This window comes from Schistocerca serialis, chromosome 3 (assembly GCF_023864345.2).
Source record: "Schistocerca serialis cubense isolate TAMUIC-IGC-003099 chromosome 3, iqSchSeri2.2, whole genome shotgun sequence".
Classification (NCBI taxonomy): domain Eukaryota; kingdom Metazoa; phylum Arthropoda; class Insecta; order Orthoptera; family Acrididae; genus Schistocerca; species Schistocerca serialis.
Window position 1 is genome coordinate 464,250,439 of NC_064640.1, and position 505,356 is coordinate 464,755,794.

Here is a 505,356-nt window from a genome sequence, read left to right on the forward strand (position 1 = left end):
CATAACTTCGTGAACAAACTAATTTTTCGTTTTTGGTTCGCATGTGAAGTTTCATGCTTGTTGCTTGTTAATTCCGTGCAAGTATTTCCGTGCGTAGTCGCTAAGTATATTCGCAAAAGGATGGCATTTAGATCACAAAAGTAGATGCTGAATGTAGTCAGTTCCAGGAGTAATGGACCGAGGATTATTTCTATAATCCGTAAAAATATAAACCTGTTTGCTTATTGTGTAGTGAATCACTAACCGTTGTCAAGGAATGATATGAAACGGCACTTTTCTATGAAACATTGCTCAACGACAGCTTACTAAAAATCCAAAAAATTGGGAGAAACCTAAACACAAAACTGAAATATTAATTTCCAGTTTGGACAAGTAACAGAAAATGTTACCCAGACAGAGGACAGAGCGGGACAATTCAGTTAAGGGGGGTAGGATGTCAAACGGGCCGACTTCGAGAAGGAGAGGCACCACAGGACATTTTAATTTGCACTGTCTATACTTTTACAAATAAATTCATAAAACTTTGTCAGCATGACCAGGAAGGATTCAGGATTCACACTCATAGCAGTGGAAGTTCAAAAACACGAAAAAATAATATTTTTTAAATGTGAAATTTCATGATTTTTTTCACTTACTGTTGGCTGCATTTGTTGCTATAGGTACACTTTGCTTCATAAGTAAGAGAGATTCTTCGATGAATTTTGCACAGCTTACAAACCATACTTACAGGTGTATGAAACTCTAGAATTTATTTAATCTATGGAAAAATGAATGGCCTGTTACGTTTTAAACTTTGTGTATAGAGAAAACTCGAATTTTATAGTTAATTATCTCAATTTTTACCGCAGTTTTTAACAGATTTGGGAAATTCTAGAGTTTCATACACCTGTAAGTATGGTTTGTATGCTGTGCAAAATTCATCGAAGAATCTCTCTTACTTATGAAGAAAAGTGTACCCACAGCAAAAAATGCAGCCAACACCAAGTGAAAAAATGATGAAATTTCACATGTATCTTTGTTTGGAAATCGCTAAACCACTGAACTTTGCTATGACTTCATAAATTAATCATGACGTCATTATTTCCAACGAAACGCTCATCTTAACACAAAAAATATGACATCCTACAGTCTAGTAACGTAGTAGTTACTTAGCTATATTTTATCTGTTGTGGTGTGGTATTTCCTATACATAGAGTATCTTTGGTTGGAAACTGGTGAACTGCTGTGCTTATAAAATTTGCTATGATGTCATTTATTTTGTGGAATATGTCGTGATATCATTATTCGTGCCAATAGGGGAAGGGTTTCTTTTTTAACCCATACGCAATAACATCACACATACACACACACACACACACACACACACACACACACACACACACACACACACACACACACACACACACACGCATCAGTGATGTAGTAGTGGCATAGCAATCATAAATAATTCGAATGCTTTTGAGCACATGATGCTGCATTGTAAGCGGCTGAGACCATTATGACTTTGATGTGACATCATGTGGTGACGTTCACATGACGTCTAGAGCAGTTGTACCAAACTTACATAATAGGATAAAATATGTAAAATTCTGGTAAAATACTAAAAATCCAAAAAATTGGGAGAAACCTAAATTTGTGAACAATATGGAAAAATGGAAAATACGAAAAAATTGTAAAAATGTGGAAAAATACATAACACTGTGGAAAATATGGATAAATGAAAGTTCTTGGCCGGCCGGCGTGGCCGTGCGGTTCTAGGCGCTACAGTCTGGAACCGCGTGACCGCCACGGTCGCAGGTTCGAATCCTGCCTCGGGCATGGATGTTTGTGATGTCCTTGGGTTAGTTGAGATTAAGTAGTTCTAAGTTCTAGGGGACTGATGACCACAGATGTTAAGTCCCATAGTGCCCAGAGCCATTTGAACCATTTTTTTGAAAGTACATCTACATCTACATCTATACTCCGCGAGCCACCTTACGGTGTGTGGCGGAGGGTACTTATTGTACCACTATCTGATCCCCCCTTCCCTGTTCCATTCACGAATTGTGCGTGGGAAGAACGACTGCTTGTAAGTCTCCGTATTTGCTCTAATTTCTCGGATCTTTTCGTTGTGATCATTACGCGAGATATATGTGGGCGGTAGTAATATGTTGCCCATCTCTTCCCGGAATGTGCTCTCTCGTAATTTCGATAATAAACCTCTCCGTATTGCGTAACGCCTTTCTTGAAGTGTCCGCCACTGGAGCTTGTTCAGCATCTCCGTAACGCTCTCGCGCTGACTAAATGTCCCCATGACGAATCGCGCTGCTTTTCGCTGGATCATGTCTATCTCTTCTATTAATCCAACCTGGTAAGGGTCCCATACTGATGAGCAATACTCAAGAATCGGACGAACAAGCGTTTTGTAAGCTACTTCTTTCGTCGATGAGTCACATTTTCTTAGAATTCTTCCTATGAATCTCAACCTGGCGCCTGCTTTTCCCACTATTTGTTTTATGTGATCATTCCACTTCAGATCGCTCCGGATAGTAACTCCTAAGTATTTTACGGTCGTTACCGCTTCCAATGATTTACCACCTATGGCATAATCGTACTGGAATGGATTTCTGCCCCTATGTATACGCATTATATTACATTTATCTACGTTTAGGGAAAGCTGCCAGCTGTCGCACCATGCATTAATCCTCTGCAGGTCCTCCTGGAGTACGTACGAGTCTTCTGATGTTGCTACTTTCTTGTAGACAACCGTGTCATCTGCAAATAGCCTCACGGAGCTACCGATGTTGTCAACTAAGTCATTTATGTATATTGTAAACAATAAAGGTCCTATCACGCTTCCCTGCGGTACTCCCGAAATTACCTCTACATCTGCAGATTTTGAACCGTTAAGAATGACATGTTGTGTTCTTTCTTCTAGGAAATCCTGAATCCAATCACAAACCTGGTCCGATATTCCGTAAGCTCGTATTTTTTTTCACTAAACGTAAGTGCGGAACCGTATCAAATGCCTTCCTGAAGTCCAGGAATACGGCATCAATCTGCTCGCCAGTGTCTACGGCACTGTGAATTTCTTGGGCAAATAGGGCGAGCTGAGTTTCACATGATCTCTGTTTGCGGAATCCATGTTGGTTATGATGAAGGAGATTTGTATTATCTAAGAACGTCATAATACGAGAACACAAAACATGTTCCATTATTCTACAACAGATTGACGTAAGCGAAATAGGCCTATAATTATTCGCATCTGATTTATGACCCTTCTTGAAAATGGGAACGACCTGCGCTTTCTTCCAGTCGCTAGGTACTTACATATCTGCCAGGGTGTGGTCTCTGCTGGTGTTTCGAATGAAGAAAATAGCATAATATTAATTTTTAATGTATTATTAACAACGACTCACACACTAGACCTTGAGTGACGTAAGTTAACATAATTACAATAATATTAACTTGTTATTAACAAATATCCATTCCATGATCCTCTCCTTATGGTGCACAGCTCCAGCGGAACCCATTCACTCAAGTGCACCGTGTATAAAAGATGTCAATTGTGAGGGGGTACTTGAATCTTATTAATGTTGGTTGGTGCGGAGGGGAGTGGAAGGAGGGGGAAGGGGAGTTGACCTTACTCAATTCCTCAGGGGCAATGAGTGGGGGTGACCTTGAGTATAAGTCGCCCAAGTGTGTAACCTGACATCGGAAGTGTAACCTGACACCAGAAGTGAACACGAGATGTATCCTTGTTCAGAATTGATTGCTTATCACACTCCTTTAGATAGGATCCCTTTAAATCCTGCTATCGTGAGGTACGGGTCCCTTTAAATCTAAATTTTAAATTTAAATCTGCCATCCTACTGATGCCACAACAAGTTGTTGGGTTTCTGTGTTTAGCATAGATGAAGACGGCGAGTGGTTGGACAGCGAAAGTGACGAAACTGAAATGAAATGACCTGTATTAGCTTTGGTGAGTTAAATAGAGAGTTAAAGACAAAGCTTCTGATGTATTTGAAATAGACACTATGCGATAACTGTATATTACGAGTTCTGAATTAAGGCAGGCAGACAGAGGTTTATACTTCAAACTCTTGCAAAAACCGAGGGAGCAAAGGAGAGGTCCGCCGGCCGCTGTTGGCCGAGCGGTTCTAGGCGCTTCAGTCTGGAACCGCGTAACCGCTACGGTCTCAGGTTCGAATCCTGCCTCGGGCATGGATGTATGTGATGTCCTTAGGTTAGTTAGGTTTAAGTAGTTCTAAGTTCTAGGGGACTGATGACTTGAGATGTTAAGTCCCATAGTACTCAGAGCCATTTGAACCAAAGGAGAGGTCCATATTAGATAGTCAGGAAAGCAACGATCAGGTTTCTGAATGGAGTGGAAGTCGTAATTTTATTTTCAATGAAAACAAAATAAAGATGAGCAAGACACGTAACCAGTCGAAGAGGTAGTAGGTGGATTGAAAAAATTCTTTCTCGAATTCCAAGAGAAAAGATAAAAAAAGTCGCAACTCCAAAAAATAATTAACGTATAGCAATGAAATTTTGAGAATACATTTGTGTAGGTAATGTACTTAACTGATTAACGTTGCAAGATCACAGGTTAATGTAAGAGCGAGATAAGCCACTGCAAATGTAAAACAGTGGTTCGTCAATAACCGGTGTAACCGCCAGAATATAGAATGCAAGCATTCAAACCTGCATTAAATGTGTCGTACAGGTGCCACAAGTCGGTTTGTGGGATGGAGTTCATGCCTGCTCCACTTTTTGTTTTTTTTTCTTTTTTTTGTTTGGTTAGATAAAGTGTAGGTTAGGGCTGATGTATAACCTACGACTAGATGAATGTGGGAAACCTTACTAAACCAGCCTCATACTGGCCGCTGGAATCAACTTTTAACAACTTACGGTTGCAGCAATGTAATCCCCGCCTTTTTAGTTTATCACTTGGTGATGCAGCATGCCAACTGGAGTGCAGCATTCTTAATCCTGTGAGTAAGTGTGATGCTGTGTTGCACCCATAGACTTTGAGTAGGTCCCAATCCTGGAGAGCACATTTTTTCCACCTCGAAAATCACCTTTTTTCTTTCCCATCTTGTGCAGGAAATGAAAAAGGGGAGGCGCCGTCCTTACGGAAATTTGGGGCGAATCACTGACCCGTATACTGCTGCCATGGTACATGTTGGGATTCGGCGACAGACTCCGAGCGCCAGGGTGATATAAGTGCTCCTTTCTAGAGCTCAGAAAAGGATAGACGTGAAATCTACAGAAAAGGTGGAACACAATATTTCCCCACGGTTGTGTATAGGTTCATATTCATCTTGACGGCAGGTCAGCGCCGAAACCGCAATCAAACTAAGGAATCTGCATGATTTCCAGTGAACAGAGCGACTACTAAGAAAACCCAAGATATACACTGAGGTGACAGAAGTCATGGGATACCTCCTAACATCGTGTTGAAGCTCCTTTTGCGCGGCTTAGTGCAGAAGCTCAACGTGGTATGGACTCAACAAGTTTCTGGTCCGAAGCATAAATACTGAGCCACGCTGTCTCCATAGCCGTCCATAATCGTGAAAGTGTTGTCGGTGAAGAAGTTCGTGGACGAACTGACCTCTCGATTATGTCCCATAAATGTTCGATTGGATTCATTTCGGGCGATTTGGATGGTCAAATAATTCGCTCGAATTCTCCAGAATGTACTCCAAACCAATCGCGAACAGTTGCTGCCCAGTGACGTGGCGCATTGACATCCGTAGAAATTCCATCACTGTTTGGGAAAATGAAGTCCATGAATAGTTGCAAATGGTCTCCAAGCAGCCGAACATAACAATTTCCAGTCAATGATCGGTTCACTTGGACTAGGGGACCTCGTCCATTCAGTGTCAACAAATCCCACACCATCACGGAGCCACCACCATCTTGTACAGTGCCTTGTTGACAACTTGGGTCCATGGCTTCGTGGGGTCTGCGTCACACACTAATCCTACCATTAGCTCTTACCAAATGATATCGGGACTCATCTGACCAGGAAGCACTTTTCCAGTCGTCTAGTGGCCAAACGATATCGCCACGAGCCGAGGCGAAGCGCTGCAGGCGATGTCGTGCTGTTAGCAAAGGCTCGCGTCGGTCGTCTCCTGCCATAGTCCATTAATGCCAAGTCTCCCCGCACTGTCTTGACAGATACGTTCGTCGTACGTCCCACATTTATTTCTGCGGCAGTTTCAAGCGGTGATGCTTGTCCGTTAGCACTGACAACAGCATATTGAAGTACCAACCGCAACGAGAAATACTGCAGATTTGCAGTCATACACTAAGGTGACGAAAGAATGCGACAGCGATATGCACATATAGAGATGGCGTTAGTAGCGCGTACACAAGGTATAAAGGGGCAGTGCAGTGGCGGAGCTCTCATTTGTACTCACGTGATTCATGTGAAAAGGGGCCCGACATGATAACAGGCGCACGAAGAGAATTAACAGACTTTTAGCGAGGAATGGTAGATGAAGTTAGGCAAGAACCACCATCGTTTGTGTATCGGACTATAGGGAAGAACAAAGTATGTGCACAAAATCTTAAGTTATACATGAATCTATCGGTGTACAAACGCGAATATTATTGAAAAGGTATAATTGATCTTTAACTGAACATGAAAGTGTTGATACTTTCATACCTAATAACACTCACTCACACAAAGCACACGGCCATATCACAAATCGGAGCCTGTAGGAAGAGTGTGTCTAAGAACCAGTTCGGCTAGTCGGGCGACTGAAACAGGCTAAATCGGAAAATCCCAGGGTTCACTGCATGCTGTTTTACTGGACATCTATGGGAGGTTGGTATTGCTACGTTCTGAGGAAAAGAAACTTCTCTGATCTGCTCCGGGACATTAGAAAATACACACCCACAGTTTCGTACCATGCAGACAGATAACCTGGACCTGATAATGGAAAAGGAAATGGCGACCGATCTCAAGAGAAATAAAACAAAAGTGTTCCACAGTATTTTTCTCCCAAGCATTGCCATGTGTTCAAAATATGCTACTGACACACTTTGCGTGAGGGATTGTAAGTTCAACCTTTAGTAAGGCTCATTTGAAAGTGTTGTGTTAACAGTTATGACAGGAAAAATATTAGCTACTAACGACTCACCATATGCATCACGAGGGTAGTAGAAAATGAGTCTCCGGGAAGTTCAGGGACCAACCTTCTATGGGATGTATGTATTACACACTGTAAAAGGGAGATCGTCGACATTCAGAAAGGTATAAAACAAACCATTAACTTGCCCTACAACACCGAATGAAAAATGGTTCGCCGCAGTGATCACAAAGGTTCGCACCACCAAGATCAAATGCGAACTCCTTAGGAGTTAGAAACCGTGCAGTACTATCAGTTAGGTATCCACTCTTAAACAGTGCATAAAATGGTTAACATGGCTCTGAGCACTATGGGACTTAACTTCTGAGGTGATCAGTCCCCTAGAACTTAGAACTACTTAAACCTAACCAACCTAAGGACATCACATACATCCATGCCCGAGGCAGGATTCGAACCTGCGATCGTAGCGGTCGCGCGGTTCCACACTGTAGCGCCTAGAACCGCTCGGCCACTCCGGTCGGCAAACAGCGCATACAGAATCATATTTTTGTAACGGGATGATGAGAACTGGTGGAATGTCATGGCGCGCAACCGAACGCGAAAGAGTCTGTCGTGGAGGTTATCGTGAAACTGGTTATCCTTTAAGGCTTATCTGCAGTTTGTGTGATAATACGTTTTATAGAAACGGGTAAAACAAACATCCACTGGCTCAATTTGTCTAGTGGTTCCAGGTGGTATGAGTTGTAATGTCCCACATTTTTCGGGAAGGATTCTTTGCTCTACAGGAGTATGATTTTTATAAGAGCCCAAGAATAATGCGATAGCAATTTAGTTTGACCAGTTATTGGCCAAAAGCAGTGATCATACCATAGTTGTAGTTTTCTTACGCCCATTTTTCCACTCTTGCCAGCTGTAACGTAAATATTCCTTACAGCCCTTGCAAGATCAGGCACACGAGAAAGAGTCTTAGCCTACAGAACACCTCCAATTTCTCGCACCACAAAAAATAATTTTCCAGCCAGTTTACCATCCAGATTAACAGTCGGCATAATTGCATACGAATGCGCTAGGGCATTGATGTTAATTAATACTGATACACCTCTTTTAGTAACCAAATTTCCTGGGTCCCTTTCATATGCATTTCTTGTTCAAATCCCGATTGGTCGTAGCTGAAAACAAATTCCTTACTGAACGATGGGATACGTTTGTTTATCTCATCTACAAATTTTCGGGTCGATTCCGTAGTCTGCTGTGCATTGTCAAGTATCAGCTTTGCTTGAAATTCCGTTATCTTAAGTCTTTCAATTCTATAGCACTGTTTAAAGTTTTGAAACAATCTGCAGCTTCCCTTGAAGTCAACTGTAATCTGTGTCGCCAGAAAACTGAAGTGTATAACGGAATAGGTCTCTATCATGCATATGCCGTAAATTGTTTGGAACTTCCTTGAAACGCGCAAACACCAGCTTTCGTACCAAGCGCCCTTTGTCTTCCCTTGAACAACATCCGTAGTTTTTCTTACGCACTACTACATTTCACTGGAGACGGGATTTGTGGCTCCCTGTTCGACAAGGATGATGAACTACATTGCTCCACACACATTTCAATATCACTTTCAGTTGTTAAGCAGGTATAATCATCAGAGTACTCCCCATGTACACTGTCCGCACAATCGAGCGTATTCGACGCCACACGTTCCACTGACTCATCTTGCAGTGTGTTCATTTCTGACGAAATGTCAACAGTTATATTAGATATAATGCTACGTTTCCTTTGTTTCTCGCTAACATTGTTATGCTTCTTATCTACACCACTAGCACTGTAGCAATGTTGTGAGTTACTCGTCGATTAACCAGTCCAACTACGCTCCGCAGCCTCTTGCTGTACTCGCTATTGGATACCTCCAGTCACGTCACCTTTTACCATTTGCAGCCAATATTGTGGCTGCATGGTAGACAACATGTAGGGCATCGATTGCCGTGAACTTCATAGGCCTCTTGTGACCTCTCACTCAAGGGGTTCCTTGTGAGCTTTTCACAGGCTTTGAGCGACTATTAGTGATGTTCCGACACCCACAAAATTACGGAATTATTTCACTTGATTTGCTGACAGAAGAGCTGTCTCTTCAACACAGGGCTGTCTATAATTTGACTCTTCAAGAACGCATATAAGCTAATTAATAACAACAGTAGACATTCCCCAAATAACTACGCACGTTAGTGCGCTGCTTTCAGGATTATGGGAGGCGCGCCGGCCCTGTGCGAATCACCCAGACGGATTAACGACGAGGGTCTTTGTGCGGCTTACCTGGATGTGGCTTTTACGCAGTTTCCCACAGCCGACTAGGTGAATACTGGGCTGGTCCTCAGTCGCGCCTCAGTTGATTTGCAAACATTTCGAACACGCTCTCGCACTATCACGTAGGATAATACCAGTTGCAGATAGGTGGGGTACGAAAATGCTGATCCAGGGGGGAACGGCTGGCGACAGTAAGGGCATCTGGTCACCCTCTACGACTAGCATTGCCAAATTCATATTAACATGCCGACGCCGTGAAGGCATTGGATAAAGCAGGAAAAAGAAGAAGAAGGTTTTCATTTAAAAATATGACATTCAGGGAACAGAGATTACCGAACTCTTTGGGACGGGACAGTACCAACATAATTTATACATATACCATTTGATATAAAGTGGGACGTGAGTGTTTGAATTGTGTTGGCTCACAACTTCTCATTGAGTTAAGAATAATGCGTTGTTGATTATATTCCAGCGTGTGGCCACTGTAACTCGTCATTGAAGTTTATGACAGCCTAATTACTCTCGTGTTGTGTGTTAAAGCACATACAGCTTGAGAAAGCCACTCCAGACTCTCACAACTTTCTTAACGATCCTCCGGCCACGAAAAGAGCTGCCGTCGGTAATATGGGACAGTCGGTGAGTGGCGTGAAACTGTAGCTGTCGAGACTTAAGGCTGACGATGGTGCCTCAGAATCTTCTGACAAACAGTAACTCCACATTCATGTAAATGCGTTATTGTCCCTTCTGAAACGTGAATCCGTATTAAATTATTTCGCAGATCATTTTCTCTCTAATTAATCATCTTTTATTTGTGTGTATGTACCCACTACGGAAACGTGCTTCCTTTAAACTTGATGATTTCTTGTACTGGAATTTATTTGCATTGTGCCATTTTAAAATCACAAATGCACACAGCTGAAACTAAAGGTAATTCGCCTCACGTAAAGTAAGTAGCAACCAGTTTATTCATTTAGAGAAAATTACGTATATAATCTTGGTGGAAATGTATTTATATAGGACTTAAGGTATTTAGAAACAGTGTTTACCTGGTAGTCTTCTTTCCATTGTTGTTTCCGGAGACCCTCTTCAAATAATATATCTGACACATTCTATATATCCTCTTCTGAACCTACTTTATTTACAACGTTGCTAATGAAATTTGACCTCTTTGGTACGCCTATCCGTTGATTAACGACAGTTGAACCTAGACGAAAAAGCTATAAGCATTCCTTGCATTACCCTATTTAGTGAAGCAAGAAACATTTATTTTAGTTTTTAAAGATTCAGAACAACAAGCACGTATCGGCAATATAAATGTTACTATATACTCGAGCAACAGTCACTATGGTCGATGGAATGCAACGTAACTCCGCTTTACTTATGTACAGAAAATCTTCATTTCTTTCCTAATAGTTTTAGAAAAACTCGAGAGTACCAGAGCTTGAATGATCGAGGAATTACTGATAGACTGATATAACTGACAAAATATAAAGAAGGGTTCCACGTTTCGTGGAGAAGATATTTAGAAAGCGTGACATGAACACTCCTCGAGCCGAAATGGTTGATAATGTAAAGAGAGCATTGTGAATTATGTGGAACTCCTGTCTTAAAATAAATTAAAATTCTATAAACGTCCAGTCATAACAATTCTTACTTTTGCTTTTGTGGTTATCTAAATGAGAATGTACTCGGAAAAGTCTCTTCATCCATGTCCAACCCCTAAGTGAAATACGAAAGTAGGCAGGTGAATATTAAAAAATCTAGTCACATTTATCTGACCTCCTGTCAAAAGCCTAAACAGCCAACTTTTTCAGTGAGAATCTCTGCGAGGCTTGTAGGAAGAGAGTCAGAGAGGTTCAGGCAGGTACCGACAAGGATGTGGAGCCATGCCGACTCCGATGCCCAGGCTACATATGCTACGTTTCTCAGTTCAAAATCCATTGGCGCGTACGGCCCTATGGAGGTGGTCTTACAGATTCTCGATTGGGTTTAAATCCGAGGGTTTTGTTGGGAGTGTACGGTAAACTCATTCTGGTGTACTTAGAAACACACACGTAAACTCCGAGCTGACACATTACATTGTCCATCTGGTAGATACTCTCGTGCTGAGAAAGAACAAACTCTATCTAGGGACGGACATGGTTCTAAAAGTTAGCTGCATACTTGTGTTCATCCATGGTGCCTTTCAGAATAACGATATCACCCAGGGAATGCCTTGACAAGATTCCCCAGAACATAACGCTCCCTCCTCCTGCGTGGACCCTTCTGACAATTGTAATAGGGTTTTACTTTATGACGTTTCACGCCGTACACGGCAACAACCATCTGTCTGATGGATAAAACGTGATTCATCTGTAAAAGCCACTCAGTAGACGTCCAGTTGGGGTACTGGTCGTGAAAATTTCAGCCTTCGTCGCCGATGAGCATCAGTCGGCATGGGTGCATCAACCAAGCGTCTGTTGTGGAGGCCAATATGGAACAAAGTTCACTTAACGGTCGTTGAGGAGACACTGTTGGTATCCCCTTGGTTCATCTGGACATTCAGTTGCTCAACAGTTGCACGTCTGTTCGCCCCTACACATTTCGGCAGCCGTCGTTCACCCCAGCCATCTATGGCCCGTGGTGCACCACAGTTGCTTCAGCGCCGGTTTTGGCAAGCGCCATTTTGACTTGCACATTATAAATTAATAGCGACGGCATACGAACACTTTACAAACTTAGCCATTTCAGAAATGCTTCCACCCTTGTCTCGGAAGCCTATAATCATTCCCTTTTGGACGCCAAATAAAACACATCGCTCGGTAACGCATTACGACAATGACTGCGCTGTTTTCCGCGTCCCCCCGACACGCTTTGTATACCCTCTACTGCTAGTTCTTTTACCTGTCATTTGTGAGTGCTTATTGCACTCTGAGGTCGAACATAGGCGGTAGTCACAGCAATGTGACAGGAATGTGGAATATCACCTAGGCCCCACCACCTAACGCGGAATGGACTGCGGACTATAAAAGTCGCTTTCAGCATAAGAAGAAAATGTTATGCTTTTGCCCCTCAGACAACGCTCTGAATTATGGAAATAGTGGTAGAAGATTTTTAAGAAAGAGCATCAGGCCACTTGACATCATTATTAAGAGTTTCAAGACGTAATAAATGACAGCAACTTATGTGTGTAGCTTACGGAGACTAAAACGTGTCGTTATTTGCAGCGCAGAACAGAATCATGTAAACTTCTACGTGCCAAAATCAAGATGTAATGGAGGGCATGTTATCAGAAAAACGTTTCCACGTAGCTGTCAGGCAGTGCTGTAAATCGAGACGCTATTAGGCCCAAAAATCCCTTTTATCGGTACTGTAGACATTTTTCGTTGGAAGTACAGTAATCTCCCATGTATCATTCTGTGAATAAGTAATAACTGTTATCAAGATTCCCAATCGGAGCGGTGAAGAGGGAAGGGCCAGGAAGAGGGGGTACTTCACCCCTCATGGAAGCACAGACTTTTCATTCCTTATACGACTCTTACACATTTCCTGAAATAATTCCGGAAATTACGGACTTATCATTACCGTGCGACTTTAAAAATCACTACGTAACGTGGGTCCGTTCGGCTGTTAGGCCGATGAAGTAAATTATGCCTTGACAGTTTTGGCACTATTTTGCAGTCATGACGGATGTGAAAATTGCCAAACTAGGGTCATCAGTCATTTCTCTATCGCTACATCGTACAGCCATTATCCAGCTGCAGGACCAACAGCCGGCAAAAAGTAAACATTGCTGCAGTATACACTACCTATCCTACATTTGTTCCTACTACCGACAAAGACAGCCCTTCAGGAGAAGGAGGAGGCTGGTGTTTAACATCCCATCGACAAGGAGGTCATTAGAGACGAAGCACAAGCTCGGTTTAGGGAAGGATTGGGAGGGAAATGGGCCGTGCCCTGTCACAAGAACCATCCCGGCATTTTCCTGAAGTGATTTAGGGAAATCACGGAAAACCTAAATCAGGATGGCCGGACGCGGGTTTGAACCGTCGTTCTCCCAAATGCGAGTCCAGTGTGCTAACCACTGCGCCACCTCGCTCGGTCACAGCCTTTCACCTGCTGCACAACACATGTCACAACAGCAGTTTTCCATTTACCTGAGACCAAAGTAGAGCAGCCAAGGCCGGCTCACACTGTAGTGCAGTAGACTCTAAAGAAAATGCAAATGCTGTACTATAGATTTTGTAAGTAGGCTGTTTATGTTTTCTCTATGTAAGTAGGCTGTTTAGGTTTTTTATTAGTAACGCCACCTCTAGGCTGTGCTGTGGGCAGTCTGTGGCTGCTTTGCATTGTTGTAATACTCGCCATTGTAGTGTTAGGCAGCTGCCTGTGAACAGCGTGTAGCGTTGCGCAGTTGGAGGTGAGCCGCCAGCAGTGGTGGATGTGGGGAGAGAGATGGCGGAACTTTGCAATTTGTCATGAACTGATATATATATTATGACTTGTGATGATATTAAGGTAAATACATTGTTTGTTCTCTATTAATATCTTTCATTTGCTAACTATCCCTATCAGTAGTTAGTGCCTTTAGTAGTTTGAATCTTTTATTTAGCTGGCAGTAGTGGCGCTTGCTGTATTGCAGTAGCTTGAGCAGCGAAGATTTTTGTGAGGTAAGTGATTTGTGAAAGGTATAGTTTAATGTTAGTCAGGGCCATTCTTTTGTAGGGAATTTTGAAAGTCAGATTGCGTTGCGCTAACAAAGTATTGTGTGTCAGGTTAAGCACAGTCTCGTGTATAATTGTTCAAAGGGGACGTTTCATATGGCGACCCTTAGCCTAGGATACCTCACTGGAATCTTCTGATTTTTTCTTGTAGTTTGTGTATTTAGTGTAGCTTTTGTTTATTGCTAGCGCGTAATTGTAGAGAGAATTTCCTTTGTAGTTGCAGTCTTTCATTGTTGTATAGTAAAACAGTTGTGGCATGCATGTAGATTTGCACCAAGTATTTCGCAGCTGCGCTTGCAATTAACTAGATATTATTTTCAGTGCTATGTTAATGTGTTCTCTTATTTTTGATCTTCAAATTGTGTTTTTCTGTGTTGTCGTGTGAAATACTGTGACAATAATGGCGTGTGAAAAACGTAACACTAGGCTCCAAACTAAACTGAGAAATAATAGTGATGACGAGCGTAGCTTATCAGCGCCGCCGAGTAATGAATTTACTAATGTTCAAAGTAGTAATTTGGTAACTGTGCACAGGGAAATGGAGCGGGCGTCAAACAATGGCGTGGACAGTGAAACAATTAGTGAAGAGGGAAGCATTATCGATCGACCGGTCGGCAATAGCTCGCCTCAGGAAGCCGAAATGACACGACACGATCTCGCAAATACTGTAGATTCAGGTTTTGGATCCTCACCGTTTTCTCGAATAAGTCAAGACACATTTTCTGCTTGTCAAAATGTGAATGTTTCCGGTGTAAATTCACTGCCGAAAAGCACTGAGGAACATGTTTCAGACACCAATGCATTGTTATTACAATTAATACAAAAAATGGGACAGACACAGCAAAAGCTTCAAAAGTTAGACACAATGGAACAATACCAGAGACAAACACAGCAACAGTTAGACACAGTGGAACAAAATCTTAAAAAGTTAGACTCATTGGAGCAAACTCTTGAACGAACACGTGAGGATTTAACTGCTGAGTTACATCACATTGAATCGAAATGTCAAAAAGTCTGTAATGACGTAAAAACACAAATTTGTGAGCATTTCCAACCTATTTTTTCGCGGCATGAAAATGCACTGCAGAATCACGAAGCAGCCATAAAAGAACTGCAAACTATTGTTCATGAAAATCACAACACCTTGCAAGCTAAAATTGACGCAGTTGCATCTACCGATTCGGTTACGCAACTTGCAAAAAGTCAAGAAAACTTAAAGGACACAGTAGATTCGATTTCAACACAAATGGACACTCTGAAACTTGGTTCAGAAAAACACACTGAGGAAATGTGTTCATTATCAGAGAAAGTAGTTGAACTTTCGGATCAGCTAAATAATTTATCTACGAAGGTAGATGATAATCTGAATGACGCAAAACCGGTAGTCTTTAATGACACAGAACAGAGCGAACAAATTAGGAAACTGAAACAAAATCTGAATCAAATTGATACGCAACACCAAAGAGAAATCCGGGAAGTACAAGATCAGCTGACACAGGTAATACAAGAATTACGTATTTCAGAAGACACTCGCGCTCCAACACGGGAAGAGGAACTTAGAAATACGCAAAAGCCACAAAATAATAACACAGGGCATTTCGGTAATTATGAAAGAAATTGGCAAGGTACACCGAATTTTGAGATGGAACGGCCGACACGACCTAACAATGACCGATATGCGACTCGCCGACATGATGATTTTGACTATAAGCTATTCATTACTACACGTAAATTCAAAACATTTAAGAATTCTGGCAACGACATTCATCCACAAGCATGGCTCCATCAATTCTCTCATTGTTTTCCTCCCAACTGGTCATTGGAGCACAGATTAGAATTTATGTGTGGCTACTTAGAGAATGAACCAGCTGTAAGAATGCGATCGGTCATTCACGATTGCCACAGTGAAGGAGAATTTTACCATGCCTTCCTCTCAGCATATTGGTCTCAAGCCACACAAGACCGCGTAAAACATGGCATCATAATGATGAAACATTTCGAACAATCTGAATTCTCCAGTCTTGTGAAATATTTTGAAGACATGTTGCACAAGAATCAGTACCTGTCAAACCCATACAGCCCCTCAGAACTCATCCGCATTTGCTTAATCAAATTACCTGAACATTTACGACATATTATTTTGGCAGGACGTTGCAAAGACGACATTGAAGCTTTTCAGGGACTGTTACAAGAACTGGAAAGTGACACTGACAATCGCGGAACACAGGAGCACAACAATTACAGATCACATCAGTCGCAATTCCGCGATGAAAGAAATAATAACTGGACACGACAAGGCTATTCCCACAACACATATCGTGACCAAAACAGACACCACCCGTATGACAACCGTTGGCAGAGTAGTAATAATTACAGGGAAAGATCACCTCTCCGTGGTAATGACTATCACAGAGACAATCAGAGAAACAGACAATATGGGAACCAAAACAATTATTATCAAGGGAGACAGAATAACTTTAGACGCAACGGTCCAGCGCGCAGTTACGATTCAGGGAGAAATTCTCCACCACTTAACCGACAAGAAAGAAACTACAGGAGCTATCGACATGGCGACAGACGATGTGATCGTAACGACAGACCTGAATTGCATCAGAACTGGCGGGATTTAAACAGGGCAGGGCCCTCTCGAGGAGGTGAATTTGTAGAAGTTAGGTCTCCAAATCCCAATAACGACGCGCGCCAACAAAGAGACAATAGGCAATGACTCACACCGCTGGCAGCCACAAAACATACTTATGAAACTGACGACGCAGCTGCCGTAGCTAGTAATTACGTAAAAATGGAAGACATTAGGGACATCTTACTCCAGGAACACGACATAAAACATAACAACATTGCATATCCTGTGATTCACATTACTGTAAATGACATAAAATTTACGGCAGTACTTGACTCTGGCAGTCCCATTTCAGTAATCAGTGAAACAGCCTTTAGCAAATGCAACAAATCGAACGATTGCCCCACACTTCCGTTACGTAAGATTAAATTACAAGGTGCAATCTTTGGAAAAGGTGTAGATGTACGCCAACAAACCAATTTAGAATTCTTTTGTCAAAGCCACAGCTTCTCTATGAACTTTCTCATTGTTCCATTATTGTCGACGGAAATTATACTGGGAGTAGACTTTTTAAATGAATACAAAGCAATCTTAAGCTTTCACGATGCTGAAATAAGTTTAGAAAAAGAAGGTAAGTCAGTAGCTTTGAAATTTGAAGATTGGCTCTCAAACCATGACGAGGAAATTAATCGGCTTTACCTTCTGTTAGACAACAGTTCGGACTTTTCTACGGAACTAGACACTAACAATCACTCTGCAAGTACTGACAGGGATGATATCGACGGCGCATTTGACACTAATAAGTTAATTCAGAATAAAATTCAAACAATTGAGAATTGTAATGACACTGATAGGCAGGACCTTTTTGAGATTTTACAAGAACATTCCACAGTTTTTACTCACAAAACAGGAACAATCAAGGGATTTCAATACCAATTTCGTGTTCGTGAGCATACTAAATTTTGTGTTAGACCATATGTAATTCCGGCGCATTATAGGGACCGTGTTAGAACAGAAATACAATCTATGCTTGACGAGGGTATTATTGAGCCTGCAGTAAGCTCATACAACAATCCGTTACATGTTGTTGAGAAGAAAAATGGATCGATCAGGCTTGTCTTAGATTCGAGACAAATCAATACTATCATTATTCCTGAAACAGACAGGCCGCAGACGATGGAAGAACTTCTTCAAAATTTTAATGGTGTAAAAGTGTTGTCTTCCATTGATCTCAGATCCAGCTTTTATCAGATCGAACTTCATCCAGAATGTAGAAAATACACAGCTTTCCTTTGTTTCGGCGTTTGTTATCAGTTTCGGAAACTTCCCTTTGGTTTGAACATTTCTTCAGCAGCATTTATTCGCGGGCTAAATTCGATATTACCTGAGTTCTTAAAACGTCACATCACCTTATATGTGGACGATATTCTAATAGCAGAAGCTTCATGGGAACTACATAATCGCATCCTCAACAGTTTGTTACGTATTTTTGCAGAATCTGGAATTACAGTTAACTTGGAAAAGTCTGAATTCGGTAGGACAAAGGTGAAGTTTTTGGGACATATTATTTCTTCTGAAGGCATTCAGCCGGATCCTGAAAAGTTAGAAGCAATCAGAGCCATTCCAGTTCCATCTACAAAAAGACAAGTCCGCAGTTTTCTAGGTCTCGTAAATTTTTACCGTCGTTTTCTGAATATGCAAATTCTTGTTACACCAAAACTTTGTTCTCTCACTGGAAAAAATACTATTTGGAACTGGGACGAACAAGCACAGTTGGAATTCAATTCTTTGAAAGAAGCGTTACTTCACGCGCCAATCTTAGCTCATCCAGATCTGTCACAAGATTTCTGCCTTAGCACGGATTCTTCTAAAGTCGGTCTTGGTGCCCATTTATTTCAAGAAGCCACAGAAAATGACACTACTGTTCAGAAAACCATTGCTTTTGCTAGCCGAGTGCTAACAAAATCTGAAAAAAATTATTCCGTTACTGAATTAGAAGCTTTAGCTATCGTTTGGGCATTTAACAAATTCCGTTTCTTTCTTTCTGGTAAGCACGTAAAAGTATACAGTGATCATCGTGCATTACAATTTCTTATGTCTTCAAAATTAAATCATGACAGGTTAAAACGTTGGGCATTGTTTCTGCAAGAATTCCGCTTCACAATAGTCTACATTCCCGGCAAGGAGAACATTGTTGCGGACGCACTGTCACGCGCACCGGCTGGGCTTGAGAAAAGTACCACAGAAGGCAACCTCGAGAAAAATTTCAGTATTCTTTACATTCAGAAAGTCGCCTTTGAAAACTTCATCACCACATCTTTAAAGGACATTGCTCATGAACAAGATAAAGATCCGATTTGGAAAGACATCAAGAGCAAATGGCATGAAAAGACACACACACAGATTCGACATTATTACCTGGTTAGAAACAACATACTCTTCAAACGCTGCACTGTTGATGACAAGCTATGGGTACTTTGCATTCCAGACGATTTTGTTAATAAGCTCATTTGGTACATTCATTTCAGCTACGCACATTTTGGTCTACGAAAATGTTATCATATTCTTCGAACGACTTGTTATTTTAACAATATGGAAAAAAGAATTCGAAGAGTCTTATCTATTTGTAAACTTTGTCAAAAGGCGAAACCATCTACTGTCTCACATCGTGCTCCGTTGTTTCCTATTATTCCTTCTAAATTAAAAGAATTTGCTGCTGTTGATCTCTTGGGACCGCTTGTCAGAACATCCAATGGATTTTCGTACGTTCTAGTCGCTGTTGAACTTACTTCAAAATTTGTTTCTTTCACACCGTTACGTAAAGCCACCGGACGGTCTGTATCCAACGCATTTGTTAAAAATTTCTTACGTGAAGTTGGCCACGTTGCTAAAGTCATTTCAGATAACGGACCGCAATTTAGATCTGCTGTTTGGTCACGCATGCTTCGCAACCATAAAATCAAACCTGTTTTTATTTCATTGTACTCACCACATTGTAACCCGTCTGAACGGATTATGAAAGAAATCAATAAGCTTTGCAGACTTTATTGTCACAGAAAGCATCAGCATTGGGACAGATATTTACGCTTATTTCAAAATGTGCTGAATGAAATGCCTCATGATTCCACTGCTTTACCACCTACTCTTGTACTGAAGAATGTGGAACCTCCGAACAGAATCAGAGAGCTTGTACCTTTCCCAAATACACGTAAACTTCGACACAAAGACATAATTGATTTGGCTCTTAAAAATATAAAATCTGCAGCAGACAAAAGGAGAAAACTACACGGTAAAGCAAATGCAAAGAAATTGTATATTGGTCAGAAGGTTCTCATTAAAGCTCATTCATTGTCACATAAGAAGAAACACTTGAGTCACAAATTCTTTCTAGTTTACAATGGACCATACAGAATCCGACGTATACCACATGATAATTGCGTTGAAGTTGAAACTCTGCGTATTAGGAAGAGTAAAGGTTTACACCACATTTCACATGTAAAACCATTTATTGAAAGATAATCTGCTCTTTAACTTAGTCTTTGTCATAAAATTTTTCGCTTCACATTTCTAGTATGCTTTGTCAGATTTGGAATCTGTTAACATGTAACAATGTTTGAAGTGAAATATCCAGTCAAGAACCAAGAGAACTTATTTAAACAGAAATTACGAATGCATTGTTATAATGAACAGACGACACAGTGTTGTTAGTTGTACATTCTTGCTTGTTAGTTGCACGATTACGTAACGAATATCAGGCTTACATACTTAGGACACATACTGGTACTGCTAATGAGATTTTAATGCAACATTTTGGTTTATTTGAAAATACATTCTGAATTTAAAGTGCTTTCTGAGAGATACCAGATGACACAGAGGTTAGTTTATGTGACAGCTACACGATTTTTATCACGACGCTACTAATGAGTGACAATTTACAATGTTGCTTTTGCAGTGTTTCTGTTTTATATCTGCACAGTTTTTCTGAATTCTTCTGGAAAGTAAAACAGGTTTTAGTAGTAACTTGTGTAGTATAGCTACAATGAGACAGGGTTTTCCGTAGCATAACAATACGTTACTGTACAGTACTTTCTTCATTACAACAATAAGCGTAATAACTACGATATCTATACGCAAAGCATTTCACTTTTGTGTATTATGAGGTAAGTACATTGGCTTCTGCAGAACTTAGCTTTCGGAGGACGATAACTACGACACTTCCACACAGATTATGTTGCAACAAGACGCACATTTAGCGCTACAGTACACGTATTTGAGTGATTAATTTTGTACTTAAAACATTTATTTTCAAAGATTTTTGAATTACAAAGAAAGTTTTCAGTGATACATTTCATTTCATTGCTGTAATCTGTAACACCTGAGGGTATAATTACATTAATCCTCAGGGAGGTACACGCTTACTTTGTGTACCATGTGTGTGGCAACCACAAGGAACCCTAGCTAATATGGTATTTGCTTATACAACTTTACACATCGGTACCATATTTCTCGAACACGCAAATTACACAGCTATCTGATCATTTAACTGAGAGATAAACATTTTTTTACTACATCAGTGACACATGTTTACGCAATACACAGTTCGGTAACTTCTCACTTATGAAACTGTATTTTGTCTGTACTTTGTAAACTGTTCATATTTTTCGGAATCATTGTGATACTATGAGAGCTTTGAATGATGTATTTGGTATGGATTCATGATTTTTAAAGTACGTTTGAGGCAGATGACACTTTTGACATGAGCAGAGAATTTTTTTTAATTATTGGAGGAAGCTACGACGATTTTGAGATTTGACTGAGGTGTTATGATGTTATTTTTACGACGACGATGTGTATTATGCTGCTGAGGTATGTTTATGATTAATAGGCTGAGGCTATATGAGTTATTTGATTATGCTTCATATTTATAATGACGAAATATTGACGAGTGTCGATGGATATGTATATGTGTAATAAGGTAAGGAATAAGGAGTAGGGGTTAGGGACTCTGATTTATGAAAAGGTTGTTGGAAACCAAGAATCGTACTTTAAGAGTTATGAAATGTGTGTGTATATTCGTGAATGTATTACAATGCAGACGAAAATTTTTTGGACACTGTTATATCAATAGCATTTTGTTTCTACAGATTTGCAACGCTAATTCTTGACCTGTGAAATATTTTTAAATGAGACTGCAACGGAAGCAGAAACTGCTGTCGTAAATATTTCCGTACGAAAGTTAAGTGACCACCTGCACGTAATGCGTCGCGGGCACCCAGCTGTGTCAGACGCCTGGAGAAAAAGCCATTATTGCGAGCCCTTTTCAGCGGCACAGGTAGAAAAAAAAAAGGGGACGTGGGACGTGTCAAACACCTGGAGAACAAGCCATTAGGGTGTGCCTTTCATCGCTAATGCGACACCCTCGTTACTTGAAAACATATGATTACTCGCACTTTGTGCTAATTACTGAAATGCTTATGAATTGATGGGAAATATTCGTACATCTGCACACCTGATTACGACAAGCGTCTTTCTACGAGAGTTGAGAGAATTTCTACTAACTTATGAAATGTCACATGACTACTGAATGATATTTTTATGCTTTGCTTTTCATAGTTGCTTATTTCATTTGACATCTGTTTTCCAGCTGTGTTGCAGCATTGCTTTTATAAAATAAAATGCATTTGCTAATGTGAACACTTTCTGTCAACAGATCTATTAAATAATTATTTTATGATCCACATTCTTTAAAAAAGGAGCACTTGGAAAGGAAAGAACAATAAGAAGGAACTAGTAACAGTAACACATAATTTTCTTTTCAAGTACATGGTAATATTTCTTTTTACAATCAGTTGTTGTGGTGCACCACTTTAATTACTTAGACATTAAGATGTGATTATACATTTCCCTTATCTGCATTGTTATCTTTAGTGTACTATTTTTTCTGCTTGAGCTATGTCATGTTTAGGTATAAGTTACTGCTGTTTGCCAGGCATCGTGTTACTGAATTTTAATTTGTGTTACTCTGCTAAGCCAGATTTAATTTTTTGTTTACTGCGCATTGGCTCATATTAGTTGTAATGTTGCATTGCTTGTTAATTTAGATTTACTGTAGCTTGCTTTGCAAATTTCCATTTTTTTTCTCATTGCTGTTTGTGTTAATTGTTATGTGATGCTGCATTGCCTCGTTCCTTAGTTTAGCATCTGAGCTCAGTAGATTTAAGTTAGCTTAAGAGGGGGTAGCCTCTAAGAGAATGAGTTGCGATGAATTGGAAGAAATGCATTGAGAAAACAGGTTTAGGTAGGATTTTCTTGGAAATAAATGTTGAGGTAAGAAATGTGTGAACATATAAATACAGAAAGCATGCTTAGATAGAATTTTTTGGTGGAAACAAAGGATGAAATAAGAGGAAAGATATATGAAGTTTTGGGTTGGACTGCAGTACCAAATGTTACACTGAAAACGAACCCTGTCCTTTCCTATTGGTGTTATCCCACTATGTGTTTGTGTACCCTTGAGTATTTGTTTTCTTCCTGTCTCTGTGTACTGTTTCATAGAATTTTTTTCTTTTAATATTAAGCTACATTCACTATGAGGAGGAATACTGTTATCCTCAAATATAAGTTGCATTAATAATATGTTATTTTCTTTGTAAAGTTGTTTACAATTCTGTTCTGTTTCAATGTTCATGTGTGAAATTAATGTTTCGAAAACTATTCTCATTATTTTATGTATGTACTTATGTCACTATTTTTGTAACACTGATGTATATGTTTATTTCTATTCTTTTGTAAAGCCTGTACTACAAATGTTATCTGTATTATTATGTTTTTAATGATGTATTTTGTACCTTTGTAATTGTATTCTTATGTTATAAAATTGTAATTGTCACCAGTTCATGACATTATTAACTTGTTAGTTACATTTCACTGCACACGTTTCTGTTGGTCATAGTATGTGGACAATATGTGAGAAGTAGGGACTGTTAGTGTTTGCATGTGTGTTAATAACTCAGCAAGGGACTGGATAACAGCATTGCTGGTTCTAAGGACAATTTCAAAAACTTTGTGAGTGCACAAGTGGTGGTTTATGGACTTGCTATATTATCCGCAAGACTCTTCAATGGTGATTGTGCACCTGCACAGTCACAACAGATGGCTGCTGGCCATCTCTACAAGGACTACAGTGGGTCTACATCTTTGATGACCCACCAATACCATTATCTCTGCAAGGACTACAGTGGGTCTACATCTTTGATGGCCCACCAATACCATTATTTCTACAAGGACTGCAGTGGGTCTGCACCTCTGGTGGCCCACCAATACCATACTCTCTACCAGGACTACAGTGGGTCTGCTCTGTGACCTACCTACCAATTTTCATCAAAACTTCGACTGACTCTGCAGTGGGTTTGCTCTGTTGTGGCCCATTACCTGTCAGCATGTCGAGAGTCAGCACTGTCTTTCCGTTGGAAGGACAACACTACTTCTTCAAGACTGCATGGAAATCCACTACTTCCGTGTGCATTTTCTTTTACTGCTCAGACTTTGAGAAAAACACTGCTATTCTCCTGTTATGTACGATTAGGACTGTCTTTATAGACTGTAATTTTAGCTTTTGACCAACATTGTATCAATAAGTGTGTGCATTTTATATCTTTGTTACTGTAATTGTGAAAAATTTTTGTCAAATCTGTATTGGCCAGTGCCCAACACCATTTGTAAAAATTTTTTGTGGGGAGCATGGGGGCTATGTAAGTAGGCTGTTTATGTTTTCTCTATGTAAGTAGGCTGTTTAGGTTTTTTATTAGTAACGCCACCTCTAGGCTGTGCTGTGGGCAGTCTGTGGCTGCTTTGCATTGTTGTAATACTCGCCATTGTAGTGTTAGGCAGCTGCCTGTGAACAGCGTGTAGCGTTGCGCAGTTGGAGGTGAGCCGCCAGCAGTGGTGGATGTGGGGAGAGAGATGGCGGAACTTTGCAATTTGTCATGAACTGATATATATATTATGACTTGTGATGATATTAAGGTAAATACATTGTTTGTTCTCTATTAATATCTTTCATTTGCTAACTATCCCTATCAGTAGTTAGTGCCTTTAGTAGTTTGAATCTTTTATTTAGCTGGCAGTAGTGGCGCTTGCTGTATTGCAGTAGCTTGAGCAGCGAAGATTTTTGTGAGGTAAGTGATTTGTGAAAGGTATAGTTTAATGTTAGTCAGGGCCATTCTTTTGTAGGGAATTTTGAAAGTCAGATTGCGTTGCGCTAACAAAGTATTGTGTGTCAGGTTAAGCACAGTCTCGTGTATAATTGTTCAAAGGGGACGTTTCATAATTTGTTCATATATCCTTCATCTATGAAAAAAATGCGTCACTTAAAAGACAAAATACCATTTTGTGCGCTAGACTAGAGGAAAATAGTGTGAATTTCAGGATCGAGAAGATATCCTCTCTACAAATTGCGACCTTCTTACACTGTAAGTGACGCAGCTCAGCTCAACAGCCGGCCGCGGTGGTCTCGCGGTTCTAGGCGCGCAGTCCGGAACCGTGCGACTGCTACGGTCGCAGGTTCGAATCCTGCCTCGGGCTTGGATGTGTGTGATGTCCTTAGGTTAGTTAGGTTTAAGTAGTTCTAAGTTCTAGGGGACTGATGACCACAGCTGTTAAGTCCCATAGTGCTCAGAGCCATTTGAACCATTTTTCAGCTCAACATGTTGACACAGGATTAAGAATTCTATAGTGTAGTCGCCTAGGATGCACAACAACGTATCAAGCGGAGGAGAGGTGACAATCTTTTCTCAGTCCTCGGCTTTTAAAGAGTCAGTTATACCGGTCAGTTTTTGATGGTTGTTTTGGAAAGCATCTCCCATACATTTCTTCGACTGCTTTAAAAAGTAAATTTTACCCGACTTTTTCTATTCCCATCAGCATTAAAACTTAACCGTATGAAAGTAATTTACTAAGTCGATCAGCATCATCAGATAAAAGGTTTCATAAACAGTAAAAGAGTTATATTTGGCATCAACGTTGAATAAGCGTCTTTTTTTTTAATTTATTTCTTGCATCTCCACTTTTAGGAGTATTACTCACTGGCATTTATTGCTAATTATTTTTGTTGATATCTAACAGCATTCCCTAAATTGATTTGAATTTTTGGTCTATTTCAGAGCTTTCATTTTCAGTGTTAACCCAACCTTATTGATACACGAACAAAAAAATAGGTCATCTGCGGTAATGAATACAGGTCGATGCAATGACTTGAAGTTTGTATTCCTTATCATAGATAAAGTTGAGACTTAATAAGTCTCTGGAACATATTATTTATCTGATTCATTAAAAATAAAGTTAATGAATAATTTCTGTCTTTATTTCTTAACTGATTGGAAGAAAGGAAAAATAGGGTTTAACGTTCCGTTAAAAATGAAGTAATCAGAGACAGACTTCAAGCACGTGTTGGGGAAAGATTGGGCAGGGGTGACGAGTGGTCGACTTCTGTTTATTGGAAGAATTTCATGAAAGTGTGGTTCCTCCTTAAAGGAGACCGCATATAGGACGCTAGTGCGATCTATTCTTCAACACTACTCGAGTGTTTGGGATCCGCACCATTAAAGGAATACATGGAAGCAATTCTGAGGCGGGCTGCTGGATTTGTTACTGGTGGGTTCGACCAGCAATTAAGTGTGACAGAGGTGTTCGGTGACTTAAATGGGAGTGCCTAAAGGGAAGGCTACGATCTTTTTGAGGAAAACTACTGAGAAAAGTTAGAAAAGGTGCATTTGAAGCTAACTGCAGAACGATCCTAATGCTGCCAATATATATTTCGCATAAGGACCACGATGAGAGGACACGAGAAGTCAGGGCTCATAAGGAGGCATGTAGATAGTCGTTTTTCTCTCGCTCTGCCTGCGAGAAAAGGAAACGAGCAGTAGTGCTACAGGGTACCCACCGCCACCCACGGTACGGTGGCTTGTGGAAGATGTATGTAGCTGTAGATGCGGAGGAAAATCTGGCTTACCCTTTCAAAGGAAGTATCCGTACATTAGCCTTGAATCACGGAAAACGTAAATCTGCATCGCCGGACGGGAATTTGAACCGCCGCCAGTGTCTTGCCACTTGTCACGTCGGTCTGCAAACTCGATGAATAAGCTGTATGCAATTACATGACGATGTAATTCCATACTGTTAAATCAAGGGACGTATATTCATCTTAATAATATAATAATATATACTTTGCATGTACCAGTGAAATCCGCTTCATTAACTATGGAAGTGATGTTCTTTGAAAGAATATTTGAGTGGATAGTTTTCAAACGCGACTGATACTTAAGTTTTGCATCCATCCTTTCAAATTCAGATCTTGTAGCACTACTCATACTCAAACTCATCAAATCAGTTATACAAAAAATGGCCATTTTAGAATCTTGCCTCCTGTTGGACATATAGAAACGTGTCCAACAGACTGTTATACCGTCAGGTAACTTTTCAAACACCTTACGTGACCAACATTCATAGACGCTAGCTCAAAATAAATCAAAGAAATACAACTAACAGCGTGTAGGGCCGTATTTTGTTGCCTTCGTAATAATCTTTTCACTAATTTCATGTATTATGAAGAAAAATTTTATTTTTGCTTTTCCTGAATTGACGTGAAAAGTTTTTATTAGATTTTAGCTGAATAAATCTGGCACACAGTCGTCTCTCTAAATTATTTCACATGTGATCCACAAGCTCCGGGTTGGGGCTACAAAGCTCGCCAGTACAGCAAGTCTACTTTTTTCTTAGTCTGCGGTGCAACAACCCTGTTTTATTGACAGGCACGATATCATATGGATGCTAAAATGCTAAAATGTTCTAATTTCAAATTTTTACCACGTTGTGAGAACTATGGTATGGTCTACAATACAACGATAATTTCCAAAGTCCAATTTGCCACTGACCAAAATTAACGGTACGAACGCAAAATAAAAAAAAATTAAAAACACTTAGCTTATCCGTTGTGAACGTCGAGCCTATGACTGTGGTTGAAGTGTCGGATACTTTTTACTGATACTGCGACCAGTCCCATCCTAAAGCGTTTTAAAAACAGTTTTATAATTCCAAGCTTTAGAGCCACAGCAGGTTCATTCTCGAATGCCACGTATTTACAGGTACTTTAAGTTTATTCCACGTGCAACTAGTAGCTCGAATCTTGATGCTGGTGAAAATAGTTGCAATTTATATATATTTTTCCCGTTTTATGCACAAAATAAATGAGTGTGCTCTTATTGTGGAACTGAAAGTTACGTAATTCCTGAAGTTTAAGACATTATCATAACAGCAAAATAGCCGCAGGATACTTTACTTTGTGCATAAAACTGCATAATCTACATACATCGCTCATTTAGCGTTTCCTTAAGCGCAGAATGGGGACCACAACCTAACAACGTGAAACACCCCCCAAACCCTAACACTACTTGTTACGTCGTCCGCTATTGGCACTTCACATGATGGAAGGTAACGTTCTCCAGGCATTCGCCACACCAAAACCCTGCCATCGGATTCCATAGCGTGATTCACCATCCCAAATTTTAACTGTTTTCATTCATTCGCTGTCCGTCACACTGAGATAGTTGGACTGTCTGTAGCACTTTGGCACTCATGAGTGAGTCTTCCTGCTAATTTTATGCGATTTATTACAGCCACTCTCTGGATCCGCGAGACTGCTACGGTCGCAGGTTCGAATCCTGCTTCGGGCATGGATGTGTGTGCTGTCATTAGGTTAGTTAGGATTAAGTAGTTCTGAGTTCTAGGGGACTGATGACCTTAGAAGTTAAGTCCCATAGTGCTCAGAGCCATTTGAACCATTTTTGAACAGCCACTCTCCGCTATGCTCCACGATACCTGGCCGTCAGTATATGACGTCGGCTTTGGTCTTAGCTTAGCTGCGGTCATCCTTTGTGCTTTCGCTTCACTATCACATCACCAACGGGTTTCATGGGTAGCTTTAAGACGGTTGAAATGTTCCTAACAGCTCTGTTACTCGGGTGCCCTCCTGTGACTAGTCCACATTCAAAGCCACTGAGCTGCCGTGACTGAACCATCTGCAATTACTGCTTCTCTTCTGATAACGCCACGCGGGGTAGCCGCGCGGTCTAGGGCGCCTTGCAACAGTTCACGCGGCTGCCTCAGTCGGAGGTTCGAGTCCTCCCTCGGGCATGGATGTGTGTGTTGCCCTTAGCGTAAGTTAGTTTAAGTTAGATTAAGTGGTATGTAAGCCTAGTATGTATGACCTCAGCAGTTTGGTCCCATAGTAACTTACCACAAATTTCTTCTTACAAACACAATACTCCCAGCTTCCTTTTATACAGCCGGTTCGCCTCTCGTGACATCTAGTGGTCAAATCTGTATTAGATAGGGGTGACCAGATGCTTTTGCTTAGACAGTGTGGTTCTGCTTTTGGCTGCAGGTCGTGGCAAGCACGTCACGTGGTAGGGATGGCCCTCTGCTCTTCACAGGAAATATGGGGGTCGTTCAATAAGTAACGCAACATTTTTTTCTAACATCATAATTTTTTATTCATTATTTAAATAAACAATGTTGTTCTCCAATTCCTTGGCTACAGTACCCTAGTTTTCAACATATTCTCCGTTCAGTTACAAGACCGATAGAGACCTTAGTGCGAGAACTTGCATGCCGTCATGGTACCACTCTACTGGTCTGAAACTCAGCCAAGTTCTTGTAGCATCAATTACTTACCCCTTCATTGCTGACGTGATTCGGGCGAAGTCCACCTTTCAGTCTAAGAAAAAGACGGAAGCCAGAAGGCGCCAGATCCGAGCTCTAGCGTGGATGAGGAAGAACGGTCCGCCGACGTTTTCTGTTCTCTTCTCCAGTGCGAAGATTTTTGTATAGTCTCGTGTTATAGAGGAGACAGAGAACCTGGCCACGAACAAGCTTCAACCGTTTTTTTTTCAAATTCCTAAGTCACAGAACAGACTTCTTAGTTGTTCGTATGATCACGAGGACTTCGAACAGAATAACCCATTGAGAGGGTTCTTCGAAGGAAACTTTTGTAGTGGCATTCCATGGGTTGCCATTATGTTTCAGGCTCAGCTTGGTTGAAATGGTATCGATCCTGTACCTGATAGATCGACTCTACCCTTATTCACCCTTGGTCCGATGGAGTAGCATCGCTGACGCGAGGATGCCCCATATCACAAGCAGAGCGCGGTTTGGCGCCAACCGGTAGTTTTAGCGCATAAGTCAGCCGAACGTGAACAAGCCTACAAGGCAGAGCATGCTGCGCCCGCTGTGTGCCATCGCCCGTAAAAGTGAGATAGTCTTGTGATGTATTAATATTAGTGACATAATATCGTTTATGTTGGCAAATGTGGATAACAGAATATACTTAGAGATTCCAGCCTTAGCCAACATAACGAACAGGTCGCAGGAGTACGTGCTGTACGCGATCGGGTATAAAAGTGAATAATTTGAAGAGCTGGTTTAATTTCGTAACTGATGAAAGCATATTTAAATTATAAAGTGACGACACAGTACAGACAGCAATGGCGAACTGGAATAAAACTGTGTGAAGAAAGTGACTGTAACTGTGGAGCGACTAAGAATAAATAGATCAAATAGGAACATGGTGCTTGTGCCTAAACAACAATAAATGCAGTGTTCATGTAAACGTTTTTAACGCCGTTCCAACCAGTTCATCATATTTTGTTATTCTGGTGTTCACTTACGAACAGAAGTAGTGGAAATATGTATAGGGTACGTGTCAGGAGACGAACAGTTAGGAAATTTAATAAACTGGCACACGTACCATGGACATAAGTCTGTTCTCCTGTGCTCTCATTAAACAGTTAGTCCGAAACCTATAAATTCAGACTGCCAGATAATTCAAACATTTCCTTAATCAAAATGAGGCGCAGCTTACATGATGAACCCATGTTTCGTCGTGTGTGACAATGACAACGTCTCATAGTGAGCAAGCAATTTGGCACACATTTGCTTTATTTCCTATTCATGTTCCTTAGTTAGGCTTCATGGAATCCAACTGGCTCAATCATCTGAATACGCTAACTATTAATAGACATGTCAAGTTGAGTACTGAGTTGCTTGATTATTATTCGTCTGTAAACTCGAATACGAATATCTGTACGTTGTAACATTGCTGGCGTCGCAGTTGTTTGCTCGCGGCCTTAACGTGGGAGATGAGACAGATTTCCTTCTCCTTCTTCCGTAGACGGCAGAGGCTTCACTCAGTGACTTACCGTGCTATCATACCACGGCTGGTGAACGTAGACGTTCAGCAAGCGGCTACAGATATTTGTAATGGTCGAGTTCTCCGCCAAAAGAAAGTTTGTAACCTCAATTACAGATGACATGTTGGTTATAGCTCTATCATCTACCGCGAGTTGCTGTAAATAAATGAGGTGACACGGGAATGTTTAACGATGTCGCAAACAAAACTACAATTTTTTTGAACCATAAATGGCGGAGAAAAAAATTGTTGCATTACTTACTGAACACCCCTCGTTGATATCCATCCCGGTAAGTGGGTCGGTAGTTCGTTTCTCCCCATTAAAGCCTTCGTTACGCCAATATCCAAGTACAATTATTACCTCGCTTTTCTCGAATTAAATTCACATTTGGAAGTCTTGTGTTGTGCGACAGCTGGTAATAATCCAGGATGACGTTACTTCGATTGTTCAAAATGTGTGTGAATGCCTAAGGGACCAAACTGCTCATGTCGTCGGTCCCTAGAATTACACACTACTTAAACTAGCTTATGTTGAGAACAACACACACACACCCATGCCCGAGGGAGGACTAGAACCTCCGGCGGGCACTTAAATTGTCTGTGCTTGTCTTACACCTATCTTCGCCTTTACAAGAGACTGAAAATTATTTTAACTGTCAGCCAGAAAGCGATGGAGAGCATACTGACTATAATTTACAGTCTGCAAGTCCACAATACTCTATGAGCTCACTGAAATAAAATGTTCCTACTTGTTATGTACTCAGCGGGATCAGGAATTGTGACTACAAATAAAAGTTTTGAGTTTTAACTGATTGATACATTCAGTAAAAGTTCACACGCACAAAATATAAGTCTTAGTATTCTATCTAAAATACCTCTAGGGAACAGCACTATTAACAGTTCAGAGGCGATCGCTACAGGAATTTCCAAGTAAAATGTTCTATCGCCCCGACTTCTAAGCACTAAAAATTAATTGCTTGCCTTAAAAGTGGAAAACAATCTCGTCACTCGCCACGTGGTTTTGTCACCATTACGGACGGCACACAGACGGTTATTTCCTTGAGACCTAAGCGATCCAGGAGGGTTTAAAGTCCTCGCTAGTTCACTTCCTACTTTTACAGAAAATGCCTTCAAGTCTTTTCAGCTCTGACGTCATCCGAGGAACCACGCAAATAGACGTTTGGCCGACGCGAACAGATTGCTCTATCCGTGAGAAGTGTCTCTGAACTGCCTCTTGCCGTATTTAAACTGAAGCGCCAAAGAAAGTAGTATACCTGCTTAATATTGTGTAGGGTCCCCGCAAGCACGCAGAAGTGCCGCAACACGACGTGCCGTGGACTCCACTAATGTCAGAAGTAGTGCTGGAGGCAATTGACACCATGAATCCTGCAGGGCTGTCCATAAATCCGTAAGAGGCCGAGAGGGTGGAGATCTCTTCTGAACAGCACGTTGGAAGGTATCCAAGATATGCTCAGTAATACTCGTATCTGGGGAATTTGGTGGCCAGCGGGAATGTTTAAACTCAGAAGAGTGTTCCTGGAGTCACTCTGTAGCAATTCTGGATGTGTGGGGTGTCACATTGTCCTACTGGAATTGCCCGAGTCCGTCGGAATGCACGATGGACTTGAATGGATGCAGGTGATCAGACAGGATGCAGACTTGTCACCTGTCGGAGTCGTATCTAGACGTACAGGAGTCCAATGGCACTCCAACTGCACACTCCCCACACCATTACAGAGCCTCCACCAGTTTGAACAGTCCCCTGCTGACATGCAGGGTCCATGGTTTCATGGGGTTCTCTCCATAAATGGACACGTCCATCCGCTCGATACAATTTGAAGCGAGACTCGTGCGACCAGGCAACATGTTTCCAGTACTCAACAGTCCATTATCGGTGTTGACGGGCCCAGGCGATGCATAAAGCTTTGTATAGTGCAGTCATCAAGGGCACATGAGTGGGCCTTCGGCTCCGAAAGTCCATATCGATGATGTTTCGTTGAATGGTTCGCACGCTGACACTTGTTGATGGCCCAGCATTGAAATCTGCAGCAGTCTGCGCAAGGATTGAACTTCTGTCACATTGAACGATTCTCTTCCGTCGTCGTCGGTCCCGCAGATTTGGTGTTTTACCGGATTCCTGATAGTCACGGCACACTCGTGAAATGGTCGTATGGGAAAATCCCCACTTCAAAAAAAATGGTTCAAATGGCTCTGAGCACTATGGGACTCAACTGCTGCTGTCATTAGTCCCCTAGAACTTAGAACTAGTTAAACTTAACTAACCTAAGGACATCACACACATCCATGCCCGAGGCAGAATTCGAACCCGCGACCGTAGCGGTCTCGCGGTTCCAGACTGCAGCGCCAGAACCGCGCGGCCACTTCGGCCGGCTCCCCACTTCATCGCTACCTCGGAGATGCTGTGTCCCATCGCTGGTACAGCAACTATAACACCATGTTCAAACTCACTTAAATCTTGATAACCTGCCATTGTAGTAGCAGTAACCGACCGAACAACTACGTCAGACACGTGTTGTCGCATATAGGGTTTGCCGACCACAGCGCCGTATTCTGCCTGTTTACATATTTTTGTATTTGGATACACATGCGTATACCAGTTTCTTTGGCGCTTCAGTGTACAAAGGGGCGCAGCGGACCGACAATTGGAACATCTGCCATCAACCGCCTTAGGCACAGGTAGCAGTATGTAAATGGCCTCTTTCTCGGACACATATTAATTAACAGCTCTGTCAGTCAATAATTTACAATCTTCTTAAATTTTATGTTAATAGAGTGAAGTTTGCTTTAATTACTCAGAAAGTTGTAGCTCGACTATATTTAAACATTACCAGATAAAATTTTTAGAACAGAGCCGACAGTAGAACATGGCGTCTGAACTGTCCCTTTAAGATCTCTTGTAACTATTATTATTCACAGCAGTCTTAAAACTTCGTACAGCTTTACTATAACATGAAAGCAATCGAGTGCTGTAATCAGAACTTTCTGTTGCAAATACAAGCCGGCCGAAGTGGCCGTGCGGTTAAAGGCGCTGCAGTCTGGAACCGCAAGACCGCTACGGTCGCAGGTTCGAATCCTGCCTCGGGCATGGATGTTTGTGATGTCCTTAGGTTAGTTAGGTTTAACTAGTTCTAAGTTCTAGGGGACTAATAACCTCAGCAGCTGAGTCCCATAGCGCCCAGAGCCATTTGAACCATTTTTGCAAATACAAATGATAATTAATCTATTATGAATAAGGACGTTTTCGTTCTAAATTTGGTTTTTAGTAAATAGCTTGAAAACTAATAGCGGTTGCTTATTTTATCATACAAATAATGTTTTTATATGAAGCTGAGGCCAGATATGAATTTCCATCTTTCTGTGTCTAACATTTAGCGCCTTCAACTTATCGTAAAGACGCCGATTTTGATCAAAATATTGCTCTGTCCAAGTTGAGACTTAAAATTTTTTATTGTGACATACTTTTGCATATTCAAACCAATTTTTAGCTTTATAGTTTTATTATTTAGCGCCACTTATTTTTTTCATAAGATCTTATATTTTGTGTAACATATTCATTTGATCATTCTTAGACCTTACAATGTTAACATTAACATCCTGAAACATGCTCTGGCGAAGTTTGGAAAAGTTACAATAATCCTGAATTTCACTCTTAGATGACGGTGCAATTCTTTGTATGTTAAGCACAGGCGCGTTCTTACGGCGTGGCGCTGGTAGTACTGAATTGCGGCAAGCCCCGGTACACTCGCTCGCCTCTGTAACCTTTACAATGAATGTTTCCCCTCAGTGGGGCAATGTGTTATTGCTGAAGACGATTCTGGCTTTGATCACAATTGAGTGAACTTCGTGCCTGTTGATTTAAGTTCAACAGCCATCTGAGATAAAGGACCTTTGCACACTATTCTGGCCGCTTCACCTTCTTAACGTAACGAGTTTCTGTAGTTAAAGAAAATTCTGTGGCCGCCTTATACGAGTCACTCACGACCTAGGTAATTTTGTCCACATGAACTTGTAATTATCAGCAATAGGAAGCAGACGTTATAATGTCTATCACATCAACATAGCTCAGAATTATTAAACATTCTTTAAATGCAAATTCATGGTACTGCCGCGCATGCGTTGCAGTTGCGGAGACAGAAGGGCCACACCGCCCAGCGACAGCGCCCTCGCTGGTGGAAATGCAATACTCAGCTGCCATCGGTATTGTTGCTGGCCGAAGCTATCGAAGTCATCTGGCGTCTTCGTCTCGAGCAAATTTCGGGGATGACGGAATTCCATGCGTTATTCAATTGGTAACCACTGTCACGGTTCATTAGATTTCCTGCAATGCGTATTTCAACGGATTCTTTGATAATGGTGTCCCAAAAAGTTGTTGCTGTGGCCAAAATCGAAGTACGCCATTGAATGTCCGTTAGAAATACAATGTTCCGCAACTGTAGACTTACTGGGTTTCAGTAGGCGAGTGCAACATTGATGTTCTGTACAACGCTCTTCCACTGTACGCGTTGTCTGTCCTACATAGGCCATACCATATTGACACGGTATTTTGTAAATTCCCGCATTCCGCAGTAACAAATCATCCTTCACCGATCCCAGCAAATCCGAAATCTTAGAAGGCGGACGAAAAACCACTTTCACATGAAAATTATTAAGAATCCTCCCTATCTTGAAGGAGATATTTCCAACGAAGGGAAGAAAAGCTAGGGACTTGGCTGGCGCGTTCTCCTCTTTATTCACTTCCCGATTCCTGGCTCTAGTTGAGAATGCCCTGTTAATTTGCTGGGTCGAGTATCCATTGTCTCTGAACAGCGTTCTTAAACGTGCAAATTTATTAGGCAAATTCTCTGCATCCGACACCGTATGTGCCCTGTGCACAAGGGTTTTAAGTACACTCATGGTCTGGGATGGGTGATGGCAACTTGAAGAATGCAAGTACAAATCAGTGTGAGTGGGCTTACGATAGACAGAATGTCCCACCGAGCCGTCACCCTTCCGTTTAACCAAAATATCCAGGAATAGAAGGCAGCCATCTTTCTTTAGTTCCATAGTAAATCGAATATTCTCATGGATGGAGTTAAGATGATGAAAAAACTCCATTAACTTTTCTTCTCCGTATGGCCACACTATGAAAGTATCATCGACGTATCTCCAAAAAATGGTTGGTATACAAACCGCTGATTCAAGTGCTCTCCCCTCAAAATCCTCCATAAAAAGGTTAGCCACCAGAAGAGACAGAGGGCTGCCCATGGGCAGCGATATATCAGTGGCAGCGATATATCAGTGGCAGAAATGGTTGTTTTATTGCTTCCGCATCGTCTTTCAAGGCATTAATAGCTGAATATAAGTAAGATAATGTCTGGCTAGTGTGAGTTCAACAACACGCAAAATATTAGCATCGAAGGGACATTTGAATGCATTGGTTAAAAATGAAAGAAAGAAAAGCAGCATCAGAGGCCTACATTGTTATTGTTGTTGTTGTGGTCTTCAGTCCTGAGACTGGTTTGATGCAGCTCTCCATGCTACTCTATCCTGTGCAAGCTTCTTCATCTCCCAGTACCTACTGCAACCTACATCCTTCTGAATCTGCTTAGTGTATTCATCTCTTGGTCTCCCCCTATGATTTTTACCCTCCACGCTGCCCTCGAATACTAAATTGGTGATCCCTTGATGCCTCAGAACATGTCCTACCAACCGATCCCTTCTGAGGCCTACATATTCGTATTTAAAAAATAAAAAAGGAAAACATGAACCCAACAGTGGGAACTTTAGACAACAATTAAACTAGGGTAACAACATCTCTAACATATGCAAATAAAAAAGAGCACAAAAACCAGTGCCAAAGATGAAAATACTTCTGAAATGGGCATGAAAACAACGCATCCTTATGCAGTTAGTGACAATGTTTTAACTCAATACAACGACACACGTACGCAGTTGTGGGGCAGATGGTGTCAAAATAACAAATTATTTGTGCAGCAACCACATATATCGTGGCTACACAAATGAAAAATTTACCTGCATTGGGCATCATTGTTAGGAAAAGTTGTAATGGTTGTCCTATCCTCCGATTTATAGTAGCAGTGACCTACTTAGCTCGACACTTGAGTACATATATTATCTTATTTATTTATTGTAACTTTCTAAAGAGCAGTCATATTCGTCGACTGTGAATCGCGAGAAGTAGCTTTTTGTACGTCTCAGTACGCTCACACATTGTAAACTAGTGCATAATAAAACTTTTTGAAGAAAAGAAAAGCGATAAAAATGTTCCGATTATATGAAGCTTACTGATGCCTTGAAACTGTTGCTTCCTATTCAGAGAACAGCAACAGTCGCACCTAATTCAAGCTGGGAGAATACAATGGAAATTTTAAAATGTGAATTCCTACTCAAGGAATAAATTTTTTTATTCCATTTTAGCTTTCCCTTATCTCGAGGCACGTTAAGTGCAAAATGCAGTGATCTCAACTGACAGGAAGTCTTGTTACAAATTGTATTGAGTTAGAGATCAGGAAAAATGATTTTTCGTTCTATACAGTACATTGCTCTTTTGGCAAAGTTCCATTGTAGGGTCTCAGCGGTTGCTTTCCTCCGACAGAACTGAACAATGTGTTTGACATATCATGCCACGTAGTGAGATAAGTATGTGGATGTTAATATGAAGCGCTCTGATTAATGCACTGTACTCGCTTTCGAGGATTTTGGATTTCAAATTCCTGTCCGGCATACAGAATTATGTTTTCCGTCCTTTTAGGAAAGTCGATATGGCGAATGTCGATATGATTCCCATGAAGAGCATACGGTTGATTATCTACCTCAGCCTTGTCCAAGAGAGCTGTTGCTAATGACTTAGCTGTTTGCTGAACGTTACACCTTAAATTTGTTTCCATATTAGTCTACGAAAGCATGTTAAGTGTGGAGTCGTTCATTCATTGTCGACAATGATTTAAATCCGTTTTCCCCGCCTCTATGATCGAGGTTGTTAACGTGTGCCAGTGCAACTGTGTCTAAATCGTAGGTAGCCTTTTCATCAACGAGATATGGTCATTCGAAGAGAAGTGCTGACGTACAGCTCGCGGTCACCAGATTTTGAGTGAGTATAATGGAGGACATTTCAGATTGTTCATGGATTGAGGGCATATAGAACTTTTAATGGGACACGCCAAGCTCTGTCGCCTCCCTGGTCCTATTCGAGCGGAGTATAGTTCGTGTGATGTGAACAAGCAAATAGTGTTCCTTCTTTAGCTTCTGAATTCTTACTTAACCTTATTCCCTTATTCTTCTAAATTTTTTCCAGAAAGGAAATAATATAAAATATACAGAACTATATTTAGTGTTCACTTTTCTGTTTCTTTGGCGTACACGGTTAACAAAAATTATTCTAACCTTATACGTACAAATGGCACACTGTAGCCTTCATCTCCAGATATAAATTTCGCTTCATCTGTCTATATGTGTTCATTCCGAATGATTTCTCTGGATCTCTGAGCCAACAGTTCGATGGAGCTGCTTTACTTTTGACACATGTAATAGTTTGGTGCTCGGAACTAGTATTACGCAATCGTTTCAGAGTCATGACATAATTAAAAGTTCGCCGATGACGTAATTTTGTAAGAGACGACAAACGACTGATTCATCAGCTGAATGTAACGGAATGAATAGTGTTTTCAAAAGAAGTTATAAGATGAACATCAACAAAAGTAAAACAAAGGTAACTGTTTCTATTCGAATTAAATTAGAAAAAGCAAAGACAATTAGATTAGGAAATGACACATTAAAAGTAGAACGAAGGGCAATCAGTAACACATCACGCTTTTTTTTCTCGGTCAATTTCGGTTGAATAAATGCGGAACTTGTGGGACATCGATGGATATTCCCGCTGCAGTCCCTCTGGTTTTATGAAATTCTGGTTGTCGGCGGTGCTATACGTAGCTTTCAAAACGATGTCTTGAGGTGCGTTCCAAGCAGAGAGCTGTCACTGAGTTTCTGTTGGCGCAAAGCCAGAGCATCGCAGGTATTCATAGGCGCTTGAAGAATGTCTACAGAGACCTGGCAGTGAGCAAAAACTCGGTGAGTAGTTGGGCGAGGCATCGCAACAAGGTCGCACAAAACTGTCCGATCTCCCGCGTGTCGGTTGGCCACACACAGCTGTGATTCCTGCAGTGTTGGAATGTGTGGAGACTCTCACTCCAGTGATCGACGTATCACAAACACCTCGCTGCTCAACTGGACGTCACATTAGTCTGTGCATCCGAGAGGAGCTCTAAAAACTTCATTGGACTGTTCTTCTTCATCCACACTGCAACCCGTATCTCGCACCTTTTGACTCCCATCTGTTTGGCCCAATGAAGAATGCAGACTACGGGAAGAAGTAATTGGAGTATGGGGAAGTTATTGATACAGCAAGACGTTGACTCTGACGTTGACCAGTACAGTGGTAGCATGCTGGCATACAAGCCCTCCCGGTAAGGTGTCGTAGGGCCGTCGCATGGAACACAGATTATGCTGAAAAATAGGGTTTTGCAGCCAAAAGAGTAGGTAATAATATGATGTATTGTAATCCTGAATTAAACCTACCTGTTTTCAGAAAAAAATTGTGTTGCTTTACTTATTGAACGCTCCTCGTAGATGGATTTTGGTGCCTGGGCAGAAAATAGCAGACAATGGAAAACCACAAGGTTATACATTGCAGACTGGCGATAACAGAAAAATCTTTTCTGTGAGAGAGAAATATTTAAACATGTAATACAAATTTAGGAATAAGTATGTCTTTTTTGAAAGTATTTGCCTCGAGTGTAACCTTTAGTGGTAGCGGAACGTGGACTATAAACAGTACAGTGCACAATAAGTAGGGGCTTCTGAAATGTGGTGCTACTGAAGAAGAATTCTAAATAATAGATGGATAGATCGGATAACTAATGAAGAGGTACTGTATCGGATGAAGAAGAAACCGAATTTATGACACAACCACTTGATTAAATGAAAGGATATGTTGATAGGATACACCCTGAGGGATCAAGAAACGGTTAATTTAATGCTGGCTGTAAACTGTAGAAGAAGACCAGTGCTTGATTACGGTGAGCACGTTCAAGTGGATATAGGCTGCAGTAATTACGCTGAGAGGAGATTGTCGCATTGGAAACGACAAAAAAAGTTATCAGGTCCTACAGTAGGAACATTTTTTTATTGTTTAAAAATGATACTACCGTCTTAGTGGGTTCTGAAAAGGACATGAACTACATGTCAAAAAAAATTGTGACGCCTCTGACAACCAGGAACCGGAACTCAACACAAACAAGACTAAAATAATGGATAGATGTCGAACAGACAAGTAAGGGCAAACAATGAGATAGGGAGTAAATTACTAATGCAAGTCAACGGATTTAGGTACTTTTAGAAGTACCATAACAGAAATATAATGGATATCAGAAGAAGATTTGCAATTACTGAACAAGCCTTCGAACTTGCCTCCGAAAACGAAGTTGCTATCACACGCCTGTGCAGTGGCTTTCGATTCGGGGGAATCCCCTTTAGAATCTTATAGGTGAAACATTTTTACTTCTAATATTTGGCCGGCAAGGGAAGAAGAGGTGCCGACGTAGTGTTCCTGATCACCAGTCTTTACGCCAGTGCCCTGGATTAAATTCCAAACCTCTCCAAAGTGTTTCAAGAAGTAAGGACATGTGACACTGTTGACAGTGATTCGTTAGTCGAATGGATACGCTAAGATCGGCAGCCCCTTGGTGCCATTCGAGAGGAGTGCTGGCACCAGATTTCACCATTTCCTTCCCCTTCATCCGTAACAACACAAAACCAACACTACACTGTACAAGCGCTTACCACAGTCTTCCACACGGCACAGATGCACACCGACACTTCACCACAGGTAGGAGGAATACAACAGCAAACAACCTCCACTAGAATTCTTGCTAGAACGGTGGCCCAGGTACTTTGCACCTGCTCCTATACGCTCACTCCCTGAGCATTGGACTATTTTGGCTTGAAGTAAGAGTAACTTGTCGACAAACAACCACCTTAACATAGAAACAAGAAAGAAATTTTTCTAGACGTTTATTTGGAGTATTTCATGCTTTGGTTATAGAGGGGGACTTCGTGGGAACAGGAAAGGAAAAATACTAATTCGATGTAACAACTTCACAAGAAACTTCGTACAAGGTGACCATGCCTACTCGTCATCACTGATTTCGTCCAATTTGTAATATATACAGGGCTTGGCCACAACTGAAAGTCACGTAAGTGGGAGCTCCAGACGGCCAAGCGTTTCGGAAAAATATCATTTTTGGAACCGGTCGAGCTCGGCATGAGCCATTTATGTTACCTCAATATCCAGACAATAGGTACTGCTGGGGGAAGATCACAGATCGATAATCCAAAGATCGTGTGGTCGAGATCGTCGGTGGAATTTTTTTAATTTTTTAATTTTCGGTTTTTATTTTATTTACTCCGCACTTATATTTAAATAATGCTCAAAATATTGAATTTAATAATATTTTCATAGAAGGCATGGAAAAAACAAGGCGAAATTTGGGATTGAAAGTAAATTTCCTGGAAAAGATTGTACTTACAGCGCTCACGAAGATTCTGCAAATAGCTTCCCAATAAGATACTCTAATTAAAACACACAGGACTTTGTATTCCGTTTGTTTAATTTAGACCTTTGAACTATCTTCGGCAGCTGCACGCGAACAATAGGTTGACGGTGAAGATACCGACAAAATTACTGCTTGCCCCGTTTTTACGGTGAATATCACCCCAGCATGTGCTAACTATCAACTGCAAGATAATAAAAGTATGTTTTGTGTACGAAGTTCTCGTGTGCGCCTTACAATTCCTTCCTGAAGCCGTATTTGCAATCCCAAATACTCCTTTGCCATTTCTTTTATGAAAATATTAATAACCACAATATACTGAGGATTATTTTTCCTTATTTGTGGCGTAAGTTCGTAAAAACCGAAAAAAAAAGAAATCCGACAAGGATCACGCGACCCTCGTATTACCATTCTGTACTACGTTCCCCGTTGCGCCAGCCTCTGCCTGGAAACTACGCTAACACACCTGGCTCACCCATCGTCAGACCCGTGCCAAAAATGATTTTTTTTTTCCTAAACGCTTGCCCATCTGGAGATCCCGATTCTGCTACTTTCATTTCTGATAAAGCGCAGCATATACGACCAAACTGGACGAAATCGGTTATGATGGCTAGTCGCGGTCCCCTTGTTGGAAGGAAAAATTCTGGGAAAAAGTTAAGAGGCAGTCACAGAACATACGTATTACAAAGTGTTGTCAGTGGCATGAACTACAACTACAGTTTTCATATGATTCATATGAACCTGAATTACTTTAATAACCCACAACATTTGAACTAATAGTGGGACACATTTGCAATTTTGGAAAATTATAGTACACCATAGGAAGATTTCATACATACATATAAAAACGTCACAGTAAATGTTGAAAGTGCCCTCCACCAGCTTCGTTGCACAACTGTACTCGTTTCACCATATTCCGTGACGTTCTGTGAAGTGTATCTTCGCCAGTGTTGCTTATTTCGTATGTAATTGCCTCACGGAGTTCTGCAGTTGTCCGTGGTCTATTCTTGTACACACGGCTTTTAAGATAACTCCACAAGTAAAAAATGCGGGGGGAGGGGCGGGGGGAGGGGGGAGGGCTACGTCAGGTGATCAGAGAACGCATAAATTATTTGAAATTATACGGTCACGAAAGAAACTGGCTACAAATGGTTCAAATGGCTCTGAGCACTATGGGACTTAACATCTATGGTCATCAGTCCCCTAGAACTTAGAACTACTTAAACCTAACTAACCTACTGACGTCACACAACACCCATTCATCACGAAACTGGCTACAAGTTGCATGGAAGCGTTAGACGTGTGACACGTTGCTCCATCTTGTTGCAAATAACCCTCTCTCAGTTCGACGCCATCCAGCTGCTCCACAAATGTACTGAAGATAACAGTCTTGAAAGCTGACACCCTGCACCGCACTCCAACCTTTTCATCATGCAGCTGCATTTCGTAGATAATATGAGGGTTTACACCAGCCCATTGTTTACTGTTTTGCGTGTTGATCTAACCTGACAGATAGAATCATGCCTCATCTGTGAACCAAGCTATGTGCAGAATGTCTGGATGTTGAACTAGAAACCCCTTAAACTATCGACAGTAACGCATTCGTTTCTCATGATCCGTTTCTTGCAGTCACATGCACTCTGTATGACCGCAATGTCGATTTCTTCTCACCTCTCTGACATGTGCCATATGAAAAGCCTGTCATCTGGCTCAATCGACGCAACAATTTCCTTGGAGAATTTTCCAAGCGCCTTCGAACATAGTCAGTAACCTCTGCACTCAGTAACGGTCTATGTTTACCACTGTGACTTTCTTACAATTAAAAAACTGTTGCCCGTGTTGGAACATCGCGCACAGTGAGTTCTCTCCGGAATACCCGTGTGTTATAACCAATGAGTCTCTCTTCAAACATGTTTCCACAATAAAAACCCGCTCTCGTAGTGTGTGCTGCATGTTTCTGCCAGCTAAAGACCACGGACGTATCATTGATTTGCTCGTTATTGACACGCTGCCCGAACTACACAGGCTTCACAAACCGCGATCGACGAAGCTACGAACGAACTAACACGAGCCGAGCAAGCGCGGTATTACACCGGACAAAGGACTTCATGCCCAGAAATAACAATCAACTTGCCAACAACAGGCAGAGCTACTAAGATCATCAGAACAACTTTCCCGTCTCTACCAGCTTTCGAAGGGACATTATGACCCGTTGAATTAGTTCAGGTTTATATGGATCGACCTCTACAACCAGCTGGTTAAGATGGCAAGCGTCAGAAAAGGATGGCTACATCAACAAGGCGTTGCTAAAGCACACGCGGACAAGAAGAAATTTCTGGATTTTTCCCTGATTTCGCGATTAAAGATACCTTATACCCGGCTGAAAATACATTTTTTCAGTGTTAAGTGACGACATACTTTCCCACGGACACCGCGCTTCAGTCCGGAATCGCGTGACCGCTACGGTCGTTGTTTCGAATCCTGCCTCGGGCATGGATGTGTGTGATGTCCTTAGGTTAGTTAGGTTTAAGTACTTCTAAGTTCTAGGGGACTGATGTTAAGTCCCATAGTGATGAGAGCCATTTGAACCATTTTTGCAATCACAGCTCATGTCACATAATTTCCAACATCACTATTAAGCAGCGCGAATCCACAGATAGGAAAAGTTAATGTTTTAAATTAATATGCATACTGTATAGCTACAAGAAAAGCTAAGCTTTCCAAATAATACTGATCATAAAAAATTTCTTGTTATTTATTTACCCAGTGTGTGGTTAGGCAGGATCCTAAGACCACAGTTTAAACTGCACCAGCTGAATTTTTCCGACAAACAAGATTACAAATTTCACTGCTGTGGACCGAACATTTTGTGGGTTATCTGACTGAATGCATGTTCCGTCGAGCATTTCGACTTTTCCATAGAAAACTCAATCACGTTTGAAATTTCTAAGGAACTTAACCCACACTTTGAAGGATAAGTACATCTTTGCCATCGTTACTACATAATTTGTAATCTATGAAAGAACTAAAATAAATATGAAAGTCTAACGTTGAAGGTTGGTACTTTTTAGCTTCCTTTACCCTTCGAGATACATTTATCTCAAAATTTTAAATTGTGCCATAAATCGCTGATCTTCTGGGTCTGAAATTTTTCTAACAAGGGAACCTCCCCATCGCACCCCCCTCAGATTTAGTTATAAGTTGGCACTGTGGATAGGCCTTAAACAACTGAACACAGATCAATTGAGAAAACAGGAAGAAGTTGTGTGGAACTGTGAAAAAATAAGCAAAGTATACAAACTGAGTAGTTCATGGGAAGATAGGCCATTTCAAGGAAACTAGAAACACAGGAGCGCCGTGGTCTCGTGGTAACGTGAGCAGCTGCGGAACGAAAGGTCCTTGGTTCAAATCTTCCATCGAGTGAAAAGTTTAATTTTTTATTTTCAGTTTATGTGACAAACTCTTGTTTTCATCACTTTTTTGGGAGTGATTATCACATGCACAAGAAAACCTAAATCGGGCAAGGTAGAAGAATCTTTTTACCCATTCGCCAAGTGTACAAGTTAGGTGGGTTGACAACATATTCCTGTCATGTGACGCACATGCCGTCACCAGTGTCGTATATAATATATCAGATGTATTTTCCTGTGGAGGAATCGGTTGACCTATGACCTTGCGATCAAATGTTTTCGGTTCCCATTGGAGAGGCACGTCCTTTCGTCCACTGATCGCACGTTTTTGCGATGCGGTCGCAAAACACAGACACTAAACTTATTACAGTGAACAGAGACGTCAATGAACGAACGGACAGATAATAACTATGCAAAAATAAAGAAAGTAAAATTTTCACTCGAGGGAAGACTTGAACCAAGGACCTCTCGTTCTGCTCACGCTACCACAGGACCACGGCGCTTCTGAGCTCACGGCCTCCATGATGTTGCCTATGTGGCCCATGGACTACTCAGTTTGTATATTTTGCTTATTTTTTCACAGTTCCACACAACTTCTTCCTGTTTTCTCAATTGATCTGTGTCCAGTTTATCAAGGCCTAGCCACTGTGCCAACTATAACTAAATCTGAGGGGGGTGCGATGGGGAGGTTCCCTTGTAAGCAGCTGGTCCTCAAAGTGTTAAGTTTCGAATGAGAGTCAAAAGCTCAGTGATTTAATAAATTTATCTCACGTTGTGACACATATTATGATTCATCTTCCGTAAAAGGAAATTTACTTTGAAAGTAAGGCTTGTCAAACCACCATTCGCAAGATTTTCCCGCGACATGTTAGAAATGTCAGCAGCTGTGACGTCGCGCTCCTCGAACGCAGACTGTTGTTACGAAGTATTTCATAGTCTTCGTTCCAAGGCCTTTGACACATTTTGCTGGCGGCAGATTCTTATGTGTGCACTGTGTTTTGTTGTTGTAAATGGCGCATTTTCTTTGCAACAAAAGTTTCATTTTGGTGTTATTCACTCGTTTATGTTTTATTGCCGCGGTATTGTTTTCTAGTAGCGGACTAAATTAAAAAACTGTGTTAGAGTACCAGTTCTTAGTAGTCAAAATTGCAAAAATTTAATTGAAAACTAAAACAATGAAATATTCCTGGAATTCTGAGACATTTACTGGTTTTCCCAGATTTTTCCCAGATGAAAAAAAATGGTTCAAATGGCTTTACGTACTATGGGACTTAACATCTGAGGTCATCAGTCCCTTGGAACTACTTAAACCTAACTAACCTAAGGACATCACAGACGTCTATGCCCGAGGCAGGATTCGAACCTGCGACCGTAGCAGCAGCGCGATTCCGGACTGAAGCGCCTAGAGCCGCTCGGGCACAGGGGCTGGCAGATGACAAAATTCCCAGGTTTTCCCCGGATTTTCCCGGACGTATACACATTGCTTTAGCATCTGGAGATGATAAGTTTCCTCTCTTCATCTGTGGGTCACAGCTGTCTGATGAAGGTTTAACGCGAGATGTCGGCTCCAGCGACCTCAAAATCGAGCTGTAACTGGACACGAAAAGCAGCACCGATGAGAGCCATAATGGGGACCGTGGCTCGACGATACTTTGTCCGTCTCCAACACGTGTGGGCTTGATTCTCGTGTGGCCTGCAGCACCGAAGCAGTGTAGGAAGCGAGCGGCGAACGAATAAAGAGTGTGTTCTGGTGCTTAGGCGGGGAAAGCGGTACCTGGAGTGGGGGAGAGAGCGGCTGAAGCGTCGCCCGTGAAGCGACCGCCAGCTGCAGCCGCAGTCCAGGAGGGACGCCGGCCCAGACACCACATGGCAACCGCCGCTAGTCTCAAACAAACTCTGTGCCAACAGTGAGCACACAGTCTGCCGAGTGATAACTGCTCACCGCACTTCTTCTCTGCTTCCAAACGGGTCTCTCGGCGACCGTTTCACATTTCACGTGACAGAAAAGCAACAAATCGATTGCAGTGTCTCGGTGGAAATCACGTTCTGGCTAGGACCGGTACTGTAAGTGTGGTGTTGGGTTGGTGCCAGCATTGCGGGTATCGTTAGGGAATATATAAACATAACTGCGAGGGTGAAGAAAAAACAAGAACGTTTGGAGTTGGTATTGTTCGCCGGATATTTGCGTGGTAAATTATTGTGAGCCTTCCGGTCTGTGAAAGGAAAGAGTGTACAGAAGGAGCGGCTGGTGACGCGATGTCGCGGTAGGATCGAAAGTCTGCCCGCTTCTAATGAGGACTGGGAGCCGCGGCCGGTGAAAGTCAAGTTCCCGCAGCAACAGCTGGCCCGGCCCTGCCGACAGAACAGCTCCGAGATGGTCCGTGGCCTTCGCCAGGGAACTGGGTCGCCCGGCATGTGGTGAGTACAGCTCTGCCACGCGGCGCGCATCACTCCTGCGCTGCGCTGCTACTTCAGCCGAGGTCCTTTTCCAAATAGTAGATGCTACTTCATGAATGCATTGTCTTACCAACTGTCTGCTGAACCTCATTTCTCTTGCGGAATACGCAATGAAAAAACCTATCCTTTGTATCTGTATTTAAAAGTAACTGGCAGAAATTTCAAGAAGTAACGAACAGTCTTGACAGGCAATTTACTTAACAAACATTGTGAAACTAAAATGAGGTAAAAGTTACATAGTGGACACTCCTTTAGTAGTTTATTTACGACATTTGTACATAATATGCTTCAAAATACTTGTCAAAGAACCGAGCGAGGTGGCGCAGTGATCAGCACACTGGACTCGCATTCGGGAGGACGATGGTTCAATCCCGCGTCCGGCCATCCTGATTTAGGTTTTCCGTGATTTCCCTAAAATCGCTCCAGCCAAATGCCGGGATGGTTCCATTGAAAAGCCACGGCCGACTTCCTTCCCCGTCCTTCTCTAATCCGATAAGACCGATGACCTCACTGTCTCGTCTCCTCCCCACACAACAACCCAATCCCCAACTTGTCGAAGACATGTCCGTTATACAGGGTGCTCGGAAATTCGCGTTACAAACTTCTAAGACTTGTTAACAGGAGTGAGTATATAATATTTAAATAGGAATTCATGTCCGGAAATGTCATCAAACGACGCTACAGAGCGTCAAAGTTATAGGCGCCGGCGCCTCTGATGTATGGTTTATATAGGGTGATTCCGTGACGATGCTATGAACTTTCTAGGATGACAGAGAAAGATAAATGTTTCATTTTGACGTAAGGGTACCTGTACGGGGAATGAACGAGTTGAAAGTTATAAGTGAGAATCGTTCTCATACCACTGACAGTGTGTTTGTAGGGTAGGCAACGTTCAGAGGTGGTAGTATGGACCAAAACAAGAAAAAATATCTAGTAGACTTGGGCTCTAAGAGCTATGAGCACTTGTTCAATAGAGGAGCTGTGTTTCTCAGTAGTGAAGCTGAACAAGAGCTCGTAGCTCGTAACGTATGCATTTTAGAGCCCAACTTTACTAGACATTTTTTCTTATTTTGGTCCATACCGTCACCTCTGAAAGTCGCCTACCCTACAGTTTTAGCGACTCTTTTCGCATGTAACTTCCGATTCGTTCGTTTCCGGTACTAGTACTCTTACCTCAAATTGATAAATTTATCCCTCTCCATCATCCTAGAAAATTCGTAACATCGTCACGGAATCACCCTGTATAGACATACATTTACAGTGGCCGGCGCCTGTAAGTCTGACGCTCTGTAGTGTCGCTGGATGACATTTCCGGACATGGGTTTCCATTCAAAATATTATGTACTCACTCCCCTTTACAACTCCCAGAAGTGCGTAAGGGGAATTTCCGAACACCCTGTATACGTTCTGTGAATTTACGTTGCAGTTCTACTTTTCTTGACGAAAAATGCGTTTGAATATGGTGAAAGTAAACATTAGGCTGCGCTACAGTTCATTCTGTTTCCACAACGTTTATTTTCCTTTCTCAACTCAACCAGATTATCACCTTTCAACCTAATCTAGACCTCGAGTTTAGCTACAAACTGGTCTGCAGCCACAACCAAAATTTCACGGTGCTTAATTATCTAGCCTAAAATGGTTATATACGGTGACGATCTGGATACTTCATAAGTTTCTTGGTTCCCTTGTCATAACTACTGTGACAGACCGTCGCCGAATAGAAAATTTACAGAAATGTAAAAGCAAAATAAGCAAAAGTTTCAGAAACAGCACACTAACAACCACAGAAGCCACAGTTGGAAAAATGTTTACACAAGAATATTTATTTCAGTCTGTTAGTCTTGTCATCTGTACAAACTATATGGAGGTCACAGTAAAGGAAGAGTCTAAAGCGAAATAACCTGCAGCTCACATTTTAAAATAATGAAAATACATGGTAATACATTGGTAACAGCAGGAAAAGGAAGATAATGAACTTAAAAAAATTAAGAAACTAAGTACGTGGCAACATCTTGTTGAGACAGAAGAGCGGTAGTTACCTGTAAAGCAGAAAGGAAATGTAAACATCTTTAATTACCTTAAGGTAGTTTTCTTTCATTCTCTATCACAGTGTGAATTCATAGAAGGCCAAAACTTGCTATCAGACTTACTACGGTAGAAGCATAGACAAAAATGACCACCGTCTTCTGAAAACAGGTCTGATCTAAAATGGAACAGCATTCCTTATGCTGCATTGTTTAGGTGACGCTTTCCGTCAATAGCATGAGAAACTCAATGCTGCTTCAAGCAACGTTTCTTTTGAATCGTATTTTCCTGAAGACATTGTTTATAAGTAGCGTAACAAACAAAACTTGATGCAATCCCTGCATGAATGTCGAAAACAGTAAAATATGCTGTTGGACGGATTTTTTTCAGGAAACAATAAAAACATCCTTCTCTGGGCCAATCGAGGGGGAATCACCCCAAACTTTCGAGAATTATCTAAGTAGCTAAAAGTTTTATTACTTGGCATTCAAAAGGAAAAGTGTTGATTATGAAAATATTACCTGCATTCGTACTGGGACGCTATTGTCTGTCCGTAATGTAGATTAACGGGGACATAGATAGCTTATTCTACATTAGTTCCAGAATCCGAATACCTGTCTTCTACCATTTAAATTCTGTTGTCTGTGATATATAAAACATTAAATTACTAACAAGTTTCCTCAGACTCAAAATAGCATCTTGTTTCCGATTGGGAAGCTGGCCGCGGTGGCCAAGCGGTTCTAGGCACTTCAGTCCGGAACCACGCGGCTGCTACTGTCGCAGGTTCGAGTCCTGCTTCGGGCACGGATGTGTGTGATGCCCTTAGGTTAGTTAGGTTTAAATAGTTCTAAGTTTAGGGGACTGATGACCTCAGCTGTTAAGTCCCATAGTGCTTAGAGCCCTTTGAATCATTTTTGAACCGAGTAGAAACTAAAAAGCATTTTCGTTACTCAAGGCCTTTTAATTTAATATCAGCGAGTTCAGTGCCGTAATTATGACAGACAGAATACATTAAAGTACAAAATTCTGACTAAGTCGCTAAATAGAACTCAAATGAGACGGTATTAATGTAAAAATTTCACAGTATCGTAAACTCCTAAAGCGTTTCCTTCTTTGAGTCATATCACTTCCCGTAAAACAACAATTCCTTCTCGCTTACCCGTCTGTACTTTAGAACGTTAACAGATTAAACGTATAATAGCATTTTCAGCTTATGTTTCCTGCTTTTATCGCGAGAGGACTTGGAAAGGTGCTTAACTCTAAGCTGTCCCCGCATCATAGCGGCCGTGAAATCTGCCTGCACTCTCTAGCGGCCTTCATGTAAATTTCACAACTAGTTTCGTCTCAGTCACTGCCCTGGGCATACTCTCTCCCGGTTTCTTCTTAAGCCCTCAGCGAAATGTTACCTTCTCTTGCTGCTTGGTTCAATATCACGTTACGAAGATAGAAGTGGTAACTCTAAAAATAAACTCTGGAAGACACAATACATAGTTCTTAATATCGTAGACGTCTGAAGGTAATGGAAAACGTAGTGGTTTTAGCTTCAGTTGAAAATGCTTCCCCTGCTAGATTAACATATATACACAAATAAAATATGTTATGTTTCCGTTTTCATGAGTTTCTTGCAATACTCTGGCATCCAGCAGCTTATTTTGCAGCTGATCTTGAAAATTGAATCGTCATATCAAATTGCAAATTTGGTAATGGTAACTCTAACAAAAGTCGAGACCCTGCGCAACAAAGACAGCTGTAATGTGTGGGTGCGTACTGCAGCGTCAAAATTTCGCTCCAGTATTTTATTAGGTAATTTTCCACCTTATTATGAATGCCTTTGACACAAGTCAGAAGCCGTCAGTCCGCTTTGTACTTTTCGCAAACTACTGCACCATATAGCGTTTCGACAGACGAAAGGAAATGTAGGGCATATCGCATAAATAAAAACATCGTGTTTCGTTATTTCTAGCAAGTGACAGACGCACCCCCATCCAAACATTGATACAAAAATAACTGCGGCGTCTGGGAAGGACGCTTTACAAGCTTTCAGTGTAAATATTCCATTTTTTAAAATGCTCGATACTGACTTCATCTATTATTATCAGAACTGAAATGCTTACAGCCTTGCTAGTCAAATATTTATGATGTGCTTTGACTTATTTTTATCTAGTAGCTCATTGTGCAGAAACAACACCGACCGGTATCGAGCTGTTTAAAGGCACAGAAAGCCTTCAGAATCGCTGAATCCTGCAATGACACTTCTGCTCGATGGTGCTCAACGTTTAAAGTCATTACTACTAATGAAAAAGTCGTCATTACTGAGAATGTGGTAATTTTATAAAAATTGCGTTGTATTTCAACAGTTACGTTTCCTTTTACCCACCTAAATAGCCGAGGTCGCTAGTACAAACTATCTCGGTGGCGCTCGACATGGAGATATCTACATTTACATCTACATCCATACTCCGCAAGCCACCTGACGGTGTGTGGCGTAGGGCAACTTGAGTACCTCTATCGGTTCTCTCTTCTATTCCAGTCTCGTATAGCTCGTGGAAAGAAGGATTGTCCGTATGACTCTGCGTGGGCTCTAATCTCTCTGATTTTATCCTCATGGTCTCTTCGCGAGATACACGTAGGAGGGACCAATATACTGCTTGACTCCTCGGTGAAGGTATGTTCTCGAAACTTCAACAAAAGCCCGTACCGAGCAACTGAGCCTCTCTCCTGCGGAGTCTTCCACTGGAATTTATCTATCATCTCCGTAACGCTTTCGCGATTACTAAATGATCCTGTAACGAAGCGCGCTGCTCTCCGTTGGATCTTCTCTATGTCTTCTATAACCCTATCTGGTACGGATCCCACAGTGGTGAGCAGTATTCAAGCAGTGGGCGAACAAGTGAACTGTAACCTACTTCCTTTGTTTTCGGATTGCATTTCCTTAGGATTCTTCCAATGAATCTCAGCCTGGCATCTGCTTTACCGACGGTCAACTTTATATGATCATTCCATTTTAAATCACTCCTAATGCGTACTCCCAGTTAATTTATGGAATTAACTGCTTGCAGTTGCTGGCATGCTATATTGTAGCTAAATGATAAGAGATCTTTCTTTCTATGTATTCGCAGCACATTACACTTGTCTACATTGAGATTCAATTGCCATTCCCTGCACCATGCGTCAATTTGCTGCAGATCCTCCTGCATTTCAGTAAAATTTTCCAATGTTACAACCTCTCGATATACCACAGCATCATCCGCAAAAATCCTCAGTGAACGTCCGATGTTATCCACAAGGTCATTTATGTATACTGTGTATATTGTGATAACTGGTTCGAGTACTAGGAGTGGATGAAATTTTGACGGACGTTTTTACAGCAAGGGGAGGCGAGTATGTGAAGTCGACAGCCTATTCACCAGACTGCAAACCAATATTCTGCATTAAATTCCAACCCTCTGTGTAGTACCTCATGAAGCGATGACTCGTGGCACTGCTGATGATGATCCGACTACTGTTCGGTGACGTTAATCTCGGCAGGCCCTGGGGATGTTCCACTATGTACCAGCACCGCGTTTCATACTCTCCTTCCATACGTAAAATCACAAACACAATACTGCATTGTACAAGCACTCAGCACAGTCAGCGACACAACAAAGAAGACACTTGACAATTCATAAATGCTCGGAGAAAAGCAACAGCCAACCGGATCTACCAGGTCTTTGTCCAGGAGCCTAATATGTGATTCTCAGTGCGCACCTTGCTCTCCCCTCCTCAAACCCCGCCCCACCTCAACGCTCATTGCGTAGATGATTGGTTGACACGAACATTGATTTCTGATGTCATCATGAAATATACTGAGCGATGTAAATGGAATTTGCAATATTTTGAGACAAATTTATTGAACGTCCTTTGTAATGAGTCGAAAACGACAGAACATTTAGGCCTTATAGTAGCGCCGCTGTAAGAATACTAATAAAGAACTTGCAAGTGCTTGTTACTCCGGATATTTTTCAACTAATTAGCGATTCAGTTATTAAAAGAACACAACGGGTATCGTTACTTGCTAGGTGTAGAATTTGTATCAGTCTGTTGTCGGAAATATTTTCATTTGATTATTTCCTTTGTTACTGTGTTTCCTCGGCAAAGTACGAACAGCAATAATAAAACACAACCCACTTCCTCGTGCCGTACATCAAGAGTCACAGAACGTGATCCGTGTTCACGACTGACGTTAGTAACAGGGAAGTATGACCCTCATTGCTATGTTGCTCAAATTGGTTTGTGGGAGTCTTCCTAAAACTGTATTTCCAGACGAATCATAGGTAGAATAATGTCTTAAGATACGTAAAGCTACTTGTGTAAAAGTACACTGCTGTTTCAGAATGGTTATCAGTTCTTGAGTTCCTGAAAAAACTAAGATGAGAAGTCGTAGCTGTCTCTGTCCCTATTCTTACATTAGTAACCTAAGCGGGGAAATGTATTACTTTTGAAAATCTCTTAATGAAAAATCTAGCAAATTTAAGTACGGATTCATCGCAGAACTAAGTAAGGTTAGAATTTAACGTTCCATCTACTCCGAGGCTGTAAAAACCTGTACCTCTCTAGTCTAAGCGACCCTTCTGGAACAACGTTGCTGAGCTAAACGCCGGAGTTACCTACAATGGAAAACCCATAGTGTTGCGCAGAAATCAATGTAATCCCTGCTGAAGTAAAGAATCGAGAGATTTGTGTAGCAAATAGTATGTTCCCTTTTGCAGCTACATTAATAATGAACTGAAGAATATCTAATGAAAATTTTGGCTGCGTCGGGGCTCTAAACTGATTCTTCTGCTCCGTTCACCAGGGCTCTTTCACGAAGTTTTCAGAACATGCATCATGATGCCTTTAATGTCTTCCGCATATCATACGACTGAGTTGCGTATCACACAGGTCGCTACTAAGCTATAAGGTGGCTTGCAAGACCGAATATTAAGTACTTTGACTGGATGCAAATTTATGCCGTATTTTATTGGAGTGAGGGTCTTAATGTAGTTGAAACAGTACATTGTCGGCCGCGGTGGTCTAGCGGTTCTAGGCGCGCAGTCCGGAACCGCGCGACTGCTACGGTCGCAGGTTCGAATCCTGCCTCGGGCATGGATGTGTGTGATGTCCTTAGGTTAGTTAGGTTTAAGTAGTTCTAAGTTCTAGGGGACTGATGACCACAGATGTTGAGTCCCATAGTGCTCAGAGCCATTTGAACCATTTGAACAGTACATTCTTCAGAAATCTTAAGTTTTCGGTTGTCAAAAGGGTAGATAGGAAAAAAGTTGGGGAATACTATAGTTGAACTTCCCCTTATGCCTGGATGGAAAGCCAAATATCTCAAGCACGGGGGTCAGAACGGTGGCGGACAGTGCATTTCACGGTTTCACTATATTCAATACGTTTCGTCAGCCTTCTGTGTAACATGAGCATCAACAGGATTCCAGAAAACCGTGTGCGTACAATCACACTGATAAATTCCTAAATTCCTTACTCCTGCAAGTAATTGTAACAGCTGCTGTTTCGCGTTTATATATAGGGGTTGGACAAAAATGTGGATACGCCGTGATAAAATCTGCTTGAACGTAAATGCTACCCAAGCTTGCGGTTAGCGCTGTTGGATTTGACCACGAACGGCGCCTATGCAATGTCCTTAACACGGTACAAGTGTCAGTTGTGTGTGTGTGTGTGTGTGTGTGTGTGTGTGTGTGTGTGTGTGTGTGTGTGTGTGTCGTTGCGAGTGCATTACACTAGAGCTAAGTGAATGGGTAAACTGTTGGTTGATGCTCGTATGGTGGGTGCTTCCGTATCCAAGATAGCCGAAGTTTGTGGTGTTTTGGTGTTTCAAAAGATACCGCAGTACCGCATCGAAGATTTATACTGCATACACACAAAGCAGAAAAACATCATCCGCTAAGTTACAACGTGGACTAAAGTGTGTGACGGTCACTGAAGAGGATTTTGACGAGAAATAGGGGAGGACAGGCTACAGAAGCCACTGCAGAACTGAATGTCGCACTCGCGAATCCTGTCAAAAATAAAATTTAAAAAAAATTAAAAAAAAACGAAGCGAGCTCCATAAGAAGGGAATTGCAGGGTGAGGTGGAATTCCGAAACCACTCATCAGTAATTCATATCCCTGCAACAGGAAAACGTGGTGCTGAAACCATAAAACCAGGACTATGGGGCAATGAAGAAAAAATCATTTGGTAGCAGTACTCTTGTTTCACACTTTTTCCAACTCCTGCCTGTACCAGGACTATGGGGCAATGGAAAAAAATCATTTGGCAGCAGTAGTCTTGCTTCATACTTTTTTCAACTCCTGCCCGAATTTACGTGGCAGGAGTAAATCGTTGCGGGGTGCAGTGATGGTTTTGGTAGCCATATCTTGATGTTCCATGGGTCCCATGATCACTCTGCAAGGTCGCATTATTGTCAAGTATTATGTAATCATTTTGGCTGATCAAGTCCACCCGTGATACAATATATGGTCCCCAATGGTGAGGCTGTGTTCCAAAAAGATAGAGCCCCTGTTCATACAGCTCGCGTCCTCCAGAAATAGTTCCGTGAACACGAGGATGAATTTCCACATCTACGCTGGTCGCCAAAGTCACCAGATCTCAATAGTGTCTACTTTGGAGCGAAGGGTGAGTGATTGCTACTCATTTCCATCATCGCTGTCTGAACTTGCCACTATTTGGCAGGAAGGAAGATATAATACTCCCTTGGAAACCATACAGGAACTGTATGTATCCAGTATCCTGCCAGCCGTTTCAAATGCCAACGTGTTTCCTACACGGTATTTGGCGTGGTAATGTGTTGCGTTTTTGGTGTTTCCATACTCTTGTTCACCCCTTGTACTTCCCGTCTTCCTCACGCTTAACTTGCTGATGTTCTGGTCTTAGAAGTCAGGCGATACTCTCTGTCTTTGTATTGTATATATTTATTTCTAAAAATTTCTGCAGATGGAGAGTACACTAGTGGTTGTACACTCTCACAGTTCCTAAAAATATTGTGAAATCAATTCGTCTCATACAGAGAATTTATGAATAACCTACTTCACAATGTATCTCCCTGAATTTGTAAACAGGCTTTCCAAACACAGGTTTGCTGTTTCGACACTGCCCAACTCTATCTGTGTGGCTGTTGTGTCTATTGTAAATAATGACGCTTAGATTATGACATTTTCAAAAGGTTCATGTTCCAAAAATTCACACGCATCGCATTAGCGCGAGTTTTCTCTTTTTCTGTTTGATGGAATGTACTATTTCCTGCAGAATTCTAAGACTTTCCACCTGGAAGTGAACGAAAGCTGAAAGAAGTCTTTCTAAAAATAACACCAGGCTTGCTTCTTACTTTAAGTTTATACTTTTATGTTTTCCGATCTTGCTTTTTCACCTTCGGCCGCATTTATTACTCTTTGCATTCAGGTAGCATTCGTACTTCTACGAGAATTTCCCACTGTTTGCTTCTTGAAATAAACAGTAATTACCGAAAAAATTCACACCATTATTGCAGCCACTTCTGTGTTGAAATATAGATTCCACGCTTCTGCCTGTGTTTCTCTGTAACTGATTCTCATTTGACTCCCCAGTTCAGCGTATTCTTAGACTGTAGAAATTTTATGACTAAATGTGTGACCCGCAGGAAATGAGGTAATTATGAAATTAGGTGTATCAAGTTAGTGGTACTACGTTTAGACCTACATTTGTTTTCCGCGATCCACCTTGCAGTGTGTGGCGCAAGTTACATGGGATACTAATATCATCTTTACCTTCCTTTTCACTTCGGAAATAGTCCGCAGAAAGAACGACTGTCGGGTAAGACACTGTGCAAGCTGCAATTCCTCTGACTTTCCTATTACGCTCATACGTAGTAACTTATCCATCGTTCTCTCTGCATCTACTAACAAAAACATTTACGTATGTCTTAATTGAGAATGATTTAAAGGTGACTACAGGAATCGTAGCAATAATCTTTAATAAAACTTAAGTAATTCAAAAGCCGACATCAGAATAATTCTGTCCACAAAGACAGCACATTGTTTTAACTTCAGAAAACTGAAACACTGGCATAAGGTTTCCATAACAAGTTTATTTCCGCTTTATTTTATCCGCTGTTCGAAATCTATAGATAAACGTTAGACATAGTGTTCACAAAAAAGTAACTTTAGCAGTACATCTTGTTTAGCATCCCAATCACAGATTTGTTCTTCGTAACTTCCTTTGTTTGGCTGCAACATACTCTCCGTTCTATACTGAACTGACTAACTAACCATTAAGCAACAGCAACAGTCACAAGTGACACTGGTAAAACTAGTCTGATTATGCTCAGTGTATAGTAATGATCGTGTCTCTAATGTAAGAACAATAACAATAGATAAATTACTTTTTATTATGACTCCGGAATTGAATTGCTGGCCCGGAGGACGATGAGGCGAGGGTGAAACATTTTCTTAGTGGACACCCGCTTGTAAATAGAATATTCTGAGTATATTGCATTCAAAAAATTGTACAAATTTGTGTTTACCCTTTCATCGAAAAGCCATCTCTGATCGGCAGAGCATCGCTCCCTCCACAGAACGAGAATAGAATGCTGGTTTCCACTCGGGAATACAGCATATAGTACCCAGACTGTTACATATTTAATTATTATATATTAGTTTACGCTGCTGTTCGTTTCCTGCTCAAAGTTTTGTCTAGTCTAACAAGGAATCTTCCGTGATTAAGCACTGTCGGTGGATTGTCTACTTTGTATCACCTATCCGGAACGATTAACTTTCATTTCTGGTAAATAATTTCACAGATGAAGTGTTTGCCCCTCAAATTTTTAGTTATTTTCGGCATTGCTTCTCACTATTTTCATAACGACAACATCAAAATGGTATAGTTATGAGCCGGCCAGTGTGACCGAGCAGTTCTAGGCGCTTCAGTCTGGAACCGCGCGACCACCACTGTCGCAGGTTCTAATCCTGCCTCAGGCGTGGATGTGTCTGATTTCCTTAGGTTGGTTAGGTTTAAGTAGTTCTAAGTTCTAGTGGACTGATGACCTCAGATGTTAAGTCCCATCGTGCTCAGAGCCATTTTATTTATTTATGTTCTACTTTACGGGATTTCGGAGGAACCTCCAGGGTTACTGAAGCGATAGGATAGCGTACGTAACGCGTAGTTAATGTCTCTCTAAAGTCTATTGGGATTCCGAAATTGTTCGATAATACTGATTCTCACAAAAGGAATTATTCTAAAAGTCTTATTTGTCTATTCTTCCCACATTCTGACACACTAAAGCAGCGCACAGTTGAAAACTGTACGAGTACAACGATACATTCGTCGCAGAGGTGAGAAATGTTTATAGCGGTGAAATGCTGGTGTATAACATGACACCTACTTTTAATTTACCATCTTCCAAAGAGCAACAATAAGCGAACCTCAGCTCACCAATTATTATCCTCTTATTAGGAACACTTTTCACAGCTCAGTAATAGATGTAATTGTCAGAGTTGTTCCACCCTTCACGAAAAATATTGCAGCTCAAGAGCCCACAGAAATTTCAACATTAATTATTCAAAAACGTCTATGTAGATAAGCTAAATTCTGGAAGTAAGAATGATGCCGGATTTGATATTGCATTTCCTTGAAAGATTAGTTTTGATTAATTTTTTTATTTCTGGATAGTTTACTTTAATTTATTTATCCGTTTCATTAATAACGAGATCACATGGAATTTTGGCATAGAAACTTTGCGTTGCATTGTAACGTTCAATTTTCTTAAGTAACTCATGAAGAGGGCAATTGAATTTTCTTGCTGAGAGGCTCAGTAAAAAACAGTAATCACTTTCTAACTCTGGAAAGTACTAGGAATGATTTCGCAAATTAATACGAAGGGATCATGAATGTTAGCTGACGTTATTTACAAATTACAGTCCCCGATTCATTGAAAGACTACTAGTTAGCGACAGTTATAGCCAAATCCTGCAGATGACGTTTTTATGCTGTATTTTCTACGTACCATAATAATCCGGCGTGAAAACAGCTGAGTGGAAACGAAATTGTATGTTTTTCTAGATGTCTGAAGCCTTCATTAAGATGCGATTCTAAAACGCTAAATATGTTAACTTCTTTCGTCCTTATGCCGTCTGATACTTCCCCAGCTATAGCTTTCTTTCCATAGTATTCTAAAAATTTGATAAACATTAGAAATGGGATTATATAATACCGTAGGCTGCTGTCTAAATCGTTCTTGAATGTGCCACCGGTTTTGGCCAAGGGCCATTATCCACCACCTGCTGTGCAAACATCATGATGCAGAAAATTTCAAGTGAGAAATGCGTTTCTAGATTCCAGTAACATAAAAGCGATATGTATGCCACAGAATGAAATTCCATTTGGAACGAATAAATATAACTGAAAAACAAAAAAAAATATATTGAAAATTTTCGAGATATCTTGTTACAGCCGTAATACTAGCCATGTGGGTCAACTGCCTGGAACTAGGTCTACGGCCTTTATAGGTTAGTTATATTTTACGCTAATGGTTGTTCACGATTCTTGGCCGTTTTATTTTCTGTGCTCCTTGGATGATTGTCTGCAATTGGTACTGCATTCATCCACCCATGCATGACTAACCACCATTTATAAAAATTATGTTGTTGATACTGTTTTTTTACTTTTACACTCTCTGATCAAAAGTATATGGACATCTTTTAATAGACATACAATTGGGGTGTATACACCTTTCACCTGTATGACTGTTTCAACTCAGCTGGAAAGACATCCAGTGAGGTGTCTAAATATCTATGGAGTAATGACAACCTATTCTTCATCAAAAGACGAAACGAGAGAAAGGTCCATGCTGAGGTCAGAGCAAAGTCGACGTTCCAACTCATATCATAAATGTTCCGCTGGTTTCAGGTCACGATAGTGTGCAGTCCAGTCCATTTCAGGAATGTTATTTTGCACACACCATTGGCTCACATATGATGCTTTATGACATGATGCACTGTGATGCTGATGCAATAACCGTCTCCTAACTGTTCCTTTACTGTACATATTACACAATGCTGTAAAATTAACTCATATCCATCCGCATTTAGCGTTTCCCGAAGCACATCAACTGAACAACAAGAAAAACCCCCATACTGTAACACCACCTCCTCCGCCCTTCACTGTTGGTACTACACATGATGGGAGGTAATGTTCTCCAGTCATTCGCCAAACCCAAAGCGTTCCATCGGATTACCGTAAGGTACAGCGTAATTCCTTACTCCAAATCACTCGTTTCCAGCCAACCACTGTCCTGTGGCGTCGCTTTGTACACCACCTCAAGCGTCGTTAGCACTGACTACAGAAATGTGTGACTTATCAGGATCTGCACGACAGTTGCACCTAATTGTTTTCAACTCCCAAAGATTGTGCTGGATGAACTACTTATAGCACTTTGGAACACAGAAGTGAGTCCTTCCACTGATTTCATGCGATTCCTTACAAACACCCTCTATAATGCTAAACGATCCCTGTCCATCAGTACATGAGATCTGTTGGTCTAGCTGTGGGTGTTCTTTCGCATTTACACTTCACATTCGCATAACCAACTTTCGACGTGGCAGCTTTAGAAGGGTTGAAATGTCCCTGATGGGCCGGCCGTGGTGGCCGAGCGGTTCTAGGTGCTACAGTCCGGAACCTCGCGACCGCTACGCTCGCAGGTTCGAATCCTGCCTCGGGCATGGATGTATGTGATGTCCGTAGGTTAGTTAGGTTTAAGTAGTTCTAAGTTCTATGGGACTGATGACCTCAGAAGTTAAGTCCCATAGTGCCCAGAGCCATTTTTTTTCCCTGATGGATTTGTTACATCGGTGGCTTCCGAAGACTAGTGCACGATCAAAGTCACTGAGCTTTCCTGACCCACTCATTCCGATGTTACTGCTTTTCTACTGGTAGCGTAATAGTCCCCGCATCCTTTTATACTGGTGAGTTCCCCAGTGATACTTAGTGGTCAGTTCCGCATTACATAGGCGTGCCCATATACTTTTGTTCAGATAGACTCTTGCTGTTTACTCAAGCTCTAAGTATTGCTTGTATCGTTATTACCATTTTGAAACATCATTTTCACCTGAAGTTTTTTGTATTCATAACGTTTATATAACAGCTGCTGTACAATTATCTTTGTCTGAAATGAAATGTGGGTATGGCTTTACTGGCCGAGAATCCCATCTAGGAAGTTCGGTCGCCTGGTGCAATTCGTTTTATTTGTCGCCACTTCGGCGACTTGCGCGTCGATGATGATGAAATGATGATGAGGGTAACACACAAACATAGCCCCGAGCATAGGAAATCCCCGACACAGTTGAGAATCAAACCGGGATCGAGAGACAGCAATGATAACCACAAGACCACGAGTTGCTGACTTTTAACGGAAACCAGTCACATTAAAAAAAAAAGACTGTTTAAATAACAGCTTACGACTTTATATAATATCGTATGTAATGTTTCTGAGATGTGTTTTTGTGGAGTTGTATGGTGATCGTGCGTTTCTCCACAGTTAGATGGTACACGTATAGTAGCTGATGCATCGTATTGAGCAATAACACTCGCTAGCTGACGTCAGAGCCATTTCAACGTTTCACCCGGCGTATCCGAGGCTTTTTTTTTTTTTTTTTTTGTTAAGCACTATCATGTCTGTTTTTTTTTTTGTCACTCTATCATGCCTGCAGAGGAGCATTTGAGCACCTGTCTGTCATTCACCGAAACCATCACAGTGGCAGATTACAGTTGGTAATCGCTACAGAAACAGAAGAAATGAAGGACTGAAGCCATCGCAGACGCACTGGTATTTGCTACAGAAGCAGAAGAAATGAAGGGTTGCACATTGCGAAACAGATCATTTTCAAGCAGCGGTAATAACCATTCGCGTAACATCCGTGCCGTTTAAGTTACCTAATTGCTGGAGCATGCGAGCTGCGCGTGTTTGTTGTGGATAACTTCCGCTAAACGTTGAGAGCCGTGTGCTAAGGACACGCACAGGCACGCGCGCAGGCGCACTGCGGGGATTTCTGAGTGGCGCAGCGAAAAGTAGGATGCTGGAAGGAGGCGGGCTTTTCCCCGCTGGTCGGCATCGCAGTAGAAAGTGCTGACAAGGAAGTCCCATCCGAGTCACATCACGTGCCGCCGTTCATTTGCTCAGCTGGGGGGCTTGGTTTGAGTCACGCCGTTCCTTGCACTCTCCTTTTATGACACAGGAAGTCATTCCAGCTACTGTTAAATCCTTCGTTTCACCCTTCAGCAAAAGGATTTTATTTTCGCCTTCTCGAGTACGAAAACAAGTAAGATCTGTAATAGCTTTCGTCACAAGGCCTAGCACTGAAATCGTTATATTTATTTTCAGCTCAAAATACCTCGTAAAATCACACTATCGGAACGAGCATATCCTGAGGGTTTGTGCAACCCGTGATTGATATACGTGTACGTGAAGATGAACAGACGATGGTAACTCTTCTCGTATTTCTACAAAGTGCAGCTACCCTTGGTTAGTATCCTGAGTTGTATTACACTACTTTCCCTTCAGATTCACACCTTGGTGTTCCAGTCTAAAACGATTATTGCACCTAAACTTTTAAATATTTTCAGTGGGTGATGAAGTGACACTGATGCAGGAACTTGCAGTGTTCCCTGAATGTAATTTTATGTGACGTATTGTGCATTAAAGAGCGAAGAGATCTACTGCTGCTAGAATACGCTACTGACGAAAAGTAACTGGGAACAGTAATTATCGTAATACACCCTAGGAGTAGCCATTCGATGCGACCTAAGGTAGAATGAATTCATGAAAGAAAAATGGTTCAAATGGCTCTGAGCACTATGGGACTCAACTGCTGAGGTCATTAGTCCCCTAGAACTTAGAACTAGTTAAACCTAGCTAACCTAAGGACATCGCAAACATCCATGCCCGAGGCAGGATTCGAACCTGCGACCGTAGCGGTCTTGCGGTTCCAGACTGCAGCGCCTTTAACCGCACGGCCACTTCGGCCGGCTCATGAAAGAAATTGTGAGACAAGCAGATGTCAGATTTCAAGGAAATTCAATTCATCCATGAAATAAATGGCTTACAAAACATTTGTTCGAACAGTTGGTGAGAACTTTTCATTAGTCTACGACCCCTACCAGGTTAATCCAACGAGGAGCTGCGCCTTAAGCTTTGTCGACGAGAGCGCGTTATGGAGATGCTCAACAAACTACACAGTCAGAGGATAAAAGACAGCTGTTGTGTATAATGTAGAGGTTTACTGTCGATTTTCCGAGTTGTGTTCCAAGAAGTGTCCGGCTGTTCCCAGAAGAGTCCGGCAACATATGCCTTCCTCCCACATAGGTGTGGCGCCAAGACCACGGCGAGAAAACCAGAGAGATAAGTGCTCATGCGGAGGTTTATCGACAATCGTTCTTCCCACGTACCATTCATGAATGGAACATGGAAGAGTGGGAAAGCTAGTAGTATCGAAAGTACACTCCGTCTTATACCGGCAGATGGTACCGAGCGACGTGACGCAGTGGTTAGTACACTGGGTTCGCATTCGGGAGGTCGAAGGTTCAAATAAGCGTCCGGCCGTTCTTATTTAGGTTTTGCGTGATTTTCCTAAATCGCTCGTGGCAACTGCCGGGATAGTTCTTTGAAAAGGTCACTGCCCACTTTCTTCCTTATCTCCGTAATCGGAGTTCGTGCTCCATCTGTAATGACCTCGCTGTGGACGGGACGTTAAACACTAACTTTCGTTCATTGCTTCGTAAGGTGGCTTGCGTGGGGTAGGTATAGATGTAGACGAAGACAAGTCAGCACAAATCAAGACTTCTTAGCTCGTTTGATATATAATTTTTAACAATGATTTTTGTTGGTGCACCATATCTCTATGTGACTATAACAAAATTAATGGCTGAGACATTTTCAAGATTTCGTTCAGCATTAATGAAGAAAAATACATATGTTGTTTAAAGCTATTGTTTTCGTTAAAAAATTTGATTTATAAAAACATTGTAGAAAGTGTCATCTGTTAACAATCTTTTTAAATAACATGCACAACAGCTCTTACAGTTGTTTAGATTCTCTACGCAAGCATAGTCTGTCTCGCGATTCCGGTCATATCCCTCGATGTAAGGAATTTAGAAGGAGCCATCTATCGATAATGTAATTTTATTATCATGCATAACAGCGGTTGGAGTTGTTTACATTCAAAGGCACGCTAAGCGTTGTCGATGACTTCTACGGGACATCATGAATAATAATCTCCTCTATGGAGGCAAAATAAGACTGTTCGTTGGAGATTCCCGTCAAATGTTACCGGTCGTTAGACATACCAATAGAACCATGTACAGCATCGTAGTAAAAAGCTGTCAAAACTGGACTGTCAAAATACCTGACAAAAATGTATATTTTTACTTTTCGTAACCTCAAAAAGTATTATACTTACCAAGAGACAGAAAAAAATTATGTACATGCAGTATGCTAGTCACTTCCAAATAGACCTAACCTGTAATGGCAATAAGCCGAAACATGCCCGTCGTGAAAAATATTGAAATATATTACCTTACTGGAGCTAGTTTTGGCACATTCGTTTTCATTATGTCTTATACTAACGTATACTATGCTACGGACCCAATGGAACGTAATGAAGAGCCATTGTCGAAACTACAGTCAAACAAATGGTTCAAATGGCTCTGAGCACTATGGGACTTAACTTCTGAGGTCATCAGTCCCCTAGAACTTAGAACTACTTAAACCTAAGTAACCTAAGGACATCACACACACCCATGGCCCAGGCAGGATTCGAACCTGCGACCGTAGCGGTCGCGTGGTTCCAGACTGTAGCGCCTAGAACCGCTCGGCCACCCCGGCCGGCTACAGTTAAACGATCACCTTTATGGTCTCATGTTAAAATTCGTAAGTTGACTAAAAAAATGAGATCAAATGGTGATTCCGTTTTCACTGAATGGTTACTTAAATTGTGTGACGGTGATTTATAAAATCAAACAGATTGCTCCAATTAAGCGCTCAAAATTCCTAAACATTGTGATTGTAATTATACTAACAAATTGTGAAGCTGAAGTCTAATTGTATTCGTAACTACGAATACATTTCTTCTAGCGCACTTTCAGTTCTTCAGTACGTTATTTTAACAACCAAGTCCAAAGAGGGCCGGCCGGAGTGGCCGAGCGGTTAAAGGCGCTACAGTCTGGAACCGCACGACCGCTACGGTCGCAGGTTCGAATCCTGCCTCGGGCATGGATGTGTGTGTGTCCTTAGGTTAGTTAGGTTTAAGTAGTTCTAGGTTCTAGGGGACTGATGACCTCAGAAGTTAAGTCCCATAGTGCTCAGAGCCATTTGAAGTCCAAAGAGGAAGTGGTTATAACAAAGAAAAATTATACGCGGTGTCTACTAAATGACATACCCTAATTTAAAGTGATTTTTGCAGCGTGCATCATAATGCGGAATCTGAAATATTGCAGTGTATATCTTGACGGAACCCTATGCACCAGTGACCGCTATATCTAGTGCAAATTAAAGAATGAAATTACCTTACCTTAGAGGCGATCGTGCTCTCGGAGTATCAGAGCCATAAGAGCGAAAACATTTAAATGTAGACATGGGATAGTAAGTCTATGTGATTTACAGAACGCGGTTTTCATTTGTCATTATATCAGTAACTAGATGGATCCAATAGACGACAAATCAGGCGAACCTGGAATCGTTCCAGAATTCTCTTATGTTCTTCTCCCTAGCAGCGGTGTGTTGTGCTGCTGGCAACCTCTTCGTCTCTTGTCCTAAAGATAAGGGACAACGACAATCTCCAACACTTTACCAATGCGGCAGTTGCTCTCAAACGTACCGGAAACACGTGCTATGACCTATTGAGGGCGGCTCTCCATATCATAACGGCATCGTCGTCGCCAGTCTGTCAGCTCTGCACGTCGCCCACGCATATCATCATGGTGTTGCAGAAAGGAATGAGATTCTTCCCAAAAGAAGACATGCCATTCGCTTCTCAAAACACTCTCTCAGAAGCCGCTGCTACAGATTCCTAACTCCGTGACGTGAAATCCAAAGTTGCCTAAGCAAGGAAAATAAGACCAATTTTCTCAGGTACTGCAAATGTTGGTGATTCGTAAGTGCGAACACTGTCTGCTGGAGGCCGAGGTGGCACGTGATTAAGGCACGTGTATCGCATGTACGAAGGGCAGAGTTCAAGTCCAAGTCCAGTCATTCTGTTTAGATGTTCTCTCGTATTTCGAAGTCATTATAGGCGAGTGCCTCCATGGTTCCATAAATACAAAATAGTCGCTTCATTTATACGTCATTCTCTTACTGAGCTTGTGTTGCATCTCTAAAGGCCTTGGCGTCGACGAAATGTTTTTACATTTTTCCCCATGCCAGCAAATTCTCCTCTCCAATATTTAGTAAACGTAATAAGTAATAAATTTGTCTTATGCCATGTCACACGATATATAGTTTCTAAAATAAATTACCCGGAGCATCGATATGTGATAGGTCTTACTATAGCCTAGGTATAAAATGTTCTGGTATTGGCTGTTAGTTCCAACATACGCTGGATGGACTGTATCCTGCAGTTCTGTTACTGCAGTTTTGGTAATCAACAACTAATGTTAACATTACTGTAATTATTTCAACCAGTATATATCTCTCCCAACGTTTTACCCCTACTGTGAGACTGATTATTTCAGATATTATTTACACGATGCTGTATTCAGCTTACTTTTGTAGAGAGCATATTAAATCAGTTACTGTTGATATCAAAAAAATTTGAAAAGCAATAATCATATCAGGAATTAGTTTCCTTTCCAGTACACTGTTTTTCGTGAGGTTTTCTTTTTCAGGTTAGTTTGTGAGAATTCCTAAGGGACCAAACTGCTGATGTCATCGGTCCCTAGACGTACACGCTACTAGACCTAACTTATGCTAAGGACAACACACATACCCATGTCCGAGGGAGGACTCGAACCTCCAGCGGGAGAGACCGCGCGATTCGTGACATGACGCTTCTAACCACGCGGCCACTCCGCATAACTTTTCATGTTAGCCACGTATCACACATTTTACTTCTTTCCAGTCAGTACCTGTACAGATACTAGGATCGGTATCTCATTTCCTTTGAACGCCATGTTTACGTTGCAACTGACACCGAACTACACTCCTGGAAATGGAAAAAAGAACACATTGACACCGGTGTGTCAGACCCACCATACTTGCTCCGGACACTGCGAGACGGCTGTACAAGCAATGATCACACGCACGGCACAGCGGACACACCAGGAACCGCGGTGTTGGCCGTCGAATGGCGCTAGCTGCGCAGCATTTGTGCACCGCCGCCGTCAGTGTCAGCCAGTTTGCCGTGGCATACGGAGCTCCATCGCAGTCTTTAACACTGGTAGCATGCCGCGACAGCGTGGACGTGAACCGTATGTGCAGTTGACGGACTTTGAGCGAGGGCGTATAGTGGGCATGCGGGAGGCCGGGTGGACGTACCGCCGTATTGCTCAACACGTGGGGCGTGAGGTCTCCACAGTACATCGATGTTGTCGCCAGTGGTCGGCGGAAGGTGCACGTGCCCGTCGACCTGGGACCGGACCGCAGCGACGCACGGATGCACCCCAAGACCGTAGGATCCTACGCAGTGCCGTAGGGGACCGCACCGCCACTTCCCAGCAAATTAGGGACCCTGTTGCTCCTGGGGTATCGGCGAGGACCATTCGCAACCGTCTCCATGAAGCTGGGCTACGGTCCCGCACACCGTTAGGCCGTCTTCCGCTCACGCCCCAACATCGTGCAGCCCGCCTCCAGTGGTGTCGCGACAGGCGTGAATGGAGGGACGAATGGAGACGTGTCGTCTTCAGCGATGAGAGTCGCTTCTGCCTTGGTGCCAATGATGGTCGTATGCGTGTTTGGTGCCGTGCAAGTGAGCGCCACAATCAGGACTGCATACGACCGAGGCACACAGGGCCAACACCCGGCATCATGGTGTGGGGAGCGATCTCCTACACTGGCCGTACACCACTGGTGATCGTCGAGGGGACACTGAATAGTGCACGGTACATCCAAACCGTCATCGAACCCATCGTTCTACCATTCCGAGACCGGCACGGGAACTTGCTGTTCCAACAGGACAATGCACGTCCGCATGTATCCCGTGACACCCAACGTGCTCTAGAAGGTGTAAGTCAACTACCCTGGCCAGCCAGATCTCCGGATCTGTCCCCCATTGAGCATGTTTGGGACTGGATGAAGCGTCGTCTCACGCGGTCTGCACGTCCAGCACGAACGCTGGTCCAACTGAGGCGCCAGGTGGAAATGGCATGGCAAGCCGTTCCACAGGACTACATCCAGCATCTCTACGATCGTCTCCATGTGAGAATAGCAGCCTGCATTGCTGCGAAAGGTGGATATACACTGTACTAGTGCCGACATTGTGCATGCTCTGTTGCCTGTGTCTATGTGCCTGTGGTTCTGTCAGTGTGATCATGTGATGTATCTGACCCCAGGAATGTGTCAATAAAGTTTCCCCTTCCTGGGACAATGAATTCACGGTGTTCTTATTTCAGTTTCCAGGAGTGTATATGTTTAGCTTTTGCAATTCAAATAAATCCGTGACGATATTTTTACAAGTCTCCAACTCTTTAAAAACATATTTAACCAAAATTATCAGTAATTCTCAATTCCTATTACGATTGTTATGCTTAAACTACATTAAATCCTATTTACTATTTCTGTTCTGAGAACGTGAGAAACGGTTGTTAACCACTAAGACTGCCCCAATATTGTAGGGGGAGGAACAGGGATTGGAGATTTACCACTCGTCGACGTCGATCTAATTAGTGATGAACTCTAGCTGGATTGGATAATGGTGGAGATAGGAAATCAATTGAGGTCTGTTTCAAGCCATCATCCCAATATTCACCTGGAGTTATTCAGGGACAGCGGAAAACTATATCAATATTTCGTCAAGATTGTTGAACTACACTCTTCCCTAAAAAGAGAAAACGATTTACTTTTCATTCATTAAGCAGATGATAAAGCTTCAGAAGTTAAGTCGTATAACACAGGAAAATTTCTTTCGAGATCTTTGGAAAACTGGATAACCGTCTGATCTTATGATTTTACGTACATCCTACCTGATTTAAATTCGAGTATTCTTTTCGATGTCTAGTACGCGACTTGTTTTCTAAGGAGGAAATATAGTGCTCACTGCATCATATCGAACCTTAGAAATAAAAAAAAATATTGATCACCAGATATTTCACAGTGTGTGTTTCGGATCGATTCCTTTAAATACCTTGTCACTGGCAACTGCCTACGTCTGGAGTTTGCGACTACAACTTTAACACTCGTGTAAACAATATTTATATCAGCAGTTTTTATCGGTTACCAAACAATACAACTGCGACAGTTCTGTGCGTATTCCTGCTGAAAATTAGATGAATATACAGTCATCTCTGGCCTGGCCGCTCTAATTGAATTTGGCGTAGGCCACCGCTTTATATTCACGTAGGTCTGATTTGACATTGAAGAGAATAAAGTCTAACAGCGAGAATCTGTATAAGCCACTGTCCAGCTGCTATTTTTGCATATTTTCAAGGCCTCAAGCGACATGTGAAGTACCTGACCTTTTTAATTACGCGTATAATTAGGCGTTTAAAAGTTGATTACGTAATGTGTATCATGATCAACACACAAAATTTTGCCTGCAATTGTATTAAATTTTTTTCAGATTTTAAAATCTGATTTCAGACTTCTATCCATTCACCTGATTTCGACAGTTAAGGCTTGAATCCAAAGTATACGCCCTTAGGCGTCACCAGATGCGGATACGGAGGGGCATGTGGTCAGCACCCCACTCTACCGGCCATTGTCATTTTTCATGACCAGTGCCGCTGCTTCTCAGTCAGGTAGCTCCTCAATTGGCCTCACAAGGGCTGAGAGCATCCCGTTTGTCAACAGCACTCGGCAGACCTGGACTGTGATCCATCCATGTTCTAGCCAAGCCCGACACCGCTTAACTTCGATTGTCTGACGGGGACCAGCGTTATCACTGTGGCAAGGTCGTTGGCAGGTATTCTACATACTGGGTTATAATTCATGTAAACGATACTGTGAACTGAAACACGTTCAATACAAATATGTTCGCTGTTGTACCCACACTCCTATCGGGTGCCGAGCTCGAACTCTTATATCGAAAGCGAAATTAGGACGCATGCGTTTTGTATATTTGGGAAAGTCATAGTGTAGCTATGTGCGTATTGATTCATTTTCCCGCACGAGGGGCCATTTCGAAGCGTGTTCAACTGGCTTCAAAGTTAATTGTACACGGAACACCTGTACGCGCGGCAGTGGCTATAGAAGTAAAATTGGTATGCACGGTCCTACAAAATGAGAATTTAACTGAAAATCCAATACCGGTACCTTAAAAAAAATAGACGTCTCACAGTTGTGTAAACATTTTTACACAGTGGAAAGTTGTGTTGGTGAATGCTGGAGTGTACTTTTGTCTGTCTGTCAGGCTGTGCGACAGCCGCTTTAGTGATTATGAATTACTTGAACGCAGCACACGACTGCGAAAGTGTAGACTCCTTGCCAGGTCGGTAAAGCGAAAGTGAAATCGTGTCACAGAGACGGCGACGGTGTTGCGATGAGCGGTAACGTGACATGCAATCGTCGCATATCGATTGCCTTGCGATCCAGGCGCTGTTGCTGCAATACGACCACAACGTGTGTGTCACGTGTGGCAAAACTTTTCCTTCTACCTTTCACTGTTTTTTTTTCTTTCTCTCAATTTCATCTGAGTCTTGAGCTTCAATAAACCCAAAAAGATGGGCCTTCTGTCCATAGTAAGTTAAGATAGTCTTGTTACTCGCTGTTTTTTTATTTCTTTGGATAAAAACTTCTTATTAACCACGACACAGTAATACCAATTTATTGAGCTCACTACAACCGTCATTAATGCGCAGACGATTCTAACAGTTTTAAAAATTTATTGTTTCAGAAACAGTCAGTAATACTTCAGGCATTCGCTGTAATGTCTTGCAACTTTTAGAGTACCAGAGATAAACGTTTGAGGTACCTCATTTGGACATCGTTTCAGTCCGCGCGCATGTATTTACTTCCTCATATTGGTATGAGCTTCCTTTCTAACCGTTTTCCTAGTATTATAACAAAATCCTTTGTAAGCAAAAATTTCTTCTTAATTCTGCTAGAAAAGCTACACGTAACTGTATGTGCAATAGCAATAGAATCTGTTTATTTGGACTAAGTCCTGTCAGTATTTCAACGTAGATTTTAAAAGTAAAATATATAATTATAAATGTGATTCTGTAACGCTGTCACTTCCAACAACATTCCATTCGATTCTGAGACGAGTGCTAGGAGAGATACTAAACAAATAAACTGGCAAATTTCTTTGGTTATCGAGATATCTAACATTTCAAGTTAACCTCATGCCACATGGACCATTTATCAGACTGAAGCGATACTTTCTAACTTTACAACAGTTTATTGTCTTACGTAAAAATGAAATTAAGACTTCATAGAAACCATAGGACAGTGTTTTTCTTCCTTCGTTTCTCATGAATTGAGTTGCTTGTGTAAACAATTTGACGAAAGATAATATATATTTGCTCACGTATTTATACATAGGAGTCGCGTACTCAGCAACGAGAAAGGAAGCTTTCTCCTATTACAAGATGGTAATGATGCACAATATGATCTAGTTAATTCCTTAAAATTATTATTTTCTGTATCTGCATTGCACCTTCATTTCCTTAATAAGTCCTAAATAATATACTTTGTCGTTTCAACCTCCAAACTGAGATCTTTGTACGCTAGAGATACAAAAAAATATCTCGATTTAAACACTGTTCAGCTGATATTGTCTGTGTTCGAACTATTACACTCAGTCATTTCAAAATTCCTAATCCACAGAGTGAACGAAACCTCTTTGAAGCCATTACTGTATGTTGTATAACACCGGAGTATCTCCTACATAACTGCTAAATTGACAAAAGCGTTTTGAAACTTTTACTGTGTGTAACTGAATCGTATGTTGTATATCATCTACTTGTGTCCCATCTGGTGGCTGAAGTAATATTTAGCTTACAGTTATTAATGGTCAGTATAAATGTGTGAAAATACATAAACTCCATGAAGTACAATAATGAAAAGAAGAAATGCATCTTTTCGAATGGTGAACTCATTTTTAAACGCAACATTAGAAAAGGTTTCTGGATATCATCGACTCTTCATGAGTAACCTGCACTGAAGGAAGGACGAGGTCATTAGAGGCGGTAACTACACCGAGGCAAGTGTGCGAAGTGCTTTGGGATCTTTTTGTAACGCATTTCCCACAAAATCCTACGAAACTCCAGAATCAATTTCTTCCTTGACTAGTAAGAATGTTTAATATCTCCCTGATTCTACAATTTCTCATTTTCGTTTTTAACAGAGACAAGTGATTTTTGTTGGCTTCCCCATTACTTCCGTGATGGTTTTAAGAACACCGAAGAGGACCTTCGCTTTCAGTGCCTGGGTGTTAACACTAACTACAAAACTAAGTCTCTACTCGAATGGTTAACAGTTTGTTCTCTTTGATTTATTGAGTATTTTGAAAGACGAAGGAATTATTATAGACAGTGTTTCTCCAAACTGAACTAATGCGATATACATCTAAGTTGCTATCAAATGTAATGTAATTACATTCCCAGTTTGTGACTAGTACTTCAATCGAACGGCCAACCATATTACAATGCACACACCATCTCCGCATTATGTTCCCGAAAATCATGATTATTGTATACTTAAGCATGTAGTTGCTTCCTTTGTCTGTAGAAGACATTTAAGTAAACATGCTAGAATCCTCATCCAATTCAGAGAAATTTGGTATGTAAGCTAATATTAATTTTAAATTTCCTCGCATTACTTTCCGCTGATATCGATAATTATCAGGCTTGCTGAGTGCAGATTAAGTCATCATCTACTCCATAATGCAACAGTAATACCAATTTAAAACATCAAGTGATCAGATAAAAGACGTATAAACTGAATCAGATATTATATTTCTACACAAGAGACACAGCGGATAGGGCGGCGAAGATGTCATTATTTTCCGGAGCAACTTGTACATCCTTGTGAGCAGGCACACAGTATTTCGGCTAGAGCCTCATTTGTCGTTAAAAAAAGAAAATCCTTGGAGACACGGGAGCTGCAGACCGCGCACAGGCGCCTGCTCCTCTCCACGTGAATGAAATTTCCGCCCGCTGGGATCCTCTCAAGCTGCAAGTAATGAAGCCAGGTTTCATCACCTGTTACTATTCGGCTCAGGAAGTCCTATGTTACAGTTTCATAACGCTTCACAATCTGGCGGCAAGCCTCAGCCCTCCGTTGCTTCATTTCGTGGGCTTGAGCGCACACCTAGCATATATTTTTCAGTTATACTCCGTTTGAGAGTCGAAGTGATACATTTATTCACCTGGTGTCTAGTATACTAGTTGCTGTCCCGTCTGTCAAAAATCTGTCAGAAACCACAACTTTTCTTTCTTCCTTATTTGTCAGCTTTCTAATCCACTGTCTTAAATATCGTATAGCAATGTATTCATTTTACGTGCATTTTCACGTTCCACTCTTTTTTCTTGAAAAGCCACTTATGATATGGAACTACATTTTATCTATAAAAGTAATCTGCAGTCCCATAGATTACGTAGTACTTCTGTACTGAATAGACAAAAGAAGTTATTCGGATTACATATATAACATACACTGGGACTAGGACATATTTTATTATGAATTTTTTGGTTTTCCCCAATCATCATCAACGTGAAACATTGTAGTAGTAGCCAATTAACGTCCTCCAATAGTTAGAAAGAGCTATGGACTATGGGTTATGAACGATTCACTGCATCACTGATTTCATGCAATCAAATGTGGCTCCCAGACAGTTCGCAATATACTGCCATTGACCTGATCGGTGTACCTGTCCGAAAGTTTTAATGGTTTATTTGTTTCACTGAAAGTCATTACGATACACACTTCTTCTTTACTCTGACGTTCCCTTTATTAATCCGTGTTTTAACTGCCTTTGTTGTTTACTCAAGAAGGGCCCAAATGAATTAAAAATATAAACATCGCGAAGAGTTTCACAAATGACTGTCAATCAGCCACAACGATGATTCTGTGGCATCTTGTTTCTGATTTTATACTACCTTCACACCATGCATTCTTAGCTTACATTCCACATCAAAGATGGTTCCTATTAATCTCAAACGTAAGGCACAAACAAAAATCAAGGTGTAATTGCTCTCCTTTAACATGTGGCGCAAAACGTTGGTATCTCACAGCCATAAATAATATGTAGGGCCCCAAGAACAAAAAATTACGTAATAAAAAATCAGAGTCCTTCTTATTCTTTATTACAGATAATACGTGATAATCTGTAAGGCACAACTTGCAGTTAGCAGTTATTCATCTAACACTTGAAATCTGAACAATGAATCAGGTTAGGCAGAATGTAAGACTAGGGGCACTATTTTCTGTTTCGAGTACCTCCTGGAAGAAACTTATTTTCTGAAATGCCATTGTAGGGCGGGATTTGAAACGAATAGGACCTCGATGGTGTCCACAGCACAGCAACTTCAAGCTGTCGAAACTGCGAACGATCACCCAATACTACTGTTGAACAGGAAGCCGTAACTTAAATCATTCAGCTTTGGTTCTGTATGTATACTCGTATAAATAAACACTTGAATTTGAGAACAGTTGTTGTAACTATTTGACTATATATTTACCACACATTGTTCCATAATGTCAAGAAAAGACACTAAGAGCACGGCAATAAATGAAAGTCCTTATTTTTTCGATTACTTTTTGCGTTTGTCGTATTTTCATGCCAATAAGTAAGTCTTGCGACCAAAAATTTTGTAGTCCTTTTAGTTTTGACAAATATGCGAATCTATAGTTGCAAGATAATCATTGATGAGATTCTGAAAATTATTTGGCTGGCTCTGAGCACTATGGGACTTAACTTCTGAGGTCATCAGTCCCCTAGAACTTTGAACTACTTAAACCTAACTAACCTAAGGACATCACAGACATCCATGCCCGAGGCAGGATTCGAACCTGCGACCGTAGCGGTCGCGCGGGTCCAGACTGTAGCGCCCAGAACCGCTCGGCCACACCGGCCGGCTGAAAATTATTTATTTATTTATTTATTCATTTTTCGTACAGTACCGTAATAGGCTATTTCTTTGTTTGGTAAATTAACTGCTAACTTGACCGCAAATCTCCTGGTGAGTTCCTTTTTACATCAATCACAAAAATTGTGATCTTATTCTTTGTTGGAACGATAGCCAGTATTTCACTGATTACAGAAAGAATCGAGCTGCATTTACGATATGGATATTCAAATAGTTATCGGTAAACGGCTTAAAAACAAAAGATGAGCAGGATAGTTGACTGTTCTTCCATAGCCTCAAAGTATAATGTTAGCGCTGCCTGAGTTAGTCATGCAGTAACAACGCACATACCTTTAATATTCTGATTATCGCTCAAACAACACCTTAAAACCGAGGGGTCAGGTTTTAACTGCTTTCCACTGAGAAGGTTATTCATAAAAGCTTCTCTCTTTCTATCCATCCATCGATCTATCACTATCTAGTTGTTACTATTATACTATTTTAATCACGTGTTGACTTGAACCACTCTGTGAAAGTTTAAAGTCACTGTACTGCAACATTATATGACAAATATTTTATTGTTATATGCTCTTCAGTAACCTATGCATTGTCTTAATGCAGACCACATACTTCGTAAGCAGCCTTACGATATTTTCTGTTGTGAGTAGAAGTTTCACATATCAAAAGGCATCAACATCATCTGGCTTGAAGAGGACACATTGCGACATAGTACGCAACTCTTGAGCGCAAACATGAAAACCGAATATGCTATAAAAGAAAAAAACTATTTCACGGAACTCCTGACGACGCCATATTTGATGCACAACTGAGCGTTGTGAAAGAATTTTTAATGTGTATGTAATTACCTCTGCCGTTGAAATCGGTTCAGTTATAATGATGTAGCAGATTTTTGGTATGTCACTGTTCCTTCTGACACTACGCCTTCGGATGCGCTGCAGAGAGGGCCCCCACGGCATGCGTAAGAGCCAAGCCGTGTCTCCGCACTATCCTGACCCTAACACGAACCATACATTTCCTAATTAGCTTTACACAGCATCTGAGTAAAGGTTTTCCCACCCTGTTGCTGCACTTACGGTGTCTCGAGTTCAGTGCACACACCTCCTTCAAGGAAAGTCAAGGGAATTACTGTAGCTGTTTCTGCTCTTATCAGAAGATGTCTGAGAGTGATATACATAATGACAATTTTAATTTACTGATAAGACATCTTATTAACCTTTAACGGAGAATAAGCAGAGTTTCAGTATCTGTTATATTTTAAAACGGTACAGTCATATTCCAAACTACATTGTGTGGGCTGTCACCTCTGGGAGCAAGGATAAGATGACGATTTTCACTGGGATCATTATTAATATGAAATGCTTTTATCCTTTAACGGAATATAGCCTATGGTGAATATTTATCAGAAGTTAAAACAGTGAGCTGGAGAGTAATTGTAATCAGGATGTTGCTCTATCACGTGTAGCGTCACAACTATTTTATTCAGGCTACTTTATGGGAACCTTACGGATCAGACAACGAGTTTATATTCAGCTGCGTGGGTTATTAACCAATAACAGGGAGGCCTATTGTGCTACCTATATGATGCATTCCAAGATATGACCATGGTTTATATTGTACACTGGAGCAAAGATCTTAACTCCGATTGATTTAAATAGTTAGACAAATGACACGACAGACTTTCGCCTCTAAGGGCCTTGTAAAAATAATCACTGGATTTTTTTCAAAGTTAAAGTACGAAGGAACATTAATAGCAAACGATGAAGGATCAGCTCTTAATGGGGAAAAATGGTATGGGAAATCAGTCAAAGAACTTTAGAAGAAACCATTCGGAAAATTACCCGACGTCGTTTAGGCAAACGCAGAACTCAAAATTACAATTTCTGAACAGGTTTTGAACCCCTCTCTTGCCGAATACGTATTGTTTTACGAGGTCGTACTGAAAAGTAATGTCTCTGGTTTTTCTTATGTGAAAACTCTTAAATCTGTTCAAACAAAAGAAACGTCATTGACATTCTACACCTTTGATATTCATGTCTACATATTTTTAGCCCTCTGCCCCTAGAGGGCTCGGGATTTTGGCGTGTAACATGGCGCTGTGTAACGAAACTATGTCGTTGCGTGAGAAACAGTGTGCTGTAATCATATTTCGTATTTGAGGAGTTCGTCCACACAAGAAAGCCCCCTCTTCTTCAGCACGGCAATGCCAGATACACACTAACGCTGCGAAATTTGCAACAATCCGACGCCTTGGGTTCACTGTTATGGATCATCCTCCATCCGATCAAGAGTTGGCCCCATCCGATTTTCATCCGTTTCCAAAACTTCGAGAGCACCTTCGAAGACATTACTTTGATAGTGATGAAGCAGTGCAAGTACAGGTGTGGCTCCGTCAACAATGTCGAACGTTCTACAGTGACGGTATCAACGAACTGGTGTCTCGTTGGGAGAAATCTATCCGTCGCCATGGTGACTACGTTGATAAATAAATACGTTGACATGAGGAATAGAGATGTAGAATGTTAGTAATGTCTGTTTTATTTAAAAAGCCTTAAGAGTTTCCAAATAAAAAAATTCAGAGACATTGGTTTTCAACACACCCTCTTAACCAGTTTATCACATCAATCGAGGATGGTTTATAAATTGTTGCTGTAATGTATATAAATGGAATAAGAGAAGACAGAAGAACATGAAAAAACGTCAATTTGTTTTTTTCGTAATAACGAACATTAATTTCCTGAATTAATTTTCGCTCTGCAGCGCAGTGTGTGCTTATTTTAAAATTCTAAACTGCGTGCCGGACCGGTAATCGGACCTGAGACTCGGTCAAATGATCAGCCAACAGAACTATCCAAGCAAGTCTTAGGATCTACCCTTACAGCTTCGCTGCCGTCAGTATATTTTCTCCTACCTTTCAAATTTCACATAAGTTCTCCTGCGCACTTTGCGGGTACCTAGGCTGTGGCTAAGCTATTTCTCCAATGTAATCTTTCTTACAAGAATGTTGTTCCCTCAAATTGTGCAGGAGAACGCCTGTGAAGTAGGAAAGTGGGAGAATAAGTACTGGCGGAAGTGAAACTGTGGGTGCTGCTCGTGAGTTGTGCTTGCATGTCACAGTGAAAGTGCGTTTCGGCGGTACATGTACTAAAACTGAAACTATACAAAGATGATTAGTATTGTCACTGAACAAGGATGACACGCAAAATTTTTAAGCGTTCTAAATTTTTGCCAGCACGGTAGTTTACCTTCTGCTATAAAAATGTGTAAAGTTCTCATCGTTAGAATCTGAGAGATGTTATGCGAAACCCCCACAGAATTACTAAGGAAAACCGATGAAGAATTGGATTGTAGAAAAGAAGTAAACTATAAATCACAGACTAGGGAAATGAGAAATCGTTAATGATTAGCAATACTTAACTGTTCGTGACGTATTACATAGGTGAATTTAGTGCGCCGTGAATCCTACAGTTGTAGCAATCAAAGCAGTGCAAGCAGAGGTGAGGTTGTTGATCCGTCAACAAAGTCAAATATTCTACAATGACAGTATCAACAAACTAGTCTCTCGTCGGGAGAAATATGTTCGTCGCCAGGGTGACTATTGTTTAAAGGACGGACTGGCTAAGTACATATGAATCTTCGCTGTTAGTTTGCGATTCCACAAATGATCAAAAGTGGTTGCTAGAGAACAGCAATGAAAAAGTTACCTACCAACCATATCCCAGATACGAACGCATGTCATGCGAGCGTGCAGGCAGGGAAACAGCAGTAGCCGTCGCCGTTTGAGGGCGTCTACCACGTACCCCGCTACATGCACCAAGGCATTGCGCTGCTAAAAAGGGGCATGCAGAATAGCATGAAGGAGATAAAGCACCTAGCTGAGGTGGTGCTTGCAATTAGATTTCCATCAGTATACTGGAATCGAGGTCGGCTCAGTAATGGGACGTGCCAGACAGTGGTAAAGTCCAACCCGCATGCTTACATCACTGTTGGATAGGCTGACAAAAAGCATCTATTTTTCCCATGAGCACCAGCGACGACGGCGACGTATTCATTTACGGTATGAGACTTTTGTGAGTTCTGGACAGTGGATGACGACACAATGGTAAGTGTGACCCAGTTCTACTCATAGTAGACGGAGTCCAACTTCCTAAGAAAACAATGCCGTAGAAGACCACGTTTGTTACAGTACTGCAGCATCGAACATACACTGAAGACAAAGCTGTACAAGGCGATTACGATCATGAGGTAAAGATAGCTGTTATTACACGCTGCGTGGCCCGGTACCTGTTTGTCGCTGTGTAATACGCTCTTAGCGTCTGTAAATATTAAATATTACAAGTATTCGCATGACACTTTTACTCACTATATGTTCTTCTTCCATTCAAATGACAGTAGTCTTTCTGAGTAAATGACTTTATGTTGCGTTCCGTGCCTTGTCGTGTTTACATCTCGTGATTCTGGCACTCAGCACGACAAATGACATTCATTTCCTCTTTTGACAGTAAAATAAGTACGTCCCAGCCATGGCAGGAACTTGAAACGTCTTAATCACAAGACAGAAAGCTAAAGGAAAGGCACTTGCAACTAAATAGCTTTCAAAATGTGAGCATTCCGAAGAGAAATGAGACCTACGGTGTCCATAATGTAAAACCTGTTACTCATAATGCAAGGAAGCGATATTGCAGTCAGTGATCCCGGTACTATGACATTCCAGTAATTTCCCATTCTTTGGTGAAGTAAGTGCTACGTGAAAGCTATTTCATTCAGGTCAGCCCGGACCCAGTGTGAGTCATTCTCATCTTACACTTTCTCCCGGAGATGCACGGTCTGCGGAGATCGGCGAAAGCCTTGAGGAGGCAGCCACCACGCGTGGGATGTTCCAGCCCAGCAGCAGGCGGGATCTCTCGTGTCGGTAGTCGAAGTTCAGAACAGCCTAGAAGTATCTGTGGCACTGACTGAAATACACTGTACAAATGAGCGAATAAAACATCATTTTTTGGTGAAAACCTTCCCATAGTTTTTTGTACAAAGAGAGAGATAAATTGCTTAGTATTGTAAGAAAAGTAACTCACTTCAACAAGACAAAAATAATGTACGTGTGGCGAAAAATATATTTTATTAGTGTGTTGTTACTGTCGTATTTTTTGTTGGTGGTTCATTATATTCACTTACGTTCACCATCGATCTGTACCTGCTTACTAGTGACGTATTCAACGCATTATATAAAAACAGTGTTTACAAATACGGGATAAGGGTTACATGTGCCGTTTTATTCTGAAACAGTCTTACTATGTTCCATATTCAGTTGTGGGAACTCATTATTACCGCTTTACCATAGAGCTAACATATGAAGCACACTGTCATCACATACGGGAGAAATGAGCCTTTATCCATTGAATGTGCGATCCATGGACCGAAAATAGTCAACCAGAGGCAGATTACAGATCTATTACGCGAATATTCCTCTCTGATCCGCTCGTACAGCGTAGCGCCTTAGCTGGCGAGGCATGAAGGCGAGCCAGACGTGGATTGCATCCTCGCAGCGAATTAACGACTGTGGCTGGGGCACCGGCCAGCCTGAGTGTGGTTTACAGGCGGTTGGTTTCCCACCGTCGTTTAGGCAAATGCTGGGCTGGTCCCCAAATCCTGACTCAGAAAACACGATACACAAATTGTTAAAATACAGTAACACACAAAACAAAATTAGTGAAATTTACAGGCAGGTAACTGACGAATATGGCGACAGAAAGGGCATCAGTCCGCCGAGTTAAACTAAATAAATTGCCAAATCTTGAGCACAGTGGAGCCTGTACTAGACGGGATTAACGCTATCGAAAAGAAGGAATAAGATACGAAAACTCCCCTCTCATTCGGGATGAAGTTTGAGGTGTACAAATGAAGGTGAATATGCGAGATGAACTGATTGCTCGCATCATAGACGCCGCTGCCCTCATTAGCGGACGTCCAGAGAAACTCAGACAAGCAACACAGCATGTTCCCGCAAGAGTGGATGAATATAATGAAACTCAAGGTCGAATATTCGAAAATTTACTGTGAACTGTACACCAGCTGTAATGTGACGTGTACGATAATGATTAGAGGTGAATATGTTAAAAATACGTATTTTTCGATTGATAATTTGTAAAACGCGAGTTCTAAATTTTACTAGCTGCTGTACATGTATAAACCTGACAGTGTACTGAATAATACAGAAAACAGATAACAGTGTACATTAAATGCGTTCTAGCTCTGAAATCGTTCGGAATGGGGCATATGTCCAGATGAAGTTTTTTGCTTCAGATGATCGTTCCTGTTATATTCCTGAACATTGAACACTCCTCACCCTGTGCGGTGAATAGAGGCGTCATTATTAGCTGCGTAAAAATTTTGTTTCAAGGGTGTGACGGAAAGTATGTTAAAAATTTTATTCCTGAAGAATAAAAGACGAAATATGGCCGCAAGCTACACGTTAGCTTTCCAGAAATAGTGCAACTGAAAATCCCGAAATCCAGTATTCTATGTTACAGTCAGAAAATGTGTGTAAGGGAGTGAGGAATGAACGTTATAATTTCGATATTCCGTCGACAATTATTTTATCAAAGACGGATAAATAGATACAATGGGCACAAATGGTCAGGAAATGCCCGCGACATTTTTCAAGTAGCTATATTGATTTCCACCTGAATGGATTTATAAAAGCCATGGGAAACTTCAAACTGGGTGGTCGGTGGGTATTTGTACTCCTTCCTCCCGTATACGCTTCCATTTTCATAAAACGTTGGATCATCCTTTACACTGCCTAAGTTCAAAAATGGTGAAGATCAGAAGTCGCTTATGGCCTGATGGAAAAGATCATAGTAAAGAAGATGCTTGTGGTGACAATGAATGACTGAGAATCCTATTTTGGAATGTAATGAAGTGTTTCCAGTTGATTACATGGAATGAAATATAATTCTCAATGCAGATGTGTCTTATAATGTGTTGATGGGTATCAAGTGAGCCATTTAACGTTGTTGACCTGATCTTCCTTGCTGAAGAAAACGTTGCACTGAACATATAAAGTAATATCGCTAAGCCAAGATTTGAATCGCACTTTCCTCGAACGCGAGAAGCTGTAAATTTATTATTCGTTACACAGATTACCAACAATTAGATGTCGAACTATGTAAGTGTAAAACCAATATCAGAAAGTAAATTATTGTTTCTGTACTCTCTTGGAGTGGCTTACATCAGTGACTAAAACTATAAATCAACATAGCTATATCAAGATCTGAACTGGTCCCTACGGATCATTCAAAAAGTATGTTGTTATAATTTATAAGCTTTGAACACGTGAAGTAACAACATGTCGGAGTGTAAATGATTTTGTTAAACTGGGAAAGGAACTCTTTTCAGGGAGCGAGGAAAGATGTAGTTTTCTTCAACCCCATACGAAAAGTGAGCAATACTAAGTGCATTCCGGTAACAGGCAATAGTAACAAGTGTGTTCTGCACCCGTCGCCTGTGAAAGTTACGTATACTAATCTTCAGTCCATGTATTTCAATATTTCCAAACTACACCGTCGGCCACAGAAACAGCATTTTAGGCATGACAGTTCGAAACTGTTTGCCCTTCTTGTGCCGGATTTTTTTTTCTTTACAGGGGAGCGGGAGTCCACTGAAATACCTCTGTCATGCCGCACTGACTTTCTGGAGCACGAAAGTGCTGTGAACCATGAATGGAAACTGGGCCATGGAGCGCCGTCGGTCTCATCGCAAATTATAAGCAGAATTTCTCTCTAGTAGCAAATAGGAGATCATTTCAAGACTTTTGATGGAATTCCTCGCCTTTCAAACAAAATCTAAAATGAGAAACGCTGATGCCAAAATGTACATTAAAAACTAAAACTTGATCTTACTGACTCCCACTGTATTCAGGATATTCTTGGCCACTATCTGAATATTTTTAAGTTGAATAGATTCCTATTTTAGGAAAAGAGTATACCAAATCCAGAAACAAATTGCGGAATATTACACTACAAGAATTTTTTGGCGATTTTTAGTTTAAACTTAGTCTCAGTTAAAGAAATTTGTTGCCATAAGATTCAGAGAGGCGTATTTAACGATAATGGTAACGTTTTGCAACATTCTGTTTAGGTTAACCGCAATATATAGATGCAGTGCATCAATCAATATTAGATTGTGCTGAAAGGAGACCAGAAAACCCATCCGTTTAAACGAGCGCAAACTTTCTGAAACTAAAGCCGCTTGGCGAACAGCGTATCTACAAGTAAATGGATACGTATGCAAGCTCCTATAGGAAATACATTCATTGCCAAAAATGGTGTACCTTAATATTTATTCCTTCTGCGTGTTCTGCTAAAATATACATATGTCTTGAAAAGGGCCGCAGGATGGTTTCTCGACTATTTGTTTACTGGCATCGTAGCGTTTCGGCTATTATTTATAGGAGAAAACAATTCTCTGGGTGCTTACTCAGCTTCCCTCATAAAGCAGCAAACTCTGAATGAAAAATGTTACCAGCGGGAAAAGAAAAGGAACTGAAAGTGGAAGCGTTGAGAGAGAATTTCGCCGCTTCCCTGTGAAGCATGTACATTTTTAATGACGACGCTTATATTGAAGCGAAAACTGAAATGAACATAGCTCGCCTACATTTATTTAAGAAGGCCGTTCACAGCGACATAGCCCGGCGTTTCTTTCCTCTGGCCAAAGAACCTGAACGAAACATGTTTCAACCTAACGAAGCCGTAGAGTTCTTAACACTCTCAATACTGTTAACAGGTAGATGAACGTATACATGTAACCACAAAGTTGAATTTACTAATTATAATCAACCAATAACTAAAAAACAGAGCTGTATCAAATGTTCACTTTACAACGCATTCATTGATGTAAAATTTAGGTGACCTCTTGTTATCCAGAAGTTAATAAAGACATTTATGCTCTAATTATTTGTATACAAAACTTTACTTGTAATCTAGTGTCTGCCCAGTAGCTCGAAACACACATTATTTACCCCCCAGGGGATCCACAACTCTTTTGTGGATACGTGCGTAGCGAGCACGGGGCCCCGAGCTAATGTGGCCTTCCTTCCTTTCCGGGCTGCATACCTTCCCTTTCCGCATCCTTCCCCATCCCCTGTCTTCACCCCCCCCCCCCTCACCTCTTGCTCTTTCCTTCACTTTCTCCCCCTCTGGGAGTATGGTTTGCGCCTACGTCCGGAGACGGACGCTTGTAAATGTACCGCATTCTTCTTCTTCCTTGCTTGTATGTCTTCTTCCTTCCTTTGTCCATCTCCTTTCCTTACCTCTTCTCTTTACCCTTTTCTCCGCTGCGGCGTTTGAGACCCCCTCTTCTTTCCTTTCCCTTTCTCCTTCTTCCTCCCTGTGCGTGTCTGAAGGCCGACCCACGCACTTCCATGCGTAGCCGGTGACGGGGTAACGCGTAATTCCCCGCCCCGGGTAGACAGGTAGGACACGTACGTACCCCCTGGTAAAGGCCAGGCCCAGGGAGGGGTGATTACCCGAGCTGATACCTTCCGAAAGTGCCGATTGGTCCCTCCGTCCGAATGTCGGGAGGTGTGACCTGAGGTGTGAACAATCACCTAAGGCGGGTGTGCCCTCGGTGAGGGCCCCCACAAGGGAGGAGCGCGCCATCGGAGACGCCGGTAATCATGGGGGATTCTTCCGCAATGGTTTCCTCACCTTCCACTATGTCTGCTCACAAACGTAAGTTCACTGAGTCTCAGCCACAGACGGTTCTTCCATCGTTGCCACAGTTCCTTGTTGTTTCTCGGTCTGACGAAGGTCACGACTTTTCCACGGTCAACCCTTTCATTATTCAGAAAGGTGTCGACGCAATTGCGGGTCCTGTAAAGTCTTGTTCCAGATTACGGAATGGTACCCTGTTGTTAGAAACACACAGTGCCCTTCAGGCTCAAAAATTGCTGCGTACTTCTCTGCTCCACACCTTCCCTGTCCGGGTGGAACCGCACCGTACCTTAAATTCCTCGCGTGGAGTCGTTTATACACGCTCCCTCGATGGATTGTCTGACGAAGAAATTCAGCACTACCTGTCTGACCAGGGCGTCACCGCTGTTCATCGGGTTATGAAAAGGGTTGACTCGAACATCATTCCAACCCGCACTGTCTTCTTGACATTTGACAAAGTTCAACTCCCATCAAAAATCAAAGCAGGCTATGAGATAATTTCCGTTCGCCCTTATGTCCCGAACCCTACGCGTTGCTATCGATGTCAGCGGTTTAATCACACCAGCCAGTCCTGTTCCAATCCGGCCAAATGTGTTACGTGTGGCAGGGATGCCCATGAGGGTGCTTGTCCACCTCCATCCCCTCGCTGCATCAACTGTATGGGTGACCACGCTGCTTCCTCTCGAGATTGCCCTGTTTTTAAGGACGAAAAGCTGATCCAGGAAATAAGAGTGAAGGAAAAGGTGTCGACCTTTGCTGCTCGAAAGTTACTCGCCAGTCGACAGCCCACCGTGCCTCAGAGAGGAAAATACAGCGCTGTCCTTGCTTCTTCTCGGCCAACAAAGGAGGCGGCCACGCAGACTTGCGACCTCACATTTAGTACCACGGTCGTCAGATCGGCCAGCGCAAAGATCGCCCGTTCAACCTCACCTCTTTCGCCTGCCCACTCTATGGCTCACCCTTCGTCGGGTTCTGCTAAATCTCGAGCCCAAAAGTCAGACGCCAAGTCTACAAAAAAAGAGCATTCTCGTGAAGAGTTTTTACGTACTGCAACTTCACAACCATCGGTTCCTCCTTCATCTAAACATACCTCCAAGAAGGCTACGAAGAAACACAGTTCCTCTCCTTCTCCGCCAAGGCGTGTCCCATCTACAGCACCACCTGGCGGAAATCGCCCTCGGCCATCTTCTGTGTCGCCGAGGCGCACTGTTGGTGGCCGGTCAACTGGCCGATCGTTGGTGGCAGGAGCTGCTCCAGACCAACCTATGGATCAGGATCTTCTGCCTTCGACTGAATGCCATTCCATGCTGTCGGTCGCAAGCTCTGAGCAGTCGTTGAGTTGACAGCACCCTTGGTGCCGTTCCTCCATTTTCTGTTCACCCTATGTCCATTATCCACTGGAATATCCGCGGCATTCGCGCCAATCGGGAGGAATTGTCGATCCTCTTACGATCCTACTCGCCGGTCATCTTCTGTCTTCAGGAAACAAAGCTGCGTCCCCATGACCGCTTTGTTCTCCCTCATTTTCAGTCCGTCCGATATGACCTCCCCTCAGTTGAAGGCACTCCAGCCCATGGAGGACTCATGATTCTGCTCCATGATACTCTCCATTATCACCCAATCCCCTTAAACACTTCCTTCCAAGCTGTCGCCGTCCGTCTTTCCCTTTCTGGATACACGTTCTCTCTTTGTACGGTATACATTCCATCGTCTACACCAATGGCACGAGCTGATCTCCTTCATCTTCTTGATCAGCTTCCACCCCCCTATTTGCTGGTTGGGGACTTCAATGCCCACCACCCGCTTTGGGGATCTCCACATCCTTGTCCACGTGGCTCACTATTGCTAGACGTCTTCCACCAAGCGGATCTAGTCTGCCTCAACACTGGGGTCCCTACATTTTTGTCTGCCTCCACGGCAAATTTATCCCATTTGGACCTTGCGGTCGGTACTGTTCCGCTAGCTCGGCGCTTCGAATGGTTCGCCCTTGATGATACACACTCGAGTGACCACTTTCCATGTGTTCTTCGACTGCAGCCTCAACTGCCATATATGCGCTCGCGACGCTGGAAGTTTGCCCAAGCCGATTGGACACTTTTTTCGTCTCTAGCGACATTCGATGACCGTCGCTTTCCCAGCGTCGACGATGAGGTCACACATTTTACCGACGTTATTCTCACAGCTGCGGAACGTTCAATACCACGCACCTCCGAATTGCCCCGGCGCCCTCCAGTTCCTTGGTGGAACGAGGCCTGCCGTGACGCAATACGTGAGCGGCGACGTGCTCTTCGCATTTTCCGTCACCATCCAACTTTGGCCAACTGTATCCGATATAAGCAGCTCCGTGCGCGATGCCGTCGCGTCATCCGCGATAGCAAGAAGGCAAGCTGGAAATTCTTTACTAGCTCATTTAACAACTTCACTCCCTCCTCGGAAGTTTGGAGTCGGCTTCGACGGTTCTCAGGCGCGCCTAGTTTCTCCCCGGTCTCTGGGCTCACTGTCGCGCATGATACCTTAGTGGACCCCGTCGCAATTTCTAACTCATTGGGTCAGCACTTTGCTGAGATTACGAGCTCTTCAAATTACCCGCCAGCGTTTCTCCCGAAGAAACGTGCAGCGGAAGTGCGACATCTTGCTTTCTCCTCTCAAAATCGCGAAAGCTACAATACTGTTTTCTCCATGCGCGAACTCCAACATGCACTCTCTTCTTCTCGCTCCTCCGCCCCAGGACCGGATGGTATCCATGTCCAAATGTTGCTGCATTTATCAACCCATAGCCTGCGTTACCTCCTTCGCCTTTATAATCGAATTTGGACCGACAGTACCTTTCCCAGGCGATGGCGGGAAGCTATTGTCGTTCCCGTTCCGAAACCTGGAAAGGACAAACATCTCCCCTCTAGCTATCGCCCCATTTCTCTCACGAGTAGTGTCTGTAAGGTTTTGGAGCGTATGGTGAATTACCGTTTAGCTTGGTGGCTGGAGTCCCGCAGTCTTTTAACACCAGCCCAATGCGGATTCCGAAAGCATCGTTCTGCTGTTGACCATCTTGTTGCTCTCTCCACTTATATCATGAACAATTTTCTCCGGAAACGCCAAACGGTAGCAATATTTTTTGATCTGGAGAGAGCGTACGATACCTGTTGGAGGACAGGCATCCTCCGCACACTGTTCTCTTGGGGCTTTCGAGGCCGGCTGCCCCTTTTTCTTCGCGAATTTATGGCAGAGCGCACATTTAGGGTGCGGGTGAACACTACTCTCTCCCGTACTTTCTCCCAAGAAAACGGGGTACCCCAGGGCTCCGTGCTGAGTGTTGTACTGTTTGCCATCGCCATTAATCCAATTATGGATTGTCTCCTTCCTGATGTCTCGGGCTCCCTCTTTGTGGACGATTTTGCGATCTACTACAGTTCTCAAAGGACCAGCCTTCTTGAAAGACGTCTTCAAGGATGTCTCGATCGCCTCTACTCGTGGAGCATCGAAACCGGCTTCCGTTTCTCACCCAGTAAGACCGTTTGTGTTAATTTTTGGCGACGTAAGGAGTTTCTTCCGCCCTCCTTACATCTAGGTCCTGTCAACCTTCCGTTTTCCGACGTCGCTAAATTCTTGGGTCTTATGTTTGACAGAAAACTGTGCTGGTCCTCCCACGTTTCCTATCTTTCGGCTCGCTGTCTGCGTTCCCTTAACACCCTCCGTGTCCTGAATGGTACCTCTTGGGGAGCGGACCGGGTGGTCCTTCTCCGCCTCTATCGCGCCTTAGTGCGCTCGAAATTGGATTATGGAAGCATAGTCTACTCCTCTGCTCGGCCGTCTATTCTTCGGCGTCTCGACTCTATCCACCACCGTGGATTACGTTTAGTGTCTGGAGCTTTTTACACCAGCCCTGTGGAAAGCCTTTATGCTGAGACTGCTGAACCTCCGCTGTCCAATCGGCGGGCAGTCCTTCTGAGTCGTTATGCTAGCCATCTGTCTTCCATGCCTGCTAATCCAGCCCCTAACCTTTTTTTCGACGCCTCCTTTGATGTCGGGTATGCAGGCCGCTCCTCCTCCCTACTACCCCCGGGAGTCCGCTTCCGTCAACTGCTCCATTCTCTTTCCTTCCGCTTTCCTAAAACCTTCTTGACAACTTGGGGTACAGCACCGCCTTGGCACCGTCCCCGGATCGACTTGCTCAGAGACCTATGTCAATTTCCCAAAGATGGTACCCCTACACTTGTTTACCGTCGGGCATTTGCTGCTCTATGTGCACAAATGACGGAAGCCACATTTATTTACACCGATGGCTCGAAAACATCGTTAGGTGTAGGGAGTGCCTACATTGTTGGCGACACCTCAAATCACTTTCGGCTTCCCGACCAGTGTTCGGTTTATACTGCAGAGCTTTACGCTGTTCTCCAGGCTGTCCACTACATCCGCCGCCATCAGCGGATACAGTACGTAATCTGCTCAGATTCTCTCAGCTCTGTCCTAAGTCTCCAAGCTCTTTACCCTGTGCACCCTCTGGTCCACCGGATTCAGGACTGTCTGCGCTTGCTCCACCTGGGGGGCGTCTCAGTGGCGTTCCTCTGGCTCCCGGGACACGCTGGTATCTGTGGAAATGAGGCGGCCGATATAGCGGCCAAGGCTGCAGTCTCTCTTCCTCGGCCAGCTCTTCAGTCTCTTCCGTTTACCGATCTACGGAGCGGTTTATGTCGCCAAGTTACTCATTTATGGCATGCGCATTGGTCAACACTTCCCCACAATAAATTGCGGGAAGTGAAAGCCGTTCCTTGCGCTTGGACCTCTTCCTCCCGAACGCGTCGTCGGGAGGAGGTAATTTTAGCTCGACTCCGGATAGGGCACTGTCTTTTTAGTCATCGACATCTTTTAAGCGGTGATCCTCCCCCACTCTGTCCCCACTGCTCTCAGCTGTGGACGGTCAGACACCTTTTAATTGAATGCCCCTATTTTAATCCGTTACGCTCCCGTCTACAGCTATCGCCGGATCTATCGTCGATTTTAGCAGATGACACGCGCTCAGCTGACCGCGTTCTACAGTTTCTTAGTGACAGTGAAATGACGTCAGTCATTTGAAGCTTTTTTTTTGTGGACAACCAACCCCTTTCTATAGTGGACCTTTAAGCATTCCTTCTGCCTTTAGTTTCTCCAATTTTCTGACTATGTTTCCATTGCTGCTGATTTTAAATTTCGTTTTTTTCCTGTTTTCTACGTCACGGGCTGGGCGCTAATGACCATAGAAGTTTTGCGCCCTAAAACCACAAACAAAAAAAAAAAAAAAAAAAAACACATTATTTAAAGAAAATAAATGCTTTCTCCCAGAGAACTGAGTTAAGCAAAATAGAGATATTTTTCATTTCTTAGCAGCATACGCAACTCCCTGTTGTTTCTCGTGTAAGTCAGAAGTAATCACACGTAGGCGCGTCATTGTAAAATTTTCGGCGTTATCACTGCTGTTGCCTCGACTAAATAAACTACTCAAAAAACACCAGCACATCTCTGAACGAGTGTGGACTTTGGTTCAGGTGGAGCCGGAGATGAAAGAATAAGCATTATAAAACTGGAAAGAAGAATTTTGCTGTGAAATGAGAACAAAACATTAATCAAAATAAAGTCAGTCTGCCGAAAATGCACCGCTTTGCATTTCTGTGAAATCAAAAATGGGCTGTAGGGTAACTCTCAATGCAGTGATTCTCCTCCCCGTGCGGTGTAACATGTATGGAACCTCCTTGTAATGGTGTCTGGAAGGTATTCGAGACGTTGCTGTTCCACTCAATGACGGCGGCCTTCTTGAGATCATCCATTGTGGAAGAAGGGCTCTTTCGGCGGCACACTTCAAGTTTCAACCGATCAGTCGGGTTGATGTCAGCAGATACTACAGGCCATTCCATTCGGTTGATTTCTGCCTCCTACTGGACGCTGTTCACGATGTGGGCGCGGAGTGCTCCTAAATTATTACGTTGAAAGACCTTAGAAATGTTGACAGTATGGCTGGACAACATGGATTACTCTGTCCTCACATTGCACAGCCATCCAGTTATCTTCTACAGCTACGAGAGAAGTCCGACACTGGTAAGTGACACGGACCTAAAACATGATTGACTCCCTTCCTGCTGAGCCCCCGGGACTCCATTCCTGAGTCATGCATCACTACATGACCGCCTCAGTATTCTTCTACGAATATCATCATGTGTCGTATAAATTCTGTACTCGCCGGTGGGAATAGCCCGACGCCACTGATCCAGTGGCATTCCAGATGCTACCTAGCCGATCTTCTGCGCGTACCACGGCGCTAGATGAGTCCGATTTATTGTTCGTAATAGGCGTCTGGGAGCAATACTGATTGTGCTGTGACGGCTGCGTACTATGTGGGTCCATGCAGCCCTCCCAGTTGGCACCAAATAGACAACTCACAGCTCTGGTGCATTTTCCTCGGGTTACTACGAGATATTAGTATTGTATGTAGTGGTTCAACCTAACATTGCTGACAACGAGCGCCCATTACCAGGCAGATATTAAGTGATTTGTGTCTCACGATAGGAGATGAGTCTTCCAGTGACATCACTAAGATGTACGCAAGTTCAGCAGGCTGCTTCCCGCGCTGATAATGTTGCTTGCGATAAAGTGGTTAGACATACACGATTGAAACTTGAAATGATACTTCGACCAAAAAGAAGTGTAAATGTTGTATGGCATTGTTGGCAGAGATATCTCACGGGGTGGGTTCATCCGCTGGTCGGAAACCACATCCTTCATTAGGGAACGTTGGCCCCTTTCTCCTCGTATATGTGAGAGTTGTGACAAATGTGTACTTGCTGAGTGTAGGTGAGTGTAATGGTTCCGTGTAGACTATCTGATCAATATTATCCGAACACCTGTGAGTGGACATTGATCTGGGATGTGTCTATCCGTTGCCTTTATGAAGGTTTCAACTATGCAGGGACACTTTCAGTAAGGTGTTTGAGCATCTGTGGAGGAATGGCAATCCATTCTTCTTAAGAGTTGAAACCAGAGGAGATAGTGGTACTGGAAGCTGGAGTCTGGATCGAAGACGACTTCCAACTCACCCCAAGGTGTTCCATTGGCTTCAGTCGGGCACTGGGAAAGCCAGTTCGTCTAAGGAATTCAATTATTTACAAATCATTGCCTCAGAGATGCTGCTTTATGACAGGGTGCATTGTCATGATGATACAAACAATTGTACTCAGTACTCAAAGCTGTATAATATGTTGAGATCCTCCCGCATTCATCGTTTTCTTAAGTGCAATAAGGGGACCACACCCTAACACGAAAACTTCCTCATACCATAACACCACCTCCTCTGGCTTTACACACGATACCATGTAACGTTCTCCAGGGAGTCGAAAAAGCCAAACCCTTTAGTCAGATTGCCACACGGCATAGCATGATGCATCGTTCCATATTATTCGTTTCCAGTCATCCACTGCCCAGTGGACTAGCTCTTTACAGCGCCTCACGCGTCTCTTAGCACTGACTACTGTGGCCTATGATGCGCTGCTCTACCATTGTACCCCATTGTTTTTAACTCCCTATGCACTGTATTGATGTGGCTGAACTGCTGGTAGCATTTTGGAGCTCACAAAAGATTCCTTCCACTGGTTTCATGCCATTCTTTACAACCATCCTCCACAATGGTTTAGCTATGGTTGCCCCTCCACCTTTCCACTTCACAGTCGCATTACCGACAGTCCCTGATGGGTATGTGACATAGGTGACATTCAGTGTCTGGCTCATATTCAATGTCACTGAGTTCTCATGACCGACCAAATCTGCTGTTACTGCTTCTCTACTAACAACACTATACACACCGCCTCCTTTTATACTGGCGGGTCCGACACTCGTGACATCTAACGGTCAAATCCCTATTATATAGAGGTGTCCGGATACTTTTGATCAGGTAGTTCATAGTGTATAGTTATGTTTGTATCGTACTATCATGATGTAAGAAGGGAAAAGGTGAAACACAGTGCCTGCACGTAGTCTAGCCCTCCAGAATACCACATGTGGGACTGCCAAACTTAACGTCCTCAGCTGACAGACGGATAACCAACAACGAAATGATGTGGAACGTGTCACTTCATGAGACTCTGCAGAGAGGTTTGTCATTTAATCCAGGTCAATGACCAAAGATTCATGGTACGGACCCTTACGACAAATCCTCTCCTGTACTTGCGGGCTAAATACTAGCAGTGGCCGGCCGGTGTGGCCGAGCGGTTCTAGGCGCTTCAGTCTGGAACCGCGCAACCGCTACGGTTGCAGGTTCGAATCCTGCCTCGGGCATGGATGTGTGTGATGTCCTTAGGTTAGTTAGGTTCAAGTAGTTCTAGGTTCTAGGGGACTGATGACCTCAGATGTTAAGTCCCATAGTGTTCAGAGCCATTTTTGAACTAGCATTGAAAATTTCATGCACCAACAGCATTCGAACCGGCGTACCTCCGAGTCGAGTGTCACCGCACAGGCGTGCGTAAGCGAATTCAGCTACGCAAGCGGCTACCCTTCGAATTACATTGGAAGACTGAACAGCGTACACAAGCTGTAATGTCCCGTTCACAGCTGGAAACACAGCGCCCTCTACTGAAGGGTACTAACAACACATGTTTAGTTTTACTTCCTTTACACAAATGGCTGTACTTACAGATATTCTGTGACCAAAGGTATTTTCAAAAAGAGGTATCTGATAAAGAAGAAATGCAAGCTATGCGTTCGGGAGGACGACGGTTCAAACCTGCGTCCGGCCATCCTGTTTTAGGCTTTCCGTGATTTCCCTGCATCACTTCAAGCAAATGCCAGAGTGGTTCCCCTGAAAGAGGGCGGCCGATTTCCTTCAACATCCTTCCCTAATCTGATGGGACCGATGACCTCACTGCCTGGTCCCCTCCGCCAATCAACCAACCAACCAAATTATGCAAGTCATGGAAATGAAGCAAAGCTTTTTTCTGCAGTTCATGTAGTTCAGTAAATTGCTTACTCTTCTCCACCTAACATCAGCAACGGCACCTTAGAGCGAGGTGAGGCAATGCTTCCAGTTATTTGATAACACTTTGGAAGAATGGGTTCTAAATCTCCATCTGAACCTCAAGATGTACTTTTATCGTAGTTTCTCTATTCACTTGAGGCAGCTGATGTGCTAGTTCCATTCAGGAGAGAACTGCTGACATCCTGCTCCATCCTTTTCAAATCATGGTATAGTGAGTCTGCAGAGAAAACTAACTATTAACTGTCTCGGTGTAAAGAATAATCAAGATGCCGCATATCAGATGTGGCGAGTCGCTAGCTTAAACTCGTTCAATGGGCTATTTACTCTCCCCCCACCCACGGTCGCTCTCACTCTCTCTCTCTCTCTCTCTCTCTCTCTCTCTCTCTCTCTCTCTGCGTGCGTGTGTGTGTGTGTGTGTGTGTGTGTGTGTGTGTGTGTGTGAGTGAGTGAGTGACATACAGATAAAGAGAGAGAGAGAGATACACAGACTTTATGAACAATCTATACACTTTTATTTTTTGGTATACCGTTTTACTCTGTTCACCGTTTTACTCTGTTCCAAAACAGTGAATATATCGGTTCAGTAAACAGATTCGATCGGTATGGATAAGGTAATTTGTCATATCAAGGTACCTGCAAAATGTTGAAACAGGCACTTAATAGGCCCTCTGCTAATCCTTGTGCATTACGCGTGCTCAGATACAGTCTGAATAGCATGTACGGGTGTTGCAGGGTTGGTTGTGCTGGCAATAAAACCAATCAGGCCGTTGGGCCCTCAAATTCAAGCGGCCCGCCAGATATAGTTAGTGCCGTTTGTTCTCAACACGTAGATGACTGCGGATGAGAGTGTCCTGCCTTTGGCTCGGGTTCGATCTTTGCTACCGTCCCACGTCCAATTCTTGTATCGCTCTCTTGTTCGGCTTTAGTAAACCAAACGAAGAGCACGTCTGGTGACACCGTCTGTGTCGGGACGCTTGAATTTGCGCGCGCGACGACCTGATTTGCTAACTTCAATGCTAATTAACACATAAACGGCACAACGTATAGAATTTTTTTTGTCTTAACTACTATTTCTCAGATCAACGTACCCTGCGACACCCTACCCAGTATTGCAGACTGGTTCTGACCAACCTGTATAAACGATTTAGATTTTGATTTTGATTTTGCAAAGATTTAGTTTTTTTTTTCAAATTGTGCTGTCTTTTCCCGTCTAGTAAAGTTATCAGAATATCGACACCAATTGTAAAATGATTTAAGAAAGATATCAGTATGGTGTGGAAAGTAGTAATTGACTCTAAAAAACATCAAGTGTGAAATTCTCAACATTAGAAAAGAATCCATTAAATTTTGGTTACACGATAAATCACATAAACTTGAAGGCTGTCGATTTAAGTAAATTTCTATGGATTACAGCAGCGAACAATTTAACAGGAAAGATTACACAGAAAATGTGGTAGGTAAGGCGAGCCAAACATTGCGTTTCATTCGCAGATGACTTAGAAGAGTAACAGATCTGTTAAAGAGGCTGCCTATATTATGATTGCCCGTCCTATTCTGGAGTACTGCGAAACGGTATCTGATCCTTACAAGTTCGGACTGACAGAGCAGATCGAAAAAGTTTTTTAAAAAAAGGGCAGTTTTGTACTATCGCGACAACGAGAAGATGGTGTCGATACGATACGTAACTTGGAGAGGCAATCGTTACAACAACGGCTTTTCTCGTTGAGGCGAAATCTTTTCACGAAATTTCATTCACTAACTGACTCCTCAGAATGCGAAAATTTTTCATTGACACCCATCCATGGAGAAACAAACACCGTAATAAAATAAGATAAATCGCAAGGAAGATGTCTGTCAAGCATTAAAAGTGAATTTGCAGTGTTGTCGTGAAGATGTAGATGTTTACATCTTCACCGTCTATTTGCTACCTGTCAGTGAAATTAGAGTCTCCATGCCGAACGTTTCAATGAAAATGCCATACTGTTTAAGAAGAAATGCTCGGCGGAACGTCGTCCACCAGTATCGCGGTAAAGGCAAGTCAGGTTGTGGATACCGTAACTCACATCTTAGCCGCGTAGCGCGCTATATGGCTGCTATTGTCGTTCTTATCCCTCCTGGGCGTTCAGCAGATGAAGAAAGCCGGCGAGGCTCGGCAGCGCTTTTCCCGCGGGGAAATAGAAATTGTCGGCGCTGCGCGGGAGAAACAACAGCCTTGACACTTTCCCCAGTGGAAGTGTGTCACCGCTGCGCCGCATTTCACCTTCGCGCCGCCGTTCGTCAGCAGAGGGGCGATACTGGGCCGCCAGTACGCCACACGCCACGGGCTGGCCACTCCTTTCTGCTTTTCATAGCGGCTTTGTCCTTCACCTTCGATACAGGACCGAGCACAAGAGAGGGGATCGCTTTTACTCCACGGAATGAACGAAACACCTTTGTGCTTCACTGTTCCAGAAAAAATAATTATTTAAAGAAAAAATGAATGTTGAATATACCACATTTTTGAAAAACGGGCTGAAAAGTACAAAATAATTTATCCTAGACCAGTGCAGATACCTCACCCCTTAGAGATAATCCTGAAGATTTGTGACTCCAAACTTGAATAGGTATGAAAATACTTCTAAGATTCAAAACGATACACGCGGAGCCCATACAACCGATAATAGTAAGGACGTAAACTATTCATGCATCACTTCTGAATTGCATGCGTTCCACGTTGTTCGTTTCAAATGTTAGAAGTATTTTCATAGCTATTAAAAATTTACAATCACAAATTTTCGGAACTATCTGTATGGGATTTTATAATGAACAATTCCAGGTTAGCTGATATTGCTCAATAAGTAACGTTTCTTCTTCATTACAAGCTTATTCCGGTTACAGCGCCAGTCTCCAGTAAACTTGTAGATGTTATATTTGGTGAATCCACTTCGGTTTATAGAAATTTTTTCATATAGATCAATTTACATGTATACTTACATCTAGTTGGAATAAGGGCCCATATTGCATCAGTGAGTAAACTATCGACTGTCTGTCTGGTGCTGTGTTGTTAGAATCACGTAATTCTTTATGTATAGGATATTTTCATGAAATACTTTTGATAGCTGAATTGACAGTTTATTCTCGTTGATGCTTTATGTTTACAGTGTCCACTTTGCTAGTCAGTGAATATTATCGATTGTATGGGCTCCGCATTTTTCGTTTTAAATCTTAGAAGTATTTTCATACCTATTAAATTTCGCAGTCACAAATCTTCAGGATTATCTCTAAGGGATTAGGTATCTCCATGGGACTAGGATAAATTATTTTGTACTTTTCGGCCATTTAAAAAAAAATGGTTCAAATGGCTCTGAGCACTATGGGACTTAACTTCTGAGATCATCAGTCCCCTAGAACTTAGAACTACTTCAACCTAACTAACCTAAGGACATCACACACATTTTTAAAAAATGTGGTATACTAAACATTCATTTTTCTTTAAATAATTATTTTTTCTGAAACAGTAAAACACAGAGGTGTTTCGTTCATTCCGTGGAATAAAAGCGATCGCCTCTCTTGTATTCGGTCCTGAATCGAAGGTGAAGGACAAAGCCGGTATGCCGGCCGGAGTCGCCGAGCGGTTCTAGGCGTTACATTCTGGAACCGCGCGACCGCTACGGTCGCAGGATCGAATCCTGCCTCGAGCATGGATGTGTGTGATATCCTTAGGTTAGTTGGGTTTAAGTAGTTCTAAGTTCTGGGGGACTGACGACCTCCAAAGTTAAGTCCCATAGTGCTCAGAGCCATTTGAACCATTTTTTGAAAAGTTAAGTCCCATAGTGCTCAGAGCCATTTGAACCATTTTTTGAAAAGCAGGAAGGAGTGGCCGGCGGGTGGCGCGTGGCGTATGGCGTACTGGCGGCCCAGAATCGCCCCTCTGCTGATGACATATGGGAAAACCGTAAGGATGAATCTTCATGTCACATTACTGTCTTCCAATTAAGCAGAAGGTGTACTGGTGATGATCGGAAATTTATACGTTGCTCATCTCCAGTGTTCGGTTCGTGAAAGTTATATCACAATTTTATTCCAGAAGCCGGTTGTTTTAGTGGGTGGTTGAATTCTGATGTACGTCAACTGTTATTTCTGAGTCATGATCCTGAGGATTGATGTGAAGCCAGTATTACCCTTCGCTCGTAACGTCTTGCTAGGAGTCGTGTATACTTTTATCATCTTCGACATTGTTCCATGCACTATTTCCAAAATCTGTCCTTGTAGACAGTCAGAGTGGTCTCCCAGTTCGCCCTTTTATGCCTGTATGCGTAGAAATGTGCACAGCGTAATGCAGACTAATAATCTTTACTGTAACAACATCGCCGGCCGAAGTGGCCGTGCGGTTAATGGCGCTGCAGTCTGGAACCGCAAGACCGCTACGGTCGCAGGTTCGAATCCTGCCTCGGGCATGGATGTTTGTGATGTCCTTAGGTTAGTTAGGTTTAACTAGTTCTAAGTTCTAGGTGACTAATGACCTCAGCAGTTGAGTCCCATAGTGCTCAGAGCCATTTGAACCATTTTTTTGTAACAACATCGCTTCTAATAGTGAACACCTAACAAAATGCAATTCACAGAAAGTTTCTTATTTCTATTATTTGATAATCATTTTTGTATTATATGATTTCGGAGCAGTCACGCGTAAATCTACATGAGCGTTTGGTGGTAGTGCAGTTCTGTTTCATTGATTTGTATGTCTTTTAGATTTTACGTGTTGAGTAAGGGTCTAGTTACGTTTCTGCTGGCCTTCAGCTATTTTAATTCTTAATATCTACATCTGCACAAAAGGAATAAAGAGTCAAATTATCAACTTTGACAGATCATCATTCACAGCTGCGAAGACAATATCTCATCGCTGTTATTTTCTTTGCAGGTGCTACCTTCGTCGCTTACATACAAGGTAAATATCGGATCTCACATACTTCTACCCTATCTTAATTTATAATATATAGTCTTTTTTTCTCTAAGTTTACGTCCATTGGAATACATCAAATAACATATCTACGTGGACTCATTTTTTACCGTCTCGTTTCAACAACTTTAGGTCTCTAAAATTTTGTGCTCTGTATATGTCTGAAATATATCCAGTTCTCCTTACGCATTTTCAGTAATCCCAAATACGAGTATTCATTCTATGTTTATGTCACTTGCACTCGATATAAAACGAGTGCCGTATTTGCAATAGTTAGGATGGTAAAGTGCACAACCACGGATAATAAATAAAATAAACGTGTTGTTAAAATGTTTCGCAAATGCTGTAGTTTGACATCTGTTCATCGTTGATCAGAACATATGTACAGATCGAAAACTTAAATAAAATTTCTAAACTTTATACTTTATTCTAAGTGATCAAAATTACCGCCGTTAGTAGAGAAGCTGTTAACCACAAATAGACTTGGGAGGCAGTAAACAATGACAACGCGATCGAAGATGGCAGAGTTACCGAAGTTTCCGCAAAGAAAGTATACAACTGCTTCCTAAAATATTCACACACACAAACGCACGACAAAAATTGATGTTTATTCGTTTCAGGTAAGAGAAAATACTGTAGCAGATATATGTGGCTAATTGATCATAAAAACGAAGAAGTCATTCACATACTAACAAATTAATACGTCAAAACCTAATACACTCCCTGACAAAAAAGTGAGGCACCCGAAACACATGGATTGATGCCAGTGTAACTCCTTAGAAGTACACATCATCTGCGAGTTTGCACACGATTATAGTTGCAATTCACTGTGACAGGTACAAATGCCACCAGAGTGCATTTCGAATGGTGCAATAGCCATACTCGTGGGGCATTCGGATGCAGCAGTGACCCTATACTGGACAGCATGGGAACCTGGGTGCACACATACTCGTCGTCGAGGTTCCTGTCGATTACATCTAACCACCACAAGAAAGGGTCGTCGTATTGTGCACTAAGCCAATCTTAACCTGTTCACATTTGTTCCTGCCATTCGAGAACGAAGCATGAACTCTCTGCCACATTTTGTCATCCAGCAACATTGGCTGGAGACGAAGAGCGTCTGGCCTAGGAAATTACGGTCGCACGCGTTGGTTTCGTTAGCATCACAACAGAAGCGGTTGCGTTTGGTTTAGTGCCGCTACCGAGAAGCGTGGACTGCTGATAAATGGCAACGCGTTGTGTTCAGTGATGATTCGTGGTTCTGCACTGCCCCAGAAGACCATCGTCGGCGAGTATGGCGGCGACCAGTGGACAGGTCCCATTTTTCCTAAGTTCTGTGGAGGCACAGCGATGTTACTGATGGCGTCATGGTGCGGGGAGCCATCGGATATGATTTCATGTCACATCTGGCATTGACTAAGGGAACTCTTGACGGCACGCCGGTACGTCACAGACATCCTGCGTCCTCGTGCGTTAACTCTCATGCGACAGCATCATGGAATCATTTATCAGCATGACAACCGTTGTCTACACATGGCGCGTGTCTCTATGAATTGTCTGCTTGACGTTGAGGCATTCTCGTAGCCAACAGTATCCCCAGATTTGTCACCGATAGAACATGTGTTGGACCAGTTCGGACGTCAAAGTTGTTCCAGAGCCCGAATCCACGATGTCAAGGACTAAATACAACACATGTGGGTCAGTTTGCCTCAGGAGAGAATACTGTGGCTTTTTACACCCTTCAGAATCGGATCAGTGCATGCATCCAGGCAAGATGGTGTACAACGTCATACCGCTAAGTGGGCTCATGCTATCACGTTCTTTGTAAATTTCACTCGTCACATACCCCATCAACCCGTGAAGTTTCATTTAGTTTTCTCCACCCCATCAGAGTGCCTCACTTTTTCGTCAGGCAGTGTAGTTTAGCTTTAGTCCAGACAGTTAAAAACCATTTATTAATGACTGCCATGTTAAAAAGAGCAACGCTAAGTGGGTTCATTGCCTTAAACTCATTTTTTACTTCATCAGGAGGAATTTTTCATGTGTCCTTGTATCGATAAATTTTCTTTTTTCAGCATATACAGTGTATTCTCTATTACATACAGAAAATTTAACAGTTGATGCGGTCAGGTGAGGAAGTGTATTCTTATTCATGGGTGATGGCCTAGACTTGCCGCACGAAACATTGCCAATAAAAACGAATCTGATTTGGCTAAATCTCTGACATGTGAAACGTTTATAGGATATACACTGAAGAGCCAAAGAAACTAGTACACCTGCCTAATATCGTGTAGGGCCCTCGCGAGCACCCAGAAGTGCCGCATCACGACGTGGCATGGACTCGACTCGTGTCTGAAATAGTGCTGGAGGGAATTGACACCATTAATCCTTCAGGGCTGTCCGTAAATCCGGAAGAGTACGAGAGGGTAGAGATCTCCTCTGAATGGTACGTTGCGAGGCATTCCAGATATGCTCAATAATATCCATGTCTGGTGGCCAACGGAAGTGTTTAAACTGAGAAGAGTGTTCCTGGAGCCACTCTGTAGCAATTCTGGACGTGTGGGATGTCGCATTGTCCCGCTGCAATTTCCCAAGTCCGTCGAAATGCACAATGGACATGAATGGATGCAGGTGTTCAGACAGGATGCTAACGTACGTGCACCTGTCAGAGTCGTATCTAGACATACCTGGGGCCCCATATTACTCCAACTGCACGCACCCCATACCTTTACAGAGCCTCCACCAGCTTGAACAGTCCCCTGCTGACATGCAGGGTCCATGGATTCATGAGGTTTTCTCCATATCCGTACACGTCCACTCGCTCGATACAATTTCAAACGAGACTTTTCCGACCAGGCAACATGTTTCCAGTCATTAACAGTCCAGTATCGGTGTAGACGGGCCCAGGTGAGGCGTAAAGCTTTGTGTCATGCAGTTATCAAGGTTACACGAGTGGTCCTTCGGCTCCGAAAGCCGATATCGATGATGTTTCGTTGACTGTTTCGCACGCTGACACTTGTTGACGGCCCAAAATTGAAATCTACAGTAATTTCTGGAAGGGTTGCACTTCTGTTAGGTTGAACGATTCTCTTCAGTCGTCGTTGATTCCGTTCTTGCAGGAACTTTTTCTAGCCGCAGCGATGTCGGAGATTTAATGATTTACCGTATTCCTTATACTGACGGTACAAATGGTTCTGAGCACTATGGGGCTTAACATCTCAGGTCATCAGTGCCCTAGAACTTAGAACTACTTAAACCTAACTAACCTAAGGACAGCACACACATCCATGCCCGAGGAAGGATTCGAACCCGCGACCGTAGTGGTCGCGCGGTTCCGGACTGAAGCGCCTAGAACCGTACGGCCACACCGGACCGCTTTAGGTTGAACTTGAGAGGTTTTCAAAATCCCCACATCATCGCTACCTCGGAGATGCTGGTCCCATCGCTCGTGCGCTGACTATAACACCACGTTCACTCACTTATATCTTGATAACCTACCATTGCAGTAGCAGTAACCGATCGAACAACTGCGCCAGACACTTGTTGTCCTATATATGGTTTGCTGACCGCAGCGCCGTATTCTGTCTGTTTACATATCTCTATATTTGAATACGCATGCCTATACCAGTTTCCTTGGCGCTTCATTGTAGTATAAATGGGTGAATCCGTAGCCGTATGTCTGCCGCGCTTATGCTGAGGTGACAAAAGACATGGATTAGCGATATGCAGATATACAGATGGCAGTTGTATCGCGCACACTGGGTATAAACGGGCAGTGTGTTGGCTAAGGTATCATTTGTACTCAGGTGATTAACAAATTTTGAATGCGAAATGGTAGCTGGAGCTAGATGCATGGGACATTCCATTTCGCAAATCGTTTGGGAATTCAGTATTCCGAGATCTACAGTGTTAACAGTGTGCCAAGAATACTCAGTTTCAAGCATTACCTCTGACCGTGGACAACGCAGTAGCCGACGACCTTCACTTAACGACCGACAGCAGCGGCGTTTGCGTAGAGCTGTCATTGTTCACAGACAAGCAACACTGCGTGAAAAGGAACGTACGACGAACGTATCCGTTAGGACAATGCGTCGAAATCTGGCGTTAATGGGCTATGGCAGCAGATGACCGACGACTGACACTCTGCTAACAGCACGACATCGCCTGCAGTGCCTCTATAGCCGTCGTTGGACTGGTAGACGGGGTACGGTGGACTGCCTGCGTAAGTAGCCACTCGTGACGCCACTTGACCTTTTTCTTTGGAAGTATCTCAAGTCTACAGCGTACACTAAAACTCCAACAATATTAATTGACATCCTGGAGAATATCACCAGATCGTGTACAGAAATGCCAACAGCGACGTTTCTGTCAGTGCCCGGCAGTATCCGTCGCCGTGTTCAGATGTGTCATCTGCAGAATGGCAGCCATATTGAACACCTCCTACATTAGAGGTACGTGCGAGCAACTGACTGGGGATGACTAGGAAGAAATGGTTCAAATGGCTCTGAGCACTATGGGACTTAACATCTATGGTCATCAGTCCCATGGAACTTAGAACTACTTAAACCTAACTAACCTAAGGACAGCACACAACACCCAGTCATCACGAGGCAGAGAAAATCCCTGACCCCGCCGGGAATCGAAACCGGTAACCCGGGCGCGGGAAGCGAGAACGCTACCGCACGACCACGAGCTGCGGACACTAGGAAGAACCTCATCCATTCGGGGTACGTTTTATCGGAAGTGTGGAGGCGTGCCATCATGCTTGAGGAAAGATCTGCATCTGCGTCCGACAGCCAGGTCGTCCAAATAGGGTGGTAATGTTCCCTCAAGATTATGTCTGTGGCGTGCAGCAGTGATCGTGCCGTTAAAAAAATGTGGGACGAATGGGAACGTCCTCATGTACGCCAAATTACACATTTAACCAATATTTAATCTGAGTATATGTCTCGGCAGCGAGACGGGGATTGTCGTTTGCCCAATAGATGGCATTATTTCTATTCACCTTCCTGTTCAAATGAAAACTAGCTTAATGGCTGAAGAAAATGTCAATTTCAAGGTTGCGGTGGTGTGTGCGTGTTTCTTCAAACCATTCGCAGAATTGCATTCGCCAATCAGTATCATCCTCGAGAAGTTCTTGCACCAGCTGGACTCAATAGGGATGAAAAAGATTATAGAAGAGTATCATGGACACGGAGGCTTGGCTGGTACCGCATGCATGTGGCACTTTCTTTGTTGGTCGAGCTGGGCTCACATCACCTTAACTACGAGGCGCGTTCAATAAGTACTGCAAATACATTTTTTTTCTGAAAGCAGGTTGGCTTTATTCAAGATACCAATACACCATATTATACCCGACTCTTTCGGCTGCAAAACCCTAATTTTCAACATAATCGCAGTTCAGTGCGACAGCCTTAAGCCACCTTACTGGGAGAGTCTGTATGCCCGCATGGTACTACTCTAGCAGTCGACGTCGGAGTCGAAGTCTTGCTGCATCAATAGTCCACATCACCCAAGTACTGCTTCCCGCGCAGTCCATCGTCCACTGGTCCAAACAGATGGAAGTCGGAAGGTGCGAGATCCGGGCTGTAGGGTGGGTGAGGAAGAAAAGTCCAATGAAGTTTTGGGAGCTCCTCTCGGATGTGCACACTTGTGTGAGTCCTTGCGTTGTCATGAAGAAGAAAAATTTCGTTTGCATTTTTATCGTGACGAACACGCTGATGTTTCTTCAGTTTCCTGAGGGTAGCACAGTACGCTTCAGAGAGTTGATCGTTGCAGCATGAGGGAGGACATCAAACAGAATAACAGCTTCAGACTCCGAAAAGAGCGTCGCCCTGACTTTACTGGCTGATGGCGCAGCTTTGAACTTTTTCTTCGGAGGAGAGGTGGTGTGACGCTAATCCAGGGATTGCCGTTTTGTTTTCCGGTTCGAAGTAATGAACCTATGTTTCAGGGCCTGTAAAGATTTTCGATAAAAAATTGTCACGATCGATCTCGTAACGCGCAAGCAACTCCGCTGCGCTGGTCTTTATGGGCGGCGAAGAAGCCAGCGGGCACATATCTTAGTGTACCCCAACTGGGGGACGACTGCCAGCAGCATCAAGACAGACGTCCAGTTGTCAACGAGGCGTCTGTGATCCGTCGATCACCTTTAATAACTACGTCCGCACGTTCCAACATTGCGGCCGGCCTTGTTGCAATGGTGACAGATGCCTCGCCCCACGGCTCACAGGCTGTTGTTCACTACCAGGTCTCCGTAGACATTCAGCAAGCAGCTATGAATATCTGCGATTCTCTGGTTTTCCTCCAAAAGACAGTCAATGACAGCTCTCTGCTTGGAACGCACCTCCGTTACAGGCGCCATTTTGAAGGTTACATATAGTTCCGCCACCTATTTGAACTTCATGAAACTACTTGAGCTGAAGCAGAAATATTCCACGACGTCCCACAGCAAATTCTTCATTTTTTCCAACTGAAGTTGGCCTAGAAAAGAAAGTGTGTTACATTACTTGCTGAACGACCCTCCTGCTGACTTTGTATTCCCTCTTGCTGTGCATCGTCGTCCCGAACGTCTCTTGTCGTGAACACTGCCTGTAGGCTTGTTCCGTTCCATTAATCGGGCAGTCTTCTGTGATTAGGCCATATCTGCCGCCTGAGTGAGAACCGTTTTTGCCTTCTCCAGATGTGTGTGCATTGCTATACGAGTCACCACAGTGCAGAACGGCACCACACTACACAGCTGTGAAAACTTGCGCCCCTTTAATATCCTTCCGTCGGACTACATTAATCGATTGCCTCACAGACAACTGGCCGTGTGGAACTACGCACTGCACGCGACTAACCATATCGGTGGCGTGCTTGTGGTGGGCCATTCCTCTTGCTGAACCTTTCGCTGTCTCCACTAATACCGTTTCTTACCTGTGGGACATGACTTGTGAATCACCCTGTATGTCGGGTATCAGAACTGTCGCAGTTCTACAGCGATTCTTTTCGCTTATTGCTGCTAATGATATGGTCTCTGCAAGTCGCTAGAACAACATGCTGGGTATTTTCTCAGATGAAACGCGGCAATGAGTGTAGCGTTTAACGTAAATGACAGGTGCAAGTCGAGAAACACCGTTGGCTAAAATATAGCAGAATACAATGTCTGCCATTCCCCGCGTTGAATAATACGACTCCAGTTCCACGGAATCACTAATAATCTGATGATACTAGAAAAACTTCAGAACAACGTGTACGGAGCGTCTGATGTAGGAGACAGTTGTATGTACTGCAACCGCACGGACCAAAGCCAGGGTCAAATGCCGTATCCAGGACTTTGCCGCGGTTAGCCAACCCAGCGTTTCAACATTCGTCGGCGGCGAGTCAGTTTTGCTGGCAGTGACCAACTTCAGAAAGTATAACCGCCTTGAAGTACACAGCAGCAGTCGTCTTCCGCAGTAGCAGGCATGTTTGACGCCACAGAAAACATGAGGCAGTCTTTGTCTTCCGCAATGACAATCCCACTATGGCAGTATAGCTACAATAGCAAGTAATTTTATGACAGGGCCATGCAGGGCGCCCACCGTGTGACTGTCTCTGCCGCGGGATCGACGACAAGCTTCTGAAGCAGCTACCGTCGCCGCAGCCGGGCTGCGATCAAGTCTTCGCCATACGCCGCCTTCACTTTGCCGCCTTCACCACAAGACCACCCACCAGGGAACCTGCCGCCACCTCCAAGTCCGGGGCTCGATCTTAGGCTTACCCAGCTCAGTGCCTCTGGTTTCCAACGCCGCCTGAAGTACCGCCGTAGCCGACGGTCCAGGCACCGTTCCCTGGGCAGCACCACCTACAGTTGTGTCACAGGAACACAGTTCCACAGTGTTAGAAGTCTTCGCTTAGCTACCGTCGGCCACCAGCCACGTCGTGTGCTGTGTCCGTTACCGCCACGTGAACATCAGGAGTGTCGGCATTCGTCGAGTGAGCACTCATCCTCCCAGCGCCGCGGGTGGGTTGCACCGACGCGGAAACATAACAGGCTGCGCTCTGGACGAAGGCACACACTGTTCAATTTCAATAGAATAATAGAGAACTCTGTCTCACCGATGAGCCAAAACATTATGGCCACCTGTTTAATAGCGTGTTGTTCCACTTTTCAAACATAGTATAACAGAGAGTCTGCTTGGCATAGGTACTACAAGTCCTTGACAGGATTCCAGAAATATTTGGCACCAGATGTTCACGCACAGATCAAGCAAGTCCCACAAATTACGGGATTGTGATTTACGAGCACGCAGCTGGCGCCCGATATATATTTCCTTAGGTACAGATCAGGTACATTTTCTGGGCAGCACATCAATGTGAGTTCACTATAATCTCCCTCAAACTACTGTTGCACGATTGTGACCTTGCAACATGGGCAGTTATCCTGCTGGAAGATATCATCGCCGTAGGAGGAGACGTCGAAATGACATGATGCAGGTGGTCCGCAATAATGTTCATGTAGTTCACTGCTGTAATTATGCTTTCGATTACTACCACGGATCCCAAGGAATGTACTCCGTGGCATAAATCTGCTCTCACCGGCCTGCATCTGTGGTGCGGTGCATGTTTCGTGCAGCCATCCGCATGGACGACGGCGTGTATCAACCCAATCATCGATCGTTAGGTCAACACAGGAATACGTAGGGATCGTGTGATGCAGGGCTCCATGTTCAACAGTGGCCTTTGAACGGTGTGCTCCGAAGCACTTGTGCCTGCACCAGCATTCTATTCTGTCGTCGGATCTGCCACAGATCACTGCGTATACTGTATTACCTCTACATTTTGTGACGGCCTACACGATATTTCACCGTCCTTCAACCACTTTCCATAGATTCTCACGACAGTAGTACACCAACAGGTGACCAGCTTCGCCGGTTCAGAGATTCTCGTTTCCAGCCGCAGGGCCATAACAATATGCCCTTTGTCAAAACCACTTAAATCAGTGGATTTCCGTATTTTCAGCCCGTATTTTCTCTATAATGGCTGCCCATTCGTCTCTCAATGTGCGACGGCATGAGAGACGGATAAAAATCTGCAGATAGACGAGGATGGAAAAAAAGCTGTTGACGTACTTTTTACGGCACCCGTCCCAGCTTACCTTAACAAGTTAAGGGAAACAACGGGAAATCGTAATGTAGTTAACTTAGGCTGGTATATGAACCTCCCTCCTCCCAAATGCAAGTCCATTTCATTAGGTGTGCCTTCAACCACTTTCCATTTCATTAGGGCCATCGGGCTCATATAAATAGTTAGACTCTTCCATCCGCTGCGACTGTTGAAACGCGTGCGTTGCGTGGCTATTTTAAAGCGTATGTTACCACCAGTAACTTGTTCCATCAATGGCAATTTAGAGTGAGGCTTTTGCCGGTGTTGGCTTTCCTGCGTCATGATGATTGTTGGACAAGCGGTGATACAAATTATGTGACTGTAGCGACTCTTCCACTGCCTTTGCTGCTGGAGCTGTTCTTGTTATGGCATGTAGACCATCCTCTTGTGGTAGCAGCAGCTCATGCTGTGTTAACTGCTGCTGTTGTTGCTGCTGCTACTGCAGTTGCTGCTAATTTTCTCCGGCATTTTCACAATCGATCTGCCGTTATTTCTGTAGTTCTTGGTTTTAAGTTATTGAGCCTCTTGTAGTTGCCAATGAATCTGATGAAACTCCGATGTCCGTTGGACTGCAGGCTGCAATAAATGCTCGTTATATTGCAAAATATAGGTAACACGGCGAATGGCCGGCGCGGGGGAGTGGTTCTAGGAACTTCAGTCTGGAACCGCGCGACCGCTACGGTCGCAGGTTAGAATCCTGCCTCGGGCATGGACGTGTGTGATGTCCTTAGGTTAGTTAGGTTTAAATAGCTTTAAGTTCAAGGGCACTGATGACCTCAGATGTTGAGTCCCATAGCGCTCAGAGCCATTTGAACGGCGAATGCTTGGGTGATCAACCAGAGGGCTTCTGTCGTGGAATCTAGTGGGGCTGCATAGGCAGGCACCAATTGCAACTGCAGCCATTTTTTGAGACTCAGTTGGAGAGAATCCCTGTTTTCGGGTAACTATCACACTCCCACAGATTAACGACGATAATACCAACAGAAGTATTTTTATTGCTGTCTGGTGGTAATAAATGCAGCCATTTGTGTTAGCAGTTAAATATTCACATTACAACTCTACAAAATTATTGATCGTAAAATATCAATGCATTTCACTTATTTCTAGCAAATATGCTTTCATGTATCATTAATTAATAATATCATTCTCTTTTTAAAAAAAAGCCCTGATAAAGCATTGGAACGTACTCCTGAAAAGTACTGACATACACGCCATACTTTCACTCAGTCATTCTAGCTTCTCAATAGTGCATTATAATGTACCAGCTAAAGTGGTTCAATCTAAGAAATGTACTTTGTACTTGAATATGTTTTTTAAGTGCAATATTTGCCCCGGCACATGTTTATTCCAATACCTTGTACAAACATTGCTTTTATATGAGTGATTGCGTTATTGCCGGCCGAAGTGGCCGTGCGGTTGAAGGCGCTGCAGTCTGGAACCGCAAGACCGCTACGGTCGCAGGTTCGAATCCTGCCTCGGGCATGGATGTTTGTGATGTCCTTAGGTTAGTTAGGTTTAACTAGTTCTAAGTTCTAGGGGACTAATGACCTCAGCAGTTGAGTCCCATAGTGCTCAGAGCCATTTGAACCATTTGATTGCGTTATTTGTTCTGGCCCATCGGGTTTTATTTTTGATGGCAGAGAGGATCCTATTTTTACTAGGTTTTCCAAAAGTTTATGTTGATGTGGATCATTAGCGCTGAGGCCTCAAGATCTTCTCCAGTGATGGCGAAACCTTCTTAACAATATTAAAAAACAGATGGAAAACGCTCTAAAAACACATGGATCATCACAGAAAGATTTACCTTAAAATTTCGAAAACTGACCATTCGAGAAGTGTCAGGCAATATATTATAGCCTCCAGAGCTATACCACGTAATTTTCATGATAGTGAAGTAAAACAAATTCTGGGTCATACACAGACGAGAAGACAGTCATTCTCTGCGTACAACGTCTGCGAGCAGAATGGGAAGTGGGAAAATGATACCGGTTAACTATATACCGTCTGACACACACACACACACACACACACACACACACACACACACACAAGCATACGCACGCACGCACTCGCACACATTGTAGCTAGAGCGTAATACCGATGCAGATGTAGATTTAGACTTTCATATGCCACTGAAATTCTGTTGTCGCTCATCATCAACGCCTCATAACTCGTTAACTATGACTTTCCTGCTAAATATTCATTGAAAATTATTCTTGCGTCCTAGACAGTAGCATACACTGCACAGGTTCCCGCATTTAATTGTGGACCATCTGATTACGGAAGGCAGCATAAAGAGATACACCCAGAAGGGGACACACGGTCACAGAAAAGCTGTAACACCTGTGCATAGTCCGTCCTTAATAATACGATATTAACGGGGCTTTGCACAAAGTGTGGTGGATGCTAAACGTTTGTAATAATTTAGTGTTGAAAACAGTGAATACATACGTATATGTATATGTATGTAGCATCATCATCTCGATTTGTCCGCACAGCATCACCTAGCAAAGTTACTCATTGATTAATACAGTCTATCCGTAGCAAGAGCAGCAGGGTATAGCGATGTTGATTTTTGTTCTTCTTGAAAATCTTGAATTGTTCAGGTGACTGGCAGGTACGTTCTTTCTAGAAAGCCATGCTCTGACTTTTTCGCTATCTTTGTTAGACAATAGGATTTTCCTCAGCAATCCTCTCTTCACTACGTCTTCGAAATATTCACACTAATTATTTTTCAATTCGGCTTGGTGTTATTAATCGATTTCACGATTCATTCTGTTTACAGTATCTTCATTTCCTTTATGTTTATAAACAATTTTTTGAATGAATATTTTTTTGAATTTATAGTGTAATAAAATTGACAAAACTTTTAATAGGTTACTTCCAGCTGTACTCACCAGCTTTGTATGAATTAATTTCTCATTGCAGTGCAACAACTTGGAAGATAGAAAGATATATACGATTAAGTAGCTGACAGGAGTGCTTTTGTGGATGCAGGGAACACTATAAATCTTCTGGTGATGACACCCAACGAAGTGTACACATCCAGAAGATTCATGCTGTGATTTGACTACTCCACATCGATTATATAATAATGTTTATTAAATTCCCGATACCAAAGACAACGTGGCTGAAATTACATTTGTATCATAAGATAGCTACATGACAACACATAAATAATAAGCATTACAAAAATGTGCATGATCTCTGGTTTTAGATCTTAGTGTGGTGTTAATTCCACATTTGTTGCAATCAAAGGCTTTAAACTTTGTAATAGAGAGTCAACAAGACTTGATATGTTGCTTGACAATTTTGTTTCACATGGTTTGTATCCGAATCCACAACAACAGTGGTTGCTGGAAAACTATGGTTATTCCAGGCATGTTCAGTGGATGGCGTGTGAGGTGAACGTGGATGCCAGCGAAGCTGTGATTCAAATCGTTCATCGAAGCAAGTTTGACCATTCTTCGCTAGATCCTGCCAAGCATTGATCTGTATAAATATTGCAGCTCGAGTTCCCTGAAGAGGGCACAGTATCTTGCTTAAGTGGCCTTTGCAACTGAGTTTTCGCTCAATACGTAGGAATCGATATGATATTCCGTGTAAGCCAACCATCACAGAGCGCTTTTTGTCAGCTATGTTGCTCAGAATCGAATCTGCAAGATCACGGTAGATATTCAGTTTAGGACAGTGTGAAGCGGAACTCTTCCGAAAACAATACATAAGACCAGTTCAGCCCGCAGAAGTGGTTATCAAACTATCGGTGCTGACCAATACACAACAGAGAAGCAGAAGAAACAAAAACTTTGAGGTTTTCTGATGACAATGTAATTCTGTCAAAGACAACAACGAACTTGGAAGAGCAATTGAACGGGATGGATACCGACTTGAAAAGAGGTTAGGTTCTAAGATGAACATCAACAAAAACAAAACACAGGTAGTGAAGGGTAGTCGAACTAAAGCAGGTTATGCTGAGGGAACTAGATTAGGAAATGAGACACTGACAGCATTGGAAGACTAGTTATTTGTGCATTAAAATAAATGAGTGTTGCTGAAGAAGAGAGCTTATAAAATGCCCACTTGCACTACAAAAAAAAAAAAAAAAAAAAAAAAAAAAAAAAAATCTGAAAATGAGAACTCAGTTAACACTGAATGTAAAATAAATATAAGGAAGCATTTTCTGAAGGTATTAATTGATCAGTAATGTAGACTTGTACGGAAGCGAAACGTGAACAATAAACAAGTCAGACTAGAAGAGACTAGCAACTTCGGAAATCTAGTGCTACGGAAGAACACTGACGATTAGATGGGTAGATCGAATAACTAATGAAGAGGTACTGAATCGTACTGGAGGACAAAGAAATTCATGGCACAACTTCACTGAAATAAGGAATCGGTTCACAAGACACATCCTGAGGCATCAGGGAATCAGTAGTTTGGAAATAATGGAGAGCGTCGAGGGGCGATGGGGAGGGGGCTTGTTAGAGGAAGAGTACAGGAACCATGTAGACTTGTTGGGAGAGTTGTCTCGAAACAGGCTTCGTGCTGAAAACCACAGCAACAACGAAAAAAACATGACTGTTTTTCAAGGTCATATCGCTCACACAATTCTATCGTAACCCTAACATTATAAGATCTAGCTAAAACCGTAAGAGAAACAGTACGTCCTTATCACGATGGTTTAACTTAAAGCCAAATACATTACAAGTTATATTTCTGTGTTCTGCAGGCCGCATAGTTCCCGTGCACCTGGTTTGTGCGTAATCGATATGTACGTAGAATAATATTGGAGGAGAGCACCCATGGACACCGTTGTGTGATAATGATTGCTACCAGTAGCAAAGGAAATATCTAAAGTAGTTTTTACACAGTTGTACGAAATGAATTTTAGCAACAGCATACTTAATCATGACGATAAATGTCTACCGTAAGCCGGCCGGGGTGGCCGAGCGGTTCTAGGCGCTACAGTCTGGAAACGCGCGACCGCTACGGTCGTAGGTTCGAATCCTGCCTCGGGCATGGATGTGTGTGATATGCTTAGGTTAGTTATGTTTAAGTAGTTCTAAGTTCTAGGGGACTGATGACCTCAGAAGTTAAGTCCCACAGTGCTCAGAGCCATTTGAACATTTTTTTTGTCTACCGTAAGTCAGTAACAGCAAGTGACCGCTGCGCGTGATGGGCTGTTTAGTTTTTACTTATTTGGAATTAGATAACACGTTTTCGATTTCGATGAGTGCGCATGCGGGATCGTTCCTGTGTGTGTGTGTGTGTGTGTGTGTGTGTGTGTGTGTATGTGTGTGTGTGAGAGAGAGAGAGAGAGAGAGAGTGAGTGAGAGAGAGAAAATGGTTCAAATGGTTCTGAGCACTATGGGACTTAACAGCTATGGTCATCAGTCCCCTAGAACTTAGAACTACTTAAACCTAACTAACCTAAGGACAGCACACAACACCCAGTCATCACGAGGCAGAGAAAATCCCTGACCCCGCCGGGAATCGAACCCGGGAACCCGGGCGTCGAAAGCGAGAACGCTACCGCACGACCACGAACTGCGGACAATGAGAGAGAGAGAGAGGAAGAAAGGAAAGAATACTAAAAATATAACCAATTATCCGTTACTTATGCATTAATATTTTTCTTGAAATACCTCTCGTGTTTTATGCTAAATATTTGAAGCACATATGAAATTCTGAATAAAAAATACTTCCCACTGTAGAAATTGAAAACACCTATTTCACTGCCGGCCAGAGTGGCCGTGCGGTTCTAGGCGCTTCAGTCTGGAACCGCGCGACCTCTACGGACGCAGGTTCGAATCCTGCCTCGGGCATGGATGTGTGTGATGTCCTTAGGTTAGTTAGGTTTATTTAGTTCTAAGTTCTAGGCGACTGATGACCTCAGAAGTTAAGTCGCATAGTGCTCGGAGCCACTTGAACCATTTCAACCTATTTCACTGCTTAAGCTGCTCGTTTCAGTTGCCACTAACTGTTAGCCTCTCCTGTGACAACAAGGGATTGCTGGTGTTACGCGAAGTGTGTATGAATGAGTGTAATGACTGAACTGATGGCGCAAGATTTAAGCCGAAAACAACTTTGGACGTAACAAGTTTTCGCGAAATTTAACGCAACCGGTGTCCGCCTGATAAATCGCTTTGTGCCGTCCTCCGTGCCTAAAGAAAAGCCCTCACGTATATATGGGCTCTGTTATTGACTGCGGAGAGTCCGTTTTTTTTCTGTATTTGCCACTACAACTTTCATTCTCCTGTAATTGAAAATCGATAGGTATTATTGTTCCGCTCTCCTGTTATGGGGTGGTCTTGGTGCGCATATTGTGTCCCCCTCTCCTTTCCCCTTCTCCGGCAAAGCCGCAGGGAATCGATACTTGGCTGGGCCGGCTGTAAGTGCTTCCTGCAGCGCTCCTCCTTTGCTCCCTCGAGAGAAGAAAGAAATTAATTCCGCTGCGGATCTTAGTTACCTAACTACAGCGCTATGAATGCTATCAAGAAGCCTTTTGTTCTAAAACAGGCGCACGCTCTTCGTCCGTATATACGTTACCCCAAACACGGCAGTCACCTGTCGTTATGTGAATTTTTTATACGAAGAATCCGTGCTCGTGGATAAAATTTACGACCATCTCAAAGCAATGGAAGTTACCCTTTGACCTGCACGGATCTTCAAAATAAGACAGTGATTCCTTCTTTACTATATGCTTCACAAACTATTAGCTCGTCTTGATACTAAAATCACTAAAATACGAATAAAACTCTTTCTGTGGCCAATGTCGCACAGATTAGCCTTTATTTTTGACAACCGGTTTCGATAGATATAACTGTCATCTTCTGGTCTTCTGAGTATGTTTTGTTACAAAAATTTTTTGAAGACCGAACTATTTTTGAAGACCAGAAGACGATAGTTATATCTGTCGAAACCGATTGTCAAGAATAAAGACTAATTTATGCGATTTTGGTTATTGAAACTTTTTTACCATGTAAAACTGTTCGCCTTCAAATTTCTCAACACTAGAAAATTCAATGAAATACGACTACATACAGGTGATCCATTTTCTTCAGATGGGGTGTACAGCAGTTAGTTTATTAAATGCGTATGTCACTGTCCCCACGTCGGTAATGTACTAGATTATATACAAAGATTTACTTCACGATTGGACAGTTTTGTCATAACAGGGCTATTTTTCAAATGTGATAGATATGCACAAATAATATAAAAAGCTACAGAATCACAGCATATAGACTAGAGCTCGAAACACGAGATATGTGAATGTCGACCTAGTATTATCAGAGCTGTCTAAGCTCTCCCCGTATAAAGACCAAAAATTCTAACCTATTCACTATCGTAGCGTCTAGGATGAAGAAGTTGTCTATCTACAATAAAGGGTGGACTGACGCTGCGTGTGATTGAAATACATATGATATTGTCACTTGGGCTGAAAGTATGTCTCTCTAACTGTCCAAGCAAACATGCAGTCGTGAAGTGAATACCTTCGTCATGCAGCAGGCACGTGACGTGTTTCAACAGATGTACAAAAGTTTATTTGGGATACTCGTAAGAACAGACGGTCGATTAAGTGTGCAAAAAATCGCTAAATTGCTTATATAAGAGAATTTAAAAAATGGTTCAAATGGCTCTGAACACTAACTATTTATACCTAACTAACCTAAGGACATTACACACACCCATGCCCGAGGCAGGATTCGAACCTGCGACCGTAGCGGTCGCGCGGTTCCAGACTGTAGTGCCTAGAATCGCTCGGCCACCCTGGCCGGCGACAATTTAAGGAACGCCTCTTTGTAATGACGTGTAAAATTGGAAAAAAAAACACAAAAATGCGACATATGTCAGCTTAATAAGTCACAGCTGCAAAATACTAACACGAATTCTTTACAGACGAATGGAAAAACTAGTAGAAGCCAACCTCGGGGAAGATCAGTTTGGATTCCGTAGAAACACTGGAACACGTGAGGCAATACTGACCTTACGACTTATCTTAGAAGAAAGATTAAGGAAAGGCAAACCTACGTTTCTAGCATTTGTAGACTTAGAGAAAGCTTTTGACAATGTTGACTGGAATACTCTCTTTCAAATTCTAAAGGTGGCAGGGGTAAAATACAGGGAGCGAAAGGCTATTTACAATTTGTACAGAAACCAGATGGCAGTTATAAGAGTCGAGGGACATGAAAGGGAAGCAGTGGTTGGGAAGGGAGTAAGACAGGGTTGTAGCCTCTCCCCGATGTTGTTCAATCTGTATATTGAGCAAGCAGTAAAGGAAACAAAAGAAAAATTCGGAGTAGGTATTAAAATCCGTGGAGAAGAAATAAAAACTTTGAGGTTCGCCGATGACATTGTAATTCTGTCAGAGACAGCAAAGGACTTGGAAGAGCAGTTGAATGGAATGGACAGTGTCTTGAAAGGAGGATATAAGATGAACATCAACAAAAGCAAAACAAGGATAATGGAATGTAGTCGAATTAAGTCGGGTGATGCTGAGGGAATTAGATTAGAAAATGAGGCACTTAAAGTAGTAAAGGAGTTTTGCTATTTGGGGAGCAAAATAACTGATGATGGTCGAAGTAGAGAGGATATAAAATGTAGGCTGGCAGTGGCAAGGAAAGCGTTTCTGAAGAAGAGAAATTTGTTAACATCCAGTATTGATTTAGGTGTCAGGAAGTCATTTCTGAAAGTATTCGTATGGAGTGTAGCCATGTATGGAAGTGAAACATGGACGATAAATAGTTTGGACAAGAAGAGAATAGAAGCTTTCGAAATGTGGTGCTACAGAAGAATGCTGAAGATTAGATGGGTAGATCACATAACTAATGAGGAAGTATTGAATATGATTGGGGAGAAGAGAAGTTTGTGGCACAACTTGACCAGAAGAAGGGATCGGTTGGTAGGACATGTTCTGAGGCATCAAGGGATCACCAATTTAGTATTGGAGGGCAGCGTGGAGGGTAAAAATCGTAGAGGGAGACCAAGAGATGAATACACTAAGCAGATTCAGAAGGATGTAGGTTGCAGTAGGTACTGGGAGATGAAAAAGCTTGCACAGGATAGAGTAGCATGGAGAGCTGCATCAAACCAGTCTCAGGACTGAAGACCACAACAACAACAATGACATATGTCCACGAGCTGCTGTCATTAGTGTCTATCGAAAGCATGGAAATGACGCTGAACCTGCAGTAGCCTATGTGGTGTCGGGCGTCTACTCACGCACCAGCAGTAACGTCAGTAACAGTAAAAGAACATGGCCAACAATCTGTTGCGCAACTGATTGCAGAATACAGCACTGGGAGAGCGCAAGTGCTTTGGACCAAACATATGCGAAAGAAGATACACAGTGAAAAATCTATACGCGTGCTTTTGTTGACGTAATGACGTTGTGAATTATTGTTGCAAAGACCACAGGTACACGCGAACGGCCGATGGAACAATCGAAGCTATATATCTCAGCGAATAAATCAAATATCTTCTCGGAATAATGCTTCAAATGGCTCTGAGCACTATGGGACTTAACATCTGAGGTCATCAGTCCCCTAGAACTTAGAACTACTTAAAACTAACTAACCTAAGGACATCACACACATCCATGCCCGAGGCAGGATTCGAACCTGCGACCGTATCAGTCGCGTGGTTCCGGACTGAAGCGCCTAGAACAGCTCGGCCACCAAGGCCGGCTTCTCGGAATACGTCAGCATCTTACAAGTCAATACACTCTCCCTAGTGCTGATTCTATCTTGTATTGTGCTCAATCAGCAACAATAAAATTTACTGCACAAAGTTTTCACACAATACGGGCACGTTTAAGGCATGAAAAAAAAGCGTATCATAATTTACATCACCGCAGCAGTCAGCCTGGGAAAGGGGAAGGGGTGTGAGTAAAGGAGCTCTCTAGTGGTTAACGGCGAAACATTTTACCAAAAAAGAAAACAGTGATGAACTAGTCATTCAAATTTAAATACCCTATAATTTAAATTTCATCTAATTTCTTTTGTTTAAAGTAAGTATACGGATAAATTCTGTAAACTAATAACAGAGTAAAGGATGCTCCAGTTTCTGTAATTACGAAGAAATAAAAGTTAAGAGTTCTCGCTCCTTCTATGCCGAAGGCATTAAAAGGAAAATTACTTTTTATTTTCTCGCTTGTTTACCGTAACCAGATTAGAGCAGTCTGATAGTCTCTTATATCAAATCAGACACCTTGCGGTCTATCCTGTAGACGCATTCACTTTCACGCTGTAAAGGCAACGCATAATAATGTATAAATCGTTTTTTAACTTATTAGTAATAAGACAATCAAAACTTAGAATGAGATTTAAGAAAAGGAAACAGGAAAAGGAGGAAGAGATGAAGAAAGCAAGCAGTTGGCTTTTTATGCCTAGCTGCTTTCAAATGTTAGTGCAGTGTCGCGACCATTGTGCTATTTCACTCGCTCATAAGGAAGAGGAGGAAAAGCTATAAGTACAGTTAATAGCTCTATCATGTATATATAGTGTCTCTCCTAGGAGTAGTCAGTCGCATTTTCTCTGGCGTTCCAGATGATATTTGCGATTTAGTTTTTGTGTTGCGCAGCTGGAGTCAGGCCAAACAAATAGCGGTCATCACGTCTTTCATGCGACGCCCAGTGTCGACGAAAAAAGCGTCGATTTGTTTCCAGTTTAAAGCGGAGTTTCACGTGCTCATTCTACAGAACAGTCCCAGCTCAGTCTAATACGACATTTATTCTATCGAAATGTTTTAACAAGGATAGTAATACACAAAGAATAACCAGCTATCCGGCAGCGACTCAGTAGCGCGGAATTCTTGGCGGTAGCAGTCAGCGCCAGCCTGTGCAGTGCTGTCACTGCTGGAATATTGTTCATTTTTCGACTTTTACTGTCTCTGTTAATACATATCGATAAAACGAATACAGTACTAGTCTAATCTGGGACCGCTCTATCGAATGAGCACTTACAATTCCGCTTCAAAAATCATTTCCCGTTGCCGGCCGCGGTGGCCGTGCGGTTCTAGGCACTTCAGTCCGGAACCGCGTGACTGCTACGGTCGCAGGTTCTAATCCTGCCTCGGGCATGGATGTGTGTGATGTCCTTAGGTTAGTTAGGTTTAAGTAGTTCAAAGTTCTAGGGGACTGATGACCTCAGATGTTGAGTCCCATAGTTCTCAGAGCCATTTGAACCATTCATTTCCCGTTGCAAACAACCCGACGCTTTCCGTCGACAATGGGCATCGCATGAAAGACGTTATGAGCGATATTTGTTTGGACTGACTCCAGCTACATAATGCAAACACGAAATTGCAAACATCTGCTAAAACACCAGACAAAACGTACCAGGCGACTCTTAGGGGAGTTTTTGTCGATAAACCATTTCAGTACTAAGAAATGCTGGAAAGGGCACTAAAATACATATCGCGCTTAACTCTGCAGGAACGTGCGGAATAACACAAAAATTGTTCGTATAACTTATGGAAACTCAGCCGGGTAAGGTCGTCGACAACCGCCTATATTTCGGCAGGAGCACAACTTGCCATTTTCAAGGAAAAACTGCAGCAAGCAAGGGAATTTAAAACCCCAGTTTCAACAGAAACTGTAATAAACCAAAGACGACCGACGTCAGAAATTATCGATAGTGAAATTAATAATCAAGGTTGAGGCAGCATAAACTCTGTCCCTCTGTTTACTGGCAAGTCAGAGAGCAGGATTCCATGCAGAATCCAAAACAGAAAAAAATCACATCATCTCTGTTTATGAGATTACTTGCTAATTTAATTTCAACAACTTCCTTAATAACACTGTTCCAATAGCTGGACATGGATACCAGAATCTCCGCGGGATTATATTCCGCTGGAAGACCGGTGTCAAGACAATGTTCTGATATGCTCGGCTGTTGTAACCGTGTGTGCCGTTTATGCTCAATACACCGGTCCTCCACAGTCCCGACAGTCGGACGAATGTATGACATGCCATAATTGCAAGGAATACGGTAGATACCCGCCTTACGCAAACCAAGATCGTTCTTTACGGAGCCTAAAAGAGTCCTGACTTCGATTATGTTGAAAAAATACACTTCACATCATATCTCCGCAAAATACAACCAATCCTATTCGAGATGCTCCCTGCGTAAGGCAAAAATGGCGGAGACTTTGGTGCCACAGCGGTATTGTCATCATTGGCCCCGTGCATAGTTGGTCGATAGCGCAACGCAGGTCTAATCTGTGTTCCACTGTAATCATTCTGACGAAAGGTGACTTCGAGATGGGTTAACTCAGCTGACAAACTCTCAGGGTGCGAGATGACATGGGCCCTGTTGAGCAAGATACGTAGTACCCCTTCACGTTGAGCCGCATGGCGACAACTGTCAGCCTGCAGATGCAAGTCAATATGACTAGGCTTCGTACAAACAGCATGTCCCAACGTACCATCCACATTACTCCTACCACACATGAAAGAAGAGAAGACAGCCATCCTCTTCTACCTCCAACGTGTAGCGAATATTCGGATGGATTGAATTCAGGTGTTCTAAAAATTCGTCCTGCCATGAGGTCGAACAACAAAAATATCGTCTACTTATCAGGAAAGTCCGCAGCTCGTGGTCGTGCGGTAGCGTTCTCGCTTCCCGCGCCCGGGTTCCCGGGTTCGATTCCCGGCGGGGTCAGGGATTTTCTCTCCCTCGTGATGCCTGGGTGTTGTGTGATGTCCTTAGGTTAGTTAGGTTTAAGTAGTTCTAAGTTCTAGGGGACTGATGACCATATATGTTAATTCCCATAGTTCTCAGAGCCATTTTTGAACTTATCTGGAAAAACACGCAGGTTTCAAAGCCGCCGGCTCCAAGGCACGTTCTCCGAAACCTTCCATAATCAAACTGGTAATAATAGGTGACAACGGGCTTCCCATTGTAACTCCATCTGTCTGCTCGTAGTACTGGTCATCGGCAATTGTCGACGATGTCACCCGGCTGGACTCCTGTAAGTTATTTGAACATTACATACGCCGGGAGAAACTAAGATCTCACAACCCAAATCTTGTTGTTACGTAGATTTACAAAATTGTCTACTAGAAACCGACCTTATTACTTCGTTAAGCTACATCCACTCTGCTCACAGATACGTAAATGTGGTTTGCACCCCAAAAAACGCTGGAAAAGGAAGAGAGAGTGAAACGAGTAAAATCTTCTTGGAAACATTTGTTAATGTTTCACCTAAAGAGAATTTGCAGGGACGCAGAAGTAAAGCGCTGGAATGGTTCCAGTCGAGTTTCCGCCAACGCCAATCAGTTCGCTCACGATTTGGAGTTTCACCTGAAGAATGTACACCGCAATACAGGTTGTAAGAACATATTTCTACAATCAAAACACGAAGTCGCCATTTTCATGTGTTCAAATGACATACGCTACACGAAAACGCCGGCCGTTGCTACCGAGCGGTTCTAGGCGCTTCAGTCCGGAACCGCGCTGCTGCTACGGTCGCAGGTTCGAATCCTGCCTCAGGCGTGAATGTGTGCCGTGTCCTTAGGTTACTTAGGTTTAAGTAGTTCTAAGTCTAGGGGACTGACGACCTCAGATGTTAAGTCCCATAGTGCTTAGAGCCATTTGAACCATTTTACACGAAAACGAACAACAAAATAATGTAGACTTACCTGTGAGTTAAGGTGAAAATACTGCTGAATGAAACACGTGAGACATTTTTGACTGCAGAAATTTCACCTTTTAAGCCAAATACTAGATACAGTTACCAGTTTTTTCACAAACAGTAGTTGTAACAGACTGTAGAATAGGAAGGTAAACACTGATATGTCTGAGTCGTATAGCGTTACGAGGGTGGAGTCGAAGTTCTGGCAGCCTGAAAATGTGAAAAATTTGACTCTGATAAACGACTGTGCAAAAATAAAACTTCTCATTGCTATTCGTCCAGACCAAGATATTCCGTCATTTGATGTGTAAAGCTGCATGTACGGATGGTGTTTGCTACTGTTCCACTATAAGCAACGAAATTCATTCTCCTCGAGTGAACAGCGTTAATTGACACTCATCGCGCTCTTGAACGTGAAAAAACATAAATCGTTGTTTAATTACGGCAAATGCATCGAAAAAATTTTTGAAGCGCAGGTGTTCAGGGACCAGCATAATTCTGATGGTTTTATAGTTAAATTAATTCAATGAAATTTATATTTCACAGTGTAATTAATATATTCATTATCATAAATATGGAATAAATTTAAAAGGAGCGCTTTAATTAAAACGGAGCAGTTGTTTTTGAGTATATTTATTATTTGTGAAAAAAATTTCAGATTCTTTCGTTTGAGAGACTGCAGGGGAATGTTGGCTATATTTTACGAAGATGTCCTAATTCAGAAGACAATGTTTTTGCCATTATTACAACGCAACGAAGTGCACGCAAAACTTTTATAATATTTTGTCTTCCAGTTTTACTATTCCGGCAAACAAAAGATTAAAGGTTTAACGAAAATACCAATATAATTACCCATTTTCTGATGGAAAATCAGCTGGGAATTCTAAGAGATGGCTGAATATTCAACCCTTCAGTAGTCTGGCGTAAAACTCTGAATATCTGCTACATAGAAAATGTGTCGCACTCGACAATGAATCAAAATATACGGAAGCACTGTTTGTTGCTATTGTGGTAGGAGATCCACTTGGAGGCCTTGACACGACTGAAGTGATTTTCGACGTCTAGTGATGATAGAGGTTTTAGAGCGATCGACTATGCAAACATAAACATTGCAAGTGACGTTCGAGGGCTTTTACACGACTTTCAAGAACGGTTTAAAATCAGCAGATTGATATTAGTTTAATAGACCGCGTTGCTATGGATATCCAAATTTTAACTTGTTATTATGAGCCTACTACTGCGAGTAACTTCGAAACAGTAACTAGAGAACGCAGATAGAGAAAGCTGCTTGTATTTTATGCGACGTGGGTGATTTCTTTGCTGTCATCTAGCATTTGGATTTCAATTATGTCATATTTAAATACGTATCGGAGTCAGCTCCTCAGCTTCTTGTGTCTTCATATGAGGCATGGGCGAGTTAAACAAATGTACAAGAAAGCAAGAGTGAAAGAGTTAGCTAATGATTAATGAACATTTTATCCTCCTTTTTTCCCTCTGAAGGAAAACGACCAAGTAAAATTTAGGACGTGCGTACTACTTTAGAGTTACTGGGCTAAATATCATTTCTTACCACCTTGTTCATCGAAAATAAAATACAATGAACAACGCTGTTCCGTGTTTAAGGTAGTATACGCTTGCCTGAGATTATGAGCAGTTCATTCCTACAGACAAGCTGAATAAGAAATTCATGTCACCTCAAAAATATGAAAAGCATGATTTAGTATATCACAGAGCTTTGAAACTGCTTATAACAGATAAAATTTCATGAACGAAAATACGTTTGTTACACGATCGTCTGTAGTGAACACTGAGCCACGGCCTACCACAATTACAATTATCTTCACAATTTACCGTTGCACCCATCATCTTGTAGTATATGTCTTCTCAGTGGTATTCGCCTAGATAAATACTGAAACAACAAATGGTTCAAATGGCTCTGAGCACTATGGGACTCAACTTCTGAGGTCATTAGTCCCCTAGAACTTAGAACTAGTTAAACCTAACTAATCTAAGGACATCACAAACATCCAAGCCCGAGGCAGGATTCGAACCTGTGACCGTATCGGTCTTGCGGTTCCAGACTGCAGCGCCTTTAACCGCACGGCCACTTCGGCCGGCACTGAAACAACACAATAATCTAGATTACTGTGAGCGTTCGAAAATTCATATAATAGAACTTATTCACTTGTGAAAAATGAGAAATAAGTGTCCGTGATAATTTATTGCAGAAAAACCTTATTCGCATGGGTTACTGGCAATGACCGCAGAAAGCAATTATTTGTCCGATGTATTGCGCACAGTCCGTGTGAAACCTCGGAACCCATAACAACTGTATTTGGTTGGAGCCCATAACAACTGTATTTGGTTGAAAGAGCATTTGGATCATCATAATGGATTAGTAAACAACGTAGGTACGCCAGGATGGGTTTGACGAGCGCATGTCGTGCAATTTACTGAATTTTTGCGTGTTAGTAACATTTTCCTGCCGTAGGCTGACTAGATCTTCTGAAGAGCTACCAAACACGTTGAATATGAAATGTCAACTGTGTGTTAGTGCCTGTGGTCAACGGAAAGTGCCCATGTTCGGCATCCTGAGTCCTCGTCTCAGCTACTGGACTGCCACATCTGATGAGACTTCAGCGCTGTTATCACGGTGACCTTAGCTCAAATTAGGACTGTAGACTTGTAGAGTGTGGACTAGAAACATGAGGGATCTGCACCATGAACGAGGGTACTGCTTGCCAGGATTCCTCTCACAACCCAACGCCATAAAAATCACCTACAGTTAAGTGGCTCAAATGGCTCTGAGCACTATGGGAGTTAACTTTTGAGGTCATCAGTCCCCTAGAACATAGAACCACTTAAACCTAACTGACGTAAGGACATCACACACATCCATGCCCGAGGCAGTATTCGAACCTGCAACCGTAGCGGTCGCGCGGTTCCAGACTGAAGCGCCTAGAACCGCTCGGCCACTCCGGCCGGCTTCACCTCCAGTGGTGTATCAAAAGACATAACCGGATGTATGAAGGATGGCAGATCGTTCTTAACGGTGAGTGCAGCTTCTGCAGTGGCGTCAGTGAAGGACGTTAGAGAGCGCAGTGGTGGACAAGAGATGATGATATTTGGTTTTTGGGGTGCTCAACAGCGCGGTTATCAGCGCCCGTACAAATTCCCAACCTTTTCTCAGTCCAATCTCGCCACTTCCATGAATGGTGATGAAGTGATGAGGACAACACAAACACCCAGTCATCTCGAGGCAGGTGAAAACCCGAACCAGCCGGGAATCGAACCCGGGACCCAGTGCTCGGGAAGCGAGAACGCGACCGCGAGACAACGAGCTGCGGACGTGGACAAGGGAGCTACAACTACTGAAGTGTTGACTCAACGGGTAGTAGGACAAACTGCTATCATCATGACTCATAATGGCAATAACCTGGTATTTGCTGAGTAAAAGTCGCCAGAGCTATTCTGTTACAGTACCTGCAACATAGGGAGATTTAGGGCCTACTCCCGTGACAGAGCGATGCCTGTGCATGATCTTCTGGCCTTAAAGAGTGCCCTCTCCTTTCTCCTTGGAAACACTGCCGCCAGACTTGAGCCCCACTGAGAGTGTATGGACACGATAAGACGGTATCTGGTTCAGCATGCAATACCGGCAACACGACTTGTTTCATTGAGTTAACGCCTGGAGGTAGAGTGAAACACTATGAGGGCTACATCCAACACGTCACCGAGCGAGGTGGCGCAGTGGTTAGCACACTGGACTCGCATTCGGGAGGACGACGGTTCAATCCCGTCTCCAACCATCCTGATTTAGGTTTTCCGTGATTTCCCTAAATCGTTTCAGGCAAATGCCGGGATGGTTCCTTTGAAAGGGCACGGCCGATTTCCTTCCCAATCCTTCCCTAACCCGAGCTTGCGCTCCGTCTCTAATGACCTCGTTGTCGACGGGACGTTGAACACTAACTACCTACCTACCTCCAACACGTCAATGGCTTTCTTTCCACAACTGCATTTTAGTTACAGTGTATATTTCCATAGATGTCAGACCCCTTGATTTCGATCATGTAATATGCAAAACCTACATAATAATCGAATGAAGTTTCAGTCCTGTGATACCACTGCCGTAGTATCTTTTGTTTATGTATTTCAGTACCGTACTAGGAAAATTGTGCATTACAGTTCCATCTATTACACGTTTTCGATTAAGTTTCACTAAACTGAATGCATAAATTCTTCTTTCAAGCCCACTTAAATAATTACTTTTTTCAAGTCTCCTCAATCACATTGATATGCCTGCTGGAGGTTTGTACATGTTAAAAATCACCATTATTGCAGTTGAGTCTCGTCTTACGGGGAGGTTATAATGTCACTTACGACCGTAGATTGGATTCTCGATCACTACGAAAGTTACTGCAGCCTAACAGTTAGTACAAATTTTGCGCATAAGCCTTATAGGGATAAAAGAACGTACGAGACTTCAAGCACCATCACCTGCGCACCTCTTTCGATTGACTACAATGGGTTATGCAAATAACCTTCAACCCTTTCATTAAGGCGACGGAAACAACAACCAACAGTCTCTGCTTGATACACCGGGATTTTCGTCCTTTCACAGGTGGACCTGGAGCTTCACCTACTTCTTGCTATGCGACTTGTGTAGAAATAGTATTAACAATGCCACTTCATTCGCTTCTAACCGTGCAATTCGCATTTCAAGATATGTCACATTCTCGCGTATTTGTTTGCACCATGGAACACACACACACTCTCTCTCTCACACACACACACACACACACAACACACACACACACGACACACACACACACACACACACATACACACACACACACACACACACACACACACACTGCGCCGTCTACACCTCTATCAGTGATTGTGGTGGATTGTGGTGCAAACAAAGATTTCTCACATTAAACTAGTCTTGTAAAATTTACAACCATTCCTATCGTATATCTGATTTTTGCCCTTTAGTTTCCTTACTGCAGCTGCACACTTGTCGGTCATCAACGATGAGACGTGAGCAAGGGGTCATGTGCGATGCAACAGCTACTTGTGCTACTGTATGAACAAATGTAAATATAGAAGTCATGTATACGGTATTCCACAAACGTCAGTCACCTTTACAAAATGCCAAAAACTGTTCCTCACTCCTCTTTGTACCACTGGAACCTTACTCAGGAAATTATGTGAGCACGGACGATATCAGAGGTACCTTGTACCATCACCCCCGTACTCATTCCTGTGTAAGAGAGACTGTGTTGAGTCAGTGTTCCATTACAAACTTACTTTCGTTTAACTGCGGGGTGTTACAGATACAGAAGTAATGAAAAAATAAGTTGTTGCGACAGATGAAACAAAACGCCCGGGAAGATCTAGGGCGTATTATTTACAAAGTACTTCCGGCTCGTGGTCTAGTGATTTTCTTCGCTGACTAAATGAATAGATTGCAGGGTCCTAGGTTCGATTTGCCGTCGGATCAGAAGTTTTCTTCGCACAGGGATTGGGTGCTTGTGTTGTCCTAACCATTTCATCTCACCTTCGTTGACGCGTAAGTAGCCGGAGTGGTGTCAAATAGAAGGACTTGAAGCAGGCGGCCCAGCAACCCCAGACGAGTCTCCAGGACAGTAATGTCATCCGATCATCTTTTTATTTATTTATTTTTTTTTTTGCTACGTATCTGTTAATGTGATCACCATATTCCTTCGATAAAGCCCTTATCGATTTCATTTCCATCCATATGTAAATGAACTAGTGCTGTGTCTCTAACGATCATGCAACTGACGAGAAGTTAATATCTAACCCTTCTTCTTCGACAAGCGTTTTATAACCCCCCTCCCCCCCCCCCCCCATACATATTTTTTCTCCTTTACTTTAACTTAATGTCGACAAGTCCCTCTTTAAAGATACACGTTACAAGCACAATTGCGAGGAGCATTGTGGGTGGAATAATCCGTCCATGTTCTTCAAACGACGATCACTATGGAATACAAGCCCAATTATTCACTTCTGCGCCACAACTTTGACGTATCCTCTAGAATTCTTCAGTCTTTTTAAAAGTGCTAGTTGTATTTTTCGTGTCTGCGAAATCCTGTCTGATGTTAAACTGAGAAATCACCGTTGAAAACCTCTCAAGTTCAACCTAAAGCGGTCCGGTGTGGCCGTGCGGTTCTAGGCGCTTCAGTCTGGAATCGCGTGACGGCTACGGTCGCAGGTTCGAATCCTGCCTGGGGCATGGATGTGTGTCATGTCCTTAGGTTAGTTAGGTTTAAGTAGTTCTAAGTTCTAGGGGACTGATGAGCTCAGATGTTAAGTCCCATAGTGCTCAGAGCCATTGTGAAACTAAATTTCTGCAGTTTATTAGCTCAATGATTTGCAAATACCGCGATTAATTATCATAATAAAACTAGCTAGCAGCACTGCCCTTTGTACGATATTTTTGTTTAGCTCTACATTAGTTTAGCTATGCTCTCCTTATCCCAAATTAAATTATTTTTCTACTTTGTACAAAACGTTTGACGTTGATATAAAACTTTTCGTGAACACCAGGGGAGAAAATGACACTAGCACATCTTCTTCACACTAGTACCAGTCATGCGACCTACGTGGTAGATCAAGTCTGTTCACAAAACTAAGACTCTTTTCTCAAGAAATGGCAGGCATATCGCTACATTTCTTCTCGATTATCATTATGGATAACGGATTTCTTTTTTTGAATGTAATATATGATGTCTTATGCACGAATGATGCAAGGTGCAACGTACACGCTTGCTAAAGATTTTCCTATACTTTAAACTAGATGCGCCATGCGGTGTTACCCGCAGTTAAACAGCTATTTAGGAAAACAGTTCCCAGGTACATATTTATTCCAATCTTATATTAGTCCATCTCCTCCTTCCCCTCTCCCTCTCTATCTCCTCCTTCCCTGCCTCCCTGTCCATCTACTCAAGCTCCCCCTCTGTCCACCTGCTCCACCTCCTCCCTCTCTGTTGGTCACCTCCCCCCTCTCTCTGTCCTTCTCGTCCTCCCCTCCACCTCCTCTTTCTCCCTCTCCCCGCCCATCCCCGTCTCCACCCTCCCACTGTTCATCTCTTACTCCTTCCTGTCTCTGTCCATGTCCTCGTATTTGCTTTCCCTGCCCATCTCCTCCTCTCCCTCTCTCTGTCCATCCCCCCTCTCCCCACACCTATCTCTGTCCATCTCCTTCACTTCTCTGTCTGTCCATCTCTTCGTACTCTGTTCTCTTTCCACGCTATACCCCAGTAGGAGGCTGGTGGTTCGTACCTCACAGTATTTCTTTCCAGATCGTAACTAATATATGTACCAAATTGGGTTGAAGTCGTTCCAGGGGGTTAGGATGAGCTTTCTACCCGTGGCTTCGCGCGTACGTACATGTCAAAAATATTTCACGTGTATTTAACATATTTCACACGTATTTGTACACATATTTCACCTATATCTGTAGCGAATTTCTCTCTACAGTTTAATTTACACACAGCTCAAAGATTACGACATCGTATCTTCCTAACAATGTGTAGTACAGTGATATAATTTTGCTGGTACTTTCAGTTATATAAAGAATACTGTATGTAAAATGTGTCGCGAATATAGTTAGTAGTAAGGAATTAATAAAATAGAATGTCATGCTTCATGCGATGTAGTAAGCAATAAACTTTTTCCTTTCATCAGTTTGTAGGCCTTGTTAGCGGGAAAAAGTTTAATTAGTTTGGTCTTACGTGTAAAGTTTGTTTCAAGACACAAAGTGCCCTCATTCTCAAAAAGTGATGAATAAGTTATATGTAGGGTATGCTATGTGCCAATTCCGGGTACAAGCTTTCTCCATTCCAAATTTTATCCAAATCCGTCCAGCCGTTTCAGCGTGAAACTAAAACACGCGCACACACAAAATCTTTCGCATTTAAAATATACACAAGATATAAGCCTAGTCAGACTCAGACTAGTCAGCAACAACGAAAGGAAACCTCATCATGATTCCCAGATTCGCTTCTGGATTCCCTCGAGCCCCTTCCACTATCATTTCTTTCCGGACTGTTCTAAAGGACGTAATTGTTTGAGTTATGGGACATGATACACAGAATTCATGAACTCATACACCTGCCCAGAATGATGCAACCTACTGAACTTGTATGTCACGGAGGTTCAGGTCCATGACCACTCAGGTCTCCCGATTTGCACTTCCTGGCCTTTTGTATCATTTGACACCTCGTGCTCGATATATCCGATTACAGGGCGAACATTTTGATCTGAGTGTACCGAAGTCACTGTATCTGTAACGAACAAGACGAAAATGCTTTTACTTACCGAGAATGTTGTTGGAGAACAGCGATGTACCAACCCATATTGGCACGTAACTCTCCTTGCAATACAATACATTAGTTACACTGATCACCTTCAACCTGTTTTAGTCTGGAAGCGTGAAAGAAACTTAAAGGACAATTCTCATTCTCTCGCTTATGACTGCGTTGCTCAGAGAGACGTAAATTCTAGTAAAACGGTAAATTCAATGCTTGATGTGAATCGCGTCGTTTCTCTTTCGATATAATTTCTGTAGTCCAGAAAGGGAACTCTAGGTGTGTCAAAACTATATATTAAGGAAAACTGATGTATAAACAAGAGGAAGGACCGTATTTGTTCTATTCTGAGCAATCTGGTACGATGGGAGATCGTCCAATACCTCTCGGTGTACCGTAAAAGACCGTTGACAGACATTCGTGTACAGTTTAATAATCATACTTGATGTCTTCCGACATCAAAGATAAAAACAACGCACAATGAGAGTTGATAAAGTGCTGTTACCAAGCGAGAGGGCGTAGTCTTAACGCACTGGGCTCGCCTGACTGGCGATGAAGATTTAGCTTTTGCAGGTTTTTTTTCCTAAATCACTGAAGGCAAATGCTGTGATGGTTCCTTTTAAAAGGACGCTTTTGACATCCTTCTTCAATCCGAGCTTAAGCTCGATCCCTAATGACTGCGTTGTCGACGGGACCGGAAACTCCTATGTACATTTTATTTGTAATATTTCTGTCGGGCGATTCTGGCAGAATGTAGTCTTTGCTTATGAAAACTCTGCCCGACACCCTCGTAGCATTCGTCTTTTGGAAAGTTTTTTTTTTTTTTGTAGAAAAACATTTCATTGACTTCATACATGTCGTTTACTTGGCAGTCTCAGATTTCTTACTCTCTCTCTCTCTCTCTCTCTCTCTCTCTCTGTCCCTATGTCTATCGCGATAATCACCATAATGGAGATTCACCTTCCAGTCATGACCTTTGCTCTAATTATTAACTTATCTCATGGAGATGGCTGTTCGCTGCTCTGATATCGTTCTTCGTTACCCATTATCAGCTAGAAATTACTATAAATGTGAAACAAACATATTGTGAGCCTCACAACATTCAAATTGGGTTATATAGTTTTGGAACGTACAAGTGAACGTATTGAGCAAATTTGTTCAGATTACGATAAATCACTTAACTAAAATCGTTGAAATAGTTCTCGTAAAATCATACGTTATACAACTTTTATCTACATAATTTTAGTTTACTTAATTCATAGAGGTGATTTCTCCTATGTATTCAGTCTTGGCTACCAAGAAATATATGGGCCGCGATCACCTCCTGCTTTGCAGACTCCAGGTCAATCAGACAGAAGGATTTTCCTACCACGCTCTCAGATTCTCCCGATAACCCGTCCGGTTCGCCCCCCCCCCTTCCCCACCCCACACTCTCTTCTCCTAATCCAACCACTCTCTTTCCACTGAGAAGTTTAAGTTGCTGATGCAGCACTTTCCCTCTGCTTCTGAACGCTAGTGCTTAGAGCGGCTTTGTAGTTCTCCGTATACAGCCACTATCACTAAGCTCTGATTATTCAGTTCACTTTCACTTCACCTCTCCTTTTGTACTTTTACTTCTACGTTAAACAAAAAGAGGATTCCACGAAGCAAATCTCCTTTGTTATTTTCCCTTCTCTGCCTGATATTAGTCCATCCTTTCTGCTGTCATATCCTGCAATTTCTTTCAAAAAGTGATGTAAATCTTTCCATCTTTGATGTAATCATCATTGATAACACGTTACTATCGTAATAAAACACTTAAGTTTCTGACACGTTCTCTTTACTCTTTTAGAGTAAACTTCCACATTCTCATCTGTGTGTAATCTGCACAGACAGTCAGTTTTTTTACACTTTTCATACTCATTTTTGGCCTCTGGGAGCCAGGCAGCTTTTCTTTTTTTTACATTCGATCCAAATTTTATTGCGCGTAAATGTACGCATAGGCAGGTACCTTTGTGAAGATTGTTTGGATTAAGTCTGGTGTTATCGTATTGATCAATGTGCACAGTTTTAATATGAACACACTTGATTGCTGCAAGAGCTGAGCAGCCGTTCAGATGATATTTCTTTACTCAAAATCAAGCTGACCTTGTGTTACTGTGTCTTAACCTTTATCGATAGTTTTGTACGTTAATTTATTCTTTCTATAGAGAAATTGCGAAACTAGGTAACTGTAAGATGCGCCCAAATGAAAAGGAGACTACAGTTTCCTGCCGGTGTGGCCGAGAGGTTCTAGACGTTTCAGTGTGGAACCGCGGGACTGCTACGGTCGCAGGTTGGAATCCTGCCTTGGGCATGGACGTGTGTGATGTCCTTAGGTTAGTTAAGTTTAAGTAGTTCTAAGTTCTAGGGGACTGATGACCTCAGATGTTAAGTCCCATAGTGCTCAGAGCCATTTGAGACTACAGTTATATGTAAAAAATTTAATAACTGAATTACAATTACAGTTCATGTGGAACAGTACAACTAGACATAATTGCCATTTTCACTGATATATCGATCGCAGCGCGTGGGAAGGGAGTGAATGGCTTCAGCGTAGACACTACTGGGTTACTGACGGATCAATTTTCCCACGGTGCTCTGCACTTCCTTGTAACAGGTGAATCTCTCACGTGCGAGTAGCATGGAGAGATATTGGGATTGCAAGAGGGATGTTCCAGGACCTCCAATTTTTGAAGGAGCTCCAGGGTCTTCTTGGCCCAGACGTATACAAATTCTCCTTCCAGCCTGCCTGTCCCTATCTCTGCCGCAACCATTGAAGCAGCTCAACCTGACGAATCGGAGACACGAGAGTGCACGTGTGCTGAAGCACAGTGATTAAAACAGGTCACCTTGCGTTTCCGTAAGCCTGTCAAGCTTCACGGGGCCCGATCAGCCTGATACACCTGACGACATGTTGCTCTATCAATCCAACATGACTAGCCAAGAATATATTTGCGTAGTTGGTTTCAATGCAGTTCATTTATCATAACGATGGGAGCTGCAAAATGTACAAATAAAACGTACAAGAGATTGAGCCCAGCAGGGGAAAAGTTTTCATGTGTTTATGAGGTAGTTTCAAATAAATCGGTTGGTGTCTCGTAATGCAAATTGCATAAAAAGTTATTAAACACTCATTCGGGAACCTCGAGATGTTACGACATGTTTGTAAATCTGACCAGCAGTTTCCTCGTCCATAAATATTTTGAAAGGAAACAAACGCTTAGTGTGTGACAAGTGTGTGGAAATGTCTGCTAAGAATATGGGGCCATTTGGCCTCTGTAGCCTTTCTAGATTTGGGGAAAACATTGATTGAAATAGGAAAAAACGTGACTCTGTGGATATTAAAAAACATATTCTGGCAGTGTGCAACGTCTTGCGAAGAAAGTTTAGTATGAAACAAAAGTTTCTTCTATCAGACATGTACTTTTTAGATTAACTTCATATGAAAAACGAACTTCATGTTTCCTAAATTGGATTTGGGGAATTTAGAATAAACTATTTTCGCCACTTAGAACGAATTCAGCGAACCCGCAATACATATCTTGAAAAAAGTGATTAAAATTGGTAAAAATCATATTTCGCTAAACTCAGTAAGATTACAGAAACTAGGCTTCAAAACCTTACTTTAGTTGTGTTGCAGTGTAATAGACATCTTTAGGTCCTTTTAAGTGCAAGGGATCTGGATTTTGTGAGGTAGTTCTGCTTACTACAGGAAACGAGTGTTACAGGTGATCTCATGATTGTTCGAACTGAGAGTAGCCAGTAGATCTGCTAGTCAAAAGAGAATGAAGTTGCAGAGAAAACTGTTCATTAGGAAATAAATAAATAAGCCCTAAATACGCCGGAAAGAAAAAAGAAAGGCAAATAAAACAAACCAACTTCTGGTTCACCCAATGACCCAAAATGAATATAGTTATATTGGACGCGTACTTTGATACTCAGGTAAAAAGGGACTTTCCATCAACTTCTGAACCCTGCTCGTAGCACTGCCGTGGAAGTGTGCAGAATAAACTGCTACGTAGCGTAGCATCGCGTGAGGACGGGCAGGCAAGCAAGATTTCTTTAGCCACCTTAGGTTGGATGGGAGTAAAGACTAGTTTGTTTCCCGTACAGGGAACCTTACCTCAAATTGATACATTTATCCTTCTCCATCATCCTTGAAAGTATGTAACGTCATCACGGTATCATCTGTATTTACATATAGACGCCGGCGCCTATATCTTTGATGCTCTGTAGCGTCGTTGGATTACGTTTCCGGATTTGGGTTGAAATAGTTGAAGCGGCTCTGAGCACTGTGGGACTCAACATCTGAGGTCATCAGTCGCCTAGAACTTAGAACTACTTAAACCTAACTAACCTAAGGACATCACACACATCCATGCCCGAGGCAGAATTCGAACCTGCGACCGTAGCGGCCGCGCGGTTCCAGACTGAAGCGCCTAGAACCGCTCGGCCACAGAGGACGGCTCCGGACTTTGGTTCGTACGTAAAATTGGATCAACTAAGTCCCCTGCACAACCTCTAGAAGTGTGTATCATGAATTGTTAAATTCCCTGTATTTGTCTAAATGTTATTACCATAGGTACATGATACATGTACAAACAATGTGCGTAGTGGGTGGAGCATGTGAGGAACATGATGTTCATACATTCGTTTCACAAGCTGTAAACTCCGACACACTGTCACACGTTAATGCCAGCATTTGAAAAAAATGCAGTCAGTATAACAGTCTCACGAACTAGTGTTGCCGGGATGGTTTCTCTGAAAGGGAACGGCCGACTTCCTTCCCCATCCTTCCCTAATCCGATGGGACCGATGACCTCGCTGCCTGGTCTCCTTCCCCAAGTCAACTAACAACGAACTAGTGCTAATAGTAAAGACCTTTCAAAAACAACTTCTCTTTGACCGAAACACAATTCAGCTCTTTTGTTTTTACCCCTAAGAAACTTTTATTTTGGGAACCACTGCACTGGATCATTAGAATAAATTGTAAGTAGTAGCGACCTTATGTTACATTATTAGTGTAAACTGTAATTAGTAGCGACCCTGTATCACTCCCTTGGGGTACTCCCGATACTGCCTTTACATTTGTCAATTTTGTTCCGTTATAATGACGAATTTATTTCTGACTGAAGGCATAATCACTATTCTGGTCGCCGGCCGGTGTGGCCGTGCGGTTCTAGGCGCTTCAGTCTGGAACCACGTGACCGCTACGGTCGCAGGTTCGAATCCTGCCTCGGGCATGGATGTGTGTGCTGTTCTTAGGTTAGTTAGGTTTAAGTAGTTCTAAGTTCTAGGGGACTGATGACCACAGATGTTAAGTCCCATAGGGCTCAGAGCCATTTGAACCATTTTTTGAACTATTCTGGTCAGATATTAGATAAGCTCTTATTTTGTTCTATTAACGACAGTGCCTAATGATATCATCGAATACCTTCCCGGCGGAGGTTTGAGTCCTCCCTCGGGCATGGGTGTGTGTGTTTGTCCTTAGGATAATTTAGGTTAAGTAGTATGTAAGCTTAGGGACTGATGAGCTTAGCAGTTAAATCCCATAAGATTTAATACACGTTTAAACATCTTTTTGAATACCTTCCGGGAATCGGAAACACGGCGTATATATATGTGAGATTTTCGTTCACCAGCGTCACAATTCTTTTTTTCCTTTAGTGCACCTGTCGTATCACAGGTTTCAACCGGAGGTTCTGTATCGTGACCCGTTCTGAGCATCTTCCTTTGTGTGTTCGTCCTCTTCCAATGTCACCCATCATTCCGATTCTCCTCCTACCTCTTCCTCTCATTCCTTCCATTTTCCTCTCTAAAATTCTTATAAGGGAAACTCCTCATCACCCCCCCCCCCTCCGATTTAGTGGTAAGACGGCCCAGTGGATGGCCTGTCAAAAACTGAACACAGATAAAACATGAAAACAGAAATAAGGTGTACTGAACTGTGAAATAAAGCAAAATAAAAACTGTGAACGGTCCAGGCTTAACAAGCATAACATCAAGCGAAATGGAGGAGCCACAGCGCCGTGGTTAAACGGTAGGTTAGCGTGTCACGAGCCGTGTTCAAAGCTTCTTTGTGCTGTTTTTTTTCACAACATTATGAACAGTCCTTCTGGTCACTTAATTGTTCGTTCTTTTTCTGCAGTCTTGGTAGTTGTCATACTATACATTGGTTATAAAATGTGAGTCGCGTGGTATGAATACATTACCGCCGCAAGTAAATGTGGTGAACAGTGAGAGCAGGCGAGACACCACATAGATGTCTCACAGAAGTAAGAACAACAAATAACGTTGTGTTAGCTATGTCACAACATGGGAATTCTAGAGTAAAAATTTCGAAAACGAAACGCAACTTCAAAAACTTTAAAAACATACACTTTAATAGAGCACAAGGAAAACTGTGTGACTGTGAAATTGTTGCTTTCTTTTGTTCCAGGTTATGCGGCAAACTAATATGTTTTCGTCATTTCTTTGGGAGTTGTCACATTCATACGAATACCTAAATCGGGCAAGGAGGCATATCCCAGTCACCCACCAGGCGGACAAGAGATTCCTATCATATGACACACATACTGTCATTAATGCCGTGTTGTGACACACCAGACGTGTTTTCCGGTGGAGGATTCGGTTACCTCGTCGCCTTGTCATATGTATTGGCACGGGTACAACACCGTGACCACTTAGCCACGACGCTGTGGCTCTTCCTCATTGCTTGCTCTTCTTGCACTTCTTGTGCTTGTACCGTTGTTCACTTTTTTATTTTGCTTCTTTTTTCGCATTTCTGTACACCTTCTTCCTGTTTTCATGCTTGATCTGAGTTCAGTTCTTGACGGTCTGTCCACTGGGCGCTCTTACCACTAAATCTGAGCGGAGTGCGATGGGGAGTTATCGTTGTTAGCTGTAAGCTAGTCTTACGCAGGATATGTGTCAGCTAAAAGATATTTCCTCGTTTTGATCACTTGCAATGATTTTCTGTCTACCCTCATTTCTTTCACTATCTTGTTCATTCTTTGGTCTATCAGTTCACTTGACCGTAAGCATTCTTCTCCATAACCACATTTCAAAACTCTCTAAATATCTTCCTTCTTTTTAACTGTCCATGATCCACTGCTGTGTAGCACTACACTCCAGACATAAAATTCAAGAAATATTTTCCTCAGCTCCATTGGAATCTCAGTAACTGCTTCACCTTTTCAAATGCTCTCTTTTCCATAGATTTCCACCTCCTTATTTATTTTCTAAAGCTTCCATTCCATGTTATTAAACTTCCCAAGTACAAAAAAGATTTACTTGTATTTTATCCGTCTGCAGCTTCCTTCATGCTTATTCTCATCGCTTTTATCTTTCCTATAATTATCTTCATTCCACACCAGTTTCCCCTTCTCGCAATACTCCTCAACGTCTACTGTAGCTCCTCTTCTGATTCAGCCAGCACTGCTTGCCCACACGCTTGTTTTAGAGTCTTTATCCTTTCTCCTCCAGTCACAATGCCTCCTGCAACCTTTATGTCCTTACCTGTCAATTCTTCTCTATATATGTTTAATAGCTTCGGTGGCAGTGAGTATTCTTGCCTTAGGCCTCCAGTGCTCATTTCTTCAGTCGCCTTATTCCCTACTCTGACTGATTTCGATCCGCTTACATCACCTTCATTAACATTCTGTCTTTCCAGTCTATACCCACAACTATTGAAATTCTCAGCAGTGTACTCCAGTTGACTCCATCAAAAACCTTCATCTACTCGATAAAATAAATATGCACCTCCTTGTTCATTTCTGACTTTCTTTTTCCTATCATCTTCAGACAACCTATCGCATCTAATGTTCCTCTACCCTTTTTGAACCTGAACTGGTCTTCCCCAGCTTTTATTTCAATTTTCTTTTCAATTCTCCTTAGCATGATTCACGTCACAGCCTTTGTAACATGAGTGATGGTACTATTTGTCATATAGGCTTTGCATTCCTTTGCGTTGCACTTTTTAGGTAAAAGTACTGGAATGGTCTTACGTAGATCTTGAGCCCAGATGCCAGTGTCATAAATATTTCTTACAAGGGGAGGCCGCCAATTGTGAATATCAGATTCGATTCATAATGCGCATAATAAAAGCTCATGGCCAGAGGTGTAATGAGGCAAAGCACCAAGACGCACTTCTCAGCCGTTGTCGAGAAAATCGACAGTTAAAAGAAACTGTTGCGGTGAAATACTCTCTACGATAAATAGTTTACTACAGCGTCGTGGCGCAGCGGTAAGCGCTCGGGTTCGTAATCCGAAGATCGCCGGATCGAATCTCGCGCCGTGCAACATTTTTTTATTATTTGTTTTTTTGTAATTCAAATATATATATATATATATATATATATATATATATATATATATATATACGATATCACAAATAATATTCAAGTGGATACAATTTATTGAGAAGTTCGGTGTACACTCGCACATAATTAACAATTAGTGACCAGAAGTAGCTGGAGTATCGCACGAACCAGAGTGATAGTTATCATAGAAACATGGAAAGCAGAAAACAGCACGACATCGAGCGCATCTGATAAACGATGCGTTTTTACAAGAACAATTGTTTTTTAAAGTATCTGTTGGGAAACACACCTGACTGACATTCTGAAAAATTGTTCTATCGTTCGTCAGGTTTGATGCATACCACGCGTATCGTATCATATCGGCAAAAATCGGAGAAGACAATTGGTGGTGGACGATGGATTGAATTTATTTCAAGGATATATATATATATATATATATATATATATATATATATATATATATATGTGTGTGTGTGTGTGTGTGTGTGTGTGTGTGTGTGTGTATACATTTGAATTACAAAAAAACAAATAGTAAAAAAAAGTTGCATGATGCGAGATTCGATCCGGCGACCATCGGATTACGAATCCGAGCGCTTACCGCTGCGCCACGACGCTGTGGAAAATTATTAAGCGCAGAGAGTATTTCATTGGAACGGTTTCTTTTAACTGTCGATTTTCTCGACAACGGCTGAGAAATGCGTCTTGGTGCTTTGCCACATTACACCTCTGGCCATGAGCTTTTATTATGCACAGTATGAATCGAATCTGAATTTCACAATTGGCGGCCTCCCCTTGTTAGTACCTGAGTCAATCTGGCTGTTAAATTTGCCTCAGATGTTTTTCTGTCAGAGCCCATTGCTTTCTTTTCCCAAAGATCCGAAACTGCTGTCTTCAATTCCAATTTCTATATATTGGGACCTCAGTATTTTTAATTTTGTTCCCATTCATCTTCCAAAAGCAGTCTGATTTTATCGTCCCGTGTACCGTACAACTCTTCCACATAACCCAACCAACTCTCTTCTCCTCTTCTATACATACTGTCTTCTCCCATCCATATTTAACATTCTTAGTTTGCTTATGTTACTTACTTTTATTCGTGTTAAGGATTTTACTGTTTTATACATTTCTTCTAATTGTTTTTCTTTCCCAATTCTTCTTTTTCCTGACATTGTTTCCTCATCCAGTACACTCTAGCATGGTCAGTTATCTTTCTTAGTTCACTGCTCAGTATTCTGTGCTGTCTTCTGCCTTCTTCCGAATCGTCATTTTTCCACTTCCTGCGCACATCCATTTTATCCAACAGACTTCCATTATTTGCTAGCTTAAAATATGTTCAAAAATTCTACAATAGACGATGTCAGCGTTATAGGCCTATAATTATCGCGCCTGTCCGACAGCCTTTCGTGAAAATGGGAACGACCTCGTTGATTTTCCCAAACGCTAGGTACCCATCGGTGCTCTATTGACCTTCGATAAACTGCTGCTAGACGGGTAGCAAGTTATTTCCAGTAATCTCTGTAGAAGTTAACACGTAACTCGTCCGGTCCACTTGCCTTTCCACTGTTGAACAGTATTAGTTGCTTTTCTGTTCCGCCATCATTTATCTCACTATTTGCCATTCCGGTATTTGTATGATGATTAAAACGGGAAACCGTATTTCGGTTTTCTGTGGTAAAACCACTTCGGAAGACCGAATTCAATATTTACTCCATCTCTCTGTCGCCTTTCGTTTCGATGTCATTGTTGTCACTAAGCGATTGAATCGATGATTTCGATCCGTTTACTGACTTTACGTAAATCCAAAACTTTTTAGTTTTTTTAGTCAGATCGTTTGTCAAAATTTTACTGTTAAATTCACAGAATGCTTCTCTTATTGTTCTTGTCACACTCACTTTGGCTTCACTCAGCTTCTTTTCGTCTATCAGGCTTTTACATCGCTTAAATCAGAGAAGAAGCACTTTGCTTTCACAACAGCTATATTACTCACCTATTGAACCACGATGGATTTTTCCATCCCTCACAACCTTCTTCAGTACGTAAGGTATTTTGAACAATGTTTTTGTTCTCAGAGCTGAATACTTGATGATAAATACTTAATACTCCGCAACTTGCTTCCTGTCGCTCTTGCTAATCAAAAATATTTTCCTATATTTATTAACATAACTTGTAATATACGTAGTCACTGATTCCGCCACAACCTTACGATCGCTCATGCTCTCCTCGACGTTAACTGATGCGAAAAGTTCGGATCTGTTAGTTACTAGGAAGATTAAGACATTGTTCCCATACATCGGGTCTTTAACTACATTCTCGAAGTAATTTTCAAACAAGGTATTCGGAACAATCTCTCATGAATCCCGCTCTTTGGTACCAGTTTTATTTGCGTGACTCACCCTTCCTATACCTGTAGATGGCTAGCTAAAGTTTCCCCCTATCCTGATAGAGTGATCAGGATATACTCATATCCAGAATGACGAGATCACCTAGAAAATACCATGAAAACATTCCAAAGACCATAACGCTCCCTCCTTGTTTGATTTCATGCGTTTCAAGCCGTACACGCTAACGGCCATCTGTTCGATGGTGCATAAAACATGATTCATCTTAAAAGGCAACCTGGCGCTACTCAGTGGACGTCCAGTTGCGGTACTGGCGTGAAAATTACGTCTTTCGTCGCCGATGAATAGCAATCAGCATGGGTGCATCAACCAGGCGCCTGTTACGGAGGACCAGATGCAGCAATCTTCGATGCACGGTCACTGAGGAGACAGTACTGGTAACCTCTTGGTTCATCTGGGCAGCCAGTTGTTCAACAGTTGCCTGGATTCGCATTCGGGAGGATGACGGTTCAATCCCGCGTCCGGCCATTCTGATTTAGGTTTTCCGTGATTCCCCTAAATCGCTCCAGGCAAATGCCGGGATGGTTCCTTTGAAAGTGCACGGCCGACTTCCTTCCCCGTCCTTCCCTAACTCGATGAGACCAATGACCCCGCTATTTGGTCTCTTCCCCCAAAACAATCCAAGATCAACAGTTGCTCGTCTGCTCGCCCGTGCACATTTACGCAGCCGTCGTTCACGCCTGTCATCCATGGCCCGTGGTGCGCCACAGTTGCCTCTGATCCGACTTTCGACACTGCCATTTTGTCATGCGCCGTGTGCTTTAAACACGCCGGCATGGCCCGAAAGCCAGCGATTATGCTCTTTTGGACATCAGATAAATAGCTCCGTTTCCGCATTACGACGACTGCGCTGTCCCGCTGTTCCCCCCTCCCCCCTCTCCGACACTCTTTATATACCCGCCATTGCTAGTGCTGCTACCTGCCGTCTGTGATTGGCTATTGCACGTTGACGTCGAAGGTAAGCGGTGCTCACATTAATGTGAATGGGCCGTATACTTCTTGCTCTCTGTCGACAATTGTCCTGTTAGCCCAGCTACAGTTGTTCTCGCTAAGTCTACCTCGATCTATTACTTGACTTGTCCTGTGACACGCTTCTTCTGTGAACCGAAGCTGGGTCTTTGCTCCGGCCATCGGTGGGCATCCATTCGAATGACATTACGCGCCCATAGAAGCTCCACAATGTACACGCTATTGTACATGTCCCCGCAGTACCATTCGCTATTCTCTGGTGTCAATTTCTAATACGGGACTGGTGATTATCTGTAAACCTTTTCGTTCATAGGTACACACAGTCCCACATACTTACAATATCACTGGTTTTATCAACTTCGTGTACATGTGAAGTTTTAACGTTTTCCGATGACTGCGGGACTTACGAAGTTGACTGAGGCTGAAGTAATGACCCACTCCTGCTTCGGATTCTTGCTCTTAACTCTGCCTGGCATGACGAATCCTCTGCAGTGTCATTGTATGAAAACTGTCTTTTCAAATCGATTTGGGTGTTAGGAAGAACGACTGCTTAATTGTTTTATCGTTAATTTTTTCTTCGCTGTGCGTATAAAAGGGAGACAGGCTGATGTAAACTGACTTTCAATTCCTCAGTAATCCCAGACTTTGTGAGCACTCTCTCGTGAACTGGAGATGTCAGTCTTCACTCGTCACCATTTCAAATTGATCCTTATTCATTTCAGATATCAAGGTGGACTGAACCGTTCACTCATCGTTGTCAGAAAGATGGTACGCTAGGGTTTAATATCGTATCGACGGCGAGATCACTAGAGACGTTGCAAAGGCTCGTAAGGAAAAAGGTTGGTACCTTATACAACAGAGGCATTTTCAAAAGACTGAGACTGACATATACCCCACGTTATTTAGGAAAACAGTGAAAATCTTAATCAGGCTAGCTGAACGGAGATCTGAAGGGCCGAATACGTGTCCAATACTTTCATCACTTCTTGACTTAATTGATACTAACATTCGTTCTGCTTTCCCATACACAAGTTCTGTAGTGCCCCTTAATACAACTGAGCAGCTATGCTTAGAGTTGCACTCTACCAAAACTGCGTTTTGGTAGTTTTGGTACGCTACATAAATGACGTAGCAAATGATATAACTACCAGCAGTAGTGGTAGAATTGGTAGGGAAAGGAACATAAATTAATGTGTAAGAGAGAAAATGGGAATCGACAACTTCTCTCTCCTTTTTTTCTGTTTGGTTGTTTGTTTGTTTGTTTTGCTCATAATTAGAACCGCACAACATTCAGTGTTATTCCATTGTGTCATTTATATCCTTACAGAATATAAATTACATTTTATAAGTAATAAAAATTATTTGATCGCATAACTTCTGCGCTTATATGTAACCAGAGCTGTTACTTTTGATGCACGTACAGTTTACATGCACAAACGTTATTTTGTACTCAATAGAATGTCCTTCATCATGTTCAACGGTAGGAGTTTCCTGTTATTTTTGATAAATGTGAAAGTTGCTTATGAATGACAGAAATATGTTTTAAATAAATTCGACGAAATATGGAAGAGCTGTTTGATATATATATTTTTTGCTTTCTCTTAATTTTACCTTTTTGTTGAGGATACTACGTATTCTACGCTTGTATGATAAATCTGTATTGTTTTCTTTATTTTTATTACAGCATCTCACTTTTTGCGTTGCAAATGTGAACAGTATTCGCTAAGTGTTTTGTTTGGAAACACAATAGTTCCATTCACTCACTCTTCGCCGTCAATCTTGCATTCAGAACTGTTCGGCTCTTTATTTGGTTTATGTTTCTAGCAATGTTACGTGTACGTTAACAGTGATACACAGGTCTGCGGATAGGTTTCCTAATGAAGAGTTGGTCGATATGCACGTTCAGTGTTAGTTGAGTGAATGCATTGGAAGAGCGGCACAAATACTTTACACTGAGCCGTTCCCGCAGCAACAACCACCAACTAACAATACTTTTGAGTTAGTGTTCAGTGTTCCAAGTTTTCATCATTACAATTTTTCCCTATTATAAATGTATCTTCACGGAAACAAAGGCAAATAGACAGAAACAAAGGCAACAGTGACAAAAAAACTGCGTAAATAATGTAACTATTAGTTACATTATCACTCAGTAAGAAGTCACTGAAGACCACGGGTTCCTTAAATCTAAATACTCAGAAAACAGCCATAAATAACTTCCGAAATTTAGTCGGTGGAGTTCGAGTTCACCCAACATATAGCATTTCTACACGTAATTATTCCTGTCAAGCCTTATACCAAGAGTTACGTGAGAATAGTTTGCGAACGCTGCTAATGAAAGCAACGGAAGCGCCCAAGTTAATGTAAGACGACGAAGTTTCTAACATCTACCTTTCCATTCCAGATTGCTTCCATTAGCGTTTACACCGCTATCTCGCATACGGCTGCTGTCACTTAAGAGAAACAACCACTGACTGCGTGTTCCTGGTTCCTGATAGGAGACGCCCGTCCTTGGCCGAGCTCGAGTTTCAAAGCACATCAAACAGTCACACGTGCGCGCGCTGGCATGCTCCGAATCGGGGAATCGATTTCCATTGCAGTCAGCGTCATAACGCTCCGCGCCGTGAATCGAAGACAGCTTTGTGCGGAAATCTGCAGATCACCTCAACGGTTCCCTAACTGCCGCGGGGAGGTCGTTCCTTACACGAGACCCTCGCCGTTATTGGACGTTTCGTATTTTGCTGTTTCCTCAATTGCATTATTTTCTCGCTTAGTGAAGAGGAGGCAACACGTGCCGTTTATCGTTTTTTATAACAGACGCCAGCATTTCATTTACCTGACAGAATTAGTACTGCACGTGGAATGTACAGATTTTCCTGTCAAATGCTGAAAGTTGCTTCATATTGGCGGCCTACATACTATCAGCTATAGCAGTGGTCGCTTGTTAAGTGTTCAAGTTTCTACAAGCAGTTCTCCATATTTGCATAACAATGCTAAAATAGTCTTGGAGTTCCACTAACTGCTGATAAACGTGTGTAGTAATTTAGTGAGGAGAGAAAATTGAAATTTGTGGTAAGTTCCTATGGGACCAAACTGCTGTTGTCATCGGTCCCTAGGCTTGCACACTACCTAATCTAACTTAAACTAACATACGCTATGGACAACACACGCATATCCATGTCCGAGGGAGGACTCGAACCTCCGACGCTGGGAACCGCGCGAACCGTGGAAAGACGCCCTTAGACCGCGCGGCTATCACGCGCGGCAATATACTTAGGACCTCGTGAAATAATTACAGTCTTCAGCTATGTTTAGCCTGGTAACTGACACATAGAGGTGCTTTTTGTGATTATAACCGCAGAATTTAGGGATTGCCCCTGCAACAAACTCTTAGTGATACTTCTGAGGCAAACTTGAAGGTACAAAACAATACCGGCAGTCGCTCCACTAAATTTTGTCGAATTGTACCGAACAGATCTACAAATGAGGAAATACGTATAACATAGTGGCTCAGAAAAATGGACCTGCAGAACGTATTAAAAACAATATATCGCTGAGAAAGCTTAGAAGTTGCTAAGGCGAAGAATAGCAGCAAATCTCGGGCATCCTCAACACGAAAAAAAGAGCTTTTCATGATTTTTCTAGTACGGTGAAAAACCTAAAGCTGATACACGAAATGTTATCATAACGAGCCACGTCTCTAACGCTAAATATATCAAGGATACAATACAAGGAGGATAACAAGTGCATGTACAGTGCTGGTAATACTGGACTGGGATATACACTGGCCAATCACGCTAATGTGCCTTCCTGTCAAAAGCCTGAATAACCAACTTTTGCCGCGCGGAGCCCTATGAGCTTCAGGAAGGGAGTTGGTGAGGCTCGGGAAGTTACTGACGGGGATGTCGAGCCATCGTGACTCCAGTGCCATGGCGAAAACAGCCCGATCGAGGTGGTCCCACAGATTCAAGACTGGGTTTAAATCTGAAGAGTTAGGTGGCCAGAGGAGTACAGTAAACTCATCCCAGTGCTCTTCGAACCACGCACGTACACTGTGAGCTATGTGACAGGTTGCATTTTCCTGCCGGTAGATGCCATCGTGCACAGGTAAAAAACTACATGACCCCAGTTGTAGATTCATATTTATGTTGGATCATTGTGCCTTTTAGAATGATGAGATCACCCGGGAAATACCCTCCGGCCTGGACTCTTTCGACAACTGTCACAGGCTTCCAGACATTTCACACCATACACGCCAACGGCCATCTGTCCGTTGGGCCACGTAACGTGATTCATCTGAAAAGGCCACCTGCCGCCTTCCAGTGGACCTCCAGTTGTGGTTTTGGTGTGCAAACTCCAGCCTTCGCCGCCGAAGAACTGTAATCAGAATGGGTGCACGAACCAGGCGCCCGCTACGGAGGACTATACGCAGCGACCTTGCTGAACGGTCATTAAGTAGTCAGTGTTAGTAGCCCCTTGTTGCCTTGGCACCGGTCTTGGATAGTGCCATTTTGCCATGCTCGTCATACTTTAACCATGCGAACAATTTACAAACTTGTCCGTTCCGTAAATGCTTCCACCCTTGGCCCAAAAGCCAATGGTCATGCCCTTTTGGACGTCAGATAAATCGCTCTGTTTCTGCATTACGACAATGGCTGCACTGTTTTCTGCATCCTCCCCGACACGCTTTATGTACCATCCACTGCTAGTGCTGACATCTGCCGTCTATGAGGCGTTATTGCACGTTGACGTCGAACATGGGCGATGTCGTATTAATGTGACTGGACCGTGTATGCGTGTGTGTATTGCGGCATCACTAACAAATTCGTAGGAAAATTTTAGTAGTATCTGCAGTGCTCAGAAGAGCTAGGAGCTATATAAAATGTAACCATTAGCAGTTGATAAATACGCGCTGACAGAATTAAAATGCAATTCTAGTATCGAGGCGAACAGACTACGGGGTGCAACGTGAGTTTATAAACTGGCAGCTGAAAACATAACAGAAAAAGTAGTAGATATCCTTTTCGCCGCTTCTACCTGATCGTTTTGACTTGCCGCAGACGCTTTTTCCATTGACGCTTAAAATAAAACTCAGTGTGATCTAGGCTGATGATCAATTATATAAACCAAGTGAAATAGCTCAGGATAAAAAAGTTTTATACAAAAAAATTTAATAGTAATCCAAATTTAGGTTGTCAACTTACATCTGTAGGGTATTCTAGAATGAATGCCTGCGGCTCTTCAACAAAAAAGGCGAAAGCAGTTTTGGTCACGGAATTCTGTATTATGGATGTTTAAAGAAGGCAATATACGAGCTCGAGAATGTCAAATTAGAATGATACCCTGAGTTACAAAGAAGGGATGGGTCCTTTGTTAGCCGCAGAGAGTATAACCCTAATCGCCTCTTTAGCGACGGAAAATTAAATCCTAATTTTGTTCCCTTCAGAGAGTGTAGTAGTCTTTGTCTTACATCTACATCTACATCGATACTCTGCAATTCACATCTAAGTGCCTGGCAGAGGGTTCATCGGACCACTTCCACAATTCTCTGTTATTCCAATCTCGTATAGCGTCGCCCCCGGTAGCTGAGTGGTCAGTGCGACAGAATGTCAATCCTAAGGGCCCGGGTTCGATTCCCGACTGGGTCGGAGAATTTCTCTGCTCAGGGATTTGGCGTTGTGTTGCCCTAATCATCATCATTTCATTCCCACCGACGCGCAAGTCGCCGAAGTGGCGTCAAAGCGATAGACTTGCACCCGGCGAACGGTCTCTGCGTTCATCTTGCAAACAAGAGTGGCAACCTTTATTACTTCTGTTAGCCGCTCGAAACCAGAGAGAATCTCATCTGATCCAAAGTGACACACATCATAGGTACCGACGTGAGCAACCACCTGCAGTTGGCTGCACCCTGTGCTCTTCATGACATCTTGGAGTACCCATTCCACATGTAGAATGACTCCACTTGGTATGCCGACGGCGTGCACATTGGTTTTCTTTCCCTTCTTGGCAGCCATGTCCCTAAGGGCCCCCATAACGCGCCTAACGTTGGAGCTTCCAACTATCAATAATCCCATCCTCTGTAATTGTCCGGATCTGGCAGGCTGAGAGTTTTCCTCTGAACTGTAAACTGGCTCAGCGACAGTGTCAGCCACAGACAGCACCTGGAACCTGTTTTTCAGACAAGCCGGGGAGGCCTTACGTGCGGCCGCCTGGGAAGTCTTTCGCCGCCTGCTACGTCCCGGGGCGACCTCCCACTCGACCACAGGTGAGGGGTCAACCTTAGTGCGAACAGTAACTGGGCTTGCCACCGGTGACGACCGATGGGGGGACTCGGACGTGCTGGTCGTCTGTTGGATCCCCACGGCCGGCCCACAACAGTGGTGCCCAGCCACTGCAGCCTCAAGCTGTGTAACCGAAGCCATCACAGCCTGAAGCTGAGAGCGAAGTGTCACCAACTCGGCTTGCATCCGCACACAACAATCGCAGTCCCTGCCCATACCAAGGACCGTGGAAAACTAAACTAAACTATAAGAGTGAACACAGAGAGAAGTAGTCAATCCATACTTCAAATATTGACTTGTAAAGGTGAAATATTCAACAGCACTAATAGGAAATTAACAAAGCCTGACATGATCACGGTCCTGACTATTTTGGAGATGAGAGCTGATGGACACCATCAGCAATATAAAGATAAAGCAATAAATAAATTACGCTCCCTCTTTGATTCGACTTTCAATCATTACAGCAGAGCGAACCATTCAAACACGAAGTTCTTCTCCCCAAATTTGGCGAAATAAACTTATACCAAAGGAGTAGGACAACGGTTCCCTTTTTATAGTGAAATGGATATACGACGAAGCGACGACTGTACAAAATCGGAAGTTAACCCATATTTACATCTCCTGTTATCACCAGGGGTGGAAAAGGTTGGTATATTTGGTTGTGATCTTCAAGAAATCACTGCTCATTTCGTTAGCACGTATTTTGTTGAATCGGAACGTATCAGGTTATATATGTCTGTCAGCAGCCTTTCTGATCCATTGCGTAAACTCTTTCCTTTTCTAAAGCAGAAATCACTGCATTCTTACTGCAACAGAATGCAGTTTCTGATATTGTCTGCATGGTAGAGAGCAGTTTATTTTATTAAGAAGTTTGTAACACCTCGGCGTGTGACAGAGGAAAACCGTTGATACAGGAACAGGTCTACGTACTCCTGTTTCCAAACAGTTGAGTGATTCTTAAATACGCTTCCATTCACATTCGTATATTCCCCATGACGGCGCCCATAAGCCATTTTGTCTGTTAGAATAATTTGATAATGTCGGATCTGTCTCCTATTTAGCTGTTATGTATTACCATAATTTGACCATGTCGAATTTGTCTCCTATTTAGGTAAGTGATAGCACCTCTAAGAAGACAGAGATAATAAATACTAATAGTGAGCTTTTAGTATTAAAGAAATATTGAAATGCGTTTGCTCATAATCCCTTTGTGCAGCTTCCATGTATTACGTCGCACAGATTGCATAAGGCTCGTGGCGATCAATGTGATGTCTGTGCGTATACCAGTACTTTAATTAAATGCTGTTCAATTACTGCAGTGCAATGCGATCAAATTAGCTTGCTTTGGAATCGTAAATAAATCACGTTTTATATTTTATAATGTAGGCTCAGAAAATGACATCAGATAATACAAACTATGAAATCCTTTGTTATTGTTCACAGACAGAAGTTAACAAAGACACTAGCAAAACATATGAGTATCTGTCTCTTGAAAAACTCTTTGTTTTTCTTCTTTTTCTACTTTAGTTTGTCTCATGTCTGGAAAGCTTTCCGCTGATACAGCTCATGAAATATTGAATGAAAAAAATAAAGTTTCACAGAGCAATTTGCATTTTTCTTCAGAATCCTAACTTTCCAGAGCGGCACTAAGAAAAACCTGTAGATAATCTCTCTTTTGTCGTTCAAGAGGTAAGAAACAAAAAATGAAATCAGAGAATCATTAGGTTTATTAAACGCCGCGATGACGTGCAATGCGTCAGTTAGAAACAAAATTGCAAGGATTTTCAGGAATAATAAAGTTTTCAGACAAAAACATGATCAAACTCAAACTGCGACATAAATTTAGGAACAGTAAAAGTAAACGTAGGTTTAGAAAAGGACATAAGATAACGTAAACTATTGACATCATTTCCTCATAGCAGCCGAAATAGCTGTTTTTCTAAGTACCATCAGGAACGAAACACTGGTCCAAATTAGTATCTCCAATAGTGGGGACCCGTAATTATCTAAGATTATTGATCGATCTTTCGACATCCACTGCATTTGATGTTTCCAGGATATGTGCCTTATAGAACGTTAGGAAATCGTACTGGTTTAATGCCTTAATTTAGTTCAGCCAAATTAACCTGAAGATGTGATTCCGGTTGTACGTTGCTCTTAAAATAAATGAGGATTAGTAGCTACATGTGGACTCCATAATGTTTCAGATGATTTTACTACAAACATTTTTAAAAGATCGTTTAACTAAAAATAGGCTACTTAGTTTGGGAGTATATAACAAGTAATGCCAAAGTTATGAAATGAAATATATTGGACGATTGGTCCCTAAGGAATTCACACACATTTGAACTTGTTGGAAGAGATAGAAATTAATTGTCATAGCAGAAAAGATCCTGGAACATTGCTTAGTGGACAGAGTGAATTCAGGCATACCTCTTACTCTGATATTTTTCAGGGCTGCCTCGTATATGGATGACAAGCGATGCATATATACGCATGGCAGGTAGACGCTGATGACTGGTTGCGGGCTGTGGGCCGTGGGTCTGCAATGTTGCCTGCAAACTACACGGATTTAGGGGAAATGCGAAAAATGTTTCTCTGATTGGTCATACAGGAAACTGAACTATGCTCGTCCAGCGCAGGTTCTTAAACAGTGCGCTATCTGTTTCGGTAACAAGGCTATGACCTATTCTTTCATTGTTGCATGTCACCTGATTATCAGAGCTCCGTCTTTAACGATAATGCAAGTTAAAAATAAATTAAAAATTTATACAGAAAGGTATACAGGAGAGCAGAAGTTCGCTCAAAAAAACAATACAGTGTAGTTGTGGCAATGTAAAGTAGAAGATATAATGCTAGTGGAAACTAATTAACCGAAACCTTCACTACGTTTACAACGGGCTCGTAAAACCCGATTTCGTAAATCGATTTCTCAATACCACTTGTGGTTGCTCATATAAAAGCTCCAGCATCGACTCTGGGAGGCTGTTCTAGCTGCTGGATTTCCTCTCCCATAATTTATTTTCACTCTCATGTAAATGCATAATAGGTTTTGAACTTGCTTGGACTTCCTGGTTCCATATAGTTTTTTTAAAAAAAGTCAGCTAAAATGGACGGATTGACTTTTTGCACAATGAAGGAGAATTATAAATATGAGACTAAGTATGAAATTGCCTACATTCGACATTTAATTGCAGAGAAACTGCCATTATCCTGACTAAGTCAGAAACCGGAATAACTGATTTCCGGAGACCATTTACGCAAAACAACTGACAAGCAGAAGACATATATTTAACCCTTCCATGAAAACTGCTTCAAGCTTTAAGACGTAAAGACGACACAGAAAACTGGTATCCGAAATTCGGTTTTAGTCTTATGGTTCCTGTGTCTCGTGTAAACGAAGGAGCTACGGGAGTACTGAATAGCATTTCTGAGTAAAAGCTGTTTCCTAGCCAGAGTGGTGTAAAGAATAAAACGACGAGCGAATCATTTCTTCATACATTCATATACCGCTGCCACCGGTGCCTTTTCTTCCCTCTCGCTGCATTCAGAACAGACGATTTCTTAAGTAATACGCCTGCGCGCTTCCTATTCCCTATTCACAGATGCCCACGCTAGAAATCAGAAGATATTATATTCGCATGCCTGCTCTGAGCTCCTAGCCCAGACGTAGTCAGAGGTAATTTTATCATGTGCTCGTATTATCGAGCATCTTGAATGGATTTCAAGGAAGAGGAACGTTTGTACGACTCAGTGCTTTCATTGAACCAGGAGTCAATATCCAATCATGTTAGAAGTATTTTCTTTAGGATTTTCTTGGAATTTTGTAATCTCACATGCTCTGTGTAATTCAATACATTTTTCTCTGTTTCTCTTTGTTCCCAGAATTACACTAATATGGATGGTATCACAAATACAATAACAACATGTAATATTGCATAATTGTTTCTTTCTCATTTATAACTTTTACCATTGCACTGATAAAGAATAGTAACCCGAAAATTAATTTATATGGAACTAGCGATCTGGCCCGGCTTCGCACGGGTAGCACCAAGTATTTGCGATTAGTCGATTTAACTGGTGTAGCGGTAATTAATTATTTACGCAAACCTTCCTCGTGAATCACTCTGTCTACACTGGCTGAAAAAAAAATCGCAACACCAAGAAAGAGTTGTGCAACATAAACGAAAGTTGGCAGGCGTGTTTCTACATCTGAAACATGACGTCCATTAAAATTTCGTGCAAGTCGCCTAAGAGTGGCGCTAGTAGGGCCACTATGAGGACGCAAGTCAGGTTTTCTTCAAATATACGCTGTAACGCTCGTGAGCGTTACTTAGCCTTGAGATTGGACGTGGTGAGCTGATGTTAGTCAAAAATGCCTTTAAGGCTATAAAGACGCCGATTTCAACAGAACACTGAGTTTAAACGAGCTCGTGTGATAGAGCTACGAGAAGCTGAATATTCCTTCTGTGACACCGCTGTCAGGAACGTAGCCACTGTACGTGACTGCTGACGGTAATGATCACATGTATGTACGTTGCAAGAAGACCGGGCTCTGGACGACCACGTGGCACTACCGAGAGGGAAGACTATCGTGTTCGGTGTATGACTGTGGGGCATCGTAATGCATCTGCAGCAGCAATTTGAGCAGCTGCTGATTCTGTGTCGTCCGAACAAGACACAGCCAGGGCAAAAGCGCCACAGGTGCAATCATGTGAACTGGTGCCAGTGCCATAGAGACTCGCCACTTGCGCGAGTTCCACTAGCGTCACGGGTGGCGCTGAGGATGAAGATATCGACTTCGCCTCGGCCAATTTCAGCTAATGATTCGACGACAACGGACAGAAGCTTACTTTGAAGATAGAAGAGCAGCTCTCGCCCACTTGGTTATAGATCATTGCCTGGGCTGACTTAGACAGGAAACATCGCTTAGTGAACTCTTAGAATTGAACAGACAGTTGTAATGGCATTTGCTATGTACTATGAAGTTTACCTAAGATTGTTTGCACTTAACCATTCACGACCTTTTTCGTATTATATTACAAGCAGTGTTGCACACTTAATAGTTGAATAAGTCACAAAGATAAGTAAACCTTTTTAATTCATTTGTGTGACTCTGTTATATGTTTTTTTGGAGTGCTGTAGAACCTTCGTTCTCCTACCCTATTATCTGACTCTGTGGCATAGCTGTGCAATAGTGGCACGGAGAAATTGTCTTGCGGTGTACTGCACCAGAAGCCGTTTCACGAACTCACAACTCGGGCTACCGTAACTACATTGGCAACTCGGCCTCCACAGCAATAGTGACGAGTCCTTTCGAAACTGGCTTTACCAAAGTTGACACCACAGTGACACAAACTAATGTTTCAAATCCGTTACTTCAAGGACAGCTCCGTGGCAGACGCCCTGTACCGTGGATTCCATTGACCCCAAACCACCGCCATTTGCGACTTCAGTGGTGTCATTGGAGGGCAGGGTGCAGGTCTGTTGTGTTTCCTGATGAAAGCTGGTTCTGCCTCGGTGTCCGTGATGGCCATGTGTTGCTTAGAAGCAGGCCAGTTGAGGGCCTGCAATCAACCTGTCTGCGTGCTAGACGCACTGGACCTACATCTGGAGGTGTGGTATGGGATGCGATTTCGTATGACATCAGGAGCACTCTCATGGTTACCCCACGCACCCTGGCTGCAAATTTGAACGTCAGTCTGGTGATTCGACCTGTTGTGCTGCCATTCATGAACAACATTCTAATGGGTGCTTTCCAAAAGGATAACACTCGCCCCTATACTGCTCAACATTCTCTGCAGATTGTCGACATGTTGCCTTGGTCTGCTCGATCTCCAGATTTGTCTCCAATCGAGCACATATGGGACATCACTGGACGACAACTACAGCGTCACACACAATCAGCATTAACTGTCCCTGTATTGACCGACCAAGTACAACAGGCATGGGTCTCCATCCCACAGAGTGACAGCCGGCACCTGCAAAACATAATGCATGCATGTTTGCATGCTTGCATTCGACATTGTGGCGGTTACACCAGTTACTAGTGTACAAAAATTTCACATTTACAATGACTTATCTCACACTTACATTAATCTGTGATTATGCAACGTTAATCACTTAAATATGTTAGCTTGACAGATGTATTCGCGAAATTTCATTGCTCTTCATTAATTATTTTTTGCGTTGCAATTTTTTCCAGCGGTTTATTACCGAAACCTGTATCAAAATCCCTACTGTAGTTTCCAATACTGTCCTTCCCATACTGATAGAAAAAGTCAATGGGAGACTTCAGTTTATAATATATCTAGAAGAAGGAGATATTGATAGATTCTGGAAATAGCAGTTTTGTGTCGTGCGATGGCCTCTTGCAGGTCTACATCTACATCTACATCCATACTCCGCAAGCCACCTGACGGTGTGTGGCGGAGGGTACCTTGAGTACCTCTATCGGTTCTCCCTTCTATTCCAGTCTCGTATTGTTCGTGGAAAGAAGGATTGTCGGTATGCCTCTGTGTAGGCTCTAATCTCTCTGATTTTATCCTCATGGTCTCTTCGCGAGATATACGTAGTAGGGAGCAATATACTGCTTGACTCTTCGGTGAAGGTATGTTCTCGAAACTTTGACAAAAGCCCGTACCGAGCTACTGAGCGTCTCTCCTGCAGAGTCTTCCACTGGAGTTTATCTATCATCTCCGTAACGCTTTCGCGATTACTAAATGATCCTGTAACGAAGCGCGCTGCTCTCCGTTGGATCTTCTCTATATCTTCTATCAACCCTATCTGGTACGGATCCCACACTGCTGAGCAGTATTCAAGCAGTGGGCGAACAAGCGTACTGTAACCTACTTCCTTTGTTTTCGGATTGCATTTCCTTAGGATTCTTCCAATGAATCTCAGTCTGGCATCTGCTTTACCGACGATCAACATTATATGATCATTCCATTTTAAATCACTCCTAATGCGTACTCCCAGATAATTTATGGTATTAACTGCTTCCAGTTGCTGACCTGCTATTTTGTAGCTAAATGATAAAGGATCTATCTTTCTGTGTATTCGCAGCACATTACACTTGTCTACATTGAGATTCAATTGTCATTCCCTGCACCATGCGTCAATTCGCTGCAGATCCTCCTGCATTTCAGTACAATTTTCCATTGTTACAACCTCTCGATACACCACAGCATCATCCGCAAAAAGCCTCAGTGAACTTCCGATGTCATCCACAAGGTCATTTATGTATATTGTGAATAGCAACGGTCCTATGACACTCCCCTGCGGCACACCTGAAATCACTCTTACTTCGGAAGACTTCTCTCCATTGAGAATGACATGCAGCGTCCTGTTATCTAGGAACTCCTCAATCCAATCACACAATTGGTCTGATAGTCCATATGCTCTTACTTTGTTCATTAAACGACTGTGGGGAACTGTATCGAACGCCTTGCGGAAGTCAAGAAACACGGCATCTACCTGTGAACCCGTGTCTATGGCCCTCTGAGTCTCGTGGACGAATAGCGCGATCTGGGTTTCACATGACCGTCTTTTTCGAAACCCATGCTGATTCCTACAGAGTAGATTTCTAGTCTCCAGAAAAGTCATTATACTCGAACACAATACGTGTTCCAAAATTCTACAACTGATCGACGTTAGAGATATAGGTCTATAGTTCTGCACATCTGCTCGACGTCCCTTCTTGAAAACGGGGATGACCTGTGCTCTTTTCCAATCCTTTGGAACGCTACGCTCTTCTAGAGACCTACGGTACACCGCTGCAAGAAGAGGGGCTAGTTCCTTCGCGTACTCTGTGTAAAATTCGTTCAAGTGACGCCACTAATTTGACTTACGTGTCCGTAACGTTCCTCAGTTATCCAACCGGTGAAAGGGGACCTACAGTCAAACGTGTAATCCGAAACGCGTGTCATTTATGGCAGATCGCCACGTCACTCACACGTGAATGCTTCGTTAAAAGAGTGACTGAAAAAGCTGTGATGCAACCGGGATTCGATCCCGCGACGCCGCGCGGGATTAGCCGAGCGGTCTCAGGCGCTGCAGTCATGGACTGTGCGGCTGATCCCGGCGGAGGTTCGAGTCCTCCTTCGGGGTTGGGTGTTTGTCCTTAGGATAATTTAGGTTAAGTATTGTAAAAGCTTAGGGACTGATGGCCTCAGCAGTTAAGTCTCATAAGATTTCACAAACATTTACACTTTTTTTTTTTTTTTATCCCGCGTCTTTTCAGTTCCACCAATGGTAGACGACCGTACCCGAAATGTGGTGTGGTGAAGCTTCTTTTCTTTCTGAACTTGCGGCCGCTGTTAACTTTACTCTTTTTTCTGCCAGATACCGCTTCCTCTGTGGCTAAACAACGCGTAGCTCCCATCATTGCTGTGAGATATCACTCCGAACGCCAGTTAAATGTATAATAGATAGCAATACATTTATTACACTCTCATCATTTTAACGAGCTTCTCGTCAAGGCCCTGAAGGTGCAAGGGCCACCGTGCCATCCTCTGCCACGCGGGTCTGGTATGGCGGGGATTGGGGGGGGGGGGGGGGAGGGGGAGGAGTATGTGGTCAGCACACCGCTCTCCCGGCCAGTTCGACGACTTTCCAGACGTTGGAGCCGCTGCTTCTCATTCAGGTACCGCCTCAATTGGCATCACGAGGCTGAGAGCACTCCATACCAGTCCTCGAAGTCCTGAGGAAAAATGCGTCTCAGTACCAGGCACCGAACATGGGTCCTCCACACGGTATCCATTACCATTACCATTACCATTATGGTTGGCGTAGTGACAGCACCTTTGTCGACAGCACCTTGCACAAAGCGCACAGCTGTGGCTACGGTACGTTTGAACCTTCCGTCAGTGCACTCGCTGTTCCGTCGGTCATCGGTCGCCGTCTCCGATGATGAGAGCGGGAGGGGAATTGTGGAGGGGGGGGGGGGGGGGAGGTGCCACGCATGCACGCCACCTGGGGACGCTAAATCCACAGATCACTTCACAGAATGCGACTCTCGTTGTTCGGCGCATCTTTTTAAGCTGCTCTCGGAACTTCGCCCAGAGATTCAGTGAAGTTACAGACTTATTAACATTAGTACCGATGGCTGCAGTGAGGAAATTATATCGACACACGACGATACTAATAAATATTGCTACGCATCACAGTCTTATTAAAGTGTATCAGGATTGAAGACTAATATTTATTACTATCAAGAACATTACACTAATTGCATATTACTCAGCACCGCAGAAAGACCTACGGCATTTCAACATTATGTATAGTAGATCTCAACTGTTAAGTGTACACATTTTAAATAAACCTATTAATGCGTTATCTTTCTGTATATGCCTGGCTGTGTTTATTAGCCACCTCACCTACCGATACATCGCTGGTATTTCTCTAAAGCGTCTGAATAAAACCACGGAACATCAAAAGCTAGTTAGCAAAACATGTATTTCAACGTTGCTCCCCTAGAACCCGAACCACTTCCCTAATAATGTAGCTAACGTAATAATTGATTTACCTTTGTTGATTTCAGAAATAAGAATGATTACCAAGTGCATTATAATAAAGTAAGTTTAAAAAATTCTATAAAACATTTGTTTTGTTAAGTCGGTATTGGTCTCTATTTTCATCTGTGGTCTGTGAATAACTTTAAAGTGTGCGGACAAGAGAACATGCTTAATGATGAGTGGTTTCTAAAACCATTAGTACTTTTGGTATGTTGCTATTATTTACTTTCTAGAACCCGCAGACGTTACAAATGGTGAACATAGTTAAAAAATTTTACCAGCTTTACCCATAAATTTTAATGGCTGTAATTGCTTTTTATACTTGTTCTTATCACCCTATGTGTCCAATATGACTTTCACCTACTAGTGCTTCATGCAAATTTTACTATTGACAACAGCCTATAATGGACCAACATTTTCGATTTAGAACTGAGCAATGGGGCGTCATAGCTTCCCCATTCTTTGAGGGTTAATCATGCGAGTAATGGTTCTTTTAATTTATTTCAGTTTCTCCATTAATGCATGTTTGACAAATATTTTAAGAATATTTATATTTTTTTCCTTTTTTATAAAATCCTATTCTAAAAAACTGCATTTTAATTAACAGTGCAGTACCTGTAACAGCGTGAAACTGGTAGCGTTCCCAGTAAAGGACTACAATACAGCTAAAGGGACTTGAACAGTCTTTATTCATTGTGAATCCCATCAGTTCACAAGACCTTTCTTAGCAAAAAACGCTTCGAAAATTCTTACATAATAACACTGTACTTTCTTAGCTGTGACTGCTTTGCGCACAAAATAGAATGTGACACATTAAAGTCTTTTACCATCTATGCGTGGAGGGTGGAAAGACCGATTTTGTATAAGCCCTGTGCTAGCTAATGTTGACCTAGGGTTTTTTTCGGCAAAGGAGTGATTTGTAGGGACTGAAGAAATTACGTAGATTCCAGCCTGAAAAGCGGGTCTTGGAATTCTTAATTAGACTTACGTGAGACATTAGTAATGCATCTTCAGTTATCTTCCATTTCAGGTTCTGCTGTGTTTCTGTTATTCTCTTTCACGAGTCACACAAGTTTTTGACAATTCGCGCTACCAATCTTTAGTATGCGTGATTCCCTGCTATAGTCCAGCCTGAAGTGGATCTTACGGTCATGAACATGATCCCAATACAGGTGACACGATTTTTTAAGCAGTGTTTTTAGTAGTTCCTTCACCAAAGAAGAGGAAGTAAATATTCCCGAATTCAAATGAGAACAACTGCCAACATGAATAACTTAGATGTAGATATCCTCGGTGTAGCAAAGTAGTTTAAATCATCAAAAAAAAGGCAAGACCTCCGATCCAAATTTTATACCAGTCAGCTTCCTTTCAGAGCACGCTGATACAATAGGACTGCTCTCTCATCGAAAGACGTATACCTAGGGACAGGAAAGATACACAAGTCACACCAATATCCAACAAAGGAAATAGGAGTAACACGTTGAACAGCAGACCCATATCACTAATGTCGAGTTTCGGTAGAATTTTGAACATATACTGTTTTCAGACACTATGAATTATCTTGAAAAAAAGGATTTATTGTCAAACAGCCAATGCGCATTCAGAAAATATCGTTCTTTTGAAACACAACTAGATTTTTATTCTCACAAAGTAATGAGTGCTATCGAGAGGTGATGTTACATTTTCAGATTTCAGAAGGATTATTACACCGTTCGTCACAAGCGACTTCTAATCATATTGCGTGCCTATGGAGCACTGTCTCAGTTGTGCGACTGGATTCGTGATTTCCTAACAGAAAGGTCATATTTCATAGTAACTGACGCAAAGTCATCGAGTAAAACTGAAGTAACATCTGGCATTCCCCAAGGAGGTGTTATAGGCGCTCTGCTCTTCTTGATCTATATAAACAACTCAGGAGACAATCTGAGCAGCCCTCTTAGATTGATTACAGATGATGCTCCCATTTGCCGTCTTTTAAAGTACTCAGATGATCAGAACCAATTGCAAAATGATTTCAACAAGATATTGTATGGTGAGGAAAGTGGCAGTTGATTCTAAATAATGAAAAGTGTGAAATCATCCACATGAGTACTAAAAGAAATTCGCTAAATTTCGACGACCCGATAACACACACACATCTAAATGCAGTAAATTCAGCTAAATGCTTATGGATTAAAATTACTAATAACTTTAACTGGGACGATCAGATAGATAATCCTGGGGGAAAGCAAACCAAAGACTGCGATTTATTGGCAGAACACTTACAGGATGCAACAGGTCTAATAGGGAAACATGCTTACACTATGCTTGTCCGCCCTATTCTGGAGTATTGTTGTGTGGTGTGGGAACCGCATGAGACGGAGGACAACGGAAAAGTTCAAAGTAGGGCTGCCCGTTTTGTATTATCACGAAGTAGAGGAGAGACTGCCAAGGGTATGATACGCGAATTGGAATGGTTGTCATTCAAACAAAGGCATTTCTCGTTGCGGCAGTATCTTCTCATGAAATTTAAATCACCAGCTTTCTCCGCAGAGTGTGTAATTATTCTGTTGGCGCCTATTTACGTAGGGTGAAATGCTCATCATAATAAAATAAGAGGAATCAGAGCTCACACGGAAAGATTTACGTGTTCGTGTTTTCCGCCCGCTGTTCGAGAGTGGAACGGTAGAGAAATAGCTTGAAGGTGGCTCTATGAACCCTCTATCATGCAAGAAAATGTGAATTGCAGAGTACGTACGTAGATATAAATGCAGTAAATCTGCAGTTTCTCAGTATTCGACCAACAATGCAAAAGTAGCCCATTGCTTTCACTTTATTTGAAGGACAAGGGATGAAAGATACGTTAGTACCATACTGTGAGAGGAAAAGCTATTCTGTTCTTCATCGGACTTTCCTCCCGTTTAAGAGAAAAATTTCGTTTTTTACAGATCGACAAGAGTGTAACAACTAGCTGATGAATGCTTACTTAAATACTCTGTCTCTTACAACATAGAAATAAAGCATTCTTGTGATGTTTGCCAGTTGCGAGGGAAGAGTGACGTGTAAATCCAATTTATATAGGCCGTAACGATCGAGCGCGAGGGTCCTGGCTCACGCCCGAGGGCAGCTGGGCTGTCAATTCGGGGGCCAAGCGATGCGAGCAGTGCACGTGCCGCGCGGCCGCTCGACCTGCCATCTGGCGGCAAGCCTGCCCGCGGCTGCACAGGCTTCGGTCTGACGCCGCAACCAGATTCCAGATTGGAAAGTGACATGAGGAACTCTATACCTACTTCGCGGAAACTTCTCTTCTGGCCGCGATCAGTTTTCCCCTCTCCTCATGAGGTTTCCATCCCGTGTGAAAAGAAATCTTACCTTGCTTTATTCACGGAAGTGAGGCAAAGGGAGAGAAACCTGTTGTGGTAGAATTTGCAAAATTTGCGGCTGGACTACACAAGTTGACTACATCCCTTCCAGTGACAGTTTCCCGTTAACGCTGAGCGAAGTTATACAATGCTTTCTAAAGAAAGTTAAATACGAAGTGTTTCAAAAACAGTCATCCGATTTCATAGGGCTGTATCTTGTACAAAGAGTTGCGTTCTACTAAAACTACGCTTCGCTGGTTTTGGCACACTACATAAGTGACGAAGTAAATGATAGGATTGCCGGTAGTACTGGTACAAGAAACATAAATGAATGTGTAAGAGAGAAAATGGGAGCCGACGACTTCTCTTTTTTTTTTTTTTTTTTTGGTTTGGTTGGTTGTTTTGTTTTGCACATGATTAGAAACACTTACCATTCAGTGCTAGTACATTGTGTATTTTATATCCTTACTGAATATAATTGCATTTTATAAGTAATAAAAACTAGCTGATCGCGTAGTTTCTGCGCTTTTGTGTAACCAAAGCTATTTCTTTTGTGCAAATATGGATTATAAGCACAAACATAATAATATACATAATTATTGTTGTTATTTTGTACAATGATAACAGAAATATGTTTTATATAAGTTCGACGAAGTCTTTAACTGTGTTTGACATCCTATTTGACTCTTTTGCTGAGGAAATTGCGTTTTCTAGCATTGGGGGTAAGTCGCCTAATTTTTTTAAAGTATGTTATAGAAGAAAGTGAGAACCATTTATGTTAGCATAAACACTAAATGTACTTTATTTAAAACGTTTTAATGGTGGTGCATGTTCAATGTCTGCCCTTGTTATACATTTACAGTAAATATGCTGCAAAACACAAAATGTTGCAAAACTGTCTCTCTTGAAAATGGGTTCCTAATTTGTGGAGGTCTTATGACCATTGTACATAAACCAAATAATCAGATATTTGACACCTGTCACACCTTCAGCGGCACCTAGCACAAGCATATCTGTTGCTTGTAGAGTCAGGACATGCTGTATGTGCCCATTTAATGCATTTTGAGTACCGAACTAGTTCTCTCGATTGTGATGTCTGAGAAGCGCCTTAGCAACAGATGCACTCCGCGTCTTCATTGTCGTCGCTACATTCGATTTCATCAGACAGTTTAATTTCATCTGCTTCGTACTGCGATAAAGATTCAATAATCCTCCATTTCTTCCCAGTCGGTTTGCCACGTCGAGATGTCTGGTCTGATGCTACACAATTACCGCTTTCTGCATTCCCAACATGCTTTGATGTTACCACTCTTTGTTTTGAGTCCACAAACTGATACTTATAAGGAGATCCAGCGATCATCTGAGCAGAAGCAGTGAGGGATCTTCTGGAACATATTTGGCTTCTAAGTTTTGGAAGAGGGCTGATCCTAGTTGTCATGACAATTCTGGATCTTGGAGTTTGAAGAAAAGCACATTCTTCAGATTGCAGTGTATCGGGAATGACATTTTTTGAGATCCCCGTGAAGTTCCTTCCCGTGGGTCCTCATCTGCAGATGGACTGTTCTCAGGACGATCAGGCAGTTCTTGTACAGAAGCAAATTCATGGGGTCGTAAATTCTGACAGTCGCACGAGAACAGACGTGCTTTCCGGAAACCGTTTGCTGCTATTTCTGTTGTCGCTGCCTGCACGTAATCTCTTCGAAAAATGTCTCTTACTTCGTGCACAGTTACGACGTGACCAACATGGCACTTCATCTAGCTCTCAATCTCCTGAGCATAAACTGTTTTTAGTGGCCCCGCAAACCAAACGTCCAGTGGCTGCATTTTGTGAGTGCTATTAGGAGACAGAGACACAATTGAGACATGGTTATCACTGGCCAAATTAATCTGACATGGGTGAAGTGTCCATCTAGGATGAGAATCGCAGGACCACCTTTCGTTGGTTTGATGTGAAGCAAGAAGTGGCGAAACCATTGTGTAAAAATGTCTGTCTGAATCCACCCTGAAAGATGGCATGCATAAATTGAACAGAGAAGAGCACCATCCATTAATTCCATGTTCATATTCTTCAGTGGGAAGATAATCAGAGGCGGTATGAAGTGTCCCAAACGATTCATGCATGTCACTACAGTAATGGGTGCACCTCTTCCAACAGCCTGTAGAGAAGCGATTTACTTTTCCCCTTCAATGTAGCTATTTTAGTAGTGTGTGCATGCTGCACAACTGTTATACCAGTTCCTTCACAGTTAAACAATCTGGCTGGGTTGCTCTTGATTGAATCTAAGGGCAGCTCATAAATGTCAAAAAACTTGCCGACAGCTTCGGCGTGAAAACCTTAGCTCTGTCGCATGAAAGTCCTTGGGGGGCCCTAACAGGCAGTTTGGGATTCCTTTTCAGGGTGATGCGTAACCGTTTTTTACCAGCTTGCAGTTTTTCTTTCGAAAATGTGTTTTCAATGTCATTTTTTGTAGCAAACTGATAGGTAAGTCTTCGGACATCTTTTCAAGAGAGACCATACAATCGCTGTTCCAATTTGATGCAGTATTTCTTCAAATCCTATTCGAGGTCTCGAGGAAAAATAGGTTTCCTTCATAATTTAGTGTCCATAGATTCAACTAGGCATTTGTTGTTCTTAACATAGCGTTCCAATGTTGTTTGACGAACATTTAAGATGTGAGATGCTTTATAACTCCCCATTTCTTTATTGCGCTTAGCTAAAATGGCAGCCTTCATTTGTTTGTGGCCTCAACGTTTTATAGTTACCATCTACAAAAGACAGGTAGACTATTGTTAGAGACTCTTTCTCTGTTTCTATTAAAATACTTTCTTTGATGTGCCATTCAGAATACAAAATGAAAATATGTTTACGGATAAACAAAGATGATTTATCTAAAATTAATTTTATAGCTAGCAGATGTGATTAAAAATACATATAGACGAACTTAAAGCTACAGCGAATAATTTGGGATCCCAATTTGGGGAGCCCCATATTAGGAATCCCAGACTGACCCAAACTGAGGCACCTGCACGTGCTAACAAAACGTGTTCCATTAGTGCACTTCACAGCTGGTGAATAACGAAACTATTTATGTCACTGCAATACTAAAGTCGTGTAATTTAGTATAAATAAATTATTTAATCCTGCACTCACCTCCTATAACATATTTCCAGCTTTCAAACAACGAACAAAACCTTCAGCAATGTGAACAATGCTTTCCAGCTTGTACCAACGCAATAAAGTGGAGCTCTATTGAAAACGTAGGCTTTCAGGCTCAGTCACATGCCTGTTCTCTAGTTGCAGTGTTCATCGCATGACGGCACCACCTACTTGTTGGCATCTCCCCAAATTGAGGAACGTCCCCAAAATAGGGGGTTTTCCCTATATGATAATTCTATAGTTTTCTCTTTACTTTTACTACAGTGTCCCTCCGTTTCAAGTTACAAATGAACAATTTTCGAATAAAACCAAAATTAAACATTCACTGTTTCAGTTCTGCTATAAATTCTGTTTATTCTTAAGTAACAGACATGAGGATAATTATACAGTACAAAAAGTTCTGTAGGTTACTCAGCCCTTTAACTATCTTCTCTGAGTTTCTAGACGGGCCACTACTACCAGTTTTTAGCGGAATCTAGTAACACACTGATCGCATATGTAAAGAAAACGATCATTATAAGGTAACGCCCGATAGTTATGCAACACATGTAATATTCAGGTAATGTGGGGACGGCCTTAACTGACCACAGCTACTAGAAAAACTACCATAGCCTACACTTACTTACGGTAGTCTATGGTATCCTACGGAACTTCTACAGCTTTAATGCACATACAACTTTGGAGTACTTTTCATAATTACGTCTAGCATACATGTATTCATTTATCTTTCACAGGTGTTCAGTATGTCCTTGCACAGATGCTTGATAAACATCCAGACCATATTCAAACTCGTCTTTTACTTCTGCGAGCATGTCTGCAGTTACAGCATTGAATGCTGTTGCTATGTGGCGTCGCATTTAACCCAAAGTCGTTAGAAGCGGAGGCACATAGACGGAGTCTTTCACATGCCCCTGTCAAGAACTGTCGTGTATCATGAGATGAGGCGATCTGAGGGCCAGTGGTACAGTGCGACACCACTAGGACGCTTAGACTGATCCATCGTTGAGTCCATACTCTCAACGAAAATCAGACCGCACAGTTGTGACTGATCTGAACGTCAAACGTCTTGGCAGATTAAAACTGCCTGCCGGACTGAGACTCGAACTCGGGACTTACGCCTTTCGCGAGCAAGTGCTGTACCGGCTGAGCCACCCAAACACGACTAACGACCGGTCCTCATTTAATTCTGCCAGTATCTCATATCCTACCTTCCAAACATCACAGAGGCTCGTCTGCGAACCTTGCAAGACTAGCACTCCTGGAAGAAAGGATGTTTCGGAGACATGACTTAACCACAGCTGTGGAATGTTTCCAGAATGAAACTTTCACCCGGCAGCGGAATGTGCGCTGATATGAAACTTCCTGGCAGATTAAAATTTTGTGCCGGAACTAGACTCGAACTCAGAACCTTTTCCTTTCACAGGCAAGGCCCGAAAGTCTTACTGCCCTCTCGGAAAAGGTAAAGCACAGTCCAGAATGAATTCTGGGAACATCCTCCAGGCTGTGGCTAAACGATGTGCCCGCAGTATCATTTCTTCCAAGAGTGCTAGTCTTGCACGTTTCGCAGGAGAGATTCTGTGAACTTTGGAAAGTAGGAGAAGAGGTACTAGTGGAAGTATAGTGTTGAAGAGGGATCGTGAGGCGTGCTTGGGTAGCTCAGTCGGTAGAGCATTTGCCTGCGGAAGGCAAAGTTCCCGGGTTCGAGTCGCAGTCGGACACACGGTTTTAATCTGCCAGGAAGTTTCATATCAACGCACACTCCGCTGCGGAGTGAAAATTTCAGTCTGTTATTTGAACCTGCTGTGTTATCGCCATAACGACTCGACACACATTGGGTAATAAATCAGAGAGCGAGCGACGTAGCTTGCTGCACCAAGGAGATTCCTACCCGCAACCGTATAACTAATCAACTAACAACAGCTGTCACGGTAAACGCTTCGTTTCGATTCACATGTTAAAATTCACCCCAAGATGTAGTGTTGTGAATTTGGATGAATCTGTTTGAAATGTGTTGTATTTCAGGAGGCAGTTGTCAAACTTCCTTTTGACGTCCGCTTTTCAGTAGGTGTGGAAATACAGCTTCTGAAAACTGACGTATTAAATTCCGATGTCCAAGAGATGAATGAGACTCCCTACTGTGTTGCCTGAATCAAACAAGACTGCAGTTTCTCATTAACTGTGTGGGTTACGCATATTACCGGATTCTAGAGTCTCTGCTCGTGTTCATGAGACTGCTTCAGATTCAGAATACACATTTTTCTTGGGGCGTGTAACGGCGCGGGTTTGTCTGGATATTAGTTTTTTACTCACTTACTTCCGTTAGTTTCGTAAAATCCAGTGCCTGCCTCGGGCCGACGCATAATGTGGTTCAAATTGGAAAAACTGTTTAAAAGACAATCTGCGCTATACGTGGCAACAGGGTGCATAAAACGTTCCGTTTCCTGCTTTAAAGAGGTTTCCCTGTCACAGGTTCAACTCAAGTGACTGAATGAGACGAGTTTTGTCATAAAACAACAACAGCAACTACTACTACTACTACTACTACTATATTCCCATTTGAGTGATACACTTGCTGCAACCAAGTCCGACCTACCATACAATTCTTGATGTAAAATCAAACATTTTCTCATAGCCAACGCTATGAAGTTCGCACACATAGCTGTTTTTTTCAGTAGTAACCAGCGCAAGTACTAAACACACGACTTGCTGTTTAATGAGCTTTAACTTATAACAGTCAATAAATGTTTTGAAAGTTTAACAATGGTTGCGAGTTTTGGTGTACCCGCTCAATACTACACAGCTCACCAACATTCGGTAATCTAAAGTTCAGGATTAAGACTGAGTAGCACGCCAAGCAACCAATCCCAATTCTGAATTTACGTTAATCAACACTAGAGTTTTTATATCCCTAAAAGTAAATAAACTGTAAATAATATCCTTATTTGTCTGAAGGACAGAGAAAGAGTTTACTTCTACAATCTTTACACTCGCTACTTTATATTAAGCACATCATACCTTGTATGTAACTCCCTGCTGTGTTAAACAATATGATGCACATGTTCATTCATCATAAGTTGTAACCAGTTTCAGGAATCATACATCACATCCGTGCTGCATTTACCTTCTTCACTCTCTATGACAATATAACAAACTAAAATCATGATATCAAGATACTGAAAAAATAATTACTCTTTGGAAGTTGAGAACATTATGTTATTTACATTGTTAAATGCAGTACTATTTAATTAACTATTTGGTGACTAAGTGTTGAGTTTAAGCCACCTTCTGATGCATCAAGAGAACATGTTGAAGCACTGAATATTGACTGTAATGGAAAGACATGAATTTTTGTCACGTGAAACTACATGGTTCCAGAAACTTTTCCAAGTCTCAAATATCCTCGGTGTATACATACAGGCTGAAGCGAAGAATGAAAATTTGTACGAAAGCTGGGAGTCGAACACGGGTCACCTGCTCATTTGACAGATGTGCTAACCACTACGCCACCCTGACACAGTCGCTTAGAACAACTGCACGAACTACTGTAGCACGCCTCCGTCCCGAATCCTAATTCCTGTTCACTCTTCAAGCCACTTGGTAGTCCCTGTAAACTCCTGGCAGTACCGGTAATCGCGTAACACCCAGACACTTTGACCACTGATCTATAGAGCTCACTCAAGGAAAACAGCTGTGTCTTTATTTCAGGAGGCATTTTAGCATTTGCTTCATATAAGTTACGAAAAGCATGGAAAAGCTAAATTTGGGTGCAGTGTCTCTATACTTGCTCGTAACGAATGTACCTAACCACTGCCCTTTTGTGTCTCCCGCCTACTTTAGACTGTGGGAAGTCTGAATCTGTGTGGTGCCAATTAGTCGACTATCGATTAATTGGGCGTCTCGTCTTAGTGAATAGTTTTATAACACTCAGGTTCTAGACCTTCTGCAGAATGAGTCGCCACTGAAACAAAAACGTATTTCACTAATTTAGTGCTGTCTTTCCAGCATCGCCTTTGTGTGTTCTCTGAGCAGGTTCACAGCAGTTTATTGTGTGTGCTCTTCATAGTGGAGGATACGCTGAACTTCCCAATTTTTTCTAGTAATACATGTATCTCTTGATACGACATCCATAACTCTTATATAGATTATTCGTGATTGATAACATCCGTGTATTTTATTTGCCAGTAAAAGTATAGCACAACCAGGTTTCAGGATAACAATCCTACCTTCAAATGCGTCTGAAAAATTACAGCCAAATGTGACTACTATGCATATTGTCACATTCTAATAACACCAATACAACTTGTAGTAACTGAATATATAGTAAACTAAAAGGGGGTAGTATAGTGATTCCTGAGTACGTGGCATGAAAGCAGAAAATTCATCTTATATATTCCAAGGCAGCGCGGAAAACCACTCGCAGAACTGGGCCTGCATAAAACGCAATAGACCGTTAAATTTAGTAGTAATTTTTCAGATGAAGTTGAAGATGAGACTGTTGTCATGAAATCTGGTAGTGCTCTCCTTTTATTGGAAAATAAAATTTAATATTACTGTATGCGAATATTATCAATTATGAATAACTTTTCCAATGAACTCAGGCTTCCATCTCCATCTTTGCAAATAAGTATAATTCTTCCATCCAAAAATAAGCACTTCACAATTTTAAAACTGGAAAATACTGAGAAGAAGAAGGGATTAGGTGATAAGGCATCAAGGAACAGTTCTATAGTACTAGAGGAGCTGGAAATAGTATAACCAGTAGGGGAAGACAGAAACTGGAAAATATGCAAAAATAATTGAAGATATAGGATGAGAGTACTGTAAGATATACCCAATTGAAAAGGAGACTTTCGCTCAAATGACATTGTATGTAATTCTAGTAGGTAATTGGGTTTGCCCAGAGATGGCATGGTAGTATTCCCAGTTGCACAAGTGGAGGTAACGGCTTCACAGCAATTTCCTCATCTCTGAAGCGTTGTCTCCGCAGTTCTTCGCATGATGGAATCCTCCCATCAGTACAAAGACCGGATATCCAAATTCTTCACGCAGAACTGGGACCATACTTCACAAATTTATCGCAGGATGAAGGATATGTATAGAGAACAGTGTCTCGCATGCTGTATAATGTTCCAGCGGTGTCAGTGTCATGAGATGAGCTGTACAAACATCAAGGGCATGCCACGCCCTGCGCAGGCGCCATTTGTCACCACCACCAGTGCGACGACTTCGGCTGTCGAGGAGCTCATACGGACAAATCATCGGATCACTACACGTGACATTGTTGTTGAACTGCCGTTAAACAGAGGAAATGTGCATCGACTAACCCACGACAAGCTTCATCACGGCTAAGATTGTGCACAGTTTGTGCCCAAGCACTTTCAGGCAAAGAGAAGACGGCGAGAGTGGGTGTTTGCGTGACACATCTGTTGAGATACGCGGAACAAGGAACGAATTTCGTTGCTGGGATTGTGGCATGTGATGAAACGTGGTGTTACCATTTCGACTCTGTCTCCAAACGGATGAGCATTCTACTTGTCCAAAAAAATGCCCAGTGTGTCCAGAAGGCCGGAACAGTGACGTTCGGTTTCTTTTTCGACGAAGAAGGACCTCTAACTCATCGACTGGCTTTCACGGGGTGCAACAGTTAACGCTGACCAGTATTGCAACACGTTGCAGAGACTGAAGTACACCATCAAGAACAGATGCAGGGACGAGCTCTCGAATGGGATAGTGCTTCTCCAGGATAATGCTTGGCCGAGAACACCCTCGAACTCCTTCAATAATTTCGATGGGAGCTACTGAAACATTCTCCTTACAGGCACGATGTCTGCCCTTGTGATTCGCACCTTCTTCAGCTTCTGGAAGATCAAAGGTTCACCTGTGACAAGGAAGTGCAGGACACCTTGGAAAACTGGATGCGTCAGCAATCCAGGAGTTTGTACTCCGAAGCCATCCACTCGCTTCCTATGTGCTGGGATTGGTGTATCAGTGTCAGTGGCAATTATGTAAAGTTCTAGTGTCGGCATGAACTGGAGTTATAATGTAGTTATTAAAAGTTTTTACCTAATAACGTATCTCCTTTTCATTTGGGCACACTTAATACTATGAGATGAAGAGGGTGGCACAAGAGATGCGGGCCGCATCGTCTCAGTCAGAAGATTGAAGACTCCCTACCCGAACCAAATAAAAAAATTTAAACTTTGGAAGTTACTGAGTCCAAAGATTTATCCTATATACATTCACACTTAAGGCAAGTTGACATTTAAAAGTCATTCTGGATTCCCTCACAATAGTTAAGCATTGAAACATGCTTGTAGAAATAGCAACTAGGAAGCTTGTGTGACATATGAGTACATGTGCAGATAAACAAATGATTACAATTTCGTATAAACTGGATGAATCATTCAAGAGAAAGAGCTTCACAAACTGAGCAATTCAATAACGCATTGTTCACCTCTGGCCAATATACAAGCAGTTATGCGGTTGGGCATTGATTGATAGTTGAAAGTCGTCATGAGGGGTATCGTCCCGAATTCTGTCCAACTGGCGCGTTAGACCGTCGAAATCCCATGATGGATGGAAGGTCCTGCCCATAATGTTCGTAATGTACTCAACTGGGAATACATCAGGCGACCTTGCTGGCAAAGGTGAATCTTCCATTCATTCCCTAACTACAAAAGATATTTCATATAATTGTATTGTAGTACAGTCCCGAACGTATTTGGGAAATCTAGAAGAAAAAATCAACTTATTCTCGTAAGTCAAAATTTTGCGAGACATCATGTTACACGAATGGCCGTTGTAAAATTTTTACTAATTTATTGAAGAAAATATTCGGAAAAAGGGTATCTGTTTTGGATTCTACTAATTACAGAGAAAATAACATAACGCCTTCCCGTTAGACAAGCATAACTAACGAGTAGAGTATTGGCATTAGTTTATTGGCAGCATGAACGTTGCTGTTAAGTCAGGATTACACGACTTCACGCTGGCCAGTTGATGAAGCTACGCTATGTCCCTACCAAAACTTGGAGAAAATGCAGAAAGGAGGGACCCCAGAGTTTAACGTCCTGGTTACTTCGATATCACTGGAGAGAGAACACAAGCTCAGACTGCGCAAGAACTGGAAAGGAAATCGACCGTGGTTTTTTATTTTTAAGAAAATGTTCTAGAGTTAACCAGAAATAGTTTAAAAATTATAAATTTCCAAGAAACTAAGTCGGGACAACCGCGCGTAGACTGGATCCCGCTTCTTCCGAATACAAATATGTTGTTTCAAGCACTGCGCTAACTTGTATGGTGTATGACCCAGTTGTGCGCTAACAATAAAAAAATAGTTAAATACTCCCAGACCACTGACTGCACATTGTTGTCGTTTCCGACGATCCTGATCGATCTGTTCTGGGTATGCACAGATGTGTTCCAAATGACAAAGGAAGGGCTTTATTCGGAGAACGAACTCATCTAAACACTGAACAAACAACGCGCTCCGCTTCAGCAAAACAATGAACAGAAGAGAGCAAACTGGCCAGTTTGCCATCCGACATTGATTCAGCTGTTATTTAACGGGCACGTGCGTTTGGTGCGCAACTGTAACGAGTTCGACTGCTCTTCATTTCCGCACCTGAGGGCACTGTTTAATGAAACTAGGTTGACGGTACTTCCACTCTGTGGCCAGAGGCGTACCAAACCAATTGGCCTTCTTCCTAAAAAATGTCAAACTGTGTTCTGAAAATAAAGTTTTGTAAAACATGGTGCTCTGTTTACTTACAGGAATCACTAAACAGAATTTTTGCTTTACGTATACATCTTGCTACTCCCTATTTTAAGCCTACAAAAGGGTGCACCTTGACTCTTCTGTCATGATCAATAGCTTACTCGATACTGAGCAAAGTGTAGGAGGATAAAAAAGAATTTTTTTCGTAAACCGCAGTGATTATCACCTTTTTCTTCGAGTTTCCCTGTCTTTATCAGGGCTGGCGTTTTTGGCAAGTGTCTTCCAGTTAACCAGATCCCACGTGGCAGACTTAGTCTATTGCTTCACTCTCCAGTTCTCTCGAACGAAGTCGATCCACTCCTTCTTTGGTCGTCCTCTTTCCATGCAGCCTTCGTCCTGAGATCCTCACAACGCTTCTTCCAATGTGTGCCTGATCTCTTTACCTAAAGATAGTGCAACTACGGGTTACTACTAACAAAGAAAGCAATTTCAGTCGTGAATATTGTTAACGAGGATACTATCATACCGGGTGTCGTCGTAACAAATGGCTGCCTCAATTAAATTTTGACTTATGAAGTCATAATGTTATTCTGGGCGCTAAATATTAAAAAAACGGAATTAACGTCGAAAGTAATAATAATTTATCCAATTTATTGGTTGTTGAGTTCCGCGCCTGTGGATTATATTATTTTAAAAAATGCGGCAACCTGCCACATTTTTATGTATTTTTATTTATGCCAGTACGTGTTTCGGGCTTTCACCCATCATCAGTTGGTGTAATACACATTCAGTCATCAGATGTACATCGGTAAAACATCAACGGCGATTTGGACGCTGCGACTGGCGTCTGCATGTTAATAGTTTATTTTAGCTACTATACTTCGCATGCTGTTTATTTGCGATATGTTACTGGTTAGATATACTTACTTTCTACTCTACTTGGTGTTGTTTCGATTTTCACTTTTATAATCGAGGTACACACAGTTTTTCACTTGTATTGTGCAGAAAAACAATACAGTATCCGCCGAGTTGCCGACTGACGTCGTTAGTTACATCGTAAAATCTATGGTCAAAGCTATATTTTACATACAGGTTCTGAAAGTACTGTTTCTAGTTCAAGTTTTCGTAGGACTCAAAAACTGCAACTTATCAGTATGAAATGTGCTGCGTGCTTGTATCATACAAAATTAAAAGATGAGCTAAATACTAAAATTTCCACGAAACCAACCACAGAGAGAAACCAACACTAAATAACGCCATATCACAGCCAACGGAAAATATGTGAGCATGTAAGTTTTAGGAAAAATTTTCCGAATAACAAATGTCGGTAATAATTTTTAGACAAATAACAAAATAAAGGACAAAGCCATCCATGGCAATAAAAATCAAAAAGGACAGCAAGGCATTAATCAATCAGGAATATACAAAGTTGACTGCAATTCATGTTCGAACATACATATTGGTTAAACATTAATAAATTTCAGTATACGAGTCCGGCAACAAGTGGATGCTCTTCATTAAAAAAAACTTAAGCAAATCCACATATTACCGTACATGTCGCTGCAAATGACATCAATGACAGACATAGATGAAAACTTACAAATACTCCATTTGGCTAACAAAGGAAAAAGAAATTACTAGAAGAAATTGAAATTTATTCTCACAAATTGTCATTCAAAAACGATATGACGAAACAGAATTACCCAGCTAAATTTTTATAAGAAAATCCCATAATTTAGTAATCCAACCACACACTAAGTACGGTTGTGAAAGAACAAAATGCAGCATGAGCCCATCCAGTGCATACAGTAATTGTACGTCAAGTACGTCAATTGTACTCTCTTTGTTGTTTGTAAATGTCACTCCCAAAGTGAGTAAAATATGCAACATTAATTATTTTATACAAAGTCTACTTTATAGTTACTATAATAGTCAATTTAGCTTATTTAACCAGTAACTATTGCAGTTATTAAACTACCATACAAGCACTCAGCACATTCATGCTAAGTAGTTACAGTTTTTTAGTCGTTCAGAACTTTAAACTAGAAATAATGCTTTCAGAATCTATAAGCGAAACATAACTTTGACCACAGGTATAATTTTACGATGTAAGCAAAGATGTTAGTGGCAAATTGGCAGATACTTCGCTGTTCTGTGTAAAATACACGTGATGAAGTGTGTGTGCCACGATTACAAAGGCGAACATCGAATCACCAAAAAACAGAGTAGAAAGTAAGTACATCTACCTAGTAATGTATCGTAAATATACAACTCGCAAAGTGTAGCAACTAAACAAAACTATTCATCTGCACAGGCTAGCTGCAGCACCCACATTGCTGTCGATGTCTTAACGATGTAAAACTGAAGACTAAGTATATGTTACGCCAACTGCAGAGAGTGAAAGCCCGAAACGTATATTGGCATGAATAAAATTACATAAAAAAATGTGTGGTTGCTGCATGTCTCAAAATGATATCGCTGGTGTTCCAAGAAAGAGTAATAGGCCGTTAACGTATTCAGTGTATACAAACGATCCGTCGAATGGATTATTCGCTGACGATGTTGTCGTCTATTAAGAAAAATTCCTCTCCATGATTGTAAAGAAATGCACACATCAGAATTTCCACTTGGTATAATAAATGGCAACTGTCTTTAGACACATATAAAAGGATGATATCATAAGGTCCGTAAATAAGAGAGAGAGTCCTGTAGTATCTGCATGATACCAGTCTGTCACACCAGTCTGTGTGGCAGTTGAATATAGCAAAATGAAAGCCGAAGTTTTAAATTTAACGTTCAAGAAATCATTCACATAGGAGTATCGTACAAACATACCGCCATTTGACCATCGGAAAGACTTCCGTATGGACGACGTAGTAATATGCATCTCTGGCGTACAGAAACAACTGAAAGGTTTGAAAGCAAATAAATCACCAGTTCCGGATGGAATCCCAGTTCGATTTTGAAAAGAATACTCTACAGCCTTGGCACCTTACCAAGGTTGCATTTATCGCGAATCACTCGCCTAGAAAAAGACCCCAAGCGACTGGAAAAAGGCGTAGGTAAGTCCAGTATATAAGAAGGGTAAAAGAACGGTCCAGCAGAATTACGGACCAGTATCCCTAACTTCCGTTAGCTGCAGAATCCTTGAACATATTCTCATTTCGAATATCATAAAGTTTCTTGAGACTGAGAAGCTTATGGTTTAGACTGAGAAGTTTATGGTTTTAGAAGGCATCGCTCGTACGAAACATAGCTTGTCCTTTTCTCACATGATACAGGGATGAATTATGGATGAAGGGCAACAGGCAGACTCCATATTTCTAGATTTTCGGAAAGCATTTCACATGGTGCCCATTTCAGGCTGTTAACGATGGTACGAGAATATGGAATAAGTTCACAGCTATGTGAGTTGCTCTAAGACTTCTTAATTGATGGAACCCAGTATGTTGTCCTAGACGGCGAGTCTTCATCAGAGACAACGGTATCGTCAGAAGTGCCCCAGGGAAGTGTGATAGGCCGGTGTTGTTCTCTGTGTTTATAAACGGTTTGGCGGACATGATGGGCAGCAATCTGCGATTGTTTGCTGATGATGTCGTGGCGTAAGGTGTCGAAGTTGAGTTACTGTAGGAAGGTACAAGACGACTTAGACAAAATTTCCATTTGGTGACGAATGGCAGTTAGCCCTAAATGTGCAAAAATGTAAGTTAATGCAGATGAGTACGAAGAGAAAAACCTGTAATGTTCGGGTACAGTATCACTAGTGTCCTGCTTGACACAGTCAAGCCGTTTAAATATCAGGGCGTGACGTTGCAAAGCTATATGAGACGGAAAGAGGATGTGAGAACTGTGGCAGGGAAAGAGAATTGTCGACTTTAGTTTATTAGTAGAATTTTAGGAAAGAGTGACTCACCTGTAAAGGAGACCGCATATAGGACAATGGCGCAACCTATTCTTGAGTACTGTTCAAGTGTTTGGGATCCATACCATGTCGGATTGACGGAAGACATCGGAGCAATTCAGAGGCGGACTGCTAGATTTGTTACCGGTAGGTTTGAACAACACGTAAGTATTTCGGAAATGTTTCGGAAGCTCAGATGAGAATCCCTGCAGAGAAGGCGACCTTCTTTTCGAGAAACGCTATTGAGAAAATTTAGAGAACCAGCGTTTGAAGCTGACTGCCGAACGGTTCTACTGCCGCCAACATACATTTGCGCGTAAGGACCACGAAGATAAGATGTGAGAAATTAGGGCTCATAAGGAGGTATATATACAGTCGTTTCTTCCCTCGCTCTATTTTCGAGTGGAACAGGAAAGGAAATGACGCGCAGTGGTACAATGTACCCTCCGCCACGTACCGTACTATGGCTTGATGAGTATCTATGTAGATGTAGATATAGATGTAAAGTGTTAGTGGTAAACTTCTGCAGATAGTGCCACAGTTTAAATATTTAGGGCTGATATAACGAAGCGATATGAAATGGAACGAAGACAGAAAATGATTTTTCTGTGGATTTCGGGAAAGTTCTACACACCTGTAAAAAATCCTAGTGAGAGAGATTGTAGAGCACTGCTACAGTATTTACGATCGTTATCTGGTAGGCCTGACGGAAGTCGACGAACAAATACAGAGGGGTGCTTGAAGGATAGCACATAATAAACCGTAATACAGACACTCTGGGTGCATAACTGTGAATCTTTGGAAAAAAGGTGACGTTGTTCTTGTGTAGCTATGGTACAAAAATTTAAGAACAAGTATTTGAAGTGAACTGTATGATCATAGTAAAGCCTGCATCTTCAACTCGCCTAAAAATCATAGAAAAGAGAAAATGTCGGTTCTCGCAACAGAATATCTTCCTTTTTCTCTAATTTCGCTTTTCTGTGACGTTGGAGAGGTACTCGTATTTTCTGCAGCCGATCCGCATGATAAGGTTCTAGCGTGTTAGCCCGCGCTGCGCGGAGCGGGGTGCGAAGCAGATTTCAGTAAGAATATAGGTTATAGCCACAACATGGGGACGGGCTGTCGCGGTTGGAAATCATGGGACTCAGTCTCCTGGTAATGCGAAACCACGCTAGCGTGATTCAAGCTAGTATTTGTGTTCACTCAAGTTGTCAGTTCCTATTGAAACATCGCTACTGAGATGTACGTTACTAAACATATGATTATTTCTTAACTTTTAGCTAGTTTGTTAACTGCCGATAGTGAAATAATTGCATATTATCGTTAATACAGCGACAGTGATGTAAGCTACCAGAAGCCTCACGAGGGTTGCGTATTTTAACGTACTTTGTACAGATGAAACGTCGGTTCACAGTGAACTTCACGTCACTTAAATACATTCGACATTTACACTAGCCGTCAACAGAAGGGCGCCTTACGCCATATCACGCCAATGATCGTCTGTGAAGAATTTTTTGGATGTTGAAGGAACGGTGATGTTGCATAACTGATGTAGCTCAGTTTAGTCGTCTACTTCGATCCTAAGTTAATATATTCTTTCTGTGCTCTTCTGCTTTGTTACTGTGGATTCGTGCTTTTGTGGTGTAGTAACTTCTGTATTATTGCTTACATTGTTTTCGTGTCACAGTGCAAAGGTTACATAACTTAATACTTTTCCTCCGAGTATCTGAAAGTGAAATATTGTTTAAATTGTCTGTACTACTATGTAACGCAAGTCGTTGTTTAAAGTTGTTACCAAAAATCTTGAAAAGCTATGGACCGTTTTACTTCAAATTTTTACGCGACACTGTAACAAATGTTGGAACGGACATGAAATACAAGTGGAATGTCTCGAAAATTTTTTGACCGATTTACTTCAAATTTTTTACACGATACTCTAATAAACACTCAAACGGATATAGGCTACATATTTTTTAAAAATTTATATGGTATATAAATATATGTGTATACTATATAAAGAGGAAACGTTATTATCAAAAAATCTCGAAAAGCTTGTACACATCTATGTGCTGTTTCGTTCTCTTCCTCGCAGTCGGTTTTAACGGCAAACAGGAAAGTTATCTTTTTGGCTTATCGACTTATGATTAGAATACTACCGCGGAATCTGAGTCGTCCGAAACTTTTCAATCCTACCCGTTTGCAGATTAAAACTATGCGGATTACTATGAATGAAGCTACTATCCTTAGAGATTCAGTAGCAGGAGAGGTCTCTCATAATCCGTATACCAACGGATCCAACCGATTGACTCATTGGTCAAAAGGAGATGTACAGAGAGAGGGATGAGGAGGAGATGGAGAGAGGTAGGGGGAGGAGGGGGTGGACAGAGAGTAGAGGGAAAGAAGAGATTAGGACGTATATCCATTTCCCATATATATTTAGCAATTCAAAGCGTTGCAGGGTTCGCTAGTACAATAAGTAGAGCCGGCCAGAGTGACCGTGCGGTTCTGGGCACTACAGTTTGGAGCCGAGCGACCGCAACGGTCGCAGGTTCGAATCCTGCCTCGGGCATGGATGTGTGTGATGTCCTTAGGTTAGTTAGGTTTAATTAGTTCTAAGCTCTAGGCGACTGATGACCTTCGAAGTTAAGTCGCATAGTGCTCAGAGCCATTTGAACCATTTTACAATAAGTAGATAACGAGTAATCCTACATGCTGCAAGATAAAAACATAGTTAGACGTCCTGGAAAACTTTTATTAGGAATAGTGCATCAACACTCAAATAGTCAGCTATGACGCGCAGTCAAATTAATACGAGACAGATGGAAAACGTAAGTAAATTATTTCAACATGTTGCCAAGGTTGTTTCGATTACACTGCGGAAGTTTTGCTGGAGAGGCCTTACACAACCCCCTTACAGACCCAATCTCTCTCCATGCGGCTTCCATATCTCAGATGCCCTGGGTAGAATCATGCTTCCGTAGGTAATCACAATCATTTTTCCACGAATGCACTGATCGTCTTGTCTCACAGCTGGATAAATGTATTAACAGCTACGGAGATTACTTTCGAAATAATAAATAGTTTACTTACGTTTTTTCCATCTGTCTCGGTTTCATTCGACTGCCCCCTTATACAATTACAATAAAAAACAAGATGTTTTTGGCCTTATTAGGAATTAGAAATAAAGCAATACTCACATTACAAAGCAAGACTGACACGTATACCTTCTAAATGTAGTTCAAATGGCTCTGAGCACTATGGGACTTAACATCTATGGTCATCAGTCCCCTAGAACTTAGAACTACTTAAACCTAACTAACCTAAGGACAGCACACAACACCCAGCCATCACGAGGCTGAGAAAATCCCTGACCCCGCCGGGAATCGAACCCGGGAACCCGGGCGTGGGAAGCGAGAACGCTACCGCACGACCACGAGATGCGGGCTCTAAATGTAGTGGTTGTGTTTGTCTGTACATATTTTTCGGCACAAAAAATGTTAGTACCATATATGACACGTTTCCTATCCTTTCAATTAGCAGCAGCATATAGATTTCACCAAATGCCCTTCGCCAAGAACATCCAGTGTCCAGAACGTTTTTCAAACTAATCGATAACAATTAAAGCTCAGTGGCAGGACATCGTTGTTTGGGAACAAGAAGTCTATCAATGGCTGAAAATGGTCTCCAAGCACCCGAACATAACCATTTGCAGGCAATGGTCGCTTCAATTGGACCAGAGGACCCAGTCCATTATATGTAAACACAGCCTACGCCATTGATGTGCCGCCACCAGCTTGCAGAGTGCCGCCACACTCAACCATTATCATAAATTCTTACCAACTGAAATCGAGACTCATTCTGACCAGGCCACGGTCTTCCAGTTGCCTAGGGTCCAACCGATATTGTCACAAGCCCAGGAGAGGCAATGCAGGCGATGTAGTGCTGTAAGCATAGGCACTCACATCGTTCATCTGCTGCCACAGCCCATTAACGCCAAATTTCGCGGCACTGTCCTAACGGATACGTTCTTAGCGCGTCCCACACTGATTTCTGCGGTTATTTCATGCAGTGCTGCTTGTCTGTTGGACTGACAACTCTACACAAACGCCGCTGCTCTGTAGTTAAGAGACGGGCGTCGGCCTCGTGCATTTTGCCTGGTGAGAGATAATGTCTGAAATTTGGTATTTTCGGAACACTCTTAACACTATGGATCTCGGAATATTGAGTTCCCTAACGATTTCCAAAATGCAGTGTCCCATGCGTCGAACTTCAGCTACCTTAATAACGTCTGGAACCTTTTCACACGAATCACCTGGGTATGAATGAGAGCTCCGCCAGTGCACTGCCCTTTTATATCTTGAGTACGCGATACTACCACAATCTGTATGTATCGTCATCCCGTGACTTCTATACTTCAATGCATACTCAGTGTCAACAAATATCTTTCTTTTTTTCAGGACTGTAACAATATTAGTTGCTACTCATTATCTAGCGGAGATGCTGAGTCGTAGATAGACCTTTGTCGAAAAGAGAAATGTTTTTCTTGCTATCTGCCAGTCTGCATCTTATACCTCCTTCACTTCAGGCATCGTCAGTCGTTGTCCTGCCCAAACAGCAAACCTCATCAACTAATTTTAGTGTCTTATGTCCTTATCCATTTCCGTCAGCACCGCCTGATTTAATGTGACTGCATTCCATGCATTATTCGTTGTGTGTCTTTTAAAGACATGATCTAATCTACTTTTTGACAGTATTTGCCTCTCTTTCTAAAATGCCCTGAAGTTTCAGGAAAAATACTTATCGGTAGCAACGTCGTAGATGGTGGATCTGTCTACTTAATTTTACCTAGTTTGAGTGTACTGTGATAACCCGTGACAAAAGCTGTTGACAGGCATTTAAAGTTTCAATGAGGTATTCCGCGAACAGTTATACAGGTTTACAAAAAATGTTCACTAAATACAAAATTCTTATGTCACTGGTTAACAATGCGCAATTCTAAGCATTTTACTTAAGTACCTGTGATTCATCGCACAATTATTTAGGACTGTGAGATGTGGTACGTTTCTAGAGCTTTCCCTCTGCACGCCTGCCACTATATGTGGCTTGCATGTGTAATCCCATTACCAGGAGTGTCGGAAGTACATGCCCGCCTGCTTCGCGTTGTCCAGTTTTCCTGCAGTTTAACATGCTCATTGTTTCTCTTGTGTGCCAGACAGATCCGTATCAACTGACGACCGTTCCGGAAAGTGCACATAACACACGGTTCCGCTAACTTCGCCCCGGCAGTAATACTCGAATTCATTTGAAAAGTCAGCATTGTTTGAGGAATAATCTCAGCGGAAGCACAGAACTGGGACAGAGGTCCCCGGTGCGGAACAGGCGACGTTCCATCCCACATAGCGGCTGCATTCGAAACAAAGGAAAGTTTTTTTCCGCTTCCTTGCCGAGAAGGCAACCGCGAGCGTTTTCGCGTGAAACTACCAGCCATCTAAGAACTTCTGTTGCTCCGCGCTGAGGCGCCCACATTTCCGCACTTCCAAGATTATTCATCCAGCTTACATTTTTATTTATTTATTTATGCATTTATCCATGCAGCGAGCATTTCACAATGACGTACGATTTTTCATCACAACACAATAAAAATATTTATCCCAATTATACATACTCGCAGAACATAAGTATATTTTACAAGGATGGGGCAGGTGGTCGTACGTGGCCTTACTGAAGGAACAGTCATATGGACGGGTGGTGGGCTGTCAGCGATACAATATTCCGCTCATCAGCCAAGGAAATTAAAGAATATAACAAGAATGTGAAAAAAACATTAGGATGGATTTTCTATTTTAAATTAAAAATCAAAGACAGACAGCTAAAAACCGAAAATGTATACATTTCAAACGCTCATGGCACAACAGTGAAATACTTCTGAGAAAAAACACTGAAGCACTGCACTTTCACTCAAAATTTGATGGTCCTGCACTGGCTGACAAGTATTGTCGGAGGAGAGGATATGTTTCGTAGGGTTGAGGTGTGCAGGTAGATAGGTAGGGGCTGTTAGGTAGGGAAACAATGGGTAGGACAGGTAGGAGCTGAGGTGGGTAGGTGGAATATAGACAGAGGGAAAGACAGAGATTGAGGAGTAGTGTGGTGTGTGGGGAGGTTGGTGGTTATAAGAGGGATGGGATAGGGATGGATGGAGAGAGAAAAGGGGAGGTGGGTCCTGATGTGGAGTGGGAGTATTCGATGTGGGTGAAGAGGGATGGGAATATGATGAGATGTTAGAGGATCCATGTGGGGGAAGGTAAACGGGTGCGGAAAGTGAGATGGAGTGCATGACGTTCAAGCTTTTGGAGGGACTTATAGAACTTTGGCGTCGCGGATATCAATGCAATATTCGCAAAGAAGAGGATGGGTCTGATTAGGATTCTGTAGGTGTGGAGAATAGTGGAGAGGTGTAATCCCCATGTTCGGCGTATTAGTGGTTTTAGTCTATTGTGGGCTTTGAATAGGATATTTAGTAGGTGAGGTTTCCACGTTATTTGCGGGTCAAGAGTTAATCCGACATATTTAATGTGTTAGTTAACTGGATAGAACGTCGTAAATGGCAAGTTTAAAGTGATGGAAACAGAATGTACTGGTAGTTCATTCTGTAATTATTGCCTGAGTTTTGGATGGGTCGATCTTGGAGCCATTGGTTACACCAGGAGGTAAGGTGACTGAGGTGGATTCGGGGGGATCTTTGGGATTTCTGGAGTGTACGGTAAAGGGCGTAGAAAGCGGTGTCATCAGCATACGGAAGGAAGTGGACTGGTCGGGGTGGTCTGCGCTTAACAACAGTGCAAGGGAGATAAAGGAGAGGAGAGACGGTGTCGCGTTGGGGCACTCGTGCAGTGGGATGGAATGTACGGGAATTGGTATTGTTAATAGTGACCAAGGATGGGCGATTAGAGAGGAAGGATGCAATAAGGCGGACATAGTTAATTAGAAGTGAGTGTGTCTGGAGTCTGAAGAGGAGATCGGAATGCCAAGCACGGTCGTATGCTTTCTCTAAATCGACGAAGACAAAAGTAGTTGATTTACGAGAGTTGAGATGGTGGGATAGGAGAGGAGCGAAGTGCAGGAGCTGGTCATCAGAGGAGATGCTTTTATATTTGACATAATTCATAGGGTTCTATAAAAAAAAATTGGGCGATAACCAAATAAAATACCCAATGTTTGTCTTTTACACTACCTTACGGTTTCTAAGCCCTCTTTTCTATATAAATATTTTACTAATTCAGTGCTTTTCTTCCCCGAACTTTTTCGCACTTACTCTGCGCATAAATGTACTGCCCTCTCGCGTCATAAATTTTCCTCAACTCAAGAGATATCGACGCGACGTCAGTTCACTGTTGCATTTGTGAAGCACTTCCTAATGACAGTCAGCACAATATTATGTCGTTTTATTGTTATGGAGTTGCATCTGATTTTCATTTGTGCTTATGATTACGTATTTAACGTACCTCCACAACATAATATAACCAGTAAGTATAAAAGTTCTTTGTAAGTCAGTGAGTTGGTTCTGCTTTTCCCTTATACCCGTATTTTAACATGTAACTATTTTAAGTGTTAATCATTGAACCTTCTGAAGAAGAGGTTTTAAAGACGTCGACCTCTCTGTCAAAGGGTTTTCAATAAACCTTGCACAATTGCAACTGATTCGGCTGTTTATTCGCCTTTTCCTACACGAAGAGTACAGTTGATGCCTCCAGCCACGTTCAAGATTTTAAAGACTCCATAATGTTGTTACATAAGGGTTCTGTAATTGGTGTAAGCGCATTTAAATTTTCTTCCTAAGGACCCTGCCATTTTCGATGTAATTTACGTTACCAACGTCAGTAACAATATTGTCTAGGTTCTCAAATAATAGCCACAAACAATAGTATTCGTTGGTTGGTCTCATCTTCTTCCCTAATTACTGATGGACGTTTAGCACTTTGGAGCGGTACATGCTGACATTTTCCGCTACCACAAAGCACTGTTCAGTCGCATTTATAAAGTTTTATTATACAGTCTAAAGATCCAAGATGTTGACGCTTCAGGTTATACCTCCAGAATTTAGAAGACTGCTGTATGCTGCCCTCTAGTCCCACGCCGTCAAAACGTTATTACATAGTGAAGGTTATGTATGTTACCATATCACTAAGTATTTGTGTATGCCTCTGATTGGTGATTTACCCTGTTCAAGTCTGTTAGATCATATATTACAGCTTATTAACATCACCATAACTTTATCTGATGCGCTAATAGTTACAGGACAAAGTTTGTGACTGTGTGACTGCGGGTAATCATAAATTTCACCCCAGAAATTACTTTAGCCAACCTATGCTATCTCCGTATTGAACAAGGGGAAAACAAAAATGACTGTGTCATAATCATTCTTATCTTATGATCAATATGAGAGATATACAGTAGTGGTAACATTATTCTCGCACAGCCTTTTTGGGCTACAAGTTCTCGAAATTTATTTAACAAGATTTAATAACAACTAAGTTGTACTTCTTCCATGGAATCCCATTTATGTTGCCCCTTCTGTAATTCTCATACGTTTTTGCAGTAAAATCTTACGATTTTATTACAGAATACCATAACTTTTGCAGATTACAACAGCGTCGCTACACGAATATGTTGCATGGATACTACATAGTAATGACAAATGGTTGATTTAAAAAATGTCAGCGTCACCCTCTTTCTTTAAAAATGGAGTCATCACTACTTTTCTAAGCAAAGAAATTAGTGTCAAGATGGCAATGCTCCGTAAATAACGCAATGCAAGTGGCTTACTTCGATTATTGTAATTACTACGGAAAAGACATTCCATCACTGCGCTACATAGTCGAGAAAACGGATCTGTGTGCCGGCCGCGGTGGTCTCGCGGTTCTAGGCGCGCAGTCCGGAACCGTGCAACTGCTACGGTCGCAGGTTCGAATCCTGCCTCGGGCATGGATGTGTGTGATGTCCTTAGGTTAGTTAGGTTTAAGTAGTTCTAAGTTCTAGGGGACTGATGACCACAGCAGTTGAGTCCCATAGTGCTCAGAGCCATTTGAACCATTTGAACGGATCTGTGACCCGAAACTCGAAACAGCACGCGTGTTTTAATGAGTGCACCGTCCATGGGTGATTCGCCCGTCAGTCAACGATTCCTATATGGGAGAGACATTTTTTCTAATACCTTCTAATTTAACATGGCTTGTTAAACGTTATCCATCGTTCTCGAAATATCGGTTACCTGTCAGCGTGTGCGCGTGCACTGATTTTATGAATCTATGATAGGAATCCCGTGTGGCTGTGAATTTTTATCTGGTTTTAGCTGTTTATTTTTTCGTTGTCATAGCAGCCTACATAGTCAGTGACAGGTTGAGGCCGCCTCAGTTTTCTGTCTGATGGAATGGTACTGTTGCATATTGATAGTATTCTAAGAGAATCACCAAGAATGTTACGTTGCACTTCCTCGTAAACGAAACAGCTCAGATCCATAGAATACCATTTATAATACAGAAATGAGAAACTAGCCCTAGATTTTCGTATTCGGATGTCAGAAATCACCCAGAACAACCCACAGGCTCATCTGTGTGCCAGACAAATGGTCACAAATCGCGTTCACATATCTCGGCCTTGTCGGACCCCATCCTTTTGTCTTAAAATATTAGTTGTACCTGAAGCTATACGAGGAGGTAAAAAGGTTCTACAAAATAATCGAGCACACACCATTTGTCACATGTTTTCATGTTTTCACCTTCTTTCCCTACCAGTTGAATTGATCGTAGAAACAATTATTGAACCACGACACTGTAGTTCTGTGAGTGCCTCCTCTCAGCAAGCTATTGTATAACGGTTTAACCAGACCTTGGCTGCATCCTTGAACCTCTAACTAACAATTCGTTGTCCACCAAGACATTATTCTGTCTTCAGAACAAAATTTAGGTAACAGGTTTTTTTTCTTCTTCTTCTCCTCCCTTTCCTTCTACAGCCTCATCAGTCATTTTCTGATCATCTTCTTCAACAGGTTTTCATTCTGAATTGCCCAGTATCTTTTCATTCCTTCTGATCGTTTTTGTCGTCTCTCATCTGTAAAAGCCCTTTTTATGGTTTGACGTATGTCTCTTTTTGGTTTGAATCTAATTTTTATGTTTTGCAGTTTCCTTAAATTTTCTGTCTTGTTTTGCTAATCGACCAGGGTTAATTCTAACTCTTTCATATCCTCCCAGAATTCCTTTATTCACGCTGCTTGTTACTTCATTCCCAAACTTTCTCTACAATTTTTTTTGATAATTTGGTTTCTGGTGTCCTCATGCTATGATAAAAAAATTGATTCTTTTTTTCGCATATTATCTGTTATGGCTTCAGTTTGCTGTACACCACTTCATTAGATACTATCCACCATTGTCCATCTTTCTGATAGTTCTTATTTATGCATGTTCTAGCTATTTTCTCTCTCCTTTTAAGATTTTGTTTTTCTGGGTGATTTTGAAAATAGTTCAGGGGTGGCCGAGCGGTTCTAGGCGCTTCAGTTTGGAACCGCGCGACCGCTACGGTCGCAGGTTCGAATCCTGCCTCGGGCATGTATGTGTGTGATGTCCTTAGGTTAGTTAGGTTTAAGTAGTTCTAAGTTTTAGGGGACTGATGACCTCCGATTTTAAGTCCCATAGTGCTCAGAGCCATTTGAACCTTTTTTTTTTAGTTCTTATTTGTCTTGCAGGTTTCTCGTCCAAGTAATAAGCTAAAATTTCTCCTAGATATTTAAATTGTTTTACCATTTTAGTTTCCTGTTATTTACTGTTATGAGGTTGACTACTAGTGGATCTGCTACCATTATCTCAGTCTTTTCGAATGATATGTTGAGTCCTATTGTTATGCTGCATTTTGTAGGCTTGTTATTTGATTTCTGGCTTCTTGAATGTTATTAGCTAGTGACGCTAAGTCATCTGCGAATCTTAATTGGTTTGTTTCTAAAATATCAGTTTTCTATTGTCAATCATTACTTTTTTTTTAAATAGAGTGTGCGCTTCGACTCGTCGATGGCGATGCAACTGTTCTTCTTCGAATACAGGTTCACGAAATTCGTTTAAAACTGTTTCGTGAGAATTATGGTGTCTTTCATCCTCGTGTATTAGACACCTAAAGCTTTCCGTACACCTTAAGCATCCCTGCAATGTGCGGCCACCTGGTAGGAAGACGATGTTCTGTGAAGTAATACTGAGCTATAAATGTGATACTAAGCAGTGTATAATTATTACTAATTTATGTTACTACAAAATTCACAATTTATGACAGGACGTACTCTTAACGGAACGGGAAAAACCTCTGTTAGGTATCTGATCCAATTTGGTACCTTGCTGCCAGTGTCGGCCCGCGGATGTCATAAAAATTACAAAATTATTACAGCTAAAAAATCGATCTGAATGTGTGAGTAAAAAACAAGGCGGAATTGATGCCATGTGACTGCTAGTTACAACATGTACACATGTGGGGTAACTGCTATAGACGGTACTGTATTTACATGAAGTGTAGGTATAGCGACAATTCTCTTTATGTGCGGACACCAATTCTCTGTATGTGCTAGCGCACTTGACAAGGTAGGCAACTCACGTAACAGTGTAGGTAGTACTGTGCACAGCGCGGCGCACAACTGCCTGCGCTCAGTCCACCATTTCATACCAGGTGGCTATCATTAAAGTGCAGCTACTCGTAGAGGTCCATTTTGGGATGTAATTATCGTATGGAAGTGAAACTTAGTAGATATTCTAATGTGTTAACGCGGAAACGTTACGCTGGAAAAAATTAGTTCCAATTTTGGCCACCAGGTGCAGATATGGTGCTGCGAATGCAAGAAAGACGTAATGATCTAGGAACAGGACACAGGCAGAAAATGTCAAGCAAGTGAGAAAGGCTTAATGTTCGTATCGTTATTAACTATGTGGCGCATAGCACCAACCACATAGGGACCATTTCATTGCCCTTTAAATCCATGCACATTTTAATGTGAAGACCTTTACGCTTAGACCAGCCCAAATGGGAATTTTTTTAATGGAATTTATTTGGTTTTACTGATGGCACACATGCCATGTTACTTGACATGAGCTGCGCGGGATTAGCCGATCGGTCTCAGGCGCTGCAGTCCTGGACTATGAGGCTGGACCCGGCGGAGGTTCGAGTCCTCCCTTGGGCATGGGTGTGTGTGTTTGTCCTTAGGATAATTTAGGTTAAGTAGTGTGTAAGCTTAGGGACTGATGACCTTAGAAGTGAAGTCCCATAAGATGTCACACACATTTGAACATTTTTTTTTAACTTGACATAAGCTTCTTTGCTCCGAAATTTGTCGTCGGCAATATGTGGTTTTGTACGTCCATGTACTACTGATGAAATTAGTTTTACAGTTGTTGAAACCATGGTTAAGGGATTTTACCCGTCCGCATCCGCAGCTGTGCAGTCAGCGCTGCGAATTGCTAACCAAAGGAGCCAGGGTTCGATTCCCAGCCTGGTCGGGAGTTTTCTCTGCTCAGGGACTGGTTGTTGTGTTGTCCTTACGTTTGTAATGTCATAACTGACATTTCACTATTGAAATGGCTGAATGGACACATGCCGAAAGCCAATAATAATAATAATCTATATACCTGCAACTGGTTGCTGATTCTCTCAAATCATTCATTTACACTCACCGTTGCTGAATAGCAGCCATGTTCGGAATTTTAACGTTCATGCAGTTATTTTATGCTCCTCGATTTTCGTAATCAAACAGTGTGCTACGCGAGCCAAATTAAGCCGAGAACTGCCACCGGATAACTCTGAGAGCGCAAATCACTCTAAGCAGCTCCTCCCGTGTGCCGACGGCTGTCTCTCTTGAGAGGTCGGATGTTCCGTACACGTCCACGTCAACGTTAGCTGCCTCGTCCCGTGTGAGGACTGCTTAAAGCATCACAACGTGTTTGTGGGGATCTGTTAACCGTTCGTTGAACGATTTCTGTTAACTACAGTGAGACACCGTGAAAACATTTCCACTCCATCTAGAGCTATCCAGACGCTAAAGGTCGTATTAACAAATTCGTAAAATTGTTCCATGAAGAGAAAATTTTGTTGAGCAGACATTATATGCGTGTGACCATTAAAAAAATGAAGGATTTAGCATTGCGAAACTTCCCCACAACCGCCAAAATGTACACAAAACCCATATTTTTCAGTTTCTGACTAGCCTCTGCGATTTTTCGTTAACTAGCTGATTTTTTTAGAAGAATTCGATCTGCCAGTGACATGCCTAGAACACTTTTTTCTGCTCGACTGATCAGAGACAGAGAACTACTTCAATTAAAGGAGGGCTGGGGAAGCGAACAGCAGACGCCTTTCGCCTGATATTATGTAGAAACATCACAGGAAACCTAAATCAGGATAACTGACGGGGATTCGCAACCAGCTCACTGAGAATACGAATACAGCCTCTTTAACACCTGAACCACCTCGGTTGGTGTTTCTCTCCAACTTCCGTGCCCTGGAAACAACGAGGCGCTGTGTTCTTTAAGGAACTTTGTGATATAGAGAAATGACGACATAGTTTCATCGGAATGTCGTTCAGACATGTGATTCGCAGTGCTACAGATTAAGAGCCTGGCCTTTTTCAGTGTAGCTAATTCTGACCTATGTAAGTGTATACACAGAAATATAAACAAAGACTAAGAAGTAACAGCAGCTGTATTTGTTGTACTCGAATAAAAAAACGAAACCGATAAATTACATTTATAATGTAGATAATAAGAAATTCGTCTTTTGCATCTGAACGTTTATCTTGTTTCTAACCAAAGATGTATCACCAATACATACTATGCATCATCGTTGGTCTATAATATAAAGAGAAATTATCGAATTATTCATATAATACTATAAAGATACAAAGAAGAGCTCGCAGATAATTTAACAATAAATAATAAATAAATAAGAATAGTTAAAAATAAATAAAAATAATAAATAATAGCGCGATTATGTCGAGAGGTAGCGTAAACGTAACATATAGCTATCCTGTCGGCATTAGTTTTAGTAGAGTTTGGAGTAAATTATCAGTCGGCGTGTCATTCAAATGACCGCAAGTACGGCACAACAATTACGGAGTAATAATACGTTGAATATTGGTATTCAACGTATTGTTACTCCGTAATTTCTTTCCATAGCTACAGAAGTGTTGTATCACTGGATATGCCTCATACGAATCTGTTATTCGTATTAGTTAAATTCCAAAGTCTTAGTTGTTACATTTACAGTACCATTTTTTTAAAATGCTGGTGACCGTCGAATGTTTCCGAATATATCGTTCAAGTGACTTTCGGTAACGTCCCTGAACTGTGTGCAGGGCCCTTTGAAATGTGTAGGCGTTTCTCTTGACTGTTTTACTCGTGTGTGTGCCAAAATAACTTAAATAAAATAATTGCACGATTACAATGAACTGCTATAATACATCCCTCGCACAAGAAGGGTAACACGCAAGATGTTGGCATTACAGTAGCATATCCCTTTTACCAAAGGCATACAGAGATATTATCATTAACTGACTATAAGATATTTTTAACGATATTACTTAACAGAGACTGTCAACTGGCTGAATATCAGGGTAGGTTTAGAAAGGGGGAATGTTGCTCAGAACAGATTTTCAATCTGATATCAATAATACGTCACAGATAATTAAATTCCAAAGACTTAGTTGTTACATTTATTAATTTTAAAAAATCTTTTGGCGGTACTGACAGGGAAACCCTAGACAAAGCAATCCATGAACCGACAGACACAATCTCAAAACTAAAATTTATTGGTGAAATACCTCAACCTTTCAAAATAAATACAGCTGGTCAGGCAGCGACGGTCTATCTCCACTTATTTTCACCTGTGTAATGGCGAACATTGTACGAATTTTGAATGAAAAGCTGAAGGTATCCAAAATATCGCCACTTGTTCTACTGAGAAAAAAATTACCTAGAATTTGTAAATGATTCTGCCATACTTCCTGAAAGCCTGACACGAGGAGCGGTGCGAGTGAATCTTTTAAAAGAGACAGTCAACATGACAGACTTAAGAATATCTGCAGAGATAATAAAACTTGTAAGAAATATAAAAAGTGCTCCAAAAATTTTATAACAGATATTGAGCAAATACAAAAGGTAAAAAATTCAAATAATTGGGTCATACTATTCAAGAAACGGATTAAGAAAACCTGCTTTCGAGGAAAGGATACACAAGATGGAAAAAAGCTTATGATATAAGTAAGAATACCTAAAATAATAAATATAAATTGCTTATCTAAAAGACTCAAAAAAAAAAAAAAAACACACACACTACAACGTAGTAGTTCAACCAGAATGCCTGTATTAAAGCGAATGTCCAGCATTAAATTATAAGCTTGATAAAATACAAGTAGCCGCGTGGTTTGAGGCGCCATGTAAAGGATTGCGCGGCCTCTCCCGCCGGAGGTTCGAGTCCTTCCTCGGGCATGGGTGTGTGTGTTGTTCTTAGCATAAGTTAGTTTAAGTAGTGTGTAAGTCTATGGACTGATGACCTCAGCAGTTTGGTCTCTTAGGAATTCACACACAACTAGAAATATTACAAAGAAGAATGATGAAAAATATTAGGTCCTCGAAAAATGCAGCATTTTGGAAATTAAGAACTAACAACGAAATGAACATCGAAAATATATCACAAACAATAATGAAGAGGAGATTACTATTTTAGGACATATTTACAGAATGGATGACAATAAACTCACCAATCGGATCTTCAAATACCTTATGGAACAGAAATTAACAACAACATTGATTCAAGAGGATAGGGAAGACTTGCGAAGGAATAACAGAGAGAATATGTACTGGAAAGAGAGAGATGTTTAGGAAATAAGTTTTAAAAGTGGTAGGCTTTGAAAGTAAGAGGGAGAAGTAAATTGTGAAAAGTGGACTGAAGGCAGGAAAAAGAAACATCTGAGACAACAAAGTAATACTGGAACAAAAGGAAAGAACAACAAAGGATTAAGAACTGAAATTAGAACGTGATCCCTAGAAGGCCTTCACCTAAGAAGAAGAACTGTTATTTTTGCACAGCTAGAAGTATGATATATGAAGTATGTCACGAAGATAGCAGCAGGCTGGAAGGTGACTCATAACAAGTTCTTAGCAACTGAGCTATCCAGACACCTGGATTGTTCAGTTAGTAGCAGCACTGTCACGAGAGAAAAGGCTTGGGGGTCGATTCCCGGTCGGGAATGCAGTTTTAATCTGGCAGAAAGTTTCAAAATAGCACACCAGCTCCGGTTCCTGCCATGACGGATAAGTCCGCGCAGACGTATTCATTCGAATGCGGTATGGAGCGGCTGGGATCAGTAAAATGCTTTCATGGTTGTTGTCAGATTCCCAGACCTTGGAGTCGCGACGTTTCACTCAAGTAGCCCCACGGTTGACATCACTAAGCAAAAATCCTGATTTATTCATAGAAAGACTTAATTGTATCCAGATGGGGAAATGATATTGGTTCTTTTCCGAATGGAGATCCAGTGCCTTAACCTTTTCGCGACTTTTCTCCGCAGGACCACCGTCTTCGCAGATACCGATACCAGTATTAACAGAGTAGTGAAATTTTTTGAACTGTCAGGCCTCATCCCTAGACTGGTGGGGAAGGGCGACAGACTTTAGTACGTTAGAAACCGCTCAGCATGTGGGGACAGCCTTCGTCCCCACCCATGAGCTTTCATGTTGACTTTTCGTCAGGGCGCTGATGACCGTGATGCCGAGCGCCCCCTCAACCCATCATAATCATCATCATTTTCTCAGCAGGAGACAATGACTTTCGCATCGATAACAGCAGTGACTTCTGTCATGGCCTCCTCAATACACAGCAAGTGTTCGGGCACCATGCCCATACTTAAAAAATTACAGATCGATTTCACGGAGCAATGTTTTATTATGTGTGTCTAAGAGTTGCCGGTCGTCTTAGTGGACATGTGAAGCATCCATATGTTATCGATATACCTTCCAGCCATAATTTTCATTGTGGTTTTTCATCCTAATTTTTTTATTAACAGTGCGCTTCACTATAGCTGTTGGTGCTTTGGCCGGCCGCGGTGGACGAGCGGTTATACGCGCTTCAGTCCGGAACCGCACGGCTGCTACGATCGCAGGTTCGAATCCTGCCTCGGGCATGGATGTGTGTGATGTCCTTAGGTTAGTTAGGTTTAAGTAGTTCTAAGTTCTAGGGGACTGATGATCTCAGATGTTAAGTCCCATAGTGCTCAGAGCCATTTGAACCATTTTTGTTGGTGCGCTGATCACATAATGAAACTCTATCAAGTCCAGTAGTATTCAAACACTTGAAACGATATAAATCAAATATTCGACGTTTATATGACCTCTGGTCAAAACAATCAGATGTCAGTACAGCATGACGAATAAGTAAGTAACAAACTTCAGATCGAAATATTCAGGGTTAAATACTGGATCGACCAAAGGATTTTTATTGTTTCATTAACCTGTGGCAATGATACCTAAATAAGGAAAATACCTAGTGGTACCGTAGTGTGAAGTCCACTTGAAACCGTACGTAGCTGTTTAACTAATGTCAAATGTTGCAGGGAGGCAAGTACGTACAACTTATAAAAGCATCAAACCTAGTAAAACACCGTGGTGTTCAAACAAATCCTTTGGTTGAAGTCGGATTTACCTTACCTTATCTTACGGGATGTGGCACATTGTTACGGCAAAATTCTGTCACACCCGGGGTACATGCCATATGCCAGCATCGTTTATCATCTGCGTTATATAAATGTTAAGATGTTAATAAGCAGGTACATCGGAATGGATGTAAGCTGCAATAGTTGTGCAGAATTTGGGAGGCTTGCACAATATATACTAGCGTGGAGAGCTGATTCAAACAGGTCTTTGCACTAAGACTATAACAACAACGTGATGTTAGTAAAGAGTTCCTCTGTTCAGATTGAGATATGCTGATTTAATAGCACCACATCTCCCATTTTAATTGCAGGCACAATAATAGGTTTCAAGTGTGAAGAATACACTGCCATCGGCACTCAAGTGATGCCCCCAGATCATAGCTTGTCTTCCACTAAGTAACATGGGTGAGAAACGCCAATACCACCAGCATAACCAAACAACACGTCCAAGCATAGCATCCACTTACTATTGCAATGTCAAAAATCCATTAACATTCCCGTGGAAAACTATAGGTCTCCGAATGCTGAGTCATATAGTACCATCCCACCATGGCATAGGATATTCTACGAACAAAGCTGCTATTATAACTCGTTCTGCGCTCTCCCTCTATGTAAACTCACACGTTTCCAAGCTTCGATATTATTCGTGAATCGGAAGACAACAAAACAGGTTCTTTTCGATTTTCTTCCTCTTAAGCTCTTCTACCGTCCAATGTCTTCACACTTTGTGGTATCGTCCTGTTAAGGGAACATGTGCTATCTCCTTACATGGGTAGAGCCAACTTTACTGGAACTACGGTCATTTTAAGCTACTATTGTGCATCTTCTTACTGTTTAATAAGTTCTGTGGAAATTAATAGCAATCTGACATCTGTTCCGACAGCCAAGAGGCGACCACAGCTACAGTACTAGTTGACGATACTGTCCTAGTCGTATTTAAACAACTTCCTTCGTTTTGAATGCTAGTGCAACCATGACTTACGCTTTGGAACCGCACTACGACATTTGTTACCTTCACTGTGATTGTTGAAGTTCTGTCCTGTTAGTGGCTCGATGCAGCACAGATTCCGGTAAATCACCAAGTTGAAACGTTGAATCACTTACCTTCGTGTCAAAGTTGGCAGTAGCACGCTCAGATAATGAATACTCATAGGGCTCCAGTGAATGAGGATCGTCCCACGCGCCATCCACTCGTCTCCGTAAGCAGAAGCCACTTCGCCTCTTCGCGTACCACGATGTTGTGTAAGCAGTCCGATGACTCGTTACCCGTGGCAGCGACGGGATTTAGGGCGAAGTCAAGTGGTGAGAACGGCGAGCCAATCTGCATTCCCGCAGAGCTTAGTGCTGCATACCTCAATTACTGTTCGCTATTGGTTACCTGTATGGTGCAGCGTTGAAGGGTGGGTGTATTGCTGAAACAGGAGGACCATCGGCACGTAAAAAACGTAGATTAGTAACGTACACACATTTGATATATTATGTGCTTTTACTTCAGCTGGTACCAACAATATTTTGTAACTTAATGTACCTGAGTTGCCCTTCCTTAATGCCTGGATTGCGACTTCTATACCCCACTCAATGGTCTGAGAATGTTACATCCTGCCCATACTGCAAGTACAGTATTACGAAACTGTGGCCGGCCGGTGTGGCCGTGCGGTTCTAAGCGCGTCAGTTTGGAACCGCGTGACCGCTACGGTCGCAGGTTCGAATCCTGCCTCGGGCATGGATGTGTGTGATGTCCTTAGGTTAGTTAGGTTTAAGTAGTTCTAAGTTCTAGGGGACTGATGACCTCAGTAGTTAAGTCCCATAGTGCTCAGAGCCATTTTTTTTTAATGAAACTGTGTGGCAAATCACTGGGAAAAATTTAGTGGTTCTAGAAAACTATGCTAACAGAAATGACAGTTTTCATTTACCTGCAGATGTATTAAAACGTCGAGAAATTACAAGTTTTTTGAGTTGATAAAGCGTGAAAAAGGTCACAGTGCACAAAGCTAGGTGAGAGGTCAAGTCTTGCGCTAATATATTACCTCTCTTCATGACTTTTAGGATTCTGTACTTCAATCGGTAAAAACGAAAACCTTATAGGATCACTTTGTTGTCCGTCTGTCTGTCCGCGTGTTAAGACTCCTTCTTGTAAGGAAAGAATATCGGTATACAGTTGACATTTATGTCAAATACTAACGTCTACGGCTGGTTGGTGGTATAAAATATTATGCTTCTAAGTCAATGCAATCAAAAGATACGGCCATTTATGTTACATATTTCGATATTTGCAAACCCACTCATCAAAACCTATGGATGAACTATCTACATATATAATTAAGTTTGCACGGACACCTGAGAGCGTGAGTCCTTCTTGCACTTGTCCGACTTTTTTTTTTTTGTAATGTACAGTAAGTATGTCCTCACGTACATTTTTATGTTTTTTGTTGTTACTCTAAATATATTAACGTAAGTGGGAAACTACTTTTCAAGCCGTGTTTTGTTTCATTAATTTTTCTGATGACCTCCCGTAGAAAATTTTCAGCATTAAAATTTTTTCGTATAATCGTAACCCCTATTATTTCTTCAGGAAATTCAAAGTAAACCAGTTGTCTCGTATTAAATTAGATTCACTAATTGAGCCTATCTTCAGGTAGAATGACATAAATTCCTTGGAAATAAATATTTTCACTTTCCATTGAGTCAGATGAAACTACACGGTCCATTCGCATTAACGTGACCACCGCCTATGTTCGACGAGATTTATATGACGCCCAGAAGGCCATAATCATTGGCTTTCGGGCCAAGGGTGGAAGCATTACCGAAACGGCTAAGTTTGTGGACTATGCGCGAGCCACTGTTGTTAAAGTATACAGCGCATGGTAAAATGACTGGCTGAAGAGATGTCTACGGACGAATATACGTGCAACTGTTGAGCAGCTGACCACCCAGATGAAATAGGAGGCTACCATCAGTGACTACTGAATGATCATACAGCGAATGTTGCTGGTTCATGCGCCCATGCTGACAACTGCTCGTCGGCGACGAAGCTTAAATTCGTGGCCTTTTCAGATGGATCACGTTTTATGCTCCATCGACGTGAAATGTTTGAAGGCAAACACCCTGCAAAGATCGTCTGAACGGTCCAGGCCGCAGGAGGGAGAGTCATAGACTGGGGAATGATTTCGTGGCATTCCCTGGGTGATCTCGACATTCTGGAAGACACTATGGATCAACAGTAATATTGTCACGTAGAAGAAGGTGCAATTAGATGAATGACGAACACTAACTTCACTTAACGAAGGTTTATTCAGCACTTGCACATACAAGAGCGCGGAGCGAAGTGCCTCCGGCCAGAACACATACAGTATATATACAGTTACAGGACATTCCAGTACAATGATTCTTGACATATCTGGATACTTCTAGGATGTACTCGAACCGAATATAGAAATTAAGATTTTACAGTTTAGGTGAGTTTTGAACTCACGATCCTCCATGGAACAGTCTAGTATCATAACCGTTGCACTACAGTGACTGTGTTATTCGGCTTCTTCTGCTACAATATTAATTTATTCTTGGGGACTACGTCCACCTTTACATGCAGTTCGTTTTTCCTCGGCACGGTGGCATTTACGAGCAGGACAAAAGAATGCGTCACACAGCTCGCAGTGTACGTGCGTGGTTCGAAGAACACCTGAATGAGTTTACCGTACTCTCTTGGCCACCAAACTTCTGGATTTAAACCCAGTCCAGAATCTGTGGGGGCACCTCAGTCGGGCTGTTCGCGCGATGGAGCCTCAGCCGAGAAACGCAGTGCAGGTGGCCATGGTCCTGGGGTCAGTATGGCTCCATATCCCTGTCAGTACGCTCCAGAACCTCTCTGACACTCTTCCCGCACCCCTCGCAGCGGACCGCGCTGCAGAAGGTGCTTATTTAGACTTTTGACAAGTGGTCATATTAACGTGTCTGGACAGTATATGTTGCACAGTCACGTTGACAGCAAATGAACAAATTCATATACACTGTTTTCATAAATCATTACAAGTGGCAGAACATCTTAGTCAGTTAATCTAGGTATAACAGTCCATCTTACAGGCATTTAAAAAAAATGATAAACAGGAACCTCATCCGTGCGCTAAACGAATATCATCTTTGTCCACATTATCTAATTAATCGCGGAGGAAAGGAAAAACTCATATGGTAAACACTGGTGACACCATATACCGTAAACCAAATAAGCCCAAGTCAGGACGGATCATGGCATACGCTTGGGCGCTTAGAGATGCGCCATTTCTGTGTCTACATACAAAAGCGCCTTCAATGCTCACTGTCGAAGACTTGCTGAACGAGCTATACTCGGGGCTGTTCCAGTAGAACACACTTTCTAGGATGAAAGCACACTGGAAAAAATATTACTCACATCCTTAAAAGAGCACAACTTTCGATTTAGAGCACGGTAGTAGGCGTGGACCTGTTACCAAGTGTTCATATGACCCTCCACCGTTGACTTAAATGATGACAGTGAAGCGGTGTGGTTGTGCCAGTAGACTGTGTGGAAACATTGCAGTAAGATGGTTCGATGTGGAGTTGTGTCTAAGTGAAGGTATAGTGTTTCTTGAAGTTTTCCCATCGGATCGAATATTCAATCATGTTTCGGTAGTGCATCCTACTGGGATTCAGTGATCATGGAACCTGCTCAACCGAGACGAGGTTTCCCTGCTCGTCAAATTATGGAAACCCCACATTTCACCTCTGTGCTCTCGAAGGAAATTTCCTAAGTCTTCATGCCATCCAAAATTACCAACAATACACTTAGTAAGCATTGTAGGTTCACCGATTCTGCGCTTGCTTTGCTTTACTCTTAGACCTATCGAGTTTAATCTATGACTAACGCTCTTGTTATTAACAGTGTAATCTCTGACACATGAGCGTTTATTCCACAGTGTGAATGGCTGAAAGCTTGTCTGCCGAGACATCGGAACATGAATTTAAAATATTCCCGATGCACGCCCGAAAAATGTTGGACTAATGGGGCTTAGTGTTTGGACCTGCCCGTTACCGCATAGTGAATGAAGCTGCCAGTTTTGTTGGTATATCAACAAGGAGTGTCAAACGCATCTGGCCGGCCGAGGTGGCCGAGCGGTTCTAGGCTCTTCAGTCTGGAACCGCGCGACCGCTACGGTCGCAGGTTCGAATCCTGCCTCGTGCATGGATGTGTGTGATGTCCTTCGGTTAGTTAGGTTTAAGTAGTTCTAAGTTTTAGGGGACTCATGACGTCAGCTGTTAAGTCCCATAGTGCTCAGAGCTGTTTTGAGCCAACCGTATTTACAAGAACAGGTGTACAACTCGTAGCCTTGTAGCAAGGTGTATGAACAGTTTTCGTAAAGTGTCCCTTACTAGAGTTGTAAAACTACCGTAGGCTATCGAAGACTATCGTAGAGTTTGGTAGTTTTCCCACCAGACTTGGTCAGTTAAGATCCTACCCGGGTTACTTGTACATTGGGTGTGTTCCATACCTGTCGGGCGTTATCTCATTTCCATCACTTTGTTTGCGTATGTGACCAATATGTTACAAGATTCCCCTAGAAATCGGAAGCAGTGAACCATCTACAAACTGAGTGAGAATATATGATCGGCCGCGTAACCTACGGGACATTTTTCTCTACATAGTTATCCACCTGTCTGTTACTTAAAAATAAACAGTATATATAGCAAAAGTAAATCTGTCAATGTTTAATTCATGTTTTTTCGAAAATTGTTGATCTGTAGTGTGAAAAAGAGGTATGTTGCAGCATGAATATACACTCCTGGAAATTGAAATAAGAACACCGTGAATTCATTGTCCCAGGAAGGGGAAACTTTATTGACACATTCCTGGGGTCAGATACATCACATGATCACACTGACAGAACCACAGGCACATAGACACAGGCAACAGAGCATGCACAATGTCGGCACTAGTACAGTGTATATCCACCTTTCGCAGCAATGCAGGCTGCTATTCTCCCATGGAGACGATCGTAGAGATGCTGGATGTAGTCCTGTGGAACGGCTTGCCATGCCATTTCCACCTGGCGCCTCAGTTGGACCAGCGTTCGTGCTGGACGTGCAGACCGCGTGAGACGACGCTTCATCCAGTCCCAAACATGCTCAATGGGGGACAGATCCGGAGATCTTGCTGGCCAGGGTAGTTGACTTACACATTCTAGAGCACGTTGGGTGGCACGGGATACATGCGGACGTGCATTGTCCTGTTGGAACAGCAAGTTCCCTTGCCGGTCTAGGAATGGTAGAACGATGGGTTCGATGACGGTTTGGATGTACCGTGCACTATTCAGTGTCCCCTCGACGATCACCAGTGGTGTACGGCCAGTGTAGGAGATCGCTCCCCACACCATGATGCCGTGTGTTGGCCCTGTGTGCCTCGGTCGTATGCAGTCCTGATTGTGGCGCTCACCTGCACGGCGCCAAACACGCATACGACCATCATTGGCACCAAGGCAGAAGCGACTCTCATCGCTGAAGACGACACGTCTCCATTCGTCCCTCCATTCACGCCTGTCGCGACACCACTGGAGGCGGGCTGCACGATGTTGGGGCGTGAGCGGAAGACGGCCTAACGGTGTGCGGGACCGTAGCCCAGCTTCATGGAGACGGTTGCGAATGGTCCTCGCCGATACCCCAGGAGCAACAGTGTCCCTAATTTGCTGGGAAGTGGTGGTGCGGTCCCCTACGGCACTGCGTAGGATCCTACGGTCTTGGCGTGCATCCGTGCGTCGCTGCGGTCCGGTCCCAGGTCGACGGGCACGTGCACCTTCCGCCGACCACTGGCGACAACATCGATGTACTGTGGAGACCTCACGCCCCACGTGTTGAGCAATTCGGCGGTACGTCCACCCGGCCTCCCGCATGCCCACTATACGCCCTCGCTCAAAGTCCGTCAACTGCACATACGGTTCACGTCCACGCTGTCGCGGCATGCTACCAGTGTTAAAGACTGCGATGGAGCTCCGTATGCCACGGCAAACTGGCTGACACTGACGGCGGCGGTGCACAAATGCTGCGCAGCTAGCGCCATTCGACGGCCAACACCGCGGTTCCTGGTGTGTCCGCTGTGCCGTGCGTGTGATCATTGCTTGTACAGCCGTCTCGCAGTGTCCGGAGCAAGTATGGTGGGTCTGACACACGGGTGTCAATGTGTTCTTTTTTCCATTTCCAGGAGTGTATATATATATATATAAAGGCAATCCAAAATTATTAATTTTCATGTAACGTTAGAAAATGCAATTTTCTAAAAAAAGATATAAAAATTTAAAAAAAACCTAAATAAAAGCGGATCAAACATCTCTCCAATACTTCGTCGACTTTATATAAACCAACTTTCGCACTGGTCGGTAATAATAGGAAACTATTGCCTTTGATCATGATGAAAAACGTTCCGTTGAGTACAAAATAACAATAATTATAAAGGTTTTTATGTTTGTGCATGTAAAATGTATTTGCACTAAAAGTAATTCCTTTAGTTACATAAAAATGCAACTAACTTTTATTACTTATAAAATGCAATTCATATTTCTAAGGATATAAAATACACAATGGACTAACACTGAACGATGTGCGGTTCTAATTACGTGCAAAACGGATAAAAAAATAGAGATAGAAGTCGTCGTCTCAGAGTTTCTCTTTCACACATTCGTTTATGTTTCTTTCCCTACCAATGCTACTAATACTGAAGTAAACCTACCATTTACTACGTCGTTTATGTAGTGTACGGAAACTACCAAACCGTAGTTTTGGTAGGGCGCAACTTAATTCCTAACCAACACGGACCGGCGACGAGTGTCACGCCTTGTCAATGACAGTCGGTTAAAAATCCGACGGGAATTACCGCAGTCATGCACTGTGCGGCTGGTCACGGCGGAGGTTAGAGTCCTCCCTCGGGTATGGGTGTGTGTGTTTCTCCGTAGGATAATATAGGTTAAGTAGTGTGTAAGCTTAGGGACTGATGACCTTAGCAGTTAAGTCCCATAAGATTTCATACACATTTGAACATTTGGAATCACCGCTATCAGTGAATGTAGGTCCATCTTAATCAGTATCCGATGAACATACCGAAAGGAACTGCATGCGATGGATATTTGGATTGAGGTATCTCGCAGAATGCCACTTCTCATACCGCCACATAAAGCAAGACCAAACAACACATGAAATGTCTAGTAGAGAGAGGCGAGTAGTGTGGGCCGACGAGTCGCCAATTTGCCTCTTTTTAAACTACACAAGCCGCCGAGCTACAAATGTGGCATTTAACCAGTAGTGCGAAGAGCGTGTAGTTCAGGCCGGAGGTGGTTCTGTAATATTTTGGGAGCGCTTTTCGTACCGTGACTTAGGCCCACTCATTCTTGTATTCCTTTCCAATTCAGACCAAGAGAGATGATTAAAAACTTTTGTAATCGCTCAGCGTATCACATTTGTCACATGATCCAGTGTTACTGTTGCAGATAAGATTGAAAGTCCTATACGTCTGGAATGGCTGTGGTTATCGAGTAGCGCATGAAATGAGTCACATACCAAGTATACCACTGGCGTTTGGTTCTCGGGAACTTGCGTCAGTCTGGGTGGAAAAGAACTGCCGGCTGGTCCCGGCCGAGGTTCGATTCCTCCCTCGGGCATGGGTGTGTGTCTTTGTCCTTAGGATAATTTAGGTTAAGTAGTGTGTAAGCTTAGGGACTGATGACCTTATCAGTTGAATCCCACAGGATTTCACAAACGTTTTTTTTTTTTTTTTTAAAGAACGTCAACTCTATGGTGGTAGGCCTCGTTCTGATAATAAAAGCCAATTTCTTCCTTCCCACGACCAAACTGCGTTATGTGCACAACAAAGAGAGAGTGGAAATGGAAAACGTTCTAAATGCCATTTTTCAGTTCTGTTGTGTTCTGCGTACTCTGTTTCATGTTCCTAGACAGGATTCAGGTAGTCTTACAAACATGCGTTAGTAGATGGGGCATGGCCTTTGTGCCAAGCTGTGCTTCCCTCTAGAGTTCCAAAATTTAAAAGATAGGAGAAATGGTTTTTGTTGATTACAGTTTCATTAGTTAAAAACATGTTGCTATACATCTGTGCTTGTATTATCACGAATAAGACGCAACACCTCAGTATTAGTGGCACTTGGATTGGACCAAAAAATTTCTTGCTCTTTTCTGCCGAAAACTAAAATCTTTGAGGTTGTGGATCTGTACAAAATACAAGTTCATTCTTGTAAAGAAGAAAACCACAACCAGCTACAGTATACTTACAGAAATAAGGTCGTTACCGGTTGATCTTCAGATGGCTGTTCACGATTATATTACGCTAGCTGAGTACCCGGCATTCAAAAAAATGGTTCAAATGGCTCTGAGCACTATGGGACTTAACATCTGAGGTCATCAGTCCCCTAGAACTTAGAACTACTTACACCTAACTAACCTAAGGACATCAGACACATCTATGCCCGAGACAGGATTCGAACCTGCGACCGTAGCGGTCGCGCGGCTCCAAACTGAAGCGCCTTGAGCCTCTCGGCCACAACGGCCGGTTACCCGGCATTTCCCGGGTAGTATTTACTTCAGTCTTCTATTAGTCCATCTCCTCCCCCCCCCCCCCCTCTCTCTCTTTGGCTATCTCTTTCTACTCCTATCTCCGTCCGTCTTCTCTTCTTTCCTTTCTCTGTCCGTCTCCTCCTCTCCACTCTTTCTGTGCATTTCCCTCAACCAGTCTTTCTGTCCATCTACTCCTCCCCCTACTATCCCTGCGTCATCACGCTCATCCCAACAGGAGACTGTGTTTCCAGATTGTAACTAATATGTGTATCAAATTTGGTTGAAATCGTTCCAGGGGATGAGGATAAGCTTTTACCCGTGACGCTGTCCGTGTATGCACATATCAAATATGTGTCACACATAGTTAACATATATCACACGTTTTTATACGCATGTTTCACGTGTATGTCTAGCGAATTTCGCCCTGCGGTTTGATCTTCACGCAACTCAATGTTTATGACGTCATCTCTCATTAACAATGTGTCGTACAAAGATGTGCTTCTGTAAGCATATACTGGAGCAGATGTGAATAGTGTCTGTGAAAAGTGTTGTGAATAGACTTTGAATCATCGAAGTAATAAATTTAAACGTCTTGCATGATGTGGCAGTTTTCATGCATTTCACTGTATATGACATCACATCTTCTGAACCATGCGTCGTACAAACATACAATTTTTCTTATCTATCAGTGGTATATATGAATACTGTCTGCAGAATTTGTCGTTAGTATAGTTTGTAGTAAATAAGTAATAAATTGAAACGTCGTGCTTCATTCGGCGCTTTTACTACATAAACAGCTAAAATATATTAAACGATAAACTTTTTTTCTTTCATCATTTTATGGGGGTCGTCAGCACGAAAAAGTTTCATAAAGGTTTAAAACTACGTGTAAAGTTTGTTGCAAATCTCCAGGCCTTATCATTCTCAAATACTGGATGACTTAAGTATGGGTATTCGCGCGTCGTGGGTTACACTGCTTTTTCATCCCCACCCCGACGCCTTTTATAGATAGGTGTTTCATGGCCTACACCAATGATTTCCAGACAGTAAGCGATAATAGCAAGAAGTTTGATTTAATTCGGTACATTGTCTTAGGAGCTGTGGAACATACATGCATACATATGTACCTCCATTTTTATAATATGTTTGGGGTTGTTGGTGTTTACGTTAGTTGCCGAGAAAAAAAAATTCAAGAACTAATTCAATCAACAACAAATGCTGTATGTACATGAACAGCCGTCTGAAGATGATCCTCTCGGTTCGAAACCTATAATGTCGCTATTTGTGAAAATAAATAGCATTATTTACAGTGCATGGTTCCTGTTTTCTTCTCTGCAAGAACCAATTTGTATAACTTTTCTTATTGGTACTTAGAACCAGTCAGCTTCCCGCTATCGTGATTAGAATGTTTTTAATAAAGTATTTATTTTCTGATTTGTATCATTATTTTTTGCGGCGATCCATTAAGAAGCAAGATTCTGTCGTATCAGATTACCTTCTTAGTTTTTTGGATCCAAATTAGTTATACACAAATAGAGACACAGTGTTTTTTCATTCTCCTGACAAATGCCGGATTTGGCACGTGGAAAGATTTCGGTTTCCACTCCTGGAATGAATCTACGAGCGCGGACTTTCTGTAGCTAAACCGCCATGCCCGACTACGGAGACTAATTCGTTGTCGCTTTGCTCATCGCGAACCGGTTAGTGAGTGGAGTGTTTTATGCCGCAGGAGCCGCGGGGCCAGCGCAGCGGCGTGCATCGCGGCGCTGCTGGTGCTGGTGGCGCTGTCTGCGGCGCAGGCGGCGGCCCCGCTGCGAACCCCGGCGTGGCCCGCGCAGCTGTCCGCTCCCAACGTGAGCGCCGAGCGCCGCCTACGCCGCTACGTGCGCTTCCCCGCCGGCCGGTACGGCGCGCGCCCGCAGCCCCAGCCTCCACCCTCCGCCTACCTGCCCGAGCACGCGCCCTGGCTGCCACTCAGGTAAGCAATAACCCTCCCGCTGCTACAGACGTGCTCTCTGCATTCGGTGCTGCGCGCGGCTTTGTTGTTGTACTGCTGGCCAAATGATGTGTTATCTCTGCTCAGAGACGGCGGTCCGCCAGCTATGAATTAGTCTTTATCCGATTTCGAGAAAATTATTCGGTGAAAAAAATTGATTTTTGCACTTTATACAGCCTGATACCAATGAAGGACTGAATTTCTTTCCATTATTCTTACTACGCTGCATCAAATTATGTATACCGTCCCACTAAGAGATTGCAAAGATACACCTACATCCACATCTACAAACATACTACACAAGCCACCGCAGGCTGAATAGCGGAGGGTACGCTGTACCACTACCAGTCATTTCCTTTCCTGTTCCACTCGCAAATAGAGACAGGGAAAAACGACTATGTACTCGTATATGCCTTCGTACCTAATCTCTCTGATCTTATATTTATGGTCCTTATGCGAAATGAACGTTGATTCAAGGAGAGTCGTTCTGCAGTCAGCCTCAAATGCCGTTTCCTAAATTTTCTTAACATTGCTCCTCAAAAAGAACGTCGCCTTCCCTCCAGTGATTCCCAACTGAATTCCCGAAATATCCCCATAATACTTTCGTGTTGTTCGGACCTACCTGTAACAAATTAAGCAGCCCACCTCTGAATTGCTCCGCTGTCTCCCTTTCATACCACCTGGTGCAGACCCCAGACACTCGAACAGTATTCAAAAATGGGTCGCACTAGTGTCCTATATGCGGTCTCCTCTACAGATGATCCACACTTTCCTAAAATTCTCTCAATAAACCGAAGCCGTCTCGTCTTACCTGCTTCAATCCTTACATGCTCATTCCATTTCATATTCCTTTGCAATGTTACGTCTTGATATTTAATCGACTTGACTGTGTCAGGCAGCACACTGCTAATGCTGTGCTCGAACATACAGGTTTGTTCTTCGTACTCATCTGCATTAACTTCTATTTTTCTATTTTTAGAGCTAGCTGCGATTCATCACACCACTAGAAATTTGGTCTAAGTCATCTTGTAGGCGTGCCCATTCCCGTCCCTCCGTGTTGGGCGTCGTGTCGTCATAAAAATCGTCATATTTTATAAATGGGTTGAAAATATCGAACGAGGCTTTTTGCAAATGGTAACATGCAAAGAAGCACGTATGTTGGATACTAAATACCGGAAACATTTTTATTCACCGATTTATTCACCGAGATATGCAACTAACTCACCCGCAGCAGTGAGAGTGTAGAAATGAACGGGTAAACACGTCATGGCGGCCGTTATAGGCAGCGTTTAAAGACGTCTTCAGCACCCGGGGAGCGGCGGAGCGTGACGAGTTAACTCGCCCACAGCACCTAAAGTGCTAAAGCACCAGCCAGTCACCTGTCTACACCGGGCCTGTTGCAAGCCGGGCGACACTCAGTTCACAACACCTGATACAACAAGCTATATCGAAGACCGCTGGACCTGCTATCAATGTACTGACAGACAGAGACCGCCGTGCATTGCTGAGAGTGTACATAAAATATCACATGAAACCACCAAAAGGAATTACTCGTGAGTTACAAAGTGCTACCAGCTGTGCAGCTGGCACAGTCACGGTGCGTGGGAAGTTAAAGAGAATGGGGAACAATGGTCGAGCAGCTCATCCTAAGCCACAGGAAATAACGGATTTGGAGTGATGAGTCACACTATTTTCTCTGCCAATTCGATGAAAGGGATTGGGTTTGGTGGATACTGGAGAACGTTACTTGCCGTCATGTGTAGTGGCAATATCTGCATCTACGTCACACTCCGCAAGTGTGGCGGAGGGTACTTTCGGTACAACTATTGGTCAGCTGATGGAAGAAGTCACACTCCATTACGAAACACTCTCCAAGTACAACTGAAAAACTAGTGTATATACGGAGAAACTGCAGGTACATGAATGACACACAGGTCATCGAGATATTCTGGTCGTCATCTGACGATGAATCTGATTAATATCAGGATAAGAGAATACCAGAAAGGATATTTATATTTTTTCCCGACGTTAAATGGTAATTTCTTTGTCTTGGGCTTTTTCAGTGAAAAATCTTCTTCTTCTTCTTCCTGGCTCTACAGCCCTTGATGGTGCTTGGCTAGCTCTAGGACATCATTCCATTCGTCCCTGTCCATTTTTAAAAATCTTCTTGTATGTCATCCAGGTATCGAAGTCTTGGTCTTCCCGTGCTTCTTCGTCCTACTGGGTTTTGCAACAGTGCTGTTTTTGTAGGGTTCTCATGTTCCGTGAGGAAAATATGGTCGACTCATTTCAGGCGGCTTACTTTCATGAACTTTATAATTTCAAGTTCTTTATATAATCCGTTAAGTCCAAAATTATAACGTAAGCGCCATGCTATATCTTCATTAGTTGCCGCATTGATTTTGCGTAACACATCTCGTTCAAAACATCCTATTACCTCTTCTCATTGTTGTGTCAGTGTCGAGCTTTCTCAGTCATGTGTTAATACTGGACTTATAAAAGTTTTATACAACAGACACTTCGTCCTTCTGGACAAATTTCTGGACTTAAGTTGTGGGGCCAGCCCATAATAGCATTTCTTAGCTAGGTGGTTGCGCCGCTTTATTTCCAAACTAATATCATTCTGTGATGTTACCAGAGTTCCTAGATAGACAAATTCATTAACAAATTCTATTTGCGCCTGGTCAATTTCTAATATTGTATTTAATTCTGGTCGTATTATTCGCATGTATTTGCTTTTGTAGATGTTCACTTCCAGTCCCATTTCTTCTGCTGCTACCATCAGTGTCCTCTACGTCTCTTTAGCGGCTAGTTCTGTTCTTCCTATAATATCCGCATCATCTGCATAGGTCAGAGGCTACACCATTCTAGCGTATATTGTGCCTGTTGTGCTTATTTGAGCTGTCCTTATTACCCTCTCTGGTGCTATTTTAGAAAGATACATGACAGCGCATCCCCTTTCCTCAGTCTACAGCTAATTTCAAAATTTGGTGTTAACTTTCCTTGTATCCGCACTTTACATACTACTTTTCCCATAGTCAAACTTACGAGATGTATTGAATGTTGTGGTAGGCCCAATTCATTCATGGCTTCAATAAACTTATTCTTTTTATGGTGTCATACGTAGCTTTAAAATCAACGAATATCGTATGTGTTTCTATATTGTATTCCCATGTTTTTTTAAACATTTGATTCAAGGTGGATATTTAGTCAACGGTTGACTTCCCAGATCTAAATCCTGCCTGATATCTCCCAACTGCTTTTTCTGCAAAAGATTTTACACATGGAGTAAAAAGGGAGGAGAAAATTATATGTTTCACCAACTGCGACATAATCGCGTGTACAAACAGTGATCCAATACTGTAAAATGCTTTTTTATTCTAGTCTCTGATCACAAATGAATTCTTTGGACGATGACCGGTTTCAGTCTGTAATGACCATCTTCAGATCTAAAATATATAAATATATGAATCTAGTGAGCAGTGTGTCTTTTAACATAAAACAGCAATATGTACCACAATATACTGTCATACTCCATGGAAATGTACAGATAAAAAATGGTATAACGTACCTTTTTTACACCATGTCCTAAAGTGATACGGCCATAATGGCATCGTCAAAACATATAAATATAATCAGCATAGCATCGTCACACAGATTTAAAATATGGTGTAGAATAGGCCACATCATCCACACAGTGATTATTGCCAACTAGCTATTGAGGTACAGTAGCATCCAGCCGGCCGGTGTGGCCGTGCGGCTCTAGGCGCTTCAGTCTGGAACCGCGTGACCGCTACGGTCGCAGGTTCGAATCCTGCCTCGGGCATGGATGTGTGTAATGTCCTTAGGTTAGTTAGGTTTAATTAGTTCTAAGTCCTAGGCGACTGATGACCTCAGAAGTTAAGTCGAATAGTGCTCAGGGCCATTTGAAAAAATAAGTAGCATACAGGAGCCTGTTTGCCTACACTCTCCCTAGATGCGGCTACTGTGGGCTTGCTTATATGTAGTCATCATTTTCGCAAAAACATAATTTGATAAAAGCACATTAGATAAAATGTAAAGCGCTTCACAAATTTTCATGTACAACAATTTTTTGTGAAGAAGGTCACACCGTTTTCCCGCCATGTCTCTTAGAATGATATGATGTTAGACGTTCTGCAGACTACTTCCCACCTCTCTTTTCGCAGCTTCACCTACAGAATCGAATGCGGATTTTTGGTTACATTTCCTACTTCACTTATCATCGCCGAAAACTCACTGCAAACTAAAGAAAATTCTGAGCCATCGTCTTTACGATTCTCGAATGGTGCTTGCCCACACTGTCGTATCTACGGCCAGTGTTCGTGACTCTCTGCTACTTTTTAACGCGTGTTATAAAATTATAATTATGATCATGTCTCTTGGTTAGTGGTTAAAATGAAATATGATCTGAACAATTTTTTTAAAACAGCATGCAGTACACCACAGCGTTTCCTAACAGCATTTGAGACACTCACTTGACAGTTTGTAGATACACTTCTACGAATTTGCAAGATTTACGTGACACAACGAAATACATCCTATTAACCCAGACCTGAAATGTTTGAAAAGAAATCTTCTGGCAGATGGCATTGCATTGGGAAGTGTAGTTTAGTATCTGAGTAGATAAAGATTCTAGGTTAGATTACCGGTCAATACTAGATTTTTGTTACGTGTCAGTCATTGCTACTATCACCTCTGGTATGAGTTATACCGTGGTTCAGATTCCACGGGAAACTGTAGGTTCACTATATCGAGAATGGCAAATTAGTTTATATGTAAGAGGTATGCGTGGCCATACTGCCATTAAGTGAAAAATATCATGAAAGTACTGTGTTGCTCAAATTAACTTCCGTGTTGATAAATTCCTATTCCTTTTTTCCCTTATTCATTAAAGTAATTCATTCTGCATTGCTCTGATTCTGTGACGAGAAGGTAAGTCACAACCTCAAATCCTAACATCTCATCACACTTCTATTGATGTTGCTATAGCTCTGCAACCCGCGAGATATACACTGGTGAGTAAAACTTCAGGACGAAAGTAACTTTCGCATGGTGTGTCACTGCCAAGTACCATAGCTCCATGAAACTTGGACCATACGTGGAAAGACCTGTTACAGTATAATACTGAAGATAATTGAAAGCAATATGCAATAAGACGAACAGAAATGACACTTTCATTCAAAGACAATAATTACACTGAATTCACCTCGATTTATGATGGTCGCCTGAACATTACAAAAGGTGTGACATGGTTCTTAATAAGATGTGTGATTACCGCAAACTGCTGTGCATGCTCTACAATGTACTCCCACGCAGGTCAAAAAGTTGGCAAGAAGTTCGTTCCAAGAGCTTCTGCACCTGCGCAGTTCGATGCGGTTGAGCATTTCCATCCATAAAAACGAAGTCAAGACCGAATTCATCACTGAAAAGGCGCACATGGGGAAGGAGTATAGTGTCACAATAACGTTGATCTGGCTATCAGTACGACCAGAAAATGTTATATCACTCCACACTATAACACCTGGACCACCAATACGACAATTTCCGATAATTTTTCTGAGCGCATAAGTGTTTTCACCTCTCCCCATATAAGGGTACATCCAGACTCACTAATCAGACTAAATACGCTCTCATCCGAGAAGAGCAGACGACTCCACTCCTCGTTCGTCCAGTCCCTAAGTTCCTGACACCTACACAAACAGTGCTGCCGATGTGCGAGTGTCAACGGAAGGCAACATACCCATCGTCGGACAAAGAGGCCTCTCCCACGCAGTGGACGTGCCACTGTGGAGCGTGAGATTGTGTGCCTTGTAGTCGTGTAAAATGTGGTAGCATTGAACCCGCAGTTTATCATGGGTCCCTTCTTTTCTACTTCGAACAAATGTGCGACTTTTCAGACGTCCAGGCTTCATCTTCATCGCATCGAGCTGCTTTCGCGAATGAATTTTTCCACTGCATGGACTGACCGTCATGGTCTCTGGATAATAATCTTGTTGAGCATGTCTGGGAAACATCACGGAGGCGAATTTAGGTTCGTCAGTGTATCTTCCAGACTACTGCATGACTTTTTCTCATGAACAGGATTGACTACCCACACAGCTTTTTAATCATGTCATAGAGAACATGAAACGTTGCTGCCAAGCGCGTATGGCAACTAGAAATAGCCAATTTCACTACTGACCTTTGTCAAAAAATTACCCAGCTCAATATTTTATTTTAAATGTTCATCTTCTTTTTCATATCTATTCTAATTACATGTTTTAGACTCTTCTGTACATCTTGATGTTGAACTTTTCATTGCCCTCCGACCTGTCCGGGGTCCTGCTATGGAAATATGCTGTCATGTTCAGATTGTGTTTAACTATAATCCTATAGCTCAGTTGCTGAAGGACACTCATGTCATTTATGTGTACAGTTTCGACTAGGGTTGACAAAGTACCCAATCTCACACACCACTTTCGCTTTTGTTGTGAAACAGTTTCTGATACAAAGGAAGTCAGGCCTGAGTTTAACGATCCATCGTCGTAAGGGTTATTGGAAATTTCAATCAAGTTCTGATTGAACAAGGATGCGGAAGAATGTTGCCACAAATAATTTAAGGAGACCACGAGATGCCAAAATCCTATTATCTGGAGGGGAATTTGAAACCCTTTACTCGTCAGAATTTACAGTATTTGTCTAAATTTGCCGGCCAGCGTGGCCGAGCGGTTCTAGGCGCTACAGTCTGGAACCAAGCGACAGCTACGGTCGCAGGTTCGAATCCTGCATCGGGCATGGATGTGTGTTATGTCTTTAGGTTAGTTAGGTTTAAGTAGTTCTAAGTTCTAGGGGACTGATGACCTCAGAAGTTAAGTCCCATAGTGCTCAGAGCCATTTGAACCATTTTTTGTCTAAATGTATTAACTGAAAAGTTGTTAGAGTCAAATAGTGAACAGTGAATTATGTGTAGATAGTCGACCTTTAATAGGGCTACTACGAGTGAAAGCTACGTACTGCAGCATTTAACTATTCCATCCTACGCTATTCTGTGGTCAAGAGTAACCAAGTTCACAATTAGGATGACTGACACACAATGTGAGCAGCGAAACAGCTGGGAAGCAGAAGCTGAGATACTCACTCATGGGAACATACCATGGTGTCCATTAATTCAGCACAGCAACGAGCCTACTGTTCTGATCACAAGACGTGCCTTTGCAATGAGAGATTCCAGCCTCCGTTAATTCTCAGGTCTGTTGTTATTACTATCACGAATGTTAAAGATTGAACGCCTCCAATAGTACGGACTAGAGTTGCGCTATACCAGAAGGATGGTTCAGCAGTTTTGGCAAACAACATAAACTGTATGATAACTATAGAATTGGCAGAATTGGGTGGGAAAGAGACATAAATGAATGTGTAAGAGAAAAACTGGGAGCCGACAACTTCTCTTTGTTTTTGTTCATTGTGTTTTTCATATCCTTACAGAATATAAATTGCGTTTTATGAGTAATAAAAATTTGTTGATCGCGTAACTTTTGCTCACTTTCTAGACGATTTACCACTTCCAGATTTTAAGGGAATCTAGTAAGACACTGATTGCATACGTAAAGAAAGCGATCATTATGAGGGAACGCCCAATAGAAATGAAAAACACCCAACTTACAGGTAAAGTGGATACGACCGTAACTGACCAAAGCTTCCAGCAAAACTACCCTAGTCTACGCTTACTTGTGGTAGTCTGCCGTAGCTTTCTGTAGTTTCCGAACTCTAGTAACGACCAATAGTGCTGATGCAGTTGACGAGACATTGACCACACAGTCGTATTAGCTGGGTACGAATGCTCCTCCAGCCATACGATTTGGAAGGGGTGGGGGGGGGGGGGAGGAACTTGACGACGTAACCGTATCATACGTTGAATTTAGGAAACCACGGAAAAGAAGCGCAGGAAGCTATGCCATCTCTGATGTTAGAATATGTTGTCACCTGTAGCCTCCATTGGACATTCTACGTCACTGCTCTTGGACATAGCTAATATGCGCATCTCTTCTTCTAACAGCCATTTAGAGTTGGAAGAAATGATATCGTCTCTTACCGAAATACTTAATCACATTCTCTGGTGCTGCAAGAGAATAAAAGAAAAAAAAATGGTTCAAATGGCTCTGAGCACTGAGGGACTTAACAACTGTGGTCATCAGTCCCCTAGATCTTAGAACTACTTAAACCTAACTAACCTAAGGACATCACACACATCCATGCCCGATGCAGGATTCGAACCTGCGACCGTAGCGGTCACGCGGTTCCAGACTGAAGCGCCTAGAACCACACGGCCACACCGGCCGGCAGAATTAAAGAACCTCCGCCCTAGACACTCTCTATACTCATCACGAAACTTGAAAATGACAACCAGCTGTGCCATCAGCAACAGACTATGCGTGTCGTACGATGACGCACGTCCACTGAGCACCCCAGATAAAAGATTTAGTGGTCTGAGGTAAATATGCTATTTGTAAATTAAGTCCGAAGTATTCAGTCTTCAATGAGCTCATATCGACGATTTTAATTGCGAAAGTCCGTAGAGGCTATACGCCATTGGATACAGAAGTAGCTCAAACATGTGAAAGGAGCAGCAAAATATTAAGATATTGAGATTGTTGAATTGGCACCTTAGTTAGAATCCCAGTGCGAGATTCATCACATTTCTTCGAAGAAAGTTCTCAGATATTGAGTACAGCCCCAGTTTTAACAACGTTAAAAAACAGGAGAAAACTGTAACCTTTTTAAGGAAAGGAAACAGGATAGCAGACGTAGGTATGAAATTGATATCCTGAGTACTAATGTAATGATTCCCAATTTCAGAATCATGTTTACAGATTGCGGTGCTAATAGTAAACTTCGTCCTTCTGATTTTTGATGCTGAATGATTTCACGCTTCTGCTTCATTGGCTTCTCACATGAAGTGATGCCATACACCTGTCTGATTGTTGCATGCGATACAGATGCGCAAAGTAGTGCTACCGCCGCTAGTGACCTCTGTTGAAGACCGCCGAAATCGCCTTGATATTGAGTTAATCTGCTCGCCACCCATGAATGAAGGACAGACTGAACTGTAGGGGCTGTGACACAGATCACAACATCACTCCGCCACAGGGGAAATAGACAAAGCCACTGCTTCTTCCGGGACTGTGGTTGGTGGACGAAGTCCACCTCCATGCTGGTCTCCGCACTTTCCCTGATTAGATTCCTTCTCCGTTAGTATTGGTGGTGACAGAGTATCTGTAATGGTAGGCTGCTGCGGTTCTGCAACTGCCCCATCCAGGGAGACGTGTTGTTTTCACCTGAAACTGTGACTGGTTTGTAGGCCCTGGAATGAGAAAAGCATCAAATCGCGGACGGATATGGTCCATGTGTTTGTTGCAGTATCCACCTCTGCAGTCAATATGGCAGACATAGCGTTGCCTAGTCGGCAGACTATCGTCCCAGGATACCACTTTATCTGTTCGTAACACACTTATGAATAGGATATCTTTTCGTTAACAGATTCTGCCTCAAAACCCACTAGCTGTGGTGCTTCCCTGTTGATGAAGTGTAGTAAGGGACAGAAGGTCCCTCATCTTCAGGCCATGATGCATTTCTGCTGGAGATGCGTCCTTATGTGGAGAATTTCTGTAAGAAGAAAGAAATATCATCAAGACGTCTCCCAAATTGTAGTCAGCCATAATTTTCTTCATCTGAGCTTTGAACATCTGCACAAACCGTTCATCGATCCAATTCGACTCCGTATGAAGCGGCGCGGTGCGAAGGTGCTGAATCCTGTGAGCTATACAGAATGTCTCAAATTCGTGAGCTGTAAACTGGCCGCGATTATCCGTCAATAGAGACGCTGGAAAACCTTCAACTGCATAGAACAGACAGAGAGCAGAAACCATTTGTGGTGTCCACGTGCAACCTGTCCTGACAACGTAAAGGACTGCAACTGCCCCATCCAGGGAGACGTGTTGTTTTCACCTGAAACTGTGACTGGTTTGTAGGCCCTGGAATGTGTTCGTCCACCAGGACAAACCAATGAGCCCTCAGAAATGCCCCAGCTGAGTCTATGTGGAGCCAACTTCAGGATTCTGTTGCCGTCGGCCGATCTGATAAGAGTTTGGTGGGGCAGCTTGGTAATTCTTCGCGCTACCTCAAGAGTCACAAAAAGTTGTTTGTCCGTATTACGTAATTGTGTACATATCTCATTCCTGGCAGAACCCTGAACCGTGAACCCCAATTGCTGACAAAGATCAAAACCCATGATACTATCAGTCGTTGGAGACTGCATTCCCAGGAACGGTGTGCACACAATTTGGTTTTGAGACTAAGCAGTCACCATACACTGATCTTCGATCAGAATTTGCCGGTCACCATAACTCGTCAGTGTGCCTTGAAATTTGTTTAATTGTGGAGAGCCGATGAACTCCATACATAGCACTATTGATGATAGTTTTAGAGGATATGTGTAGCCACTTGAAATTGCACATTCTTTCCATTAAGTCCTACATCAACAAAAACCGCTTTAAACCTAGAGTAAAAAAAAAATTTGGAAATCTTATTTTCGAGGTCACCCACCGTATGGTCGGAGTCATCCACACAAATAGTGTACTTGACATTACAAAGTTGCTTATGCTGGACATCTTCTGCTTGTGCACTTATTTTCAACAGTGTAAAGTCTTCATATTTTCCTAATAATACGACCAGCGATCATGAATAATGAAACGCTGAACAATCGATTTCTCCTTAGATTGTTGATTAGCCGCGTCCTTTACAAAGCCCTTTGACTTGCCACCTATGGGTAAGCAGGAACCTGCCGCCATTGATTGGGCGGGATTTGCCGTTCCGCCTACTCCTGTAACCTGAGGAGTTGTCAGTATTGTAAAATTTCATTTTGGAAACCTCCGTTTCTTGCTCACTGAGAGCCCATTCCGTCTGCTTCATCTGTTCGAAAGCCTGAATAACTGATAAACATTCTTCAAGTGTGGGGTGTTTAATAAGTTCTTTCCGCAACGAGCGGTCTAAAGGTGCTGCAGTCATGGACTGTGCGGCTGGTCCCTGTGGAGGTTCGAGTCCTCCCTCAGGCGTGGGTGTATGTGTTTGTCCTTAGGATAATTTAGGTTCAGTAGTGTGTAAGCTTAGGGACTGATGACCTTAGCAGTTAAGTCCCATAGGATTTCACACACATTTGAACATTTTCTTCCCGCAACCCAGTGTCAGGTGCATGAACGATGAGTGTTGTGTCCAGACAAGACAGCCTAGACACAATGAGAGGAAGCCGAAAGGCATGCGCTAAGCCAAAGCAGGGTGCGTGAGGTCTGAAACAGGATACCTTATGAATGCTATAAAGAAAAGTACGTAGCTTCTGGAATACTTAACTTTAATCCATCATTTTGGTACATCTGGAGATTGTGGCGATACAAGTGAGACTCTTTAGATACATGCAATGTTACTAATGGCGCCTTGCTAGGTCGTAGCCATTGACTTAGCTGAAGGCTATTCTAACTATCTGCTCGGCAAAGGAGCGAGGCTTCGTCAGTGTAGTCGCTAGCTACGTCGTCCGTACAACTGGGGCGAGTGCTAGTCCGTATCTCGAGACCTGCCTTGTGGTGGCGCTCGGTCTGCGATCACACAGTGGCGACACGCGGGTCCGACATGTATTAATGGACCGCGGCCGATTTAAAGCTACCACCTAGCAAGTGTGGTGTCTGGCGGTGACACCACAATGAGCATGTACGAAAGAGTACAGTCTTGATTTTCGCACTTGAATTTACAACCCCAAGTCAGACCCTGAAACATGGCTACCCATTCCTTGAAAGTCTGTCCAGGTTTCTTGTAAGCCCTATAAAACTTACGTAGTGCCGCCGTCATGAGAAACTTACTCTCAAAATATCCAGTTAGTTTGCCCTTAACTTCCATATAACCTAATGCTCACGGGTCTTTATGGGTAAACAACTGATGCACCAAACCGTAAATACGAGCTCCAATACTGGATAACAAGAATGCACGTTTGGTAACATTGCCTGTTGTCCTGTGTGCCGTCAAGTGTTGCTACAGTCTAGACCATATTTCTTCTGCTGCCTTCCTCTTGCCTTTGGATCCGTTCGTCCAGCTGTTGTAACAGCTTTGCCAGTTTAGCACTAATGGACTACAAGAGATGTGAGATTCGTACAGCGAGATCAATTTGTGGCACCTTCACATGTAGACTGCTGAATAATTTCCACTCGGTGGCTGAACGAAGACTCCAGCTGAAGAACTGAAATGCTGAGACGCGAGGCGTGACTTACGAAGCCATGTGGAGAGATACGACGACTCCGAGCTATTAGTTGTTGATGCGGAGTAATATCACGCTTCCCCTTCACTGGCTTTCCGTGCGGCCTGATACCATAATTATGTCTGATTAATTGCGAGCGACAAAGAGGCACAAAGTAGTGCGGATATTGCTAGCGATGTCTGTTGACAGAAGTACGACGGCCGTGCTGGCTGCGTCTTGATTTTTAGGCTGTCTTGTCGCCAGCCATGACTGAAGGGCCGACTAGACGACAGAGGTTGTGGCGCAAAAGCCCATACGTTTACCTTCATACGATGGCTAAGTACTTATATGATTCAGCAGGTCCTGAGACGCGTCAATTGTGCTACCAGTTGATGACATGATGAAAAGAACACCAAGGAAAACTGGAAGTATAGCTCTACAGTGCAGTAAGAGACCAGCAGCAACAGCTTGCAGCCGGCCGGTGTGGCCGAGCGGTTCTAGGCGCTTCAGTCTAGAACCGCGTGATCGTTACGGTCGCAGGTTCGAATCCTGCCTCGGGCAGGGATGTGTGTGATGTCCTTAGGTTAGTTAGGTTTAAGTAGTTCTAAGATCTAGGGGACTGATGACGTCAGATGTTAAGTCCCATAGTGCTCAGAGCCATTTGAACCATTTGAACAGCTTGCAGTTCTTTTTTAAATTCAGCTGAATGAATGATTTCTTCTAGTTTAGTTATAATTAAAGGAATGAGAACATGAAATATCTGGTAATGCTGCTTGTGGCTTGATTGACAAGATAAACACGGCAGAGCAGCTACACAGCGTCCGTCGCCCTGAGATTTCTTTGCAACACGTTGTTCGTATTACAATGGACGTACAGAAAAATCTGTTGCATGTTACCGAGCGAGATGTCGCACCGGTAAGACACTGGGCTTCTGTTGGGGAGAACAGCGGTTCAAATTAGCATATGGCTACCCAGATTTAGTTTTTCCGTGATTTCCTAAATCGCTAAAAGCGAATGCTGGGATGATTCCTTTGAAAGAACACTGCCGCTTTACTTTCCCATCCTTCCTCACTCCGAGACTGTACTCTGTCTTTACTAACATCTTCGTCGATGGGACGTTCAAATATGATCTTTTTTGTTTCCTTCCTCTTTGCATAAGACATTCGACAGTTACAAATAAAACAACCATGCCTCCCTCCTATCAGTCAATCGTTTGGTGTTTGGCTGTCGCCACATCATGTAAAGGGGCAAAGTCACTCCTTACTAACCAAGCAAAAATGCTTGCCTTGTCGAATAAGGACGTACTTTGATTTGTATAATCTGGAGGGTTGGTTGAAAGATGTATTTTATGTTCTACTGAACGGAATAGTTGGTTCTTAGCTTGTTCGAAACCTTCAGCAAAATGTGTAAATAAGCATAAACATCAACCTCCAATTAAGCGACAGGATACTATACACATAACTTTAAAGAATTTGAATCACACTGCTTTGGTTCCACCGTTCATCTTGGCTATATATAAGGGAAGCATTATAGAACGTCAAATTACGAGAGAATCAGTTTACTCCGAGTCACAATTAGGTCTTTAGGTCCTTTACAGGTCAGCGCCAATATCTGGATTGAGAAGATATTGGTTACCGTCTCTATTATGTCGCTGTTGCGGTCTCGGCATTCACCTGTTGCACGCCGAGGAGTTGGAAGAACCGTAAATCAGGACACGGATAGCCCAAGTTCTGCGAAGAACGCCTTTAAGGGTAACTTTTGCTACTACTTAAGGCACGTAAGCCACATAGTTTACTTGGAACGCGTATGGTTTATTTCTCTCTCATTTCAAAGAAAATAGCTCATTTGTAGAGGAGGCTGCAGCGAGACGTAACTAACTGTTCATTAAAATGTCAGTAAATCCTATGATTATGTTCATTGACGTTGTATAAATTTTATAATTGAGAATTATCTTCCTATGTTTGTTACTGAGAGTATTGTATACTAAATGCGTTTAGACGTTTCCTGAATTCGTTTTTAATTTGTGTGATTGTCTATTACATAATTTATAACTCCTGGGAAAAGAAGTTGCTTTACTGCGTGGGCTAAATATAGCACTCCGAATAAGGCTGCAACAGAAATTAAAATGCATGTCCCAGGTTATGCTTCTGGCGACATAACTGGACAATACTTTTGTGGTTTTTCGCTAATTAAATACAAGCCAAAAAAGTTAACTTTTGCGGAGGCCTTGAAATTTTTAGATATACGGTGAAACGCGAGCCAAATCTCCTACAATGGTAAAGTAGGTAGTAGAGATGAACCTGCTTAAAGCTGGACTGGCATAACGGTCAATGGTAACATGACACTACCGTCTGCGCTGTAGAAAAAAAAAGTAAGAGTGCCATATATATCCCAAAAATCCACCAAATAGATTCATTTAGGGGAAATTTAATGTGCAGTAAATTAAAAATACTATATTTAAGTACGAACTGCCTAAAGAGCAAAAAGTAAGTATATTGAGGTGACAAAAAAATTAAATGAGCGTGTGGCACTATTGGCCGGGAGGCCCCATCCGGGGAAGTTCGGCCACCTAGTGCAGGTCTAATTTCAGCCGACGCCACATTGGGATTCTTGCGTGCTGGCGATGAGGATGAAATGATGATGAGGACAACACAACACCCATTCAACGATCGGACAAAATCTCCAACCCTGCCGAGAATCGAACCCAGGCCCGCTGCATGGGAAGCAAGCACTTCGCCACTTTTTTTTTTTTAATCTCATTTTGTTCGTTTTCATTCATTGCATCTGCTCGGGGCGGACGTCGCAAGACACCCAGTTAAGCTCGTCGTTGACCCATTAACTCAGTTTTTTTATTACAGAGGCAGGTAACCCACTGACCGAACACGTAACTCAGCTAAGCAAATGGACGTTGAGGTGACGAAAGACACAGGATAGCGATATGCACATATACAGATGGCGGTATTATCGCGTGCACAAGGTATAAAAGGCAATGCATTGGCGGAGCTGTCATTTGCACTCAGGTGATTCATGTGAAAAGGTTTCCGACGTGTTTATGGGCGCACGACGGGAATCAACAGACTTTAAACGCGGAGTGGTAGCTGGAGCTAGACGCGTGGGACATTCCATTTCTGAAATCGTTAGGGAATTCAGTATTTCTAGATCCACAGTGTCAAGGGTGTGCCGAGAATACCAAATTTCAGGCATTATCTCTCACCGCGGACAACTCAGTGGCCGACGGCCTCCACATAACGACCGAGAGCGTTCGCTGGGAGTTGACAGCGCTAAAAGACAGCAACACTGCATGAAGTGACCGCAGAATTCAAGTGGCACGTACGAAGAACTTATCAGTTAGGACAGTGCGCCGAAATTTGACGTCAATAGGCTACGGCAGCAGACGACCCACACGAGCGCCTTTGCCAACAGCACGACATCGTCTGCAGCCCCTCTCCTGGGCTCGTAACCATATCGGTTGGACGCTAGACGACAGGAAAACTGCGGCTTTGTCGGATGAGTCCCGATTTCCGTTGGTAAGAGCTGCTGGTAGAGTTCGAGTGAGGCGCAGACCCCATCGAAGACATAGCCCTAAGTTGTGAATAGGACACTGTGCAAGCTGGTGGTGGCTCCATAATGGTGTATGCTGTGTCTACATGGAATGGGCTGGGTCCTCTGATCCAGCTGAACAGATCATTGACGGGAAACGGTTATGTTCAGCTATTTGCCGATCGTAGACTTCATACTCCCAAACTGCTATGGAATTTTCATGGATGACAGTACGAAATGTCTCCGGGCCACAATTGTTAGCGATTGGTTTGAAGAACATTCCGGACAATTCTAGTGAATGATATGGCCACCAAGATCACTCGACATGAATCCCATCGAACATTTATGCAACATAATCGAGATGTCAATGCTTGCACAAATCCTGCACCTGCAATACTTTCGTAATTATGGACAGCTATAGAAGCTGCATGGCTCAATATTACTGTGGGTCACTTCCAACGACTTGTTAAGTCCGTGCCAAGTCAAAGTGCTGCAGCATGCCGGAAAAAAGAAGGCTGATGCGGTATTAGGAGGTATCCCATGATTTTTATCACCTCAGTGAATAATATCTTTAAGTATGATTAATTAGATAAAGATTGTAATGTTCTTTGTACAGTTACCTCTATTTTATATTGTTATGTAACGCTGTTTGACTACGAAGATACTGTACGTCCCTGCTTATACGATCTAGGAACTGTGTTTCGTTTTGCTACATAATTGGTTCAAAATGGTTCAAATGGCTCTGAGCACTATGGGACTTAACTTCTAAGGTCATCAGTCCCCTAGAACTTAGAATTAATTTAACCTAACTAACCTAAGGACATCACACACATCCATGCCCGAGGCAGTATTGCAACCTGCGACCGTAGCGGTCACCCGGTTCCAGACTGTAGCGCCTAGAACCGCTCGGCCACACCCGGCCGGCTCTACATAATTGTTTGTCTGTGTGTGTGTGTGTGTGTGTGTGTGTGTGTGTGTGTGTGTGCGCGCGCGCGCCATGACAACTGCATGCGTTGTGCAACGTATTAAATCCCTTGTGACATAATAGGAAACGTTATATCAATATATACTTTGAATAACATGAAACACAATTACTGTTTTGTTCCAAAATTAAATCAGAACCATTCGATGTATTGCATCCTGCAGATATACATTGAAAGCAACAGTTCACGTTTGAAACGTGTTCTGGTCGTTAGTTAAAAATGTGACTAAAAAAGATACCGGTTTTATATATTTTCTTAAAACAAACAGACTCGGGTTTCCAAAATCTTTCCAGTATGAATGTAATTAATTCACTCACTTGTTCATACCGATACGAGTGTTTATTATTTTTGAAATGGTGCAGTAAACTACTCTGGTTCGGATTGATTTTTTGCCATCTACTGTCGGACCCTCTTAATTACGTCCGCTCGACATAGTGACGGTTGCACAAAATTAAGAAGAGAATGCACAGTCGTAACATTTTCGACAGACTGATCCTGATACGCGAAGCAGTGGTTTAATCTCTGGATTCGCATTCCTATGGAGCAGGGCTAAAATCCACATCTTAATTTGTATTTTCCGTGGTTTCCCTATATCACTTTGGTAAAATTCCAGGAAAAAACATTAGAAAGTTCGCAGTCAATGTGCCTCACTATTATTGTCGAATCCCAGCCTAAATCTATTGTCTGACGACTTCCTTTTCTATTGGACGTAAAACTATAATCTTCCTGCATCCCATCAGAACACGCATGACCAACCTAATGTAATTATTCATAAATTAGTTCAGGTTAATGTAGGGTTGGTTCTTTGCATTCCCCTACGAAATGAAGAGGCGCAGTTATTTCGAGTCCGGGCAGACCAGGACTCGATTCTCCATAAGCCTATCCAGATTTAGGTTTCTCAGTGTTTCCCTACGTCGTTTAAGGCAAATTCAGGAATAGTTCCTTCCAAAATAATATAGTCGATTTCCTTCAATAGACTTCTTTAATCTGAGCACTAATGTTTCAGGTAAGAATTCAAAAGGAGGAGGATTATGTTTTAATGTCTCATCATCAGAGACGGCCAGATTTTTCGCGCCACTTTTGTCTGACTGTGCCGTCGCTTCGTCCTAATACCTCTGACGCTACGCCCTAACGAAACATCTGACTAATTTTAAGCATCTCACTTTTTTTTCCATGAGTGTTTAATATAACTCTCTGCTATGTAAGTCAATAAACGTAACTGCTAGGAAAACTATTAATATATATCCCAAAATGTGTTGCTATTGCTCATCACAGAAATTATGACCTCTAGCTATGCTGCCAGATTACTATGGAGAACCTCTTCCGGCTTTCATATGTTGTTGAAAATATTTTCGCACATTACGTTCTCCATTACCGCCTTAAACTATATAGAGGATGCTTTGACGTTGTTAGAATCCAGAAATCTGGTACTAATCGGATTAAAAAAAATATAGGATGATATTTAAAAGAGACTTAATACTATTCAAGTCTTCGTAATGGACAAAGTTATCGGGATGGCAAACATGCTGGCACATGTCTTCCTGGCGCACAAACATTTGCTTGATACACTTTTTATTTTGCGTTAGGACAAAAAGTTATTTAGTGTGGTCAAAATAAAAGGGACACCCAGTATTTGGTTAAAATACATGTCACCCGCTGGTGAAGCTCAACATGCAGTGAGACATGGAGGCGATCCACACCTGAATGGAACCCATGCAGCATATTATCAGGCGTTGGGTTGGTGTGATTTTTAGGAGGTTTTCCACGCTTGTTTAGTCAAATGCCAGCATTTTCCACAGTCTTCGCTCCAGGAACTACGACACACAAACAATTAATATACGACAAATTTATGATAAAATAGGTTTGCTAAGTAATGAAAACGACGGATCGAATTCGACGGAATAAATGCTAGGAAAAAGAGACATACGGTTCTAAGTCAGCCAGTTTGTGCAGTCACTAATTTCTCTCTGTCTCGTGAACTGACTGCCAACGTGAACGTTACAGCACAGAATATTACGTGAAGAGCGAAACAGCAAGCGTTTCCCCGTAATTTATGACGACGTATTTCGTTTACAACGGTGATACACCTGGCGAAATTCTGAAGTTATAGATCGAGAGAAACTCCTACACTGGCGCAATACTCAGCACTAAAAGTTAAAGACATGCTCGAGTGAGGCGATGGCAAATACAGCAAGCGCGAGCATTACCGCCAAACTGTCCGGCGCCACCGTCATCGACCACATGCTCCAGCTATGAATAATGACCGCATAAATAATGCAATCTGCTGCGGTAGATGAAAACCGTGTGCCTGGCTGGGAATCGAGTTAGAATGCCTGGCTTTCGCCACCAGCAGTCTGACAAATGATCTCATCGGATGCACCTCCCAGCGCGAATCATACTTTCAATTGCTTGCATGTTCCATATGTCCTCGTCCAGTATGTAATGTGGTGACACGTTTTAAAATGTCATTAACGGTTGACTACAGAGCACAGATAGCATCTCGTTGGTTCGAATACCGTCGCTCGGCTTAGGCAGTGCGACATAGCCATAGTGATATCACACTCGTATGAAGTGGACGCCCACACACTGCAGTCAGTCAAACAGAATATCTTCCTGCAGTTATACTTCGAATCATTCCGTGCAATATTTGGTCACACTCTTATCTATGAAGACTGAAGCAATAACGCGAATTTCAGCAGCTTATTACCAAAGCGCAATACAATGCAGCCAGTGCAATTCATCTTTTAGATAAAATTAACTACGTCTCGCATTTTTCAGTTTTTTGGAGAAATCGATAACCGTAAGCAAAATAATTGTTAGTAAATCATTATAAAAATTGTTATAGTTTGAAAATCTATATAAATTTGCATGTGTTGAAGTCACTGAAAATGCTTAAAGCAAATGTTTGAAATCTGTTTGGTTAAGAAACAAAAATCATTTGCAAAAGACAATTAATAGTTGCTATTGCCTTCTAAACAAACAGAACTGAACTAGCAACTGAGGAAAAATAGCCGAAAATACTACCAAAACAAAACTGCCAAATTTTTCACCCACCTTTAGTGCACAACTCTTTGTTTGTTTACGAAAAAATTCAATTATAGTGTGAAATAACTTACAATTGAGTGTAAGTCATGGTGATGTTCTTGAAATCATTCCATTCTCAAGTAAGCTCTACAGGCAATACCATTATAGATAAAAAAAAGTCTGTAGCATATGTAACTTGTAAGAGATGACGACTTTAAGTCTTCGAAACTCCCTTAATTTGTCATTAAACTCGCATAGGTTCTTGCGTTTGTAATTATAAATCCTTCTTCAATGAAACATACAGAACTGTAAATGTCGACAAATCATTTGCTCTAAATACATCCCGGAGAGAGAGGGAAAGAGAGAGTGAGAGAGAGAGAGAGAGAGAGAGAGAGAGAGAGATGAGTAACCCACATGAGAGGTTTGTTTTGAATGTCAAAAGAGTCATTTATCTTCTAGGGTAGTTAATATATTCATTAACGCGAAGCGCACCCTGGTGAACTACGGACATTCAGTTTTGACATGTTTAACGTAATAGATATAACCTGTTCTATGATCCAGCAGTTTTACGTGCACTAACGTTTCTGAGAACTGCAACACCAAGAAAACACATGGGCGATAGGAAGGTACGTTGTAACACAGAGGAATCACGTGACAATACAGAAGTGATTAGGTTTGCAGAACTGTACACAATCTATGAATTTGTGGATTCAGTACGATATGAAGCTGAAACGTAATGGAATCAGAATCTGGAAACGCCGTATCGTGGATTTAAAGAGGGCTTGGATATCTTCATGTTGAATCACTATTTGTGTGTGAGTCGACAAAGCATTGATAGTGGTTGCTGGAGGACCATGACGTGCGATACTACCATGCATGTACCAGACATGTTTGACGAACTACATATCAAGCATACCTGCAGGCCATGAAAGCAATGTCCTTCGGAGTTTTGCAGCTTATTCGTCAGATGTGTCTGAGTATTATCTCCCATAAATGTGGTTTATTACTTGACGTGAGGCATGTGAAATACGTCGAACTCTTTGATTTTACAGATGTTGCTACTCAAATTGCCTTGAATACGTCAGAATCGGGATGATATATTGCATTCAGTGATGAAAGGTAGATTAAGGTTTAAAGTCTCGTCGACAAGGAGGAAAGGGAAATCGACTGCGTCCAGCAATGGAACCATCCCGGCTTTTGGCCTTAAGTAATTGAAGGAACATCACGGAAAACCTATATCTGGATGGCTTGAAAGCGAACTGAACTGCCGTCCTCTCATATACAAGTCCAGTGTTTTACCACTGTGCTATCTCACTCTGTTGTATTCAGTGACCCCAAAACGATCACCCTAGGCGTTTACTTGTAATGCCATTTGACAACGCAGGCTGCTAGATTATGATCACCACGCTAGCATCTTATTCCACGTACACATCGCTGTCGCAACAACATACACTATCGAAGGGGAAATTTCACGCTATGCCAAATCATTCCTCGAAGTTCACTAACAGAGGCTGGCATAACACAAACATTGTTTGTCATAATACAGTGAGAATTAATAGTTCTACGTGATTGTAACATGAATGAAGTCTAAATGAGGTAAATCTGCTACTGTGTTCTACAAATTCTCAAAGCTGGATTCATTCAGGCAGTTTTTTACTTAGTATTCCAGTTTTTAAAAACATTAGCGTAGCAAACCAATCATGGAATTTATTTAAATGAAAATTCTGGTTTTTGCAAACCTACAGGCTATACAACATATGAAGAGTGGGATTTGCAATTCTAAGTGCAATTTTTCCACAAACCGCATTTTCAGAGCTATATTTTTTCGGTATTCTGCTGCATGTCCCTAGATACAGCTGCCAAATTATGCTGAAAGTTTTTAAAAAATACGTCAGTACACTCTGATGCAAAAAAAACGACGCACTACGAATGAATTATCCAAAGGGGCTGGAAATCTGCAGATATATATATATATATATATATATATATATATATATATATATATATATATATATATATATATATATTACAATTTCTGAAAAAATTGATGGTTTATTTAAGAGGATAAGATTCACAAATTGAGCAAGTCATTAATGCGTTGGTCCACTTCTCTCCCTTATGCAAGCAGTTATTCGGCTTGGCATTGTTTAACGGAGTTGATGGATGTCCTGAGAGATATCGTGCCAAATTCTGTGCAACTGGTGCCTTATATCGTCAAAATCCCGAGCTGGATGGATGGCCCTGCCCTAAATGCTCCAAACGTTTTCAATTGGGGAGAGGTCCGGCAACGTTACTGGCCAAGGTAGGGTTTGGCTAGCACGAAGACAAGCAGTAGAAACTCTCGCCCTGTGCGGGCGGGCATTATCTTCCTGAAATATAAGCCTAGGATGTTTTGCCACACATGGCAACAAAATGGGGCGTACAATATAGTCGAGATACGAGTGCCGCGGATGATAGCCAAAGGGGTCCAGCTATGAAAAGAAGTGGTCCGTCAAACCGTAAATCCTGTTTGTCAGGCCGTATGGCGGGTGACAGTCAGGCTGGTATATAACTACTGTCCAGGGCGTCTTCAGACACTTCTTCGCTGACCATCGGGGCTCATTTTGAAGAAGGAATCATCAATGAAGACAATTCTACTCCAGTAAATGAGATTTCAGGCCGAATACATGTCTGGAGAAGCCCCAGGCAGGGGTGGGTTACCAACCTGACTGTCGCCCGCTATGCGGACCGATAACCTGGAGTAATGGTCAACGCCCCGTTCTCTTACCCTTCATGGTAAACAATTCTGGGCTTACATTTCAGCAACATAATGACCGCTCGCACACGGCAAAAGTTTCTACTGCTTGTCTTCGTGCTTGCCAAACCCTACCTTGGCTAGCAACGTCACCGGATCTCTCGTCAAGTAAGAACGTTTGGAAGTTTATGGGCAAGGCTCACTAATCATCGTGGGATTTTTGACGGCCTTACGCGCCAATTGGACACAATTTGGCACGATAGCCCTCAGGACCACACTCAACAACCCTGTCAATCAGTAACAAACCCAATAAATATTTGTATAATGGCCAGAGATAAATAAAATGTAAATGTCGTGTGACTAGGGCCTCCCGTCGGGTAGACCGTTCGCCAGGTGCAAGTCTTTAGATTTGACACCACTTCGGCGACTTGCGCGTCGATGGGGATGAAATGATGATGATTAGAACAACACAACACCCAGTCCCTGAGTAGAGAAAATTACCGACCCAGCCGGGAATCGAACCCGGCCCTTAGGATTGATACTCTGTCCCGCTGACCACTCAGTTACTTTTTTTTTTTTTTTTTTTAATAACCTCCCTAATGAACCGCTGCAGGAGCAGGACGACGGGTAGGGCAGGGGTCGACACCCGAAGCCTGGCCATCCCGCCGCCACGCCCAAGCAACGTGTTCGAGTTCGAGGATCGAAGGATCAGGAAGAGGATGGAGTGGGTTTGTCGATGTTGTTCTTTTTATTTATTTTTTTTCTTTAATTTTTATAACATTTTTTTGTATTATAGATTTATTTTTGTTTCATTACAAAGAAAGATCCTACAAACTGCCGTAGCCGAGCGTCCGAGTCGTCTTCTCGTCTGTTGGGAGGGGTTCCCCCCTATTCCGTCCGTAGAGGATCAATATGCTCCAGGATTCTTCTTCATTTTCAACGTCTCATACCCGGAACGCCCCAGTGAGCAGGAGGATCCGCAAATAGTGAACCTAAATAATTTGCGAAACGAGTTCTGTACTTCGGGTGGCGGCTGAAAGCTGCATGTGTCGTCATCAATAGGGACCAAAAGTCGAGTGTGCCTTTGGGAGCATCGCAAAATATGTAGTAAACGGCCATGCCTTTTAGCCAGTTAACGGCGTTCGTTCTGGTTGATGGAAAGTATACGACGTCGGGGCGCAATACGTCATCAGGGGAGATAGACTCCGGCAATCGCCGCAAGAGTAATGCCAGCATGCGCTGCGTCAGTAGCCAGCACTCGCTGGTGGCGGCACACGTCAGACGGTGTGCATCCGAGTCAGCGACTGAGCATGTCGGACACAAGGGGTCGTCCGTCAGATGTATGGAATGTAACCTCTGACGAGTAGCGAACTTCCCATTCACAACTACGTACCACAATGAACACACCGTCGTAGGTAGAAAAGGCGTGTGTACCGCTCGCCACACCGTGTTCCAGGCAACTTCAGGGTGTCTGTGGGTGACCGTATTTACAGGTTGCCGCTGCTGATAGAGGCGATAATAGTCTTTTGTGCTGGGCTTCCGTGTCGTCGGAAGTTCTGAACGTAAGTAGCTGAAGTCAATAAAGAACTCTCTGATGTGGGTGAGTGCCGGTGAAATGTGTCCTACAGAAACCGGGGGATGCAGAGAGTGTGGTGCCACTTCCGCTATCAGGGTGCCCGTCAGAGTGGCGTGGGCAGAGGTCCACGTGCGACGCATAGTGTTGAGATAAAGCGATCGCGCACGGGTATATACGTGAATTAAACCGATACCGCCCGCCCGCTGCGGCAGTGTCAGGGTGGCGTATCGGACTTTAAAAACCAGACCGGTGCTTACGAAATGACCATATGCTGCTTGAAATCTGTCGGCCATCGTAGCTGTCAAGGGAAGGATATGCGCAAAATAGTTCAGTTTTGAGACAAGATAGGTGTTGACATAACGTGTTCTGAGGAGCATATCCAAGCGACGCAGTTTGTTGTCCTGCAGCAGAGCACGTGTCTGGTGTAGGAGCCGGCGGTACGTAGCCGCCGCCGTGCGGCGGACATTGCTATAGAATTGCACTCCTAAACACTTGAGTACGGGCACCTTGTCAAAGGGCACCGCCGTTGTGTGGGAAATCCCCCCTCCGACATCCATGTATTTTGTCTTCTTCACGTTGATGACGCTCCCAGCGACCGCCCCGTACTGGCGTAGCCACTGCAGCGCCATATGCGTTTCATCCTCTGATCTGGCCAGGAACACCACGTCATCGGCGAATGCACCACAACAAAAGGTCACGTCCCGCAAGGAGATACCAGTTAATCGCTGCCGTAGACCATGTAAAGCTGGTTCAAGTGCTGCAGCAAATAATATGCCCGACAGGGGGCACCCTTGTCGCACTGACCGTCCAACAACAATGTGACCAGACTGATAACCGTTGACCATCATGCGGGAGCGCGCTCCGTGGACCAGTCGTAGGACCACCTGTGCAGACTCCGGAGAGAGGCCCATGCGATGCAAAACTGCGCGTAAGAAGCCGTGATCGACGCGGTCGAATGCGTGGTCAAAATCCACGGCGACAAGGGCGCCTCGTATTTTGCAGGCCGCCGTCAAAGCAATTACGTCGCGGTATGCTCCTAACGCCGTATGAATGTTGCTGACACCACCTAAACATGTCTGATCGGTGTGGATGGCTTTCCCGATAGCGGTGTGGAGACGCGCGCGGAGGATACGGGCGAAGATCTTGTAGTCGTTGTTGAGGAGTGTGAGTGGGCGAAAATCCTGCCACCTACAACCACCATTCGGTTTCGGAACTGGGATCAAGATGCCTTCTGTGAATTCTGTGGGGACAGTGAAATCAGGGCGGATCAGGTCTTGAAACATTTGGAGCCACTTGTCACCCATAAGGTGGTAAAAAGTGCGGTAGAATTCCAGGGGTAAACCGTCCGGTCCAGGCGACTTGTTCGGTGCACCGCGTGCCAAGGCCGATGTCAGCTCGTCGGGTGTAATGGGCAACAGCAGACTATCATCGGATGCCACGTCCCGAGGGGCGGGAAAATCGTGCAACAGCCCGTCATAATCACGTACATTTCGCGGATCTTCCATGTACAAGGTCCCATAGTGTCTGGCGAACGTGTGCGCGATGTCCGTTTGTGTCACTGCGCGCCCGCCGTCCTCCGTGTTTACCGCCGTAATGAGCTGACGTTTGTGGTGGCGCCTCTCGCGCACAATGTGATACACTGACGCTGTTTCGTTGGGGATACAGTCTTGCACTCGCGCACGGATGCGGACACCGTCTAGCTGATCTGTCCTGATGCGAAGTAGACGAGTTTTGATGCGTTGTACGGACATCTGACGTTCGGGAGACGGCGGTTGCGTCGCCAGCTCACGTAACGCTGTATAGTAAAATTCCGATGTTGCCCTTTGCCAGTTCGATCTGTCACGCCCGTAGGCCATCAAGGTCTTTCGGAGGGCAGGTTTGACACATCCTAGCCACCACAGCAACGTGGAAGCATACATAGGCAGGCGCCTGATACATCGACGCCACGTGTCAGTGACTGCTCGCCGACACGCTTCCTCGCGAAGGAGGGAGACGTTTAGCGTCCACGGGCCCCTGCTGCGTCTTGTGAGTTGTCGGGGCAAGGTGACAGTGCAGATGTACGCGAGATGGTCCGTGAAGGCCGTCGGCCAGAGTTCTGCATCACGGGTTGCTGTGCGGAGGGCACGCGAGACGTATATCCGGTCCAGACGACTGGCAGAATGGCGGGTAAAGTGCGTATATCCACTCTGGGTCCCATGATGCAAGAGCCATGTGTCGTGGAGCGCGAGGTCACGTATCAATGCTTGTAGAGCGGGGCATGGGACGTAATGCGGTATCTGGTCCTCGGGCCGCAGAACACTGTTAAAATCGCCGCCCACTATGTAATGGTCCATATTTCCTTGCAAAAGTGGGGCCAACTCCTCCGAATAGAAGACATGCCTGTCACCACGGTGCGAATTACCGGAGGGAGCGTAGACGTTAATGAGGCGGACTGCGCCAAGTGTGAGTGCGATGCCTCGCCCGTTCGGCAAGTACGTCGCGTCCGTCGCGTCTATGCCATCTCGGAGAAGGATGGCCGTTCCTCCTGCGCCATCACCTACGGGTAGGCTGTACGTGGTGTAGCCATATAGGTCTAAACACAGCTCGGGACGGACCTCCTGGAGAAGGGCAATGTCCAAGTCTGCCGCTCTGATCATGTCGTGTAACATGCGGGTCTTGACAGTGGAGTGGACATCATTTACGTTGACTGTTCCCACACGGTATGACTGAGACATATCAAGTGGCGGAGGCAGTGTGCCGGTGCAATCCCACAGTGATTTCACACACCACACACCACACAGCCATCCACCTGCATGCTGTGCATTACTGTGCCGTAGAAGTCCCTGACTGGCAGAGCCCTCCGGGCTCATTGTCAGCCATGGGCTCTGGTGGAGATATCGATGTTTGCTGTGCATCATCTGCCTCCATATCGTCTGCCCAATCACCAAGAGACGATTGTGATGTCATTGGGGGCTGGACGCTTTCACAGGAGCCCACATTTTGGGAGTCGACGCAGTGCGCCTCGTTTTCTGGGCCACCAGATTTAGGAGAGTGTTCCTTGTCTTCAGGCACCTTCTGGTGAATGACGCCACTGGAGTCTGTTGCAATTGTGGGCGTGTCAACGAAGTCGATGTCTTCCGCCGGCTTCACATTCCTGTCCTGTTCGTCAGCTGACAATCGCCTCTTCTTGTGTCGCTTGGGTGATTTTTGCTTTCGGGTCCGAGATTCGACATCCACTGGAGGGCGGGGCTCGACACAGTCTCGGTCGCTAGGAACCCCTGTGTCTGATCCCGACAGTGACGGTGGCTGGGTGCCCACGACGCTGCGGTGGGCGGAGGCTGTAGGAACCTCTGCACCGTTGGGCTGCGGCGTCGTCGACGGCGCTGACACGCCAACGGAGCTGGCAGCGGCTTGAGGAGGTAGCAGGTTTTGATCATCCATCACATCATGTCGTGCCGCCTCCACATATGTTAGCGGGAGAGCGGTCATAGTGGATCGTTGGGGAAGTTCATTGCGGGGCACCTGAACGAGGCGGCGCTGCAGACACTCAGTTCTAACATGGCCCTCCTGGCCGCAGCCCGAGCAGGTCCTCGGTTGTCCATCGTATATAACAATTGCGCGGCAGCCACCAACGAAAACATACGATGGAACGTGCTTCTTAAGTTCTATGCGCACTTGTCGTACCCCGTTAAGGACAGGGTACGTTTCGAATGTGTTCCATTTCTCCTCTGTGTGGCTCAGAACTGTGCCGTATGGCCGCAGCGCATCAACGACTAGGTTGGCAGGGACTTCGAACGGTAGTTCAAAGATGCGCACGGTACGCACCCCCAGACCAGCATGGTCAACTCCTACCACGCTCACGTTACCGTCTGCGTGACAGAAGCGAAAGCCGTTTGCAGATCGTTGGAGTAATCTGTCGCAGGCCGCTTCGTCAATCAGTTTGAGGTACACTGTGCTGGTTACAATAGACAGATGAATTCCTATCAGTTCTTGTGGTTCGATGTGCATGATATCTCGTAGAAACCGTTCAATTTCATGGGCCTTCGGTCTCGTGTACGATGCGTTGAACGTTAGTTTGATTGTAGCTTTTCGATATGAGAACGCCATGTCGGGTCGGTACAGGTACTATACGGCAAGACAACGACGCGACCGCGCGCTAGCGGGTAAACAACAACACCTGCGGAGCACTGCCCGGCGCGCCGAGCCCGTCCGCACGGTAACACGGCTGAAAGCCGACTGTTTCTGGGGGCGGACAGGGCCAGCGGTGGTGCAACGCGTTACTGACTTGCTCAATTTGTGAAGCTCCTTCTCTTGAATAAATCACCAAATTCTTCTGAAATTGTAATCGTCTTTTTGTCTGTACATGTACATCACAGCTATCGTTTTCCGTCCTACATTTCCTTAGTGGTGCGTCTTTTCTTTTTTCCTTCGTGGTGCGCCTATTCTTTTTTGACTTAGAGTGTATAATTATCTATTTGCCAAGCAGTGCTTCCCTCTGGAGTTCCAAGTACCATGCCTCAAGCACTCCTCCAGTTAGATTCAAGGACTCCTCCATTTAGCCTGGGATTGTTTGAAGAGATAACATACAAGTTTTTGGTGAGTGGGCACGGCTTTTTGAGCTGCGACAGAGGTTTTGCAAATGGAAATAAATAAAGAAAGTTAACCAAGGCCCTTGTTCCGCAAGATTTGCAGAAGATTAATGACTCAGCCAAAGCTATGAAACCTTTTCACGTAATTCCAATGCATACTTGGTTTTTAAAAATGCTGCTGCAACGTTGTTATCAATGCAAGCGTGTAAAATCTCCAAATGAAGTATTATCAAAGTGCCTCATACTCACTGGTTTGAATAGCTATTCAAATTTCTTACTCAGAGACAGATGAATGGAAACGTGACAATGCATTCAAAAGGGGAAACATCATGGCTGATGGATACCATGCAGTACTTCATCTGAAAGACCGACCGTGTTTATCATTTTCAACAGAGAACGACCTTTTGAAAAAGGTTGTTCGCATTTCTGCCTCAAGAGTACAGGGACTGTTTAAATACAAATTGCTTAGCCCGAGAATGGTGTTGTGCACTAAACATAGGTGAATACTGGGAGACTGTTTGTCTAGAATTTAATTTTGTTATTCTCGTGTGATAAATGTTTTCTGTTGACTACGGTTCTGCTAGTTAAAATATTTCTGCTGTATTTCTGTACGTGTGTCATCACAAATAAAACGTAGTGCCTCCGCATTGATAGCACTTGAAACAAAAACTTTCGCATTGGAACTTAGATCCAGTCAGTACCCTCGTGTGGCACTTAGTACGTTCTTAATAAATTATTTATTTTCTTATTTGTATCATGATTTTTTGCTGTGATGGGGTGGGTAGCATAATTCTGTAGTATCAGAAAACCTAATTTTAAATACGTAGTTCCGTTAAAAATAGATGATCATTACCTTGATAGGTAAAAAATGTACGAACATAATACGTGCAGCAAAATACTTGCCCCTTTGTGTACTAAGACCTGTCTAAAACTTAGTTTAATATCTCCATTGGTCGCAAAATGAGGTTAACTGATTTAGACAATACACGGTATATTATAGACGATTTAATGTAAACCGTATTCCGTGATAAGTAGAGCCTTGTACACATATGCATGAAACAAAAAAATGTAAACCGCTGCAATAATCTTGATCATGTAGTGCATTCACAGCTGACTAACATAAATGTTAAGAAAATCATCACAGTTGACATTATAGGCGCATTTATTAAACCTCTATCGGTCGGTGACAAAGCAACAGAAATGTACAGATGTCACGATTTGAAGTGATTAATCGCCCAAGAAAACATACTGCAATACGTCAAGTACGGTGTTTTGCTTTTGTTGCTTGTGCTTAGTATAAGCACAGCCAGCAGTACGTGATTGTAAAGAACGACGTACTAAACGGTTGTGTTCTTTCAGGATACGGTCGAGTTTCAGATCTCAGGTGCTCATTATAGTTTGTTCCTGAACGTTTTGATGTAAGAAACCCTTGATCACCAGCTTTGCTGCTCAAATAATCTACGTAATTGCTAAGTCATCGGTAGAGTTTGGATTCACTTCGTATGAAGAATTTTCCAAGACGGTATAACGCCTCACCAAAAGTTTGTACGGCCCACTTAATTCTGGTTCCATGCTGTTTGTTCAAACTACTCTTACTTTCACAGACGAGATTCATGTCTACAGTTTGCTATAAGCTAGCATTTACCACACCCATCCTAAAGGAGGTGTGTGTGTGTGTGTGTGTGTGTGTGTGTGTGTGTGTGTGTGTGTGTGTGTGTGTGTGTGTGTGCGCGCGCGTGCGTGCGTTTGTAGATTACGACAGCGTATTTTGGAACTATTCGACAGTCATTGCAGTCAAGTTGTTTGCATTCCGTTCCCTTCTGAATTTTGTTTTCAGCTAGAGGAATAAAGCGGGCTATAAAATGTCGTATTCATGCAGTTTTAATGTTTCCCGAATACATCTATATCAGTTCAGAGCACAATACTTGTGAGTGTTACCCTTTTTGTGAGGCATAAATATACTTTGTCTTACAAGCGCGTAAGCAACATACAGGCGCCAGCCTTATGGTGCAGTTTCTTTTTCCGAAACCGTGGCATAAAAACCAAGCGACATGACCTTGTCAATTACTTCAGGAGGAATTACTTCATCCATTACATACTATTAGAGGGCTTTTCCACGTAAATCACGAAGACACCGCTCGACACATTTCGCAGACAAAATTCGATCGTGCTGCATCAACATATCGCGATGAACGCCTACCGTGCCAGTTAGGTGACCTGAAAAACGAAATCAATATCTGTGTTCGTGGTAAACAGGCAGAGCAGTGAACGAGACTGCTTCATAGCGTTCCATGACGTTTCTTTATGAGCGAATCTTAGTAAAAAAGCATGGTAGCAGGATTGTGCACATGCCATAACGGTAGGTAATGCAATCACATGAGTAATACAGTATAGGAGGTACTATAATGTTTTCGATATCTCTTGCATATCTTACATATGGAACCAGTAAAAATATTAATGTGCCTTCTGCAGTACTGTGATATTTCATTTCTTGCCGGTTTCTGGTTACGTTTAAACAATTAGAGATTTATCCAGTCTGCAACATAATCATTCAACGTTTCACTGATCAGTTTCAGCGTCGTTCTTTTGCGTGGTCACTTAAATAATCTGATAGAATAGCTTAATTGCAGTTTTTAACGCCTGTTCTCTAATTTAAGCAGCTGCAGGTTCTAATTCTTGTTAGAAACTTGCGAGTTCAGCTAAAAACAGTTGAACTGTATAATACAAGATCGTCAAAGAAATAGATTTGTGCATGTTCGAGGTCACACTGCCACTTCACTTACGAAACGTTCACACATATTTCGAAGTTCCGTACCTCAGTCTGTAATAATGGAACCCTTGTGGGATCACTTTGTTGTTTGTCTGTTTATCCGACTGTTAAGGCCCCTTTTTCTCAGGAATGGGCACAAGAATGAAGTTGAAACTTGTGTCACATACTAAGGTCTACGGTCCGTTGGCAGTGTAAACAATTTAAGCTACTAAGTCAATGAAATCAAAAGAGAAGGACATTTATGTTGCATATTTTGATACTGGCAAACTCACTCACTAGAACGTATAGGCGAACTGACTATATACATATCGGGCTTGGGGTCAGGCGATAAGGCGCGGGCCTGCAAACCAAAAGGTGGCGGGATAGAATTTCGGTCGGGGCACCGTTCTTTTTTTTTCAGTTTTCGTTTTAATCTAGCGTGTCCCTTTCAACGATATGAAGAGTCGCTGTAAAAAAACACGTGGTTTTCAATAGAAGGACATGCACCAGGCCATTGAGCCACACGAAATTACTATTATTATTATCTGTAAACATAATTAAACTTGTGCGGAACACACAGAGGACGAAACCTTCTCGCACCTCTCCGGTTTTTTAAGTGAAGTGATATTGAGACCTCTAAACTATGACCAGATGAGAGGAAAAGCACATCACAGCCGGAAAAACGAATAACTGTAAGTAGTAAATTAGTATTGTAAAAATTATGACATGAACTGTTTTCATATATATTTAAGTATAAAAACAAAAGATATATAACTATGAAAACAAAACCATATTATTCCATATTAAATCAACAGACGATGGCTAAATGAAAAAGGCGAAACGCGTCTGCAACATAAATAAATATAGATTGCAGCGAGAAAAGTGTATTTGAATTTGTAAAACGAATTCTGTTTTTCTGTTTATAAGTCGTTACTATGCTCATGTAGATTATTACAAACTGTACACAAGCTACGGTTTACACAACCACAAACACACACACGAAACACAACATGCATTCTAAGCTGGAAGAGTAATTGCAAAAGAGTTGATACGACATTTTGGAAATTTACTATGGTCAAAGAAAGGTAATAATAAACTACAAAGCAAAGAATCCAAAGCGAATCTTTCGAAGATTATTAAATGCAAAATTTGTGGGAAATCAGAAATCTAAATAATTAAATATCTGAAGCAGTAACCGTTCAATGCTACTGATTACATGTGTCATTCCAGACAAACTGATAACTTTACACTTAGTGGGAACTTTCAGTGCTTTTCGTTCACAAAGTAAGGGACTTTCCCTGGCAACACTGTATTTATTTAATGATCCTCAGAGGCTCCACGGGGAAATGTAGTCTATGACTTCATGTTAATCCTCATATTCACGCTACATAATCCTGGCAAGCAGTAATAAGAATAACAACAAGTTTCACAATATACATTACTATATGCCACTCAAGATGGTCGATGGAAAAATTATCGCAGTGTACAACAATTTCACCAATATACACTCTGAAATCAGTTTTACCACGTAACTGAAAAATAAGAACTTTCTTTTCTTCGACATACACATCTCTAAAGACATAATCGCCATAACTTCTTGTGTGTTAGAAAAAAATGTAACTATAGGTTCTATAAAAATGTACAGCCTCATTGCACTGGGTGCATATACGAAATACGTGCATATATGTTTACAGAGTCGCTTGTCATTAGGCGTTTGACCAACAGGAACTATCCATTTGGGCTAGCGACAGTCAGAAAACAGTCAGGTTGGTATCCCATCACTGTCCAGGGCGCTTCCAGACACGTCTTTGCTCGTCATCGGCGCTCAGTTCGCACCGGGCCTTATTACTGAAGACAATTCTACTCCAATCAATGAGATTACAGGCCAAAGATGTGTCTGGAGACTCTCCAGACGGCGGTGGGATACCAACCTGACTGGCACCTGCCATACGGACCAGGAGTGATTGTCTGGGGTGCCATTTCATAGCAGGAGCCCTTTGGTTGTCATCCGCGGCACCCTTACATCACAGTGGAACGCCGATGATAATTTACGCCCCGTTTTGTTGTCCTTTGTGACAAACCATTCTCGTCTTACATTCCAGCAAGACAATGCTCGCCCGCACGCGGTGAGAGTTTCTACTGTTCGTCTTCGTGCTTGTTAAACCCTACCTTGGCCAGCAAGATCGCCAGAGCCTTCCCCGACTGAGAACTTTTGCTGCATTATGAGGAGGGCTCTCCAACCAGCTCGGGATTTTGACGGTCTAACGCGCCAGTTGGACAGAATTTGGGACGATATCGCTCTGTAGGCCATCCAACAACTCTATCAATCAACGTCAAGCCGAGTAATCTGGTTGCATAAGGGCCACAGGAGGACCAACGATTATTGATTTGCTCATCTTTTGAAGCTCTTGCTCTTGTGTAACTCATCCAATGTTTCTTTATTGCTTACCTGAACATGTACATCACGTCTACCGATTTCCTTCTCATTTGGATAATTCCTTAGTGGTGTGCTGCCGTGTTTCTTCTTCGAGTTTTTTTCCAGAAAATAATTCCAAATATTACTGTTTGTATACTTCGGTTATTCTGGGAATCGTCACTAGTGGTTCCACTCTTTCGTACAAAAGATCTTTCACATCAGAGCCATTTATATTGACCAGATCTTCGAAGAACGACGACGGCTTGAACATTACGTTCATGCGCAGGCATCTCAATAACAGCAACTTAAATGAAGTATGTATGATTTATTCCGGAAATTGCGCTTCGGTTTCGTGTGTCATGCACAATAGGAGCATCGAAATCTATAGACAATTTATTCACCACATGAATCCCATACTTGACAGTGAATTTCTTATTTTAGTATAATTGGTTATAAATCCAACTGCTTGACTCACCACATAGATAAGAAATGTGGAATGACCTGAAAAAATATAACTGAACGTACTGAAATATTAACAGTGAAGAAGTGACAGTGAGAGACACTCGTCTCTGAAAAAACATTTACTTTTCGTCTATGGCAGTCTCAGGCCAAACTTTTAGAAGAATCTTAAGTCAGGAATTATTTGGCGGTTTTTTAACAATAATTCTGTCTGCAGTCCTAACAGACAGAAACATGATACCATGCCCGCAGGATGTCTCACTGTAAAAATAGTACTTCATTTTTTGTCTTCTTGCAAGATCCATATTGGAAATTTGTCTTATTTTCGAAACCTTGTACTCAGATTCCGTTTCGAGAGATGTGTTGTCTTTTCCACGAAAGTCAGATACTTTTTCCTAATGTAACACCGTCCCTCATTAATACAGTGAGACTCCTGTTTGACCTCGAACTAGAAAATATATTGACATATCCGAATTAAAATTCCTTATAACATTTTAATACCTCTACTCAAAACACACACGTAGTTACAGATCGTGTGACATTTTTGTTTCAGTTCGAAATTTATAAGGGGTTTACAGCACGATGTCTTCGACAGATACCGATTTTTTTATGCATTTATAAAAAAGGCTGACACTACGCAAGAAAATCACTATTGAATTTCATAATATGGTTTACCGACGTATAGCACGCTTAAGTTTGTAATATTTGCGAGTCGTTCTCAACCTCTCGTGAGGTCAATCCTAGGACACCGTTAGTGATTGATGATAAAGATCGTTGAAGGGCGCATTTTTTGTCAGTGACAGCAACGCTACTCAGAATTGTGTGATAGTACTGATAAAACGCGTAAAATAATATAGCAACTTGATGAATGACAAGCTTCTGCAATTATTAAAGATTAAACCTAAAGTACATTTAGTAGCAATTTTATTCTCGCTTATGGCGAACAATATGGGAGTGGATTATTTAACGGTGTGGCATCTATGAAACTTTCTCGAGCTTTATGGCACGTGATACAGTGGAACATTTACGCGCTTTCAGGAAGCAACTCTCTCTCAATTATCTGCCTGGAACAACTTCCGGAGACGAAGCAATTGTTCTGAGGTATTACGTTGCACGAAACACGAGAAAGTTTTGTAAACGAAGAAAAGGCATGAGCCAACAGTATTTTCTGCTGTGTTGGTTTTTCATTCCAAACTGAGAAGAAATAAACGAAATAACAGTTTACGTGTTCGCTCTTCAAAGAGGCGAGGAGTGAGCGTGGAACAGTTTACTTCTTGTAAGTGAGTAAACCAAGCTTTTTTAATCGCATCAAATCAAAAGTTTTGGGAAAATTCCGTTGCAATGTAACTTGAGTTCGGTGACATTAGTTCCAATAGGGACGAAGTTCTAGCCTAATTATACAAGAATAATTTTGACCGTGTTGAACTAATTGTCCCGATTTATGAAAACCGTGGAGCAATTACTTGTTAACCAGGATGGCCCGACGACGACGAGAGCCTCTGTCCTTCAGTGAGTCCAGTAATGTAACCACTGTGCAAGTTCAATCTGCGATTTTTAGGTTATTTCCAAAATGTTGTGTACGTAGAACCCTCAACAGCCTGTTCACTGACCCTGTCATTCCTAGTCTGCGTTTCGACGCCGTAATGGTGCTTCCGGTAATGCTGAAGCTCTTTGTTACGATAATGATCACGTAAACAACAGGGAACAAAAACTGGACTTAACCGATATCTTCGTTGTACAGAAATGAAAGAGACACTTAAAAAAAGTAGCCAGATATTGCGCATGGAAAGACAGGACAACGTAAGCGATGAGTTCCGGGACATGGGTTAAGAGATTATCGTAATTATAATCTACATGGATGGATATATTTATAATCTACATAGTGGATGGTGCGTTGATGTTCTATTGCAGTGCCTCATCCTGAAGGTTCCTGAGCAGTGTCATTCTAACTTAATAAACCAGATACTTCCCAGAGTGTTGATTTCCTTTCGTAAGGGTCCAAGTAAGAGAAAAAATGCTGAAGACAGTCACCTCTTCTACTGATGAGTCCTTGGTGCGCAGGCATCTCCACTGTTATGCACCTTAATCCAAAAGCACCACTATCAGCTGATTTTTTAATACTCCTAATCTGTAGCGGCCCAAAGATCATTGACATCACCCTAACGCAGCAACGGACATTATCAATCCCCAATCCTCGAACCACCCTCACTCACAAAAGCAAGCAGCACTTGTTCCATAGACTCAACACAGTGCCACTCACCAAAGAAAGCTACCAAAAAGAACGGCACATAATAACGCAGATAGCACAAAATAACGGTTACAATAAAATTGAAAGTAAAATAAAAGCAGAAAGCACCAAACCACAGACAACAACACAACAGAACCAAACACAAACACGCAGTTCCGTAACAACTACACAGGATAATCAGAAAAAAATGAAAGAAACACAAGATGATACACAATGACAAACAAACACAAACTCACTCATAAAATCACTAACATATTCAAAAGACAAGGAATAAACATAGTATACACAACACACAATTATATACAAAAATGCACCTCAAAACTGACAAAAAACAGACTTATACCAGAAGCAGGAACGTATCAACTACAGTGTAATACTTGTGAAGGCAGATACTTAGGACAAACAGGTGTCAGATACAAAGAACACATGAGAACCTGGAAATATGGAACAAACTACTCCGCATTTGCAGAACACCTAAGAGAACATGACCACAAACCAACCACTAGAGAAGATGACATGCAAATAATTAGAATCAACGATAAAAAACACCTCCTAACCCTGCAAGAAAATTGCCACTTACAGAAAACCAAAGCAGAAAGGAAAACCCTGTTGAATGGTCAACTACACATGCCAAGCAATTTACTGTTTACACTAATAGATAAAATAATAGATTAACGCTCCCAAAGAGGATTAATATAATAATACTATCCAATATAATAATAATACCACCCAACATCTTTACACCTATTTATCCATGAACCCCTCCACAGAATATTGAAACGAAGAGTCAAATCAGCTCTCACCAAAGCTTTCAGCCACTCGCTAACAGCTAGTACAACAGCATATAAAAAAACCACTTTTCAGCTCTCTCTCTCTCTCTCTCTCTCTCTCTCTCTCTCTCATACACATACACACGGTATAAACATCATGAACAGAAGTTAGTCTTGAACATACACTTCGTTAGGTTGGCAACAAGTAGGTAAACAAGCCAAAGAGGAGGAAACACGTAATGGAGTTGCAATATTTACGTTATGAAAAGTAGTGTCCGACGAAATAGTTACAAAGAGTGGAAAAAGAACAATAGTACACCACAAAAAAGAAGGATAAAGATGGTGAACAGTGTGAGGAAGGCCAGAACGCAAAGTTGTGCTTGTATGTCAGTAATAAAGTGGAAGTGCGATCTCCAGACCAGATGTGAGAATTCGCAGATCAGCAAATCGTAACTAATTACTTTTTTACATAAAAAATCGCGACGTAAACTGCTTAATAATCTAAAATTAACAAAACTGTATCGTTATAGATCCCGCTGATGATACCTTAGAACATGAAAAAGGAGAAACGCGTCTGGGATGAATAAATTAAGTGGCAGCAGGAAAAGGCAGTTTCATTTACAAAGCAAGTATTTGTATGCTTGCTGCGGAGGATGATCACACAAACAGACTTGTTACATCACCCCAATTCACCTCGAATGCCGTTCGCCCGGTATTAGGGTGCAAAACGCATGCTGAGGCATGGCACTCAACAGAATAGCATCTAATCTTGCGCGATACAAAACTTCATATCTGAAGAGCGGGTGAAAAATAATATTGCTCTGTTTAAGTATGACGCTCCGATGCTAGCGAGCTGAAAGAATACTTGCTCATAGTCCTAAAGATAGAAGAGCTTACGTAGTCATGGATCCACACGGTTCCGTGTGTGTAGCTTTTCTCCTGCACAGATATAAATTTTGTGAAAAAACTGAAGAGTTCATAGTTTTTTTGTGGGTCACACATTAGCCCGACCATAGAGTCATTACGATCTGTGTATCCTAATGTTGAAAGGCTTGCATCGCGTATGTGGCTTAGGTCATTCAGGAACTTGTACGTTCCTGCTACTGTCTTGTTATTCGTTCCTGGTGGTTGTACAATTAAGAACCTTGTCGTCAGGTTAGAGGATAGGCACCAGTCACAATCGGGTTTGATTACCACTGTTAGCGATTGACATGTTATCTAATAAATTTCTCACGTATCACCATAAACTTTCACGGATATTCAAACAGAGAAAATGCGCCATGTGCGATTAATGAAATGAACTTTGTCATTTAATTTTTAACAGCATTGATATATTTGACGAGCGCAACGGCACACGCACATCTTTTCGATGCGGACACGAGCTAGTGTGTTTCTGCTCTGCGGAGTCCAAACAACGCATCATACAGCAGTTACAGCGCGGCACGTTGTTATCTAACAAACCTCCAAACCATGACTCTTTTACAAGAAAGTAATCCATGCAGGATGATGACATGCTTCCACGTGAAATCTTTAGTTTGCTTATACGTATCCTCTGACGCCAACCGTAGATAGGGACCTATGCACGACGGCTTAAAGTTTAGTTCTGATCCCATACTACAGCACTGTGTTGTCACAGGCTACTAACCAGGTTGGCAAACCGTAAGGACACTGGCCTCGTGTTCGGGAAGGGCAGGCTGAAGACCCAGCCCGGTCATCCTCATCCACCTGTAAGTTTTCAGCAGTTTCCGTAAATCACTTCAGGCAAACTCTTGGATGGTTCCTTAAAAGAGACCATAGTTGATTTCCTGCCAAATGCTTGACATATTGACAGAGCTTTCAGTCCTGACCGAGTTCATCCCTGTTTATAGGACTCAAACGATTATTCAGGGGAAACTTTACTGTAAAGGCATGCACATTAACGCTGCATTTACAACCATTTACATTCTCAACCAATACTTGTTTCACCGTTGTTTCATTTTGTTCTTAGACTCTATTCCTTTCAGACGTTTTCAGTATGACGCATATGATATACTCGGAAAACTGTATTATGTGCATTAAGCGGAACAATAAAGATCCAAAAACGCTTAAACTACAATCAGAACATTACAGTCTTCTTTAAGCGGAACATCGATGTCTTTATTCTGCTTTCTTTCCTAAGGCGGAGAGTACATTTCAGAGCAGTGACAGCGAGAGTTTCAGTCGTCAGTAATAAGGGTTTACTACATATTCTCTGTTTTTACACTTAACTACATGAGTACATGGTAGTTCTCTTTGCTATTGGCACTTACAATTTATCTAATGTCAAGAGTAACTATTTTTATTATACTTGTCTATGTGAGAAAAAGCCCTGTTGAGAAAATGTGATGAAACTGATATGTCGGTTTATCAGTTGTACATGTTTATGTAACGCAGTAAAGTGACGTACTCACATATATTTCCATCCTGGCGTGAATCGTCTCCTTCCCGAAATCCAGAGGGAGTGAAGTCTTCTTCGCTCGCCTACTTATAGGGTACTGCCTAATCACTGCATTCCTACTCTGCTGAGACGACGCACAGGAGTTCGGTGCTGGTAGTGAAGTAATTTGAATAAACCATTTTATTGCTGAGCTTATTATATTTTGTGATAAAGGAAAAAAGGCGTACATTGTTTGGTTATTATCTAAAATGACGTTTCTGCATTATGAAGAAAAGTTTTTTTACCTTCCTGGTCTCTTCTCTGAATTGTTATTGTGAGATTTTAATGTGTTTAGTCAGGGGATAAATCGACCATCATTCTTCTTTCCCAGTGTCATTACACACTGAACGGTGCCATCTGATAAGTCGTTGGACGTCATGCATCTGATAGTCGTTTGCGTGTTTCGACGCCCTCCTTTCGGCACAGTGCCATTCTAATACAACATACTAATATCGTAAAGGCCATCTGTCATCGGAAAAAGTAGACTGTGTGTGTTCTTGCTTTGTAAAACCCAATCAAGTCTGCCTGGCATGTTCTAACTATTTCACGGCCCGCATCTCGTGGTCGTGCGGTAGCGTTCTCGCTTCCCACGCCCGGGTTCCCGGGTTCGATTCCCGGCGGGGTCAGGGATTTTCTCTGCCTCGTGATGGCTGGGTGTTGTGTGCTGTCCTTAGGTTAGTTAGGTTTAAGTAGTTCTAAGTTCTAGGGGACTGATGACCATAGATGTTAAGTCCCATAGTGCTCAGAGCCATTTGAACCATTTTTTTTTAACTATTTCACGGACAAAATGTACGGTGTGTCTTGGCCGCTTATTCCTTTGTATTCCATGTTCGGAAGAATAACAAATTTAACTGTAAAGGTAATATTTCGTATTTCATTTTTTGTTTGCTGTAAGTGCAGAAAAATCCTAATCTGTTTCAGTCTGAAAGCGCGACACAGTGTACATGTGCTCACTTCACCGGGCACACACATCGACTGGCGGCGCTGTAACGGAGTGTTGTGTTTCAGAGACAGAGGCGGGAAACCGGTTCCACGTTGGCCTAATCGCTTGTGAGAATCCATCTGAAAACCACACCCAGTTTAGCGGTGTACCGCACTGGCGGTCGATAAACCGACGCACGGATTCAATCTCTGTCTAGTGTATCTCCGTGTGTCGTAAGCTACCGCCCAGGGATTTAACCTATACAACCAACTCTTAAATACAGAGCGGTTTTCTACTGTGAATACCGGAATTAACGTAAGAAAAATGTATGAGACTCCTTGGCAAGCCTAGTCAAAAATTTTAATGCAACGTGGTAAACCTTTAATCCGTTCAACGACATTCGTCTCGTAACTTTACACTTTTCCATGGAGCGCACTAAATGCCATTCTTCATTTTCGATTTTCGTATTATGAAATTCATTCTTGGTATCAGTATGCGCTTCGTACATTTCTACATAAGTTAATAGTAGCAAATAAATATATAAAAGTGCATTCTTCCATTGGTCTATAGCATGAAGCCTAAAGTAGCGTTTTAGCTAGGACGCTGGTTGTATGTACTGAGTTTCATTAGAAGTGTCCCACAACATCTGACGTTACATTTATAGAGAGTCTGATGATTAATCAGTAGTTTCGCTAGTGACCCATCTCTGAGTGTCTATGAGATAGGGAAAATAATTGTAGCTTTAACTAACAGTCTTTTCGACCAGTTGCTGGAAATTTATAATTAATTAAATTTTTGAGATTATAGGGTTTTTAACAAGTTACAGTTTTCTAATTGAATGTTACATATTAATGAAAGAGGAAAACACTAAAAGCGATGGGAAAGTAACGTATAGCAAAACGGTATTTATTACCGGTTTCAGTAATCATTATTGTAACGACAAGGAAAATGTTCCAATCTTATTTTTATACGCAAATTTATTAGTACAGGGAGCTAAAATGGCTACAGTGGAAGATCAACATGGATATTTTTCACAGTGAACAACACCAGTATGCCTGATGTAAAGTTTGAAAATGGAATTATGAAATAAATCGGAATTATTGACTCGGTTTGTAGTTCTGTACTTCATCTGTTCTACTTGATTCAGTCACCTTTCAAGAAAAATCTCACTGTTATCACGGCCAAAAACATTGTAGATATCACGGCCAAAAACATTGTAATCTCAGAGCTACAGCAATATCACTACATTTTACATTACGGATACTTAATATGTTGTGCCTGGAGTCGACAGTCCTCTGTTTACAATGTGTGTATTTAACACGTGTGGTGAGCTATGATTCAGTTCCTTTTTAAACATCTGTTTTAGTTTTTAATATTTCGTAGTTACTCTATTCTAAACTCAAAGTTATCTCATCCTCTTAATTAGTCCATAATTTTCTCTTGCATAAATTGTAGACAAGAAGTAGCTCCAGGTTGAACGTAATTTGATTGACTTTTAAGAAGATGCTTCAAACGACGACAATACATGGATTCTGAATCAGTATAAACGTAAGAAATGCCGCTGTAACCACCTCCTACTGCGTTCATGGAGTCGTTACTTCTAAGATGATACCACATTCAAACAGTTCAACTGTGACGCTCCTATCATGGTGTCCATAAGTTAAGCATACTCATGAAATGAGATGATGGTGTCGTACAGTTGTAACATAAAACTAAATTGCAAGACATTTTACATACAGTAATGTCCAAAGCTTGTGTTAGAAAAGTCCTGAAACTCAAAATACACATTTGAAATATACAACAAAACTTAAAAATGTGCTCTACTACAGTAAATTAATTAATATAGAGTATTTGGAGTCTTTGCTATCACACATGGTCTTTACGAGGTGCTTTTAACGCCTTTAGCTGTGATATTTTCTTACTGAGAAAGACTAATGCGGCGGCCTCGTGCACATTTTAACGGGCTACGGATCTTCTCCCACACCATCCAAGACCGTTGAGTAGGATTCAGATCCGTAGATTTTGTTTCCAGTCCATGTAATGAATATTTTACTTGCGAGGAAGTCTTCCATCAAAGCAGTTCGAAAGGAAGGAAGAAGTGAGATTAGAATTTAACGTCCCGCCGACGACGAGATCAATAGAATCCGAGTCGGAGTAGCTGCTCGGGTGAGACGGACGGGTGGTTCCCTTCCAAAGGCTCTATCTCGCTATTCACCTCAATTAGTTTAGAGGAACGTATATCAGGATGATCAGACGTGGATTTGAACATGGCTCCTCCAGAATTTGAATCCAATGCACTAACCAGTGTACCATTTCCTCCGATCAGAGCAGTCTGATGTGTATGGGAGCTGTCGCTTATGAAGAGGAGACCTCCACCAACTGCACCTCTAGAAACTTGCGCATGTGGTCGTAGGAGAGATGTAAGTCTACAGCGGGCTATTGTACCGTATAATACCGTACGTAAGCGTAGACTACGGTAGTTCTCCTAGTAGCTTTTGTCAATTAAGGCCACACCCGCGTTGCCTATACATTGGGTATGTTACATACCTATCGGTAATTACCTCATAACGATCACTTTCGTTAAGTATGCGATCAGAGTCTTACTAGACTCCCCTAAAAACCAGAGGCGATGAACCATGTAGAAACTGATATATGAAAAGCCAGATAACATACGGAACAGTTTTGTTCTATATAGTTATTACTCAAGAATAAACAGCATTTGTAGCAAAACTGAAACAGTGAACGCTTAATGCTGGTTTTATCCGAAAATTGTTGATCTATAACGTGAAACAAGTGGACGTTGTAATAAAAATAAAGAAAGCCATCCAGAATTATTATACAGCGCTAGAAAACAAATTTCTCAACAGTAGCGTAAAAAGACGCAAAACAAAAATATATCAAACATTGCTTCAATACTTCGTAGAACTTACATAAAACACGTTTCTGTTATCCATAAACAACTTTCGAATTTATCAATAATAACAAGAAACTCTTGCCTGTGATCATGATGAAGAACATTCTACTGAGTACAAAATAACAATATTAATTACATAGATTTTTTAAGTTGTAAACAGTACTTGCATCAAAAGTAATTGTTTTGTTACATAAAAGGGCAGAAATTACTCGATAAACTAATTTTTATTACTTCAAAATGCAATTGCTATTCTGTAAGGATATAAAATATACAGTGGACTAACACTGAATGATGTGCGGCTGTGATTATTTGCAAAACAACCAACCGCATTTTACGTAAACACCAAGTGAAAACCATCTTACGTCCTCCAAGAGCCTTCTTGGTAGTGTCAAGGACAACCTAGGTCTACGTAAATCAGGGGTTTATCAGATACCATGCCAATGCGGTAGCGTATACATAGGTCAGACCATTCGTACCATTGAGGACCGATGCCGAGAAAATCAACGGCACACTAGACTGCAACAGCCCAGTAAGTCGGCAATCGCTGAGCATTGCCTGTCGGAACTCCACAGTATGGATTATGACCAAACCAAAGTTCTGATACAGACTTCCAAATGCTGGGACTGTGTCATCAAAGAAGCCAAAGAGATTAGAGTAATGGAGCCACAACTAAATCGTGACAGCAGTTACATCCTTAGCAAGGCGTGGGAACCCACGATCACCCAGATTAAGAACAAAAAGGATATTTCCCAGAGTGTACCGACTTCGGGGGAAGAGGGAAGAATAACGAGAGCGGTGCCGGCAGACCCTCCTGAACGAGAATACCTAGGACGCAGCGCCCAGACGGCGGGAGAACGGATGCTGTACCTGGACCACGCGCGGGGCGCGGATCGCACCGACTCATAGGAAGCGCCTGAGGGAGGATGGGGATTGTGCTACATATACCTGGCGCCGGCCCACCGCCGGTCAGTACATCAGCGCACCTGATGATGGCAACTTGGTCGATTGCCGAAATATTGTGTCCTTTGCACACTCATACCAGGCTGTCCACCCGAGATTTATTTCGTCATAAAATACGCCTGCAGAAATTGAAGAATCACAACCAACCAAACAAACAGAAACAAAGAGAAGTCGTCGGCTCCCAGTTTGTCTCTTACACATTCATTTACTTTTCTTACCCTACCATTTTTACCAGTACTACAGGTAATCCTACCATTTATTACGTCATTTATGTAGTGTACCAAACCTACCAAACCCTAGTTTGGTAGAGCGCAACTCTATGTTATACAGTCATTTCTGTACCTCTGGGCGTTAGCAGTATTCCACCACAATGTACAGTGACTCTTACACACGGTCCCATCTCCGCAGTTTTACCAAACGGGCACTCTTTACACTCATAAACAAGTCGCTGGATTTCGCTGTGCACTTAAGGCCTCTTAACGGTTCTCCACTTCATACTGGCGTACGAAGAACATTTCTCCTTTCAAGGAATCGTCGTCATGAAACGACCCTTTGGTGCACCTTCAGCTCTTCTCATACAGATAGGTGACTGAACTGTTTCAAGGGCTCCCAGATTTCTGTCCTTCAGGACATCGTATAAATGTCGGCTTTGTCGCATTACATTGGTAAATTCTTCAAGAGGTTACACTCAACTTTCATCGAAAGTGGGCTGTAAGATGGATCGACTTGGAAACGTGACAGAACGGCATAAATGAGCTCTCCTCTTTGGAGCTGTCCATGACCACACCGAGAATGAAGTTTCCCAGTATGTTGGTATATCAGCGTGTCCGGTACATTGGTGTGGAGTACATTTTCAATCATGCAATGCAGCATAAGAACAGTGCTTATACAAAGACACTACCTTGAGTTGTTAAACTACCATAGATTATCAGATGTAAGTGTAGACTACGTAGCTTCCCCAGTGGAATTGCTCATTTAAGATCCTACTGGCATTATCTGTACGTTATGTGTGTTGCATATGTATCCATCGTTACCTGATTTCGATCACTTTCTTTGCGTATGCGATCGGTGCCTTACAAGATTCCCCTAGAAACTGGAAGCGGTGAACCATATAGAAGAAACTGAGTGAGGATATATAAAGGGACGCGTATCCTACGCAACATGTTTGCTCTATATTAAGCTACTGCTTTTTACTGATAAATAAACAGCATTTATAACAAAATTGAAATTGCCAATGCTTAATTCAGGTTTTATTCGAAAATTGCTGATTTATAAAGTGAAGTAGAGGGTTGTTCCAGCAAAAATGAAAAAAAAGCTATACAGATTTATCATGTAGAGCTAGAAAACGCAATTTCCTCAGAAAAAAGATAAAATTTAAAAAATCGCAAAATAAAAATAAATCAAACATCGCTTCATTACTTTGTTGAGCTTATATAGAACAAATTTCGCACTTATCACAAAAAATAACAGAAAGCTCTTGCCTTTGATCACGAAGAAAAACGTTTCATTGAGTACGAAATAACAACAACAATTACACTGATTTTTTCATGTTTGTGCATGTAAACTGTACTTACATGAAAAGTAGTTGCTTCGGTTACATAAAAGCGGAGGCGTTGCGTGATCAATTAATATTCCTTACTTATAAAATGCAACCTATATTTTGTAAGGATATAAAATACACAGTGGATTAATTCTCAAAGGTGTGTGGTTCTGTTTATGTGCAAAACAAACAAAGAAGCAAAACACAAAGGGAAGTCGTTGGCTCCCAGTTTGCCTCACATAGATTCATTTATGTATACTTGTTTCGTAAATAAAACTGCCTTTTCCTGCTACTAGTAGCAGCAGGAAAAGGCAGTTTTATTTGCAAACCAAGTATACATAAATGAATCTATGTGAGACAAACTGGGAGCTACACAAACAAACTTGTCATTTATGTATCTTCGCCTACTGACGCTAACAATACTACAAGTAATCCTACCTTTTACTACGACATTTATGTACTGTACCAAAGCAACCAAACAGTGGTTTTTGCAGAGCGCAACTCTAATGCCATCCAAAAGGCACCGGAGACGAATGTGACGCCTTGTCAGTGACAGTTGCTTTCATACCAGATTGGAGTTTCTGCTGTTAGTGAATGCAGATCCATCTCAACCATTCTCTGAACGTACATTGCTGAAGGCACTACATGCAACTGAAATTTGGAGTTGGGTACCTTGCAAAATGCAATTGCTCAAAGCTGCACATAAAACTGCATGTCATCAGTGGGCCAAGCAATACAGAAACTAGACAGTGACTGACTAGACGTGGATAATGTAGTACGACGAATCGGGATTTCGCCTCTTTTAAAATGATGCAAGGCGTCCATGCTCCGATAGCTGAATGATGCATTTAACCCGCAGTATGCGGAGGATGTACTTCAGGTCGGAGATGGTTCCGTCATGTTTTGGTAGTGTTTTTCACACCATGACTTTGGCTCAATCATTCAGGTAACTGTTAACATTAACCAGAATATTTATTTCGCCTTATCGGAGCTCGACTGACTCTCTAAATCACCCGACGTTAATCCCATAGAAAATGTAGGACTATTTAGAACAGCGGGTCAAACGTAGGAAACAGTATCCCTGCAGTTTATTAGTTCTGTGGGATGTAGTCATCAATGAGTGGATTCAGATGGCTATGGCATATGTGAAGAAACTTATTGAGCCTCTTCCTTGTGGAACTGAGATCATTATCACGGCCAGAGACGGTGTTATACGGTACGGCTTGGGTGTGACTAATTTCTTTTGTCCAATGTGCTAATTATGGGTGTAGCGCAGTGATTCTCGTTAGCTTTGAATTATATACCCATTCGAAGTAGAGTACCCTTTCACAAACATACTAACACAAATCCGAATTTTGGAAAGTCATATAGTGATATAAGGTTATTGTTCACCTATTCTCATTTCATTTTTCTTTTTTCCCAATTTTATCTGTTGGACGCAAATACATGTATTGCAGTTGCATCGAATTCGCAGCAGACGTTCTTGCCACATTTTCTTGCATTGAATATGCGATAATTATTGTGTTTTTCTTAGTACATGCAAACTATCGCAACCTCATCTTCGACAAGACAGTCTCAAAGGCACTTGTTGTTGTTGTTGTTGTGGTCTTCAGTCATGAGACTGGTTTGATGCAACTCTCCATGCTATTCTATCCTGTGCAAGCTGCTTCATCTCCCAGTACGTACTGCAGCCTACATCCTTCTGAATATGCGTAGTGTATTCACTCTTGGTCTCCCTCTACGATTTTTACCCTCCACGCTGCCCTCCAATACTAAATTGGTGATCCCTTGATGCCTCAGAACATGTCCTACCAACCCATCCCTTCTTCTAGTGAAATTGTGCCACAAACTCTTCTTCTCCCCAATTCTGAACCAAGTGTTAGCTATGATTAAGTTATGCTCTGTGCAAAATTCTACCAGGCGGCTTCCTCTTTCATTTCTTAGCCCCAATCCATATTCACCTACTACGTTTCCTTGTCTTCCTTTTCCTACTACCGAATTCCATTCACACATGACTATTAAATTTTCGTCTCCCTTCACTATCTGAATAATTTCTTTTATCTCATCATACATTTCTTCAATTTCTTCGTCATCTGCAGAGCTAGTTGGCATACAAACTTGTACTACTGTAGTAGGTGTGGATTTCGTGTCTATCTTGGCCACAACAATGCGTTCACTATGCTGTTTGTAGTAGCTTACCCGCACTCCTATTTTTATTCATTATTAAACCTGAATGAGATTTTCACTCTGCAGCGGAGTGTGCGCTGATATGAAACTTCCTGGCAGATTAAAACTGTGTGCCCGACCGAGACTCGAACTCGGGACCTTTGCCTTTCGCGGGCAAGAGCTGTACCAACTGAGCTACCGAAGCACGACTCACGGCCGGTACTCACAGCTGTACTTCTGCCAGTACCTCGTCTCCTACCTTCCAAACTTTACAGAAGCTCTCCTGCGAACCTTGCAGAACTAGCACTCCTGAAAGGAAGGATATTGCGGAGACATGGCTTAGCCACAGCCTGGGGGATGTTTCCAGAATGATATTTTCACTCTGCAGCGGAGTGTGCGCTGATATGAAACTTCCTGTCAGATTAAAACTGTGTGCCCGACCAAGACTCGAACTCAGGACCTTTGCCTGCAGAGTGAAAATCTCATTCTGGAAACATCCCCCAGGCTGTGGCTAAGCCATGTCTCCGCAACATCCTTTCTTTCAGGAGTGCTATTTCTGTAAGGTTCGCAGGAGAGCTACTGTAAAGTTTGGAAGGTAGGAGACGAGGTACTGGCAGAAGTAGAGCTGTGAGTACCGGGCGTGAGTCGTGCTTCGGTAGCTCAGTTGGTAGAGCACTTGCCCGCGAAAGGCAAAGGTCCCGAGTTCGAGTCTCGGTCGGGCACACAGTTTTAATCTGCCAGGAAGTTTCATTATTAAACCTACTCCTGCTTTACCCCCATTTTGATTTTGTATTTATGATCCTGTATTCACCTGACCAAAAGTCTTGTTCCTCCTGCCACCGAACTTCACTAATTCCCACTGTATCTAACTTTAACCTATCCATTTCGCTTTTTAAATTTTCTAACCTACCTGCCCGATTAAAGGATCTGACATTCCACGCTCTGATCCGTAGAACGCCAGTTTTCTTTTTCCTGATAACGGCGTCCTCTTGAGTAGTCCCCGCCCGGAGATCCGAATGGGGGACTATTTTACCTCCGGCATATTTTACCCACGAGGACACCATCATCATTTAACCATGCAGTAAAGCTGCATGCCCTCGGGAAAAATTGCGGCTATAGTTTCCCGTTGCTTTCAGCCGTTCGCAGTACCAACACAGCAAGGCCGTTTTGGTTAGTGTTACAAGGCCAGATCAGTCAATCATCCAGACTGTTGCCCCTGCAACTACTGAAAAGGCTGCTGCCCCTCTTCAGAAACGACACGTTTGTCTGGCCTCTCAACAGATACCCCTCCGTTGTGGTTGCACCTACGGTACGGCTATCTGTATCGCTGAGGCACGCAAGCCTCCCCACCAACGGCAAGGTCTATGGTTCAAAGCAAAATATAAATCGAAATCCAGACTCAAGCGAATACATGAATCGACGATTCTTCCTAGCTATGTGGCGACGCCCTTTGCTCATACCATATGGCAGAAGTTTAAATTTTCGTTTTCGTTGTGTGTGTGTGTGTGTGTGTGTGTGTGTATGTGTGTGTGAAACTAAAGGAAGGATATAGTATTATGTGTACCTGTAGAGCGCTGGAATGGCATTGAGAGAATGGTGATCCAGTCCGTGTCCGCGCATTCTGATTTGGATTTCCCTGAAATATTTCAGATTAATGCTGAACAAATTCCTTTAAAACAAGTCACGTCCGATTTTCTGTTTTACCTTTCCACTTGGGATTTATGTTTCTTCTCTAACAACATTGTATACCACTGAATATTAGACCCTATTTTTTTCAGTTTCTTTCTTTTATTAGCTTACTAGCTGAGTATCTGGCGTTGCCCGGGTATGTATTTATTCCTATCTTCTATTAGTCCATCTCCTCCTCCCCCTCCCGCTGACCATCTCCGTCTCTTTCCTTTCTCTGTTAGTCTCCTCTCCTCCCCTCTCTCTATCCATCCCCTCCTCCCCCCACTCCCTGTTCATCTCCTCCTCCACCCTTTCTCTGTCAGTTTCCTTCTCCCGTCTCTCTATTCATCTCCTGCTCCTCCCTCTCCCAACTCCCCCTCCCCCCCCCCCCAGCTCTGCCTATCTCTTCCACCCATTGTCTCTGTCCATCTCCTTCGCTGTCTGTCCGCCTCCTCCTCCCCTGCCTTCTCTCTCCACGTTACCACGATCATCCCAGTGACAGGCTCGTGACTGTTACCCCCACAGTATTCCTTTCCAGCTCGTAACTAATGTCGTTACTATAACCTGGTTGCAATTGTTCCAGGGGTTCAGGATGAACTTTTCAGCCACATATATTTAACATATTTTACATGTATTTGTACACATATTTCACCTGTATCTCCAGTGAATTTCGTTACTGCCTGCAAAATGTGTCCAAAATGCAGTTGGTAGTCAAGAAGGAATAAATCAAAACATCATGCTTCATGCGGCAATTTTTCTGCATAAACAGCGAAAATGTAGTAAGCGATACATGTTTTTCCTTTCATCGCTTTGTATAGTTTGTCAGTGAGAAAAAGTTGGAAATTATGTGTGAAGTGTGCTGCAAGTCACTAAGCGCTCTCATTATCAAATACTGAACGACTAAAGCATTTGCCGGCCAGTGTGGCCGAGCGGTTCTAGGCGCTACAGTCTGGAACCGTGCGACCGCTCCGGTCGCAGGTTCGAATCCTGCCTCGGGCATGGATGTGTGTGATGTCCTTAGGTTAGTTAGGTTTAAGTAGTTCTAAGTTCTAGGGGACTGCTGACCTCAGAAGTTAAGTCCCATAGCGCTCAGAGCCATTTATGACTAAAGCATTTAAATAGAAAGAACGATATTGAAGAAATTCAAAAGAAAGAAGGACTATTAGGAAAAAACTAGGCCCCAAAATTACTGATGGAGAAATTTACAGGCTGAAAAGAAATAAGGAAATGGAAGAATACATAGACGTACACGATGGCCTGAGAAAACGAAAACTTAAATTTTATGGGCACATTAAAAGAATTGCACCCACTAGATTGACAAACAAATAGTAGAATTCTACGAAAACAGAAGTAAGGCCAAAACTGAGCCAATTAAATCAGTCGCTGCGATTAAGGAGGATCTTAAAGTAGCCTGTATAGCTCAGGCAGACGTTTCAGATAGAAAAACATTCAGGCAGAAGATATTTGCTTGAAAAGTTGGTCAGAGGGAAAATAGAAACCGACTGCAACACCGTGGTCTGATGAAAGACAGAGACTTCATTCTGAAAGGACGAAACAAATTTGGACACAAAGGAAGGCCAACCATCAAAAGTGACATTGATGGATAGTACCTCGCGTGGTCCTTTTGGGCCTATATGTGAATGATAATAATAAATTAAGAGAATTTGCGCGTCATGGGTTACACTGCTTTCTCATCCCCACCCATCCTGCCCCGTACTAGTTTGATAGGTATGTGGTTCTTATCCCCACAGCGATCTTTCCAGACAGTAAGTGATATGTGTGCTAAGTTTGGCTGAAATCGGTCCACTGGTATAAGAAGAGGTGTGGAACATATATACATACATTTTTTTAAATATCTATAGATGCTTTTTGTAGGTAATACAATGAGTGTAGAGTAGGCACTGAATACGTCCTGTGAATGTACATAAGGAACAAGTGAGTGGAAGCACACTGCTGGCCATTAAAACTACAACACAGCGAATGGGTCACGCAACAGATATCAAATTTTAATCAGTTGTACTACATGCTTGAATTTACAGATGATTAGTATTTCACTCCCACGGACTGTCAGGACGGCGACCAGCCGACCATTGTTGCGGCTTCCACTAACGCAGAAACAGCAGAGAGGCGTGCCGATATTGGTGCGCCCACGTACATCATTGGACAGAGGAGTAACTCCAGGTCGACGAGATATAGTTCAGTACCTAAGCACGAAAGGGTCTAGAGAGAACGCATTCGTCATCGTCATGCGGATGACACACGTGGCGTGGTGGTGTTTGGTGACATTTGGTACACAACACTGTCACCTCTGGCTGGCATAAGCAATAATAATTTGCACAGCAGCCGCTAAATCTGTGACGTGTTAAGACCGGTGACTGTACTCTATCTTCGAGTCCTCCGTGATGTAATCTTCCAACAAGATAACGCAAGACCGCGCGTTGCCTGTGCTTTTCCGACCTACCTCGCTCGATATGGAGGGTGTTGGACTGTTACCCTGGCTTACACGTTCTCCGGATTTCTCATCCATTCAAAACACCTGGTCCTATGCTCCCGAGAGATGGCATGCTACTACTCGCCAACCACTACGACTGGTGAACTGTGGCAGAATTGAAGCAGCACGGAATGATGTACCCGTACCTATCACCCAATCTCAGTTCGATACGATAATCAGTCGAGTTAAATCCATTGTTGCCACCAGAGCTGGAAATTTTGTGTACTAAATGTCAGGCCCTTTATGCCCCTAAGGATCTTCATAATCATTGTAATAAATCAAGCCCTATAAAAGCTCTGTGTATTAAATCTCTGGCCCTTTATGCCCCTAACGATCTGCATAATTATTTTAATAAATCAAGCCCTATCGAAATCTCTCCACCCCAACAGAAATCTATAACCGCTGGTTGTTCGCTCTGTCGGAACTTCTTATGATTTATGAAGTATTTAATTCATTATTTTGGACGCTTATGTAGTTTTCTAGTACTTGGGCGAAACTTTACCACATACGTACTTTTCCATTTATATATCGATAGTTACTTATGCTACGATATTATAACATGAAAATCAGTTTTCGAATAAACAATAGTAAAAGCATGTAAAACAAAATATTATCACTTATTCTTCTTTTGCAAAGTCCGTTTGATGTTGTTCAGAGAACTTGTTACTACTTATATTTTTATCGATTTAACAATCGATATCAGGTCAAATATGTAGCGAACATAGAGTCAGTAACTTTAGAAATATTCACCTTATTTTAATATCCCTATCAATATGTGTCATTATCACAATTATTTAAAAGAATTTGCACTTGTGAATTATAGCCATTAATGTGAAACTATGTTAATAATAAAAGACGCAAGTCACCTAGATAGTAACCTGACCTACAGAACTTGTTGGACTGGTTTTCTGATTCGGGGGAGGGAACCAAACAGCGATGTCATCGGTCCCATCGGGTTAGGGGAGGATGGGGAAGGAAGTAGGCCATGCCCTTTGAAAGGAACCATCCCGGCTTTTACCCTAAGCGATTTAGGGAAATCACGGAATACCTAAATCAGGATGGTCGGACGCGGGTTTGAACCGTCGTCCTCCCGAATGCGGATCCAGTGTGCTAACCGCTGTGCCACCTGGCTCGGTGTGCAGACCGTTTGGGAGCTCCCAGAATAATTGGTAATTCATATATATTATGTGTCTTAGTGCCAAATGAGACTCACTCTCACTCCGAGAATCTGTGAGAGAGAACGTGTGTGAAGGTCTTTGATTTGTGTTGTTAGAAAAACAATGGATAGCTTTTTATCTTTTATGTGCATTCCGAGTTCATATTTTCCTTGCGATTGTAGACAGTGTTTGTGACTGTGAAACGTATAATGTTAAATGCAAACAAATAGTTATGTTTCAAGCTTGTCATTTACGCATCCAAGGACCCACTGTAATGCATTTATACTACGCAGTTAAAGTAGTGGAAATCAGTATAAAGACGGGGTTCCACGAAAATAATAGTACCAAGTGTGAAGCATACATGTATTGAATTTACTATGAATTATATAGTTTCTTTTATAACACGAGTAAAAATTTTGGCGTTATCATTTCGTGAATGGAAATTGGTACAAGGGCTTTCTGTGTCGTGTTGTGTTATTGCGTTGTTAGTAGTTTGTCCGACCTCCGTTTATCCTTCCTAATTACCTTAAAAATTCTCTTCGGCATTGATTTTGTTAGGGTTTGTGGTTCTTGAGTGAAATAGTCACCCACTCTTCTCGTATCGCTCTTTTCGGCTCACATACGGCCTCAAATTGCCTCCCATTGCTATAAAAACGCCTAGCAAATATTCCCCAGAGGTTTTACACGGGATGTAAATCTGGGCTACGTGCTGACCAGGGCAAGACATCGATATCTTTATCTTCAAACTACTTTTCGGTTGTGCCAGAAGCATACACAGATGCATTATCTTGTTGAAACATTAGACTTTCGTCCCGTAAGTCCTCATTTACTCTAATCAGTTCTGTCTTTAGCATCTCATTGTACATGTTAGAGTTTATTCTAGTGTTCAGAAGATAATGCGGGACTTACTTTCAGCGCAAAAGGCTGCCCTAATCATAACACATCCACCATCAAAATTTCTGCTCATTCTTACCTGCTGCTCTGTTCTCAGCTGATGCCGATAACGTTGAAATCGATCCTGCCCATCTAAATTAAACTACTTATTATTACTGAAAATCACTTTATCCAATTCCGAAGCCCATGACATATGTTTTTGAGCAAACTCCAAATTAGCGTGCTAACGTTTGGTCGTTTAAGGTGGATTTCTTCAGTCGTTCCTTGAATGCAGGATGTTTTTCATGTGACAAAATATATCGTACACGTCTGACAGTTACTGACAACTGTAAAACACCACAAGTTGAGATGAATGACTGTTTGTGGCCATTGCTTTGCGGAAAAGTATCCCTTTGTGTGCCTCAAATAAGTTTCTACTTAGCGTATATTTTCCGATCTGTCCATATCATCACCAATGGTCATCACTTCGGACACCTTCTGTAAATGGACGTTCGTGCCACCTTTTTGAACTTCGGTTACCTTCAAAGACTTTACTGTTGCACATCATTGGATTCATCTCGATAGCCGCTATCAGAAAATAAGTGCCAAACTGTAACATTTCATTTACAAAAACGAAATTGGCATTCATATCTCTAAAGCGACCCCACCTAGCAACAAAAACCTAACGTGATATTATGGCCCCCGTTGTCCCATGCAACTTTTGTCCCACAAAATTTCCGGAGTTATCCTTTGTGGCAATAGATATTGACTCACCCTGTATACTGCACTACTGATGTCAAGTGCGAAACCATTTGACTGCATTTGGCCGCGCGGGATTAGCCGAGCGGTTTTAAGCGCTGCAGTCATGGACTGTGCGGCTGGTCCCGGCGGCGGTTCGAGTCCTCCCTCGGGCATGGGTGTGTGTGTTTGTCCTTAGGATACTTTAGGTTAAGTAATGTGTAAGCTTAGGGACTGATGATCTTAGCAGCTAAGTCCCATAAGATTTCACACACATTTGAACATTTTTTTGACTGAATTTGTCGGTATACTGGATTTCATATTATTGCATATACATTGTGCACAACTAGTCAAACTGACAATGTTAATTTTCCTGCAAACACCCATGCCTTTACACTGATTTCCACAACTGTATGAAGAACTCAATACACTGAAGTCGCCGGCCGCGGTGGCCGAGTGGTTCTAGGCGCTACAGTCCGGAACCGCGGGACTGCTGCGGTCGCAGGTTCGAATCCTGCCTCGGGCATGGATGTGTGTAGTGTCCTTACGTTAGTTGGGTTTAAGCAGTTCTAAGTTCTAGGGGACTGATGACCTAAGATGTTAAGTCCCATAGTGCTCAGAGCCATTTGAACCATTTTTTTTAATACTGAAGCCATCTGCAAGGTAAGTAAGTAACCGACTATATGTGTGAAGATTCCTTTCTTGGGATTTAATAATAAACATTGCTACAAAATTGATTATTACTCATGTGCAGTGATATTAACTTTTAATAATCTGAATATGAATAATAAAGAGAGAACCTTGACAATATTCAGTCATGTACTGTTCCTGCTGTACTTTATAACGATAATAAGTAAAATTTCGTTCTCTACTGTACTTCCTACATCTACATGTACATGGATACTCTACAAGTCACATTGAAGTGCCTGGCAGAGGGTTCATCGAACCACCTTCACAATAACTCTCTATTATTCCAGTCTCGTACAGCGCGCGGAAAAAACGAACACCTATATCTTTCCGTGCGAGCTCTGATTTCCCTTATTTTATTATGATGATCGTTTCTCTCTATGTAGTTCGGCGTCAACAAAATATTTTACGATTCGGAGGAGAAAGTTCGTGATCTAAATTTCGTGAGAAGATTCCGCCGCAACAAAATACTCATTTATTTTAATGATGTCCACCGCAAATCCTGTATCATTTCAGTGACACTCTCTCCCATATTTCGCGATAATGCAAAAGGTGCTGCCCTTCTTTGAACTTTCTCAATATACTCTGTCAGTCCTATCTGGCAAGTATCCTGCACCGCGCAGCAGTATTCTAAAATAGGATGGACAAGCGTAGTGTAGGCAGTCTCTTTAGTATATCTGTTACATTTTCTAAGTGTCCTGCCAATAAAACGCAGTCTTTAGTTAGCCTTCCCCCACAACATTTCTTATGTGTTCCTTCCAATTTAAGTTGTTCGTAATTGTAATTCCTAGGTATTTAGTTGAATTTACGGCCTTCAGATTTGACTGATTTATCGTACAATCGAAGTTTAACCGATTGCTTTTAGCACTCATGTGGATGACCTCATACTTTTCGATATTTAGGGTCAGTCGGCAATTGTCAATTTTTTCCTCATACAGATACCGTTGTAAATCGTTTTGCAATTTGTTTTAATCTTCTGATGACTTTACTAGTCGAAAACGACAACATAATCTGCAGACAGCCTAAGACGGCTGCTCAGATTGTCTCCCAAATCGTTCCTGTACATAAGGAACAGCAAAGGGCCTATAACACTACCTCGGGGAACGCCATAAATCACTTCCGTTTTCTGCCGGCCGAAGTGGCCTTGCGGTTCTAGGCGCTGCAGTCTGGAAACGCGTCACCGCTACGGTCGCAGGTTCGAATCCTGCCTCGGGCTTGGATGTGTGTGATGTCCTTAGGTTAGTTAGGTTTAACTAGTTCTAAGCTCTAGGGGACTAATGACCTCAGAAGTTGAGTCCCATAGTGCTCAGAGCCATTTGAACCATTTTGAACTTCCGTTTTCTGTTTCAGTCTGGGTTCGATGCAGTATATTTTTGTAAGAAGTAGCAGTGGCAGGATGGTGAGGATGAGCTATGCTGGTGTGCTTGCAGGCCGAGCCCACAGCGCGAGCGGAGCCCGCGGCTGGTGTTCCGGGATCCCGACGCGCCGGGGACGCTGCCCGCCTTCTACCCACAGCACAACGGTCTCAGCTCGCCGGCCGACGACCCGCGGGGTACGTTGCGCAATCAGTCAAACCCTAGATCCGTATTACGCTGTCATAGTTCTTTGACAAACTTTTGTAAAGGCTAGTACCACGCTCCGACTTTTATAGGAGATATGATAAAAATACCCCTGTACACCGCGAAATACAAGGGATTTTTGACAAAGATCCTATGCAGTGTAATACGGGTCTAACTGTGACGCGACTTCAGCGACAATATACCAAATCTCTGCTTTCACCTCACTTTCTTCTACTTTTATATATACTTAACAGACAACGGAAGTAAATAGGCATACGTACTTTCGGCAGTGTAGTGCCATCCCTGGGTGTTTACGAATGCCTTTCTTTAGTGATTCACATTTCAGTGGTAGTATACAGGCTGAACATTAATAAAAACCGACAAACTGCGTTAACACGTTAGACGGCGCTGATGAGTGGGGTGTTTACGAATGCCTTTCTTTAGTGATTCACATTTCAGTGGTAGTATACAGGCTGAACATTAATAAAAACCGACAAACTGCGTTAACACGTTAGACGGCGCTGATGAGTGAAAGTTCCTCTGACCAGGTGCCGTGTGTTCCTTGTGTGTTGCAGGCTGTGTGATTGACGCAGCGCACTGTATGCAGCAGAACTGTCCGGTATTCATGTTAGGAATTAGTGTACGGCCAAGCAGATGGAAACGGTCGAGGGGCAGCACGGCTCTATCAAAGCAAGTACCCACTCAGACACCAACCACATCACACAACATTTCAAGCCCTTATTGGGCGTTTGTGTAATCACGGGTCCTTCCAAACAGATGAACGTGCAGGGAGGCGGCGGACTGTGCGTACATCAGATTCTGAGGACCGGATACTACAGGGTATTGAGATGAGCCCCAGTACAAGCTCCAGGCAAGCGGTCTGCCAACATGGTGTAAGCCAAAGTATTATTATGTGTATCCTGCATGACAACTGCGCTTATCCCCCTCACCCGCAACGAGTGCAAGGATTATCAGCAGCGGATTTCGCTCTACGGGAAGGATTTTGTCGATAGTTTTTGCACCAGACCGTCACAATTATGGGATTTCTGTCATCAGTTCTCTTTACCAGAGACCATTCTGCTGCTTACAGTACGCTGCGTCAATCACACAGCCTGCAACACGCAAGGAACACACGACATGTAGTCAGAGGGTCTTCCATTCGTCAGCGCCGTCTACCGCGGGAACGACGCACTTATGAACACATGTTCATATAGCCTTTTTTTCCTCCATTTCCGGTCATAAATATGTTCTCGCAGTTTGTCGGTTTTATTAATGTTCGCCCTGCATAGAGTCCCTTCCGTCTCTGTGGCTCATCACTTGAAGATATAAGATGCCTTCGATTTCCTGCTGCGTCAGATCTGGGTAAAACCAAAAGTTTTCGACGATCACGTATATCGTCTTCGTCAGGAGGAACTGGCCGTCATGGTTGCTTCGGTGATGGCTCCTTTTCCGATCGCCTAAGCAGATAAAGGAGATGCTAAGTCCAGTTGAGTATAGTCTAGACCTCAGGGTCCCTGGGATTTATAAAAGTCGATGTGACTGGGAAATCAACTACATCGTTTAGTCTATCTGTGTTGTTTCCAGTGAACACCAGCGATACATTAAAAGTTGAGAATTTGACAGATCTGCAGTTCCTGAGAACAACCTCAGAAGTAAATACAAAATAGAGTTTGATGAAACTATAATCTCCTCTCATGCTTATGCATACTGTGATTCTGTTACTAAAGAGGCAGTGGAAATTAGAGACTGTGATTATAACTCCGTCCGAGACAGCAGATATAAACTTAGTGGTGCGTGGAAGCGAGCTCTCGACGCTGATACAGAGAAATTCGTTGAATTGTTTACGCTCCTACGGGAGCAATGGCGCTACCAACGCATACATTGACACAATCTGTGGTTTCATGGTGTTATGATAACGTACGCAGTCAGCTATTGACCATAAAAGGCCACCAAAGCAGAAATATCTTGGCTGTCTCCAACCTAATAGACACACCAAAATTTTGCTTATAACACGTTAAAAAGCAAGTATATTGTTGAATGTCTTCGTATACGGTAGCTGAGAAATGCTCTGAACTAAGACACTCACTACGGGACTCCAATTCATTCTCGAAAGAAATACATGACCACTTCAAATTTGTTGTGTAAAAATTCAATACCTCTGTGGTGAGTCCTGAACTTAAAGCAGCTTTAACAAATGCATCGGAGTTTAGTGTCAAAAGGAATGTACCTACCCTAATGGAACGCTAATCTAGCAGTTATCCAGCTGAACCGTTTATGTACGGAACGTTTAGGTGTTACAGAATCTTTTCTCTATAAACAAAAATTTGCAAAACGTAGCTTAACGGGAACGTAATAATAGAAATGGAGCAGTGAAATCGATAAGCGCCTGACAAAATTCTGGAAAGGCCTAATTGTTTCAAGAATATGGGTCAGACAGTTTGAAAATGATGAAGGATCTCTAAAGAAAATGGTACCATTTGTCAGGCTATTATTCAACGCACATATCACAGTTATAATGGAGTTTGAAGTTAATATTCATTCCGATAAAAACTGACTCGTTAATATCTTGTTCACTATTTCTCCAATGGCTGTCGCTACATCACCGCACGCAGTCAATATGCAAAATAGAATAGTATTGTGCTTATTGTTTGCTCATTGTGCTCAAGCGAATAATTGTTACTTAGCTGGGTACATCGTAGAGGGTCTGGAAACTTCAAGACAGAGTTGGGTGCAGAGGATTAGGGGAGGGGGTGTGGAGGAGAGGGAAGTGAGACTGTATAGTTTCCAATTATATCTCTCCCTTTATGTTCCTTTGTCCATTTAATGAGTAGTTGTCGTAATCAAAGCAATATTTATCTTAAAAATATCCTTTTAACGGTCTTTTTCAAGCTGCGCTAGCCACATAGATTCGAACCAATAGATTCTGATTATACAGAAGACCTTCACCACAGATCATAAAACTTTAGCTTCAGTTACGTATCCTGCGAAGTGTTTATCAAATGGGCAACTGTCTGTCCTGTGATAAATGAAACTGGTTAACAGAAGATTAACAGACTTTCATGGAAACTGAATGTTTTCCACAGATTAACTTTTTTTTAAAGATCAGTACATACAGCTGGTCGTTTTTAATATTTGTCATTTCCTGTAGATCGACTGATCCTAATATGTTTTTTGCTGTTCTATGTTCTATCGCACGCACATTCAACAAGCACTCGACAGTGTCAGCAACTAAAGGTGCTAAATAGGTTACAAGTACCCTACGCCAGTCAAAGCTTGTGTCTAACACATTCTCAGCAGATTTACTAAATAACAATGTTATAATTTTCTAAGGAACCACTCCCTGATATTTTATCAACAAATAAAATGTTTGCTTCGTTGAGGCACGCTGCCAGGGATGGTATGTCCGCAGCTGTTACGTACAGAAGAAATCGGACAATTGTTTTTTTATTTCAGTTGCATTGAGATAAAATTTAGCTGTAGTGGTTACCGATTTCGGACAGAAACATCCATTTTCAATCCACACTGTCTGGTTGTATCAGTCAGTAGCAACGGACGTATAGGGTAAGATGAATGAGGATGCTTGTTGTCCGCTGTATACTTTGCTGTACGTTTTGGCGTCATATTGGATGGATAAGTACTGTTAATAGCAAGTTGTGTGATTAGGAGTAACAGTCAGTTTTCATTCTCTACCTGACAAAGACAATCTCAGACTCTTCCACTATTCTTATCGTCAGCTTTAGTCACCAAAGGATTTCCTGGATGTTTCTGATATCGCCTACACATCTCGTACAGGTCTATACTGTCGTAGGCTAAGTTTTTTCTTATCACGAGATTCCAGCAACACATTTCCTTAACGAGTTCAATCGTCTGCTTGTACAACTAATCACATCCATTTCAGTCTCATAACAGTCGATGTGACACTCTTAACACCTCTGTTTGATTTCAACCATTTATTAGTCTTCCTCTCACTTTTCGTGATTAGCAAAATCTTTCTTGCCATGTTCCACTGCGCAAATCTCAAAATTTTGACAATTTCTTACTGTCTACTACAGGAAGTTACAGCTCGCAATACACCCTAGTTAATGTCATTCCTTTCCCGACATTTATTTTTGAATATAACATTTGTTTCCTAAATGAATTATTTCCAATCGCTTGTCGTTTCCAATTACCATAAATACACTAATCTGTTCACTGGTTCAATAATGTCACTGTCAATTTGAGATCTCTTACTTTCAGTATAATCATTATACATACATTTTTCTTACAACTGATAATCGTCACCCCTGCCCTTATACGTATCTTATTGGGTTCTTTACTTTTTTCTAAATTTACCTGCATTCAAAGAAAACAGAACAATGTCATCTGTAAACCTAAATTTGTTTCACTGAGACCCATTAGTCCAGCCGTAGTGGCCGAGTGGTTCTAGGCGCTACAGTCTGGAACTGCGCGACCGCTACGGTCGCAGGTTCGAATCCTGCCTCGGGCATGGATGTGTGTGATGTCCTTAGGTTAGTTATGTTTAAGTAGTTTAAGTTCTAGGGGACTGATGACCTCAGAAGTTATTTCCCATAGTGCTCAGAGCCATTTGAAAAATTTAGAACCGATTAAAGCTTTCCTTCTTCCACTCAGCTTGGCGATTTAAAAACGTGTAACAAGTCTATAAGAAATAGTTTTGTTTAAATGGAGTCAACTTGTCTAGCTCCTTCATCAACTCTCATGTTTGTGTGTTCTCTTCGTATTACACTGAGGTACAAAAAGTTATGAGATATCTCGTAATATCGTGTGGGACCTACTTTCACCCGGCGTAAGGCAGCAACTCAACGTAGTATGGACTCAATAAGTCGTTGGAAGTCCTCTACAGAAATACTGAGCCATGTTGTCACTATATCTGCTCATAGTTGCGAAGGTGTTCATGGTGCAAGATTTTGTGCACGAACTGACATCTCGATTTTGTTTGATGAGATTCATGTTAGGCGATCTGGATGGCCAAATCATTCATTCGAATTGTCCAGGACGTTCTTCAAACCAATCCCGAACAATTGTGGTCCAGTGACACGGCGTATTGTCGTCCATAAAATTTCCATAGTTGTTTGGGAACAGTGAGTCCACGAATGGCTGAAAATGATCTCCAAGTAGCCAAACATAACCAGAACCCAATCCATTCTATGTAAACACAGCTCACACCATTATGGAGCCATCACCAGCTGCAAAACGCCCTATTGAGAAGTTGGTTCTATGGCTTCGTGGGATCTGCGCCACACTCGAACCCTATCATCAGCTCTTACCATCTGAAATCAGGAATCATCTGACCAGGCCACGGTTTCCAGTCGTGTGGAGTCCAATCAATATGGTCATGGGCCCACAAGAGACGCTGCAGGCGATGTCGTGCTGTTAGCAAAGGCATTCGCGTCGGTCTTCTGCCAAAGACCATTAAAGCTAAATTTCACCGCAGTGTCCCAACGGATACGTGCATCGTACGTCCCACATTTATTTCTGCGGTTATTTCACGCTATGTTGCTTGTTTGTTAGCACAGACAACGCATAAGCAAACGCTGCTGCTCTCGGTCGTTATGTGAAAGCCGTTGGTCACTGCATTGTCCGTGATGAGCAGTAATGCTAAATTTGGCATTCTTGGCACACTCTTGGCGCTGTGGATCCGAGAATACTGAATTCCCTAACGATTTCCGAAATGAAATGTCCCATGTGTCTACCTTTAACTATCGTTCCGCGTTCAAAGTCTGGTAATTCGTGTCGTACGGCCATAATCATCTCCCGCAATGCACTGCCCTTTTACGGTATACTTTGTGCACGCGATAATACCGCCATCTGATAGGTGTACATCACCATTCCATGAATTTTGTCACCTCAGTGTGTTTAATTGTAACAAGAGATATTGTATATATTGCTTACTAAGAGTCCTTGTTTATAAAGGGTTTTTTGCACATTTTTTCCCGAAACGAGTTCAAAAACGTTCTTGAAATCAGTTAAGTGCTCCACTGAGATGTATTTTCTAGCAATTTTCCTATGTCCTGATTAAAATTGTGTGTTCCTCAATGTTCAAATGGCTCTGAGCACTATGGGACTTAACTTCTAAGGTCATCAGTCCCCCAGAACTTAGAACTACTTAAACCTAACTAACACAAGGACATCACACACATCCATGTTCGAGGCAGGATTCGAACCTGCGACCGTAGCGGTCACGCGGTTCCAGACTGTAGCGCCTTTAACCGCTTGGCCACCCCGGCCGGCTGTTCCTCAATGTCAAACAATAGATCATGTAAACACATCACGAAAAGTTACATTCGTCCACACCACTTTGATATAACTTTTTTGAAACTGTGTATCATACATGCTATAAAGACAACACTGTATTTATTAACATTAGATACCATTTGGGTAGTATATATCGTCACAGCTGTCAAAATAAACTTGTTCGAGTAGTTTAATGAATTACGACGCACAAATAGCTCATGAAAATAACCTTCGCTATTCTGAAACACCTCAGTTTTATTTTTCGTGCAGCATTCTTTTTTGTCTTACCTGATGAAATTGATCTGTGAAAGTGTGACTGTGACTGATACGAACTGGACAAACTTGACAACCAGTTAAACATTTATTACAGAATCAATATGCTTCATTAAAAAGTATTTAAGTCATCAAAAGAACCCGATAGAATTTCTAAACCTTACTTTTTCATTTAAATAACATTATCATTTCAATAGTGAAGTAAAAATATGCTGCTTAAAAAATTAGGAACTATTTTGGCAGCAGTTTATAGCGAATAAATTACTGTTTCATTCAAAGTTCATTTCAGATACAAATCCTGTTATTAAAGAATGTCCAAATATCCAACAAATAAGTTAAACACAACACAATGCTAGTTCATTAGATTATACCCTAGTTAGAAAGATTTCGTTCTAGGGAAGTACCTTACAAGACGTTTTCGCTTGTTAGTCACATTTCCAGAAGAAAGGCTTGGAGTTAAATGTACAGGACAATAAAGATAATTTGTGACCATACACACCGAAGGGAGGCTCTCGAAGACTTCAGGCGTTAGAGGAAATATCAAACATATATGTGCTCTTCGCAGACATTAATAGCTTTTTCCCAAACAAAGATGTTATTACGTTATCACTTTAATTATAAGTCGCCCTCTCTTAGAAGAAAAGAGATGTAGTGCAGCCTCCCTGCTTAATGCCGGCAGTATCGAGAGGATCACATTTGCTACTGCAGTGATGTGAAGCCCAAAGCGAATCAACTTACAGACTAGAAGTATTGTTGTTTCTTACGACCCTGCGACACTTACCGTCGACTGTATGACGTCTGACAATGGCAGAGAAAACTCGACGAAATGACAGATTAACTACTTTTCTGAGATACGTTTATATTCCTTACCGCGCTGTGCAGAGCCAGATGCTAGCATTGAAAGAATATTTATATTTGCTCCACGACTGGCTCGCAACTTGTCACTTTCTCAAGAAAAACAATTTTTTAAAGGAGTAGAATGTACATCTTTATTTATTGTGTTTATTGCTGCGGTGTTCACTAACAAGGGTAGGCCACGACGTTGTGATCACGTATTTACTTCAAACTTTGTACACCTTTAGTAGACCATTAAAACAACATTATGTGGAAATAGTAATGTGCACTACTCTGGCAATTCCGAGAAGTTTGCAAGAGAAGATTTACATGTCTACTACGTAAAGTATGTAACTGTGCAAAGAGTTGCTAGTCTCAATGCACTGTGGTCATCGGGTAAGTGCTAGCGCATGGGAAAAGGGTCGTAGAGGAGGCGACGGTTCGAATCTACCAAAAAATTTTTTAAATATTTATGTTTTTCATCATTGGTCTCATTATTTAATTTATATGACATTTGAGAGGTAATATGAAAAAGCACGTGAATCTGCATGAAGTTTCAATTCACGTTTTCCATGTCTGTATGGCAAATAACATCCCGCAACGTGTGATGTCGACAGCACATAAGACAAGTAATTCTACATTACTCTTTTGGTCTGGCACACTATGACTTACTATATATTATTGATTGTGAATAACGTTATTCGAATCATTATTTATCGAGGTTTGACTTGGGCTTTCCAAGCCTGTCCCTCGTCCTTGAAAATTTAATTACAAATAGTAAATCATCAACAACAACTTCATGAGAAAGCATGGGGCTTTTTTCATTGCAGTACCTCTCAAATGTCATGTAAATAGATTAATGAGACCAGCGATGAAAAAAATTTATTAAAAAAATTAGCGCTCGCGAGATCCGAACTGTCGCCACCTTCCCGACCCTGGCACCCTGCGCGAACGCTAACCACGCGACCACTTGCTGCCAATCCCTTTGCATAGATACATACTTTACATAACAGACGCGTGCTGTTTTAATGGTCTACTATAGTAGAACAAAGTTTGAAGTAAATCCGTGATCCCAACGTCGTGGCCTCCCCTCGTAAAATAACAATCTCTTAGAATTACCTCTTTGAATTGCGTGTCGATTATAATTGTATTTACGTTTTTTATATAAATGCGCCGAAATTGTGGAATTCAGTTAGTAACGAGTTTCTTTCACGACTTTTGCCGTCAGGTAGAGGAAAGCGTAATTACAAAATCAGAAATGAAAATTATGATGAAGTTTAAGTTACAAACTCTGCTTTCCTTCTTTCATAGTATCTGCCAAAATTTTGTTGTAATGTCGTCGTGTACTTGCCCAGATTTTATTTCCGAGCTAAGCAAATGGAAACTGTGGGCGCCAAAGAACAGCAGAAGAGCCCGAAAATATGTAAAACAGCGCAAAATTCTCTAACGTCGGAAGTTTTCGCGGATCCTCCCTGGCCTGTGGACTGGCAAGTAACAGATGTCGGTGGTGTACTTTGTAGAGTACCGAAAACAGCCGTACCCTTTCGCGGGCGACCAGTCGATGTGCTCGCAAGGGACGTGTGAGTTCTTCCTGACTTGCTGGATGTCTGCGGGGCTGCTGGAGGGCAGCTGTGGCGGCTTCCTGTACGCCTGCTGCCAGCGCCGGCCGCCGTCCACGGCCAAGAAGAGTGAGCACTCGCTGGCGCCGCTGCCGGACTACGGGCCTGTGCTCAACGACCCCCGTAAGTAGGCACGTCCGCGCCATGCCGCGCTCCAATTACACGCCACAATGCCCGCCTAACTGCTTACCAACTACCAAGACCAATCTACCTAGTTTATAGCCCACAACTTGGCTGCACAGTCGCACTCGCCAGTCGATGAAGAGCTCTCCAAGCGACGACAGCTGACTACTTAGCGCTGCCAGCGCCCGTTTCAACAAACACGCATTGAAATTAGTTCGAAGTGTTGGTTCTCGACAAGGGACGATGCAAGGCAAAGTGTGAGATCTTTAGTGACAGGCTATACAGCGTGTTCGGAAATTCCCGTTGCACACTTCTAGGATTTGTAGAGGGGAGTGAGTACATAATATTTTGAAGAGAAACCAGTGTAAGGAAACGTACCGTTTTCGTTCTACGACGGTTTCGATTCAGATGTTTAACTCGTCCACATCTGCCTGAGAAATTAAATTAGGCGTGACGCAGAACAATTATTAGGTAACAATTCGAAAGGGAGCATAAAGAAACATCCATTTATCACTTAAGCACATTTGTTTGTTTTAAACATTACGTGTTTACATCATTTCAAAACAAAACAGAACCCAGTATATTGTACGTACAGAACAGTACTGATGCGTTACAAAAGCGCTTCAGTCCGGAACCGCGCGACCGCTACGCTCGCAGGTTCGAATCCCGCCCTGGTCATGGACGTGTGTGATGTCCTTAGGTTAGTTAAGTTTAAATAGTTCTAAGTTCTAGGGGACTGATGACCTCAGACGTTAAGTTCCATAGTGCTCAGAGGCATTGTCTTCCTGCCTCTTCCTGCGTACCTCCTCCTCTCTCTCTCTGTCCATTTCCTCCTCACCCTCGACTCATTTCCTCCTCCACTCTCTCTGTCTATCTCCTTCTCTTTCTTTTATCTGCCCTTCTCCTCCTCTTTCCTTTCTCTGTCCACCGCCTCCTCTCCCCCCTCTGTCCATTTCCCCCTCCCCATCTCTCTGTGTGTCCTCCCCCTTATCTTTTTACATCTCTTCCTTGCCCTTCGCTGTCTGTCGATCTCCTCCTCCTTCCTTCTCTCTCCGCGCTATCACGCTCACACCGCTAGGACGCTGGTGGTTCTTACCTCCACAGTATTTTTTTTTCAGATCGTAAGTAATATGTATGTATAATTTAATTGAAATCATTCCAGGGGTTTAGGATGAGCATTTAACGCGTGGCTTTGCCTGCGTACGTACATGTCAAATATATTTCACATACATTTAACATATATGGGTACTGTCCGCAAGAAGTTTCCCGAATGGAGTTAGTAGCAAGGAAGTAATACATTTAAACATCTTGCATGATGCGGCAATACTTAACGCATCTCATTGTCTGTAAAGTTATACCTATCTGTCGTACAATGGCATAATTTTACTGGTTCATTCAGTGAAATATGTGAATACTGTCTGCAAAATGTGTCACAAATACAGTCAGTAGCAAGGAAATAATAAATTAAAACGCCGTGATTCATGCGGCAGTTTTACTGCGTGAACAGCGAAAATATAGTAAGCGATAAACTTCTTTCCTTTCATCATATGAGTTACAAAAGCGGCCCGATGTGGCTACTTCTAGCATTGTTATAGACATTTTACCTAAGAAGCATGTACTGGTGCACAATCCCCATCCCATCTGATGTATTTTCAGTATCTAATGCAGTGGCCAGAACTCGTGCTAGCAGATCTTCCTGTCTCTACAGGAGTCTCGTAAATTCACTTTGCATACGACCCCACAAGAAGTAGTCCATAGGACTTAAATCTGGCGGTCGCTGCGCCCACGAGTTTAGACCTTATCGGCCTCTTCGGATGTCTCCCATCCGCACGTGAGAATAGAGCTGGCGCACCATCATTCTGAAACCACATTTACTGACGGATATTCAGTGGCACTACTTCCAAGAACGGGTCCGATATGTTTTGGGAAGATCAAGCGTGCAGGACGGGTTAGCTGGAATGGAAGGAGATATGGCCATATCACATGACTGTCCAGAATACCCGCCCACACGTTAATACCAAAACGGTGCTGAAATCCCTGAACATGCATGGCACGACGGTTTTGTCTGCCCAGACATGGCTGTTTCGCGAATACAGAACACAATCCGTAGTGAACTTACATTAATCTGTGAACAGTACTGGAGGTGGAAACAGGGGTGTAACGATGCAGCCCGCGGTGGTCTCGCGGTTCTAGGCGCTCAGTCCGGAACCGCGCGACTGTTACGGTCGCAGGTTCGAATCCTGCCTCGGGCATGGATGTGTGTGATGTCCTTAGGTTGGTTAGGTTTAAGTAGTTCTAAGTTCTAGGGGACTGATGACCACAGATGTTAAGTCCCATAGCGCTCAGAGCCATTTGAACCATTTGACGATGCAGCGGTGCATGAACCACGTGCAGTAGGCAATGCGTTGTGCAAAATCAGTTGGACCCATAGCGTGTACCGTTTGTAAGCGGTACGGATGTAATTATTTCTCACGCAGAACATCCCAGACGATACTGTGACTAATAGTAATTGCTCGCTCAGTTATCAAAGTACTCGGTGAAGGGGCTCTCTTCAACGTGATGCAGTACATATTCTTCAAATTGGTGCGTGCGGCATTGCGGCACCACAGCCTGCCTCCTCACGGTGAAGGTACCTGTTTCTTGAAGGTGCTGCCTAGCTTGGGCAAAAGGTTTGTGCAAGGATGTGCTACGTTGCGGAGAACACTCGTGATACAGCCGACTAGCAGCTCTTCCGTTACCTCGAGCTTCATCATACACAAGAGGCATGTCTGTGTATTCCGAAAACGTGTACCGAACCATGTTTACAGTATCGGAGACGTTCAGGCATTGGAAAGGTCTCGCAGAAAGGCAGACGTTAAGTGACATCAGGTGACCGTCTGACGTCGTACACGTCATCCTGTCTACCCTATTGCGTACCAGAACATTCTGGTATGCAACTCTCAGACTTACCTCGCTCCCACAGCATACGTGGACGCGTTACGCATCTGAACTGAAACCGTCTGAGAACGGAAAACCAGACATGGGTTCCTGTTCAAAATGCTATGTACCCACTACCTTCTACAAGCCTTGGAAGTTCGTAACAGGAATTTCCGAACACTCTGTATATCCACAAATACAGAAATGGATGTACGTATGTATGTATGTATTTATGTTCCACATCTCCTCCTATACTAGTGAAAAGATTTCGACCAAACTTGGTACACATATCGCTTGTTGTCTGTAAATCATCGCTGTGGGGATAAGAACGACTTACCTATCAAAGGTGGTGAGAAAACTGTGTACCCCACGACGCGTGAATACCCATATTTTAGTCACTCAATATTTGAGAATGAGAACACTTAATGATTTGCAACAAACTTTACACACAATATGAGATCTTTACCAATTTTTTTCTCGCTGACAAGCCCCACAAAATGATGAAAGGAATAAAGTTTATCGCTTACTACATTTTCGCTGTTCACGCAGTAAAACTGCCGCATGAAACATGGCGTTTTAATTTATTATTTCCTTACTACTAACTGCATTTGTGACACATTTTGCAGACAGTATTCACATATTTCACTGAATGAACCAGCAAAATTATGCCATTGTACGACAGATAGGTATAACGTTACAGACAGTGAGATGCGTTAAGTATTGGCGCATCATGCAAGATGTTTAAATATATTACTTCCTTGCTACTAACTCTATTCGGGAAACTTCTTGTAGACAGTAGCCATATATGTTAAATATGTGTGAAATATATTTGACATGTACATACGCAGGCAAAGCCACGGGTTAAAAGCTCATCCTAAACCCTTGGAATGATTTCAACCAAATTATATATACGTATTACTTACGATCTGGAAAAAAATACTGTGGAGGTAAGAACCACCAGCGTCCTATCGGTACTATCGGTATGAGCGTGATAGCGTGGAGAGAGAAGGAAGGAGGAGGAGATCGACAGACAGTGAAGGGCAAGGAAGAGATGTAAAAAGATAGGGGGGAGGACACACAGAGAGATGGGGAGGGGGAAATGGACAGAGGGGGGAGAGGAGGAGATGGACAGAGAAAGGAAAGAGGAGGAGAAGGGCAGGGAAAAGAAAGAAAAGGAGATAGACAGAGAGAGTGGAGGAGGAGATGAGCAGAGAGAGGATGGGGAGGAAATGGACAGAGAAAGAGAGGAGGAGGAGGAGGAGGTACGCAGGAAGAGGAGATGGACAGAGAGAGGAGGGAGGAGGCGATGGATAGAAGGGGAAGGAGCAGATGGACAGAGGGAGAAGAGCAGATTGACAGAGAGAGAGAGAGGAGAAAATGGACAGAGAGGGTCAGGAGGATATGCACAGAGTGAGGGGTAGATCTACAGAGAGAGGGGGTGGACGAGATGGACAGATATGGGATGATGCAGGAGACGGACATAGAGGGGACAAAGGAGGAGGTGGACTAATAAAAGATATAAATAAATACATACCTGGGCAACATTGGGTATTCAGCTAGTTTTTAATATAAATACGCTAATTTTCAATGTAGTCCAGTTTTAGCACTACGCATTTTCTCCAATTTTTATTTGTGAATAAATTTCATCCAACAAAAAATGAGGACGGAGGGTGCAAATGCTGCCATAAGACTAAGAGATTAGATCGTGAGAGGAATTCGTGGCGGGCGGCATCATATCAGTAAGATGATGATGATGACTCAAAAAAGCTTCGTCCTGTGAATGATGTTCAGAAAGCCCTTCAAACTAACCATCTACACTAGCCCTGGTCTCTTAATTGAACTCTGGCCGTTTTCGGGCCCAAATAACGTTAGATGTTGGAACAGGTGGAAACAATAAGATGCTAATCTCGTAATTGTTTTTTGTCCAAATACTATGGAAAGATAAAAATTGTAAGCTAGTTAGTGATGGTTTCTATATTTTAGGTAAAAATTAGCTAATTTTCAATGTAATCCTCTTTTAGACTAATAACTTTCTCCAATTTTTGTTCTGGGAGAAGATTTCATGCCGTATGTGATATAGAAAATCTCCCAATCCATCTGTGGGATGAATCAGCAAACCAGTGTTTAATAGTATTAGTTGAAAACAGTCGTCCGCAGCTCGTGGTCGTGCGGTAGCTTTCTCGCTTCCTGCGCCCGGGTTCCCGGGTTCGATTCCCGGCGGGGTCAGGTACTTCCACTGCCTCGTGATGACTGGGTGTTGTGTGATGTCCTTAGGTTAGTTAGGTTTAAGTAGTTCTAAGTTCTAGGGGACTGATGACCATAGATGTTAAGTCCCATAGTGCTCAGAGCCATTTGAACCATTTGATTTTGAAAACAGTCTGGTTGCAATTTTAGTTGTTTTATTTATCAACTACGCGTTTCACCTTATTTAGGCATCTTCAGGCTGATCTTAATTTGGTATTTCTTAGGAAGCTCCTTTGGACAGTGTAGCTAAAGGGCGTCGTTGAGTACATCAGGCCAACCTTCGCCTTAGATCATTGGTCAATTCTCTTATCCGTTTTTAATATTTTATATTTCTCTTATTTACTGAGCTTAACGAAGTCGATGTTTGGCCAGATGTACTCGAAGACGCCCTTTAGCTACACTGTCAAAAGGATCGTTGTATGAAATATCAAATTAAGATCAGCCTCAAGAGGCCTAAATAAGGTGAAACGCGTAGTTGATAAATAAAAAAACTAAAATTGCAACCAAGACTGATTTCAACTAATACCTGGTGTGTTATTCTGGAAATTCTCCAAAATAACCATCTACGGCCGCCATATCCTCTTAATACTCCAAATGTTTTCTAGACACAAATTACGTTCGATGTAAGAACAGGTGAAAGTGGCAAGGTTGAATATCTGGTAATTAGGGTGAACCTTTCCATGTTTTTTCCACTGCCGTAGCACCTTCGTGCGCCAGTACATTATCCGTATGAAAAACCTTTATTTCCAATCCTAGTCTCTTTTTGCTTTCTTCGTCGAGTGGCTTCAGGAGACTTGCGTAATAAATGCCACTTATTATTGTAATCACGTAGAGTAATTTCCCGAGCATCACAGGAAACAATGGCTAGCTTTTGAAGCAGCTGTAAGGAGGGAAGTTACAACCTGAAAAAAACTAGATATTTGGATGACAGATGCTGAAGTACACTCGAAAACACAACAGTTCAATCATGAAGTATGTCACTAACAAAACTTCTGCGGGACTGAACCTAAAATATTCATCACCAAGTGAGGTTAGCGGAAGAGAGAGAAAGAAAGAGAATCATATAAAATCTGAGTGATGCATCGTGATTTTGTTTAGTCTGCGTAAGATTGGCAAATGTATGCTCCCTATCATTAACTGAATACTTCGTCGATATTTGACAGCATTTGATAAGAATTACAAAACAAAAAGTTGCTATATGTTCTGCTGCATTTGTTTTTTACTTTTTATTTTTGATGTTTCTCTGTTTACTAATAAAATAGTTTTCCGTTTTGATAGAGCATCCTCAAATGAAACTATCGTAGCTGATATATATTTGGCAATATTGACATCATGGTAGTTAGAAATTTGAAGCTCATCTTTACATCCAAACGCGGCACGATGCACGCAGAACGTTACCAAAGGTATCACACGAGAAAGTACACTCCAAAACGCGATATCAAACATGGTTATTCATTATCTCGCCTAGTACCCTGATAAGAAATTTAGGCTTACTCGATCTTAAACGGAAACATAGTGACAGTTGATCTTCACGGACACAGTCCAAAGATACAATAAGAATGTGGAACAATGAATGACACTGATACACGATGTATTCTCCATCACACAACCTGACTGAGGAAATGCAGATGTCGAAGCGTCTGCGTCATCGTCACCTTACATTACAGCTCAGCTAAACAGGGAATTGGGGGTGGTAACTAACGCAAAGTTTGGGGCAGAAATTAACACAACCCGACAGAAAAAGTAATAGTAAGAAAAGTCTTACCTAGTTATCTGACGATATACTCTTGTGCACTGGATACTGGTCATGGATCAACAGTTATGGGTACGGCTGTCGCCTTGCAGGAACAACACATCTCCCTATCGTCGTTGCAACAGTAAGTTCGGTATATTGTTCTGTCTGTATCCTGCACAGTCCAGTGCTTTCTGTACAGATAACAGAGGTACGTGACCATTGTAAACTTGGTTCCCCAGGCTATGATGTGAACAATTGGTTAACCATCTCGATGCCACATACACTTTGATATTTGCAGCTCTCCTGATCGACTAAACACTCGATAACTACCATAACTGACACTAAAGAAGAATCTGTTCTTATCAACAAACACAACGACGAATTATTCATCCCTCCAGTTGCATCTTTCTATATACCATACGAGACTGTGGAAGGTAACTTGGTGAATGACAATCTCAAGCCCAGCTTCCGAAAAACGATTTTGGATGGTTCTAACTAATATCAAACATAGGTCCTAGTTTTTTATTCGGCTTCCATGCTGCGACAGTAATGCCTGTGCGTTGTCCAGGAAAAGAAGTAGGTGTATATTCCTTTAATCATCTGTATCAACATCAACAGCGGCCTAATTAATTCAGACTTGTGCTGTTCTTCCAAAGAACCTTATAGGCTTCGCAGGATTGTAATGAAACATCCCCTTTGAAAAATTACATGACTGTGCTTAAACTGACACACAACGCAATCTGACATTCAATAATCCCTACAAAAGAATGGCCCTGACTAACATTAGCCTATACCTTTCACAAATCACTTACCTCACAAAAATCTTCGTTACTCGAACTACTGCAATACAGCTAGCGCCACTACTGCCAGCTAAATAAAAGATTCAAACTACGGAAGGCACTAACTACTGATAGGCATAGTTAGCAAATGAAAGATTTTAATAGAGAACAAGCAATGTATTTACCTTAATAGTCATAATATATATAGCAGTTCATGACATCCAGTCTTACAAATTTCAAAACTCCGCCATCTCTCTCCCCACATCCACCACTGCTGGCGGCTCACCTCCAACTGCGCAACGCTACGCGCTGTTCACATCCAGCTGCCGCTGCCCAACACTACAATGGCAGACAACAATGCAAACTAGCCACAGACTGCACACAGCACAGCCAGTGATTTTTCATACAGAGCGCTACGTGGCGTTACCAATAAGAAAACCTAAACAGCCTACTTACATAGCCCCCATGCTTCCCACAAAAAATTTTACAAATTGTTATGGGCACTGGCCAATACATATTTGTTAAAATTTTTTATAATTACAATAACAAAGAAATCAAATGCACACACTTATTGATACAATGTTGGTCAAAAGCTAAAATTTTCTCACAGTCTATAAAGACAGTCCTGATCGTTCATCACAGTAAAATAGCAGTGTTTTTCTCAAAGTCTGAGCAGTAAAAGAGAATGCACACGGAAGTAGTGGATTTCCATGCAGTCTTGAAGAAGTAGTGTTGTTCTTCCAACGGAAAGACAGTGCTGACTCTTGACATGCAGACAGGTAATGGGCCACAACAGAGCAAACCCACAGGAGAGTCAGTCGAAGTTTTGAAGAATATTGGTAGGTAGGTCATCACAGAGTAGACCCACTGTAGTCCTGGTAGAGATTACGGTATTGGTGGTTCACCAGAGGTGCAGACCCACTGCAGTCCTTGTAGAAATAATGGTGCTGGTGGGCCATCAAAGATGCAGACCCACTGTAGTCCTTGTAGAAATAATGGTGCTGGTGGGCCATCAAAGATGCAGACCCACTGTAGTCCTTGTAGAGACGGCCAGCAGCCATCTGTTGCGACTGTGCAGGTGCACAATCACCAACAAAGAGTCTTGCAGAGAATATAGCAAGTCCATAAACCACCACTTGTGCACTCACAAAGTTTTTTTTATCTAATTGTCCTTAGAACCAGCAGTGCTGTTAACCAGTCCCTTGCTGAATTATTAAGACACGTGCAAACACTATCAGTCCCTACTTCTCACGTATTGTCCATATACTATGACCAACAGAAACGTGTGCAGTGAAATGGAACTTAAAAGTTAATAATATGATGAATTGGTGTCAATTATAATTTTATAACATCAGAATACAATTACAAATGTACAAAATACATCATTAAAGAACATAACAATACAGATAACATTTGTGGTAATGCAGGCTTTACAAAAGAATAGAAATAAACATGTACACCAGTGTTACAAGAATTATGACATAAGTAAATACATAAAAGATCAGAATAACTTTTCAAACATCAACTTCACACGTGAGCATTAAAACAGAACAGAATTAAAAATGTCTGTAAACATCTTTACAAAGAAAATAACATATTATTAGAAAAATTCTACAACATAACTCGTATCAGCTAAACACATAAAGACAGGAAAAACACAAATATACAAGGGTACATGAACACATAGCGGAATAACACATAAGGAAAGACAGGGTTCGTTTTCAGTGTCATATTTGGTACTGCAGTCCAACCCAAAACTTCATTCCATAGATCTTTCGTCTTATTTCAACATTTGTTTTCACCAAAACATCCTATCCAAGCATGCTTTCTGTATTTATATGTTCACATATTTCTTACCTCATTATTTATTTTCCACTATCTTAAATCATTTATTTCCAAGAAAATCCTACCTAAACTTGTTGTCTCTAAACCCTACTTTTTTTGTTCATATCCTCTTTCAAAATACTTTTTTTGGCCAAACCATATTCTTATAGCTTCTCACTGCATTTCTTCCAATTCATCACAACTCGTTCTCTTATATAGCCTACCCCATCTTAAGCTAACTTAAATCCACTGAGCTCAGATGCATAAACTAAGGGACGAGGCAATGCAGCAGCGCAAAACAATTAACACAAACAGCAATGATAAAAAATACAAATGACAAAGCAAGCAGCATAAATTAGCAAAGCAAATGCAATATTACAACTAATATAAGGCAATGCGCAGCAAACAAGAAAAATAAATTCGTAGTAAAACTGGCTTAACAGAGTAATACCAAGTGAAATTTAGTAGCACTATGCCTGGCAAACAGCAGCAGCAAATGCAATAACTTATATCTAAACATGACAAAGCTCAAGTAGAAAAAATAGTACACTAAAGACAACAACGCAGATAAGGGAAATGTATATTCACATCTTAATATCTATGTCATTAAAGTGGTGCACCACAACTTATTCTACAAAATAAATCACCAAGTACTTGAAAAGAAAATTATGAATGCAGTTCCTGTGAAGGTACATGTATTTTTGTGCTCCCTCATTTTTTTAAAAAAATTATTATTTACTCGATCTGTAGACAGAAAATATTTATATTAGTACATCTATAAAATTTTATTTTAACCAATGCTGAAGTGCAGCTAGAAACTAGATATTAAACAAAATGAGTTAATAAATACATAAAGCAAGCCGTATGGCATTTCTCTCAACTACCAAGACAATAGCTGTGAAATGTTTCTCATCATTTCATTAGGCATTTTAGTAAATATCATAAATTAAGAGCTCCACAGTATAATCATATGTTTTCAAGTTTGAGCGTGTCGTACTTGCGATGCTTTCTACAAAGGAATGTCAATAGTGAGGTTAATGGCCTCCTTTTTTCTCCACCTGTGCTTCTGAAAGGCACACACTAATGGCTTTTTTTTCCAGGCAACTGTCGCGCGGCTGGGTGCTAACAGTGACCTACCTTCCTTACGGAAATATTTACGCCATCAGTTTCTGCTACAGTGACAGTTTGATAGAAATAAGATTTCACAGGTCGAAATATTTGCGTTCCAAATCTGTAGAAACAAAATCCTATAAATATAACAGTGTCCAAAAATTTTTCGCCGGCATTGTGATACATTCATGCATTTACACACATTTCATAACTCTTAAAGTACGGTTCTTGGTTTCCAACATCCTTTTTCACAAGTCAGAGTCCCTAACCACTACTCATTATTCCTTACCTTATTATACATACACATATTCGTCGACACTTCTTCAATATTTCATCATAAGAAATATGTAGCATAATCAAATTCCTCATATATGGTAGCATCATCTTATTAGTCATAAATATATCTCAACAGCATAATACACATCGTCGTCGTAATAATATCATAACATCTCAGTCAATTCTCAAAATCGTCGTAGCTTCCTCCAATAATTTCAAAACCTAAAAAAAATTCTCTGCTCATTTCAATAGTGTCACCTACCTCAAACATACTTTAAAATCATGATCCCATACCAAATACATCATTCAAAGCTCTCATAGTATCACAATGGTTCCAAAAAAATATGAACAGTTCACAAAGTACAGACAGAATACAATTTCATCAGTGTGAAATTATCCAACTGTGTAATTGCGTTAACATGTGTCACTGACATAAAAAAATTTTTTGTTTCTCTGTTAAATAATTAGATAGCTGTGTAATTCTGTGTTGGAGAAATATGGTACCGATGTGTAAAGTTGTATAAGCAAATACCATATTAGCTAGGGATCCTTGAACTTGCCACACATATGGTACACAAAATAAGCGTGTACCCCCCTGAGGATTAAAGTAATTATACCCTCAGGTGTTACAGATTACAGAAATGGAATGAAATGTATCATGGAAAACTTTCATTGTAATTCAAAAATCTTGAAAAATAAATGGTTTAAGAACAAAATTAATCACTCAAATGCGTCTCCTGTAGCACTGAATGTGCGTCTTGCTGTAAGATAATTCTGTGGAACTGTCGTAGTTATCATCCTCTGTAAGCAAAGTTCTGCTGAAGTCAATGTACTTACCTCATGATAAAAAAAAGTGAAATGCTTTGCGTATAGATACCTTACTTATTACATTTATTGCCATGATGATGAAAGTACTTTACTGTAACGTATTGTTGTGCTACGGAAAAGGCTGTCTCATTGTAGCTATACCACAAAAGTTACTGCTGAAACATGTTTTACTTTCCAGAATAATTTAGAAAAACTGTGCAGATATAAAACATATACAGCACAAAAGCAACAATGTAAATTGTGTCACACATTAGTAGTGTCGTGATATAATTGTGTAGCTGCCAAAGAAACCAAATGCTAACTCATCTTTAATCCCACAGAAAGTACTTCAAATAAAGATGTCTTTTCAAGTAAACCAAAATGTTGCATTAAAATCTCATTAGCAGTACAAGTTCTAAGTATGTAAGCCTGGTAGTCGTTACGTAATCATGCAACTTGTTGCAAGAATGTACAACACTGTGTCGTCTGTTTACTATAACAATGCCTTCGTAATTACTGTCTAAATAAGTTGCCCAGGTTCTTGACTGGATATTTAACTTCAAACATTGTTGCATGGTAACAGTTTCTTAAGTCTGACAAAGCATACTAGAAATGTGAAGTGAAAAGTTTTATGGCAAAGACAAAGTTAAAAAGCAGATTATCTTTCAATAAACGGTTTTACATGTGAAATGTGGTGCAATCCTTTGCTCTTCCAAGTACGCAGAGTTTCAATTTTAACGAAATTATCATGTGGTATATGTTGGTAAAGAATACTGGAATTTTTCTCAATGTTAGCGTCTATGTTATTTTTCTCTGAGCTAGCCGGCGCACGTGGCTGCCTGCGGTGCGAGTCATTGCCTGCTATCCCTTTGTTGGCGTGCGTCGTTATTGAGATTAAGAGACCTAACTTCTACAAATTCACCTTGCCGAGAGGGGCCAGCCCTGTTTGAATCCCGCCAGTTCTGATGAAATTCAGGTCTGTCGTTATGATTATATCGTCTGTCGTCATGTCGGTAGATTCCATAGTTTCTTTCTTGTCGGTTAAGTGGTGGAGAATTTCTCCCTGAATTATCACTGCACGGTGGACCGTTGCGTCTGAAGTTATTCTGTCTCCCTTGATAATAATAGTTCTGGTTGCAATATTGTCTGTTTCTATGATTGTTTCTGTCATATTCATTACTTCGGAAATGCGATCTTTCTCTGTAACTACTACTCTGCCAGTGGTTGTCATATGGGTGGTGTCTGTTTTGGTCAAAATTTGCGTTGTAAGAATAGCCTTGTCGTGTCCAGTTATTATTTCTGTTATCGCGGAATTGTGACGGATGTGACCTGTAATTGTTGTGCACCTGTTTTCGCGTTCCGCGATTGTCAGTGTCAATTTCCAGTTCTTGTAACAGTCCCTGAAAAGCTTCAATGTCGTCTTTGCAACGTCCTGCCAAAATAATATGCCGTAAATGTTCAGGTAATTTGATTAAGCAAATGTGGATGAGTTCTGAGGGGCTGTATGGGTTTGACAGGTACTGATTCTTGTGCAACATGTCTTCAAAATATTTCACAAGACTGGAAAATTCAGATTGTTCGAAACGTTTCATCATTATGAAGCCATGTTTTACTCGGTCTTGTGTAGCATGAGACCAGTATGCTGAGAGGAAGGCATGATAAAATTCTCCTTCACTGTGGCAATCGTGAATGCCCGATCGCATTCTTACAGCTGGTTCATTCTCTAAATAGCCACACATAAATTCTAATCTGTGCTCTAATGACCAGTTGGGAGGAAAACAATGAGAGAATTGATGGAGCCATGCTTGTGGATGAATGTCGTTGCCAGAATTCTTAAATGTTTTGAATTTACGTGTAGTAATGAACAGCTTATAGTCAAAATCATCATGTCGGCGAGTCGCATGTCAGTCATTGTTACGTCGTTTCAGCGGTTCCATCTCAAAATTCGGTGTACCTTGCCAATTTCTTTCATAATTTCCGAAGTGCCCTGAGTTATTATTTTGTGGCTGTTCCGTATTTCTATGTCCCTCTTCCCGTATTGGAGCGCGAGTGTCCTCTAAAATATGTAATTCCTACATTACCTGTGTCAACTGATCTTGTACTTCCCGGATTTCTCTTTGGTGTTGCGTATTAATTTGATTCTGATTTTGTTTGAATTTCCTTTGGTGTTGCGTATTAATTTGATTCTGATTTTGTTTGAATTTCCTGATTTGTTCGCACTCGTCTGTGTCATTCAAGACTACCGGTTTTGTGTCATCCAGATTATCATCTACCCTCGTAGATAAATTATTTAGCTGATCCGAAAGTTCGATTACTTTCTCTGATAATGAACTAATTTCCTCCATGTGTCTTTATGAACCAATTTTCAGAGTATCTACTGTGTCCTTTAAGTTTTCCTGAGTTTTTGCAAGTTGCGTAACCGAATCGGTAGATGCAACTGAGTCAATTTTAGCTTGCAAGGTGTCGTGATTTTCATGATCTATAGTTTGCAGTTCCTTTATGGCTGCTTCGTGATTCGGTAATGTATTTTCATGACGCGAAAATGTAGGTTGGAAATGCTCACAAATTTGTGTTTTTACATCATTACAGACTTTTTGACATTTCGATTCGATTTTATTTAACTCAGTAGTTAAATCTTCACGTGTTTGTTCAAGTGTGGTGTCTAACTTTTGAAGATTTTTTTCCATTGTGTCTAACTTTTGAAGATTTTGTCCTATTTGTTTCTGATTTTGTTCAACCGTTGTGTCTAACTTTTGAAGATTTTGTTCCATTGTGTCTAACTTTTGTAGCCTTTGTCCCATTTGTTGCATTAACTGTAATAACAATGCACTGGTGCCTGAAACATGTTCCTCAGTGCTTTTCGGCAGTGAAGTTGCACCGGCAACATTCACATTTTGACAAGCAGAAAATGTGTCTTTACTTATTTGAGAAAACGGTGAGGACCCAAAACCTGAATCTGCAGTAGTTGCAAAATTGTGTCCTGTCATTCCCGATTCCTGAGGTGAGCTGTTGCCGACCGATCGATCCATAATGCTTCCCTGTTCACTAATTGTTTCACTGTCTACACCATTGTTTGCCGCCCGCTCCATTTCTCTATGCACAATTGCCAAATTACTACTTTGAACATTAGTTAATTCTTTACACGGTGGCGCTAACACACTGCTTTCGTCTTCACTGGCATTTCTCTGTTTACTTTATTGCCTAGTATTACGTTTTTCACACGCCATTATTGTCACAATATTTCACACGACAACACAGAAAAACACAATTTGAAGAGAAAAAATAAGAGAACACATTAACATAGCACTGAAAATGATATCTAGTTAATTGCAAGCGTAGCTGCGAAATACTTGGTGCAAATTTACATGCATGCCACACCTGTTTTACTGTACAACAATGAAAGACTGCAACTGCAAAGGAGATTCTCTCTACAATTACGCACTAGCAATAAACAAAATCTACACTAATTACACAAACTACAAGAAAAAAATCAGAAGATTGCTGTGAGGTATCCTTGGCTAAGGGTCGTCATATGAAACGTCCCCTTTGAAAAATTACATGACTGTGCTTAAACTGACACACAATATTTTTTAGCGCAACGCAATCTGACTTTCAATAATCCCTACAAAAGAATGGCCCTGACTAACATTAGCCTATACCTTTCACAAATCACTTACCTCACAAAAATCTTCGTTACTGGAACTACTTCAATACAGCGAGCGCCACTACTGCCAGCTAAATAAAAGATTCAAACTACGGAAGGCACTAACTACTGATAGGCATAGTTAGCAAATGAAAGATTTTAATAGAGTTCAAGCAATGTATTTACCTTAATAGTCATAATATATATAGCAGTTCATGACATCCAGTCTTACAAATTTCAAAACTCCGCCATCTCTCTCTCCACATCCACCACTGCTGACGGCTCACCTCCAACTGCGCAACGCTACGCGCTGTTCACATCCAGCTGCCGCTGCCCAACACTACAATGGCAGACAACAATGCAAACTAGCCACAGACTGCACACAGTACAGCCAGTGATTTTTCATACAGAGCGCTACGTGGCGTTACCAATAAGAAAACCTAAACAGCCTACTTACAGTAATACGACCTTGCTGAAATTCAGTAATCGCATGAATTGTGCTTACCGATGCAGTTGTCTCTTGTCTATAGTATCTTAGCTCACTGGACAAGATATTAGACTCCCTCTTAAAATACATCACTTTTCTTTGAAGTGCTGTAGATGGTGTAGTTGTAGAACAAGTATCCCTTCGTCATGTGAATCTGATGTAAGTCATGACGGTGAAGTAATGTGTACGGTGCTTGTATATACCAGTCGGCTTTAGGAAATCAACGCAGTAAGATGGGTCGACATAGAGAAGTCACAAAATGGCAGATAAGTGGTTGGACGTGCACATGACCGCACTGTCAATGACGTTGTCCAATTTGAAAGTGTATCAACGTGGCCTGTCAAACCTGTCTGCAAGGAATCCCGTACATATCTCAGCCACTTAACACAGCGTAAAGTCATAAAAAGAGTTTAACCGTTAGAACCAGAGAAGAGGGTCACCTCTTGTCAGTGATAACCGATTTGAAACCCGAAAGGAACTGCTAGTGTTTGTGAATGCAGATTCATCTCTACCAGTTCCGAAGCGAAACTTGCGAAGAAAACTGCATTTAATGGACATCTGGAGTCCAGGTTTCTCGCAACACCCCATTTCTCACAGCGGCACGTAAAACTGAATGTCTTCAACGGGGCAAGGAGCACATAAAACTGGACATTTTTTCCAAATGAATGGTATCGACAGCACCGACTGACCAGTTTGCAGTGTGTAGTGGGTGTAGTTCAAAACAGAGCTCATTCTGTGATGCTTTGGGATCGTTTTTCGTACCATGACCTGGGCCCACACAATTAAGGTACCACGGACAACAACCAGGATATTTATTCAACGTTCTCGGTGACCAAGTGTTGCCATTTCTTCTACATATTCTTGAGAAGTGTGCTGTGGACACTCCTGTATTCCAAGACGACAATAGCCCTGTTCGCAGGCTTGCACTCATACGTTCGTGCTGTGAGTGGCTGCAGTTGTATATGATATACCTGCACAAACTTGTCGATTCTCTTACTCAGTAGATTGACACAATTGTCAAGGCTAGAGACAGTTTTACATGGTATTCAAGCGATGTGTCCTGGAAATGACTAATTTTTTTGATCCTATGAGTCATTAACTCTGTACCAAGCTCGGAACAAAAGACCAGTGGTTCAGTAATACAAATACAGTTGTTGCAGTTGTCATTTCTTTCACTTACTCCGTCTACAGCGCTCTGCTTAGTTATATCTTTTACTGTCCTCTATCAGTGTCGAATTTGAAAAGTTGTTTTTCTGCGTCATGACTTTACATACACTGATCAGCTAGAACATTATGACTATCGACCTACTTCCGATTAAACTCACCCAGGCGATAACAGCGTCACCTGGCGAGGAATATGCGCTAGTCAGACATACGCACGATACCTGTAGTATCAGTGAGCGTGCTGTCCCTGTGTATAATGGGGAAGGCACGGATATATCTGAGTTTAACCGAGGAGAGACTGTGATGGTCCGGAGGCTCGGCACGAGCGTTTTGGAAACTGCACAACTTGTTGTGTGTTCGAGGACTGCTGTGGTGTCTTCAATACGTGGCGAAACCAGACGTCGTGGGGTTGGGCGGCCTCACCTCATCACAGATATCGGACGTAGGCTGGGTAGACTGGTAAAACAAGACAGGCGGCGAACTGTAGCGGAGCTAACATCAGACATTAATGCTGGGCAGAGTACAAGTGGGTCTTAACACACAGTGCACTTAACACTCATAACGATGGGCCTCCGTAGTCGACGACCCATGCACGTGCCAATGTTAACACCACAACATCGGCAACTACGACTGAAATGGGCACCTGACCATCGACACTGGACACTACCGCAGTGGAAGAGCATTGTATGTCCTGATGAATCCCGTTACCTCCCTCATCATGCGGATGGGAGGGCACGAATCCGTCATCTTCCAGGGGAACAGCTCTTTGACACCTGTGCAGCGTGACGGAGACAAGCTGGCGGCAGCTCCATTATGCTACTGGCATTTTTGAGCAAGACAATGCGCCATGTTACAGGGCCAGGAGTGTGATGGAATGGTTCGAGGAACACAGTGGCGAGTTCCAATTGATGTGCTGCCCCCCCCCCCCCCCCCCCAACTCGCCAGATCTGATCCCGATCGAACACAATTGGAAAGTGATTGAACGAGGCGTCGGTGTTCATCGCCTCTACAGGGAATTTACGGAGAATAGGTAACTTGTGTGTGCATATGTGGTGCCAACTCCCTCCAGTGACCTACCAAGGCCCTATTGCTTCCATGCCACGACGCGTCGCCGCTCTTATCCGAGCCAAAGGTGGACATAAAGGCTATTAGACAGATGGTCATAATGTTCTTGTTGATCAGTCAGTATATAATCATTTTCAAGAAGGCGACTATTTAATGGATCGTCGACAAGTTCATGAAGGACGGATGGCCGTTTTTCATTGTACACAGGTGTATTTGAATGCATTAATTACTATAAAAATTGCAAAATTAACATAAATACTAAAATTAAATCGTCATTTTAGTATTGAGATTGTCCAGAAAAGATATACGAGGTATGTTCAAAAAGTACCGGGAATTTTGTAATTCCGGGGATTCTGTCAGTCTGATTCGTGAGATTTTTCGTTATTGTGTTGATGAACATGACTGAAACGTACCTGTACACAGGCAGCCATATTTCATCGTCAGTTGTCAGAAAAACTGTTGGCATTGAATCTTACTATAAAAGTGGAATTAAATATAACAAAGTTTTATAAATGTTGTATACTGCCTTTGGTGAGTCATCTATGAGAAAAAAAAAAGAGTTTACCTGTGATATAAGCGTTACTAGGTGTGCCGTGAAGAAGTTGAAGGTGACGAACGTTCTCAACGCCCAAGCTCACCAACAACCAATGAAACCGTGGAAAAGTGAAAGAAATTATTGGGAACGATCGCCGAATCACAGTCAGAGAAGTTTCTGATGATGCTGGCATATCAACTGGCTTATTCCATGAAATCTTTTCGGATGTATTGACTATGAAACGTTTGACAGCAAAATCAGTGCCAAAGGTGTTGAATTTCGAAAAAAAAAAACAGCGCCGAATGGAAGTTTCCCATGAGTCGCTAAATGAAAGCAGCAGCGATGCAGGACTACCGAAACGTTTCACACAGATGACGAAACGTGGCTGTGCAGGTATGACGTCGAAAATAAGATTCAGTCGTCCCAATGAAGGTATTTTGGATCGCCAAGATCGAAAAAAGCTTGGCAAGTACGGTCAAATGTGAAAGTTCAAAATCATTGTTTTTTTCGATTTTAACGACATAGTGCATCACGTCTTCTTGCCAAAATGTCAAACGATTAATAAGGAGTACTAATTATACGTTCAACGCCGTTTGCGGGAAGCAGTCCGGATTTGTGGCGAAACAATTCATGGCTTTTGCACCAAGATAATTCACCAGCTCACACTTCAATGCTTGTTCGTGAATTTTTGGCGAAATACAGGAATGTAATGATGCCCTAGCCTCCATATTCGCCAGATATAGCCCCGTGTGACTTTCTTCTGTTTCCAAAAATGAGCTTAGATGAGATTAAAAGTGCATCTCTGAAAGAGCTAAGTGCTATCCCGAAGATAGTATTCCGGACGTGCTTCGGGGATTTGAAGAAGCGCTGAAACAAGTGCATAATACCTTAAGTCGACTGCTTTGAAAGAGATAACATTACTGTGGAAGAATAAATAAATTATTTCCACAAAATTAAAATTGCTGATGTTTTTTGAAAACACCTCCTTTACTTGACCACGATGATTTCAGTAAGTCAGTGTTGTATCGCATATGGTGCAGAAACTGACACTTATGGTAAATAAGGCCCACATTTAATCTTATTTACACTTAAATTCACGAGTAATCTTAAGGTGAAACCTTACGAGCTATTCGTGTCCATACCGACGAAGCGAGGTGGCGCAGTGGTTAAGATACTGGGCTCGCATTCGATTGGATCAGTGCTGTGTTTCACGTCTGCCATCCAGATTTAGGTTTCCAGCGGTTTTCATCAATAAAAATGGGATATCTTTGGAATATTCATGTGCATACGATAAGGCCGAAGGCCCCATTCTTCTTCAAACCAAGCTTGAGTTCCAGCTCTAACGACGTCCGTTGAGGATGGAACACTAAATGATAGCCTTCATTGTTTCTTCATTGAGTCCACCTTTATGGCTGTTATTCAGTATTTTATATTAACGAATCAATTTCAAAAAATCAGCGCAAAAAATTGTAAAAACAGAATCGATACATCTGTAGCAGTATTGCATTGCATACTCTCAGTCTCTCCTGGCTGAGTGCTCTGGCTTGCGTAGTTGGCATACAAAAGATTACTTCTCTATACCAGCTGTCGTTTTATGTAGGATCGGCATGGCAGCTATGAGTACATTTTAATGCAAATCTATTCTTTGTTGCAATGTTCAGCAGTGGAAGTAGTAACATAGTTCGTTATCCACTGTAATTCTACCTTGATACTCTTTCACACTGCCATACGTAATGTACAGCAGTGGAAGTAGTAACCTAGTTCGTTATCCACTGTAATTCTACCTTGATACTCTGCCATACAAGTTCACCACAATAACAACTCATACAATGAGCTAATGAGTACTAGAGTCCGTGCAATCGCCTTTTACCATCTTCATTATTTTCTCGGAAATGAGAATGTAGCGTGACACAGGCACTTCGCCATCAGCCACATTTAAACACGCAGTACGAAATTTTGCTCACTGGGTACTACTGAGAAACAGTGGTAAAACTACGAAGCTCCTCGTACGCTTTCTGAATTTCCGGTAAGTCTTCCTAGTTCTAGTATACGTTTAAAAAAGTTTTAGTTCATACGCACGTAGTGAAAGAGAACTTTGAGGGTAGTTTGCTGCACTACCTACTCTCTGATTATCTATGTTGCCGTATAAGGCCTGCCACACGAGACACAGAAAAAACACCGAAAAATAAATCACATATGACTCTACTGTGAGCCCGTACCTGACAAAGGTACACATACAGGCTATATCTTCATATTTCTGCTAGAAGCACAACATAAAGTGAACAATATACATGAATACTTGTCGACTTATATGTGTTTCGTTTCTATCAATAAACTAGCATACCGTATCATACTAAAATCATAATTTATTCGGGCGCGCGGTGCAGCCACGCGGTCTCGGGGGCCTTACCACGGTTCATGCGGCTCACCCCGTCGGAGGTTCGAGTCCTCCCTCGGGCATGGGTGTGTGTGTGTTCCCCTTAGCGTAAGTTAGTTTTAGTTAGATTTAGTAGTGTGTAAGCCGAGGAACCCATGACCACAGCAGTTTGGTCCCATAGGAACTTACTTCAAATTTCGAACTTTATTCACTTTTTATGACTAACGAAATTACTTCCAAAATTAGTGAAAGTACGTAACGAATCTGCCGTCTCATTGTCAACAGTTGAGAAGTCGGCTACTGAATTCAAACGCAACAGAACTTCGGAGACCCCAATAATAAATTCCATGTACTGTATTTTAATTATCATATTTACTATGGCAATGTACATTTCGCTGTCATAGAGTCATCATGATAATGACTGCGTAGGGAGTTAAAAGAATGGGGTACAATGGTCAAACAGCCAAAACTTTTTGTGGTCAATGCTAACTGAAGTTTGAGGTTTTGGAAACAGTGACGCCACTGGGTAGGAAAATAGTAATTTGGAGTGATGAATTACGCTATGCACTGTGCAAATCCGATGGAAGGGTTCGGGTTTGACGAAGGCACAAAGAACGTTACCTACCGTAACGTGTGCTGACAAAAGTGAAATACAGAGGAGTTGATGTTATGGTATGGGGATGGTTTTCCTGGTTAGGATGTCGTCTGCTTATTACGCTTAAGGAAACGCTAAATGCGGAAGGATACGAACCCATTTTACAGTACTGCGTACTACGTACACTAGAGAAACATTTCGAACACGATGACGGATTGTAGCAGCTTCACAACGCACCCTGACATCGACCATCATATATGAGGCAATGGATTTTGGGCAGTAACGTTCCTGACAATGACTAGCATGCTGAGGGTCCAGACCTAAACCCAACTGAAAACTTTTGGCGTGCGTTAGAACGTCGGCTTTGCTCCAGACCGTAGCATCCAACATCACTTCTTTCTGTGGTTTATGGCAATTGGGGAATAATGAGCTGCCGTTACTCCATAGACATTTAGATACCTCATTGAGCGCATCCCCAGCAGAGTTCAAGCCGTCAAGAAGGCGAAGGGTGGACACACCCCACATTAGTGTCCGCAAATCTGTCCGGATATTTTTGATCAATAGTGTGTATAGTAATTTCTTCTTTTCTGCCTCGAATGCAACAATGAATAATTTCACAATTTCATCATTTGTGAGCCTATTTCAAACTGACTAAGAAATGTACATTCTCTCTTCGACTGGGCTACAACTGTTGTCGACCGATTTCAATTCGCAATGGTACGACAGGATGCTCAATTCTTAACTTCCTCCTTCCATACCTGTAGACGTGACTACGACGATGACCCTCCGTTTCGTGGTGTTCCAACGTGTAATTCGGTACCTTCGTTAAGAGAATGCGTTATTGTTAATTTCCTTTCAATGAAACAATATTGAAAGGAAGAGATCGCTATTCACAACACTGCTGTGTATAGATAATTAATTCTGCTCTAAACCACGAACAATCGTCAAACATTAATGGCGTAGGAAAAAGTATGATGCATTTCAGGAAAATTTACACTATACGTTGAAAATTCTGCGATATATGGAAACCTATTCGCAACTATAGTAGTACCTTGTTGCCTTTGGTACACTAGGTAGGGTTTTCTTCCCGCAGAATGTGCCGAAGAAAAGTTTGCACCAAAATTCCATCAACTGTTAACGATATGAATAATAGCGGTCTTATAATCAAACGATTATGGATTCGAAAAGAAAACGTTGTTACAATCATACACAACTGGAAAAACATTATACATTCCATTACATAATGCCTGCTGATACGTCGAAAGTCTTCTAATTAGGCCCACCATAGCAATCATGATACTCCGTTGTTTTTTTGTTTTGGTTCAAATGGCTCTGAGCACTATGGGACTTAACATCTGAGGTCATCAGACCCCTAGAACTTGGAACTACTTAAACCTAACTAACATAAGGACAGCACACAACACCCAGTCATCACGAGGCAGAGAAAATCCCTGACCCCGCCGGGAATCGAACCCGGCAACCCGGGCGTGGGAAGCGAGAACGCTACCGCACGACCACGAGCTGCGGATGTCTTGATCTTCAATATGGGAATAAACATACACATTAACACAATGTTACTGGGAACTTTGTGAGTACATTAGTCGTCCTGATCGCAATCATACGGGACAACTAGTCATCAGACACTTATTCATGATTCTAAATGAAACATGGGACGTATTGTTTTTACGGTTTCAATATATTACATGGAACAGTTCGTAATTCTATGAGTGCAAAATAGCATTATAGTAAGACTGTCATAAGATTTCACATGGTAGTTTCATCGTCTTATTACATAGTATTGGAATGTTGCTTTTTGGTGACTGTTGTTTAATTGGTGACTGAGCTGTACTTACCGATTTTTGTGGCGGGTTCGTTTGACGTCTTTATGAGGTGCTTTTTTTTGTGGCAGCTGCATGTCTAAATGGCAAAATTTTCACTGCTACTGGCTGAAATCCGTCTAATCCTTGGACAATTTGCCACTCCGCTACCTCGTCGTCACAAAAATTGTCAGGTTGGGTCTTTACTTCTTTTGGATACTTTGATGTCCCACCTGCCAGCACGGCGCCAACACATTCGTCAACAAGAAAATACTTTCACACTCTGCTGTGGAAGAAAGAATGAAATTCAACTTGGAACCAAGTAATCGACAGTTTCGAGATTATAAATAGGAGTTTTCTGCTCTTATGACTAGATCCTCAATGATATTGCCCATGTAGAAAACGTCTGCGAATTTGTTTTCTGGAAACAGAATTGTCTCAGTGTAGCGAACACGGTAAATGTTTTTCATTCCACGCTCTGTTTAGACACTACACCAGAACTCGAAACCTCACAAACGATGGAAGTTACGACAGAAAATTTCCGATATCCACTAAATATATTTCTCATAGTATGTTGAAAACCGTAAAGTACCCCTTAGAATTTAGTATCCGTATTATGCAGCCTCGTTTTCCAAATTTTATTGTTAAAAGTTAATAGTTTGTACCATTTCAGCGAAAGAACTTCTACATCTTTAACAGGAAGTCCTACCTACGAAAGAACTTTACTTATCTTCTCACGAAAATTTTTAAAAGTAGTTACCGTGTACTTAATTTTTGTACTAGAGGTGCTTACTAGTCACTTTCACCGTAATGAGCTGTAGTAGAATATTTAGCGCGAGTCAAACCGGTAGTATTTTGGTTCATGTCACTGAATACGACATATTAGGGGACTCACCACGTTTGTATAGCATTTCCGTAAAAAGGTTCTGTTCATTTCACAAGCTGTAAGCTTGTCAGTTCATAAACTAGTACTTTTTGGTATATGCACTATTTGCAAGAGGTATTAATAATAGCTCAACGAGACGAGCTGTTAAATCTACAATTGAAAATACAAAACTAATACAGTTTACATTTTACGTATATATTACACGTCTATGAACTAGCAGTTACACAAGTGACATTACTTAGATGCAGCTAGTTCATTTCAGGGAACATTCGTGCCAATCGTATAATGGACACATTTTGAAGGTGTCCTTCTAACAGTACTCGATTTAAGCAGTCAGACTTCCTCGTTTAGACACTCATTGGCTTGCTCAGAGCTGAACCCAACGCTTGGCCAGGTAAGGCTTTGTGTGGCTATCACCGCTCGCTCGGTAGACTCCAAACAGACATTTACCCTCCTAACCGTGAGGGATGCCACTGCCTCCCACTTTCTATTTCGTGATTCTTTTTAACCTGTACTGTCACTTCTACTATCAGTTATTTTAAAAAATTTACAAAGTTTGTACCTACATTGCTTCACAATGTACGCGGTCCAGTCACATTAATGTGACCATAATGTGCCTACCGCCTATGTTCGACGTCTACGTCCAGTAACAACTCAAAGACGTGAGGTGGCAGCATTAGCTGTGGAGCGCATATAAAGCGTATTCGGGGGACGCGGTAAACAGTGCAGTCGAGCAATTTAACTGACGTCCAAAAGGGCATCATAAATCACTTTCGGCCCAAGGGTGGAATCATTTGCGGAATTGCTAAATTTGTGAACTGTTGGCGTGCATGGCAAAACAGCGCTATCCAAAACCGGCACCGAGACAGTTGTGGTGCACCAAGGGACATAGATGCCAGAGGTAAAGGTCGGCTGCGCGGATGTATACGGGGGAATAGATGTGTAACTGTCCAACAACTGACCGCCGAGATGAAACAAGCGGCTACCGACTGTGTCTTCTCAACGACCGTTCGTTGAAAGTTACTGCGTTTGTTCGTCCACAGCAAACGCCTGGTTCGTTTTATGCTTCATCTGACAAACGGCCGTTGGTGTGTACAGCGGACATCTGAAAGCAAATACCCTGCAACAATCGTCTGAAGGGTCCATGCCGGAGGAGGGAGCGTCATAGTCTGGGGAATGTTTTCGTGGCATTACCTGGGTGATCTCGTCATTCTGGAAGACACTATGGATTGACACAAATATTAATCTATTCTTAGGGACCACGTCCACCCTTACATGCAGTTTCTTTTCCTCGGCACGATGGCATCTACAGCAGGACAATGCACTGTGTCACAGCTTTCAGTGTACGTGCGTGTTTCGAAGAGCACCAGGATGAGTTTACCGTACTCGCGTGACCAACAAACTCCCCTGCGTTAAACCCAGTCCAGAATCTGTGGGACCACCTCGACCGCGCTGTTTGCACCGTAGATCCTCAACCGAGAAACGTAGCGCGGCTGACCACGGCAGTGAAGTCGCCACAGCTCCACATCCCTGTCGATAACTTCCAGAACTTCACTGACCTCTTCCTGAACGTCTGGCAGCGGTCCGTGCTGCAGGAAGTGGCTATTCAGGCTTTTTACAGGTGGTCACGTTAATGCGACTAGACAGTGTAATATTCAATATGAAAACCATTCCACAACTCAAAACGATAACAAATTGTATATTATTACTTTTAGAATCGCTGTAACTCGAACTCTTCTCTCGGTTCCGGTCTGCGTAAAACAGTATGGGATTGTGGGTCCGCCTTGTTGCAGACACTTTCGTCTATTTACTTCCCCAAAGTAGTGTGACTGAAATACCGCTCCATCATTAGTGGACTTCTTTATTCTAAAACATCAAAAAGTTTAGCATAGTTACAATACATAACGGGAAAAACGTTGTTACGTGGTTATAGTTTGGCTCCAGATATGTGCAAATAATTTTATAGTTCACTTTTAATTTAAAGTCATTGCATAATTTCTGTGTTTGTTGCTGTTTCCTTGGCATACAGCATGTCATCTGCAAAAGTATGAGCGGCTGTTATTAGCAAATATGAAAACTGGAACTTAAAAAAAACTGTTACTAGAAATGGAATTTTGCGGTTGTATTGTGATACGATTTTGGTAGACATTATGTTGCAACGTTTTATGTCGTGTGCTTACATTAGTCGACCTGCTTCAGTTGCACAGAGAACACAGAAAAAGCATAATTCTTCACCTTGCTAGTAATACAAATATTATGCCGTCGTATACTTAACGTTTGTATCGAAATGTATCGCATATTGCGAGAAATTTTTAAAGCTGTAGCGGGAACTCTGGCGACTTCTGCCCCCTACATAGGTTTCTGCGTGGGTGGGGGCGAGGGGAGGGTGTGGGCAGTAGTCATTCGTTTATGTGTGACCAAACATAAAGGACTACAAACAGATTCAACAATGCACTAATATACAAAGTCACATGCAACTCCTGTCAATCGCGATACGTGGGACAAACATCCAGGAACTTCCAAACAAGGTACATAGAAGACATGAAAGTTCTGAACAGTGACAGCACACATTCCACATTCGTAGAACACTTAATACAAGAAAACCACCACCCCATAATTATCGAAGCTGATCTACATAGTCTGAAATACAGCAACAGCTTACGCCGTAAATGAACGTTGGAAGCCGCCCTGGTGGCCGAGTGGTTCTAGGCGCTACAGTCTGGAACCGCGCAACCGCTACGGTCGCAGGTTCGAATCCTGCCTCGGGCATGGATGTGTGATGTTCTTAAGTTAGTTAGGTTTAAGTAGTTCTAAGTTCTAGAGGACTGATGTCCTCAGAAGTTAAGTCCCATAGTGCTCAGAGCCATTTTTTGAACGTTGGAGGAAAACTATTTCGTACAGGAGGCTATAGCGCAAGACAAAAACGTAATAAATGAACTGACAACAATCTGTAACAACGCAACCATTAGTGCTTTAAGAGAACTGATACAGGACACAGAAAAGAAATCACACACACCCAAATACACACAAACACACACAAACGCACGATTACCCCTCCTCGTCCTCTTCCCCCCCTCCCCCCCCCCCCCCCCCCCACCATGACATATAGAGACTAGTGTAAGGAACAGAAGTCGTCATAAGTCCAGCTACAGCTTTCAAAATTTCTAGCGATACATGAGGTGACGTAATATTTAAATTACTGCCAAGCTGAAAAGTTACGGTTTTTCAGTGTTTTCTCCGCAGTTAAAGGTGACCAACTAACGTGAGTACTGGACAGAATACGTTACACCCTAGTGTCCACCAAAATCGTCTCACAATACAACTGCAAATTGCGTTTGTATAAACACGGATGTTTGTATGTTCATATTTTCATATTTGTTAATGATAATCGCTTATAACTTCGCAGATGGCGTGCTGTACGCCGCAACAACGGCAACAGGTACAGAATTTATGCAATGGTTTTAAATCAAAAATGCACTGAAAAGCTATTCACGTAAGTCTGGAACGAATCAGTACCCACGTAACAATGTTTTCTTTCGTACTGAATTGTTACAACGCTAAATTTTTTCGTGTTTTAGAATAAAGAAACAAACTGATGAAGGCGGCATTTCGCCCAAACTAACTGGATAAGCAAATAAACAAAAGTGTCCGCATCAACGAGGATCCACTAACCCATATTACGAGCGGCGTTCAATAAGTAATGCAACACCTTTTTTCTGAAAGTAGGTTGGTTTTATTCAGGATTCCAGTACACCATATTATTTCTCACCCTTTTGGCTACAAGACCCTATTTTTAAACATAATCTCCGTTCAATGCTACGGCCAGGTTCTAGGCGCTTCAGTCCGGAACCGCGCTGCTGCTACGGTCGCAGGTTCGAATCCTGCCTTGGGCATGGATGTGTGTGATGTCCTTAGATTAGTTGGGTTTCAGTAGTTCTAAGTCTAGGGGACTGATGACCTCAGATTTTAAGTCCCATAGTGCTTGGAGCCATTTCTTGCTACGGCCTTACGCCACCTTACTGGGAGGTCTGTATCCCCGCATGGTACCATTCTACTTGTCGCCATTGGAGCCAACGTTTTGCTGTATCGATAACCTCCCCATCATCGGCGTACTTGCAGCGAAACTGAAATTTTCAGTGTTTAATTCAGATTTTATTCGAAAATTGTTCGTTTGTAACTTGAGACAGAGGATGTCGTACTGAACGTAAAGAAAACACTAGAGATTCATCATCAGCGCTAGAATACACAATTTCCTCAACAAAGAGGTAAAACAAAACACAAAAAAATTCCAAACAAAAATATATCAAATATCGCTTCAATACTTCGTCGAAATACCAAAACTACTAGTGAATTGATTTGTGGAAAGCGAGAATTTCCAGAATATTTGCATGTGTTTGTCAGTAAACTACGTGAAAGTACTGCGCTTTTCACTTTAACCTGAAATCGTGGTGTACCAGCATAGCACTAGTCTAGTCCAAAAAGCCAGGCTTTGCTATTCAGCTATTAGAGCGGCTTCTGCGATGCCCAATTTATGTGTGCCTAAGCCTCGATAATGCAGTTCGTGCCAGCTATGGCTGTCATTTTCGTGAGGCTCTTAATGCCAGCAAAGTGGCTATGTCGATATCCACGCCTCTCACTATCATCCTGAGGCCACTGCAGGGCTCAGGCTTCCTCATTTACGCTGTATTTTGATTTCTAACCTTCTATCCAGGTACACATTTCGTTTAAATTTCTTTCTGTTTCGATTGTTCTTTAAACGTGACACAGCTTTTATAACGATTAATAAGCGCCTTAAGCAAACGTCTATATCAAGACTACAGTTATAATCAACAAGATTTATCTCATCTTGCCGATCACAACATTTGTGGATCTGACAGAAGTGTCTCACGCTACAGCTCTAAGGTCACTTTGAATTGTAGTGTCTCTCAGCAAGGCACTGCTCAGCTCTGCAGGAGGGTGGTATTTCAGCAATCCATATTATTTCATAAAATCTTCTGTAACTCGTGCGGCACAGCCCCTGTAAAATATATTTTCTTGTAAATAACCACCATAAGCTGCTAAAACATTTTATTTTTAATATTCTGCTACTAGTTTTTACCCTGAGGTCATTCCATTTTAAAATTATACACCGTCCGTCCAGAAAGTTCTGAGACTGATTTTATTCCTGGCGTATAAGCGCGTCGGCGCTGTAACTACGGTGGCAGCTTCAATTAACAACTGTAAACAACAGATGTGCATTCTATTAGCCAGTTGTGAGCAGGTAGTATTAAGTAATGGGCGTGCGACTGTCATGTGTCAACGTGTTGTGTCACAATTCGAAATGGAGCAACATCTCTAAATCCGGTGTTTGAGATATTCTCTAGAATGTTTTACAGAACACAAAAGTGTGTGCAAAATTTTTTTCCGCGAAGCTTGATAGCCGAACAAATACGACGACGCGTAGACGCATGTCGCGACTTGATTGAAATGAAAAAGGCGGACAATTCTTTTCTGAAAAGAATCACTTGTGAAGAGGCTTGGTGGTATTAGTACGAACCTACCACGAAACTACACAGTGTAGAAATTAACATGAAAGTTCCATGCTTTGACGACATGACCGACATTCTAGACAGTGTGAAGAGGGAGTTGAGTAACATCCCAAAGAAGGACTTTTCTGACAGTGTCACTTGGCTGTGCGAACGTTCTGTGAGTTCTACTCAAATCTCAAATGGGGGGGGGGGGGGGGGGGGAAATCTGTGAGAACACCTGAAGCATTTAAACTAGCATCTTAACGTTTCTGTATTTTCTATTAATCCTGTCTCAAAACTTTATGGACTAACGGCAAGCATGTGGTGTTCACCATGACAAATTTTTAATTTTCTGCCAGATTATGACTTAAGGATTATTCTTTCCATTCCAACGGCGAGTGGTGATCGACATTGCGAATTTTGTTTTCCACTCCAATGTCGAGCCTGATTCCACACGACATTTCGTAACCTCACATGATCCATTCTCGAATCTGACTGTACTGGGCATCAGTGCTGCTTGGTATTGCCATCTAGGGAAGCCTGCGTTAACTCGATGTCGAAGTGTAGCAGTGCTGAGAGAAAGGTTATAATCATTATGTTCAAGTTCGTAGGCGTGAAATGGCTCGTTCTCCATGTACAGTCCTTTATGAGGAGAAGGTTGTCGATCTAGAGGAATATCTAAGTTACAACGAGAGTGAAGATCATTTTGATGACAATGATTTTGATGATGACAGTGATTCATTTTTCAACAATTCGAGTGAAATGACGACGGAAACAATCCACCCAAAAGAGTTTCAGAAGTATCACACAGTTAAAAGTATTGTATTGTAATCGTTACTTAATTGTATTTGAATGAAAGCGCACTTTTTGCTTCAGTGTATTAGGTTGGTGCGTTAAGTTCGCAGCGTTTTTGTTTTGCATGTTGACATTCCGGTTCGTATGAGTTTATTTATTGATTGTAATTTTTTTTATTTGTAGTTCAGTATTACCATTTGAGTTAATATATTGTCATTTTGTCATCTGGAGATATAAGTGGAGCTGTGGACGCTAGAAAATGAAGAGCCAAGTAGAGAAATCGGAACGTTTCAAACATATTTTTCTGTTTAGTTCAATAGAGGAGTGACAGCAGAGGAGGCAGCGAGAAACATTTGCGCCATGTATGGTGATAATGCCGTTGGACAGAGCACGTTAAGAAATCGGTTTTCTCTTTAAGGAGTATGTTTTTGACATTAGTGACCTCCACGTTCAGGAAGACCTTCGAGGTTTGACAAAAATCGCTTAAAAACATTAATCCATATCATTGACTTCAGTGTACTCGATAACTGGTAGATGTGATTATTCCACCAGGGTGCAACATTTGCATGCAATGGGAAAGGTTCAAAAATCGGGTGTATGGGTACCACATGCGCCAAGCCAAAATCACAAAAATCAGTGGGTGGCCATATGTGCATCTCTGCTTGCTCCTCATCAATTGGCTCGTGAACAACACCAACCATTCCTATCCTGAATTGTTACTAGTGACGGGAAATGGTGTCTTTATGCTAACATAAGGAAAAGAAGGGTATGACTGAGCCCAAACAAAACAGCAACTCCCCATATAAAGACCTGCGCGCATCCACATAAGATAATGTTATGCATCTGGTGGAACAGCGAAGGTGTGGTGTACTGTGAATTGCTTCCCCGAGGTGTAACCATCACAGCTGACGTTTATTGTCAACAAAAGCAACGACCAGAGGACTGCGTGAAGCGATGTTATTCCACGGTAACACCCGCTCACATCCTGCTAGACTGACAAAAAACACTATCAGGAGGTGGATTGGGAAGTCGTTCCGCACATACCTTATTCACCTGACCTTGCTCCTTAAGATTTTCGCCTCTTTCACTCTCTCTCTGAGAACCTACAAGGAACTTCCTTTCCGGATGAAAATGCGCTCCAAACATGGCTCGACGAATTCTTCGCCTCAGTACCTTGTGATTTCTACAGCTTCGGAATCAAACATTTACGCCAGCGTTGGCTGATTGTTGTAAATAGTGAAGAAGTGTATATTATTGATGACTAAAGTATCTAATTTGTATCTGTTGTGTTTATTAAACTCAGGGAAAAGTGCTACGAACTTATGCATCAACCCAGTATACCCTAATTGCTGGTCAGTGGCCCCATTGTTTTCACTAAGAGCTATCATAATTTTTTGTGGCGCTAGCCGCAGCGATTTAAATAAGAGCGCACGGAGACGCCCTGTGTCATCATTACGAACTGCAAAGTGTTAAAACTAGTTGCAGAAAATAAATATAAACTCTTAACAGCTTCTGGGGGATATTTACAACAAATAAGCTATGCTTCATTCTTCTAGCATTTTCCAAAGGAACACGCGTTTCAGAAACAATAAATGATGCTACTACAGGGTCGTTGCGCTACTAACTATGGCAGCCACTGTACACCGTGGCCATACTGGCGAGACTGTATGCAGGCGAGTTTACGTGAAGGGCGCGGCTTATGTTGCAGGGTGCGGGCTATCCTCTGGCAAGCTGGGCCAACTGGTGGGCGCGCAGCGGAGGATCGTCGGCGGTGACGAAGCGGGCTTCGGCAGCTTCCCCTGGCAGGTGAGTGCCCCACAGCAGCCTCCCATAATAACAGTTATTTCCAAGAACGGCGTCTGGTGCAGGCATAATTTCATCAGTGCTCTTCTAACTGCTTCACCTATTTTCCCATCCAGTGACGCTAATCTCATATCATAAAACTGGACTTCTTTTTTACGGAGATATTAATATGTGACAACAACGCGCTCTAGCTTTTTATTCTTAAATACTGTAACTCGGGACATCCTTCAACATATGCCGCGTGGTTATAATTAAATTGCAGCTACTCACAGAGATCCAGTGTGGGCTGTAGTTACTGTATGGCAGCGAAACTTGATAGATATGCTAATGTCTTAATGCGGAACCGATTTACGCTGAAACACAAATAGTTCCAGTTTTGTCCACCAGGTGCAAATATGACGCTGACTGCAAAAAAGGCGTGTACAAATGTTCCCATATGTAATGGATTAGGCACAGGATGTGGGCAGCAAAGGTCGAACAAGTGAGAAAGGCATAATGTTGACTTTATTATTAACCGCTGCTTACAAAATTTGTTCAATGCAAGCACCCGTGATGTCGGCCAGATTCCATACAGCTTCAGATTTGCACGCGATGGCCAAAATTGGAACTAATTTTTCTTCCATCTTAAATCGGTTCCTCATCAATGCATTAGCATATCTGCAGAGTTTCGGTTCCATACGATAATTACAGCCCACACTGGACCTCCGTGAGTAATTGCTCTTTAATTGTAACCACCCGGAGCTGCAGTCATGGACTGCGCGGCTGGTCCCGGCCGAGGTTCGAGTCCTCCCTCGCGCACGGGTATGTGTGTTTGTCCTTAGGATAATTTAGGTTAAGTAGTGTGTAAGCTTAGGGACTGATGACCTTAGCAGTTAAGTCTCATAAGATTTCACACACATTTGAAAATTTTTGTAACCACCCGGTAGGTCCGTTGCAGTGTGATCTTGCACAGTGCTGCCGATGGTGATGGAAGCCACAGGTAACATCATCACACTTGAACTGGTCACAAAACCATTTTGTTTGCAGGTGGAAAGGCGTGTTTGTGGATTTATTCGAAGCTTTCTGCAACTGTCAATAACTCTGAAGAGCTGACTGACTTAAGGCAAATCGATAAATGTAAGTTACACGAGCAGACCATTCTGCATAACAGTTAAATTTTACAAAAAAAATTCTCCAATTGGAGGCCGAAAAATGATGTTTCCGTAGATTATAGGGGTAACAGAAGGAAATATGACAATTGAAATAGTGTAAAACAAGTCCAATTAATAAAATTCGGAACTTTCGAGGGTGGTTTAGTAATAAAGACAGTTTTTTTCGCTTTATAACTTCGTTTCTCAGAATATTAGATGAAATGTGTCATGACTTTTTTTCTCATACCACTGAGCTTGTAAGCTAATATCTGAAAGTCTTAACTAATTAGCTTGCTTAGAGAATATTGTGCCAAACGCAAGTGTTGTGACTTGTTTTATTTCTGATGCGGTTGCACTGAACAGACGTTGAAATAAGTATGCAAGAGTTTGGTTTTATTCCCGTGCTTAATGGAGTTTAGTGTTGTTTTTTCATTCTGATTTTGTTTCAGTGAAGAAAGACCTCTGATTATTTAGATTTTAAGAAAATTTGAAAAATTAATCTTATCAAATTGGCAAACTGTGTGACAAACTTTATTCTGTGTATGGATAAAACAAAACTCATAAAACTGGGCAAGTTTATAACAATTTTATAACTGTGTATCATAAAGGAACACTAGGTCAGCCGGTCTTTTTGATATAAATTTACATGGGTCACTCACAGCCAGACTGGAAACCGCTACTGTTTTGTCTGGATGCAGACCGAGGACCTGTGTGGCGTCGTTAGATGTAATAAGACAGTATTCAAGATTATTCCATTTACTACTCAGAATGCTAGTCGTTGCCGTGCCTCCTGCAACGGCTGGTGGCTACGTAATCCGGAGAGGAATCCAACAGTGGATCTGTGCTGCCGAGGACGCTGCATCAGCTGAGAGTTGAAGTCGATGACACCATGGTGCGGTGGTTTGCCGCCCAATGGCGAGATAGGCACGCCACGTCGGTTGCCCTGCTTGGAGATGACGGTGACTGCGACGTGTGTATTTAATTCGCACAAAGTAGTCAATCCCTCCCATTGCCTGAGTTGTCCCATTAGGAGCACCGCAATGTCGGATGCCATGATGTCATGCTGAATGCTGAACCTGACCTGCCGCTGCGGTAGACCTTCAGGCTCGTGCAACGCTGAAGTTTCAGGGCAACTTATGCCCTGGTTCGGAGCCATGTTGGTAGACCTCTGATTGCCCATTACTGCTGGTTGCTGGGCTGACTTCAGTATTGGATGATGGAGCTTATTATCCCCGGCTGTGGATCGCTGATCTTCTCGTAAGGCAGCAAGTGTAAAGCCAACACCAGAACAATCTCACACACAAGATGTTACTATACCATAAACAGAGAATCGAGTGCGAGCGATATGAACGCCATCGATCCTACTGATTGAATGCTCTAGTCTAGTGGGGAGGAAGTATTTATGTTGTCGAGGAGGGGCTCAGCTCTATGACATCATTCGTAGTGACCGAATCGATTCTGCTATTCTCTAGTCGTCAGCAGTCTTCACTTCGGCTACATTTGCTTAACGTATTTGTTACAGTGTCTGTACCGCTTAGTCAAACCCCTGCTAGGTGATGTTTCGTCTTACCTAGTGACTCTTACATAACGTTGCGAAGGCAGTTCGGTCTGCTCTCTTCTAAAGATTTTCTGTTGAGCTCGCTCGCAGTGTCGCTCAAGAATGTCTTAGGTTGCTGTCTTTCTGACAGAGAAACGGTGTTGAAATATTTACGCTACCCGGATGGCAGCTGTTATACTTGCGTTTGATTGACACCAGCTGTGAAAATTTTACTCTCCCGTTTCCTTACAAATTTGGCACGTAACAAGTTTAACTCAATTTCCCCTGTCGTAGAGTTCATGTCACAATGTTGTCTACAGCTAGAGGGTAGCTTCGTCACAATTACCACGCCATATTCCGAATAACACATTGCACATAAAAATTTTATTGTTATGAAAATTGATGGATAAAGGTTATAAAATTCCATAAATGTGGAAATCGAGTGTCTCAGTACGTATTTTATTAGACTGCGTAATGAAAACTGTTAAAAGTGTCACAAAATTGCCCCGTTATACCGTATACCTAGACAACACTCACCCTGAATCATTCAAAAAGGCTCCGAATTCGTGCTCTGGATTGGAAGCTTCTCACAACTACTATGGCACGGACACGCTCCGAAAAGTCTTTCAGAACCTTGCAAGCGACCTCCATAGTCGGTCATGTACCTGCCCTACGACCCTATTCGTTGATGGAGTGACGCCATCGTAGAGTTTCTCTGGTGTAAACATCGCACAAGGAGCTGCATGTTGGATAAAGTACTTCCATGAGTTATACCTCGAGCTGTTGCCTTTCTGGTGTGGGCGACATACGTATAACTCAGTTTGTTACTCTTTTACCCTTGCGTATATTGCTCTAATTGGCTAATAATAAAGTTCGTTTATATGTGATCGACTGTTTGATTGGTACTTACGATGCACTCGTCTTGAATAGTAAAAATCTATGCCATTAATTGCTATTTATTTAATGCAAAAAAATCTAGTGTTGTCTTGAACTGTACAACTTTTACGATGCTCTCCTTCCTTTACCTGCGACTAACATCACACCAGTTACATACATACAGAAACCATCCATGAATGGCATAACTACAAAGTCCCTCTTCCAGTGGCACAGAAAATCAAAGTTTAATGACAAGTTTATCGTAAGTGACTCACAATGCATCCCAGATAAATCCGAGTGCTGACTGACTTCTTAGTGCGCTACATTTTAGTATTAAAGTTTCGACAACCAGCGTGCCATCTTCAGCTGTTTCCAGCTCGACAACACGCCAGCACTTGTATAAAACTTCCACCTTTAAGGTAATTAAAAAGAGATCCCTTGATCGATATCTGTCGTCATTGACTATTTTGTTTTTATTTACTATTAAAGTATTCTATTCTAGTGTTCAGTTGCAAGCGGATTTCATGTCTCATCAGTAGGTGGTGGTGTAAGTTCCTATGGGACCAAACTGCTGATGTCATCGGTACCTAGGCTTACACACTACCTAATCTAACTTAAACTAACTTACGCTAAGGACAATCTACACACTCATGCCCGAGGGAGGACTCGAACATCCGACGCAGGGAGCCGCGCGAACCGTAGGAAGGCGCCCGAGACCACGGGCTACCCCGCGCGGCTCATCAGTAGGTCCAACAATTTTTCCCACGAAAACGACCGGTACTTAATACCCTATTCTCCACTAAATGACCATCTGTTGTAACAGATAATTTCTATTTATGACTGCCTAAGTGACCTGCCCCGTAATTGCAGCCTTGATTGCAATATGTACCACTCACATTTTATATCCTGCGTCCACATTTAACATTACTTGGGAAAAAGCTAAATTTCCGGTGCATTGAAAGCAATCTCGGAGAGCTTCAAACTGGTATACAGATCTAGTCACTCGAAAAAATCCTCCAACGTCTTCATGAAAAAAGTTGATGTGGGAAAGTGACAACGAGAATCCACAAATATAAGTGGCCTGCTGGCGACCAGTATGACCTAAGCTTAAACTAGTACGAAGATGGTTTTTTGACATAAACGTCATTGCTCTTAAAACGGTGTAAAACGAAGCGCATACCCCTCTGTAGTCCCCCCTTTTCAACTACACGCTTTCGCGCATTGTTTAACGCTTAGCCAGCATCTCAGTCAAAACTGTTAACGAATGTTCTAATTTCCACGACCTCCCTGACGACAGAATCCCTGTAGTCTGAAGTGCGGGCTTGACTCCACGTCTGCTCAAACAAGACCTTATTCGTATGCACAGAAGTGTGTTCTTTGCTTTCACTAGAAGGAATATTGTGTGTTAATCGTCTTCTGTTGATTATTTTTATTCATACAAATCTGTTCTCAGGCACATGAGATCCTGTTAGGACTCACTTGAGGACGTAGACTCAATCGGATAAAAGAACACGAGATGACATGCACACCATATTCCTTCCGTTCCATGTAGTAGCTTGAACCAGGGGTACTTATGCTGGAACTCATGACAAATTCTCACAGAAGAAAGACATTCCATCTTTCACTTTCATGTATGTGCTTACATGCCATCCAAAAAGCGGCCCCAGCATCGTCAGCGCTCACTTGGTTATCCCGATGGAAAAACCCGTCGCTCCTGTAAGGGTGACCTGAAATTTATGTTAGTATTACATTTACAGTCAATCTATAGAAAACGAAAATTATTACTACGATGGCGTGCTAAAAAGTAATGCCTCCGAATTTTTAAGTGAAAACGCTTAAAGCTTTTGAAATAAAGCAAACGTTATTGACGTTCTACAGTCTTCAGGCCTAATTATTTATTTTCCGACATAGTCACCCTGACGACGAACACATCTCCCATCCAGAGAACGGTTTCTTGATATCGTCATTGTAGAACTTTTGATTTTGTTGTCGGAGCCACAACCCCACCTCTACTTGCACCGCTTCGTCACTATCAAAGTGAAGTTCTCGAAGAAGTGCCTTAAATTTTGGAAACAGATGAAAATATGGTGGGGCCGAGTCTAGTCTGTGTGGAGGATGATCGAAGACGGTGGGTCCAAGGCGTCGGATTGTTGCAGATGCCGCAGCGCTCGTGTGTGGTCTGGCATTGTCATGCTGAAGGAGAGGCTGCTCCATGTGTGGACGAACGCTTCGAATAGAAACTCGATTACAGCACACTGTTCCTCATGCACCAACATAGTTACTTCACACACCGCCGTGTTACACGCTCCAATTCGCAGCCCTCTAGCGGCAGAGGGCTCAAATATGTAGGCATGAAGAATAAAAATGTGGAATATTAATAAAGTTTGTTTTATTTAACAAACTCAGGAACTTTCACATAAAAAAATCGTAGGCTTTACTTTTCAGCACTCTCTCGTCAATGGTCAGTTGGCAATATGTAACGCGTTAATAGTATCCTATACGTGTATTCGAAGAATGTACTGCAGCGCTCTGTATCATGTCTTGCTTTTGGAGCTGAAAAATCAAAAACAGAGAGAGAGAGAGAGAGAGAGAGAGAGAGAGAGAGAGAGAGAGAGAGAGACACACACACACACACACACAAAAGGAGAGAGAGAGTTTGCTGAAATGAGGCATGCGATTTGGCATATTTAGCTAAAAAATCTACGTTTAAAGATAGAGACATAGACATCCCTTGTAAATCTCATATGAAAGACCAAATATTGTTCCAGTAATCTCAAAAAAAAGTTTTCATGTTGTCAAGGTTGTTAACACAACAGCACCCTCGAAATCCAAGTTCAGCACCCAGCTCTAATTAAATATGTACTACGTAAACTGCGTAAAACTTAAAAGCATAAGCAGTGACGAATGACTTTGGCAAGTCGCATACAGATTCTCTGTCAACTAATGACTTTAGAAAGAAAAACTTGGTGAAGACGCTCACTGGAAGGCGATGAGGCTACCTAAAGATTTCATAGTTGGTGCTGTACAACGAGTGTCGCGGAACAATGAAAAAGTCTTGTAACAGCAAATGTAGCAGCTATCGTAAGATATTCACCACTTCCTCTCCGTTAAACACAAATTACAAGTCAATCAGCTTAAATATATCCAAATTACACATTTTAAGACAAGTGCTGAGATTTAATAATTGACGAGGCTCTGAGCACTATGGGACTTAACATCTATGGTCATCAGTCCCCTAGAACTTAGAACTACTTAAACCTAACTAACCTAAGGACAGCACACAACACCCAGCCATCACGAAGCAGATAAAATCCCTGACCCCACCGGGAATTGAACCCGGGAACCCGGGCGTGGGAAGCGAGAACGCTACCGCACGACCACGAGATGCGGGCATAATTGACGAGGAACTACGTAGGCCTATTGCGGCACTGTGGCCCTTCCGAAGATTGTCAAGTTTGTCTCTTCCAAGCCGTCCTCTTCGCACCTGCTGGGCTGCTCCTGGTAATTAATTTACTTATCATTGACGTCGGCTGCTATTAAAATGATACGGCATAAAATGATACCACAACGCTACCTGAACAGTAAGTCTCTTCTGTAGACAAACATCAACAAATCTTGCGAATTTGCAGATCGGAAACAAATTATGTCCCGATATAGCTGGAGTGGAAAATCATTCCCACAAATTAAATTTTTTGTGAGTGATCTAATAGGACTTTAATGAAATGTCGTGGCTACAGCGAGGCAGGCGCATTTACACGTTTACTGGCTTGAAATGACTGGTATCATATCTTAAGTTCAATGACACAAAAAATTCTTATACGATATTAATGTCCTACGGAGTACAAAGAAAATCTTCGGTGACAGAAAACTTTCATACGCCTGTAGATCCACTGTTCAGGAACACCACCCTTGTGTAATATGTGTGTAACTTTGCCTAGCTTCAATACCGTGGTGCGGTAACGTTCTCGCTTCCCGCGCCCGGGTTCCCGGGTTCGATTCCCGGCGGGGTCAGGGATTTTCTCTGCCTCGTGATGGCTGGGTGTTGTGTGATGTCCTTAGGTTAGTTAGGTTTAAGTAGTTCTAAGTTCTAGGGGACTTATGACCACAGATGTTGAGTCCCATAGTGCTCAGAGCCATTTGAACCATTTTTTTTCAATGCCGTGTTAAATTATTTTAAAAATATTTGTGCTTCATTTTATTTCCAGTTGTGATGTTAATATTTCAATTGTTGAATCTAAAATATCTTATAAGAGACGCATTGAAATGTAAACAGTTCTGCATTTTCGACCTTAAAAGGGAGTAACGCTTAAATACTTCAATCGCAATAAATGTTGTATTTCTTTGCTTTCGAGACGTCCAAAAAAAAAAAAAAAACACTTTTCCTCTGAGCAGTAGCGCAGTAAATAACGACTGTTGTGTCGAACACGACACAGTTTTCTGAGAACATGGACTACAATCTGTATACATTGAACAGCCAAAGAAACTGGTATACCTGCAGGGCCCCCACGAGGACGCAGAAGTGCCGTAACACGACGTGGCATGGACTCGACTAATACCCGAAATAGTACTGGATGGAACTGACACCATGTACCCTGCATGGCTCTCCATAAAAAAAAATGAAATGTCTTGTGACGAGGGCCTCCCGTCGGGGAGACCGCTCGCCTGGTGCAAGTCTTTCGATTTGACGCCACTTCGGCGACTTGCGCGTCGATGGGGATGAAATGATGATGATGAGGACAACACAACACCCAGTCCCTGAGCGGAGAAAATCTCCGACCCAGCCGGGAATGGAACCCGGGCCCTTAGGATTGACAGTCTGCCGCGCTGACCACTTTTTTTTTTTTTAATCTCATTTTGTTCACTTTTGATTGTTCGTTGATGATCGATTAACTCAGTTTTTTTATTACAGAGCGTACGTAACCCTCTGACCGAACACGCTGAGCTACCGTGCCGGCTTGACCACTCAGCTACGGGGGGCGGACGGCTCTCCATAAATCCATATGAGTACGAGGGATTGAGATCTCTTCTATACAACATGTTGCAAGGCATCCAAGATATGCTTAATAATCCTCATTTCTGGGGAGTTTGGTGGCCAGCGGAAGTGTTTAAACTCATCAGAATGTTCCTGGAGCCACTCCGTAGCAGTTCTTTACGTGTGGGGTGTCGCATTGTCTTGCTGGAATTGTTCAAGTCCGTCGTAATGCACAATGAACAGTAATGGATGCTGGTGATCAGACAGGATGCTTACGTACTTGTCACATGGCAGAGCCACATCTAGACTATTAGGTGTCCCATATCACTCCAACTGCACACGCCCACACCATTACGGAGCCTCCGTCAGCTTGAATAGTGCCCTGCTGACATGCGGGGTCTGTGGATTTATAAGGTTACTTCAGTACCAGTACACGTCCATCCACTCGATACAATCTGAAATGAGACTCATCCGACCAGGCAACATGTTTCCAGTCATCAATAGGCCAATGTCGGTGTTAACGGGCCCAGCCGAGGCGTAAAGCCTTGTATCATGCAGTCATCGAGGACACACAAGTATTCCTTCGACTCCGAAAGCCAATATCGATGATGTTTCGTTGAATGGTTCGCACGCTAACACTTGTTGATGGCCCAGAATTGATATCTGCAGCAATATGCAAAAGGGTTGCACTTCTGTCACGTTGGACGATTCTCGTCAGTCGTCATTGGTCCCGTCCTTGCAGGATCTTTTTTCGGCCGCAGCGATGTCGAAGATTTGATGTTTTACCAGATTCCTGATATTCACGGTACACTCGTGAAATGGTCGTACGTGAAAATCCCCGCTTCGTCGCTACCTCGGAGATGGTGTGTCACATCGCCCGTGCAGCGACTATAACACCATTGTAGCAGTGGTAACCGATCTAACAACTGCGCTAGACACTTGTTGTCCTATATAGGCGTTGCCGACCATGGGGTCATATCTGCCTGTTTACATGTCTCTGTATTTGAATACGCATGCCTATGCCAGTTTCTTTGGCGCTTCATTGTATCGTGCAGCATTAGCACAGGGCGTCGAGGGTGTACTAGTAAATACCGTCCGAGTGGTTTCAAACTTTCATGATTTAATGAAGCACCTTAGCTCTAAGTTGCATGATTAGAGCTATTGGTGATCTTAAAATGAAGAAATGAGGTTATTCCTCAATTCCACAAATTTTAATTTAATAATTAGGAACGGGGTCATTTTTAGAGAAACTTGTCTTACAGGAATAATATTTCAGTATACGAAATTGTGTTATACGAATTTTAGTTGACTTTTACACTAAAACATCCTCCAGTAACCTCCTCAAAAAAATTTTATTTTGACAACGATAGATATTCATTAACGTCGTTCGTTGGCACAGTTATTTATCTTTTCTCGAGAAATACTGCAAATCATGAATTTAATAATAAAATGAAAACAGATCTCAGCAAAAACTATAAGGAAAATTCGTACAGAAAGTAGTCAGGTACACTTCTTTTACACAGCCAGTCGAAGCATAGTAAATGTCTTGCTGTTAATGTCTTGGCTTTAACATGGGGTCCGCACTAATCATCACCATCGGTTTCGCCTCGATTTATGGTATATGTAGGGCTTGGCCAGAGAGGAAACTGTTGAAAGTGGAAGCTCCAGATGATCAAGCGTTTAGAAAATAAACAGCATTTTTGACTCGTGTCAGGCAAGGCATGAGCAGTTTGTGTTAGCGTAGATACCAGGCAGCTGTTGGCGTTGTGGAAAGAGTACAGAACGGTGATTCGACGATCGTTTGGTCGAGTCCCTATGCAGAAACTTTCTTTTATTTTAAATTTTTGCGTTTCTGACACTGCAAAAAACCGAAAAAATTTCATTGTATTGTATTTCTCAACGTTTCCATTAAAGTCATAGATTTCCTTAGATTACGGAACCAGTTTAAACCCAACAGACTTTTCAGTAACAACTAAGAAGGAAGAAAATAAGTGCTAATGCGTTGAAGATGGAGCAGAATCAGACAACGGAGTGGGTTCAGGAATAGCAGTAAGTATCAACGACAAACTTACTCATCAATTCCAGCTGAGATTTGCTAATGAATGCTCAAATATCCCAGCAGACCAGTTCATTATTTCTATATGCGCTTGAGTCAATGACCAACCTAACGAGAATTGACAGAGCTGTAATAATCCACACCGACATCACGATAACAGTGGATTCGCTAAGAAATCCGAAGAGTTATAACTTCTTGAGTGAAGAGATACGATTTAAAATCAGTAGCTTGCTGAAGGACAAATGGCAGATAGATATCAGATTGACTCAAGCTCATACGGGAGTGTGGAGCAATGAACTAGCTGATAATCCAGCTAAGAGAACAGTCTAATCACTGAGAACAATACACTACAGCAAACTACCTATATGTAAAATAAAGAAAAAACTTAGAGAAGAGTTTAGAAACAAATGGGAGATTTAGTGGCAACTAACTTAAAAGGAGGAAACACCAAATCATAGTTTCCTACCACCGGCCAACGACTAACGATTAAGCTACGACTATCACCGAATTATACAGCCATGTTAACAGGCGATGGAAAACTGAAACCTTATTGTATAACAGTTCGAAATAACTGAGGACGCACTGTGCTCGTGCAATGGAGGAGACCAACCAGCCGACCACCTACTTTTGACTGTAGTAATGTAGTGAAGGAGAGGGGCACTCTCGGGAGGCAAATAACTGAAAAAGACGGACAACGCCTCATCAATAACCCAAACGTAGTTAATAAATTCTCAGAAGATTTTTACAGCTTTTCTGTTCAGTGGGATTCTCAGGTGTATGAGAAACCTTTGGTTTCAAATACAGTATAAGTTGAAGGTGTACATAACCCGAAAAACCTGGATATATGGTGGAAGCCAAATAAATTTGGCACAGGTATTTGGTAGTTTCATAAAACAAAGTGCACGTATCTATACTTCAGTGTTCATTTAAACTATAACTATTTTGAAGACATAGATCTTTATATGTAGATATAAATATATTTTTTATGTTAATGGTTAAGTTTTGACATATTCTGATTTCTGTTTGAAAAATAAGGCATGATAGTTTGTCTTTTTTGATCTAAAATTCTACATGTAACATTTCAAGTTAACCTTCAAACTGGTAATGTTACAATCTAAAGGAGTATGTTCAGTAAATAAAAAAGTAAATAAACAAAGCATTTAAGAAGTTATTCTTCCTACGTTTTATTAGTGAAAGGAAAGGTAGCACAGTGCCACCAAATATTTCTTCTGCCTCGTAGTTCACAATGTGTTTTAGAGTATACAGGTATATATCAAATTCAATTAGTTATCCTGGAAAGAGTAAAATCTGTTTCAATATTGATCGCGTTCTTCTTCTGTGAATGAGCATTTGCGTTGTCATGTAATATACATTCGTATATATCGAATTATCGATATTATCTGACCTGTAACTTTGTCATTGAAGGCCTTCTCGGGCAGAATCGGCTATTTGACCTTGTATACATCGTTATACCTTGAGCGTTCGTAGCGCTGATGACGACCTCATTATAGACGGAACTTTACCGCTTCGAGAAGACTGAGAGATAAAATTAGTTCCACGCTTTATTAAGTTATTAACCCGAGTTCTGCGTGGTGTAATTAAGGACAATCACGTAAATGTAAACAGTACGGTAACAGCATCGCCGAAACTGGGTCCCAGAAACAAAGCCATAGCATTATGCGAAGTTACAGTAAAGTTACAAGACAACGACTCTGTGAATTAATAACGATATCGGTAACTGCTGAAGATCTGTCTATATTTATTGCATACTACATTTCTCTAAAAACAATGTACGGCAATAAACGTCAATGATATTATCGGAAAGTATGCGTTTGTCTCTCTTGTGAAGAACAAAACTGGCTTTTTAATCCGATATATTGAAATTCTTGGAATAACACAGAGACCAGTACAGTATAGGAAACTGCTTCCACATTTCGTGTAATACTGTTTCCCAATACATACCGTACCGTCTTCAAAAATATCTTTCATTTTCAAAAACATGACGCACGTCGCCGCCCGGCATGTACAATATTACATTTGTAAAACTGATAAACTTCAAGTCAAACGTATTTACTGGGCATTACGGAGAATATCTAGAGAATTATTTGAAAGTGGTTTCTGGGCCAATATTGTTCTCATCATTCTGAGCCGTAGTAAAGACTTTCGTATAACTGTTCGCAGTAAAAAATACTGGGGAAAATTAACTCCATTTTCGCATACAACTTATCAGAAACCGAGTGTGCTGTGAGCATGACCACTTGCTCATCAGGTGCTCCGCGGTCTTGCAGATTAGATTAATGCTAATTCTATCAGTAAAATGATAGAATACATCCATGAAGTTAACAGGTTACTTGAAAAATCAACCGCTACGCACAATGGAAACGTTATTTGATAAAAGGCTGAACTCGTCCGGGGGGCCGGCCGAAGTGGCCGTGCGGTTCTAGGCGCTGCAGTCTGGAACCGCGAGACAGCTACGGTCACAGGTTCGAATCCTGCCTCGGGCATGGATGTGTGTGATGTCCTTAGGTTAGTTAGGTTTAACTAGTTCTAAGTTCTAGGGGACTAATGACCTCAGAAGTTGAGTCCCATAGTGCTCAGAGCCATTTGAACCATTTGAACCAACTCGTCCGGGGCCTTGCCTACTGCTAAAGCCTTCCTTCATATCTCCAAAGGCACCCGACAAAGTCTCTCTCGTCAGTCCAATTCCAGAACGGGCCTAAGTACTCCTCCAATGAGGGATCTGGAAGTCAGTTACTAACTCCACGTAAAGGATGTATCTACCAATGAGACTCATGTGTAGGGAAACGAGAACCGAGTGTAGTTCCGTTCTCACGGCCAGATTTGATTGTGGGATGTTCTGGAAGTTTTGTAGAGCTCCGCGAAGTGTTCCCAAGGAAAGATCATAGTTTGGACATTTCGCAGACCCACCTGCGACCATTTAAGTACATGGCTTGTGGAACCGGTGTCTGGAGACCAAAACACAACGGGACAACGCCAAGTGGACTCTACCGAAAGCTTCCCAACAAGCGGAGTTCTAACTCATTCCACTACTGTTTTCCCGTTCTACTATAGAGGACGCCAGTCGACCTTTCACCGCTCATTGTTCGACATACCTGCAGGATAATCCCCGAAAGGCTTGCTCGGCTGCCCATACGATCCTCTAACGTGAAACCTGCACTTCGAGTGACGGGCAGCTCCTGAAGAGCTTGCGAAATGTTTTTCCTGTTTCTATCCCCAGCGAAGAAGATACATTAAAAAGAGAGACCACCCTAAGAATGAAATGTTAGATTACGTACAGGGAAGTGAATTATTTACGTCACCACAAGCTACGCCCTGCCACTCATGCAATCAGGGCACAAAACGAGTGAGAAGACGATAAGTAAAAATCGAATCTGAAAGTGAGTGAAGTAAAAGACTGTACCATGCAGATTCAACATACAAACAGGGTAAAATATGAGGAGAAGGCTCAAAAACTTTTCTGATCAAGAGGCTGTAATTGCGCTATTTATCAATTCAGATGATGGTTTTTATTACCAGCTGATGACCTCAGGCCGATATATCTTTTGGGACTGCTGAGAACGAAAGCGTCGTCTTAGAAAAGGAACCATAGTTTGATAATAAGATACTACACTTCGCCGAAAGAGAGCCTCAGATACTATGTAGAGTGTCAAGCGGTGGCTGAAATGAGGCCGAAGCAACAGTAAATCCTAGTAATCTTGTTTCCACACCATTACACAATATATCTTTTCTTAATTTTTTTTCCACAACCAGTCTTCTTCAGCGTAACCTAAAAACAATTCAAATCAGCATTTTGTATACATACTTGTACATAAACTTGTTAAAATCATTTCGTTCCACAATGAACGATCTACTCATCATCTACAAGACAGATACTAGAATAGTCTGAAGGGCTCCACTTAAGATCCGTGATAGTGTGGCTCACAGTCTGGTGGAAGTATATCGATGTAACTGCCTGTTAGTGTCACTTCTTTGTATGCAAAAACAGCTTCTCAAATGCCCCCACGAGGATGATAGAACCGATTTCTAAAACAAATAATTTTCTGATGATACAGGAGAGATAGTAATTTATGATCTGTTGTAGCATGATTATTGCTTTATCACAAAATACTAGGCTGTAGATATGTACAATATATCTCTTGCGTATTTCTACTCTTAATCACCATACGAGGTTGTAACGTTGCTACAACCGATACCCCTGTGTTCGTCAGTGAAAATGGACTCGATAAGCAACCTGAGCTCTCAGTAAACGGAATCTAACCTGCATAACACTATGTGCGTGTTTTATGAGTGTCAGTTTCACTGTTCCTTAAGCCCTCAACAGATCGTTACATGAAAAACTTAAAACTAACATTTGGAGAAGCTATCTGACTGCGTATTTGAGTATGAAAAACTACAGGAACAAATGAACCTGTAACAATGAATAGCTAAGCTATCTGACTGCGTTTTTGAATAATAATTTACAAGTGATACAGAATCTGACTTGTGCAACGGAATTTACTGGATTAAAGTATATAATATGTTGTGGTGTGTCAGTGTCCCTGTTTTTGCCCTAATTTTTGCACTGACCTCTTTAGATGACTGCCTTTTTCCATGTGGTTTACAGCAATACGCAGCAGCGGCTAAAGCTTATTGATACTAGGAATGAATTTAAGGTGCTTCCTTGAGTCCCGTTAACTACTAAATAACTTGTGAGAAGGTATTTCATAAATTAAGTCTGTTTAAAACTTCAGAATCATCATAACCTATAACCAATAATAGACAATGACAATTACAGTGACATAGGTATCAATAATGGCTGAGTCCCAGATTAACAGAGTATTTCAGTTTCAAACTTACATTAACATTTATAACCACAGCATTTATATATTAGTTGCGCTTTAGGAGAAGGCTATGTTCTGGAAACGGATTTTACCCTATCCGTTGTCTCTTTCATGGATGTCAACAACAAAAACATGACACAAAACTCTACACACGAACTCTTCACACACACTCTTCACAGTCGCCTACTCTCAACATCTATACTTAACATACAGTACTAGCTCTTTTCGAAGGTAATGTTGCTTTGGGCATAACAGCACTTAAAAATCCATGGAAGTTTAAAGTGTCATCAAACAATCACGAAGGCTGGTAGTGGAAACATTGCAGCACACTTTGCTATTGATGAGGAAAGCCGAGGGCTGTCTATAACTGTCTGTATCAAATAGACTAGATTAATGTTTGAATATTTGGAATTCTTTGTATGTCTACTAAGCAAGTTTTGACAGTTGGTGTAATACTAACACATCAGAAGATAATATATTGTGTATTGACTCTAATCAACCCTTTAAGATAAGAGGGCGTGCTGAAAATGAATGCCTCTGAATATTTTATGTGAAGACTCGTAAAGCTCTTTAAATAAAAGACGCTATTAACATTCTTCATACTTGTCTTCATGTCTACATATTTACTTCGGAACACAATTACCCTGACAACGCACACATTTATCCCGACGAGAGACTAGTTTGTGGGTACTGTCACTATTGAATGTTTGGCTTTTTGACGGAGTCACAACCTTACCTCTACTTGCACCGCTTCATCACTGTTAAAGTGAAGTACTCAAAGTTTTGGAAACGATGAAAATCGGATGGGGCCTAGTCGGGACTGTATGGAAGATGATGGATGACAGTGAACCCACGGCGTCAGATTGTGGCAAATGTAGTAGCGCTCGTGTGTGATGCATTGTCATCGCGAAGGAGAGGGTGCTCCATGTGTGAACGGACTCTACGAATTCGAAACTCGACTACAGCACGCTGTTTCCCACGCAGCGACACAGTTACATTACACTCCGCCAAGTTACTTGCTGCAATTCGGAGCCCTGTAGTGACAGAGAGCTCAAATATGTAGACATGAAGAATTAAGATGTAGAATGTTAATGAAGTTAGTTTTATTCAGAAAGCTTTAAGAATTTTCACATAGTAAATACCGAGGAACTACTTTTCATCAAGCCCTAGTATTAGGAAGTTGACTTAGTAATGAATTAAATATAGCCAAGAACACAAAGTATCAAAACTATTTATTCTGCGATTATTATTAGAGAGGTCAAAGATGAAAAACGACTACTCTTATAGATGATGTCGACACAGGAAAAAAGATAATTGCTCCCAACACATCCAGAAATTCTGAAATGTTAATTCGTGGACTCTGAAAGTCTCACGGCTTGGTAACACAACGACTGATTAATCTTTCTGGTTGTGCATCCGTCAAAACATCAGCTTACTGTTTATTGGTACTGATCGACTTGGTGCTGGACATTCCCTTGTTAATGAGCTCATGAATATAGTGGTGTCTAAAGCCGATGTATTTTGTTCGAGCGTAATACACGCCAGTGACTCAACGCAACGGCACATATACTGTTGCGGAACACACTTCTTGCGTTTTCACTGTGTTTAACACAAAAGCCATGGAGATATTTTTGAAGGTATGTGTCTTCCTGCGCTGATTTTGATACAGCCACGTGTTCGAATTCTGCAGTTGACTGTTGCCGTTTTGAGTTCAATGAGATTACTGCTCAAGCTAACTTGAAAATACAGCTCGTCGTTGATCACAATTGATCGAGATCTGAAATATAATCGGCACCGCAGAAGTATTTAATATCGGTTATTCCAGTTTTTCAGAAAGTTAGTCGTACATTTAGTGTGCCTGTGATCTATCTCATAATTCGTTTGATTCCTTCCCAAAGGATTTTTCGATAATTATAGTTCAATCTACTTACAATCCCCACAGCATATGCGCTGTCTGGTCTTGTGTCTTCACCAAGTACAGGGCAGAATCGACGGCTATTGATGAGGAATACAAAGTACGTTAACGCAAGTTCTTTCTTAACATTTTTATGGCTTCAAACTAAGTTTGACTGGATGTGAAACGGATTTCAATATCCCATACCAAATTTCTTGAGCATGTTCGCTGCATATTTATTCCGATCGATTCTAATCATCCCTTGTCTTCTCTCTTCTTTTCTGTCTCATTGTTCTGTAACGCCATGACACCAAATGAGTTCACCAAGATCTCTCCTCTCAAACTGATTAATAAATTCTTCCTTCAATTCTTTCTTACACTTATTATTTCTATCTGAGAAGATTATCATGTCGTCTACAACGGCCAGAATGAGTGTATTTTGATGCTCAACTCTGTAATAAATGCGTGGATCATATGACTTTTCTATGTTCATTTTACGCAGTATTATATGTAAGTTATGGTAGCAAACGCGTGACGGAAAACTGTAATCATCTTCCTCTTCATGTAGCTTTTGGGTTGACAAATGTAAACTACCTCGTCAAAATGACCATATAGGAACGTGGTTCGCACATTAATCTTTTCAATATCAAGATCAACTTTAGCTGCTAAAGCTAACAGGGTACGATGTGACGTGTGACAAACAGTAGCCGAAAACGTTTCATCGAGGTCCACTCCTGGTACCTAGAAACAACGTTATCCGACTGAACGAGCCTAATAACGTCTGATTCCACCATCTGATGTTTCTTTGACTTTGCATACCCATTTCGAATTGATAGCCTTTCTGCTTGGTGGTAAATCGGTCGAAGTCCAAATCTCGTTTACAAGTAATGACTTACATTCTTAATTTAAGACTTCCTTCCATTTTTCACAATCATCACGACTCATCGCTTCTTTACGTAAACGTGTCTAAGGAACACTAGCGCCGGCTGGAGTGGCCGTGCGGTTCTAGGCGCTACAGTCTGGAGCCGAGCGACCGCTACGGTCGCAGGTTCGAATCCTGCCTCGGGCGTGGATGTGTGTGATGTCCTTAGGTTAGTTAGGTTTCATTAGTTCTAAATTCTAGGCGACTGATGACCTCAGAAGTTAAGTCGCATAGTGCTCAGAGCCATCTGAACCATTTTTGAACACTAGTAAAACAAGAAAAATCTTCATTAAAGTATGCTGCTATCCAAAATTAAAACAGCTAACTGCTATTTCCCCGTCCTGTGTCTAAATCACGAAATAATCATACAAATAGTCAACAGATGTCCTTACAATCGTGTTCTGCACAGAAGATGGCATTCCAATCAACGGGCAACGACGCCAGCAATGACGTCAGGGCACTTATCACGCGGGGTAGTGTTTGCAGGGTAGTCCCACATCCACAATCGTTGTGTACACAGTCACAAACGGTGCAGTATGGCACAGTTCGCCTACAGACTCTCTGCTGCGGAGGGCCATTGGAAGAGTGAAAGCAGGACAGTCGCAAACTGATGTGGGCCGATATCTTAATGTGAATCTTTCTGTTGTTTCTCGGATGAGGCAACGGATTACAGTGACCGAAACTGTATTCCGGATACCAGGACAGGGCCGACCACGTTCGACATCAGAAAGAGTGGACCATTATTTGGCTGTAAGGGCACGACTGTACCGCATCAGTACTGCACTGCAACTGGCGTCTGGCCTCGCATCTTCCCCTGGACGTGTTGTGAAGGCAAAGGGTGTACAGAAGGCTTCAGCAAAGTGGCCTTTATTGTTGGAGACCTTCTATCTGTTTACCTCTGGCGTGTCTTCACAGGAGGGAACGTCTAGAGTGGAGTCGTCAGCAGTCGAACAGTAGGCCAATGTCCTTTTCACAGATGAGTCCCGATTTGGTCTGGAGAGTGATTCTCGACGGATTCGCATCTGGAGGGCACGTGGAACATAATTTCAGGACCCAAACATTGTGGAAAGAGACCAATATCGAGAAGTATCCCTAATGTGGTGGGCAGGGATTATGTTGATCATTCGAACACCTCTTAATGAAACTATACGGGTGAATCAACAAGATTTAATTGCCGTCAGGTACCGTGAGGAGATCTTGGGATCTCATGCGCGTTTATGAGTGCTTCTCAAGTAAGCTAATGGGGTCGCTCTTCATGTGATCGAGTTTCTTAAATCGGGTGTGGACCCTAGAGCTAACGTCAAAAGAATTCGAAATTTTGGCAAATTTGAGAAATAACCTTGAGCCTTTTACACGTTTCCATGCACATCCACAAGACAGGGATTTTACGGGGCAGGCCAAGCGTTTCTCTTCCGACGGCCACAGAAATGGTATCAGGAACGTGACTCGCAGCGGTACATCAGCACAACAAATGAACCACCATTTCGTATAAATGGCATTCGTTTTTTATCATAGATACTCACAGTCCGGCAGACCAACAGTGACGACGAGCTACGCCAGGCATCGCCTTTAATCGGATAATTATGTTGGAGAGACTGAAAAGGAAAATGGAAAACTTGAAGGCCGATCTATTGGGAATTAGTGAGATGCTGCAGTAACAACAACAGGATTTCTGATTACGTAATACAGGTTATCAACAGAAGGTCAAATAGGACTAACGCAGGAGAGGGAGTAATAATGAATAAGAAAATACGTATATAGGTGAATTGCTATTAACCGCATAGTGTACGCATTATTGTAGCCAGTGCTTGATTTGCAAGAAATGAGGATGCCGTGCCGTGATCTTCCAGTGGGTGTTTCTGAAATTTAGGCTTCTTAAAACGTTATTTTAACGCTTTTATGAGCATTTCAAAAGTGTGAATACAACATTTGTTTTACATCGCTTCATCCGCCGCAGAATTTCATAATCTGCAGTTCCGACTTTTTTCTTTTTTTTTTCGTCAGAGGTATCTGCAGGGCGTACCGGTGCGTATTGTCACAAATCAAGTAATGATTATAGCTAATATAGGCGCAAAACAAACATCCCCCACAGCAGTACCAATATATATGCCTACAAGCTCCGAAGATGACAAACAGATTGAAAAATCTATGATGAGATAAAATAAATTATTCAGTTCGTTCAGGGAAACGAAAGTTTAAGTTTGATGGGGGGCTGGAATCCGAAAATAGGAGAAGGAAAAGACGGAGACATAGTTAGAGATTATGGACTAGGAAAACACAATGAAAGTGGTAGCCGCCTGGTAGAATTTTTCTTGACTACAATTTAATTATTGCAAAATTTGGTTTAAGTATCATGGAAGAAGGTTATAAACGTGGATAAGGCCTGGAGATACAAAAAGATTCCGGACAGATTATACAAAAAGATTTCGAAACTAAATTTTCAACTGCGATATATTTTCCGGAAGTGGATGTAGACACTGACCAAAATTTATTGATTAAAACTGAAGAAATTGCATAATGGTAGGTAATGATGGAGATGGAACATGCGTAAATCGAAAAAACCAGGGGTTGTTGAAAGTTCCAAACACAGCTTTGAGTAACGACTGACTGAAACACGGAAGTTGAATCGATAGCTTTGCAAGAAGAAATAGTGATGTACCAGAAGATCAAATATGCAGAAACACAAGGGCCACTATAAATCCTTGGATAGCGCAAGAGATAGTTCAGTTGACGAAAGGAGAAAATACAAAAATGCAGAATCTAGTAAAAGGGAATACAATGGTCTAAAATTCACATTGACTAGAAGCGCATAATGGCAAAGCACGATTGGCTAGGGTAGACATGCAAAGCTATAGGAGCATACGTGACTACGGGAAAGACTGAAGCTCATTATAGGAAAATTAGAGAATCATTTGGAGAAGGTAAAAGTACACGTGTGAATATGAAGAGCTCAGCTGGCAAGGCAGTACTAAGCAGACAACAGAAAGCTGAAAGGTGGGAACATTGTATAAAAGATTTATACAAAGGAAACAAATTTGTAGACATTATTACGGAAAGGGAAGAGGTCGCAGATGAAGATGAGAAGGGCGAAGTGATACTGCATGAAGAATTTATCAGAACGCTGAAAGGCCTAAATCTAAACAACGTAACTGGAGAAGACGACATTTCTTTAGACGTACTGAGAATGACAAAACTATGTGCAGAATATATGAAACAGACTGCAAGAAGAACGTAATAATCCAAATTCTAAGGAAGGTAGGCGTTGTCAGGTGTGAATATTACCTAGCAATCTGTTTCATAAGTCAGAGTTTCGTATTACTGACACGAATTATTTACATAAGAATGGAAAGACTGGTAGAAGGCAACTTCTAGGAAAATCAGATGGAGTGCCAGAGAAATGTAGGAACACCCGAGGCAATACTGACTCTAGGACTTGTTTTCGAAGATAGACTGAAGAAAAGCCAGACCTACGGTTATCGAATTTGTTGACTTAGTAAAAGCTTTTCGTAATGAGGAGGTTCTGAAAGTAACAGGCGTAAAATACGGGGAGTGAAAGGTTATCAGCAACTTATATAGAAACAAGACTGCAGTTGTATGAGTCCAAGGCTATGAACAGGGGGCAGTAGGAAGTCAGACGGGGTTGTAGCCTATCCCCCATGTTATTGATATACACACTGAACAAGCAATAAAGGTAACTACTGAAAAAGCTTAAAAAGGAATTAAAGGTCACGGAAAATGAATAAAAACTTTGAGGTTTCCCGACGATATTATATTTCCGTCAGTGATGGCGAAGAATATGGAAGATCAGTTTAACGGAATTGACAGTCTGTTGAAAAATTTATGCATGTGAACTAAAGTACAACGAGATAATGCAGTGTAGTCGATTTAAACCAGGCAGTGCAGTGGGAATTAGTTTAGGTACTGAGACAATGAAAGTAGTTGACGAGTTTTTGTAACTGAGGAATAAAAAAAACGACGATGGCAGAAGCTGACAGGAAGAGAGCAAAAATTTTGGAAAAACTGGTTCTACAGAAGATGCCTAGATCGTATATCTAAGAGGCACTGATTCGAATCGGTTAGGAAAGAAATTTCTGACACAACTGACAAAAAGGAAATATAGAGTGATAGAACACGTACACATCCATCAAAACATCTTCAGTCTGGTAATGGGAGAGAGTGTGAGTGGTAAAAATGGGAGAGGCAGTCCATGTCTTGACTATAAGCAGCGTCAAATGGATGTAGGACTCAGTAATTACGCAGAGATGATGAAGCTTGCACAGTAAATAAAACAGCGTGAACAGGTGCATCAAACCAGTATACGGACTGAAGACCCCAACAACAACAACAACAGTAATCCCACGCTACATTCGATAGTCACGTGAAGTTTTCCCTTTAACACCCCTTTCTCTGTTTTCTCTTGCTCCGTTACCTCTGAGCACCACAGCACTCCAGCATACGGCAGTATTTCTTAGCAAGAGGTGGCTGGAGAGAGTTTGCTTCTGCTTTAGATCACCGACTTCCCCACAAACGCTCTGCCGAAATCCACAAAGGAAGATTCGATAAAGCTGAAAACCGCATTAACTTCCTACCACCATGATTGTAATCAGGGAACTTTCGCCATCTCTCGGTCACTGTACGTTGGCACACCCAAGTTAAACCGTGCATGTTAAGGGAACAAAATTTCCTGGTGGTACTGATTAAATGCACGCCTTTAATTATAAGAGACGCATGGAAATTAACTTTGACCTAATCGCGTAGCAGAAAGTACCTCGCCAGAAAGGTTTGCGCTTCGCGCTACACTTCCCGGAGTGGGAGCCAACCTCGTAAGGCCAACTAAGAAGGTACTTGAATGAATAAGCAGAGAAATTGACACGCGAACCGCCGATGAGGTGTTAAATGGAAGGGCACCAGGTTGGCTGCGACAGGTGGCGGTCATCCCCCTCAGAATCGAAACTACACTCCGGTATAACTAACGTTACAAGGGCGCGCTGAACAGTAAAGCCTCCGAATTTTTTGTGCGAAAAAGCTTAAAGCTTTTTAAATAAATGAAACGTTATTAACATTCTACATCTTTATTTTTCAAGCCTGTATATTTATTTCAGAACATAGACAGCCAGGTGAAGAACACGTTTCTCCCAACGAAGACCAGCTTGAGAACCACAAAATCACCTCAGCTTGCACAATTTCATCACTATGAAAGTGAAGCTCGAAGGTGTTCTTTAAGTTTTGAAAGCAGATGAAAATCAGATGGGGCCAGGTCGGGACTGTGTGGACGACTGTGTGGTCTGGCGGTATCATGCTGCAAGAGAGGATGCTGTATGTGTGGACGAACTCTTCGAATTCCAGACTCGATTATAACACGCTGTTCTTCACGACCCGACATAGCTTCATTCAATCCGCCATGTTACACGCTAAAATTCGGAACCATCTAGCCGCAGAGGGTTGCAACGTGCGCCAGCGAACCGGGAAAGTCGATCTAGTAATGCGCATGACATGTAATACCTCAACCGATATTGAGAACAAAATAAAAAAGTCGGAGGCAATACTTTTCAGCACGCCCTCGTAGTTCACAGATGGGCAGTTTTAAGTAGTTTTCTACAACTGTCCCCACCCACGTCCGTGATGATCAAAGACATATCAAATGCGGACCGTTTAATGAAATCGGAAAAACGTCAGAAAGGATATGAAGAGAGATTCATTTTATCGGTAACACAAAAAACAAGTTAATGAAACGAACAGAATGCTTTTCAGAGACATGTCCAGCTAAATAAAATAAAATTATCGAACTTTCTTTTTATTCACGTACTGATAAACCAGGAGCGCTATCAACTTTCCTTCGGATATTGTTTGAACGCAATACCGATAGTGTGGTTGTCTATAGCGAAGTACTGTCACCGGCAAAATTCATCATATTGCAGCGAGATGAGACGATTGTGAAAGGAATGAATCCTGCACGTTAATAGCGCTTTTCGGCACATTCCACCAAAATTTCAGAAATGGATAGATACGTCCGATTCCGATGTATGATGACAAATCGATAGTTCAGCAAAATGTTTCTACTTGTTGTACATTCTCTTTGTGTAAAACGGTATAACTGGATTTAATAGTGGATTTTCATGATTTTTTTTCTTTTTGCTAATATTTTCGTTAATGATGCTGAAATAGCGTTGAACGGCCGTAGATTTATTTTTGCCACGAGTTCCTTTCCTGTGTCAACCTTTTCACCTCAGAGTAGCAGTTGCAACTTAGGTCCTCAGTTATTTACTGGATGCATTCCAATCTCTATCTTCCTCTACAGCTTTTATCCTCTACAGCTCCCTCTAGTGCCATGGAGGTTATACCTTAATATTTTAACACATGTCCTATCATGCTGTCCCTACTTCTTGACAATGTTTTCCATATATTCCTTTCTTCGTTAATTCTGCGGAGAACCTCCTCAGTCCTTATCTTACCTACCTAAATTTCAACATTCTCATTAGTACGACATCTCAAATGCTTCGATTCTCTTCTGTTGAGGTTTTCCCACAGTCCATGTTTCACTACCTTACAGTGCTGTGGTCCAAACATGCGTTCTCAGAAATTTCTTCCTCAAATTAAGATCTATCCTTGATACTAGTAGACTTCACGTGGCCAGATATAGATACACAACGTTATTTCACGTAATGCGATTTCCTTACGGGAAACTGTAGTGCCCATTCCCGGTAGTTGTTATTCCACAACATTAACAAAACAATTGGACACAGGTGTCACCGTTATATAATAGTACATATATACATCACAGCCGACTGAATAAAGGATAGAAGTCACCAGTCACGTTCCATATTTCCACAAAACTGCTTGTTCTCTTCTGGTTATTAAGATTTTAACACCAGGAAAGATGTAAAACAGCGAAATTTCACATATTGTGCGTGATCAGCATAGTAGGAGGCATAACTGATTAGATTTGTAGGTGATCTGAGGGGTGATCTGAGGGTATACAGGGTGCACAGTTTACTACGCAGAGCTGCCATCTTCAACAGCAACAGTGGCTCTAACCCGGCTGGGCATCGAGCGGCACAAAACTTGGATGTCAGATACGGATACGTCGTTCCATACTACTTCATCTACGCCAGACTTCATGAATGGCAGTGGCTGGCGAGTTGCGGTGTGCCAGTCTCTCAGCAACCCATAACCAGTAATTGTCAATGGATGAGAGATATGGAATACGTGCTAGCTAAGGTAACAGCCAAACTTTCCCTGTCTCGAGGAAGGTCAGTATAGTACCCACAACGTGCGGTTTTGCGTTATTTTGTGGAAACATAACGTCTCGGGGACATCGAAAATAGGTTACCGTCAGCGGCCTTGACATGTCTGAAGTGTAACGCTTGATGTTCCAATTACAGGATATGCGAACCACACGTGATCGTATTACGGGCCTTATGGCACCCCGAGCCACCATGCCAACATTTGTTCTTCTCGGAACCTCGGCACACAAATACGTCCTTCGTGATTCTGAACGTAAAATGCAGACTCGTCTGAAAAGATGACGTGATGCCTCTTGTATCCAGTGTAATCGTTGGAAGCACTACCATCGCGCACCTCTCTCTCTGTTGCCGCGATAAGGGAATCCGCAATACTGGTTGCAGTACTGGCAGGCCGTATTGCTTCTGACATCGTCGCACTGTCCGTTAGGAGACGTGTCTTGCTGCGGACAAACCCATTTCTAGACGCAAGGTACAATATCCCTGTCGTCTCAGGCGCAATTCGGGTGGGATCGCTTTGGTCTTGCATGGCGTAGGGTATCGCCTGTTCCGTATTCACATGACGATCGTAGGATACACGAGCAGTATTCGTAGCTGGGAATATGAAGAACCATCTGCCGTACAAGGGAATGACGACAAAAAAAAATTGTGCCGGACAACGACTTTAAACCGGATGTCCCACTTTACGTGAGCGGTCGCCTTAACTGATTTGGTTATCCGTGCACTACTCACTACCAGAACTAAACTCCCATATGTCGTCGTTCCTGTGAAATACATTTCATGTATTTCGTAACGGCCGTAGTCGCCGCATCGCCTCTTCCTTCGGACATGCATGCATTGCATCGTTAGTTTTAACAACAGAAGGACTGCAACATCGTATCTATCCTCCGATACCAGGAAGTGACTTTTAATTAAAATTTCCTCCCCTGTACGGGAATTACATAATGTGAGTACAGGTTGTGAAGCAGGAACAACGCCATATGGAAGTATAGGTCTGGCCGTGAGTCGTAGACGGATAACCAGAGTGGTTAAAGTAACAGCTCGCGTAATGCTGGATATCCGCGTTCGAGTCCCGGTCCGGCACAAATTTTCATTGTGGTCATTCCCTTATACAGCTGATGGTTGTTCGTATTAGTAACTACGAATAGATTTCATGTATTTCATAACGGCTGTGATTGCCACAGTGCCTATCGAAAGGATATTGTTCTTCTCAACAACACAGGCACTGCAGTACTGCAGTCGTGTGACAGCTGTCGATTCCGGCCCATGATGGTTGAACTTTCTCCTTCTTAGCGAGGCATACACAATCTTCTCCCAGACAACCAACATTCAAATGTGATTTTTGAATGGGAAATCTGCTGCCTAATTTTTCTTTATGTACGGAATGTAGATGGCTTTACTGTTAACCCTGTTAACCACTTTGTTGTGAGGTTTCGCTGAAATGCTTATCATTTGTATATACAAGTTTTCAGTACGCTTCATGCTAAACTGATTTTTATTTTATGATGCCTTCCTGATGTCGCAGTTTTTATGGTCAGCGGTGCAGTTTGACTCCAGTAACTAACTCATATCTAATGGAGATTACTCTTCTCTTCCATCATCCATCTTGGTCTGTTTCTTAAGTCTACACAGCTCATTTACTTCTGTGAACTTCGTAATGTACAAAGACTGCTCTTCGTAATTCAAACCAAGGTATTTCCATAATATCTTTTGCAAACTCGATATTGAGAACAGAAATGCAATAAGGTATCCATCAAGTGTAGAAACGGAGGTTAAAACTTTCGTCTTCTCTGGTACGAAGAAATTCCCGCGTCATTATATTATGTGGCATCGTCATCCGTAAAACATTTCTTTGATTGATAACTATTATATTATATAACAGTTCTCCATGAAAATTATGTTCGAGTTCCTCGTCTATACTGGAGATCCCTCGCAAGAGTCGTTAGGCGCATTTTCTCTGTTGTTTCGGCAGATATTTTCAATATCTAGTCAGCCCAAACGGTTAATGCTCGTCACGTGTTCTATGCGACGCCCAGTGACAACAGAAGACGTCGGTTTGTTTCCCACTACAAATAAAATTATTTATAAATCGGAATTTTACATGCCCATTCGATAGAGCGCTCCCAGTTTAGTCTAGTCCGGTATTCGTTTTATAGATATGTATTAAACGGGAGATTAAAACACGACGATAAACAGCAATAGAGCAGCGACTCAGTAACGCCAGATGCTGGGCGGTAGCAGTGAGCGAGGGCCAGAGCAGTGCTGTCACTGTTGGAGGGCTGGTTATTCTTCGTGTTTTACTGACGCTGTTAATGCATATCGATAAAACTAATATCGGACTAGACTATCCTGAAACCGATCTGTCAGATGTGCACTTAAAATTCCGCTTTAAAATCATTTAATTTGTAACGGTAAACAAACCGACGCCTTCCGTCAACAGTCGGAGTCACATGAAAGACGCGATGAACACTTTCTTTGGGTTGACTCTAACTACGCAATGCAGTAACGTAATCGGAAATATATGCTGAAATACCAGAGAAAATGCATCTGATGACTCTTGGGAGAGACCCCCTATATCTTCATCGTTAGAGATAGGCTGTATTCTGTGAAGGCACTCAGTATCAATTGCAGTGCGCAAATTGCCCATACAGGTAGTTGCAATATAATATTTGAATGTAGCATTATTCCACTCACCTTTGCTGGATATTATTTTCCGTTGCCAACTTTCCTTTCCTTGCTTTATGCTTCATACTACCATCTGAGAGTCCCCCTCTTAATGTCTTTACATTGGCTGTTGTCAGATTCCTTTACTGCATGTTATTCACGTGTGTTCTATTAATACGACGACATGCCGCTGCTGTCAACCTTGATTGCGGTATACAGCAGTGTTCCAGAGGGTTCCGTACGAAACAGATCACTGCAGTCGGCTGTAGTGCTGCACCTAAACTGCTTCCATGAAAACTATTACCACTAGCGTAAGAGAAACCCAAAATATGAAAAATGAGTCGCACAGCGTTATTAGCTTGCAAAAAGAATGGCACAGAATTTCAGTCACATGCTGAAATCATGCCGAAATCTGACTGTAATCCGCACCTGTCAAACTTGCCGTCAGATGATAGTTTTGTTTTTGAGGATACAGTGGTTCTAAAACTTGTGATTTAGTACCCAGTCACATGTTCTGAGCTACTTTAAATGTCGACGTCGTTCGTTACATGGTCGCCTGCTAACAGGAATTCACTGGCGACCAGGAGATAAACAACAAAGAAACACTTGAAACAAACATTTGTTAGCGGAACCACTAAGACAGTACTATTGCATTTGTAGCGTGCTTTATTATACATCATGTGTCACTCTGGATAAAAATCTGATTTCGGATTGTCCTCATAAATCTCGGCTGCCTTCTGCATTTTTTATTTCATTACGTGTTGCCTGTTTTACAGAGATTTTACACTTGGGACGTCGTATACAACAGGTCCACAGAGTCGTTTCTGGGATTTGTTCAAACTGCTAATAAGGTTGTGGTGTAAACCGGTGCCATAGTGATGTACGCTCGTACCTGTAGTCACTAACCCTAGACTCTAAAAGATCAATTACTGTAATGTTTGATTAAACCAATGAGATCATGACATATTTTAAAAACAAAATCTGCAAACGCTGTTGAAATGCCTCACAACCATGCGTCTAGGAAATATATCAGTTTTAAACAAAGCATAATGTGTAGTCTTCCACAGTCGTCTACATTCCACAACAGTGTAAATGACCTAACTTTCTGCAATTGTAAATTATTCATGCAAAAGTCCTCCCCCGGTAGCTGAGTGGTCAGCGTGACAGAATGTCAATCCTAAGGGCCTGGGTTCGATTCCCGTGTGGGTCGGAGATTTTCTCCGCTCAGGGACTGGGTGTTGTGTTGTCCTAATCATCATCATTTCATCCCCATCGACGCGCAAGTCGCCGAAGTGGCGTCAAATCGAAAGACTTGCACCAGGCGAACGGTCCTAGTCACACGACATTTTTTTTTATTCATGCAAAAGAACGAGATATATACGAAAGGGGTTCAATACGTAATACAACACATTTTGCTTCTGAAATCAGATTGGTTTTATTCAAGGTTTCAATGCATCATATTTTTCCTGACGTTTTTGGCTACAAAATCCTATTTTTCAATGCGATGGCCTTATGGTACCAGTCTACTCGTCTATGGCGGAGACAACGTCTTGCTGCGTCAATAACCTCCTTATCGTCCACTTCCTGCTTCCCGTGGAGTGCATCCTTCATTGGGATAAACACATGGAAATCGGAAGGTGCATAGGCGCCGAGGAACCCAGCTGACACACTTTTGAGTAACGCAGCTGGTGGAACAAGTGTGTCAGCACCACCAATACAGACCTCTCCAGTTGAGCAGCGAAGTGTCTGATTGTGAACCATTGATTACGCCGAATGAGACAGTCCGGACGTTCCAGCACTGCAGAAGTCACAGCAGTAAGCGAGCGGCTGACAAGCGGGAGATTGGACAGGCTGGCGCGACCTTGGTGCGATGATGACAGATGCCTCGCCCAACGGCTCACCATGTCTCCTTAGACATTCTACAAGTGCCTACGAATATCTGTGATGTCTCGGTCCAGCATATAGTTTTAATCTGCGAGGGAGTTGTGTATCAGAGCTCACTCCTCTGCAGAGTGAAAATCTCATTCTGGAAACATCCCCCAGGCTTCACATTATCCTTTCTTTCAGGAGTGCTAGTTCTGCAAGTTTCGCAGGAGACCTTCTGTGAAGTTTGGAAGGTAGGAGACAATGTACTCGCGGGAATAAAGGTGTGAAGACGGGGTGTAAGTCGTGCTTGGGAAGCTCAGGTGGTAGAGCACTTAGTCCCGAGTTCGAGTCTCGGTCCGGCACACAGTTTTAATCTGCCAGGAAGTTTCACGAAACTATTGTTGTCCCACAACAAATTCTTCATTTTTTAAACCAAAATTGGTCGAGAAGGAAAATGTGTTGCATTACTTACTGAACGCCCCTCGTTTTATTAATGGACTGAAGTAGCAGCATTGAATTATTTGACTGTTTGCAGACCAACTGCAGAAAAGCTGTAGTAAAAGGTGTGTACAAGATGGCGGTATACCAGCATGGCACTATCTTATGTTCAATAATAAGGGAGTAAATTGGGTTGGGCGAGATAATTAACAGGACTATTACAAATAGTCGATGTATTTTTCTCGAAATTGTACAGACAAATCACAAAGACGACATGGATCCTCAGTATATGTAATCTGAACTGAAATTCTGAAAAAAGCTATTTAACTACTTTTTTCCAAGATACAACTTCCAGCAAACCAATAAACTATTTATGATGCAACAAAGGATGATAGGACTGAAGATTTCATGCTACAGATTGAATAGATACTACTCTATCCTATAATTCAGACGAGAGATCTGTGAGCCTACGTTTCGCCACGCGGAAGACACTACTTCACGTTATAATTCACTGCATTTCTACACGTGGACTCACTGTTAAATAGGTGTGCGAATGTTTCGATCACAATCGCAAAAAACTGTGAATAAAAACAATTCGATGAACAGAAAATAAACTTCAGAAAAAGTTCTGTGCTGTCATGGTGGAAGACAAATGGGAATATCATTCCAGATTTGTCTGTCTGGGTTGGGACTGAACCAATCGATCAGGGAATTACGAATTTCAAAGTTTGCGACTCTGACAGTTTATGTTTTATTCATTCTATGACAAACATCGATTGTTGTGCTGTTGTGCTGAATTTGCTTGCCTCAAACTGTATTTGTAAGTATCTACATCACTACTCTGAAATTCACATTTAAGTGCCTGGCAGAGTGTTCATCGAACCACTTTCACACTATTTCTCTACCGTTTCCCTCTCGAACAATTTGCGAAAAACGAACGTTTAAATCTCTTCGTGCGAGCTTTGATTTCTGTTACTTTATCGCGATGGTTATTTCTCATATGTAGGTGGACGTCAGCAAAGTATTTTCACATTCGGAAGTGAAAGTTGGAGATTGAAATTTCGCCGCATCGAAAAACGGCTTTTTTTTTTCTTTACACCAACTCGCGTATCGTATCCTTGACGATCTCTTTCAATTTACGCGATAGTACAAAACTTCTCCGATGTCCTTATGGATCCCAGGAAGGAGAAGATTAATGTTTAACGTCCCGTCAACAAGACAACTGAAGACGGAGCACAAGCTCGGAAAAGGGAAGGATGGGGAAGGAGATCAGCCGTGTCCTTTCAAAGGAACCAACCCAGCATTTGCCTTAAGCGATTTAGGAAAATCACGGAAAACCTAAATCAGGAGCGACGTACGCTGGTTTGAACCGTCGTCCTTCAGAATGCGAGTCTATTGTGCTACCCACTGCGCCAGCTCGCTCGGTGTAGGGATCCCATACCGCACAACAGTACTCTAGCAAGCGTGTTGTAGGTTAGTCCCTTTAGTGGATTTCTTGCATCCTTTAATTGTTCAGCTAATAAAATGCAGTCTTTGGTTCGCCTTCCCCGCTACATTTTCAATGTTATCGTTCCAGTTTAAGTTGTTCGTAATTGTTGTCCCCAAGTATTTAATTGAATTGACAGCCTTTAGATTTGTGTGATTTATCGTGCAACACAAGTTCGTTTTAGAACTCACGTGAATGACATCACGATTTTCATTATTTGGAGTCAATTTCTGCTTTTCGCACCATACAGATACAGTGTCTAAATCTTTTTACAAGTGGTTTTGGTCTTCTGATGACTTTACTAGACGGTAAATGACATCATCTGCAAACAATCTAAGAGGGTTGCTAAGATTGTTTCCTAAATCATTTATGTAGATTAGGAACGGCAGAGGACATATGACACTTACTTAGAGAACGCCAGATATTACTCCTGTTTCACTCGATCACTTTCTGTCAATTACTATGAATTCACAAATCCAGTCTACAACAGAGACGATACTCCAAAGGCAAGCAATTTGTGTAGAAGTCTCTTGTGAGTAAGGGTGTCAAAAGCCTACTGAATATCCCAGAAATATGGAACCAATTTGAGATCCCCTGACGGTAGTACTCATTACTGCATGAGAGTAAAGAGCTTGTTGCATTGCACAAGAACACTATTTTCTGAATCCGTGCTGACTGTGTGTCAAGACTTCGTTTTCTTCGAGGCAGTTCATAATATTCGACCACAGTCCTCTTCCTTTTATTTTGAATTTGTCTGATGAGTGGTTTCAACTGGAGCCTCTCCATCGTGTCAGTATCCTCCTTCATCTCTTTCTATGATCGTCCTCTTCTAACGCCATCCATCATTTCAATACTCTTCACAATATACTTTTCAAAATCCTACTGCCATTCGACGTCAGTAATATCGGTATTTAATTTAGTTTATTGCTCGTATTTCCTTTCTTGAGTACTTGTACAACCTTGTGCAACTTTTCAGTCTTAAGATACGGACCTTTCGTTGAGCGAGCAGTTTTACATTATTGCCGGGTATGGAGCTGTTACATCACCATATTTTGAGAAGAATTGGTGCACAATTTGGACCGTAAGACATACGTTTATTAAGTGTTTTGAGTTGCTTCGCTAAACCGAGGATATCTTCTTCTAATTCAATCGTGTTGGCAGCAGTTTGTGATTCTAATTATGGAAATTTACTTCGTCTTTTTTTGGTGAAGAAATTTCAGGAAACGGTATTTAGTAATTTCGCTTTACAGGCGCTGTCACCGATAACATTACAATCGCTGTTGCGCAATGAAGGTATTGATTGTTTCTTGCTGCTGGTGCAGTTTATATACTAACTTTTTTGAACTTGTTCCAGATTTCGGCTAAAGACTTTCGTAGTGGAAACTATAAAACGCATCTCGCACCGAAATCCGTGCTCAGTTTCGAACTTATGTAAAACTTCACCTATCTTGTGGATGTTGCGTTCTTTTAAAATTGGCATGCTTTATTCGTTGCTTATGCAACAACGTTCTGACCTGTTTTGTGGGAGATCAGTTCTGTCTCCTGTTAACTGATTTGGTAAAAACCAAAATTCTCTTGTTTTAATTTAATTACACGATAAACAAATTTGCGATCCCACTTCACTAACGAAAAGTTCTGTTTTAAAGTATACTTTAATATAACTTGGTTTTCTGCTAACTGATAATGTAGAATTGTGTTTTCGGGATTTGTGGGGTGAATAGAAACCGTAACCGTCAATGTTTCTCCATAAGCAGACCAAAAATTTGACAGAAATGAGGTACCGCCTGGCACTGTTCTCAACCCAGGAGATTATGTTGTGTTTAAAGTATATGGGAAAAATAAGCATTCATTTGGATTGAACGCATGTAAAATGTGTTATTTAGAAGGCAGAATTAAGAAAAAGGAAACAAAGCCAATCAGGCACACTCATTTTAACAGAAAAGGAATCATTTTTCGGTCAACTAAATGTTGTTCTAAAGCTCTTCGTTACTTCTGGGGGTATGACTTATAGAGCCAGACACATCATTTTTAATGTGATGTCCGCGACTTACTGTATTAATAAACAAACTAAGTTCATCAATTTAATGCTACAAATACAGTACACATTTATGTCAAACGTTACGAAGCATTCTCACTGCCTAAGATCTGCCTAGTAAAATACATAACAAATTGTGTACTATGTTATAGGACATATTTCAGATCGTGTCGTATTGTCTGATAATCATGTCATTGCTGTAGACCAAAACCAGTTTTGGTAAGTAAAACTTTTTTAGTGCAGCTGATGGCGTATAGATTGTGTCATTTAGTAAATGGTGTAATCGTTTACTTTATGCAATTAAAATTCACAAAATTGTTGGGTAAAATTTACACAAGCGTCCGTTTTACAGTTTGTAACTGCTCACCAAGCTAGTAGCGTAATAAGGCCAGTCAATGAAGACCAAAAGGGGTCGAATGTGGGAAATAATTCGTGCAGTCTGAAATTTTTGTGCAGTGGTAGGAGGAGGTAGTGTCATCAACAACATACCAGAAATCCTGACTAGTGAGGGATGAGTGTGGGGGGAGGTGCGTTTGGAGGTAATTTTTGTACCTTTTTCTTGAATAACTCGAAAACGTCGGCTCCAGCGGAAACGTATCCCACTACAAAATTTAACTACATTAAAATTTCTACGAAAAGTTTCCGTTCATTTTTTCTGTAGGACTAGCAGTTTCCGCTTGGCGAGCTAGAGAATACGAAAATCTCGCGCATGGTTTTTGAAGGCCAAATATAAAGTTGCGGGTTGTATAAAACGACAGCGGTAGGGTCTGCTGTATCGCCCGTGTCACTGTAATGACTTTCTTTTGCGGTAAAGATCAACTCTCGTCTGCTACTGGTTCTATACCATCCACACCGAGCCAAATCGACAGTCTGTAGTTGTCGATAAGCTTAATAACAACTCATCTAAACTTTCATCCGCACCCGAGACGGGATTCCAATCCAACCCCTTTACGTTGCTGCAACGCTGTTCCGAGTACACGGAGGTTAGCAGTGGGGTAGGTTCTCAGACCACAATCATCTTTGCAACACCACTTCCATCAACCAAAGGTTCGAATCCTGCCCCGGGCATGGATGTGTGTGATGTCCTTAGGTTAGTTAGGTTTAAGTAGTTCTAAGTCCTAGGGCACTGCTGACCTCAGAAGTTAAGTCCCCTAGTGCTCAGAGCCATTTGAACCATTTTTGAACCATCAACCAGTACGTTCGAAGGCGATAATATTTCAGAAGCAATGTCGCCGGTCCTTACTTTTTCAATATGTTCCTTTATAACCAAGAAACAGCTTTTATTTCATGTAGTTCTTTCCTCGAATGTGAAGCAAATAATGTTTAATGCATATAGAGGCCATTACACAACCAAGACCATCGGTAGGCGTAGTGACGCAAAAAAAATTGCCAGAGGAAAAAATGAAACCTGGAAAGAGAACTCTGGAACGCTGAAGTGAGGAGCAGCCAGTCTGGCAGCGCAGGGCCAAACTGGCAATCGGTAATCAGAGAATCGATGGACGAGAGAGAGGAAAACTGCGCTCGCAACGCGGAAGGATGCTTCTTTATTCACGAGAGGCATACATAACGCAGCTCGTCCGCGCTGCCGTACCGGGGCCATGCGTTAGCACCTGAGGGCCGCTCCGGCACCTAGCCGGCCAGCAGAAATAGCAAGCGTAACGAAGCACGTATCAATTAATTCGTGTGTATAAATCATGAAAGAACGGCACTTGTTCAGCTAACAGTCCAGAACTGTTCTCCTAACTTGCTGAAAAACGTAGCACTATAACATAGCTAATTTACCTTCTGACTCTTTTGATTGTGACTCATTTTCAAAGGCAGAATAAAGTTAGGAGAAAACTGTTAATGATTTAAGAAACCAACAAAAGATATACTAAGGGTATCGTGTTAAATACATTTCCTTATCTGCATCACAAAGTATGTTCCAGATATTTATTTATTGAGCCAGATAGATATGTCCTCATTTTTCTCCTATGAAATGCGTACAGTTGTTATGAACAGGTTAAGTCAAAAATATAAGTCTAGCAACAAAATCTCGTAGAGCATAACTAACAGGCATATATTTAGAAGAGAGCATCATCACCTTTGACTGTAAAATTATTAACTTATGAAATACACAAGAGAAATTTCGGAATTGAGCCTTTCTCAAGTGAAACACAGCGAAAATTTCGTGCTTCAACCCATGTCAAAATTTAAAAATGATAGTTGCTACCAAACAGAGAAGATAAACAACACGTTGGTGTCATTTATACACACGCTGCTACTCATTTTTTTAATTCAGTCAGCGGAGATGGACCATGTGATGGTGACTTAGAGGGTGATTTAGCAGCAACTACCGAGAGGCTATATGCAACCCGCTACGCCTTAATATCCCATGCGCGAGTTCCTCTTCTCTCGCTCGCTACGTGGAAACTATTGGTCCTACAGAAAAAATCAGCGGAAAATTTAAGGCAGTTAAATTTTGTACTGACATACGTTTTCGCTGGAGGCCACGATTCTTGCGTTATTCAAGTAACACGCCTTTGAAGGTCACTTTTGTACTTTTTTTTTAATAATTCGAAAACTACTGACTCTTGCGAAAATGTATCCCAGTACAAAATTCAACTACATTAAATTTGCTACAAAAAAGTTCTATTTATTTTTCTGTAGGACTAATAGTTTGCATGTAGCAAGAGAGAGAATATGAAAATCTTGCACACGGTACTTGCAGGTGTTGCGAGTTGCATAAAACCCATAAGTAGGGGCAGCTGAATCACGTTGTACGTAGGGACGTCAGAAAGGGTCTGAGTAGCTTGCAAGGGTGTTGTAGGGTAGGCTGTGTTGAGAAATTATTTTTAAGAAAGCAATTCTATATGTTGCGCCGTTTCCAAGTTAATTAGCGTGAAAGTTAGCCAATCAAGCGGTTGAGCGCGCAAATTCAAGCGGCCCACAAGAGACAGTGTCGCCAAACGTGTTCTTCGTTTGGTTTCCTAAAACTGAACAAGATAGTGATACAAAACCTGGACATGGGACGGTAGCAAGGATCGAACTGGAGCCAAAGACTGAGCAGTCTCTCGCCCTATCATCTCCGCTATGAGACTAACTGACACTAACCATATCTGGCAGGCTACTTGAATTTGCGCCCGCAACGGTCTGATTGGCTACCTTCAACCCTAATTAACTGGGAAACGACGTCACGTATCGAATATTTAATGACTAACTATTTCTCAGTACAACGTACCCTTCAAAACCCATACAAGCTTCCTAGACAGTTCCTGACCACCCTGTATACATTGCAAGCCATCAAAATCGCACCACAATGAAGACAGCATGCAACAAGCATCGAACTGGCATGAAGTACTACATACTTGGACATGCAAATGCTCGTCACTTCAATGCTTCCACAGAAACGAGGTATTACATTCTGCATATAAGAAAACCTTTCGCAACAGGTTTCTCTTTCGCAAACCGCATTTCAATGATGATGCTTTGTGAGAAGAACACCCTATGCTTCGTGTAGAAGCTCGTGTTGGAATTCTACAGCGACAGCATCGGGACCTGTCGACACTGTAATTTATCTGTCCACAATATTACTGCTCATTTGGGTCGGGATATTACGGCTGTCATGCGAATATGGAATCGGCGCATTCAAGAGGCTCATAATCAGCACAGTGGAAGGAAGGAAGGAAGATTACGTTTAACGTCCCGTCGACCTCGACGTCATTAGCGACAGAGCACAAGCTCGGATTGTGTCAAGTATAGTAAAGGAAACAACCCTGGGTTCGGTGTGGGGTGGCGGCGGGGTGGGTGCACTGCTGTGGCCTGTTGTAGGTTTGTAAACCCTACGGCGGGACGAAGCCTCTCTGTCGTTTCTAGGTCCCGAGTTTAATACACAACACAGAATACACAATGGGGAAGGAAATTGGCCGCATCCATCCCGGCATTTGCCTGGAGTGATTTAGGAAAATCATGGAATACCTAAATCTGAATGGCCGGATGCGGGATTGAACCATCGTTCTCTCGAATGCGAGTCGAGTGTGCTAACCAACAACAGGACAGTGCAGGATTTCAACGGCCCCACGCGACGAGTGCCTAAGAGGACAAACATATTGTTCAGTTGGACTTAGAGGATTCTACAGTCCCCTCACGAGCCTTCTGTCGGGAAATGGACCTGGCCAAAGGAAGGCAAGCACGCACATAGATAGTGTGACGACATCTGGAGCACCACAGACTATCAGCTTGGCGACTTTTGTTGTGGCATCCTTCGACGTGGCAGCAGAGACAGGCGCATCGAGAGTAGTGCGCCGCAGCTACAGTACCGGACACAAGAGTGCCAACGCGTCGTTTGAACGATTCACAACTCTGCGTGCATCACGATGGATGTATTCACGTGTAGCGATTTCGAGGAGAACGACCGTTGCCAGATTGCGTTCGCTATCGTCATACATAATCAGCACCTTATTTAATGGCATGAGGTGCCATTGGGTACCCAATACGATCGCTTCTGATTCGCATGGCTGGTAATTTGACACCAGCAGTTACATTTAGGCCGTTTTAAGGCCTGGAGTTGTACACTGCCTCTATGACATATTTCAACAGAGTAACGCAAAACCACATGTTGCCTGGGCTTTCGTGACCTACCTCGATGTAGAGTTTCGGCTGTTGGCGTGGTCAGTGCACTCTTCATAACCCTCAACGACGAAAACAATTTGCCATGGGTTGCATAGGGGCTGGCAAGCCACCACGTGGAAGTCAGGGCGTTTAGTGAACTCTGACAGAGTTGTAGCAGCATAGAACGACGTACCGAATATTTAAACCAAGTTAAGGTCGACTCGATATAAAGCCGAATTGGAGCTGTTTTTGCCGTCAAACGAGAAACATTGTGTACTAAATTTCGCACCTAGAACGCCCCCAAATCACCATCAAATTGAGTCATGCATTCTTCCTACTATGCTGTATATGCACAATATGTAAAATGTCGTTATTTTCCATCATTTCCATTGTATCAGTTTTCATTTCCAAGAGCGAAAATATCTGACGTGCTGAAGCCGCGAATTTTCTCTGTGTTCCACTTGAAAATGAGTAAAGGCCGCAACTGCCATTGTGGATATCATAAATAAAGTATTTTAGTAGTCAAACGTGACGATGATATCTTTTTAGAAGTTTTATATGAGTGTGAGCTTAAATATAAGCAAAATACTCATCATTTCCCAGTGCCTTTGTCTCACTTCATCTACATCATACTCTGCAAGCCACCTAATGGTGTGTGGCGGAAGGTACCTTCGGTACCACTATCTGATCCCTCCAACCCTGTTTCATTCACGAACAGTGCGAGGGAAGAATGATTGTCGGTAAGCCTCCGTATTGGCTCTAATTTCTCGAATTTTCTCCTCGTGGTCAATACGCGAGATGTATGTGAGGGGAAGTAATATGTGGTCTGACTCCTCCTGAAAAGCGCTGTCCCGAAATTTCATTAGTAAATCTCTCCATGATGCACAACGTCTCTCTTGTAACGTCTGCCAGTGGAGTTTGTTTAGCATCTCCGTAACGCTCTCTCGCCAGGTAAACGATCCCGTGACGAAACGCGCCGCTCTTATTTGGGTCTTCTCTATCTCCTCTATCAGTCCTGCCTGATAGGGATCCCATATAGATGAACAAGCGCCTTATAAGCCACATCAACGTGGGGTCGACCTTGTTGCTATTGATTTGGCATTATGAGTGTCAGAGGGTGGCCGGATACCCTTCCTGTCGCCACCCCGTACACCCCGAGACAGAATTAGTGGAGCCCAGCTGTCTGCGACTAGTGTAATCCATGGAATAGCGCGAACGTGTTCAGACGTCTGCAAGTCGTGTAACTGAAGCGGGACGTGGGGACCAGCCCGGTATTCGCCTACCGGTATGTGGAAAACAGCCGAAAAACCCCATCCAGGCTGGCCGCCAGCACACCGGCTCTTGTCGGTAATCTGCCGGGTGGAATCGATCCAGGGCCGGCGCACCTACCCGCGTCCAGGAAGAAGCGCATTAGCGCTCTCGGCTAAGCTGGTGGGTACAAGAAAAATTACTCAATAAATATTTTATTACCTAAACTTTAATAGCTCCCTAAATCAGACACTATTAAAAGGATTTGCACTATAGAACATGATGTTCTTAACTAGGACGTTGCCTTCCTGTCACGTCTCGCCCGCTATGATCCAGATACTTTCGTCGTAAACACTAAATTCCCTCCAAGTGATTACACTGCCTAACACCGCCATGCAAATCACGCCGATTTTTCATCGGGATTCTGAACATATCTATATAGACAGCGTAGAAATTTTCTGCGTTATTCCGGTACCACGTGGGTATCCGCAATGAACACAATGACTGGCAAAATATTGAAATTGCACATGCCTCATTCTGTTGCTTTCAGTGAAAAACGGTTAGGTCACATTTCAGTGTACAACTAACAAACAGATTTATATTTTTTTGAATTCGGCTTTAACTTCTGACGAAGGGTGCAATGATTCCAGGAACAGACCACAACCGCGCCTTCTTCATCCATATCCATTTCAGCTATAACTATCTGTGCTGACAGCGTTATTGGTTCTGCGGGAGTTTGTGGAGGTGTCAAGACACTAGAATCCCACTGAAAGAGGTTTGGATTCAAACGTCCATCATTATTTCTTTAAATGGTTTAAATGGCATTAAGTTTTACATTAGTGTAGAGGTCTAAGTATGCCACAGGAATGGTTGTTCAGCCAATAACTTCGCCACTTGCACCCACCTCTTCCTTCCGACCTACAAGTGTTTCAAAACTAGCGTCAACTCAGTGTAGCACACAAGCACTTCCGTTCAGTTGTCTTTCAGAAATACTGGATCAATTCTGTTCACTCTAAATCTGGATATCCCGAAAATCATACTATAGGGAAAACGGTGACTCACATGTAAAGAGAACTGGCTACAAGTAGTTGCAAATTTAGATGTCTTTCAATGCTAGTCACTGAGAGCTGAAATTACTACAAAGCAGTCAAAGAAGAAATTGCGTATGACCACTCACAGATTTGTGTTAACAGCATGCCGGATTGGAACCTTTGAAAGGGCATGGCTGATTTCCTTCCAAAACTTTCACCAATGGGAGCTTGTGCTCCGTTTCTGATGATTTCGTTATTGACGAAACTTTATACCTTAATCTTCCCTAATTCTTTCCGAATTCTTTCGCATGCTTACCAGGCAAAAGCAAAATGGAAATCTGTGGCTTAACAAAACACAAGTGATAGAGGCAGGTGAATTAACGTTGTTAACACAGCATTTCATTATCTCTAGCTTGTTGTGCAGCTACGAAACGTCGGTGAATACACTTTTGCTATAATGAATTGTTTTTGTAGGAATGTTATGCAGGTAAATCCATTAGCAGATAAGGCAGAACACATTTTCACGTCTTTCCTTGCTTGAAAATCGGTTATTACTGCTCAGTAATGGCCAAGTCCAGAGACTCGCAGGAAATGGATGCTAAAGAGTATCAGTAACTTTGTCACTCCTAGTCTCGTCAATGAGAACTATGACAGCATTGTATCTGATGTTAAAGTCATTCTTATTTGGATTGATAATTGTCATAGGTTGAATAATATCTGTCAAAATTTACACATAAATCATGAATACATGAAAACCATGACCCACATTGTCACCTCCATGTTTAAAAGTAAGCAGACCGACTTTTAAAAGTCATCATGGTTCTTTATTTCGGTCATTTTAGTGCATATTAAATTATGTCAAAGTCACTTTACAATAGTACGAGAGTTATTCGGAAAATAAAGAACGATCGGTCGCGAAATCGAAACCACAGCGAAATTCCGATGAAGTTTTGCACAGGTGTGTTGGGCAGTGTTTCTAGTATACCAGTCGATCGCGTTACGTCTTTCTTTTTAATTCTAAGCACACAGGGAGCACATAAAAATACCTAGAACAGTAGTGTCTCTCGCCAAGTACGAAGGCCTGGTGAGAAATTTCGCCTGAAGCTATGCAGCCACCATTACAGAACTGTCATGCGTTTCCTTCTTCGAGACAATTCTCAGCCGCATTCTGCAGGGGCAATGAAGATGTTCCTGCATCGTTTTCAGTTGGAAATGTTTCATTACCCACAATACAGCCCGTAATTGTCTCCCTCTGAGTTTCGGTCTCTGCTCACATGAGCCGCTGGCTACGAAGACAACATTTTGACACAGACAACTAGCTGCAGGCCAGCGTAGAGAATTGGTGGAAAACACTGGCGGCTGCCTTCTATAACGAGGGTATTGGAAAGTTGGTACAACACTACGACAAACGTCTAAGTCATATGGGCGACTATGGAGATGAGTAGCTAGAAGTTGTAGCTCACTGTTGCAAATAAAACAGTTTTGATTTTCACTGTGGTTTCGTTTTCGCGACCTATCGTTCCTTACTTTCCGAATAGCCCTCATACTATGGAGTTCTTGTTTGCAATTAGAAGTTTGAAGTTTGCTACTTGTCTGTGGATAATGCGCATCTCGTATCGAATTTCATGAAAAGAAAAAGGGTTTTGGAACTGCTGAAATGACTCAGATCGCATTTGCTGTCCAGAAGTGCGTGACAATCTTCGTCACTGTTCGGCGATCCGGATTACATTGTATCAAGTTGTGTCGACGTCAAGACGACGTTTAGTTTTTAAATAAACAAGAAAAAACAAGAGTTCAGTAATACTGCACGGATTAATTACTCTCCACACTACTGATTTGGAAAGATTTAATGTCGCCTTAATCGGAAGACCTCCGGAAATGGTCTCTAATACCCATGAAAACTAGTTTTTTGGTCTCGCATTGTGGCATGTAGCGCCTCCCTTCAAATATCATAAAGATCACCTTACTAAACAATGGAACAAATAAGATTTTTTCTACAGCAAGTGGAAGAGAAAATGACATAACGGAGCAGCAAATACGAGTATACTGTTGCAATCAGCTTTAAAATTCGGTATCGGCACCGATCGGTTTCTCTGGTTCCGTGTTCTCTCATCGATTCTATATGCCAATACGATCTTCATTTCTGTTATCAATGTTCCTGGAATGTAGACCTTTCATTTCACTCCTATGCACGAGTACATGATTAACGCTGGAACGTTCTCTTGTTCTGCAAAGCGCATTTGGGCAGTTCTGCATCGCATGTACGGCAGAAGACGGACTGTAAGGGATACCGTGGCTGCATTGTTTAGCAGATTCCTCGATCGGAATTCGTATATGAATAGCTTAAAGTCAACGTTTATTGTGCCTAGCGGCACTATCAGACGAATTTCGGCTTCGTATTGAATGTGCTATCTACGAATCTGCAGTTAGCCAACCACGTTGGTATAGTTCAAAGATTTATGACAATGCGCTTTCCGAATGTTGTGTGCTGTTAATTGGAATTCTCGGAACTTAACCTAACAGCTTTGTCTTTGTAATCTGACCCGTACATGGCACGTGTCGTGATACGCAATAATGCTTACCTTGCAGATCAAAAGCCTTTTGTTATTGACTCGTATGCCCGCCCCCGGTTGCTGAGTGGCCAGCGCGGCAGAATGTCAATCCTAAGGGCCTGAGTTCGATTCCCGGTTGGGTCATAGATTTTCTCCGCTCAGAAACTGGATGTTGTGTTGTCCTAATCATCATCATCATTTCATCCCGATCGACGCACAAGTCACCGAAGTGGCGTCAAATCGAAAGACTTACACCCGTCGAACGATCTACCCGACGGGAGGCCTAGTCACACGACATTTACATTTTTTTATTTACTCGTTTGAAATTATTGCTTTGAGCTGACGTGCTTCCCCACTGAAATAGTACACATCATATAGACTGTAAAGGAATCAATCGCGAGAGTTACTTCTAATACCGCTTTGCATTAAACTAAAGCCGTACGGTTCGCACAAGAAACACTTTTGCAACGGAGCACAAGGCTGCTAGCGTCAAACGTGATAGCTGCGCGACTCCGTCTGGCGTGCCTGCCTCTCTTGACCCTTCGCTCCCGAGTTATTACATTTCTCGACCACTAAACGAGGATTCAGCCCCGAGAGGAAAAGACGGTCCCCCTGCGCTCGTCATCTGATCAAGTTAACTCAGCTGAAATTGAGATCCTACTGGGACGAAGGTGTTCTCCTCTCTTACGAGTTTGCGGCTCCTTCACATCGTAGCTGACAAAGAAGAGACTATGTGCTTTCTTCTGCTATCATTCTTTTTTACTTACTCTTTTGTGCTGCAGTTTCTATTCTGTAGACTGCGAAATTCTTACAGAAGAATCGGTCTACCCTAACATATATGGATTGCACCACCATCGACTGTACACCTGATTTGCTGTCCATTGACACTTTTCACTCAGGGATTTTCCATTTCACGGGCAGTTATGTTGTTTGGAATGAGATATTAATGTGGTGTCACCGCCAGACACCACACTTGCTAGGTGGTAGCCTTTAAATCGGCCATGGTCCATTAGTATACGTCGGACCCGCGTGTCGCCACTGTCAGTGATAGCAGACCGAGCGCCACCACACGGCAAGTCTAGAGAGACGTACTGGCACTCGCCCCAGTTGTACAGCCGACGTTCATAGCAATGGTTCACTGACAAATACGCTCTCATTTGCCGAGACGATAGTTAGCATAGCCTTCAGCTACATTTACTACGACCTAGCAAGGCGCCGTATTCAACTGATAATTAATATTATGAAGCATGTACCGTAACGAGAGATGTTTTACAATTGTGGATTAAAGTTAAGTATTATATCAACTACTTACTTTATTTGCAATTCTCAAGATATTGTCCTGTTCCAGGCCGCACGCCAGTCAGAGTGTAATTAAACGCGTGCATTTCGGCCTCCTCTATAAAAACAGTGTTGGCTCTTCTGCCAACACTACAATTAAGTACAGCAGCCAAACTTTAAGTAACAATAATTCAACACACGGAGAATTTTACAATCCGAATAGGCATCGTTCTAACCTGAAAAAAATCTTTACATGATAATGGTAAACTAGTGTCCCTTTCCTAGAGAAAAGACTTTGAGGGCTTGGAAAAAAAATCGCCAAAGACCTTTTCTCCAATTTCTTCCTTGTTTAATCATCGTCTCACCAAAAACTGGTCTAAATGCTTAAAGAAAGTCACACATTATAAATTCTGAATGTAGAAGATACAGGAGTGCATAGTGGAGTAAACAGTAATTTTTATGGTGTTTTTTCGCTGCAGACTTCTTCTCGTGGCAGCGAAAATCCTTTTTTATGCATTGGTAAGTTGAAGGACATGTTAAAAATTCTTATTTCTCAACAGCTTGTAAAAACACAATCAGCAGCCTATTACCAGATAGTCATACTAAACTTCTTCAGACCAATAGACTTTTGGCATGATCAGATCAGTTCAATAAATATCACTACAAATCACATGCCTACATTCTGTAAACGAATGAAGGTTTTCTGTTGTACGAAAACGGAAGGTGTATTTCCACTCATCCATGTATTTTTCATCTAAATCTTGAAAACCAACTTAACTGCATTCTCCAGGTATAAAAAAATTACACATAGAGACGAAATAATGCTCAATCATCGCTATTGTTACTGGACGACGGTCATGAAATTAGCAGTACCTAAGAAATGTCTAGTAAAGATTAAAAGAGCCATTGACGAGCAGTTATCAGCAGACAGCCACGTGTTTATGAAAGTTAGTTAAGAGTCTCGTGAATAATTGTAAAGACGAGGTCGTTGTCAGCAGTGTTAAATAGATATTAATTTATAGTGAAATTTAATTAGTTGTGCAGGAATACCACTGGACATTCGTCATTTAGTTATACGTAGGCGCCAAAGGTTTACCTATTTCAGAAACAGAGTGCTTGCATAGTAAATCCTCTAAAAGTACTGTGTCATTACATCTATCTAACAGCTGCACAATGCAAATTCTACAGCAGAGACTCTACCTGAGCCTAATATTTCTAAGTAGTCGTTCATATGCTGTTTACACTCGAATTCTGGTTTATTTTTCAATTGTTCAAAAAGCTTATTTTTGAAATACAATGTAGCTTTGAACAAAGTAATCACTTCGTACAATTTCTGATCCTCCACTCATTTGAAAACAGTCATTCAGAATGGCACACAATCATCACCAATCTGGAGAGAAATCAAAAATAAATTACTATTCACACAATACACAGTAAAAGTAGTACAATTCTTTTACTTTCTGATATAGTCAGTTAAACGCGCAATAGATGGCTGTTTCACTAACAGCCTAGTGGAAATACACACACATTGTATAGACACTGATGAGCCAAAACGTTATGACCACTACCCACCGCGAGATTGGATGCGTTGCACACACGTGACGCAGTAACTATATAAGCGGAACATGGGGCTGCTTGTTCTAATGTTGGACCAACGACATCCTAAGTTAAGATTTCAGCGAGTACTGGGTCATCCAGATTGGACTTTGAATCAGAGGAAACGTGTGGCCTGGTCGGATGAATCGCGTTTCTTGTTACACCATGTCGACGGTCGACTTCATGTACACCGTCATCCAGGTGGACGGCTGTACGAAACATGCATAGTGCGACGGACTCAGGCCGTTGAGAATAGTATTTTACTGTGGGGGATGTTCACCTAAGTTTCCTGTGGATCTGTGGCAGTAATAGAAGTCATCATGACAGCTGCGGATTACGGAATATCATTGCACACCACCTACCTCCCTTCATGCTTGATGTCTTCTCTGACGACGATGACGTTTCCCATGAGGAAAACGGTCCACGTCAGAAGGCTGGAATCGTGCTACAGTGATATGAGGAGCAACAGATCACGTTGATTTATTGGGCCACCAAATTCGCTTGATCTGAAGACGATGGAGCACATCTGTCCGATAATCGAATCAAGCTGTTCATACAGCTGTAGCTGTTTGGAAAACTTCAAACAGTATCATGTCATACAAAAACTTTCAGTGTAATAACTGGATACAAATCCACCTCTTTTTTGCTAAGAGATAAAATAATATTCCGAGAAAGGCGCCTGAAGCTGCGCGAGGGAAATATAGCAGAAGCAGGTGATACATTTGTCCGACTTTACCTGCAGAGAATGCGGATAGGTGCTGAATTAAGCGACTTTGAAGGAGGGAATTATCTTATATGCCGGTATTTTGGGAACATCACGTAGGAAAAGACGATGCTCATCAAATTTTCACGTGCTGTTGGCATTAACATAGCTCGTTGGTGGGTAAATGATGCTAGATCACACAGCAAAACTCAACAGGCAACAATCGAGGACGCAACATGCAGTGGAGCGCCATTCTAAGGCGAGTAAAAGGACTTCGCAGCACACCGTTCATCGTAGGAAGCAGTAAATTCACAGAGAATCACTCGTTACCATTGGTCAACAAGTGGCATCGTTGCTTGAAGTTGTGGTTTCAGGTTTCATGGGGAAATCCCGCCTGGAACATCGAACTATAGAATTTTGAGGAGCGTTGTTGTGATGACTAGGTAATGTTCTGCTCTCTAAATCCACAGGATTTGAACTGTATGCAAGACACAGGAAATAACATCAGTCTCATAGTTAGCAAAGTATGATCTCAAAACTTACAGGAACTACATAATCCGTGGATGTATATCCAGCGCCATAACTTCCAGCCATGTACCAAGGCATGTATGAAACGCAATGCTTCCGAATTGGTATGCGGAAACTCTTAAAGCCTTTTGAATAAAATACTTCAGTAATATTCAAAGTCTTTATTGTTCATGTTTACATATTTGCAGGCCTTTACAGCTGAAGGCTTCGAATTTTGGCATGTAACATGACAGTGTGGAAAGCAGATATGACAGTACGGGAAAATCAGCGTCCTGTAATCGAGTTTCAAATTTGAAAAGTTCGTCCACACATGGAGCACCACTTCCTTCAGCATGACAAGCCCAGACCACACACGACCGCTGCGACGTGTGCAACAATCCGACGCTTTGGGTTCACTGTCATCGATCATCCTCCATACAGTCCCGACCTGGCCCCATCCTATTTTTATCTGTTACCAAACTTAAAGAACACCTTCGAGGAATTCACTTTGAAGGTGATGAAGCGGTACAAGCAGATGTGAGGCTGTGGCTCTGTCAACCAGCGACGGTATCGACAAAATGGACTCTCGTTGGGAGAAATATGTTCGTCGCCAGGCTGACTATGTTGACAAATACATATGTGGACATGAAGAAAAAAGATGTAGAATGTTAGTAACGTTTGTTTTATTTAAAAAACTTTAAGATTATTCACATTACAGGTATGGAGGTAATACTTTTCTATACACCTGTGTACACATAACTAGCAGAATTCATACCAGAAGTCATTAAAGCTGTTTTCATGCCAAGGTGGAATAGTTCGGTGTGAGGCGCGCAGTCTTTATTTTCTGGGTGATCGATGAAAATTGCATCTAAATAAACGACACAATTAAATCAACCAGCAACCTGTTGTCAGTGCTGCAAATCCTTCCTCCTCTGCCGGCCGGGGTGGCCGAGCGGTTCTAGGCGCTACAGTCTGGAACCGCGCGACCGCTACGGTCGCCGGCTCGAATCCTGCCTTGGGCATGGATGTGTGTGATGTCCTTAGGTTAGTTAGGTTTAAGTAGTTCTAAGTTCTAGGGGACTGATGACCTCAGATGTTAAGTCCCATAGAGTGCTCAGAGCCATTTGAACCATTTTGAACCTTCCTCCTCTACATAGCTAGTGTTGCTCTTTCCCTTCCGCAAACATTTGCCAGATGGATCTGTTGCTTTAGAGCTCACAGCAAGCTCGGTTTCCAGCTAAATCTCGTGACGTATATCTGTGGAAAATTTCGTAGCTATAGTAAATTTAGTTCCCGTAATTAACACAAATGGTTCGTAGTCGCAAACAAAAAGTAGGATGATATCCACAAACACAAGAACCTCTGACGCCTTTAAGACGGATCGTCTCAATGATTGCGGCTTCACAAGGAAGACCTGGTTGCGAGCACCAGTAGTTCAGGACATATTATTCACGACGGTTGCCGTTTTGTGCATTTTAATACCAGCAGTCGGTAACATCAATAAACGAATTATCTTCTGTATACGAATCTGCTCGAAAAGGTTTTCCGAGTAAAAAATTAAGAATGTATGGGTGACACATTCAGCATTTAAACTACTCCTGTTTGTCGTGAGTACTAATCGCCGTTTGACGCAGACAAGTGGAAACCCATCGACTATCGAAATTTTAATTAATAGTCACTGTCTTGTTAATTGTCTTGCACTTACGGTTACGTTCAACTGTTTTGTCACGCTGAAAGGTTTGGATTTATAGACGTGGTGTTACTTAAAACCTTTTATTCTGCCTTGTACACCGTTATGTGTTATTTACTTTGACAGGCTAGTGGCTTCGTAATGTTACTCTTTACATGTTTATGTGGATTTTAAGCATGGATTTTAAGCATGGATTTTATTACCACATATTTTATGTCAGTTGATTTTTTTATTGTCAGACGCTCATTTTGCCACGTTAAGCAATTTTAATTAATGGCTACGCATACTACCTTTTAATTAATGAATTTACATTACTTCTTACTCGTGTACCCTAGCATTAGTCCCTTCTACAGGCCTCAATTATTTGTATAAATAATGGACGTATACAGGCTATCACCGGCACTTGCTATGTACCCAGATATATAGATTCTGACGTTGATACCTACATCAGAATGTTTTTATGGTATGTATGGCTAGTATGCATGGCGGCTAATCATTTCAATATTTTTATTTTTCTTCTGTATTACTAGGCCTCTTGTAGATTCTGATTCAGCCAATTGAACTTAGTTGGTTACACCACTGTTTTCTGTTTGCAACAGAGCTGAAGATGATACTGGTGGAGACCTATATTGTGAATTGTACAATTTATGTGATCAAGATAGACCTTTATTTGTAAAATAAATAAAAAACCATTGGAATCGAGTGTGTAAATATCCATGCACAGTTTCCATTCGGCTCTTCTTGGTTTAGATTTCTGCGAACATAGTTTTTTCCTTCAGAAACGTCATAGCCGACTCCAAGGATTGATGGGGTTAATGGCACCAAACTACAAAGTCATCAGTTCCTCCATTCAATATGTGTCGAGCCAGGAAGAGTCCTCAGAGAGGTAGGACACAGAAGACGAATACTGATTAACCCAACTGTAACCGAGACTCAATAAAACCGAGAGACCAAAGCAAGTTGAAGTGAGAGAGGGATAAGAGGGTGAAGATGGATGTGTTACTCCACATCTGGAGGCCCCAAGGACATGTTATACGATGACATGCGCACCCTCTGCATCTGACCTGTGTTTCCTCACCCTCCATTACCACAAGAAAAACTATCAACACAGACAAGTTGATAATATCTCAGGAAAGAGAACGACGACGAGGCAGTAAACGAACGACAGATGTAAAAAAAATAAGAAGAATGAAAAAGGTGGAGAGGGCAGGAGCCGGGTCATACCATCGAGAAAAGTCAGCCATGGACACCCTGGGTCGGAGCAGGCGACGGGGCAATCTTCTAAACTCTCAGTAACCAGTGCGCCCTATCTCACAATGGGGAGTTAAAACGATATTCGCGGGTAAAACGTAAAACAAGACCAGCCGCTTTGACGTTGTCCGCTAGCACCGGAGTTTAAGATTTTGCCGTAAAGTGTGGACGATCAATTCTCGTTAGTTAGGTCTCAGTTCTGACCGCTGTCATCTCGATGCTAAGCGCCCTGTCTCCAGAACATTAAAATCTATCAAGTGTACACTGTACCACTGAAAACAGAAGCACAGGACCTAGTTATGTGAGTCCATTCTTTTTTTCCCTATATTCTCCGTTCCACCATTTCCCTGAGATCGTGGTATGTAGACCTGCGTATTACATACAGGTCTGCAACTGAGGCAACGGAATCTAAAGTACAGTAAAAACCGGCGGCGAAATAGATTCTGCATCTCATCGTGTTTGAGACAACGTATTTAATTCCCAACAAACTCTTAAGGTGACCTAACCTCAAAACATGAAAAAATTGTCGATTTTAATACTTCTCAACAATGAAAAGAAGTGTTATAAAAATAATTTACGGAACTGGAGTAGTTGAGAATTTATGTTAACGTTAGTCAAGGAGGGAAGGATTATCGATAATATCATTACAGACAGAACCCTATCTTTGATTGGAGTGGAATGGGGAAGGCGAACAACCGTGTCTCTTTCAAATAAACCATTCAGAATCTGCCTTAAGCATTTTAAAATATCTACTTAAACCCCATATCATTATTGCGCGTGAAGAACTAGAACTCGATCCTTCCGGACACGAATCCAGTTCCTTAAACACCATGTCACCTCTTCAGGTTAAAACTTATCCAGAAGGAGCCCTCCTAATTTCATTTGATTTTCCATCTTTCTATTGCATTTGCAAAATGCCTTCCAACTCGGGTTCCGCATTTAATGTTGAACTGAAAAGGTAAAAGGCAGAATGCCTCCTTATATTAATGATATTAGCTCTTCAGTGGAGCCTTACAAAGAGCTTCGACGTACACGTCTCACGAACTTTGTCGCACGAAATGAACGCAAATGTTTGCAACGATAGTAATTTTTTAATACCTAAGATGAAAAACAGGAACAATTCATACAGTCGTCCGGTAGTTAGTGACCCTCGTGAACAACACTCTTTTAGAGTATTATCATCATTCGATGAGTTACGAAGCTGTGCTAGCTTTAACAACTTCTGTCAATCTGAAACGAAGAAGTATACTAAGAATAAAGGGTACAGACGCTTAAAAGAAACTTACTGCAAGCAGTTGTCCACCTTCCGTTACGAGAAATAGAGCTTTGTTCTGCTCTTCTTGACCATGTTCTACGAATCACCAAACAAGTGAAGAACACTAGATGCGGAACCAATATTTTCATTTCGTCTAATTTGCCAGTTACTAGGAAAATAGTTTCTAAGCAAACACTACATTCGTAGCCTATACTGTCTTCATCCAATAATTAAAAGTGTCCCGTTACAAAATCTGACAGAAAATGCACAAAAACGCCGTTGTACTTCATAGAAATACATATTTTTTCGTTTGTTTTAATTTACTTCTAAATCATTTCTGTTCTGTAAAGGTTTCAATCATTGAGCCTTAAGAACTTCAGACCATATTGCCTTCCTATTTAATTATATCTTAAATCCTTCTGAATGAAACAAAAACTATATGAGAAGAGGGTGATTAAGGCAATGCCATAAATGGCGCGTAGCTGTTTTAGTTATTGATGATGAAGGTTTGAGACAAATACGACGAAGTAACTTACATGTAACTTCCTGAGTGAGGCATTAGATGAAATACAAGTTTGTAATGAATTTTGTATCTTTTGTATGTCGATTGAAATGTTCAGTTCCCTATAAATTTTGGCCACACTTAGGTTAATTTTCATACTTAAATAATGTAATCCACATCTGACGATATTTTAAAACATATTTGATTTCCAAAAGTCTATTTTTCGGATAATATATTTCTTTATTATTCATGTCGATTCGTTTAGTAATAACGATCCTGAACTATGAAAATTAGTAATCAAAATTGTCAACTTAAATGATATAAAATCCAATGTTCAGAAAAGACAATATTATTATGCTTCAGTTTTCATGTCAACAAAACTTGTCTTCATTTGTAATTTTTCTAATTTTACCATCGATAATTAAATCGATATTATAAAATTACAGGAAAAAGCTATTTTTCGTACTGCCTTTTCTTTAATCAAATTAATAGCCGACTGCACATTAGATGACACTTGCCTTTCTGGTAAATTAGGTTGCAAAGGCAAAACATCTCATCCACACCGCAATGAGTCCTGTTATTTCGTGGTCCGAAGCTGTTGTCACTACAAGACAAACACCATTTATGGCTGGCTTATCTGTGGGACTAGCAAATCATCTCCTAGGAACTTGTAGGCATGGACTGATTTGGCATTCATCCCGATGATGTCCTGAAATATGAACAAATTAGATGTGGACCGAAAGACTGTGCAGAAAGTCATCAACATCTGTTTTAATATCACGCTTTGCGGCAAAGGAGGACGTATCGCAGCTAAAGAAGACATCAAATGGCATATATTTAGGCAGCAACGCAGTTACGTCAATCTGAAATGTTATTAGTTGAATCACCGTTAGTCACAGGTAGCAAGCACATTACTCTTTCTTTATGATTCAACAATATTAGATAAACATCTACAAAGGCAAGAAAAGGCTAATGGAGTGTAGTCGAATTAAGTCAGGTGATGCTGAAGGAGTTAGATTAGGAAACGAGACACTAAAAGTAGTAAATGAGTTTTACTGTTTGAGCAGCAAAATAACTGATGACGGGTAATCACAAGAAAAGCGTTTCCGAAGAAGATAAATTTGTTAACATCGAATATAGATTTAAGTCTTAGGAAGTCATTCCTGGAGACATTTGTCTGGAGTGTAGTCATGTATGGAAGTGAAACATGGGCGATATACAGTTAAAACAAGAAGAGATTAGATGCTTTTCAAGTGTGGTGTTACAGAAGATTAGACAGGGATATCGCGTAACTTTTGAAGAGGTACTGAATAGAACTGGGGAGACAAGAAATCTGTGGCACAACTTAACGAAAAGAAGGAATCGGTTGATAAGACACATTCTGAGACATCAAAGGATCATCAATTTAGTATTGGAGGGAAGTGTGGGGAGAGGGAGGGGAGGGGGGTGAGTAAAAATCGTAGATGGAGACCAAGAGATGAATGCAGTAAGCAAATTCGGAAGGATGTAAGATGCGGTAGTTATTCGTAGGTAAAAAGGCTTGCACAGGATAGAGTAGCGTGGAGAGTTGTGACAAACCAGTATTAGGATTGAAGACCACGACGACAACAACAGCAACAACAACAGCAACAACAACAGCATCAAGATGTTTCATTCGTGAAGTGCCCCAATTTCTTTCTTTTTATCGAACTACTATTCCTTTTTGTTCACAGAATAGAAATTATATATTTTGTTTGATTAAAGAATAATTCTTTAACATTCAACAACCAATTTAAAAATTTAGGTGGTTCTTAAGCAGCCGCAACATCTCTTAGAAAATTTTCAGAAATGCATCTCACTGAAACAACACTGTCAGAGACAGCTTGCCCTGTAGAATCAAGTGACCATGTGGAATCACGTTCAAAAATGGTTCAAATGGCTCTGAGCACTATGCGACTTAACTTCTGAGGTCATCAGTCGCCTAGAACGTAGAACTAATTAAACCTAACTAACCTAAGGACATCACACACATCCACGCCCGAGGCAGGATTCGAACCTGCGACCGTAGCGGTCACTCGGTTCCTGACTGTAGCGCCCAGAACCGCACGGTCACTCCGGCCGGTCTGGAATCAAGTGACCGAGTGAGGTGGTACAGCGGTAAGGCATTTGATTCGCATTCCGTTGGACGGCGGCTCATATCTCCGTCCGCCCATCCAGATCCAGGTTTTTCGTGATTTTCCTAAATCGCTTTAGGTTAATGACGGAATGATTCCTTTGAAAGGTCACGGCCGGTTTCCTTCCGCATCCATTCCCATTCCGTGCTTGTACTCCGTTTCTAATGACCTCGTCGTCGACTGGCTGTTAGATTGTGATCTTTCTTCCTTTATATCTAATGAATTTTTTGCAGTACATCCATTTCCGATTAAAAATATATGTGGCAGAGTTCCATCAACATAAAATTTACTTTTCAGCCGTAAATTTGAATATGGGCTGTTACCTTTACATTCACTGCCAATCAACTGAGCCTCTGAAGAGGACTGCCATGTTACGAAGTGCTTGGTTGAAACTAAATGCAAAATAATACAAAAATACCTAAAATTTCTGCCGCATTGCTCGCGGTCAAATGAAACATACCGCTATTTGCGTGACGAAATATTACTAAAAGCACCATAAAATGTCATACTTTCAGGCAATAGGTGAGCAAACTGTCTCGATCGTAATATTATGTACTGATATCCGGTCATATGACCCTATTAAATATGTTTCATACGGCCCTACGAACAAACCGGTAAACCATGAGACGTGTGGATAAGCGGTGGCGATGTTTCTCATCAATATTCTCTGCTGGTTGTGTGGATCGTAACAGTGCAGCAATAATGCAGTTTATTATCGATAAGGGTAATGAAGTTCTGTCGCTCTCTATTACATAGACGCCATTCACATACACTGCCTTTGTTCCCCGTTGGTGATTACGACCCATTCTGGACGAGGCCGTTACAGACGGAGGACCTGGTCTGTTGCAACATGGCTCCCCAAAGGAACAGCCCATCGGCTCGATTAACACGTGCACTGCAGATCGTACCTGAAGCCCAACTACTTATACTTCACTCACATTATGAAAACGCCTGTGGCTCACTTAACTGTACAAACGTCATAAACATGAAGTCCTAAAGCTGTGAACTTCGACTGGCATTATTGTACGGGATCCAAGTTGGCTATTTCAGGAGCAAATGGTCACACGTTATGAGGAGCGGTCCCTACACACGAGAAAACATCACATAAACAGATACAACGCTTTCCGAATTACAACTACTTGAAACTCACTTCGTCGTGGTGGCGTTGTTGCATGGATACCAACATTACTTGGTAGTTTTACACTAGACTACTGTTTATAGGCTTGCTTAAAGATCAAAGTCGACCAAAAAGAGTAAATCTGGGATAATTTGTTTGGCCGCATCTAGAATGATTTTTGTCTGTGTTAAAGAAAAATGTACATTTCTGTCTGTTTTCTGAAGACAATATTTCTCCACTCGAGCTGTAATTCAGTTAGTTACATCTTAGATCATTTTAACGATTCTTGTATCGAAATGATGTGGAACGATTCACTTTACGGGATACGGATGCATGATAACTGTTAACATTAATGAACAATAATGAGCAAATTATCATTTTATTCCTTTTAGAACCTTGTTTTGCTGGCTACCAGTTTTTAAGTAGATACTCGTCAGCGGATTAGAAGGGAATAGAACGAGTTGTGTAAGAAAAATGATTTTAAAAAAGACTGAAAAGTTGCCTCGCTGCCTGTCACACATACTATGTTATTAGGCAAATAATCAAAAAATTTTATTTCTGCACTTGAACTCCTCTCTGAGCCACTGACAACTTTAACAATGGGTAATAAAGGTCATTTTTCCCTCTTGTAGGTGTGTCCAGCACTGTTCTTTTCAAATTGTAATGGATTATTTATGACGAGAACGAGATTTTCATTCTGCAGCGGAGTGTGCGCTGATATGAAACTTCCTGGCAGATTAAAACTGTGTGCCGGACCGAGACTCGAACTCGGGACCTTTGCCTTTCGCGGGCAAGTGCTCTACCAACTGAGCTACCCAAGTACGTCCCACGCCCCGTCCTCACAGCTTTACTTCCGCCAGTACCTTGTCTCCTACCTTCCAAATTTTACAGAAGCTCTCAGCGAACCATGCACGACTAGCACTCCTGAGAGAAAGGATATTGCGGAGACATGGCTTAGCCACAGCCTAGGGGATGTTTCCAGAACGAGATTTTCACTCTGCAGCGGAGTGTGCGCTGATATGAAACTTCCTGGCAGATTAAAACTGTGTGCCCGACCGAGTCTCGAACTCGGGACCTTTGCCTATCGCGGGCACGTGTTCTACCAACCGGCGTAAAGAACTGACCACACAAACCAAATGGAAATATTGTTTAATTGTTCATCTCTTTTCAATAAGGTAACACCTAAATACGCCAAAATCAAGATACTCAATAATACATACAGTGCACAGCGTATAAAAACTAAGTTTGAAAAGCTCTGAATAAAAACTGAGATTAGAGCTGCGCATAAAGTGAAGCATTTTTCCAGCTGCTCAGCAAATGAATTTCGATATCATCTTCGGCCCCAGTGGAATTTTGTGATGCTTCAAAGTTTGTTTTCAGCTTTGTTTGCTACGAGCGAAAAGTCATACACCAGAGGCATCCGCGAAAATTAGACAGACTTATTGCTGAGAATAAAAGTTTAAGTATAGGAATTGACAATCAATAGGTCATCTGAAGACGGGCAGCGCCAGAAGTGCGTAATGAAAAAAATGAAAAGGTTCCAGTAACATCAAGTGACCATTATTCCGCGACCTTACAGCTGTTTTAAATTCTTTTAATATGGCTTTTTGAAGTCTATGCTGAGTACAAACGCTAGTTGATGCAGTGACTCCAGTTCATTGATGTAATAATGTATAAAAACTAGTTCTGAGCGGAAAAGTCATGGAAACTGCGTATTGTGCCCAATTTAATACGTAGCCTAAGAGCCGTTAATGAACACTATCCAAATACCCTCAAACAGTTCAGTAACGGTGGAATACTCGCAAGAGTCCTAGTCGTGGAAGGGTGTCGTAAACTACACCAACCAGTCTCACTAAAATCTTGGCACTGAAAGCACATAATAGCACTGCTCGCAGCGTCTGAAGAAGACGAATGTGTCACTCGTCGAAATATTGTGCAGAAAAGTACAAACGAACGCCCGTAAGTACACCATTAATCAGTCACGCCGAGAGAACCAGTCAGATCATATACCAATTACTTCACTGAGAGAGGCAAAGAAAGATGGTATCAGGAACCACATACCGTTAACAGCCAGAGAGATACAGAAGTCGTCCCCAGAGGAAGGCAAGCAGCAGTTTAATACAGTGGAGGGGCGGCGCCTAACCCCCCTTCCCTATTATTTACGCGGCTATATTCTGCCACAATGGCAGTGCGAGTGCGACCCGCTGTGGCTGCCTCGTTGTCGGCGCCCCGTACAGATGGCACACATCTGCAGCTCCTGATTTCATCTTCATAGTAACTCTGACCTGCAATAAAAATTGGAAGTTTATTACCGTTTTCTTAAGGACTGGAACGGCCATGATATCGCAAGTTTGCTCCGAAGGACATTCAGAACTGACGAGGAAAAAGGCAGAGACTAGATATAGTTCCCTTCACGATAACAGACACTGGCACACCACTGACCGTACAACGCAAATAACTGAAATGTACCTATGAATTTTTTAACATCCATTTTATAGCCCTGACACCGTTTACAGCGTCGTCTATCTCTCTAAATAATTTTAAAAAAATATCTTCCGTCACAATGTTTACAGTTAATTAGGCAATTAGGAGCTTAATTGCAAAGAGCTGATCTCTCTTTACACGGCGTTTAATGTGGAGGGTCGTGAGGTAGGTTGCTTATTATACTGCAGTTCCGTCCAGTATGATCTCTAATTAGGCAAGGGATGTAAAGATTTATGTATTAAAAGACTTTAGCATATTTCTCGTTTCTATTTCTAATTGTTCTTTAATAAGCAATGAATCTTTACTTTTAACTAGAGCTCGTAACTACATCCGTGATTACTTCCAAAATAATAATCCACAGATCTAACATAGCTATTCTGATTTACTTCTCGTGTTTAAAAATTAATTATGCTCTAAATGAGCAATATATTATTTAAGATTTACCACCTCTAGTGTCACATTTTAACCTTTTGTTCTAACCTTACAGCTTCCTTCACATTTATTCCTGGTATTAATTGTTGAGAATAATGGATAAGAAATGGCTCATTAGCAAGTTCTATATGAAAATTATTGCCTCCCTCGACTATTTATTCCATTAAAACATAGTACGAACCATGATTGTCCTGGAAATGAAATTAGTGTTTTATGTCAGTGTCATTTCTCTTAGTTGCTCCAGGTTGGGGGGGGGGGGGGATGGTTGTATGGGGAAGGAGACCAGACAGCGAGGTCATCAGTCTCATCGGATTAGGGAAGGAAAGGGAAGGATGTCGGCCGTGCCCTTTCAAAGGAACCATCCTGGCATTTGCCTGGAGCGATTTAGGGAAATCACGGAAAACCTAAATCAGGATGGCCGGACGCGGGATTGAACCGTCGTCCTCCCGAATGCGAGTCCAGTGTTTAACCACTGCGCCACCTCGCTCGGTTTTCTCTTACTTCTTATTTCCGTCTCTAATGACAAAGCAGCCGACAACGGAAAATAATAACATACTGCTGTCAAGCTTGTACCAAACTCTTAAAAATAATTACACATAGTTATTATATTCCTTGAATATATCTGCTGTTTTTCACAGTCAAATTTTACAAGTATTTTTCTAAATACACTAACCAAAAAAATAATTAACGTAAAGTAATGAAATTTCGGGAACACATTTATCTAGATAACATATTTATGTGATTAACATTACAAGATTGCAGGTTAAAAAAAGGACGAGATAAGCCACTACAAATGTGAAATGCTGGTATATTAAAAACTGGTGTAACCGTCAGAATGTTGAACGGAAGCGTGCAAACGTCCATCCATTGCACTGTACAGTTGCCGAATGTCAATTTGTGGGATGGAGTTTCATGCCTATTGCAATTGTTCGGTCAATACAGGGATGGTTAATGCTGAGTTGTGGATGACGCTGGAGTTGTCGTCCGATGACGTCCCATATGTGCTCCATTAGAGGCAGATCTGGTGATCGTGCAAGCCAAAGCAACATGACGAAACTCTATGGAGCATGTTCAATTACAACAGCGGTATTTGGGTGAGCGTTATCCTGATGGAAACACCCGCCTTCATGAATGGCAGCAGAACAGGTCGAATACCCAGACTGGTGTACAAATGGTTCAAATGGCTACGAGCACTATGGGACTTAACATCTGAGGTCATCAGTCCCCTAGACCTTAGAACTACTTAAACCTAACTAACCTAAGGACATCACGCACATCCATGCCCGAGGCAGGATTCGAACCTGCGACCGTAGCAGTCGTGCGGTTCAGGACTGAAGCACCTAGAACCGATCGGCCACTGCGGCTGCAGACTGGTGTACAATTTGGCAGTGAGTGTGCGTGGGATAACCACGAAAGTGCTCCTGCTGTCATACGAAATCACACCCCAGATTGCCCGCATCTCGTGGTCGTGCGGTAGCGTTCTCGCTTCCCACGCCCGGGTTCCCGGGTTCGATTCCCGGCGGGGTCAGGGATTTTCTCTGCCTCGTGATGGCTGGGTGTTGTGTGATGTCCTTAGGTTAGTTAGGTTTAAGTAGTTCTAAGTTCTAGGGGACTGATGACCATAGATGTTAAGTCCCATAGTGCTCAGAGCCATTTTTTGAACACCCCAGATTGATGTACAATTTTGCAGAGTGCATGGGATCACGAGAGGTCTCCTGCTGTCGTACAAAATCGCAACCCAGACCATAACTCCACGTGTAGGTTTGGTTTCTAGCACGCAGGCAGATTGGTTGCAGGCCCTCAACTGGCCATTACTGGCGCCGAGGCAGAACCAGTTTTCATCAGACAATACAACAGACCTCCACCCTGCCCTCCAATGAGCTCACACTTGACACCACTGAAGTCGCAAATGGTGCTGATTTGGGGTCAGTGGAATGTACACTACAGGGCGTCTGGCCCGGGACTGTCCTCGAAGTAACCGCTTATAACAGTTCATTGTGCCTCTGTGATGCGAACTGCTGCTCAGGTTGCTGCTGCAGACAATGCGCATGAGCCATACGTCGAGCACGATGGTCTTCCCTCTCGGTAGTGACACATGGCCATCGGGAGCCCGGACTTCTTGCGACTGAACATTCTCGTGACCGCCGCTGCCAGCAACTTTCACAGTGGCTACATTCCTGCCAAGTCTTTCCGCAGTATCGCAGAAGGAACGTCTAGCTTTACGTAGTCCTGTTACGCAACCTCGGTGAAACTCAGTGAGGTGTTGATAATTGCGTCTTTACCGCATTAAAAGCATTCTTGAGTAACATCAACTCACCACGTCCAATCTCAAAGGTAACTAACGCTCAGAACCGTTACAGCGTGTATTTAAAACAAAAGTGATTTGCATCCTCATAGTGGCGCTGCTAGCGCCACTCTTATACAACTGGCGCGAATTCAGATGTAGAAACACGCCTACCAACTTTAGTCTACGTTACACAACTCCTTCATGGTGTTGCGGTGTTGCGATTCTTTTCAGTGAGTGTTCGTATTTATTCAAACAACGGTATTACTCTGAAGCAACTTTCGCTAAGGGTGATATGCTTGAACATAAAGACCTAAAATATGTTCTAAAATTACTGAATAACTGTTTCAGGTCTTCAATCCCCACTACCATCGTTCCAGTTTCGTTCACCTTGTAATGAATTACTTGTTTGCTATTTCTTAACAACTGACTATGAAAAAACTGTGTTCATCTCTCATGCTAAGTGTATTCATAGCCTGTAACGGCTGTGGCTGCCGTTTCTTGAGTCACAAACGGCGTTTAACTCCACAAAGTTCACTTGGCTGTTCTGTGGTAAAATGGAACCGAAACATATTGTAACATCCATTAAAGAGTCTCTATTTTAATCGCTGTAATTGTTTTGTTTTTCAGAAGTTCACATTTATTCGTGGAAGCCTTAAATGTAGGAATATGACCTCCTCATATAGCTTAATGAGCTTCCTGCACCATGATGACGTGCGAGACAATGTGTGGGCATACTCGACTCGAGTCAGCACCCCGGATTAACTAACAGATACGATTGATAGAGCAAATAGAGAAGATCCAAAGAAGAGCGACACGTTTACATAGAGGTTTATTTAAAAGCGGGAAAGCGTCACGCAGATGCTCAGCCAACTCCAGTGGCAGACGTTGTGAGAGATGCGTTCCGCATTACGGTATGGTCTGCTGTCGAAGTACCGAGATTGAGAGTCAACATTTATGTTTCTTTCTCCAGTATATATCTCGCGAAAAGACCATGAAGATGAAATCAGAGGGATTCGAGCCGATATGGAGGCTTACCAGAAATCGTTCTTCCCGCGAACCATACGCTACTGTAAAAGGAACAGTGGGAAGCGACACTGATGCACAAAGTATCCTCCGCCACACACCGTAAGGTGACTTGCAGAGTATAGATTTTGACGTAGGTGTAGAACGTTCATCTCAGGCACCGGTCAGTCTCATTGTGGCTTTTAGACGGTTCTTAGGTTTCCGTGGCTTAATCGGTAAAAACGGAACACGTAGAGGACCACATTGTTGTTGTCTGTCCGACTGTTAAGACCCCTTTTTCTCCCGGATGGGTCGACGTATCAGGTTGAAATTTATATCACTTGCTAAGATCTATAGTTCCTTGGCGATGTAAGAAATTTAAGCTTCCAAGTCATTGCAGTCAAATGATATGGCCATTTATGTCACATGTTTTGATACTCATAATCTCACTCATCAATACCTATAGGGTACTTCCCGTTGATCTAGAATCATAAAATTTGGCAAGAAGCAACGTTTCACAATAGAAGTTAAGGAAAAAATCCTAAAAATGTTAATTTGTAATTATATGACACGAAAACAATATTTTTTGTCGTTTGTCATAGGAGTGTTAGCTTGTCCGTCTGTTACGACCCCTTTGTATTAGGAACGGGTAGTTTTATAAAATTGCAATTATGTCACATACTAAGGTCAATGATCCCTTGGAGGCGTAAAAATTAAGCTTCCAAATCAATGAAATCAAAAGATATGGCCACTTATGTCACGTAGTTTGATACTCGCCAACTCACTCATCAAAACCCTAAAGGTACTTGCCGTTGACCTAGAATCATGAAATTTGGCAGGAAGCAAGATCTAACAGTGCAAGTAAAGGAAAACATTAGAAAACTATTAATCTGTAGCTATATAATTACAGCAGGAAATGCGAAATTACACAAAAATTTATTAATATGTAACTATATAATGACATTAACAAATGCGATATTATTCAAAAAATAAACTTAAAATTAAAACATTCTAGAAAGTCTTGGAATTCCCAAGGCTGATATCTTGCCAGGAGCGATATCGATAACAGGTAAAAGTCGTTGAGATTCTCGATTCCCAGAATGTGTGAATTATCTAAACACATAATTATATTTGTACGGAACCTCGGAATGCGAGGTCCAATCACACTTGGCCAGTTTTTCTCCATGTCCAGGTTCATGCTCATATAGTTATCCATCCTCGCGTCAGAAACATATACAAATAGTACAATCGCGAATACAATCAAACCAAAAGCTACCCAGTTCCAAGACACATGTCAAAAACGACCTTTTTCTCAAGGTAAACTGATATTGTGAGTGACAGGAGAGCCATCCGATTAAATAATTAAAATAATTTTAAAATCTTAGGTTAGCAGACCCTCCAACGGGCGACAGTACATTGAATAAGAAGCATAAACCATGTAATTATCGCCTGGCAGAGTCTTGAGATGATTTGGCGATGCACACAAAAACCAAAAAAAGAATCAAGTACGAAGCAGGGAAGGAACAGAAAGAATTAGCTCCTGACATCAAAACGTTTCTGCAAAAAACTCTTTCTGTAACAGTGAAACTGCAATAGATGCAGCTCCGCAGAACAAGAATTCTATGAACAGTAATATCAAGGGTAGCAACGCAAACAGTAGGATAACCCTCTCGGTTTATTATCAAGGGCTTTGTCAGCCTTTATGAGAAGGACACTTAATACTTTAATACAGTGGCATTTCCCTATTTCTCAGTGGACAGAAATACCTACTTGTTTCACACAATATGAAATCAGCTGTGAGCCATATGTGGAGGTCCATCTAATAATGAAAAGCTGTAGAAGTAGTTCTGTCTCTGTTTCATTAAATGTATTATTTGAAATTATAGAAAATGGGACGTGAAACTTTTTAAGGCATTAATAAACACCAGCGGATAGCCAACTCTATAACGAATGAAACGATTTAAAGATGTGCTAGCAAAATACGGTCAACAATCTGCCGTGGAATATCTTGTTTTGTCTTTTTCGTTACCTTTAAAGTTGTGGTATGATAGTTTTACAGACCAAACTCTGCAATCATGTTCAAGATTTGTCATAGTTATCCAAGAATAAAGTCGATCTCAACTTCACAAACTACAATCTTTGCTTGTTGAACAATTGCATGAGCTCTCTTTTCTGCTTTCAAACACTTATTATTTCAAACATATTTCTATTATTTATGTTACAGGCGTATATCAGGATCGGATCCAGCCGCTGCGGAGGTTCCTTGGTGAACAGATACCATGTCGTCACTGCCGGACACTGCGTAGCCAGGTAAACCTTCATGTTTATTTAAACATTGCGACATTTTCTTATTAACTACTCTCTGCTCTCACAGACATGTATACAACGTACCAACACACTCTAAGACACAAACATTTTCCAGAAATTAATAGAGTTAACTACCAGCCATTAACTGTTAGGCATAATATGTATCTATATGTACCAGCGTCACTGCATTAAGGTCACAAATTCACACGGTGATATGTATAAAATTCAGCTGATCATCTTCCAAGAGGATATTAGTGCTGGATGTCAGTCCATGGCAGACAATTGTTTCTCCTATGACTTCTGGATGGACAGTATTTAGAAGAATTCGTCTGGTTTTGTAGCTTTGGCAAAACTTTCAATTTTATGGTTTTCGTAACGATTGTAGACGAGATGAGAGAGAAATCAGTATCCCAGTTACGTTTTCCTGCTATTCATATAATCTTACCCTGAATTTTGCTTTGGCGCAGTGTTTGTGTGATCCCGTGTCCTCGGGCTGTTAAGAAGATCGTAAGTGAGCAATAAGCGCCGTATCTTGCTTAATTTGTACGTTCAATTATACTACTCCTTCTGAAAATGTGGGAAATGTGCCTCTCGATAAGTATAGTAATCATCACAGATTCGACATCCCTCTGTCGTCGTCCCCCCCCCCCCCCCCCCCCGCCAAACAACATCTTAAGTGGAATTACAGGGTACTTATGACTCTTGATAACGTGGGTTGCGACTTCTCGTATTGATGACTATATCATCTTCTTTTCAGTATTTCCAAGGGCTGCGATTTTCACACCTTCTATCAGCTCTAAGCTGTTAGTTACTTAGCATACGACACAAGTATAAAGAATGTTATTTACAGCTATGCCTTTCGTAAGCTAATATCTCTTCATCTGGCTGTCTCTTTTTAACCCATCATAAATATGCTCCTCAAAATGCATAAGACAGTCATAAAATAAAATAAAATTATTCGGACATAAAGTCTAGGTCTTACTTCAAAATCGGCGACTCTTGTCCCTGTCCATGGAACTATCGCTCGTTCATTAAATCGTTTCTTTTCTATAGCAGTACCGCCGATTGCCTGTCACACCATCTGTCTCCCCGTTAGCTGGCTTGCTCTGTAAACATCGGGCAACTAAACGGTCTCCCTAGTCCAGAGATGACGTTGGGGCATGCTGAAACAGTATTGACGATAGTTAACTGTGAAAGCTGCTTACATATTTCGTATTACCGCTAAATCCAAAAAACATTCATGAACCCGTTGAAGAGTCCGTTACTGCTCTCTTCCGTTGACATTTTGATCACATTATTAAATCCACCTAGAGGAACTAATATTTCTAGTTCTTCAGGCAGGGTAAGTTGTCTTCCTTTCTACGCTACGTGCAATACCTCCAAAGCCTGTTCAATGCCATTTAATGAGTGGCCTGCTTCTGTATGTGTTTGGTTACTAAAGACATTCCATAATTGCATTTTACACAACGTGTCGCTTAATGTTCTTCCCGTTTGTCGCATGTACCTTGCGTGACGTGATACAGACTGTGTATTATATACTCCCGCTAGTTCGAGTTTACTTGTCCTATTCCTCACCTTATGCTTCAAGCTAAATCTGACGAATTGGTGCATGGAATGTCAATTTGACAGTGTATGGTTTAAAGATATTCTCTGAGATTTTCCCAACATATAGCATGGTGATGGTCTTCTCTTTATCCTTAGATATTTTCCTCCTCTCCTTTTTGATAAGGCGATTCACCATACTTACATCAACTATCGTGTGTTTAGATACGTATAAGAATCACTGACCTTGTTTTGTTGCTGAAACGCTTCCACTGACATGCTGAATCTTTAGTTTCTACACAAAGCTTTTAATTTCTCCCAGCGCTAAAATGTAGAGCGCAATTTGAAATAGATAGGAGGATAAATGACTGGAAAAGCTAGCAAATTGCGGCTATAAACACTCTGATAGTCAAACCAGAATTTTCTCACGCAACAGTTGTGAGTACACTGAAAAGTTTTCTATAATAATTACTGATTCCTGTCTCCCGCAGGAGGTGGCCCGTCTTATTAGTTCAAATATTTCGTTCGCTGCGTAGGGAACTATAACGAAATGAAAATATATACACAGTTTGAGCCACAAATATTGGTGCTTTATTTTGTTACATTCCACCATTCTCACCACAGGTCTCATCTGCTGTGCATTCCAAAGTTGTCTGGTAACCACTTAGAGAAGTGGGAACTCATATCCGTCTATGACACGGCAAGCGTCAGTACATGAGTGCGACGTTTGTGCGTACACAACGGCAGCAGCCGGCTTTGGAAATCTGCTTATTGGGTTGTCCAAGAGCGAACTAATTCGATGCGGCTATGCGGAGCGAATGCTTCGTCTACATGTTCTGACACATCTGCTCTCTAGTGGTGTGTTCTGAAACTATACCACGGTGCGCATTACGAATCGAAACTTGGAAAGATGCTCTATCCACTGATACCTGTCATTTTTTCTTTATGTCTGGTAATTTTCACGCAGCCATGTTCTACAAACTTCGATGTAATTATGCTTAAACTTGCAAATGGGAAATTCTTTAAATTTAATCTTTGTAAGTATGAACATTCTTATAGGAACGTGCCATCTCATATAGATTGAAGACGGCACCGTTGTTGAAAACTGATCTTTGTAGATATAATCTTTCTCATAGGTTCGGTAAAGGTAAATAACTGGTAACAGACTTTTGTTTCACTTATCTCCAGTGATATTTCTTAGACCACAGATAGTTATCGAAACAACCTGACTTTCGGCTGAGTAGCTGTGTAATAGAAGGTCCGAGTTCGATTCCCATTTCAACATAATATTTTATTCTGCCAGAAAATTTCTTTACAGCACACGTTCGGATGAAAAATCTGAAATTATAGACAAGTGGGAGAATATTGAAAAGATTTATATATATATTTTTTTATTTCCCATTACCTCTGACTCAGAAAACGCGAAAACGCAATCTAAAATTTGTGACGCTCTGTAACTAGTGTCTGGTTACGCCTCGAACATTCCGAGTACGCTGTCATTTCTTTTCTCTGTACTGACCGCTGCGACCCATACGACTAATTTTCATAGCGATCATCGATAAGTCGATTGTTTATAACTGCTACATCCTGTAAATGTAAATTGGTGTATATCAGCTGAGTGCTGCTTGTGATGCGCAGGCGATGTGGTAGGACGAGTCTGCCAGGCTGCCCACAGAGCCTCCGGTGCCCGTCCAACAACTTTACCTTTGGTTGTCGCCCGTGGGCTGAAAGCGGTTTCATGCAGTTCCCCGTACTTGCGGTTAACGCCCCTGAGCAGCAGTTGGAAGTGATCGCACGTCCTCCCGCAGACGTGGCTCCTACCCACTGTGTAATGCTCCCTAGAGGACAAGCCCATCACGGGATGGCTTAACTCTCTGGATCATTTTCTCGCACTTCTGTAGCGTACTATTTATTTATCCTTTAAAAGTGGATCTAAAATATTAATTCACGTAATACATAGTCTGAAGTGTTAGAACATTCCTTCTGCCAGAACTCTGTGTATAAGGCGACACTCTGAAATCTTCCCAGGGGCTTTCCCGTAGACGTGTACAGTTTTCATCAGTTGTTTTCAATGAGCAAGTAATCGTAAAATCATGAGGCGTGCAAAACGTAGTTGAGACAGCATGTATGTTATGATTCTGTTTTATACAACCTGATAACGTTACGTGAAAAATTGCCACTTATCGTAATTTAAATGAAGGAAAATGGTTCGTTTCAAATGCGTGAGTTTCCTGTGCACTGGCTCAAAAGAAATTGAAAGAGAAAACGAAGACGACATTGAACTCAAGAAACCAATCTGTATAACTGACATATTTTACGCCGGGAGAAATTTGATTGCCTACCAACACGAATCAGTGACAGTAATGTTCCGATGCAAAATTTGTAAACTTGGACTATAACTACAAAATCAACGTTTACAGTGAGAAATTCATCCCAAGCTACACCAATCTCTTGTTTCCTCATTGATAGAATTCTGACACTGGATTAAATTGTGGCAGTACTGCAAGAGCGTTATATCAGTATATAGTTAAGTTCAACATTATTTTGTCAACCGACATTGAGAACAGAATAAAAAATTCAGAGGCAATACTTTTCAGCATAACCTCGTAAAAAATGTCTAAGTGGCATGAGGACTAATTCTTGGAAATATTATTGTTTCTTGAACGTGGGCGTAAGCAACTTTCAACCCAATGGAGCACAAAACAGCTATTGCTGAGTCCAGTAATTTCTTTAGAGTCGCCGCGTAAGCGACTAAAGCTCTAATGTTGCGCAAAGTAGAAATCCTTGTCTTGCAGTTGTACTGCATCGCAGAGAAAACGACGAACTGAACGTATTAGCCGAAAACTTTATGCGACTTACGAATTACATTGAAAGAAGATAAAATCGAAGTTCGAGACCAACACAGTCTCATTAGCAGTATAAACTCAAGGGTTTATAAATAGACTTTGAATATTGTGGCATTTAACAAGCTTATCTCACTGAATCAGCTGGAATTAAGGAAAAACCACTCATCTGAAACACAGTTCACTTTATTCATACCCTACATCTTCCAAGTAGCAGAGCAGTTTAATTTGTAGATTCCGTCTTGCTAGATTTCCGAAAGGAGTATCTTCACAAATATGTTACTGGTTCTAGTAATATTTGATATTTGACTATTAGTAACTAGTACGTTAAAGTGGATGGCGAATACTCTACAGAAACGAAAGTAACATTGGATGTGCCTCAAGGAAGTGTAGTCGGACCTCTGATAGTTTCAACATACACTCTAAAGGGGAAAAAAAACACTCATAACGAAGGAATTATCCGAAAGAGACGGAAATCGGTAGATGTGATGTACATATACAGACAAATAAATGGTTGCAATTTCAGAAAAATTGGATCATTTATTCATGAGAAGGAGATCCACAAATGCAGCAACCCAGTATCGCGTTGGTCCACCTCTGGCCCTTATGCAAGCAGTTATTCGGCTTGGCACTGATTGACAGAGTTGTTGGATGTTCTCTTGAGGGAAATCGTGGCAAATTTTGTCCAACTGGCGCGTCAGATCGTCAAAATCCTTGGCTGATTGGAGGGCCCAGCCCATAATGCTCCAAGCGTTCTCTAGTGCGGCGGATGACAATCGAACAATCAAAGGGGTCCCAGACAATTATTACGAGCTTGTCGGGCCATATGGCGAACGACAGTCAGATGGGTACCCCACCACTATCCGGGACGTCTCGGTCTGGAATCACATTGGATAGAGAAGAACTGTCTTCAGTGATGACTCCCACTTAGAACTGAGCCCCGATAACCAGAGAAGACGTGACTGGAGACACCCTGAACAGCAGTGGGGTACCAACCTGACTGTCGCCCGTCATACGGCCCGAAAACTTGGAACGATGGTTTGGGACCTCTTTTGTTGTTATCCGCGGCACCTTTACAGCTCAGCAGTACGTCGACGATATTCTGAGACCTGTTTTGTTGCCCTTCATGGCATACCATCCAGGGCTTACATTTCTGCAAGATATTGTACACTCTCACACGATGGGAGTTTCTACTGTTTGTCTTCGTGCTTGCAAACCCTATCTTGGCCAAAAAGTTAGCCGGATCTCTCCCCAGTCGGGAACGTTTGCAGCATTATGGGCAGAGCCCTCCAACCAATTTCGGATTTTGACGATCTAGCGCCACAACTGGACAGAATTTGGCACGATATCCCTCAAGAGGACATCCAACAACACTATCAATTAGTGCCAAGCTGAATAACTGCTTGTGTAAGAGCCAAAGATGGACCATCACGTTACTGACTTGCTCGATTTGTGAAGATCTTGTTCATGAATAAACCATCCAATTTTTTAGAAAGCATAACCATTTATTTGTCGGTATACGCACATCAGTCACATCCACCAATTTCCATCCCATTCGGATAATGGCTTCGTAATGCGTCGATAAAATTTCCACCTGGTGTAATGGATGGTAGCTCTCTTTAAACATGTGTAACTGTGACTTAATGTCTGTAACAAAGAGAAAGGATCCGATAGATTTGTGGTGATCATCTTGAACACCTCGCACCGTATAAGTATTTAGAGGTAATACCAAGAAGCGATATGAAACGGGGCAATCGCGTAGAATGGTGGAAGACTTAGATTTGTTGGACAAGTTCTGGTAAAATATAATGCATCTGTAAAGGAAGTAGCATACAAGACGCCGGTGCGACCAATTTTAAAGTACTGTTCAAGTGTTTGGGGGTCTTAGCAATTGGGCATGACAACAGACATCAAACGAATTCGTAGAAGCGCAGCTAGGATTCGTCACAAGTGGATATAGCCCATACAAAAGAGCAGCAGAAATGGTCAAAGAATGAATTCTTGGAAGAAAGACGATATAGTTCAAGAGAAACCTTGATGGGTAAATTTAGAGAATCTGTATTCGAACGAGATTGTTCGGCCATTGAGCTGTCGAACTGGTGTATCTCGCGTGGGGTTCGTGAGAATAAGATAAGAGAGATTGGAGCACGTATAGAATCATGTAGATGGTTATTTTTCCCTCACTCAGTACACGAATGGAACAGAAAATAAATATAGGTATGTAGGTACCCCCCCCCCCCCCCCCCCCCCCCGCCATGCATTATACAGTGGCTTGCGGAGTATATATGTGGATGTGATCGTTGTGCCGAAGGATGTGTTCCCGGATGCTATATGCCGAGCAAACCGCAGTGTGGCGGTACGAAACGCAATTACGACCCCTCCAGCTTTGAATCGTGTTTAATGTTCCTACAGCCTCCTCCCAAGGCTGACTGTGCCCAGACACGTGTTTCCTAGACGTTCAGAGCCGTTTTGACAGCTCAGTAGTTACGGCTTCTCTAGTGGCATGTATGTTCATCAAACACGTCGCAGAGTAAACAGCTACCAGATAGGATCGCCTGCTAGCAGCGGCACGAACGCATCCCATTGTTCATTTACATTGTGAGCCGTGGACACCGATCGAAACCACCAGGTCAGCAAGATTCTATAAGTAGTTGGAACTGCTTTTCTAACCACTGCCTCGAAGTATACTACATTGTCTCTATAGAATACAGATTGAGTGAAAGTGTCCGTTAGTGCTGGCCCGAAAAACCACACGCTTATTTGTAGCATTATTAGTTATATGTGCTATTAACTTCAGATTCGTGGGGTCGTATAGTTAGATATGTCTTCTTTTAAAAAGCCCTTCAGCATGCACAGTCTCCTTTTTATTCACTGATTACTCTTCATTTGACAATCTATTCTCTTCCTTCATTACCAACAGTCTCTCTCTCTCTCTCTCTCTCTCTCTCTCTCTCTCTCTGTGTGTGTGTGTGTGTGTGTGTGTGTGTGTGTGTGTGTGTGTGTGTGTGTGTATATGTGTGGGTTCCAATTGTTTCACCCTATATACTTTCTTCCTCCATTCATCGACTTTAAATTCAACCTTTCATGACGCACTTTAGATTGACATGTGGAACAGGGCATACATTTCAATAATTTTACCAGTACATTTACTAAGAGAAATTATTGTATCTTTTCTTCTTTTTAAACGGGCCCCTCAGGACCACGTACAAACTTCATTTACTTATTTGTCTTTCACTTTCTTTGTTCCAGTACTCTACCATCTATTAACTATGCTTCTTCTTCCACTTCATACCAGCTGCCTTGGAATTCTTCAGTATTCAATACTTTCTCCGCACACACTTATCTGTCAGTTGTTTCTTCGGCATTTATACATTTTTTTTCCTAAATCCTTTTCTGCATCATGGATCCATTATGTTATGAACTTCTTATCCCACAAATATCTGACGATCCATTTGGTTAGTCTACTGCCTTGCATTCGATATAAATGTCTACAAAATACCAGTCTTCTTTTTCTCATTACTTCCCATATGTTTTCTAGGTTTCGATCAATTTCATCATTACTACGTTATTCCCAACCTTCCACGGTTTTTCGTGGGTCTAATAGTTTCCTAATGATTTGCCTATCTCGTATTTCTAATTTATATGAATTATAGCCAAATGCTAGACTTTCGCTTGCGTACAGACATTCTGGCTTCCCTATTGTATTGTAATGCCTTATTTTTGCATTTTTAGAGAGACATTTTTGTTGTGAAAATCTTTGGGCATGCTGTATGCTCTTCCCATTTTATGTATCATTACCTCTATAGCAACTTGTTCCAAACCATTTTCTTGGATTATCTCCCCAATATAACCACAAAACCTTTTCAATTTGACCAATATTGTTTTCAGATATTTCGGTGCATTTTTAATGTCTGTAAAACATTCGGTCTTCTCTGCAGAAATTCTTAAGCCAATTCTACTGGCTGTTTCTTCTAAAATATTAATTTGCGTTACAGCAGATGCCATATTTTCAGAAAGTATAGCAAAATCATCTGCAAATGCGAGAGAGTTTATTCCAATATTCTTGTTTCCTTTTCTCAACCTTACTGATGAAATCTTATATTCATTCACTTTTTCATTTTATATTCTCACTATTTTTTCTAGAACGCAATTAAAAGTAACTGATGATAGGTCATCATCTTGCCGCACGAGTCCGCAGCTCGTGGTCGTGCGGTAGCGTTCTCGCTTCCCACGCCCGGGTTCCCGGGTTCGATTCCCGGCGGGGTCAGGGATTTTCTCTGCCTCGTGATGACTGGGCGTTGTGTGATGTCCTTAGGTTAGTTAGGTTTAAGTAGTTCTAAGTTCTAGGGGACTGGTGACCATAGATGTTAAGTCCCATAGTGCTCAGAGCCATTTGAACCATTTTTTGCCGCACGAGTGTGTTTATTTCGAAGGACTGATGCACTTCTCCCATAAATTTCACTGTAAATACTGCGTCTCCTAGTGTTTTACGAAATAGAGTTCCAAAGCGGGCCACATCAAACCAGTCAGAAGAATGATGACTAAAAAAAAATCAAAAAACAATTCTTGAAGTCAGTTATCTGTGGCGACCTTCCTAAACCACCTTGATATTCACCTAAATGACTGTCCAGTGTCGTTTCTACCCTGTTCATCAAAATCGTGGAAAAAATTTTATTTGCTACTGGTAGGAAGAAAATTCCTCTGTAACTGTTAACGTCTTGTTTATTGCCTTCCGTGTGTAGAGAAATTATCACGGATACCTTTCACTCTCATACGATTTTTCATTTATCCAGATTTATTCAAAGATTAATTCTAGCTCTTATTTATTTTGGTGGAAACCATTTCAATAGTTCCGCTGTAACAGTCTTCTCTACTAACTTTATTGTTTTTAAGATATGAATTACTACTCTGTTTCTGTGGTACACCCAGGTAGTTTTCATGAGTGTTTGAGAATTCCAGCTTATGGATTGGTTCTGGACAATTAAGAAGGTGATGAAATTATTTTCCAAGTATTTAGCAATTTTCATTGTTATTTACATTATTATATTTCCTGCTTTTATTTCGAAACCTACCTCCATCACTTCTCGCACCCTTTCTGAGCACTAACGGCAAATTGTTGAAGTGGATTACTACAACGACTATCTTCTGGACTTCATACCATCATCACATGTGAAAATACCATACTGGTTGTCACTAATCCTTTCATGTTTTGGACAGTAGCAGGAATTTTTCCCATTTCAAGTGACAAAATACGTTTAACTTTGATCCAATCACTTTACGCGTTAAGCTTAATAAGTAACAGTACTGACGAAAAATCGATTTCGTACAAATTGTGATACACTTACTGAAAAAGAGATGATCTTATTTCAATCATCCCTCGTAAGAACCAATTTTACAACACGTAATTCTTGATTTTTTTTATTCCACACAATAGAGTATCCCGTATGAATTACTCACAGCCGAGCAAAATTTCCTGGTGACTTGCGAGATGTCTGAGGAACAAGCATGTCAGTGGGAAGAACGATTCTATAAAAGCTTATCTTGAAAGGTTTCTAATTAATCTAGCGGATTTCCACATTGATTGACTGGATTTATCTAACAAAAACAAAGAAATTACTGTTCGAAACTGCAGAATGGGGTGCTCAGCAGAGATCAGTGGCTTCGAACGTGGCCTAGTCATTTGATGTTACTAAGAAACAAATCCATCAGGAACATTTCAGCTCTTCTAAAGCTGCCCAAGTTGACTGTTGGTGATGTGATTGCGGAATGTAAACGCGAATGAACAAGCACTGCTAACCCAAGACCAGTCAGAAAAAATCAAAATGGTTCAAATGGCTCTGAGCACTGTGGGACTTAACATCTGAGGTCATCAGTTCCCTAGAACTTAGAACTACTTAAACCTAACTAACCTAAGGACATCACACACATCCATGCCCGAGGCAGGATTCGAACCTGCGACGGTAGCGGTCGCGCGGTTTCAGACTGAAGCGCCTAGAACCGCTCGGCCTCACTGGCCGGCAGACCAGTCAGGCCTCTGGTACTGACGGACGGAGACCGTTGAGCATTGAGGAGGCTTGCTGTAAAAAATCGCACGAAATCGGTGGTAGGAATCAGTCGTGAGTTCCAAAGTGCTACCAGTAGAACAGCTAGCACAGTGACTGTGCAAGGGAGCTAAGAATAGTGCGTTACAATGACCGGGCAGCTCCTCATAAGCTACACTTTTCTGTAAGTGTAAAGAGCGACGCCATTGGAAAGTCGAAGGCGGGAAATTAGTGATTTGGAGTCTTGATCACGCTATACCCATTGGCAATCCGATGGAAGTGTTTAGCTTTGACGAATACCTCGAGAACATTGCCTGCTATCTTGTGTTGTGCCAACAGTGAAGTACGTAGGATATGCTGCTTCGGTGCCGGTCTGTTTTTCGTGGTTAGGGTGTGGTCCCTTTATTGTGCTTAAGAAGCAGTTAAAAGCGAAATGATTACACTTTATGGCATTGTGTACTGCGTATTGGAGTTTAACAGTTCGGAGCCGATTGTTTGTATAAGCGTTACAATGCACCCTGTCGTAAAGCAACATGTATGAGGAAATGATTCGTTGACAATAACATTCCTGAAAGGGTTAACATGCCCAGAATCCCGACCTCGACGAAATGGAACGCGTTTGGGATGAGTTAGAATGTCGACTTCTATATCTACATCTAAGTGATTATGTTGCAGTTCACACTTAAGCGCCTGGCAGAGAGACTTCGCTCCAGACCCCAGCATCCAACATCACTATCTTCTTTAACTTCGGCTCTAGAGGAAGAATGGGCTGCCTTTCCTCCACAGACATTCAGACATCTCATTGACAGGACCCCAGGAGAGCAAACGGCTCTGAGCTCTATGGGACTTAACATCTATGGTCATCATTCAACCCCAGGAGATTTCAAGTCGTCATTAATTCGAAGGGTGGAGAAACGCCATAATGTATTTTACTGTATTGTATGGAACTGGGGACCTAGAAACGACGGAGAGGCTCCGTTCCCGCCGTAGCCTTCAGTGGTTCACAACCCCACAACAGCCTACAGCAGTCCACTCACCCCACCGCCGCCACACACCGAACCCAGTGGAGATAGTGTTTGTGTAGCAATAAAAAAAATGGTTCAAATGGCTCTGAGCACTATGGGACTCAACTTCTAAGGTCATTAGTCCCCTAGAACTTAGAACTAGTTAAACCTAACTAACCTAAAGACATCACACACATCCATGCCCGAGGCAGGATTCGAACCTGCGACCGTAGTGGTCTTGCGGTTTCAGACTGCAGCGCCTAGAACCGCACGTGTGCAGCAATCGCCGACATAGTGTAACTGAGGAGGAATAAGAGCAACCAGCCCGCATTCGCCGAGGCAGATGGAAAACTGCCTTAAAAACCATCCACAGACTGGCCGGCACACCGCCCGGAAAGCAGAGCGTTAGATCGCACGGCTAACCGGACGGGCCAACCCCATATTAATACCCATTACTAGGCGTCCGGATAATTCCGATCAAGTAGTGTGGTTCAGTCAACTGATCTCAGCTGCGACTTGTCTGCAGTGAGCGTCTTAATGGAATGGCCCAGATAACTATATTAACAAAATTAGGGGCTATTTGATGACTCTGAGTAATACTGTATATTTGTAGATTCACTTCACCATTTATGAACGCTACCCGATCAAAAGTTTTCCAAATGTGCCACGACTGTCGCAGGTAGTCTTCTACAGGGACAGATGGTTCTTTGCAGCACTGCTCGCTGCATTTGATGCTGTTTTACCTTACAAAGATCTGTCTAGTCAAGAAGAAATTTATTCCAACTGGCCCCGGCCGCGAATGGCTCACAGACGCTCTTTCGAAGAAAGGAAGGAAGGAAATAAGGAAGATCGGTGTTTAACGTCGACAGCTAGATCATTACAGACGGAGCACAAGCTCGGATTAGGTAAGGATGGGGAATAAAATCGGCCGTGCCCTTTTCGAAAGAACCATCCCGGTATTTGCCGTAAGCGATTTAGGGAAATCACGGAAAATGTAAATCTAAATGGCCGGCGGGGATCTGAATCGACGTCATCCCGAATGCGAGTCCAGTGTGCCAACCACTACGCCACCTCGCTCCGTAAAGCTCTTTCATCTGCAATAAAAATTTCGTTGATCAGTCAACACTAAGGTACGTCTGTAATTTTTGGAACGCCCAAGGTTGAGAATGTTACTTTTGGTTGTGTGAGTTGAACCGGCCTTTAGTTGTAAGTTGTATATGAGTCGTGTCAATTTACGTAAAGAAGGACGTAATAGAAACGACTGCTACACGAGAGATGCACGTGCTAACCACCAAATCTCTCAAATTTATAGGGACTAGGCAGTAAGTGAATCAATGGTTCGTGGATGGGTGGGAATTTTAATTGAGGTTCGATAACTTTCACGATGAAAAGCGAAAAGAAAGAGCATAAAACGTACCTGACGAAAAAAGTTCATATGGCAACGACTTCTGAACAGTTGTTTCAAGATGATGACGCTTGAGCTGCAGTTTCCAGAAATTTTATGAATTCTGCATGTAACAATTATCATCAACGGCAAAAATTTCAACGCTACGTGTATCATAGAGGGAGGTAACATAAGAAATATGTAAATACTTTACTTACTTACTTGCTTGTACAATGATCATCATTTTATTTCTGTCGGTATTTATATAACGACATGCAAACTTTATATCCGAATGACCCTCGCAACAATAGTAGTTGTTAAGAAATTTCGTTTAAGCAAGCCGACCATTCGAGACATTTTTAACGTTGTGAACCCACCACATTTGCTTTAGAAGAAATAGTGAATTTCAATAGTATTATAGCGTCTGATTCCTGCTCAAATAAAGTAACTGAAATAGTGATTAGCTGCATCCTTTTGCGTTGTCTGTCAAGCATTCAGTATGCATTGCGTAAGAAAAAATGGAAATGTCGTGTGGCTAGTGCCTCCCGTCGGGTAGACCGTTCGCCTGGTGCAGGTCTTTCCATTTGACGCCACTTCGGCGACCTGCGCGTCGATGGGGATGAAATGATGTTGATTAGGACAACACAACACCCAATCCCTGAGCGGAGAAAATCTCCGACCCAGCCGGGAATCGAAACTGGGCCCTTAGGATTGACAGTCTGTCACGCTGACCACTCAGCTACAGCGGCGGACATGGCGTAAGAATCGGCCACCGGTAGACTGGAGATTTAACGGTCGGACACGAAGAGAAAGGAAGTGAGGCTATCCACTATTTTCGGTGAGAGATTACAAGCGTCTATAATCATTTGCCATAAAGTGACACTTTCGAAAAGACAATCTTGGTGGACACCAGAACTTGCCACCCCAGAACACTCATTCCGCAATTCTTGGTTAGAATACTTTAATAAGTTTAATACATAATTGTTAGTAAAATGTGAACTTATCGGCACTTGTGTTACTTGCAAAAGTCACGAAGTTCGACAGGAGCAATCAGCATCTTGTAACACTGACTGGTTGCCAACTTTCCGAGTCCACGTCAAAAAGATTACACCGTGGAAGCCGTCCTGCATGCAATAATCACTGTGCCTATTGCTGGTTGTATGGTTACCGCCTAGGTGAAAAAAATGATCCATCGAATTCTTTTCGTTCTCGCCCCTTTTTTTTTCTTTGTTTCATTATGTAGCAATGTGCCTTCGTCCCGAAGGTCATCGACGAAATAATTCCATCTGAATTTCCAGTTGCGCCCAGCATCATTTGTATGTAAGAGCAACCAGGTTTGTACGCTTGAATGAACTTTTTTCTGTGCAGCGAAGAGATAACTGCATTGAAAGTTCTTGACATATTCAAACAGTATGACGTACCAGCATACAGTCTAAATCCTCTCAAATTTCGCTACAGTATTGACTCTGTAGCTAAGTGAAAAATTCATTACGAAAACAAATTATGAGTCGTCGTCAAGCCATTCTTCTGATAGCGCAGGAAAGCCTGCAGGAATGTTCTGAAGGGCAGGGGAAGACGCTTCCCGATGGTAGAGCATTCTCGCGATAGGCAACGTGCGGTTTTGAGTCGCGTTACGACAAATATTTTTAATGCATTGATATGCTTATTTTTCGTACTCTCCGTATTGGATTAAGTTTTATATGAAACTGCCCTCGCTGATGAAGAACGGAGAACTGAAATAAGATACTTTTACTACGTCATCCCGTCTCTAACGTGAGGAACATAATTTTAACGTCGCGTGTTGGTGCACCAGAACAAACATCGAACAATCAGCACAGGCTCTCAGTGTTGTACATTGTGGTGTATGGGGAAGTCGTTATTGCTACCAAAAGATGGATACTTATAAAACGGTTTTGTTCTGTGACAAAATAGGTCTGAAACGGTCCCATCAAGGCGACGCTAACAGTGAATCGAAACGACGGCTTTGTGACCTTCCAGAACGTTTCCAGATTGACCCAAGTTTAGGCAATGATACGCAAACTCCCATAAACAACCGAAGAGATGTACTGATGCTTTACTGTTCCAGAAGCAGCGTAGTGGAACAGTGAGAACCTAAGGTGTGCTGCAGCGATCGAAATTTAAAACCGGCGGCTTCTCAGTACGAAGGAAGTTTTCACATCTTAAATACGACACATAAATTCAAAACTTTAAATCAAGAAAATTTAATTAAAAACAATCGTCTCGTGCTAACAAACTTATTCACCAATCATGCATACAAGTGTGGATAAAAACCATGGAGGAATGTTCAGACAGAGGTAGAACACGAAGACAGATATTCTAGTGAGAAAGATAATTTGGACATACTAATGATGAAAGAATAACCACATTTTTCGGAATGAATGAAAAATCGTGTAAAGCACCACGACGAAACTATTGCGTTGTTTGACAATCATTTCCTTGCGTTACTCTTAATGAACCTAATATATTACTTCAACAACATGTTAAACTAAAAAGAGAAAACTGGAGACAATATGTAGGAAGATTTAGAGTGAATTACTTTGAGTAATTCGTATAGTAAATAAGCTTAAGGTAACTCAGAGTGAGGAAGCATCCAGAAATTATGATAGATGTGGATTTATTAATGGAATTATGATATATTTGTGGACAGTCCTGCGGCGTCACTTGTCATTGTACAAAATTACACAAAATAACAGTCTTGTTTCTCTTAAACTGCAGCGCTTACATTAACCTAGCGTCATGTAATTATTGTAATATGTTTCGTCCGGAAGGCATGAGCGTTACCATGCTTTGTAAAAAAACTGGCAGTGTAAAATTATCCTACGCAGAAGCAACCATTTCAAAAGCAGCAAGAGCAGACGGACGAAAAGGAATTGACAGTTCATAAAACAAATGTTATATAACAGCTGAAGCTGGCATACAACATAATAACCGAGAACGAAAGCGTACGCAAAGGTTTTAAAGTTTTCTCGAGCAAAAGCGAAGACTTTATATCTGAATCGATTACCATCTTTCTCCCGGCTAAGGAAGATATATATTTGTAAGAATAGTCACATCGCCTGTCAATATATCCGTAGGTTTGTACCACCTATAAAATCCAGTCTCTGACATATGTGAACACAACCCACGATGACTTTTGCGCCTGATATTTAGAGTCCTTTCTAACCTATACTCTTGCTTACTGAGGCGGCGATGCAGGATGAGCTCCATCTTACAACAAATTCTGACGAAAATTTACAGGTGTATGTCATATTTTTAAAATTTCGATTTGAGGTACAAAGGTCTATAGTTGAGAACGACCTTAACGCAGTGTAGTGTTCTGTTTCTGACCGACAGATTAAAATTGATTCATATTCCCACAGAAACAAAAAAATGCATATTAATTAGGTCAGAAATACACCGGTTCGGTGGTTGCAAAAATTACTTCCAGATAGATCAACATGAGTTTGACAGTTTATAAAGCTGCTGCGAACGTATATGAGCAATTAAGTTGTAGATAACAGATGTTACAGATCCCTATTTTCCTTCATTATCGAGATGAAATGCGGATGGTACTGTTCGGGCAGCGATACTTACAACAACACTGGTAGGACAGAGCCTCTGACCTGTCAGATTTTATATGAATTTTAACTTTGTCTGCGGTTTTAGAACATTACGCCGAGTGATTCAGTTTATACATAAATGGAAAACAGTAACAAGGCGCGCAACCTCAATGCTCCTCACTGCATTAATTCGTGCGCTCGCTACCGTAGCATTGCATTCCGTGCTGTTAGCTGTTGCATTCCTGGTTATTCACATAACCGCCAGGCGAGACTGTGAATCAGTTTTGATAGACTCAGAAAGGAGGCATAATTCATTCGCTAATTTCTTATTTTAGCGCAGATAATCATAACGGACAAAATTTCATAACTGTCACAAACCTTCTCTTCACCTCGTAACTGGCATAACACCACCTTTAGTCACCACTATCATTAAAGTGGCGTAGTCTAAAGCACTGGAGCAACCCTGAAGGATAGTCGAGTGCACACACAACGAGGGTAACGACTACCTTACGCTGACACACTATAATTATCGTGGTTGCCCATCTCGTGTTGCCTTTCGTCTAGTCTGTGTGCACACGAAGCCATTTGCCTTGTATTTTAGCACTTGTGTATCTGTCAACCTTACATCGAAGACTACCGCTGTTGTTTCATTGTTCTCGTGTTACTACTACTTATGGAACGTATAAATAAAAATTACGAAAGGTGTCAGACATTAGCGTTCATAAATAATGGAAGTTCTACGATTTGTGAAACATCCCGGCAACACCAAAGCAATGACGTGACACCAGTTGCACAATTAACACAGACTAGAAGAACAGAACAGATGACATAAGCCAAGTAACATGCAAGTAAGTTTTCCTTAACGCTTTAGTTAAACATAACACTAACACTTTGAGAATTACAAACTAAAGTCAAAGATTAGAAACGACGCAGCTGTCGTTGTAGCAACAGTTGTCGGCAGAGATTCTCGAGTGCCTGTGTGATCCTTATGACTTAAGCCGTCTTAACAAAGCGAGTGCCAGTTCCCATGCGAATTTACGGGAATAAATTCTGTGTCTGTTCAAGGGATTATGGGCTTCCAGCATTTGTGGATGGCCTTTCTCAACGTTTTTCGAATAGTTGGCAGTAACTGTCAAAATTTCTGCTTTTGAATAAATCTTCACATAGCCAGACGAAAAAATGCCCTGTGGCATTACCGAATACTTCATGAACATTCAATACACCGCAGAAGCACAAATTCACGTGTTTCTCATTGTTCGTTGTTATCCCAAGACTGAGTTCTGCCTCGTTGATTAGTTTATTGTTAAGGTTTGTCAGTGGCTCCTTTATCTACTACTTTCGGCCCTACAGTCTTCAAAAGGAAACGATTGATAAAAAAAGTACACCGAAAATCTTTTAAAAACATTCAGTGATTTTTTTTTTTCGTTGATCATCTGTCTCAGTCGATGTCAATGTGCTTTTATGTCAATGAAATACGGTGATTCGAAAGCGTTCAGTCTAACCTTTAATGTCAGATTGGTGGCCTGCAATCTGTTATTTTTTACACCTGCATTTTATTACACAAGACACACATTCTTGAGTCCGCATACTACGCAGCCAATGATTCAATCGTCTTTCTGTTCTCTTGTCTAACAATAAGACGATACAAGAACTACAAGAGCGACGGCATTTGTAACGCTAATTAAGTACTGAATACGTTTAGCCCTTGACAGAGCAGAGACCTCTAACTAGCCACAACTCGTCTTTTTGGGGGCGCTGGTTCTACGCCGTATTGCAAGCTCCCGCCGGCAACGACGTATTTAGGTGCTTTGTTTCCGCTTCCGTATTCTTTGAAGCACTGTTGCGGTAAGCTCTCGTTGCGAGTGATTGCAGGATCGATCGCCTGTGAAGCGGACAGTGCTGAGAAGGGGCCTGCAGCCATCTATCTGCGTGCGTGCTCTCTGCCTCGGAGGCACGATTCAGTTCTTTGTTCGCTATAGGATCCCGAGCTGTCAGCGGCCTGTCCTCCTCTTTGTCCATTGTAAACGCATTCTCGTCCCGGATTCTGTTACAATGTCATAATAACACGTCAGCTTTTTGTTTAACCTCTATATTCTGATAACTGCAGTTCCGTTTAGTAGCGCGATTTTACGAGAGTTATCCGGCTCATAAATATACAGTACACAGACAGTATTTCCATATTAACGTGATGTATGCCAAAAACGAACCTTTATTTCCTTTCCACATAATCACCACCAATTTCCATACCTTTTGTGTATTGCGACGACACAAAAATGTTTCGCCTGCTCTCTCAAACATTTTATTGCCACCTCTTGAACCTCATTACCGTTAACGAAATACTTTCAACGATTAAATATCGGGAAAAAGTGAAAATCACTTGAAATACCTTCTCCGTACATTGTTCGGGGAGAAACGTTGCTTCTGAAAGATTACAACAGTTGCTAAATGCCACACGTAGGATGGTTGCTTTGAAAAAGACACGGCTGATTTCGTTTCCCATCATAATCCGAATGGAAATTGAGCTCCGTCCCTAATAACCTTGTTGTTAAAGAGGCGTTAAACGATTATCATCTTTCCTTTCTTCTCACAGTACACACCTGCTTGGAAAGGCCGTGGAAGAAGCTATTGTGCTATACTTTGCGGAAGCAACATGTAGTGGGGTATTATCCTGCTGGAATAAAAGCTTAAAACGAATTGGGACAGTCACTCGGCAATTAATTAGTTTATTACATGTTCCATGGGTCGATTGAATGATACATTGAATGAACGAATAAATATATTAATTATAAGAATAACTGTTATTTAAATATGACTGCCGTTTCCCATTTACGGATGAGTCCATATAACGTAAAAATATGTCTTGCTTAGGAAAGGAAGTAAGTATGCAATACTTTTGCACTAAATAAGCGACAAGTTTCCTAATAACAATTATTCTGAGGGCTACAAATAATTACCCAGGAGGAAATTTTTAACTTGGTGTAAAATTTAATTTTACTGCGTGTATACATTTACTATCGTTAGGTAAGTAATCAAAGATTTTCCTAACAGCCTTATTCAGCGTTTCTAAGCTTAAGCAAGAATGATGAAAGTATTTTTTTTCTAGTATTGTAATTATGGATGTTATTATTCCTTCTGAGCTCTAATTTCATGAGATATAGTATTTTCTTCGACGGTGATGTTAAATATTTGTCTGCAAGACTATGACGAATGACTACAATAATTACGACACGCTTTTTTGAAACGAAAACTTTCTTTCTTAAAATGAATTTTTCCGGGACATAATTTCACATGGTATTATTGAATTAAAACCATCAAAGTATGGTAACTTATTACTTATTTCTCTCATTTATTTTTAATTAAGTGAACTCACGCGAAGTGTGGTAGAACAGAGTTGTTCAAGAAGATATCTTTTTTCTTTCTTCTGTGTAAATTCTTGCCACGATGTACACCCAATAATTTTTAAAATTCTGCCTTACTGACTAAATTTTTCAGTGCTTTAGACATCTGCTTTGATTTAATTTAAAATCTAGAATTTTTTCAACAAAATTAAGATAGGGGCCGGTGGCAGAATACAAGTCAAAATTCTTTTAAACACATTATTTATGATTTCCTCTGTTGCTATATATTTGTTGAGACTGATTATAAGACCTGTCTTCTGTAAGATTTTCCCTAATGCGTGTTAAATGGGATGTTCGATGTTATTCATAGTTGTAAACCATAGATGTAAACGTGCGAGAAACAACAATGGACTTAACAGTCAATGTTGAGGAACTCATTTACTGATTTTCCCCAGTCAGAAAAATATGTTCTGTCGACAGCTGTTTAGTTAGGTAGATGACATTCAACTTTCTTCTTTTACGGTATGATGTGAGCCATTTGTTAGCTATAGCATTAACTTCATAAAAACTCTATTCTTTAAACAAAAATTGTGATTGCACAGCTAAATGCCTTGGATAGGTTGCAGAAAATATCGAGAGATGTTTCTTTTGTTATTTAATCCTTGTAAAATTTGGTTTTTCAATGGGTAAGTAGTATTGTCAGTTATGTAACCCTTCTAAAAACCAAACGCTGATTTGCAAGATATACTGTTATTACCAAGGTAAGACACTCTTTTCTTGAGTACGTTACTTTGTCTAAGATTTCAAAAAATGTAAGTAGTGAAACAGGCCAGTAATTTTCGAAGTAACTACTATCACATTTTTTATAAAGTTGTTTAACAACAGATCCGTCTAATCTCTGTCGAAAAATGTCCTAACTCAATAATGCATTACAAATTTTAAAGATGTTTATGGGCCTGCACTTCTTATGTGACACAAGCTCGGTAGTTTTTTTACTGGAAATATCGTCAGCTCTATATGAGCTTTTATTTTTGAGTACTCATGTGTAAATTATTTTCTTAGTTTCATGTAGAAAGTGAATGATAATACCAGATCTTTAAATTTTATGAAATCTGATTTCTCAGTACTGTGCAAGGATTTTGTTGCTGAACTATTGTCTATACTACATTTTACGAAATGGTTTTGACTTCAGGAATGTACTGTCAGTTTATGAAAAACGTCACATTAGAAAGCCGTCTGTTGTTCACTTATGCACTGTTTGTACAGAATACATGGCTAGATGCATAAACAGACAACCGAAAAAAATGACTGCTTTTAGTGCTAGCTAAAAATGTTTCAGACAAAAGCTCCGGGAAGCTATTAAGAGTTGAGGCGTAGGAAGAAGATTATAGAAGAGTACGACAGTCAAATTCATCATTTTACATTCTTCTATTAACCTTTGTGCATTTTTACACGAAATTATGTTGTATTTTGGTCCGGCACAGTAGTTCTTCGTATGACAGTTTGTGTGGAAGGACTGAAGAGCTCTTACACATTAAAAACTGCGGTACTTCTGTTCTTTTTGAAGCAGGTTAAATTTTCACCAGCTCGAAAGTTCAGGCTATTTTCAACGGACATATGGGTCTCCCACGTAAGAGATACTATTGCCTTCAGTGCATTTAAACTATGTTCGTGAAATTACTGTAAACGCAGATCAAGTCTGTTGTAAGGTATATCGAAGTGCCGGCCGCGGTGGTCTCGCGGTTGTAGGCGCTCAGTCCGGAACCGCGCGACTGCTACGGTCGCAGGTTCGAATCCTGCCTCGGGCATGGATGTGTGTGATGTCCTTAGGTTAGTTAGGTTTAAGTAGTTCTAAGTTCTAGGGGACTGATGACCACAGATGTTAAGTCCCATAGTGCTCAGAGCCATTTGAACCATTTTTTTATATTGTGCTCTGAGCAACTGAATTAGAAATATTTATAAAGAATACATCTCTTTCGGAAGGGCGGCGGAGGGTAGGTTGGTGATACAGCAGAGCAAACGTATGCACATGATTCGACAGTACGTCCTATACCGTTCCTCGGTGAGAGAAGATAGTACACGTATCAAGGGTTGCATTTCATAGTGCATAAGCATCGCCCACAACACACCAGAACAACTCCACAACATGACTGAACAATGTTCTATTGGCAAGTAGTATTTTCGAAGTACACGTATCTTGCCATTGGCATGTATCTACGTGTACCGTGCGACCTTTCCCATCCTTTGAGCGTCCACTACTGACGCCCCAGCGTCCTTACTAATCTTTGGGTCCTGATATGTGCGGTGAGCAGAGGTACACTTATGGGGCGAAGGTTTTTGTATCCCATAGGGAATAGACGGTTGTGAAAGGAAGGAAGGAATATTAGAGTTTAACGTCCCGTCGATAACTACGTCATTAGAGACGGAGCACAAATTCGGATTACGCAATGTTGGGGAAGGAAATCGGCCATGCCCATTCAAAGGAATCGTCCCGCCATTTGCCTTAAGCGATTTTAGGAAAGCACGGAAAACGCAAATCTGGTTTGCGGGACGGAGACTCGAAACGTCGTCCTCCCGAATGCGAGTCCAGTGCGGTAATCACTGCGCCACCTCGCTTGGTCTAGACGGTTGTAGATGGTGTGGCTGCTCACCTGATGTTGTTTTCCACTACAGAACTGGCGAGCTATCTGCTGCTCGGTTGCTCGTCTATCCGCTATTGAAATCCACAATAGTTCATGGTGAGCTCAGTCACAACCCGTTGTGGCCCACTGCGTTTGAATCTAACGACAGCGATTTATAGCAAATTGAAGTCGTCGTGGCGTTCACTTGTCGCGGTGGCAATTCGTGCGTAACTTTGAGAGTCTCAAAAGTCAGGCATCCCCGATATGGCAGCGATCAGGTGCGCATGCCCATCCGGATCTCGACTGTCGTTCCGTGAGTCAGTCCAAAGTCTGTGTTTATCCCAGTTACATGAAACACCGAATTATTTCATTCCTCATGGTAACAGGACCATTCTCTCTCCAGCCGAGCATCTGTCACTTATTCCACTGCTCATGAGTGTCTTGTCAACATAAAACAACTACTTTGCAGAATAGTAATAGCTATCGTATTGAATCTTTCTGGAATACGCCGCGCTTGACAAGAACAATGAAGTATTCAGAAGACATGGTCGGATGTCGTTGTAACTTCGTACACGTACACACTGTATACATTGCACACTGCTTGGAACTACAGTTTACTGTGACGCGTAGAACAGTCACCAGATTCCATTAGTTCTGTTCGTATTTAGTGTTGTCACAAAGCTTGATAGGGTGTATAGGGTCAGACGTTGAGTGATCGCTGTCAAGGAATGGAAATGCAGCGTACTCGTCTGAGACGGAGATGTAAGCAGCTGATAGAGTTTGAATGGGGTCTTATTTTGGGTCTCTATATGGCGAGAATTGTGCAGTATCCAGAGTTATCGGTCATTTGGCTGTGACATTGGCCTGCTGTTAGACTTCATGGGAACTGAAGGGCAAACATCCTTGTCGTCAGGGTTCCGGTCGACCACAACAAGGAAAGGTCACCGCATTGTGCACGAAACACATCGTAATCCCTTCACATCTGCTCCTGCCATCCGAGAACAAGCTATGGACACCCTGCTACATCCGGTGTCTTCCTGTACTATTGACCCGTCTCCGTGGCCGAGATCACTAACGCACGCTTGTGCCGTGGCGCTCGACCTAGGGGTTAGCCGATTCTGAAGTACCCCGGATGACCATCGTCGGCGGGTATGGGGGCGACCTGGGGAGAGATCTCATTCTTCCATGTTACTCCTGGCATCATCGTGTGGGGAGTTACTGAGTATGACTTCAGGTCACTGCCGACAGTGTTCGAGGCAACTATGACGACACAACGGTACATTACGGACATCCTGAGTTCTCGTGTATTACCTATAACGCGACAGTATCGTGGTACCATTTTTCAACAGGGCAATGCTCGTCCACACGTGGCATGTATCTCTATGAACTGTAAGTACGGTGTTGAGGTTGTCCTGCGGCCAGCAAGATCCCCATATCTGTCCACAATAGAACATATATGGAACCAGCTTGGATGCCAACTCCATCCCAGTGCCAGTATACGAAAAGCTATCAAGGACGAGTACAACAGTTGTATGCCAGCTAGCCTCAGAAGAGGGTACAACGGCTTTTGTGACACCCTTCCCTACCCAATCAGTGCACGCATCCAGTCCAGAAGGGGTGCAGCGTCATACTGACAACTGGACTCATACTGCCAAATTCTTTGTAAATTTTACTCGATTTTGTAGCCAGTAGAGTAACATCACACACCTTCTCAACTTATGAAGTCCCATTTCCTTCCTCCTTCCTTCCTGGGTGCTTCATTTTATTTGTCAGGCAGTGTATAACGATTTTCATAATTAAAGATTGGATAGACAAAATATTAATTTACGGGGAAATGCCGAAAAGTACATCGTCAACAATAAGAAATGTAACAAATGTAGCAACAGGTTCAGCAGCTCTAGTAACCGTTGCAGAAACGCTAACAAGAGAAGTTCGTATCAAACAAGAAAGTAGTCTGTGTATTCACCCTATCAATCTGTCCAGTATCTCCTTACACAGCAAGACATTGTTTTGTGGAGAATACTATTAACGAATTTCAACTCATCTCACGATCATTTTTATTTAACAAAACAGTGGTTCTGTAGCAGTTCACTCGATAGTGTACATAGGAATTACAAAAATAAGCATTAACACTCGCCTTCAGGAACCCAAGAGCAGTTATCGCCTGGGCAAGACGGATAAATCAGCTGTAGCAGATAGTGCACTTTTACCATTGAACCACCCAATTCGTTTCTCTTGTATGTGGTTTTAGCAAGATCTAATCATTACTACGCTAGGACGCACATGGAGGCCATATAAATTCAAAACCACGAGAACAACTTTGACAGAAAAGAAGAAGGATCGAAATTAGACAAGTTGACGATCTAGTTGCTAAATAAAGCAAACAGTAACAACTTTGCCCCACTTAGAGCTACATAACATACGTTAGCGTGAATCCGCGATGTTAGGCAGCGATCTGATGACGTCACGAACCGATTGTTGCGTGAATACGTGTAAAAGTTCTTCTTGCTGAGCTCATGTGAGGCTGTAACTGCTTTATAAATCGTTAAAGCTTCTGATGATGTCTCCAGCATTGGAAAACGAACATTACGCAGACATTATGCCGTGGACCAATGTGAAGCAATGTGCCCTTGTATACCATGATAATAGTCAGTTATAAGATAAATAATCCACACTATTTATATTCTCATTAAAGAGAATACGTTCTGCGTTAGACATCGGTGCGACCCTGAATCGATAACTTTTCATAAGTTTAAAACCATAGAAACCAGTTTCTCTAGACCTTTGGCTTTTAGGTTATACTTCAGTACTATATACATATGTACATCAAAAAGTAAGTTACGCATGTGGTTCCATGCTAAGGCCATTGCACAAGAAGAACAGCGCATTGTCAGAAGAGAGTACATGTTCCGGGTTTTGTGCAGAGACAGTTCTGCTAATGAGCGTCACGGTGTGCGAGTGAACAGACGCGACAACCGGAAACGTACTCCAAAGTTAAAGTACGCAGGACACTACGATTCTTGTGGGTAAAACGTCAAGATGAACACAGATTTACCGTGAAGTTCTGGCAGTACATGAACCAAATGTAAGTGTCACTTTCAGCCTTAGTGAAATGGTGCAAGTTTAAGGCAGAAAATAAAAACTTACACGCAAACAGGAGGGCTCCCCGCAGGACTTTTCATTTTAAAAGAATTCCCATCATGGTTTTCTTTCCGTAATTTTTTTTCAGCTGCGGAATATTCCGTTCGTCAGCGAAAAGACCCTTAAAGTACAATGATGATACAAAGTATTTAAGAAAATAGAATATTACACTTAAGTTAAGACTATTAACAGACAAAATCACAGCTATCTTTTTTAAACCTATGACGCTGAGGCGGTGAAAATGTTAAATTTAACACTACAGTTACGCTCCTCTGCGTAAGGGAGCATCTACTGGGAACGTATAAAATTAATATATTGGTGATCGTAAGACAAATTATCTGGAATAAAAATGATTAGTAAGTGGCCTAAGCCGTGACAGTAAAGAGGGAGGAAATGGCAGAGAGAGGAAGGAAGAGAGTCTAGACATTGGGGCGAGCAGGAGGAGTTGGTAAGAACTGATAGCAGGGAAAAAACTGTAATGATTTCTTTTTCGTTATTGTCATTTCATTCCCCCAGAAGGACAGGCAGTGTTCAACTGCTCACTATTTTTTTAGATTCAAGATACTTCATACAAACAATAATAGAGGAAAAATACACAAGTGATATCACTGAAACACATTATTTTGACATGAATAAGATGATTTGCAAGGTGAAAATTGTGGCGTTGATGTTATGCTACTTGTTTATATTGATATTTCTGTCGGTCGGCTGGAGTTAGACTGAGGTATGGAATACGTTCGTGAGGAGGAAGCTGATGATGGTGATAAAGTGAAATGTGAGTGGTTCTGGGAGTAAGAGGCAGTGGCATTCAGGTGAAATACAGAACGGGCAGCGCGTGTTATTTATTGGACGCTATGGGCTCACCCAAAGAGCTGGATATTTCGGACGACAGTAAGGACAAAATACTGGATGCTGGACCACTGAGTTGTTTTGGTACTGAGGTGTCTTGATGCGATAGTCATTCAAGGTGTTGTAGAGTGGGATTCTACTTGTAGGAACTCGCCTGTTGGGATAGGTTGGGGTGGGGAAGGCACGTTGGGACGCTGTTTTATGAGGTAACTGGATCTGCTATTCTTTCTTTAGATGGCCAATGTATATAAAGCATTTATGGCAACTACTCGCTATCTGCAGTGGTAAACGAGCGCGTCGTCGGTGATCAGGTAATGAATAGCTGATGAAGATTCTCAGAATATATGGACAGGAATGTGAGACCAAAGTTGTTGCAGATGCGGAGAGCTTTATGTATCTAGGATTCAGGACTAGAAGTACGTTCTCGCTCAGTCTCGTCAGCTGTGATTTCGAAGTCTACCCCCTTTATCACAACAGGGAAGGTCAGCGGTCGGCGTGGATTTTGTGGTTTATAGTGAAGTGTGGGACAAAAAGGGAGCCATGATGCATGGAGATCAAAAGTAAGGTGGAGTTTGCACAGGGAGTCAGAATTTGAGGACGTAATTTTTGCATGGTACACATACCACGATGCTGAGGTTGCAGAGACGCTTTTCTTTCTTATTACAATCGATAAGGTCGATTAGTTAAAAAAATTGTTCAGGTCAGGATAGCAAAATTGAATAGGTTCCAGCAGGAGCTACAGGTGTGATAGGGATGGAATCAATTGATTCCGTGGCGCCAGATTCGTGTGGAATTTCTCTGCCTTTCTGGGAATTTTTTGACATGGTTTATAAATATGTTGAGTGGTCCAGGGACTGAGATTTGATACGGTTGATTGTCTTACCCAGAGAGGAGGAAGGCTGACGGCTCGATGCAGGTGACGCAAGTGTAGAGCAAGCTGGCGAGGTTGTAGCAGATGAATCTGGAGTGGTGAAGACAGAACGTGTGCTATCGCAGGGTGATATGCAGCTCAAGTGGTGTTGGCAACCGCAAAGGAATTGCAGCACATTCTGGTAAAATGACTCATGTGATCGGTCAATATGGATAAAGTGATGAGTACATGTACGGTGGGGTAAAAACTGGAAATGTCACCCTAGTTGCGAGGTAGTTTAGAAGAACAGATAGAAATAAAGTTTTGACGTAGCGGTGTATAAGGTAGCAGGAGTAGAATATGCATGGGTTCATATGACTGGATGTTGTGGCGTTAGGAAGATCCATGGCCTAGGTCTTGCACCAAATAGTGGCCGAGAATATTCACTGAAACTTTTAGAGGCCTCGTCACTAAGCCTAACACGTGATAGACAAACCCTATTAAATATTGTACCCCTCGTTGTATATCCAGTTTAGTCCAAACTTTCTCGTAGAGACTCCGTCTTCCACTTCGATTGATTTAAGGTCTTTACCACGTGCGACAAATCCACAATCATAATTTGTCAACTAATCTATATTCTGTCAACACACACATGTTTGTTCCATAGATTTCGTTGTCAGTCATCAGTTGCTGCGAATTTCAGTCCTTAATGCCTACTGTGGGAACCTCGGTTATTTTTTTTTCAGGAATGCTTACAATCATCAATTTTTCAGTGTATGCTTCTGTGACGGAAAACAAACGCCCTGATAATTCGTCTGACATAAACCTATTTCAGGTTGTAACATTAGCAGCGTACGGCGTTTTAGATTCCTGTGCATGCGTCACTGAGAGGTACCCTGTAAGTCTTGACACTCAGATGAAGACCTAGAAAGTTACGACCCACTTTGCCACAAAATCGCTTAAGTGTTTGCCTCAAGTCAGAACCAGAGGTTGTTGGCAGATTGTGACTTTTGTTGGGATGCTGTATGAAGACGAGTTTCCTCAGCATTATCTACCAGTCGCTGGAAGAAATCATGTGCGACTGGGGAGCCCAGGCGACGGACATAATTTGGTTCAAATGGCTCTGAGCACCATGCGACTTAACTTCTGAGGTCATCAGTCGCCTAGAACTTAGAACTAATTAAACCTAACTAACCTAAGGACATCACACACATTCATGCCCGAGGCAGGATTCGAACCTGCGACCGTAGCGGTCGCTCGGCTCCAGACTGTAGCGCCTAGAACCGCACGGCCACTCCGGCCGGCGGACATAATTTATTAGTATGTCTGTATGATCCTTAACCTGCAGTTGGTCGCTCCATGAACCCTCAAAGGCTTTTTGGCCACTACATCGTATTGTATGATTTCGTGAGGCTCACATTTTCTGCCATTTCCCGGATGGATACTAGTAGTTACCGGAAATTGGTTGAATCCTTTCCTTCCGCATTTGCTTTGGAGTTGTACGGGATGTAGACAATTTTGTAACCAAAGAGTCCCCATTTTTGTAGATAGTTTCAGATATAGTGAGATCTGCAAAAGTTCTCCATAGGTGTGACAGAACATGTAATCCGTAATAGCAATTAATTACTGATATGTAACCTTCCTGCAGTGACCCGACTTCCGTCATGTGTTCCTTACGATGCAGTTGTAACCACCCCCTCTTTTCTCGCCCGCTTCATGCTCATCACTTGTACAGGCTGATGTGTATCCCCGATGCTAGAACATAAATGTAAGTACGTCTGCTGACGACATAAAACGTGTGGGGCACTTGTAATCCACAAAGGTACGTTATACGACAACAATGACTTAGTTCTTCCCAGCATGTATCTTCCTTTTCTTATGCATTCTTATTACTAATTTTAGCTTTTTTTGTGTCCGCACCGTCCTTTATTAACGTTTGGTGCTGGCTGTACGGAACACACGATATAACTGTGAAGGCTTGCTATGGTATAAGCCTGCAGCGTGCATTAAAAGATAAACCAAGACCGTGGAACGTTGTGACACAGTTAACGGAAAAAGACGATCTGGCTCAAAACATTTTCTCATCTTGACTGAGTTAAAGTCGTCGGTAAATGGCTTATGAAGGTATTTTGCACTGTAATATGATAAATCTAATTTCTCTCACGTATGAGTGTAAAGATAGATATTAAATGTTTTATTGGCAGGGAAAGTGCGGACAGCACTGCGTAGATCGCTCTCTTAAGGCTGCACGTGTGATGGGTTAATGCACAGTGGTTGTAAGCTGGGTTGTCAACTGTTGCGTTACGGAAACCAAAGGTCCCATTTACCATTGCTATTAGTCGAAGACACCCGTTGCTGAAGGCACGCTTTCCGCGCTCACGCAGCAAGCCAGGCTCTGCCATCTGTTGGCGCTTTGTACATCTCGCGCGCTGCCCGGCGTCCTCTGCCGGCAGCATTTGCAACTGTTTTCCTGTCCTCCTGGCAACTCCCAGTAGCTTCGATCGCGCTCTGGGCTTTGCGAGATATTCACTCCAGAATATGGGACTATGGTAAATGACACTGCAGTCTTCCACACCGTTTATTTGAAAATAGTATGACTGCGCTCTACAGTCTTGTCGTTGTTAAGTCATCGGGAAGTTTGACACTGTAATGGGCTATTAAGTTCCATTCCACCCGGAAAGCGTAAGAGCTCTTCAGGCCTGAATTCTTCACATGCTACTTCGTCCTCAGCGAAAAGGTAATAGGAGCTCGGAGTCTGTCAGATTTCTGGAATAACTTAATACCGTTAGGCTTCGATGTTAACTGTTCGCTAATAATATATGTTAGTCGTTTAGGTACAGGTTTGCTTCTATTTCAGTTCCACTTATATAGGCTTTTCGACAACATCTAGGGTATAAAAAAAGGCAACGCTCCACGTTCTGGCCCTAGACAGACCAATCGGGTCCGGCCGACCGCCGTGTCATCCTCTACCCTGGGCGTCATTCGATGCAGTATGAAGGGACATGTGTTCAGCACACAGTTCTCCCGGTCGTTGTCGGGTTGCTTCACCTTGCAGGCGCTATTATTCGCGCGAGTAGCTCCTTAGTTGGCTTCAGGAGGCTGAGTGGACCCCATACCAGTCCTCCCACCAAAGAAAAATCCCTGGCAGTACCGAGAATCGAACCCAGCTTCCCCGCATGGGGGATGGCAGCACTGACAACTCAGCAAAGGAGGCGGGCCATCTAGGAAAGTATAAAAGCTTCTTAAAACTTAGCATCATCTTTTATTTTGAGCAACTTGTGGAAGATCTCGCTTGCTCCGGCAAACATCAGTATAGACTGCGTCAGAAACTTTGCTGAGATTCAAGGGGCGCAAAATAAAGAAATAATAAGCCTTATGAAACGGCAGTAAAACTTTACATTCAAATAAAAACGAAACAAGAACTAAAACAAAGGCAGTAAATTAAAAAGTGTGCATCTTCGTCAAAATTTCCTGTAGGTAACATTCAGTACTATGTTCCTCCAATCTGTACAGTGTAAGACACTTTGATCAAGGGTGTCACACTCTTCAAGAGTGTTATTGAATGTAAAGGCGCGCTATATGTTTATAACTTGACGTGAACGATGGGGAGTGGCTCTAAGGCAGTTACCTTTCCGCTATGAGATGTTAAATAGAATCTCTGTCACCTGAGGATACGCCTTCTGTTGACGCGAAACCGGTAGTGACTTTGAATGAAAGTATTTTACAGCCACTGAGGGTTGTTTCATTCAGAAAGTAACAGGTTAGCGTTACTGATAATTAAAAACATTATATCGTTTAGTGCACTTCCTTTTCCATGGGTAATATAGCATTTCGTTAAACATTCACGACAAAAAAAGTCTCGGTTAAATGGCACTGAAGTGGATTTTGATGCCGTGTGTAGCATGTGCCTATCAAGCATTTGAAGGATATCATAGGATTTAGCATCAGAGTCCCAAGTTATGTTTGGACAGAACGGAAATACAAAGAAGCATTCCCTGCCAAATGATAAGTCTCAGATGTGTTGCTTTAGCAATGATACAGGGCTCTTCTAGTAAGGCTGGATAACACCTTGACGGTAGAAATGTCGAGTGACCCTGCCTAATATAATGTCTACAATATTCTGCGGTCACTTTTTTATTTGCATATGATTACAACGAGATGAACTAGATTGTTAAGACAATTCTGTATCGTTTTATTATAAACTGATAAAGAACTTAAATGGTTTGGTCTTACTTGTGTCTGGTACCAGACTAATCCTAAACTCCTTTATTTCTCTCTTCTGTAAGTCATTTTATAGTGCTCTTTTTATCCTTAAAGTCTTGAGATGAACGCTACACTTCGCTGTGTTTCCTGTTTTTAGTTATTTTTTTATCTAGTTTTCTTTTTAGTCCCTTCCTTCTTTCAGTGCGTTCATTTCTTTTTCGTTCCACTATTAAGTTTATTTCTGCTTCTGCGTACACAAACTTTTCTATAGATATTTTGTTATGATGGAACTAGAGCTTCCCAGAATTGCTCCTACTTTTCTTCTACCTTCCCTACCGTATTCTTAAGTAGTTAGTGCGAGCATTCATTGATACTCTTGTCCTTTTCTTTGGGCAGTAATGGCTTCTTATGATTGCCCTTACGAACACAGGTTTCCTTATGATCTGTCTAAACATTTAGTACCCATAGTTGTAATTTCCCTAATGGACTGACCATTATTTTGTTCACAGTTATTATACACAGGGTGACTTCAAAGGATAAAAACAAGTGGCCGCATGTCTTACAGGTGATAGTACTGATCAAACCTGCTTCGTGGCAAGCAAGATACAACGTTGGCCATTAAAACTGAAGCACCAGGAAGGGTAGCAAATATAGGAATTTTACTTATTGTGCGTATACAGCATAATAGGGAAGAATACATGATTACATTTGTAGGTGATTTAGGGATATACAAAGTGCGAAATTTAGTACAAATAGGTACCAGCTCTGAAACAACAATGTCTCTAACACAGCTGGGCTTTGAGTCGACCTAATCTTGGATGCAGTGCTTCCATGCTGTTTCAGTTCTGTGCCAGAGGGTGATTTATCAACTGTGCTGGCTGGTGACGGGTGGCATGCCAGTCTCTCACACCCAAACCTTCACATGTCAGACACTCAGATCCTTACCCAACGTTGTATATTGATAGAGTATCAACCAAAACTCCGATTTGGATCGTACTATGTGCTGCCGTCGAGCAGAACGGGCGTAAACGGTAGTTAAAAGTAACACCAGATCTACCAGAGTACAGGAAAAGCTTATATTTGAATTGATGCCGGGTACGGCTTCCGTGGATGAGTCAATAATGTGTTAGATCGTCGTGTTAGGTGGCCCGGGTACAAGTCCCACTGGTGACAATAATGTGAAACTGTTCACGCGTGTAACTGTTATAGGGGATAACATTTTCCTGACATGTAAAGACATTTTTCGGGGTTTTTAGGAACCTTCTTTTGACAGTCTCCTTCCGCTTCGTTAGTTGAAAGTAACAAACCTACAGAGTACATTTATATAGACAGATGTGTTGTACTGTCGGACATGTGCGACAGAATAGACACTACTCCTGATGAAGCAGCTACTGCATTTGTAGTTTGACGAAATAAACATAAACAATGGGACAATAGAATGGTCCGAATGGCTCTGAGCACTATGGGACTTAACTTCAGAGGTCATCAGTCCCCTAGAACTTAGAACTACTTAAACCTAACCAACCTAAGGACATCACACACATCCATGCACGAGGCAGGATTCGAACCTGCGACTGTAGCGGTCGCGCGGTTCCAGACTGTAGCACCTAGAACCGCTCGGCCACTCCGGCCGGCGGGACAATAGAATAAAGGAACAATTGCATCACACGTGCTGAAGCATTAATAATAATAATAATAATAATAATAATAATAATAATATAATTAATATAATATAATATAATATAATATAATATAATATAATATAATATAATATAATATAATATAATATAATATAATATAATATAATATAATATAATATAATATAATATAATATAATATAATATAATAATTAATATAATTAATAATAATAATAATATACAGTGAGACGGAAGGATTCATGATTGCAATACAGGGTCAAACAATAAACACCAGATATTACAGCAAGCATATTATTACAGATCCCAATACTACAACAGATAAATGCAGACTTTGCAAACAACAAATAGAAACAGTAGATTACATCACAAGCGGATGTACAATACTAGCAAATACAGAATACCCCAGAAGACATGACAATGTAGTAAAAATAATACATCAACAACTTGCCATACAACATAAACTAATAAAACAACACGTTCCCATATACAAGTATGCACCACAAAATGTACTGGAGAACGATGAATACAAATTATACTGGAACAGAACCATTATAACAGATAAAACAACACCACATAACAAACCTGATATCATACTCACCAATAAAAAGAAGAAATTAACACAACTAATCGAAATATCCATACCCAATACAACAAATATACAGAAGAAAACAGGATAAAAAATTGAAAAATACATCCAACTGGCTCAGGAAGTCAAGGACATGTGGCATCAGAATAAAGTTGACATTATACCAACTATACTATCAACTACAGGAGTCATACCACACAATATCCACCAGTACATCAACGCAATACAGCTACATCCAAACTTATATATACAACTACAGAAATCTGTAATTATTGATACATGTTCAATTACCCGAAAGTTCCTAAATGCAATGTAACATATACCGTACAGTTAAAAGGAAGTCACGCTTGATCAAAGTCCGCGTCACTTTCCATTTTTGACCAGACATAACGTCCTGGAAAAGAAAGAAAGATAATAATAATAATAATTATTATTATTGTTATTATAATCATAATAACAGTAATAATAATAGTAACTGACTGCAGATGGCAGCACCGCGTACGTTAGATGTGTGTGTTTTGGCTAGATTCATGCGTTTGTGCACACGTAGTGCTGTTTTGCGACATGAACCCATGGAATGTTATTGACATTCTTGTCGAACTATTGCATAGCGACTGTTGTGTACGTACAACAGCGGAAATAACTGAAGATGAGACAAAGTGTGCAGCATTCCTGCTGGACATAATTGATCAATGGAAGACGTCGAAAGTCACAGAAGAGAAAACATTAGACATCAAAGAGCTCACACCAGGCTCCCTTCAGAATATTTCGTTGTACCATCTCCTGATCTATACCTAGAGTTGAACTCTGATAACAGTATGATTCTGTAGTTTTGGTACGTCAGATAAATGACGTAGTAAATGGCAGAGTTGTCGATAGTACTGGTAGAACGGAGAGGGAAAGAAGCGTAAATGAATGACTCTGAGAGAAAATAGGAGCCGACGACTTTCTATTGTCTTTTCGTTTGTTTGGTAATTTGTGGCACATAATGAGGACCGCGGATCATTCAGTGTTAGTACAATGTGTATTTTATATCCTTACAGAATATAAGTTGCATTTTGAAGTATTAAAAATTAACTGATCGCGTAACATCTGCGCTTTTATGTAAGCAAAGCAGTTACTTTTGATGCAAGTACATTTTACATGGACAGACATAAAAATATATATACAATGGTAGTTGTTATTTTGTACACAATACAATGTCGTTCATCATGATCAAAGGCAGTAGTCTGCCGGCCGGGGTGGCCGAGCGGTTGCCGGCACGGTAGCTCAGCGTGTTCGGTCAGAGGGTTAGCTGCCCTCTGAAATAAAAAAAAAAAAAAAAAAAAACTGAGTTAATGGGTCAACGACGAACTGAAACGGGTGTCTTGCGACGCCCGCCCCGAGCAGATGCAACGAACGAAAACGAACAAAAATAAAAATAAATAAATAAAAAATCGGTTCTAGGCGCTACAGTCTGGATGAGTGTGATCTCCTTAGGTTAGTTAGGTTTAAGTAGTTCTAAGTTCTAGAGGACTGATGACCTTAGAAGTTAAGTCCCATAGTGCTCAGAGCCAGTAATCTCCTGTTATTATTGATAGATGTGAAATCTGTTTGAATAACAAAGACATATTTTATGTAGGTTTGGCGAAGTATTGAAGCTATGATGATATATTTTTGTTTTGCTGCATTTTTTATTATTTTGCCTTTTTGTTGAGGAAATTGTGTTTTCTAACCCTGTATGATTAATCTGTATTGTTTTCTTTATTTCTACTACAACATCTCTCTGTTGCATGTTGAAAATCAACAATTTTCGAACAAAAGCTGAATTAAGCGTTGCAGTTCCAGTTATGCTATAAATATTGTTCATTCTTTAAGCGACAGATAGGAGGATAAGTATGTAGAACAAAAATGTCCCGTGATTTACCCGGTCCTTTATACAACATTACTCAGTTTCTAGATGGTTCTTCGCTTCCGGTATGTAAAGGAACGAAGCGATCGTTATGAGGTAACGCCCGACAGGTACGCAACACACCCAGCATACAGGTAATGTGGGTTCGACCTTAATTGACCAAAGTTACTAGGAAAACTACAGTAGTCTACACTTACTTTGATAGTCTACGGAAGCCTACTGTAGTTTTACAACTCTGTCTATACCTTTTTCGTCCTGAGATACGTTGTAGAGAACATACAGTACAGCAGATATGTGAAAATAGGGCGAGCTGTTCGGCTAGCTCGAGTGTGGTATTTTAAACTGTGGACCGGGGTTGTCTGTAACCTTGTGTGGAATTTCAGCTAAGATTGCTAGTTTGGTCAAATCAATAGAGATGACTGGAGCTGGAAACTGCAAGTGTACATTTGGTGTTGGCAGGGCAAGCGCGCGCCAGGTGCAGGTGACGCTGGGCGACTACGTCATCAACTCTGCGGTGGAGCCGCTGCCCGCCTACACGTTCGGCGTGCGCGAGATCCGCGTGCACCCGTACTTCAAGTTCACGCCGCAGGCCGACCGCTTCGACGTGGCGGTTCTGCGGCTGGACCGGCCGGCGCCCTACCTGCCGCACATCGCGCCCATCTGCCTGCCCGAGAAGGGCGAGGACTTCCTGGGCCAGTACGGCTGGGCCGCGGGCTGGGGCGCGCTGCAGGCCGGTAAGTTCAGCACGAAGGCAGCTAACGTGGTGCAGTCTCCACCGATGAGCCAAATTGTTGTAACTACTTGGTTAACAGCGTGTTGGTCCAATCTTAGGAACGCAATACAGCAGCGATTCTGTCTGGCACGGATTCGACAGTTAGTAGGTTTCCAGAGGTATGTGGCACCAGGTGCCTACACACAAGTCACACAATTCCCATACGTTGCGCACAGGTGATTTGTGTGTAGGGAGCTGGCACCCGATAGTGTCCCAACTGTGTACCATCGGATACATATGTCAGGCGAATTTAATGTCCACAACATCAAGGTAAGTTCGTTATCACGCTCCTCAAACCCCTGTATCACGATTTTGGGCATTATGGCACAGAGAGTTACCCTGTTGGAAGATGGAAATGCTATCGGGCAAGATACCCATCACGAAAGGATACAGGTGGTCCACAATAATCTTCGTGTAGTCCACAGCTGTCATGATGCGTTAGATAACTACAACAGGACCCACGGAAGGCCAGGTGAATGTCCCATATGCATGATGCTCACCCCACCAGCATGCATTCGTGGCGCGATGCATGTTTTGAGCAGCCGTCCACATGGATGACAGTGCATCTGAACACGGCTGTCTACCTGGTTAAGAAGAAACGTGATTCATCCGAGCAGGCGACACGTTTCTACTGATCGATGGTCTAATTCCATTAGCCTGTGCCCACTGCAATCTTTATTGACGATGTCCTTAGGTCAACATGGGAATACATAGGGGTCGTTGGCTGCCCTGTGTTCAATAATGTGCGCTGAACGGTGTGCTCTGAAACACTTCTGCCAGCACCAGCATAGTAATCTTTCAGCAGCATTGTAATCTCACATAGCGGGCAAGCTTCTGCCTTCCACGTTCTGTGACGAAGCGTGGATGTCCAACACCTTATAGCCTACACCTGGTTTCCCCGTTCCCCAATCGTTTCCACAGAGTCTCACAACAGTAGCTCGTGAACAACCTACCAGCTTTGCTGTTTCCCAGATGCTCATTCCAGGCACCAGGCCGTAACAATCCGCCCTTTGTGAAAGCTGCTTATGTCGTTGGTTTTCCCCATTTTCGAACGGTATCGTCGCTATCATGGTTCCCCGTTTTTCCCTACTGCGCTTATACAGCGTGAATCAGAACTCCACGGATAAACTTTCAGAGGTGATATTATAGACCAAAACAAGAATTGTCTTGGTAAACACGGTCTCTAAAATGCGTATCTTTAGAGTTATGATCGCTTGTTCTTCTTCGATACTGTGAAACACGTCTCTTCTAATGAAAGCTTTTTGCTTTCCGTATTTTGCGAGCAGATAGTGTAGACCAAAACAAGAACACGATGTCCAGTAAGCCTGGGCTCTAAAATGCTCTCAGTTATCACACGCTACTGCGGATGACGGGAAACGTAGTGCTATATATTTTTATTGTGTTGTTACAAATGTCGTCTCCGTAGCCATGCGGAATACTCTGTTTCTGTCTCCGTACTGCAAGGGGTTGTTCCCTCATGGAATATCGGAACGTGGCGCACTCACAAGGGAAACATCCACCAGCGCGTCACAGATGTTGCTCATCTTTCGCACGACTGTCGTACCGACATACATATGGCAAATGTTGCTCTAACACGACGCGCTTCTCAAGCGTTTTCGAGAGATGGACATTAAAAATTTTTTCAAGCCTGTTGGAGGACCAGTCGGCGAATAATGACGTTAGAGCAGCTGGTTAAGGTGGCAGTCTGTAACTGTCATGGTGCGGTCGAGTCTCATCTTTTTTCTAATATTCCACCAAACACGTGTAACTCTATAATAAAATCATGCTTCTTCGGGAAGGAGAATAATAATGGTGATAATAATTATGGTAATCTCGTGGCGAAATTTAATAGAGATGTAATAAGTAATCGTGATGAAATCAACATTTATTTATAGCAACATTCATGCGCGTACCGCATTGATGTCACACCGGCTCCCGCTATACCTCCATTGAATCATATACACTGAATCTGCATGAATGTATCAGTAAATAAATATTCATTTCATCACGATTCCCAAATTATACCTCGCCGCGAATGTACCGCTATGGTTGTCATTATTAATATTTTTTATTATTGTTCCTTCCCAAAGAAGCATGATTCGTTGTAGTGATACAAGTGTTTGGATAAAGACAAGGGAAAATACGATGAATCTAATGCAGTACGGGCAGACTTCTACCCTGCCGACTAATCCGGTTCCAGTAACTCGACTGCTGGCGTTCTCGCATGAGTTTCAGTAAGTCCGTAAAAAGTGGAACCTCGTTTTTTCGAAAACGCTTGAGAAGCGCATCGTGCTAGACCAATATTTGTTACATATAAGTATGTACTGCAACTATGCGGAAGATGAGCAAATCTGGTGACCCGTTGAATGTATGGTTTCCTTGTCAGCGTCGTACGAAGAACTGAGGAGCTGCTACAGTGTGATGCAGAGTGACAATTATTGAACTATTTCTTTAAAAACTTAAATTAGTTACAAACTACGGCGTGCACACACTTTATTCAACATGTGACCATCACTACAGACTTTCGGATTTGTTGATATGCACGCCATCGTTGGCGATGATGTGGCGCAGACGAATAGCGAAATTCTGCATGACCCGCTGAAGTATCAGAACATCCATGGTGTCGATGACATCCTGAATGGCTGTTTTCAGCTCAGCAGTGGTTTTGGGGTTATTGCTGTACAACTTATCTTTAATATAGCGCCATAAAAATGAGTCGCATGTGTTCAGATCCGGAGAACATGCCGGCCAATCGAGGCCCATGCCAGTAGCCTCTGGGTACTCCAGAACCAGAATGCGGTCCCCAAAGTGCTCTCCCAGGGCATCAAACACTCTCCTGCTTAGATGGGGTCGAGTTATGTCTTGCATGAACCACATCTCGTCGAAATCAGTCACTCTGGATAATGGGGATGAAATCATCTTCCAAAACCTATGAACTGTGATTGCTGTGTTCGGATGAGGGCTAAGTTGGCATCCCTTCGCTCACAGCTGCAAGCGGCGCTGACTTCGGTCGCGCAGCTTGAGGCTGTTGCCAATGGGCACCACTGTGGGGAGCCGGACTTGGGTATCACGGGGATATCAACCTCGTCACGTCTGTCCCCAGATCGGTCTGCCGCTGTGGTTGCCCCGGTTGCTGCTCGCAGTGGGGCTGAGCCCTCGCCTGTGGTTGATTGGGAGGTCGTTCCAAGGCGTGGCAGGCAGCGAAAGACGTCCCCGGAGGCTGATCACAAAGCCTCCCCGGTGCGTCTGACAAACAGGTTTCAGGCACTGTCTCTGGCTGAGCCAGATGCAGCTGCCTGCCCTGTTTCAGAGGATGATTCTCAGTCTTCAAGGTCCGGGCAATCACAGAGGCTGGACTTATTGGTAGTTGGGAGATCCAATGTTAGGTGCGTAATGGGGCCCCTTAGGGATATGGCGGCTAAGGAGGGGAAGAAATCCAGTGTGCACTCCGTGTGCATTCCGGGTGGAGTCATTCCTGATGTGGAAAGGGTCCTTCCGGATGAAGAGCACAGGGTGCAGCCAGCTGCAGGTGGTGGCACATGTCGGCACTAATGACGTGTGTCACTTTGGATTTGAGGAAATTCTCTCTGGATTCCAGCGGCTATCTGATTTGGTGAAGGCTGCCGGTCTTGCTTACGAGATGAAGGCAGAGCTCACCATCTGCAGCATCGTTGACAGAACCGACTGCGGACCTTTGGTGCAGAGCCGGGTGGAGGGTCTGAATCAGAGGCTCAGACGGTTTTGCGACCGTGTTGGCTGCAGATTCCTTGACTTGCGCCATAGGGTGGTGGGGTTTCGGGTTCCGCTGAATAGGTCAGGAGTTCACTACACTCAGCTGGCGGCTACACGGGTAGCGGAGACTGTGTGGCGTGGACTGGGCGGTTTTTTAGGTTAGAAGGCCTCGGGAAAGTACGGGTTGGGCTGCAATCTCAAAGGGTGCATGGCAAATACAGGACGTGCTTGGGTCAGGGAACAGTCGGAATTGTAGTTGTAAATTGTTGTAGTTGTGCTGGGAAAGTCCCTGAGCTTCAAGCGCTAATAGAAAGCACAGAAGCTGAAATCGTTATAGGTACAGAAAGCTGGCTAAAGCCTGAAATAAGTTCTGCAGAAATTTTTACGAAGTCTCAGACGGTGTTCAGGAAAGATAGAGTAGGCAGAATTGGTGGTGGAGTGTTTGTGTCTGTCAGTAGTGGTTTATCTTGTAGTGAAGTCGAAGTAGATACTCTGTGCGAATTGGTATGGGTGGATGTTATACTTAACAGCCGAACTAAGTTAGTAATTGGCTCCTTCTACCGACCCCCAGACTCTGATGATATAGTTGCGGAACAGTACAGAGAAAATTTGAGTCTCGTAACAAATAAATACCCCACTCATACGGTTATAGTTGGTGGGGACTTCAACCTTCCCTCGATATGTTGGCAAAAATACCTGTTCAAAACCGGTGGTAGGCAGAAAACATCTTCCGAGATTGTCCTAAATGCTTTCTCCGAAAATTATTTCGAGCAGTTAGTCCACGAACCCACGCGAATTGTAAATGGTTGCGAAAACACACTTGACCTCTTAGCCACAAACAATCCAGAGCTGATAGAGAGCATCATGACTGATACAGGGATTAGTGATCACAAGGTCGTTATAGCTAGGCTCAATACCGTTTCTTCCAATCCACCAGAAACAAACGCAAAATAATTTTATTTAAAAAAGCGGATAAAATGTCACTAGAAGCCTTCCTAAGAGACAATCTCCATTCCTTCCGAACTGACTACGCAAATGTAGACGGGATGTGGCTCAAATTCAAAGATATAGTAGCAACAGCAATTGAGAGATTCATACCTCATAAATTGGTAAGAGATGGAACTGATCCCCCGTGGTACACAAAACAGGTCCGAACTCTGTTGCAGAGGCAACGGAAAAAAGCATGCGACGTTCAGAAGAACGCGAAATCCCGAAGATTGGCTAAAATTTACAGACGCGCGAAATTTGGCACGGACTTCAATGCGAGATGCCTTTAATAGGTTCCACAACGAAACATTGTCTCGAAATTTGGTAGAAAATCCGAGGAAATTCTGGTCGTATGTAAAGTACACAAGCGGCAAGACGCAGTCAATACCTTCGCTGCGCAGTGCCGATGGTACTGTTACCGACGACTGTGCCGCTAAAGCGGAGTTATTGAACGCAGTTTTCCGAAATTCCTTCACCAGGGAAGATGAATGGAATATTCCAGAATTTGGAACACGAACAGCTGCTAACATGAGTTTCTTAGAAGTAGATACTTTAGGGGTTGCGAAGCAACTCAAATCGCTTGATACGGGCAAGTCTTCAGGTCCAGATTGTATACCGATTAGGTTCCTTTCAGATTACGCTGATATAATAGCTCCCTACTTAGCACTCATATACAATCGCTCGCTCACCGATAGATCTGTACCTACAGATTGGAAAATTGCACAGGTCGCACCAGTGTTTAAGAAGGGTAGTAGGAGTAATCCATCTAACTACAGACCTATATCATTGACGTCGGTTTGCAGTAGGGTTTTGGAGCATATACTGTATTCAAACATTATGAATCACCTCGAAGGGAACGATCTATTGATACGTAATCAGCATGGTTTCAGAAAACATCGTTCTTGTGCACGAAGTAATGGCCGTTATCGACAGGGGATCTCAAGTTGATTCCGTATTTCTAGATTTCCGGAAAGCTTTTGACACCCTTCCTCACAAGCGACTTCTAATCAAGCTGCGAGCCTATGGGTGATCTTTTGTGGACTGGCAAGTCAGCCAATCCAGTAGGACGGGAGGCCGAAGGGCACGCGTTTAAGTTTACGCAGGCTGGCGTGATGTCTGGAACAGGTCAAGGTCTTATAGTAGCAAAAATAGTACGTAGCTTCTAGAATACTTAACTTTAATCCATAATTGGTGAACATCGGTCTGACGGTACATGCATCACAAGATAAATAGCAATTGATAATGGCGCCTTGCTAGGTCGTAGCAAATGACGTAGCTGAAGGCTATGCTAACCATCGTCTCGGCAAATAAGAGCGTAATTTGTCAGTGAACCATCGCTAGCAAAGTCGGCTGTACAACTGGGGCGAGTGCTAGGAAGTCTCTCTAGACCTGCCGTGTGGCGGCGTTCGGTCTGCAATCACTGATAGTGGCGACACGCGGGTACGACGTATACTACCGGACCGCGGCCGATTTAAAGGCTGCCACCTAGCAAGTGTGGTGTCTGGCGGTGACACCACATTATCGTCTCAGTCGTGCGACTGGATTCGTGATTTCCTGTCAGGAAGGTCGCAGTTCGTAGTAATAGACGGCAAATCATCGAGTAAAACTGAAGTGATATCAGGTGTTCCCCAGGGAAGCGTCCTGGGACCTCTGCTGTTCCTGATCTATATAAATGACCTGGGTGACAATCTGAGCAGTTCTCTTAGGTTGTTCGCAGATGATGCTGTAATTTACCGTCTAGTAAGGTATGGGATCCTTACCAGGTGGGATTGACGGGGGACATCGAAAGGGTGCAAAAAAGGGCAGCTCGTTTTGTATTATCACGTAGTAGGGGAGAGAGTGTGGCAGATATGATACGCGAATTGGGATGGAAGTCATTACAGCAAAGACGTTTTTCGTCGCGGCGAGATCTATTTAAGAAATTTCAGTCACCAACTTTCTCTTCCGAATGCGAAAATACACTCCTGGAAATTGAAACAAGAACACCGTGAATTCATTGTCCCAGGAAGGGGAAACTTTATTGACACATTCCTGGGGTCAGATACATCACATGATCACACTGACACACCCACAGGCACATAGACACAGGCAACAGAGCATGCACAATGTCGGCACTAGTACAGTGTATATCCACCTTTCGCAGCAATGCAGGCTGCTATTCTCCAATGGAGACGATCGTAGAGATGCTGGATGTAGTCCTGTGGAACGGCTTGCCATGCCTTTTCCACCTGGCGCCTCAGTTGGACCAGCGTTCGTGCTGGACGTGCTGACCGCGTGAGACGACGCTTCATCCAGTCCCAAACATGCTCAATGGGGGACAGATCCGGAGATCTTGCTGGCCAGGGTAGTTGACTTACACCTTCTAAGGCACGTTGGGTGGCACGGGATACATGCGGACGTGCATTGTCCTGTTGGAACAGCAAGTTCCCTTGCCGGTCTAGGAATGGTAGAACGATGGGTTCGATGACGGTTTGGATGTACCGTGCACTATTCAGTGTCCCCTCGACGATCACCAGTGGTGTACGGCCAGTGTAGGAAATCGCTCCCCACACCATGATGCCGGGTGTTGGCCCTGTGTGCCTCGGTCGTATGCAGTCCTGATTGTGGCGCTCACCTGCACGGCGCCAAACACGCATACGACCATCATTGGCACCAAGGCAGAAGCGACTCTCATCGCTGAAGACGACACGTCTCCATTCGTCCCTCCATTCACGCCTGTCGCGACACCACTGGAGGCGGGCTGCACGATGTTGGGGCGTCAGCGGAAGACGGCCTAACGGTGTGCGGGACCGTAGCCCAGCTTCATGGAGACGGTTGCGAATGGTCCTCGCCGATACCCCAGGAGCAACAGTGTCCCTAATTTGCTGGGAAGTGGCGGTGCGGTCCCCTACGGCACTGCGTAGGATCCTACGGTCTTGGCGTGCATCCGTGCGTCGCTGCGGTCCGGTCCCAGGTCGACGGGCACGTGCACCTTCCGCCGACCACTGGCGACAACATCGATGTACTGTGGAGACCTCACGCCCCACGTGTTGAGCAATTCGGCGGTACGTCCACCCGGCCTCCCGCATGCCCACTATACGCCCTCGCTCAAAGTCCGTCAACTGCACATACGGTTCACGTCCACGCTGTCGCGGCATGCTACCAGTGTTAAAGACTGCGATGGAGCTCCGTATGCCACGGCAAACTGGCTGACACTGACGGTGGCGGTGCACAAATGCTGCGCAGCTAGCGCCATTCGACGGCCAACACCGCGGTTCCTGGTGTGTCCGCTGTGCCGTGCGTGTGATCATTGCTTGTACAGCCCTCTCGCAGTGTCCGGAGCAAGTATGGTGGGTCTGACACACCGGTGTCAATGTGTTCTTTTTTCCATTTCCAGGAGTGTATTTTGTTGAGCCCAACCTACATAGGTAGGAATGATCATCAAAATAAAATACGAGAAATCAGAGCTCGAAAAGAAAGGTTTAGGTGTTCGTTTTTCCCGCGCGCTGTTCGGGAGTGGAATGGTAGAGAGATAGGTTGACTGTGGTTCGACGAACCCTCTGCCAAGCACTTAAATGTGAATTGCAGAGTAGTCATGTAGATGTAGAACCACATCTCGTCGAAATCAGGTCACTTTGGATAATGGGGATGAAATCATCTTCCAGAACCTTCACGTACCGTTCAGTAGTCACCATGCCATCAAGCAATATCGCACTGACTATTCCGTGACTGGACATTGCACACCACACACTCACCCGTTGAGGACGAAGCGAGTTCTCGATCGCCAAATGAGCATTCTCAGTCCCCCAAATGCGCCAATTTTGCTTATTGACGAACCCATCCAAATGAAAGTGGGCTTCGTTGCTAAACCAAACTGTACCACCATACTGATTCTCATCTTGCCCTGCGGCCAGCTATGCAGTATGAACGTCCTAACGCAAACCGTTCAGAAGTTATGACGATTGTATAGGTTGGTTATAATTAAAGTTAAGCTTTCAAACCGCTGTAGATATAAAACTACTGGTAAGAATGACATCAAATTGCAACGGAATATTATCGGAGAAGGGGGAAAACGTATGGCAGAAGAAAAATAAATAGTTACAACATGTAGCAATAGAAGGCACTGTAAGCATCATAATTTAATAGTAGTCGACTACAAATGACAAATGAATCATACAACAATGCCGAACTATTTAGTGTGCATGGGTACACAGGTGTGATATTGTTAGTTACATAAGCCCATCCACCACGCAAGGTCATACCACACTGGATAGGAAAAATCGGTTTTTAATTGTACTGAGGCCAAAAGCGCATGGAAAGCATCTCTCACATCGGTTATTAATTATCCTGAGGGCAAAAACCGCATACAAAGCATCAATCAAAATTAAATCGGATTATTAATTTCTGTGTGACTGGCGCAAAACTGATCGAAGTGTTTCCTGGGTCACGTTCAGAATGTGTTGCGCAGTATGTGCCTTCAATGCAGCTAAGTTTGCAATCGGAACACTGAACACAACATCTTTCAGACAGCCCCACAGTCAAAAATCACACGGATTAAGATCATGTTAGCGGGATGGCTAGGCCCTAGGAAAATGGCGGCTGATAATTCTAGCATTTCCGAAATGGCAGTTCAGCTGCTGCTTAATTGGATTTGCAATGTGCGGAAGTGCGCCATATTGCATAAAAATGATCCCATCCACACATCCACGCTGTTGGAGAGCTGGAATGACGTGGTTGCGCAAAAGACACTCATAGCGCTTACCAGTGACTGTACAGGTAAGAGGACCGGAAGCACCAGTCTCTTCGAAAAAATATGGCACTATTATAAATGATGCCGTAAACCCGCACCACACAATGAGCGTCTCAGGATGAAGTGGTACTGGTTGATTTGTGTGCGGATTTTCCGTTGCTAATATTCGACAATTCTGTGTATTGGCACATCCTGTCAGATGGAACTGGGATTTGTCTGCCAATAAAATCTTTCACGGCCAATCACTGTCCTCTTCCATACGAGCAAGAAATTCGAAGGAACAGGTCCTTCATGCTGGCAGGTCAACAGGAAGCAACTCGTGCACATGGGTAATTTTGAATGGCTAGCAAAGAAGGATGTTTGGTAGGATTTTACACACTGTGCTTACAGGTATGTCCAATGTTCGGGCAATTCTCCGTGCACTACACGTTTGCACACCACCTCTCGTCTCCTCCAGTATTGCTGTGGCCACTGCTTCCACTGACGTCGAATCAATTCGTTTCCTCCCTTTCCAGGTTGGACACCAAAAGAACTCGTCTTTTCGAATTTCCAAATCATTTTCTCCAGATCCACGGCAGTCATCGGACCAACGCCTTTTTTCAAACCCTTCTGTGTCCGGAACTTCTGCAGAGCGGAGTGTGCACAGTCATAATTCTTGTAATACAGCTTTAGAAGCAGAGCGCGATCCTGCATTGAGACAGTCATGACGAACGTCGCAGACGCGAAAGGAGCCAAAGCCGTGTACCCGGCGTGTTTATACCAACTTCAATGGGTCGTACGCATTCTGACACATGCAGTGCCAACAATTGATAAATTTTCAAACTATTTTTTTCTTCTGCCAAACATCTTCCCCCTTCTCCGATAATATTCCGTTCCAATTTGACGTCATTCTGACCATGGGTGTTATTCCTACAGCGTTTTGAACGTTAAACTTTAATTATAATCACCCTGTATTTCATGTAGTTCAATAATTGTCACCTTGTACATTACTTACGATTTTCAATGCCGGCATAGTCGACCCCGGAGCGTTGTGTGCTGGCCAAGTGTCTGTTCAAATTTTGCGTCATTGATTACGGATGAAAATCGAATCTTGCACTCATCAATTTAGATTCTTACGCTGTGTACTAAGGCCGATTTAAGGTCCAAGCAATATAAGCGGGCGATCGGGGCACGAAGTTGAGTGGGGCGCCAGAGGCGCCCCTTGTGAGAAATGTGTGCATAGAGTATATAGCAATTAGTAACGAAAGCAACCTACTCCTCGCTCACTAGATTTAGGCTTATTTTTAAAGGTTTCACTAAGATCCCATAGAAAGGAAATTCTTGTCTACGGTATGTCACTTGTGTGGAAGAATGGGGCCGGGGGGGGGGGGGGGGGGGACGCGAAATGAAATGCCCCTTGTGTGGAAAAATGGAGGAGGTTAGATGCGACAAATGAAATGACGCTTGTGTAGAAAAATGGGGGTCGGGCACAATGTGATGTGTCGCTTGTGTACAAAGACGGGGGAGGGGGAAATATGTTTGTGTCATTTATGAGGGAAAATGTTCTCGGACTGGCATTGATTGCGCTGCTAGTATGGTAGACCCACTGTTTTATTTCCAGTGTATGGAACGCATTCGCTACATGCAAAGACATGTTTTGCATTTCTTACTAAACCTTCTGAGATAATTTCTGCATTCAGGTACAAAAATGAAGGTTACTGCAGGTTTACCATATGTATCCAAATCAGAAATGAATGCATTTCTCCAAACGAATTGCGTTCTATTTGCCGTAGTAGTAGCCTACATTAAGTAAATTTAGATATATTATGAGAATGTCAGTAGCCGGGTTTGATGAAATAGCTGGCAATAGTGTTCATATACGAGTAGTTAAGAGCTGATTGATTGTGTTGCTGTAATTGCATGTACTATATTTCATTTGGACAAACCATGGGAAACTATGATCGAGATAACTGGATCTCGTGAACTCATCTCTATCATATTTTTTCGTAGTTTGTCCAAATGTTTCCATATAACTGCCTGTATGATTCCTACTAAAAAGTGCATGGACGGAACCTTATCCTTACCTTGCGTGTATCAAAATTTTTAAGACCAAGTAAATTATTATATTTATCATTATAGTTGTTGTTTTCTCTGTTATTTTAATTCTGAACGGCCTCAATAGCTCCTTATTACTGGTATATTTTCATTGTAGAAGCTCTGCTGTGTTGTGACGTCTTCTACGACAGTATGTTATTGACAAACATGTTGTGAGGCTCCTCTTCAAATGGCTCTGAGCACTACGGGACTCAACATCTTAGGTCATAAGTCCCCTAGAACTTAGAACTACTTAAACCTAACTAACCTAAGGACATCACACACATCCATGCCCGAGGCAGGATTCGAACCTGCGACCGTAGCAGTCCCGCGGTTCCGGACTGCAGCGCCAGAACCGCACGGCCACTGCGGCCGGCTGGCTCCTCTTCGTTTGCTCAGTTTGTTGATAGCTATTATTCTTCTCGTTGTCGATGATGGATTCGTTTATAATTTTCGTTATTTGTTAATCGCTTTGGAGACGTTCATTATGTACAATGGCTTGAAATGCCCCTGTTATTTTAGTCTATTCTTTGTCATAAGCTATTAATTGAATTATAGTGACAAAATCATGCCACGGGCTTCGATTAAAACTTTAACTTTCATGACTGCTTCAGTTTTGGGTGACATTCCCTACTTGTGAATTACTGTTCAGTAGCGTTCCGACCGCCGCGCGGTCTAGGGCGCCTTGCCAACGTTCCCCGCGGCTCCTCCCGTGGCAGGTCCGAGCCCCTCGGGCATAGGTGTGTGTTTCGTCCTTAGCATGACCTCAGTACTTTGATCCCATAAGACCTTACCACAAATTTCCAAATTTCCGATGACCTCAGCAGTTTGGTCCAATAGGAAATTACCACAAATTTCCAAAATTCCTCCGACCGAGTGTTCGCGATTGACCACATCTGCAGCCTCCACTTTAACGACCGCTGCGATGGCGCGCGCTCAAAACCGTGGAACAGTGAAACTCATTGGTGAGCCCAGAGATGCTTACTCGCTCACTGTACCACCTCCCAGAAGTTGTATCTATTCTCGTATCGGGCGAGATGCAGCAACGGTGACCTCGCAATGTTCAATTAAACAAAACACAAAATAAAATAAAAAATAAAAATCTGTAGCAAACTGTAGCAAATGTGCGGCACCAAATCGAATATTCGAAATTGAGTTAAAAGGATAGCTTATAAAATATCTGTACATTTGGAAATTCATTGCTACACGGTGACATCTGTAGTAAAACATGTACCTATAATTACATAAAAAGTTGCTAAATTCTTTCCATATGTCTTGTACATTAAAATGTAGTACCTTCCAACAATAGGTAAACAGTAGTTTGCAGTAATAGTAATATTTTTGGCGTGATTTGTAGCCAGTCTACCTTAGGTCAATTTTAGTCCTTTAGACATATTTATAATTACTTCATTGCTTGCCTGGGCATGTCAATACCTGTACAGAAGAAAAAATTACAAAGCTGCAGCAATTTCATAATTGCGCTGCGTGATAGCGTGCAGTTGGAGAGCGCGTCGAGTCTCAATACAACGGGTGGCAAACCGTGGAGATACAGGCGAGGGCAGCTGCCCCGCCCATCCCCGTCCCCTCCCTCACAAGGAAAAAACTCTTCGCAAATTGAACTCACATCCTGCCTCGCAAACAGACAGTATCAGTTTTAAGAAAGCCAGATCATGTTATGAACATTCAAATGGTTCAAATGGCTCTGAGCACTATGGGACTCAACTGCTGTGGTCATCAGTCCCCTAGAACTTAGAACTACTTAAACCTAACTAACCTAAGGACATCACACACATCCATGCCCGAGGCAGGATTCGAACCTGCGACCGTAGCAGTCGCACGGTTCCGGACTGCGCGCCTAGAACCGCGAGACCACCGCGGCCGGCTTATGAACATTGATTACTATCAGTTATACCTAGAACTATTTGTGGTGAAATCATTTATGTTATTGTTCAAAGTGCAATTCACCTGAATTTACCCCTCCCCTTCCCCCTCTCAGACCATGGGTACGCTCTAGGCGCTATCTGACTTTGTGCGACTACTCTGTCGCCTGCCCAGCTATGCCATTAGGCCGTCTGATCAGGTCCGCTCACCTGTGATCAGCATCGTCTGATAACCTCCAACAATCATCAGATCCTGCATCAATTGGAGCTTCTTTTATTCTCTGTTTCCTTGACGTATTTGGAATGAATTTCGTTTTCTCCCTGCAGTTGTATTTCTTGTTAAACTGCATTGAAATCTGAAAATGACTTGATATTTTGATGTCGTTATTCTCTGCTGTTCAGCATCCACATTGTATTGTTATCCAATACCTGCAGAGGGTGACAAGAAGTATATGAGTATTCTGTAACAATATATGAATTAGAAAATGGGGAAAGAGAGGAAATGGATACAGTGACTTCTAGCCGGACAGGGCGTTGTGGTAATGCAATGGCGAAACTTAAAAATTTGTGACTTGAACTCGGATTCACCGCCTTCTCATGCATGAGCTGTTGCCTTAAACGCTTCGGTCATCCGGACACGGTTTCTGACCGACTCAAATTTCCAACCTGTCACACGATGCATTGCAGCGTCTCTCGTCCATTAACCCCTTGCTTTCAACTTATTTACGCCAACGGCCTTGCGCAGTGGTAACATCTGTTGCCGTCAGATCACCGAAGTTAAGTGCCAGATCACCGACGTTAAGTGCTGTCGGGCTGGGCCAGCACTTGGATGGGTAACCATCCGGTCTGCCGAACTCTGTTGGCAAGCGGGGTTCACTCATCCTTGTGAGGCAAACTGAGGAGCTACTTGATTGAGAAGTAGCGGCTCCGGTCTCGTAAACTGACATTCAGCCGGAAGAGCGGTGTGCTGACCACATACCCCTCCATATCTGCATCCAGTGACGCCTGTGGGCGAGGATGACACGGCGGCCGGTCGATACCATTGGGCCTTCCAAGGGCTGTTCGGATGGAGTTCAGTTTATTTTTTCGACTTATTGATTTCCGTAGGACGATATTAGTGCATCCACATTGAAGCAAACGTCAAGGAGCCATCGCGTTCTTACAGAAATGTCTATAGTGTTTGAGTACAGTCTGTTCTGTCGGATACGCCCGACAGAGCAAACAACATTCAGTTATATAGACTGCTGGGAAAAAACTCAGAATGCCCTTTCAGAGGTTTCCTATTCACCTAAAATTTATTGATGCAACAATGCATATGGAGTACATGAAATGATTAAATTTACAGGTCAATAGCACAAGCAGTTATGAGGTACCAGGTATCGAGCCATGCTGAATACTCATAATAGTACCTGATGTAGCCTCCATGGCGGCAATTCAGGAGCTGACTCTGGCATCCAGTTGAGGGTAGAGATGGCGAATACTGACCTGGGATACGTTATGCCACACATGCTCCACCTATTCACGTAGTTCTGCAAGAGTTGGTTGACGATTCGCGTGAGTCGCTTCTCATCCTATCATATTGCACACGTGCTCGATTGGAGACAAGTCTGGAGTTCATACTGGCCAAGGAAGTTGCTGATCACATTGAGTTTCACGGGCAGAGTGTGGGCGAACATTATCCTGTTGGAACAACACATCACCTTCCTGTTGCAAGAACGGCAAGAGAACGGTTCTAACAAAATTCTGTGCTGGTGAACGCACCCTCCAGTAACCTCAAAACTGAACGGGAGTTGTATGTAGCTCATGGCACCCCAGAACTTAAGGCCTGGGGTGGTGTCAGCGTGTCTTGTATGAACGCACTCTACGAGACAGAACTCACCAGGTCTATACCGTACGCGCAAACGGCCATCTCTTGTGTACACGCTTCTACCGGTGAAGACCACAGCGCGCCATTCCATGTTTCCAAGTGATCCTCTGACTGCACCAGTCAAGCCCGTGCTCGTAGATGCTGTGGCGTGAGTGGAAGACAGGTTAGAGATATGTGTTCCCATGGTCGCACTGCTAATAACCGGTTCAAAAAAAAAAAAAAAAAAAAAAAAAAAAAAAAAAAAAAAAAAAAAAATGGTTCAGATGGCTCTGAGCACTATGGGACTTAACATCTGAGGTCATCAGTGCCCTAGAATTTAGAGCTACTTAAACCTAACTAACCTAAGGACATCACACACATCCATGCCCGAGGCAGGATTCGAACCTGCGACCGTAGCAGTCACAGGGTTCCAGACTTAAGCGCCTAAAACCGCTCGGCCACACCGGCCGGCAATAACCGGTTCACAGCAGTTCGTGTTGACACGTCTGGCCTCACAAGCCCTCTTACCTGTGCTGTGGTAGCTGTACAATCTGCCACTGATGCCCTTACAGTACGATAATCCTGGCCGGCGCATGTGCTGTGTAGACATACAGAACCTCGCCGACGGGTGTGAGAACGTCTGCGTGACCACTGGTACCATCATCGTTGTACAACTGACACAGCACGTCTAACTGGTGTGGCAGTTCTTCAGACGGAGCATTCCACCACTCGGAAGACCACAATTTGACCCATTTCAGACTCGCTCAGTTAGTTGTAGGTAGCACGAGAGCAGCATCTCCATGGTACGTGGCTGACTCCGCCATGAGGCCTAATTACCATCCTGGCGCTCCATCACTGGTTTTTAGTCTCGTTTAACTTCTTCCCTATACATTTCCTCCCTTTTACAAAGAAATTTTCCTGAAACACAGATACTGGTTTATTTACAATTATTCATACTTCACGTTTCCACCTCCACTCATGGTATCACTTTGTCCTTTCCACTATGTACACCTTCTGTCCCACTTCTCTAGAATTTAGCTCTACAAAGAGGTCTTTGTACGATGTACGTGGTTCACTTTGTCATATTGCTCCTTTATTGGAGAGCAGCTTTTGGCTTCACTACGTGGGAGTGAACAAGTATCAAGATGGCTTCCTAACCCTACGATCTGATTCACTTTTGTTTACTCCTCCCTGTATGATCCTCTACAACTTTACACTAATAACTTATTACTTATCATTAACAACTACCAAGCAAAATGAATGTACTACAAACTAAACCCTTCCTTAATCTATGGGGAACAGAACTGACCTATGCAAACAGAACAGTTCAGCCGCAGCCCTACTGTTTCGGCAATACTGGCCTGCGTGAACTCGGCGGCTTGCGTACGGGCCTTTTGCTCCATATTCTTATATCTTAGCAGTACGGAAAGTTTATTTACAGCAGTAGGGGATCCATGGTAAAGTTGCTTTGGTCGTGTTCAAGACATCGAGGCGGAGGAATCTATCCGAACTTCCGTAGCTTATAACTCCTTTCACTCTTTATTAATAATTCTTCTCGCTCTGAGAGATTTATCCAGTGGCCCCACTCCAACAGCTCTCGGATACAAATGATCCTGCTACAGGTGCTTTACCAGCCGCACCTGTGCTGTTCAATAATCCTATAATTTTCCAAGCTAAAGGCGCCGCAACAGATCCACCTGTGCTGTACAATAATCCTTACACTTTTCCTGCCACAGACGAAATAACAGCTCCATCGGTGCTGCACGATAGTCCTTCCCCAGCTACAGGCACTATATCAGCCCCACCTATTGTAACACGACAGCCTATTGTAAAGGGAAGAGACACTTTACTCAAACACGCGACCGTGGACGCACAGGCGTCGGCTCAGATCGGGTCAGATTCCTGTTGATAGCTGAAATCAGCTTGACAGGAGCACGTGGAGGGCCAGTTTCACACTATGTTCCACAGATGGGTTTTTCTCTGGGCTTCCACCGGCCGCTAAGGTGACCACGTGACCGTGAAAACCCTTCCGCTGGAGATCACAATGGCTGCTCGTTTCTCATGGCGGCTTTTCGCGTCCAGTTCGAAATTAAAGTTTACCCGAAAATTAATAATTATTGAACCATCTGTGTCACTGAAGAGTCTCATTTGAAGCGGAAAAGAGCCTTCGATATCCGCATTAATTTATAAAGTATTGTAAGTTAAATTTATAAATATTCCTGGACTGTAAAGGTGAAGAGGCCCTATCTCGCAACGCATTATTAGATTGCAAAAAACGAGGTGTCTACGGATACATATCGTAGAACTGTATCGGACTGTGACAGTAGATTTACTGAAATTACTCACATATTTAAACGAGAGACCGAAAAGTGGAAAAGAAAGGTTCAAATGGCTCGGAGCACTATGGGACTTAACATCGGAGGTCATCAGTCCCCCAGAACTTAGAACTACTTAAACCTAACTAACCTAAGGACATCACACACATCCATACCTGAGGCAGGATTCGAACCTGCGACCGTAGCAGTCGCAGGGTTCCAGACTTAAGCGCCCAAAACCGCTCGGCCACCGTGGCCGGCTGAAAAATGGATTTCGCACAATTAAAAAACAGCTGTTCTTACTATACAAATAGGGAAACACTAAAAGTTGCAGCATTACTGTAAACTTTAGATATATACGAGGGTAATCCCAAAAGTAAAGTCGCCTATTTTTTTATAAGTACATAGACCTGTTCAAGGGCGTACCCAGGATCTGAACTGGGTGGGGGGGGGGGGGGGGGGGCAGGTCATACTAGTCTCAGGAAACAAGGACTCGAGACAACATACAGCACTTCTTATTAAATAAAACAGTAAACCAGTGAAAAACTGCGAATATCTTATCTTCTGTGGGGGGGGGGGGGGGGGGGTACGTCCATGGACCTGTTTATTTCTACAATGGTTTACATCAGTTTATAGCTTGAACAATTAGCTATTTTTCAATATATTCACCATTTCTGTTGATGCATTTTTGTAGAAGCTGTGGCAGTTTTTGTATGCCCATGTCATACCATCTCGCCGCCATGCTTTTCCGAAAGTTAAGAACCTCTTCTTTCACCTCTGCATTGGGCTTCCAACGACTTAATGAGTCCATGCAACGTTGAGTAGTTGCACTACGCTGGGCAAAAAGAGGTCCAAAACGATATTAGGAGATATCCCGTGACTTTTCCCACCTCAGTGTATACGAATTTCCAAATTTTTCTCCTTACCTCACAGTATCAAATAGCATGAAAATAAGATTCTCTAAACTAGCAAGAAACTTTAGAATTTACAAGCTGTGTTTAAGACGGAATATTTTTCTGTTGCTTGCATGGGGGCTGCCCACAAGACTAAGCTTTCAGCCTGGCTGTCTCAGAGAATGCTACAGCCAGAAAAACCCGTCCATTCACAGTGGGCTGGCCATACCTATTCTTAATAATGAATCCAATGCACTTTGTGAATCCACATGTAGAACCAGTAAACCAAAGGAATCTGAATAGGGCAAGACAGGCAGGGAAGGATCCTCCCCTAAGAAGAATGGTAACACAAAGACCATCTTCCCAAATTTAGGCAGAAATGACTGAAAGAAACAGTACTACCCTAATTTACATGCTTGCATAAACATAGTCTGCACAACTGTGTTCACAGTCATTGTGCTGAGTGAAATACTGATGATGATGAGTGCCCACTACGATTTTATATTGTGTAAATTATAATGTTCCCACTATTTTCAAATGGTTTATTTCTCTGAATCACAAATTCTTCGAAGTTATGCCAGGGGATGTTCCAAGCACTGATGTGAACGAACTGTTATTTTGATCTCAATGAAATGGTAGCTCTCCAACAAAGGAAACTAATACTAGATAGGCCATAGTATGCTTGCAGAAAAATGTTCACAACAAAACATCTGTTGATAAATATCACACTCCCATAGTGCTCAGAGCCATTTTGATAAATATCACACTGAGACAATATAACACAGTAGTCAGGCTTCTATGCAGCAGCGAGCCTATACCTAACCATGAATATCACATTAAGTGTCCCCTTATTACAAGTAAAGAAATTCCTGCAAAAAAGTAGTGGTACGAAGGGTCCTACCAGATGGGAGAAAATGCTACAAATTTAATCATGACCATTAGAAGAAGACAACTAGCTGTCTATAGCTACGTATACAGAATGGACCTCATATGCTGTCTTATAAGATCTCAAAGTAGCCACTGAATCCCGGTGGACCAAACACTTAGCGAAAGACTTTGCAGAACTTCATATTAGGCAAGATAAAATAACTAACAGCGGTGACTACCATTTAGCTACTGAAACTATAAACTTCCCAACATCCCTTGCAGAAGTTAGCCCCAATGAGACCAGGAAATAGTACAAAGAGCACAATGTAGACTTCAACAGGAAATTGAATGAATACAGGACTAACAAAAAAACTCAAAGTACTAAACTTCACCAAGAACACCACAAGTAAAAGATGACAGCAGAACAAAACCGCAATTACTGTGACCCACCGGTGACCCAAACAAATTAAAAAACATTATTATAGTCCAGTAATATTAAACAATTTATTATAATTATAACATTTTATATAATGTGCTGTTCTTATTATTGAAATTGTAAGCATATCAGGCATGTTCAAAGTTGACCTGACAGCAAATTATATTTAGGTGGCTAGAGGGATAAAGTCAGGAACAAATTGTGATCCTCCTCCTCCCCCCCCCCCCAATCCCCTCCCTCAGTCTGTGATCCTGCCCCCAGTCTGAATTCTGGATCCACACATTTCGCATCATGTCATCTGCCATTCTGAACATAACATGCAATATATTTTCTTTAAAACTGCCTTAGTAACTTCACATCAAAAGTTTTTTTTAGCTCCCCAAATGAATGAGTCTCTCTGATCAACCACTTATCAAGTTACTGAAAAGTGCTGGATTGGTTCCTAATTTGCCACTTCAATGGGGCTTTAATCTAGCAAACCATCATAAACAGCTAACAATGCTCAGTTGAAGATGCTAGAGGTATTCTCATGTGAGGGATGCTCACATGTGATGAAATGGTTTCTGTGCTCTGCCTGCCATCATCTCTCATTGGTAAACAAAACATCAGATTGTGTGTATCAGTTGGTTCACCCACATTACTCTACATGAAACCTGTACCTACAGTAAGAAAATGTTCAGGCACATGGCTTCCCAGTTGTTAGAATGGTTTGAGTACCACTCCATAGACATGAGGATGCTTTTGTGCCTCCACAGTTAACTTGACCTCAATCCTATTGAGCCCTTTTGTAACTCCAATGAGTGAACTGCGTCTGCCTTGGGTCCAGCTCCATTCAATATCCATGACTTACCAGTGGTGGTTGAGCAGTCGTGGATCAAGATATCTCCTAAAATCCTTTTGTGTCTGATAGAGTCTGTGCCATGATGCATTGTTACTGTTACTGGTACAAAATGGGCTACTGCACACCATTAGTTATTAAAAAAGGGTGCCACTAATTCAATTGCTGATGACCGTACATTAAAGTTCATTTGAAACTAAGTATTTATTATTTAAAATGAATATGTGTAAAAAGTAAGTGTACTTGTATGATAATGTAAGAGTTCTGTGATTAAAATCTGCAGCTATACTCTTTGAAGCATTACAAAGTGTGTGGCAAATGTTAGTTTTTATTGTATTGTATATTAAGGCTTCTTCTTTTTCCATTATTGGATTAAATATCCAATGATTCATTATCAGCCTGTGTTATAAGTGTAATTTTATCTTCACTGACTCCAAGGGAGTAACACAGAGGATAACTTCCTAGGAATAAAGTTAATGAAATAGTCATTTAAAATTTTTGCCAACATCATCAGTTGTACATGCACTACGAAACCATCATGGGTGAGGAGCAAAATGTTTTTTGCTGTGATGACTATTTGTCATTGAAATTTCTGATAGAAAAACAGCAAGAAATATAGCCTTTGTCAACTTCAAAAAAGCTTTTGATAAAGTCAAAAGAAACAAATTATTACAGATTCTGGCAGATGATCATGTCCCCCAGCAAATTATGGATAGTACATACAAAATTTACAGAACAAATTTAATCTGTGTCATGAACGAGGATAAATTATCAGAGTGGGGCAGAATTCATGCAGAAGTACAACAGGGCCTTTCAACAGTCTTGTGTATTATTTGTATGGATGAAATCATCCAACAGTGGAGACAAATGCCACATGACTTCACTGACACTGGCAGAAACACAAAGCTAGAGGCTTTATTTCTTGCAGACGGTTTAGCTCTTGCTGCGTCTTCAGAGGATGACTTGCAGCATTCTGCCCACAATTTAGAGATTATATGTGAGTAATACAGCATGGAAAAAAAAACTATTGCCTTGTGTGGAAAATAGCCAATGCATATTAAGTTCTATTTGAAAAGTAAAATTTTGGAAAGAGTGAAAACATTCACATATTCTTTCTGGAAGCAACAGACCTAGTTGAAAAATGGCATCAGGCACACAAAAATAGTGGGAGTCATTAATGATGTAACAAAATCCTTAGTCCTGAAGCACACGAGAATACACCTTTCTAAGACCTCAGAAAGACCTGTGCTATGTCAGTGAAGATTGGACAATAGAGACAAAAGGTGCAAAAAGGACAAACAGCCTGCAGCCTGTGAAATGAAATTCTCGAGACAAACAATTGGTTCTACCAAATGGGATCACAAATGGAAGAATACATGTTGAAGTAATTTAAAATAGAACCAATCGCATATTATATTCAGAACCACCAAAACAACTGGAGAAAATATTAGCACTAAATTTTGGATGAGTCCTTAACAGATCAAGAGGCTTAATACTTGGAAAGTAGGTGGTGGTGGTGGTGGTGGTGGTGGTGGTTTGTCTATGATTACTATAAGATATAAGGATGTCGCACAACTGCAGACATTCACAGGAATTGAACTGCAGATCTGGATAAATAATGAGAGTCAAACCATGACTGAAGTATATAGACCAAATTATAAAAAAAGTCATCTGTAACACATACACAGAAGTTAAGAAGTCGTATAGACTAAAGATTTGCTGCTTACCATACTGACTGCTTCAGACTGACTGCTAAAGGAAAGAAGGCATGAATAATGTCTACTTACACAACTTGAAAGCAGCCAGTATTGATCCATAGAAAACATTAAAGGCAGCTGTTCTCCATGCACGTGCCATACTCTAGATTAGTTGTCTTTAGAGTGTGTAGGGACATAAAAATGTGTTAACGATTGATGTAGTGAATGTATGACTGATGGTGTGAATGACATTTTTCTCCTGTAGTCTTCCATTTACTTTATTTGAAGATTCCTCAATAAATATTCAACTATCAACTCTTAACAATATTTTTATTGCTCATTTCTACACAAAGAACTATTGAATTCAAAAGAAAAAAGAAGGTCACTTAGGATTCAGTGCCATGTCAATGACAGTCATTGGAGATGAGCACAGGCTCAGATTTGGAAAGGAAATGATCCATGTCCCATTCAATGGAATTAACCATCAAGTGATTTATGCCAACCATGGGAAACATAAATCGGGACTGCCAGATGGTAATTTTAATCAGTGTCCTCACAAATGCAAGTCCAGTGACTTGTCACTGTTCCATCTCACTCATTTTGAACTTTGATAGATTGCTACATAAGATTATCCTGTAAGATATCACAGAGTGAAAGTATTATACAAAATATGATATGATTTTTGGCAGAAATCATGATAATGTAAGCTCCTTCTAAGTGTAAAGCAGGCTGAATTGATATTTTGATTGGGTTACAATTTTTTGGATTTATTTTTCATGGTCCATTTGCTGTCATGCAATTTGGCCCCTCCTGTTTCCTGTTGTGGACAAACACTCAAACCATGTAAGTGGTATGTCACTTATATCACCAAATTTGATTTCCCCAAGTAAAACGGTATCATTTATATAACTGCAAACTTTTGTGAGGACAGAGAAAATGTCAACACGATGTTTTTATTTGTGTAACTTGTCAGAAATACATTTATGGGATGAAAAACAGTTTTCTCTGTAAAGAGGTATTTGTAAAACCTAACTGACAATTCACTTTCATATAATTTTCATTCCAGTATTAACTGACACTGAATTATGGTATTGAGTTCACAGCAGCAGTTAAATGGTGTCACAAAGGTGAAGCAAATAATAATTTGAAAAAAACCCTTTGTCTTAATAAATAAATAAATGGTTTATTTGTTCATAATAACTTTTACAGTCGTGGACACAGTCTGTTTATAAACATCTGAACATTAATAAGAGTTTAGAAATAAAGATAAATTATACATAACATGCATTAAAATCCTTGATGGAGTACAAACATTCGGTAGTTAACAGTTGCCTTAATTTTGTCTTAAATACAAGGGTTATCCCAAAAGTAAGGTTTCCTGTTTTTTTATAAGTACAGAACTCTGTTTGTGTAGCAGTTGGTCACACTGTTATGAAGAGTGCTTCACATGCTGCGTGTAAACATGCGCACGCCGTGCTGAGGCGCTCAGTCTTGGCTTGAGAATGGATCTCCCATTGGATGTTAGTGCCAAGTGTGAATTGCGTGCAGTTATTCAGTTTTTTAACGCAAAGGGCACTGCGCCGATTGAAATCCAACTGATGGAACTGTATGGTGAGTCGTGCATGGATGTCAAAAATGTTCATAAGTGGTGTAGAGAGTCTGCAGCTGAATTAACCGAAATTCATGACAAACAAAGAAGCGGGAGACCATCAATTTCTGAGGAGACAGTGCTGAAGGTTGAGCAAATCTTGCGTGAAGATCGGCAGAGCACCTGGATGATCTCTGCACGTTGGTTCCTGAGGTTTCCCGAAGCACTGCTCACAGAATTTTAACGGAAACATTGAGCTACTGGAAGATGTGTGCAAGATGGGTGCCACACATGCTGACTGAGGGCCACATGCGGCAACGAGTTGATGCTTCCCACCCATTTCTTCACTGCCTGGCAGCCGAACAGGGCAACTTTCTGGACTCAATTGTAACAGGGGACAAAACTTGGGTGTACCACTTTACACTTGAGACCAAGCAACAACCATGCCAGTGGCAGCATCCTTCTTTGCCAAAGCCATGGAAATTCAAACAAACACAGTCTGCCGGTAAAGTCATGACAACTGTTTTTTGAGATTGGAAAGGGGTATTGTTGGTCGACTTTATGCCCATTGGGACCACAATTAATGCTGACAGATACTGTGAGACTGTGAAAAATCTCAAACGGGCAACTCAGAACCAGAGAGGAGGAATGATGAGCAAGTGCGTACACATTCTCCATGACAACGCTCGCCCACACATCGCTCGGCAAACCATTGCTCTTCAGCAGCAGTTTCAGTGGAACATAATCACCCACCCACCCACACACTCACCCACCCACCCTATAGACCTGACATGGTGCCTAGTGACTATCACCTATTCCCTAAGTTAAAAGAACATTTGACCAGAAAGCGATTCAGCTCCGATGACGAGGTGAAAGGAGAGGTTCGTAACTTTCTGAAAAGCATGGCGGTGAGCTGGTATGACATGGGCATACAAAAACTGCCACAGTGTCTACAAAAATGCATCGACAGAAATGGTGATTGGGCTGAAAAATAGCTAAATGTTCAAGCTGTAAACTGATGTAAACCATTGTAGAAATAAACAGGTCTATGTACTTTTGGGACTACCCTCTTATCTTTCCATTTAACAGTTTTATGTTATTTGGCAGTCTGTTATGAAAATGTCTTCTAGCTAAAAATGGACTATGATCTGCTGCTGTTTTATTACTAAATTTTATGTGGCAATCCCCTCTTTGTCTTGTGCTATAACAATGGATTTATATATTTATTATACTATGTTCCATATTTTCTTTTACAAACTGTGTAGTCCCGAAAACATCCAGTGAATCCACTGTCACTATGTTATATGTAATGAAGTATTCTCTACAGTACTGACATTTATTAATATTAGCTATTATCCTAATTGCTCTTTTCTGGGCTCTGAAAACCCTGTCCATGTATACCATTGGTGCTCCACCCCAAATCTCAATACTGTATTGTAGGTGGGAGTGTATGGTTCCAAAACAAATTTGTCTTATGTGTATATACTTCAGAAATAAAGCAGACCCCTCAAAGTCTCCTTTACGGCTATAGTATTTAAAGTCTACCAGAGCCTTCTTATGTTAATAATCTTTTATCTTAGCCAAAAACCTCTTGGTGTTAGGCCTAGTGATCTTGATGCCATATGGATGAAAAATGATTTTGTTCCCTTTCTTTCTTCGGCAAGTATTTTGATAGGTTTAAAGAAATAAAATCCAGAATACTAGACTGAAATGTATTGGGGCATCATAATCTATGAAAATTATATTAGTTAAATCTTCATGCAGTAAGAAAATTTGAGTTTTATAGCATGGCAAAGTGAAAAATGCCAGTTGCACTTTACTCCACAAAAGAATAAAAGTCTCCAAACTCTGCTATATGCAAGCAATGCTTGCAGCAACAACAATTTCTAAGACTTTGTATATTCTATAGCTGTTGCTAAACATACCACACTGTTGTCCTGGAAAATCAAATTCCAGACCAATTCAGAGACTTGCAGAGAATATGAGCAAATATTTTTTGATCTTGTTCTATGGTTTCATTTGAAATTCATATAAATGCAACCAATGCTTGTATGCTGATAAATTGAATTTCATACAGCATTTTAAAAAATATATACCTACATGTGAAACTGTTTACAGAATTAGCATTACACCTCAGTGACACCTTTTTTAATCAGATTACACAACATGATTTCTTCGATGACTTCATCACTGTGACCAAACAATGCAAAAAAGTAAGTGAATGCTGGTGCTACTACACAATTTTTATTAAAATTTTAAACAGTTTGATAGCTGTGTAGGATGAATCAAACAATGGAACATGAGTCGCAGATAGGCACAACAAAAAGGCTGTTGGAAAGTGAGCTTTTGGCCTTCATCGAAAATAGAGACTGTGGTCTTGTGTGTGTGTGTGTGTGTGTGTGTGTGTGTGTGTGTGTGTGTGTGTGTGTGTGTGTGTGTGTGTGTGTGTGTGTGTGTACCCTAAAAAATGCAAAAACTTAGTACCATATAATTGTTGTTGTGATCTCCACTCCAAAGACTGATTTGATGCAGCTCTCCATGCTGCTCTACCCTGTGCAATCCACTTCATGTCAGCATAACTACAGTAACCTACATTCATTTGAGCCTGCTTACTGTATTTAAGCCTTCGTCTCCCACTACAATTCTTACCCCCACACTGGAAACTGTCTCTAAATCCTGAAAAGTGTGAATCCATCCACATGAGCACTAAAAATAAGCTAATAAATTTTAGTTACACAATAAGTCACACAGATCTGAAGGCTGTAAACTCAATTAAATGCTTAGGTACTACAGTTACGAATAACTTAAATTGCAATTATCATATAGATAATTTTGTGGGGAAAGCAAACCAAAGACTGCGATTTATTGGCAGAACACTTATAATACATAACAGATCTACTAAAGAGACTGCTTACACTGCACTCTTCTGGAGTACTGCTGTGGTATGTGGGATCCACATCAGGTAGGATTGACAAAGGACATTGCAAAAGTTCAAAGAAGAGCAACTTCTTATATATTATCACAAAATAGGGGAGAGAGTGCCACACATGTAATACATGAGCTGGTGTGGCAGTTATTAAAACAGAGGCATTCTTTTCTGTGGCAAGACCTTCTCATGAAATTTCGATCACCAACATTCTTCTCAGAGTGTGAAGATATTTTGTTGGCACCCACCGCCATAGGAAGAAATGATCATAACAATAAAATAAGAGACATCAGAGCTCACACAGAAAGATTTAAGTGTTTGCTTTTCCCATGCGCTATTTTAGAGTGGCACAGTAGAGAAGTAGTTTAAAGTTAGTAGTTTGAAGTTGGTTTGATGAACCCTCTGCCAGGCACTTAATTATGAATTGCAGAGTAATTGTGAAGATGTAAGTGTAGATGCATTACCAAACTGACAATTCCTTGATGCCTCAGGATATGTTATATCAACTAGTCTTTTCTTTTAGTCAAGTTGTGCTGTAAGTTTCCTTTTCCCCCAATTCAATTAAATACCTTCTCAGCTGTTGTTGGATCTGACCATCTAATCTTCAGCAATCTTCTATAATGACATTTCAAAAGCTTCTTTTCTCTTCTTGTCTGAGTTGTCTATTGTCCACATTTCACTTCAGTACAAGGCGACACTCCAGACAAGTGCCTTCAGAAAAGGCTTCCTAACACTTGAGCTTATATCAAGTGTTAATGAATTCCTCTTTTCCAGGAATTTTTTATTTTATTTTATTTTGCTTTGCCATTGTGCATGTTATATCTTCCATAGTTCAGCCATTGTAAGTTATTTTGCTGCCTGAAAAACAAAGCTCATCTACAACTCTTAGTATCTCATTTCCTAATCTAATTTTCTCAATTTAATTTGACAATATTCCATTACCCTTGCTTTACCTTTGTTGATGTTCATCTTATCCCTTTCTACCCTGGCCTGCACAATCAAGTGGGTTTGGTTTTTAATTTATGGTGGCTCTACCACATCACTTTTCTGCATCACTCCACACTGCAATGATTCGGCAACTTCCTGGCTTCTTTTTGGCAACAGTTTTGTTCCATTTTGTGACCCCCAGAGAGAAACAGATCATGTCAAACTTCAACATGATTACAGAGGCATGCATTCTTGAGGTAAACGCTATATATTTCGCTAGATTTCGATAGTTCTAGGTGCTTCCTGCATGCTTTTAGACTGGGAACGTCTCATTTCATATACTATATAAAGTGTCTAAACAATGCATGCAGTGCCAGTTGGATGTTATATATATTTCCATTTTGAATAGTTTGATCATGCTAGAGACTTTTTGGAAAAACTATCACCATGAGAATTTTCTCAGTATTTTTACCTGATTGTTCAGGTCATAACATATGGAAACTGGTTCATTTCAGGTAAGGGTAAAACAGTTTTCTCTCTAGGTGGAAAGGTATACAATCTGTTTACAAGACACTACCCATTCCCCTCAGTTGTTCTTCCAAGTCCTTTACTGTTTCTGCCAGAATTACAATGCCACCACCAAACAATGAAGCTTTTATGTATTTTCACTGACTTTAATTCCCTTTCCAGATTTCTCCTTGGGTTTCAGCACAGCTTGCTCAGTGCAGGGAGTGATTATCAGGGATAGGTAACAACCCTGTTTCACTCGCTTACTCATCCAATGCTTTACTTTCATGTCCTTTGACTCTTACAACTGCAGTCTCATTTCGGTACAACCTATAAAACTTATTTCGCCCCCTGTGTTTTATCCCTGCTACCTTAAAAGTTTTGAAGAGTTTAGTCCAGCCCACACTCTAGAAATCTCTCTTGAATTTTAGAAAAGTTATAAATATAGGATTGCCTTTCTTCAGCCTATCTTCTAAGCAAAGTCATAGGGTCACTACCACCTTCTGTGTTCCTACATTTCTCCACAAACCAAAGTGATCTCCACCAAAGTCTACCTGTGCCTGCTTTACAGTTCATCTGTAAATAACTTGTGTCAGTATTTTGCAAAGCGTTACTTATTAAACTGATGGTTAGGTAGTATTCACGCCTATCAGCACCTTCCTTTTTTGGAATTAGAACTATTACATTCTTTCTGAAGTGTGAGGGTATTTTGCCTGTCTTATCTATTTTGCATACAAGGTGAAATAATTTTGTGATGGCTGGCACTCCCAAGGATCACAATAATTCTGAGGAAATGTCATCTACTTGAGGGGCCTTGTTCCCACATAGGTCTTTCACTACTCTGTCAAATTCTTCTCTCAGTATCATATCTCCCATCTTCACCTACTTCCTCTTCTCTTTTCGTAATAGTAGCCTCAGGTTTGTTTCTCTTATGTAGACCCTCTATATATTCCTTACACCTTTCAGCTTGCCACCCAGACTCTTAATATTTATGAATTTACATCTCTTTTCTCCAAAGGTCTCATTAATTTTCATATAGACAAGATGTATCTTTCCCCTAATTATATATATTTTTTACAGCCTTGAATTTGGCCTCTAGCCAATCCTACTTTTCCATATTGCGCTTTCTGTCAGTCTCATTTTTAGATGTCTGTATTCCTTTTGTGTCATTTATTCCATATCGTATGACTTCAGCTACAATTAGAATACATCATTTCATATAATTATCTGGGTGTAGCAGTTTGTGGCATTGTGAAATGAAATGACCATGCAGACTTAGTCATACGTAAATTAGGTGATAAACTTCAGTTCACCAGTAAGATACTATGTAAATGCAATAAGTCTGCAATGGACATTGCTTATTAAACCTACCTAAAATATTGTGCTAGTGTGAAAATCAGTACAAAATAGAATTAACATGGGATATTAAACATATAGAAAGAACAGTATTAATGGTCAAAGATTTGTTTTACCTATGGGAGAGTGCCACTAAAATTCTGGAAAACCTGAACTAGCAGGCACTTAAAAGGTTTGTTCCACGTATCCCACACAAGCTTGCTTTCAAAGTTAACTGAAGAAACTAAGAATACAATAAAGCCTTCTCTTTACCTCTCTCTTAGGGACTTTATAGAAATGGTAAGGTTAATTAAGCATGCACAGAGCCTATTAAGCCTTCATTCTTCCCACACTTCATATGTGAATGGACAGAATGAAAATCTGATATGTGGTACAATGGGAAGTACCCTCAGCAATGCACTTCATAATGGTTTGCAGAATGTGTATGTAGATGTACACAGATGAAGATGAGTCTTTCTCCTGTAATATTGTTTTGAAGTAGGTTTTCTCTTTTCTCCTAGTGTAACATGTCAAGTGTGTATTTGTTGTGTGGAAGAGGTTTTTTTTTTTTTTTTGCACATTATATATAGTGAGATTAAAATATTTTATCACATTTCCTATTTTATTACATGCCTTGTTTTTAAAAAAAAGTATGATACTCTCTGTAAAAATCACAGCACCACAAAGAAATAATAAGAAATGAGCAATGTGTACTTCACATATGATACGCAGGGATACAAACACTTGATTAAATGTGCACAGCAGTAAAGTACTGTAATAAGAGACTCTGTATGCCATGGCTTCTAATCAAACCACCATCAGTGCATTAGTGAGCAATGTCATTCTAGATAGTGACTGTTTCAATTGAAAGTCAATTTTTATCAATGTTTAACAAGTTTCATGAGAAAGCAGCTCATCCATGAAATCCTAGACAGATTATGAGGATTACATGTCTGATGCATGGGTAGCTCAGGATGAAAGTGATATATGTAATGTATAAATTCATAATATAGCTCCACAGGTGCATTGAAGAAAATATATGGCTTTGGACTGACAGCCGCAGCTGCTCTTGAAAGATGAGTTATTGGGAACTGAAACATCTTCTCTTATATCAATAGCATCCAAGCTAATCAAGTTATGTTTTGTCTAATGTTGTGCTAAATAACTATTGTGAATCATGTTCATCTTACAGCATCTTCAATCAGGCACCACTATAGTTCAAACTAAAACTAAACTCAAAGGAAAAACTGATTTATTGATAATCAGCAGTATTTCTGTATTAATGAGCCCATTGTAGCTGGACACTTCTTTGGCATGGCCTTTGAGCACATCTCTGCCTCAGCTATAAGAAGCAATGCCTCACTTAGAAATATCTGGCAAAAACTTCTTTACTCAAGCATTCATAGATCTTATTTCATATGAAGTATGAGATTTAGGTTCTGGTGTGTTCAAGGATACAACACACTTTTCATGTTATCTCCACTCCCCCACCTCCTCCCTACCCCCAAGACCAAATATGGGATAGCATTACTGTCCCAAAAGGCACTAAGGGGCATTGGATGTGGACTGACGAGCTATTCTACAGCTCTTAATCCTTTAAGTGACAGTACCCATTGTGTGAGTGCTAAGTGTGCTAATAAATTTAACTAGTAGTGTTACTGTCAATCATCCTGTGGCTAGGCACTGTTTCCAGTGCCTGATTTCATGGCTCAGTATTTTGCAATCAGATGGCATATATGATGAGTTGCATGGGAACTGTGAGCTGCTGGATGGCACAAATTTCCTGCAAATGAGGGAAGATTTTTGTGCAGATTTCTTCACCTTGTTACTGTAAAACATGATCAGCTTCATCTACACTGAATTGCATAAAAATAAAGTAAAATTTTAGATTGTGTAGAAACATAATTGCTTATGAGTTACATCCTATATTATATTTTTTAAATATACACTGCTTGGCAACAAAATTTGAAGCATCCAGATCACAGGATCAGATGTCAATGTAACTTAATACATATACACATCATTGATGGGTATATACAGATTGGAGCTGTAATTCTCTGTGACCTGGAATGGCGACCATGTGTGATAGTGTTTTTCGTGTTTAATAGTGTTACCAGGCCTGGTAGGGTACATACATGCTGTGAACAGTGTCAGATGTTGAGTGATCACTCTGAAGGACATGGAGATGTCACACACCAATGGGAGACAGCATTATCAGCACCTGACAGAGTTTGGAAAGGGCTTCACTGTGGGTCTCCATTTGGAAAGCTGACCTGATGTTTGACTGTACGGGACTGTAAGGGCAAGCATACTCATCATCAAGGTTATAGTCGATCATGTCTGAACACCAAAAGATAGGGTCACCATACTGAGCACCAAGCACATCATAACCCCTACACATCTGTGCCTGCCATGTGAGAACAAGTAATGGATGCCTTGCAACGTTCTTTATCATCCTGCATCTCTGATCAGACTATCAGCAGCATGACTAGGGAATTAAACATCCCAAGTGTATGCTCCCATCAACACCACAATATAAATGGCTGTGTTTGGAGTCGTACTGTGGCCATGAAGCATGGATTGCTGATGAATGGCATTGCATTGTGGTCAGTAATGAATCACAGTTGTGCACTATCCTAGATGACCATCATTGGTGTGTATGGCAGCATCCTTGGGAGAGATCCCATACCTTCCAACATTTCGAATAGTTGCAGCCATGTTACTCCTGGCCTCTTGGTGTGGGGAGTCATCAAATATGACTTCAGGTCATAGCTAATGCTGTTTGAGAGAACTCTGATGACACAACAATATATCATGAATATTATGCGTCCTCATGTATTACCTCTCATGTTGGGGTATCATGGTATCATCTTTCAACATGACAAAGCTTGTCCACACATTGCATGTGTGTCTATGAACTGTCTGCATGATGCTGAGGTACTCCCACAGCCAGCAAGATCCTCATAACTGTCCATGACAGAGCATGTATGGGATCAGCTCGGATGATAGCTCTGTCACAGTGCCTGTATACAGGATTTCAAGGACCAGTACAACAGTTGTAGGCCATCTTGCTTCAGGAGACAATACTATGATTTTGTGACATCTTTCCCAACCAGGGCAGTGCATTTATCCAGGCCAAAGGTGGAACAATGTTATACTGACAAGTGGCCTCATGCTGCAAAGTTCTTTGTAAATTTGACTTGAGTCTGTAATCACCTATATACCATCACATTACTTTTCAACCCATGAAGTTTCATTGTGTTTCCTCCTTCCCTTATTGCTGCTTCCCTTACTTTTCCCCTCAGGCCATGTATTTATGTAAATTCATCACTACAATTGGTAAGTCATGTTATGTATGGAAAAATTTTAAAATAGTGTCAAATGAAGGCATAAAGAAGTAAAATACTCATTACTTGTACCTTGAGCCAACCTAACTCTGTCTTCATAACTATTTGTGGATAGTGTTACTTTCAGACTTTGCTTACATGTTTGCTTTCAGGATCATAACATGAAGTCAACTCTGGAACTGTTGCAACCTTGTAGACCTGCTACAAGTTGCTGGCTTCAGTATATACACTATAAATCCTGGCACCCATTCTTCAAGGAAAGTCACATATCACATGTGTATGATTATGCCCAGTGGTGAATTTTTCTGTCTGTGTACTCAGTATTATTCAGCATTCTTCGATTACAATAACAGAAGCTCTGCTGATTCTGATCTCATTCACTGAGATAACCAGAACATCAAAGCAACACTGCCCATTGTAAACCATGTCCATTTTCCACAGATGCTGGTTGCTCTTATGCTCTTCTGTGACACTGTTACCAAGTATGTACAAACATTCATTTTTTTTTTTTTTTGTTACTTACCAACTTTATGTTATCTGTTATTGTTATGAAACACTGTTTCAGTGATGCTGTTGCAGTGCAAGAAGGAAAAAAATATTTATTGGCATTCTTTATTGACCTTACCTCTGCATTCATATTAATGCATTGTGGGGTGCAGTAAGTTCATTCTGCTAGAAGATTTAACTACTTTCAATGGCTACGTTTGTCACACACTTTACACAATTTTTATAGAATTAGTTTCATGTAGAAGTTTATCTAAGTATGGGATCACATGAGGGGAAGTAGTGAACCATTGAGAATTCTGGAATTACTTGTCAATAGTTTGTGATAATTACATCTACGACCCCATCCATTTTCTGCAAACCACAGTGAAGTGCATAGGAGAGTATAGTTCCCATTGTAGTAGTTATTAGTGCATGTTCATATTCCATTCATGTATGCAGAATGAGTGCTTAAACACCTCTGTGACATTGTAATTAATGTAATCTTGTCTTAGTGTTCCATACAGGAGTGATACATATGGATTTGTAATCTAGTGCTATGATAGTTACTTGAAGTTGGTTCTTTAACCTCTGTAAGTAGGAATGTGTTCTTTGCATATGTTCAATGTCTCTTGTTAGTCCTGTGTGGTACAGGTCCCACACCCTTGAGCAATATTTCTCAATGGGTGACATGAAGGTTTTGCATGTCCTCTTCCTTGTAGACTGACAGCAATGAACCAAATTCTGCCACTTGGTTTACCTACAATGGAGCCTATATGATCATTCCAGTTCATATGCTGACCAATTCCAGTTGTGATGCATTGATATTGTAGTCATCAGATACTACACCTTTATAAGTGCAAAATGTTACATTTATGAACATTTACATCAAGTTGCTAGTCTTTGCACAACTTTGAAAGCTTATCAAGATACATCTGAATATATGTGCAGCTTTTTTCAGACCGTAGATGGCAAATGTTCTAGTGCTTAGTGAAGAATTCCTGATCTTTCAAAGAATCAGTTGGAAAACCATTCCACATCACGAAAACTCACAGGCATAGCCCATAACTAAACAAAGTGATCATCTAACCAAAAGACTGGATTCCACTGGATTCCATGGGCATATTCAGGAATTTTTTCTTTTTTTTTTTTGGGGGGGGGGGGGGGGGGGGGGAGGGGCAGCATGTGCCTGCCTAAATTTTATAAGGATGCAATACTCACTATTTAATTTCAGCCCAAAAATTTATTCAATATTAAGCAAACAATCAAATGCACAATAGCACTCGTTCTTCCATACCACTCACTGTCCCACAAAATTTATTCCCACACCAGAAAGATGCCATCTGTCATTCCTATACTCAAACATTGGAGGCTGAGTCATGTACTTGTAGACTTTAAATCCTCTTAAAGCACACACCAGCCTTTGAATTAATAAAGGAATTTCCTGTATACCAGATACTGTGGAATTTCTGATAGACTTTCAGAATAATGATAGATAGCTCCTGTATGCTTCAGTTCTATACCTAAATTAATTTCGAAGATACTCAAAATTACCCAAAACCTAAATTTTATGACTTGCCATTGAAAGCAACAGCCTGACACATTGTTATATTTTTGTAAATACATCAAAGGGTGAATTAAACTAAACACTTTGTTGCTAAATTTTTAATTAAACAATATTTTGTTTATAACAGTCTCAATTACTAATCTTTTCAGTTTTCAAGCAGTAATAGTTATTTTCAGTTGTTTGACACTGTTACTTTCATTTATTCTGCTATCATAGTGAGTGAAGGGATGAATGTTGCATGCATGTGATGTATGACTCCTGAAATTCATTAAGAATTAATGAAGATTTAGGGTGTGATTCACATTGTGTAATCACACTGTGAGTCACATTTGAATGCCTATTACAAAGTAGAATTCTAGAAACAAAATCTTTACTTCTGTTCTTAAGGCAAGTATAAATGGGCTTGTTTTGAGTTTATGTGCTTTTCAAAAGGTACAAAGTCTGGGACATAATTAAATGAAATTCAGAGTTGAGATTTTTGTCAGGGAGGGACATTACTGTGATTTCCATGAAAAGCTCTGAAGTTTTTTGGCCAAATTATACTGTTACCAATCAGAGAGTAGAAACTGTACATCCCTGAAGCAGGAGAGTTTTATGCTCACTTGTCGTAAGGAGTCATGGTTCAGCTTTAGTAATGTCATTCAGTGTTCTAGTACTTTTATAAAAAATTATGTAATTTGCTTTTAGTCAGATGGTTCATAAACTGGTGAGATCCAGTTTTTTTTTTAGCAAACTGTGACTACTTTCTAATCGGCTAAAGAATTTCACCTGGCACACTAAGTAATCACATTTCAGCAACTTCAAGAGTACTGAATACCGGTGAAGTGCGTAGTATTGTGTGAGTATACTAAACTGATAACCATTGTGTGAACCATCCCATTGTTTATTGACTGGCAAAAGTTGCAGTTTTTTGTACAGCAATTTGTGAGTTCTACAGAGGCATGCTGAAAAGTAATGCCAATGCAATTTTTTTTTCTGTTTTTAGTATCGGTTGAGGTATTACATGTCATGCATATTACTTGGCTGACTACCCTGCTTTGACACAAGCTGCAACCCTCTGACACTACAGAGCTCTGAACCGTAACATCTAACATGGTGGTGCATAACATAACGTAACTGTGTCAGTGTGGGAGAAGCAGCGTGCTGTAATCGATTTTCTAACCGCACAAAATGTGCCTCCAATTGAAATTGATGGAAGAATGAAAGCTGTGTGTGGTGATAATTGTACTGACAACAGTAATGTGTGGCGTTGGGTGGTTTGTGCTGGTAATGAATGAAACAGTGGTACTAACCTCAGTGTGTGTGACAGAGCTGGGAGTGTTTTCAAAACTTAAAGAACACTTTCCAGGACTTCACTTTGTTAGAGATGAAGCAGTGCGAGCTGAGGCAGTGGCTCAATCAACAAAGTCAAACACTCTACAGTGACAGTATCAACAAAATGGTCCCTAGTTGGGAGAATTATGTTCATCAACAAGGTGACTATGTTCAGAAATTGTGTTCATTGCCAGGGTGATTACATTCAGAAATGAGTATGTAGATATGAAGAATAATGATGTACAATGCTAATAAAGTTTGTTTTATTTAGAAACCTTCAAGAGTTTTCACAAAAAAGTTGAGGGGCATTACTTTTCATCATGCCCACATGTACTAGAGAGATAGACTGTATGTATGAGTGAACCGAATAGTGCAAACTATGTCCAAGTATATGCTTCTACATCAGGATGAGCCTGGTAGCAGAAAATGTTACTAAAGTGAGAATACTGCATAGAAATTTCAGCCATGAGCTTGTTTTATTTAGTAGCTATGATCAGCCTAGTAGAATGAACCCCCTTTTAAGTCAGGCCATGGAACAATTTATATACCCTCCTGATGAATACAGTGCAACCTGCCTGTTAAATAGCTCTTCCAGGTTGAACCACACTATACATCACTTCAGGGCAGGCCATGGCTATAAGCAGCTCATTAAGGTAAGTGAGTAAATACCTAAAAAGGAAGGAGCCCACACCATTGCATGTTTACCAAGAAACGTAAGATATTAGCAATGTAGGCCATTACAGCCTGTGCACTGTCATTGGTCAGTGCCAGGTAAACAATGAAACTGCCTCCATGCTAAGTGTTAGAACACAAAGGACCCAGACATTCAATGTGCTGATACCACACAAATGGAAAAGTAGATACTTGTGCTAATTATGAATCCAGGTCCTACTTATAATATTGTGGATGGGGGAGGGGACATTTGAATCCCAAAACAACCCCCTCCCTTTTCCATATGCCCAAACTAATCTCACATTCTTGTTTAGTCTTTCTGGTTTATACTTTACCTTGGATCTCGAAATAACAGGTAACAAAGAGTTGCCCTATACGATCTCCTGCAAAGCAAATTTCGAACAGAAAACATTAATTACAGATTATATAAAAACTGATGAACAGATTAGTGCTTTTCTTAACTTACATTGACAGTCTCCAACTGCCACTAAATAAACAGCCAAATGTTTTCTGACAATATTAAGCTCCTCAAAGTGAAGGAACATTACTAGTCATAAACCATCCTTACAAATTATTCACAGAAAATAATATCTCCCCAAATTTAATATCCAACACTAATACATGGTTATAAGGTGCATAAAGAAGTCATCTGAACTGGCCTGAAACAACTGCAATATTTCCACTGCTGCCTTGGTACAACAGGCATATTGAATGGGTGTCAGGGCATCATGGTACCCAGCAGGTACCATGTCTTGTTAAAAATTTTGTACAATATGATGAAAACTGATCTATGGCTGATTTTCACTTTCTTCACTGTCACCTCCATTGTGATACTCCAGTTTTCAAACACAAGGACCTTCTCTTGTGATTCCCAGTTCTTTACAGAGAGATGAACTGCCACTTGATTCTTCATCTTTCACACTTGTTTAACCATACTGGAAGTTTCTGCAACGCGTAACCACAGTGTCATACAGTGGTGCATTGTTACTGTACACTTCCAACAACTCAGCATGGGTGTTTGCAGCATTGTTCCCTGCCAAATGTATAAAATGAAGAACTGTATATTACTCATACTTTATCATAGGTTCACGCCACCTGCTGTTAGCACCTCTATTGCCATGCTATGATACTGTTGCACAGGGATTTTAATATATACCAGGAATGCAGACATGTACCATAAAACAAACAAGAACTTGACAGTGCTGTGGTGATAATTGTAACTTTATGACTACCTCTCATACAGTACGTGCAACAATTTGCGGCAATCTATGCATCCACCTTCGTCAGCTACTGGCAACCAATGATATTTAGCCTTCCCCCAGATGCTTTACCACTGAGTAGCACTGGACAATGATAACTTCTCTCCTCCAGACTGACAATGCCATACTTCAGTAGCAATACAATTTTTTTATTCATTATTTTCCACATCAACATGTTGAAATGCACCACAAAATGGAAGGTTTCCTCCTCTTCTCCATCACAATGCATAAAGAAAACTTATCTCCTTCTCACTTACCTATTGTTCCAAGTATTGATCCAAGTAGAGGGTCATCCTTGGAAACATCATTGTATGAGAGTGCTGAATCAATTGGCATAAAATTTTGCCTTTTGGAAGAAAAACTGGTGAAGGTATAAAGTGGTAAATGTAAAATAAAATTTAATTACTATTGGAAAGAACTATATTTAAAGACAAAAAGCAGATTCATGAAAAAGTCCCAAAAGAAACTAGGGCCTATTTAGATTTAGACAACAATGGCAAATGAGTTAAGATCTAGTTCAAGAGATCAGAAAATATATAAATAAATGTGATCGACTTCTGATCAACAGGTAAAAACAGTGTTACTTAAGACTTGATATAAGTATAATTAAATGGGAAAGCCTAAACCTACTGGAAGTGTGTTCTGTAAGGCAGAAAAAGAAAATATGTGAATTATGCTGTAAAAAATACTCAGTAAAAGATTGTCAAATAAAAATGGAGAAAATGTACCAGCTATGTAACTCAACAGATCTGAAGTGCTAGGATAACTTGGTGATAAAAACAAATCAATAAATCAACACAAGGAAATCTCCAAACTTTAAAGAATTATGTTTGTGAATAACAACCATAAAATAATAGTGTTATCAGGCAGCAAGTGCCACTATTGACCTAACTGGTCACCTTCTGGCAAATATTTAAAAACTTTTTGTGGTGAATACCAACTTTCAAAATTGGAGATATGTGGTAGTCACTATAATTTTCTTAAAAAGTTCTGCCAGAACCAGATTGTGCGATTATTTTACAAGAACATGTCTTTTATGTGAGCTGTGCCACATGGTTTTATGAGGATTGTTGGTCACTTCAGAAACATTCATTATGGATATCAATCGTGTTGGTGGCCAGTTTAATACTTTACATAGTCTATGTGTAAAGAGATTAAGCCAGCAATTGATAGTCAAAGGGTATCTGACATTGTGACAAAAATGTAGGATGCATCATCAACTAAAAAACTAATCCATAATTAATCTGATATCTATTCAATCTGAGGTTTAGTCAAAGAAACAGCAAGACACGACAGAGAACATATCATGATTTCAGAAACTGTATTCACCAGGAGGAATAAAAGACAAGCTACAGAGCAAGTAGATGTATCGTCAGAAATGAATCAGTCAGTACGAGAAGCCACACCAGTAAGTTATTCTTGTATCCTGGCCACATGAACTCGAATGACCACTGAAAGAAATGGACTTAGACAGCTGGTAGGTGGTGGCAGTGACTGTGAAAGGCTGCAGGCCCCAAGATACTGCCACCCCTAATTCCTTATATGAATGCTCTGTCCTACAGCTCTCACGTGTATGAGTTGACTATGGCCTCACAGTCGGCAATCCAAAAGTCTAGTACTTGCTTCTGTTGTGTATAGTTGCCATCACATCTGACTGGACTGTTTCTACTACATCATCACATCATCTTGGTTTCTCACTTGGTCATTGTCACTCTTTAAAAACTGTTTGCTTGTTGTTTACGTGTTCATTTTGTACTGTCATTGTGGGTATCTCATCTAGGACACTTGCAATTTGTTGTTTCTTTAAACCTCTGTCTCTCCTCAGATCCTTCCCAACTTTAGTGTCAAGATAGTTCTCCCCGCTAAATTTGTGATGCTGCTGCCTCATGTCCACAGCAGTTATCAATACTGGTGGTGAAGACAGTAGTTCCATATCACATTAGCAAATTTTTTATCAAAGGCTTCTTGAAAAGATCAGTAAGGGAGTCATGACAATGATGGTTCTGCTTTGGTAACTGATTATGATTTCTTTAATGAATAGTGGGCATAAACACACACATTTTTCCTACTGAGAAAGATAACACCACTGTCCTAACCAGTCACTCTCTCAGTCAAGGACATATGCATGCTGTTGACTAATTGCTATTCTTGGAGGTATCATGTGGCCACGTTAAGGCTAGAGTTCCACCAGTACTACAAACAGCTAGAATAATCATACCGTTCCTGAGTAATTTATTTGCAAGGACTGAGATGAAAATGCAATTACACCTGTCCAAACCCTAGATGCAAAGTTTCTTGTGCTGACTCCTCTATTTGCGATATTGTTGTTCAGGTGGCTCCAGATCATGGTAAGCACAGCAACATTGCTCATCAGTATGGGATCTGTACCAGATAGGACTGATACAGAAAACAGAGAAGATGCAAAGAAGAGCGGAATGTTTTGTTATAGTTTCATTTAGTAAGCACTGAAGCATCACAGAGGTGCTCAGCCACCTCCAGAGGTAGATGCTGCATGAGAGGTGTACTGAGAGCATATGTTCCTAGAAAAGCAAGCCAATATATGGCTTCGTCCTACATACAGGGTGTACATAAAGTCCAGGAACACTTTCAATTATTTACTGCACAAGAACTAAACATAGTACAGATGTAATACCTATCGCCTTTGAAGAGAAACTCTGAAAGTTTTTTTACAAACATTCAATATGCGAGCCAGGAGTGACCCGGCAGATGTCAATACGGTAATCAAATTCTTGCCATACCCTTCCTAGCATGGCATCGGTAACTGTGGCAGTCACTTCCTGTATTCTCTCCCGGAGACCTGCTACATCATGTGGTAGGGGCAGTACACACACCAGATCTTTAATGTGTGCCCACAGAAAAGAGTCACATGGAGTAAGATCTGGTGATTGGGGAGGGCATTTCATGAAACAACTGTCCCCTTCTGTAGCACAGCCGATCCATTGATGCACTCGGCATGTTTGCGACTAGCGCTGACTATCAGAAAATTACCAAACTAAGCTGTGGCAGTATACATGAAGGAAAAAAAAAAAAACTTTCAGGTTTTGTCTTCTAAATGACATATGTATGATATCTTTGCAAATTTTGGTTCTTGTGCAGTAATTAACTGAAAATGTTCCCGGACTTTTTGTACACCCTTTATATCCCACAAAAAATGCCATGAAGATAAATCTAGAGAGTTTTCAGTGCACACAGAGGATTACTAACAATGTCCTATTTATCTTGACTGCCCTAAATAACTGTTTGTCCAGATGCAACTTACAAAATGTTTCAAGCAAATGTTATTTAGAGATCAGGGGGACATCAATCAGCATGACTGCCTTCGTTGTAACTTTGTTTTTTACAATGGTATGAACAGCGATATGACTTTTTTAAATGGCATTCTGTATTTTTTTATTTGGTAATTCAATTCCTCTCCTAAAGACCTATTTAAAAATGTATCACAATTTACCATTCACTGAAACACAACATTATTAATGACATAACACAAAATTGATGTTGTGCACTAAGCACTCCCAGCACTTAGTGCACGTACTAGGGTTAATGGAACACATCCGTGTGCTGACATTGACAGAGGACAAATTTAAGCATAACTAGAATGCACACCCATCATTCCATGAACCATCATCAGTTGAAGAGTTGTGTGAGTAGAATGTACACCAACGAAGAGAAGGTAGAAATGCTACTCATCTACGGAGAATGTAAGATAGCAGAACAGTAATTGCAATACTGTTTTCTTATGCACGGGTACATTTAGTACAGCAGTTTAGTCCTTTTAAATGCTGTTGTGTAGAGCAGGCATAAAGCAAAGGCTGTCCTTCCTACAAACTGCATTAACGTAATGTTTCTTTTATTGTCGTTGTTGTCATTGTTGAATGTAGGCGAAATGCTACCCAGGCAGCGGGACTGTACAGAGAGCAATATCCTGACAAGAACCCACCTTCCCGACAGATATTTTCTTATCTTGTTGCGATGCTTCAAGAAACAGGAAGTTTCAAACCACGTCAATGCAATCGTCATAGCACTAGCACAGACAAAGCTGCCGACGTTACTGTTCTCACTTCCATTGCCATGAATCCACATGTGAGCACACGGCAGCTTGAACATGGGACCGGCATTCCTAAAACCAGTGTACATCATATTCTTACATGTCATGAGTTCCATCTTTACCATGTACACCTACATCAAGAATTGCGTGGTAATGATTTCCAGAATCGTGTACAGTTCCGTCACTGGGCACTGCAGCAAATCCTCGCCAACCCAAACTACTTCTCCAATGTTCCGTTTACTGATGAATGTTCCTACACAAACAAAGGACAGCTAAATACAAGGAACATGCATTATTGGTCCAGCAACAACCCACGATGGCTTAGACAGGTGGAACATCAGCATCAATGGAGAGTTAACGTCTGGTGTGGGATGCTTGGTACTACAATTATTGGTCCTTATTCCATCAATGATATGCCAACTTCCTCAAATCAATTCTTCCTTCTCTTCTGGATGAAGTGCAGCTAAGAACCAGACTGCTTATGTGGTATCAACATGGTGGATGTCCAGCACGTAATGCCTTGCGTGCACGTCATGTTCTGAACCGGAAGTGTCCTGCCAGATGGACTGGTCGAGGAGCGACAGTTGGCTTGCTAGGTCTCCTGACTTAAATCCTCTGGACATTTTTCTTTGGGGATGCATTAAAGATGTTGTCTATCACGATATTCCAACAACTCCAGAGGACATGCAGGAACGTATCGTGCTTGCTTGTAATTCTCTTCAGCAGGCAACAGTACACACACACACACACACACACACACACACACACACACACACACACACTCTCTCTCTCTCTCTCTCTCTCTCTCTCTCTCTCTCTCTCTCTCTCTCTCTCTCCAATAATGGTGTGGGTCATTAATGTCAAATACATCCACGACATCTGAATCTCCAACATTAACATTACACTGTTGCCATGTACAGAAGTATCATCATGACCACATTGCTTTTTCACACAATATGGAGAAGACTGTCTAGATCACTGAGCTCGCTGGACATCCTGTGGGAAAGATGGCCACCTCAGGTCAGTGTGTGTCACAATTGAGCACCTTGGTACAATCCTGCAGCACACACACAGCAAGGAACCATATACACACTGCCTTCCATAGCCCTCACAGGTGATCCTTTCACTCAGGGTTTGTTACTGTTAGTATTTCTAATCTGGATGGTTGTTTTCAAGTGAAATTGGGCCACTGTTTCATTGGTTACTTGGGCAACATATGCATGACTATGCCCTCTTAAATTCTCTCAACCTTCTTGGGATTTTGCAGCTTCTGGAGACAGTTCCATCCCTCAATGGGGTCAGTTCTTGATCACAGTGGCCTGCAAATACGTCATACAACCAATGATCTTATTACTTTCTGGTCACCCTTAGCTACCAAAATTTTTGGCTTGGACATGAGTACATCGTTCAAGTGATGGTAGTGGTCCACATCACATCAGACACAGCCTCATTCATGGTACTGTGTACTGTACTGCCTTTGCACCTTATCTTCCTCCGCCCAGATCCAGTGCATCAGTTGTGCCATGAAGACCCATTCCTGTCACTCTATGCACAGCAGTGAAACAAGAACCTGACTGACCTCAAAAGGCTGGGGTAGTCAAGCCTGTCAAATTTGATGCATAGACTGCCCCATCATTCATCACATGGAAACAAAATGGCTCACACTGGTTATGTGAAGGTTTCAAGGCTGTGTTGAGTACCAATCACAAATGAGAGGCTCACCCCAATTCATGGCCAGAAGACCTTGCTAAACTTACTGGAAGAGAATACTTCTCAAAAATCAACTTAGCTGAAGCATATTTAGATAAAGAATTCCAAAACATCATTTTAATCAACAAAACTTTTTTATTATACAATTACAAGTGACTCCCTTTGACATTGCATCTGTGCCCACAATCTTCCAAATGTACATAGTATGGCTAATGTCATATTCCAGCATGAATTAGTTATTTAGATAATCTAAGTGTCACAGGAGCCTTCCAACAACAGAATTTCCAAAAACTCTGCATCCTCTTTACAACCCTGCTGTATACAAATTTATTGTGCGTTTTACAGACTTGCTGTTTTTTTTTCAGATGATTACTTGGTACAATGGCTAAGCAAAGAGGAGATCAAGCCAACATATCAAAGTAGAAACACCATAGATTTCTCATCCTGCCCGAAACACCTGCTAGAACAACAAATATTCCTGGGAAAAATCAGCTATTACTCCAAGTTCTTGCCACAAGTTTCACACACTTTGCAGATTGAAAGCTTTCTTTGGAAGAAAGGAGTTCAATACAACTTGACCCCAGCCTACAAGTAAACTTTTAACAATTACAATTCATGCTGAGAAGCACCATATCTCACACCATTCTCCCACAGATGTCCACTAGTGCTGGTAGATGACACCTCTTCTTACAGCATCAGGGTGGTATTAGTGCACAGGTATTCAAAAAAGTCAGAAAAGCCCATTGCCTATGTATCAAGGACGTTGATTCCAGCATAATGGAACTACTCAGAGATCAAGGAGGAGGCACTCGTGATAGTGTGTTTGGAATCAAGATATTCCATGTCTAACTGTTTGAGTCAAAGGTTTCCCAATCACCAATAATAAACCATTGATGACATTATTCAGACCATGCTCCAGCATCCCAGAGTGGACAGCTCCATGTGCCCAATGCTCAGCATTCTTTCTGAATGGGTACAGCTGTACCTTCAGGTAAAAGCCAACAGCACAGCATTCAAATGTAGATGGATTATCATGCCCACTCACAGGTACAGACCCAGAATTTGATCAGCAGTATGTGCTATGTTTCCACATCAACACTGAGGGGAAACCAACTTTGCAAGGTTTCCTTATTACAGCAGCTCATGTCACTGTCACCACATGCTGAGGCCCAATTTTGCAAGAAGTCCTCTCATCATATTTCATGCAAAGGATGAGCAATGACCTAAAGACATAGAAGAATGTCTACAACAGGCTCGTGGTTGTATGTGATATCATGCTCTTGAACACAGAGATAGACACACATTGAGTGTCAATAAGTACTGAGCTTGAGGCACTAGGAATCATGACAGATATTCTGAATGAAGATACTTGATGGAAGATGCGTACTTACCGGGAATCAAAAGAGGCATATTATTATTATTTAGCGTATGGCTAATACAGACATATCATGAAAATAAATTACATATACATATGTACATACTGACACACAAGAAACTTAAGCTTGTCTTTACAACTGAATATCCAGTCCTTCAATCCAGCACACTGCATCTGGAGTTGTTAGCAGGAAGTCCTCATCACCACCATGATAGGCTCGAATCCTGCATTCACTGACAGTGTGGTGAACAGTCAGGTATGGAACCTCGCAGTCACAGACCGGATTAGGCAGCTTCTTCCACTTCAAGAGAGCATCCCGGCATTGGCCATGGCCTGTACGGATTCTGTTGAGAGTAGTCCAGGTCTTGCGTGGTAGGTCGAATCCACTTGGAAGTGTAGCACCTGAGAAGATGTTATGCAGGCACACATCTATCACTGCTTCCCACCGACCTTTCCGTTCTTCAAAAGGTTTGAAATCCTTAGCAACCATGTCAGCAGCATCGCACAGAGTTGGATGGCAATTCAGTCTTTTACGATTTAAAAGTGGCAGGTCGCTATGTGCAGGTAGGTTAGAATTCCTTGAGATCTTGTGGAATTCTCTCATAAGGGCAGTACGTCTACATAGATCAGGAGGCATTATACCAGTTAACAGTTAACAGTGGAAGCCAACAAACTGGAGTAGATCTGATTGTGCCAGATATTATGAACATTGTCTTATTCAGCTGGGTGTCAACCAGCCTTGTATGATGACTGTTCATCCAAACAGGTGCACAACACTGAGCACTTGAGTACACCAAGACCAGAGCTGAAGATCGCAGGGTGGTTGCTGAAGATCCCCAGGTAGTTCCGCATAGCTTATGGAGGAAGTTGTTTCAAGTCCTCAACTTTTGAGGTAAGTTAAGAAGGTGGTGTTTGAAGCATAGTGTACGGTCCAGGATGACATCAAGTTATTCTAGGTTCCAATTATGATGAAGAATTCTGCCTCTGAAACTTACTTCCAGTTTTACGTTCGCCAACCAATTATTTAAATGGAAGCAACACACTTTTGTTTTACTCACACTGGGTTGGAGTCTCCAGATTTTGAAGTAATCATCTAATGCAGACAGGTCATTGGTTAGAATCTCTTGTGTTGTCGTCATTTCCTGGTGTCGTACAGCTAGAGCCAGATCATCGGCATAGCAGTATTTTCTGAACGAAGTGTCAGGTAGATCAGACAGATATACGTTGAACAGTAATGGTGAGAGAACTGATCTTTGAGGCAATCCGTTGTTCAGCTCCCTCTCCTTGCTTATGTTGCTTCCAGTGATTACCTGGAACTTCCTATCGCTTAGCATGCTGTTAATCAGTCGAGCCCCTGTTGTGCGGGGTGTGATGAAGAGAAATTTGTAGATAAGGCCTTCCCTCCACACAGTGTCAAAGGTGGCAGTTAGATCAACAAATGCCACAGATGTTCACTGCTTCATTTGGTATCCTGACTATGAAGGATGTGAGAGACAGTGCTTGGTCACAGCCACTATGCTCTGGTCTGACACCTGCCTGATCAACTGGAACATTCTCTAGGATAGCACTACTTATTCTGTTATATACTTGCCTTTCAAAAAGCTTGTAGCAGCAGCTAAGTAGGGCAATGGGGCGACAGCTTTCTACCATGTCACTGGGTTTGCCAGGTTTCAGAACAGATATTATCTTCACCTTTTGAAACTCCAATGGAAGTTTACCAATCAGCAGGAGGGCATAGAGATGTTACATAGCTGCACAGCATTTGCCCAAGATCAGGCAACACCAGCATGATCATTTGCTCCATGAACACCCCTGACCAAAACTGTGACTGCATATACCCAAGCTTTGTAGGCCCTTTTTTGGGAACAATATGGTAATTTGTTGTGAACACATCCTCAACATCCCTGTATGTTGTAAGCATAGTGTCCACCATGACAGAAGGCATTCGCTCAGGTTCTGGCCATTGAATAGCTGCCCCACACACTGGTTCCAGAAAATGGACTGCAATTCACAGTGGCCACTTTCGAGAACTTCCATGTGGCCAACAGCATAAAACATAGCTCCAGCCTCCATTCCACCCTACTTCCAGTGATGCAGTTGAACACTTTGTATGGGCATTTAAACAACAAATCCTGAAACCTAAGAATCCACGACAACAATATCAGCCCTCAAACTCTTTTTTTAGTGTATATGGGACAACAAAGTGTTCACAACCCAGCTGAACTAATCTATGGGAGTCAGCCACAGACTATGCTTTATCCCCTGACACCACCCTCTCTCAAACCATACATCTTGCACCCAAAATGTTACTCACATAGATCCACTCCTACAAGAGCAATGACAGATGGACCCCAACAGCAATAAATGAAACACTCTGGTGGCACATAATATCAGTACAAATATCAAGAGGAATTAAGTGTCATCACCAAAACCAGCTCGGACTTCTAATTTTGGCAGGTCCTCCACCACCACCATCCCAGTGCCATCAGACGCTTTGTCTGAAGCACCATTACCACTGTCAAAATTGGTACAACAGTAACCTATGTTCACAAAAGCCTTAGGAACTCATCACTGGATATCAGGAAAGCACCTGGCGACTCACGCATGTGGCCACAGCCAGTGGGTGATCAGGCCATGCCACCACAACCGCCTATGATCTACCTCCATAAGCTCAGTTCAGGATGTTTTCATCCATCCACACCAATTGTGGGAGGAGGGGGAGAGGGTGTCTAGTATATTAGGGCAACAAATTTGAATGTCCACTAGCTGAAATGGACTGACAGAGACAACAGGCAGTGGCAGTACTTATGAAACACTACAGTTGCCTAGATAGCACTGCCCGCAATTCCTAATGTGAATGTTCTAGCCAGTACCTCTCGCACATAGAAGATAAAGATGGCCTCACAGCCAGAAATCCGAAAGTCCAGTACTAACTTCTATAGTGTTAAGGTGTCATCATGCCTGAATGGATTGTTTCTACTACCTTATCACATTGTCCTGGTTTCTCACTTGGTCATCATCATCTTTAGAATCATTTTGCTTGCCACTTACTTATTCATCACACACACACACACACACACACACACACACACACACACACACACACGAGAGAGAGAGAGAGAGAGAGAGAGAGAGAGAGAGAGAGAGAGAGAGAGACGAAATTTGTGAGAGATCGACCTAAAACAGTTCAGCATAAAAACCATGGTTGACTGACCACTGGCCAGAAAACGGATGTACCAGCCATGCTGTAACATTCTAGAACCTCAAGTGCAAAAACTTAGGGTAATCTGAACAATACACAAAAATGTTAAAAAAAAAAAAAAATCACCACACTCATTTAATTTTCAGCTGAAATAGAGGGTAGGCCTCCTTTTAAATATAAAATGCACTCTATTAAAATGTGACAGATATTGATTTACAATGAGGTGACAAAAGTCATGGGATAGCCATATGCACATATACCGATGCTGTATACAAGGAAGTAAATGGCGCCGCATTGGCAGAGCTGTCATTTATATTCAGATGATTCATGTGACAAGGTGTCCGACATTGAACACGGAATGCTAGTTGGATCTAGATGCTTGGAACAACTGATTTCAGAAATCATTACGGAATTCTATATTCCAAGATTCATAGTGTCAAGAGTTACTGATATCACTTAACAACTGTGAGCAGCCCTGTTTTTGCAGAGTTATCAGTGCTAACAGACAAGCAACACTGCATGAAACCAATGAAGGGCACATGACAAATGTATCCATTGGGACAGTGCAGTGAAATATAGCACTAATGCACTGTGGTAGCAGATAAACAATGGAAGTGCCTTTGTTAACAGTATGACATCACCAGCTGTGCCTCTCTGGGATTGTGACCATATTGGTATGACCCTAAATGACTGGAAAACCCTGGCGTGGTCAGATGAGTCCCAATTTCAGTTGGTAAGAGCTAATCGTAGGGTTTGGTGTGGCACAGAGCCCATGAAGCCATGGACCCAAGTTGTCCACAAGGCACTGCACAGGTTGGTAGTGCTTCCATAATGGTGTGGTCTGTGTTTACTTGAAATGGGCTGAGTTCTCCGTTATGCACAGTTACTTGGAGACCGTTTGCACCCATTCGTGGACTTAACATTCCCAAACAATGATGGAATTTTTATGGATGACAATGCACCATGTCACGGGCCACAACTGTTTGCAATTGGTTTGAAGAACATTCTGGACAATTCAAGCAAATGATTTGGCCACCCAGGTTGCACTGCATGAATCCTATCAAACATTCATTGCACATAACTGAGAGGTCAGTTCATGCACAAAACCCTGCTCCGGCAATGCTTTTGCAACTATGGACGACTATAGACAGTGTGACTCAGTATTTCTGCAGGGGACTTCCAGCAACTTGTTGAGTCCATGCCATGTTGAGTTGCTGCACTACGCTGGGTGGAAAAAGGCCTGACATGATATTAGAAGGTATTGTATGACTTGTCACGTCAATGTATATGTCATAAGCATTTGAAGTTCCTCTCACTGGAGTATGAAGTCAGGTGTTACTGAGCAGCAACCCAGTTGGACATATGTTGTGGTAAGTTTGTACCACAAGAAAGGCTGATATGAGGTATAACATGGCTGAACAGTTGATTCAATCAAATATAAATTATCTGTCAGCACTAATCACTCCTTGTTTAAATGTTTCATGACACTCTGACTCAAAAGAGATTACAGCTTCTAGGGCAATGATACTCCATGTCACATTATGATCCCTATGGGCCTCCGTGGTAGTTATACTTGGATACTGATTACCATGAATTCTTGTGTACCCTGTCTCTAGCAGAATGATATACATATTCACTTTCTGCTTCAGAAAGTTAAATTAATACTATTTATTTTTAATCAAAATATCCACGGGTGTACTGCCGGTCTACAGTGTCCAACGGGCACAATATTTTGGCGATCATACATGTCGCCATCATCAGGTGAACTGACGGACTGAGTCTTCACACTGCGGTACATCTCCTCCCCATAAAGGTGTATGATGTGATTCTTGAACTTCTCCCAGCGTATTTGATAATCAAAATATCCACGGATGTACTGCCGGTCTACAGTGTCCAACGGGCACAATATTTCGGCTATCATACATGTCGCCATCATCAGGTGAACTGACGGACTGTCCGTCAGTTCACCTGATGATGGCGACATGGATGATAGCCGAAATATTGTGCCCGTTGGACACTGTAGACCGGCAGTACACCCGTGGATATTCTGATTATCAAATACGCCGGGAGAAACTCAAGAATCGCTATTCATTTTTGATTATTTTCTCTGCTGGATCCATAATCTGTAGTGCTTTAAAACTACCAAAGGAATTGAAGCAAATGGAAAAGCCTTCTCACTGTGCTTCATCTGCTCCATTACTTTCAGAATCATATATAGTTCAATAACAAATATAATACATTAATTGAGAAGTCAAAACATGGAGACACAGTCAAAAAAGACAGCTATGGAAGTCCTGTTGTTTTGAGCTCTCATTGAACATTCTGATAAAAGCATAGTGCTTATCTAAAATGTTATTAAAACTGATTTATATATTACATATGAGGTACACTATTTTGGGTTGCATTCAGGATTAAAATATTTGTGGGCTCTTAAAGACATCAGGGAGAGTTTTTACACCAGTCTTGGTATAAAATGCCAAAACTTGGCACACTTATCTTTCAAAGAAAACTGTTGGCACTACTCTTAGGGCCTTGTTTAGGTAGCTAAATAGTCACTCAAAAGGGGGCGATAGCTAATATATGATATGAAGGTGAATTTTGGTGTAAGCATATTTTTTATCGTATAATCGCTGAGCCAGCTTGTTCTGAGCAACTGCCTTTAAGTTTTGTGGTAAAGGGAAGACTCAAGGGCAGAATTTAGCATTAAAAGAAATATGACTACATCTCCTTTAGACCTTTCACTGCTTATGTGTATGTTGTACCTACTGAGCACAAGAGTGTCAGAATCTTTTATGTTTACATCCTACAGAGAGAATTCTACCCCGTGTCAATAGTTTTAGCTCCTCTGCATATATTCTGAATAAATTAATGTTGCACTGAGGAACGGGAGCCATTGTACTGACAAGAGTGAGTTATACTCAATTCTATTACCTTTCTGTTGAGATTAGGTAGGATTGAAGGCCTACTAGAGTGACTTAGTTCCCTCACAGATGTTTCAGATTCAACGTGATGTCTTTGCTGACCTTTTTATGGCCACTGAAATATAATCTGATGGCACTGAATTCAGATTTCCATCAAATTTTTATTCTTTCAACATGATGTCTGAGGTTTGGGATAGCCTACTAGTCAGCTCTCCATCTGTCTGTGTGGTTTAATCACTATTTGTTACCTTTATTGGTGGCACAGGGGAGACTATTGGTGCAGCTCTGCACAAACTTGTGCAAGTATACTTGCACGTGTATATACCAGCCTCTACTGGTGAGCTTTGTGTCAGGGAATCCAGCTTACTTGCTTTTTCACCACAAATACAAAAGGTGTACCAAGCACACACAATTTATGAGCCTGATAAATTCTCTCGACTTCAAAATTTGAAATTTGCTTTATAGTATTTATTTCCTCACACTTTAAATTTTCATTGAATGCATTATCTTTTTGGATCCACATTTGCCTAATGTCTAAAAGCGGTCCCTGCCTCCTGGACAGCTCATTTGCTGTCCCTGACCTGTAGCAGTTGCGTGTGTATAAAAATGTTTGAAGCAAGCAACTAGATTTTGCTCATTAGGCTTCACTTAAAGTGGTTCAGACTAGTCATTCAGTATTCAAGAAAATTCAGGGAACCAAATGTCAAAATAAAAGTGGCTTTCTTTTTTTGAACTCCCCATTAACTTCTTCATTGCATTTTTTTCTGTTACTTGGATGCATCACTAAGTTTAAAGTACTTGCTAAGCACTGGAAGTATTTTTGTATATAAAGAAAGATATATTTCAAAAGTTGGAGAAATCAACAAAACACAGTCTGCAAATACCCACCAGAACCACTAAACTACTGACAAAAGAGGCAAGATAACTGTTCCTATTAATAACACAAGTTATAGAAAGTACTATGTGGTCATTTCTGATCTGTGTAAGGCCTGAGAATGTTGTGGTTTAAAAGCTGTTTGTTGATCCATGGTACTTCTTGTTTTTCTGCAAATAAATACAGTGTTTTCTTGTTCAAGATGATATGCTTTTACATTAACATACATGTATAATTAAATTTACTTTTATTAGGAGGCCAAGCAAATTTACATCCCTTAAAAATGAGTTTTCAGCACATACAGACTTGACATTCCTGTTTCTACATTTTTCTTGTGTTTAAAGTTGTTCTCAGTTACGCATAATCAAGAGTGTCATTTTGTAGTTTTAATTTGCTTTCAGTCTGAGGTTTTTATGCAAATAAAAATTTGGTTGCCATAAACTAATTAATTTTTGAAATATCTTTCTTCAGTTCTGTGTATGATGGCATATTTGCCCATTATGGACTTTTTGGTTATGATAAAATGTAGGTAGCTGCACCACTTCTAGCAGCACAGTAATCATTAGTTTTGTATGAGTGTGTACCTGATATTCCTCTACAAATATCATGTCCTTATAATGAGGGATGTGGTGCTCTGGTGGAGGCACTGGCCTGACATGCAGAAAGATTAGATTCAGTCCCCTGTCTGGGAATAATGATTGATGATTCGTCTGTTTCAGTTCAGGGAGTTGCTTTGACAGTTCCTTCACTGAGGGTATGCATGATTCTCTTCACTATAATTTTTATATGAGCTAGTGATTCATTTTCTAAGATTCAGATCTGGAAGGAACATTACAGTATCACCGTAACTTAGCAGCTTTGTGACTTTTTTGAGAATTTGTGATGGTACATGCCAGTACACCTTACTAGTACCTCTGATGAAAATGAAGCATTTAAATAATGTTTCAAGATGTCTAAATTAAACCCCTCCCCCATAACAGATTTACATTGGGGGAAAAAAAAAAAAAATGTTCAAACTTCGGCCTCCAGATGCAATACAAATGTTGTTGTTATTGGGTCGATGTTTCAGGTGCTCATATTCTACAATTTATGCAAGCAGCAGTTAATAATACTGTACGGCATGAGGTCAACATCTTTGGTGCTCATACTGAACAAATTATCCAAGCAGCAGATAATAATGAAAATCAACACTATGCCATTCTCATTTGTTTGAGATTTTCTGCCCACATTCTGTTCCTAATCCATTACACACGGAAATGTTTCTATACATCTTTATTGCAATCACAGCACCAGATTTGTACCTGATGTGCAAAATTGGAACTATTTGTTTTCATCTTAAATCAGACATTAATGCATTAGAAGCGTACCAAGTTTCTCCGACATATGATAATTACAGCCACACTGGACCTCTGTGTGAAGCTGCACTTTAATTATAATTAAAGTGCAGAGAGTGTGTGTGTGTGTGTGTGTGTGTGTGTGTGTGTGTGTGTGTGTATGTATTGCGGCAACGGTCTCTGGACACACCACTTAATGCTTTTGCTGTGAGCTCACCCTGTGCTAAAACATGTTGCCACCAACTAAAATGATTTTTTTACAATATAAGTTGACAATAAATAATGAGTTACAGTTTGCTATTCTTATTTACAACAATTTGGAGAGGACCTAGTGAGTAGCAGGTGATATGTCTGCTTACCTACAAAATTTTAATAATGGCATTAATTTTAAGAACAATTGGAAAGAATGTAATTAGATACAGACTGGTTTCCAATGGTCGGTGATAACCTACAAACCAACAAACAATGAAAGAGGAAAAGAGAGCAAGGAAAGAGAAAAGGGAAAGTGATATACAATAAAAATAAATTCATAATTAATTTTAGTAAGAAGGTGGATAAATGATTTAAGTAGTATATATGAATAGAAGTATAACCTCTGTGGTGTTATGAAATCCTTCCATAATTCCAATTACTGATTGAGTACCATAGTGAAAGAGATGAGTTTGGTATCAGTCATTTATAATGACATTATTGCCAATTCCAAATGAAGATATACCGTAGGACAAACATTTTAGACTATTGTTTTTATTGGTCACCTGTCTTGGATGCAATAATAGGTTTGTTTGAGCCGTTGGCAGCAGGTTCGTGCGCATGCGTAGAGCTGGATTCGCATATGAGCAGTGCCTTCTCCCACTTATGGCTACCTGAAGTGTGGCTGTTTGCTGTATGATCAGTAGCAGTAAGTAGCCAGATGCTACCCAGAATACTTTTTCTGGCACACCCAAGCTGCCAGATTCACGCATGTGCAGAGCAAGCAGAGTTATTGTAGAGGGGTCAGTCTCCACGTGACCTGTGTATATGTTTTGGGAAAGTGCTGGTCTCTCTTCATTTACAGCTCTGTGTCAAATGAAAACAAAACAGATTTCTGTGGCAGGGAGCCATCAAGTGAATTAATATACATTCTCATATTCATGAAAAACTAAGTTACTAGTTTCAATTTTCTGATTTTATATTATTTCCACATTATTAGCAATCAACTATTAATGTCTTAATGAAGCTATTTCTGTCAGTTTTGTAGAGAAATTTACTTCTATCAATTTTTTCAACTGAGACAGTTTATTTTAAACTGAGTGTTTCATTCTGCACTACTTTCAATTTCAAGTGCAAATTTTCATTTTCTGGGATGAACAATATTATACCATAATAAAGAATCAAACATGAGAATACTGCACTGGACCTCCAAGAAAACTGCTATCCCAAAAACCAAATAGAAAAGCTCAATATCAGGTACTTCAGAGTGCATCTGGACGTAGAAATGTGCAGTTAGAACGGAATGAAGCATTTCATTATGGTTTATGAAATTCCGATGCTACTGGAATAGTCTCTGATGTCATGTTTCTTTTATGACACTGTGACATCTCTTAATGCTATATACGTACGAACATTGACTAGAAGCTGACTAAGCTGGCAAATTTGGTCAGTAGTTTTGAACTAAATATTTTGTTTCAAATATATTGACAGCAGTAGCAGAATTTTACAAATATGCCTTCTGTTAAACAGTGTTTTTCGATCACAAGACACTTGTTTAGTACTTCCTCTAGGCCTTAAGCTATTTCTTAAATTGTGTTTACGTCTTAAAATTATAGAATGCCATTCTATGCAAAATTTTAGACAGGCAGCGCACCGTGTTTTATCATTTTAACTCCCCACATGGCTTTATATTTATTTCTGGAGTACAATAGAAACTGTCAGTTGTACAATTTCTTTGCCTCACAGGCAACCTTGTTAATTTTTAACACATTTTGAAATAGTCATGAAATTTATTGCCATTTATTCTGGTGTAAGCTACACAAGGAACTGTTTTCCTTTCTTTTGTTTCTTGCAAGAAATTTGTATTCCTTCTTACTAGCTATTTTCAGTGCTGTGTAGATGTAAATGTCATTGCAAATGCTCCATAACAATACTGCAGAATACGAATTAAAAAAGGAATCTGTCAAAGTCACCACATAGCAAAATGTTAAGGTACTCTGAGCTGTAGAGTCTAGTTTTGAAATGAATAATACATCAAGAACTGCTTCCTCATTTGCATTCCTTACCTGGGTAGAATTGATAAAACAATTGCTCCAGGTACAACTCCCTAGTTCCTCTTAACAACATGCTGCAGGGCTGCACATTGTCGCATGATGCCCCACCACACACGAAATTTCACACAGAAATGCAACAAAAAGCATATGACCAGAGCAAGCACCAAGCACGGGCTGCCCAGATCATCAGAGCTGCACCTGTGCAATACGGCATGGTGTCTGGTGTTCTCTGGCAACTGCTCAAACGAACCTAATGGCAACGTGGAGAAAACAGCATGTAAATTTGCTAGGCATTGTTTTGGAATATCTATAGACTGGGAGATTTGCAAGATTAAAAAGGCACTAAAATTAAAGACAGGGATTTACGTGATGATGTATTAAATATCATATCTGAAAACTGCCTCTAGAAGTTATACGGAGAACTGACTTACAATGACAACATCTTAGATTTTGTGGTGACAGAACAAACTTTTTGCTTCAGCTAACATAGAGAAGAGAATTGGTGACCATAATGCAGTCATATCATTAGTGATTTTAAAGTGTTGAAAGTGATATTAAGACAGGCAGAAATGTATTTCTGCTTTGTAAGTGTGCCAATGTAGATAAATCTGATTATCTGAGCAACCAGCATCAAAATTCATCTCGCACTGCATGTTCAAGAGTCTATGTTATACAGGTGTATGCCAAGCAAGACTGATTAATGGGAAAGTCTCATTTTGGTTCATTTGCCACCTTAAAAAGGTACTAAGATATGAAAGACAGCTTCATGACAGGTTTAAAGAAATCTAAATTCCAAGCTGACAAATGTTGAACAAAATCACAATGAGATAAATAAGAGTAGTGTAAGAATCACTCATCGAATTTGAAAGTAATATGCTGACTAATAAACTACTGCAGAACACTAATCAGTCTCATTACTTTGTAAAGCCAGTGAACAGACCCAAATGAGCTATGATGACATAGTGAGGGCTGTATCACATACCGAGTTTCATTTTCTGAAACTGTTTCACTGAAGAACATCATACTATGGTTCCCTTCATCCATCATCATGTGATTATTACCATCAGACACAGGGACAAGTTTTTGCAGATATGACATGAAATTTCTCAATAGAGAAAATACTGCTGGATCTGAAAGACAATGTTCCCTCTTCTAGCAGCAGCAGTTTATTTGAGGTCACTGTAGCAATGAAACATTCCAAGTATTCAGAAAAAGGTGCAGGTCATCATTTTCAAGAAGGATCATGGCACAAATGCACAGAGCTGTAGGCCCTTCTGCTGATCTTAATCTGTCGTACAAAATGGAATATGTTTTATAATCACACATTATGATCTTTTTGGAGACAAATTTTTTCCTCCAGATTCTGCAAGTATCATACATGTGAAAAAAGTTTTTTTGTTTATCCGTGAGGTCCAGAAAGCCACATATTCCAGCACGAAGGTCAGTGCCATGTTCTTTGGTCTCTGGAAGTCACTTAATACTGTTTGACACTGCTGCTTAGTGAACCAAATCTGAGATTAAAGAATATCCAACTAGCTTTGTGACTGTGTTAAACAATTATTAGGAACTATTACTCTGTATGCTGGTCTCAATGAGACCAAATTGTCAGATGTGAAAGTAGCTCTCCAGGAAAGTAATGATTAGGCTTTCTGTTCACAATATGTATAAAGTATTAGGCAGATAATATCAAACTCAGTCAGGGTGCTCACAGATAATTCTGTTGTATTTATGAAAGTTGTGCTTCTAGGAACAGTGCAGCAAAATCATAGATCGACAGCTACGTTTTCCATACAAAATATTTTCATACACATCACAAAATATCTACAAGTTATACTTTTAACAAAATTTATCCATCATCATAAGATATGTCCTTTTTTGGGTTAAACAAGGATTACATTTTAAAAAACCTACCACTTTGTACAAGTCCTGTCTTGCTAAACAAAATAAATCCTCATGAGTGGTAAACAAAGTTACATTACACTGCACATTGCAGTTCACTTGGTCAGTGTTCACAAGCATTTTCCCTTTTTCAATAAGCTCTAACACTTTCACCCATCTGTCGATGCCTTCAACAGGTCCAAGTGGCAGTTAGGAAAGGCACTGTGATCAGCTCCCTTTGAGATGATTCTCCTCCACCACAGTACATGTAAAAACGAGACAAAATGCCCTACTTTAGTACACATACTTCTAACTTAAGTCTAAGAAAAAATGTTTCAGTAATGGCAAATGATTGTCATTACATCATACATACATTATATAGTTCTCATAATATTAAAATAATCAACACTAAAATTGACTATAGTATGAAAGGTGTGGAGTAAAAAAAAAATAATTTTAAATCAAGTGCACATTACACTACAAGACATTACTCTAAGGCACAACTGTCTGACACTGGTTAAACTTTCATGACTTTTGTTTCCACAAAAACTAAAGCTGTACAGTAGCACAGATTTACTAAGCATTACATTACGAAAAAAGAAGAGAGTCACCATTACATAAATTACTGTTCAGCTCAAAATAAAGGGCATGGAAGATGTACAAAATCATTGCCCTATTTCTCTATTCAACTGAGGGGTCGACAGAAGCGTCCGATCCCACGCGTCGGCTTTGACCCGTGACGTAAGGGTGTTGGCGTGTGTGACGTCATGACGGCGCGGAGTTTGGTTTGAGTGTGGCTGTCTCCAGTTCTGTTTTATCTTATTTTATTTACTTTTCTGATCTGTTCGTTCTATCTCGTGAGATTTTTTTTAAATTTAAAAACACTTATTACTTATTTTAAATATCTGTTTCCTCGAATTTCTGTTTTAGTTTATTATATTTATCTTTCTGATCTGTTCGTTCTTTCCCGTGAGATTTTTTTTTAAAAAAAGACAAAGAACACTAATCAGCTACTGAAGCATCTTTATCTTCTATGGGTTGCTGGGGTTACGGCCCCTGGGGAGGTGGGTGGGTATTCATGCATGGCTGTCTTCACTTACACGTTTTAGCTACGCAAGGCGTCTAAATTTGTTTATATTTAGTTTGCCCCCCACCCAAAACACCCCATTTCCCGCGCTTGTCCCGTTAGTGTCATTAGGCTTCTTGTGGAAAGTGTGTGTGTTTGTTTTTGTTTCCGCCATATTTGTGACGTCATGGGTCAAAGCAGACGGGTGGGATCGGACGCTTCCGTATTTCCCAACTGAGCACTACTCTTATTCAAACCAGAAAATTAAATCCTCACAAAGTCACAAAATAGTTACCCTGTCAGAATATTCACATCAGTCTAGCACCGCAGTTATCAATTAATCAGCAAAATTATTGCTCTTCATCCCAGTGTTCAAAATTAGAGCATCAATACAGTTGCACCATATTTGTTAGTATACAGTCATCTTTTGCATAAATCATGTCTCTCAGCTCCATTATTTCGCTTACCTTTCTTACATTGTTAGCTAGAGGAGTGCATTCTCAAAAAATATCCCTACTGCAGAGGCAGGCTCTCTAACCATTAGGACGCTAACTTTATTCATTGTTTTATTATTTCATTATCCAACTAACACTTGCTCTGCTTATCTAATGCAAAATTGATTCTACTGAAAAACACTCCACAATAACAGATCCTTATGTTACGGCTAAATTAACTCTTATTACTGATCAGACAAAATTATCACTTAGACAAACTACTATTTCACTGCATTCTAGCCTGAAGGGCAACATACTTACAAATCTTGCTAATACCTTCCACAGACATTACTCCAGGCAACTTTGTTTAATGTTTTAAGTCCTTAATGTTACAAAAGGCCATATCATGACACTTCTACAGACAGATAGTTTTCTCAATATCCTGACTGCACTGAACACACACACTTCTATTACACCACAATTAATTTTAACATCTAGTATTTAAGTTAGGTTTTACTGCACAATTGTCTCTGCTGCTTCACCAAATTATACTGATTTCACACATGAGCTCATTACTTCTTTCATTTTCAGTTTACCTTACCTCTTTGATTTACAGAAAGTCTTTAATCATGGTATCAATTTATTTTGAACCCCCTACTTGCTAACTGCACAAGAATTTAGTCCCAAATATTACATCAAAGCTGAGATTTTGAATTACCAAGAAATTGTATTTCAACAGCTGTTCTACCAATTCTACATTTAATAGTATATCTCGTATCACACTATGATAGCTTACCAGTAGCACCAATAATTTTTATTCCAGAAAGATGCATTACTACTATACCCCCTGTGTTATTCATATATTCAAAATTTTCCTATGAAATCTACGCTTGCTGTTCTTACAGGTTGACACACTTTCTTTTTACTTACCATATGATCTTGTTCATACAACAAATCTTTCGTTACTTAAAGCATTGGCATCATTATCCACAATAAATTCAAATACCTCATTTTCATCACTAATGGATTCGTCGTATCTATCATCATTACACTTACAGTCAGAAACCTCTACTACTTTGTTCTCAGTCACACTGCCTTGTACATTAAAGTCACTCATTATGTATTGCTACGTACAAAACAGCTTTCGCAATGAATTACCTTGTTTTAAATTACTCGTCTGCTGCTACTCTGTCCTCTCAGTCCACCCACTGTACGGCTGCGGCTGTGTGTACGCCGTGCGCCGGCAAGTTGTAATTCTTTCGGCGAGGTGTTTACCTCCGGTCAGCTGTGTGCACCCGCGTGCTAATTGGCTGCTTCCATGGAACCCGATCGCTGATTGGCTGCTGCACCTTCTTCATTTATGAAACCCCAGCGCTGATTTGCGATTGCACCGCTGCACTGGAAACCGCTCTTGATTTCACTTTTCAAAGTCCACGAGTCCTGATTACGTAGTCGTACAAATATCTTCACTCGCGAGGGCACCACATGTAGCGGTTCCACCTGCTTTATTTATTTGCTTTGTTGTCCTCGGTATCGACGTACTGCGTTGCTACACTGGCTGAAAAATGGGATTTGTGGATTCCGACACTGACTACTTTAACCATTTCATGGATAAAATTCATTTTTTACAGATTTTTAAAGTATTAAGGTGCTAACAGTTTCTTTTCAGTCCCATTATTATATTTTCACCACCAAAATATTTTTTAAGTTCTCCATTTTTTTCACAACAGGAAGTGGGACACACATGTCCCATGAACCAACGCAAGATACCTTTTCTGCTGACTGACTGATTTCGTAATTTTATTTTTTTAGCCATAAACAGGATTTTGCAGAGAATAAAATAACTACAAATTATACATGCATGTAATATTTTTATTTGTGTACAGCCACTGTAAAAAATATTCATTATATTTCAGTTTTCATGATACATGATCAATACTTACAAAACTGTACATGCCATGAAACTTGGAAAAACATAGTGGTACACCACAAGCAGTGCAGACAACTTTTGTTCTCTTCTCTTTAGAGTTTGTGCTGCAGAATTTGCATCGCTTCCTAGTGCCACTGTCTTTCGGTACATGTTTGCCTACCTTCACGAGCCGGACGTCATCTGGCATCTGAGACTCCTCTCTTTGCTGGGAAGAAAGTGGGCATTGATCCCCTCTTTTTCCTGGATGAATACCCATTAATCAGTTGTCTTGCTAATCTTTACAAATAATGTCTGCTGGGACACATTTGTCCCACTAATTTTATTTCGATTATAAGATAGTAAGGTCGCTGAGAAGTACATTCCACACTGTATTTGCACTAAAAAATGATTATTAAGTTAATAATAAGATGAATTACTTACTTCAGACATCGCTGGAAAGTGAGAAATGATGAAAACTGAAGAATGACACAAATAAGTGGCGGTGCAGCGGCCTTATATACACGCCAGTCAACTAAAGTAGTCACCGCTTCTCTATTGCCTTTGCAGTGCAGTCCCTATTTTTTTCTTAGATTCAGTACAGTCGTCCCTAGATGGCAGCACCGTGCAGAGCTGGGTAACATATATCCCGACACTCGAACTAGCGCTCGAAGTTAGTGGGACATACATGACCAACGAACCACGAAAGGGTTAAATGATGTAGCCGACCCCCAAACAAAACACAGTTGTATGGCCAGGGCACTACTGTTTAACTTTTGATTCGCCTCATTAATAGCTAGCAGGCGAAACTCCATATACTGCTACGATAGTTTACTGCTGAACAGCTACAAGCAGTAAAACTTAACCACAAAGTTCACAGTTCTTGAAGAATAACCAGGCACGTATGAAGCAGACACTGTCACTGTTTTTACCCACGGCCTAATTGTTTAACACTTGTTCCACAGTTAATTTGAAGCATTGTTGTTGTTATAACCAGCACAGGTTACTCGTCTGAAACTCGGCCGTGGACGGTCTGTCTCGTGACAAAAAATTGGGCCTTTAGATATCATCACAATAAAAGGTGCTGAAACTACACATTGTTCGATGTTAAATTTACAGAAATTACAATTACAGCTTAACCCATTAAATTAACTGAATACACCGAAAAATTGCGTCTTTTTAACAGTTTCTTCTACTACGAAGTTTAGGCCGAATCATTTGTTTAAATCATGAAATTAACGAATACATTTACGCAAACAATACTTTTGACAAAACTGTTGGTTACTTTGGAATTAATGAAGGGCTGGTTTCGCTAACATGTTTTCGAATAGAGCCAAAGAGATACTTTAAGATTACTAGCATTTCGTCTTCCAAATGTTTATAATTATTACAGGAATTTATATTTGTTTATATGTCAACAATAGAATTTAAGTTACGAAACAATCACTGATTTCTCCCTATGATGAAAGTTACTAACTAGGAATAACCAAAATAAAGTAGAAAATCATATACATAAAACTAAACACAAAATTAGTTCTGGTGTTATTTACTTTAAAACTGAGGGCCAATCTTTCTCTTTTACAGAAATGGAAATTATATTCGGGTATGTTAATGATAATAAGTTAAAAGTAATATGACGAATTTAAGGAGGGAGATGGCAAAACAAGAGAGGAATTGCAATTGTCCCAGCTTACCTTGTCACACATTGGTAATTAATTACTGGAATTAAGAACTGTCAAATATCTAGCAGTAATCATCCAAAGCAGTTTAAAGCAGAATGACCACACATAACTAATTATATGAGATGCAAATGCATGACTCTTTGAGAGACCCCGAGATAATGTAATTCATCTGTGAAGAAAGTTTCTTGCAGAACTCTCAAGTGGCTAATTCTTTTAGTCCTGCCCATTAGGATTATACCATTCCCAGTTAGAGCTAATAAAGGAGATACAAATTATTGAAAGTATGCATATGCATTTCACCCGCATGGAGACGCTTATTATAGGATTTCAGTTGAAGTACTGATTGTGCACATTCTAAGAAGAATGAGGCTACATATTATTTTGTCTCGGATGATCTCACAAAATGATAATAAAAACAAGTAAATTTAAGCTTATAAAGAAACTTAGTAACACAAGAAAGGAACATAAGGGATTAACATGTGAATGACAAGATAATTGGAGACATACTGACAGTAAGACTTCCCATTCGTGATTCATGAATCAATTAAGAATAGTTTTGCTGTGTGTAAATGATACGGATGTAATCTGGGTTGGATCGGAAGAAACAATAGAAAAGAAAGAGAAATTTGGAGGAGTATTGGATGCAGCGTGCAAGGATGAGGAAATGTTCAGACCAGGGTTATTGTAGAACTGCAAGTTGATTAATGGAACAATTCTTATCAGTGCATTTCAGAGGAACTGGTGATGGGAAGTGATGAACCAGGCAGGTCAGTGGTCATGCACACGTAGAATGTTTCAGTAAAGATACTAAATACTGTTGTTGCTTTCACCAGTAGCCCTACTAGAGATGGAGTTTGAGATACTTCACTCAGGACTCAATATATAAAAGTTGTGTGTCAACGGAAGCATCAGGTTCCACCCGTCTGCTTTGACCCATGATGTCATCAATATGGTGGAAATGGCTATTCTAAGCGTCTCCAATATGATGCCTATGATATCACTACATATACACGGCAACAAACACGAAAATACGTATAAGTAAGCCAATAACACCTCACTCCAAAACTACAATACGGGTTAATTGTGGGAAATTAGGGGTTTTAGGGAGGGGGACAAGCCAAATATAACAGTAAAAGAAACCCACCACGATCCCAAAACACATAAGATGACGAACAAAACAAAAATAAAAATAAAAAAAAATTACAAAATTTATTCTTTCCTTATATTATTTAATTAGAATATGTGCTAGCTAATCTTTCATGTATTATCTTGGAGTTGTTCAACAAAGACTATATGGGACTATATCATTTCAGAAAAACAGGGTATAGACTTGAAAGTAACCTAACTGAAGCATTTTTGTTATAGGTTCCCGACTGAGACCAAAGACACTTCAAGCAGTTGATGTTCCTGTTATTGACAACAGATTATGTGAACGGTGGCACAAGTCAAATGGAATCAATGTTGTGATTTATGATGAGATGATGTGTGCTGGATATAGAGGAGGTGGTAAAGATTCCTGTCAGGTAATGGAACTTTTACTCTTTTTGCTCTCACGTGTGCAAGAGTTGGAAGTAATATAATTTATTAATATACAAGATGTTTCAAAATTACACCAAAGAACTTCAAAGGGATTTGTGTTCAGAAATCCAACGACACTACAGAGCATTGAAGTTGTAGGCACCATCCCCTTTGTATATATATATGTGCAGGATGATTCTGTGATGATGTTACAGACATTCAGAGATGATGGAGAATGATAATGTATCAATCTGAGGCGAAGGACCTTGTTCCAGAAACAAACAAGTCAAAAGTTATAAGCGAAAATTGTTTGGAAAGCTCTGACAGTGGAATACACGGACTGGCACTGTTCTTGCTAAGATTATAGGGTCGGAAACTTTCAGAGGTGGCAGTATGGACCAAAAATGTACAGTAAGCATGGGCTCTAAAATGTGTACCTGAGCAGCTATGGGCACTTGTTCATCTTCATTACTGTGTTGAACAAGTGCTCATAGCTCTTAAGGTATGCATTTTAGAGCCCATGTTTACTGGACTTTTTTCTTGTTTTGGTCCATACTACAACCTCTGAAAGTTGCCAATTCTACAGTCTTAGCAACAACAGTACCAGTGATGACATGGCTGACTATGGTTGACATTTCTAGACATGGGTTCCTATTCTCATTTTGTTTCTCAAGACACCTTCTACATCGCTCAAATTTTGTCAGTGTAATTTTGAAACACATTAATTTAAAAGCTGTTACTGCATATTATTTTATTGTTGTTAGAAGTAGAGTACTTGTAATGAAATTGAAATAGATAGTTCCTCTGAGCTAGTATGGGTAGAGCTTATGCTAGACAACCAGAATCAACTGATTATAGGTCCCTTGAGTGCTTTCTCTGAAAATTATTGTGAACAATTAATTTAGGAGCCCACTCAAACTATAAATGGTTGTGAAAACATATTTTACCTCTTAGAAAAAATTAATCCTGAGCAAATAGGGAACATCAAGATGGATATGGGGTTAGTGACCTCAGTGTCATTGTAGTAAGACTGAACACTTTAACATCCAAATGTACCAAATAAAATTGCAAAATGTATCTATTTAAATAATAATAATAATAAACCAGATAAAAATTCGATTGATGTCTTCCTAAGAGGCAGTCTCCACTGCTTCCCAGCTGACTGTAGCTTAAATTCAAAGAAATGTTAGTGATGGCACTTGAGGGTTAGACAGGGTGTTCAGAAATTGCTGTTAAAAACTTCTAGTGCTTTTAGAGGGGAGTGAGTAGATAATATTTTAAATAGGAACCCAAGTCTGGAAATGTACTGTTTCCATTCTACAACAATTTCAATTCAGATGTTCAACTCATCCTCTTCTGCTTGAGAAATTGAATTAGGTGTGATGCAGTACAGTTATTAGGAAACAATTTTAATGGTAACATAATGAAACATCCATTTATCACTTAAGCACGTCTGTTTGTATTAACACTGAAACATAACATGTTTACATTATTCTGAAACAAAAAGAAATTAGCATACTGTATATACAGAACAGTACTGATGCATTACAACAGTGGCTCAATGTGGCAACCAGCAACATTGTTACAGATGTCGTACCTATGAAGCATGTTCTGCTACACACTGTTCGTCGCACGTGGTGTCTCTTCAGCTTCTAGTGCAGTGGCCAAAATTCATGCCAGCAGATCTTCCTCTGTCTCTACAGGTGTCTTGTAAATTAAACTTTGCACATGGTCTCACAAGAAGTAGTCCATATGAGTGAAATTGGGTGATTGCTGTGGCCACGTGGTTGGAGCACCTTGGCCTATCCTTCTTTCACCATATCATATGTTGAGATGTCTCTGAACAACATGTAAGAAGTGAGATGGTGCACCATCATGCTGAACCACATTTCCTGACAAATATTCAGTGGCACATATTCCAAGAAAGGGTTCAATACATTTTATAGGAAGATCAAGCATGCAGGACCAGTTAGCTTAGGTGGAAGGAGTTACGGCACAGTCACATTACTGTCTGGAATACCTACCCACACATTAATACCAAACTGCTGCTGAAGCCCCTGAACATGTTTGGCATGAGGGTTTTCGTCTGTCCATAAATGGCTGTTTTGCAAATTCAGAACACAGTCCCTACTGAACTTACATTCATCAGTGATAGAACTTGGCACAGAAACAGGAATGTGTCAATGCAGTGGTGGAGGAACCACATGCCATAGGCAACACATTGTGGAAAATTAACTGAACCCATAGCGTGTACCCTTTGTAAGTGGTTTGGATGTAATTGTTGCTCACACAGAATGTATGAGATGATATTGTGAGTAGCACCCATTGCACATGCAATTGTTTTCATGCTCATTGACGAGTTCTTTTCAACATGGTGTGGTACATCTTCAAATCTAGTCATGTGGCATTGCCGTGAGCACCACGGTGTTGCCTCCTCATGGTGGACGTACCTGTTTCTTGGATCCACTGTGTAACTTGGGCAAAAAGTTTGTGCAATGGTGTGCTACATTTCCAAAAATGTTCATGATACATCCAACTAGCAACATTCTGTTACTTAGAGTTTTCCCAAACACAAGGAGCATGCCTGTGTATTCCAAAAACATGAACTGAACCATGTTAACTGAATCAGAGCTGCACTAGCAGTGGATAGGTCTCACACCAAGGCTGACATTAAGTGACCTCAGGTGACAGTTTGATGCAGTACATATCATCCTGTCTACCCTGTTGCATACGTGGATAAGCAACTCTGAGACTTTCGCTTTCCCTCAGCAGATATGGATGCATTACATGTCTGAATTGAACCCATTGTACATGGGTTTGTATTCAAAATATTATATACTCACTCCCCTTTACAAGTCCTAGAAAATTATCACAGAATTTCCAAACACCTTGAATACCAAATAGATTAATAAGAGATGGTACACATCCCCCATGCTACACAAAACAGATCAAAACACTGTTGCAAAAGCTCAAAAGACATAAAAGAATACCAAATCCCCACAATTGTTAATGTTTTAATGAAGCTCAAAATTTAATGCGAATGCTTTTAATAGTTTCCACAGCTAAACTCTTTCTCAAACTCTGGCAGAAAATACAAAGAGATTCTGGTCATACATAAAGTACACCACCAACATGATGCGATCAATACCTTCACTGCTTGATAGCAATTATAATGTTACTGATGAAAATGCCACTAAAGAAGTGATACTAAACATAGTTTTTCGAAATTCATTCACCAGTGAAAATGAACTAAATATTTCAGAATTTGAATCAAGAACAGTTGTCAACAGGAATAACTTAGAAGTAGCTATCCTCAGAGTAGTGAAGCAGGTTAAATCACTAATTAAAAACAAGTCCTCCAGTCCAGATTGTACACCAATCAATTTATTTTGAAATATGCTGACACAAAGTTCCATACTTAGCAATCATATCCAACAGCTTGCTCAACAAAAGATCCATACCTAAAGACTGGAAAGTTGCAGGAGTCACACCAAAACTCAAGATAGATAATAGGAGTAATCCGTTATATCACAGACTCATATCGCTCACATCAATTAGAAGTAGGATTCTGGAACATATAGTGTGTTTGATCATTATGAATTACCTCACAGAAAATGATTTATTGGCAAATAGTCAGTGCGGATTCAGAAACTACCATTCTTGTGAAACATAACTAACTCGTTATTCACACAAACTAATGAGTACTTCAAACAGGGGATCTCAGATTGATTCCATATTTCAATTTTACTCAGTGCTTTTGACACTGTTTGTCACACAAATGGACTTTTGATTTCCTTCCAGAAAGGTGACTGTTTATATTAATTGAGGAAATGTCATCAAGTAACACGGAAGTAATATTTGGGGTCCCCCAAGGACATATTATACACCCTCTACTGTTTCTAATCGACAGAAATGATTTAGGAGACAATCTGAACTGCCCTCATATATTGTTTGCAGATTATGGTGTCATTTACTGTTTAGTAAAGTCATTAGATGACCAGAACCAACTGAAATATGACTTACACGAGAGATCTGGATGGTGCAAAAAATGGCTATTGACTCTAAATAATGAAAGGTGTGAAATCATCCATATGAGTGCTAAAAGGAATCCTTAAATTTTGATTACATAATAAACCACACAAATCTAAAGGCTGTAAATTGATCTAAATACTTAGGGATTAAAATTATGTATAACTTAACTTAGAAGAATCACATAGATAATGTTGTGAGCAAAGCTAAACAAAGATTACAATTTATTGCCAGGATACTTAGAAGATCAAAAAGTATACTAAAGAGACTGCCTACACTATGTTTGTCCGTCCTCGTTTGGATTATTGCTGCTCATTGTGGTATCTACATCACATAGGATTGATGTTGGACATCAAAAACGTTCAGAGAAGTGCAGCTCATTTTGTATTAATAAAAAATAGGAGAGAAAATGTCACAGATATGATATGCAAGCTGGAGGTGGCAATCCTTAAAACAAAGGCAATTTCATTGCAGCAGGATCTTTTCATGAAATTTCAATCACCAACTTTGTCCTCTGAATGCAAAAATGTTTTGTTGGCACTCACCCAAGGGCATGTGTATACAGCAGTGTGTGTGTGTGGGGGGGGGGGGGGGAGGGTCTATACTTGGGGGTATGGGGTATTTTTAATATTTTGGAAGACAAATTATGATTTGTAAGTAACCATAAAAAAGTTTCAGTTCTGACCCTGTTAAAAATCTGTGTAATGCTGACTTGCTACCAGAACCAAAAATAGAAACAAATTAGTGGTTTACAAAATAACTTGAACTTCTGATCATTGCTCATTTTGAGCCAGCTTTGTTAGGAAGAAGGAACATCAAGAAAGATGCAAAATGGAAGAATACTGTTTTGATAACATACAGCATAAGGAAAAATGATGGCCAGACAGTACTTACAGGTACAACAATTCCACAACATTTCATGCAACATCAGGGATGTACAAAGATAGGGTACCTAAAGGAACAAGATATTGAGAAAAACAATCAGTTAGTAACTAACCACAAGCTGCAGAAACTTCATCCAAAAAAGTTCATTGCAATAATGGAGGAAAAAAATTCAAATGTGGCTAAAGTATGTTTTGATATAAAACAGAATCAGCCAACACCAAAACTCTCTGAATGTGAAGTATGCTATCCGAGACAGGTTTAGCTACACAATCTGTGTATTATGGTTCATTCCTGAGCAAGGATTGCTATTTATACTTGGATTGAAAGGATGCAACCAAGCAGCCTCTGCTCTAGTGGACTTTTTCAGAAACTTAAGGCAGCTAGGAAATGTACCTAATGAAACTGATTTATTTTCTGATTCCTGTACCAATCAAAATATAAATAAACTAATCATGTGCACACTGATGGCCTTCATGGAAGAAAGCAGAAAATTTAATAAGCTGGTATATTATTGTCTATCATTGGTCACAGCTATAGGCCCTAATCCCGACCTAGTATTTGGTAGAGTGGATAAAGACTACCAGAAGAAAGATGCTATTATTTCACTGACTGAATGCTATAAAGCACTGGAGTAACATAGCATCATCAAAATACTAAATAAAGATTGGGAAGCAAAGGATCTGAAGACCAATGCTCTAAAAGCCCTACAATCTAAGATGCCTTCCACAATAACTGTTCAACGAGTGATGGCATATGAAAAGTCTAAGAAGAAGCTATTTTTGTCAGTATCAGTTACTTATAATGGGAGTCCAGGAACTGCAGCCAGGAAGTGGGGAAAACAGCCACCCTGGAAAACAAGAATGTGGTCAGCAAGGAAAAGAAAAAAATGTGCCTTAAAACTTAAGAGGCATTTTAATGTGCCAAAAGGAGCAGAAGGGTTTTATAAGGTCACTGTTAAAAGTGGTCAATAGATTTCCAGTTTAGTACTGCTGTAGCCAGTATTTTATGTTGTATTTAAATTGTGTTTTGCATTTCTGTCTATCAATCAGTTATGGAAAAGTACAAGACTAAAGTGCTATATTGTAGTACATTATTGAATTTATACATACACAAAAGGAGCAATAAAGTAGCTTTCTTTACTTAATGCTGAAGATAAAAAAGAAATTGGAGAAAAATCAGTTTCAATATATATATTCACAAAACTGTTAACTTACATCTTTGCATTTATTGACTTTTGCAAAAAAACCTTGGAAACATTTTCCCTCTGCTCTGAAGTAAACAATGAAAATTTTAGAAAAGTCAAACATCCAATTAGAATCATGCCGATAAAAGCTGTGCAAATGTTAAGTTATCTCATTTATTTAATCAGTAATGTGCTATGATATTTTTAAAAATGCGTTTCCTCAGAAATTTAATTTTTTGCATTTATCAGGTTTTGAAAAGAAGCTCCTCAGTTGTTCATTGTAGAGTGGTGATGTAGGTGTAGATTATTTTATATATCTAACTATTTCTTTATTAGTAACAATATTGTGAAATGGAAAGTTGCAACTTACCAAATAGTCGAGATGCTGAGTCACAGATAGGCACAACAAAATGACTGTCACAAATATAGCTTTCGGCCAGTAAGGCTTTTGTCAAAATTAGACAACAAACACACACATACACACTCACACAAATGCAACTCACACTGGATACACACGACTGCAGTCTTGATTGTGTATGTTTGTGTTTATCGTCTAATTTTGACAAAGGCCTTATTAGCCAAGAGCTATATTTGCGACAGTCTTTTTGTTGTGCCTATCTGCAACTCAGCATCTCCACTACATGGTAAGTAGCAACTTTCCTTTTCACAATACTGTTACATTCTGTCCTGGATTTTCCACTGTTTGACTTTTTTAGTAAGGCATTTTGTTCCCTAACAGAATGCCCTTCACCTCTCTCAATTCTAAAACACATATAGTTGAATATAGAAAACAAAAGGAATGTTTTACATTTTAACTTTTACAAATACAAGTAGTTGCATCTTGTATTGAAGTTTAAGCAGTAAATTGGTTCTTACTTTTCCTCCAATGAAAGGCGCTTTATTGGTAGATGGAGAAATGAAGCTGACATTATCAACTTTTTTTGGAACAGGGTGATTCTGGAGGGCCATTAATGCTGGAAAAAGCTGGAAGATGGTATCTGATTGGTATTGTCTCAGCTGGATATTCATGTGCCCAGAGAGGTCAACCTGGAATTTATCATCGTGTTGCAGAGACAGTAGACTGGATATCATACATCATTAATTCATAACTGATGGAACAGCTATGCAAAAGAGTATGAAGATTTAACAAGTTCCTCACTAGTGTTGGTGACCTGAGTATGTGTGTGTTGAAGGATATTCACTGAATTAAGCAAGAGACATCTTACAACAAAATGACTGTAAATGTAGACAGCATCTGCCTTGTATGACACATGGATGTCATAATGTAGTTCACTAACTTCAGGGTTTTCTCTTAAGTGAACATATGATTTTAACATGGATGTTTATACACAAGTTAGATTTAAATTAGTGATGTCTCTCAGTCATGTGTTATTTATGTTGGCTGTGCCTAATATTTCACAAATATTGTGGTGAACATAAATACTTCCACAACTTTTGTGGGATACATTTTTATTTGTGTTTACCATATTCATAAAAGTCATAAATTAATCTCTTTTCTTCATATTCAGCGAGAGGCTTGAAGCCTATTCTGAATCAAAATGAAACATTAATATAAGCTGTAATAATAATAATTATTTATGTTTTATGTACATCTGCCATTGTAAATTTACTTTCATACCAAATACGATTATATTTTCATAGGTATTGAGTTATGTACTTTGTATTGTGAATATAAAATCATGTTTTTCATATTTGTAGTGTAATTCTTTCACTCATCAAATTCATGTAGTTAAAACATCCTACACCTACTCCAGATTGAACCATGAGTGTCACAAAACTGGATACACACAAGGAGTTTCACAGAATACTGGCAACGTGATGAAGTCATTATTATCAAAATGAGTGAAAGTAAACCAAAGAATACTCATACCTGTATAAATCATTACTCGTCAAACAGATGAAATACTGAGCAGCAGACAGGCAGTAGACAGATATGTTGACAAGGACCACAAACTGGAATGTGTGTTCAAATGGTTCAAACGGCTCGGAGCACTATGGGACTCAACTGCTGTGGTCATAAGTCCCCTAGAACTTAGAACTACTTAAACCTAACTAACCTAAGGACATCACACACATCCATGCCCGAGGCAGGATTCGAACCTGAGACCGTAGTGGTCGTGCGGTTCAAGACTGTAGCGCCTTTAACCGCTCGGCCACTCCGGCCGGCTGGAATGTGTTTGTGTGTGTGTGTGTGTGTGTGTGTGTGTGTGTGTGTGTAACCATTATCCTGCAGACACATTCTTCAGTATGAGAATAGGACCATACAAAAATTCATGGAATTCTTTCAAATGTGGTGTGTAAGATACATGTCAGAAAACATTATCATTACCCTACATTACCCATCGAGTGTTTGCATCAGTTTTTGTAACATCAGTGGTCGTGGTTGACTCTGCCAACTGGCCATTGCGTTCTTTAGAGTCATGAAAAATACTGTCTTAATGTGATTGGTATTGGAAAAAAAATGTACTTTATTTTTCTTTTTACATACATCGAAATATATTTTAATGTTTGAATTTTATTCTTCTTAACAGGTAGTTACAAAATCTAATAAAAGTATCTTACTCTTTTATTTAACAACAAATTTCTAACAGACATAATTCTCACATTACACTTTGTCTACATTTATTTCACAGGGCATATTACTTCTGCAGCACTTACTGTACCATTTTCAGGTTATTTATTAGATGTGTTGTTCTTGTTATGTATACACAAATTTTACTCATCCTATTCCTCGAGCGTATTCACAGTGTTACAAGCACACTTTTCACAGACAATGGAGGCATGCTTTTTGCACACAAACATCTAACACTGACAACAAATTGCAATAGAAACATTCTCTTTTTCAGCCGCATGTAAAGCAGCGACTCTTCTTTTTGTTTGGAGGCTCTTCCAGTTGTCAAGTTTCTTCCAATTTACTAGGTGCCAAAAATATTTTGATATCATTTAAAGAGTAGGAAGCCTTCATAAGTTGTCAAGACTGCTGTTTCAAAAGTATCCTCTTTGGGTTTCTGCGCTGGACTGAAACAATATTTGGATACTGATGTCAGTGCTATTTACGAAAGCAGACCATGCAGCCACTGACTAGTCACAGAGTATTTACTGCATATCTGGCTGACTGTGTCAACCCTTCTCTTTCTCAACTTGTGGTCCATATAATGTATGGTTTATTGGTTCCATCATCAATTGTGCCTTCACTGTGCATGGTGCTAAGTAGAACAACACACTTACTCACTTACTTATTTATTTTTGGGCATTCCTGCACGTCAGTGATACAAATTCTGGAGGGATATATATATATATATATATATATATATATATATATATATATATATATATATATTTTTTTTTTTTTTTTTTTTTTTTTTTTTTGTAGCTTACAATGCAAGTTATGTGTTCCTGCAAAAGTGAGATTTCCAATGGACAACTAGTATGCAAACTATCAAGAGTGATATTACAACTGGATCCATTCAGAGTTTCTGCCAGTTGTAGGTGAAACTAGCAGGAACTCGACCCCGTTTATTGGCTATTACGGCATAAAATCTAGCTCTGGTACACCAGCCAGGAATGACAGGGAGGAGAGGGCTGTGAGAAGAAGTCTGCCAATCGCATGCTGACCGGACCTCTCTCCAGGACGACAATGTGACAGCAGCAGCTCCTATGTGAAGAGGGCATAAGTGCCGCAACTGGTGACAGTCCAATTCAATAGCACCTTCAAGATTAGTGACTTCGGAGCAGCACCAACTCTAGTCATTTCACTTGTACACTCCATGTGGCACAGACCTGGAATTGTCTATACTGAAGAAGATTAATTATTTTGTACATTGCCCTTTGCTTGTGACACATCTATGCAATTGCCAAAGTTAAGCATTGTAATAAAAGTCATTAATATGGCTATTTGACTGTTTGTCTGGTGAACCAAGTATGCTTGCTTCCTAGATCCTACATTGACAACAATGGATATGCACAGAATTATCCTTGGAAATAGTGCAAGTTATCTGAAACACATTATAGAAAGTCTAGTTCATGTAATATTAGATTTCTGTCTATGATACTGACTCTGGCCAGTCCTGGGCCATCTTATCTGCCAGATTGTGACATGGGCTCATCAGAGGGCACTTGATGGCAGCTGCTCTCTGATTAGTGGCACCACAGCAGTCATCTGTAACGTTGCACCAGCGTCTTTGGTTTCGAATGATGTCAGGGGGTGACACTACAGTGACTAATGACCATATTCTACTGGCTGCCAAATCACTCTTAAGACCTAGTGCAGAGTGTGATTGTGTATAAAGTTCTTTGACCCCTGGTATTCATTAGAGATACCTTTACGATATATTAGTATGATGAAGTTATTCATCTAATTTCCCTACTACTCTTGCTTGTCCTTCATGGAGCAACAACTGCAAAACATTTTATTTTTATTTACACATCTATTTCCACAGAGCCAAATTGAATAGCCACTCTCCATGGCCATGGAAAAAATCATGCATGAAATTAAATCAGAAAAGTCAATAACAAATAAAATAAAATTTACACAAATGCTATGCAGATAACTGACATAATCAATAATATAACACAGGAATTTGCTTATTTTTTCCATGAACTCCCTGGCAGAATAGGAGGAGTGAGTCATGCATAAATATTTCAGTTTCGACTTGAAAGTGTGAGGATGATTGCTAAGATTTTTTATTCTTGTGGTAGCGTTTTTAAAATGGATGCAGCTGAATACTGTACCCATTCTCCACAAGAGTCAAGGATCCAAATACCTACTGGATTTATGCCTTGTATTAACTGAGTGAAAGCTGCTAATTATTGAGAGTAGCCTCATATTGTTATCAACAGATGATGTCAAAGAAAAAATATGTTGAGAGACCAGACCAAAATTTCCAGATTCCTCAACAGGGCTTGACAAGGGGTTCGTCGACATGCAACACATACAGCTCTAACTGCTCATTTCTGAGCCAGATATACTCCTTGCTAATTGGAAAAGTAACCCCAAAATATAGGCCATATGTTATAAGTGTATGAAAATAAGCACAGTAGTCTAATTTTCATGTTGAACTGTCACTTATTGTACATACTATTGTAATGGTAAGTATATCAGTAGTCAGTTTTTTAATAAAATCTTCAATGTAATGAAAATGTGAATTTTAGCTGAATTTTGTATTAGAAACTGTAAAAAACTGAGTCTTACTTTGATTTAGCATCAATTTATTTTGTAGAAGCCATGGACTTATGTCTTGAACAGTACTATTTGATATATTGTCCCTGTTGCACTCAATATCCTTCACTACAAAGCTACCATCATCAGCAAACCAAAATATTTTTTTTAAATCACCTGTCATATTTGAAGGAATATTATTTATGTATGCAAGAAACAGTAGAGGTTCGAGCACAGTGGGCGACCACCCTGTCCCACCTAACGATGCAGTAATTAGGTGCCACCTCACAGCTGTTCTCATTACGGTTGAGAATGATATTTTGCTGTCTGTTCTTAATTCAGCTGGTTGGTGCTCTAGGGAGCAAAACTGCAAAGGTCATAACTGTCCATATCATAACACAAGAAAAAACAATAACCAAATAAAAACCAGAAGTGAAAAAGGCAAAAATCCAATCAACCAACATTAAAAGAGGAGCAGCTAAGGACAGGGATATACTTGGAGAAAATTTCTTGAAACATCTTGAGATGCTTTGCTTCACCAGGCCGCTGCAGGAAATAAATAGTAAGATGCATTGACAGAATGTGTTTCATCCACGAAAATATCTGACAAAGTAGACAGCAAACATAAATGTAAACATAAACAGTTAAAAAATGGGCACCAGATCAGAAGGTGGAGTGCTATCAAGGGTTGAGAGCAGTAGGCACAGAGTGGGGCAGGATCGCCACTCAGTAAATGGCTGTAACTTAATCAACAGTGTCCTATACACAACTCGGTTAGAATGATCTACTCACGATGTGTGGACCAAGAGGAAGCCTACAAGCTATTGGGAGAGTTGTAATGTCTTAAAGTTCATTCCCCTGGAGAGAAGACCATTGTGCACTCCAAAGTGATACTACATGTTAATAGACAGTGTCACAAAGATCATCCAAGGGAACAGAATGACTAGCAGGCTGAGGGAGCAAAGCTGCAGCAGCAACGGCAGCCTCATTCCCTTGCACACTGATGTGACCAGGAACCCACAGGAACACCATGTCGGCTCCCCCACAAGGAATTCTTGGATCCATTGTACTAAAAGGTGGACTGAGTACAGCATGAGTAGGCTCTGAAGAGCACTGAGAGAATCTGAGCACATGGCACACTTTGGAAGTCCGTGCTGCTGGATGTACTGGTTGACCTGATAAAGGCTGCAGAGCTACATGGTAAAAATTGGGCACTGGTAAAAAGCCTATTTTGAAAAGGATCATTGCCAAGTACAAAGGCACACCCAACACCATGGTGGGTCTTCGAACTATCAGTGAAGACGAAGACAATGTCCCCAAGCCACGTGCGAAGTGCGAGAAATTCACTGCGATATACCAGGACAGAAGTAGTTTTCTTAGGAAGCAAATGGATCCGAAACGAACACATACCTTGGTACAAAGCCAGGGTGCCGAATATCTCACACCCGTGTGGAATGTGGCAGGGAGCATAAAGCGAAGCTGTTGAAGCAGCAAATTAAAGTGAACTCTAGGAGGCAACTTAGAAGATGGGCGCAGCCCATACTGGCAGTCAAGGGAATCACCAAAACAGGGAGCATAGGATGGGTGACTGGGAATAGAAGACAGATGGATCATGGAATAACTGACGAGAACATCCCACCAATAGGACAATGGTAAGTCAGCAGCCTCAGCCTAAAGACTCTCAATGGGACTGCTGTAGAAGGCACCAGTGGCTAAACATATCCCGCAATGGTGGATGGTGCTGAGATGACATAAGATAGACATACGTGTGGATGAATATAGCCAGCCAGTGTGGTCGAGCGATTCTAAACGCTTCAGTCCGGAACCTCGCGGCTGCTAGAGTTGCAGTTTCGAATCCTGCCTTGGGCATGGGTGTGTGTGATGTCCTTAGGTTAGTTAGGTTTAACTAGTTCTAAGTCTAGGGGACTGATGACCTCATATGTTAAGTCCCATAGTGCTTAGAGCCATATGAACCATTTTTTGGATGAATATACGATAAATCAATACTCCAGTTTCAAACGGACAAGGCACTGGTATAAATGGAGGAGAATGGTACAATCTGCTACCCACAAGGTACTGCATGAAACACCTAGAACATTGAGGGATTGAGTACAGCGAACTGCCCGGCAAGAGACATGGGAAGACCAACAGAGTTTTCTATCAAATGTAAGTCCCAAGAACTTCATTGTGACAACAAACAAAAAAAGGACTGGGGGAAGAAACTCTCAGTACTGCCAGAAGTTCATGCAGACAGTCTTATCAATGAAAAAGCGGAAGCCGTTGCTGGTGCTCCAGAGTTAAGATGATCAAAACATCATTGAAGATGCCACTCAAGTAGGAAGGTTTGGTGAGAGCTGCAATAGGTCACGAAAGTCATCAGTGAGAAGAGACCCTGAGACACATGGCGGGATACAATCGGTAATAGGGTTAATGACGATGGAAAATGAGACAATGCTGAGCACAGAACCCTGGGGCACCCATTCTCTTGAATGAAAGTGTAAAATGGAGCCAAGCACACATGTACCTTAAAAACATCGTCTTTTAAAAATTCCTGGATAAAAAAGGGCAGATGACTCCAAAGCCCCACTCATGCGTAGTACAGAGGATACTCATCCTCCAGTAGATGTCATACGCATTCTCCAGATAAAAAAAAAAAAAACATGGCCATAGTTTGGCACTACCGTATAAAATTGTTCATAATATGAGTTGACAAGGTCACAAGATGATCAATTGTAGAGCAGTGCCTACGGAATCAACATTTAGCATTAGTGAGGAGATTCCAAGACTCGAATCACCATGCCAGCTGACCATTAACCATATGTTCAATCATCTTACAGATGCTACTGCTGAGGGGAATTGGGTGGTAGCTGGAAGGAAGGTGGTTATCTTTACCAGGCTTAGGTACGGGAATGACCATGGCCTCACGCCAGTGACTGGGAAATGTGTCATCTGTCAAAATGCAGTTGTACGTATGGAGGAAAAAGTGTATTCCCTCAAGAGACAGGTGTTGCAACATCAGAATGTGAACACTGTCTGATCCTCAAGCAAATGACTAAGATGAAGAGAGTGCATGCTTAAGCTCCCTCATAGTAAAAGCAGTATTGTAACATTCATGATTCTGGGAGGAGAAAGATATTGTCCTTGCATATGCTGCCCATTGCAAAGGAAGGAAGGCAGGATGGTAGTGGGTGGAACTTGAAATACCTGCAAAATATTGGCCCAAGGTGTTGGAGATATCCAGAGGGTCTACAATGACATTGTTCACTAAGATTAGATCAGGAACTGGGGAATGAGCCACGGTTCCTGGAAGCCAATGGAGATTATCCCAAACAACAGAAGAGGGAGTAAACTGTTAAAAGAGCTTTGAAAAGAAGGCCAACTACCTTTCCTGCTAGCCCTGAAAATGCGGCGACAGTGCGCACGTAGCTGTTTATAGCAGATACAGTTCGCCATAATTGGATGGCATTTAAAAACATGAAGAGCTTGACTCTATACGCGGACTGCATTGAAGCATGCGTCAGTTGACCAAGGGTGGGGCCACATCATGATGAGGGAGAGGTGTAAGGTATGGAAAATTCTGCAGCAGTAAGGATAGTATTTGCAACATATTCAACCCGGTCATCTGTGCAAGGGAAATGGTGTTCATCCAAAGTGACCAGTGAGGGGGAGAGTTGCCACTCAGCTTTGGAAAGCTGCCAGTTGGTTGGACACACAGATGGGATTGGAGTTAGGAAACGACTGACACAGGGCAAATGGTCACTCAAAAGTGTGTCAGAGAGAATGGACCACTCGAGATGACAAGCAAGCTAAGCAGTAGAGATTGGAAGGTCCAAATGAGATAAGGAGTGTATGGAATCAGAAGGAAATTTGGGTGTACCTGTGTTCAAACAGATTAGATCGAAGGAGAGAGCCTCTCGAACATCGGCATGGAGAGCCCCAAAGGGTATGGTGGGTATTGAAGTCACTGAACAGCAAAAAGGAATGAGGAAGTTGAGCAATAAGTTGCAAAATGTTTGCCCTGGTAACACCAGAAGATAAGGGTGAGTAGACATTGCAAAGAGAGAAGTTGTCACTGGGATGGAAATATGGACAGCAACAGTTTGAAGATGCGTGTGCAAGGAAATGATGTGACTGCAGACAGTGTCTCGAATGAGCAACATGACTCCCCTATGAGCCAGAGTTCCTGCCTTAGGGAGAGCTCAAAACGGACTGAAGGGAAATATGGGAGGTGAAAGCAATCGTGAGGGCATAATTTTGTTTCCTGGAGGCAGAAAACAACTGGACAGTATGATCACAAGAGAAGCTGTAATTCAACCCTATTGGAGAATAACCATCTCCAATGATAGACAGGAGATGAGTCAAGTAAGGGGGTAGTCACCACAGTGGCTGCTGAGTGACAGAATTTGAATGCAGAACAACCAGGTTCAGACACTGGAGGATCCAGCTCCATTAGTTTAACAGAGGTTGGCCAGCAGACTGATTGCTGACAGTGCATCCTGGTGAATCGGAGGCCAGTGGTGACACCATTCAAAAAGAATGTCAAGGTGGAGAAGGGGAAGATTGTTTACCTCTGTTTGACTGCTTAGAACCGTGGTGTTTGTCACGTACAGACCCAGACATCGACTGGCTAGATGTTTGCAGAAAGCCATTGTGGGAGTACTCCTTTTTGGATTTCTGTGCTTCTGTTTGCGAGGCATGCAATTTCGTTGGCGCAGGTGAAGGTCTGTTGGTATGGTGTGCACCCGTAGCAGGTGAAGATTAGGGTGTGACCTTCGAGCTGGCTGATTTGACAACCATGGCACTAAACTGGAAGTCCTAAGTCTGTGTAGCCAAGTCCTCCATAGATTTGAGTGTAGTGAGAACCATACTATAACTGCCAGAAGATTGTGTACAAGGTTTCTAGCTAGCCAAACATTTTCTGAGCAGTGTGATAGGTACCTTTTCCTTCACATGAATCTCCTGAGCGGATCTCTCATTGAGATAGATCAGACAGTCACAGGAGGAAGCAGCATTATCATCCTTGCAGTTTGTACAGTGGAACTGGACACACACTTTAATGAGCGTCCCAGCTGCGGGTTACACATTTGGCTGCATTTTCACAAGATTTATGGATGTGGTTGTAGTTCTGACATTTATACCAATGCATGGGTTTGGGATATATGGTCTGACAGTAATAGCTTCATAACCAGCCTCAATTTTAGGTGGAAGTACCACAGTCAAATGTGAGGAATAGAGTGCGATTTGGCACTAATTCTTTATCAACCCTTTCCATGATACAATGGACTGCAGTCACTCCCTAGTCGGTGAGATAGGCTTTTATTTCATCCTTGATCAGGCCATCAAGCTGCAGAGTGTATATGACACCATAGGAAGACTTCAGAGTGTTGTGGGCCTCAACTTTAACAGGATAGCTGTCGAGAAGTGCTGCATTAAACAGTTTCTGTGCTTGAATAACACTATCTGTATCCAAAAGCAAGGTACCATTATGCAACTGAGAGCAGAACTTCACAGGAATGGCATCTACACCCTTCAGAAAAACAAATGGATTAACTGTTGTGAAATTGTGATGATCTTCCATGTATGATACCATGAGGTATTGGGGTGCAGCTGGGAGAGGTGTTGATCCTTTCATCTAAACTTATTTACGTTTTTGAGACAAGGAACTCAACTTTGAGAAATCCCCCATGATTGGCAGCATCTCTTATGGCACCCTACTGTATGATGGTGGCCCCTCAGGGGGAGTGGGGAGGGGGGACTCACCTGCCAAGTGATTGTCCACATTTCAGACAGAGGGACAAGTTAGCATAGAGGATGGTAGCAGCTCAGGAAATGTCCCCCCCCCCCCCCTGGGCCAGGCCTTTACCAGGGGTACATTCAAGGCCTAATTGTCAACCCAGGGCTGGGAATTAGGCATTACACAGACACCTTTCCTGGGTTGATTCCCGGCATGGTCAGGGATTTTCACCTGCCTCAAGATTCATCATTCAGGAATGTAGCAAGATTGGACTGAGCAAAGGTTGGGACTTTGTATAGGTGCTGATAACTGCGCAGTTGAGTGCCCCACAAACCGTACATCATCATCATCACCAGTTGCCTTTCACATGTCAAATGCATGGGCTGGCCTTTAGGAACACACAGGGAGGAAGAAGAAGAAAAAAAGGAAAAAGAGAGACCTCAAATGCCAAAGTGGAGGAACAATAAAAAAACGGAAGGACAGATAAGGAAAGATGGGTGAACAGGACAAATCAATTCACACTTTTATCAAGAACTTCTGTTTCCCCGAAGAAGACATATGACTTGGTTCCCAAGGGAGGGGAAAAGAATAGCAGGAGAGTAGACATGCAGCATGTAAAGGGAAGTAGTGCTGCAAAGGCCGGAGCCCTGTGGCAGCCAAGCACAAACTCACCAAAGAGTGGTGAGCATCCTGGAGGGAAGGGGAGAGGGGAGGAGTTCTTAAAGTATGAGAGGAACCCACTTTGAGCTGCTCCTTTTATATTACAATCGTCCAGCTTGTGCAGCAACATTTTATGATAAACACGATCAAACACCTTAGTAAAGCCAAAGACAATGATTGCAAATTTTTGTTTAGTCCATCTATGCCTTACAGAGAAAAGAGAATATAATGTTTTTTTTATTGTTCAACCAGTTTTAAAACCAAACTGTACATTTCACAGCAAATATGTGAACAGAAGTAATCAATTAACCTTACATATACCATCATTTCAATAACTATTGCAAACACAATGGCATATAAATAGATGTAAAATTGTCTACATTATCCCTTTCTCCTTTTTATAAAGCAGTTTTGTTACTAAATGCTTTAATTGTTCAGGAAACTGAGCCTTCCTAAAGAAAAAACCACAAACATGGCTAAGTACAGGGCTAACACATACAGCACAGTGTTTTAGTATATTACTACATACCTCATCATGTTCATGAGCATCCTTAATCTTAAGCAATTTAATTATTTACTCAACCTCCCCCTTCCCAGTAGCAAAGTGACATGTTTCAGACAGCATAATGGGAAAGCCACTTTCTAAGAGAGTTTTATGATACCCTGTAGAAACAATGTTTTGATTTAATTAGCCTGTTTTATTCAGAAAGTGATTTTTAAGCACTTAACATGTATCTGGCTTACCAGCAATAAAAACATTTCTAATGCATAATGACTTTATGTCCTCAACCTTGTGCAGTTGGCCAGACACTTTCTTCACAACTGACCTTTTTTTAGAAAGAATACCCTGGGAATTAGCTATTCTATTTGCATACCACATGCTTTTCACCTTCATACTAACATCTTTAAGCACTGTTTGTAATGGACTACTGTAGTTCTACTGTAACTGCTTGTAATTTTTGGAATGATTCCCTCATTGTTCTACTTGCTGACCTCCTCACATTAGTCACCTATCCAGGTTGCCTGTTAATGGCAATGTTATTGGCTATCAAAATTTAAACTAAAGGTATGTGATGCTGTAAGTATGACACACAACTACCAAGCTGTGAGTGAACCTGATCTAAAAATTTTGTACCATAATGTACAATCCCTGCATAATAAGCTCAACAAAATTAACATACTACTAACACATGAGCTAAAGGCATAAATACCTAATTTCTGTAATTCTGCATAAATTATACAATACGAGCATTGCAGTCTGGCTTATAATATTATTACTCTTCAAAACCAGCACTGCAGCTGACACATTAGTTTTGTTTACATAAATTGTCAGAGCCAATTCATCATTTGGTGATAGGAAGGCCAACCTCAGGGTCATCAGGACAATATTGGATGTGGTCCCAATTTTGGTAAAAGAATTGAAGAGCCAATATAAGATGCAAACAAAACCTTTATTTAGAATGATACAGTCCCCCTGCGTTTATAAAATATCATGCACAGATTATTACAAACCCTAAAAGACATATTTAATTTCATTTTGTTCAGTATCATCTTTCTTGGGTTCCAGTCCAGACACTAGAATGCCAATATAAAACAGGCTGGTCCCTTGAAAAACTTATTCTTCTAAATTAGGCCAATTGGTCACCTTTGCAATGTCTGCAGCATTTTTCGGTTTGCTGTATATAACAAACTTCCATTTCAGTAATCTGCGTTTCTGAGCACTGGCTTAGCTCTTGAATTAATTAAACGTATAAAAATTACTGAAATCATTTTTTCTTCCTACTGCTGCAAAAATAATAGCAAGAAGGATGAGGTAGCGATTTACGTAACGGAAAATACATATATTACCTGACTTAAACATATGTTGAAGTGGACTGTGAGATTGCAGCTATGAAAAAAATTTTAACTTGATTACTTCTTAAACTCGTTTCGTATTTTCATATTTGAGAGCTGTTTTTTTATGCCAGTAACCATTGACCACAGCTGTCAGTTACCAGCCTCCATTGGTGAAACACTATGAGGCTAGCAAGTCACACATTTAGCTTTTTCTGTTTGTTTTCATAGTTTAATTCTCAAGTTAGCAACAGCAGGATGGATAGGCTGAGTGTGTGCTGTGTGTGGACATAGGAGGAGCTGGTTGCAGTTTGTGAACAGCTGAAGACACTTATGGCCATGGACAGATGTTCACAGACTGCTGCCTCAGGATGTGGCAGTAGCAGAGAAACTAGCGTGTCACATGTGTCACCTCAGGCATTGCTTGTTTTGCATAGGCTCGCTGTTGAGGTACCTTGCAGCATACACGATATGGGGATCCACGCTCACTGTAAGGTGAGTGGTTGGTTCTTACATGGTCACGTCACATGAGGCAGAGAGTCAGTGTGGAGGCTAGCCATTTGTCCCACGTGGGGAGGGGGGTTTACTAGTTGTTAGGCATGTTATGGAGCCTCTTAGGGAAATAGCGTCCAGGGCCGGAAAGAATTCCAATGTGTACTCCGTGTGTCTGTCAGGAGGACCTAATCCAAATTGTGAAGGAGGCCCTGCCTGGGGCTATTGTGGGTGCAGCGTGTAGTAGGCTGCAAGTTGTTGCTCATGTCAGCACCAGTGATGCTTGTCATCTGAGTTTTGAGTACATCATCAGTTTCTACAGCCATCTAGCACAAGAGGTGAAGACTGGAGGCCACACACACAGGCTGCAAGCAGGAGCTCACAGTCTGCAGCATTGTACTCAGAGTCAATCAGGATCCTTTGGTTTTTGCCGAGCAGAAGGCCTCAACCAGAGGCCCCATCGATTCTATGACAGTCATGGCTGCAAATTGCTGGACATGCATTATGGGGTGGAGAGTTACAACAGTAGGACTCCTCTTGACAAGTTAGGGGTATGTCAGACACAGGAAGCAGCTACTCAGGTAGCAGAGGACGTGTGGAGTGCACACAAGGTTTTTAGGCTAGGCAGTAGTTTGAGATCCTCTGATGAACGTTCGCCAGTCAATATGCAGAGCAAAATCATATTGTATACAAAGGAAAGGAGAGACACTTCAAATGCCAAAATTTTAATAGTAAATTATCAAAGTATGTATTCATATCCAAGTTCCTCAATTTACTGCACTCCAGGGAAGTTGCCACACTCAAATTATTCTCAGAACCGAGAGCTGGCCGAAACCCAAGCAGAAAGCCTTGAAATATTTAGTGAGATATGGAACGTAAGTCAAAATGACGGATGAGAAGCCATGCAAGGGGGAGTGTTCATTGCAGCCGACAAAAACATTGTCTATGGACGTCGAAATTAAGTCTGATTGTGAAGGTATCTGGACACGGGTATCGGCCTAGAAGAACAAGTTAATGTCGGATGTTTTTAGCGGCCACCTGACCACGCCATAACAGTTGTAGAATCATGCAAGGAAAGTCAACGCTCAGTACCACCGAAATACCCAGATCATGTGGTATTAGTTGGAGGCGACTTTGATCTATCGAGTATAGGCTGGGGCGTCTATGGATTCAATGCAGGTGGTAGTGACAGTCAGTCTTGTGAAATACTTTTGAACGCGTTTTCTGAAAACTGCCTTGAACATCTTATTAGACGACCCACATGCGATAGAAATATTTTAGACCTTGTAGCTACAAACAGGTCTGGCTTTGTCGACAGTGTCACTACAGAGACAGGGATTAGTGAAAATGATGTCATCATAGGGATGATGGTTACTGAAGTTAGTAAATCTGTCAAGATGTTAGCATCCTGCTTAAGACAATCAATGGACATCAATTAGCTCCAATATGACGGACGTAGAGCAATTATGGATAAAGTTCACAGACTGTCAATCGTGCTCTGGTGACGTATGTGCCAAGTAATTGAATTAAGGATGGGAAAGACGCTCCACGGTTTAAAAATCTGTTTCAGAAAATGCTGAGGAAACCGAAGTTGTTGCACTCTCAGTTCAAAAAAGAATGTATAGATGTTGACAGGCAAAACTTATTAGAGACTTACGTGTCCGTAAGAAGGACAATGTGCGAAGCGTACAGCTACTGGTGGCGGTGTCAGTGCTTCACTGTGTAAATCACTTCCTCATTTTGTAATGTCTTCCGCGAATGGCATCCTTTCATGGCCCAAACAAGTAGGAAGACTATATCTACATCTACTTTTATACTCCGCAAGCCACCCAACGGTGTGTGGCGGAGGGCACTTTACATGCCACTGTCATTACCTCCCTTTCCTGTTCCAGTCGCGTATGGTTCGCGGGAAGAACGACTGCCGGAAAGCCTCAGTGCGCGCTAGAATCTCTCTAATTTTACATTCGTGATCTCCTCAGGAGGTATAAGTAGGGGGAAGCAATATATTCGATACCTCATCCAGAAACGCACCCTCTCGAAACCTGGACAGCAAGCTACACCGCGATGCAGAGCGCTTCTCTTGAAGAGTCTACCACTTGAGTTTGCTAAACGTCTGCGTAACGTTATCACGCTTACCAAATAACCCTGTGACGAAACGCACCGCTATTCTTTGGATCTTCTATATCTCCTCTGTCAATCCAACCTGGTACGGATCCCACACTGATGAGCAATACTCAAGTATAGGCCGAACGAATGTTTTGTAAGCCGCCTCCTTTGTTGATGGACTACATTTACTAAGGACTCTCCCAATGAATCTCAACCTGGCACCCGCCTTACCAACATTTAATTTTATATGATCATTCCACTTCAGATCGTTCCGTACGCATACTCCCAGATATTTTACAGTAGTAACTGCTGCCAGTGTTTGTTCCGCTATCATATAATCATACAATAAAGGACCCATCTTTCTATGTATTCGCAATACATTACATTTGTCTATGTTAAGGGTCAGTTGCCACTCCCTGCACCAAGTGCCTATCCGCTGCAGATCTTCCTGCATTTCGCTGCAATTTTCTAATGCTGCAACTTCTCTGTATACTACACCATCATACTCGAAAAGCCGCATGAAACTTCCGACACTATCTACTAGGTCATTTATATATATTGTGAAAAGCAACTGTCCCATAACACTCCCCTGTGGCCGGCCAGAGGGGCCGTGCGGTTCTAGGCGCTACAGTCTGGAGCCGAGCGACCGCTACGGTCGCAGGTTCGAATCCTGCCTCGGGCATGGATGTGTGTGATGTCCTTAGGTGAGTTAGGTTTAATTAGTTCTAAGTTCTAGGCGACTGATGACCTCAGAAGTTAAGTCGCATAGTGCTCAGAGCCATTTTTGAACTCCCCTGTGGCACGCCGGAGGTTACTTAAACGTCTGTAGACGTCTCTCCATTGAGAACAACATGCTGTGTTCTGTTTGCTAAAAACTCTTCAATCCAGCCACACAGCTGGTCTGATATTCCGTAGGCACTTACTTTGTTTATCAAGCAACAGTGCGGAACTGTATCGAACGCCTTCCGGAAGTCAAGGAAAATGGCATCTACCTGGGAGCCTGTATCTAATATTTTATGGGTCTCATGAACAAATAAAGCGAGTTGGGTCTCATACGATTGCTGTTTCCGGAATCCATGTTGATTCCTAGAGAGTAGATTCTGGGTTTCCAGAAATGACTCGATACGCGATCAAAAAACATGTTCTAAAATTCTACAACAGATCGATGTTAGAGATATAGGCCTATAGTTCTGCGCATCTGCTCGACGACCCTTCTTGAAAACTGGGACTACCTGTGCTCTTTTCCAATCATTTGGAACCTTCCTTTCCTCTAGAGACTTGCCGTACACGGCTGTTAGAAGGGGGGCAAGTTCTTTCGCGTACTCTGTGTAAAATCGAATTGGTATCCCGTCAGGTCCAGTGGACTTTCCTCTGTTGAGTGATTTCAGTTGCTTTTCTATTCCTTGGACACTTATTTCGATGTCAGCCATTTTTTCGTTCGTGCGAGGATTTAGAGAAGGAACTGCAGTGCGGTCTTCCTCTGTGAAACAGCTTTGGAAAAAGGTGTTTAGTATTTCAGCTTTCCGCGTGTCATCCTCTGTTTCAATGTCATCATCATCCCAGACTGTCTGGATATGCTGTTTCGATCCACTTCCTGATTTAACGTAAGACCAGAACTTCCTAGGATTTTCTGTCAAGTCGGTACATAGAATTTTACTTTCGAATTCACTGAACGCTTCACGCATAGCCCTCCTTACGCTAACTTTGACATCGTTTAGCTTCTGTTTGACTGAGAGGTTTTGGCTGCGTTTAAACTTGCAGTGAAGCTCTCTTTGCTTTCGCAGTAGTTTCCTAACTTTGCTGTTGAACCACGGTGGGATTTTACTGTGCCTCACAGTTTCACTCGGCACGTACCTGTCTAGAACGCAGGTCAGGGTTGTCAAGTGTGACAGCCGTGAATGGTTTTCCCGATCGCTGCAAATCGTGGGGCTCCGCCTAACCGACTTCCGGTGACCTCACCCTCCGTGTCCAGCAACTAACTGTACTTCTCTCGACAGCAGATGCCTCATTGATTGTGCACAAGCGTTTGTGAATATTCCCCACAGTTTCTTCCATTGCACTGAGAAATTCAATGATGGCACGTTGCTTGTAATGTACATCACCTACAGATGCCATTTTGAAACCGTCCTGCGGCTACGCTATCTGTCGGAAGTGATGGAAACTTGGCGTTCTCACTCAGGAGACTTCAAATAATACATACATAAAATTTCGCATTCGTAGCATTGCTTGCGGCTGAGAAAAAAAAATGCGGTCCATTACTCTCTGGGCAACCCTCGTATATAATTTTCTCTGGAAACTGCTTCATAGAGCGCACATCACAATCCGAACCTGCATGAGTGCTGGTTATATACATCCTACGTCTGTAGTGAAAATGGTTCGTACTGGCTGTTTACATTTATAGCCAATACTTCTCACTGAGAACTAATTTATTGGGATTAGAACTAAACTAACTAGGGCATGGTCTGTGGCCGTTCGTGTCATGTCGAAACCTGTTTTTATTTTTCTGTTACAGTTAACGTCTCATCAGAGCCAAATTTCGTGTTTCAGCTATCCGGAAATGTCATTATGTGTAGACATACTGTTTGTTCTGCCAAATGGTGTACGTGCAGTAGTGCCAAGTGCGGTATCGCCTCAGCTATGCCTGGTTATGACAAAAGATAGTTTCAAGTACAGAAAGCAGGCAATAACTTAAATATTTAATTTTATATAACACCAGCGATACTGCGGCTTGACAAGGTTAATGCCAAGTATCTGCCCCAAAATATCTTGTCTGTCACAACAGAAATGTTGTTCACGGGCCAGTGTGTAGAGTTAAGATTGAAATTCAGTGATAATTAGACAAATGAATATCATTACTTTTATAGAACTTTAGCGGTTTGAGCTATTCGCACCAGGAAAGTTCTCAGGATGTATGAACGTTGTCTGTTCCATATTTAATTGTCATTTGGAGTGACATTTCATGGCAATGATTGGAGCTGTGAGCTACCATGCTGCCTTGTCCACCTGCAGCGCCAGTTCATTGCAGCCTATTGCCACTTGGTGGCCACCCGATTATAGCACCAGTACGGTGTTGTCTACCCGAACACAACAAGAGGTTGTTGCAATTTACACGTACTTGCTGGCCACTTGACTCCAGCGCCATTCCGGCAGGAGCTACATTTTCTATGTGAACTTTTCCACATTTCCGTGCGTAAATCACTATGAACCACCCTCTGTCACACAACACTGAAATGATACACCTTCTGTCACGCAACATTGATATGAAAGACCCTAAAATGGATCAAGCTATAGCCAGCCTCATGTTTCATTCTTTTTCACCAGGAAAGCTTAAATCCGTGATACGAAGGGGCACATTCTACTTACATTCTAAGACAAAAAAAGACGCAAAACGAAGGAATTATCTGAACGGGATGGAAATTGGTAGTTACGATGTACACGTACAGACAAACAAATGATCAGAATTTCAGAAAAATTGGGCGATTTATTCCAGAGAAAGAGCTTCAAAAATTGAGCTAGTCAGTAATCCGTTGGTCCAGCTTTGGCCCTTATGCAAGCTGTTATTCGGCTTGACACTGATTGACAGAGTTGTTGCATGTCCACCTGAGAGATATTGTGCCAAATTCTGTCCAGCTGACGTGTTTGATCGTCAAAACCCCTAGATGGTTAGAGTGCCCTGCCTATAATGCTCCAAACATTCTCAATTGGTGAGAGATCAGGCGACCTTCCTGGCCAAGGTAGGGTTTGGCAAGCACTTAAGACAAGTAGTAGAAACTCTCGCGGTGTGTTGCTGAAATGTAAGCCCAGGATGGCTTGCTGTGAGAGACAACAAAGTAGAGGGTAGAGTATCGTCGATGTACTGCCGTGCTCTAAGGATGCCACAGATAACATCCAAAGGGGTCCTCATATAATAAGAAATGACAACTCAGACCTTCACTCCTGATTGTCGGGCCATGTGGTGAGCGATACTCATGCTGGTATCCCACCACTTTCTGGGGCATCTCCATACATGTCTTTGCTGGTCTTCGGAGCTCATTTCGAACCGGAACTCATGACCAAAGACAATTCCAGTCAATGAGATTCCTGGCTGAAGGCCACAGACAGCATTCGGATACCAACCTGACTATTGCCCACCATACGGTCTGACAACCAGGAGTGATGGTCTGGGTTGTCATTTGTTTTCATAGCAGCACCACTTTGGCAGTCATCCACGGCACTCTTACAGCAAGCTGATAAGTCGACGATATTCTATGCCCTCTTTTGTTGTCCTTCATGGCGAGTCATCCTGAGTTTACATTTCAGCAACATAATGTCCGCTGGCACATGGGGAGAGTTTCTACTGCTTGTCTTCGTGCTTGCCAAACCATACTTTGTCCAGCAAGGTCGTCGGATCTTCCCCAGTTGAGAACTGTTGGAACAATGTGGGCAGGTCCCTCCAGCCAGATCGAGATTTTGACGTTTTAAAGCGCCAATTGAACAGATTTTAGCACGATATCCCTCAGAACGACATCCAACAACTCTATCAGTCGATGCCGAGCCGAATAAATACTTGCGTAAGGGCCAGAGGTGGACCAGCACATTATCGACTTGCTCAATTTGTGAAGCTCATTCTCTTCAATAAATCATCCAATTTTTCTGAAATTAAAATCATTTGCTTGTCTGCAAATATATATCGCATCTACCTATTTCCGCAGCATTCGAATAATTCCTCGGTGACGCGTCTTTTTTTGCATTAAGAGTATATTTCTGTAATATCTAATGTTTATGCAATAAAGAGCAGTATTAACCGCGGGAGTGCATAATGATTGTTGAGGATTTCATTTTTTCTTTTAATTCTAAAATGCATGTTAAGTTCATTTCTTTGATAGTTAGGGGAGAGTGAAGTTGCATTTCCGCTATCTACAGCAGATCAGGCGAGGTCCGTTCTACACCGATGTGAGGATGCCCTCAGCCTACTGTCTGTGGCCGAGGGTGGCCCAAGCCTTTGACCGGATTAGCGATGATGACGGTGGACGGCGCTAGCCTTTGACCGGATTAGCAATGCTCACGGAGGACGGCACCTACGGATTGTCTGTTCAATGAACGCCCTCTGATCTCACTACAATGGCGGATATGAATAGGGGTTTATCCGAAGCCTCATGACCACCGGTGCAGTGCTGTGTGCCTTGGAGCGACGGTATCTCTCTGTAGCGTGGGACGCACAGGGTGAATCCATAGGACAGCCTTTGTATCGTGCAGACGGGCCCAGGACGCCACGGTCGTAATCATGGTTGAAGGCAGTTTACAGAAAGCTTTGGATGGACGGCTTCTGGTTGGTCAGCGCTCGCAACTTTAGGTAGCGGCGATTTACCATAGGTCAGCGCTCAGTCTCCAAGGAAGTGGCGCCGAACATTCTGGAAAAAAGCTGTTAGAATATTTCTGAGTAGCAGAATAAAGGATGCTGTCTCCGATTGGCTTGAACTGCAGCTTTTGGTAGGGTCACAGTGCGAAGGAGCACAAGTTCTAGGCATTCCAGCTTTAGACGTCAGTGATTTGGGATTCGTCCGAGAGATGGCAGTCGAGGTTCAGCATTCGAGATCCGATATTCATCATTCTGCTTTAGTATTGTGAAGAGCAGATGGGTCACGTCATTCCAGAGTCTCTCACTGCCTGCGACCCCGTCTCACCTCGTATCATACAACTGGCGTAAGTTTGTCTGCGAAGTGGTGTACGAAAATTGTACAGGATGATAGGCGCGTTATTTTCGTATTATCTTTATCACTAACCTTCCTATGCAAACGTCACTATCAATTTAATTTCGCGATTAAAGTTCAGTTAGCACGGGTGGACACATCCTTACAAATTCGGTTTACTTTATTGGCAAGAAGCACCTTTTGAAATGTAACATTGGCACGAAGCTCCCTCTCCCAAGCGTCATATGTATGAACCACCATCTGACACGCATTAATAATATGTGTAGATGATTCCAAGGAGTTTTGCCATTCACTGCTAAACTCCAACAGCATCGTCTTCTCAGTGATGGACGACTAATTCATAGTTCAGCCAATTTGCGCGAATTATTTACCAATTATATTCCCAAGCTTTCCATGGGAATCAGTCTATCTATTAGTCAGAGCCATACGAAAATCCCAACAGTAGTTTCTGCCATTAGCCCGAACCACGGTCAGTGGCTTTAATGTTGTTATTAAAAGAAAGCAGAAAAACTGACAAACCAGTACTAGTATGTGTCCTGATCTAATTTTTGGCATGTGGGTATTATGTGACAATTACCAGCAAAAACTAAAACAAGAACGGAAGCAGGTTAGGATGGAACAAGAAGCACCATTTCCTTGTAAGCGAAGTTTCAGATTACAATTTGTTACTCTATGTAATGACATGGCTGCGGATTTGACCCTGCTTGTTGCTATCACCGATTTCTGTGTTACGGCTTCACCAATTAGCGTTCGTCCGCAGTCGTGCAATGGAACAAATTGAGTAACTGAGCACTGATCCACATTTGCAGCAGGTATGTAACGCAATGGAACATTCAGTCAACGGTAAATGTCTCATGTGGCTGAGGCAGAATGTATGAAGAACGATTTTGAAATGGTTATATCTCAAGGACTATGGGGTGACGGATGCTGCAAAGTGGATTAGAAAACAGGAAGAGGGTGATAACCTGGGTAAAGGGCCTCATTCTGTTGTTCGCCACCAAACAACAGCAGGTCAAGGTCGTCGGATATTTCTTTTCTTGGAAAACTACCCATTCCTCAACGCATGACAGATTCAACAAGCTTTGAGCTTCGCTGATAGCAGTAGGTCTATCATTCGTCGTCTTAAGGAGGGTGGTCAGAGAGCAAGAGATGCTGCTGTGAGACAGACATTATCTTTTTCCCATAGAGAAGCCCACCTTGTTTTTTCTGTTGCAAATGTTGACAGAACTCTCCTGTTTTGGAGACGAGTGATTTTCAGAGACTAAAAAAGTTTTCTATACGGCATCAACAGTAAAAGTACTTGTGTAGCGTCGAAAAGGTGCTAAATATAACTCAAAATATATTTACAGTTGCCGAACAAGTGGTAAGGAATCGGAAACGGTGTGGGCATGGATATTGGCCGACGGGTGTGGGATCAAGCAGAAAGTGGAAGAAAAACCTGAAGTGCGCAACTACATTGCAGATTTGTAGAATACAGTGTTGCCTTCCGTGAGCACGAGATTACGCGATAATCAGGTCTTGTTCCAACATGATTGCTCACCCATTCACATGTCAGACGTGGTTAAGAAGTGGTTCCACGGCCACAGAAATGTTACTGTGTTGGAATGATCACCTGAAGAAGCTGAGGCATAAATCCGATCGAGAATATTTTGGCGAAAATGATCAGAATAATAAAGGAAAGTGGACACTCACCGCCTACTCGCCGCACGCTTTCTGATGCACTTCATAACGTTAGGAACGAGGTGCTTGAACGTCCAAGGTATGTGACTATATTTGTGTGCTCAATGCCCAACAGACTTCGGACCCTTGTAGAAGACGAAGGCAGCTGTACATTTTTTTGAACAACGTTGGCAGAAGTGTTTTCTAGTTCTTCTGAAGGTTCAGCTTGTGGCGGCTAAGCAGTGTTGGTTCATAAGACCCACCGTTTTTTCCGCCTTAGGAAAAATACCAAACATGTAAAGCATCTTGAAGTGCCACGAGTTTACCACAACAAAAAACGTTCCCATTGACATAATGCTTGTGTTTTGACGTTCTGATCTATGATTTCATTTTATTATTGTGTGTTTTTTATCAATGAAAGAGGTTAATACCAAGTTTCAAGATATAAGGAGTAAATTTTTAACTAAGGGAGTACAATGTTCGACAGTTTACAGTTTGGACGAAATCTGAAGTAGTTATAGTACAACTGAAGAAGCAGCTCGGAAACGACATTATGCGAAGTGCAGACTGATGTCTGGTTTGTAAAGGCTGATGAAGATCATACAAAAAATTAACAAAATTGGTAAGAGCTACTGTTGATGATGAGAAGCCGTAGTTGATATGTCACATTACTTAAATTCGGAGTTTTTGTTAAATGTCTGTCAATCCTAAGACTAAAGCTGAAACACTATTATGCGTAAAGAATATCATAAATTTTGCAATTTATGTAACTGCACAATTTTAACACACAATACGCAAATCAGGAATGTATTCACATTCTTCAGTTTTATTCTCACTCGTGACATTAAGACCACGGATACAAGAATATAAGATACGGGTCATGCGCAGGCGGTCTATGAGCTGTGACGTCACCGTGAGCCCTCTCGGCACGCAGCACTGCACTGAAGTTTACAGGCACACGATGCACGCATGTTTAACTCATACGCAAATAAGTGTGTCATCGAGATTTTCCATATTTTTGTGTATTAGTATTATTGTTGCTATGAAGCTTTATATTGTGTATTGCGTAATGTGAATGAAACTGGGTACCTAGAAACGACGGAGAGGCTTCGTACCCGCCGTAGCCCTCAGTGGTTCACAACCCCACAACAGGCTACAGCAGTCCACTCACACCACCGCAGCCCCACAGCGAACCCAGGGTTATTGTGCGGTTCGGTCCCCGCTGGAAACCCCCCTCCCCGGCCCCACCCCCACTCCGGGAGCGTCTCACACCAGACGAGTGTAATCCCAATGTTTCCGTTTCCGTGGTAGAGTAATTATGGTGTACGCGTACGTGGAGTAAGTGTTAGCGCAGCAATCGCCGACATAGTGTAACTGAGGTGTAACTGAGGCATTCGCCGAGGCAGGTGGAAAACCGCCTAAAAGCCATCCACAGAGTGGCCGGTACACCGGACCTCGACACCAATCCGCCGGGCGAATTCGTGCGGGGAACCGGTACCCCTTCCCGCCCGGAAAGCAGTGCGTTAGACTGCACGGCTAACCGGGCGGGCTAAGCTTTGTATTGGTTGGAATTTTTTTTTTGTGGGTGAAATGATCTCACGATCTCGGAGGACTTTGTTTTTTTCTGGGGGAAGAGGTTTACTCAGGCTTAGACCACATAGAAATTTAGTACGCAGAAATCACCTATTATGCAATTGTAAACTCTTAACTCTATTAACAGGTTTATTTTTCTATTCTGGAACGTTGTTATATTTTTTCACTTTTCTCTGTTTTTGTCTTCGTTCACTCTCAGTTCACTTACTACCTCCGCATTTTTTTTTCTTTTCTTGTTGATGACTTACGTTCTGATGAAAGTGCGTGTCCTTACGAAACACACCAGAGTAAAGTCTTCCATTCCTGAATACTTCTAATTTATAATATCTTTTAAGCTTATAAAACTTTTGGGTTACGATCAATGAAATTGCCGTGTCATTGTTGAAATTATTAGTTTACCATACAAATGTGCGAATATGGAGAGTTTGCGTTTAACTCTATATGAAACATATGCTGCAATCATCTCTAACAACTCAACATTTTTCTTCAAATCTGGAACATTTTCCCCTTCGTATTAGGTTTAATTCTCAAAAATTTCTACGACCTCTGAAACAATCTCTTCAACTTCTTTGCTGTCACATTCATTTTCCTGCAGATGATAAGAATATGACGGTTCTACAATCGTATCTCGAATGTCGGCCAATATAAGCGCACTTAAAGATCAGATTCTTTCTCATTCTTGCACGTACTACCTGGTAGGGTTTCACTCGCATTTATAGCAGTGTTTGTTTTCAAGGTTAATGTCTTTTCTAGTAGTAACTTCTCCATTAATTGGTAATATATTTACCTGTAACATATTTTCTTTACGGTAGCTTCTTTTTTGTGCCCGAATATTTCTGTCATTGTTAGGCTCATTAATAAGCCCGAAATCAGCGCCAGTGGATCGTAGATTTAGAGCTGAAACACCATTAGTCTTCAAGTAGTGTTTCGAAGAAATATTCAACACTTTACTTTTCAAATCTCTTTAATAATCCAAATCAATAAAATGTACTGAGCACACACGACCATTTTCAACCGAAAACGAATCTGAACGTTTTCAACCATTTTCGTCTGACTGTTTTTAGGAAATGTATGAGACTTAATTCCTAACTTACTTACTTACTTGTCTATTGTGCTTAGTACAACTGGCGATTGCACACCAAACCATTATCTTTCATTTAAAAACTTATTCTAAAAGATCCGTCAATACGTTGCACCCTGTCACCAGTCACTAATAAAAATGCACACTGCCACAAACCACGTTGTGTTCGCAGGTAAACGCAATTACAGTACAATTCATTATAGCAATTGAGGGCTACTGAAGATTGGTTGGGCTCAGTCTGACGTCAGCGGCACGTCTTGGTACTGCGCATACATATCGTGATCGCTATTGTGTACTGTATTGTCCGTGACTGAGACCACAGTCCTGCACGATGCTGGTTTCAGCCCGCCCAGCCCACGTCTCTTGGTCTGGACTATAGTGTATGGGCCACCGGCTAATCCGCTTTAAGAGCACAGCGCAGCCTGCACGTACCGGCGCGGCCCACCTCTTGGGCTTCCCCAACCCAACCGGCTGCGCACTGTGATTACTCCCTAATCCAGCCAGTTTCGTATCTCTGACTGTCTGTGCAACATGGAGATTAAACGGCGCCAACTGCAGTCGTCACCCCACTTGCTAGACATCTATGTCAATGTTATCAGCACCACTGGGTGTTTCTTACCAAGGAAGCAGTGAGGGAAGTGTTGCTTGGAAAAGAACTTGTTCTTCGTTGAAGGAAAAGTTTTTTCGGCTTTGCTTCATGCACAGTAGAACGAATATGTTTTTTTGCGCAGTGAAAATCATGTGATTTTTGTTTATTGCTGGAAGAAAGTCATCGCCTTCAGTGATAAAAGTGAGAAACTCTTGAGGAATGGAGACATCCTGTCAATAGCTTCAAGACCAAAATCTACTGTTATTAGCATCTGCGTTCAGATCTGTGGCCAGGACTTACATTCCTATAATATTGTTAAAGATGAATGGTTCAGGAACTTACGTCAAGACCTTTTGGATACAGGTACACAGTATGAAAAATCAGGCCGTGTAAGTGTTAACGACGTCATTCGTCAACGATCTCACAAAATGTCTGTAAACCAACTGAAAAACTTCAAAGCACATGTCCAACAGGAAACCAAAACTTGCTTAGCAGCCTTTGAAGAGGATCTGTAGTCTGATAAGTACACTAAAACTGAATATGTTACCTTTTTATCACTATATGACTCCCAAAATGCAGATGACATCGAATGTTTTATGCGTATTGAATTTGCTGCGGAAAGTGCTAAATCTGGTCTCAATATTAGGTGAGACATTTTGTCTGGAATGGAAAGTGTGGGGATTTATATGACAGATTTAGAAGGTGCAAAATTTCTAAGAAACCAGATGGCCAAAACCAAGTAAGCACTTTAACAGTGTAAATGGATCCCCGGTACATCAAATGACACTGCAACCATGCTACGACTCGTATTAGATGTAGAGAAATTTCTCAAAGAATGTGCGCCACACACACTCAAGAAAAGCTTCAAAGGGGAGGAGAAAAAAAGTTGAAGTAAGTTTCTCACCAAAATGGTGAAGTTCCTGACAGATATCCGGTGGAATACCTTTGTCGATTTGATGGACTGTGGCAAATGCCATTGACGACATCACTGTTATATTAACGGAAAGGAACAAGATGCAGCGATCAGAAGGCTGGAATAGGGAGCCTACTGCAGCTTTGACTCACTTCATCTCAAAGTTTCAATACGTCACTTACGACTCTGACACTCAGTTTTGCTTTGTTAAGGTACTTCGATATGCTTGTTCACTCTTCTGTTCCAAAAACTACACAATGTCACTGGACCTAGAGATTGTACCTACTCATACTTTCTTGTTAACAAGCGTTTGTGGCCGCTAAAGAAGATTGTTTTTAAGGTCTTTTTTTAAATAGTAGACAGAGATCACAGCACTGGAGCGAAGGACAGAAACTTTCATGAAAGAGAAAACTGAGATTTGTGTAGAAGGTCTTGTTCCAAGCACTCTAAATCTCAAAAATTTTTAATCTAGAGGTAAGACAGGAAGAGCATAGTACCGTGCGCAGATTTTCTGCTAGTTAGTTTTAGTTGAAGGGAATTTTGATTTCTGTGCCCTTGGCCCAATTTTTCCCATATTGCCTGCTGTTGAATACTCGTTTTTCTTTATTATTATTTTTCTCCATGCCTCCCTCCCCCCTCTCTCACGGTCTCTATTTTCATTTATGTTTTGCCATTGTTTCCTTTGTACATCGGTTGTCGCAAGTAACCGCAAAACAAAAAGTGCGCCTTCTGTATGTTATATATTTTTTCAGTTTCAGCGAATTAAAGTGGTTTGCCTCCTACGGAACCGAAGAAAACCCGCTCTAGCAACTGGTTAAATGACTTGGATGATACTTGCAAGAGGGGCAGCCATATAGAAATTGAAATTTCACGTTACTTAGAAACAGGTTACTCTGAAAATGAGGACCCACGCTTTTCAGATTACTTCGATCTATGCTAATAATCTCCGCAAGAAGCTCGTCTGCTAACAGAAATTTTAGCCGAGCAGTGCTGATTATCAACGAGGAAAGATGAATGATCAGCCTAAAAAACGCAGATGATCTGCTGATTCTGTATACTTCCCATGTGCTAAGGTTTATTCTGCAGAAACTGTGTAATTTTCAGGAGTGCTTTACTTGACTGATGCAGTTCTTGTTTCTCCACAAAAACTGTGACGTCTGATGTTATGTTATTTCTGTCCTTTGTCTCTGGAAGTGATTCTAAGAACCAAGTGGCTCCACTCAGCGACCACCTCTGTCTACTAATGGTTACAATTGTTGCAATGCCAGCATGTAAACAATACCGCCGCGCGACCGCTACGGTCGCAGGTTCGAATCCTGCCTCAGGCATGGATGTGTGTGATGTCTTTAGGTTAGTTAGGTTTAAGTAGTTCTAAGTTCTAGGGGACTGATGACTTCAGAAGTTAAGTCCCATAGTGCTCAGAGCCATTTGAACCATTTTTAAACAATACCGATCGTTTCAGGAACATAAAAAGCTACCATCTGAACGTCAAAATAAAGTCATAAATTTTCTGTTCTTGGTGCATTACTGAGTACTGGTACTGGATTTTCATTGGCCTTCCATTCAATTGGTTAACGTCTCAGATTACAGGATTTTTTGTATTCATTTTATGAGTCAAACCCACGGAAAAAGAGCTTTGCCTACACGACCCATCTATAATAAAAATATAGAAACAAAGGAAATTGTATGTTTCCCTGAAGTGTTAGCTTTTTTTAGTAACGGCATCTTACAGTATCCGTATATTTTACACGGCCCAGTCAAATTACTGTAACCACCTCTCAAAAGCGCAGATGTGCAGGAAGAGTGTCAGTCACGTTCTGGAAGATACCGGCAGGGATGTGGAGCCTAATCCACACCAGTGTCGTGTCCAGCAGCGCTAGGTATCCACGGCGCGAACAGCCTGATCCAGGTGGTCCTACAGATTGTCGACTGGGTTTAAAACCGGGGGGTTTGGTCGCCGGGAGATCCTTGTGCTCTTCGAACCACGCACACACTCTGCGAGCTGTGTGACACGCTGCATTGTACTGCTGAGACATGCCATTGTGCCAAGGAAAATAAACTGCATGTAGGGGTTGACATGGTCCCCAATGATAGATGCGTACTTGTGTCGACCCATTGCGCCTTCCAGAATGACGAGATCACCCAGGGAACGCCACAAAAACATTCCCCAGGTTACGCTCCCTCCTGGTTGCAGAGTGTTTGCTTTCAGATGTTTCACGCCGTGCGTGCCAATGGCCATCTGTCCTATGGACCTACGTCTCGCGACCCGCTGGTCGCGATGCTGATTGGCTGACAGTTAAATTCATGACGTCATATACAGTAGCGAATCAGAAGCATAGGTGACATCTGAGCGAATGCAACATCTTTCTACACACATTCTCGTATTCACAGTTGATGAGCGAATATCCTTACACCTTGTGAGAGTGAGTTATTTCGTTGGAATGGCTGGTACTGTTGCTTGTTATGTATGTGATAGAGAATATTCAGCAAGGAAGCATTTGAATGTTCATTTGAGAAATGTGCATAAAATTCAGCCAGGTGAAGAAGGTACGATAAAGTGCTCAAAAAGTGACTGTAGCTTTAAATGCAATTTCTTGGCTAAGTTGCGCCTACATGTGGAGCAGGAGCACATGGTTGAGATGGTAAAAGAAATTAGTGAATTTCAAACGAAGGACGGTAAGTAAAGTGTACACTGCCTACTTAAATTAATATCGCCCATTATTATTACATACTTGCCTGACCCGTGGCCATTAGATCTTGTTTTTGTTGGTCAATAGAACATGTGCTTATTTGAAAGCGTGAAAAGACGCATTTCACATTAACTGTAAACTT

The 505,356-nt window shown here is 41.8% G+C and overlaps 1 protein-coding gene and 1 non-coding gene across 2 annotated transcripts; both read left to right on the forward strand.

Annotated features, from left to right (window-relative positions):
* Nucleotides 1-78,785: 78,785 nt before the first annotated feature.
* On the forward strand, nucleotides 78,786-78,890 carry LOC126472270 (U6 spliceosomal RNA). The gene has a single exon (XR_007586395.1). It is a non-coding gene; the product is annotated as a U6 spliceosomal RNA (small nuclear RNA).
* A 114,569-nt stretch (nucleotides 78,891-193,459) lies between these two features.
* Nucleotides 193,460-476,520, forward strand: LOC126470928 (proclotting enzyme). Its single transcript, XM_050098955.1, has 9 exons — nucleotides 193,460-193,470; nucleotides 205,039-205,287; nucleotides 262,651-262,772; nucleotides 271,659-271,880; nucleotides 304,151-304,248; nucleotides 368,106-368,191; nucleotides 404,159-404,433; nucleotides 468,746-468,903; nucleotides 475,946-476,520. Exons 1-9 carry the CDS (start codon nucleotides 193,460-193,462, stop codon nucleotides 476,102-476,104), a joined length of 1,380 nt encoding a protein of 459 aa, XP_049954912.1. The 3' UTR covers nucleotides 476,105-476,520.
* Nucleotides 476,521-505,356: the final 28,836 nt, after the last annotated feature.

Bases quoted from the DNA above. Each gene is read 5' to 3' on its own strand.
- LOC126470928 (XM_050098955.1), top strand. The intron at 262,773-271,658 runs GTACGTTGCGCA...TGTACTTTGTAG, and splicing joins GCCGGCCGACGACCCGCGGG to AGTACCGAAAACAGCCGTAC. The intron at 304,249-368,105 runs GTGAGTGCCCCA...TTTATGTTACAG, and splicing joins TCGGCAGCTTCCCCTGGCAG to GCGTATATCAGGATCGGATC.